This window comes from Equus caballus, chromosome X (assembly GCF_041296265.1).
Source record: "Equus caballus isolate H_3958 breed thoroughbred chromosome X, TB-T2T, whole genome shotgun sequence".
NCBI classification, from domain to species: domain Eukaryota; kingdom Metazoa; phylum Chordata; class Mammalia; order Perissodactyla; family Equidae; genus Equus; species Equus caballus.
This window is the reverse complement of record NC_091715.1, coordinates 127,351,888-127,928,603: the sequence shown is the minus strand read 5'-3', so window position 1 is coordinate 127,928,603 and position 576,716 is coordinate 127,351,888. Positions and strand designations below refer to the sequence as shown.

The window sequence follows — 576,716 nt, the reverse complement described above, 5'->3', positions numbered from 1 at the left end:
CCTATATCACTCCGAAAACTTTGGAGAAAATCTTTTCTCACCTTGGGTGAGACAAAGATTTCTTAGATATAACACTGAAAGCACATCCATGAAAGAATAAATTTATAAAGTTGACTTCATCAAAATCTAAAACTTCTGCCCATCAAAGGGCACTGTTTAAGAAATGTAAAGGCAAGACATTGACTGAGAGAAAATAATCACAAATCTTGTGTCTGATAAAGGACTTGTATACAGAATATATAGAACTCTTACAACTCAATAATAAAAACACAAGTAACCCAATTAAGTAAAATGGCAAAAGATTTCAGCACTTTACCAAAGAAGATATATGGATGGCAAATAAGTGCATGAAAAAGATGCTCAATGTCATTAGTTATTAAATTAAAACCATAATGAGATACCACTGCATACCTAGTAGAATGACTCAAATTAAAAAAGACTACACCAAATGTTGGCTAGGATGTGGCGGAACTGGAACACTGCTGGTGGGATTGTAAAATGGTACAAGCACTTTGGAAAACGATTTGGCAATTCACTTAAAAAAATTTTTTTTTTAAGATTTTATTTTTTTACTTTTTCTCCCCAAAGCCCCCCAGTACATAGTTGTATATTCTTCGTTGTGGGTCCTTCTAGTTGTGGCATGTGGGACGCCGCCTCAGCGTGGTTTGATGAGCAGTGCCATGTCCGAGCCCAGGATTCGAACCAATGAAACATTGGGCCGCCTGCAGTGGAGCGCGAGAACTTAACCACTCGGCCACGGGGCCAGCCCCTAAAAAATGTTTTAATCGAGGTATAATTGACATACCACATTATATTAGTTTCAGATGTACAACATAATGATTCTATATTTGTATATGTTGTGAAATGATCACCACAATAAGTCTAGTTAACATCTGTCACCATACATAGTTACAGGATTTTTTTCTTATGACGAGAAATTTTGGATTAATATACACCTATTATATGATCCAGCCATTCTACTCCTAGGTATTTATCCAAGAGATATGAAAGCATATGTCCACTCAAAGACTTGTACGTGGATATTTATAGTAACTTTATTTGTAACAGCCAAAATCTGAAAGCAACTCAAATGTCCATTCACAGGTGAATGGATAAACAAATTCTGGTACATTCATACAATGTAATAGTATTCAGCAATAAAAAAGAATGAACTTTTGTTACATACAATGGCAGGGAGGAATCTCAAAATAATTATCCGGAATGAAAAAAGCCAGATAAAAAGACTATATACTGTATGATTCCATTTATATAAAAATTCTAGAAAATGCGAACTCATCTATAGTGACATAAAGCATGTTAGAGGTTTCTGCGGGATGGGGTTGGGGACGGAGGGACTACAAAGGGGCACCAGGAAACTCTTTGGGGTGATGGATATGTCCACTATCTTGACTGTGGTGATGGTTTCATGAGTATATACATATGGCAATAATTATCAAATGATACACTTTTAATATACACAGTTTACTTTGTGTCAATTATACCTCAATAAAGCTGTTTTAAAAGTATTTTAAAAAGTTGCAAGTGAAGATGAATAAGTTCTAGAGATCTGATGCACAGCATAGTGATTATAGTCAATAACATTGTATTAGAGACTTCAAAGTTGCTAAGAGACTAAATCTTAAATGTTCTCACTGCAAAAAGAACTGGCAGTTATGTGACGCGATGCAGGTATTCGCTAAGACTCAGGTGGTAATCATATTGCAATATATAAATGTATTAAACCAACACATTGCACACCTTAAACTTACACAATGTTATATGTCAATTATATCTCAATAAAAAGTAAAATAAAATAAAGTCAAAAAATAAAAAAGAAGGACATTGAGCATTCTGGAGAGAATTAAGGGAGATTGTAGGATAAAATAGTATAATCTCTAGGGAGGGGCATGTGTGAGTTTTGAAAACAAAACATTTTGTTGCATTGCCATGATTTGTTTGCAGTTACAATGTCTAACTTATTTTAAAATTTCAAACAGCACTAAAGGAGGACATGATATTTTTATATGGGTCAAAAGAGAGGCATAGCTTTTAAAGGTTACAAAATTAATATATTTTATTTTCAAAAACTTTTTCAGGTTCTCTTTTTCTATTGTTTTAGATACATATGCATGGGTTTTTTTTTTTATTAATGTTATGATAGGTTACAACCTTGTGAGATTTCAGTTGTACATTTTTGTTAGTCATGTTGCGGGTACACCACTTCCCCCTTCGTGCCCTCCCCCCACCCCCCCTTTTCCCTGGTAACCACCGATCAGATCTCCTTGTCAATATACTAACTTCCACCTATGAGTGGAGTCATATAGAGTTCATCTTTCTCTGACTGGCTTATTTCGCTTAACATAATACTCTCAAGCTCCATCCACGTTGCTGCGAATGGGCCAATTTTGTCTTTTTTTATGGCTGAGTATATTCCATTGTGTATATATACCATATCTTCTTTATCCAATCATCAGTTTCTGGGCATGTAGGTTGGTTCCACGTCTTGGCTATTGTAAATAATGCTGCAATGAACATAGGGGTGCAAGGGACTCTTGGGATTTCTGATTTCAGGTTCTTAGGATAGATACCTAGTAATGGGATGGCTGGGTCATAGGGTATTTCAATTTTTAACTTTTTGAGAAATCTCCATACTGTTTTCCATAGTGGCTGTACCAGTTTGCATTCCCACCAACAGTGTATGAGGGTTCCTTTTTCTCCACAACCTCTCCAACATTTGTCGCTCTTGGTTTTGGATGTTTTTGCCAATCTAACGGGTGTAAGGTGGGCATGGGTTTTTTTTTTAAGCCAAACAATAGAGTAAGGTAAAAATGAAAAGGAAAGTGTCCCTCCTTCCTTGTCCCACCGTAATCTTGTCCCTAGGCTTTATCATCATTAATAGTTTCTTGTAAATTTGTCCCCAAATTTTCCACAATATATGAGTAGAGAAAGACTTTTTTTGTTTCATTAGAACACCAATGGGATCACTCTAAATGTAGAGTAGAGAAAGACTTTTTTTGTTTCATTAGAACACCAATGGGATCACTCTAAATGTAGAGTCCAACACAAATGGCTCTCCCTTATTCTTTTTAACAGCTGCATGTTGTTCCACTGCCTAATGGACCTTCATTTGTTTAACTAATCACTCATTCGTGAATATTTACGCTCTTTCTAGCTGTTTGCTATTTCAGTATTGCAATAAACATTCTTAATGTTTGCTGTACCTGTGGGCATCTATTTGTAGGAAAAAGTCGCAAAACTTGGATAGGAGGGTGGTATAGAGTGATTAAATGTGTGGACGTTGGCCCCAAAGAGGTTGCAAGGATTTGCATCCCACTGTTACTGCTTGGAGAGTGCCCATTGGTTTCCCTACGCCCTTGCCAATGTGGGGAAATAAAGAATGCTGTTTTAACACGTGACCTTTAACTGTGAGCGAGGTTGAGCATTTTCTTATGTTTTACTAGATGTTTGTACTTCTTTAAAGAAGCATTTTGCTAAAGTGAGTTGAAAATAAATGGATATGTATGCCACTTTAGGGGAACGTGGATATTATAGTAAATGAAATATACTTCCATGCTGTTGCATTAAAAAAATAAAACTTTTCAATTGCTAATATAAGTGTTAAATGTATAAAGACAAGAACAATAGGAATACAGTTTTCTGGCATTTAAGAAATAGACCAATGATCTGTAATGTGACATGAGCAGTAAAACATATGGTGGGAATTAAGATTTTCAGAGGGATAGAAAGGATGGCTTGTTTCTTTCACTGGCTAAAAGGTTATGACCCATCATGCACCACGTGACCCGTCAGGACCTACTGACCCACCAATTATCCTGTGGAAAATGGAACTCACTAACTCTTCCTAACTTTCGCCCAAATCTGCAGCTCCTGCTGTGTTCCCCATCTCTGTTAAAGGCATCACATCTACCCAGTCAGCCAAGCTAGAAATCCGGGGGGCGTCACCATTTCTTTCTCTGCCTCATGCAGCTGCTCCCCGCCCTCGCTTCTTTCACTGGATCTTTCTGAGGATGAAACAAGGTACCATGTCTAAAAGTGCCCAGCACAATGTCAGGCAGGCGGCGGTCAGGAAAAGGGATTTCAATCTTTCCCCATGTGCAATTTTTTCTTTATCCACAAACTCTGTCCCAAACAACAACCCAAAAAACAGCACCAAAAAGTTTTTAAAGCAATGCCTTCTTATCAGTGACCTCCATCCAGCTTTCCACATTGTCTACCTAAGGCTTCTGCCCTACTTGTTAAACCGTATACCTGGAGGAATTGGTGTATAGGACATTCATCTTTCACTAGGCAGGAATAATGGAGCTGTCCATGTGGAACATATTAATTGAAAAATATCCTAATCTTTTTACTTTATAAATAGAAAGGATGCTAGTGATTTCTTCTCTTCTTACAGACCGGTATTGTTGTTTTAAACTTTGGTTTGGAAGGAAAATTAGATGGAATGCTCTCAGAAAGATTTTGGAGGGCAGGTCGTATGAAGGCAAAGGCAGAATGTGTAAATGGCGGTGGGAAGTGAAATCAAAATCTACAGTCACCACCTCCTGACCTAGTCATAGGTTATCAGTATCTGCTCCACCACAAAGCATACTTCTGGCCCATGTCTTCCACCGACTTCTGTTGGTGGGTGCTCAGAGACTACAAATTCACTTTAACATGTCTATTATCCTCAGCAAAACATAATTAAGAACATAAATGGACTGCTTCTAAAAATAATATTGTGCGTTTCAAAACAAAATATTATGAGGTTTGGATTATCTGCTGTTTCGGATTATCTCTGCCACTGCTCTAGAGGGTCAAATTTCCTCTGCAGCTTCTAGCCCTTGAAAACATGTGTTTAGTTATAAACATAGGTCCCTCTGGGGAATCTCCAAATGGGAATGTTTCTCTCATTTGTGAGTGAGAAATGCATGTATTTCCTTTGACACAAAAAAGAGCATTAAGGCTTGCCAATTTTCAGATAATTTCAAAATGTGTCCTAACCCAAAACTTTCAGCAGTCATCAAAAATTTTCCTGGCATCTATTTGGCAATGAACATGAGTCAACTCAAGAAGTTCAGTTCTTAACTACTGATCCGAGCCATATTTTAAAGTGTTAAAAAATTAAAAGTATTTTTTAAATTAGAAAAGTAGCTAATGCTTTTCTCTACCCCATCCTCCTATAATACCCAGCCCCTTCTCCAGGGGCAACTACTGTTAGCAATTTCTTAAGACTACTTTTAGAAATAATCTATACAAATAAATGTACTTATGTATATATTTATCCTCTCTTTTTTATATAAATGGGAGCACATTATTCATATTGTCCTACATTATTTTTCATTTGCTATATCTTTGAGATTGTTCCATAGCAGGAGATGGCGCAATCTATCTGTCTATCTATCTACCTATCTAATCTTTATTTTTAACAGTATCATAGTATTCCATTGTGTGACTATATGTTAATTAATTTAACCAATCCTCATACTGGATATATAGGTTGTTTCTAGGTTTCTTTCTTATTACAAGAAATACTGCCATAAAACATTGCACCTCCCCCTTTTAAAAGGGAAAATGCAAAGGATATACAAAAATAGAGAAAACAGTACGATGATCTCCTGTATACTGAACACCCAGCTTTAACAATAACCAACTAACTCATGGGAAAAGTTGTTTCATCTATACTCCTCAACTCCTCCCTACCGGATTATTTTGAGGCAAATTTCTTCCATAAATATTTTATTCTATATCTATAAAGGTAAAGACTCCTTAAAAAATAACCGCGTGCCGTTACCATACCTAAAAAGTTAACAATAATTTCTTGATATCAACAACATGCTGCCAATGTTCCGATTTCCCCTGTGGACGATTGTTTCCAGCTAATTTGTTAAAATCAGAATCCAAACAAGATCCCCACGTTGCATTTGATTGACATGCCTTTTAGGTCTCTCTTAATTTATAAATTCCCCTTCCCTTTTTTTCCCTTGCAATTTATTTGTTGGCAAAACTGGGCTGTTTGTCCTACGGTTTCCCACATTCTGGGTTTTGCTGACTGCATTGCATGGTGTTGACATGTTCTCCCCTCTTTCTCGTATTTTTTGCGAACTGCTAGTTTGATCAGGAGACGTTGTCAGGTTCAGGTTTAATGCTTAGGCAAGAACACTTCCTAGGTGGTGTTGTGTACTTCCCTCAGGAGACCATAAGCATTCTGGTAAATATAACTTACATTCCCACCTGAAATAAACAAGAGTCTCTGTTTCCCCGTGTCATCACTGCCTGATCCAGCTCTTTTTAGTCTTTGTCAAACTGATATGTGAAAAATGTCACCTCGTCAAGTGTTAATACAATCTAGATTTAACTAGAACTGGAGTTCACGTTGCTGCAGCCCAATTTCTTTCTTCATTAGCTCACATGAGTACGATATTGTAGGTCAATGTATCTGTAACTGTGGTAACATTACAAATGATCTATATAAGCCAAAATGAATTGACATGGGCAAAATATTTGTTAAAACTTAACGTAAAGCCTTGTGTTCAATGTTACTGTCTTTGGTTTGTCAGTGCAGATGTGGCTCAAAGAAGTCTTGAATGTATATTTAGAAAATTTCCCAGATATAATTTCCCATGTCTATACCATCAGCTCTGTGCCAAGTATACGGAGGGATCCAGTGATGACTAAGACCAAGATCTTTGTGCCGCTAAGCTTATAGTCCAGTAAGGGAGGTGAGACACTTAATCATAATGCAGTTAAAATTCAGAGGAGAAGGAGAGGTCACTTCAGCTGGAGAGATCCAGAGGAGGTGGCATTTCAAATGGGCCATGAAGGATGGGTAAGTCTCAGAAAGGCAGAGATGGAGATAGTATTCCAGATGGCAAGAAGGGCATGAGCAAAGGCTAGCGATGAAGAAAGTACAGTTGGCCATAGAGTAAATAAAGGACTTGTGGGGGATTGGAGGGACCACGAACTTGGGAAGCATAGAAAGTCAAGGTAATTAATAATTATTCGTGAGACACATTTTAACCAATTAAAAGGAAATACTTGTTACTGTAAAAAGTAAAAGACCAAATAGATGATTTTTAAAAAGTGTTATCACTCGGATCTTTTGAATAGTAGTCACCTTACAACATGTTACCATTATATCTTCTTTTAACAAACTTCAATGATAATTTTATGTGCATTTAATGTATGCCAACCAAACACAGCTTCTATACTGTTCTGCATAGCCTGGTTAGGAAAAAAATAGAGGAAGCCACATTTCTTCGTTGTTTAATCAAAGCTAGGTGGCACAGAGGCACTGAGGGGTTTTGTTTGTTTGTTTGTTTTTAACTACAGTTTAGAGTAACAAGCAACTCTTGAGGGAAATTTTCAGAATTCTTAATAATCACACCAAATTACCATCCTCAGTGAATTTCTCTACACAGTAACTGAGGAGAAGAGGTACCATTCATCTTCTAGAAAGCTGAGATCTTTGGATGGCAAGCTACAATAATAATCAGTTTTCTCTGCCAGGTATTAAGATTTATGTCAAAGAATAAGTACCCTTTGAAGCAGTGCTCTCCAATAGAGCTTTCTGCAATGATGGAAATGTTCTGTATCTTCCTTGTCCAGCACAGAAGCCACTAGCTACATGTGGCTATTGGGTCCTTGAAATGTGGCTGTGAGAGGGAGGAACGGCATTTTTCATATTATTTAGTTTTCATTAATTAAACTTTAAATATAAAATGGCCACATGTGGCTATGGACTAGTTGTCAGTTTTTTAACTAAAAATGGTTATTCACTTTTCCCTGAAAGATTGAACTATTGATGAAACTAACGTATACCAATACAACATGCACATATAAAGCATTTTAATGTTTTTGCTATAATGAGGACAAGATGCAGTCTGGAACAACAACACTTTTCACGTCCTGAGAATTCCACTTATAGTCAGAGGTGATGGTAATTTACTTCTTTATGCAAAATTTACTGGGTCCTATTCCTTTAACAAAGGAAGGCGTGCTTGTGTTGTAGGACACATTTAGAGTACAGATAACAAAAGACTAAAACTCCCATGTGGCACTCATCGAAGTACGATTTAAATCGCACTGCTGCTAAATTCTTTGCCTTTAACTGAGCTGGATTTTCTTTTTCTCCAAATGTCTTGAAGGCTAACCCCTCTGGATACTTCATGCAGTGGAAACATGCCTGAAGTTATCAACCAAGAGCCCCTTTTGCAGACTTTTTTAAATAGAATTTCAGACTCATTAGAACAAAAGGATGCACTTTTCTCGACCTTGGGAGCTTGTGACCATCGGGAGATGAAAAGAGTAGTGACACTAAGGAAAACTATTGTCCAGAAAAATAAGCCTCTCCAAGGGACACCAGGAATCCACAATAAAATCCCTGTTTCCAAGAAAATCCAGTCATTTCCATCAAAAAACCCTGGAAAGATAAATAGAATGTCCTTAAAAGCCACAGGTTTTTAATAATACAAAATGTCTAAGTCCAGGGTAAACAAAGAGCTAAGAAAAACTAACATCTACTAACTCAAGTTTCTCAAGACCCAGGTCACGACCTAGAGCCTGATCACAAGGTATTTTCAAAAGAGCTGCTTTTCCTGCGCCTGCAATGAGTTTATTTTGTGGAACTTATTTGACTACAGAACTCTACAACTGCGGAGAAATTTTTAAAGCCAGGTGAATTACAATGACCCTTTCGGTTCACAACAATGAGAAATGGGATTTGGGGGCTCATTTAAAAAGCGGTGTCAGTGCCTTCCATGTAACAACCAAAATGAACGGGGCTGATTTGTCGAATTGGAAATGTACACTTATTTTCATCTTATCGTTATCCTGAGTCATTATTAGTTCTTTTCTCACCTGATTTCCCAAAAGTGATTAGTAAAGCTTTTCAAAATGTGATGAATTCTTATCTTCGAGGCTTTCTGAATGAGTTATTTAAGCATAGTTCTTTCTGATTTCAACCCTCTAGGAGGCAGAAGTCAACAGATCTCTCTTCCCTTTGTTGCACCAGCTATTTAAACTTGCTGCTACACCACATCCTTTCTCTGACCGGCTGACTTCCAGGAACTAACCTGTGGTTTTGAAAACAGAGTATTTTCCATAGCAGCCATATTACTTATTATTGACATTATTCATGTATTCTGAAGGTGTGCCCCAGGGCTTTTACAAGCGTTACTGAAAAAAAAAAATCAAAGAGCAATAAACAAAAAACAGGAGTCTTGCTCAATCGCCTAAATGTTAATTCATTGGTTTTTGTACTTAGCATTTTCCTCACTGAGGTAGGCTGTGAAAATGTTAAAAGCAAGAATGAAACTAATTTCCCATGGTCCCTAAAGTGTTTTTTTGCGTGGTTTTATAAATAATTCAAGAATATGTCATTTTTTTTTAAGGTTAGGTAGCAACTCCTGAGAATTAAGCTGTCACTACTGAGTCAGTGTCGTACACTGGGACTAGCTTTCCAGTCTTTATCCAACAATGAATAAGACCATCCTGTTTTGTACTGGAGGATTTATTTAAGGTAAACTATTCTGATTTTTTAATGATTTAGAATAAATTATGTAGGCAGGCAAAAAATCATTAAAGAGCGGGCTCTCATCATGCTTATTAGAACAGTTTTCTGAGCTCTTTTAAAAAGTCAGGTTGAGGTTGTATGTCAGGGCTCAAGTTTCACAGCCATCTCCACTTTGAAACATAATATATAAAAGCCATGGTTTTTTTTTTTTTTTTTAATAAGAAATCAAGTGTGTTTTGTGCTTAAGTGGGAAACATTTCAACATTTAAACTACGGTCAAGCTCTCCACTTTGAAATAGAAGGATCCGAGGAAAGAGCGATGGCTAGTTTGTTGCTGAAAGAAAGAATCTTTGTGAGATGTTACTGCTGTCTCTTTGGCTGAAATGGCCACCAGCGCTAATCCTGCAGGGCAAGCTCGTAACAATGCTTCTGAATAGTGCATTTTAACATCATTTAAAAAAATCTATAAAAGGAAAGGTTTAAACTGAACTCTTCATACTGATAATTGCATAATTTCAATTTTGTTAATTAATTACACATTTATTAAGGGCTTAGAATTAGGGTGATAGGGAATTTAAATAAGTGTATGATAGTGTCTTAATCTTTAAAGAATTTAATATGTTGTTGGCCTGGTGAAACATTTAGAAAACAATGTAAATGCTTAACTAAAGATGTGAACAAGGTAAGGCAAAAGGGATCCACTTTAACTCTGAGTTCTCAATTTTGAATTTCTAAAAAGCGTACATACTCTTTTTGCAAACGCTGACAAAAAATACTATTTTTGCAAGGAAGACAAACATTTGATAAAGCATGTATTAGTGAGAACAGACTTGCTACCCTGTAGCATCTCCTACACTTCAAGTAGGAGGCGCTGCGCATCAGAGGTATTTAGGAGCTATTAAATGACTTGAAGTCAGGTTATCTGGGTTCTAGTTCAGCTGTGTAATTTTGAGCAAGTCTCTTTCACTGCTGCACTGCACTTCCTTCATGGATGGTCTTTAAGAGCCCTTCTGGCTTTACAATTCTATGGTTTTTATGAATACTTGCTATAGTTTGTGTTTGATCTTGTATTCGTGCGAGTGTGTGTGTGTATGTACAGACCCGCACAGATGACACAAACCTTATATATGTACTATGTACTAGTTGCTATGGGCAACCACCACAGAAAAGGAAAACAGTTGTGTCCAAGTTCCTCACAGGTCCGGAGGGTCCAGAACGAGCTGTACCTCTGTCACTGACTCGAATGAAGCGCCATTTAGCCAGTTGTCTGTGGCCCTGGTTCCAGAGCATGGGAGGGGGGTGGAATGAGGTGGAGAGGTGGTTAAGCTCGTGAGGCTGGAATCATGGCCCCTCTACTTAATAGTCGTGTGGCTTTTGGCAGTTCAATAACTTTAGTTTCCTCAATTCTAAAGTGGGGAGGTGGTAAAAAGATTAGCTCACAGGGTTGCTGTGACGATTTTATGACAATATATGAACCACTGAGAAGCGTGCCAGGCACATAATACATATTCAATAAATGTTAGCTATTATTATGAGATGAATATGGAGTGAACCCTTTATTAACAGAGATGGCCTGATGACATGGAAACACTGGCAAGGCAATATTAACAGCGAACAGGCACACTGTGGGTGATGAATAAGAAAGAGGGAGACAGAGGAGCTGGCGCTGGTAATAGAGTGGTCGGTGCCAGAAGGCAGCAAAAATCCCCTAAGCCTGTGTTGTCCAATATGGTCGCCACTAGCCACATGTGCCACTGAGCACTTGAAATGTGTTGCGTCTGAAATGAGATATCCTCAAAGTACAAAATACACACCGGATTTGAAAGACTTAATACCCAAAAAAGGTAAAATGTTTCATTAATAATTTTCACATCGGTTATATGTTCAAATGAGTATATTTTGAATATATTGGGTTAAATAAAATATAGGATTGCACTTAATTTCACCTGATTCTTTTTACTTTTTTTTTGTTTGTTTGAGGAAGGTGAGCCCTGAGCTAACTGCTGCCAATCTTCCTCTTTTTGCTGAGGAAGCCTGGCCCTGAGCTAACACCCGTACCCATCTTCCTCTACCTTATCTGTGGGACGCCTATCACAGCATGGCGTGCCAAGCGGTGCCATGTCCGCACCCGGGATCCGAACCGGTGAACCCACGGCCGCCGAAGCGGAACGTGCACACTTAACCGCTGCGCCACCGGGCTGGCCCCTCTTTTTAGTTTTTTAATGGGGCTACAAGAAAATTTGAAAGTATATGTGCAGCTGGTATTATCTTTCTATTGGACAGTGCTGCTCAGAAGTGTTGAAGGAGCCAACTGTCTCTCCTCAAACTCTTTCCCCAATGGTCTCTCATTGGTGGCTCAACCACCATGTGACTCTGCCCCAGAAAATTCTATTTCTCTCCCTCTCAGAAGCTCTGAGGGAAGTCACATTCTATCACTGACACCAGCACTGGGCTTTTACTCTGATTTACGAAGCCGATGCTCCCGTCATGGCTTTGCTCTGTCTCCTTTGTGGTGAGAGTAAAGATTTCTGAAATGGTGCTGAGTGACAGGCTGGCCCGGCTTCCAGCCGCAGGCTCCATCATGTCAAATTACGTATCCTCGCGCAACCTCAGTTCACCATCTAGAACAGGAGGGTAACACGAACCTATCTGACAGGGTCATGGTGGGAGATATTTCTGTAAAGTGTTTAGAGCAGTGCCTGGCACATAGGAAGCCCTCAATCAATGTTATAGATTATGAATCCCATCTTTGCCTGGTGTATTTTTGGGGGCGATGGGTCTGAATTATTAAATCTGTTTTGAGTTTAAGTGAAAAATCTACCCAGGCTATTTTGCTGATGAATGATAAAGCGACAGAATCACCAAAGATTTAGCATTTCAGGTACTGGTATCCCTTGTTTAAGGGAACTGATGGAGTAGAGATAGCAGCTAAAATCATTTTGTAGGGGCCAGGTGGGAGCGAGGCGCAGGCTTCATGAATGGGAAGCAGATGAAAGGACAGAGACTGCGTGGATTGTGGCATTTGTAGGTCTTGTTTTCTGCCAGCAGGAATAGGGATAACCTCAACCATCTACCTCATAGCTTTCAGATGAATATCAAACAAAACAATATATGTATAGTGATGTGCTTTGAAAATTGTCGAGCTCTGAAACAGAGGTCACGGATGATTATTCTCTTTCTAAATGCCCAAGTACACAATTTAAACAAAGTGGAGCTCAAGTGCCGTGGTATTTCAGAGAAGGCAGCATTCACCGTGTGCTGGATTTAACAAGGAAGGCTTCCTGCAGGAGGTGTAACTCGAAATGGCCCTTAAAGAATGGGAGGAGAGAGAACTAGAGACCCGGTGAGCTGCTGGAATCTCTGCCATCACGCGTCCATGTCATGAGGTAAAGTGTGAATTCTCTTCGGACATAATCATAGTCAAAGGGGTTTCTAGAATCGTTCTGCTGATTTACATGAATGCAAACCCTTATTTAGAGCTTAAAAGATGACGTAAAATGCAACCTGGGCTACAGGTTCCAGTGCTCACTTTTGTGGAGTATTTTTCTGTATGGTAGGTCTATGTGGAATAATTCCACATTGATCCCTGATTTACTGCACTCTTTGTGACCGAATGTTTTGTGTTAACATTTATATCCACAAAAGAGGGACACTTTTGGCAGATTGTTGAATACTTAAATGTAATAAGCACCTTAAATTTATGAGAAATTGTAATTTAATCAATAAAGTAAGTGCATGGAAATAAAGAAAAAAGTTCATGACAGAGATGAAAAGCCAAAGTCTCCATTAATTCTCCACACACCATCTCAGCTCTCTCTCCAGAGGTAACTAATTCATGATTACTATTATTGCAGTTAAAAGGAAGACCAGGAAGAAAGGAGGGGGGAAGGGGGAGGAAGAACAAAAAGGAGGGGGGAATGAGATAAAGAGCAAAGATTTATGGAGTGGGAAGAGACCTCAGAGGTAATCTAGTAAGTGATTTGCTTAAATGTCATTCAGCTAGTTGGTGACAGAGCGCAGACTCAAGCTGAGATCTCCTGATTCTCACTCAATGTTCCTTTCCACGCTACACATGGTTTTGGGCAAAGAGAGGTTAGCGCAGTCAGTGGGAAGGGAAAAGTCCAAATTCCCAGCCTCAAGTCTTCTTAGGTCCCCAACCCCTCCCCCTCTTTGAGATGCAAAAACCCCTCTCGAACACTTTGAACTGGCTTCCCTTAATCTTCCCCTGCCCCTTTCTCTTCCAAACCACCGAAAGGAACTTCTCTGTGAGCTGTCTAAATCTTTAAAGAGAAACTCTCTAGAGTTATCTTTATTTACTAGGGGAACGTTGCTTGATCTCTCAGTTATATATTTTTAGACAGAGTTAAAGAGTTGCCCATGTTATCTAGTACTTTACACACGGGTTTTGGTCGCTAGCAAACACTCAGTGTTGAAATAGAATTCACAAAGTGGAAAAGAGCTGGCATTTCTGATATCCCCCAATACAAATATTCAACCTAGTCACTAGACCAACAATGGAAGTGTCAACACACTCTGAAAGGCGTCTCATAAAACTACAAAGTTGAAGTTGTCTCCACCATCACAGAGTTTACAATCTAGTTGGGTGGATGGACAAAGCTCAATTATCCATAATGGCCTCAGCAAAGATGTGATAATACCTCATCTCATTAGCATGTTAGCATATGCTATAAAATATGATAATTTTAAACTCAGATGAACGCTTTTTATTCTTTTTCTCTATAAAAGGCTGGGGTGGGGATCCAATTCATGACATTCCTATACAACAATGGGGACACTGTTTCCACATTGCTCATTCCAAAAGGCATTTCTGAAAGCTAGAGATAGATGCCTTTTAGAAAGTAGACCACATTTTCTGGCACAATACTTAATTTATTCTCCTTTGATGACATGCCTGGTGGAATGAAGGAAATGGAGGGGGGTCATTCCATAAAACCTGATGAAGCAGAATTATAACACAGATGGTATAACAGTTTATACAATATTAACAGCTCTTTTAATGTCAAGCTAGTACATATAAAGACATCAGAGAATGAGCTGTGTTTCTCCTTTTTAACTATATATTTGAAGAAAAATCTAAGAAGCAATAACGTGAGGAAAATTTCAGTTTACAGGTTATAAATTTGAAAATAAAGTTGAATTGTGATGGTCAAAATGTTCATTATTTGGTATCGTGATTTGGGATCCCAATCTGGGGTGGGGGTGTGACGGGTGAGAAATAAAGCAAGTAACCATTCCCTGTGGGACAGCCAGGGTTCTTGGAGGCCTTGAGCAGGAGGATGCGTAGTTTGTGTCTTTTCGGCTGGTAGAACCAGATTGCAGTTAACGTGGGAGGATGACTCGATTGTTACATTTTTGATAGCACGAATCTCCCCAAACCATCTTTTAGCGCCTTGCTTGCATCTCTGGTGCCCCAGATCTTGGCAGTAAGAAGTCAGGATCTTGGCAAGGAGTCTGAGAAATAGGCGTAGGGCATCAGCAGGAAAGAGAAAAGAAGGAGGAAGAATATTGAGTACCCTGAAGTGTCCTGCATTGTGATCACTCTGTTGCCTTTCACACAGTATCTCTTTTAATCTTCACCATGGCCTTATGGGAAAACAGAGCTTGAAAATAAGTCAAGGACGCTCTAAGATTTTTTTCCAACACTGACCAGAATAGTGTTTTACTCTATTCTAGCTCTGCAATGATTAGTGGAGGCATGTTAGGCACATTATTTTGGGGGCTCAGTTTCCTCACCTGTACAATGAAATGATTAGATTAGATGCCCATAAAGGACCTTGCCCACCTGAAATATTGGCTCAAACTCTCCTTTAAAAGATACCCGACTATGTCATTTCACGGTTTAATGCTGTTATGGACAGTATTTCATCATAAACTTAGTGCTGAAAGAACATAAGAGCTTGACCAGGAGTCAGGCAAAATGAAAGGCAAATTGGAATCTGGGATTTCTTTTCACATGTTGTGCTAATCTATCAAATACTGGGGTTGATTTCTGTAGCTGCAAATATGTGATAGTGTTAAAAGCCAGTGAAATTAATGTTAGATTTAATTTGCTACGAGCTTTAGATCTTAAATATCAAGAGTTTTGTGTAAACTCGGTAGCATTGTTGCTGGACTTTAAGAAAGATGCAGTATGCATGCAGGCATTAGGCAAGTATACAGATTAGTTTAAGAATGGGGGTTTGAATTGTAAATGAAATAGTTGAAATTGCAGAAAACCAAGGAACTCTAGACCAAAACAAGCCTAAATAGGACACTTTGTTTAGGAAACAAAATATAAAATGAATTCTCCTAACGTTCATATTTAAATTTCTGACACAGAAGTAGAAATGAAGTAAATCTATGACTCTTTCCCTCAGGCAGATTTTAAAGATGTTATAAACCGCTTTTTAAAGAAGAGCCTTTTGAAGCTTAATGAAGAGGGGTAATTAGTTGAGCGGGACTAATACAGCAAATAAAAATGGGTCTTAACTTTGTTAGGTGATTAACCAAACTGATGGGGTGTATTCAATTTCTACTTTGTCAATTATCCTTAGACACATTAAAGTTTTGAAAATAATTTTGGGGGAGGAGTAAATATACGGCTATAACTATATCTAGTAACTAGTAAAAGATCTAACATCTAGATATACTAATAAATGATATAATGTCGTTAGAATAAGTATATTTCTGACAACTGAAAAAACATGGTTAAAATACGCAAAGGAAGAAAACAAATTTTATTTCAGATCAAATTAAAGAAAGCCTCAAATAGTATAATTGGGTCTGAAGGATGTTAACATTTGCAAGGTGCGTATCTTAATCCAAAGAAGCTGCATACTGTTGTTCATCAAGAGCTTGTCGTTTCCATGCTTTTGTTTAAATGGTCTTTAAAGCAAAATTGCAAATGAAACAAATATGAAAGGATTTACAGATTAGCCAAGTATGACATTCTAAACATATAATTTAACCCTAGATATTCACTAGGATTGTTTGTCTTGCTGTTTCTCCAAAATCAACAAGCAGACTCTATATTTAAAATGGCTTTGTTTATTAGCCTTGATATCCACCAAGGAAATGCTGAACTTTGGTCCAGTTAATTAATTATAAAAAACATAAAAAGGTTTAACACGCTGTAGTACAGTGTTTTTTTGTGATACATACCAACATACCATATTTGCTTCTTTAACCTTGAGTTCTGGAATACTTAAAACACATCCTATGACAATGTTATTTAGTTCGGCAAACTTATCAATTTGATATCTAAACATTTTCCCAAATATGCAACCCATACTTGAATCATAACTTCCACATTGTCTTCTTGCTTTAGCCTTCTAGCACAGAAACTGTATTAATTCTTGAAGATGCTTTAATAAGTAACAAGTATAGAAATGGGATCGCTAACAGCTCTAAAGGAGCCATTCATCTTAGTGATGTGAATCATTCTTTAAATTTAGGGGGTAAGGTTTCAAATAGTTAAACTCATTAGGACTTGAACAAGTGTAGGATGATATGGACAGATCACTCTTTTCTGAAAGAATGAAAATACAAGCGGAGCTTCAAGTAGAGTTCAAATGATATGATCTAAAAAAATAAAACTCTGTCCTTCCATGTTTGATTTGTAAATCATTAGTCTTCCTGTTGACTTAGACATCCTTTCAAAAATTTCAAAAGTAAGCTAGATTACATTTGTTTTGAGAAAATAAAATCTCTCTTTCATTTTTAAAGTAGATGTCCTCTGTAGGCTGTATCTGTTGAAAGATTCCCTTTTACAGTGAGTGTTAGCCCTGTTATTTAGGTTGTTCCAAGCTTTCATTGCAGCCCTTTCAGGCATCTGGATAATTCAACACATTTCACTGTGCCTTCCTCCTCAGCATGAAAAAGGCCAGACAATAGTTCTACTTCCTTCAGCAATCACAAGTCAGGAGACAGTTAAAGAGAATCTCCAAGCTTAGCGGAGAACTACCAAGCTGAGGCTAAACGTTATCTTTGAGGAGGAAAAAAGAGAGAGAGAGAAGAAAAAATACCATTGTGTTCTCTTTCCACATAGGTAGTAGAGTATTCTCATGCTTTATTTCAGTTATAGCAGAGAGAATACCAAATGACTTAAATTTTTCTCACTTTAAATGAATATTTGTGATCTAGAGTTTTTACTTCTTAATCATGACATTTCCAAATAACATACTTACTGGGTAAAATTATTATATAATCGGGTCATCTTTAACACCATGATTTGCTGAAGAGAACGTTATGGTGATACGTTTTTGGAGATTGTGTTTCGAATATGAAACTTTATCTTTCATTGTGTTCCATACCATGACTATTTTCACTTAGAAAATTTATAATGGTGCAAAGATGGACAAATTTAATCAGAAAAGTGATTGCAAAAAAGCGATGTGTGTAAAACATTTCTGTTTTATAGCTTTTTCTTTGATTATAGTATTACAGTCTGCTAGCAATTTTATGGTTTGTAATACCAGAAGTTCCACTTCTAAGGTCACATAAACAGGAAAATCAAAGTGTTTCAAACAGAGTGTAAAAATACCTTTAACGCTATTTAATCTTAATAGTGAATCACTTTAATGTCTGCTGAGTCTATCCTCGAGGTCGGAGAATTAATTTGAAAAACAATTTTTCTACTGATGGAAGGCGGGTTATTTTTATATCTTTTCAATATTTGCGTAAGTTTTTGACTGAAAATATTTGACCTGTAAAAAATACAGTTGTTAGTGCGAGGAAACTGTCTTTTAACATACTACTGAGAGAAGCAAAGATCCAGAGAATAATGTAATTCTAAAGCATCGCATATTAACAAAATTAGTTCCATGTTGTAAATGCTAGTACCAACATACTTCAGCCGAATTACTCAAGATGTAATTTTATTCAATTGTAATTTAATTATTCTTGCCATTCAAAACAAGATTAACTCATTAATAAAGATAAGGAATGTTTGCAAATAATGAAACACTTATTATTTTTAAAAAAGCCAAAGTTAGCAGAGATGGGTTTATGAAAGTAAGGTTTTCTAACAAATGAAATTTAACAAAATGTGCATTTTAAACTTACTCATATTTTAGAAAGTTGGTCCACCTCTTGCTCGCCCTTTGAGATTAGGATAAATATATTTTTATCTTCTACATTTTTAAACCAAATTACATTAACTGTGCATGTTCAATCAGTGAAATTTTCTGTTTCTTACCAAGGAGTAAATCTTCTGAAATTGATATTTAATTCACATCGACACTATTTAGTTGAAGATGTATTGTTTATTTTATTTACATGATTTATGTTAGCATATACCATTGAAAAGAAAAACATTCAGAAGTTCATTATTAACTCTAATTCTTTCCTTCGTTTTACTGACGTAAGTTTTCACAAACAAATTAAGGCTTGGTAACCAAAAAATTCAAATTTCTTTTTTTCAGGTTCAATTATCTTAATATTCTTGCCATTCAAAACAAGATTAATTCACTTTAAAAATATGAAATGTTTGTAAATAAAGGAATATTCATTAAAAAAACACAAGGGTGGTGAAGACCAGTTTTATCTGAATCTAATGAAATCACAGTTCCCGCTCTAGGATCAAATAGCAAAATAGCATTTGAAATATTTTCTCCTTGGACCCCCTCTGCCCCGCCCATTTTGTTCAGTGAGTGTGTTGTGATCTGCTGGCTTTGTTTTAGGCCTCATGGGCACGCACACTCACACACGAACCACAGAACCACACAAATGTAGCAAGACACATATTGCAGAAGGACACCGAATTCCTGATCCCAGGCAAAACCAAGAGTGAAGGAGACCTTGAATGCACGTGTAGTCCAAAAAATTAAAGTAGTAAATACACACAGAACAAAAGCTCTATTCTAGTTGTGTGAGGAACATAATACTCTTAAATTACTTTCTGGTTTCCATGGGGACCTTTTTGTTCTAAGATACCAATCACTAGGTTTAACAGAGGCACTTAATATTATTTCTAAATCAAGTGAAATGATTTCTCAACTGGGTAAAATGTCAATTACCGGTATTTTTAAAGGTGGTAAAATCGGAACTCCTTGAGATTGCTGCTTTACTGACACAGTTAAATCCAGAGGTCGGTTAGAGGACCCCTCCTCCCCTTCGCAGGCGGATAAAAGCTCCAAGTACCTCTATTTTGGGGGGAATATTTTGCAGGACATCTGTTTCTTTCATTCATTAGAAATTCGAAATAGTGGCAAGAATTTTAAATTGTGGTGAGAATTCTTAGGCTCACAAAAGAGAAGTTCGCCCTCCCTTTGGCCAGTTTCAATACCTTTCTTACACATTCTTATGGAACATCTGGGCTTCCGTGTGAGTGTATGTTCTATATGATATACATATATATATGTACACACACTCACATATATATACACACACTTACACACACAGGCCAATCTGTTTGGCCGTAAATGATGTGACTGAGGCTAGGAGTTGTGGCTCCTTTATTTTGCAGAATGCCTAAGTATTGTTTGTTTCACAATACTGGGAGCAAGCAGGAGCCTGGTGGGAGCCTGGAGCCTTAAGCCCTGGGCTGTGGTCTGGGGGAGGGGACGGGGTTGCGGGGTCACAAGCTCTTAGCTTTTAGCCTCAGCATGACCACAAGTTTTAAAGCATGAAGGGATCACGTGCTTTTCTTTGAGCTGTTAGTTATTCTGACTTTTTGGGGGTGTGTGTGTGTGAAATGCTTTGTTCTTGAGTTTTTTTTGATTCTCTAGGTATTCTGGCTGATGATTACATTTTTTCCAAAAGAAAAAGACAAAAATACATTCGCGTATCCAAATGTCCTAGTTTTAAAATAACCTATATCTTGTACTTAATTTTACCTTGCGCTAGACAGGTACTGAGATGGAATAAATTATTTTCGCCACTTAGGAACTCGATCCAGACATTCTATATGTTACAAGCCTTTAAAAAATTAAGAACAAGAAAATATCCTGGTAAAGCAATCTCAAAATACCTTATTCCGGGTATTGTTCTGGCTTTAAAGGGAAGGAGGGGTGGGAGGAGGGGTGGGAGGAGGGGTGGGAGTTGGGGGGGGCAGTAGGAAGACTGAGAGGATGTCTTGTTTAATGAACTGTTTAAAACTTTTGGAAAATTTTAGACTGGCGGAGTCCCTCAACATGGTATTTCCATTTGAAAGACTCCACTTAAACATTTCACTTTTGGGGAGTTACTTCTGCTTGTTCCCTTTTACTAGGATGATTGCATCTTTTCCGACTCTTCCGTCTCTCAAACCGAGACACACAGACAGAGTCGGAATGCCAAATTAAGACTTTTGATGATAATGAGATTTATTTGGGAACATTTTCCAAAATCAGGGTAATGGGTCTTTTTGTTCTGGTGGTGAAGAGGATGAGGACATGTTTACTCATTGACCGGGAGCTCTGGCTGCAGCTGCAGGACACAATTAATTATGCTAATAGTTTGTGAGGAGCGGATGTAACTCCCCTACCCCCCTATTTTCGGGGGGAGGGGAGTTTGGCAAAAGGGGAAGGAGACGCCCTGGGGTCGGATCACATGATATTATCTTCGCGCCACTTTCGCAAAAACCCTTTTTTTACTCCAGGTTTTGCCCGAGCTCAAAGGTACTGTTCTTATCTTGCTTTAATACAATGTTTCTTAAAGTCGGGTTTAAGATCTCTTCCCTCCCCCTCCTCTTCTTTCCACTGCTAGTCGTTACCATTAAAGGTCGAAAGTTGCATTGCAGTCGGTGCAATCTCACAGGAGGGATCTGGTTGGGTAGTAAGCTTGGGGCTGCGTAGTTTCCAGAAAGTATCAGGCAGACGCGCCAGGGTGGGCTGCAAGGTCTGTTTGCGCATTTTATGAAAAGGAGAGAAAGCCCACCTGTAGGAGTGACTCCCGTTGGAGAAATGAGTGTGGCTTTCGCTGCATCCACCGCTGACTCCTGAGGGGTGCTGGCCGTTCAGGTTGGACTCCATCGCGGGCCGGGGACGGGAGAGGCCAGTCTTTTGTAATCGGCTTGCCTGAGCTACTACTGTGCACCAGGTTGAGAATCACATGTGGCGCCCTTGTCCTCTTCTGGGCTTTGGGCTGCCACAATCTCCCGCGATAACAATAGTGGGGAGGGAGGCGTCCGGCTTCATTTTGCACCCCCCTCCCCACCTCTCTCTCCTTACCCCCGCTTGCCTTCCAGTGCCTTCCTCCCTGGACCCTGCGTGCTCACCGCCTCTCTGGTTTGTAACTGTCTCCCGCACTAGCCCCCCGCCCCCCAAACTCCCTCCCGCGCCCGTGTCCGCCAGGGACGTGGAGTAGGTGTAGTCTGATGATCGCATTTTGCCCAGTGTTCAAAACTGGCATGCCTAATTCCATTTTTATTGTGCTTCTTAAACGAAGACATCGCCTTACTTTTCACAGAGTGTACTTGGGCTTTGGCCTTTAAGCAGTCTGCTCTCAATTGGTTCTCATTAACTGTGGAATGAGAACAGAAAGCAAGATAATTGCATCGTATCTTCTTTGCATTTGTGCGTGTACTCGGTGGCTGCTACCGTTAACGATGCCTGCCAAGAAACCCTGATTTAGTGGCTGAGGAGGGGGCGCCTGGCAAAGGCGAAACCCTCCAAACAGTAGCACAAGGTGCCAGAGGTTAAAACTTTCACATGTGCACAGAGTGAATATGCTGTGTATGTATTTCTTTCCTCCTAGGGCCTTAGGAACACTTTCAACCTAGCGGCGAGGTGGCGCGCATGCGCGCGCCGGGTGGGGGACACCCCGGTCCCACGGCTCCGTGGGCCTCGTCGTCTATCTCCGGTGGGGGGATGGGGCGAGCGCCGCAGGAGCGGGACCGGACGAGGTGGTAGCGAGTGCGCCATCCTGGGCTCGGCGCCCGTGGCACCGGCTCCAGCACCGGACGCCGCCCGGGCCGGCGTCCCAGGCGCGCCTTTAATTAAGGACTCCAGTTTGCGGGAGAGAGAGGGGAAAATGCCGACAGCGCTCGGCCCGTGGGTAACTGGGACTCGGTGGGGTTTTCGCTTTGGCGGGGTGGGGGTTCCGTTTCCTAATTCCTGTGCGGGCCGGGTGGGCGGGGGCGGGCTTTTTTCCCTGGGCTAATAAAGGCAGAGGGGCGGGCTTTTCCCAGGGATATAGCTTCGGACGCAGGGCCGAGGGCACGGAGCGCTCCTCAAGTGGTGGCAGGAAGGCTAGTGGCCCCGCGTCGTTTTGGACAGGGGCGCTTTTCGGGTGAGGCGTGCTCTTGCGGCCCCGATTAATTTCCTGAACGCTTTTTCTCGCTTCTCTTCCTCCCGGGGCTCCGCGGCAGGCTGCGCTCGCGCCTGCTCCCCGGAGCGCTCGGGCGGCGCGCGCGGCGCGGCTGCATGTGCGGAGGGAACTGGGAGAGGGGCGGCCGGTGCGGGGTCGCCGCGCGCCACCTGCGAGGGACGGGCGCGGGCCCGAGCCAGGTCCCGCGCGGGGTAGCCCAGGCAGGCAGTCCGGGCAGAAGGGGGCACCTTCGTCGGGGCAGCTGCGATCGAGGAGAGTTGACTGGCTGGGTGGGACGGGACGGGACGGAGCGGGTGGGACTAGAGAAAGCAAAGTACCAGAGTGCAGTTGAGGGGTAGTGGGGAGCGCGCGGGAAACGAGTCCCCTTTTCTCCTCCATCGCTGACTCTTAGGTTCCTGGAGAACCTTAGGGGGGGGATCCGAATGGGGGGGTGCACGTGGAGGGTGAAAAAGAACTCCCCTCCCCCTTGGCTCTTCTCCCACCAACCCCGGAATGGAGGGGGAGGGAGGCGTGGGCTTGGCGCGTTTTTGGTGCTTTGAATGGAGAACTCCGTTTCCCATGATGCTTTGTTTCTTTCTCTTTAACCTCCGCGGCGGCGGCTGCAGCACGAGGACGGGAGCGCGTGGTGTGAGCAGCTGGAGCACACCCTGGGCGCCGGCGGCTCCGGACTTCAACGGGAGCACTAGGTAAGGGTGTGAGAGAGGCGGGAAGAGGCCATAGGGATTCACAAAGGCGTGTGGGGAAGGTTGGAGGGGTTTTTTTTTGGTTTGTTTTCTTTTCCCAATTTAAAGAGTTTGGAGAGTGGCTGCCCAGCGCGCGCGATGTATACCAGATGCTCGGTTAATTCAAGAAAGGTACTCACTGTAAAAGGTGCGCGCTCTGACCCGCGTGGGGCTCAGTTTTGCCAAGTTGAGGCGGCAAATACTATGCATTTTGAGTCCAGTTTGAAGTATTTTTTTAATGGAGAAAAAAATACAGGCATAGAAACTAAATTTAAGAGGGAAAATGTTACTCTTTTCTATACTAACTTTAATTTTCTATAGAAAATTGATTTTAGATCTAAGTGTGATTTTGATGAATCAGTTTAAAGAGTTTTCTTTTAAAGACTAGATTAGTGGTATGGGTTACCATGATGGGAGCTCAACATTTAAAATTCCCACGCTAAACATATTACAAATTCTGTGTCTCTGCATTTTTTTTTTTTGACAAAACTTAAAGCCATCATGGAAGAAGTGGGGGAACCCTGTGAGGCCTTTTCACATAGGGGCTCACTTCCTTGCTGCATGTTCTCAGGTCAAGTAAGCACTTGGAAATGGGAGAAGGGTTTCTTATGGATGATAATGACATGAAGGAAAGGAGAGCTAATCTGCCTTCTTTGGGTTTAATGGAGAAAATGGGTCCATAAATGTTTAAACAGAACAAGAGCCCTTTGAAATAGATCAAAATGTGACATCTCTAGGCCATCTGTGCATTATGTGAAGAGGGCGGAAGGCTGTGTTTCTTAAACCGGCTCTAAAATTTCCCTCATTTTCTATTAATGGGGTGGGGGCAGGGCATATTCATTTAATCTAACAGAGTCACATTTTGTGTAGAGCCCTACCTCAAGAAGGGAATACTCACCCTGATTTTTACGTACATCTTTCTTTAGATAAGCCTCTCATAAAATCAGGATGGAGGCTTTGGGCCTGCAAACTTGCTGAGATGCAGATATCAAGTTTTCTTAGATGGAGAGGGGAAGTCCAAAATCCGCTTATACTTAAGAATTGGACTTTTGAAATTGCCAGTGTTATTTGTGTTCAACTCTCTGTAAATAATTCAGATTATTAATATTTCTCAGGATTTGGCTGAAACTCCAAAACCTAGCTTGGATTCTCTACGCCATAGGAAAGCGTGTTTCAGGAATATTAACTTGTTCAGTGTCTAATTTTGTTTTGTTTTGTTTAACCAGGTGAGTCTGAATAGATGTGCGAGGATGGAAGAGAAGAGCTGGTGGAAGATGATTTCGCTGCAGGAATAGGCCTTGGCCATGTCAAAGTGCTTACAGTGCAGGTAGCTTTCTGAGATCTACTGCAATGCAAGCACTTCTTACATTACCATGGTGATTTAATCCACGGCTCCTGAGGACTGTGGTTTGTGCATAATTAAGTTGGTGATGCTTTTGAGCTGTTCCTCATAATATGCCTCTTGTGTTAAGGTGCATCTAGTGCAGTTAGTGAAGCAGCTTAGAATCTACTGCCCTAAATGCCCCTTCTGGCACAGGCTGCCTACTCTCCAGCATTAAAAACTATGCCTTGAGTGAGCATTTGAATGGGACAAGTTTCGAAGGTTTGTTGTTGGTTTTTTCATTGTTCGTGGGGAACAGATCGTGGGGGCTGTGTGCAGTGTACGGTCGTGTACCAAGGATAAGATCGGGTCCTGGCAGTACCAAAGTGCTCATAGTGCAGGTAGTTTTGGCATTACTCTACTGTAGTGTGGGCACTTCCAGTACTCTTGGATAACGAATCTCCTATTGATGCAGAGAATATTCAAAGACACTGCTACTTACGATTAGTTTTGCAGGTTTGCATTTCAGCGTATATATGTATATATGGCTGTGCAAATCCATGCAAAACTGATTGTGATAATGTGTGCTGTCTACGGCTTTGTGACTCTCTTCACGCGTATCTCCGCCACGCATACCCATTCATCCGTGGGTGGGGATTTGTTGCATTACTTGTGTTATATATAAAGTATTGCACTTGTCCCGGCCTGTGGAAGAAAGGAGGATTTTATCGTCTTTTTATGTTAACGTTTAAAAGCTGCAAGTTCGGATATTTGGTAATTGTAAACTGACCTGTTTTGCTGTTGTCGGGTGGATCACGATGCAATTTTGATTAGTATAATAGGAGAAAAATTGCACGGTATCCATCTGTAAACCGCAGGACCTCTGTTGACGGCACTTTTTATCACTACTAAAGTACGACGGTAAAATCCTTTCTCTAGTTAGTGCTATGAAAAATCTTTGGAGGGGCTGGCCCCGTGGCCAAGTGGTTAAGTTTGTGTGCTCCGCTTCGGTGGCCCAGGGTTTCTCTGGTTCGAATCCTGGGCGCAGACATGGCACCGCTCATCAGGCCGTGTTGAGGTGGCGTCCCAAAGGCCACAACTAGAAAGACCCACAACTGAAATATACAACTATGTACCAGGGGGCTTTGGGGAGAAAAAGGGGAAAAAAAACTTTAAAAATGTTTGGAAATGTATTTGGATTTTTAAAACTGATAAAAATTTTTAAAATAAAGTATTTGAAATCCTGATGTGTGTGCTTTGGCAGTTTGGTGAGTGATCAGATTGTTACTGAATGTAAGTGGACCTCAAATTTGCAAAATAAATGAGATTTATAGATCTGAAAAAACTGGACTCCTTTTTTCCCTAAGGTTAACGACACTGGAGGATTTTTTAAAAAATCTCCTGGCGGGGAGGGGTTCCTAAAGGAAAACTTGGGTGTAGCCGCTTTTCACATTTGCGTCTACATAAGCACCAACACACCTGATTTGGGGAATTTTATTATGCTTACAAATATTTAGACAAAGTGTGCTCATTTTAAGTACATGCGCTCATCCCTATGAGAAGGATGCAAAGTTGTAAGCCAGTGGGACACCTGCCTGCCCGTGAGGAACTGGGCACACCTGACATCAAATAGAAGAGAAGAGAGCACTTGGCAAGCAAACTCAGTTTCAGGGTTCTATGATGAAACATTTGGTGGAAGGGCCACTGAGATGGAGACATGCCACCCTGCTTTGGAGGCTAGTAAATGTTGGAAACCTGGACGTGGGCTTATTGTTGGGATTTAGAGTTCAAGGCCCTGTAGGATGACTAACCTTGAGCAGAAATTACTCATGCCCTGCTCCTTAGCTGTTTGAGAGAGATCACAAGGTACAAAAAGTGAATATTGACTAATAACACAATCAGTGTTAAAGTTATTCAGCCAGTTGCCACCTAGTTAAGACAGTTTGGATCTTGTGGTTGTTAAACGTTAGCACTCATAAAACAGATAGCCACCCCTACCTCCAGAGATTGACTCCGTAGGTCTGGGGTGGGCCCTGAGGATTTGCATTTCTAAGCTAGGTGATGCTGATGCTGCTGGTCTGGAGACCGCACTTCAAGAACCACTGCTCAAAAAGAATGAAAGACCTCAGCTTCGAGGATAAATAAAGTTGGCAAAGGAAGTTGTCCACATTAAATTTCATCCATAATCTTTAGTTCTCATCAAAAAGAGATGCCGGCAAATTAAAGATGTTACACGTGTGTGTCATTTTCTTTCCTGCTGCCATGGAATTTTTGAGTTTTCAGACCCTTTTAGTTTTCCCTTGTAACATCGGTCCAATTTAATGAGGACAGGAGCTCTTGCTGAACTGCGCTTTATCCTTGAGCTAGTTGCCTAAGGCTTCCGTTTCCTCGTTGGGGGAAGCACAGTGATCGCGTTGGTCTACCTCAAGGATCTGCAGGTTAAGTACGTTCTCTTTGGTGGTAGTGGTTGGGGGGATGGATTTTAATTCTCAGTGATGAAGTGAAATCTTAATGAAAAGAGACTTTCGGTAGTAAATTCTGTCTTCCAGTATCAAGTATGTGTGTGTGACTTTTTTAAAGTGACTAATGCTTGAGGCAATTATACAAGCATAAAGAACTCTACAGATATTTCCTGTGCTGTCTGATGCTTACTACTTTGTTGGTGCCTAATCATAGTTAAGTTTGATGTGGCAGCAGAGCAAAGGTCTCCCTCCCCTCTAATAAAGTAGCTCAGTAAAAGGGGGGATTAAAGCTTATTTGTTATAATCCTTAACACCACCGAACCTCCGCTTTAATAATACAAGTTTATCGTCTCTAGTGGTTCACTGGTGCTTTCCCAAAGGTGGCTAGTATGCAGACAGTTATTGCAGTTTCCACTTTTAATGGGCATGTGTGGAGGGGCTGTGTTCCTTAGGGGTAGGCCACTCTGCCTGTTAGTTTCAATTCCTTCGTCTAAAATCAGGGCTCACCTGGATGATCCCAGGGCCTCTTCTAGCTTCCAAAGTTCGGACCTGTTCTTGTTAAAGTTAGATGTCTCAAATAATTCTAAAAGTGCTTTGCATTTAAGTCATTTGTTTAGAATTTAGGGGAGAGGTGTAATTTAAATCGCTAGTTACGGGCAAAATTAGTAATATATACGTACATCATATATAGCTTACTCATTTCTAAAGAATTACAGTAAGTTCAGTAGAAGCATTACCAGGTATATTTTCTGCCTTTGATTCAGAGGGTAGTTTACCATCCCATGGTTTTTCAAGGTCATCGGTATGGGCATTAATTTTCTCTAGACAGAAGAGTCGATGTGGCATAAATTTAATTAGCCCAAACATATGTTGACTTGCAAGTTGCTTTTCTGGTAATCCTCAGTTATATTAGCTTTGAAACAAGGGACAGATAGCGAAATGGGTGACGCTATCATATGAAATTTTAGCTGAAAAAAACCCCCTCACTTACAGGGCATAGTCCAGCTTTATTCTTTAATAACTAAGGAAACTGAAGCCCAGGAAGAAGTGACTTGCTCGAGGTTTTGATGAATAAACAGTTAGGGACCCATATGATGCCTGCCATGCTAGAAGTTTGGAGGCAGGGAGTAACCCAGGCAGGGAATGGAGTGTGAATGGGTCAGGAAGTAATTCCCAAGGGCAGCGTCAGGGAAGGGGACCTACGGGGAGTCTAGGTGGGCGAGAAGGCCAACCAAGGGTTTTTTTTAAGGCAGATTGGTGTTTGTGCAGAAAGCGATGGAAGGAAGAGATCAGAGCAAGGCTTTTCCACCGAACTGCACTTGGTTCACAATGTCTGGTGTGTGTGAGGGGATAGGTAGGTTAGGACCCGATCACGGAACCTTGTTCTGAAGGGAAAGGGAAGTCACTTAAGAGTTTTAAGCAGAGAAGTGACATGACCCAAATTTGCCCGTTTAATAAGATCGCTCTGACAGCAGTGTAGAGGCCGGCTTGGAGAGCACTGGGCCTGAAGCCAGCTAGGAGGCTATTTTATAGATGGGAGATGAGGATTCAAATCAGGACAGTGGCAGTGGGGTAGAGGTCAACACAGCCGTCTCCTACAAATTTAATATAATTCTGATCAATATCTCCAAGGGATGGTTTCCAAACCTCACGATGATTCTAAAGTTCGTCTGTAAGAAGAAACAGAGAACAGTCAAGAAAATAGAAAAAAAACGAATCACAAGGTGGAACTCGTATTAACAGACATTAAAACCTATTATAAAGCAGCATTTTAAAAGCGATGCCAGTACAAAAATAGATGGCTGTTGCTGAGATTTCTATTCTGTTCTACTGATGGAAATATACATAAGCATTTGGATGATCATTAAGGTGTCATTTCAAATTGGTAAGGAAAAGATAGTCAACAAAAGTTGCTGGGGTAATTGATTAATTATTTTGCAAACAAGCTAAAACAAAACAACAGCTACGAAGCTCTCTCCTGTCCCACACATCAAAATAAATTCCAGATGGATGAAGGGTTAAATATAAAAAATGAAACTGCACATTGTATTATTCTCTTTACTTTTCTCTATGTTGAAAGTTTTTTCATACCAAACAATTAAAACAAGAATTAAACGATAAAATACTCAGAAGAAAATAAGGTGCATATATGACCATGAGATTGAGAAAAACTGTTTTAGGTGTAACATCGATGACAGAAACCATTTAAAAAAGAAATACGAACACAAAAACTTCACCTCAAAAGCTATCTTGAAATAAAAAAGCAAAAGACAAGCTCAAAAATCTCGATGTTTAACGTAGTATGTAGGAATAATAAACTTCATTCCTTCCTTCCTTTTCACTTCCTTCTTCCCTTCCTCCCTTCCTCCCTCTCTTCCTTCCTCCCTTCCTTCCTCCTTCCTTCCAGGAATGTTCATTGAGCATCTGTTAGGTGCCAGGCACTCTCTTAGTGCTAGGGAATCAGTATAAACAAAACAAAGTCCTGCTCTCATGAATCTTATACTCTGCTGAGGGGAAACAGATCATACACAAAATAAATATTGAGTACGTCAGAGGGCAAGTGCTGTGCAGAAAAATAAGGCAAGTGCATTAGTTTGCTAGGGCTGCCATAACAGACTGGATGGCTTAAAACAACATGTATTTATTCTCTCATAGTTCTGGAGGCTGGAAGTCCAAAATCAAGGCGTTGGCAGGCCCTCTGAAGGCTCTAGGGGATGACCCTTCTGCTGCTTCTGGGTTTCTGGTGGTTGCCGGCAATCCTTGGCATTCTTTGGTTTGTAGGTGCATCATTCCAATCTTTGCCTCTGTCATTACGTGATACTCTCCCTGTGTATTTGTATGTATCTCTGTGTCTCTCCTCTTATAAGGACACTAGTCATCAGATTTAGGGCCTATCCTAACCTGGTGTGACCTCCTCTCCACTTGATCACATCTGCAAAGATCCTATTTCCAAATAAAAGTCACATTCACAGGTGTGGGGGCTAGGAACTGAATGTATCTTTTGAAGGGACACAATTCAACCCAGTATAGCAAGGTAAAAAAACAGTGCTGGGGTTGGATGCTATATTAAAATACGATGATCAGGGACGTTCTCACTGATAAGGTGACAATTGAGTAGAGAGGAGGAGGTGATGAGGGAATGAGATGTGTGGGTATCAAAGGAAGAGCACAGTAATCATTATTAATCTACAAAGAACCACATAATAATAGTAATAGCTAACATTTACTGAGCACTTTATATGGTTTAGATACTGCAATAATAAATGCCTTACCTGTGTTATCTCATAATTTTCACAATCCTATAAGATAGCACTCTTCTATAAGATAAATCTACTATGATTTCCATTTTGGAGATGAAGAAACTGAAACTCAGAAAGGTCGAGTAATTCGTCCAAGTTTGCACATCTAGTAAGCCGAGAACCAAGTCCATATTCTTCTGTCTCCAGAGTCTAAGCCAATAGAATAATGGACATAAAAGAAAAAAATTCCCTGAGTGACGTCTTCTTAAAAGTTCATCCTCAGTAGTAATCAAGGCAAATTTAAAAAACAATGAGGTTTTTTTCGTGTATCAACTTTACCATGGTTAAAAAGATTGAGGATGAATACATACTGCATAACTCCATTTATATGAAGTTCTAAAATAGGTTAATCTCTGGCAGAAAAAATATCACAACCGTGGTTGCCTCTTGGGAGGGTGGAGGTGTCCCAACAGAGAGGGGCCTGAGAGAACTTTCTAGGGTGATGAAAACGTTCCGTATCTTTACAGGGGTTTGGGTTCCACGGGGTGTATGCATTTCTCAAAACTCATCAGAGGGTACACTTGATTCATGCATTTCAGTATATGTTCGTTTTACCTAAAAAACCCCCCTAACTATTGAACTCTAGTTAATGAGAAACATGCTAAAGCATTTAGGGATAAAGTGAACTGATGCTTCAAATTACTTTGAAATGCATAAAAAATTAAGATGGACTGATGGATGGATAGATATATGGATGGATGGATGGACAGATACGTGCTAAAGTCAATAGAGCAAGCTGTTAACAATAGTCAAACCTGAGTGATAGGGAGGTGCATGTTCACTGTACAGTTCTTTTAGCTTTTCTTTATGTTTGGGAATTTTTATAATAAAACATTGGGAGAAAAACACGATTGGAAGAGAGAAGAATGTAGATAATTATAATAGTGACTAATATTTACCGAGTGCTTACTAAGTGCCAGGCACTGGGCTAGTACTTTACATGCAACGTATCTTTTAATACTCACAGCAACCTCTGAGGTAAGAACTTCTATTATCTCTATCTGACAGATGGAGAAACTGAGGCCTATAAAGGTTAAATAACTTGCCCAAGGTGATACAGCCCACAAGTAGCGGAGCCAGGCTATGAATCCAGTTTGATTCTAGTATCCAGGCTGTATATGGAATCAGATAGTAAGTGGGATAATCTTGCTAATAGTTCATCTAATTAGAATGCGGTAGCACCTGGAGTAACCTAACTCTGAAGCCCACACACTTCATCCCTACACCTTGCAGTCTTTCTGGAATGACTCCTAAATTTCTGGCAAGCACAGCTGAAATACAGAGGAACAGCAGGTGGTGGTGGTAGTTAGAGGGCTGTGGGAAGTGATGCGGGATGGTGGAGGGATGGAGAGAGATGATGAGTTTGCTTTTGTGCGTGCAGGTTCAAGAGATCTTTGGGACATCCAGGGAGAGACGGGGACAACGGGTACTAGAGCCTAGGACACAGATCTGATTCTGCGTGGCCGTTGAAGCCTTGGCAGTGAGCAGAGCAGACAGTGCCCAGGATAGAACCTCATTTAAAGAGTTGATGAATAAAGAGTATCAACCAAGCTGAGGAGAGAAGAAAAAACAGAAGAAAGTGATGTCATAGAGATCAACATTTGTTGAGTATCCCAATTTCTTGTCATTTTCACTTGAGAATATCTGGTCTCATGTTGGAAGATGCCTGAATATTTCTATACCTAAACAGCTTTATGTAGCCTATCTTCTATAGGAAAAAATGAGAAAATCTCCTCATGAGTTATATTCACCATATCTAATGGTGAATGTTTTTAACAGGACAGAGGAAAAACAAGTTCACTTTGGGAACCGTAAAATAGTTTCTGTTCATGGTGAAGTGGGAGCCCTTCCATACCATTCCAACAATTCCTCTTGCTCTCTAAGAATTTTTCCATCCCTAGATTACTTAGCCTATATGCCAGAGCATTTCTAATGTTTTAGGAGAACCAAGTTGCCAAACTGCATTTGTTTCACAGCGACTCCTGTTCTCTTGTTGCTTTGAGTGATTTATGTAGAACTGTGCTTAAAGGGACACTCCTATTTAAACACTGTATTATATATGTTGAAGGTCTGGGATGGTTTCTCAACTAACTTGTCAGAAGCAATTATAATTACTATCTATAATATTGGTTTTTAAAGTATATCAAATTTGATTTTAGTACAGTCATTCGACGAAGGTTTAAACATCTCTAATTTGCTTAAATTGCTTTGGCCACCAAACCAAGGATATTACTAGATCTATTTCTAGAAGCTGCTCAAAAAGCATCGACTTGGGAAATGGCTGTTACTGCTATTGCTTCTAATTTATTTCAAGCATACCCCATGGTTTTCTGTATTGAATAATTTGAAAACAACTGTAGTTGAGCTTAATGCCTAAGTATGTTATTTTAATATGTATTTTAATTCTGACAGAACTCTTAAATTTTAGGTTGAGGACTGATTGTATTGAATATAATTAGAAATGAGTATACCTGTTTGAGGGTAAGAACATCTCTTCAAGAGTTTTTCTAAAGACAAGCCTTTATAATGCCCCCAGTGTTTTAGGTGCTGATTTGTATTATACCATGGTTGATTCAGACAAAATTCAAGTTAGAGATTTATAATCTTTAATATTAGTAATTGGAAGCAGTATTTGAATAAATAATGATTCTTTCTGGAACATGACAAATATCTTAAATCAGAAACCAAAAATATTGCTTTTGCTTCATCAAGTTGAGCAACTTTCACTTCCTTCCTTCCTGGCCTAACAATGTGATCTTCTCCACGTTTCATATTATAGCTGAAACACGGCTTAAAGTTTTACTTGTAGGTACATTATTAACAATAAGCACTTAAGAAAGTTTGACTACTTTGGTGGTGGTGGTGTGTGTTTAGCATTGTGTTTTTAAAGCGTGGTCAGATGAGGTTCCACCAAGTGACCTTCGGGGACTGGCCTGTCGTATGATAATCTCTACTTTAGCTCAGTACAGATTCTTTAGGATAGTGATTGTCAACCACAAACCATCACGTTATTCTTGACAAAATCAGCATCATTCTTTCTATGAATTCGCATGTGTGTGTGTGTCTTGTGACGGAATAACCAGTCAGTAGGGGTTTTAGTTCTGCTGAATTGATTTTTAAATCATCACCCCAGGCAACCACTGGTCTAAGCAGGAAAACAGTGGCAAAGGAGTCCATAGCCTTGAATTCTGGTCTGAGCTTGCTAGCAACTTTGCTATGTGACCTTGGATGTGAAATTAAACTCTGCTAGTCCCTCACCTGTAAGTGGAGAGAACCACAGCATCCTTTCCCTATCAAAGGTTTGTTTCCCTGTTCCACCCTAAAGAGAAATCAAGGTGCCAGATCTTCAGGCAGTACAAGGATCCAGTAGTGGATATCTTCCATAACTTTTTGCTGAAAGTTAAATCAGTCGTAGGGAAATCTGGCTGGCACCAATTTAGAAAATTGCAGGACATTAATTTGCTGCTTTGCCAGCTGATTATCGTAGAGGAAGGCTTATTCAGATTTCATGATGGGGAGACTGTAAAGTGAAGGCATCTAGGTTCAATCCTAAAGGGTAAGTGCATATTATTTTTGCCAATTTTGGGGTGACTTGATTTGTCCACTAAATTCCTGACTTATTAAGCTGATTAAGCAGGTAAATAGCTGCCAAAGCAGATTATGTGGCCTCAATCAATTTTCAGGCTGGAGAACATCGACTGCTCAAGCTGGAAGGAGAAAGGAACGAATGTTTCTAGAGTACTTACTGTGTGCTGGATGTTTTACACATATCTCATTGGATCATCACAGGGATCCTGGGAGATAGGAGTTAATCCCATTGAGGCTCAGAGCATTTACCTATTGTAATTTTCTTGACTTACTGTAATTTGGCCAAGGTCACAAATCTAGCAAAATAATAAATTGGCTTAAATGCCACTTCTTGAGAGAAACCTTATTTGATCACTCAAATAAGTAGGTTTTCCCCTCTCCCCATCCCCATACACCATTTCTATCACTGTGTGACACGTAACCCAATTTATAGTTATTTATTCGTTTGCTTGTCTCTTGCCTGTTTTCCCAACCAGAATGTGTAAGCTTCATAAGGGCAGGGACTACCTCAATACCAGCCCTGTTCACCACTGTGTCTCCAGTGCCCAACTCAGTGACTGGTAAAGAATGGATACTCCATAAACATTCCTTTAGCAAATGAATGAACGAATGAATAAAAAAGCTTGTCTGACACAAAACTGTTTTTTCTTTGTACTACATAACATTGACCCACATGTTTATAGATGAAAAAACTGAGACTCAGAGATGTTAAATAACTTGCCCAGGAGGCCTGATATAGGTCAGACCACAGAGGCTGGTTGTGGTCCAAAGACCTGTGATTATGATGACTCACGCTGGCCCCAAGTTGCTTGTACTTTGGTTTCCTATAGAACCATCAAACAAGCAGCACAAAGGATCTGGGATCAAGGATATAAATGAGAGAGTGGATGCAGTTCCCAGGGGCTCACCAGTTCCTTGCAGAGATCTGGCGATCAAGGCAGTCCTCCAGTGGTGAGAAACCTGCCAGGTGGGAAGAGCCCTGGAGTCAGGCTTACAACCTTCTGTAATATTCTGATGGGAGTGGCCACATCCTTTCTCAAGGGGCTACCCACTACAGCAGGCAATTTTTTTTGCTGCACTATGGTGCCATACTCAGGCCTTCTATTTTTTACTGGGTCATCGGGCTCCCTAAATGTCACAACTGGTTAGTGGCTGAGCAAATTCAGCTCTCTTGGCTGAAAGTCAGGTTCATTTCACAGTGCATACTGAAACAGTTTGCTATTACTGCCCAACATAGTGGGATATGACAATGATAACTATCTGGGAAATATCCATATAGGAGAAGAAGGGGAGAGTCAAGTTGTGGGACTGCAAGAGCAGAGTGAGAATCAAGAGGTCATGACCCAGAAATGGCCTAGAGTGGAGGGAAGGGTGTGACCTCCGGTAATTTACTTAACCTTTCTGTGACTCAGTCTCCTTATCTATAAAATGAGAATAAGCAGTGTTTCATGAAGATCAAATGAGTTAACATCTGTAAAGCACTTAGAACAGTGTCTGACACATAGTAAGTGACATATTAAGCCTTGTTAAATGAGATAAATACAATAAAAATAAAATAAGGTAGAGAAAGAGAGTTTTAGGTAGGATTGCTTGACCAATCTTAATGCCTTCATCATTTTGGGTCCCTAAATGTCAATCGGGATTTTTCTCCCTCAATGGGAATGTATCTCTAATTTGATTGTTTTCCTTATAGGTTTCCAAAATCGACTTTACAGAAACACACTTTATATTCAGCTTTGTTAAAATAAAGAGATTTCTCCTGACTTTCACACTGGAAAGGTTCAAAGACACCCAGGGAGCTGAGGGGTTAAATATCAGAACATCGGGAGAGAGTACAGGGGAAAGCTAGAATTATATGTTTCAACAGGTGTTTTATGGTGGAAACTCATTAAACTCCACGAACATGTGAAAATAATACCCTGTATTTGTATGATACTTCTCACTTTTTCCTTCAAAGTACTTTCATGTCTAGTATTTCATTTGTTCTCATGAGGTCTGTGTGAGGTGGGGAGAGCAGGTATTCCCATTTGACATAAGAAGAAACTGAACCCAGAGAGGTTAAATTTATCCTATCAACATTTGTTGAGCCCTCACAATGTATGAGACACTTGTGATAAAAAGATGGATAAAAGATAGTTCCTGGGGCTGGCCCCGTGGCCGAGTGGTTAAGTTCGCGCGCTCCGCGGCAGGCGGCCCAGTGTTTCGTTGGTTCGAATCCTGGGCACGGACGTGGCACTGCTCATCGAACCACGCTGGGGCAGCGTCCCACATGCCACAACTGGAAGGACCCACAACGAAGAATATACAACTATGTACTGGGGGGCTTTGGGGAGAAAAAGGAAAAAAAATAAAATCTTTAAAAAAAAAAACAAAACATAGTTCCTGCCTTTAACTAAACCAACTCTTGAAATAGAGTGTGTTAAATGCTACAGAGTGGTATACAGAGCATAAGAAGGGCATAGTGATCAACTCTGTGTGTGTGTGTGTATAAGGGGAAGGCTGCACAGAGGTGCTCCTTGGGTTGGGTTTTAAACAGTGGTGTGCTGGTAAATAGTTAACAACGGGCTCTCTAGGGAAAACAAGGCCCTGTCTTGTGGCGTTTGCTAATTTCTGCAGTGTAAATACCCCTACCACAGCCAATTTCAAGCTGCCGGTGTGAAGTCATTGAATGCAGAGTTGGGATAATGGACGTACATGGCACCAAAAACGTAGATAATAGTGAAATGTGGTAAAATAATTAGGAAATGACGAGCTTTGAGTATTATTGCCTTTACCTTTAATGTAGTTTACTTAATTTGAAGTTTATTTGATTTAATTTTTTGAAAGAAAAGCAATATTTTATTTCATTCATAAATAGCCCCAATTACTTACTAATGGGATGAATGTACCTGTTGGGCACTGTACAACTTCTCAAACCTTTTCAAACTGCCATCCTCAGTTCCTGTTCCACATTGATTTTCATGGGATATTTGCTTTTTACCCAGAGACCACCGAAACTCAGCTTTGCAGAGACATGATGTCATTGAAGGAAACGTAGCACGATCTAATGTTGGTGAATTTTACTGCATGTAAATCATATTTCAATAAACTGACCAACAAAACAAAACAAAAAAACCAGATGGCACTTCCAAAGGTTGGAGGGATGTGGAACATTGGGAACTCTTGTTCATTTCTGGTGGGAGTATAATTTGGCTCAACAACTTTGGGAAATTATTTGGCAGTCTACTAAAGGTGACTATAGATATAAATATAGAGATATAGGCATATATATATATATATATGCTGTGACCCAACATTTCCAATTTTAGCTAAATACCCTAGAACCATGCTGTCTAACATGATAGCCACTAGCCACATATGGTGACTGAGCGCTTGAAATGTGGCTAGTGCCACGTGTTAAAATGATAATATTTTGGATATATAAAGCTAAATAAAATATATTACTAAAATTACTTTACTTGTTTCTTTCTACTTTTTTTTATTGAGGTCATAATAGTTTACAACATTGTGACATTTAAGTTGTACATTATTATTTGTCAGTCACCATGTAAGTGCTCCCCTTCACCCTTTGTGCCCGCCCCCCAGGCCCCTTCCCCGGTAACCACTGAACTGTTCTCTTTGTCCATGTGTTTGTTTATCTTCCACATATGAGTGAGATCATACAGTGTTTGTCTATCTCTGTCTGGCTTATTTCGCTTCACTTAATACCCTCAAGGTCCATCCACATTGTTGCAAATGGAACAATTTTGTCTTTTTGGTGGCTGAGTAGTATTCCATTGCATATATATACCACATCTTCTTTATCCAGTCATCTGTTGACGGGCACTTAGGTTGCTTCCAAGTCTTGGCTATTGTGAGTAATGCTGCAATGAACACAGGGGTGCATCAGTCTCTTGGAATTGTTGATTTCAAGTTCTTCGGATAGATACCCAGTAGTAGGATAGCTGGGTCATTATTTGATTTAATTTTTAATAATGGTTGTGTTTAACAACCAGTTCAGAAAATTTGTGTTTAACAATCAGCTCTTCCGAGCCTGTGATCTGATTCCAGCACTCCACTGGCAAGGAAAGAGTTGCCAGACAAGTAAGGGAGGAAGGACATTTCAGGTGGAGGGAATCACATGTGTCAAGGCAGCAAGCGTATGAAACAGCATGGTGCCTTTACGAAACTGCACGTGATTTGGTGAGTGTTCTTAGAAACAGATTTACTGTGGTGCTAATGAATTTCAAGCCTCAGGGCTCCTCACCTGCTAGGCCTCTTCCCCCAGCCTCTTACCTAATTTTGTGTTTGTGATTTTGTACTCTTTTTCTTAAAGAGGACTCACTGAATGGTATAAACTTCGGATGCCAAAAATCTTTAAATCAACTCCTGAGTGCCCTATGTAAGAAAGCGCAGAGCAGGAGTTGAGGTGTTTGAGGATAATGGAGACTCTTTTATGTCACACAAAGAAGTGGACTTCCTCCTATAGGCACTAAGGAAAGTGATCTGATCAGATCTGTGCTTTGCCAGCATCATCTCTGGCAGTATGTGGCGAATGGGTGAAGGGGCCAGAGTAAGTATGCGGAGGTCAGTTAGAAGGTTCTGGTAGCAGTCCAGGTGGTTTGGACTAGAGTGATGGTGGTGGAGACGGAGAGAGGTGGATGGGTTCAAAAGATATCCCTGAGGTAAAATCAGCAGGTCTTGGTAGTAGATTCGATTGTATTACACGGTGAGGAAGAAGAGATGAGGGTAACTGCGAGGTTTCTGGGTCAGGGAACAGGATGGATGGTGTACCACTGAGCAGGACAGAGCCCTGTAAGGTACACACAACTATAAAATCCAGATAAGGAACTCATGAATGTATGACGGACTTTTCAGTCAGCCAGACTTGGGTTCAAATTCCAGCCCTGACACTTTTAGCAAAACTAGAAACTGAACAAGTTGTTTAAACTGAGCCCCAGTTTCCTCACCTGTAAAAATTGAAAGCTGTTATGAAATCAAGTTTGTAAAATACGTTCTCAATAAATTCGAAGAAGACTAAATATGAGATGGGGAAGAAAATAAGTTCAATTGTGTTGGATTTGAAGTGCCTGTGGGATATCTAAGTGGATGTATCCAGCATGGAGACAAGCCCTGGAGATACTAGTATTTAAAGGGCAGTTGAAGAAAGAAGGTCCAACAAAGGAGACTGTAAATGAGTGACCACAGAGCTAGGAAGAGGACTCGGAGACAGTGAGGTCATGAAAATCACTGCTGAACCTCTTAGCACCACAGCCTCACAGTAAATTGGCTTCAACTCTGCCCACTTCAAACCCCGTCCCCCCATTCCCACTATCTTTTGTCTAAGTCCCTATCTTCGCCATTGAGCCATGTGTCCATGGTCCATCCATTCAACATCTATCATACCATACCTCTACCTTGCTTGTCTTTGTCCTGATACCACACAAATTTTGCAAAATCGCAACTCTGGATCAATATAACAGCCCCGTTTTCTCTGCTCCTGCACTTCAGTGGCTGGACACTGCCAGAGAAAATGACACAACCAAGTGGGGACTGATGTGACCATGATCTCAGAGGAGTTCATAATGCTGCTCTTTAGCTGTCTGCATCTTGATTCTCCCAATTTTCTTACAGCACTGGCTTGAGAGAGCAGCTGAATTTTCTTGCGATCTCTAGGAAGGGCACTGAAGTTGTCTGTGAAAGAGAAGAAAGTGGCGGGTGGAAAGAAGTCTGCCTGTCATGACTGTACGCATTTGGGACATGGCTGTAAGGCTGGAAATAAGATGAGAATGGTCTTATCTCAGGGGAGCAATGTCAAAGAGTGACAACGGCTAAGATCCAATAGGACAATACACTCAGCATCAGCAGCTGATTTACCTTGAAGCTAATGAAGCTTCAGCTTCAGGGCCCCTCATTTTCACAAATGAATTCCAAGGCCTTACACTTAATTTTGTATTCATAACTGTGTATTATTTTTCTTTAGAAGGCTCTCCAAATTTTGTAAATTGGGTCCCATCAAACCTGGATCTACGTCTGATTTGAGTGTTACCAGCTCAAATAGCTGCATCCCATGGCAGCCACAAGACTATGCAAGCCTGCTGGAACTGAGATGTCATCCCAGGAAGAAGGAGGATGATGGAAAAATCCTGAATTGACTAAGCTTGTTTATTTGTTTAGGTGACATGTTCTTTATTTTTTAATACGCAAAATATGAAGACTGTAGGTCATCTTCAATTCAACAGGCACCAAAGAGTAAACAGTGAAAAACAAGTTTCCTTCTCCCTACCCCATCCCTTCCCCATCCCTTCCCGGGAGATGCCACTTGTTACTAGTTTCTTGTGTACCCTTTCAAAGCTCTTAAATATGTATATATTCTCTTGTTTTTCTTCTCCTTTTTTACACAAATTTATAACAAGCTATATCCAATGTTCATCACCTTGCTTTTTCATTTCACAGTGTATTTTGGAGTTCATTCCATGTCAATCCAGAAAGAGCTGCCTCATTCTTTTCAACAGTTGTAAGCTATTCCATTGTGGAGGTGGACCATAATTTATTTAACCAATCCCCTATGATAGACATTTAAGTTGTTTTCAATCTTTTACTATTGTTATCACAAACAATATTGACTGAATTGAAATCTGATTATGGCTTGAGATAAAGACTGAATCTTTATTGAAATAATAAAGTCATCCGGTGCATGACTGAACACGAACAGCCTAAAAATTGTACTCTTTACAACACTTAGGTTGAAGTGTTGTGAAGATTAGGTTAGATAGTATTTATAAAGCAATTAGTACACAGAAAATGCTCAACAAATGTTAGTTCTTGTCCCTTTTCCTAGGGCTCACAGAATGAGATGTCTCTGTTCCTTTCCAAAGCAAATCCTTCCATCTGTGCCCCATGTCCTCATCCCTCCCGTGCCCTCATTAACCTTGATCTATCAACTGGGTCTTCTATCTCCTACCTACGGACTCCTTTTTCTAGCTGTAACATTATCTTCTCTCTTCCCTCATAAATAAAACCATCCTTTGTATTTCTTAGGGTTAGGTTCTGCTGTAACAGAAAAACCCAGTCTAATGATGGCTTAAACAGAAACAAAGTTTGTTCCTCATGTGAAGGTCATGAGGTGGGCAATCTAAGGTTGATGTGGCAGTTGTACAGTTATCACAGACTCGGGCTTCTTCCAGCTTTTTACTCTGCCATCCCCAGAGGGTGGCCCTCTTCCTCAGAGTCCAAGATGAAGTGCAAACCATTGTATCCATATTCCAAGCAGCAACATGGAGGAAGGGGTAGGAAGAGGCAAAGGGCACATATCAACTCTCTTTTAAGGAAATATGCCACATGCTATCACACAACATTTCTGCTTATGTTAGATTGGCCACATATAGCTGCAAGAGAGTGAGGAAATGCAGACTTTATTCTAATCTAGATGATCATGTGCCCAGCTAAGAAATCGGTCTTCTGTAAGGGGGAGAATGAATAGTGGGTTAGGCAACTAGCAATCTCTGTAACATCTTTCCTCAACCCTTCTTTCTCCCTTTTCTTTTTCTTCATAGCCCCACTTCTCAAAAGCATGGTCTACACTCATCATCTCCATTTACTCCCCTGTCAGTTATTTTTTTAGCTCATTGGAAACAGGCTTACTCCTGAACTTGCTTTTCCAAGGTCATCATTCATTCATAAGTTAATTAGTTAACGACTCATTCAACAGACATTTATTGAATGCCTAGTATTTGTCAGGCACTGAGCTAATATTGATGATACAGAGATAAATAAGTCACTGTTGTCCTTGCCCTGTAGGACTCTCATGGTTTCATGAGAGAAACAGAAAACAAAATGAATGACTAAAATACAGAGTAGTAAGTGACATGATAGGGAAGGCACAAGAACATCTGGAAGCACAGAGGCAGTGGGAAGGCATAAGTGAAGAAAATCTTAGAAAATGACATTTGAGCTTTCTCTCTAGAGGTAAGCAATAGTAAGCCAAGTGGATGAGGAAGTGAAGGGCTTCTTGCAAGAGAGAGTATCACGGGCAAGAACACCCAGCATTCTGGGAACTGCGAGTAGGCCAAAATCGCTAGAGTGAGGGTTTTGTAGGAGGCAGAGTGGCGAAGAGGTAGGCAGAGGAGAGATTAGAAAGGCCTTGACAGATATGTAATACCTCCAAGCTCAGTGGGCTCTGTGCACATCTTTAACTTTATCCTGGGTGTAAGGAGCAACATGGAAAGGTGGTGAGCAGAGGAAAGTCCTGGTAAGATTTGTGTTTGGATAGATCACTTTGGCTGCTGAGTAGAGGGTGGAGAGTGGGGCAAGAGTAGAAGCAGCAAGCCCAAGCGAGAGATGATAGTGACCTGGACTAAGAGAGAGAATTTGATGAGTTTAAAAGATATTTAGGGAGGAGAAAAGCAGGATTTGGTGACTAGGTAGCTACATGAGTAAAGGAAGAATCAAGAATGATTTTTGGCTTGGGCAAGCGGGTTGATGGTGGTGCCAATATGGAGTAGGGCAAGACTAAGAGAAAGAGTTTGGGTGGGGGTCAGTTAAAAATTCCAATTTGGTCATGTTAAATTTGAGACCCCTGTTAGATAAATAAGCAGAAGAGCTGAGTAGGTAGTTATTTATACAAGTCTAGAGCTAGCAATATCTAAATATACGGCTAGAGGTACAAATTTGGGCAACATTGGCATCTAGAAATTGAAGCCTTGGTCATTCATGAGATCTCCTTAGAAGAATACAGAGTAACAAAAGAAGAGGGCATAGGATCAAATCTTTATGATCTCCACCATTTAATGGTTTGATAGAAGAAGATGGGAGTGAGAGCGATCAGCCAGAGAAGTAGGAGAAAAACAATGACATTGTAGTTTCATGGAGATCGAGAGGAAAAGGTCAAGGGAAGAGACTGTTGAACAAGGATGAAATAGTTTTCAAGTGTTGAATGTGTGTAAGACGACTAAAAACATGTGCATTAGATTTGAGGACATGTAGATCATTTGTGATCCTAATGAGAGATGTTTTGGTAGAGTTATGGGAATAGAAGCTTGAGTGGAGTGAATGGAGAAGTGAGTGGAGGGTAACAAATGGAGGCTTCCAGTATAGATAACACTTTTAAGAAACGTGGCTTGTGATCAAGAGGACAAAGCAACAGTAGCAGTAGGAGGGGAATGGAAGGATTCTGTTGAAAGGCAGCCATTGACTATACTTAGAATGAAAACATAGTTGATAGTGTAAAGTTCCTGAGAAAGTGAGAGTAGTGAGGTCAGTGGTTCTCAAGTGTAGTTCCTGGACCAGTAGCATCACCATCACCTGGAACTAGTGAGAAATGCAGATTCTTGGGCTTCACTTTAGACTGACTGAATCAGAAACTTTGGGGGTGGGTCCTAGGGTGCGGTGTCTTAACAAGCCTCAGGGGATTCTGATGTGCACTCAAGTTTGAGAGCCACTGCACCGTAGACAAAAGGAAGGCTATCTCTTTTACTGTAACAAGAGAGAAAGAGGATCAGAAAAGTACAGATGTGGCTAGATGTATCAGTTTGGTATGGAGAAGTTCGTTCATTCATTCATTCAACAAATATTTATTAAATATCTAACATGTGCCAGGCACTAAGGATACAGACCAACAAATTCCTGACCTCATGCAGTTTACATTCTAGTTGGAGGAGATGCAGTAAACAAATAAGGAAAATCTGTCATAATAAGGACCTTGGATTTTACTGAGTGAGAGTAGGGAAGTCATTACTAGAATGTTAGTTCCATGAAAGCAGGACTTTTAATCTGTTTTATTCACTACTGTGTCCCTGTGGCCTAGAATGGTACCTTGATTAGGTTTGTCGAATGAAAAAATTGGAGGTTTTCAGCTGACACGATTTGGTTTACATTTTTAAAAGTCTCACCGTATTGAGAATAGACATTTGAGATCAACAGTGGGAACAACGAGACCAGTTAGAGGCTACTGCAATATTCCAAGCAAGGGTTGCTCATGGCCTAGTATAGGGGGGCAGCAGTAGAGATGATAAGCAGTGGTCAGATTCTGAATATATTTTGAAAGTAGAAGCACCAGGATTTTCTGGCATACTAGATTGTAAGGTGGGAGAAAAAGAGGAGAGTCAAGGAATACTCAAAGGGTTTGGGCTTGAGCCTCTTGGAGTCTGGAGTTGCCACTGCCCAGGAGAGGAAGGACTATGGGAGAGACAGGTGTGTGTGTGGGGAGGAGGGAATGAAGATAAGGAGGCGAAGCAGATTTACTGGAAAGCTAGCTAACAAAGCTTAGGTCTCTCATTTGCTCGGGCTCTAGCAATATGTTAGTAAGTTATTTCTGAATTTTTTTTTCTAAAGAAGGGTCCCCAAATTGTAGAAGTTTCAGGAGCAAACATTTGGATCTGCCCCTGGTAAGAAGTTTCATTTTGGACATGCTAAGGTTGAGATGTCTACTAGATATTTGTTATGGGCAGAATTGTGTTCCCCCCAGATCTTATGTTGAAACCCTAACCAATGTGATAGTATTTGGATACAGGGCCTTAAGGGAGGTAATTATGGTTAAATGAAGTCAAAAGGGTTGAGTCCTAATCCGATAGGATTGGTATCCTTATCAGAAGAGAAAGAGACACCAGAGAACTCTCTTTCTCTCTACACACACACAGAAGAAAGGCCATGTGAGGACACAGCAAGAAGGCAGCCATCTGTAAGCTAGAAAGAGAGGTCTCACTAGACACCAACCCTGACGACTCCTTGATCTTGGACTTCTAGCTTCCAGAACTGTGAGAAAATAAATGTCTATTGTTCAAGCCACCTAGTCTGTGGAGATATCTAGTAGGCAGCAGAATATGAACCTGGAGTTCAGGAGAGAGGTCTGGGCTGAAGATATAAATTTGGGAGTCATCAACATATAGACAGTAGTAAAAGCCATGACGTTGGATTCAATCATCAAGTGAGTGAGGGTGGATAAAGAAGAGAAGAGGTCCAAGGACAGAGCCATGGGGCTCCCTAACATTAAAAGTTGAGCTGATGATGAGGAACCAGCAACAGAGTGAAGAACAGCAACCACTAAGGGAAAAGGGAAACCAAGAGATGATAGTCTCCTAGAAACCAAGGGACAAAAGTACATCAAGGAAAAGGGAGTGACTGTGTCAAATGCTTCTGGTAGGTCCAGAAAGATGAGAACAGAACATACTGACTTTTAGCTTTATCAGCACCGAATGGTTGTTTTGGCCTCAATTGTCTCTGTGAAGTGGGAGGCACGGTCATCCATTGAGAGATGGGGGGTGGGGCAGGGCGAGTTGAGGAGATGGCAAGGTGGGAGATTCAAGGAGAGTGAGGAAAGTTTGAAAACGTCACTGGGGAAAGTGAAAGCGCCAGTTGACCGGAGAGAAGGAGTAGGATTGTCGGGAGTGTGGAGGGCCTATCTGAGATGTACAAAAGTCAGTTGGATTCACAGCTGCAGTAGGGGACAAGACTGTTAAGCGTTAATTAAGGTTTTTTTTCCAATTTATTTTAAAAAAGACCAGCAGATCCTTATTTAGGGCCTTAAAGACAGTTTCAAGATAAGAAGGAACAGGATGCTGACAGTCCAGGAGAGGCCACTCGGACCTCAGGAGAGTGTCACACAGCAACGTACAGCTGTAAGAAATCACACAGGCGGGGACTGCTGAACCAGCTTTAATCCCTGCACAAAGAGCTGCCCGCGAAGCAGTTTGACGCTGGGCTGCACCAGGTGACATTTGTTGTCCTGATACTGCTTCCCATTTCCCGGCTGGCCTCAAGGAGCATATATACATGTGTCTAGTATATTACAAGGGGAATCGGGAACGAGATCCGGATGGCTGTGCTCTGACACACTCGCAAATGCATCCCTTGCCTTTCTGAGGATAATAGTTACACGAATGTTTTAAACTTCTTGAGTACTGTTCTAAGTGCTGTACGTGTCCACTTATTGAATGTGCAGCATAACCCTATGTGGTAGACACTATTGTTATTCCTGGTTTACAGAATAGAGAACTGAGGATCAGAGAAGTTAAATAACTTGCTCATGGTCACACCAGTAGGAAGCAGGAGATCCAGAATTCAGACCCAGGCAGACTGACCAACAGAGTACAAAACGTGGTGAGTGTTTACCATATATGTGCCAGGCAATGCATAAGCACTTTACATGACATCTCGTGTCATCCTCACTACAACCCATTGAGGTTGACACCATTGTTAATTTCATTTTACTAATGACGTTAAATAACTTAATCTAGATCACACAACTAAGTGGTGGTTGCCACTTTTGAACTGAGCACAGGGGTTAGGAGCAGGAGAGCTAGTATTGGGCTGCCTGATAAATTCCTTGTCCTGTTGATTGATGTGAAAATAAATGGATGTTCCTTGTTGTAAGCATGTGGGCTTTCTCTTAAAAGGCCCCTAGCCGCAGCTGTGATAAGGGCTCTATAGCTCATAATAGAGGACTAGGCTGGAGATGGATATTTGGGAATAGTCAGCATATAGCTGGGATCGAATGGGATCTCACTGGGAGAGGGTGTAAATAGAGGAATGTAATGTAGAGAGCCCAGAACCGAGCTCTTAGTGACTTCAACATATGAGGAGTATGCAGAGGAAGAGCCAGCCAGGGATGCTGAGAAAAGGCCTATTTTCCTCCTACCTGAGAGTTGTGGTGTGAAGCCGAGAGAGGACAGATTGGCAAAACGGAGGGAGTGGTCAATAGTGTCAAACAGGGTCAAGTATGATGACAGTGAGGAGTATGCAATGGCGATCACCTCATGGAGAGCTGTTTTAGTGGGGCTATGAGGGCAGAGAGCAATCTGCATTGGGAAAAGTCCATGGGAGGGGAAGAAGTGGAGACAATGAGTGAAGACAACTCTTTGAAGAAGCTTGACTGTGAAAGGAATGAGAGATTCAATTTAGAGTCAAGAGAGAATTTTTTTTTGAGATGAGAGAGATTTGAGCATGCGTATGAGCTGAGGAAATCAGGAAGGGGAGGCTGACGATACAGGTGAGAGAAGGGGTGGATTGAGAGGGTCTCTGAGACGAGCACTGGAGGAGGGACTAGCCTGGGAAAACAGGAGTGGCCCTTCATTCTCTGAGACTAGAGGCGAGTAAGTACAGGTGGCTGGGGGTCCGTGAGGTATGCAGGTTGAGTAGGGTACAGCTCCTTTCCTCCCCTATACCTCATGCCTTTTCTTTTCTCTGTGAGATAAGGTCATTCGTTGAGTGAGAGCAATGCAGATTGTGTTGGGTGCTAGAGGCAAGTGGCAGTCAACGCGGTATGTCTATCGATGGTCCGCATCTTGCCAGGCCATTGATGTGCGCACCTCAGTTATTCCTCATAGCAACCCTCAGAATAGGTACTATCACCCCAGTTTGTAGGTGAAGAAGCTGAGATACTCAGAGGCGTAGAAGATTTGAAATAGCTGAAGAATGAAAAGGAGAGGTAGCTGATTAAGGACAAGCAGAAGAACTGAAGGAAGGCTCTGAGGGCTGAGCTGAGCAGGGCCCCCCTAATTGTGGGCTGGCACCAGTCTGCCCCACTGTGCCCCTTGCTTCGACTATGGTCACCCCCTGGATGAAGAGTAGATAGATGGTCAAACTGAGGCACAGTTGAGGGCCAGGCTTGGCTGAAAGACAGAAGCCGAGGAGTTCAGGGGCTGGTGAGAAAGCAGTTTAAGTGATCACATGTGGAGTCCAGGCTGAGGGAAAGATGAGAAGTCAGGAGGGAGTGGAGAGGCTGGGAAAATGGACTGCTCATAGTTCTGGAAGTCTACTGGAAGGTAAAAGAATAGGTTTAGTGGGAAAGTGTGAAAGTAGGAAGAACGGAAATTCGTGGTCCAGTCTGAGAGTGAGATTTTGGAGTTGGAGATTTCAAAAGAGGAGGTGTGCTCAGAGATGGCAAAGCCAAAGTTATGTCCATGGGTGTGTGGCGTGAGGTTGTGAGTGAGGCCCCAGAGGTGAGTAGATAAAGGAGCTGTGAAGCCTGTTTTTGGAGGGGTGTCCACACAGGCATTGGAGTCACCCAGGATGATGGCAGTACGCGAAGTTTGGAGCTGAGACGGATGGCAACCTCATCTCTTCTCATGGTTGGGGAGAATGAAGCAAACTCCCCTGGGAAGGAGGACCCCTGCCTGGGCTGTGGTGGATTCTGCATGGCCATCAGGCTACCTGCTAAGGTTAATGAGTAGACGAGGCGTGCAAACTGGGCTTTCTTCACATTCAAGGTCACCATGGTGGCTTTTTGATCGACAACATTTAAATAGTACTTTACCTTCTATAACTTGTGTCTTCATTTAAATATTCTACTGCGTGAATTTGGGGCACAGTCTTTTAACATATTTTCTCACCAAAACAGCTTGGAGCCAGATTATGCTGGCTCGCAGTTACATATGCATTTTGAGCAATTTTTCAAAGCTGTTTTCACAATACTCTCCTGGTATCTGAGACACAGAACCTGTTCATCTTTTGTACATTCCTCCCCCTTGCCCCACCCAGACAAACGCCCAGCATCATATCCTCCTCTCTGGATCGCTGGTCTCTGTAGAGCCTTTTGCCCCAATAAGCTGAAAGACCAGAATTAAGGCTTCTGGCCTAATACTTTTTTCCTACCACATGAGGGCAGACTTTTTAACAAAAAAGGGGGAAACAACTGTTTACCGTGTACAGAACTGAAAATAGACATGAGGGTGTAAAGTACAACAGGATGACTGTAGCTAACAATACTCTTTTGTATATTTGAAAGTTGCTAAGAGAGTAGATCTTAAAAAGTCTCCCCACAAGAAAATAAATTGTAACCATGTGAGGTGATAGTTGTTAACTAAAGCTATTGTGGTAATCATTTCACAATACATACAAATATCAAATCATTATGTTGTACGCCTTACACTTATGCAGTGTTATATGTCAATTATCTCAATAAAACTGGAAAAAAAAGAAAAAAGAAAGAAAATACTGAGAAGTTCTGTTAAGGCGAGATTTGATGTGGTTTCTAGGTCTCGACAGATTTACCGCTTTCCTCTGCCTACAGCTTTTCCTGTTCATGCTCCACTGATGGATGAACCATTCCATCCTTCCCCTCTTTTCTTCCTTCCTCCCTTCCTCTCTCATGCCCTCACTCCCACAAATGTTTATTGAACACTTATTCTAGATAGGGTTGCCAGATAAAATACAGGATGCCCAGTTAAAGTTGAACTGCGGATAAACAGCAAATATTTTGAAGTATAAATATGTCTCATACGTATTCTTGGGACATACTTATACCACAAAATATTTATTGTTCATCTGAAATTCAAATTTAATTGGGTGGCCTGTATTTTTATTTCCTAAATTTGGCCCCCTAACCCTGGGCCAAGAGCAGTGCTGGACCCTGGCGGGGTGGCGCTGGGTGTAGAGCTCCGGGTCTCCAGGCAGAGGCAGGCCCAAAATAGTGAGCAGCGCAATGCTGGAGCCATGGGGGCAGCCGACCCAGCGTGGGCCGTCAAGGAAGACACTACCTCAGCAACCTCACTTTCAATGCTGCCTTTTACCTCTGTCTTCCACCTTGGTGCATTCCATTCTTTCAGCCTGCAATACCCAGCTCAAGGGTCTCCACCTCTGGGAAGCCTTCCCTGATCTCCCCAGGGACAGCTGTCACGTCGACACTTGTATCCGTGTCTCTAATAACACCTACCACACCATATGATTTACATTTCTGTCTTATCCACCAGACCGTAAGGAACTAGAGGCCAGAGAGTTTTCCTTTGTCTGTTTCCCAATTGCTTAACACAGTGCCTGGCACAGAATAAGCGCTCAATACATGCATGATAAAAAAAAATGAGTGATTTTAACTCTAGACCTTAGAAAAGTCACCTAATTTTTCTTTGCCGAAGTTTGGCTGACTTACATAAGAAAGAGTTCTGATTAGATGGCCTCTAATGTCCTTTATAGTTCTAGAAGGAGTCGAAGGTTAGGGTGGAGACTGGGAGAGCACACACAGTCAGCCCAGTTCTATCGCTGGCCGCAGCAAACTGCCCTTTAGTCTTTTAGCTTCAAGAGTCCCGGTCGGGGACACCAGTTAAAAAGTGCTTGAAGTTTTGCAGTAACTTAAAATCAACGAGAAAAATGCTTCATAAAAACGGACTTCTTATAGTTTCAATGGCTTACAAATTACTGCAGGGTTAGATGATAAAAATAACCCTCAGACATGTGGCCGAGTCCTCCGCACTAGAGAAGACTTCAGTGCCTTTTCACACCCGGTTGAAGGAATAGCGGTTGCTGTGAATGGGAAAAGAAACAAAACAAAAAATCCTTCTTCACTTCTTGTTGATTCCCTTCTAACGTCCTAACTCCCTGGCCTGAAGTTTAATTTGTATAAACCTCTATGCTCTTTACTTCCATCCCATCCCGGAACTCACTAGTGGGATCACACCTCAGACTTATCATTCGATGTGAATCCAACAATAGCTGCCCCTTATTACTCTGTTCTGGGCACGAAATGCTTTACACATATGAACTCAGTTAAGCGTAGAAGGAGGTAACACGTACGCATCAGCTGTGGAGCCAGACTGCCCGAGTTCATGGTTCAGCTGTACTGCTTCCTACCTGTTGACCTTGGGCAAGTTGGTTGACTTCTCTGTGCCTCAAATTCTCCATCTGTAAGAGGGGGCTAATAACGATGATGACGCCAAATCTTACCTTATGGGGTAGTAAAAAGATTAAAATAAGTTAACGTATGTAATGTAAGTTGAACACTTAGAACAGTGCCTGGCATCCAGTAAATATTATGTATGTGTATGTGGACAGACATAGATTTGTAATATGTCCATATAGATAGATAGACAGACAATAAAGCCTATATGCATATATAAGCTTACAACCCTATCAAGAAGATACTCTTATTATCTTGAATTTACAAAAAAGGAAACGGAGGTTCAGAAAGGGCAAGTAGTTTCTTAAAGTCACACAGTCTGCCCTCCTAACCACTACACAATACTGCTTCTGTTTTTATTTGTTTGGTTTTAAATAAACTTGTAATTTTAAAATAATTTTAGACTTACGGAAGAGTTGTAAAGATAGTTCATAGATTTCTCATATACCTCATACCCAGCTTCCCCTATCTTACATACCATCTACATTTGTCACAAGTAAGAAATTAATGGTGGCACTATGTTACTATTATTAACTAAACTACAGACTGTTAACTATTAGTAACTCTTAACTAAACTACTGACTTTGTTTGGATTTCACCAGTTTCCCCACTAATATTCTTTTTCTGTTCCAAAATCCAATCCAAGACGCCACGTTGCACGTAGCCATTCCACTTCTTGATACCTATTGAGCAGCTACTCAGGGTCAGGCCCTATACTAGGCATTGAGAATAGGGAGAACAGCAAAAAACTGTTCCTGCCCTCAAGAACCTCACAGTCTATCAGAGAGAAGCAAGCTGTCAGTTGTAAGAAAGGGTAGTCAGCTCAATTACAATTGAGCATGGAGGGTTGTGGGGGCACAGACAAGAAGTAGCCGATTCAGATGGGGTCATCTAAGCTGAGACCTGATGGATGAGTAGGACTTAACCAGGCAAAATTGGGATATGTGTGTGACTGGGGTGGGCGTGGGGCTTGAAAACAGTATACAAGGTAGAAAAACATCATGTGCAAAGATCCAGAGAGGACAGAGGGAGTATGGCCAGCTTCAGGAACTGCTACATCTCCCAAGATTTCACCAGAAGCTCTGAAACTCCCATCTTTACCACAATCTTCTACACTGGATCTGACCTCTTCTAAGCCTTCAAGTTCCTACTACGTTTTCACGGTCCCCCCTCCCTCACACACACCCTCCCACTCTCTTAGCTACACTCACTTCCCAACTGAGCTTATGTTTATTCACACCAGGACTGAACTCTGAAGTCCCCTGGCCAATCCCAGACCCTGGGAAAACCCCACACCTCCTACTCTCAAGTCAAAGTCAGGCACTGGTTAATTTTGCTCTCATTTCCTGCTAATCTTGGCCAAGCCTTGACAGTATGATAAATGGCAAGGACCTGAGCTTTGGAGTCATGCACATCTGGGTTCAAATCCTGCCTCCTCCACTTACCATCTCTGTGGTCTTGGACAAGGTACTCACCCTTTTAAATTTGTTTCTTCTTCTGTAAAATAGGCCAGCCCCGGTGGTTAAGATTCAGTGCTCTCACCACTGTGTCCCTCAGTCAGGGAACCACACTACCTGTCTGTAGATTGTCATATTGTGGTGGCAGCATGTTGTTGTGATGCTGAAAGCTACACCACAGGGTCACCCATGGTGGACAGCTTGCAGCAGAGCTTTCAGACTGGGCAGACTAGGAAGAAGGACCTGACCACTCACTTCCAAAAAAATTGGCCGTGAAAACCCTATGAATAGCAGCTGGAGCATGTTTGATACAGCACCAGAAGATCACAGAGGATGGTGCAAAAAAGACTGGGCAGGGTTCCACTCTGCTGGACACAGGGTGGCTGGAGTCAGAATCCACTCGACAGCACTGCTAACGACAACAAAAAAGAACTGTCAATACTATCTACCTCCAGGAGTTCTTGTGAAGATTAAAAATAATATAGGCATACAAAATTAACTCAAAAAAATTAAATGTGAGACATAACTCTTAGAAGAAAACACAGGACGCAAGCTTCATGACGTTAGATTTGGCAATGATTTATTGGATATGACACTCAAGGCACAGGTAACAACAACAACAAAATAGACAAATTGGACTTCATGAAAATTAAAAAACTTAGTGCATCAAAAGACACTATCTACAGAGTAAAAAGGCAACCCACAGAATGGGAGAAAATATTTGAAAATCATATATCTGATATCTGATATAACTTAATAACAAAACTTCTATAATAAGCAACTTGATTAAAAAATGAGTAAAGGACTTGAATAGACATTTCTCTAAAGACAATATACAAATGACTAATGAACACACGAAAAGATGTTCAACATCACTAATTATTAGGGAAATGCAAATCAAAACTATAATGAGATATCACCTCACACCCATTAGGATGGCTACTATCAATAAAACAGAGAGTAACAAGTGTTGACAAAGATGTGGAGTGATTGGAACACTTGTGCACTGTTGGTGGGAATGTAAAATGGTATACCCACTGTGGAAAACAGTATGACGGTTCCTCAAAAATTTCAAAATGGAATTACCATATGATCCAGCAGTTCCACTTCTGGGTATATACCCGAAAGAATTGAAAGCAGGGTCTCAAAGACATATTTGTACACCCGTGCTCATGGCAGCATTATTCATAATAGCTAAATGTTGGAAGCAACCCAAGCATCCATCAATAGATGACTTGATAAGCAAAAATGTGGTTGTAAAAGGAAAAACCCAGTCCTTTCCTCCTGTGTCTCTCCTTTACTCTCACACTGCCACCATGCTCACAACACTTCTGACACCAGATGTGTGTGGGGTTTCCCCCACCAAGCAATTCTCCGACACCAGCTGGGTGACCTACAATTTGACTTAATTCTTGCACTATCTACCTGGAGATGGCATCAGATCCCACAGGTTAAGGGCTCAGTCACACGAGACTGCCCCCCACTTCAGATGACAATTGCAAGTAGTAGGTCCCCAGGTTACCCACAAATTCTTTCCAACATGGCCACAAATTGGAGGCTCCCATGACCCCCTCCTGGGGTACAATTAATTTGCTAGAGCAGCTCACAGAACTCAGGGAAACACTTACTTATATTTACCAATTTATTAAAGGATATCATAACGAACACATATGAACAGCCAGATGAAGAGAGACACAGGGTGAGACTGGGAGAGTCCCAAGTGCAGGAGCTTCTGTCCTCATGGAATTGGGATGCGTCACCCTCCCAGTATGTGGATGTGTTCACCAACCTGCAAGCTCCCCAAACTCCCTACTATAGGGATTTTTATGGCGGCTTCCTCACATAGGCGTGATCAGTTATTAACTCCATTTCCAGCCCCTCTCCCTTCTCTGAAAATTCCAAGCTTCTAATCATGGCTGCTCTTTCTGGTGACCAGCCCTCATCCAGGGGCCCACCCAGAGTCACCTCATTAGAAGAGAAGACACTTCTATCACCCAGGAAATTCCGGGGGATTTAGGAGCTCTGTGTCAGGAACTGGGGTAAAAGACCAAATATTAGAACAAAACATGCTCCTAGTGCTCTTATCACTTAGGAATTTACAAGGGTTTCAGGAACTCTGTGCCAGGAACCAGGGGCGGAGATCAAAATATATGTTTTTTTGTTTTTGCTTTGTATTATCTTACAGTCACATGTGAATACAATGGTGTATTATTCAGCCTTGAAAAGGAAGGAAATTCTGATGCTACAACATGGATGAATCTTAAGGACATTATGCTAAGTGAAATAAACCAGTCACAAAAAGACAAATACCGTATGATCCCAGGCCTGTGAGGGACTTAGAGCATTCAAAATCATAAAGACAGAAAGAGTAATGATGGTTGCCAAGAACTGGGGGGAGGGGAGAATGGAGAGTTATTGTTTAATAGGTATAGAGTTTCAGTTTTACAAGATGAAAAGGGTTACGGGGACGGATGGTGGTGATGGTTGCACAACTATGTGAATGTATTTAATACCACCGAACTGTACACTTAAAAATGGTTAAGATAGTAAATGTTATGTTATGTGTATTCTACCACAATAAAAAAAGGAAAGAATAATATGGGCAAAGTGCTTGGCACAGTGCCTGACACAGAATAGGCGCTGAATAATTGGTACTTCCCTTATTCTAGACCTCTTTTTTGTTTATCATTAGGTGAATCCCCAGGGTCCTGCTTAGAGGCCCTACTCTATACCCTTTCACTTTCCTCAGCCTCCGTTCTCACTTTCTTCCTTTGCCTTCTGTATTCTTGGTTCTCCTCCTACTTCTTTGACAGTCTCTTGCGTTGCCTTTACTGGCTCTTCTTCCTTCTCTTATTTCCTAAGTGTAGGTGTGCCCTCAAGATCCTGTGCTCAAAATTCTTTTCCTGCATTCTCTATCTTAGCTATTTCATTTCAGGCTTATGTGAATGATGTTTTTCTTTTTTTTTTTTTTTTTTAAAGATTTTATTTTTCTTTTCCCTTTTTCTCCTAAAGCCCACCAGTACGTAGTTGTGTATTTTTAGTTGCAGGTCCTTCTAGTTGTGGCATGTGGGACGCTGCCTCAGCATGGCTAGATGAGTGGTGCCATGTCCATGCCCAGGATCCGAACCAGTGAAACCCTGGGCCACAGAAGCAGAGCGCACGAACTTAACCACTTGGCCATGGGGCCGGCCCGTGAATGGCTTCTATATGTGTGTCTCTGGTCCCAACTTTTCACTTGAACTCGAAACTTGATTTCCAGACTCCCAGATTTCCAGACTGATTTCCAGGCTGATGTCCTGAGGGCCCTACACATCTAGTATATGCTAACGTCATCATTTCCAATTCTGCTCTCCACCTCCACCTCAAACCTGTCTTTCTATTTTATGTCTGTTAATGGCGTCACCATCTTCTCAGACTGTAGGCTTAAAGTCTCCACTTCTTAGGGTTCTAAGGACTTACCGTGCAATTTCCACATTTCCATTCCCACTGCTGTCAACCAGTTTCATACTTCAGCATCTTGTCCTCCAGTAGAGGAAATCTCCCTCCAGTGAATAGGCTGTTTGAGTACCGTCTTATCCAGAGTACTCTTTTTTCCTGATATCAAGATTGCTGGGAAATATAATTCAGAAATTTGCTTGACGAGCAAAGAGAAGGGAATAGTCTTGAAGGATATTTTATTCCAGCTTCAACGAATCCCAAGGAACTATCCCTGCTCTGCAGAATATGGTACCTAGAGTCAACCTTTCTCTCCCTTATATGGTGCAGGATACATGTTGCCAAACTATGCTCTTGGACACATTTTTTCAATGCTGAGTTCTACTAAGAAACGTTATTGAGTGTGTTAACACCATCGGCTAAGTGACAGTAGAGTTGACAGCCTCTTCCATTATGAGTTAATTTAATCAGTTGACATCTCAATAAAGCAATCTTAATCCTACCCATAAATTCCACTCTTAGGTCATTATATCCTAGGGAAACTGTTGCACCTGCATACTGTGCTCCAAAGACATGTAAATGATTATTTACAGTAGCAAGCTACCCCAAACTGAAAACAGCCCAAATGTCTATCAACAGTAGAATGGATGACTAAATTATGGCATATCCGTAAAGTGGAATTCCAATAACAAAAGGAATGATCCACAAGTTCATACAAAATCATGGATAAATCTCAAAAGCAATGTTGAACAAAGTAAGTCAGAGAACACATGCAGTATAATTCCATTTATACGGAATTCAAAACCAGGTAAAACTAAGTAATACCATATTGGTTGGAAATAAACACATACATGATAATGTTGACGAAAATAATCCGTAACCAATCTATAAATGAAAATTCGGGTGAGTTTACTCTGAGCTAAAATCTGAGGACCATGGCCCAGTGCCTTTCTTCCTGAAGGAAGAAAGGGCACCAAAGAAGTGGGGTGTACAGAGTGGTTATATACCCCCAAACAGGATGTTTCACATATGATTGAAATGTCCCTTTTATAACAGTCACGAGACTGCTCTGTCGGCACAGCGATTGATGGAAACAGCAGGTAGATCTGCTGTCTCGGTGAACACAGCAGGGTGGCAGGTCTGCTGTCTCGAGCTGGGTGGTCACAGGTGAGCTGGGTGGTCAAAGGTGAGCACAGCAATCAGTTCCTAGCCTAAGGAAAGATGCTTATCCTTAAGGAAATGCCAATGTGGGGGGAAGTTGCACCTTTATCGTAAGGCCATTTGTTCTTGCCATAGTAAATGTTTTAAAGCAGATATACAATGCGTGCTCAACCACCACAGTCAGGCCCTTTTGGGCAAACAAAGTCAGGCCGAATTAGGTTTACACCAAATGTCTTCCTCATATACTCCAATATATCCTATTGCTTGCCATTTTTATTTGTCAATAAAAACTATAAAGATAAGTGAGGAATAATTAGCACAAAGTTCAGGAGAGTGGCTAGCTCTTGGAGGTGGAGAGAGGAGCATGGTAGGCTATGGAGGGGGTGTGAAAGGCTTTCAAGGCATTCTTTCTTAATCTGGGTCACAGATTTTCATTTCATTATTATTCTTTAAACCGTGTATTTGCGTTAAGTACACTATTATATGTACAATAAACTTCACAAGTTATAAAAGTTATTTTTTAAAAGGTAATGTTATTTCCAAGTTCTCTGAGATGAGAGGATGGCCCTTCCTTTTAGCTAGATAGTGCTTGTCTACCTTCAAAACTCACTTCAAACCTCACTTGGGCAGCCTTCTCTGACTCCCCAGGTTGATTTACTTAATACAGAAAATTTCAAACATACACAGAAGTAGAGAGAATAATATAATGAACCACCACGTAACCATCCCCTAGCTTCAACAATTATTAACAGACAGCCAATCACGTTTCTTCTATATCCTGACACATTCTCCTCCCTCTACCGGATCATTGGAAAGCAAATCTCAGCCATTCTATCACTTCATCTATAAACAGTTTGGTAAGAGTCTTTAAAAGATAAGGACTCAAAAAAGGCACCACCCCAATACCCTCATCCACCTTAAAAATTTGACAATGGCTCCTTAATATCAAATATCCAAAAAGTGTTCGATTTCCCCTGTGTCCCATAGCTTTTGATTTGTTTGAATCAGGATCTAAACAAATTTCACACATTACATTTGGTTGTTGTGTTTTTTAAGCCTCTTTGAATCCAAGGTTTCCCCTTCATCTTTTTTTTTCTTCTTGCAATTTATTTGTTGAAGAAACTACATCTGGTCAATTTCCTACATTCTGGATTTCTGGCTGATTTAGCTGTCCTCTGCTCATTTCTCTACCTTTCCTTTATCTACTATTTTCTATTTCCATCTATGCATTTTTGAGGAGTAGATGAGAAAGGATGCCAGGAGGGTATAGATTGATGAGAGGGGTAACCCCTGTGCTGATCTCTATCATAGGACTCCCCACACTTGACTGGAGTCCTGGGTTTATTTGCCTGTCTCCCTCCAACACACCTCTTGGGGGCCAATGCCATGTCTGACTTGATTTAGTGTTCTCTCTGATTTACACAGAAATTTACACATAGTAGGTGCTCAATAAATGAATAAACGATGTTGCTGTCTTGTACTGCTCACATGCTGTACCCTCTTTTCCAACTTTGTAGGAAGATTAAGAATTTGTAAAACTTTGATTTCAACCCCCTGGGGTAAGGCATTATGCAAAATTCTTTTGATAGTTACTTTTCTTGAAAAGTTTGACAAATTTCATTGTGAAGAGCACTTTATTTATTGTACTTGCCTTTGTTACCCATTTCCGGAACCACCGTGGTCTTGATAAGCTTGTTTGAATTTCAACACAAACGTTCTCTGCTCTGTAACTTGATGGGGGGCTCCCAGAAGCCTTGCCCTCAGGGGGAATTGTGGGTTAACGGCTTCTGAGTAATGCATTACTCACCACAGCTTCTTAGAAACTTCTTCTGAAGCAAATTATTACTTTCTGAGATATCTTTGCTCTGTTCCTTGAATTCCACGGGTCATCCCCTCTTGCAGATTTTCCTCCCTCACAATATGAAAAACAACACCACTGAGAATGCTGGGAACAAGCTTCCTTCTATGCACTTACTTTAGTATTTCCTCCTGATTTACAGTTGAGCCATATGTACTCTCCAGTGCACGTGGCTATAACATCCCTTCTGTCACTTCTGTAACAGATACTTCAACTTGTATTTATTGTCCATTCTACTTTGTCACAAACACAACAGTACCAATGCCACCAAATAAGAGAACTTTACTATATGCTCTTGGATTTGATAATGTCGTTCGCCTTATCCATTTGATCCTGTGAATACCACTGAAGTTCTTAGAATTGTTTTAGACATACTTCCTGTTTTCCTAGTTCCAGGAAATGAATCTGGTTCACGTAAGTTGCAATATTTGTTTTGTAAAATTGTTATCAACTGGCCTCAGTCATTTAAAATTCAACCAAACTAATCTTGCTGTAGCCCAGAGTGTGTAGGGTTTAGGGAATTTATGTTCGACATGGTAAGTGACGAAGTCCCTCCCTTATTATTTTTTAATGCAGCAGTTAGATAATAGTGAATTAAGATTTCCTGGAGAGCCAATTTTAAGCCATCAACTGACAGTGGAAGATGAACAAAGACTGGATAACATAGTGAAATTATACCTACTACATAAACTTATATCAAACACTTCTAATCTGGAAAACAATGCAATGAGTGACAGCAAATGCAATAAAACAGAAACTTAGATCAATTATCTTAGAAAGATACAGTCAGCAGATAAAAATGGGACCGTGGAGTCTTCTGAATTAACTAGCAATGAGAACATGAGTCAGTCTTTCATCTTTTATTATTTCATCCTTTTCCTTTGAAGTAAACTTAAAAATAATCTTTTCGCCAACTCCTCAAAATGAAATATTCACTGTATCACTCTTATTCCTTATTAAAAACTGGTATTAGTGTGCCTTTAGACTGAAGACATCAAAGAAACTATGGCGTGTACTTGTATAAACACGAGGAAGCCTGAAGTATACTGCTTATTTTTCTATGGAATAAATGCAAAATCATTGTACTTTATTGTGCGTTTACTGAATTTTACTTGGATTTTTTGAGAGAAATTTCCCTTTCCTTTTAGATCCAATCCTTGTTGAATGAATGAAATACGTGGTAATCTGTTTCTCACATTTTTGAGATCGGCCCCACTTTTCATCCATGATAATGCCCATCAAATAGAGCACTGCACCATTTTAGTTTTTCCAACGGGTTTGGATTGTAATAGCTTCATTCCACTGTTAAATAGTGTCTAACTTTCCTGTATATAATTGTGCAAGTACAGCTGCATCTCATCTATTCACTCCGCATTTTAAAATGTCTGAACATATCCTGTTACATGTTGCAGACACCATTGACTGCCTACCACAACTCCCTTTTCCATGATAACAAAAGCCCAATTTGTGCTGGCATGAGGCATCATGGGTTTTAAGGGAGGCTGCGTCCCTTCCATGCCCCAGCCTTTAACCCGGCTAAGACGGCATTGGTAATTTTTTTAACTTAAAAATTTATTTTTTAGAGCAGTTTTAGATTCACAGCAAAATTGGGGAGAAAGTACAGAGATTTCCCATATACCTCCTGCCTCCCCACACATACATAGCCTCCCCCATTATCAACATCCCCCTCCAAAGCGGTACATTTGTTACAATTGATGTACCTATATTGTCAAATCATTATCACCCAAAGTCCATAGTTTACATTACTGTTCACTCTTGGTGTTGTCCATTCTGTGGGTTTGGACAAATGCATGATGACATGTATCCATCATTATGGTATCGTTCAGAGTATTTTCACCACCCTAAAAATCCTCCGTGCTCTATTTATCCCTCCCTGCCCTCAACCCCTGGCAACCACTGATCTTTGTACTGTCTCCATAGTTTTGCCTTTTCCCAAAGGTCGTATAGTTGGAATTATACGATTTGTAGGCTTTTCTGATTGGCTTCTTTCATTTAGCAGTATGCATTGAAGGTTCTTCTATGTCTTTTCATGGCATGATAACTCATTTCTTTTTAGTGCTGCATAATATTCCATTGTCTGGATGTGCCACAGTTTATTTATTCATTCACCTACTGAAAGACATCCTGGTTACTTCCAAGTTTTGGCAATTATGAGTAAAGCTGCTATAAACATCCATGTGCAGGTTTTTGTGTAGACTTAAGTTTTCAACTCCTTTGGGTAACTGCCAAGGAGTGGGATCGCTGGATCGTATGGCAAGGGTACGTTTACTTTTATAAGAAATCACCAAAATGTCTTCCAAAGTGGCAGAACGATTTCGCATTCCCACCAGCAATGAATGAGAGTTCCTGCTGCTCCTCCCTCGCCAGTGTTTGGTATTGTCAGTGGTCCGGATTTTGGCTGCTCTAATAGGTGTTTAGTGGTATTTCACTGTTGTTTTAATTTGCTTTTCCCTGATTATATGATGTGGAGCATCTTTTCATATGCTTTTCTGCCATCTATATGTCTTCTTTCATGAGGTGTCTTTTAAGGTCTTTGGCTCATTTTTTAATTGGGTTGCTTGTGATTTTGTTTTCGAGTTTTAAGTTTTCTTTGTATATTTTGGATAATAGTCCTTTATCAGTTGTGTCTTTTGCAAATATTTTTTCCCATTCTGAAGCCATGGTAATTTCATTACCCTTGTTAATGACCGGCTTAGGCACGGATGTGTGATATAATTCTTTACCACATGTGGTAAAGACACATATGGAAAAGTCTGTCGGAGACGTTTGGGGAAGGCTTTTCTCAGTCTTAGAAAGAGGTACTAGAAAAAGATATCCTCTCTTCTGGCCTTTGGAAGTTACTGTTTGAAGACATGATGCCTGGAGCTGTTGTAACCATTTTGCAACTGTGAGGAGAGTAGCAGACATATAGAACCTCAGAGTGGAAAAATGGAAAGAATGTGAATTCTTGATAATATTGTTGAGTCAGTGAATCACTGAAACTGCCTTATCTCAGATCTCTTTGTCATATGATGTAATAAACTGACAATTGTTGACGCCAGTTTGGGTTGAGTTTTCTAGTACTTGATCCAGGCATCCCGGTTGACATGCTACATAAAGCTGATGGTCACTGTATTGCATTAGGTGGTGTCATTCTCTCAGTTTCCTAACGTTACACTAAAATTTCATAGATTCAGCCTCATTAGGGCTGAACATTGACATGCAATAATTAAAACTGAATGATAGAGTCTGCTTTTTTATTGACATTACTCTTATGAATAAAAATGTGTAGTTATCAAAGCAATAGTTGACATCATAGAAAATTAGGACAAAGTCTTTATCTTCTATTTTTCTTTTTAAAACTGAAGAACCATTGGAGAGGGTGTGCTCCAATGATGGTGTGCTCCAGATGACACAAAGATAGAACACCAAATGACGGTCAAGATTCAGAAATATTTAATAGGCTGTAATGATGAGCCAAAACCAACAAGGCAAAATGTCATAGAGAGAAATGTACATTTTTGCGTTTAGATTAAAGAGATGAGGGCTAAGGCTGTTGGGATGAGAGTTGAAGGCTGTTTACATGAACAGTATCTGGGGATTTCAGTTAACTGCTAGTTCTGTAAGCGCCAGGATTAGGACAGGGCAAAAGAAATTACTAAAAGCATAAACATGTAAATCCTTCCTTCATTCAACAAGAATTTATTAAACACATATTGGACAAATGCATATCGACAGCTGGTAGGAGAAAGGACTTTGAACTTCGCTAATCCCAGCTTGGAGTGTATGATCTTAGACAGCGACTTTACTTCTCTGTGCCTCATTTTCTTATCTGTAAAATATGACTAATAGTAATGCATGGTGATTGAGAGAACCAAAATGAGATCATATATGCAAAGGGCCTGGGAAAGTATTTAATAGCAATAATAATTTTTAGCGCTTAGCCTTGTATTAAATTCTGGTAATTGTCCCACAATAATCTGTTTTCTTCAGTTTACACCTGGAGAACTTTATTTTTGTACCATATTTTGAAGCACACTGAAAGACTAGGGAACGGTCAGGCAGGCGTGAAAAGAGGATATCTGGAAGCGATATCATATAAGGAATAATTTCAGGAATCACACATTTGACCTGAAGAGAAAAGCCTTTGTATATTTAAAAGAGAGCCATAGGAATCAGCCAATAAATTTATTTTCTGTTCTCCAGAGGGAACCCTGGACACAATAGGAGAGGCAGAATTCCGCTCAATATAGTGAGGACTTTTAGCTGTGATTGCTATGCAACAGTGGCATGATCTAATTGGAAAAGCAGTGCCCTCCCTATCATGTAAGCACTTGGGCAGGGGCCGGACGAGCATCTGTCAGGGTTGATGCGGGGCATCTCGTGAGTCCTGCGATTACTGCCGTTGGGCATTTGACTTGAGCCCCTTTTAGCAACAAGATTCTGATTGCATTTTCATCCATGTATCCTCGGAAGGCTTTTTAACCTACAAGCAACATCAGCACACCAACAGGTTGTTTTGCGGAATCAAAAATTTCAGAACTGAAATGTCCTTTAGAGACTAAAGAGATGTATTTATCATTTACTGGCTCATGAACTGATAAAGGGATTAAAAGACAAATTATTGTTATTTTTACATTTTATTTTTTCATTATAAAAATGATATAAATACATTAAATAAAATGGTAAGAAAAAGAATAGTTCCATCACATTATTTTTATGCATAGTTTTTCATATATACTTGTATTTTATATACATACAAATATATATAAATATATAATGTATAAGTATATAATATATACATAGGATTTTTTGCTATTTTCAGTATACAAGGGTTGTATTAGTTTCCTAGGGCTGCCGTAACAAAATACCACAAACTGGCTGCCTTAAAAAAAGAAGTGTATTGTCTCACAGTTCTGGACGCTGGAAGTCCTAGATCAAGATTTCACAGGGCTGGTTCCTTCTGAGGGCTGTGAGAAAGAATCCGTTCCAGGTGTCTCCCCAGTTTCCAGTGGTTTGCTGGCCATCTTTGGTGTTCTGTGGCTTCTGCTGCATCCCCTGATCTCTGCCTTCATCATTATGTGGCCTTTTCCTTATGTACATGTCTGTTCCTAAATTTTCCCTTTTCATAAGGACACTAGTCACGTTGGATTAGGGGCTCACCCTCCTCCAGCATGGTCTCATCCTAACTTAAATAATTACATCCACAATGATCTTATTTCCATATAAGGTCACATTCTGAGGTACTGGGGATGAGTACCTCAATGTATGAATTTTGGGGGTACACAATTCAACCCATAAGAAGGGTCAAGCCAATTTACAGGGCTATCTACAATGTATAAGAGTACCTATTCTCCTGTATCCTCAATGACATTAGGTTTTATTTTAAAAAGTACTTTATTTTTGCTAATTATGTGAACAATTGCCCCAGAGCAGTGTTTGAATACATATTCCTCTCCCAGAGAGTGTGAATGGTTTTCTATGTTTGCTTACTAGCTGAATTTCTTCTTTTGTGAAATGTGTGTTGATGTCTATTGCCTCTATTTTTTCTAATTATGAAAGTAATATATTACGAAAGACTTGAAAAACAGGGAAAATGAAAATCACCCATAATGCCATTACTCCAACACAGCTATTATCATTTTTATGCCTTCTGGGCTATTTTCATATGCACATTTGACTCTTTCGTAATTGTGGTGCACATATAGTCTTATCTCCTGCATTTTCACCTTATAGGGCATTATAATATGGAAATAGGTTAATCCTAGTGTACCAGAACAGCTCGTTCTTGTTCAACAATTGTGAATTCAGAACTAGGCTTCTGGTAACAGACAAACAAAAGCTTTTTCAAGGATATTCTACCTGGCCGTTAATGGGGTGCGAAATAAGAGGATCCGGGTTGCAAGAAAGTTAAAGTTTCGTTTACATACCATGGCCTGTCTTTGGGTATCTGGCATACAGGTGTTGGATATGTGTTGAATGATTAACAGTCTAGTTATTAGACATAATTTTTATTCATTTTTTTTGTGAGACAGCTCAGTTTTCAGAATTTTCTTCATTCTGGGTTACATGCATGAAATACAACATTAAAATTATCTTAATGCCTACCAGTCATACATTTAAGAATCAGTATCATACTAGGCAAGACAGAAATTAAACTGTATAAGATCCACCATTTAAAATATATATATTTTAAAAGTCATAAGTGACAAAAGAATTTTACAAAGCGTCTTTCAAAGTAAACTTGTGTTTATCAAGAACAATGGTTTAACAAAAACAAATTTATTCTGTGGACGAAATCCAAACATGAAATATCTTTTTCTCCTTTGTAAAGAAAAAAAATTCACATTAGAACCAAGAGATGGCATAAGTTATCATTTGTCCATCATCTGAAACAAATTGAAGTATCTGATGGTTTCTGTAATGCTACTGGTGTATATTGGTAATATGTACCAATGATTTGTTTTTCCATTTCTTATCCTTCCTCTTATTTCATCGGTAATATTTTGCCCAAATTGTTATTTAATTTCAGTCTTTCTAATTAAACTGTAAAGAATGGCCTCAAACTGAAACTTAAAAGCTTCATATCTAAAAAAAAAGAAAGTGGTATAAAAAATAGTGCTTCTCAAAATGTGTGGTGAAGGACTTTTCTAAAAATTTCCAATCTGTAGTGGACCAACACTTTTATAACACACAATACAAATGAACTATTAGAAGTTTTTTTTTAAAAAAGCACTAAGGCATAGAAAACAAAAATTCAAAAAATTTTAAAGATTCTATAGACATGAAAATTACTTTGTCAAATTTCTATAAAAATTTTAAATGCTTAATCTTAATTCCTGTATTATCCAGGCATGGACTGGTAACAAACAGTCCACAGACTACACTTTGAGTAACACTGATGAAAGACATAGACCCTATCCTCAAGGAGCTAAGAATCTTATTAGGGTGAACACAATGAGAGTACATATAACTAAGTACAAAATTGTGTTATAATCCATGCTACCCCAGACCACATCAGCTTGGAGTAACATCAGAGACATACTCTCTGTGAGATAATAGAAACTATATGGGGCCGGCCTCCTGGCTGAGTGGTTAAGTTCATGTGCTCCACTTTGGTGGACCAGGGTTTCGCTGGTTGGGATCCTGGGCGAGGACATGGTACCACTCGTTAGGGCATGCTGAGGCGGCATCCCACATGCCACAACTGGAAGGACCCACAACTAAAAATATACAACTATGTACCAGGGAGCTTTGGGGAGAAAAAGGAAAAATAAAATCTTAAAAAAAAATAACCATCATTTTTTAAAAAAAAACAAGAAAATATATGTATTGTTTTCTGTCCCCAGTTCCTGGCACAGGGCTCCTAAAACCCTCATAATTTCCTAAGGGATAAGAGCACTAGGAGCATCTTTTGTTCTAATATTTGGGCTTTGACTCTGGTTCCTGACACAGAGCTCCTAAATCCCTTGGAATTTCCTGGGCAACAGGAGTGTCTTTTGTTCTAATGAGGTGATTCTTGGTGGGCTCCTGGATCGGGGCTGGTCACCAGAAAGATCAAGCCATGATTAGAAGATTGGAATTGTCAGCCCTGCCTTCCGTTCTCCAGAGAGGGGACAGGGGCTGGAAATGGAGGTAATGATCCATTGTGCCTACATGAGGAGGCTTCCATAAAAATCTAAAAATTATGGGGTTGAGAGAGTGTCCAGGTTGGTGAACACGTCCGCATGGCAGGGATAAGTCTTACATAGCATTTCTCTGGATTTGCTTCCATCCAGTCTTGTGGAATCTCCAGTTCCCCTCTACACCAATCTTTTTATTATTTCCCTCCTTCTACTGACTCTGGGCTTTGTTTGTTCTTCTTTTTCTAGTTCTGTTAGGTGTCGTTTGAGGTTGCTTATGTGAGCTTTTTCTTGTTTAGTGAGGTGAGCCTGTATTGCGATGAATTTCCCTCTTAGGACTGCTTTTGCTGCAACCCAAATGATTTGGTATGTCGTGTTTTCATTTTCATTTGTCTCCAGATAATATTTGATTTCTTCTTTAATTTCTTCAATGATCCATTGTTTGTTCAGAAGCGTGTTGTTTAGTCTCCACATTTTTGCACCTTTCTCTGCTTTTTTCTTGTAGTTGATTTCTAGTTTCATAGCATTATGATCAGAAAAGATGCTTGATATTATTTCAACTCTCTTGTATTTATTGATGTTTGCTTTATTTCCCAAAATATGGTCAATCCTTGAGAATGTTCCATGTGCACTTGAGAAGAATGTGTAACCTGCTGTTTTTGGAGGAAGTGTTCTATATATATCTATTAAGTCCATCTGGTCTAATTTTTCATTTAATTCTATTATTTCCTTGTTGATTTTCTGTCTGGATGTTCTGTCCATTGGTGTTAATGGTGTGTTGAGGTCACCTACTATTATTGTATTGTTGTTGATGTCTTCTTTTAGTTCTGTTAAGAGTTGCTTTACAAATTTTGGTGCTCCTGTGTTGGGTGCGTATATATTTATAAGTGTTATGTCTTCTTGGTGGAGAGTCCCTTTTATCATTATGTATTGTCCCTCTTTGTCTTTCTTTATCTGTTTTGCTTTGAAGTCTACCTTGTCTGATATTAGTATAGCGACACCTGCTTTCTTTTGTTCATTATTAGCTTGGAGTATTGTTCTCCATCCCTTCACTCTGAGTCTGTGTTTGTCTTTGGGGCTGAGGTGTGTTTTCTGGAGGCAGCATATTGTTGGGTCTTGTTCTTTGATCCATCCTGCCACTCTGTGTCTTTTGATTGGGGAGTTCAATCCATTTACATTTAGAGTGATTATTGAGATGTGGGGGCCTACCACTGCCATTTTGTGTCTTGTTTTCCGGTTTTCTTCAGTTTCCTTTGTTTCTCGTCCCATGGTTTAATCTGTTCTGATGAAGAGCTGCTACTCTCTGTTGTTGTCCTTCTACTTATCTCCTCTGCTCTTGGTTTTGTAGCCCCTTTCCTTTTTTTGATTTTTCAGGAATGAGGGTTTTCCTGAGGATTTCCTGAAGAGGAGGTTTTGTGGCAATGAACTCCCTTAATTTTTGTTTATCTGGGAAAGTTTGTATTTCTCCATCGTATTTGAAGGATATTTTCGCTGGGTAGAGAATTCTCGGCTGTAGGTTTTTGTCCTTCAGATTTTTGAATATATCATTCCACTCTCTTCTAGCCTGTAAAGTTTCTGCTGAGAAATCTGCTGATAGCCTGATGGGGGTTCCTTTGTAGGTTAGTTTCTTTTGCCTGGCTGTCCTTAGTATTTTCTGCTTGTCGTTGACTTTTGCTAGCTTCACTACTATATGCCTCGGGGTTGGTCTTCTTGCATTGATGAAGTTTGGAGATCTATTGGCTTCTGTCACCTGAAGATCCATCTCCCTCACCAAATTTGGGAAGTTCTCAGCCATTATTTCTTTGAATAGGCTTTCTGCCCCTTTCTCCTTCTCTTCTCCCTCTGGTATACCTATAATCCTTACGTTGCATCTCCTAATTGTGTCTGATAATTCTCGGAGAGTTTCTTCATTTCTTTTTAGTCTTACTTCTCTCTCCTCCTCTGCCTGCAGCATTTCTATATTCCCATCTTCCAAATTGCTAATTCTTTCCTCCATATTATCAGCCCTACTGTTCAGTGCATCTAGATTTTTCTTAATCTCCTCTATTGTGTTCTTCATTTCCAGTATTTCTGTTTGGTTCTTCTTTATCGTTTCAAACTCTTTTGTGACATAGCTCCTGAACTCGTTGAGTTGTCTATCTGAATTCTCTCTTAACTCATTGAGTATTTTAATGATGGTTGTTTTGTAGTCATTGTCATTTAGGTTATATATTTCATTTTCTTTGGGATTGTTGTCTGTGTATTTGTTGTTTTCCTTCTGTTCTGGAGATTTAATGTATTTTTTCATATTGCTTGATGTTGTAGATTTGTGCCTCCGCATAGAGATAGAAATTAGTTGCTCCTTCCACTTGTTTCTGCTGGTGTGGTGGGGGAGAAGCTGTTTATACTGCACCAACCAGGAACCCTATCCGCAGTTGCTAACTGGGCCTGGGCCCCTCCTTGTAGTCACAGTGGTCCTTTGGAGTCCCTCTTCTGCCGTGGGGGCCGTCACGGGGGGTGGGGGCTTCAGGCTGCTGGTGCCTACTGTTGCAGCCCACCTAGACGTGCTCCCTCCTTGGGGTCTGCAACGGTGTTATGGGCTTTTCCAGCGGCCAGGGGTAGGATCACTTATATTTGCCACTCCATCACTGTCAGCACCCACAAAATCTCACTTGTCCACTATGGGTCGCAGCAGAGCTATTGGCATCTTCTGCAGTCTGTGGTTAGCTCACCTAGCTATGCTACTTTTGTCCTGGGGTCTTCCAGCCTTGTGGCTGCTGGATGGGTGCTCTCTACTAGTGCTGTGCAGAGGCTTTCGCTGAGGCTGCTGTGAGTCTGTAGGGTTTCCCCCTAGGCTACGGAGCTGGGTCACTGGAACTCCACCCAGCCCCAGTCCTGTTCCCCAGAAACTCGGGGAGCCCTTTGCCCTGACTGGGGGATAGCCGGAGATCCTGATTTCAGTGGTAGCTGGTCAGCTGCTGCCCTGCCTGATATTCTCCTCTCCGGGACCCTCCCGGAGTTGTGGATGCTGGGCATGGCCCCTCCACTAATGGCAGACAGAGAGTTTTGTCTGCTGCCCGGGTGGAACTCTGGAGTTTCCCCCCCGGGCCGCGGAGCTGGCCTCTGGAGCTCCACCCAGCCCCAGTCCTCTCCGAGATCTCCGGCAATCCCTTGCCCCACTGGGCGGGCAACGACAGCTGGGGGTCACCTCACCCTCTGGGATTCTCTCCAGGACTTTCCCGGAGTTGTGAATGCTGGGCGTGGCCCCTCCACTAATGGCAGACAGAGAGTTTTGTCTGCTGCCCGGGTGGAATGCTGGAGCTTCACCCAGCCCCAGTCCTCTCTGAGATCTCCGGCAATCCCTTGCCCTGCCGTGCAGGCAGTGGCAGCCGGGGGGGCCGCCATGCCCTCTGTGATTCTCTCTGGGACCCTCCGGGTGCCGCGGACACCAGGCGGGATCTCCCCGCCAATGGCAGGGCGAGACTCTCCCCATGGGCTCAAGTGTGTAACTCTAGAGTTTCCCTCTGCGTTTAGGAGTAATTGCGGGGGGGTTAGGTAGGGTTCTGGTCACCTGTTTCCACCGTTGCTCCTCTGGTGTGTGCTCGCTCCTGCCCTAGGTGTGTGTTGGTCTTCTGGGGGCGTCCATTGGAAGAAAGCCGCTTGCAGGTACTAGGCTGTTCCGTCGGGTCGGAGAGTTTTCACCTATCTCCACCTCCTCCCGGAGGGAAGTCCGTCTGCCTTCCGATGTATAGTCGCGTGGGTCTCTCAGACGTCTTGAGATGCTATCTGGATATCCTTTGGTAAGCGATGAGTGTCCAAATAATTGTAGACTCGAAGGGGGAGAGACAAAGAGGACTACTCACGGCACCATCTTGGATCCGCCCCCTCTACACCAATCTTGCACCTTGTCATTTCTTGGAATCCCCAAGAATGTAATCTCATTCATACTAACAGCTTTCAAGTTGTCTTGTCCATACTCTTCTATTGTCTGGTCACCTGCCACCAGGGCTTCTGATGCTGATGAAGTTATTACTGCCAGGGTCTACCAAAAGTACTGCTGTCTTCAACTTCTAAGTTTCAAGCGTGAGAAACGAAAGTTTTGACAATGGATCATTAGGATTAATGATCCATGAGAGGTGCCAGTAATCTTTCCCCCACCTTGAGCCCCAGACCTGCATATTCTGGCAATGAGAAAACCAGCATCATATATGTACTGTCAGCTGGTTCAAAGTGAGTTTACATCCCATAGCACAGCATCCCAACCTTGAAAGATGTTAGTTTCCCAGGTGGTAACATAACTGAGTCTTCAGTAAGCCTTTCCAACCATCTGTGAGACCTACCGCTTCTGTGATGATATACATAAGATCAGTGAATCTCATGGACTTCAACCCAATTTGTCAGCAGCACCAGTAAACTCTGAGCCCCTCATAAAGTCCCATAATTCAAAGTGACTAGTCATAACTTAATGGCAGGTTGATTGCACTGGATCCGTTTCATTATGGATGGGGTAGCAATTTCCCTAGCTAGGATAGAAACTATTTCTGGATTTGCTCTCCCTAACCCTGCTGGTACCATCCCTCTGCAATGGAGACTAGGGAATTTGGGGACACATTCTACTTGAGACATGAAAATTCTCTCTCTCTGAACCTATTCTGAGTAGTTCTTAACATTTTCATCTTTCAAAGTCTTTGGTGGTCCGGCAAAGCATATGAACCCCTTCTCAGAGTAATATGTTTAAGTGCAACATATACAATACATAAGATTATTAAGGAAACTAGCATTATAAAACATTATATTGTTTTATCTTCAGGTCACTTAGGGTTCTGTGGACCCCAGTTTAAGAGGTTAACCTTGTTACAAATCCTCCACTTTCACTTTTTCAAATCCATAACCATCTGACCAAACAATTCGCTTCTGCCAATGAATTGGTATACATGAGAGGTTGGAAAACTCCACTTGTCACCTGTTTTTGTAAATATAGTTTTATTGGAACACAGCCACACCCCTATATTTACATGCTGGTTATGGTTGTTTTCGCAGCGCAAGAGTAGAGTTGAACAGTTGCGATAGAGATCATTTGTAAGCTGCAAAGCTGGAAATGTTTCCTATCTGGCACTTTAAAGAAAAACTTTCTGACTCCAGGTATAGATCCTGGCGTAAAGGCCAAGCAGGCAAAGTGGATCAAAAGCCGTACTCGTTGAAGTTCTGCCCACTGGAAAGATTTTACTTTTCAGCCATCTTTCAGGGCTGTTCCTCAGGGCTATAATGCCAGAACAGGTCACTTTGAGCCATTGCAAGCATATTATGCAGAGCCAGCGGTAAACAAGCCTTGAACTCCTCGCAAGGTTGTAGGTGTGAGTCATTAGAAGCATAGCTATGTGGCAGGAGTAGGTATGCTGGGACTTTTATCGTCAAGATCGCCTCAGGCCACATTCCAAATACACAACTTCCACTGAAGACGAAATGCTTCAGGGCACACCTAAGTTTATAGCTGGGCAGCTCTCAGCACCCAATTTATGATGGACAGTTTGAGTAACGTGGTCACTTGAAAATCTAGATTAGAAATTCAATCTCGACTAGAATCTAGAAGCAAGACAGGAATTGGTTTTAAAGGAGGAAAGTTACTTCCTTAAGGGAATGTAGGTTTGTTCGAGAGCTCCAGGGGCTTCTTGCTGTGATTCTGGTATGGACTTTCCACAAGCTATCATCACATCCCCCTACCATCTGCCACAAATGTTTTTGGTACCATTTATTGGGCTTGTTTGGTGACAAGGGCCAGGTGGCAGAGCGACTCCCACTACAGCCTAGACCAGATAGAGCATCATCTCTTGCTCTGGGCCCTCTCAAAGACAGAAGATTACAGCTTTTCAGGTCAGTAAACGGAAAGAAGCAATCATCAAAATGTGATATATGTCACCTCCAACATCCACTGATGCCCTTTAAATGCTGGGGGGGTCCAAGATGCAACAACTTTTCATTCACTTTGAAAGGAATATCCACTATGTCCCAGATCACTGGACATACCTGCCCGTTTTCCACCAAAATTTTACTGAGATGTCAGCAGACACCTGTATTTTCTGGAGAATTATCACCCATGTTCTAGCATCTGGGATACCTGTTAATTTTGCTCTTCAGATTTGGTCAATATGATGTCACCAATGGTAAACTAGCACAATGATGTCCTGTGTGAGGGTGAGATGATCAAGATTCCCTGTAAATTAGAGACACATGGCTAAAGAGTTGACACACACTGTGGCAGGACAGTGAAGGTGTTCTGCTTCTGGTGTTCTCTCTTTGTTGCTGGTCCTGTCTCTATTTAAAAATTTGCTATTTTTGTATATCATGGATTTTTTTGCATTAATTTTTATAGAATATTGCATTAAATATTATTTATCTTGGTTATGGAGCTTTTTGCATCCTGTTAAATTTTGTGCCTGAAGCTGGGGCCTCACTCACCTCCCCCTAGTCCCAGTCCTGATTGATACATAGAGAAAATGCTTTCAATAGATTAAGAGCTACTTGCCAAGTGTTTATAGGATCATATCTGTAACATTAGCCACAAATAGAGTTGACGTACAATGGTAATCTAAGGTCACTTTGAGACCCACCTGCCTTTTAAAGTAGCCAAATATTAATTAAATCATCACTTCTGCATCTTTCAAATCATTGATGGTAACATTTATCTCTGTGGTTCTAACCAGGGAGGCAGTATTGCTTTCCAGTTAGGGAGATGGAACTCCGGGAGTTTCTACTTGGCCCTTTCTTCCATAATAGTCTTAAAATCTCTGTCTCTTTTGCTCAAGGAGCCTAGCTGGGAATTCTGTCATTCGCTGAGGATGTCCATTTCATTTATACCATTGAGAACTGAAGAGATTTCCACTTTCATTTCATTGGGCTTATGGAGAGACCAACTAGGGTCAAAACTGCACTTATATTTTGTCAATTCCAACCTAAAAGTCTGTGACTGGTGGCCATAGTGTTCTGGTTGTGCAGAAATAAGTGTTAACTCAGAACTAAGATCTACTATTCTCCACAATTTGAGGTATTTCCTTTTCCCTAGGGAAAATGGCTGCAGGTTCACTGGGGGAAAGTGAGAAGGAAAACGCATACATACTTGTGGTGTTCTTCCTTAAGGATACCTGGCCTCCACTTCATTTATGGGACCCTAAATCTATAAATCAACTCAGAGCTAGTAATTGGGTGAAAGATCGTGACTCTTTGTAGTGGTAGATCAAATCAGGTTTGCATTCACTAGACCAGGAGTTCTGTCAGTTGTAGAAGAACCTCAGTGGGATGCCCATCTATTTCTGTCCTAGGGCCCCGCTCAATTATATGACGCCAAAGATCCCTGTGAATTACAGTTTCTGATTACCTTACAGACCTTGCTACCAATTCTAATAGTCATCCTTACTCCATGTCTACACTGGGTCAGTACCCCCATCTAGTCTTTGCTATCCCAGGCCCCTTATTTATCGCCACTGAGGCCAGCAAGCTCATTTTCACTGCAGTATGTCACACTAGCATCCCCATCTAGAAAGAACAGCCATTAAACTGTTATAAAAGATAAGGAGGCTTGAGTATTGAATGGTAAATGTAGAGGGAGCACTGGAGTTGGAAAATCATTTTTCAGCCATCATAGTAAAGACTGGTTTAGTCAGGAATCAGCAATTGATGCTAAAACAAACGGGAAATTTTGATGGGTATCAGAATATTTGCATAGTTCTTTTTAAAAAATTTCTTTTTAAATTTTATTGAGGTCATATTGGCTTATAACATTGTGTAAATTTCATCCCCCCACCGCCTTCCCCTCTGGTAATCACTAATCTGTTCTCCTTATTTATGTCTTTATCTTCCACATATGAGTGAAATCGTATGGTGTTCGTCTTTCTCTGTCTGGCTTATTTCGCTTACCATAATACCCTCAAGGTCCATTCATGTTGTTGCAAATGACATTATTTTGTCCTTTTTATGGCTGAGTAGTACTCCATTGTATATATATGTTACTTCTTTATCCATTCATCAGTCGATGGGCACTTGAGTTGCTTCCACATCTTGGCTATTGTGAATAATGCTGCAACGAACATAGGGATGTATAAATCTCTTTGAATTGTTGATTTCATTGTCTTTAGATAAATACCCAGTAGTGGGATAGCTGGATCATATCATATTTCTATTTTTAGTTTGTTGAGAAATCTGCCTACTGTTTTCCAGAGTGGCTGCACCAGTTTGCATTCCCACCAGCAGTGTATGAGGGTTCCTTTTTCTGCAACCCTCTCCAACACTTGTTATTTCTTGTCTTGTTAATTATAGCCATTCTGAAAGTTGTGAGGTGATGTCTCATTGTAGTTTTGATTTACATTTCCCTAATAATTAGTGATGTTGAACATCTTTTCATGTGCCTATTGGCCATCTGCATACTTAACAGTGAAAAACTGAAAGCTATTCCACTGAGAACAGAAACAAAACAAGGGTGCCCACTCTTGCCACTCTTATTCAGCATAGTACTGGAAGTTTTGGCCAGAGCAATTAGAAAGAAAAAGAAATAAAGAGGACCCAAATTGGAAAAGAAAATGCATTGTTCTTAAAGTGTCTCTCCACAGACTGCTTGTTAGTTGCTAGAGAAAAAATTAATAACTGTAAAGCGGAAAAATCAGAAAACAACTTGATCGGGTGATCAAAACTTGCATCACCCATGGGGGGGGGGGAAGTTAGACATCCTGTGCCTCCCGATATTATGCCTTAAGAAGGATATAGTATCAATTATGCCGTTTTCTAGCCAGAAATGCATAGTATGAATCTAAACATGAGGAAATATTAGACAAATTCCAAATGAGGATCATTCTATTAAAACAAAAGGAAGGAATACGTCACTCTTCAAAAATCCTTCTCAATGTCATGGAACAAAGACTGTGTAAATGTTCCAGTCTAAAGGAGAGTAAAGAGACGTAACAACTAAATGCAATATCTGATCCTAGACTGGATCCTCTGCTAAAGGGTAAAAAAATGCTATAAAGGATGTTATTGATCAATTGACAAAATTAGACTATAGAAGTTAGGTTGGACTGAAGCTTTGTATTACTGTTGAATTTAATGAAGTTAATAACTTTGCTATGGTTACGTAAGAGAATACTCTTATTCTTCGAAAATACACAATGAATGATTTAAGGATAAAGGGCCATGATGTATGCAACCTATTCTGAAAAAGTTCAGAAAAATTATATATATATAGGAGTGTGCCCACAAATAATAAGGCAAATGACGTAGCATGTTAACAATAGATGAATTTGGGTAAAGGGTATATGAGTATTCTTTGTGCTATTCTTATTCTGACAGCTCTTCTGAAAGTTTTACATTATTTTCAAAGAAAAAAAGATATTTGCACTTAACTCAACAATTTGCCTCAAGTTCTTAGTGAAGACCTAGTCATCTGGCCTTTCAGAGGATGTAATTAGGAAGTGAGCAGGTGAGTCACATGTGATAAATTTATACTAGCATACTTCTCTCGCTAAATCCTTAAATTCCTTCCTCTGCGTCATGCCAGGGGATTTCTAGGGTTCAGCACCTCGTCTAGATTTGTGTTAATCAGATCGGTAAACTAGAAGTGCATCCTGATACTCCAGCTAGTAAACACATGGGCAAACTCCATCCTTGGTAGGGCATCCTCAGTGCCCAGGTACACATAAAGTAACAAATTCCTGCAAGTCTTTCTGTATCTCTGACAATGACTTTGCATTTGGAGGGTAGGAGCGGGTGGAGGAGCTGCTGCTTCTGGCCAGAGATGTTCTTTCAGCAGGGTCAGATAAAGGCTTGAGTTTCAGTCTGTACTTTGAAGTGAGAAATTAAGAACTTTGGTTTGTTACATTTTTTGTTTTAATTTATCCAACGTTATAAAATGCAACGTCTCTACCCCCTAGGTTCTATCCTCCTTTAATGTTCTAGAGCAAAACCTACCCACTTCCCAAGAGCCTTGCTCTCAGTGAGTATTTTGTTCCAGGTGAGCACTGGCCATAACTTACATTGGTTATTTCATTATAGATTACTGGTGGCTGCTAGCTTCTGTCTTCAAATACAAATTGGAGCTTCCTGGCCTCTTGCCCTATCTCTGCCACATTACTAATATGTACTAATTATGATAAATAGGTTTGGAATAAACGTTGGATTTGTTCTTTTCAAAGAACTTTTACATAAATTGTCCTATACTCTCTTTCATCATCACACAACAACATGGAGTAGGTAGGGCAGTTATTATCTGTATTTTACAGTGAGGAAACTGAAGCACAAAGTGAAGCACAAAGACTCTGAAGATTGAGAGCACTTTGCCCTAGCATAGCCTGGGGTAAACACTCTGTACTTTTGCCCCATCATATTCTTGAAGTTCAGACTGCTCCCACTGCAACCCTCTCTCTTTGCCTTGCAGTCACAAGCAACCCCAACTAGTCTTTAAATTTATTATTTTAGGTAAACCTCAATCACCACTCCTTGGGCCCTCTGAACTTCAAAGGACACGTATCAAGTGTTGTCCAAACTCCAGAGGATACATATCAAACTCAGAGTAGTTAGTTCTCTTGAAGCCCCTTTAATTCGTCTTGAAGTTTGGGAGAGTGAGAAGAGAAATGCACAACATAATGGCAATCATCAAGGTAATCCTCGCTCATCAGTTGTCCTTTCTGATCACTCTCATCTTCTCTCGTATAGACTGGAGTCTTGTAGTGGGCTAGGGGTCGCAGAGTCTGTTTTACAATGCATTAAGCATGTCTTTCATTGGATAAGCTAATATTTCTCTTTAGAATTGTCTTGGTTTGCTATAATAAATTACCATAGACAAGGTAACTTAAACAACAAAGATTTATTTCCCACAGTTCTGGAGGCTGAAAGTTGGAGATGATGATGCCAGTATGTTTAGGTTCTGGTGAGAGCTTTCTTCTGGGTTGCAGATGGCCAGCTTCTTTCTGTGTCCTCACATGGTAGAAAGAGAACTAGCTAGCTCTCTGGCCTCTTCTCATAAGGGCACTAATCCCATTCATCAGGGCTCCACCCTCATGACTTAATTACTTCCCAAAGGCTTCATCTCCAAATACCATCACATTTGGATTAGAGTTTCAACATATAAATTTTGGGGAGACAGAAACATTTAGTCCATAACAAGAACGATGAGTTTTTGTCACATATATTTTTCAGCATCAATTTTGAGACAAAAAAATTCCCATTTTAACACTCTACTTCATGGGTAAGACATACGCACATTAATAAATAAAAGGATAAGGATCGTGGCTCACATAGCCTAATCTTCTGGAAATCCCAAAAGTTTTATGCTGGCTTATAATGCTTGTGATATTGTTATGTATTCAATTCCTAGAAAACAGCACAAGTTGGTCTAACAACATTTGGTGCAAGGGAGAGAAAGTAGTGGAGATTAAAAACTCAGATCTAGGGCTGGCCCCATGGTTGAGTGGTTAAGTTTGCACACTCCACTTTGGCGGCCCAGGGTTTCACCAGTTTGGATCCTGGGTGCAGACATGGCACCACTCATCAAGCCATGCTGAGGCAGTGTCCCACATAGCACAACCAGAAGTACCTACAACTGAAATATATGATTATGTATTGGGGGGCTTTGGAGAGAAGAAGAAGGGGGAAATGGCGGTGGGAAAAGAAGATTGTCAACCGATGTTAGCCCAGGTGCCAACTTCTAAAAAAAAAAAAAAAACTCAGATCTAAATGACTTCAAGAATAGTGGAGTAAGGAACTCTGAAAAACCCCTCCTCCATAAAAGCAATGAGAACACTAGCCAAAAATCTCAAAAGCAACTTTTTTAGAACTCTAGAAATTAACTACAAGCTTGCAAAAGTTCAGAGAGCATGTCTTCAAGAAAAACGGTTTAATCTTGGTAAGAACAGTAAGCTTTGTGTCATTAGAACTTCCCCTAGTCCCATACTTTCTTCTTAATCTATGGCAGCTTTGAAAACCAACAGCCCACATGGGGAAAACTAGCAACTTAGCAGCCACTGGAGGGATAAGAATGACAAAGAATATAAACTTTACACCTCCTGATTTCAAAACTTCCTACTAAACTATGTTAATCAAAACAGTGTGATACTGGCCTAAAGGCAGACATATAGATCAAAGGAGCAGGACAGAAAGTCCATAAATGAACCCTCACATCTATGGTCAATTGATTTTCAACAAAGGTGCCAGGACCATTCAGTTGGGAAAGAATAGTCTTTTCAACAAAAGGTGCTGGGACAACTGGATATCTGTAAGCAAAATAATGAAGTTGAACTCCTCCCTACCTCACACCATATACAAAAATTTAATTCAAAGTGGATCAAAGAGCTAAAACTATAAAACTCTCAGAAGGAAAATAGGTGTAAATCTTCATGACCTAAATTGGGCAATGTAGGCATTTAGATATGACGCCTAAATCACAAGCTACCAAATAGTAAATAGATAACTTAGATTTCATAAAAATTAAATACTTTTATATTTGGAAGGATACCATCAAGAAAGTGACAAGATAAACCACAGAATGGGAGACAATATTTGCAAATCACATATATGGTAAGTGTCTTGCATTCAGAATATATAAAGAACTCTTTCAATTCAATGATAAATAGACACCCCAATTAGAAAATGGGCAATGGATTTGAATATACATTTCCCCAAAGATCATACACAAAAGGCTAATAAGCACATGAAAGATGTTTTACATCATTAATCATTAGGGAAATGCAAATCAAAACACCACTTCATACCCACTACGATGTTCTTAGTGGCTAGGATATACAATATATATAAAAAGATGGACAATAATGAGTTGGTGAAATGAGAACCCTTAACCATGCTAGTGCTAATGTAAAATGTTGCAGCCACTCTGGAATACAGTCTGGTAATTCAAGAAATGGTTAAACATAGAGTTGTCACGTGATCCAGTAAAAGTCCTAAGTATATATCCAAGAGAAGTAAAAATTAATATCCACACAAAAACTTGGACACAAATAACCATAGCAGCATTATTCATAATAGCCAAAAAGTGGTAACAACCCAAAGGTCTATCCACTGATGAAGGGATAAATAAAATGTGGCCTATCCATACAATGGGATAGTACTTGGCAATAAAAAGTAATGAAGTACCGGGGCCTGCTTGGTGGCATAGTGGTTAAGTTCACATGCTCTGCTTTGGCAGTCCAGGGTTTTCAGGTTCAGATCTTGGGCATGGACCTAGCACTGCTTGTTAAGCCATGCCATGGTGGCATTCCACATAAAATAGAGGAAGATTGGCACAAATGTTAGCACAGTGACACTCTTCCTCATGCAAAAAGGGGAAGATTGACAACAGATGTTATCTCAGGGCTAATCTTCCTCACACACACACACACACAAAGTAATGAAGTACTCATACCTGCTACACCATTGATGTACCTTGACAATATTATGCTTCACGAAAAAAGCCAGTCAGAAAGACCACATATGGTATGATTCTTTTCATACAAAATATCCAGAATAGGCAAATCCATAGAGGCAAAAAGCACATTAGTGGTTGCCAGTAGCTGGTGGGAGGGAGGAATGAGGAGTGACTGCTAAAGAGTATGAGGTTTCTTTTTGGGGAGATGAAAATTTTCTGGAATTAGGGAGTGGTGATGGTTGCACAACCTTGTAAATACACTAAAAATCACTGAATTGTATACCTCAAAATGGTGAAGTTTTTGGTACATGAATTATATCTCAATAAAAAATCTCACAACTCTAAAATTACTTGCTATTTCTTTGTAAACAAATGTAAACTGATGTTATAATGATCTAGAGTTCCACTTATCAAGTTAGGGACTGAGATATGAATGCAACTCAATTCTTTGGATTCCCAGCAGGAGGCAGAAAGACTATGTCCTGTTGTCTCTTGAAAGTATACACTTTCCTACAAATGAAATTCAAATAAGCTAGTAGGTGGTGTTTTTTGAAGATAAGCTTAAATATTATTTACAAATTTGCCATTCCTCTTCTTATGTGAGAAAACTGTGTAACTCTCTTCAAACAATTTTGTGTTTAAAATATAGAATTTAAAAAATGGAAAAGCTCTTTACACAGAGATGTAATTGCTTAAAAATTGTCAGCCCCTGGATGCCCCCTGGAGGAAGTGGAAGGAGTGGTGGCAGGTGGAATCTGCGACCAGACACCACAACTATGCAAAGACACAAATCCACACCATCAAACAGTATGAATAAATATGTTAATACTCCCAAATAGAAGGAAAATCACAAGCAGCCAGAAATCAATCCTGAAGGCACAGAAATTTACAACCTAAATGACAGAAAATTCAAAATAGCCATCATAAAATAACTCAATGTTTTACAAGAAAATACAGATAGACAGTTTACTGAAATCAGGAACAAAATTAATGAACAGAGGGAACTCTTCACAAAAGAGATTGAAACTATAAAGAAAAACCAATCAGAAATGTTGGAGTTAAAAAACTCAATGGATGAGATAAAGAAAAATCTGGACTCCCTGAACAACAGAGCTGATATTATGGAGGGCAGAATTAGCAGTCTGGAGGACAGAAATATAGAAATGCTTCAGATGGAGGAGGGGAGAGAACTAAGACTAAAAAGAAATGAAGAAATTCTCCGAGAAATATCTGACTCAATTAGGAAATGCAACATAAGGATTATAGGTATTCAAGAGGGAGAAGGGAGGGAGAATGGAACAGAGAGCTTGTTCAAAGAAATAATAGCTGAGAACTTCCCAAATCTGGGGAAGAAGCTCAAAATACAAGTAAAATAAGCTAATACAACTCCTAATTATGTCAAGGCAAATTGTAGCAAAACTAGCAAAAGTCAATGACAAAGAAAAAATATTGAGGGCAGCAGGGCAGAAGAAAATATCCTACATAAGAACCCCTATCAGGCTTTTAGCAGAAATTTTACAAGCTAGGAGAGAGTGGAATAATGTATTCAAAATTCTGAAAAACAGAAACTTTCAGCCAAGAATACTCTATCCTGTGAAAATATCCTTCAGATATGAAGGAGAAATAAAAACTTTCCCAGATAAACAAAAGCTAAGGAAGTTCATTGCCACAAGACCCTCCACCACTACAAGAAATACTCAAGAGGGCCCTCATACCTGAAAAAAAGAAAGGGTTTACAAAGCCTTGAGCAAGGAGATAAATATGCAGATAAAAATCAGAAAATTGCAGCTCTCTATCAGAACAGTTTAGCAAACACTTAATTATACCGTTAAAGATAAATGGAAGGAAAACATCAAAAATAAATGTAATCTTGTTATTTTAATCACAAACTTGCAACACAAGATGGAATAAGCTGTGACAACAATAACTTAGAAGAGGAAGAGAAAAGGGATGGAATTGGCTTAGACTAAGGAGATAAAAAGCTATCAGAAAATGGACTATCTGATCCATGAGAATTTTTATGCAAACCTCATGGCAACCACTAAACAAATAATCAGAACAGAGACACAAATGACAAATAATGAGAAAACCATCATAGAGGACTACCAAACTGAATTGATTGTCCAAAATACATGGGACAAAAAACAAGGGAAATACAGAACAACCAGAAACTGAGTGATAAAATGGCAGCATTAAGCCCTCATATATCAATAATCACTCTAAATGTAAATGGATTGAATTCTCCAATCAAAAGACACAGAGTGGTGGGATGGGTTAAAAAACAAGACCAAACAATATGCTACCTCCAGGAAACACATCTCAGCTTTAAAGACAAACACAGGCCCAGAGTGAAGGGATGAAAGACGATACTCCAAGCTAATGGCAAAAAAAAAGAAAGCAGATGTTGCCATACTTATATCAGACAAAGCAGACTTCAAGATAAAACAGGCAATGAGAGACAAAGAGGGGCAGTACATAATGATAAAAGGGACATTCCACCAAGAAGATATAACACTTATAAATGTTGATGAACTCAAAAAATGAGCACCAAAGTACATAAGGCAACTACTAACAAACCTAAAAGGAGATATCAACAACAACACAATAAAAGTAGGGGACCTTACCACCCTACTTACATCAATGGATAAATCATCCAGGCAGAAAGTCAACAAGGAAACAGTGGATTTAAATGAAAAAACTAGACCAGATGGACTTAAGAGATATATGTATAGAATACTCCATCCAAAAACAGCAGAATGTACATTCTTCTCAAGTGCACATGGAACATTCTCAAGGATAGATCACATATTTGGAAACAAGGCAAATTTAAGAAGATTAAAATCATATCAAGCATCTTTTCCAACCATAATGCTGTGAAATTAGAAATCAACTCCAAGAAAAAGGCTGAAAAAATTGACAAATATGTGGAGACTAAACAACATGCTACTGAACAACCAACGGATCATTGAAGAAATTAAAGGAGAAATAAAAATATATCTGGAGACAAATGAAAATGAAAATACACCCTACCAACTCATATGGGAGGCAGCAAAAGTGGTCCAAGAGGGAAATTCAAAGCAATGTAGGCGCACCTCAACAGATAAGAAAAATTTCAAATAAGGAATCATAAACTACACTTAACAGAATTAGAAAAAGAAGAACAAACAAAGCCTAAAGTCAACAGAAAGAGGAAAATAATAAAAATTAGAGCAGAAATAAATGAAATTGAAATAAAAAAAACAGCAGAAAGGATCAATGAAACAAAGAGCTGGTTCTTTGAGAAGATAAAATTGACAAACCCTTAGACAGACTCACTAAAAAAAGAGAAGGCTCAAATAAACAAAATTAGAAATGAAAGAGGAGAAATTACAACAGATACCACAGAAATACAAAGGATTATAAGAGAATGCTATGAAAAATTATATGCCAACAAATTGGACAATCCAGAAGAAATGGATAAATTCTTAGTCTCATACAACCTCCCAAAACTGAATCAAGAAGAGAGAATCTGAATAGACCAATCACAAGGAAAGAGATTGAAACAGTAACCAAAAACCTCCCAAAAAATAAAAGTGCAGGGTTTCTCTGGAGAATTCTACCAAATATTCAAATAATGTTTAGTACCTATGCTTCTCAAACTTTTCCAAAAGTTGAACAAGACGGAATACTTCCTAACACATTTTACAAGGCCAGCATCACCCTGATCCCAAAGCCAGACAAGGAGAACACAAAGAAGGAAGATTACAGGTCAATACTGCTGATGAACATAGATGCAAAAATCCTCAACAAAATATTGCAAATCAAGTACAGCAATATATTAAAAAGCTCATACACGATGATCAAGTGGGATTCATACCAGGCATGCAGGAGAGTTCAACAACTGTAAATCAATCAATGTGATACACCACATTAACAAAATGAGGAATAAAAACCACATTATCATCTCAATAGATGCAGACAAAGCATTTGACGAGATCCAACATCATTTATGATAAAAACTCTCAATAAAACGGGTATAGAAGGAAATTACCTCAACATGATAAAGGCCATATATGACAAACCCACAGCCAACATCATTCTCAATGGGGAAAAACTGAAAGCCATCCCTCTGAGAACAGGAACAAGACAAGGGTGCCCACTCTCACCACTCTTATTCAACATGGTACTGGAGGTTTTGGCCAGAGAAATTAGGCAAGAAAAATAAGTAAAAGGAATACAAATAGGCAATGAAGAAGTGAAACTCTCGCTATTTGCAGATAACATGATATCATATATAGAAAACCCTAAAGAAACCACCAGAAAACTATTAGAAATAATCAACAACTACAGCAAACTTGCAGGGTACAAAATCAACTTACAAAAATCAGTGGCATTTCTATACTCTAATAATGAACTAACAGAAAGAGAACTCAAGAATGCAATCCCATTTACAACCACGACAAAAAGAATAAAATATCTAGGAATAAATTTAACCAAGGAGGTGAAAAACCCATACAATGAAAACTATAAGACATTATTGAAAGAAATTGATGATGACACAAAGAAATGGAAAGATATTCCGTGCACATGGATTGGAAGAATAAATAGACTTAAAATGTCCATACTACCTAAAGCAATCTCCAGAGTCAGTGCAATCCCAATCAGAATCCCAATGACGTTCTTTACAGAAATAGAATAAAGAATCCTAAAATTCACGTGGGGCAACAAAAGACTCCAAATAGTTAAAGCAATCCTGAGAAAAAAGAACAAAGCTGGAGGCATCGCAATCCCTGACTTCAAAATATACTATAAAGCTGTAGTAATCAAAACAGAATGGTACTGGTACAAAAACAGGTGCACAGATCAATGGAACAGAATTGAAAGCCCAGAAATAAAACCACACGTCTACGGACAGCTAATCTTCAACAAAGGAGCTAAGAACATACAATGGAGAAAGGAGAGTCTCTTCAATAAATGGTGTTGGGAAAACTGGACAGAAACATGCAAAAGAATGATGGTAGACCATTATCTTTCACCATCCACAAAAATTAACTCAAAATTCATCAAAGACTTGAAGGTAAGACGTGGAACCATAAAATTCCTAGAAGAAAATATAGGCAGCACATTCTTTGACATCAGTCTTAGAAGGATCTTTTCCAACACCATGTCTACTTGGGCAAGGGAAACAAAAGAAAAAAATAGGCAAATGGGACTTCCTCAGACTAAAGAACTTCTACGAGGCACAGGAAACCATGAACAAAACAAAAAGACAACCCACCAACTGGGAGAAAACATTTACAAATCCTATATCCAACAAGGGGTTAATCTCAAAAATATATAAAGAACTCACACAATTCAACAACAACAAAACAAACAACCTGATCAAAAAATGGGCAGAGGATATGAAGAACATTTTCCCAAAGAAGATATACAGGTGGCCAGTAGGCACATGAAAAGATTCTCAACATCACTAATCATCAGGGAAATGGAAATCAAAACTACAATGAGATATCACCTCACACCCATTAGAATGACTATAATCACCAAGATGAAAAATAGCAACTATTGGAGAGGATGTGGAGGAAAGGAAACCCTCATACACTGCTGGTGGGGATGCAAACTGGTGCAGCCGCTATGGAAAACAGTAGGCAGATTTCTCAAAAAATTATAAATAGAAATACCATATGACCCAGCTATCCCACTACTGGGTATTTATCCAAAGAACTCAACCATTCAAAGAGACTGATGCACCCCTATGCTCATTGCAGTATTATTCACTGTAGCCAAGAAGTGGAAGCAACCCCAGTGCCCATCGACTGATGATTGGATAAAGAAGATGTGGTATGTATAGAATGCAATACTACTCAGCCATAAAAAAGACAAAATTGTTCCATTTGTGACAACGTGGATGGACCTTGAGGGTATGCTGTTAAGTGAAATAAGCCAGACAGAGAAAGACAAACACCGTATGATTTCACTCATATGTGGAAGATAAACTAACACATGGACAAAGAGAACAGTTTAGTGGTTACCAGAGGGGAAGGGGGTTAGGGGAATGGGCATAAGGGGTAAAAGGACACATTTATATGGTGACTGACAAATAATAATGTACAACTGAAATTTCACAATGTTATAAACTATTATGACCTCAATAAAATGAAAAAACCCGCCAGCTCCTACATATTTGAGAATTTTCACTGCACGTTAGAGGTTGATTCATTTTCAAGAAAATGGAAACAGAAGAGTAAGTAGTATAGAAGGGAAAGAGAACAGGAGTTTCTTACGTAAAGTCATGGTTACGCAGGTAACTATATTCTGATTTTACAAAAGCCATTACAGGCTCTTAGGAAATTGGGGTGAAAGAAGGGCAGCATGATACATTATCCATCTTTTTTCCTTCAATTTTTGATTAGTGTGTACAAAGAAATAGGTAGAAGGCAGATCGAAGGTATGGAGAAATACAAACATCCCTCTGGTAAAAAGTGTGCCTTCACCTTTAAAGTATTATTGTGTAGTAAAGTGATAAAGAAAGGATTCTGGAAGACCTCTCCTTTGGGAGCATCTGAATGCTGAGTCATCATAGAGAAAGCAGGAAACATAAATCAAACACCTTAATCAGATCATGTGTTCTTACTCTAGCCTGTCATTTGAATCAACTTCACTACAGAAGTTCAGTCGGAAGACTGAGCAGATCCCCGTCTGAAACAAGCATAGTGAAGGAAGGCCGCCAAAGGGCCGAGGAACAGAGAAGTCTATTGGTAAGACAACCCAAACATTTTTCTCTTCTTACACAAAACTGTTACCAAACCTGAAGTGAGTTCGCTCACCCATTGCACAGCAAGCCAATCTCTGACACCAGGTGTGGGGGAAGAAAGTAGGAATTTTATCTTTGCACAGCGCTGAGCAAGGAGAGAGGGCAGCTAACGCTCAAATCCCAAACTCTCCGAAAAGCTAAAAGGAAGGGTTTTTATTGGGGGTTTTAGGTAGGGGAGGGGGAGCATATGACCTTGCTGGTTGGAGCTTTCCCACCAGCCTGTCTTTGGCCTTGAGACACTTGCAGAGAGGAGGGAGCTCATGACCTTGCTGGTCAGCAGCTTTCCCACCAGCCCATATCTCTTTGTGGGAGGAGATAGTCCAGGTGCTTGTCCTTGACGGTGTCTGTCAACATGGAGGATAGTGGATTCTGGAGCCAGGAAGCCAGAGAGTAAGCAGGGAATGAGTGTTTTGGTTTTAACCCCATATACACTGGGTTTATGGGTCAGTGTCAAAACCAAGATATTTCTGAACTTAGAAGACTATTGCAAGTTCTGATTTTTTCACCTTAAAAAGTACTGGATGGAGCGACAAAACGTCCAGAGAAGAGCATTTTTAAAATTCAAGTGAATAGAGGAGATTGCTATGTGCGGCCATCCTAAATAAATAAGATCATGTACTTTGCAGGCTAGAAAATGAGGCCAAGAAGTGATATTATACACTGTGAATCTGTACAGTGACCATAGGCCTGTTTGTCATCTTCCAGTATTAGAACTTTTCATTCCTCACCTCTCTAGCCGTGTTGTAACATGTATTGATGCTTCTGAACTTGAAAGCTCAGTCCTATCCAATGAGTGAGCCACTCTGAAAGCAGACAGGCGATTTAGGAGCTCCTAATAACCAGTGGAGTCTGGCTTTCCTAAACCTGGTGTATTAGTGAGGGTTCTCCAGAGAAACAGAACCAATAGTATATATACACACTATATATATGAATGTAATAAATATGGACTTACCAACCTCCATAATCATGTGAACCAATTCCTTATACAATAAAGAGATTTATTATAAGGGATTGGTTCACATGATTATAGAGGCTGACATCCCCAAGATCTGCAAGGTGATTTGGCTAGCTGGAGACACAGGAGAGCTGATGATGTAGTTCCAGTCTGAAGGCTGACAGGCTTGAGATCCAGGAAGAGCTAACGTTTCTGTTAGAGACCAAAGGCAGGAAAAAGTGATGTCTCAGCTCAACGGCAGCCAGACAGGAGGAATGCTCTCTTATGTAAGGAAGGGTCAGCCTTTTTGTTCTATTCAGACCTTCAACTGATTGCATGAGGCCCACTCATATTATGGAAGGCAATCTGCATTACTCAGTCTATTGATTTAAATATTAATCTCATCCAAAAGCACCTTCATAGAAACACCCAGAATAATGTTTGACTGAATATCTGGCCACCTCATGGCCCAGTCAAATTGATACATAAAATTAACCATCACCCTTAGTATATAGTAAATGAGCCCTAAACACTTCATTCCCTCAATTCCTCATGTTTTCCCTTTCCTGTGCCATTTTTGCTAGTCTGCACATCTGGAATTGTGCCTTGGCTTCTTGGACTTTCCCTCCTGATGCCCTTATAAGCTCCTTCCCCAATTTTTTATGTTTCGAGTTGCCGATTGGAGTTCTACTCTACATTGGATGGACTACTCCAAACACTGCTGACTCACTTCACTCACAGATTCATTTACTCCAGTCTGGAGACTCCTGCTGCCATCCTTCACTCTCCAGACTGACTCCCTTAGATGCTGATGCTGGTATAAATCAAGACCCAGACTACCTCGGCCTTTTGGCCAGTGATTTAAATTGTTAGCTATCACCATAAGAGAGAAGCCAGCAGCTGATTTCGTTTCCTAACCTGCTCACAGCTTCCTCTCTTCCTCTGTGGTCTTTCTGCTAACTTACTACTTTACATACACAGGTTCACTTAAAGTATAAACATAACAAGGTCGTGTCCCTCATCTCTCACTTTTCCTTTGGTCCAATTTCACAATTTTGAATGAACCAGACTTAAGAGAAAAAGGAGGTAAATTGGACTACATCAAAATTAAAAACTTTTGTGCTGCAAACAATGTCATCAAGAAAATGAAAAGACGACCTACAGTACAGGAAAATATTTACAAATCATATATCTGATAAGGGCATTGTACCAAGAATGTATAAAGAACAATTAAAACTCAACAATAAAAAGACAAGTGATCCAATTAAAAAATGGGCAAAGGATTTGAATAGAAATTTCCCCAAAGAAGACATACAAACGGCCATTAAGCACGTGAAAACATACTCAACATCATTAGTCAGTAGGGAAATGAGAAGCAGAACCACAACGAGGTGCCACTCCAACCCACTAGTGTGGTTATAATAAAAAAGGACAGACAATAAAAAATGTTGGCAAGGACATGAAGAAATTGGAACCCTCATACATTGCTGGTTGGATATAAAAGATTTGGCTTCATTGAAAAACAGTTTGGTAGTTCCTCAAGAAGTTAAATATAAAGTATCCGTACAGCCTAGCAGTACCACTCTTAGCGATATCGAAAATACCCAAGTGAATAATTGAAAACAAATGTCCACACAAAAACTTGTATGCATATATTCATAGCAGCATTATTCATAAAAGCTAAAATGTGGAGTCAACCCAAATGCCCATCAGATGAATGGATAAATAAAATGTTGTATATTCATACAATACAATATTATTCGGCCACAAAAAGGAATGAAGTTCTTATATATGCTACATTATAGAGGAACCTTGAAAACATGCGAAGTGAAAGAAGTCAGACACAAAAGGACAAAAATTGTATGATTCCACTTATATGAAATGTCCAGAATAGGCAAATCTACAGAAACAGGAAGTGGAATCTTGGTTGCCAGAGGCTGGGGGAGACTAGAGAATGAGAAGTGACTGCATGGGTATGGGGTCTACTTTTGGAGAAATAAAAGTGTTTTGGAATTAGAGAATGGTAATAGTTGCATAATCTTGTAAATATACTAAAAAACATTGAATTTAAAGCATACATCCAAATAAAAACTTGTACATGGATTTTCATAACAACATTATTCATAATAGCCAAAAGCAGAAACAATTTAAATGACTTATGAATGGATAAACAAAATGTGGTATATTCATACAATGGGATATTACTCATTAATAAAAGTAAAACACTAATAAAAAAATTAAAGCGCACACAAATAAAAAGAAAGATATCCCGTGTCCCTAGGCCAGAAGAATTAGTATTGTTAAAATGTCCACGCTCCCCAAAGTGATCCACAGATTCAGTGCAATCTCTATCAAAATCCCAATGGCATTTTTTACAAAAATAGAAAAGCAATCCTAAAATTCATATGGAACCACAAAAGACTCCAAATAACCACAGCAATTTTGAGCAAGAATCATAAACCTGGAGGTATTGCATTTCCTGATTTCAAAATATATTAGAAAGCTACAATAATCAAAACAGTATATGCACAAAAATAGACATATAGATCAACGGAACAGAATAGAGAGCTCCGAAATAAACCCGCACATGTACAGTCAACTCATCTTCAGCAAGCATGCCAAGACCATTCAATGGGGAAAGGACAGCCTCTTTGACAAATGGTGCTGGGAAATCTAGATACCTGCACGAAAAGAATGAAATTGGACCCTTATCTTACACAATACACAAAAATCAACTAAAAATGGATTGAAGACTTAAATAAGACCTGAAACCATAGAACTCCTAGAACACAAAGTAGGAGAAAAGCTTCTTGACATTAGTCTTGGCAATGATTTCTTGAATATGACATCAAAAGCACAGCCAACAAAAACGTAAATAGACAAGTGGGACTATGTAAAACTAAAAAGCTCTGTACAGCAAAGGAAACAATCAACAAAATAAAAGGCAACCTATGGATTGGGAGAAAAATATTTTCAGACTGTATATAATATAAAGGATTAATATCCAAAATATATAAGAAACCCCTACAACTCAATAGCAAAAACCCCCACAAATAACCTGATTAACAAATGGGCAAAGGACCTGAATAGACATTTTTCCAAAGAAGACATACAAATGGCCAACAGTTATGAAAAGGTGCTGAACATCAATAATCATCAGGGAAATGCAAATCAAAAATCACAGTAAGATGTCACCTCACACCTGTTAGGATGGCTATTATTAAAACACACACACACACACAAAGATAACAAGCTTTGGCAAGGATGCAGGTAAAAGGCAACCCTTGTGCAGTGTTGGTGGGAATGTAAATTGGTGCAGCCACTATGGAAAACAGTGTGGAGGTTCCTCAAAAAATTAAAAATAGAACTACCATGTGATCCAGCAATCTCACTTCTGCGTATATATCCAAAAGAATCGAAATCAGGATATCAAAGAGATATCTGCACTCTCATGTTTATTGCAGCATTGTTCACAATAGACAAGACATGGAAGCAACCTAAATGTTCATTAACAGAAGAATGGATAAAGAAAATGCAGGATGTATATACAATAAAATATTATTCAGCCTTAAAAAAAAGGAAGTCCTGCCATTTGCAATAACATGGGTGAATCAGGAGGATATTATAAGTGAAATAAGCCAGACCCAGAAGGGCAAAGATTACCTGATATCACTAATATGAGGAATCTGAAACAGTCAAACTCATAGAAGCAGAGAGTGGAATGGTGGTTGCCAGGGGCTGGGGGGAGGGGGAAATGGGGAGATGTTGGTCAAAGGGCACGAAGTCTCACTTATGCAGGCTGAATAAGTCCTGCAGATCTATTGTATAGCATAGCCTCTAGTTAACAATACTGTATACTTAAAAAGTGGCTAATAGGGTAGATGCTAAGTGTTCTTATGATAAATAATAATAATAATAGGGATAAAATAAAAGCGGGGAGGAATCTTTTGGGGGTGATGGATGTGTTTATGGCATAGATTGTGGTGATCTTTCCCAGGTGCATACTTATCTCCAAACTCATCAAGTTATCTACATTAAATATGTACAGCTTTTTGTATGTCAATCACATATCCATAAAGTCTTTTTCTTTTTTGTGGTGAGGAAGATTGACCCTGAGCTAACATCTGTTGCCAATCTTCCTCTTTTTGCTTTAGGAAGATTGTTGCTAACCTAACAGCTGAGGCAATCTTCCTCTATTTTGTATGCAGGATGCTGCCACAGCATAGCTTGATGAACAGTGTGTAGGTCTGCACCCAGGATCTGAACCCAAGAACCCCGGATTGCTGAAGCAGAATGTGTGAACTTAACCACTATGACACCAGGCCCCCCCATAAAGTCATTTTTCAAAAAAAGAAATGAAGTACTGATATATGGTACAACATGAATGAATCCTGAAAATATTATGTTTATTTGTTTATTTATTTTGAGGAAGATTAGCCCTGAGCTAACATCTGCCGCCATCCTCTTTTTGCTGAGGAAGACTGGCCCTGAGCTAACATCTGTGCCCATCTTCTTCTACTTTATACCTGGGACGCCTGCCACAGCATGGCTTGCCAAGCAGTGCCATGTCTGCACCCGGGATCTGAACCAGCGAACCCCAGGCTGCCAAAGCAGAACATGCGAACTTAACCATTGTGCCACTGGGCCAGCCCCTGAAAATATTATTCTAAGTGAAAGAAACCAGTCACAAAAGACCACATATTACATGATTTCATTTATATCAAATGTTCAGAATAGACAAATTTATAGGGACAGAAAGTAGATTACTGGTTTCTTATGGGTAGGAAGAGGGAGGGAGGAATGGGGAATGATTGCTAATAGGTATGGGATTCGTTTTAGGCAGGATTAAAGTGTTCTAAAATTAGATTGTGGTAATAGTTGCACAACCCTGTGAATAAATTAAAAATATTGAAATATGGCAACAATTCACTCTTTATATGCTGAATTTTATGGTATATTAATTATATATCAATAAAGCTGTTCAAAAAATAAAAGAACAGAGAAGACACAAATAAGTGGAAAACATCCTGTGTTCATGGATTTTAAAATTTAGTATTATTAAGATGTTACTAGTACTCAAAGCCATCTACATAGTTAATGCAATCCCTATCAAAATCCCAGTGGTATTTTTTTGCAGAAATAAAAAGAGCCATCCTAAAATGCATATGGTATCTCCAGGGACCCTAAAACAATCTTGAAAAAGGAGAACACAATTGGGGGGGGTCTCACACTTCCTGATTTCAAAACTTATTCACAAGCTACAGTAATCAAAACAGTGTGGTACTGGCATAAAGACAGATCGAAAATAGGATATTATTCAACCTTAAAAAGGAAGGAAATCTGGTCACATGCTACGGCATAGATGAACTTCGAAGTTATTACGCTAAGTGCAATAAGCCAGCCACAAAAAGACAGATACCTCATGTGTATGAGGTGTCTAAAGTAGTCAAACTCATAGAGGCAAAGAGTAGAATGGTGGCCGCCAGGCGCTGAGGGGAGAGGGGAATGGGGAGGTGTTGTTTAATGGGTACGGAGTTTCAGTTGTGCAAGATGAAAAAGTCCTGGCAATTGATTGCACAACGACGTGAATATACTTAACACTACTGAACAGTGCACTTAGAAATGGTTAAGATGGGAAAGTTTACGAAGCGTTTTTTTACCACAATTAAAATTTTAAAAAAGAAAGACAAGGTGGAGGCGCTACTTTACACCGCAGGCAGCGTAATCAAGGACTCAATTAGCCAGCCAAGAGCTGGTATTGGTTCACACTGTAACTCAGTTTAAGAAAGGTTTTAGTACAATTAATAAGTGATAACATTAAAATGGATTTTTAATAGAATTTGGGGTTTTGGTGACACCCAAGATCTTTAAAAGGGTCACTCAATAGGGCGTCACTAGGTTGTCAAACAACCTAGCTTTTGGTCCATGGAAGAGAGAGACTTCTGGCCTGGATGGACCACAGCTCTGAAAGGAGGAGACTTTATTATGTTTCAATAAAATTAAAAGTCTACAGTGTGCCTATTTAATTATTCAATTGTTTAAATGGTGTTATTTTAATGTAAGTTTGTTAAAGCAAAATGATACTGCCCAGAGCTTTGTAAAATAACCAAACCCAAACAGTGCTATATATTTAAAAAACTGAAAGGACCCTTAATCATTATTTTATAGTTCTATATTTTTGTGGCAGATGTTGACATTTTACCATTGTTCCAGAATCAAATGTCAAGTTATTCCTGTTCAGAATTTTCCATTTACATTTGCAAAGAATTCCATCCGCAGCTGTATTTATAAGTGAACCCTCTGCTTGCAAAGGCCCAGCATTTTTAAGCAGGTTTGTAAATAGGTTTGAAGGAGGACACGCAAGCACTGGAGACCTGCCTGGGGTAATGCATTCTCTTTGCAGGCACCAGAACCTACGCAAGTAGGCCAGCTGGAGGTGAGTGTTTCCTTTGAAAGTGATAATTATATGCCTTACCAATTGTTTGCTTTTCCACATCTCCCCCAGTCAGATTTCCCAGAATTCATAAACTAAGTATCAGGAAAGGTTTTTTCCCCCTCCTGGGAAACTGAACATGGAGATGAGCTGACATAATAATTGTGGATAATACAAGTAGTTTGAAGGTCGTTGTGAATATGTGAATGTGCGTCCATTCATATTTCTTTCTTTTGTTGCTGCTGAGGTGCTGTTTGCTCGGATTTCACGTCATCCACTTTCTTTGCAGCAGAGTGCTGTGGTAAATAGCCCTCTGCGTCACCTAGCGTGTGTAAAAACAAGGGGGCCAGTCCCTTTCAGTCCCCAGGTAGAGCACGTTGCCTCGGCGCGAGCAGAGGGCAGAGAGGAAGAGCTGGGACTCGGCTGGGAGTGCACCGCACAGCTGGCCTTTGCTCCTGCAAGGCCGACCTCACCCGGGAAATGGCTTCCCAGGGAAGGGTGTTAGACAAATGGAAGTTTTCAATCTTCCTTCCTGTCTAGGATTCAAGTGTGCCTGACAGCCCCTCAGAGGAATTGGCCAGGCCTGCTCCTTGAAGTGGTGTGAGGCTAGGAAGGCAGTTCTGTGTTCCAGGCTACTTATCAGGATGGTGGCATGGACTTAGATGCCAGTCTGAGTCTTACTTCCACTTACTTTTCTTTCCAGCTGTTTAGAAAATGACCTGTAAAGGCTACAGGTTTCACGTGTTTCTCTCCTGCCATGCCTAAAATCTTGTCTGTTCTACACCGTTGGGGTAGGGGAGCTTTATAAAGCTAAAGGACTACAATGCCTTGATATCGTCCCTCTTCCAGCTTTATCTACACCCATGGGAAAGAATATATAGGCAACAGGTCAAGATTGACCTTTACTTCCCATGGAGGAATAGAGTGGGGACAGAGAGTGGTTATCGGGTAGCACCAGAGACACAGGTTAACAGCTTTCTCCACAGTAAAACCAGCAGCGACGAAGGAACAGGTAACTTTGCTGACCTGTTAGCAGTAGCTTCTGCTTCACAGGTCACTGCTGTTCTGTGCCTCAGGCCCATGTAGATTGCCTTTCTCATTTTAGCAGTACCGCTGTGTTAGTGCCTCTATAGAGGCAAGGAACTCATGGTGCCTAATGTCTTCTCCCCACCTTGCTGTTAAGGGGGAAAGCATGTGGTGGTTCGTAAAAATAATAGCTCAATAAAGACTCTAGACTTGCTTGTTGGGATGGAAGTTAGTCCAAAGGGAGAAAGAGTGGGAGGCCCTTGTGGGGGCCTCTGGCGTTAGTCCGCCATGGCGCAGAGGAGGGGTGAAAGCCGAGCTGCCCTATTTACACCAGCTCATTTCACGGGCCTCTCACCCTGTGGATCCCGTCGTATTGCTTGATTACAGAACTAGAGGTCTGGAGTTCCTGACGGCTTCCCTTTTCCTTTTTTTCCCCTTGTTACATACAAGGAAAACCTATAGAAAGGGAAACTGAGGATGACCGAATCTTGCCTTAATTGGTAGAATGACAGGTTGACAGAAGGAAACTTTTTTGGACAGGTGCCCAAAGAGTGATGCTATCTACATTGATTTGTAGCAGGATAGAAGCTGGTCTGTAACGTTTTCTCTGTTAACACCAGCATCTCCTTCATAGGCCTCTATAGCCCTGGGTCTGTGTGTTCTGGAGACCTTGTTTTCTCTCTTTTTGAGAAACTGAAAAAGAGCGGCTGCATTAGTGCTTTTATAGAGATTGGAGACTGGAAATGCCATCAGATTTTCCATTTTCCTACAGCATGATCTATTTCCAATAGAAACAACAGTGCAGTGACTGTAAAGGAGCTGGACCAGGAGTGTTCCACACCTTGCTTCATACGCTGGAAGGCAGCCCAAAATGAGGATTAGAAGGAGCTCTGGTATGTGTCTACAGAGACGAAGTAGTGGGGGAGGAAATGTTGCTGCCCTGGGAAGTCTAGAACCTTGTTTACAGGCCTCTGCTGCCCTGCACCTGTGGGATCTGGATACTTCTCTTCTCTATATATTTATTAAAATGAACTTTTAATTTTAGAATAGTTTTAGATGCACAGAAAAGTTGCAAAGATAGTGCAGATGATTCCTGTGTTTCCCACACCCAGTTTCCACTATTGTTAGCATCTTACATTACTATGGTCCATTGGTCATAACTGATGAACCAAGACTGGCACATTACTATTAACTAAACTCTACACTTTATTTGGATTTCATTGATTTTTCTCTAATATCCTCTTTTTGTTCCAGGATCCCATCCAGGATACCACCTGCATTAGTTTCCTAGGGCTGCCATAACAAAACGTCAGAGTCTGGGTGCCTTAAACAACAGAAATCCATTTTGTCACAGTTCTAGAGCCTGGGAGTCCAAGATCAAGGTTTGGTTTCTGGTGAGGCCCCTTTTCCTGGCTTGCAAATGGCTGTCTTCTCTTGCATGGCCTTTTCTCCATGTGCATGTACTCTTGGTGTCTCTTCTTCTTATAAGGGTACGAGTCCTATTGGCTTGGGGCCCCACCCTTGTGACCTCATTAAACCTTAATGACCTCTTTAAAGGCCCTGTCTTCAAATAAAGTCACATTGGGAGTTAGGGCTTCAACGTGTGAATTTTGTAAGGACACTATTCAGTCCATAACACCACCTCTCTTCTCTTTTTGAAAGGTTGAGACTGGGCAACTGTGTTCTACCTTTTTTTTTTTTTTTGAGGAAGATTAGCCCTGAGCTAACATCTGCCACCAATCCTCCTCTTTTTGCTGAGGAAGACTGGCCCTGAGCTAACATCTGTGCCCACCTTCCTGTACTTTATATGTAGGATGCCTGCCACAGCATGGCTTCACAAGCAGTGTGTAGGTCTGCACCCAGGATCCAAACCGGCGAACCCTGGACTGCTGAAGCGGAATGTGTGAATTTAACCACTGCACCACCGGGCTGGCCCTGTTTCTGCCTCTACAAAGGTTGGCGACTTGAAACACTATCAGCTTTTCCATTTTCCCAGAACTTTTTCTATATCAAAAGGGAAAAAATGGGGTAGTCATTTTAAGGTGAATGAGTCATGACAGATCTCTCCCTTTTTTGGTACTGGAAGGGTGCTTAGAGATAAATTTAGAGGGTAGACCCAGACAGGCACCTCTGCTTATTAGTCCACAGTAGTTAAGAAACATTGGTTAAAAAAAAAAGGAGCTGCCTTGTTCACACTAGCTCTTTCTTCACTGGCCCCTGCTGTTCCCTGCCTCTGGTCCTCTGGACCCTACCCTTCAGGTCTATGCATGGCTTTGCAGTTTTGAGAACATTGCTGGTAGCTCCTTTATAGAACTAGAGGCCTCAAGCTTACAATGGTCACAATGGCTTCTGTTGTTCAGTTTATTCCCAAAGAAAAGAATCTGTGGAGAAAAGGTCAAAAAGTGATCCGTGAGAGAGGGATATCAGTTAAAACGGGAGAGGGGGGATCTCTGAAAGGTCTTTCCTGCATCAAGTGATGAGAAAACTGTCAAAAATGTCAGAATTAATTTTTTCAGAACTTTGGAAATTAACCAAGTGATTTTAGCAATCAAGGAGTATTTATTCCAGAAAAACGGCTGACTAGGTAAGAACAATGAGCTTTGTGGCCTTTTAACTTGCCTTAGTCCTATCCCCCTCTCTCTAGCTCCCTGACAGCCTTGAAAAACAACAGCTCACATTCTCATCTTCATAGCCAATAGAGGGTGCAGAAGAAGTATGGAGCTGTTTCAAAGACTCACTCCCAAAGAATTGTCATTATTTGACCTGTCTGGGGGTTCCTTGGAAAACCCCACTTGCAAGGGTATCTGTATTTGACCTAACTCAGAGCTTGCCCAGTGTGAAAGCTTTTCCCCGTGAGGCATTTATCAAACACAATTTGTGAGGCAATTGTTTACCTTCCTAGCTATCTGAGAAGGTGATAGCAGTTGTGAAAAACAATAAGCTAACCAAACAACCTTTAAAATAAAGCTGGGGAAATGTGCATAGAGGCTTTGAAAAGCTCTGATGTGTTCCTGGGAATCTAGAAGGCAACGCGCATGCCCAGAGTTGTCCACATGCTCAGGACAGACCTGAGAAGGTCCTAAAACCTCATCTCTTGACTGACCTTGAGACTCTGCAAAAGCAGGAAGTGAAGGCTAGGGCAGAGTTTTAAACTGCTTGCTGGAGCATTGAAGGTGGGCCCTAACGCACACACAGCATCCCTCAGCAAAGATTGGTAGACTTATTGGTTTCACTAGTTTAAGGAAACTCCTGTCCAATCATCAACTGACCACTAAGCTAACTGAGTAGAGATTTTAGTGGTCACACATAACATAGAACACAGACTTCACAGAATTGCTTCAGGAAAATCACTAAACAAGCAACAACAATTACAACAGACGGCAACAACAACATACTCTGTGGAGGGGAGAGAATTTGATTTCCAAAGTTTTCACATTATATTACTTAAAACGTGCAGTTTTCAGCAAAATATTACAGGAATTGCAAAGATACAAGAAACTATGGTCTACACAAAATAAAAAGCAATAAATAGAAACTGTCACTCAGGAAGCTCGGACATACACATACTAGACTAAGATTTTAAATCAGTCATTTTAAATTTGCTCAAAGAAGTAAAGTATGTCAGAATAACTGAAAGAAAGTGTAAGAATGATGTCTCATGAAATAGAGAACATTAATGAAGAGATAGAAATTATAAAAAAGAACCAAGTAGAAATTCTGGAGCTGAAAAAGACAATAATTGAAATGAAAAGTTCATTAGAGGGCCTCCATAGCATATTTGATCAGAGAACTTGGAGACAGGTCCATTGAGATATCCAGTCTGAGGAACAGAAAGAAAAAAGAATGAAAAACAAACAGAGCCTCAGAGACCTGTGGTACACCATCAGGTGTATTAACATATGCATGATGGGAGTCCCAGAAAAGAGAGGAGAGAGCAAAAGGCAGAAAGAATATTTAAAGAAATAATGGTCAAAAACTTGCAAAATTTTATTAAAAACGTTAATCCACACATCTAAGAAGCTCAACAAACTAATTTGATTAAACTCAAAGAGATCCACATCTAGAAGCATTAGAGTCAAACTGTTGAAAGATGACAAAGTAAGAATCTTGAAAACAGCAAGAGAAAAGCAACCCAAAACATACAAGGGATCCTCAATAAGATTGACAATGCACTTACCATCAGAGACTAGGGAGGCCATATTACCTGTCTGAGGGCAGTGATATGACATATTCAAAGTGCTGAAAGAAAAAGTCTGCCAACCAAGAATTCTAAACACATCAAAACTATACTTCATAAAAGAAGCAATTAAGGCATTCCAAATGCATAAAAACAAAGACTTCTTTACTAGCAGACCTGCCCTCTAAGAAATACTAAAGGAAGAAGGGGATTCTTTAGTCTGAAACGAAAGGACCCTAGACAGTAGCTTGAATCCAGCTGAAGCAATAAAGAACACCAGTAAAGTTAGCTACATAGAGAAATATCAAAGATGGTATATATGTATTTTTTGTTCATAGCTTGTTTTTTCTCCTATCTGATTTAAAAGACAAATGCGTAAAGCAATAATTACAAATCTGTGTTCATGGGCATACAATGTATAAAGATGTAAAGAAAACAGGAAGGGAGGGAGAATGGAGTTTTATGAGACCAAAGCTTTTGCAGACTATTAAAATTAAGTTGATCTTAATACAAACTTGATTGTTATACATTAAGATGTTAATTGTAATCACCAGAGCAACCACTAAGAAAATAACGCAATGTTATTATGCCAAGCAGACAGTGCTCCGTTACTCTCTTTACATCTGCTCCTGCCTGTAGCGTGGTTTGCTCTGTCCCTTACTTCGTTCCCTGTATTCTTCCTCCAGTGCTGCTGGGTTAGAACCTTTACAGAGCTGGGGGTGTGGAGCAACGGAGACATCGTTTATTCTGCTGTATGCATATCTAAGGTAAAGGAACTCATTACGCCCAATCCTGTATTAGTCACAGCCTATTTCCATCTGAAATGAATTGAAGTGAAAAGAATTCTTTTGTGGAATTATCTTTGATTCATGAGGCAGTTCTGGCTGGAGGTGTCACCTTCCTGGGGCCTCTCTCCACCTCAATCAGGCTGGCCACATGCAGGCTACATGCAAACAATGTGTCTACATTGTGTATATATAGTTTATAGCACTTCAATGAATGTAGCCATTCACTTGAAGAAGCCTGGGGACTAAAGAGGGATTTTCAGAGACAGTGTCTACATAAGGTACCTACTGTGTCACAGTACAGCTTAGAAGGATAAAATGAGTCGATGAAAAGATAGGAGTCTGGCCGTTTCACACTAGCCTCTTCACAGGCCTTAGCTGCTTTGTGCCGTCAACCTTTGTTGATCTTTCCCCATTTTAAGTCCCTTTTTCAAGTTTGCTTGCCTCTGCCTCTCCCCTAAATGCTGAATTAGTGATTTTGGTGCTTTGTTCCCTTTAAAGTAAATGCACTTTCTACCCCAAGCCTACAGGACTCATGTGCTGCCCTACTTTTTGAAGAGAAAGGAACAATTTTTGTTGTGTTCTCTCCCTTTCTTCCCTCTCTGCCTTTCTTCCCTTCTTTTCAGGCTTGGGAGTTTGTCTCAGTCGCTAGGACAATGGGCTGTGGCACAGATTTAGGCTGTGAGGATCTGGAGAGCACCATGAAGGAATTACATCAGGATCAGATAGGGCCAGAGACAACAAGGAAGCAGGTAACATTTGGAAGTGTTTGATGTAAAGGCTGCTGGTGTTCTTTACTTCAGATCTGGTGCAAAAGCCAGACCTTCAGGCAAAGTGTGACCACGACAGGCAATCAGTGTTACGGGAAAGGGTGGTCAATATCTGTGCAAAAAGCTGTGGGAGGCGCCTCCAGTCAGGTGTGTTACTGTTACAGTGAGGAATCTGGTTAGATAATGTGAGAAGTCAAGGTAGGCTGACGGTAGGAAACTGTTAACAGTATCAAAATCTGGAGGTGAATAAGATTTCAGTCTCTAAAAGGGGAACCAGCAAGGCTGGGGATCAGGGTACCAGGTAGGACACCAGAGTGAAGGCTTGGGCTCAGACAGGAGACACAGATCCAGTGACCAGAACTGGGCACAAGGAGGGCCTGGACCTCAGGACAAGCTGTGTGCAGAGAGGTAAAGAGATTTGAAGCCTCTCATTCATCTTGAGCTCCCATCATGTGCCAGGTGCAGGCGCTGGGCTAGGTGCTGGCTATTTCATGGTGACTAAGACAGGGTGATCCCAGCCTTGTAAAGCTGGGGAATAAAAATGGCCTCAGCTCTACCGCTAGCTGTGTGACCTTGGGCAAGTTATTGAACTACCTGGAGACTCAATTTTCTCAACGGTAAAATGTTTTGAGGCTACAGCAGCTGGTGAATTTCCAGTCTGGTTGGAAGGAGCAGAGGTGTGGTAGCCTAAGGAACTTGCTTTGAAGATGCTTTCACACATCAAGCAGAGTTTGTTTTCTCTCCAACATTTTATTACATAAGCTTTCAAACACATGAAAAAGCTGAAAGAAGTATAGAGCAAACCCCAAACACCGCCACCTAGATTCTACATTGTTAACACTTTGCTATGTTTGCTTTATCGCACGTCTAGCCAGCCCTCCATCCATCAGTCAAAGTAAGTGGCAGATATCCATACACTTCACCCCTAAACGCTTTAGCATGCATAGCATTAACTAGAACTCAATATTTATTTATGGTACCTTTTCTTTTTGAGGTACAACTCACATACAGTGACATGCACAAGTCTCAAGTGCACTATCAGATGAGTTGTGACAAATGCATACATTTATGTAACCCAAACTCCCATCAAAATATAGAACATTTCCTTCACCCCAGAAAGTGCCCTAATGCTTCTTTCCAGCCAATCCCTGTTCTATCCACCGTATACTAGTTTGCTAGGGCTACTGTAACAAATTATTACAAACTGGGTGGCTTCAAACAACAGAAACTTATTCTCACAGTTCTGGAGGCTAGAAATCCAAAATCAAGGCGTGAGGGCCATGCTCTCTCTGAAGGTTCTAGGAAACAATCTATTCCATTCCTTTCTTTTAGCTTCTGGTGTTGCTGGCAATCCTTGGCTTATAGACGCATTGCTCCAATCTCTGTCTCTGGCATCACGTGGCATTCTCCTTGTGTGTGTCTGTCTCTGTCTCCCTTCTTATTATAAGGACATCAGTCATATTGGGTTAGGGCCCACCCTAATGACATTATTTATATCTGCAAAGACCCTATTTCCAAACAAGTTCACATTCACTGTTACTGAGGATTAGGACTTCAACATATCTTTTGGGGGGACATAATTCAACTCATAACACACCCCTAGATGCAACCACTGTTCTAATTTTTTTCCACCATTGATTTTGCCTGTTCTAGAATTTCATCTAAATGGAATCATGAAGTATGTACTGTTTTGTGTCTAGCTTCTCTCACTCAGCATGTTTTTGCAACTCATTCATGTTTTACCTGTGTCAGTTCTTATTTTCTTTTTATTGCTAGTAGTATTCCATTGTATGGGTGTACCACAGTTTCTTTATCTATTCTTCTGTTGATGGACATTTCACCATTTCTAATTTTTTAGCTATCATAAATAGAGCTGCTATGAACATTAATATTCAAGTATTTTTGTAGACGTACGTCTTCATTTCTCTTGGGTAAAAACCTAGGAGTGGAATTGCTGGATGATGGGGTAGAAGGACAGAGGGGAGTGAGGGGTGGAGAAAAGAAAGAAGGGAAAGGGGGGGAAGGAATTCCATTTTAACAAGCTGGGCCACAAAGACAGGACTCGCAGTAAGTTGATGTTGAATCTTAGAGTGTTGGGGTAGGGCTTCTTAAAACTCTGCTGCCAAAATTGTGTCTGGGGCTAGCACAACGCCTGTAGCTAGGATCAAACTGATGTCCCAGCTGTGGGTAGCTGTGGGTAGAGGAGGCCTGTAGAGACTGGAATCAGACGCTTGTAAATGACTTTAGAGCCAGAGTCAGGAATTAAGATTCATTTGTCTTGAGCTGCGCCTATTCCATCAGCCCCTTCTTTTTTTTTTTTCCAAAGATTTTATTTTTTTCCTTTTTCTCCCCAAAGCCCCCCAGTACATAGTTGTAGGTCCTTCCAGCTGTGGCATGTGGGACGCCGCCTCAGCGTGGCTCGACAAGCAGTGCCATGTCCGCGCCCAGGATTCGAACCAACGAAACACTGGGCCACCTGAAGCGGAGCGCGCGACCTTAACCACTCGGCCACGGGGCCAGCCCCCCACCAGCCCCTTCTTAATTTTTATGGATACTGCCTGTAGTGACTGGGGTCCATGTGTTTCAGGTTTGTTTTTTTAAACAGTAGTTTCTGTTTCTGTGTCTAATATATGTTTTTTAACCAAAGGTCCTGGAGGCTTAAAATAAATCATATTCAAATGTCATATTAGTGGCCACGTTCTTACAGAAGAAAGAAGTAGATGAAATTGAGAAGAATTAGAGAGTCAGTTCTCTAGGAACCACTTCTTGGTACGATCTGGCCAGAGTGGAGTGAAGTCGTCACTGCAGTTTCTTGGGATGGCTAGCCCATGCAACTGGTTGGGATCCACTTGTTTGGCTGCAGCCAGCCCTTGCTGCAGACCATGTTTAGTTCATCTCTATGTCTCCAGGTGGCATTTCTCTGACTCTACTCCTGTATTTATTCCAAGTGGATGGGTCTCTCTCTTGCTCTTAATGAGTTCCAGGGAAGAAGATTCCACAGCTTCCTTTGACAGCTTTTATTATAGTGCTTTATACTATTAGCAAGAAATGCCTTTCTATTTCTACTACATCTCATTTCCTCTTTTTCTGAATTAGTGAAAACAGAGATGAGGACGCCACTGCCTTCTCCCATGGTAGCCCTTCTATCCTGTGAAGATAGTTTAGTGCATGAGCCCTCAAACTTCTTTCTAGGAAGAATAGAGAATGTATCTTAGTCTGTGCCCAATATGAGGCACTACTAAGGGCTGAAGCAACTCTTTTGGGCACTTATTTCAACTGGACTTTTACCACACAAAGACTTGTTTCTTTTCCTAGTTCGCATTCAATTAACCCTTTTGAACAAGCCTGAGGAGGGCCGACAATTTATTTTTCTGATGATTGGGCAAAGCTCATGGTTCTGACACTAATGTGTCTGGTCCTCCTTAGCATCCAGCTCTTTGGACCCATATCTGATTCTTGATTCTGGGACTCTGCCTGCTGTTTACAGTATGGTCACCTCAGTGTCTGTGGCTGTACTGACAATGGCTTCTACTTTACCTTTTGTGTGTGTTAAAGAATCTTTTAGATTATCAGGGGAGAAAGATCTTGATCAGCCTCCAGGGCTAGACTATGACAAGAATTAATGCATTCTTGGCCATGGAGGCAGCACATATTTGGTCTAGAGTATAGCTAGGTCTTTTCAGTTTGGAAAGATGATGTATCATAATGGTTAAGAGCATCGACTCTGGCATCGGACAGACCTGGGTTTGAATACCAGCTCTATTACTTACTTGCCTGTGATCTAGGACAATCACAGTTAACTTCTCTTCATGCTTCACTTTTCTTCCTTTGTAAAATGGGTGTGAATATAATGTTACCTGTCTGAATGGATAAATAAATTGTGGTAGATCCATACAATGAAATACTATTCAGCAATATAAAAAGGAATGGACTAAAATGGCAAATTTTATGTTACATATATTCTATCACAACTTAAAAATTAATAATGTAATATACTAAAAACCATTGAATAGTACACTTTAAGTGGGTGAATTATATTGTTTGTGAATTATATCTCAATGAAGCTGTTAAAAAAAAGAATGGACTGTTGATGCATGCAAGCAATTGGATGAATCCCAAAATAATTATGCTGAATGAAAGAAGCCAGACAAAACGGAGTATACACCATATGATTCTATTTACATAAAACTTTGGAAAATGCATACTAATCTATAATGACAGAAAGCAGATCAGTGGTTGCTTGGCAGGGAGGATGGGAAGGGTCAGGAAGGAGGGATTACAAAGGGGAGCAAGGAAACTTTTAGAGATGGCGGATATGTTAATTATCTTGATTGTGGTGATGGTTTCACAGGGTGTAAACATATGTCTAAGCTCAGCAAATTTACACTTTAAATATGTGCAGTTTATTGTACGTCAATTATACCTTTAAAGGGCTGTTTAAAAAAATAATACCTTTTCCGTATGGCTGGTAAGAGGTTGAAATGAGACAATGAATGAAAATGGCCTGCACATGGCAAGTGCTTAGTAAATTATAACTTAAAAAAATCGGATACAAGAGTGGCCAATAAGCGCATGAAAAGATGCTCAACATCATTAGTTATTGGGTAAGTGCAAATAAAAACCACAATGAGATACCACTTTACACCCACTAGGATGATTATAATAAAAGAAGACAGATAATATCAAGTGTTGGCCAGGACGTGGAGAAATTGGAACCCTTGTATATTGCTGGTGGGAAGGTAAAATGGTGCAGGCACTCTGGAAAACAGTTTAGTAGTTCTTCAAAAAGTTAAACATAGAGTTAGCATATGACCCACTCTTAGGTTTCTACCCAGGAGAATTGAAAACCCATGCCCACCCAAAAACTTATACACAAATGTTCACAGTAGAATTATTCGTAATAGCCAAAAAAATGGAAACAACTCAAACGTTCATCAACTGATGAATGGATAAACAAAATGTTGTATATCAATACAATGGAATATAACCAGCCATAAAACGGAATGAAGTACTAATGCCTGCTACAACATCGATGAACCTTGAAAGCATCATGCCAAGTGAAAGAAGCCGGTCACAAGAGATTACATATCCAGAAGAGGCAAATCCATAGAGACAGAAAGTAGATTGGTAGCTGCCCAGAGCTGGAGGGTTAGGGTGAAATGGAGAGTGATTGGTAATGGGTACCAGGTTTCTTTTTGGAGTGACGAATATGTTCTAAAATTAGAGAGTGGTGATGGTTGCACAACTCTGTGAATATACTAAAACCCTCTGGATTATACACTATAAAAGGGTGATTTTTATGGTATGTGAATTGTGTCTCAATAAAGCTGTGATTTAAAAAGGTCGATCAGCTAACAAGTATTTATTATTTTGTCTGCGTTTGATATGGACTAGTGTCCTCGATGCAATGTGAATAAAGAAGATTTCCATCCAGAGGAAATATTCAAATTTTTTGTTGAACATGTTGGAAGTATGAATGAAAGAAATGGGGACTAAAAAAAATTTGTTATAAAGTTTCTTGAAGAATAGAAAGTTTCTTGCAGCCTAAAGCCTTCCTACTCAAATTGTGGTCCAGCAGCATGAGTACCACCTGGGAACTTATTAGAAATACAGAATCACGGGTCCTGCAGAGACTTGGGTGAGTCAGAACCTGCATTTTAACAAGATCCGCAGGTATTTTGCGGGCGAGTTACAGTCTGAGACGCACCAGCCTGAAGGTTAGCAGCACGACTTCATGACACTTTAATTTGCCTTGTAATCAGTCTGTAAGTGAGGTGGTGGCAGCACATTTCATACTGTGTTATGTTGAATATTCTCTATATAGATTAATCATAGACATAATCATAATCTTAAAAATGGAAGGTGAGCCCATTTTAGTATAATTTCTGCCTTTACTTTTAATCTATTACTTTCCATAGCTCTTTGTGAAATCCTATAATACATTTCATTTCAATAATAATATTTCAGTGGTAATTTGTCATTATAATGATTAATATTTGCACATTTCATGAACACACACCTGCTTAGTGTACTTTAAAAAAATTCTTGGAGTTTTAAATTAAAAGCATGGGTACAGAAATAATTTGCAGTTTTTAAGTTAAACTCAGTAGTAAGGAAAACTATTTCGTATTTAGCATATTATTTGTTTAGTATGCCCAGTAGGTAAGTTACACTACTCAGTCAAAAGCTGCTCATTTCCAAAGGATTGTTGTGTCCTTGTTAAATTGCTAAATTACATTTTCAATGTTATGAGACTGCTCTTTCATTTATGTAGAAATTAAGATAAAACGACAGACCAGTTTCATAAAATCAAACTGTTAGGTACATTAATTTCAGCAATATTTGAGAACTGTATATTGAATATATTTTGGAGGAGGGACCATATAATAAACTTTGAAGGCATTTTTGAGGTATCAATCATATGTATGCATTTTTGAGGTATCAATCATATATATGCATTTTTAAAATCCAAATAATTCTCTTCTTGTCTTCCTATAGCAATATTATGCCTCTTGAATATCCACTTCGATGATAAAATGGTTTTCTTGGTCTTCCTAAATTGCTGGGGATTGTATTTTGTAATTCAACTGTAGGATCTCTCAAGTATGAGCGTCTGGCCATTAATAATCACCAAGGAGGCCAGAACTTGTGTTCATTTTCCTCCTTCATCGTGGCATAAATGGAATGTAGTTTATTTGTGGTTTATATTAGGTATCCCTCATTAATATGGTTTGATAGTATATATGGCCCCATTTCTTCTTCTGCCTTTGCTCTCTCTGGCCCATCACTTTTCAGAAGAAAAGGGACAACTTACTCATTAAGAATTACTCTGGGGGCTGGCCCGGTGGTATAGTGGTTAAGTTCGCACACTCTGCCTTGGTGGCTTGGAGTTCGCCAGCTGGGATCCCAGGCATGGACCTAGCACCACTTATCAAGCCATGCTGTGGCAGGCATCCCACCTATAAAGTAGAGGAGGATGGGCACAGATGTTAGCTCAGGACCAATCTTCCTCAGCAAAAAGAGGAGGATTGGCGGGGCAGATGTTAGCTCAGGGCTAACCTTCGTAAAAAAAAAAAAAAAACATATTGTTAAAAAAAATAGAATTACTCTGTTGGGGCTGGCCCAGTGACATAGTGGTTAAGTTTGCATGCTCTGCTTTGGTGGCCCAGGGTTCTCAGGCTCAGATCCCAGGCATGGACCCTGGGCGCCAACCTACACACCGCTCATCAAGCCACACTGTGGCAGCATCCCACGTACAAAATAGAGGAAGGTTGGCACAGATGTTAGCTCAGGGACAATCCTCCTCAAGCAAAAAGAAACAAACAAAAGAATTACTCTGTTGGGGTAATCCATGGAGATTGTGAGGGAAGAGTTCAGGTGTGAAAGAGAATGGTCATCCCAGCAGAAGCAAGATCAGAGTTGTTCACTAGTATTTTACTGTTGAAAACGTTTCTGAGTATTAACTGCATTGTAAAGGCCAACATTCTTAATACAGTCTACAAAGCCTGGCATCATCTGGCCCTTTCCTCGCTCACTGTGAAGAAGCTTTAGGACTACTGTTAACTCTTTTATCTTATTTTGCTTTGTGTATGACTAAAGTCTGAAAGAGCTCTGTTGATAAATATAGGGTCTGGCCCTGTGGCCGAGTGGTTAAGGTCGCGCGTTCCGCTTCAGCAGCCCAGGGTTTTGCCGGTTTGTATCCTGGGCGCGGACAGGGCACCACTCATCAGGCCATGCTGAGGGAGCGTCCCACATGCCACAACTAGAAGGACCCACAACTAAAATATAAAACTATATACTGGGGGGATTTGGGGAGAAAAAGCAGGAGAAAAAAAAGAAGAAGATTGGTAAGAGTTGTTAGCTCGGGTGCCAATCTTAAAAAAAAAATAAAAATAAATACAGAATAAAAACCCCAAAACAACAGGAAATAATAACTCCAAATGAGTTATTTTTTGATTGGCTGTGTTTATCTTTTCTTAGTGTTGCATAAAATGTGTGTCTGTTTTTAAGTGAGTATCTCGTTTTATTTATTTATTTATATTTTATTGAGGTTACATTAGTTTATGACATTACATAAATTTCAGGTGTACATCATTATATTTTGGCTTCTGTGTACCTTGCATCGTGTTCACCACCAAAAGTCTAGTTTCCATCTGTCACCATACATATGTGCCCCTTTACCCCTTTTGCCATACCCCCCACCCTCTTTTCCTCTAGTAAGCACTAATCTGCTTTTGTTATCCGTGTGTTAGTTTATCTTCCACATACAAGTGAAATCATACAGTGCTTGTTTTTCTGTCTGGGTTATTTTGTTTAACATAATAAGCAAGCTTCATCCATGTTGTTGCAAATGGGAAGATTTTGTCTTATTTATGGCTGAGTAGTATTCCATCATGTGTGTGTGTATATATATATATACATGTACCACATCTTCTTTATCCATTCATCAGTTGATGGGCACTTGGGTTGCTTCCAAATCTTGACTATTGTGAATAATGCTCTGATGAACATAGGGGTGCATAAAGCTCTTTGAATTGTTGCTTTCACGTTCTTTAGATAAATACTCACTAGTCTGACAGCTGGGTCATATGGTATTTCTATTTTTAATTTTCTGAGAAATCTGCATGCTTTTTCCATAGTGGGTGCTCCAGTTTGCACTCCCACCAGCAGTATATGAGGGTCCCCTTTTCTCCACATCCTCTCCAACATTTGTTATTTTTTTGTCCTGTTAATTATAGCCATTCTGATGGCCGTGAGGTGATATCTTAGTGTAGTTTAGATTTGCATTTCCCTAATAATTAGTGGTGTTGAACATCTTTTCATGTGCCTGTTGGCCATCTGTATACCTTCTTTGGAAAAATCTCTGTTTGTATCTTGTGCCCATTTTTTGATAAGGTTGTTCGTTTTTTTGTTGTTGAGTTGTATGAGTTCTTTATATATTTTGGAAATTAACTCCTCCTTGGATATATGATTTGCAAATATTTTCTCCCAGTTGGTGGGTTGTCTTGTCATTTTGTTCATGGTTTCCTTTGCCTTGCAGAAGCTTTTTAGTCTGATGCAGTCCCATTTGTTTATTTTTGTTTTGTTTTCCTTGTCTGAGTAGACTTTCCTTCCTCCATTGTATATTCTTGGCTTCCTTGTTGAAAATTAGCTGTCCAAATATGTGTGGTTTAATACAGGGCTCTTGATTCTGTTCCCTCGATCTGTGTGTCTGTTTTTGAACCAGGACCATGCCGTTTTGATTACTATAGCTTTGTAGTATATTTTGAAATCAGGGAGTGTGATACCTCCAGTTTTGTTGTTTTTTCTCAGGATTGCTTTGGCTATTCAGTCTTTCATTGTTCCATATACATTTTAGGATTCTTTGTTCTACTTCCGGATTCACTGAAATTTAGTACTTGCTATTAAGTACACCTCAGTGCATTTCCCCAAGCAGTTGCCCCTGCCTGGAATCTTCTTCCTCTTTATAACCATACTAAAACTTTTCCTATCTTTCAAGCCTCAGAAGCTCCAGCAACTCCTCTATGAAGCCTCTCCTAATATCACCAGCTAGAAATAATCTTCTGCCTCTGAATTCCCATATCATTTCATCTCATTTATGGTACTTATTATTTTCATCATTTTATTCTAGTTATTTGTGTACAGACCTTATCCCTTTTTCTAGCCTGTAATTTTTATTTATGTTTATATCTCTCTCAATGCCTTGAATTTAGTAATTAAAGAAATATGTGGATAATAATTATAGTAATATTGGGATAATAGACCCTAAAAAAAAGCATATTGTTGAAAAAAATAGAATTACTCTGTTGGGGCTGGCCCAGTGGCATAGTGGCCAGCTCTCTTCTCTTCCACCTCCAAAAGTGAACTGAACCGAAGCATGAGTTCTCATCTATTTCCTTCTTTGGGTTAAGCATTGCCAGCCCCACTCTGGAAGCCGTTCCTCCAGGGCACCTTAGTGTAAGCGAGTTTAGAAGATCTTTCTGACAACGACTAGAGATTCTAGGGAATGTAGAGATCAGTGCAAAAGTTGGAAAAGGGAACCAAAAAGGAAAGGGAGGCCTTGATGATGATGAGAGGCTGGCGTGTGGAAGACCAGCTTTGCCCAGGGTTTGATGGAGCCATTGGCTTAATCCGGAATCTGATCTTTTTCTTAGAGCCCACCTGCTTCTCCGGAATTTCTCAGTTGTCGTTGGATTGTCTCTATTTGATTTTAAAATTTATTGTAGAGACAAAATTAAAGGCAATTTTAGAAGGGAAAAAATCTCCCTTAATTCTCCTACCTAAACGTGGCTGTTTTCATCTTTTCATGCTCCATTCCAACATTAGGATACACAGAATTTTGTATTCAGTTTTTTCCTGTCGTATTATGTATATAATGTAAGAATGTTATATCTATCTACCTATCTATCTATCTATATATCTCCTTGTGTCGTTACAAAGTCTTTATAATTGTTACTCTCAATAGTTACATAATATTCCATTGACTATTGATTTATGTATCATACTTTCTTTAAATGTTTCTCAGTAGTTGTGCATTCAAGTTCTTATACTGTTTGCTACTATAGGTAATACAATTATTCATATAATGCTAAGATAAAGTAAATATTGATGCGTATAGCTTTTCTTCACTTGAATTTGTTCCTTAGGATAATTTCCCAGGAATATGATTACTAGGTTAAAGTTTTCGATAGGTATGTCCAAATTCCTTTCTGCAGTGGACATTGCAGTTCTCTTCCTAGCAACCATTTGTTATGTGTGGTGTTAATTCCACCACCACTTCCAAGTGTGAACCCTCATTAGTCTTAGCTAACATGGGTAATCCATCCCCTTTGCCATAGTATTTGGTTGAGGTAACCCAGGCCTAAACTATTTAGCACATGGTATTCCCCTGGCCACAGAAATTGGTTCACCCCCAGTCGGAATGAAGCTCAGGACTTCATTCCATGCTTACAAGAGGCAGCTCTCTTTCCCAAGATATTCAGGAGGACATTTAGCCTCATTGCTTTGGCAGCCATTTTGCAGCAATGAGGGGCAGCAGTCTGAGGATGAAGCCAACAAAAAGAAGCAGGCAGAGGTGAAGGAATTACAAAGAAACAGAGCCAGAACCATGATTAAACTGTGCCTTGAATCCTCCTTACCCCTGAACTCTTAGTTACATGATTCAATAAATACCCTTTGTGTAAGTCAATTTGAATTGGACATCTTGTTACTTATAATCAGAAGCATGCTGACATATATTTTTTAAAGGGAGGTCTATCAATTTATAATGTTACTAATTGAACTGAAACTTCTTCATTCAGCATTTTTTCAACTGCTAATTTAATAGGTTTCTTATTATTGTGTTAATTCCTTTTTATTTGAATATTTTTCCATGTTTCCTTCCTATTTTTATTTTCTCATATGAATTGGCTGTTCTTGTCCTTTATCCATTTATATACTCATTCATCCAACACAGTTTTCTTGAATGCCTACTATGAGCCTAGTCGTGATGCCATTTTTATAAATTCACATCAACTCTGCCTTTCATGTTTGATGCGGTTCTTCCCATGGTGGAGTATTCCTCTTATTTTAGTCCTTTTGTTCATTCATTCAGCAAATATTTATTGAGCTCTATTACACGCCAGGTTCGATTTCAGACCCCGGGGATACAGCAGTGAGGAAAATAAATTCCCTGCCATCACAGTCCTTAAATTCTGGTAGGGTCAACAATTAAGAAATAAATAAAGAAGACAATTTATGGTAGGTCAGAGGGTGATAAATGCTACAGTTCAAGAAAAATGATGATCAGTAACAACGACAGAGAGTGCTGTGTGGAGTTGCTATTGCATATATAATGGTAAGAGACACTTCAGCATGTGGATATCTGGGCGAAGAGCATTTCGGGCAGAGGAAAATAGGAGGCACAAAGGGCCAGAAGAAGGGGCGTGCATGGTAGGTTCAAGGAGGCCAGTATGGCTGGAGCAGAATGAGTAGAGGTGACGAGTTCAGAGAGGAACTAGCAACCCACGTCATATAGATTCTTGCAGGTTATCATAAGGGTTTTTTATTTTATTGTACAGAAGTTTACTTATTTAAATAGTGCAATCATAAAAGTTCATTTCCTTTTAAATTTCTTTTCCTGAAATATATCTTTCCAAAGATATAATACATGTTGTCTTCTAGCTCCTGTTTGTTTTTAACTAACTAACTCGATTTTTACTTAACATTTTAATCCATCCAGAATTCATGGTGCATAATGTACAGTATGTATTCAAACCAAATTTTTGCCCAAAGTGGCTATAGTTATGCTAACACCATTACATAAATATTTCTCCCCCTGTGTTTGATGGTGCTTCTCTCACATTGCATAGTAAATACTTACACATAGGTGATTTATTTCTGGATGGCTTTCCTTTCCTGCTGCTTCTTTTTACTTTTCAAGTTTACATCAGTACCATATTGCTTTGATAATCTTATAATGTGTTCTAATATTTCGTAAGGTTAGTACCTTCTCCTTTTTCTTCCTTTGCAAAATATTCTTTTGATGTTATTGACTTGTTTATTTTTTCTGAATAAATTTTAGAATCATTCTGTTGAAGGTCTCAGCAAGTATGTTGGGATTTAGATGAGGATTTTACCAAATGTGATACACTGTCATTGAAGAGTGGTCTACAACGAGGACTGCAATTTCAGCTGTGGTAGTATATGTCTAACTGAATTCTTCCTTGGTCTAGGGATTGGTTCAAATGGTGAATTTACTTTTTGTGGGAATAAATCAGTATCAATTAACTTGGTTAAACTTTGGGGATTTGAAATTTTTGAATAAGTAATAAGTATTTTATCTGAATTTCTGTGGGGGTTAATGACAGGGGTGGACGCGGCACCCCATAATGCAAAATTGAGGATGCCGTCATTCATTCATTCGACAAATATTTGTTGAATGCCTCCTGTGTGTGCTAGGTTCTGGGAGCACAACAGTGGATAAAACAGACCAAAATTCCTGCCCTCATGGAGCTCACAGTCTAATCCTGGAGCGTTTAATAATCAATGCTAACAATTGAAATACTTGCTCTCAGGCTGCAGTAGATTTTACCGAGAAATGCTAGCAGATTGCTTGTCCATAATTTAGTGTGCTTTCTGCTTGTTTTATTTGGAACTGATTCTGAGGTTTTGCCAAGGATGGCTGGGAATGACTTGTAATGATATTGGGTACTATCCAGAGTGTAATGTGAACATGGAACTGTCGTCAAAATATGCTGCCTCTGCACCTGGATTGCAGCTGTACCCATGAATCTTTATTCTGAGAGGAATGGGTTTCTCATTTGGCTTTAGATGAGTTTTGTGATCTCACGCTCAGTGACCGAGGCAATATTGTGAATGTTGCATTAGGCCTATGAAACTTGTTTAACTTGAACCGCTTGGCATATTTTCCCTAACTGTTTTTAATATTTGATTTGGTTCTTTAGTCTGATATTCTTGATTGACTATTTTTATCTTCTAGGGATTTGGGGGAAGTTGAAAACAAAGGACAGAATGCAAAGGCAAATATTAAAAGCCTTTATGGAAGGGACTTGAAGTACAGATGGCATCGGTATGTAGTGGTAGCTGGCATGAGGACGTGGGAAGGTTGCGAGAAGATGGCAAAGTACAAAGTAAGGTAGATGAAGATTTGCAGCAATCTCCAGGTCACCGCTGAAGTTAGACTCAGCCTAAAAATTAATTAGGGCATACTCAGTGGTCTGAAAGAATTCCTCTTGGCCTGGATCTAATCTGAGCAGTTTGGATTTCTCAAAAACAACAGTTGTGGTAGAGCAGCTGTTATTTTCCATCTGAGACTCTCCACAGGACAAACCCTGTGCCCTGGCCTTGGCCGGTTTTCGTTAGCGGGCTGGAGCCTCTGGAAGAGAACGCAATCTTGGGTCTTGGGATTGGGAAGAGTACTGAGCTTGACACTCTGGTGCTTTAACAGCGGCTTGCAAAAGGGCATTTTGCGGGGAGGGGATGTTGGAAGAGGCAATAAGAAAAGTCCAAGAAGAAGGAAGGGGGCGGGGAATCAGCAGTAAAATTGCCTGTGACAAAAGGATAAGCAATTGGATCAGTGCAGAAAAATATGAAAGAAGTAACCGTGGGGTTCTGGCAGAGGAGGCTGAGTTGAACCTATAATAATTGCTAACAGTGTGTTAGCCACCTTATATGTATCTCATTTAATCTTCACAACAGTTCTATGGGGAGAGTTACTATTATTACCCGATTTTACAAATAAGGAAACTAAGGTACAGAGAAGTGAAGTAATTTCTCCAAAGTTACCCAGGTAGTAAGTGGCAAAGCTGGGATTCTAGTCTATACTAGGTGTTGAGTCCCTGCTCTTAACCGTGACACTACACGGTCTTTTTCAGGTTGTGTGAAAAGAGCCAGAGCAGGATTTTGACATCATCCAAGGCCAAATTGTTTTCTTTTGTTGTAGTTATTATTACTGTGTTTGGTGTATGAGGATTTATTTTGTGGGATGCTTTAAGCCCCTTGGGGTTCCTCCTTGAGTGAAGGCTAAGTTTGCTCTTTTTTTCAGACTGCCCAGTAGAGAACAGTTGGATCTCTGAGCCAATTCCATGATTAAATCCATGATCGCTGGGCTAGCCCATGCCTTTAATGCTCTATGTGTTTTATTTGTGAACCCCTTCCATGCTCGCAGGAGCCCAGAGTGTGCAGGGGGAATGACTGTTTGGGAGTGACTTAATGAGCTTCCATGGCCTCCCTCAATATAAAAGCAATAGGTTTATAAAGCAAAAAGAAAGGTGGGAATGTTAGAGGTGATTAGAAAAAGGGAGATATGAGTTGTGAGAAGAGGAAGACTTGAGAAAAGATGAAGAAAGCAGGAGCAGCCTGGTGGCATAGTGGTTGAGTTCACATGCTCTCCTTCAGAGTTCATGGGTTCGGATCCTGGGTGCGGACCTACACACCGCTCATCAAGTCATGCTGTAACAGTGTCCCACATACAAAATAGAAGAAGGTGGCACAGAAGTTAGCTCAGGGCCAATCCTCTTCACACACACACACACACACACACACAAAGCCACAAGGGCCTTTGGGTTACATTCTTGTCTCTTAGAGGAGAGGGAGCTGAGTGTGGGCGAACGTCCTAACAGGGCCGAGTACAAAGTTCTTCCTGTGTTCTGATGAGCTCTGGCATGAATTTACCAGGAGAGAAACTAGAGCTATAGAACTCTTTATATTGTCGACAAGGTTTGGAGAAGACACCCCTAATGTTCTTTGAGGTATTTCTCTTAAGGCTGTCAAGTAAAATACATTAATTAAAAATACTCAAAGATTTTCCTTTCATAAGCAAGATAGATTCTCTGCATCTCTGGAGTTACTTTTACTCTGGAATGTGGTCCTAAAAACTAACAAATTGATTAAAGGAGAATTTATATCCTTACAACATTTAGGGTTTCCATCTATGAACATGCATGTATTCCATTTACTGAATTCATCTTTTATGTCTCCTAAAAGGAAAACCTCTATGTCTGTTAATTGAATTAAGCCTAGAACCCTCAACTCTTGTCCTCGACAATTGTCTTTTCCTAGGGGCAGCTGAGAGCATGGAGTCTGAAGTTGGACAAAGCTGTGTTTCTATTCGACCTCTGCCATTTCCCTTGCTGTGTAATTTTGGGTACATCACCACACTTCTCTGGGCTTCAGTTTTCTCACCTGTAAATTGGGGTTAATAAAAGTGCCTACTTCATCAGTTTGTTGAGAGGGTTGAACAAGATAGTGTATGTAAAGCAGTGCCTAGTGCAAGCACTCAATTATTAATAATTACCGGCAACCCCACTTATGCCTGCCTGTGAAAAAAGAGGTCCTGCTCTCCCATCAGTACTTCAGTCTAAATGTAGACACATTAACCTTTCCTGAGTATCCTCCAGCATAGTTGAGGTAAGGCTGGAACATTTAGCAAATTGTTCTAAAGACTAAGGAGTCACAACAACAGATAAATAAACACAGAGAATGATGTGAAACCAGGTCACTGTACTTTACAATATAAGGCTTGCTTTTCAGAGCCCCATCTTATCTTCGGTTCTCATCTACTTCCACAAAGTGGGTACCATTTTAGCAACCCACCACCCAGAAGCATAAGATGAGAACTTCTGAACCCTATGACATCTGAATCCAAGAGTGTTGGACTTAGAGAAAGACAAGCAGTTCATTTCCTTGCATATCCAAGACCTGCCTTAGTTTCATATTCTTGTCTTTTTGCCCAGAGGATTGATAATCTGAATAACCACTGTTTTCCAGGGAGACTCCATCCATGCTTTGCCTTTCCCTACAGCCATAACTTGACGGTAATATTAGAAAATAACACAAAAGTATCAGCATTCATACGAAAAACACATATATGGTTGAGGGTGGGGACTTTTTGTTATATCTTGCAATAGTTTTATAGTTTTCTTTATATGGATAATATAACATGTTTATTCTTAAGTTCCTTGTATTTTGTATTTTCTATTGTAATTTAATATTTATACCTTCTTTTTCGTATCTTATTGAATTGATCAGAAATTCTAAAACAATATTAAAAATGATAGAAGATATCTTTGTTTTTCTTTTTTTAAAAAAAGAAATATTGTTAATATTCTTCATTAAGTATTCTTTTGCTTCATGTTTAAAATCGATGTTCTTTATCACATTATCCTTATCATTTTTATTTATATCCTTATCGTATTTATCCTTCCATTCCTAATTTTACAGAATGTGTATTAAATGTTATGATTTGCTCTTCTGGATATCTCTTGGCAATGATTCTCGATCCATCTGGCACACATTTATTAAGCTTCTCCTATGTGTCAGATACCGTGCAAGGGTGCTAGAGAGGCAAAGATGAATAGCACTACAGACTAGTCAGAAGAAGGACAAGATGCCAACTATTAGAATACAGTGTGATAAATGCTAAAACAGACTTAGAGTTCAGTTGAACCCAGAGCTTCCCAACTGATGCACCTGGCAGATTGGGTCTGGGTCACAGGCAGAGCTGATATTCAGCTCATACAAAACCATACAACACCAACAGCCCATTCAAAATATTGAAATACTTCCACAGTAAATTACTATTGCCCTGAGCACCCTGAGTGCTCCCTCACTGACCCTGCTATTCCCTGGGACCTCCCCCTCCAGACCTCCTGAGAATCCACCTACTAAAGGGGTAACACCTGGTACAGCATGGGGCCACCAGGACCTTGATCTAACACTACTGCCCAACCTCGATTGTACATTCTGATTGGTCAATTCCTGTGCCTTACCGCTTGATAAATACTGTGAATAGCACCCTTGGTTATAGATGTGCCAATCAATATATCAATCATTTCAGCTCTCAGGGTGGCCAATGGGCTTGGGACAGCCAGAAATGTCTTCTCCCTTCCTCCAGCCAGGAGCAGCCTCATTTTCACATCCCAGTGGCTCATACAAATATCTTCATTTTCTATGTAGGCCATGAAAAAGTTAGGAAGCACAGATTTAACCTGTAGATAGTATTATACTAACAGACTGCCTGAGGCTCAACCATTGTTTCTTTCCTGGAATCAATTCTTTGTGATTGTGATGTTTTGCTCCTATCAAGCTTTGCTAAATTATGTTTGCTAGTGTCTTAGCTAAAGTTTTTATACATATTTCAGAGTTTATATTGGCCTCTGATTTTCATCTTTTATTTTATCTTTATCAGGTTTTGGATCAGGGCCACATTTGTTTCATGGAATGAATTAGGTACATCCTAACTTTTTCTATATTTTCTTCCTTGAAGATTTTTTTTAAAAGATTTTATTTTTCCTTTTCCTCCCCAAAGCCCCCTGGTACATAGTTGTATATTTTTAGTTGTGGGTCCCTCTGGTTGTGCTATGTGGGACGCTGCCTCAGCATGGCCCAATGAGCGGTGCCATGTCTGTGCCCAGGATCAGAACCGGTGAAACCCTGGGCTGCCGAAGCACAGCATGCGAACTTAACCACTTGGCCACGGGGCCGGCCCCTTCCTTGAAGATTTGAAACTATTTGTCATTAGGTTTAGGGAACTTGTGTAACAGTTTCTCAATTTATTCCTCAGTTATTAATTTATTCATATTTTCTACTTGTAATATGAATTTTAATATTTTATATTTTTCAGAAAAAAGCATCCATTGCATTATATTTTAAAAATTTATTAACATACAATTTGCATAGAATTTCCTTACAATTAAAAAAATATTGTTTATACTGGTTGTTATACACCCTTTCTCATTTCTAATTTTATGTGTTTTTCTTACACAGGTTTGCCAGAGGTTTATCTACTTTATTAGCCCTTTCAAGCAACCAGCTCTTGAATTTATTTATTAATTCCACTGTTTTTGCATCCTCTAATTTATTTATTTGGCTTTTATGTTTATTATTTCCTTCCTCCTATTTTCCTGTGCAATTTTTTTGCTCTTTTTCTAAAATGTTAAGCTCAGTGTTTATTTCATTGGCCTTAAATTTTAATAGCGAGAGGTAAAGACGATGCCATTGTACGTCTGTCAAAAGCCCCTTTCCCTGAGCTAGATAGATGTTGGAAGAAATGGAAAATGGGGACTGCTAGGCGCCCAAAGCCAGAAAGAAGAGTGTGGCAGTGAATGTCTTTTCCACAACAAGGCCAGCACTTCAACATTTTCCCAAAAGCGTTTCTCCACAGTGGGGCAGTAGGGAGCAGGAAGTGTTGGACCTAGCTTTCAAGAGAGGAAAAGCTACATATTCTGCTGTGCTCTGAAACCTGTGTGTATTTTCTGCTGGGGGCCCCCCACCCAGCCTGTCTGCTGTGGGTGCAGAGGGTGGGCTTGTAGTTCTTGTTCTCCGGTGTTTGCTGCTTCTGAGTTCTGCTTTCCTTCCTGCTTGCCACACTAGTTGGAAAGTTCAGCTCTCCAGACTGCTGTTTTAGCCAAGCTAAAATTGTCTGACTCCCTCCAGGGGTCAGGCAGATGAACCCTCTGAGCTTTGAGCTCAAGCTGGGACGTGGCTGCTGCCACTGTCACCACCACTCCCTCCTCTTATCTGACTCCAGGGTTTTAGCCTTAGAGGCTCAAGGCACAGAATGGCTGCCTCATGGTCCCAGGAGGAGTTGAAGGAGGCGGCTTGCGTGCTTAAATTGTTTTAGAGATGTGTGTGGAGGAGGAAGAAGAGTAAAAATGGGAGTAGGTTGCAAAGAAAGGGGTTCCCGGGGAGAAGAGGAGCAGGTGCAGGGGAGGCCCACATTTTCTTCCCACGGCCCAGGGATCCTGCCTCTAAGTATCTCCCTTCCAACATTTGTTTCTTCCACCCTCGTTCTTGTTATGAATCAGTAGGGGGCAGCAGTCCCAATCCTAAGTGTAGGTACAAGAGGAGGTGCCCCATGCTTACAAATCCCTGTGAGACCTGACATCTACCGCTCACCCCTTCTCTCCCTGTGTTCCACCCACACTAGCCCTCTTTTCGATCCTTAAATGTGCTACTTTCCCACCTCCTGGCCTTTGTACCTTCTGGTCCCTCTGCCTGGAACATGCTTCCTATGGCTCTTCTCACGGCTGGCTCTTTCTCATCATTTAGGTCTCAGCTCAAATGAATTGCCACCTACTTAGAGACGCCTTCCCTGACCACCCTAGCCTCACAAACCACTGCCTACTCCCACCCACAAGCTGGTTTTAGTCCCATTTTCTTGCTTTATTTTCTTCATAGAAAATCTCGCTTATGTGCTTAGCATATAGTATACACTCCATAGATCCGTTTTGAAGGAATGAATGAACCAATGTGCCAAGCATTATGCTAAGTGCTGGTGGGAGGGAGGGAGGAAGCTCATAGCACAGTGAGAGAGAAAGATATATAAAAGAACAATTATTAAATAATGGGAGGCATATGTTCTGTACCACCATAGGCCATGCCTCTGCGTTCAGAAAGGCCTGATTTGAAATCTTGGCTCCATCATTTAGTCGATGCATAACTTTGGGTGTTTGCTGAATCTCTCTGTGCCTCAATTTCCTCATTTGTAAAATGAGGATAGTAATATTAAAAAATCATAATAATGCTTATCCCATGGAATTATGAACATTATATGAGATCACATGTATAAAAGGTCAATACAGTGTTCAATAAATGGGAATTATTATTATTGAAGCCATAGAGTGATAGAGAGAGAGAGACAGAGAGACAGATGGAGAGCGAGAGTGTGCTGTGATTCCAAATTGCTTTGTTGCTTTCGCCCACCTTTGGCTCTGGTTGCTCTAATGGAGAGCAGTCCAGACCTAGAAGGAGCCACAGTGATGTTCATTAATATCAAGCCCACCCAGAATAGCCCGGACCTGGCCGATGGGGCTGGGAAGCGCTTTTCTGAGAGGGAGTGGTGCCTCCTACTTCCTGTCCCATCTTGCAAAGCCAGGCCAGCGTAGGGAAATTAATTCAGGTCTTTAAATGCTGATAAATGCACAGCACTTACTGCTAATATTTCAATCAAGTGTCAGGATAGGACTGATTAAAAGCAAATTCAAAAGCTTCAGTTGGTGGAGCCTGCAGTCCTTAACTATTCTAATGTAAAGCATCATTTTAATTTTTTGTTTATTTGACCCCAGTAAATGCCACATTGCTAATGCTTTAAGAGAAAAAAAGCACTATTTTGTACAGTGCCATTTTGCATTAATCTGAGAGAAATGTTTTTTTGTTTTTTTGGTTTTTTTTTTTTTGAGGAAGATTAGCCCTGAGCTAACATCTGCCGCCAATCCTCCTCTTTTTGCTGAGGAAGACTGGCCCTGAGCTAACATCCGTGCCCATCTTCCTCCACTTTATATGTGGGACGCCTGCCACAGCATGGCTTGACAAGTGGTGCCATGTCCACACCCAGGATCCGAACCGGCAAACCCCGGGCTGCCGAAGGGGAGCTCGTGCACTTAACTGCTGCGCCACCGGGCTGGCCCAAGAAATGTATTTTTAATGCATGTGCATCCTTTCGGCTCTCCTTCATAATTATAGGACTAATTAAACATATACTTGTAAGCAATCAGTGTCAGAGCTGAAAGGGATTGTAGGGATTATTCAGATGAACCCTTCATTTTGTAGAGGAAAAACTGAGGCCTAGCATCTTGCTTGCAGACATTAGGCTTGAAGAAAGCAGTGTTTTAGAAAATTTAGTCTGGTAGCACAGCAGAAAACCCCTCATTGTTCTGCTACCAATTGAGCCTCCACTTTTCTCTTTTGGGCCGGCCCCTCATGTTCCCATTCATTAATTCAACAAAGTAATAGTGGCTACTGTGGGCCACATACTCTGCTAGGTGCTGGGTATGAGCAGTATACACACGTGGCCCCAGTGGTTGGTCAGCTGGCTGTCTAGGAGAAAGACAGACAAAAAGACAAGCAGCAGGGGAAGTACAGGACATTGGGGGAGCCCCTAGGAAGCCTACCTAAGCCAGACTGGAGAGGGGGGGAGATGGGAAAGGGCTGTCATCAAAGGCTTCTGGGAGGAAATCTCATCTTTCCATCTAAACTAGAGAGCTAAAGTTTGGGTGGAAGTTAGCCAGGCAAGTCAGGGGTGGAGAGGAGCTACGTGTTCCTGACAGAGGGGATACCAGGTACAAAGGTGAAGCAATGAAAGAGAATATGATGTGGCCATAGCAAGCAATGAAGTACTGATACATGCTCCCACGTGGAGGAACCCTGAAGACACTATGCTAAGTGAAAGAAGTCAGACACAAAGGCCACATATTGTATGATTCCACTTACAGGGAAAGTCCAGAATAGGTAAATCCCTGGAGACAGAAAATAGATTGATTAGTGGTTTCCTAAAGCTGGGGCAGGTGGGGAGAGGGCTGGGGAGTGATGGCTAAGGGTGTGGGGCTTCTTTTCGGAGTGATAAAAATGTTCTAAAATTGGGTGTGGTGATGGATACACTATTCTGTGAATATGCTAGAAGCCATTGAATTGTACACACATGAAAAAGAGAATGTGTCTTGCCGTAGAAACTGAAAGACATATGATGTAGTTGAAGAGACAGTATTACTACTAAAAGCTAACATTTATAGAGCACTATTTGAATCCCATGCATACATTACAAAAATATTCACAGCAAACCTAGAAGGTAGGTACTGTAATTACTACGTTTTACAGATGAGAAAGCTAAGACACAGGGAGGTTAACTTGCTCAAAGTTACATGGTTACTAAAAGTGGTAAACTGAGATTTGAACCCAGCCAGTCTTGCTCCCCAGTCTAACAGTTACACTTTACTGAAAAGCAAGATGTGATCATGAAAGGCCTTAGAAACCATGTTAAAGAGTTTAATTTTTTATTGAGATCCTTTTGAAGTGTTTTAAGCAGAGGTGATAAGATCAGATCTGAGTTGGAAAAGGTCGATTGCATTCTTGTTGCTATGTGACCAAATAGATTAGTGGGGAGTGGAAGATCAGAGGCAGAGAGTTCTATAAAGAGTTGATCTGAACTTAGGGGCCTGAAGTAAGAATGGCAGTGGCAATGGGGATGAAGAGAAGGAGATCGATTTTAGAACTATTTAGGAGAATTAAGTGATAGGACTTGATGATTGACTGAATGTGGAAAGGGAGAGAGAAGGAGTGGGGGCTGACTCCCAGGATTTTCACTTGGGCAGCTGGGTTGATGGTGATGCTGTTTTCTGAGACCACGGAAAGAGGATGAATTCAGATTTGGGCGTGTTGAGCACAAGTTCAAGTTGAAATGTTGAGTAGGAAGTTGGATATTAAGGTCCTAAACCAAGAGGACAGACCGCACTAGAAATACAGATTTGGGAGTTAGCAGCCTACAGACGGTATTTGAAGCCACGGGAGTAGGTCAGGGTCCTCAGGATGATGTGTGAAGTGAGGAGAGAGGGCCTGGGGCACAGCCTCAATGTACAGCACTATTTAAGGATTGACAGATTTGAGGAGACTGAGCTGGAGGAGCCATAGAGGTAGAACCAAACCCAGGAGGATATGGTATTGCAGAAGCCAAACGGACAGAATGCTTCGAGGACAAGGGAGGGTCAACTGTGTCAGACACATCTGAGAGCTAATGACAGAAAAGTGCCCATCGGGTTTTGCAATGGGGAGGTGAGTGCAATTTCACCTTGCGTTGGTGAGTGCAATTTCAGTGGAGTGTGGGGAGAGAAAGACTGATTATAGTCATTGAGAGAGTGATTCATGAGAAGCTTGCATTTTCCTTTTTTCACCGATCCTACTAGCTGATTTTTCTACTTGAGTTCCTCTCTGCCTAGGCCAGTCTCTCCAGCCCTTTACCGTACCCTAATTTTGGTAGCTCCTATTGGATACTCAGGCTTGTTTCCCTTTAAAGCTCCATTTTGCTTTAAGGGTTTTACTGGTGATAACTAAATGGAAACAGGCAGAAGATAAGAAAAGAAAATCTGGGGAAGTGATTTAAGGCTTCTAGAAATCTGATCACTTTCTGATCATGGTTATTTCCTAGACCAGTATTTTCCAATTTCCTGCAGATATTATATGATAAAAGGGTTCTATAATGAAGCATGTTTCTTTACTATCTGACATTTGAGAGCTGTGCTAGCACACATTGTGAATCTGTGGGTGCACTGAGTGTAGAAGCAATCATGCAATGTTTCTCAAACTTATTTGATCATGGAACCCTTTTGTTGAGAAGCATTCAGAGGATTAGTTTTCCACAGAAGATACTTTGGGAAACTCTACCCCTGTTTATAATCCCGAATACACTTTTCAGATGGTTCTAGAAGTTTTAAAGCCCTCTCCCTATTACTCTGCCACTCCTGAGGGGGGAGCTCATGCTCCTTCACCATCTCTTCAAAGTCTACATCCTCTTACTCTTACCATCACCCAGGTAGAGCCTGACATGGAGGTACATGCAGGATTGAAGAGATTGGAGGACGGAAATCCAGCTAGGGAGCCAGTGCAGATGTCCAGCACTTCATTTATTTATTCATCCATCTATTCATTCAGTGATTTATTGAGTGCCTACTTTGCGCCAGACACTGTGCATTGTCCTGGGGATGTCAATGAATTTAAAAGCAAAAACCAAAAAAATCCAAAAAATAAAAACCTGCTCTCATGGAGCTTACACTCATAGTAGGGGTAAGAGACCGTCAACAAGTAGATAAAAATCTAGAGTGATTTTAGGCATGAAGGGATCAACTCCTAAGCCAAGTAAGGTAGAGGAAATAGGAATGGATTAGCTAAGTTTCAAGAGTGGGTTTAGGGAATAGGGAGAGAAAATTTCAGTTTTGTAAAAGCTCAATGAATGAGGAACCCAGTCCAGAACTAGGTATCCTCAGTCCTTTTTGGCTTACACTTTTCTTCCTCAGAGAAGCTTTGGGCAGCTGTTTCTCTGCCTATTTATAAGACCAATTGGATTTCTTCGCATCTATTGCCTGGGTAAGGATGTCAGGGAAAGCATAGAACATTCTGAAGGGCATCAAAGAGCTAGTTTTAGACTCCTAACGTGACACAAGTTGAATAATAGTAACTCGTCCTGTGCTTTGTATTTTTCAAAATGCTTTTTCATCAAGGCTATGATTTTTTGCCTCCATGGTATAGAAAAGGAAATTGAGGCTCAGCAACTGACTTGCCGTAGATAGTATAGCTGTTCAATATTAAGGCTGGGATTTGAATTCAAGTCTTTGGCTGGCAGAATATCCACATGTTGGTTAAATTATTGCTGGTTTTTCAGTTCTCATGCTCATGGACACGTCTGGATTACCCTGTGTATGTGTGAGTGGGGGAGGGAAGAGCAGAGAGGAAGAGGTTGGGATAATGATTAACTCTTCTTAGGGGAAAAATGGTCCCTGTTAATGTTTTTGGATTGAATGAAAGAGTTTTCAGGGCAAGGGCCAAGTAGCGATTAGATCTTTTTCCCTCCAAGTAATCCCCATTCAGGGCCGCATAAATTGAAATCTTAGGGGAGGAACTGTGAAGCAACAAGCCCTTTAGTCTCCCTCCCAACTAGTCAGACCCTTTGAATGAGAGAATTTGGATGGAGTTTGTGGGAAGGCTTGGGTTTTTAGCTTAAAGGCAGACATAATGAACTTGAAGAAGGCTCAGAGGAGATGATGAAAGGATTGGAGAATACAACTTGAATTTAAAAGGTCGAAGGGATTGGAATTGTTCTGTTTGAGACCTGCCTACCTCTCACATCACCTCTCATCACTTCCTGCTTTCCACTTTGTGATTCTGTGATGCTGAAATGCTTATAACATTTCACATCCCGCCCCATACTTCTATGGTATTTCCTGCTGTCGTGCAGGTATATCATGCTGTCCAACCTGCTCAAAACACTCCTTTCTCCACATATTCATCCTTTGCTAAGAGGCAGCACTTACTGAGCTCTTACTTGGTATCTAGCACAGTACTAAATAGTTTAGATGCAGTAGTTCATTTAATCCTCATGGAAACCTTCTGAGGTGGATACTGTTACCTCCATTTTACATACAACAAGGCTCGGAGAAGTACACTAACTTGCTCAAGACCACACAGCTAGTAAGAAGAACCAAGATTTGAATCCAGATATTTCTGATTCCAGAGTCTGACTTCTTATGTTAGTCTGGGTCCTCTGAGAAGCAGAAGCCAAGACCTGATTAAATGTGCAAGGATTTCATTAGGGGAGACATCAGTATGAGAGAAACTGGGGAGGTTGCTGGAGAAGGCTGAGAATGCCATCAGACTGAGATGTAAAGCTGACGCCTGGTGAAGAGAGAGGGAAGAAAGGTTGGGTAGGCACACCCTAGGTTGCTGTGAAGTGAAAGAAAGTTTCAGTAGGTCCTTCGCCAAGTCATTGAGCCAAAGTCTGCTCTCAGTGGAGTCCTCCATCTCCCCACAACAGGCGTGCCTTTGTACCCCTGCTGTGCTTAATCCTTTGGCTAGAAGCAGCCCAAGGGAAGTTCAGCCTTGTGCACACTCGGTGATGAATTTCAGAACACAGCACCTTGGCCCTGGATCAAAATATACTCCTCATAGATCAGTGGTTCTCAACTGGGTTGATTTTGTCCCTCCAGGGGACATTTGGCAAAATCTGGAGACATTTTGGATAGTCACAAATCGGGGGAGGGTGCTCCTGACATCTAGTGAGCAGAGGCCACGGATGTTGCTCAACATCCTACAGTGTACAGGACAGCCCCCACAAACAAATCTGGTCCAAAATATCAATAGCGCCAAGGTTGAGAAACACTGCCGTAGTTGGAGGCCTGAAAGGGGCATTCTCGTGGCCACTGCAGTTCTCCACCATATTGCCTTGACTGGGACGCTTTCTCTGCCTTGCCCAATTACACTCACTCCATTAGATGCCCCTCCTCTCTTGCTCTCACAGCACTCTGCATACATCCATCATAGTGCGTATCAAACTGCATTATTATTACATGTTTACGTAACTGTCTTCCTCTATGGACTGTGAGAATTTTGAAGGCAGGAGCTTTCTCTTACTTTTCTTTGTATCCCTTGCACCCAGCATAGGGCCTGACACCTAGTAAATGTTTACTAAATGAATGAAGGTGAGAGAAGGCTCTGAAGCACTTTAATAGCAAATATTCAGTATATGACAGGCTGTCACAGAGCTCCTTTTCAGGACCCATCTACCCTAGTGACTCTCATAACTCTCTGCTTAATGCCCACCAGTATAGCAAATTCCCTTCTGAACATTTTTACTTGAGTATCCCATAGTAGCTCAAGCTCAACATGTCAGTAAAAAGCATATGGTCCCCCCAACCTGATTGTCTTCTGATGTTCCCTTTATCTGTGAACGGCCCCATAATTTATCCTATCATTGAAACTAGAAACTCGGGAGTCACATCTTTTTCTTCATCCTCCTAACATCCCTAAATCACTAAATCCTAAGGATTTGACTTGTCTTAGTGTCTCTCAAATTGTCCTCCTTCACTCCATTCCCGCTGCCATTGCCTTAACAATGGCTCTTATCACTTCTCTCCTGGGTGATTGCAAGAGTTTCCTAACTCATCACCCTGCTTCCAGTCTTGCCACACATCCCCTCCAAATTTACACTCTACACTGCTGCCAGGGTGATACTCTTAACACACATCTGAGTATATTATCCTCTTGCTTGAAATCCTTCAAGGGCTTCTTGTGATTTTCAGGATAAAGTCCAAACTTCTTATCATAGCACACATGACTTCCATGACCTGGACCCCTGCCTGGCTTTCCAATCTCGTCTCCTATCACTTCCTCACACATACCTTTGGCTCTAACTGAATGTTTCTCAACCGGGGGTTGTTTTGCTCCCTAGAGAACATCTGGCAATGTCTGGAGACATTTTCGCTTGTCACAACTCAGGGAAGTGAGGTGCTACTGGCATCTAGTGGGTAGAATCCAGGGTACTGCTGTTAAACGCTCTGCAGTACACAGGACGGTATCCCAAAACAACGAATTATCCAGCCCAAAATGTCAGTAGTAACTTATAGTTACTACTGTAAGTTACAACTCTGTCAGCTACTTATAGTTCCTTGGAAGCATCTTGCTGGTTTCACGAGTCTGTGCCTAAAACATCCCTGGAATGTCTTTCTCTCCCTTTTTCATCTGGCTAACTCCCACTTGTCCTACAGAACTCGATTTAATTCTCACCTCTTCTGAGAAGCCTTTCCTGACCTCCCAGTCTAAATCAGACATCCCTCCTTTTTGCTCCCACGGCCCTCAGAGCCTCCCTTCTCATAGCACTTATTAGATAGATTGCAATTGTTTTATTGTCTATTCCCTGGAGGGACTAAACTCCTTGACAGCAGGGAACACAGTTAATTCACATTTGTATCCCCTGTACTTGGCACATGGTACCTGTGCCAGTACATGTTTGAATACATGAATGAATGGCTACAGGATGCAAACAAATGACTTCTCAGATCCACAAAAGAGTAGAAGTTGTTGCTTGTCTTCACTCTCACCATTGGTCTTTCTTTAGGGAGATGCCTAAAATATATACTGTGATGTTGGCCCAGTCAATTGATTAGAAGTCAATCTAGAAAGGATTCCTTTGTTTATCCATCAATATTTTATTGGTTACCTACTACGTACCAGACACTGAGCTAGACACTGAGGACCCAGCACTGAATAAGAGTTTATAAGTTGCCTCAAGAAACTTACAGATCTAGCAGGTTATAGAAGTTCGACTGAAATCTAGTTAGCCTAAGTAGACCACCTTGGGGAATCAGTTAAGGGCCTGGAAATAAAATCTATTAGAAAATTAGAGTGCTTCCCAGTCTAGTTTGATTTGCTTGCAGTAAATTGACCACCTTGCAAATCCTTGGTGTAACAGGCATGTCCTTCCCCTGAGCAATACACAGAGTATAAATGCAGCTAAACTTGCTCTGTTTCTGGCCGTGACTCTCCAGCCAGAGGAAAGACTCTATCTGCAAGGAAGAAAGAAGATTACTCATCTGAATAAGCTGCAAATAAGTGGAGACCACCCACTTCCTTAATTGACTTTGTATAAAGAAAATGAAAAGCTCATTACCCATCTTGTCAGTTGCCCCACATCTCTGGAGCTGGGGCAGCAATCGAATAATGAAAAGCTCACTAGTGCAGAAACAGTTAATATTAACTTTGGCACTGTGTGTCAAGCGAGGTTTGGATCTGTTATCTCTTTCCTAAGAGTCTCTAAAACTCAACAACAACATTAAGATATCCAAATGCAAAGGAGGAAATCTCTATGTTTTTTTAAGTGGGTCTATTGATACTCTTTCGAATTATTTGAGTAGCTTTGGGCTGAACTAATGCTGGGAAAAGATTTATTTTGACCACAATTGGAAAAATGCTGCGGGAAAGGTAAAGTGCTAAACTCCAGTATAGGAGAGATTGGGAAGGACAGTACCCTCCTCTAAACGCCACAGAAATTTCCATCTGAGATAGCCTTGAGAGTTAATATGGAGTCTTTGGGCAGCAGAGGAAACCCCCCCATCTCATCCATTTAACTAATATTTATTGAGCACCTACCATACATCAGGCCCCATGCTGGGTGCAGTGGGGGGAGGGTGGACAAAAATCCCTGACCTGATGGAGATTATATACTATTGGGTAAACATTTGGTGAATAAAGGTAAGCTGCTCTGCCTGTATGTGAGAATGCCTACTGGGCTTATGTTCAGCCTCTCCACCTCCCCCAGCATCCACTTCCCCAGGAAGGTCTGTCAAGTAGAGATGTTGAGTTCCTTTACAGATTCTGCAACTTTGGGGGAACTGGACTAGATGGATATATCAAATCATTGATGAAACTCTCTTGACCCTTAGGTGCAGTTTGAGTTTTTCCCTAAATACCTACCTTGCCTTCCAGGACTTTGAGGCTGTAAATGAGTCATTCTGGTGCTCAGGATCCATAATTAAGCGCCTCTGTTTGTATGTTCGAATCTTGAGGGTGCCCCTTGGGCATTTGGAGAACATTTAGCACACTCAGCAGCCTCTGCAACAGAAGCCAAAGTGGCAGCGGGAGTGCATTCCATAAAAACAGCTCTCTTCCTAGAGCCCATAATTAGAGTGTGTTAACTACATCCTCTTTGCATCTGGTACACAGCAATTCAAGGGTGACAGAGGCAAAATGGAAATAGGACCCATAAAAATGTTCTGCTATCTGTAAAGGTACGAAATTGGCCTTTATTCTTACTTGTCCACTGGAAGTCAGGTTTTTTTCCTGCCCCAGATTCGACACCTATGGAAGCCACACTATTTTCAGAGTGAGGCATTTTTTGTAAAACACCACAGTTCCTGGCACATCATGAGAGTTCAAAACATGACAGCTATCATCATCAGCAGCAGCAGCAGCAGCAGCATCACGGTCATATTAGCACTTCACTGTCTTACAAAGAATGAGGTACTGTAGAAGAAACACTGGACTGAGAGGAGTTCAGGTCTGTGATCTGGTTTCATCACTAAATAGTCAAGGGGTCTTTGGGAAGCTCACTTAGTGTGCAGACTGAGATGACTCGGATGGCATGATAAGAAGTAGTCTTTGGCAATATGGAATAAGGAGGCAGGAGGAAGTGGAGGGAATCATAAGTGGAGCAGACTGTGGCTAAGGAGGAAATAATCCAGTTGCATAGTGTTCCCAGATATCCAGATCTGCTCTTCACCCTGCTCTATGCCACGGGAGGCTGACCCATATTGGTTGCATTAATGGGCTCCCTTGCCTCCTGACTTCTGGTTGTGTTTGGCAGCAATTGGAGATTGGAGGGTGGGAGGAGAGCGAAGTTGGAGTATTTATTCCCCAGGCTCTCTCTTGATGGGCTGAGTACTGGCAACGGCTGCTTCCCTTTACTGAAGGCCACAACTCCTATAATGTGAAATTCTTCACACTATTCCCTCTCCTTGGACCTTCAGGCCTAGGTGGGTAATAGCTCCCTGTTGTTACTATCTCCCAGGTAGTACCCCATCTCTTGTGAGGTTCCTACCCTCTACCCAAACCTTTGTAAATAGCCCCTTTATGAAATCCTCCCCAGATTACTCAGTTTGAGTGTGCCACTTGTTTCATGCCCAGACCTTAACTGATAAACCTTGCTGATTCTCGTACTATATCCGAAGCCCAGAGTGACATCAGCATCATGGCAGTAGACAATGTCCCTTCTCTTTGTCCCTTAAGCCCCTAGCACAGTGCTTGGCACATAGTAGGCACTCAGTAAACATTAATTAAATGAATAAATTAATGAACTTTGGTGAGGATAGCTGTGTAGTCCAAAGGAAATAGGTAACTCAGGTATACTTCTGGTCATCAGGAGTTCTCGGAGAGCCAATCCAGTAAACGGAGCATCCTTAGGGCACTGGGGTAGGATTTAGGGAGAGCAGGATCCAGTTTTCAGAAGAAGGCTAGCGGAAATGGAGCAAGGATGGTATCTGACACCCTAGTCACTGACTGAGGTTCAAGGCAGGGCCCAAATATGGATACTTAAGGACAGAAAGAGCAGCAGTGCAGAGTTAGACTTAATCATTGGGGTTTTGCAGGGAGAGAGTGTCCTGACTGATTGTCCTAAGGTCTACGATCTGTTGAGCAGAGGTGTAGGAGTCTATTCACTAGGCTGGCGTAGTTCAAGGACTCTTACTATTCATTCCTATAAGATATTTATTGAGCTTCTTCTTTTGATTTTGACACTCACCAAACAATCTTCAGGACTTCACTCTGTTTCCATCATCTTCCTTCTTGGGGAAAGAATGTACAAAGTAGTCAACGGTTTTTTATTTATAAAATAGTATAAAATGACGAGTGACTGTGTGTGTAGGGGTTAAGAACATGGGCATTAGAATCAGACAGACTTTCATAAGAACCCTAACTTGACCAGCTTGGGCAAGTCATAACCTGTCTGAGTCTCTGTTTATTTACTTTACGAATGAAGGTGGTGATAGGACTTTTCCCATACTGTTGCTGTAAGTGTTAAATGAGATAATTCATGTAAAGCACCTAGAGAATTTCTTGGCATACAGTAAATACATAGTCAATCAATTTTAGTTTATCATTGATATTAGTATTTATCTTTCTAGTTTATCGTGGGTCAGTCCCTTGGACTCTGATTATCCCTAGAGCAACACATAGAATTAAGTTTCTGAACGTGCAAAACGCAGGAGACCCACAACCTGTGGCCACATCTTTCTCTATCATGTTTCTATGCCAATCACCAGCATTGGCCAGAGGAGAACAGCTGTCTCTTCTCCGGGCTTCCCCAGCTTTTGGTTCGTCCTTCTGCAATAGTGCTTACCACTTTTCACACGTATTTCCCCTACCTGACAGTGAGCTCGGGGAGGGCAGGGTTAGGCACAAGAATAGGGGCTCAGAAATACTTGTTGAAAATTTTTTAAAATGACATTTCATTTACAACATCCTCCTAGGACTCAGCCTCTTCTGAAGACTAAGGTGGACACGTCCTTCAGGATATTAGGGCACCTGCTTCTCTCCTCTTGTTCCAATCCCTATTCCTTTCATTCCCAGACACCTGCCTCCTACTCTGAACAAGTGCTGGGAAGCAAACATGGCAGAAATAAACACCATTCAGGCAGTGCCTACCCTGCAGGGAGCCCATAAAAGGAGAAGGCCCCTCTAAACTGGAGATCTGTTTATTTTGCAATTAACAAAAGGTCAGGAGGCCTGGCATAGAATCCAAGTGTTACTCTGCTGTGTTAGCAAGAATTGTGGGGTTTGAAAGTTATTGCTGGGGATTTGGAATTTTTATTATGAATTCCAGGAAGCCAAAGGTTTCTGGGTAATATGTGAATCACAGCAAAGTATTCTACCATCCTTTGACCCAAAGTTAGCTCTTTTTTGGTGATATAACAAGGTCAATAGGTCATGGGAGCTCCGCTGGGTTACCTTAAAATGACCCCTTTTGAGGATGTAACAGATTATTAATCAGGAGCCATATCAAGGAGCTATGGCTAGGGAGGAGCAAGCTTTCAACCTTTGATTTAGGAGCTGGGAATTTACAGTTCTCTTTCTTCTGCGGGGCCCTAAACTGGCTTGACATAACTTTAACAGGAACATTTGTTTAGCTGTTGCTCTTTTCACCACAGGGAATTATGGGATATCATCCATTCCAAAAATGTATTGAGCACCTACTATGTACCAGGTGCTGATCTAGAGTGATGGAGATGCACAAAAGGATAAGACCTTATCCTCAAAGTATTTAAAGTCCAGTGGAGACACAGACATGAAAACAGAAATGCAATAACTTGTTATGGGTGACATGATAGAGTATGTTCCAGGGCATCCTGAGATCTGGAGTGACCTCCGTAAAGAGTGACCCACTGAGGCCAGGGGAAGAGTGAGGGACAGGAAAGACTTCATAGAGGAGGTGGTGTATTTTGATTGTGTGAATAAAAAGCATCCTTTAAGTAAGAAAAGTGCTTCCCTAAGATTCACTCCCACCTGTTTCGGCCACAACATCATTGATCCTGCATTTACTTTAGCTCTCTTCTATTGGCCCGTGTCTACTTGTACTTTGAAAATTGAGTTTTGAAGTCTTAATTGTAAGATTGTACATCTCAAATTCATTGACTTTGCCTTTGAAGCTAAAATGCTTTTGCTCTTCTATTCCTCAGTTAATGCATATATTTGGTTGCTTAACAATGGAACATTTCTGTACTATATGTGTCATCTCAGACTGGAAACTTCTTGGATGGGGAGTCCCTTTGTTGTTATAAGCTGCCTGCCTCACGAGCTTTTAAAGCTTATTTCATGAGATGCATGCTGGGAGGTGAGGGATGATAAAGTATTTAGGCTATAAAGCCCAGTTCAGAATAGCTTCCTCTTAGCACCAAACTGTCTCAGATGCTCAGTCACATTTCTTACCTGCTGCTAGCCGAGTAAGATCATGTCACCACAGCCTTGACATTGATGAGAATCAGAACCAGAGCAGCATCCTTGTTCCTCTTTTATTCCTGTGGCTCTCAAAATGCTTTCTCAACAGCAAGTCACAGTTCCTGTGATATAGGAAGCAAACACAACTGTCAATTGACATATGTATATATATATATACATATATATGTATGTATAGGAAGCCAAATACCTATTTAAAGCTTCTGAACCTGGCTCAATGTCTTCCTGGGAAACTGTAGCTACTGCATACACACTGGAACCCTTGGTGTGATGGGCTCCGACAGGCTTTAGAGCTGAAGTGCTCTTTACCTGATTAGAAAAACTAAATTCTCATTTAAATATTCTCTTTTCACATTTGCCTTAAATAGCTTATGGCTGACTTTTTTTTTTTTTTTTTGAGCGTGTGGTTTCTAGCTTGATGATCTTGAAAAACATTATTTGAAAATAGCGCATCACAGGTATTATTGCAATCCAAAGGGATGTTTCAAAGAGAGTGACTGGCCAGAGCATCTTTGAGGATAGTTCTAAGTTACCCCATTGATGAGCATTTGTGCTTCATGTTTACAAATGAATGAAGCTAATTTAATTTGACATTAGCTTAATCATGACTTTCATGAAACCAAAAGAGAGTCAGCCTAAGAAAAACAAAGCTGTTTGGCACGAGGCAAGAAAGTCAGTGCCCGGCTCTTGTTGTCATGCAACTTTCTAATGAGAACCAAGGTAAATAACAAGTTGGGAGAAATTGTCACCTATTGATTCTAATAGTGAGACGTCAAACAATGTGTCTCAAATTAAGAGAGAGAGAGAGAGAGAGAGAATGAGAGAAATCCTCTCTTTTTCTTTACATTTGCAAGCTACTTAAAAATCTGCCTCAGCACAATCTCATCTATTTGGACTAATGGGGGTGGGGGCAGGCAGACCAATCTGAATTAGTGACAGGCTGGAATTCTGGAATGTTTTAAAACATGCCCTTTTATTAGTTGAAGTCTATGTGTACAATAACTCACACTAACTGCTCACAGTGGTTCCCAAGAGAGATCCTCAGAGACTTGCTTTTGTGAATAGATAAGACCCATTTGTTATTAGCAGTTTCCATTGACTCATAAACAATGTGCTGGAGTCCTTAAAAACAGTTTGTTCATTTAAGGAGATGAAAATGCACTTACGATGTAGTTTAAAGAATCCTGCCCAGCAGATCCTTTCTTCATGGAGAGGGCAAAGAGAGCTCTCTCTAGAATTTCACACACACAGTTGGTGGCACCTGAGGGATGGAGATGTGACTGTATCAGGGGAGTAAAGTAAAAAAGGTTCATCCAGCTGTCTCTGTTAAGAAATGCATAGAATGTAGAGTTGGAAGACATATTCCCATCCCCACTCACCGCCTCTGCTGGAGTACTTCTGGCAACAGGAATGGAGATCACTACCTCTGGAGGCCCATCAGTGCTAATGTTTGAAAATGGTTTTCTTTACCCTTCATTACTTGAGGGGAGGACAGCCCCTCTAAGCGTGTCTGAGTATGGACTTGCCACATCAATATCTTTTGCCTCTCCAGTCTCCTCCACTTGAGAGTGAAAGTGGGAAGCTGCTCTTGGTTGCCCACTCATCTCCTTCCCTCCCCCACTGCTTCCTCGCTCATCCTGGAGCCCCATAGTAAAAAACAGGAAGCCAACTATTAGCTCAAAACCAGTCTTGTCCCTTTTTGGGTTATTTGCCTACTCATGAAGAATTGTGGAAGATCCTAATCCTTCAGGATTCCAAAGAAAGAGCTATAATTTTGGAATGTGTGACAAGCAATGGCGTGATATATTTTTGAGAATGGTATCGAGGGCGGTATCCAGTTAAATTACACTGTGGACAGCTGCCCTCCTTGCATTCCAAAATGCACTCACCTTTGCTCTGTTGGGTAATGTAAATATCCAGCTGACTCTCCATATCTTGTCTGAATGTTTGTGTTCTCTTGTCTGTATGGCCTTGACACGCCTGACCACAGCATGAAGGGTCTATATTACAATGTAAACTCCAGCAAAGGGCTTGTGTTTGTTAATCTTTGCACAACTCTCACAAAAAGACTGCTTAATAAGCATTTTTAAAAGCTTACAATTGTGTAAAATATATATCATAAAATTTACCATAGCAATAATTTTTAATTTTTAAGTGTGTAAGCCAGTAGTGTTAAGTATATTCACATTGTTGTGCGACAGATCTCCAGAACTTTTCATCTTGCAAAACTGAAATTCTATATCCATTAAACAGTAACTCTCCATTCCTTCTTCCCCCGGCCCCTGGCAACCAACCATTCTACTTTCTGTCTCTATGAATTTCACTACTCCAGACACCTGAGTCAGGTGGAATCTTATAGTCTTTGTCTTTTTGTGACTGGCTTATTTCACTTAGCATGATGCCCTCAAGGTTCGTCCATGTTGTAACACGTGTCAGAATTTCCTTCCTCTTAAAGACTGAATAATTTGCCATTTATTTGTATATACCACATTTTGTTTATCCATTCATCTGCCAATGAACACTTGGGTTGTTTTCGATATTTGGCTATTGTGAAAAAGGCTGCTATGAACATTGGCATACAAATATCTGTTCAAGTTTCTGCTTTCAGTTCTCTTGGGCATTTACCTAGGAGTGGAATTGCTGCATGATATGGTACTTCTATTTTTAATTTTTTGAGGATAAGTATTTTTTCATGAGACTGAGGAAGAGGAGAAACATAAACTAGATGCATTGTTATATTAGAGTCTCTCATTTCACCATTAACCTGTTGAGTACTTACCATGTGCTCAGTGCTATGTCTGATATACCTTGGGACCTCATGGTTTCTTCTTTTCTCTCACTACAATGTAATCTCCATAAAAGTGGGGATTTTTGTCCATTTTCTTCTTTATGGCTGAATGCCCAGAACCTAGGATAGTCGCTGACCATTCATTCATTCATTTGTTCAGCAAATACTTCTTGAGTATCCGGTATGTACCAGATACAAAATGACCGTGAAAGTCAGTGAAGAAATCAATGTGTCCTTTCTGCTTGCCTAATAAACAGAGTGGATGAAAGGAGGCAACAGGGTCTTTCCCAATCGCTTTGTGCCCTCTCAGCTAAACATTGGTGACCCCTTTACTTGCAGTAGGGGACAGGGGTGAATTTCTGGCTGGGAAAGAGCAGCTCAGCTAGAAATGAAGGTCAGTGGAGGAAGAAGTCTTTTCTAAGTGGGCCTACACAGACAACTGCCTGTTTACCAATACTGAAGCCATATTGAATTAGGAGGAAAGCAGGCAGTAGTACCTCATTATCCAAATCAACTGCCTTTCTTAGGAGGGTGCAATCAACTCTTGCATGAAAAAAATTTTTTTTTCACTTTTGCCTCAAATCTGAGCAAGGCTATAGGGAGCCATTATTGCCCAAACAGCACCTTCAAAATAAGGGGCTCAAGAAACTAACCTGGAAGTTACCTGGTGCTCAGTTAATCCCACTTAGTTGAACAAGGTGGTATTTACAGAATATTCTCAGGGCTCTGTGGGGTTCACAAAATGGTGCATTTATTTAACAATGCCCACTTAAGTCCCCTCCTCTAAACTAGCATAGTAGGTGCTATTGGTAAAGTTCGGCTGGTCTGAGGCTGGCAGGGAAATATCTAGGATTCCTTACAGTTAAGTCCTCAAAGGCATTTTGTAGTCCCACGCTGGCTCCAAATATGCTGCATTTCCTCTCCCTTCTGTGAGCCCCAGAGATAGTCCTTGTCTATCTTTCTACCTTTAAAACCACCAATACTTATTCCATTTCTTAGGGTTCTTTTCACCTCCAGACTGGCCTTTGGGGTGGTATGTGATCTCTCCAGCTATCCTCTTCTTGCTGTCCTCCCAAACAGCATTGATACCACCAGGGAATAACAAAGCCACAAATATGGAGAACAGTTATACAAACTCAAGACATTTCACAAAGTTCTTGTAATCAACGTCCCAGCTTCCTTTCCTTGAAGCTACCCAGAAGCCCCAGTGGTCTCCTTTCTTTTGTCTGTGAGAGTGGCGCTCCTTATTGCTTATAGGATAAGGCTACACTAATTAGCCTAGCATTCAAGGCCCTCTATAAGCAGACTAAGGTCTACCGCTCCATTATTATCTCCCACTCGTCTTCCAGTCTACACAAACTGTCTGCTGCCATCAAATGGTCTCCTAATTGTTTCCCCCCAAACTATTTTCATTCCTGTTTCCTGGTCTTTGTTCACATTAATTCCCTCAGGCTCTCTTGTACCCTTTCTTCAGGGCTTGGAGTTTTACCTTTTGTGACCACCCGGGCCCTTCGGGCAGAATTGCTCCCTCCTTGGCATTCCAGTAATCCTTCTAGTCTGCGCCACTTCTCTGGATTTAACACACGGGAGTACACGTGTGTGCATGTGTGCCTAAAGGCAGGCACTTCTGTATATCTCCAGGGCTAACACAGTGCCATGCACTGAGTAGGTACTCAGTAAACATTTATTTTTAATGATGATGTCCTATTCTTGAAGCCTGTTCTTTTTTTTTCCTAGGTAATGTTTACTATCGTGAATGAAGTGCTGCTGAGACTTGCTTGTGTTTTTAAAAAGATGAGGATGGTGATGACTCAGTGGCAAGATCTTTTGGCAGAGAATTGCACTATCCTAGCAACACACATGTAACAAGGGGAAACAGCCGAAACAGTCTTAAGATAAAGCAGGAGAGATTTTAGGATTTTAGTAGGCAAGACTTTTCTTTCTTTCTTTCGCTCTTTCTTTCTTTCTTTTTATTGTCAAGGTGATTAAACATTGCAATGAACTACAGGAGTAGATTATTGAGAAAATTTGGAGGGGTGGACAATTTATTCATTCATTCAAAAGGAAAACGGGGAGGAAAGGGGGAAAAGTTTAAGTATGAGAGATTTGGCATTTATCCATGGAAAACAGAGGAAGGCGGATAAAATCTTTTTTGTTGTTGTTGCACTTTTTGGTCTCTCAACTATGTATGGCTTCCCCAGCAGGACGACGAGCCTCGTGGTGGGTGGGGCTCCCTCTTCACTGTGTTGTAGAGCCATCAAGAAGGCCAATAAAATAAAAAAGGCTGCAGATGTTTTTCTCTGTGAAGAAGGGGTTGGAACGGTTGCTCAGTAACTGTTTTTCTGTTAATGTCCATATTCCTTCAGTCTCAAAAAGATGCAAACTGGCTGACAACTTTAGCTCTGATATACCTCAGCCAAAGGAGTGTTGCAGGTAAGGGGTGAGGAAGAACCTGCTGTGACAAAGGAGCATCAGCAGTTGGAGAAACATAGGCTGACATAGTGGCAGGCCAGGAAATAAAGTCATTGAAGGAAAAACAAGAAAACAAAATTAAAATGTTAGAGCGACACACACTACATAGAAAGCAAGCTTGGAAGTTTGTAATTAGATTCTTGGAGAAAAGTCTAGGCAATGTGGCTTGTGTTGCACAAAAAGCTGATGCTCAGATCCAGTACAGAGTACTTCAGTGCCAGAAACATCTAACCTCGGACTGCTCATTTATAAAATAGTTTAGGTGTCCAAGACTAGGAATCTGTATTTTTAATAAGTGCTTCCGCGGATGCTTAAGATCAAGCATGTTCGAGAAGCACTATCCTGTAACGTAGTAGTAGACATTTCATCAAAGCGCGAAAACAGCAACAAAAGATTTCACTTGAAAGACAAATCATACAAAAGAAAGAAGGAGAAGGCGGAGAAAAGATTGAAAATTCGATTTGCGGAATAAATAATTATTTTTTGCCCTGCTTGCTCCCCAAATGATTTAAGGTAACAAGGTTATAATATTAGCAGCTAAAGTGCTTGGCACTATTCATGTATTTTCTCATTTAACACTCACAACAGCCCCATGAGGTAGGAACTACTATTTTTATCTCCATTTTACAGATGAAGAAACTGAGACTCAGAGAGGTTAAGCCAGGAAAGGGTGGAACTGGGATCCAAGCAGAAGTATATCGGTCTCCAGAGCCTCTGCTGCTCTTAATTGTTTCACTAAACTGCTTATAAACATCAAAACAAACCAAGCAAAAAGCCCAGAAACTACTACTACAACAAAGATACATCTAAGTTAAGACATTCGGATGAAGAGAAAATAAGGGAAGGAAAACAGATGAAGCTGGGATTGAGTCCTGTTCATTCATTACAAATTTGGCTCTGAGCTTCCCAATAGCCAAAGGAAAAAAGGAAACGTGTCTTGATTCAAAGCATCCATAAGATAAAAGCAAACCCGTTTTTAAGGAGAAACATAATGGTTTCTGGTAGAATTTCCTGAGAGAAAAATCCCGTGTGGGTCCTCAAAAGAGAAGAAATGCTCCTATTGAAGGGATTTTTTTTAAAGGAGAAAGGAAATATTACTGTTTATTAGTTTTTTAAGACTTGGGAAAGCAAATGTTTAAAAAAGGAAATAATTTAAATATGGATTATAATATTATTCCCTTGTAAATATGTTTTACCGTTCACACTTTTTATAATAAAAAAGCTACATGTGGAGTTTTGGTCCTTGGAGATCTTAAAGAAAAAGGTGGCTATTCCTCCGGCTTGGATGCCTGAAGGCAAGCACTGGCTTAATGGGGCCCCTTCAAACTCCGGGGCTGTGATTCTATACTTCTGTAGCTGTGCAAACACTTCTACCTGGGGCAGCTTAACCAGTCTTAAACCTAAAGACTCAGCCATAGCGATGGCAATGAATGCTTCCATTGTGAGAATCCTTTCTGATAAAATAAATGTTTAAACCCCCCCCCCCCCACACACACACAATAAAACAAAACCTCCACAACATTTGGGATTAAGACACACCCAAGTAAGACATTTGCAGTAACAAAAGTTGCACTTAGTAAATGCTTGTCACTGGGGCTGGAGAGTCAGCACTTAGGCACCACTCATTTTACTCTGAGCGTTTGCTGAAGTCCTTTGTGTCTTAGACGTCAAAGAAATCTTTTCTAAGGGAGCCATCAGCACCACCTCAGGGGTGATGTTTTAAGCCTAATGTGAAAAAGAGAGCTTCTCTAAAACTTCTTATATGATTAACACGGTTGAATGCCCTTTATGACAAAGCATGGGGAGTGCAAATAAAATTCTCTTCAGGAGGAGACCTTCCTCCCCCCTTTTTTTCTTAAATCATTTCTTAGCAATGTAACACAGGAAAAGAACTTTCGCGTTTCAGGGGGAGAACAGCTCAGGGAGATATAGCTGTGCAGTTTAAACTGACCGGACTCATTCTGAATTGGGTCAAATGGCTCAGAGGAGGCTTGCTTGCTGTATGGAGTGAGACCCATAAAAGGCGCGAGAGAAGCAAGTTAACATCAGTGTGTGTTAGGAAACGTGTTATGTGGCAATAGCTAACACGAGCGCATTTGCCTTTGAGAGTCTGTTTGACTCTTCGGCCTTCTGGCTAGCATGGCGCGTCTAGGAAGAAGGCACGCAGGAGGTTTCTCTAAAAAACGAATGCGGTGCCTGCCTCTACAAAGAGGGGTATGGTTCCGCCGCTGCCAAGGGAGACTTCATCCTCGCAACGGAAGGTGTCACCCTCTGGAGTGCTTGATGGACTGCTACTCTAACAGGTTTTCCCTTTATAAACAGAGTCCAGCCGCTTTGGCCTTATCTGCTTGATTCTAAAATAGCTCGTCAATTTAATAGCATTCAGGTTGTTTATGCACACACAAGGCCCTTTGAAAATAACCCTTTTCATGTCGCCAAACAGGCATTTTGAAATCAACTAATTGGATGGTTGTCTGAATTCAACTCGATGTTTTAAAAATAACCAGTTGTTCCACTGAATTACATTTTTTTACCCCCAAGCCAATTGGTGTGTGTAGACAGAGTTTGAGTCAATCCAGATGGCTGGCTGCATTTTTGACTTGAACTGACTGGATGTTTTGTGGTCAGATATATACAGCTCTTGATAGCCACTGGGGAAATGGAGTAGAAGGGAAGGAAGGTGTAGGAAAGTTAGGAGAAATTATATCAACAAAAGTTTCCATCTTGAGTGCTGTGGATCCAGACATTTTCTGCAATCAATCCTCCCTCCCCCTCAACACACACACACGCACATGCACACGCACACACACACATGCACGCACACACATAGTTAAGAAAACAGAAATAAAGTAATAACATCCCTCCCAGCTGGCTCTGCTCACGGCTGTGGGTCTTTTCTTTCTTTCTTTCTCTCCATGAATTTCTTCACTGCTTGGGTGGCCTGCGAAGGGAATCTGGCAACTCAGCTTCATCAGTTCAGCTCCCTCTTAGGCTAACTTTTCCTTCCTGTGGGGAGCTCTCTTTTGAGGGACTCAGTGCTCCTCTCAGTCTGTAAAGGCAGGGCAGAAAGAAGGGGGCTTCGGTCAGACCTGTTCCCCCTGATTCCCAGCATGAGGCCTGACTCTGACCCGTGGAACCGCTTTTCCTGCGGGAAGCTGAATTTTCTGTAATGAATGTAACCAGTTCTCCCTGCCCAGGCATCACCACTGCATTTTGAGAAATTCTGGGTTTTGTATCATCTATAGTCTCCATAATTAGCTGTCAAATTCCGCTGGCCTGAGGAAGTGCAATTCAGAGGCTTTCAAGGGCTACCTCGTTTGTTGGGACGTATCTTTGCAATTTCTTCATTTACCTTACTGATAAGGGCATGAAAATAGTACAGAGGCAGACTTTCCCTCAACCACCTTAGGGTTTTCACTACAAGGAACAAAAGTTCTCCAAACATTTAAAAACCAACTGCAGGAGTGATTTCCAACACGTCTTCCACTTTTTTCACGAATTCGGAGTGACTTATGATACAAACTCACTTTTCTACTGCCGACATTGTACCTTTTCTCTCTTGTGCAAAGGTCATCGTTTGCAATGAAGTGACAAGCACAAGAAATATTCTGAAACCTGGCCCTGTCTATATTGTCCCCAACTTTTCTCTCTCATCCTGTAAATCCTAAATTGGCATGTTTTTCATAACATGTCATTTTTCATGCCTGGCTCTTTAAGGTGAGTATTGATTTCCCTGAGCCTTCCAAAGACATCTGGATAACATTCAAAAGTTTTTGCCTATGACACTTAGGTTTAAACCACTCCCACATGGCTTGTTGGGATTTTTCAGTTTTTAGAATTGGAAGTACAGGACTTGGGTTAGGGTCTTATCTTCACTGCTGACCTGCTTTGTGATCTTGGGATCATCACTTTACATTTCTGAATCTCAGAGGTTTTCTTGTCAATATTATGAGGGTAATAATACTTGCAGACCTGGTCTATCTCATAGGTCGGTTGGGAAGAACAATCTGGATAAGGTATGGGGAAGCCCTTTGTGAGATGAATGAAATCTTAAGCAAATATAAGAGATCCTGAAAGGAGACAATTTAACTGGCATTATTAGGTAGTCCTGGAACTGTGGCCCTTCCTTCTCAGATCAAGAGGTTTGTTTTCAGGTCCCCAAATTGCACTAGGCGTTGCCGTTACTTTAATCCCTGTTTGTTGGATTTAAATACCCCAAAAGATCAAGTTCTAAGAAAGTAATGGTATGAATGGATACAGTGCCTCAGTTCTGAGAATCCACAATAATATTAGCTGTAAGAGCACTGTATATATAATATATAATATTATAATAATAATATTGGGATAAGGAAATTTGGCAAGCTTAAATTTTCTTTTTAATATCAGTGACACCGTGAATGTGTTAAAGTACATCAGTAACATTACAAGTTCTGTTTGCAGCAAAACTAAAGTGATAGAGATCTCCCTTGATTTCAAAATCATGGCTGCTTCAGGTGTGCACAACTGCTCATAGAGAAAGATACTCTGCCGATCTTCTCATCTTAGAGTCAAGAACTAAATCATACCTGTGAAAATGTACAAAAGGACAATAGGCAAATCCATCCTTCAGGCTTTGATTTTTCTCTTTAACTGCCTCGGGGTTTCCCATCCTTGAGTGGTGTAGGGGCATCTGATAAACCCCAGATGGTTTAGAAGCACACAGAATCCTGCTTTATATTATCATCTTGTCTAGCTGCTTGCATGTGATTAAATGACCTTTTTGCCATAAGAGCAGTTATGCTGAGGAAGATGAACTTTTCCTTCCACATATGGGATAAATGTTTTCCCTCCACATATAGACTATTAGCCAAGAGACTGGCATTGTTTCCAGTTGTCAAGAAATCATTTGCCTTTTTCCTCCGAAGAAGAGTCAGTTCATTGCCTTGTATCAAGCAGAAAAGAAGAAAAGTGAATACAGCGTGATATTTCTGTACAGCAGTAAATTAGAAATGGTATGAGTATATGTGAGTACGACTGTGAAGTTTAAAACTGGGGTAGATCTGGCTGCAAGCTTAAGTTTGAAAACTTTTTTTCAGAAGTGAATTTGAGCTCCTGTAGTTACATCCAGGAAATATGAGCCATTACTAAGGCTGGGAATTGAGGGTAAGGCCAAAAAAAAGGTCTGGAAATGTAATTGTAATTGGGGAGGCCAAACGACAGAGGTTAAGCCCTGGGAAATGGAAAGGCAAATCGGTGTCTGAGAATTCCTGGGCCTGTGGCAGGTCTCTTGCTGGACCCTGGCCATCAGTGAACGCTGCTTAGCTCTCACACCCTCCACATGGGCCTGTTTTAAGGGAGGCTGAAGGAGGACTGAGCTGGAGCCAAGACTGTCAAGTTAAAGGAGACCCTCTGAGAGCACATGCCCCCTTCAAACTTATGATCCTGTAAAACCTTGATAATCTGGTGCTCCCCAAATCCGGCGTTGTGGAAAACCTGGCAATGAACTCACAACTAAAAATGCAAGATGTCAGCTATGCCTGATCACTCTGGTGGTTAAAAACAAACTGGATAAAGATCACGAGGACAAGAATTTTGTCCCCATCACCGTATCACCAGTGCTTAGAACATGGTGGCTGTTCAAAAATGATGGTAATAAATAAATAAAGTAATGTTTATTAAAAACAAGCAAACAAAAAACATGGCTTCGATGGCCTTTAAAAGAAATAGCCCTAAATTTCATAGAATAATGTAAATACCTACAACGTGCCAGACACTTTACCTATTTTATCTCTAGTCCTCTCAAAAACCTTGCATGGTTATATTTTTCCTAGCATGCAGAGAAGCTGAAAGAATATTACAGTGGACATTAGTATTCTGGCTACCTGTGTTCTACAATTAGCATTGTACTATACTTGTATTTTCACATGGATCTATCTACCCAGTCATTCGTCAACCAAGGTTAAGTTTTTAATCCTCGTTTCGTAAGTGAAGGCTCAGCCAGGGAAGGTGGCTTGCCCAAGGTCACCCACCTGGTAAGTAATAAAGCTGGAATTTGGACTTAGGACTATCTGACTCCGTAACCTATGTCCATTCCACCACACTGTGTGGACTCTTGTGATCGTGGTGTTGCAACATAAGTTAAGCAAGTAAACTAGAGAGTGGGTTGAAATCGACTGGGAGGTTGAAGTTAAAAAATACTGAAATCAAAGGAATATTCTAGGAAGGGCTACTTTAGCCTTTGACTCTAGAATTACAATGTAAAAAGCAGAGCAATGCAGGAGGGCATGGATCTATACATTCTATATAATACGTTAAAGAGGAAGGGATCAATTATTACAGGGGATTTTTGTTTTTAAGAAAGTGAGTCTCATGATGTGTAAAGTAGGTTCAATACAGGTTCAGCTCAATGTATCATCTTTTCTGTATATTCACAACATAGCATAAAAATTGAATAGGATAAAACAGAGCACCAATAATAGATTAGAATTCATATCTTTGTTTATTAAGGCAAGGAAATGTGCAATATATTTCAGAAAGATTTCCACAGAAAGGATTGACGCAGATTTTTTAGCAGGGAAAAATTAATAATAAATCTTCCTAAAAGTTTACTATCATCATTTCCAAACAATAGAATAATCTGTTAGAACCTCATACAGTGAGATTTAGATAAACAGTCTCTTACCTTTAATGCTTTACAATCTTAAAGAGTCAACATCAAAGCCTCAGTTATTTAAAAATTTTAATCACTTAATTCTAAAAATCTCTAGTTTAGATTTCAGGAGATAAAGAAAGCACAATAGAAGTATGTCTGTTTATATCTCCACTCTTGTAATATTGCTTACAACAAGCATTACTGTGCTGCTCGCTAGGAGAAAAATTAGATTTTAAATGTGCACAGTACTTTGGTTAAGAAGAGCACTGATGAACCAACAAATATTTCTTGAGAACCTCCTCCGGAGCCATTGCTGCGGTCTTGTGTTGCCAGGTATGCATTCAGTCATTCACGCAACAAATATATATTGGAGGCCCACTGCATGCTAGGCACTGTTCTAGATGCTGGGTACAGAAGTATAACATTGCTTCCTTCAAGGAGTTCGCAGTCATAGAAACACGGACTGTCAGGGGTAGAAGGAACCTTAGAGCGCATGTAGTTCACCATCCTCAATTTACGGTTAAGGAGGCTATGGTTCAGAGATGTTAAGTTGCTGATCCAGGGTCACAATGCTCAAAGTGGCAGTACAAGAACTAAAAACCAGCTCTTTTGACTGCTAGTCCCCTGTTCTTTCAATTACTCCAATCTATTTGGGAAGACAGGATACTCCCATACGAAACAACTTCGGAACAATGCTAGACAAGAAGCTGCTTACAAACCATATGGTATTAGCCATAAGTTTAACGGGAATTAGAGGAGGACTGGAGACATCCAACAGAGCTTAAATCTTCTGCGTAGTGACATGCAATTTATTTATGGCAGGGGAGACTCACTATGCTTCTGACATGTTGTAAGGATGAATGAGATGAAGGCATTCCAAGGAAGCTGTACTTCCCTCGGGATCTTCTCATCTAAGAAGATATGTTTTGGTACACAGGCTAGCATCTCTTTCATTTACAACAGAAAACATGATATAAATTAGGGGGGAAATAATGGATAAAATAAAATACGAAAGTTGTGGAGTTCAACCTCTGTTCTGTAATTTATACCAAGATCTACCGAGATGCAAAATCTCATGCAAACCATATTTACTCTCTTCTGAGTATTGCTTGAATAAAAGTGAGCCAAAGAAGAAAAGTGTTCCTATAGGATAATTTTTATAGGAGAAATCTTTTAGTGATAAATTTGTCTTCAAACGGGCTACCTATTATCAGAAAGTTGTTATGTGTTGCGATTTTAATAGGAACTCTCTATAAGTAGGGAATGTGGGAATTTATTTTTTAAAGAAAAGTATTGCAAAGCTTCATGTGAAAATCATTTAGTAAGTGACTACTATGGCCAAGGTGCTACGTGCATTCTGGGGCAATGCTTCTCAAATTGTCTGTAGCAAAGGATCAGTTTATTTTATACTATTTTGTTTTCTAACTGATGTGTACAAATACTTTGGGAAACTACAATAAAAATGAATGACTAGAAACAGTGAAAAAAATACAAAATATAAGGCCATTTTTAAACAAGTGTTAGATTCAACAGTGGGGCCAGGTCGTCATGTGCTTACATGTGGAAGCGATATCAAAATGCTATTAAAGAAACTTATGTAAAAGTTTCTAAATGCTTACTCTCCATTTTTCTACTTAAATTTGTCACAGACCAGTAGCAAACAGTGTGTGGACCAGCATAGGTACCTGAACTGCACTTTGAGTAGCGCTGTAAAAATACAGAGAAGAATAATACGACCCCCTGCTCATCTAAAGTTCACAAGTCATCACAGAGACAAAAAGGTAAACACGCATTTGCTACACAATGTGGCAAGTGTAATGGTCACCCCAGGCGTTGGTACAGCCAGTAGAGCAGACTCTGGGCTTGGTTGGTAGGGTATGGAATGGTTTGGTACTGCTCTCCCCTTCCTTTGGCTGCAGGTCCCAACCATAGGCCTCTCAAGAACACAATTCCCAACGGATAGCCTTTATGATAACTATAGAGTTAGGGGTGGGGTGTGGATGGTCTTTTCTTGTGAGATGCTACTTTTGAAATTCCCCAAAACTTAGGACTGTGGATGAGGCTTGGGAAGTGGGATGGGAGAGGTCATTGAAAGTATGAGTTGCTGTCTGTGGTGGTGGCTGTTGATTTCCTCCCACCTGTTTCTGGGAATTCAGGAGCTCTGGGGATGTTTCAGAAACGGCCTTGGTGGAAGCAAACATGTGAGAGGTCAACTGTTAGAGATCAGCTGTTGACCTATTGGGGATCCAGACTTCAAAGCATAAGGACCCAGAAAGAAACTTAGTAAAATTACTTATAGGTTCTACACACGATGTATCAAAATAAATATATTACATTACCTGAACCACTGTGTTTTTTGGGCCACAATAATTCAAAGCAAAGCAAAGTATGTGTGAATTGCCATGTGGCAGATAAAGCCATGCCTCAGGCATCACCAGCCTTTAGATTTAAAGCTACCATACTCTCAGTCACCAAACTACAAACCTCTTAAATTTTTATGGAAAACCAAATATCCTATGCAAGAGACACAAAACGTTTGATATACGTACAGTATATCTGCCCAATCAAAAAAAATCAATGGACTAGGGGTGTGAAGAAATATGTTAGGAACCTAGATCAATATCCCTTATACAAATGAAGACAGAATAGAATAATTTGTTGTTTGTAGTAATCAACATGATGCCACAAATAAAAATTTCAATAGTTTTTTTTCCAAGTCTTGGACTCAACTTACAAGAACCTCCGTACATTTTGTGGATTTAGTGAAGGCAAAGCATAGTCCCCGGTCTGAGGAGAGGCGATCCATCCACAACTCATAATGCAAGCATCTTAGCTGGACCTATTAATTTTCCATACACACGGAGCCAAATTCTGCCTGGGATTATTATGCAATTTTCAAAATGGCTTTAAGTCTTTCAACTTACAAAGTTACCATTTACATTGCACTGGCCTGCTGGCTGGGATGAATGAATGAACACTCTTTCCCAAAGGACCATAATTCATTCTCTGATCATAGCTTATACATTTGGGAGAATTGGGATCAGTGTGCCTGGCGCCTCCCCTCCTCTCCGCCCCACAAAGGAGTCATACACTGCAAGAGAAGGGGAGACAAAGTGGCTGTGTGCCATAGAGTGCAGAGGTGTGGCTAGGGAGGTGTTGACTGTGAACAGCACCAGTGTAACATATAAGCAACTGTCTACATGATGTGATTTCAGGTGCACCAAAAAAGGCCTCATTGCCCCTCAGTTTAAACACTCCCTTCCCACTGGTGAATGCCTGGAATTCCAGAGTTTTTAGAGTCCTGTTCCTTTGGTTTCAAGCTTTGATCCCTGTTAAAATACTCGTACCCCTGGGTGGGCAGTCCCATCGTAGCCTATGAACCATATACGCTGTAAGCAGATGAGTTTTAAAGTTTCTTCTCTGAAAGGAGGTTTTGAGGGTGGGGTGAAGGGGAGAAGATATTGTGTACCTGGGGTGGATGGGGAGAGGACAGCATCACCTGGGGGGAAGGGGAACTGGGCCCAGGACCAACCATGTGTGTGTGTGTGTGGCCATGTGCACGGCTGTGTATGAGCCCCTCCCATGGCGGCAGCTGTTGAACACCCTTTCTTAACCCTCTCCCAGAAACCTTGATTTATGCTGCTTTTGGAGCCATGGAACCAGACTCTCCTCCCAGCTACAGCAAGATAATAGCTGCTGGCTACAGCTGGGAATTCTCGAATTCTTTCAAACTGGAGACTAGGAACGAAAGGTGAAGAAAAGTTCTTCTGGGCCTGCTGTGCTAGGTAGCCTTGCTCCGAGGTCCAAAGAGGAAAATGAGGCCCAACGGTGTTATCTGAGTGCTTCCAACTGGGCCTGAAAGCGCAGAACCGTGAATTGTAGAACGTGAACACTGGCTCAATCAGCACATCCTTTTGTGTTTCTAGACTGATTGTTTCCCTTAGCCTCCTCTAGCTGAAGAGGAAGGATGAGTCATTGGCCTGACTTCTAATCTGAGGAAGGGAGCCTTGAAAGGTAAGACGGTTGTTTATGTAAAAGAGAAAAAGAAAACCCAGTCTTAATTCATAGTCACCCATCTGGGCAGTATATAGTATACAATATAACGGATTTTGTATTCTGGTAAAGGAACTGGATTTTCATCCGTAAAATTCCACGTCACTGGATAGGCAGAGTGGACAGCTGCCTGTGGTGTTCCTGGAATCTTGCCTCTCCAAAAGCCTATTCCTCGGTGTCTGTTCCAGTGCCTGAAATTCCACTGTTAGAGTCATCACTTGTGGGCTACAAGGCTAGAAAGGCTTTGACAGCCACTTATAAAAGTGGAACCACTCCTTAAGCCAAGCAAGTTTTACTAAGTCCTACCTTAGGTTGGCTTAAAGCCTTCAAGTAGCTGATTGGAGGGGGAACAGAAGCTTTAAGGCCAAAGAAATATTTCCCAAAAGCTCAGGGCCACTTTGCCTATGACCTAGTCCAAATCCTAGCCATTCACATACTACCCCACAAGTTTTGCCAAATCCTCATGTTCCCAATACTATTTAATATTTTTCTTTGTCAGCTCACATTTTATTGAAATTAACTTATCACAGCACTATCTACTTAGCTTTTCCTAATGAAATGATGGATTGGATGCACTACTTACACATATATAGATATTTTTCTAATCTACATTAAAATAAATATTTATTAGAATGAAAACTAAAAACTTCACTGGCCCACATCACCAGGGGTTCACACACTTCACTTTGGGAAGCACTGCCCTAGTTCATACAGTGTATTAGATATAAAAGCATATATTAAAAATAAGTCGCAGTTCCCCTTTTCAAGGTGCTCAAGAGCCAGTAGTTGAAAACAACTGTTGCCTTTGTAGTTAGTTGCATGAGCTCTGGAAGATCATGAATTTATGGGAGGTCATGTCTTCCTCCGCGAGGTCATGAAATTCAATCAATGCTTGCCTTCCAATCTGCCCTTTGGTCACAGGGCTCCACAGGTGGAACATATCAAACTCACCAGCCAAATTATGACTCTTAATTGGTGTTTCTTTTAAAGTGGATATGTCATTTGTCAAATGTTCAATGCCTAGCCCCAGGCAAAATTATGAAGTAGGAGAAGAATGCCAGATACATAGGCGGCACTCAAATGTTTGTTGAAAAAAGAATGAATGAGCCCTCCGTCCTTGACGCCTTCTCTCCCATCCCCCACATCCACTAGGTCACTATGCCCTTTTAATTCTATCTCCTAAATATCTGGTAGTTTTTCCCTTTCCAAATCTCCTCTGCCACAGAACTTTATCATTTCTTGTCTGGAATATTTTCACAGCTTCTTAACTTGCTTCCAATCTTCTCCTTTCTCCAAGCCATTCTCCACAATGCTGCTGGAGAAATCTTTTCTTAAGGCAAATATGATCATGTCACCCTTCTACTTGACATTTCCTTAAGTGGTTCCCCAGGCTCCTTCGCATGGCTTCAAGACTGCATAATCTGGCCCTTGCTTACCTCTGCTGTGTTAGCTCTTCTAACTCCCCAGCCTGAAATCATTACTTGTACCTCCCACCCTCCAACTGGGCCATGCCAGGCTCTTTCCTCTCTGAGTCTTTGTTCACACTGCTTCTTTTCCCTTGGCACCCTTCCCCCATCTTCTTTTTTCACCTTAACTCCTACTGGTCTTTTAAGCCTGAGTTTAGGGCATCATCTCCTCTGGGACACTTTTTCTGACTCACCCTTTCACTCCTTAGAACTCCGAGTTTGCCTCTATCTTAGCACTTACCACATGCTGCATTAATATTTTCTGTTTTGTAGTCTTCCCCATTAGACCAGTAGCTTTTTGAGGTCAGGTACCCTGGATTAATCTTTGTATCCCCATAGTCTGTTTGTATCTCACAGTGTCTGGCACATAGTAGGAGTTCAAATATGTTATGGAATGAATGAATGAGCTCCTCAGCAACCTATCCTTCCTTTGCCTCTCTTCTCAGCCCACAAGTTCTGGCACATGACTTACTCTCCCCTGGCCTGGCACTCCCTGGAGAATTCCTGGTGCGGAAGCTCTCCTTCTTTCTTTATCAAAACCCACTTTCACCTAGATCAGAAACAACACGATCAGGTGATAAAGTAATTGACACTGAGGTGTTAAATCATTTAATTATACAAATACTGATTGAGTTCCTGCTATGTGCAAGGCACTGTGCTAAGGTGTATATGTGGAGGTTAAAGATCCCTACTTAGGAGCATATAGGTAATGACTCAACGCATTCCTCCCCTGAGAGGTACTTGATTTTCAAAGAACTGGTTTACTAATGGTGAAATTTAAGCAGGAGACCTGGGGATTTGGTCTGGGAGAGCTTTCAAACAGCCTTCTACTCCATCTAAGAAACAGGCTGGCTCTGGCTCAATGAATTCGCTGTGTAAAATGATTTTCTAATGAGTTAGGCTGGCTTTAAGCCCCAAGTTATTTTGTTGTCACCAGTTATGCTTTGCTTCATGAAGGGTCACCGGGGCTATCTTGCAGGAGACAGATTCTTTTAACATCCTGGGATCAGGTGCTTTCTCTGACTTTGTATGGTTCTATTAAACCAAACCTAACAAGCCTCAAGGGCTTTCAGACTTTTCAGGGACAGTATTCAAAGATGAGGCAGACTGTGAACCCTTCAGTGGTCCCCAGCTGCCCCTGAATGTGAGTATTTGTGGGTTGGGTTTGCAAAGCGGCGGAGCTGCGTTGGGAAAACGATTTGAGGGAAGCCCCTCGGAGAGCAGGAAGAGGAGGTGGATTTTGTGCGGAGGAGGAAGACCTTGTGCGGCTTTGGCGGCCAGAGACGAGCTGGACTGGGCTGAGGGCAGGCCTGTGGCGAAGCAGAGAGGGGCACCTAAGCCAGGGACCCCCACGCAGCTCGAGGAAGGATGGAGAGGTTGCAAAAATCCTAAAGGGAAAAGCTCTCCCGGCTGTAGGCCAATGAGCAGCGGGAAGGAGGAGTGAGGCTGGGGAACTTCTCCCAGAGCCAGTCAGAGGGGACGGCTGCTGGGAAGCCAATCAGCGCGCCCGAGCCTGCAGCCCCTCTGCAGTAGTTATGCCAGAGCGCCCTGTGTAGAGCGGCGGCGAGCGGGCAGCTGGGCTGGGCTGCCAGGAGCCAACGCGCGCGCTCCGTGTCCTCCTCTCGCGCCGCTCCCGACCAGTCCCCGCGCCGCGGTGCCCCAGGAGTCCCCTCAGCCCCGCACTTCGCACCCGCAGGCTCGCCGGTGCACGGCTACCGCCGTCCTCCGGCCGCGCGGTTGGCCTCGCCCCGCCCCGCCCGGTCTTTCCTCGCCCCGCCCCGCTCCGGTCAGCCCCGCCCCGCCCCGAGCCTCCTAGCCGTTCCCGCCCTCGCCCAGCGCCCAGGTAGCTGCGAGGAAACTTTTGCAGCGGCTGGGTAGCGGCAGGTCTCCCGCTCCTCAGGGCCACTGCCAGGCTTGCCGAGTCCTGGGACTGCTCTCGCTCCCGCTGCCACTCTCCTGCGCTCTCCTCGCTCCCTGCGAAGCAGGATGGCAGGGACCGTGCACACCGCGTGCTTGGTGGTGGCGATGCTGCTCAGCTTGGACTGCCCGGGACAGGCGCAGCCCCCGCCGCCGCCGCCGGACGCCACCTGTCACCAGGTCCGCTCTTTCTTCCAGAGACTGCAACCCGGACTCAAATGGGTGCCTGAAACCCCCGTGCCAGGTGAGGAGGAGTCCCTCGCGCGTTCCCCGCGCCCAGCGGAGAGCCCAGGGGCGCATGGTGGCCGTCCCCCGAGCGCGCTAGCCCCGCGGGGCCGCGGTCATGCGCCCTGCCGCTGGGCGCCTGGGAGTGGTCGCTGTGCCCGGATCCCGGCCAGATCTACTGAGGGAGGGAAGAAGGGTGTGTGGGGACTGTGGCCGCATCTCCCGGGCTCGCTCTGCTGTCAGGGAAGATGCGAGTGGGAGGAACGGCTGGGATGGCCTTCTCCCGAGCACCCATTTTTTTGGCAGGGCGGGAAGGTGGGAGCTGGTTCCCCTGGCCTCGGCGGACTGGCTCCCCACATCCAAGCTGGCGCCTCGGGAATTTGCCGCCCTCGCTTGCACGTACGTGCCCCTATTTCAGCCCTGGCTGGACCGCGGCTCCGGCCATTCTTTCCCCAACCTGCCCCCACGCCCTCCTTTCCGCAGCCTGGGTTCCCGAGGCTCACGGGCCCAAGTGCAGGCAAAGTTGAGGAAGATCTCCGAATTCGCAGCGGCAGGTAAAGACACGCTGAGGGAAAGTTTTCAGGAGGAGGGTCCCCAAAATGAGGAGGACTGAGCCTTTTCCTTCAAAACAGCGTCCCTTATCTAGGTTGGTAAAATCGTTTCAAAAACGGTGCTGCTGGCCCAGGGTGCAGGAGTCCAAAGATGATTTAACTCCTCCCCTTCTCAAATTCATCTGCCTTCTTGACAGGCTAGACCCTGAGGGTCGATGATTTTAGGTGGAGGAAAGTTTCTGAACGCCTGCCTTTTGTTCTGCACAATCAGATCGTGTTGTAAGGGCATATTTTAACCTTAGCTGAGGGCTGCCGCTGTCAACAGATGAATATTAATGGCCTTATGTGATTGACTGTCCCGCGGTTGGACTCCTAAAAGCCTGCCCTAGAATCCAATTAGGATAAGTTGCTACACTGACAACGCGGGCAAGAAGAGTTGGTTTCAAACAGGTTAATTTACCAGAGGGGCGCTCTGAGGAAACGGCCGGTTACGTTTGCAAACCGTCAGACGTTTGTGGCCTCCAGGGTCTCTTCCCGACCCTTGCATCCAGCGAGGCGCGCGTCCCGCGCTTCCGAGGGACGGGAGGGTAGCCCTCGCCAAAACTTGGCTCGTGCCTCTCAACAAGTCAGGGAGGCGGGCCTGATGCTTGGACCAAGTTGTGAATGCGATGCGCGCCCTGTGGGCGCTGCCAGGGAGCGTTCACTAGCGGGAGGTTACCTAGGCAGCCAGCGCGCCTTCAGCCTTTTCTTTAGGTGGATGAAAAGAGCCGAGCGAGCCTGCTGTTTAGTTGCAAAGGTAATTGGTCACCCTTTTTGGTGAGTGAAGTGCATTTGCGCATATGTTAAATATTGCCTTGCAGGATTTCGCTCTAAGGGAGGGTAGAACTACCTCTTCCCCTGGTAAGTGTTAATAACGTAGCACGTGGGCGTGTGCAGAAGCTGTAAGGGGCAACCTATGAATCCGTTCCACAGAGCAGAAACAACAGGCGAATCTCTCTCCCCTCCAAGTGCCATGGTAATTAGATTGCTAAGGCCAGAGAACATGCTTTGTTGATAATGTAAAAATTGGTCCTCACAGGATGAGCTCCCACAAGATGAATGGGTCGAGGGTTGGAGTTGGGGCCCCATTTGGCTGATTTGAAGCCAGGGAGTAAAGGTTCTGCTTAAAAGAAGAAAAAGACCAGAGGGAACAAACACATAGATACTCATTTAGCAACGCCCCCCCCCCCCCACATTCATGCAGGCACCTCCCCCCCCACCCTCCCCCAGCTCTGGGGCTGCCTAAGTCTTTGCAGCATCTGTATAAAAGTATTGGCAAGACCCACGCACTGTGTGTTGGAGATTTGGCCTGGGCTCCTTCCCTGTGAGATCCCTTACTCTTCACCTAAGGATGGCCATGCCATAGAGAACAGAGACTTGTAATGGAGATTTTTCATTTTCCTCGAGTATTTCCCAAATTCGATAGGAAAAATCACTTTCCAAGGGCCTTCACCATATAAACTCGACATTCCCTACTTCACTTCTATTTAACAAACATACAGTGTTGAGCACCTTCTACACGGCAGGCACTGTTCTGACTTGTACTGGAGCAAAGCCAAACTTCAAATATGGTGATACCCATACAGCTACCATATATCCTGGATTTTTTGGGACAGCGCAGATTTCCAATACTCTGTCCTGGCAGGAAACCATGTGTCCTTAATTTTAGTTGGGCAAATATGGTCACTGTAGATATGGAAAACACAGTGAAAATCCTAATGTCCATGTGTGGAAAGAGCTCATCAGTATTTCTGAGAAGAGATAATAATGGCAGACTAAATACAATGGCAAGTGCATAATTTCAAAGTGACTAAATGTGTAATTTGCTGCTGTCGTTGAGTGGTTAGAAATTGAAAGAGAGCTGCAAATTGTTTGATAGTTAGGAACCATCATGATGGCCGCTTGACTTTTTTTTTTCATCTATATTTTAAGCCATGTTCAGTTTGCCCGCTCCACTGTATTAACTGCATTAAAGCTTTCTTTGTCCCAGATAAAATGAGATTTGGTCACAGTAAGGAGAAATCCTCAAGAATGTCCTGTCTCACTTAGGGGGAGCATTTGAGATTGACTGCTAACTTCGGCCATTAGCAGAATTGGGTTAGAGCGGATAAGGTACATTTCTTATGCTAATATGGATGAGGCTAAATGGCATTTGAAATCAGCCAGCCTAAAAAATAAATCACTGGTGCTGAAGGACTATGCTAGACTTCCACAGAGCTGATCTAAAGCCTTACGAGCTCATGTTCCCATTTCTTTTAGAGTGTTCAAAGGCACAGGATAGCAATTCTAAATAGCATGTCCCCAAAATCCATAGATCTTTTCATACCCTACTCTTTTTCTTTTTTTTTTTTTTAAGGATTTGTAACTTGGAAAGTACCACAGATGGAAACCAGGCACACAGAGTTAGCATTTGGCAGAAAAATCCATATAACTGACTTTCAGTGCAGCTCTTTTGCCCTTATTTAATTTAGAAAAATTCAGAAAAAAGCCAATGAGCTCATAAGTCTAGATGTTTATTTTGTTTTGCTTAACCTACCCACAGGCGCAATCAAGAATGGATACAATTTTAGGCAAAGAAAGTGAGCTAGTAATCAGACAATGATGTTTCCAATTGTCTCAAGGGAATGTTACAGAAGTCTGAAAAAAATTCCTCTAAACAAAAATCAAGTGTAATTCACTTTATGAATGCCATACACCACTTTTGTGGGGGGTGGTGGTGAAGCGGACGGATGGGAATGAGAAAATCAAACAAACCGTGGTAGTGTTGCAACTCCCAAAAGACTGAGAAATCGTGCCTTAGAGGGCCCTGGAAAGTGCAAGAACCAATCCAGAAGGCCAAATACCCGTATGGGTAAAAGGCAGCCTTGAAGAGCCAAAATCGACTTGGAGTTTCTCAAAATAGATGAAACAACATAAAAATAAAAATCAACATTCTTGAAACAAAGAGAGTTTGGTATTTGTTGTTGTCGTTGTTTCTAAAGTGTGAGAACTAGCAACCGTATCGGGGTCGCCAGCTGTGGTTCCCCAATTAGTTTGAAGCAGTTAGCGGTACTGATGTCGGGAGAGAGAATAAGAAGGGAGGTGGGTGGGAAGGTTTTCTCTCCTCTGAGATTGCACTAGACATTTGGGTGAGCAGGTGATTTGTTAAAACTTTGAAAAAGTTGTATTAGCCTGTGCTAACTTGGAACAGTTTGGAGGATTCTTTCAAATGTGGTCTGAATATCTTTATTACGCTCATCCTGATGATTGGTACCGAGGTGTGCTTAGAGAGAAGCAGTAGTCTGATGGAGGAGACAGCTGATGATCAGTGGAGCACCTTGGCCTGAAAGGAGTCTGAGACTGCCCGCTCCTGGCAGGCTCTGTGTTAGGTGCTGGGGGTGCCGAGAGGAGTAAGACACAGTCCCTTTTGTCAAGGCGCTCACAGTCTAGTGGGGGAGCGTACAAGTAAACAGGCTTCTCAGGAAACTTGTAGGATTAAATAGGGTGAAAAGGGCTAGAAAATACCTCCAGGAAATTGGCTGAAATGATCACAATAGCCAGCCTGGGCAAGGAAAAAGAACTGAAGAGATGAAGTGGGAGATAGGGAGAAGTTTCTTAATAGGGCCGCCATCTTAAAAAGAGTTTTCTTAATTCTTGGAGCACATTCCGTTTGTAAGCGTTAGGAAATACAGGCATAAGAAGATTTTGATGGATGCTAGATGACACAGATGGTGTCAGTTTTGCAATGTGGTTTTTTACTTATGGGCTGGTAGGTTGTATCCAATATTTTGATGCAATATTTTTGAGCATTCTGCTACTTCCATCTTTAGAGTTGCAATGTTTGCTGTTCACTGTAGCCTAGAAAAAGGCTGCTTATTACCAACCTGGGAGAAAAGAGGCCTGGATTTGTCTGCTATGAGACAAGACAGAAAATATGTTTTCTCCTTAAATGGCAGCTATCAATGACCACGCCAACTTTAGTGTTTGATGCATATACAAAAGCATGGGTCTTAAGAGGTATCTTATTACTCATTTCTAAGAAAATTGAAGATAATCACTTATAACGTGCACACGATACATCATTTGGAAAGAATTTCACTGGGGATCATATTGCTCAACTGAAAAGTTCTGGCATGCTGAATTTGTACATTTTTGTGAATGCTTCCTTTTACTCTGATCTCTAGCTTTTTTCTGCATATGGTTATTTGTGTGTTTTAGATTATAAGCTTCTTAAAGGGAAAGCACTGCATTTGATGCAGTGTTGAGCACAATGCTAAGAGTACCATAGAGCATTTAGTAAATAATTGACGATAATAGAATTTCTAGGTTATTATGTCTTCTCTATGAACTCTCAAAATACTTTCTTAAGCTGTATGTCATCTTACATATTTTAAAAGCGTAAGTCCAAATTTTTATGTTGCTTTATGGGGGTATGTGGACAAACTTTTCAAACTACATCTATTTTGACTGGAGACGGATTCAGGCTTACCTCAGTTAGCTGGCAACTCTCACCATCAGGCAGGGCTTGTTAATGTTGAGTACCCAAAGAACAAATTGAAATTAGCAACATTGTTATGACTAGCTTAGTATCGTTAAACATCAACAATTATTATAGCACATAAATTGTAAGACATCTCTTAAATCAAACTCTCTTTGATTTAATGTCAGCTAGACCTTTCTTGCTCATGTTGACATTACCATATTTGGGAGTTGAGCTGTAACACATGCACAGACCTGTTGAAGTACCTCACCGGTTTCTGTAACCTGGGATCAGAATTTGTGCACAGGCTCAATTCTAGAGACCATACCGGGAGACAAGATCTATTCAGCCCTGGCCGAGCTTATAAACAGGTTTGATGTTTTTGGTAATCTAGGGTCTAATGGAAAGTGTGGGCAGAAAAATCCCCCACTCATCTGCCCATATTTAGCAAATTGTCTGGCTTGAAACAGGATCCCTAGCACTCCATTAAGAAATGAGCATCAGAAAATAGAATCCAAGTCATGGGCCCCAGACTGGCTTTAGAGACAGGATAAAGTAATGGGAATTTACCTTCTGAGGTATAACGACAGAGAGAACGCGATTCAGAAAGCAAGGTGAAGGAGGGCACATCAGCAGAAAAAAATGTGCGTTTTGAAATGCTGTATGTGAGAGAAAAATGCTCACTGGAACATTAGAGTCTTACTTGGTACCTTGTTGAATATACAAAGTAAGGAAGATTTAGTTCTGTACTTTCAATTAGCCCAACTAAGGATCAGTTATCCACGTGCTATTAGAAATATTTATTTGCCATTTTTAAACAAAAATGAATCCAGATTGATTACCAAGAAAGGCTTTTTTACTTTTGCCTTTTTTTGTGTGTAGCTGGATAAAGCCTTATGTGCGAGTTTGTATTTTTCGTCACGAGTAAAGAGAAGTCAGTGTTAGGGCCAAAATGCATTGCTAGTTTTCCGAACAGTTAATTACTTCTAGTAGCTGAAATTGTATTTATACGCTAGATTAGTAAATCTGCTGAGCTCTTTGAAGTATACTTAATAGGCTTATATTTATAAATTATTGATAGGAAGGGAGATAAAATACAAGTGAAAGTGGCAATAAGAAGGGACAGGGAAGTTAAAGCCATTATAAAAGAATCCCCCACTTATTGTGTTCTATCCCTTCCCCGAAAGTTGAAAGATGTACATTTATCAGAAGTGATGATTTTGAGAATATTCTGTGCTTTTCAAAATTTCCCCGATGAAGCATGCATTTATTTCTTATAACTCCAGAGTCAGGCAAGATTTTAGAGTAGAATTTTAATTGGCCTTTTGGAGTCTGCCTTTTGAAAATAAGTTTATTACTGGAAAATTAGAAATCCTGATTTTGGCATCTTTAAGGTACATGTTCATTATTATCTATATCTTCCCTACTACACTGTGTCTCCTCGAGGTTAGGGGCTGTATCTTATTCATCTTTGTATCCAGTTTCTAGCACAGTGCATAGTACAAATAAAAGGTGCTTCATAAATCTTTGTAGATTAAATGAATGTATGGAGTTAAAAATGTATTACAAACATAAAATTTCCATAAAGCCAATATTTAAGTAGTTGATTCATTTTTACTAGTATACTAAGGTTTCTCAAAAGGTAACTACTTTTTCAGGTCAAAAATCCACTTGTCTATAGGTAAGTGATAAAGGATATTGGTTTAATTCATTCAGCTGCGCTCTAACTCCCCGGAAGAAGTACACTAGCCAAATCTTACAGGAGGTAAGTATTTTGTGCTTGTTTACAAGGCTATTCTACGTAGTTTAAAGAGAAATCAAATATCCACATGTACATAAATGCATATATTTATCTTCACTTTACAGGTCTGTGGTATTTGGGTTTGTGAAGATAATGCAACTTGGTGTCAGTTACAGATCATACACTGAATGCATGCGTTTTTCCTTGGTATTTGGTGTCTCTTACCTATAACTTCAAGCTTCATAAATGTACATTTAAAAGGACATAATCCAAAGTGGATTTTCAGCCATGGAAATTTTATTGGAGTAGGATAAAGGGCCTCATGAGACTTCTCTTAATTTCTGTATGCATTAGGGCAAACTTTTAAAGTCAGCTGAGAAAACTTAATTAGGTGGCTAGGGATGACCCATTGGGGAGTTCTTTCAGATAGAGGCCCAAGTAGGAAAGAGGGTAAAAAAGAAAGGGATGATGTTCATTTGAAAATAATAGAATTCTATTTGCATACTTTCTTCCTTAATTACGGTACTGCGCCCTCTCTCCCAGACTCTGCATACTGGTACTTAGAGTATGCATCAGCACCCTGGGATTCTCCACTGTTCTTTGTCAAATTTTGATTTGGATGAGTGAAACTGAGGGAAATATGACGAAGAGAGAAAGAGTTAGAGTGACAGATACTGGGAGGGGATTAAAAGCCCTCACTCTGGTATATATCAGAAAGTTAACTGGCACATAACAGACTGAAAGGATTAGAAAACATTTGGATTTGGAAATTTGCATGTGTGCAGAGATAATACAGAGATATGCTCCAGTTGCGTTTGGTTCCCAGAAATGTTTTATCTGTACTTCTTTTTATTTGGGTGTCTGTTTTTTGAAGTACATAGCTTTTTCATAGCCTCTGCCAGACCCTACGCTCGTTAAATGCAGGAGCCATGTTTGATTCATCATGATGTCCTCTAGAGTGGTGAGTAGAGTGCCTGGTACAGAGTTATTAATAAAGGTTGAAATGAATGTAGAATGGACACCTAAAGACATAGTCTGGAGGACTTGATCACTGTCGAATGAGATCCTGGGATGGCATACACCTAGAGAATGATTGGTTCTCTGAATACATCATTGGCTAAGTTCATCTGCAGTAGAGACTGAGGAAGAGTGATGGAGTTCAAGCATATTTATCTATTCTCTGCTGTGGTTCTGGAAGCCTTGTTGTCCCTCTTTCAGAATTGAAGTTTGAGGAGAAAGTGACAAGTAGAGAGAGATTTTTAGCTACAGCTTTATCTAAATATGCTGTTTGGATATGTTTTATATATATATATATATATATATATATATATATATATATATTCATAGCTTATATATGTATAAATATATGTTTCTATTATTTTGATATCAACAATTACTAATTATGTGTTATTTAAGCTGTTTGAAAGTTGTTAATTGTTACTCTTAGCAGCAGGTGGACTCTCACAACCATGCCTTACATTTGTGTCATGAAAGCCTAGCTTTCATGTATCTGAGTACAAACAATGTAACCACTCAGAAAGTGTCTGCAGGTTGTGAGTTCCATCAATCTGCTTGGTTCCAACACACACACACACACACACACATATCTGTACACTCGTACATACACACATATAACATCCCTACATTTGTCTGCCCTTAATAATCTAGAGAATAAGCCTAACTTACACTGGGAACAGCAAGGGGGTACAGCTTTTCAGAGCTTGAATAAACCATTTTCAGTTGGATTGGCCCCAAATTGTTGCAGAGCTCATTGTCACTGATATCATGGAGCTCATTTATCAAGTTCCATAATTTCCCTAAGTACAGAGATGTGATCCTCATTAACGTAGTGGCAGTCAATCCATATTGTGAATTTGGCTGATTTTGGAGAACTACTTCTAGCACTGGCTGCATTACATGTTGAGCTCCATAGAAATGAGAATGTGACCCAAGAGGTGGTGTCCAAGTTAGGTTTCATGGAGTGATTGTGTTGGGGACCGCATGTAACTGTTTTGGAAAACAGATGGAAATTCTCAGAAAAGGAACCTACTAATAATGAACTTTATATGCTATCTCTGCATGAATATTTAAAAGTTTTTCATTCATTCTTTACTTCAACCAACATTTATTGAGCACTGATTCTATACCAGGTGCTGAGCTAGGAGCTGGTGAAGGAGATAAAACCATTGCCTAGAGAGGGAGCCAAAGAAGGAAAACCATGGGTGTCAAGGCAGCACAATGAGAGCTGCCATAGAGCTGGGCACCAGGTGGGGGTCTGGGGACTGTTGAGCTACAGTGAAAGGGTGCCTAGTTGCCTTAAGTGGGCAGTCATGTGAGGTATGTGCAAAGTTATAGAGGTAAGAGACAAAATGACACATTCGTTGGACTGGAATAGTTTGCATTGATTAGAGCACAGGGAAAATGGAGGAAAGATGAATTAGAAAAGTAGGCAGCAAGTGCTAAGGAGTTTCCTTGAGCTGTATCCAAGGATGAGGAGGAGCCATGAAAACATTTTAAAAGAAAACATTATTCAGTATGGAGGATGACTGGAGGGTGAGTGGTGGCAGAGAGTTTTAGTAATGCAGGTGAAAAAGTGGTAAAGTAAATAGAATAAAAGATAAAGCTGAGAGAATAGAAAAAGTAGAGTAGACATAACTTAGTGACTGGATGTGAGGACGGAAGGGAGAGTCTGGAACTTCTGGTTTTCCTGGGTGGTGGGGCCATGGCCCATAATAGGTGCTCAGTAAATATTTGTTGAATGAGTGAGTAAAATATAGGAGGAACGTATTTTTAAGGGGTGAAATAACGAGTTCAATTTTGAACAGGTTGAGTTTGAGGCGGTCCTTTGATCACTGAGGCAGAAATGTCTGCTAGGTCGTTGAGGTTGTGTTTTGGATCAGAGAAGAGAGAGAAATCAGGGCTGGAGATACATACTTGGACATTATCAGCATGGAGATAGTAACTGAAACTCTGGAAATAGATAAGATTGCTGGGAAATCGTGTATATACTCTTCTGAAGTTCACGAGAAGCATCGTTGAGACTCATCAGCATATAGGCTTAAGTTGGAAGTCATGGGTGTGGGTGACATTTTCCAGGCTTTTGCATGTGACATGTCTTAAAATGTATTTTGCCAACATCTGGTGATTTTTTTTAAAAAACTGCCAAAGACGTCAAGAACTCTCTTGATTAAGAGAAAGTATGAGTATATGTTGTCATGGTCCCAGACTTTGCAAATAAGATAATGTACTATCAAACAAACACACACACACACACACACACACACACACACAGAGGGAAAGAGAGAGACTTCTAGGTAGAGAAATACATTAGAATCAAGGGATCAGATTTCTAATATTTTTGATAGCAATAATTAATAATTGTGTGTTATTTAAACTGTTGGAAAGTTGTTGATTGTTACTCTTAGCAGTGGGTGGTCCTTCACAATCATACCTTACATTTGTGTTGTGAAAGCCTTACTTTCATATATCTGATATACAAACAATGCAACCACTCCTAAAATGTCTGCAGGTTCTGAATTCTGCTGACCTACCTGGTGCCAACATGGAGGCCCCTCTGGCCCTCCCCCTGGGGAGCACTCTCCTACTCTGGAGAGTGAAAGCTATAACAGTGTGTAGCTTTTGGAGCTCTGGTCTCTGTTCCACCTCAGACTGGGCCCTGCTTGCTAGTCTCTGAAACATGGTTCTAAGCAAACACTAGGAATACTTGTGTAATTGGGCTGGTCTTGTCTTAAATGTCTATGGAGATGTAATGTTTTTTGGTTGGGGGTGGGGAGAGAGGGTTGGATAATTTTCTGTTTCTCTGGCATGAACAGTTTCCTTAATTTCCCTGTTGTTCAAGAGGTTGCCTTCATCAGGGTTTCTACTTTCATTCAACATAAGCTTGAAATTCCTTCTTCTCCAGTAGATTTTTTTTTTTTTGGTAAGGAAGATTAGCCCTGAGGTAACATCCACCACCAATCCTGTTTTTGGTGAGGAAGATTGTCCATGAGCTAATATCTGTGCCCATCTTCCTCTGTTTTATATGTGGGACGCCTGCCTCAGCATGGCTTGATAAGCAGTGTGTAGGTCCACGTCAGGGATACAAACCTGCAAACCCTGGGCCTCTGAATTGGAGTGCGCAAACTTAACTGCTATGCCACTGGGCTGGCCCCCTCCAGTAGATTTTTTGAGGCCAGTTTCAGGTTGATGGGTTGATGGAATAGTTTTAAGGGCCACAAGGGAAGATTATGGAAACTACAATTTACTGAGTGCCTGCTATGTGCCAGTTGCTTTACACTTAATCTCTCTAATCTCCACAGCAAACAGGAAAGGTAGGTGGTGTCATCTCCATTTTACAGATGAAGAAACTAAGGCCCAGAAGGATTTGCTTTCCCAAAGGTTGTGTAAGTTATGGAGCCAGGATTTGCACCCAGATTTGTCTCACTCCATAGCTCATGATCTTTCCAGTATACACACTGGATTATGAAGGGAAGGAATATGGTCTGGATATGAAGTATTTGACTTAAATTCCCACACTCTTTTGACTTCTGTGACATTTTTTACTCTGGGTTCCCCTCCTACTGTAAAGCTGATTCTATCTTTGCTTGCTTGCCCTCTTCCTCCCACCCTTTATTAGATGAAAGTGTTCCAGTAGTGTTTGTCCTTTGCCCTTTCCGTTCTCTCTTCGTTCATTCCCACATCCATTCCCATGACTTCATGATCTTCGCTGTTTGAATGACTCCCATGTATCTTTCCAACCGACCTCTTCCTTGCTGTCCAGTTGAGGATTTCCCACTTGCCTGCTGGATATTTCCATCCAGAAGTCCTGCCAGTGCCTCACTTTTAACAGATCCAAAGATTAGTCCATCATTTTCTTTTCCTATCTGCACAAACCTGCCTCTCTCCAACATTCTACATTTCTGGTGATAGCATCTCTGGTACCCAGACTTGAAACCTTGAAATCTCTGACTTCTCTTATATATCTCACACCCAGATTAAATGGCTAAGTCCTGCAAGTCTGCCTCCATCATGTCTGTCACTCTTACCTCCTGTGCTCTCTATTTAAACATTTAAAATACTCTGCTAACTCGTTTCTGAAAGGACCCTGTAGTTGTCTGCCTCCAAGCCTTTGCTTCTAGACCACCTAACTGTCTTCTATCATCAGTGCCTGCTACAGTCTTACCCATTTTTCAAGGTGTCAGTGCAATGGCATCTTCTCTATGAGACACTTCATGAGTCCCCACAACTAAATGTGATCGTTGCCCCCTTTGAACCCTGCTATCACTGCACTTCTCCTGTGGCCTTGTTTCTCACTAGCTCTTATAATTATTTATGCACTTGACATTTTTCTTCTTACTACAGCCTTGCTCCTTAAAGTGTGGACCATGGACCAGCAGCAATCAGCATCACCTGGGAGCTTGTGAGAACTGTAGAATCTCAGGCTCCATCCTAGACCTACTGAATCAGAATTTGTCTTTTTTTAACAAGATCCCTAGGTGATTTGTAAGCACGTTATGGTTTGAGAAGGGCTGCTTCCAAGTGTAAGCTCCTTGAGGGTAAGAACCTTGCAGCACTTAAGAGAGGGTCTTGCACATAATGCATCAATGTTCTTTTGATTTCTCACATTTGTGCTGTGCTTCGGCTGTTCCTTCATGGATGTGGCCTCAGAGACCTAGACAGAAGAAATGTATCGGGGGAGGGGGAGGAAGGAAGGGGAAGGAGAGAGAGAGAGATTCAGAGAGTGGTGGGGGAGGAGGAGAGAGGGAGAAAATGAATGAGAATAAGAATGTGAGAATGAAGGGACTAGAGAGAGCCTACAGAATCTCTGCTTGGTGCCTAATGACTTTGTGACTAGTTTGGAAAACAGTCTTTGCTTTCCCAGGTGGGTAGAACCTCATGTCTAGGCCTTGGCTCAATTTAATGGGGCCAGAGGCACATATCTTCTGAGACCGTTTTGCCCTCACCCTAGGGACCTAATGGTTTCCTACTTTCTCTTTTGCTGGCATTCTGGGGTGTATCTTCTCTGGCCATCCCCAGAAGTCACAGTGGAACTTCTGAAGAGTTTCAAAGAGCCGTGGAAGAACTGTGCTCAGTGTTTCAAATACTCTCTTTTGTTTTCAGAAACAGATTTTCTGCTTTGTTTTCAAACTTCAAAGTTTATTTCTGAAATAAAGGTTTATTTCCCCCCATGGAATTCTGAAGGTTTTATACAAGTGTTAATTTCTAAAAACTAAGTCATTTCTTGCCTTTGAAATTTCAGTGCTGTGGGTCAATTTAATAACGTTGCCTGAAGGTTCTTTTGGCCTTCAAAAGCTGTCAGATTGCCTTTTCTTTGTTCTTTGAGAGAGTAAGTTTGCCTCATTCACAAAGCCTGAAGGTGATGCTGGAACCAGCATTTATTCGCTCATTCAGTCTTCCCCCACGCCTCAACAATATCCAGTTTTATTTTCAAGTTAGGTCCTGGTGGCAGTGAGATGTATTACCGACTAATAATTCGGGGCAAAATTCCCAAAAAGCTCATCAACATTTCATAGAGTGGTGATAAGAAGTAGCCCCAGTTACTCTGACACCCACAGCTAAGGGGAAGAGCAGATGTTCTGTGCAAACTCATCACAGCCCTCCTGGGGCCCAGGGTACCTCCAAAGCTACTGGGGGCCCTCCCTGTGTCATCTGTCGGGCTGCTCCCTACATTTCCCCTTTGGTCTTCCTCCTTTCCACCCTCACGCTCTCTCTCAACTGGTTATAATTTAGAACAGAAGGTGTTTTATGGTTTGTTATATTTATTGAATGGTTTTGTGTCTCTTGTTCTCTAAGAAAACTAGATGAGTGAAATGTTTTATATTTTCCTCTGTGTTTTAGTTTTAAGTTGTGTTTCCTTTTCCTCTAGCTGCTGATTTCCCTCTCTCCTCTCTCTTCCCCCATCCTCCCCTGCCTCCTCCACATCTGCCGGCTCAGTGATTCTGGAGAGAAAACAGGCTTTTCCTTTCTGCCCACATATTTGGTTTTGGTACCTGGTTACTTCTCTTGGGATATTGCGAAATTCGATTCCTTAGTTAGTTTGGAAATGAAGAGCTCTAAAATTCGCACTGATGAATTTACATTCCACTTTCTAAGAACTCTGAGTATTTAAAAGGCTTTTTGTACAGATAGGACAAGGCTAAATATATCTGACTCGAGTACCTCAGATCATTGCTATGTAGTTTACATTCTCTCTCACTTTGTCATATTTCTCAATGAATGCAAATTGCATCTTTGTTCTTAGAAATCACTTTTGATATACTGAACGCCTTTCCTTTTTCTAAAGATAAGGGAGTCCCTTTGAAACACTGCTAGTGTGGGGTAGAACTGACACCTATCTTGTAGGCTAACCAAATTGTAACCTGCTTTTCCCTGATGAAGTGATCACGTTTCAGGGACATTGTTTCACTTGTAGGATTTTATTATCCTAGTTTCAAATTTGACTTCAGGATAGAGAGCGTATTCCAATTGGACCATACCTTGGTATTTTATCTTTGTCTTTACACTTATGGGGATCTTTTGTTTGTCCTATATCTATTATCTCTTCCAAGCTTGGCTAAGGTTGTTAGGTTATGCACTTACGTATAAATATTTAACAAGATAAGTTAGACAAAATGTGCTTGAAGATACTTTAGCCCTCTCCCTCAATGCCCCCCGCCCCTGTCCCAGCTCCATTTTTGTATAGAATCTCAGATGGTTGCTTTATCTCAGATGTTTAGATTCAGCAGACATTCCTTTGCACTTTGCTTGATGGACACAATGAAATGGAAGCTTTTGCATCAATCTTGACTACCAAAATGGTAGCACGAAGTCACAGATAACACTAGGCTCCTCTTCCTATTTTTTTTCCTACCTAGTTATCCAAACTCCCCTAAGCCAGAGAGCTTTAGGTATGAGATTGTGTGTTTTTTAAGAAAATATTTTGGATAAAGACTAATGTTCTCAAGTCAGGAATAACAATTAGTACCATTCATTAATCAGGGGCATGTTTTGACTTTGAGTCCTGGCTAGGAAATATAAACTGTGAAAGTCACACATATATATGAACCTCAGGCAAATTTATGACTTGTCAGCCTTTTAAGGTTAAATTCTTAACCCCAGATCGGGGCTGGCTTTATATGTGGAGTCCAGCACATTCCTCTGGGCCACTGAACACCCCCTCCCCAGCCCTTTGCTTAACAGCAGCTAATGGCCTAATGAGCAAGAAGGATTTCTGCCTCTTATCAGCTGCCTAAACAGCAACAGGAAGGCTGATATACAGAGTATAGGTCAAAACCTGAGTTCTTGAACCAAAAAACTACAGGGTCAGTTTAAAATTCTGGATATGTGATATCTCTATAGTCATCAATACCTGTCAGTAAAGGAGGTGGACACTTGAGTTCAAACAAATAGTAATAGTTGTCAAAAGTATGAACGGTCTAATTAATTTTGCTAATAGTCCTTTCCTTCTCTGTTTAGTTCTTCTATAAATAGCCTTCATATAGTCTTTAATGAGCTTTCAGTTCGCGCCTGGAGGTTGTTATGGTCACGCGAGAGTGTTTGATTGTCAGATGGTGATGATGATGGAGGCAAGGATGTTTATATTTTGGCCCAGGTTTTGGAAGGGGACGCCAAATAAAGGTAGATAGATATCTACTACTACTTTTATTTCTTTTTAAACTTAGTTTTTGAAAAAATATGCACTCAACTTGCTAGAGAATCAGAGAAGCCTTTGTGCCTCCTCTTATTGTCTTCAGAACTTTTTAAGGAGAAAGAGTCATTGCCTGTTTCTTAGATCCACTTGGAATCCAGGCTCAGACTCACATAGAATAAATATTTTAGGGTTTTCAGTGCCCGTCATAGTGAAAGCCCCTTGACTTTCATCTTCTGCATTTGCATTTTTTCAGAGACAATAATGAAAACATTTTTTTTCAGATTCTGTTCTGTTATTGAAAATCCTATTTACATAAACAGGCATTGTTGTGGCTTAGGGAAGAATGTGGGGTCCCATTCTTTAGCTCCTTGTATATCTTTGCTAAGGCTTGTCTAAATAGAAGTAATGACGCTTTAGTCTAAGCAGCTTTTCTCATTTAGGTAAGCAGGGTGGTTTGAAATTTCAGTTTACTAGATAATTGAGTCTCTTCTTCTTAATTATTTCAGGCATGCAGGTTGCTCTCTTGATAGTAAAGACCCTAAAAATCTAGTAATCTCCTCAGGCATCCGCTTGGTAATAAAATCCTGTGCATTTTCAGGGGTTAATTTTCATGACAATTGTGCATCCTCTCCCCACCCCCACCCTTGAAGAAATTCTATCTTTTAGGGCCTTGGTCTCCTCACATTTGCAAAAGCACACTTTAAAAATATATAAGGATGTTGCTGGAATTACTGGATCTAGAGGAAATTTAAATGTATTCAGATTCATGCTCATTACACAACTTTCATTTAGAGTTTTTAATAGCCTTGTCATATTTCTCAGAAAATCATCTGCCTGACTTTGCCAGACTTGGTTTTCTGCCCTGAATGAAAAACTGAAGATCAGCAAAAGTGGAGCCTAACTATCCCCTAATCTATCCTTTTTTCTCAAAAAAAAAAAAGAAAGAAAGGAAAAGAAAGAAATTCTCAGAGGTCATCTGGTGCAGAGAGAGGTGGGAAAAACCTGAAAAAAAAAAGAAAAAAAAAAAAGCCCAGGCCGCCTTCACATCTGCTAGTCATTCCCACTGGTGTGACTTCAATTCAGCAAGTTTTTATTGAGCACCTGTGGTGGGGGTGGTGCTAATAATCGTTAACATTTATTGAGCTAGGCGCTGTGCTAAGCCCTTTATGGGCAACATCCTATTTAATCCTCACAATAGCACTACCAGGTGGGTATTATTATTTCCCCCATTTTACAGATGAGAAAACTGAGGCTTGGAGAGGTTTAGTGACTTGTCCAAGGTCAAGTAACGGTGAAGTGAGTTAAACCCACTTAGTCTGGTTCCAGAGCCATGTTCCTAATCAGTACTCTTGCAGTGGGCTGCTCAGCATTTCTGGGAATTACTCTTGAAACCAGTTTTGAGAACCCAGGATGTGTGAGATGCTGGGCATTCAAAGTCAAATACTCCACTCTCTCTGCTCTTGGTGGGGGAGGCAGACATGTAGACAGGTGAGGACCATGCATGGAGGGGGTCTTCATATCTGTTGAGGGGAAGGAGGAGGGCTTGGGAAGAGCAGTGGCTTGAAACTGGGGGACTGCTGCATCCCGAATACAGTTCTGCAGTCTGGGGTCCCGGACCTTTGATTTTCCTGTTCAGTGAAGGTCATCTTCTCTGCGCGAATTGAACTGCCTCAGTGATTGCAGCAACCTGTTTCCATCACTGCCCTGGCTGACTGTAGCGTCAGCTACCTCGAACCCAGCACTCCTTAGACATGCATGGTCAGCACAGTTTGGGAGAATTGGCTGCCTAGTTCCTGGGTCACCATTTCTCCTTTATTTCAGTTCTCCCTTAAAAAAAAAAACGTAAAAATTAAATGAGAGATATTCCTGAACCACCTCACTGTGGTCTTGAGAGCTGGTGGCTTTTTGAAGGCAGGTCATATAAGACTAGCAGCCCACCGGGAGACCCTGGATCCAGGCTTGGCTCGTTCAGCTTGATCTGGAGCCCCCCTGGCACTGCCTCTTGGAGCCCACACTGGGCTCTGGAGAGCTCTGTATCTGAGTCACCCCACAGCTTGACAGGAGAATGAAGTTACTATTGGCAATTTTTGAGTTTTTCAGTGAAATCATGGGAATGGAAGGAAAATCCCCAAATCACCTGTTTGGGTAATTTATTTTTGTTTTTCATAGCTTCTGAAGAAAGCAAGGAGGAAAAAAGTCACTACTGAGCATCGTTGAAAAGTCTTTTATGTGTTCATTAATAACTTAGATTTTCCTCAATTTTAGGAAACATTTCGTTCGGGGGTAAAGTGAACTCACCACCACGTGTGTGTCTGAAACAATATCCTTTAGCCTCCAACCTCAGCTTACCAAAAACTCCTTGTGTCTCCAAGTTGCTTCGCAATGATTTGCTTGCCAAATCCCCTCCCATGCACTTTCTCCTTCATTAAATCTCTTCCACAGAAAGGGGTTGCCACCAAGTCTAGACTTCAGTAACATGCGGGAGGAGGGCCAATTAGTGAGGATTTTGATTCATATTACATGAGAGCAGGGGGAGGAGGAGGAAAATCTGCCCTTCCCAGTCCTTCAGATCTTCAAGTTCTAACACAACAGTATGTTGAAGATGTATAAAATTACTGGAGCATTTACACAGCTATTCCCCAAGATGGCATAAATGCCACAGCACTAGAGCATGTCAGTGTAGACGCTCAGATCAGCTGAAGGAGAGGAAAATGGCAAAGATCAATAACGTTGCTTCTCACTCAGGGATCAAGAGGGAATGTTTGATTTTCTTTTGGTTGCATTTTGCTCAGGTGCAGTGTGTATGTTGTACTAACAAGGCAACGGACTCTCTTCTCCACAGGTTCGTATCATAGGCAAAGGGGAAAGATAAAATAGAGGGCACAGATTATTTACAGTGGCTGAGAATGCAATTACAAGGTGCAATGGCTTGAAACTGAAATTTAGGTTAGCCATTAGGGCTGGGAGAAGCATCTTCACAGTAAGGGCAATTGGGCATCGGAAAGATTTGCCTGGGAGCTGGTTAAACAGCATCTCCAGAAGTGCTGAAGACTAGGGCAGGTGTGATGTGATGAGAGACTCCTACCCAACTGAGGGTTGGGCTGGAGGCCCAGACTGACAGGCATCTTCCATTGTTGCTTGGCTTCCTTTGTGATTATTTACTTGCTAATAGCTTGAAACAGGGTTTTATGTATCCAAAATATGCTTAATGTGTTAAGCATAGGAAAACAAATACACTTGAGCAATGAGAATGAGGCATTTGGATTGGTCTGAGCACCTTCCTAACAGACTTTCTGGACTGTGGACCAAGGACCGAGGCAATATTACTATTTTTTGCTTCTGCAAGGCCTCTTCCTTTGTAGAGTATGGGACTATTGCTGTTAAAGTAACATGTGGGCTCTGTCAACATGACTTTCTCAGGGCTCACCCTAGGTAAAATTTGGTTTTGGTCCCTTTTAGCTTTTTTTAGTTTTTCCTTCCTTTTTGACATCGCCCTTAGTCCCTGTCCAGGTGTTCTGGGTTGTCTGCCCCCACCCTTCTTCCCTGTGCTGGAGGAAGATCCCAGGTAAACTCTTTAGCCTTGAGGTAAATTAGTCAAGGAATGTTGCACTTGAAGACAATACCTGATGAAGTTGCTTAACCAAAGTAGTAACTCACTCATGATGGAACATTTAGATATTACCAGGCAGATACTTTTAGGTAGGGAAGAGGGCAAGAGAGGGTGTATTAGTTGTCTAGGGCTGCCATAATAAATTACCTCAAATTTGGTGGGTTAAAACAACTGAAATTTATCCTCTCACAGTTCTGGAGGCCTGAAGTCCCAGATCAAGATGTTAGCAGGGCTGTGCTCCCTCCGGGGCCCTAGGAGAGAGTCCTTCGTTGCCTCTTCCAGCTTCTGGTGGCTCCAGGCATTCCTTGGTTTGTGGCTGCATCACTTCAGTCTCTGCCTCAGTCGTCACATGGCGTCCCACTCCTCCTGTGTCTTCCTTTTGTGTGTCTTTTATAAGAACACTTGTCATTGGATTTAGAGCCCACCTGGGAATCCAGGATGACCTCCTCTTGAGAGCCCTAATTTAATTACATCTGCAAGACCCTTTTTCCAAATAGATTCAAATAAGGTCACATTCACAGGTTTCGGGGGTTAGGACATAGACACATCTTTTTAGGCGGCACCACTCAACCCACTACAGAAGAGAGCTTTCTGGGCCTCTTGAATCCCGCCAATTTACCAGGGCTCTCTGCTGTAAGGGGAACTTGCTCTAGGGAAGCTGAAAGTTGGTTGTAAAATTTCCATGAGTTTCCTCAGAGGGATGTGGGTGGCAACTGCTGTTAATTCATTTTCCAAGTGGTTAAATTGAGAACCTGGGGAGCGAAATGACTTACCCAAGTCACTCTGGATCAGAAGAGCTCTGAGACAGAATAGGCCACCATATTATTTAGCGGGGACTTTATGTCTTAACTCATGACTCTTGTTGGATGTTTTTTCCTTAAATTTTCTAAACACTTTAGCCATGGGAAGGTAATTGTCGCTTATTACCCACCTGAAAAACCTTTTTACGGGATCTGTAGGCTTAAGGTGATGATGTGCTTTCAATCTACCGGAGCTTTCCACCTACCTGTTGTGGTTTGCCGGAACATCAGCTACAGGGAGTTTTGGAAGCTAGAAACATCTGTGAAGCAAAAGACTGCCTTTTTAGGTTCAGGTATACGGAGTTTTAGGTACAACTTACATGCAGAGTGGTAAATATATAGTTGTCACAGATGAGACAACTCTGAAGAAATGATGTCACACTTGTCACGCTTATGACAAAAGGACCAGTTCTAACATTTATGGCAGTGACAACCTTGGTGTGTGAAGAGATTAGTGAGTTAGAGTATGGCCTTCAGGGAAATGCAGAGAGAAGAGAATTTTAGAGGTCACCAGGTCTAGCCTCCTACCTAGTGCAGGAGTCCCTTCTGTGGTATCTCTAATATGACTACCCAAATTATGCTTGAATGCTTCAAGACACAGGGAGTTTACTATGTGTAGGAAGCAGGGTCTCATTGTTGAGTATTTGCTCATTCATTTAACAAGCATTTATTGAGTGGGTACTATATACTGGGCACTATGCCATGTCAGGGAATACAAAGATAGGCAAGACATAGTTCCTGCCTACAGAAACTTACAGTAGTAGGGATAAGAAAAGTATACCAATAGCTATAAAATCTAGATTGCAAAATGCAGTATTAGAGGCGCAAAGTGTGAGGAAAATTCGGAGCGTTGATAGCTCATGGGGTTTATTTGGTGGGGAGGGTAGCTGGGGGAGGGAAGACAAACATTACAAGAGAGACACTTGAGAGAGACCTTATGGATGACAAGGTTTTATTTAATAGCTGAAGCTGGGGAAGAGCGCTCCAGGGACAGGAATAGCATGAGCAAGATGGGGAAGCAGGAAGTGGAGGCATGTGTTTGGGAAACATTAAATAAGAATTTAATCCTTACAACCACTTTGAGAGATAGATGTTATTGTCCCCATTTTATAGATAGGGAAGCTGAGGCTGAGAGATTTAAGTAACTTGCCTAAGATCACATGGCTGTTAAGCGGCCAAGTTGGGGTTCACACCCCGGTCTGTCTGATTTCAGAGTCCTTCCCTTTGCCACTCATGCCATCCCAACAGGAAATTATCTGCCATTAGTTGGCCTCTGGAGCCAAAGGGGTATATAAAAGGGACAGTGGTTATTACATGGAGTGAAGCGCTGTCAAGGCTGAGTTGTTGGTCTGTGCCTTGACCCCATATCCGTGTCCACGTATAGCCAAGTGTTATTGGCAAAGCCTTCCTAGAGGGGCAGAAGCAAGTCCTTTGCTTCTTTTGTGTCCTTCCAATGCCCAGTCTAGAATGGGCTCAGTGACTATCGATTGACTTACAGCTGGAAAACTTAGACTCTCAGACCTGAAATTACCTTAGGGGTCATCTAGGCAGGCCCAGACTGAGAAGGTGTTTGGTTAAGTCACATAGCTGATTTGGTAGCAGAGAAGATAATAGCACTTTAATCTTGGTAGGAGAGGGCTCTTTCCCCGCTGATGTGATTTCATACACAGAGGGAGGGGCCTAGCACTTAGATCAGGCCTAGGGTGTTGAAATTCTCAGCTATGCTTCAGGTCTGCATATTTGAAGATTGTATCTGAAAAATAAAAATTATACATCTCCTGAAAGACGGGATCTGAGCTACTTATCTGAGTAGAATAACAATTAGTGAAAGACTCACTAGGGGAGACAGGAAAATCGCCTTAGTGTAGGCCCTCTGGCAGAATTCTAAACTAAAAGATTCTTTATCCCAACTGGCATTGTTCTCCAGCCCAATTTTGTTTTTATTAGGATTTTTCCTCCATCTAAATAATGTATGTGTGTGTGTGTGTGTGAGTGAGAGAGAGACAGATGGAGACAGAGACAGAGATATCAGGATCTTCATTTTGAGCTCTCAGGACTTTTTCTTCATTTTCCCTGGAATACTGCTCTTCTAAAAGTTGCTCCAGTAGCATCAATTAATCTGACCTAGTTCCTTTAAAACTGAACTCGCTTGAAGTTTTGGCATTGGTTCCAAGTCAAAGGGGAGGGCATCAAGCCCAAACCTCAGCGGGCCCCTTGAGATACAAAGCTGAGTGAGTCAAGGGTCTTTCCCTCAAGGAACTTAAATCTAGTGGAGATAAGGCATGCAAATATAGTTATGCTGTGAGTTAGAGAGTGTGAGAAGTGTCTTTATAAAAGATGCCGAGCGCTATGGGAATTCAAAGGACAGAAAGCTTGTGGAGTACATCTCGGCTCCCACGAACACTCTCTCCTGTGAGAATCCAATGCAAAGATAACGAGGAGTCAATTATACCTCAATAAAGCTGGAAAAAAACTTAAAAAGACAGCAGACAAAAAAATAACTGCAGATAACTAGGAATCATCTTGTAGAAGAGCTCCAGTGGCTGCTCCTCTTCTGGCTCCTGGCGCTGTCTACCAGCTCACTTTTCCCTTGAGCCTTACCAGGCTCCTTGGCAGTCCCTGAACATGCTGCCCACTTTTGCACCCCTGTGCCCTTGCTCCATTTTCTTGGAGGTTTTTAAAGGAGATTGATGTGATCGGATATGTACTTGAGCAATATCTCTCTGGGGCTTGGGTGGAGGAGATTGTAGAGGCAGGAAGGCCAGCTTCTGAGGCTATTATAGTTGTCCCAGTGAAAAGAGGTGAGGTGATGAGGCAAAGATGGAAAGGAGGGGAATGATGAGGGACATCTACAAAGCAGAACCGGTGGGATTTAGTGACATTTGGCTATAGGGGATTGAAGGCAAGTGAGGTGTCCAGAATGATGTAGAGGTTTCTAGTTAGTTTGGGAGTCCATTTCCTGGACCAATCTGTGAACTCCAGGGCAGGGGCTGTGTCCTGTTCATTATTGTATTCCTTGGGTTGGGCATAGTCCCTGGCACAAAGTAGGCATTCAGTAAGTGTTGGATGAATTAATCGCTCACCACTTTGGCAGGCTGAATGTAATCAGTGAATTTGTATTCCCAGAGCACATGTTGACTGCTGGTTGGAAATGTGGTCCAGAAAGAACCTCTTTGTGGGAGAGTGTAGCGATCTAGGGATTCAACCTTTACCGGGCATGAAATGATATACCATTAATTGACAGTTGGCAATAGAGATAAAGGTAATTCATTCTTTAATTCTCAGGCTTAGAGAATGGCTTATCTCCAGGGTTGCTTTAAACTCCCACTACTCCAGTGTGGTAGAGATATTTTGGCCTGCCTTTTACAGAGGCAGAGTCTATGGTGGCCCCAGGCATGATCTTTGATTTAAAGTCTGAACTGGTGGTACCCAGGTGCACCCTCTGCAAGGTCACGTTCTTTCAGGCTAAATAACAGAAGGGTAACCTTCAGCTGGGTTCCCTAAGATGCTTTCTACCGCTAGCAATCATCACTTTCCCCACCGGTTTCAAATGAAGCCATTTCTTTCATCTATATTCCTATCTTGATTAGTGAGAAATTAATGAGCGTGTAAGATTTGATTTAGATAATGATTAATTAGGGGAAAAGGCAGCGTTCTAATAGCAAGTCACTGTTATATGCTAAGGAAATTAGTTAATATTTTTGCATGGCAAATTGACTTGTCCTCTGTTAAAAAAATACCTTTAAAAATGTCTGATTTGGGGGGGTTTTGGTATATTAGTTAAGCAACCTGCACTTAATCCTTTGGGTAATTTTAATAGGCATCTATTATTTTCCCTACAAGTCATGAAGCAACCAGATTTGCATATCATTCCTTCCTTTGCTTAATATTACTTTAATGATAATAATACATTATTACTTTTAGCACAACATACCTTTGTTAGCAAAAAAATAATCTGCCGTTCATAAAGCAGACCTTGGCAATGAAATGTGTCAAATTATCATATATATATATGTATATGGAAAAGATTTCAATTTTCATTGTTACTGAGCCCTGACGATTCATTCTCTTCTGTTACTGTTTGAATATGTTTTATCTGCTCTTAGAAAAGTATAAGGATCAAGGTCTACGTTAATATATCTTCTTTTCTTTAATGTTTTTTAATGTGATTTTGACAATTTATAGTCATTAGCTAAAATTGCAGTCTAGTAAAATAATGAACATATAGAACGTAGGTAATTAGAGAATCAGAGGGCTAGAAGTGACCTTGAGGGGTTATTTAGTCCATTTCCCAGTTTCAGGCTGTAAGACTAATCTTCCTAAACAGCACTCTTCGTCATATAATGCCTCTGCTTGAGAACCAACAGTGGTTCTTTATTGCCTAGGAGGTCAAGCCCACAGGCTTCTGTCTGCACTCATGTCCCTTCAAATTCTGCCTCATCTTACCTGATAAGCTAGCTGTGCTCTAGATTCCAGCTTCTCTCCAGGCAGCTTAGTCTTGCCCCACTGCTCCACTGGTGCCAAACACATTTCACCCGTTGGCCTCTGCAAATCCTTCTCATCCTTTACTGTCTAGCTCAAGCCTCACCTCCTGCTGGAAGTTTTCTTTGACTGCTAGAGCCTCTGGTGAACATTCATTATCTAGCAAATGTTGTCTGTATTACATATTTTGAAAATGAACTTCATTGAGATATAATTTACAAACAACAAAGTGTACTCATTTGAGTGAAGAATTTAATGAGTTTTGACAATTGCATATACCCATGTAACCACTACCCCAATTAAAATATAGGCTATTTCCATCACCTTAAAAAATATCCTGCGTGTTTTGTCACCTAACCACATACCAACTTTTACTGTTCTCTAGCTATTTCTGTGTGTGAAAGTCTGGTCTCTTAACGTGAATGTATTTTTTATTTGTTTATTTTAATTTTACGTAACATATATTGAATATTTACCTTGTACCAAGAAGGCTAAGAGCTTTACATGCATAATCTCATTCAGTCCTTGCAAGAACTGGACAGTTAAGTGCTATTGATAATCCCATTTTATAGATAGGGGCAAAAAGGCATGTAGAGGTTAAATCACCTACCCTTGCTTGCACAGTTAGCAAGTGGTACGGCTAGGACTAGATTATAAGCAATTTGACGAGAGGGGCCATGAGTGCTTTTGCTCTTTCCTGCCAACTAGTGCCTACCATTATGCTGATCTCCAGGCCATTAATACCTGCTGATTTTATTCCTTTGGAATAAAATCCGATAGAACAGACACATTTAAACAGACCCATACACATTGTTCACTGTCCTCTTCCTATTAGGGACAAGGCTCAGGCCTGGAATGGGGTCTCCAAGTGAGCATGGTGAGCCTATGACTGCACAGCAAAGAGAAACTAAGGTCTCAGTCCTGGGGGAGGTGGCTAAAGGAAACCAGTAGCAGTCTAAAATGTCAAGTCCTTGAATGGAGCCAAAAAATAGCCATAACTGGGCCCAAAGGAAAGAGTTTGTGATGGAAGTCAAGAAGGCAAGGCCACAGGTAGCCAAGCCTAAGTCATCCCCTGACACAAGAGTACACATCATTGGGAGGGAGCCTTCTGTGGACCACCTGTGGTTTAGCCTCTAGAGGGGGAGATAAGTAGTAAGGGTGCCCAGCTTGGATACACGTGGGAATAATCCCCAAGATAAAAGCTTCCATAACTCAAATATCCCTTTTCAGTTGTAGGACTCAGAAGTAGACACAATGTGTAAGCAAGACATTGTGTCAAATTAATTAGGGATAAATTACTTCATAGTTCCTTCAAGTGAAACATCTATTTGTGTATCTTCAAGATGATTAGAAATTGATTCTTGTGGTATTTTAAAATATTTTTTCCAAGATCAAAGTTAAGCATACAGATATAAAATTTTCAGGTCATCTGTCTCCACTCCCTCTTTTAGATCAGATAGACACAAAGTTCTTTACTAGAGTTCTCAGTCTGCAGCCCTCATTAATTCAACACTATATGCACAAAGTTGAATGGGATCGATGTGGCATCCCTAAGGAGATGGGAGTCATTCTCTGCTCTTCAGGAACTAAAAATCTAGGAGAGAAGATTATAGTATGAAGGTACTTTTTAATCCTCCAAAATAAATGGGAACTAGCAGCCTTGTAATGACTTCAGTTAATTTTTTTTTTTTTTTTAGCGTCTGGAAATGCAAGTTCTTAAGCCCTAAAGAGTTGAACCTTTCTGGCTCATTTGAATAGTCAATTGCTAAGTCTTCTCCTTATCTCCATCCCAGGCTATATTGCTTGTTGCTATTCCTGTTTCCCAGCTGAATTCCATTTTTAGAAAAAAAAAAATGTGAGCACCTCTTTGATGAGTGTGGTCCACGATTACTTTTCTTCTCCATCTAATAAAGGAGCTATTTTCCCTTAACCTTCTTTTGTTCCTGACATACTTAAAGAATTCTTGGCTATTTACTATGTCTTTTGTATCTTATTTCTTGAATTGGCCTTTCTGCTTTTATTCACACAAGTATGTACCAGTTCTCTGTGTACCTCCTTAGTCATTGGCCCTTGGCTTTACTTCTCATTCATCCCACTTGGGACTGGGTTCCCAGAGTAATTCTTTGTTTTGTTGATGAGGATTCCCCTCTAAATTCTTTCTCTATTTCTTCCTGTTTTGTGTGTTCTTTTCTGTTTTGTTTCTTTCATGCGCATGTTCATACATTGAAATGGTTATATTTCATTATTGTCATTTCATTTAGGCATGTCTAGCTCTCCTGGCCCACTTTGTTCCTTATGCTGTCTCGTGCTGGGGCCTATTTTAAGCTGGTCTGTGAGTTATGTGAAATTTACTTAAAGTGTTTTTCCCTTTGGCTTATATTTCTCTCCTTACTGGTTTGGAAATCCTGAATTCTTATCAGTTTATAGATGTTTTATTTCTTCAAATCTCTAGCTAACTCTTAGCCCCAGATCAATCATACTGATTTATTGATTAACCAGGGTGTGATAATTGGGAGAGAGGATAAATATTGCTATATAAGGATATCACATATATCTTTCTTCATGACATCTGGCATGTTTTCTCAAAAGTTCTCATTTGAGGTTTTATTCCTTTAAAGATTTTTGGCCAAACTAATTCTTGAGAGTGGGAGTTTATACGATGATGAGACTTGACCAACTCAAGGAAGGGGCACACTATGCAAGCTCTAGATTACTTTATGAATTATCATATCAAAGGCAAACCGGTATCATGATAATTCAAAGTCATTCCTGGGCTTCTGTAGGTACATTGAGTGGCAATTTGTTACCTTCTAAGATCTAAGCAACTCAAAGCAATTCACAGAAAAAAGATCCGAGCCGATTATTTCATAACTCTCACTAGCTAGAGCTGGTGGGAGTAGGAACAGTACTAACAGACACCGTGTCAAGTAGACGATATCATTCCTGAAAACTGGAAATCGTCACCAATGGAAATTTGGAAACGCAAAGGATTTTATCTATAGCATTTAATTTTATGAACATATTCAAAGATATTTTAAACACACACTATTTAGGCTTCAGTCTACCAAGAAAGTAAATAAAATAAATAGAACCTTGCTAAATGGACAGGAACTTGGTTTATGGAAAGTGTCTGCTATATAGGATTTTTCATATCTACATGTGTCTCCCAACCAACCTCATTTAAACCTAGATTAGCCACTCTTCCCCAAGGGGACTCTTTTCCTTCTTGGTCCAGTAAACTGCATCAGTTTCTACTCCTAGAATAGCATTACATTTTGTAACTTCCTGTAGAAAGAACACAGTGAGCTAGAACTAGCTCTGTTTTTCCTTTTTCTGAAGATAATCATAAAGCCTTTAAGCTTAGACCATATTTAAAATCGGTTTAAGGCTTGTATATGAGATTGACATTTATAGGACATAAATCTGAACTCTGTGTCTCTAGACCCCAAATTGTATTTTGACACATTAAATATCGCCTTTCCATCCAGTACTATAAATTTCAGCGCTGGATTAGGTTTGGGGATATGTATTATCTGTGCTCTCCTTTACTCCTTTTGTCAGCAGCTCCCTTGAGGAGGGAGAAGTGGAGAGCTTGGAGTCAATACCCTGGACTCCAACAGTGATGTCATGTGAGGGAAAACTTGATGAATTTCACTCCTAAATTGAGAAAAGAAGACTTGGGCACATACATTAAGGCCATGATGAGCTGGAATTCCTAGGGAAATAAGATGTAATAAAAATCAATTTTTTGGTAACTTAGGACTACCTAGTTCCCCTTCCCGTTTTTTAAAACCTCAGTTGTTGAAAATCTGTCTAAAATGTCTGAATATGATTTCTAGCCTTACTTCAGTAAGATTTGATGTTTATTATGGAAACTTACTTTGCCAAGGACCTTATGGGACTTTGGGGGAATCCTCCCTATATCCCATATACATGTTTTGTCATCCTAGCTAACTATGCTGCTTTATTGCACTCATTTACTATGAGTAATAGGAATTTATCTCTGTTAACCCCTTTGGACGGTGAGCTCTTTGTGTTAAGGACCACGTCTCTAATGGTCAAACTTTTATCTCCACCATGTAGCACAGTGCTTGGCACATAGAAGATATGTTAGATTGGGTCCTCTGAGAAGCAGATGCCAATATGGCACTAGATGTGCAAGAGATTTATTGGGGAAAACACTTGTGAAAGAAAATGGTAGATCTATTCTTAATTTTTTGAGGAATCTCCATATTGTTTTCCATAGTGGCTGCACCAGTTTGCACTCCCACCAGCAGTGTATGAGGGTTTCCTTCTCTCCATATCCTCTCCAAATCTTATTTCTTGTTTTGTTAATTATAGCCATTCTGACCGGTGTGAGTGGATATCTCCTAGTTTTGATTTGCATTTCTCTAATAGTTAGTGATGTTGAACGTCTTTTCATGTGCCTGTTGGCCATCTGTATATCTTCTTTGGAGAAATGTGTGTTCAGATCTTTTGCCCATTTTTTAAATTGGGTTGTTTGTTTTGTTGTTGCTGAGATGTATGAGTTCTTTATATATTTTGAGCAATAACCACTTATCAGATATATGATTTGCAAATATCTTCTCCCAATTGTTAGGTTGTCTTTTCGTTTTGTTGATGGTTTCCTTTGCTGTGCAGAAGCTTTTCAGTTTGATGTAGTCCAGTTTGTTTATTTTTTCTATTGTTCCCCTTGCCCGGTCAGACATGGTACTTGAAAATATGCTGCGAAGACTGATGTCGAAGAGCATACTGCCTATGTTTTCTTCCAGAAGTTTCATGGTTTCAGGTCTTACATTCAAGTCTTTAATCCATTTTGAGTTAATTTTTGTGTATGGCATAAGATAACGGTCTACTTTCATTCTTTTGCCTGTGGCTGTCCAGTTTTCCCAACACCATTTGTTGAACAGACTTTTCTTTCTCCGTTGTATGTTCTTGGCTCCCTTGTCGAATATTAGCTGTTCATAGATGTGTGGGTTTATTTCTGGGCTCTCAATTCTGTTCATTGATCTGTGTGTCTGTTTTTCTGCCAGTACCATGCTGTTTTGGTTACTATAGCTTTGTAGTATATTTTGAAGTCAGGGAGTGTGATATCTCCAGCTTTGTTCTTTTTTCTCACGATTCCTTTGGCTATTAGGGGTCTTTTGTTGTTCCATATAAATTTTAGGATTCTTTGTTTTATTTCTGTGAAAAATGTTGTTGGAACTTTGATAGGGATTGCATTGAATCTGTAGATTGCTCTAGGAAGTATGGACATTTTAACTATGTTAATTCTTCCAATCCAAGAGCACGGAATATCTTTCCATTTCTTTGTGTCTTCTTCAATTTCTTTCAACAATGTTTTATAGTTTTCAGCATACAGATCTTTCACCTCTTTGGTTAAGTTTATTCCGAGGTATTTTATTGTTTTTGTTGCAATTTTAAGTGGGATTGTATTCTTAATTTCTCCTGCTACTTCGTTGTTAGTGTATAGAAACACAACTGATTTTTGTATGTTGATTTTGTATCCTGCAACTTTACCATAGTCATTTATTAGAGTAAAAACAATCTTAGACTGCAGTGCAGTTTTAAGAAAGTTTTGCAAGGTCAACGGGAAGTCCTCAAGCCAAATCCCTGTCAGCAAAGTTTTGTGTCTCACAGGACTTAGCATCTTTGCTGTGCTCAGTCATTGGCTGGCAGCAGCCCCTAGGGATTGTGGCCTGGGCAGAACATGGTGGTGAATTCAGAGCACAGCAGCTGAGACCATTAGTCAATTACACTCCCCACAGTAGGAGATCTGAGATGTACATTTTCATGGCCGTCACAGGAGCTCAATAAATCCTTATTGAAGGGAGAGTTTGAGGAAAACAGGGGTTGCAGAAGAGGAAGGAGATTGGACTTAATATTCATTGAACCCTAATATTTGCTAGTATTGGTGGAGAATATAAAATCATAGGAATCTCCCTCACTTCCCTCATCTCTCCTCAAATATCCCCTTCCGAAAGAAGCCTTCGTTGACGACCCTATATAAGTAGAATTGTCCTCAAGCCACCATATTCCCTATCTCCCTTACTTTTTTTTTTTTTTTGCAGGGGAAGATTCACTCTAAGCTAACATCTGTTGCCAGTCTTCCTCCTTTTTCTTCCTTTGTCCCCTCCTCAAAGCCCCAGTACATAGTTGTGTGTAGTGATAAATTCTGCTAGTTCTTCTGTGTGAGCTGCTGCCACAGCATGGTTACTGACAGACGAGTGGTGTGGTTCCACACCTGGAAACTAAACCCAGGCTGCTGAAGTGGAGTGCACCGAACTTTAACCACTAGGCAATCAGGGCTGGCTCTACTTTGTTTTTTAAACGTTAAAAAAAATTAGCAGCTTTGGGGCTGGCCTGGTATTGCAGTGGTTAAGTTTGCACATTCTACCTTGGCGGCCCGGGATTTGCTGGTTCGGATCCTGGGTGCAGACCTATGCACCTAGTGTCAAGCCATGCTGTGGCAGGCGTCCCACATATAAAATAGAGGAAGGTTGGCATGGATGTTAGCTCAGGGCCAGTCTTCCTCAGTAAAAAGAGGAGGATTGACAGTGGATCTCAGCTCAGAGCTAATCTTCCTCAAAAAAAGAGTAAAAAAAATTAGCAGTTTTATTGAGGTATAATTGACATATAGTAAACTTCACATTATTTTTTTTTAAAGATTGGCACCTGAGCTAACATCTGTTGCCAATCTTTTTTTCTTCTTCTTCTCCCCAAAGCCCCCCAGTATATAGTTGTATATTCTAGTTGTGCCCTTCTAATTGTGCTATGTGTGACACCACCTCAGCATGGCTTGATGAGTGGTGCCATGTGCGTGCCTGGGATCCAAACTGGTGAAACCCTGGGCCGCCAAAGCAGAGCACTTGAACTTAACCACTTGGCCATGGGGCCGGCCCCAACTTCACATGTTTTAAGGGTACAATTTTATAATTTTGACATAGGTATATGACCATGAAACAATCACCACAGTCAAAATAATGAACATATCCATACACTCCCCAAAATTTCCTCATTCCCCCCCCCGCCTTCCATCCCCGCCAACAACCACTAAACTGCTTTCTGTCGCTTTAGATTAATTTTCATTTTCTAGAATTTTATATGAATGGAACCATAAAGTATGTAATTTTTTTTGATCTGGCTTCTTTCACTTAGCATAACGTTTTTAGGATTCATCCATGTGGTAGCATGTATCAATAGTTTATTACTTTTTATAGCTGAGTAGTATTCTATTGTATGTATGTACGACTGTTTGTTTTCCCTTCCTTCCTTAGTTTTATTTTCTCTGTAGTACTTATCACTATGTGACCATATATATATATTTATATAGTCACATATATATATATACACATACATATTTGTTGTCTCCCAAAATATAAGCTCCATGAGGGCAGTGACTTTTTATACAGCTATAACCACAGTGCTTGGCACATAGTAGGTGCCCAATAAAATATTTGTTGAATGACGCTCGTCTACTCCCGCTTCAATTTTCATTCATATGCTGTTGACTTCCATGGATGCAGAAGTGTGTTGAGTCACGAGTGAAGAGCTGAGAATAACAAAGGTTTCTGTCCTTGGGAAACTTGGTGGGTGATGATCGTTGACTGAGATACAGAACACAGGTGATAGAACTTTGTGTGTGTGTATGTGGGATATATTGAGTTCAGTTTTGGGTATGCTGAATTTCAGGTTCCCATAGAGTAGTTGAACATGTGGGATTTTGGAGCTCAGGAGGGAGGTGAGGGCTGGATTGGGGGTTCAGCATCGCGTGGGTTTAGAGAAGATCATGGGGGGTGAGATGTAGAATGAGAGAGAGAGAGTCAATGACATTTAAGTGATAGATGGAAGAAGAGGAAGCAGGAAAAGACAGATAAGAGGGACCATAGCGGTAGGTGTGTGAGAGATAGGTAGGTTCACTAAAACAGGGGACGAGGGAGAGATTGGTCAACTGTGAGGGATGCTCCAAAGGCTCACGTTGGATGGGACTGAGAAGAGGTTCTGATTCCCTAATTTTGCAAGAAGTGAGGAGATTATTCGTTTGGAAAATCTTTATGGAGGTACAAAAATAAAGAAAGCATACTGCTTTATAAGGGAGACAGCAATGAAGTAGCTCAAGAGTTCAGAGAAATAAGAGGTCAGCATTTGTGATAGAACTAGAATGTTGGCGTTGTAAGGGATTTTGGAGATTGTTAAATGTTGATATAGTCCTCTGGATGTTTCCTCTGTGAATCTTGCCCCAGACCTTTAGTTAAAACACCACCACCACCACCACCACCACCAACAACAAAGCTTTGATGTGATATTGATATTTTAATCATTTATCCCAAAAAGCAACTCTGACTTGGCCAGATATACATTTCATTAGGAAATCATAACCGGAATTTTGAAACTTGCTTCTTGGTTGTGTTCTGATTCATAAATTATCATCAAGAAAAAGAAATTGTAGGAGTGAAGATTGATCTTTTAACAGACAAATTAAATATTGGTGTTCAATGACATATACTTGGTGCTCTAAATTAGTTGATGCAGAATTTATGAGTCAAACCTAGGCAATTAATTCTAATGGCTATTCAAAAAGAATCAGTCAGAAGGGTAATTGGGAGAAAGCAAGGATTAGTTAAGATAAATACTAATTTTGAATAATTAAGATTTTACTGTATTTTAAAAGAAATGCATTGTTTTGCCCTATTCGCCCCTTTTGTGTGTATGTGTGACATTCTGCATATTGAAACATGAAAAACTTGTTTGTTTCAGGATCAGATTTGCAAGTATGTCTCCCCAAGGGCCCAACATGCTGCTCAAGAAAGATGGAAGAAAAATACCAACTAACAGCACGATTGAACATGGAACAATTGCTTCAGTCTGCGAGTATGGAGCTCAAGTTCTTAATTATTCAGAATGCCGCAGTTTTCCAAGGTGGGTTCTGGGGATCATTTTAGATGTGCTGCCCAATGGCATCATTATTTGGGCACTGGGCTCTCAAATGCTATGTATAACTTTTAAATTACCATTCTAGCATTAATGCTTGATGTAAATACCTCTCAGTAAGAGATTCTGGTTAAGGAAAAACGGGGTTTTTAGAGAAGCTTCATTTCAACCTTTGGAAAGGTGAGTATTGTCAAAAAATCATTGTCCAAGGACATTCTGTTTACCTGTACGTGAAGGTTGTAAATCTCCTCAGGAAGAGTAAATGATAGTTTATCTCACCTCTCCCGTAAGACTTGTTTAAAGACAAAAATGTTTACTTAAATACTAGTTTTCTCCAGAGGTGAGTTAGATATTTGTGGAACATGCATGAACTCCTTCTGACCACTGGGACCATTTCTTCCACTTAAGAGGGAGAAACTGGCGATGGCCCTAAATTTTTTCATTTGTGTGAGTGGTTACTTCTTCTCTGTTTGTGAGTCTCAGTTCTTACCACATCTGTGTATGACTGTAAAGGAAGCTGCTGTGGCGTTGCCAGAAGGGGTAAGAAATTACGTTTCTCCTTGCTAACTTGTGGGACTATCATAGCAGGATGGGGAGTACCTCCCTTGATTCAAAGACTCAGCTAGGGATGATGATGATAGTGGTGGCAGAAGTGGTGAGAGCAAGCACTGATACAGCACTCTGTGCTAGGTACTCTTTTTAGTGCTTTACATATATTAATTCATTTAATCTTTACAATAAACCCTATGAAGTAGATATTATTATTAGTATCTCCATTTTATGGAGGAAAACTCAAGGCACAGAATGGTTAAGTAATTTGCCCAAGGTCACACAACTAATAAATGGTGAAAACAGGATTTGAACCCAGGCAGCCTGGCTCTTAGAGTGTATGCTTTTAACTACCTCAGTATGCCACCTCCTGTGAAGGCAAATTAATTATAGATATTAGGGCTTCCTTCTATCCCTCCTTAAGCAGATGGAATCAGTTGCCTTTTTCTTACCCCACAAATAGAGAACTGGGGTCAGATAGAAAAATGACACTTCTGACTACTTGACATTCCAAATCTTTAGATTTATGGTACCTTTATAAGAATTAACCTCTTTGAATTGTAAGGTGTGTGGATTATAGCTTATTTTGTGTATTATAATGAAATTCTTAGAATTAGTGGAGGAAATGATTCAAATTAGCTAATAAAGCATACATTCACAACAGTTTCTTGGGTCAAAGCCTCAGGGGGTCTTGGGTTGATTACATGAAGTACAGTGTATAAGCTTGAAGTATTTGTTAACCTATTTATGCAGTCAGGCTCTTGTGAAGAGTTTGTTGAGACTAACAATTTGGCAATAGAATGAATAATTTAAGCTGATTTTAAAAATACATGTACCATTCATGTACTTCTTAGATTGGTTTTGGAGCTGATCTGCTGGCTGAAAGTGGGATGATAAGAAGTGAGGGGACATGAGAATTGGGTTGAAGCGGAGAGCCGACCCTTACTCTTTGGGGTGTGATGGGGCCCTTTTAGAATGGTGTATTTGCGATTTGTTTCATTTCCAGAATATCTAGGCCCACAGATGTTATCTTACTACCATTGCCTGACTGGAGGGGGGTGATGGAGTGATCACACTAGTATTCTAGCATGCAGAGCAGCTGCCATGGGTGTCTATCTGAGGGCTTTGGGTGTCAGCATTTATATCTCTGTCCACTCCTTCATTTTACATATTATATTTTCTAGGCCTGGAAGAGTCCAAGACTAGGAGAGAAAGGAAGTTCTGACAAGATTTTGATTGGATTAGCTTCCAGATATGGCTGCTGTAGCATGGAGGTTGAACACTAGCCATGTGAACAGAAAGTGGAGAGTGGGGGGCAGCACCTACTAGTTGTACCTTCTCTCTCTCTCATATACACACACACAAATATATATCATTTCTCAAATGGTAGGGACAGGCAGAAGGACAACTCTAGGAAAGGAATGTGGAGACAACTAAATGATGTCTTAGCTCATTGCTGGTGCCTATCTTGTCACCATATGTATTCATTTTTTATCTTGTTCCATTCTCTTTTCTTATTCTTTTCCTGCTTCACTTTTAGAAAACATAAACCCCATAAGAAAAAATAAACCATGGTCCCAGACCTCAAGGCAATTATACCATGTTTGTAGAGACATTGCCTCCCTGTCCTTTCTGTAACAAACAGTTTGGGAGACGAATAAAATCAGGGACCGCTGCAAGATGATGTATTATTAATTGCTAAGAAAAAGAGAACATCCGCTTTTTCCTTACAACTACTTTTTATTGTAATGAATTTAAGTTGGGAGGGCACAGTCGTTTTTTCCATAAAGTATATCCCCTCCCCACGATTCTGATAGACCAAATTATTGAGAAAATTGCTTCAATAGTTCACTCATAGGAAATTTGATGTGAGCTATTTTCTCCACCACATGAAGTTGAAGAAAGCTCATCTTGATCTTGGCCTAGATCCACAATCTCTTTAGGATCCCTTCACTAGCCCACATTGGGGGTATTTAAGCAGTGAGTGCTTTCTGCAAATATGTGCACAGTTCCACGAGCAATCCTTACTGCCTCGATTTGGATTTTATGTCTGTTCGCAGGAAGCCTTTGGCCTCATAAATGAGCCTGGGGCCCTTTGCTACAGTGGTTGGAGTGCTCTGTTGCTAATGTTGTTTTGATAATGATTGAAGCATTAAAAAAAGTTGCTCTTTATTTTCAATCTTTGCATTGCCTCGTTTCCTAAATTTAATTTACTTAGATGTGCTTAGTAAAATGGGGCAGCACAATCGTTTTTCGTTTCTGCTTAATTAATTCTTTTTGAAAAGCTCCATGAAAAGTAGATTTTCTTTTCTCTTTCTCTTCTTCCCTACCTAATAATAATTATGATGATGGTAATAATAATAGTGACAATTTATTAAGTGCCTACTATATGATGCTTACTGTTACATAATTATCTCATATAATTTTCCCAGCAGCCCTATGAAGTTCATACTGTAATTATCTCCATTTTACAGATGAGGAAACTCATTGATGCCACAGCTTCTTCCAAGCCATCATGTGACGTGGTTTTCCTTGTTCTTAGTGTGCTTGAGGTAAAATAAAATTAAAAAGTTGTAGAATTTGTGGTCCTTGAGAAGAAAAATAGGCTAGAATTCTGAATTTTTCATCATATCTCCACCACCTCTACACCTTCAAGCCTTGAGTTCTGTTTCCTTTGTAGAATTTCATTGTAACTTTCAACCTTGTACTATCAGGAAATATTTGGGGTATGTCCAGGTTTTTTCTATGTGTTGGATGATTCCGGTCTTCCCAAGGTGCCAGTGACTTTGAGTGAGAACAGACTCTTCAGAATGCAGCAACACTTTGCTTTTCTGGAAGTTGCCTATCCCACAACTTGAATTCTCTTTATCAGAGAGGAGAAATAGTGGTTAAGCAGAAAACATCTCTGTGCACCTAAAACGCCATAGAGCTCCTGCTTATGTAGTTGACTCATCTAAGGGCAACTTGGGTTCTTGTTCAGAACCTCCTACTGTTCTAAGTTTATGCCCAGTCTTTATAAGCTTGATTTTCTAGTTTTCTAGCCAGTAGTAGATAAGCAGTTAAGTAGAAGGGTTATGGAAGGCTGCCAGAGGGAGGTACATAGAAGTGGCAAGAAGTTACGAGTGACAGTAAGGGTGGAAGGTCTAAAAGTGGACTCAAGAATTCACTGAATGTGACAGTTGGTGGCATTTGGTAGAGGGGTATATCCCTACATGGCTCAGTAGCCCCTGTATTATAGTAGGTCCAACAACTGATGTTCATAATGATGGTTGTGAATCAATAAGAAAAGATCAAAATATGTTCACTGTTTTTTTCATAATATTTCCATTTTAAATGGCCAAAAATATTTTTTGGTGCTTAAAGGCAATGGAAGAAACACTGGACTTGGAGTCAGAACATCTAAGTTCTAATTCTAGTTCTGTATTTGTGAGCTTTGTGACTTTGGGTGGTTATTTAGATTCTAATAGCCTCAGTTTTCTTATCTGCAAAGTGGGGATAGTAATTACAGTCCTGCTTACCTCATAGAGTAGAGATAATGTATGTGAAAGTATCTTAAAAGCTGTAAAGCACTATATTCATGCAATATTATCTAGACAGCTCATTTATGTGGACTGCTTCACCCCGAGTGGTTCCAGATAAATGATGCGTTAGCCTTACAGACATTAACCTAGACAAAGCTGGAGTTCACGATGTCATTCAACAACTTTTGCCGCACACAGATGATATTCAGACAGCTCCAGTGCACAGATGAGAGAACACTTCGGCAAAGGACCTTGGAAAAAAAGGGTCTATTTTGTGCATTCTTAGAAATGAAGTTGCACTGTTTGAAATGTCAATACTTCCAGGAGAAATCCCTTTTTCAGCTTCCCGAAGCTTCCGTTCTGGCCCCTACGTGGTATATTTTACACATAAACAAGTGGCTAGATCAGGAAGGGTTTGTTGTGTTCAGGCCATATTATAATAGCATTTTCTGGTCCATGTTATCATGGCAGAAAGAAGGAAAAGAGGAATCAAAGTGTAGAGATCTTCAGTTGACCCTCACCCAGTGTTTCTGTACTTCTTCTGTTTCTCCGCTCACTCGTTTTCCGTTTCCATCTGCTCTTGGCAGTTCTTACACTTTTTTCTGTCAGATTCCTCTCTCTCCCACTCCCCCTAAATAAAATTGACCTTGGTTAGAATACCCTTTTCCATCAGCTCAGAGTAATTTCTCCAGTCATTTCTGCTTGAAATGACTGTTTAGGGACATTATTCAAGCAAAGCTTTTTTCCTTCACAGTTAATATGTGACTAAATAATTGCTTGAATGTTGATAAACATGTTTTTGAAATTCAATCATTTGTTAATTTCGTTTTTTATAATGTATTGAGGATTTTAAGTGAGGACTGAGCAATTTTTCTCCATTTCACAATTTTTTCCCCTTGACTAGTCTGACAGTTCTGCTGCCCATGCTCCAGCTCTGTACAAGCTGAGCCCCACTGAGTCCCTGACTCAAACTGCTGGCCATTCTGTCACAAACCCTCTTTGAAAATAATGTACAGGAGAGAATAATTACATTGATGCCTAATCAGAACCTACTTCATTTGCCAGGGCTAAATATAATACTGAATAGAAGAATTTTAGGAACGTAAACCATGACCATGAGTGAGGTTATATATCCTCAAAAATGTAAATTATTAATCAAACCACTCATCTGTACAGCAAAGCTCTAGTAATCCCATTATAAATGGTGAATTTCTCATCAGAGCCCAGAAGATGCTGGCTTTAATTAGTGGACTTTTATGGCACTGACTCAAAGAGACATTTTGGTTTCAAAGTTTTAAAAAATGTGATTCTTTAATTATTAGTGCTATTGGAAAAACAATTGGAAACTGGGTGTTTAAAGTCATTTCAGTTTTAAACTAAGAACTTTTGGATTCAATTCACTTTCACAATTCTGTGACTTTAGCAGAGCCAGAGGCTGGGGTCGTTGTAAACCTTTCCTGTGCCCTCTATTGATTTAGGAAAGTCAGTCATTAGGCTGAAAACTGTTTAATAGAAAGAGCTTAGAAAAATGACTCAGTGTGCGGCGCGAGACTGTTGTGGGGCCAACCTGAGGTGAGTAGATTATGCAGACTAACTCTTTACCTCAGCCCATGCCCCTTGATTCAATAGGGCTCTGAACTCACCCCCTCTAGCTGCCATTGTCGTGCCCACCTTCTCACTAGTGGGCCCAACAAAGCAAATTAAAGGACATTGTCCCTGCCTTCTAGAAGCTTCCAGGAAAAATACCACTTTTGCCTAGAGTGATTACTCCCCATCCCTCCCCTGGTGGGATTTGTTTACTTTCTGAAAACATATGTTCCTCCTCCTCTTTCTGTCTCACTGAGTTGCAGTACCTGATATCGGAGTAATGAAGCATATGTTTGAGAGATTTGAATTCTCCTGTCAGTGGAGTGGAGGTAGAAACAATTTTCATCTAAGCTGGAAGTGGTAACGTAGAAATTAAAAACAGCTTTCCTTCTCTTGACTATGAGATGCTTCCAGGGGCTGAGGTACACCCTTGTACTCCTCCTTTTCCCTCATCCCGTCTTTCAGTCAGTCACCAGGTCTTGTTTCTTCCTTCGTACTTCCTCACATCTTGTTCCTCCATCCATTCCCCTTTGCCCTCTCGGGATCGCAGCTGTCTCGTTTATCGTACGCTGACGCCTTCTAGCTCTGTCTCTCTGATTTTAGTTCCAGGCTCCATCAGCTCCCATCTAGACTACCAGCAAAGGCAGAACTGGGTTTCATGCCTTTAGTCTCCTCGTCTGCCTCCCAGCTCAGCAATGGAGAATAATGATTAAGAGGGCAGGATCTCGAGTCATGTTGGCTGGGTCTGAATGAGTCTGGGTGGGGATAGGTAGGAGATGTGGGGCTAGTGTGGAGACGAGAAAGTTGAAGGCTTGGGGTGAGAATCAGAGACCTCCTCTATGAACATGTACTAAGTCAGTGAGAGATGAATGAAAAATTTCCTGTGCTAAAGTGGTTTACTTGTATAATCTCATTTAAACCTCACAACAACCACATGAGGTTGGTACTATTATTAGCCTCATTTTACTGCTGAGGAAGTGGAGGCTTAGAAAGAGAAGTAACTTGTCTAAAGTTGCACAGTCAATAAATGGCAGAGACAGGAATTGAACCCAGGAAGTGCAGCTCCGGAGCCTGTGTCCTTAATCACCGTGTGTCATACAGCCTGTGTGTATTTTGTTTCATGGTCACGGGCAATCTCCCCAATTCTAACTTTCTTTTTTTGCAACGGAATACTATTGTATTTAACTGAAAAACATTTGCTGAACAAGTGCTTAGCATGTCTGTAGGCAGATACTGCGGGGATTCAGAGATAAAAACGACCTCATGCTTACCTTCAAGTAGCTCAAATTTCAGAAACCGAGACTTTTATGCGTGAATAACTTGGGTACAAGGCATCCTAAGAGAAATGCTGTAAGAAAAATTTTAGCAGTTTTCTTTGGGGAGTAGAGGTGGATCTAGGTTTTGTGGGGCTCAAGGATTATACAATTTGGGGGCCCTCTTTAAAGCAAGGGAGACAAAATTAAAAATATTAAATGCCTGTGGCTCTTCCAGGAGGATGCTTGCAAATGCGGGTCCTTAAGTTTCATTAGCGCCACAGGAAATCCACCTCTATATGGGAGTGTGGGGTTGGAAAAGATTAATTCCAACTAGAGGGTAGAGGTTCTTGGAGGAGATTGCCTGCATGAATTCTCCAGACAGACGTGGCTCTTGATCAAAGAGAAAGGCAGGTGACAGAGTTAGGTAAATCAGTGCACATCTTGTTCTAAATTAAATTAAAATTTAAACATTATTAATTGCCTACTAGGTACCAGTCTTTCTGGACTATCTGGCTTGCCTTATAGCCTCTCACTCAGTCTTCCCCCTTGAAAGGGCAAAACAGCTCGGGGAGAAGCAGAGAGCCGGTGTGAAGGGCATGTGCTCTGGCTTCAGGCAGACTGAAGTCTAAGTCCCAGCAAGTCACTTCTCTCTGAGCCATTAATTAAAGGGGATCAAATCAGATGAGGACTGTAAAGAGCTCAGCCGTGTGCTGGTCAGCAGGAATCAAATGCATGGTAGCCATTGTCTTTGTTATTTTCTCTTGTACATTTATAAGCATATTGTGTTGGAAACATAATATCTTTGCTTTAGAGTATTGAATGTCACATATCTGGCACATATACATTTTTTAAAAATGCTTTTTTGTGTCTTGATATAATTATAATTAATATTAAAATGCTCTAATATACCCAATCATAATCCTATCACTCAGAGAAAACTGCCTGTAACATTTTTGTGTGTTTTCTTCCTTTCTCTGTATGTGTGTGTGTGTGTGTAGAATTAAGACTAAACAGTATACAGTTTCTAAATGGTCCCCTAGTGGTCTGAATGAGTTAACATAGCCTCTAGATCTAACTAGCAATGACAGACTCTGATTTCATTGGGTTGCATTAGGAGAGGAAGAAGAACAAAAATGATGAAAGGAAATCAGGATGTTTATGAGGCTTCCCTCCTTTGGTTGAAGTCCTTGAGCATTAGTACTGTACCTGATTAACTGAAATGTAATCATTGGATTGGACCAGATTCCACTGTATTCCCTCTCCTGGGATCCTGTGTTTTTCCTTTCTACCATTTATCAAGTTCGTAGAGATATATGTATAGATATTTGATTCACATGAGTCTCCTTTACTAGAGAATGATCTCTCTGAGTGTAGGGCTTATGTGTGTTCTACCTCACCTCTGGATCCCCAGGTAAGATAGTAGACACGTGGTATATGTTTGAATGAACGCACATACACACCAAAAAAATTAAAATAAGTAGTGTTAATAGAAACAGATTTCCAACTCTTCCACTTTCTCTGCAACAAGTATCAACTATGAGCAGATAGAAAAGACATAACCTGTTGCCTGCAGCATTTATTTCTAGGTTTTAAAATCTACTCAGATGGAAGATCTGAAAAGTCTAGAGAATGGGTTGATGCTGGCCCATTGAGATGGAACATCCTATGTTTACCCGAGCCTCTGCCTCTGCTTCTGGCCTCACCACTCCCTGGCTGGCTGGCTGTCTTTTCTGCCAGCCTGGCCTAGGCTCTTCGTAGAGCACTGTGAACAGGGCTCAGTGCCATGGATTTACACCTTGTGACCACGAATCGTGAGAATTGTGACACCTATCAGCTTCTCCAAATATGCATGATGTGTCATTCCTGATTACTGTGAGCACTTCAAAGTAATAGAGCAAACTTTATTTCAGGATATTCTTTTTCAAAAATAAGTTTTTACTACACAAATACTATGTATTTATCAGAGAAAATGAAAAAACAAAGAAATAAAAAAGTAGAAAATAAAACGACCCACATTCTAGCCCTCAGAAGATAACTATTAACATTTTGCTATATAATCTTATGTACTTTTGTTCAGTATTATACATATATAGGTGTGTATATAGTTTTTTTCAAAAATGAATAATATTGCTTTTTAATGTAATATATTGTAGGTATTTTTCCATGTCAATAATATATTTCTATAATCCAATAGAAATATAGTACTTAGAGGCCACCTAGTACTTAGTCATATGGCTGTCTCGTATATAATTAATCCAACCCTCTCCATTGTTAGAAACTTAGGTTACTTTCAGCAAACCATAGTGAGATAAATAATGTTCATGTAACTAAATATTTATGCACATCTTTAATTATTTCCTTAGGATAAATTCTTGGAACTGGAACTGCTGGGTCAGAGTTTTTAAGGATTCTCACATTTATTGCCTATTTAACTTCCATAAAATTGTACCTATTTTCACTCTCACTAGCAATGTATGAATGTCCATTTTCCTGATCATTTGCCATTTGCCATTTTACAATAACTGCAGTTTGGGTGAAAAATAGTAATCTGGTTACTGGGGAGATTTCATAGTTGCTTGTACTTTTTATTTTGTGATTTTTATCATTAATATTCTTTTATTATTTAAAAAATTCAGCTATTTATTATTTCTTATTGAGATGCCCTTTTCTTACTGATTTGCAAGAACTCTTTGTATATTCAGGATGCTCACCTCTTTTATATGTTATAAATTGCTTTTACTAATTTGTTAATTTGATTGTTCATTTTTTATGGGGCTTTAAAAATACCTTTAGTCAAATGTTTCAATATCTTCCTTTGGTTTCCAATATATTCTTTGATTTTTTACTAATTGACATTAGCCTTAGCATGAATCAAAGATGTGTTCTATTTCCTATTCTGCCATTAGCTTTTCGAAAAAAGGTAAGTAATTAAAATGTCTGAGTTTGTTTTCTTATGTGGAAGATAACACCTGATCTGCCAACCTGCCAGAGCTTTTGAGGATCAAAAGAGGTAACGTTTGAAAATGCTTTGATGATTTTAAAGGATTATTGTCATTGTTATTCACTTGTCCCGTAACACTGACCGTTAGTCTGAATGAGTTCATGTTTACTGTACTGAAAACAACATTGCTTTTCCTTCCCCTGGATCTGAAACCTTTCTGGCCATTTCGTAGGAAGTAATCTTGGTCTAGAAGTGCACTGGAGTCTGTGCTCTGGTAGTCAGAAAGGTGCTCGGAGGGTGGTGAAATGTTATCTACCACCAGTCTCTTTGCCTGAAGCATGGATTCTGGGCATCCATCCCACCTTCCCAGCTGGGAAAATGGGCTCTGGAACTAATCTTTGATGTAGTATGTGTGTTTACTCCCACATGCCCCAGCCCTTGAAGGGTAGCTAAAGCAACCCATTCACTGAGACCAAAGTGCCTGTTCCTGTCCAGCAGAGTAGTAGGTGGGGGAAAACCCAAAAGCCTTCTGTACACACTCCTATTCCTTGGGGACTGGAAAAACAGGACTCTTTCTAGCAATTAACATTTGAAACAGATGCACTGGCCTGTTAGATAAATCCGTGGTTTAGCATTGTTTTGTGGTACACATTCTGAAAAGAGTTGTTTATGGAGAAAACTTTTTTTTTTTTATTGTGAGATGACCATAATTCTCCCTCTCTAAATGCCAGATTAAAAAAAAAAATCAGAGGCAGGAAAAACAATTAAAGTATCTCATGCATCAAAGTAATCATTAGTGGAAAAACAAAGTATGTTCTTTCTGGCAATCTCTGCCAGATGGTTGAGATGGCAGAAGAAGAGGCTTAAATGATGCACATATTATTTCCAATATAACCTTGAAGGGTTTTGTTTTTATTTTGATGGGAGGGAAAGATAGTGTATGCTCGAATAACTTAAGCCTTCTTGAAGGTCAGAGACCTCTGGAAAGTTGATGAGATTAGACATTTGAACTCATCTGGGTCACTTACATGAAGGAGAAGCAAGGTTAACTAAGTTTACTGAAAGTGTACTATGTGCTAGGTTTGATTAATTTTCATAACAGTAATGATACTGCTAGATATTATTATCCCCATTTCACAGATCTGGAAATTGGAGTTAAGAGCCATTACGGAATTTTCCTAAGGCCACATAACCCGTAAGTGGCAGCATTAAGTTTCTAATTTCAAAGTCATTGCTCTTTTCATTGAGCAACACTGTCTCCCTTAGAGTTAGAAGTAAAAATAAGCTTTAACAACTCATGAAAATGATCATAGAGGGTTTTGAAAAATAGAAAGTGCAGTTAGGAATCTGTACAGTAATGGAGAAATAAACAAAATACCCCAAGAATGGCCCCCAAATTTTATTTGGCAGAAGGCTTCAAATTCCATTGATGTGAAAGAATTCTCTGTAGGGACATAGCAGGGTGAGTTAATTGTACCCTGAGTATTCTATGGCAGCGTGGCAGCCTTTCCTATTGCCTCATAAAGAACTGCACACACACCCTTCAGAGTTCATTTTAGTACTTTTCAGCCTGACATCTAAAGGGGCTGCTACTCTGACAAACACAATCTGGCCAGATGTTATTATTTTGCACTACATTTAATTTCTTCCTGCCAAAGATTTAGACTTCTTTTTCCTGATAAAGATCAGGGGAAATTGTCTGGTATTTACAAAATCCCATCCAGGCGTATCTGTTACAATGTTCACTTAGCAAAGTTTATTAGATTATTAGGGCTTTAAACCCTTGGGCTCTTTCGTTATTGAAATTAAAAAAAGAAAAACCCAAACATCTTCAACAAATTTAAGTGGCATAATTAGACCCCGGACTTGTCTTACAGGCATTTTAGAATTATGAAAATGATTTAAATAGTATTTGCTTCCTGAGAAACTTGCTGAGTTTGACAGGGATGAAAGGAAAGCAGTTATGCTCCTTTAGTCTCCTGAGTTAATGGGGAAAGTGATATCTGGAACTGAAATAAATTTGCTGTAGTTGTATGGCGAAATTACTCCCATAAGTAGTTAGCCATACCACACCGAGCCTCTCTTTCTTGGCCTAGTTAAAATGTGGGCACTACATGGTTAGAGGAACATATGGGTCTGTCATTTCCTCACTTATGAAATCTACTTAGTAAACACTGAACTAGACTACTTAACCTCTAATTCTTTGCTTGTACCTTCTGTACTAGACAAATGAAGACAATAACAGAAATATCCAATATTTTCAAGGTATAATAAGTTATGGTTTGTGTATATTGTAGTTTTTCTCAAGGGATTTCAATGTGCTTTGCATGCAATGATTATATTTTCAAGCATTTCCGAGTTGAAAGTTGGTGGCACTGTTGTTATTTTCTCTATTGTGTGAATGAATGGAGACATGGGAGGGTTGAGACGGTGACCTGAATTAGTCAAAATAAGGAGCCAGTAACTGATCTGGAACTTTAGCTATATGATGTACATGGGAGCGAGAAGCTAGACAAAAGCAGTCTAATTATGCTTATTTGTTTTGGGGAACGGAGTGGAGCGGTACTAATTTAGGCACCAATATTTTGGAACATCAAGCTTTGCATAAGAAAGACAGAGGGCTGTTTAAGAACGTTAAATGCAAGCGTTCATTACATATGCCAACTTGAACATTCTCTTCTATTGTATATATACTTGGCATCAGACTAGGTTTTTAACAAATTATTAAAGCCCAGTTCTTTAGAGACTATGTTAGAAATGTCTCACAATTAAGCAGGACCATAGTTGGGCTTTTTCTACTTATTTTGAAAGCAGTCAGAAGCCCTTTATGTGAAAACCGTAATAGTACAAACATATGTTTGTACATTAAATATACAGGCAATAAATGCTGAAATGGCAGAAGTGAACTCAAGGCAGGAGGTAAATATTTTGTAAAAATTAATGATCTAGAGTGAACTCTCATTAACTCTGGCTCTGTTAATTTGAATATTGTGATAATTTGACTTGGACTGAAGTTTGCTTTCATCCCATTTATGAAGAAAGAATCTGCTAAACAAATTACTGGTGTATGTAAGATTTGCAGAAGGCATGTTTAACTTGCTTCAAGGACTTGAGCAAGCTCATTAATTGGGGCTGCTAATTACAATGAGCTTTGCTTATTAAAGCAAGCCTGGTAGAACCTCTAGTTAGAAACACTTTATTAGCAGTGAGTTTGAGTTACTCTAGGTATGGAAAAATAATAAAAGGTAGTGGAGTGTTTTTCAGAGAATAGATTCTGGAATGAATTGACTTGAGCTTGAATCTTGTTACCTAGGGGAGTCCACTTAACCTCTCTAAGCCTCAATTTCCTTATCTCTAAAACAGGGACAATAAATAATAGGACCTAACCGAACCTGGTTGTTGTGAGAAGTAAATGATGTAATGTATGTAAAGCTTAACTTAGGATGGTGCCTGGGATACAACTGCTCAATAGATGTTAGTTGGTGTTTGTTATTCTTGGAAAGTAGTTGTAAATCACACTTCACTAACTTACGCAATGCTTTCCTTCATCAGTTCGCATTAGTGAAGATGTTCCAGGAAAACATCCTATTTGTTGAGCCAGTCATTCCTGAATTTGAATGAGAGGCCATTTGGGGACAATAACTTCATAAATTGGCCTACCTATTCTATAGAACAAATACACACATGGAAAGGGGTATTATCAGGTTCAAAGTCTTTTCAATTTCCCAGGAGGGAAATTCTAATTCAACAGATTTTATGTTACAAGCTTAGTTGACCATGAGTTGATGTTGTGAAGTTATTTCGGAGCCTGAAAAATACCAATAGTTTATATGTCTGAGTATTTTATTATAACATTTCTAATATTATTCCTTTTCTGCTATTCTGCTGCTACTGTACTACATAAATAATAAGTGTTAGTTTTGGAAGAAAAACTAGTAAATACCGGTGAAGATACAACAGACTATAAACATCACACAGAATCCTAACACCCAGAGATGACCATGGTCAACATAGGCTTTCTGACTTTTTTTCTGTGTATATCCAAACACACATATGTAGATTTTCTTACAAAAATGGAATCATACTGCACACATTAGAAGCAGTGCTAGTGATAAACCAGAGAGCGTGTGTGTTTGCTTCAGTTGTTTTTAGGTGTGCCTTAAAATAGGAAATTAATTTGTAATCACAAGATGGACTTAAACTTGAAAAATTGTGTATAATTTTACATCTGAGAGTTCTCCACAGATCTGTTTCTGTTGAGACCAATAGAAATTCAGCATAAAGAATATGGCTTCAATTATCTGTGTAGGTCCAATATAATTCAGAATTGGTGTGTGTGTGTGTGTGAGAGAGAGAGAGAAAGAGTCAGCGAGAGAAAATGTCTGTGTCTGCCGGGTGGAGATTTTTCCCTGTTGTGTGGTCTGGTGACAAGAGCATTGGACTGGGAGTAAGAAGATATGGCTTGTAGCTCTGACTCCATCATGACTCACTGGATGACCTTAGGCAATTAATTTTATTTCTCTGGGCTTTAGTTTTCTCGTACATAAAATGTGGGGTTAGATCAGATAATTTCTACAGCTGCTTGCAGCTCGAAGAGTCTGAGTGTTTTTTTTTTAAATGAAACTTGCTTCTCTGCCTGGAAGAAGCCGAGTCTCTAGGATAGCTTCCTAAAGAGAGGAGGAGTGATGAATCTCAACAGTTTCTTTGGCGCCAGATAGACCAAAGGCTGTAATTTCTAGCCTATCGGCCATTTGACTTTTGAGAGTGCTAAATCCTCTATTAGGGATAAATGTGGAAGCGCCGGGTTATTTATCGTTCTTTACACTTTCCATTCCTAACTGTCAGTGTCAGGCTCTGTCGACATAACTGCATCAATGAGGTTACCTTTAATCAGTTTAGTGGCGGCGAAGTCACAAATATATCAAATAGCCAATCATAATGTAGGAGTCCCCTAAAGCCTGACTGAATTATTTATTTTGTTATGATGAAAATGTCTGGCCTTTATTGGGTTTTCTTTGAAGAACTTGATTCGGCTTGAAGTCTAGAAGATAAAAGATCAGTGGTTGTCTCTCAGATTTTTATTCTGCCTTCCTTCAAGGCTTTTCATTTTTCACAAGCCGTTGTTAGCACTTTTAAGTCAAGGTGAGAGAGCTGTGATATTTTTTATCCTAGGGGTTTAAGCATGTGTGAAAAGCTTTTACCTTTGATTTCTTGTCCCGTTCTTGTCATGTGGAAGCTGTGTGACCTTGAACTAACCACTTAACCTGTCTGAGACTCATTTTCTTCATCTGTAAAATGGGGATAATCCTTGTCTTGCCTAAATCTCAAGTTGTTAAGAGAGTCAAATAAGATAGTTCTTGAGTTGTCATACAAATGTAAGGTATTATTATTCTCATTTAGTGCTATTATCTAGGCCCTCAGTGGGTAGCTCTGACTTGACATAACAGGTATGATTCTGAAAAATTATGTGGAAGTCAGTTTTATAAATCAGAACTCTTCTGTGCCTCACATTATACCCTGACGTGTTACCAGAGAAAATTTTGTCCTCCAGAGGTCATTAAAAAATTGAAGAATTCAACAAACTTAAAATCATATTCAACTGAGAAATGAATAATATTCAAGTAAAACATGAGCACTGCAAATCATATTAAATACAATGCTGAAATGATAGCTCCAGAGACTCTGCAAAGGGAAATAATTCATCTTGCTTCACAAATGCCCGGGCCTTTTTGGGGATGGGATGCAGCTGGCAGTGGGAGGTCAGGGAGAGGAGAACACAAGAAGAAAAACATTTAAAATATAGCTGTCCTGAACAATCCTCTCTGTGTCAGTGCATGTAGCTCTTACCAACCCCCACCGTACACTTATTATTCTTTTTCCAGGCATCTTTAGTACAGACGGTGCAACTGGAGTCGAAATGAGCCTTTGTACTGACAATAAAGTTGTATGGTCTCTCTAAGAATTACTTTTGTTTCCTTTTTTTCTACCCAGCCATTCAGAAGCCCAGCTCACCAGCATAGCAGGAAAGAAAACAGATAAATACCTAGGGCCAAAGCAAAACACAAAGGAAGCAAGATTAGAAAATTGAGAAATGGAGAGGGAGAGCATCTGAGGATAGTAAGATGGTCACTAGTAAGAAGGAAGTGTTTCAGGTTTACATATTGAATTACCTCATGTTTAAGTTGAGTCATGGCTAATTAATTTTCATGTGCTAAAGCAAATTTGCATACGTGTATTGAGCATATAGTAAGAGTGACATTTATTGAAAATTGAAGAGCTAGGCGGTTTCATTCCTGATGTGACTGAAGCTGTGCTCCCGGGAATGATTTTTCAGCCCCTACTAGTTGCAAGGCCCTTGGGAAGCTCAGCCCATGGAGAAGCACTGGTCTTGGAATCAGTAGGTTTCAGTTCCAGAGTCGTCATTTTCTAGCTTCAGGACCTACGACAAACCATCTGAACCCTTTGCGGATCTTTTCCCAAACTTGGAGGTTAGGCTGGGTCTCCCTGCCATCCTGCCCCGTCCCCAGCTCCATGCTCCTCTCCTCTATCTTAGCACTTACCAGACTAGAAATGACATGCTTTGGATGGGGAAAGCGGGGCGAGGGAGAGGTCTGTCTACTTCACTGGTGAAAGCTCCTTGAGGGTCTGTTTTGAGTTCATCTCTATCTCTACCTCCCTAGCTCAACGTTGGTAGGTAGATACAGACAGCAGATTTTCAGCAGAAATTTGTGAAACTTGATGTAATTTCTCTAAACCTTAGGTTTCTCATCTATAAAATATAGCTATACGTGTCCAGTCTATATTAGTTATGGGAATATGAAGATGTGTATATAAAATTGCATATTAAATCAAACAGTAGTATACATGCACTTATGTAAGGGGCTATTACCAATTAGGGTTGTTATGTGTAATTCACACTTTAAAATATAGGGCTATCTTCTTAATGGAGTTTGGGCAAATTAACCTTTCTAAAGTACAGTTTTTGTTGTCTGTCCAAAGTGATGAGTAGACTAGCACATTGGTCCTTAACTGGGGTCCGTGGATGGGTTCCAGTGGGTCCTCGAAGCCCTTGAAATTGCATGTAAAATGTTTTGTGTATGTGACTTTTTTCTGGAGAGAGAGCACATAGCTTAACTCAGATTCATAAAGGGGTCTGTGCCCCACAAACAGTTAAGAACCACAAGGTTAGCTAATCTCTAAAATTCCATTCAGCTGTAATCTGATTCTGTGAAGAGTCCTAGTCTGAAAAAATAGATTCAAATGTATGATTATTTAATGGACTCAAATAAGTAGTCTCAGTTATTTTAACAGCACAAAAGTCAGGATTCCCAGATTTAATACTATCTATTTGGGTACTGATTGCTGCCATATTTTGCTACTACTCAGATGCCTAGTTGGCTTGAGGGAAGAACTATTATTTTGGATGTTGCCTCCCATCTCCTTTCTCAAATGTAGTTATTTTGTCCTCACCTGCATTGCTTTTAAGAGGGCCTGGGTTTTAGTTAGCACAATTAGAAGCTTTACTTGTATGTTTGTCAACTGAGTGCAATAAATATCCTTTAAAGAAACCAAATAGCAATAGCAAAGCTCTAGCCTAGGAGAGGCATCAGAGGAGTTGTACCATTTAGGATCCCAGCTGTGTTTGTCCTGATCGTAATGAAGCTAGTGTATACCATTTAGTTCTCTTGGGAAGTACTACAGTTAAAGCCCCAACATCTGTAGAAACAGCGTTCACTTACTTGTGTACACTGAGCTTTCTGTTTTAATACAGAGAAGTGGAATTGAATCTACCAGATTAAGAAGTATGGGCAATTTTTACAGTGAGTAGAAGGAAGTGATCTTCCAGTCTGTTTTAGAATCCTATTTAGTGCTGACACTGGGAGGAGAAGACTGCTCACAACATGGGCGACCTTACCTCAATCTTTGGGAGAGGAATGTCCTCCAGCCAATCACTTAGAACAATATAGTGAAAAAAAAAAAAACAACCAAAAAGTAGGAGGCAGAAGGTAGATTTTTTAATTCATGGCTCTGCCACTAAGCAGATAGTGTAACGTTGGGCAAGTCTTTTCCTGATACTGAGCCTCTTGGGCTAGCTGTCATCTAAGGGCCCCTTTCAGGGCTGTTGTAATCATTGTTAATAATAATTATAATAATAGTGAGAGTTTCCATTTATTATCTACTATGTGCCACTATGCTATGGGTTTTAAAATAAAATTGATTTAATCCTTATGGTAATCCTGTTGGGTAGGTGGTGTTATCTCCATTTTATGGATCAGGAAAACTGAAGCTCAGAGAGGGTAAGCAACTTGTTCAAGTAGGTACTACCATCTGCCCACTCCTTTCTGATTTCTCTTCTCCCACAGCCAGTCATCACCGAGTCCTGCTGGTTATACCTCATCTCCATCCCTACGACCACTGCCCTGGTTTCAACCGTCAGCTCTAGCCTGGACTTTTTTTCCTTTTTTAATTATTTTATTGAGGTCATGTTGGCTTATCACATTGTGTAAATTTCAGGTGCACGTTATTTCAGTTTCTGTATGGACTGCATCGTGTTCATCACCAAGTCTAGTTTTTAGCCTGGACTTTTTAACCACTTCCTAACTGGCTTCCCTGCCTCTAGTGTTATACCCTTCCTGTAGTGTCCATCAGTTTTTAAGATGTAACTCAGATAGCACTTCTTCCAGGAAACCTTCCCTGACCACACCCTCCGCAGGATTATGTTACCCTGCTCTGTCCCATAATACCTCATGTTATCTCCAGTCTGCTTCATTAAAAATACAGTAATAGCCAATATTTAATAAGTGTCTACAATCTACCAAGAACTGTTCTAAGCTCGTGATATGCATCAACTCATTGAATCCTCACAACAACCATATGAAGTAGGTACTCTTAATATCATGTTTTATAGATATTCAGTAACTTGCCTATGATCACAAAGCTAATACGTATCAGAGCTGGAATTTGAGCCCCAGACACACTTAGCTGAGAGCCTGGTCTCTCAGCCTCTGCTCTACACTGTCCCTTGCCTCAAGTACTACCCTCACCAGGAAGCCTTCTATAGCTCTTTCCTAAATTACTTTTTAAAGGAATTTGGATTACTGAAAGTCCAAATTAAAGTTTGAAACTGAAAATGAACAGTTCTTAGGCATTTTTGATAGACTTGAAGTACTAAAATGACCTCAGGATCACACAATCCTACATTTATACAAAGATAAACACTTCAAGACATTTCTACTTCCATGAGATGCATGGTTCCTATTTTCCAGGTGAGAAAATTAGGGTAGAGTGGTGTGAAGTGACGTGCCTAAAGCAGTTTCTCAACCTCGGCCTGATTGGCATTTGGGGCTGGATAATTCTTTGTCGTGAGGGGCTGTCTTGTATATTGTGGGATGTTTAGCAGCATCTCTGGCCTCCACCTTTCCCCAGTTGAGACAACCAAAAATGTTGCCAGGCATTTTCAGATGTTCCCTAGAGGGCAAATTCGCCTCCCGTTGAAAACCACTAGCTCGAAGTCTCATGCTGGCAAGTGGCTGTTGGAAAACTGGCCCCCTAACTCTCAATTCAGTTCTCTTCTCGTTTTTGAGTTGGCTGCCATTTTCATTCTGATGAGGAAGACTGTGGTCCGTGAGCTGCTTTTGCACATTAACCTTTCTTTCATGAAGTGTTCTTTTTATAGCAGAGAAATGGGTGACTAACCAAAGAGGCGCTCACAAGTAATTTACTAGAGTGCTTTGTTGATTGAATCTGGTTATTCGATGCTACCTGATTTTCTTTCTGAACAACCTGTGTGTGTGTCTTGTCCAGGAGGATTTGATAAAAATCTTCCTGTTATTGAGTTTCTGTTGGCCTCAAGTGCCAGATTTTCTCCATCGGAAGTGTTTCCTCGACAACGTCAGGTATTTTGGTAGGTGCATAATGTAATTTTACTAGTGGGCACTGCTGCTGTTTCTTATGAGAAGGCTTTGAGAGGGTTGTTCCTTCTCCCAGGGTTTTGACCCTCTTAGAAAATCGCTTATTCATAAATTGTTTCTCCATTTACAGCTATGTACTGCCTTGAAGAGGGGTCTCTCCTCGAGCCCCCGCCTCAGCAGCGAAAGTGGGAATGCCTTGGGTGGAGCAGGGAAGCTAAGCAGGCCTGGCTGGGTGCCTTCACCAAGGCCCTCTGCGAATTCCAAGGAGGCTGAGTGAGAGCGGGCACTTCTTCCCTTCCCACTTTTTATATTTCTTCAACTTATAAAGGTAATTTTCTGAGATAGGAAACTGCGTACAGTATTTAGACATGCTTCATGTAAAAAAAGAAGCAATACAGAGAGAGTAAAAAGTGAGTCTGCATTTTATCCCTCACACTCTGTCTTACTGACTTTGTCAGCTGCAAACACTGTCAAGAGTTTGATGTGTGTCTCCTTCTCAGCCTTTCCCCGTGTATTTGTGTACATACACACATGTTCACTACTGCCTCATACACAGTTTTTTTCCCACATAGATGGGACCGTACCACACATGCTGTTTTGCAACATACCTTTCCACTTCATATATCTTTGGCATCTTTCAAAACAAGTCCTTAAAGACTTTGTCTTTTTAAAAAACAGCTGTGTAATATTCCCATCCATCTACTCCCCTATCAGCAACGATTTAAATGTGTTCTCTATTTTTTCTTTTCTCTTACACAGTGCTGAAGGGAATATCTTTATTCATACCTTTTCATGCACTTGAAAGTCTATCTGTGGAGCAGGACCCCCTAGAAGGTGGAATGTTGGTTCCAGGGCAAGGTTTCCAGGGGCAGCAGGCCAGTACTGCACTCTTTGCTGCCTCCCAATGTGCGGAGAGAGCCAGGATTTTCCATAGCTCACTGGGGAACCGCCTAACTGGTTGCTCCAGAGGACTGATCCTGAGCACTCTGCCTAGAAAGCTGTGTTCTCCTTTTCCATGTGCAGAAGCCAAGGAACATCAAGCTCCTGGCTCAGCCCTGTTAAGCTGCCTTGAGCAGAAGACCTAAATCCAGCTGTCATGCTGCAGGCTGGGATCTGGAGGGCATTTTTGGTTAGATGCCTCAAAAACTTTATTTCTCTGTTTCTGTCAGCTAGTCAACAACTATTTAGTGAGCACTTACTGTGTGGCAGGCACTGCTGGGCACTTTTAGATGCATACATGGTAGCATTCAGCTGTATTCCTCAAAAATGAAGGTTGGTCTGTCTATGGATGTGCTCTCTGCATGTTATTTTTATGTCTTAATTAAGGGCTCATAGAAGAAGTGCTTTGCTTTAGATTGAGTTTCAATTATATTTCACAAATAATCCCCTTAAAGTGGGTTAGTTCGTTGTTTGTTTTTTTTGTGCCTATCCATATAAATCACTTTCTCTATAGAAAAACATCGAATTCTGTTTTCACAGGAGGCAGGGAAATAAGTTGTTTACACACCACCATTTGACTCCCTTCACCCCATGCTCATTACAAACATCTCAGCCACCCAAGTGAAGTTTATTTAAACTCCCAAGCGATCCATGCAAACAAGACCCCTGCAGCTAAGGAGTTTGGAGGAAGAAAGGACTGGGATGGAGTGCTACTTCTTTAGTCTCTCTATTGGGTTCAGAATATTTCTTTTCATGTGTTAATTCACTACCCAGAGACTTGGCTTTAGTTCTGTGTCCTTTGTCAGTTCTGTAAATTAGGAAGGTGGTTCCATAATGTCACAGTATCTCAGAGTTGGCAGGGAGCTTTAGAGGTCATCGAATGCAACCCTCCTACCTCTGTGTGACTCCTCTGTACAACATATTCCGAGCGAGTGATCATTGGTCTTGCAGTGAAAACCTCTTCTAATGAAGAATCCACCCCCTTAAGAGGCAGCCCATTCAATTTTTGGTCAGCTTTAATTGCTAGTTCTTGTGTTTGTTGGGCCAAAATCAATCTCCTTGTAACTCTTTCACCATACTGGTTGCTGTCAGGTGGATACACTTCTACTTCGTGCGTATCCCCCTAAATTGCGGTGCCCAGAATTGCCCAGTACAGATCACAGGGTAGCGATCACCTCCTATAGTCTACATGCTATACTTTTATTGAGGCAGCCAACCTAAGACACTCACTATTGAGTCAATGAGTGTTGAACTTAAAGTCAAGCAAAATTCTCCAAACCACTGTCACCAGCCTTCATCCCATGTTGGGAGTGTTAGTCTTATATTAATATGACATCTTATTAAGTTTGAGTCAAAATTCTAGCCTGTTAAGATCACTAGGGTTTCAAACTGGGTTAATTATACCTTCCAAGCTTCATGTAACTTGTAAATTTGGTCAGTGTACCATTTATGCTATCGTACTAGTCGTCGATAAAAATGAAGCGCAGGGCAGATCACATGGATTCCCCGTCAGAGACTTCCTTCTAAATTGACATTAACCTATTAACTAGCACCTTTGGGGACAGCCATTAAAGCAGTGAAGGAACCAGCCAGTGGTATTCTTTTCGATCCATAGCAGTCTATCTTGGACACGACTGTTCACTTTGTCCTAGGCCCTCTTGAAATCCAGAAGCAGTATGTCCACTGCTTTCTTTTGGTTTTCAGCCCAATACTCCCATCATAAAAGGAAATGAGCTTAGTCTGGCATGACTTGTTCTTATAAAACTATGGCAGCTTCTTGTGATTGCTTCCTCCTTTTCAAAATGCTCACAAATCTTCTGCTTGATGATGTGTTCTGAAATCTTGCTTGGGATTGATGTTAGACTGGTGAAATTATTTGTGACAGCCACCTCCTTTTCCCCTAAGGAATATGGGAACCAGAGGGGCTTTGTTTTCCCTCTCCCTCACCACCTCCCCCCACACCTCTCTTTCTACAAATACGCCTTTGTCACCTTTTCTCATGCTGGGCTGACTCTCTCCTCCTTCCCATTCTCTCAGAACAGTGCCCTCGGTTTTCCTAGGTGAGACCTACTTACTATGGTAATGGGTGCTAATGGGCTAACATGTTTTAAACAATGAGTAACCTATTTGCTATTTGAGCAGGGCCTAAATCCCAACATGCGATTAGAATGGTGGTAATTTGGGGCACCATAGCAGGTTATTAATGTAGTGTAGGAGGCTAAAACCTTTTGTCTCCTCTCATATAGGTGACTGCCATTTAGACTCCATGCATGTTTTCTGCCAGTTGTGTTGGGGGCGATTTCAAGCCAAATCGATTGGCTAATTGCTTGTGGTCATCCTGCTTTTCAGCTGCCTGTGTAGCATATCTGGAGGTAATTAGCACTTCCAGAACTGGGGGTGAATTGGAGTTATTCATGGTCACGTCTTCTGGAGTGGGAGCAGGGGCTGCAGTAGCTTATAGTTACGAGGGAGTCATTTTTACTTTAAAATGATTACTGAGGATTGATGAGTTTCTTTAACAATTTTTAAAAATTCGTTATGAATGAGTTTGATATACAATTGCCTTCTAGAGTCATTTAAAGTGGCCAGTTGGGTTCTATATATTGTGCGATAAACTCATTGGTAGGAAATAGCTTCAAAAATGTTGAGCATTTTCTAAAAGTGACTGGAATTTCAATTGCAGCCCTGTACCAGCACACAGAGTGGAATATTTTTCAGCCAGTGTTATGCTAAAAGGTATAGAATACATTTTTCATTAAAAATGTCTTCATATGTAAATGTCATGTAAAAACTACTGGAATCTGACAGTGATCCCCAAATTTAGACTTATCAGAACTTCAAGGTGATTTCTCCCTTTTAAAAACAATGTGCCTGGGTGATTTATAGAACAGAGAGTGACCAAGCAAAGCATCTCAGGATTCTGCAATTTCTCCCCAAAACCTGGCATTTGTCACTGTCAATCAGCACTGAAATTCTACCTGTGGCAATAAAGGAAGGCCTAGAGTCATCTGCTTATTTTGATTGTTCCTTTTTCATAATTAAATGGAAACTGATGTTATCATCTTTGGAAGATCCAGCTTGAGGGTGATATGCTTTTGCAATGCAAATAAATAGTGGACTTGGGCCACTGCTGAGCCTAGGGCCAGGAAGCCTAGGCCCAACCAGCTGTTGTGTCCCAGTTGTTCCCATGCTGTTCAGGGTGGTCTCCCAGTCCTTTGACCTGTTGGCCGGGATGTACAGCCCTCCTCTTAGGGATTCTTCCAGTTTTCCCTCTTTCTGTCTTAGATTCCCAGCCTTGGCTAATGCTGGAATTCAGGGAAGGCTAGAGGGGAAAGGTAATAATTGCTTTCCTCTGCCCTCCCAGTCATCAGACAAGCCCTGCCCTCTCTTTCAGGGTGGGGTTTTAGAGAGGACATGATCTGGATGATTCTCTTTTAAATTCTTGCTTTAGAGCATCTCAGAAATGGGAAAACAGTGCCTGAGGTCCCATTTCTCTGATCAGAGCTTCCAGCTTGCTTTCTCTACTTCCCGTTTTCAGCAAGTTTGATTTTTACTTTCACTTGCTTGTCTATTCTCAGCCTGTCTCCTCTCTCTGACTAAATGGGTCAGATTTTGTTTCCTAAAAGGAGATTAAATTGCTCTTTGCTGGAAAAGATAAACAATCACTGGCATGGGGGTGTGTGTGTGTGTGTGTGTTGGCAAGTGGTGCTTGGGCGGGGAGTGTAAGGCTTCTTTTCTGAAGTCTGTTTTTAATCTAATGGCTCTCTTAGTTCTAAGACCGAGTCCAAATCCTGGCTCTGCCTCTTTGTGACCTTGGGCAAGAGACTTATGTTCTTAGAGTTCCGGTTTCCTCACCTTTAAAATGAATGAGAGAAGAATCTATCTCATAGGGTTGTAGTGAGGACCAAGTAAATGAACCCATGTGAGCTTATATTGATAGTGTTTAAAAGGGTCAAAGGAAAACGTGGCAAGGGACTGGTGGTGGTACCTTTGTAGCCAGCCCCTTTCACCCCTGCAATAGACAGCATCAAGGAAAGTTGTTTTCTCCTGAGGATTCAGTGTTTGACCCAGAGGAAACTGCACAACCCATCTATCCCCAAACTTTCTGTCCCCAGAGAACAAACTGGATCTTCTGAGGGGGGATCAATCAAAGAGCTGTCTTCAGGAGTGGGAAGTGTCATGAGAACCAACAGCTGCTCCTTCCACCCCATACCCCCTCCTGCTGCTAAATGACTCTAGGGAGGAGGAAACCAGTCATCAAAGGATTCTGCCACCTGTGCACAGCTGGTAGTTCCTGAGGTCACTCCTGTAGTGACTAGAGGAGTTTAGAAAGTATCCATTGGGCCAAGTCACTGATATATCCATTTCCCTAAGGCCCAAGGACTTGCTGCTTCCTCCATCCTCCATTCTCAGAGCTGAGAAGCTCCTTTGTAAGCTGGGACACGCTGGTCTGAGATTCCCCTAAGTCTTCGACAGTGCCATATTGGGAAGAGCATCCCTTGAGTGATTCTTAGGGGGAAGAAAAGGAGCAGGACTAGGCTTTCTTCCTCCTTTCCCTCTAGCCTTCTTTTTAAAAGGAAGACGAGAAAGTTATTTCTCTTGAGCTACTTGCTGCCAAGTTTCACTCTCCCAGGGGATCCAGGTTGTTTCAGCCAGATCTCCCTTTTTCTGGCTCTAAGGTTACCAAGCCAACTGATAGTGTACAGGGCCCAAAGGTAAGTAAGGATAGTCCTGTGTTCCAGATGGGGTAGGGTGGCCAGTGACTGCTAGAGGGCAGCAGAGGGCCAGGAGCAGGTCTACAACTGCTTAATGGTCAGATGGCAACCAGACTGGCTGACAGAGCAAAGGACACTGGAGGACCCTCATTGTCCAGGATGGAGGCAGGAATAGTCCCCAGCCAGGGAAAGCAGGCACATCCAGGAAGTTTTAACAGAACAAGACTGAGACACATTACGGAGGGGTCACCTGGGTTGGTATATACATAACACATCAGGGTAGGTAAGGCTAAGGTTTAGTAAAAGGGGAAGGAAGGCATGGGGCCAGCCCAGTGGCACAGTGGTTAAATGCACACGTTCCGCTTCGGCGGCCTGGGGTTCGCCAGTTTGGATGCCCAGTGTGGACATGGCACTGCTCATCAAGCCATGCTGTGGTAGGCATTCCACATATAAAGTAGAGGAAGATGGGCATGGATGTTAGCTCAGGGCCAGTCTCCCCCAGCGAAAAGAAGAGGATTGGAAGCAGATGTTAGCTCAGGGCTAATCTTCCTCAAAAAAAGAAAAAAAAGAGGAAGGAAAGCAAATAGCCATATAGATCAAGTCAGAACGAGTGCTGGGTCCGAGTCCAGCTCAAGGTTGGAATAGCCAGGGTTCAAGAGCTAGAATTGGAATGATTCAGCTAAATCATTTATTAAGTGTCTTTCAAGAAGGCACGATAATAGAATTTTTAAGATCATGGACTTTAGAGTCACACAGGAACTGAGATTTGAATCACTGCTCTGCCACCTATTAGCTAAATGACTTTTTGTAAATTTACTCAGCCTCTCTGCACCACTCTGAAACCACACACATGATGCTAAAGCTGTTTTCATGCCTAGATGCTAAAGAACTATTTGTTGAGTAAATTGTTTTTCTTTTTTCCTCTTATTCACAGTGGGGTTTGTCTGATCTCAGCTGGGCTCAGTGAGGATTAGCACCAGGTTACAGGGAGATTCAGTTCTGCTCCCCATGTTTTCATTCTGGGATGGGAAGCTAATGGGGAATGGGATTTTGTTTTGTTTTGGTGAGGAAGATTGGCCCTGAGCTGACATCTGTTACCAATCTTCAACTTTTTGCTTGAGGAAGATTGGTCCTGAGCTAACATCTATGGCTGTCTTCCTCTATTTTCTATGTGGGATGCCACCACAGCATGGCTTGATGAGTGGTGTGTAGGTCCACATCTGGGATCTGAACCCATGGACCCTGGGCTGCCGAAGCAGAGTGCACAAACTTAACCACTACGCCACCAGGTCAGCCAGAGTAAATTGTTTTTTAGAGGTTGTTTCTAGCAAGATTGGGATGCTGATAGTAGTTCCCCACCTCGAAGTTCTATTCCCTTCAGTTTAGTACTTATTCTCATTCCTTGTCTGAGATGGTGCTGCCATGGTGCCCAGCCTCCAGGGGCCTGATTGTTAGGGCGATGTGAATCCAGCTAACAGGGACCCAGGGACCACACGAGAGTGAAAATATAAAGGTCTCTGGGAAGAATTCTGAGATAAAATCATGTGAAAATTAGGAAAACAGAGTATTTTGGCTTATTCTAAAATAGTTTCTCCTTTATACTTTTATGGCTCTTCAAATAGAAAAGCTTAAGCTAAAAGAAAACCTGATTAAATGAATAGGCATTTTATGAGTCTTGGGCAAGGCAAAAGTTTGAATTATCATGTTAAAATTAAGTGACCAAGTAAATGCAATGTGGTATCCTGAATTAGAGCCTGGAACAGATAAAAGACGCTAGTGGAAACCCTGGGGAAATCCAAATAAAGGCTGTAGTTTGGTTAATAGTATTGTGCTAATGTTAATGTTTTAATTTTGATAAATGGTCCATGGTTATGTAAGATGTTAATATTAGGGGAAGCTGGTGAAACTAGCTTTGGAGCTCTTTTGTAAATCTAAAATTATTTCAAAATACATGTTTTTAAAATTAAATGGCCAAACTCTCTTATTTTCAACCATGATGAGCTCTGTTTTGTTTTTTTATTTCATTGCCCTGTATTCAAAGACGTTTTTGAAAATACATAGGATTGGGGTGAGGGGGCTAGGATACTTTCTGTTACATACTTAGTTTTGAACTCTGCTCTTTTTCTTGACTATGTATATATATGTGCATTTTCACATGTCATTAAAAGTTCTTGTAAGTGTGATTGTTAATATGCATAATGTATTTAACCAACCCCTTATTGATGTACATTGTTTCCAATTTTATGCTGGTATAAATAATGTTGCAATGATCATTTGTGTACATATATCTTTGTGCTCATTTCTGATGTTCTCTTCGCCATAGAGACCTAAAAGTAAAACTACTGCATCAAAAAATATAAACTAAAAAAGATCTTGATATTTAACACTATGTAGCCCACCCTCCAGAAGGGTTTTACCAATTTACACACCCGGGAGCAGTGTGCAAGTGCCTGTCTCACTGCGTCCGGATCAACATTGAGTCATACTATTAAGAACAAGCATCTTTGTTCTGCATGCACTTGATTTTTTTTCTTTTTGGCTTTAAGCAACAGAAATTTATTCTCTCATAGTTCTGGAGGCCAAAAGTTTGAAATCAAGGCCGGCAGCCTTGTTCCCTCTGAAGCCTCCAGGGAGAATCTTTCCTTGCCTCTCTCCTTGCTTCCGGTGGTTGCTGGCGATCCTTGGTATTCCTTGGCTTGGGGCTGCATCACTCTTATCTCTGCTTCTGTCTTCCCGTGGCCTTCTTCCCCATGTATCTCTCTGTGTGTCATCTCCTCTTCTTTATTTTTTTAATTGAGGTAAAATTAGTGTATAACGTTATATAAGTTTTAGGTGTACAATGTTATAATTAGATATTTGTATACACTTCAAAGTGATCACCATCATTAGTTATAATCCATCACCATACAATTGACCCCCATCACCCCTATACCCACCTCCTAACCCCCTTCCCTTCTGGTAACCGCCAATCTGTTCTCTGTATCTGTAAGTTTGTTTTTGTTTTGTTTTGTTTGTTTCATTTTTTAGATTCCACATATAAGTGAAGTCATACGGTATTTGCCTTTGTCTGACTTATTTCATTTAGCATAATACCTTCAAGGTCCATCCATGTTGTCCCAAATGGCAAGATTTCCTTCTTTTTTATGGCTGAGTAGTATTCTATTATGTATAAACCACATCTTCTTTATCCATTCATCCATCAATGGACACTTCGGTTGTTTCTATATCTTGGCTTTCATAAATAATGTTGCAATGAACATAGGGGCGCATATATCTTTTTGACTTAGTGCTTCCATATTCTTCAGATAAATACCCAGAAGTGGAATAGCTAGATCATATGGTAGTTCTACTTTTCATTTTTTGAGGAATCTTCTACTGCTTTCCATAGTGGCCACACCAGTTTACATTCCCACCAACAGTACACAAGGGTTCCCTTTTCTCCACATCCTCTCCAGCACTTGTTATTTCTTGTCTTGTCTTTTGGTTTTTCTTGGTAAGGAAGACTTGCCCTGAGCTAGCATCTGTTGCCAATCTTCCTCTTAGTTATTGCAAGGAAGATTTGCCCTGAGTTCACATCTGTGCCAGTCTTCCTCTGTTTTGTATAGGAGTCACTGTGTCAGCATGGCTGACGAGTGATGGAGGTCCATGCCTTGGGTCTGAACCCATGAACCTGGGCTGCCAAAGTAGAACATGCTGAACTTAACCATTATGCCACGGGACTGGCCTGATTTCTTGTCTTTTTGGTAATAGCCATTCTAACAGGTGTGAGGTGATATCTCTTTGTAGTTTTGATTTGCATTTCCCTAATAATTAGTGGTGTTGAACATCTTTCATGTGCTTGTTAGCCATCTGTATGTCTTCTTTGGAGAAATGTCTGTTTAGATCCTCTAGCCCATTTTTTAATCAGGTTGTTTGTATTTTTGTTGTTGAGTTGTATGAGTTCTTCATATATTTTGGATATTAACCTCTTATCAGATGTAGGATTTGCAAAAATCTTCTCCCATTTACTAGGTTGTCTTTTCGTTTTGTTGATGATTTCCTTTACTGTGAAAAAGCTTTTTAGTTTGAACAAGTCTGTAATCAATTTTGAGTAAATTTTTGTGTATAGCGTAAGATAGTGGTTTAGTTTCATTCTTTGGCATGTGGCTGTCCAGTTTTCCCAACACCATTTATTGAAGACTTTCCTTTCCCCATTGTATATTCTTGGCTCCTTTGTCATAAATTAATTATCCATGTATGTGTAGATTTATTTCTGGGCTGTCTATTCTGTTTCATTGATCTGTTTTTATGCCAATATCATACTGCTTTGATTTCTTTAGCTTTGTGGTATAGTTTGAAATTAGGGAGTGTGATACCTCCAGCTTTGTTCTTTCTCAAGATTGCTTTGGCTCCTTGGGATCTTTTGCAGTTCCATACAAATTTTAGAATTATTCTTTCTAGTTCTGTAAAACATGCCATTGGAATTTTGATAGCGATTGGATTGAATCTGTAGATTGCTTTGGGTAGTAAGGACATTAACAATAGTAATTCTTCCAACCCATAGGTATGGAATATCTTTCCATTTATTTGTGTCTTCTTCAATTTCTTTCATGAATGCCTTGCAGTTTTCAGTGCACAGGTCTTTCACGTCCTTGGTTAAAATTATTCCTAGGTATTTTATTCTTTTCTTTTTTTTTTTGGAGGAAGATTAGCCCTGAGCTAACATCCACTGCCAATCCTCCTCGTTTTGCTGAGGAAGATTGGCCCTGAGCTAACATCTGTGCCCATCTTCTTCTATTTTGCGTGTGGGACACCTGCCACAGCATGGCTTGATAAGTGGTGCAAAGTCTGTGACCAGGATCTAAACCGGCAAACCTTGGGCCACCTAAGCAGAGTGTGTGAACTTAACTTCTGTGCCACTGGGCTGGCCCCAGTATTTTATTCTTTTTGATGTAATTGTAAATGAGATTGTTTTCTTAATTCTTCTTTCTGATAGTTAGTTATTAGCATATAGAAATGCCATAGATTTCTGAATATTGATTTTGTATCTTGCAACTTTACTGAATTCATTTATTAATTCTAACAGTTTTTTGGTGGAGCCTTTAGAATTTTCTATATATAATATCATGTCATCTGTAAATAGTGGCAGTTTTACTCCTGCCTTTCCAATTTGGATGCCTTTTATTTCTTTTTCTTGCCTAATTGCTGTGGCTGGGACTTGCAATACTATCTTGAATAAAAGTGGTGGCATCCTTGTCTTGTTCCTGATCTTAGAGGGAATGTTTTTAGCGTTTTACCACTGAGTATGCTGTTAGCTGTGGGTTTGTCATGTATGGCCTTTATTAGGTTGAGGTGTGTTCCTTCTATACCCAGTTTGTCGAGGGTTTTTATAATGAAGGGATGTTGAATTTTGCCAAATGCTTTTTCTGTATCTGTTGAGATGATCATATGGTTTTTATCCTTCATTTTGTTAATGTGGTGTATCACATTGATTTATTTGCAGATACTGAATCATCCTTGCATCCCTGGAATAAATCCCACTTGGTCATGTTGTATGAGCCTTTCAATATATTGTTGAATTTGGTTTGCTAATATTTTGTTGGAGATTTTTGCATCTATGTTCATCAGAGACACTGGCTCATAATTTTCTTTCTTTTTTTCTGTGGTATCCTTGTTTGGTTTTGGTATTGGAGTAATGCTGGCCTCATAAAATGAGTTTGGAAGCATTCTCTCCTCTTCAATTTTTTGGAAGAGTTTGAGAAGGACGGGTGTTAAGTATTCTTTGAATGTTTGGTAGAATTTACCATGAAGCTGTCTAATCCTGGACTTTTGTTTGTTAAGAGGGTTTTTATTACTGATTCTATCTCCTTACTAGTAATCGGTTTATTCAGATTTTCTATTTCTTCATGGTTCAATTTTGGAAGATTGTATTTTTCTGGGAACTTATCCATTTCTTCTAGGTTGTCCAATTTGTTGGTGTATAATTGTTTATAGTAGTCTCTTATGATCCTTTGTATGTCTGTGGTATCAGTTGCAACTTCTCTTTCATTTCTGATTTTATGTATTTGAGCACTTTCTCTTTTTTCCTTTGTGAGTCTAGGTAAAGATTTGTCAATTTTGTTTATCTTTTCAAGGAACCAGCTCTTAATTTTTATTGATGTTTTCTGTTGTTTTTCAGTCTCTATTTCATTTATTTCTGCTCTGCTCTTTTTTATTTCCTTTCTGTTACTAACTTTGGGCTTTGTTTGTTCTTCTTTTTCTAGTCCCTTTAGGTGTACAGTTAGATAGTTTATTTGAGTTTTTTTCTTGTTTCTTGAGGTAAGCCTGTATTGATATGAATTTTCCTCTTATAACTGCTTTTGCTGCATCCCATAGATTTTGAAATGTTGTATTTCCATTTTCATTTGTCTCAAGGTATTTTTTGATTTTCCCTTTGATTTCTTCATTGACCCATTTGTTGTTCAGTAGTATGTTGTTTAATCCCTACATGTTTGTAATTTTTCAGTTTTCTTTTTGGGATTGATTTCCAGTTCTATACCATTGTACTCTGAAAAGATGCTTGATATGATTTCAGTCTTCCAAAATTTATTGAGACTTGTTTTGTGGCCTAACATATTATCTATCCTGGAGAATGTTCCATGTGCGCTTGGGAAGAACGTGTATTCTGCTACTTTTGGATGGGATATTCTGTATATATCTATTAAGTCCATCTGATCTAATGTGCCATTTAGAACTGATGTTTCCTTATTGATTTTCTCTCTGGATGATCCATCCATTGATGTAAGTGGGGTATTAAAGTCCCCTACTGTTATTGTATTGCTGTCAGTTTTTCCCTTTAGGTCTGTTAATATTTGCTTTATATATTTAGGTGTTCCTACATTGGGTGCATACATATTTATAAATGCTATATCTTCTTCTTGGACTGATCCCTTTATCATTATGTAATGCTCACCTTTGTCTTTTATGACAGTCTTTAAAAGTCTATTTATCACAGTGTTTTAAAGTCTGTTTTGTCTGATACAAGTATAGCCACCCTAGCTTTCTTTTGGTTTCCATTTGCATGAAGCATCTTTTTCCATCTCTCACTTTCAGTCTATGTGTGTCCTTACATCTGAAGTGAGTCTCTTGTGGGCAGCATATAGATGGGTCTTGTCTTTTTATCCATTCAGCCATTCTTTGTCTTTTGATTAGGGAATTTAGTCTATTTACATTAAAGTGATTATAGATACATATGTACTTATTGCCATTCTGTTAATTGTTTTCTGGCTCTTTTGTAGTTCTTCTCTGTTCCTTTCTTCTTCCCTTGCTCTCTTTCCTTGTAGTTTGATGACTTTCTTTAGTATTATATTTAGATTCCATTCTCTTTATCTTTTATGTGTCTACTATAGGTTTTTCCTTTATGCTTACCATGGGGCTCACATATATCAGCCTATTTATATACCAGTCTAGTTTAAGTTGATAGCAAGTTAAGTATTTTTGTTTTTGTTTTTTTTTTTTTGAGGAAGATTAGCCCTGAGCTAACATCTGCTGCCAGTCCTCCTCTTTTTGCTGAGGAAGCCTGGCCCTAAGCTAACATCCATGCCCATCTTCCTCCACTTTATATGTGGGATGCCTACCACAGCATGGCTTGCCAAGTGGTGCCATGTCCGCACCAGGGATCTGAACTGGTGAACCCCAGGCCACCGTAGCGGAATGTGAGAACTTAACCGCTGCACAACCAGGCCGGCCCCACAAGTTAAGTTTTAACGCATTCTAGAACTCTATATTTTTACTCCCCCATTCCCACATTTTATGTGTTTGATGTCACATTTTATATTTTTTATTTTGTGTATCTCTTAACTCATTATTGTAGTTCTAGTTATTTTACTAGTTTTGTCTTTTAGCCTTCATATTAGCTTTATAATTGATTAATCCACTACCTTTGAAATATATTTACCTTTACCAGTGAGAATTTTACTTTCTTATGTTTTCTTGTTACTAATTAGTACCTTTTCTTTTCAGCTTAAAGGATTCTCTTTAACATTTCTTGTAAGGCCAGTTTAGTGGTGGAGAGCTCTTTTAGTTTTTGCTTATCTGGAAAGCTTTTCATCTCTCCTTTGATTTTCAGTGATAACCTTGCCAGGTTGAGTATTCTTGGCTGGAAGGTTTTTATTTCAGCATTTGACTATATCATGCTACTTCCCTTCTAGCCTGCAAAGGTTCTGCTGAAAAATCTGCTGATAGTCTTATGGGGGTTCCTTGTATGTAACAAGTTGTTTTTCTGTTGCTGCTTTTAAGATTGTCATTTAAACTTTTGGCATTTTAATTATAATGTGTCTTGGTGTGGATCTCTTTGGGTTCATCTTATATGGAACTCTCACGGCTTCCTGGACCTGGATGTCTGTTTCTTTCCCCGAGTTAGGGAAGTTTTCAGCCGTTATTTCCTCAAATAAGTTTTCTGTCCCTTTCTTTCTCTTTTCTCCTTCTGGGACCGGTATAATATGAATGTTGTTCCACTTGATATTGTCCCATAGATCCTTTAAACTATCTTCACTTTTTTAAAATTCTTTTTTCTTTTTGCTGCTGTGTTTGTGTGAGTTCCACTGCCCTGTCTTGCAGGTCACTGATCCTTTCTTCTGCTTCATGTATTCTGCTGTTCAACCTTGCTAGTGTGTTTTTCAGTTCAGTTATTGTATTCTTCAGCTCTGTGACTGCTGTTTGGTACCTTCTTGTATTTTCGATCTTTTTGTTGAAGTTTTGTCTGTGTTCCTGCATTCTTCTCCCAATATCAGTGAGCATCTTTATAACCATTACTTTGAACTCTTTATCAAATAAACTACTTTCTTTGTTTCATTAAGGTTTTTTTTCTGGGGTTTTACATTGTTCTTTCATTGGCGACATATTCCTTTGTTTCCTTCTTTTTCTTGACTCGCTCTGTTTGTTTCTATGTATTAGGGAAACAGCTGTCTCTTCCAGTCTTGAAGAAGTGGTCACAGGAAAAGTAGGAGTGTTTTTCAGTCTGTTGTTTGTGCAGTGCCCTGGGGGGTGGTAGCCTATCAAGAACTGTCTCTCCAATTGTTTCAGTCCCCTGGGGCCTAGAAACATAAGCTCCCCTGGCCACCAGTGCAGGCATTCAAGGGACACCTCCTATGTGGACTGTGTATACCCTCTGGGTTTGGCAGAGCAGGCTGCAGTGGAGCACCAGGCTGGGTGATCCCACTCTCCATGTTTGGTGGGGCAAGGCTGCAGTGGAGCACTGGGGCCAGGCAAGTGGTGCTAGCAAGGTAGAGGAGAGTGCCAAAAATGGTGCTTGCCAGTGTGGGCTAGCAGGGTAGAAGGAGAGTGCGAAAATGGCGCCCACCAATACCTCTGTCCCTGGGGAGAGTTCCAACAGACCCCTTGCCCCTCTGGCAGATGCTTTAAGATTAGTTAATGCATATTTTTCACTTACGTTCTAGGTGCTTTTCAAAGTGCTACTTTTGCGCTGGGTCCTAAGGCAAGTGAGTTTGTATGCAAGCTCTTTAAGAGCAAAGTCTCAGTTTCCTACAGCTCTTTGGGTTTCCTGGATATAAGCCCCATTGGTTTTCAAAGCCAGATGCCTTGGGGGCTCATCTTTCTGTTGCGTTCCCAAATGTTGGGGTGCCTGATGTGGGGCTCGAATCCCTTGCTCCTCAGGGTGAATCCCCATGTTTGTTATATCCCTCCCTCTTGTGGGTTGCTGTGCCAGGAGTAGGGGATTTGGCAAGACCACGTCTCTGCCTCTCCCAGCAGTCTCATTGTGGCCTTTTTATCGTTTGTTGTGGGAGAGCTGTTCTGCTAGTTTTCAGGTCTTTTTCAGAGAGAATTGTTTTATATGTAGCTATAGCTTTGGTGTGATTGTGGGAGGAGGTGAGTTCAGGAGCTTTCTATGCAGCTATCTTGAAAGGCCTCTCCTGCATGCACTTGCTTTGACTTGGCCCCCTGTTGAGAATTTCAGTTTCAACCTGCAGTTTTATAATGGCCAGACTTAAACCCCTCTTCCCTCATCTTTTTACCATTTTTGTATGTAATTCCTTAACATGGTAGCTACCTGGAACATGATCTTTTTAAAGAAAATATTGTATTGGTAAGTTTCTAGATATTCTCTTTATTTTTATTTATTTGTTTTGAGGAAGATTAACCCTGAGCTAACATCTGCTGCCAATCCTCCTATTTTTGCTGAGGAAGACTGGCCCTGAGCTAACATCCGTGCCCATCTTCCTCTACTCTGTATGTGGGATGCCTGCCACAGCATGGCTTGCCAAGCAGTGTGTAAGTCCGCACCTGGGATCCGAACTGGTGAACCCTGGGCTCCTGAAGTGGAATGTGTGAACTTAACTGCTGTGCCATGGGGCTGACCCCTGGAGATTCTCTTTATTTCCAGGAATATTGTGAAATTCACAGTCAAACATTTTGATTCCTTTTGATACTTATGTGCATCTCACACACACATACACACACACACACACACACACACACACACTCATGCACACGCACTTTAATTCCACTGATGGGAGGGGATTGGGAAAATAAGTGAAAGTTGCCATTTAGGGAGTCACCTGCTAGCAGGGTTTGGAGATCACCAACCTAGCATGGCCTGGGTTTACTAAAATGCACCATTGCTTAGCATTGTGCACTCCTTGTATAGTAAGTGGCTTCTCAATAAACAAGACTAATGAATGAAATCTGTCCATTTAACCTGCAGTAGTGCAGTGGAGGCAAAAAAGCCTAGAATGTTCTTAGCAGTGGCAATGTCATTTCTGCTCCTATCTCACTGTGTTGGGTCACAGTTGAACTCAGGGACTTCACTTAAACCAGTGGTTCTGGAGGAGAGCACTCTAGCTGGCAAGCTGGCTTCCTGTTCTGCTGTAGGGACTGCTCTGTCAGAAAACGAGCTGTCACTGCTGGGGAGGTAGTTCTTTCCGCTTCTGTCGCCCTTCACAGTCTCAGCTCCTCTTGTATTTATAAGACTGCTTTAATAGTCTTGTCTTGTAATTACATCTGGAGACAGGAGACAGCATCTTTTGATAGTTCAAGTCCTAACGCATTTAAATTGCCCTCCTAATGCTGTAAAAGAGTCAAATTATATATTCTGGTTTTCACTAGACAGCAATAAATGTCAAGGTGCCATCCACTCTGGTATTTAACTCCTTGATGCCATCTGTTTGGGTGTTCCTCACATGGCCTGTACACTAGTGTTCTCCCATCTCCTGGCTCGAAAGGATCAAGTTGGGAGATAAATTTCACTATTCAAAGTATATTAAAAAGCAGAGGCAGTTTGTAAACATTGCTTTGGAGAGCTAGGCATAGCAATAAAGTCAAGGACAGGAACCTGATTCAGTAAAGGAAACATTTCACAAGATTGTCATCTACTTTATTTTTAAAGCCGCAATAAGATGTAACGATAAAAAGGCCAATGATGCATTTCAGCCAAGTGATATGAACTCTTGCTAAACCAATTAAACTGTCAGTATACTATGGTTTCACATTTTCTATAACATACTAGGTCACCTTAGGACACTTAGTCACTTATGACTTTTTACCACTGATGCAAAATCAATTTGGCAATTTATAATCTTACATTTCATTATGAAAGTATATTATTCTGCAAGAAAGCTGCGGGAAAAATGAGAGATTTCTGAAGCCCATTCATTCCTCTCCTGTTCAGATAGTCATAAAAGAATAAAACCACTCATGTTATCTGATGTTTTGAGACGTCTAGTAGTTTTTGATTTATATGATTTTTTAAAAAAAGACATACCATGCATACAATTTCAAACCCCGGATGCAATTCTGAATGTTAGATAAAATTTTGGACGTTAAGAAGTGAGAATTTTGACTGAAAAGTTCACTTTTTCACCTACTTTTTTAAATTTTTGAGTGTGTGGGCTGAAAGAAACCCTTGCTTATGTATGCCAGAGAGTAGGCTTTTTTGGTGTCCTGTATTTGGAATTTGGAGCTCCACCTCTTCTCAAAGAGAAGGAGCAGATGGTTATTCATATTTAATACCATCACAGTTTTCAGTTTACTTTTTGGAAATTGTGAGTTATAGAATGATAAACCGGCTGTATTTGAGAGAGGGGTGCGGACGAAGGAAGAGGAAGGGTTAGAGGCTTATTATTATTATTATTATTATTATTATTAAAACTTTCGTTAGGAAATGCCTTCCCTTCTTCTCTCTACAACAAATATGACACTGTTTTTGGAAAAATCAATGGCAGTAATAAAATGCACATGACAGATCCTTAGTTTTAGGTGCTCATTAGCACAATAGAGGACAGATCTGTTCTCCTAAGATCATGTGGCAAACAAGAGCATAATTGCCATTGACTGTATAGCCTGTTTCTTCTGTTATGAACTCAACACGAGTTCCCTTTAACCCTCCCTTATGACTATTAAGCACTCTTATAAATACGTATCCCCCACCCGCCACAAAACCCCCAGCTTAAATCAGATTCGTGCTTTGTGCCTCTGGCAACTATGGCCGCGTTAACATTGAACTATTTAAATTTGAGATTTAAACTTGAGGTTCTCTTCTTTTTTGATTTAAGTCATAGTTACAGGATAGGTAGGGACTATCAACTGTATGAATTTCAATTGAGCTTGTGATCAAGCGTCTTTAGTTTGCACATAATACAAGGACTGTGTGCACGACTTAGGTATTTGCCTACCCCCATTGTCTCAGGTATTTCCACTCTCATTGGCATCTCTCGTGTTTGTGTATTCTTTCTCAGACTGAACACATAGGAACACAGTGAATGAAAGAGAAACAGAGTACAAATTGAATAATTAAAATAAGAGTCACTTCGCAGTTTCTATCTTGCTGAGAAAGGTGTTAGAACTAGGTTTAACTGACTTTCTGTGACAAGGTATGGGAAGAGACGCTTGCACCTGCGCTGTCTCAAACTCACAACAACCTTGTGAGGTAGGTAATATTGTTCTCTACTTTAGAGATGAGAACTGCGGCTCAGAGAGATTAAGTAATTTGCCAAGGGCATAATGCTAGGAAGTGGTAGAATTTAGTTTCCAATTCAGAACTTTGACTCTAATTCCTGTACTCTGTTCACTCCATCAGAGTTATTTATTATTGTCGATACACTGAAGTCTTAATAAGCCAGACTTCATAGGGAATGGTAGAAGGTGAGCAAATAAACACTTTGGGCTGTGTTTTAAAATTAAGAATAATTTATTGATATAATAAATATTAACTTTAGAAAATTCAAAAATACAGATAAGATAGAGAAGAAAATAATTCACTCATGATACAAAGACCCAGAGATAACCACTCTTAACAGCTTGGTTAATAGACTTTTTAATAGATAATATTTGTGTATATATATATATTTTTTAAACAAGGCTTGTAATGTACATGCCATTTTATACCTAGCTTTTAAAACAACCTAACAATATTTTGTGAACATTTCCCCATGTTATCACATTGATGTCATCATTATTTTAGCAGCTGTGCAATATTCTGTTGTCTGTGTACATATTTAACCAATCCATCTTGGAGGTCTTAATGAGAACCAGTCCTCTGGTTTGAGAATGCTCCCTTGGTGTCACAAAATGCGTGGCAATGTGGCTTGTTAAAATATTCAGAATATGCGTTTCATTATATTTCATTATATTGTGTACATATATGTACACAATAATGTACATAATGTTACATACTTTTTTTCAAGCTGGTGGTTTCCTAAGACATGGCCCAAAAGTCTGACTTTCAAAGCTTCTGCTTAGACATCCACAGGTAATGCTAAAGCCAGTAATCCCTGACAGTGGCAGCTAGAAGCATGGGGGCCCAACACCAGGTATAATTTAAGGGAAACAGAAACTCTCTTTTCCCTGGAATTCCCATTGGAAGAGTCCTCTGGGTTGAGCTACTGAAGACTTTGGTTAAAAGGCAATCGTTTCTGTTTGATCAGTGTTGTGTCTGTTAAATCAATTTGGTTCATCCATATGATGGAATATTATGAAGCCATTAACAATGATGTTTTCAAAGAATATTTCATGACATGAAAAAATGATCATGATATAGTGTTGAAATTTTATAAGGAATGAGATATAAATCTATCTATATATAGTTTTTTTAGTTTGGTAAAAACATGTACATCTATGTTGAAATATCTAAAAATATATCATTTTTATTTCTCTTTATATTTTTTGAAAATTGTATAGCAATATATATTTTTACTATGAAAAAGAAATAATCTTTCTTGAGTAAGGAAAACATCAAATCATTACTTAATGCTCAAATTTTTAAAAAGTAACATTTTTGATTATTTACTATGTGCTAGGCACTGCATTCATATCTTAATCTTCACCACAACACTGCAAGTTACCATTATTGACAACTTGTGGAAGTGATTCGCCCAAGACCACACAGATTGGATGGGACAGAGCCAGGATTTGAACTAAAGTCTATTTATTTCCAGAGCCTCTGTGACATAAGACAGAGTGGGGACAAGATATAGGGAAGTTTATTTTTTCTTAACTGGTTGAAAACCAAGCAGTCAAAGCAGTACTGGGACAAGAAAATACAAGTTAATGACCAGGGTATAGGTTTAGGGCATTTAGGCTAGTGAAACTTGGGAGGTCCTTTGGCGCCAGGGTTAGCCCAGGGGCTTTGCATCCCTGGGGTTAATAATATCTAGCCTCATAGCGCTATTGTGAGGATTAAATGAGACAATGTGTATAAAGGGCACATGGTACATGCTTGCTCAATAATGGTAGCTAGTATTATTATTTCTCTTATTTAGGACCTTGCTTGTTATAGGGATTAGAGGCTCCCAGAAGCCTGAGGCAGGACATGTTTACCCTAGTGAATCCTGTCACATCTTAATAGTCCTCAAACATTCCTGACCAGTTGAAATGCCTTTTATTTGAACCATTCAAATAAACAAGCCCTAATCAGCTTTGTGGACCCTACCAGCTTTTCCAGAAAACTACTCTGCTTTTTGGGCTGTTATTTATTTACTCATTGAAAATAGGGACTTTGTGTAATACAAGGGAAGCAGGAGGCCATTGGTTTGGAGTTAATAGGCTAGCTTTTTTTTTTCCCCTTTAGACCTGAGGAGGCTTGATTGGGTTACGCTCCTTTAAGATTCTTGGAGAGTCTGGGAATTTTGAGAACAAAAGCTCTGCGGGGAGGCCACCAAAGAGAGCAGGCTCTTCACCAATCTTTGTACATGCTTAAATTTTTCATTCTGTTTTTTTCTTCTCTTCAGTCCCTAGAATTGAGTGGCATTATCTTGAAGCCTTGGAGATTTAAGAAATAACCAAGGTTGGCCTCTCTTTGTTGAACTTATGAAAGCCATATTTAGTTTTAGGAGGAATGTGTTTTTCCCTTGGGAGGCCTCTCTATACCTGCAGCCATCAGAAATTCCATATTAAAATCCCACATTTAAGACTTTACGGCTAAAGTCTGTTTTTGCGTGTCTGGACCAAGTCCAGCTGTCAGACTGAGATGTTATTGACTTTCTCTTCTCAAGTGAGTGGTTTGCATCTACTGGCTCCATTTCTTCACTGCTCACTCCAAAACACCTTGTAATCTGGCTTCTGCCACTGCCTGTTTACTAAAATTTCTCCCCTGCAAGCTTACTAACAATTGATTTTTTTGCTGAATTCATTGGGGCTTACCTTTGTTTCTCCCCCTTGAACGTTTCTCTTGCCTTGGCTTCTGACACTACATGTCTGTTTCCCTCCTACCTCTCTGAGCATTCCTTTTCTCCTTTTTGATGGCAAATCCTCTTCCATCCAAATGGATGTGACTGTTCTCCAAAGGGATGTCTTTAGTGCTCTCATCTCCCTCTACTCTCCATTCATTTTCACGGCTTCCACTGCCACCTCGATATATTTAACTCTCCAGTTCTGACTTCTTACCCATGCCCCAGTCCTATATTTCTTATGGCCTAATAATAATTAAAATGGTCTTCTCTGAGTCAGGCATTGTGCTGTGTACTATCTATCTATCTATCTATCTTCTCTCTAATTCTCACAACACTCTGAGGCAAATAGTCTTAAGCCCATTTTACATAAGAGGAAACCAGCTCAAATAAGTTACATACATTTGTATTTTCCCATTTAGCTCTCCTACCATCAACCGAAACTCAACAGGTCCTAAAGAGAATTCCTTCTTCTCTGACTCCAAACTCCGAACTCCTTCTCACTTTAAGGCGGTGTCACTCTCCCACTTTGTGTTATATCACTTGCAGGCTGAGTGTTGAAAATCAGACAGATAATTGTTTTGGAATAATGCCCTCCTTCCCCAATATAAGCAACCTTCCCAAATCCCCCAAGCCCAACTCATTACAACCTCATAGCTTGAAAATTAAAGTTCAAGCTATCCTACAGACGAGCCGTTCCCAACCATTATGAGCTAAGTCTGATAACTTTCACACACTGCGTGCTCTGAGCTGCCCAGAGTTAAGCATAGTTCTCAGCCCTAGCTGTGCTTTCTGCAGTCCTCAAGATGCACACTTCCTAGGAAGGTCCCTCCCATAGGCGGGGCTATCCTAGCTTCTGCACAGTTCCTAGTGCACCAACGGTAATCCCACCCCTTTCTTCTCTCTTCCACTAGAAAGTCTATTGGAATGTGAATAATTTAGCGATGGTATTTCTATAGTGTAGGAACAACTTTCAATTTGCTATTTTGTTTAAAGAAAATTACTTATAAATGTTGGTAGTTCAGTATTAGTAACAGCTGACGCAAAACACGTATTCACAGCTGATGTGGACATACCAATGTGTTGAGAAAATGATTTTGAAAACCACTTCCACAGATTATTAGCGAAGGCCCAAATGCCCTTTGGTAAGAGTTAGCTTTCTTCTCTGTGTGGTGTATTTGCCTAATGCTACAAAATTTTAAACTTGACGCTACTTAAGAATCAGAGAAGTGGGGCTGGCCCCGTGGCCGAGTGGTTACGTTCGCGCGCTCCGCTGCAGGCGGCCCAGTGTTTCGTTAGTTCGAATCCTGGGCGCGGACATGGCACTGCTCATCAGACCACGCTGAGGCAGCGTCCCACATGCCACAACTAGAAGAACCCACAACGAAGAATATACAACTATGTACCGGGGGGCTTTGGGGAGAAAAAGGAAAAAATAAAAAAAAAAATCTTAAAAAAAAAAAAAATAAAAAAAAATAAAAAAATAAAAAAAAAAAAAAGAATCAGAGAAGTGATAAACTCCACATCTTTTTGAAGTCCATAACGGGATCACCAGGCGACAACATCTCACTGAGGATTCTCCGCGTGCCAAACCAAATGCTTTACCTGGGCTGTTTTTCCTCTGGTAGCATCTCTGAGGCCACTTCATTTTTTAAAAGCAGAAATCTGCCATAGCTGCCATCATTTTCAATGGGAGCAGTCCAGAAGGTCAAAAGTTCAGTTATATACCATTCTTGTGATGTCAGGCGAAAAGAAAGTTTGGACCCATTGAGAAATTTAGGTTATCTGTTCAGTACTTCACTTTCTTCTATTAGTAAGCTATGGGAGCCCAGAATTGCAGTGACACTGCTCTTTAATCAGACTTGACTAGGATGGCAGCACCGTGTCAAAAGAGAAACATATTCAGATTAGCCTTTGGTGAATTGTCTTCTTAATAAGGAAATTAGAACATACCTTCTTTTTTCTTTTAAATCTGAGGATCTGGGTATTTAATCACTGTCATGAAAGGAAGATAAAAGGCTGATGTGTTTTCCAGGATATTAACCTTTATCTAGTTGAACAAATGTGTAAATTTGTCCTGTATGTACTGCATACATATATACTTTGTCTGCAGCTGGCACAGTGCCTAGCGTATACTTGGGGCTCAATTAAAATTTGTAGAATGAATTTTTTATTTTAGCCAAATGAAGATTAAAAAGTTCTGGGTTGCTAAGACATGTTTCCTATGGTGGTTAGCATAGATAAAAGTTTGATGGAGGTAAAATCTAATTTGAAGAAAAAAATCGCTAAAATGCTTATGTTTTAAGAAAAGCTTTATTGTAAAATGTCAAACATTAACAATAACTCACCAGGCCACTTTTTTCCTTCTTGAATTATAACATAGAGAATGTTTTTCACATTTGACTTGACGCACACCAATTAGGTCAAGGGCAGTGGGGAGGAGGTGAAGTTGAAAAGAGAATCACTTGGAAGCATCACTCTATCTGGCATAATGAGTTATGGAGGACCTTGCATCCGATTCTCTTGGGCCGTCCCTGCAATTTCTGTGTCCTGCAAGCACAGAGTTTGGCCTGATGCTGGTTAGAGTCTGACCAGCAGCCAAGGTTACCCGTGATGTCCTATGCTCCTCAGAGTAAAGTTACAGAATAGAAGCCTAATTACAGCCAGTTTAGTTCACAAAAGGGAAGCCAATTCAATTGAAAATTGGTTGTAAGTGCCTACTATGTGCTTGGATTGTGTGATGTCTTCTGTGGAAGGATGAGATATGGTCCTTGACCCAGAGATGCTTAAAGGCAAGGCAGTTACAAACAAAATAGTTAAATAACCGTACCAGGTAGCTTGAGAAGGAACTATGAAGATCATTTGGTGAAAAACTTCCCAGTTACGAGGAAGATGGACTCAGTTTAGGAATAGGATTTCCCAAGGTTTGCCAGGCAATTGATAGAAATTGCAACTAGTACACAAGTCTTCCAACTTCTAGATACTTTTTTCATTCTATCATATAGGTGGTTATATGATATTTTGACAAGCTTGCTTTCATGAGCTATTTCGATGCTGGGAACTTTTTGATGAGACCATTTTAATATGGGAGGACTTCTGCAACAGCCTGCAAAACAAATAAAATATTCAGCTACTTTTTTTTAATTACCACCTAATGTGCAAAACAGACAGTCTAGCACCATCCCTCAGCTTCGCCTCATCCCTCAGCCTTGAGGGTGGAGATCAGGGATGAGGTGGGAGTGGGGTCAAGGATGGAATGGGCGTCATGGATGGGGTAAAGCTTAGAGAAGGGATGAGGGATGGGGTGGGGGGTCAGGCACCATCTGGCAGGCAAAGCACACATTGCCAGGAGTCATATGTTTCCCACACTTGCTCATCTTTGAAAGGCCATTAATCATTCTGGGCACATTATCTGCTCATTCACCGAGAATTCTTTTATTTCTTGAGTAGTCTATTTCTTAAAATCTCTGATTCCAAACTTTCAAGGGACAGGAATGGAGTGGGGAAGGATATTTGGGTCACAATATGGTCCCATAGTCTCAGATCCCAGCTTCATCTGGAATCTTTGAGTCAATGTCTATCAGTTCTCTCATTAATATTCCGTATAAAACACTATGGGAAAGTAGTATACTTCTGCTTTTTTAAAAATTGTAAAGCTTCGATATCATGATGTTTTGAGGGATTAGGACTGGTAGGCTCTTTTGAGATTTATCCTCTTTCAAAATCTAACAAACGTAAAACTATTTTTTTCTGATTATAAGTGTATGAATTTTTAACTTTCTCAATACAGTTTTTAATGTAAAATTACTTTTTAAATTTACCTCAAATATAAAGAATCTAAAGGCAAAAAATGACTGCATATTCAAGTATGTTCATATTGAAGAAAGTACAAAGTCCCCCATAATGTGGGGGAGGATTGAGGAAAGAGCGTCAGGGAAGTAAGTGATAAACAGCCTCTAGTAGTCTGTTTTTGTCACGGCTGCATCATGATGTCCGCATCAGAACACTGTGCCAGAACGTCAAATATAAATATAGGATGTCTGGTTTTGAGCAAAACATTTGAGAATCCTCTCTAAATCTTTGTGCATAAGATTGTGAAATTTGACTGCATAACTAGTAATTAGTCAGATTCACAGCTGGGTGAACAACTGATTCAGTGTCAACCGGGAGGAAGATGTTTTTAGTGAAGGGCCATAGGACTGTTTTTGGCTCTACCTGGGCATTCATTCATTGAACAAATACTGAGCACCCACTATGTAAACGGCACCCTACTTAGCACTGTGGGGAATACGAAGATGTCCTGAAGGAGCAGATTCTTGATAACAATTGATCACAAAGACAGGCTTTTCCCTTTACAGATAACACAAAGCTGGGTGGCGTAGTTTAATATATAGGATGACAGCATCCAGATTTAAAATGACCTCAACTTGTAGGAACTCTAGGTCAAAACCTACAAGATGAAATTTAACAGTGATAGATGTAAAGTCTTGAATTTAGGTTTAAAAAATTGCATATGTACAGGATATGAGAGATGTGACTTGGCAGCAGTTTATGTAAAAAGTTCTTGGGGATTTAGTTGATCACAAGTTTAATATGAGCCAACAATGTGGTGTAGCTTATTTTTTTTTTAAAGCAAAACAATTTTAGGCTGTATTAGAAGCATGTGTGCTGATCAGACCACATCTGGAGTATTATGTTCAAGTATAGTCACCACATTTTATGAACATTGACTAAGTTGAGGATATCCAGAAGATAGTGACCAGGATGGGTCTGAAAAGCATGTCTCATGAGAAAGGGTTGAAGGAAAGAATGGGGAAGATTTAGCTTTTGCTTTAGGGCTCAGACTTAGACTCTTCAAGTTTTGGTTACGTTCTGTTGCCATGTACTCCCATACTCCTCTGGACAGCCCTCATGCCTGCCTCACTAGACGAGGGCTTTTTTCAGCAGGGTGGGTGCTCTGTGTTCACTGGGACATCCGTGGGGCCTAGCACCATGCACGATAGAGAATGAGTGAGTGAAATTTCCAAGTGTGAGGGCCTTACATCCAGCTGGGGAAAACTGATAAAGAACTATAATGGATGGCATCTATGGTCATTAAAATAACGAACGGAAAAGGAACTTAAAACTTCCTAAAAGTTTTTGAATGTTCTTTTTTTTCTCATTTTCTTTTGGCCTCTGCTGGAACCTGATACTAGATTTGCACGTCTGCTTTAACAGAAACCTTAAAAAGCATTCTCTCCAAAACTAGTATTTAAAAAAAATGAGTCAAAGTTCAGGCACTAGTATCAAGGAGATGCAAATGAAAACAATGAGATAACATTTTTTTACTTGCAGATTAGGAAAAGAGTATATTAAAAAATAATATCCACTTCCAGTGACGATTTAGTAAAATGGATGCACTCGTACGTTTCTGGTACAACCCTTTTGGAACAGCAGTTTGGCAATATGTATTATCAAGGGCCTGAAAATATTCATGGATTGATCCAATCATTCTATTTCTGGGACTTACTCCTATGAAAGTCATCCTGAATACAGAAGAAAAAAAAAGCCTTATGGACAGAGGTGTTTTCTGATAACAAAAAATTGGAAACAGCAAAATATTTAATAATAGAGTGAATGGTTATATAAACTGTGATATGTCCATTTGATAGAATGTTATAAAACTATTATAGTTTGTCGTTTCTACAGGATATGAAACTGTGTGTGTAGTCTGATACCACTGTGTGAAAATAAATAAACCTAAACCTGTATATAGAAAAATCCTGGAAAGTCTTATACCAAAATGTCAACAGCGGCTGTTTTTCAGTGTGAGATGATCAATTATTTTTGCATTTGGTCTCCTTTTTTGCATTTTCTATATGTTTTGTTAAAAAGCATTTTTGTATTGAAGACAATTTATAATGTGCCCTAGCACATCTAGGAATAAACCCACAGAGTGCAGGTCTTCAATACCCCTGTGTATCGCCAGCCATGTCAAGAGCATTCTGAAATTGTGAGGAAAAAGCAAACCCAAACATCTTCAGAGCAAAACTAACTTTAATTCTAAATTTAATTAAAATTAATTTTAATTCAGGACATATGTATGTAAATATACATCATGAATACTTTTAGATCAAGGGTATCCTACCAAATTTCACAAATAAAAGATGATACAACTCTTAGAAGGAAAAAAAGGTCAGCATCGCAGATTCTAGAAAGCATCCCAGATTCTAGAAAGCCAGGTTCCTTTTGGAAATAGTGATGAAAAAGTGCCTTGTAGGTAGCAGGCACTTAATAAACTCTTGAATGACTGGCTCCTGGAGATGACGAGGGAAGGATGAAAGATGGATTGCAAATGGATAAGATCGAATGGCTTGATGTATACTGGAAGAACCTAGATATCAGGTATTATCTTGTTAAATCAAAATCTGTTCTACTGGATATTTAGATATTGCTCAGATGTATCAAATTTCAAGCTGTCAGACCTCTGTATACTGTAAAAATGCATCCATTACAAGTAATTTGCACTAACCCATGACTCTAGACGTTCAATCCAGTCCAATTTTCTTCTTCTATCAAAATTACTAGTAGCTTTCCCAATATCCATTGTTTAATTTAACATGCAGTTTGCCTTCTACAAAGAAGACATGCTCAGAGGCACATTGATGCAAACTTCATCGTGGCCTACATATTAATGCAGCCTGTCCCCTCCTTTTTCTCTAATGACAGCAGAGATATCTTGGTCCTTGAGTCACTTGCATTATCATCGTTTTTCTTCCTTCCAACTTAAAAAAAAGGACACTGCAGACCTCAGAAAACTGAATGGTTGTAAATTTTTTTTTAACTTTTTTTTTTGAGGAAGATTAGCCCTGAGCTAACTGCTGCCAATCCTCCTCTTTTTGCTGAGGAAGACTGGTGTTGAACTAACATCTGTGCCCTTCTTCCTCTACTTTATATGTGGGACGCCTGTCACAGCATGGCTTGACAAGCGGTGCCATGTCTGCACCCAGGATCCGAACCAGCGAACCCCAGGCTACTGAAGTGGAACGTGCGCAGTTAACGGCTGTGCCACCAGGCCGGCCCAGTTCTAAATTTTGTCTGTCATGTTTTGGGAGGAGGATGAGCATTCTACTGGGGTAAATGACAGATCTGGTTTCATTGAGAATGTTCAGAATGTTTGAAGATAATCTAGATTTGAAGAAAGTGGAGTTTTTATACATGCTCACATTTGATGACCCCACTCTTTGTTACTTACGGTTCTGCTTAGCATGAATTTCTATCTCTGTAGAATTAATTTTCTCCTCTGTTTTTGTGTATATCGCATGTTAAGGATAACAAGGACAATACTATTAAGAGGATAAATTTAATAACAACTATTTCTGTTCCTTGCCTATTATTTGTCCTTTTTTCTCCCCTCTCCCATGTTTTTTTCCCCTCTTATTTTAAATATTTTCATCTTTTCTTGTATCACCTTGTTTCTGTCTCAACGGGAAGCAAACTGTTCTTCAGAACGGGTCAATTCCCTTGTTTTTTACCCCAAATCTCTGCTAAAAGAAAAAAAATTCACATAGCATTGGATTGGCTTTTCTACAGAGCCAAAGAAATGGGGAGTCTTTGAGAATGGATTTGATATGTATTTTGTTTTAAGATGTTCTAGTCTGGTTGATGCCGACAAGAGATTTTCCATCTGATAACCTGAAGGTGTGATCTCCCTGGGATGAGTATTCTTAAATGGGGATCTGGATAACTTGAAAGAAAGCCCTGTACTTCAAAGCTCCTTTCACCTCAACTGCAGTTAACTTTACAGTCTCACTGGTCTGGCAAGTGTTAACAGCTTGATCATTTGCCTGCAGATAACTCCATTGGAACCTGTAGATTATTTCAGTGGGGAATAGCCAGTGGGGCTTTGATCTCCATATAGATAGAGATAGAATAATTCAGAAAGAATTCTCTTGGAGTGATTTATGGCAGAGACAGCACAATTTTATGAATGTTTTCCCCCAGTATGTCCAAAATATGCTGGCAGATCTCAGTAGAAGATGCACTTTTTCCATTGTTCCAACTCCCCTATGAAATGAGATTCTTGATTACATGATTTTTTGACCTCTTTTTTAAAAAAAAAATAAAATGGTTTTAAGAATAATTGTCTGCTGATAGTTAAACATGTAAAATATTGGTACCTGGTGAAGACGGGGAAAAATTTATTTTGAAAGGAGCAGATGGTACCCCATGGGGTGAAGATGATGTGGTAAATTTGCTTTCTTTACTGTGTGCATAAGGTCATGTGCAAATGGCCAGAAAGCAAATGAAAGGTACCCTCGAGGCCTTTGCACTTAGATGTCAACTTTCTTTCAGGAAAGGCTATTTCTCTTTTTTTTTGTTTTTATACAGATCTAGGCCCCAATGTTGTTTGTTAGTTTCTCTTTTTTATTGCTGCTTATTTAGTGCTGCTTCATCAAGGGCTTAGGGTTCTCTTTGAAGTATCTGAGTCCCACCTCTATAATGCAGTTTTTTTAACGCCCCTAGTGATAAACTAGACTTGAGCCAGTAACCCAGCTAGCATATTTTGTCTAACTGCCTTCTGCCTTCTCTGCAACATTTGAGTCCGTGGGGGTAGATATGCTAGAATGACTATTGGTGGGAGGCACATTTCCTCCTCAGTGGCTTTGTTATTCTTGGGAACATCTTCCTGTCTCTCTGGGTAGCTAAAGACTATCCATTTTCACCCCTAAGACCTACCTCCTCCTCTCCATCTCAAACTGGCGTCTTTCCCATGTCTGACCTCTGAGAGCATTTACTGCCTGTCTGATGGTAGTCTCAGCACTTAATTTTATACCCTAGTCCTTCCTTGTATTTTCCTTTTTGCTTCCAAATTAGTTTGCAATGCTCTGAAGGGGAAGACCATGTTTTACAGAATAATTCCTTTATTAACAAGGTGTACATGGTCCAGTGACATGCTTTGTTGTCATAGAGTTTGTGACCAGAGAAAGAAATGTTATAAGAAACACAGGGCTCCAGGATGTCCTGGTGGGGGATTGGTTGGTACAAAGATTTCATTAAATACTAATTAAAATAATGTCAGATATAACAGAAAACATAAAGTGAATATCCATGAGAGTGTTAATGTTTATTTTAAGGTTATAGCAGATTTTGTTATTTGAAACACTTCCGCTGTACTTCTATTCTGTCCTTTAGATTGCTTTGGGGATTTGTACCTCAATACTGGCGTGTCTGTTGCCAGAGGCTCAGGGGTTACGTGGATGGAGATTTGTGGTCCCTTTGCCATCCTGAGCCAGGCTAGGAAAATCAGTCACTGCTTGTCTGCTGCCTGGGGCCACTCAGACCACCAGCCAGAGAGCAGGTAGTCCTGTGAGCCAGGTCATTGGTGCCTTCCCTGCCCTTCCAGCTACAACTCTGTGTGTGTCTGCCTCTCTTCTCAGCCTCTTCTGCTCGGCATCAGGGTCGAGGTCAGTCAGAATCCATAGCTAGATTTTAGAACAGTGAGGGAGTGGAAAACTGAGCACCAGAAAGGCAAGTAAGAAAGGGGAGGGGTGGAATGGTGTGAGTCAGCCCCCTATTGGCTCCCCACAGTGTTGCCCTTTCCTTCTCTGCCAATGACTTGCTGCAAAGGAGATACGAGTCTCTGTTCAGTAATAGAGATGTGCGCAAAAACATATTTATAAGGGGGTTCAGTTCATTGCAGCATTGTTTATGATAGAGAACAATTGGGAATGGTTGTGTAGAGCACACTTTGATAAAGTCATTAAAAATGGTGTTTTCAAAGATTTTTAATGACAGTGAGAAATGGTCACAAAATAATACATGTAAAAAAGCAAGACATCAAGCAATACTCTGATCTCAGTTGACCATCTATAATACACACAGAGAAAGTACTATAAGGAAATGTACTGAAATATTAATGGAGATTATTTTTGAGGGTGGAATCATGGATAGTTTCTTCTCCATATCATATGTTCTAAAATTTCTATAATGCAGATTTATAATTTTTATAATCAGAAAAATAAAAAGAAAATATTCCTTACCACCATCTTCAATGTGCAAACCCACATGCCAAGATGGAGACAATTATCTTTTTCTGAGAATAAAAGTAATATATTTGCATTAAGGAAAGTTTTTTAAATAGAGAAAAAAGAAGGAAAAATAACAGCAATGAGGTGTCTTAAAATGTCCTTCTTTCAAACTCCTTTCCTTTTCAGAAAGGCTTACTTGAAGTGTCACTGTAGTTTCTGTTACCTGATAAGATAGTGAGGGCTCAAATATGGGGTTAATACAAGATATTTTAAAACAGGTCCTTATATTTAGATGGCATCTTCATATATGATTTTTAGAAATGGAAAGGGCTTTATGTATCTTCTGGCCCAACCCTGGGTAAAGTCCTACAGTAGTCTTTAACAGTATTCGTTGCTAGACACAGTTCTAACACACCTGAGGCTCAGACAGTCTAAGTGACTTGCTTCAGGTAAAAAAGCCAGCTCAAGAAACCTGGAGATACCCAGTCTTTTGCTCTATCAGTTATATTTCCAATGAGGAAAGATATTTTTGACATTCTAGGCGTAGTGGCTTTCTTAAAAACATATACCACACATTTCTTTTCTGAAAAAAGGAATTACCTTTTGTTTTCCTCTTCAGATATATACCTTAACACAGAAATATCTAGAGACAAATTAAAGATGTATGTGTGTATACATATGTATGTGAAATGAGCAAATTATTTGCTTTGATGAAATAAAAAAACTTGGTGCTTGTGTTTGAGAGTGTTTCCAAATTAAACAAAATTCTCTAATATTAAGTAAATATTTGGTGTGAAAATTCACTTAGGTTAATGTGTTCTAAGCCTTTGTGCTATACTCTCTTTCAAACAAATTAGAATTATTTGACTTATAGTTAATTTCTGAATCAAAACAGCATTTTAGATGCCTTTGAATACATCTATCATAGACATGGTTCTTTTGGTGGGTTTTTATAGTGGTATGTTATTGGATTAATGAGAAATACTATCATTCTTTTATTCAGTCTGCCTCAGAGACAGAAGGAGGTGGTTTGATGCAAACTGAAATTCCTGGAAAACCCATGTGATTGTCTTTATGAGCAATTTAACAACATACTCTTCCAAGGAAAGAGAGATGGACAATACAAAGCATAATTTACTTTAAAAAATGAATCCTACTTTGTAAAGTTCCCAGATTCCTTCTGGGTGGTGCCTGGTGGGCCTCTTGGTATTAGTAGTTTGGTGTTTGTCAACTCCAGCCCAGTTGGAGCTTGTTTGGAAGCCCGCTTTGCTCAGTGGTGGTGACTCTGCCACCACCAAGTAGCCAAGAGAACTGAGCAGAGGGATCTCCATGAGAGAAGGTTTCAGCAAACGAGGAGCCCTTAGAGAACCTTTAAAATGGCCCTAGGTAAGATCTCATATCCTGACATCAGTTTCCTCCCTCCTTTTGTTGAAGGAGCATTTTGTTGGAGGAGCATTTGAGAAGGATATTGATTTTCACCTGACTAGGAAGATGTGGGTTGGTAAAAGGTTGAAGGAAGATGAAGCCTTGTACTTTTGTTTAGTCCTTCTACATAGAGTGAGGTATATACATCTGGCATTTTCTCAGGCGCCACAGTTAATCTGTCTGGATGGCCTCTGACTCTTAAGAAAAAGTGTGTGGAGTTACTGCTTTCTTCTTGCTACCACCACTTGATTATACTTCGTTATTGAAAACACATCCGTTTTTCCCCAACAGACTTTTTGCACAGGGCCCTGTACGTGCCAGGTAATCAATAAATATTTGATTGATTATCTTCTAAGTGAAAATTCAACATTTAACATTCAAATAGTGAAGTTCCCTTGTGCCAAAAAACAAAGAAGTCTCTGCTAGGAGAATGCCTGCTTGAATACTTGGAACCAGCTCCTATAGGTCAATTGGCATGTGTGTGTTCTGCTTCTAGGCTTTAGTTTAAGTGGAATTTAATAACGAGCAGGCTATTAGTCAAACCACTAGTTTAACAGCTACCTAGAGAATCGGGATATTCCAATAGCTGGTGGTCGACCTGGAATCCTGGAATTCAGTTAAACTCTTTATTGAACATTCCTTGAACTAGGCTTCTGGGTTGGCTAGTGGTGGAGGGTGGGAGGTAGCGTTTACATACAATAATGGTTCAGACTTAGTCCCTGTTCTCTTACAATCTACTAGACTGGGATTCATGGAAGAAGATTGATAACGTGCAGTTTGAGGAAGACACACTTTGACGACCAGAAGAAATGTGTACTGGAGTTGGTTGGTAGTGGCTATGAATGTCAGGTTCCTGAGGTGCTGTAACAAGGAGAAAAAGGAGATGTGTGAGTGGAGGGAGCAGCAAGAAACAATGGAAGAAGGAACATGGGATGGCTGTAAGAAGGTAGATGTGGCGTCGGAGAAGTAGGGCTCTGTTCAGTAACATGTGCTGAGGTTGGCTGGGGATGTCACAGAGCACATCCAGCTCCGTGTCCCACACTGTATGAGACTGATGTTCCTTATAATGAACCAGAGCCATTAAATAGTTTCTTCCATATACAGAGCTCCATTTACAGAGACAAATGTAAGAAATATCCATACAGCAATGTGTAAGTATTTAAAAAGTTACTTTTTATCCAGAAGACCTCAATCTGCAAATACTTAACAAGGTCAGACATCGTGGGGGATACAAAAAAAACATGTGTGTGCCTTTGAGCAGTTTACTTAGCTGGGAAGACCAGACGTATACAAATGAAAAGTTGACTCTCCTTACAAGGCCATACAGGCCATTGCTTATAGAGAGTAACTGCCAGTGCACTCCAGGGGATGGCCAGCTCCCGGGGGGCCTTCGGCAGTCAGGAAACATTTCTAGATTCTTGAGCTGGCCTCGGTGGTCGGACAGGACTTAGGTTGGCCCAACATAATGCCAGATCTGCAGAAACATCATCTTTTGCCCTCTGAGAAGTTGCAGTGTCTGACCTGCTCTTGTAAGCTCCTCCCCAAAACAGGCTTGTGCACTTAGCAGCAATAGATTGAACCATCAACTCCTTAAAGCACACCTGGTTGATAATTAGCTCAATCACATTGTGTTTCGGTCATTACCCTTGGATTTCCCAAGGATGAGCTTAATTCATCTCCCACATTAAAGTGAGTGCCTGCATGATCCAAACTTGACTGAATAGAATTTCTGTCTCTATTATGTCAATTTAATGCTGTGGTAGTTTTATTGCAAAATAGGTATTGGGTTACAATTTGCCACCCAAATATCTGCACAGAAATTGTTATTGTATGCTGTAAAAAGATCTCCGGTGGCAAAAGGCTCTCTTTTTTCCTAAACAGGGCTTCATCTGAAGCAAGACAAAGAGGAAATGAGCTGAAACTTGCATTCGAGGAATTTAGAGTTGATAAGATCAACTGTTGTTTATTCAGAGACTACTCGTTCTAGTTTTATAGCTTATAAACCTATTGATGATGGATACAGCCCTTTGCTTCCAAGGTTTTACAGAGCTTATTTTGTGTTTTAACCACACTCCTTTCACCTCTGACCTGCTGCTGGATGTGAAGGGATAAACTGGTGGTGCATATGCTCTATTACCAAAGTGGGAAGGGAAAGGGGCACCTTTATTATATCGAATTACTAGCCAGATGCCTGGAATGCTCAAATCTACTCACTGGTTGCTGTTTTAAAGGGAAAAACACAGATCTAACCACTTCTAGGAATGGTGCCAGGTGTCTGTACTAAGGCAACCTAACTCCAGAAGGCTATAAAAATAGCCCCCAAGTAGTAGATTCTGATTTCCCACTGAGCTGCCCAATAAATCCAGCAACCAGTTAATTAAAAATGCTGGGAGGGAATGTTCATCCTCCATTACCCACCTGTCCTTGTGAGTACTCATTGGTTACAAACGGGAGGCTACAACTTAGCTTTCAATGTCCGGATTAGGAAACTCTCTTCTTTTTCACAGCAACCCGGAGTTATAAATAGCCTATGTGGTTGCCTGATACTCCTACTTGGGTGTAAAGGTTTATTTGAAGCTAAAGTGATGTGAGGCTTCCAAAGACGAGCCCGTTATTTGGCTTGCCTCGGGGCTTCCTGGCACCATCCGGAAGAGCATGTTTAGATAGACTACCTCATCTCTCCCTTGTGCAGGCTCTGAGTTTTCTTAGGGTCTGCCAAAATCTGATGGAAAACCTTCCTGCCCTGACTGCCTATAGGGAGGCTCCCACAGTAGCCTGCTAGGCAAAGAGAGCTCCAGAAGTGGGATCTTTTAGAATTTCAACTTGATACAACTTTAAAAAGTCAGTTTGTAAAGCAAGCGAAAACGTGGACGGAGTAGCCCATCAGTATCATCCTACTCATTAAACGCATTAAAAGGTGCACAGAGAAAGAGAGTAGAGAGAGCATTGGACTTGGAGTTAAACGTTCTGGGTTTGAATCCTGACTTACCGTGTGGTCTCTGTGAGCTGAGCTCCAGCGGCTCATCTGGAAAACAAGCGTCACAGCACCTACCTCATGGAGTTGTTATGAAGAACAAATGAGATGCTGTGTGTGAAAATTCCTGGCACTTCGTAGATGTCCAGTAAATGTTATTTGAATCTGATTTTCTTCATGAACTTACTATCCTCCATTGCCTAAGGTAGATACACAAAGTACACTTTTATAGGGAGCTGAAAAGAGGAAAGAAGTGGTGGCGGTGATGGGTGGGGGAGACCCAAACTCACTGAATACAACTTTGATCACCAGAAACCTTTTTTCCAGGATACCACTATTAGCAAATTACGTTTCTCTTGATGTTTTTTGCAGAATTTTTTTTTAACTTAGAGCCATTTTGGTGGAAAAGAAAGAAAAGTAATAAAGCGAGTTCTAGTCAGGGCTCTGTCGCTTATAAATCATTTTCCCTTTCTAGGACTCAGTTTCCTCTATCTAAAGACATGTTGGACTAGGAAAGCACTGTGATTCTTTGTTCGCACCCAAAATTCATGGGACAGTTGGCTTTTGAGTCTTTATTAATTGGAACTGAAAGTTTTTTATGTAGAGTGAAAAGTTATGAGAGAGACTGCTGAGTCCAAGGGTTCAGAAGCTTAGCAGGGGCATAAACTTTCTCTTGCAATGAGCAGTAATCAGGAGGCCTGGTTGATGCATATACAGATTGCTTTTATTCATGCTTTTGAGCTGCATGTGAGCGTGTTCGATTTCAAGGCTTTCCTAAAGCTGAAGCTCTTATGTGATTTGCTGTACATTAGCAGAATATGAATTATTAATTCTACTTATACTTGATCATGAAGACCACAAACTGGGGCCCTCTTATTTGAGGGTCTAATGCATCCCTTTTTCTCCATCAAAATAGGTTTGTAAATTGTCATCAGGGCCCAGCTACCAACCCTCTAAATAACACCTCTATCTGCTGCTGTTGGAGATTTTTTTAATAAGAAATAGCAGGGAGATTCAAAATCACATTATATGAGAAAAAGTTAAAAGAACTTAACTTTTCAGCTCCGGGAATTGGAGTTTCCAGGGGCCGTGCTGCCTGTTATCAAAAAGCATGAAGGCTACTCAAGTCAGAGTAGAATTAAACTAGTTTTTTGTGGCTTTAGTGTGGGAGGAGGCAAACTCAAGGAGGTAGCAAAATTCCCATCACCAGTCCGCACTCACAATCCTAGCTGGAGTAAAGATTAGTCTCTTTGAATGGAAGTTGGGCTGTCTTCTGGAGTAGACCTATAGGGATCCAGCAGTCTGGTGATGCCCCCACTACACTGTGAACACTGTCAGGGACCAGACCGTGTCTCGTTTGTATCCTCAGCACTGAGCATAGGGCCTAATCATAGAAGGAGCTCAGAAAATGTTTGTTGATTGGCTGATTGATTGAAAATGCACTTGCAAGTACCAGTAGATGCTTTTGGTCCCTAGATCAAGTGTATTAAATTGGTTTCCATGTAACTGCAGTGTCTCCCTTTGTCTTCAGATGTTTCTATGCATTTTACTCACAGCAACTCACCCATTAACAGCTTGTCATTGTTAGAAAACTAAAACAGTTTCATCAACAAAAGGCCCTTCCATACAAACATAGAAGAGAGAAAAACATGGTTTTAATATTGGGTAAGCATTATCAGAGTTACGTGCCTGTAAGGTAGCACAAAAATGACTAGAAAGTCTGGAAAGAATTTCACGCATTTTGATGGAGAAAATGTTTATACGGAAATGTAGAAAAGAGAACAATTTAAAACTTCTCTTATTTCCTTGCGAGACAAGAAGATGCATCTTGTGATTGTCTCATGTATACCTTGTGAGAGACCTCTGAGCTAATTCTGGAGGTAAGTATTTGCAGCTCCAAGGGTCAGAGGCCCATGAACATGCATTGTGAAAACAAAAGGTTGAGCCTTTCGATCAGATCTATTATGTTCTCAAGGAGATACCCTAAAGAAGGGAGAATGGGTAGGCAGGGATTTCCCCCCTCAACAAGAATTTCATCATTTAACCCTTACATCACCAGGCATGATTGGATAGTTGGTGTTCTTCATAGTATTCTCAAGCTTCCCAAGGGTTAACTCATTCTGGGGGTAAAATGTCTTCCCTCTGAGATGCCACTGTATAGTAGCTGAAACCTGCCTCTCATCACTTTATTGGTCGATTCTATTATTATTAGTTTTTTAAATAAAGCACTTTGAATGAGGCCTTATAAAAATAGAGTGAAGATGATATTGAAGGACTAAATAGGCTAAACCTAATGCGAAAATGCAATCTCTTTGCCCAGATACCTCACTGGTATCACAATGGTTTTAGAAACCGTTGCAAAATGATAGACACTTCAAAATATAATTTGATCAGAAGCTAAAGAAGATACTGATGGCTCTCTGAAAGCCTGGGCCCTGAGAAATATTTGGGCTAGTACCTAATAAAGTTATTAAAGATGCATATAAATCCTTGGTTGCTTTTGGCTGATGTCTTACAACTGTGACTTTTACTTAACCTAACCTGCACCCTGCTGGCAAAGATTTTCCTGACTAGCTGCTTGTCTGGACACTGCCTGTCCGCCTTCTTTTATTCCTCACTGAGTATGTAAAGTTCTTCACAGGGACTTCCTAGGCATTTCTCCCCAAGGATTCATAGAGGCAGCTTTTGAGGGTAGTTTGTCAGACCAAGTATCTCCCTTTTCCCAGCTTAACCTTCCTTTTCTTTTGGTATGGGGTGGCTTGAGGGTGTCACCATAGGAATACTGCTTTTGAGCCACCCTGATCACCATTTATTGAAAAAAAATCCAAGCATCCTGTTTGGACAGATTGTAAGCTGTGACATTAGACCTTCCTGGTATGCAGAATGGCTTTCATCACTCTCCCACCCCATTCAGCAAGGTTAAAGGTCTCAGGAAGGTATTTCACTTGTGGCTCAAACTTGCCCTCACTGCTGAGCAATGATGGGTTTTTTTGCTTGAACCACTTAGGAGGCACCCATGGGAGTAGCATACCAGAGAGGAGAAGTGAGGGAGCAAAAATGAGTTCGTTACAGCATGTGAAATGAAGAGGGCACCAACAGAAAAAGAGAATGTACACTGAAGGCTTTGCCTATAGTTGTTTTTTTTTTAAAGTTCTGCTCAGGAAGTGAAATGGTGTTTTGTGGTGTTTTGTTCAGAGACAGTAGAGGGAAGCTGAAAAAGAATGTAATTTGTCTTAGATGAGAAGACCTTAAGAAGCAGCGACTAGTGTCCCTTCTGCCAATTCTGTTTTGACCCTGAATCTGGCATTTTGAGTGATGACACTACAGGTAAACTTATTGACTGTTGAAAAGTGTTGTATACTTTCATGTTTAAAAACAATGTGTGTTTGTGTATGTATTCTCCAAAAAGCATTCTGTCCTTTCTGGATTTTATAATATGTGAATAATAAAGCCATAGGTGTTCATGATATTGACATTTTTATGCCAAGGTTAAGAAATTTCAGTCTAGGTGATTCCCAACTAAATGATCTGGGTGCTCTCACTGGGTGTTGCATAACATTCAGAACATTCTCAAGGCAGAATTAATTTTGTTCATTTTAGGAAATAATTCTTTGACATCAAAAGCTTAAAATTTTTGCATAACTTTTAGCCAAACAATAACATGCCTCAGAATGTTTTTAATAACAGTTTTATTGAGATATAATTCATATACCATAAAATTCACCCTTTTAAAATGTATAATTCGGTGGTTTTTAGTATATTCACAGTTATAGTCACTCCCCTTCCCTATCTTTCTCAGCCCCTGGCAACCACTATTCTATTTTCTGTCTTTATGAATCTGCCTATTCTGGATATTTCACGTAAGTGGAATCATACAATATGCAATCTTTTGTGTCTGGCTTCTTTCACTTAACATAATGTTTTCAGTGTTCATCCATATTTGAGCATGTATCAGAACTTTATTCCTTTTTATGGCTGAATAATATTCCACTGTATGGATATACACATTTTATTTTTTCATTTATCAATTGATGGACATTTGGGTTATTTCCATTTTTTGAATGCCCAGGAATTTATCCTGAGGAAATAACCAAGTGGGTACATAAAGAATTAGTTATAAGGATATTCATTGTGACATTATAAAAACAAAAAACTGGAGATAATTTGAGTCTCCAACATTAAGGGATTGGTTCAATTATGGGACATCTATATGATGGAATACTGTACAGCTCTTAAAATGGTGTTGTAAATGAATTTGTGATGACGTGGGAAAATACTGACAGCTTATTGCTAAGTGACAAAATAGTGCCTAAAGTGTGATCCCATTTTTATAAAAAATGTGTTTAATATGCATAGAAATAGGCTGGAATGACAGGTAAAAGAAAACAGTGATTCTCTCTAGATGGTAAGATTATGGGGGTTTTTATTTTCTTTTTTATCTATATTTTCTAATTTTCCTAAAGTTATCTCATGATTATTTATTGAGTACATAGTATGTGACAGACATTGTGTGTTGCACATGTATTTTGTAATAATGAAATAGAAAATTAATGTTATTATTAAAAACAATCTAAAATGGAGTGTAGGGTGTTATGTATTGTGTCCACACACATACACGTGCCCCAGCTTCTGGAGATGTGATAGGATCTTACAAGCAGCACTGGGGTGTTATGTTTTAACTCCATATAGATTAAGATGTACTGATAGTGACATATTTATCAGATAAGGAAGACATTGAGTCACATTTTTGGCCTTGTTCTTTGCATCTCTGCTCTCTCAACAGAATGTCTAGCTATTCTTTCCCTACAGGAAGTGATTGGAAGTGGAATGCAGAGTTTATTTCCGCCTACATGGTCTGACATTTTGACATTTCCTGAACTGCAGGATGTTTGAGAGCAAACAACTTGGCTTTTACTGAAAAAATTAATTATACTGCCACTTTCACATAGTGATGGGCCTTTGTAAGAGGACAAAGCTATTCAAGTGGGGAAAAATGAGATGGTTAACAGGATGACAGTAACATAAAGGTCTTGAGTCTGGAGAAAAGGACCTCATTAAGCATTGATTATCAGCATGGTGTAAACTCTTTCAGAAAGTGTTACTACATTCCATGCTATTGTCGTGTAGAGGAAATTTAAATCTGTGTTCCATTTACATCATAAATGAGATTTGTGTATTCTAATAATAAGCTAGTCTTGCCTTAGGCTGCATCAGTATACGCAAATGCCTTCTGTTGCTCTGACTGTCTTCACCTCAAGCCAGTCGCTAAAATTCAGTCACAAAGAGTCAAACTCATTTGTATGTTGACATGCAACCGTTCTGACTGCCTGTTTGGAGATGAAGTCAATTTGGTCCTACAGGAATATATTTAGTTCCTCTGGGACATACTTGAGTTACGTTTGTGGGCAGGATATAGTGTAGGGTGGAAGTTAAGATTTCTGAGTCTGCAGTCAGACCAATCTACATTGTAATCTCTGATTAGATTGAGGCTCTGTGAGCCTCAATTTTTTGTCCATAGAACGGGGATGATGGTGTCTGTCTCAAAGGGTTGATGCACAGATTAAATGAAGTAGTCCCTGCAATGTGCTCAGCATGTTGCCTGGTACATTATAAGAGCTCAATAAACTTTTATACTTTTAATGAGTATGCAAAGGAATTTAAAAAGGAAAATGGAGAGAATTCTTGTTTTTTTTTTTTCTTCAGTACATTTTCGAATTTCCTGTTCCTTATTTTTTGCCTAAAATGGATTGTTAACATTGCTAAAACCCCAAATTTTAAATGTAGGCTTTAAGGACAATGAGGAAATACTGACGTTGGCAGGTAATATAACAAAATGCACAAAGACATATAGCACTCGTACCCAACAAAGCCTGTGCTCAGCCATCATGAAATCATATCTACTTAAGGTCATCTCACTTTTACTTTTTTCTACTCAGCCTTTGGCCTTTCATAATGATAAACATATATCTAGATCTTAGTGGACTTGGCCTCTTAAAATATAAGGCTTTTGTGGGGTTCTCTGTAATTCTCACCAGAATACCAGTCTATTAGTACACTCCACTCTCCCTCTAACTTGCTGCTTTTAATCTGTTGGGGGCTCAAAAACTAGGTTACGGAACTTCTCAGGACTTTGGGATAGAGGGAGAAGGAGCTACATTTCTGCTGCCAAGACACCTTTTCTTTGACTGTATTCTGATTGTGCTCTGCCTTCTGGACACTTGGGGATAGTCTATAAGGGAAATCCAAATATTATTTCTCAGTAAAATTTGTGACCCTGTTAACATATGAGAGGAATGTTCTTTTAGTCACTAAAAGGAATCATTCAGGAAACTTCATGTAATGACTCTATGACAAATAACCCAGTACTGCAGTGAATTGTTACGTTGGGTCACGTATTGCCAGAATCACCAGAAACTAGCTTTCCAAAAGTGATAGATAGGTGATGTGGAGTCAAATGTCTTGGGGAGGGGGAATCTTTGAAATTAAGTCAAATGATGTGTTTACAAGAGTGAAATATTTAGTGCTGTGATAATGTCATCTTGATAGACAAAGGGGAAATATTTCTATCCAAAATGTCTGGTTAATATTTGGCAATATACTCAAATACGATATAGTCAGAGTGGCAGGCTAAGGTTTTGAGAGTAAACTAAAAATAATAGAAAGCATTCAATTTAGGTGTGAACAAGATTTCAACTTTGTGAGTTGTGCCTTTCCTAATTTGACATGATCAATGAACAGTTCATCTCTGATACACTTTCAGGTGGATTTTCTTGGATTGTGGTTTATGTTGAACATTGATTGAGCTTTCCAGTGAATACCAGATACTAGCTTTGACATTTATACAAATGATTTATAATTTTCATTCAGGACGATTCCTGTCTATTAATGTGCCTGAGTTTCTTTCTCTAGTTACACAATTATGACATTGTAACTGAGGCCTTGCAGTCAGACCAACTCTTGGCTGTGTGATTTGGCACAAATTGCTTAATGTCCCAGTTTCCTAATATGTATAAAGGAACAGGTAACAACCATTTCAAAGGATTGCTATAAGGATTAAATAATAGTGCTGAACACCTAGTACACTGCTTGTACATTATAGAAATCCATAAGTTAATATTACCACCTAGAGCTAAGCTTGGCTTTGATGATTGGCTAAGGAGACATCCAACAAGTGAGCTATCTGTGTCTTTTTCTTGCAATTTGTTAAATCTCTTGAATGCCCAGGGGCTTGTTGCAGTCTGGAGGAATGAGACTCTGGGAAGTGAAGAAAACTGATAGGCGATCATAACAGTATTCTTGACTCACCAAAATGAAAACTTCTTAAGGCTACTGGTAAATGCAGTTGGAGGCTGTATATTTCTTTTGCTAGTGAAACTTTCATATTTGTGCCTTGTCTCTCTCTCAGGATATAGTCCTTTAAATGAGCACCCGTGGAAACTTTTCTTGGCTCTGTGATCTCGGTGAGCTCTGGACCGTAGGCTTAACAAACTTCATCTGTGAATGAGCTACATTACCATAATAAAGGCTCACTAATCACTGTTGAAAGCCACAGGTTAGTTATTGCATAAGAGTTGTATAATATAATTTCAGGAACTAAATAATTAAAAAATTTAAAAGACCATTTAACATATCTTTGACACAGAGCCAGAAAGTAGAAGACAACCTTACTTTAATCATTTAACGGGGATTTAACAACTCATGTAACACATATCTGAAGCAGTTAGTATATTAGGGTTGCAGTGTTGAAGAACAACATTTCCTCGGGACAAATGGAATTCAGTAATGGGAGCTAAAATTGAATACAGATAAGAGGAAGGTCGGGTACTGGGGGAAAATATCAGTAATGAGTAGCTTACAAGTAGACTTGATAGTGTTTAGAATTTGATGTCTAGATTCTACAACATATCCGAATCTGCTTTTCATTTTTACCCCGATATAGTTGTTTAAAAGATTTCTTTGGCTTAATCGCCTTCTCTTTCATGCTCTTCTCCTTCAACTTGTTCCTTATATTCTGTGAAACCTGACTTTAAATTCCCCTACCTCATTCTGTGTCCTTTCAGTACGTATGCATTCAGTATATATTGCATGTAAAATTCTACTTTGTGGTAGGATGGCCATAATGACCACATTGTATTAGAACCTCATTTAAATAAGTGCCTACCACAAAACCTACAGAGTTTTGATTTGTCCTTGCTAAGCTGGGTACTGTAAATGCTCATAGAAATGAAGGGATAAGGAAGATTGTACAAAAGGGGCTATTTTTCTGATTCCAGAGCAGTCGTGATTCTAAGTAAATACCTCTGTAACCTTCTGCTGTAATTGTATTGGAAAGCCATACAAGTGTGATCTATAAGTATTGAAAGGCCCAGAATAAAGGCACAGACAGAATAAAGGTAGTCTTAACCTTTTGCAGGTTTTAGAACTTGTTTAAAAGGTGATTAGGGAAGGGCTTTACTTACACATATTCATATATATATGTATGTGTGTGTGTATACACATACAATTTATATACACACATATACATATGTACACATACATACATATTTGGGGCGAAGTTCAGAACCTATTTTTAAGTAAATCATGGCTGAGTTTGAGACATTTTGCTGGACCTGAGGACCTGTTTTAGCAGAAGATGGATTTGATCTTAGGCCATCTGGAGAAGGGAAAGTGGGAACAGCTGTGGTCAAATCTATTTGGAATTCTCTGACATACTGGGAGTCAGATTGGAAATGAGGCTCTCAAGGGATTAGAGAGGCCTTCCTCCACCATGCCTCCTGCCTCTGAGTAGGACATCTTCCTAGTTTGACCCTGTCTTCTTCATTGTTTTCTTCCTGTTTGCACAACTTACCCAGGGTCACACGATGAGTTAACAGCAGAGCCGGATAGTAAATTCTCTGTAGGTAAAGACTTGGTTTGTAACTGTGCTCATGCTTAGGGACAAGGTTGGAGGGCACAATTCAGGTTCTGAGTAAATGCTTGCTGACTAGTACCCCAAGGACAACTCCTTGTTAATTCAATTGGCAGCTAAACCACAAAGAGCTGTTTAAAACATCTTGTGGCCATTTAAATGGAAATCAAGCAATATTATTTGTCTTTCATTCTAGGAGGAAAAAAGATGATGCATCTAAAACGGTTGTTTCTAAAGAGCACGTCCAAGATCCATTGTCTTTCAGGAGCAAAAATAGGCAAATCCAAGCAGGATTTAAGGGCTGTTTTGCTCAGTAGCACCTAGAAACAATTTTAGTAAGTTCCACATTTAAATGGTTGTTACCCAGGTCAAGCTAGAGATTAGGAAAGGTGGCAGATGAAATCAACTCAGGGTCTGGCACCAGTTACAAAAGGAAGCAGGTCATTGGGTTGTGTTTATAGAGGAAAGAGAATGGATTGTAAGATTGTTATCACTGGAATCATGGTAGGGGAGGGGGAGACCCTTATTTGAAGCCTTGGCCCCCAGACTAAAGGAGCCCAGAGTGCTTTAAGAACGCACGCATAATTGGCTGTACATTCCACAGGAAGAAGTCCTGCCGCTGGCTACATCCCTCTGCCTTTAAGAAACGGAAAAGGAGGAGGGATCTGGATGGGAGGGGGGAGTGGGGAGAGGGTCCTCTGGCATCCTGTGAAGACATTTCTAAAGCATCTCCAGATTTCCCAGCCTAGTTTTAGGCTTTATATTGAAAACTGGCATATCTTTAGAAGCATTGGCTAACAACTTGGGGAAGAGTTTCTTTTACTATCACATCAGTAAGCAGTGGCATGTGGAGTTTACACAGTCCAGGTTTTTTGGTGCTGGGTGATCTCCTTGCCCTTTGACTTAAATGGTTTGTGCTGCTGTATGGTTTGCAGCAAACACTGTCCCTGACCCTAGAAGGAGGACAAAAAGAACTTAGTTTTTCACTTTACCCTTTGAGGATCCAGATAACAGTGACAAATAGGAAGTACAGTTTCACTAGCCAGAGGTCCTGGGTGTAGCTTACCCTGGTAAATCATACATGAGGATCAACATGAAAACAAGCAGCTAAGTAGTTTTCATTAGTATCCGATTAGTAGGTGATTTGGTTGCTAAATGCGTTTGCTAATTCGTTAACAATTAAGTAAATTAAATTAATGGAAATGGTTTAAATTTGAAAATAAAATGCTGCACATATTAATTTTAACTTTGTAGATTAAAATCCATTTGCTGCCTACCCCCACCCCCTTCCTCCCTCTCTCTTTCAAATCATACACAGTACACAGACAATTAGAGCTTGCAGGGTAGGTTGTTTTCCTCATTTGAAGTATCTCTTCTCTCTGGAAATCGGTCCTCCAGTGGAGCATGTCTGTCTGTGTCTCTAGATGAGTGTCAGCAACAAATGGTGCATGTGCACATAATACTGATGGGGACTGTTGGTGCACAGTGAGAGCGGGCAAAGCCCTTTGCAATACTGTGAGGGATTCAGGAAGGTATTTTAGAATTTGAGGGGGCTTAAGGCTTGATTCCGCTGCTGATATTGAATTGCAGCATGACCAAATGATTAACAAATTTGTCTTTCTTGAAATATCTCAGGGCAGAGAGGTTCTCAAATGATTGCAAATTGGTTAATGACTTTAAAAATCATGTTCCTTGCTGTAAACAAGTAACTGCTGGGTTTTCCTAAACAATTGGGTATGTTTAGTAGATATAATATAAATCAAGTCAGAATGGACTGAACTGGAAAGCTGAGGTTATACTTTTTTGGTAAATCTCAGAATAAGCTCGCAGTTCGGGGTGATACTTTGAAAACTAGTACCTCAGTTTATTTTAAATAACTTCATTTCAACATTACTGTTAGTGATTATAAAAGTTGCAACTCATTCCTGTTGTAACACTTTGGGTTGTTTTTATTGTCTTTCTGACTGTTTTTCTGATCTTTGGATAGATCTCATTCACAATTTCCTGAAAAAACAACCAGTCTTTTCTCACAGGGGATCACATTATGTAATTTTTCCTTGTTATCATATAGAAGATTGAATTAGCAATGCTAAACAGGTAGGCCAGGCAAATGTCAATGTCAATTGCTCTTTTCATTTTTAAAAATAAGTATTCAAATGGGGAATGTTGTTATTGTTGTAATCTACTCAGTGTGTGTAGCTGAAAGCAATAAGATGCTGCCTGTAAGTCTTTGATCTTTACTATGGAACAGTGGGAGAGAATCTGTGGCCCAATGTGGTTGGTGACTTGCCAGGATAGGTTCACATTTCTGAGAAACTGGCTGTGGTCATACAGTTAACATCAGTATTTTGCTTTCAACTCACATTAATAGGTTGTTGAAAGTTCAAGTGAATGTTGTTGAGGTTGAGTGAGTGAAAAATTATTTAATAGCGTCTGTTAAGTATAAGAGGAGATCATTCACTGCTAGTTTCCATCAGGATATCTAATTTCTCCTTAAGGACCTGACCTGATTTTCTATCATGTGAGGGTCAGATTACCATTTACGTCAAAGTCAGCTACTGTGCTCATAAAAGTTGTGTTTATTTTCTCTCTCTTGGATATGTCTCCAGAAACATTGAGATAGAAGCATCATTGGATTATTGTCCACCTTTCTCTTGGTGGACTTGTCCTACTTTCTCCTTTACCTTTATATTCACTTTTAGGGGATTGTATAGAAAAACCCTCTTAAAAGGAAATGGTTGATGACTTTTATCTTTTTAAACAGTTTAAACTGTGAAAAAAGGAAATGTCTTTAAGTGAAACAAGGTAGTGATAGTTGGTTCACAAAATAATAAGGATTCTAGTAAGGATTGCATTCTTGTTTTTTTAGCATGGATCTATTCATGGGATTGTCCTTATTGTTTCCATTCATCAGTTTTCTCGGTTGATCATTTGACTGATTGATCTCTCAATATCACTAATTTTTGGATTTTCGTTTAGATTTTACAGGGATGATCACGAAGTTGTTTGATTTTGGCGTTTGGAGTGTGTTAGGCATCATCAAGCACCACAATTGTGTTCTGTAGAAGCTTGGATTCTATATAGAGAGTAAACTCTAAAAAGGCATAGATGGAAATTTTAGTGAATTTTCTTATCACCCAGGATGGGGGAGGGGATGGGGAGGCAAAGCACTTAACCCTATGCAAATAATTTCCTGATATCTCAGTTTCCAAATGACTCCCTGGATGTGCTCTGGCTCTTTCTCAGCTCTGAGGCTGATTTAATTCAACAGAGCCACAGAAACGCAGTGAACATTTAAAAATTCTATCTTTATACCTCTATTTTCTATATTTGTCTCGTACAGTCCCATTTTCCTGTATTTTCCCAAGCAGATGTTTGACTTGTATAGTTTTCCGGCATTACTCTCTTCTCTAGTAGTTTATAAATTCTAAGTTTGTTTTATGGGCTGGGAGCCTTGTCAGTGATGAGAAGTAGATAAATGCACTGAGTCCTCATTTGTCATACTTACTAAACATGACTTGCTTCCTACAGCCATGTGGACATTTTAGCTGTGTATCTAACTGGGCAGTGTAGTGGCACATCCTTTCTCACCTTATAAAACCAAGATGCTGTGTAGCTAAAAAAACTCTAAGGAGTTTTCAACAGATTCTGACCCATATTACCAGGTACTGTGTGTAAAAAGAGAAGAAAACATCAGAAGCACAATTTTGGGTGTGGAAAATTTAATCGAGGCCAATGGAATCGAACTTTCTCAGCCCAGTTGTCTTCAGAAACACCTTCTCTTTGCTCCAAAGTTGAATTATTTAATTTTTGCCTATTGACAGTGGGGACTTGGACTTCTCTAACAATGATAATATGATCTTATTCTTAGAATATTATCTTACAGTTTACAAACATACCTTCACAAAAATCTTGTATAATTTCCAAAACAGATGTAGAGGGGAAATATTACCTAAGATTCTTTTCCTGATTATAAATGCAATGCATATTTTTTAAGGAAAATTTGAAAATTCAGAGTATAAAAAGACAATAAAAATTATCCATAATACCCCCCAAAGATAATAATGGTTCAGTGATTAATATGTTGGTATATTTCCCTCCAGTCTTTTTTCTTTGCATGTGTGTGTGTGTCTGTATTACCTTTTATGGTGTATTATACGTACTGCTTTGAAACCTACTTTTCCCATTATGTATTTATTGTGACCATTCTAGTTCATTAAATATTTTTCTAAAACCTCACTTTCTAAGCCTGTGTTCTTTCCATTGTATGGATATAGAGTAACTTATTTGGGTTTGATCCTCTATTTAGATTGTTTCTGACTTTTCCAATTAGAGCGCGTACTATGATTACCATTCTGGTACATAAATATTTGGGTGCATTTCTGGTTCTTTTATCAGAATAAATTCTGAAAATTGTAAGATTACTGGGTCAAAAAGCATATATGAAGCTGTAAAAGTTCTTTGATGTGTTTTCCAAATTGCACTTTGAAAAGTTGTTTTTGTTTAATCCCACCTGCAGCGGGTGAGTAGAGAACAGTTGGTATTATCCCTGTTTTATAGATGCAAAAGCTCAGCTCTAGAGAGATTCAAGACTTGCCCAGGGTCACATGACTAAAACCACTTGTCCTTTGGTTTTCTAACAGCCAGTTCTCTATTCTTTCTACTGGACCACCGTTGTAGTAAACTTAGCCATAGACCTATAGTGAGTTAGCTGTGCAATTCATGAAGGAAAACAATGCAGCTGTGGCCTTAAAATAAATTTATTTCTATTATTATTTACAAACTCTAATGTGTTTGGAATTTGATAGATAGTGAGGACTAAACATGAATGCAGAGCTCACTCCCAAAGGCATTCTTTTATGTTTTCAATATGTTTTCTGACTTGCACCTAAAATATCCACTACAGAAGTTATGTTTAACTGAAAAACAATAGCCTAAAGTGATTTTGTTGTAATTTTTTGGTCACCAAAAGCTGGTTGATAGTATTATTCTTTATTAAGTAATAGTCTTTCCAGTTCAGCACCAAGACATTGAAAAGATTGCTTCTGCCAGGATTAAAGCTGCTCTCAAACCATAATAAGTAACCCTTAACATCTACAAAATGAACTGAAAGTTTTATTGACTCTCATTTTTGGAAGAAGGAGAAAAAACACATAATTTTTATGTCATGACTCCAGAATGAGATGGGATATAGTAATTAAAGATGGTTTCCTTAATTGGAACATAACGAACCAAATGTGGGAAGTAAAACAATCATCTACCCCTCCCCCCAGACAAAAACAAAACAATACTGCCAAAAGGACAGACTGCATCAGTAGTCTCCACTTCTTTCCCATAGCACACAACTCTTAGAACAGCTAGGCACCACAGCCTTTGTCTGAGGATGGCGCAGTCACAAATTCCAGGTCACCAGGGAGCCATATCTGGACTGTGTAGACGACCTCTTACTTTTTGCTTTAGAGAATCAATGTGATAACATTGTTTTGTTTCTGGATTCCCAGGTAGATAGGACATAAATTGGAAGGGAAACATTCAGACTCTGAAAGCTGGGATAAGCCTTTATCTTATTTTAGGCTGCGTTTTCCTTAGTATCACCTCGCCATTGCTTCTCGAGTTAGGAGTGCATTGCTGGAAGTCTTTTTGTATTCTTATATGCCTTTAGGGGAAAAAAAGCTTTTCAAGTGTTAACAGGGTCTGTATTCTATTTTAGGCCTTTGTCATTTTTATTTCAAATCATATTGTCTTTGTTTTTTCTCCCCAAAGCCCCAGCACATAGCTGTATATCCTAGTTGTAAGTCCTTCCAGTTCTGCTTCTATGTAGGATGCCGCCACAGCTTGATGAGTGGTGTGTAGGTCTGTACCCAGGATCCAAACTGGCGAACTCCAGGCCACTGAAGCAGAGTGCACAAGCTTAACCACTAAGCCACTGGGCTGGCCCCCTCAAATCATATTACCTGAATGAAATAGGAATCTATGTAATATGAATTTTGTTATGTTTGACAAAACACTGAAGATGCCTAGGAATTGTGATCGTGTTACACTCAGTGCCTAAATTGTAGTGTGAATGTTCAGCACTTCAATTGTTTTGTGTTGATTGGACAACCTTTAGGGTAGATGGCAAATCTTGATGGCTTTAGTAATAAAGATCCAAATAGCCTAATAACGTTTCTGAATGTAGCTGTTCTTCCGTGTTTTGGGAAATTACTATTTTTTCCAGCTTTATTGTGATATAATTGACATATACCTGTGTGTGAATTTAAGATGTGCAACGTAATGATTTGACATTGATACACATCGTGAAATGATTACCACAGTAAAGTTGGTCAACACATCCGTCACCTCACAAGTTATATTGTGTATGCATGCGTGTGTATGTGTGGTGAGAACTTTTAAGATTTACTCTCTTAACAACTTTCAAATATATAACACAGTATTGTTAACTATGGTTAACTAACCATAGTTAACATCCCCATTATGTACATCACATCCCCAGAAGTTATTCATCTTATAACTGGAAGTTGGTACCCTTTAACCACCTTCACGCAAGGAAAGGACAATTTTTTATCAAAGTGTTTATACTGAATTCAGATAGTGATAACAGTGTGACTTCTTGTTGCTTAACTGTTTTCAGACAGCAAGAACTATATTTTGAAAATGTGCATCTGCTAAAGTTAGATTCTCAAGCATGTCCATGTTACAGTAAGCATCTCGACACAGTTATTAATTGACGGATTCATTCAATCCACAAGTATTTCTTGAGCATCTACAAAGTGCCAAGCACTCTGCTGGGTATCATGGAGGTGATATGTAAGATGCAATTTCTACTCTCAAGGGCGTTTATAGTTGACAGGGAGGCCATGAACATATTATGCCTTTTTGAGCTAAGCCTGGGTGATGGGGAGGCTATTGATGAAAGGATATGAGAGACTGTGACATTTATTGTAAGTAGATATAATGGCCTGAGCAAAATCTTTGAGGCAGGAAAAATGAGCTTGGTGGGTGCCAAAGAAACTATTTGGGCTGGAATAAAAGGTTCCTTAAAGGGAATAGAGTAGTGGAAGAGAAAGTTGAACAGGCTGGCAGGGGACAGAATACCCTCATTTCCATTTCCCAGCTGTTTTCTAGGGCTATATGCCTAGAACTCAATAAATATGAATAAATTTTAAAAAACTTGTCTAATTCAAAGCGACACCCAAAGAACAATATCTTGAGTTAATCTATACAACATGTGGCATTGTAAAATAACCCTTCAGGGTGTCCTACTTTAAACAGCGCCCTTTTTAGTCTCTGCATATATCATGTGGGCCACCCAGTGAGACCAGTTGGAAATGAGAGACTTAGATTAGAAAATTTTGCCAGAGTGGTTAACATCTCATTGGATCAAGCTGAGCAGCTGTGTGATTTCAAACTCACTACTTTCTAGTTAAATGATGTAGTATGTATTTCTGGATGTTTGGAAGTGAAAGTGTTGATCGCATGATCTCATATTTGAGCCCTTTATGTGAGATACTGCACTAGCCAGGGGATGGCCCAGAATCTGTCCTTGACACGTTATCTGTTTTTCTCTTGTTCTGTCTTGGCCACTGCCTTCATCCGTCATGTTATTTTAAAAGCAAGACCCTAGAACTTTACCTTTCAGATCAATATTCTAAGGCGAATTTTGTGATGCTTTGAATTAATGGCAGGGAACCAGAGGTATGGGTGATTGCAAATGGCAGATGATGAATAACTCGTTTATATGTGACTTGGAAAGTCTGTTTATACTTATATTTGACTATGGGTGAGTCTGTTTTTGAAATTAACTTTCAAACTAAATAATGAAGTCCTACTGTAAAAGTCTGACTTGAGCTGCTGAGAGGCTGGCCTAATTTCCTGCAACCTGCTCCATGCTGGGTAGAGAATAAAAACATCGCCTGTCGTCCAACGTATTACTTACATAGCATCATTCTAAGTCTAACCGACATGTCTAACTGAAATATCTTATTCTGTGGCTTACAGCTATTTCCTTTTAGTTTGTCCTCAATAAATATGGAAGGGACCACAATCAGAAGACTTAAAAAGTAAAAGTAGGATAGTTGTGCATAGGGAACTATAGGGAAGGAAATATAAGTATAAAGTGGAAGGGTTAGGGTTAAGTGACAAACAAATCTTTAAAAGATTGCATGAAATAAAGGGGTTGAAGCAAAACCAAGATAATGTGACATTTAATGCTCAAGAAGTTCTTGATCAAACCAAACAGAAGAGTTCACATAGGTAGAAAAAAAAGTTTCTCTGAGATAAAGAAATTGGATGCTTTATGCATTCCCAAAATGCAATTGGAAAAGATTGCAGGGGTCGGGGGAGATGGCTAAAGAACGCAAAATGGGAAGATTGTAAAATTATCATGGAAAAAGCAAATGAGAATAATCTTGTGTCTTAACAAGAGGGAATATGTCATTGTGATTTAGTGACTTTTTTGGTATTAATCAGATCCCAGGTAAAGTTTGGGAGCTCTTCTTAGTTATCATAATAAGAACTGGATCATATCTATGCTTTCCAAGAGTCTGCTCCTAAAGATCAGGGTCTATTTTGAAATTATCCTCATTCAGTAAGTCATTGTGGATTTAAATGTTATGAATGTGTCTAACTCTGTTTTGGGGAAACTGTATTTTCAGACATTAGCACCTCTTGGTTTGAATAATATAATGCGTTCCATGTATTTAAACCAGCTGTTTCTCACTCCACCACCCATTTAAATCTGTTTTAACCTTATCTTTGTTTAGTTTCAAAAGTCTTTCTTATCTCTACTGTATTAGGATTTGGCGAATGAGTTCATGTAACCTCGTCAATATCCATTATTGTTTGACAGACAGATTATATCCCTTCTCAACCTTCATCTCTTCAGACCAGAGTGCTTGAGGTCTGTAATCTGCCTTGGTACAGCAGCTCCTCCACCCGCCTAAAGATATCAACTAACTTTCTAAAGCTTTATTCTGTCTTGTCAGCCATGGAGCCCAGAATCTTGCTTATACCCCTGGGTGCCATTTTGTTCATTTTAAAAGTTTGTGAATGATTTACATCTCAGTCACATTCTTTCGATTTGGGGGGGAAATATACACATTAGGACTGGCATAGTACTGCCTGCGCTTTTTGTTGGCTGGCCTGCCTGGCAGCCTGCTGAGTTGTCTGTGATATTTATTCATTGCTAAAAGAATGCCAAAGGGTAGTGTTTATTCCTGGCATCATTTTTTAATTCATTAGCCTTGCATTTTACTTTTGTAGTGAACTTCGGGCATGGCAGCATGCCAGGACCCATTAACCAAAGTTTAAAAGACTATGTGGTTGACGTTCCAGCCGTCTGTTACCTGTGCAATTCCTGCTGGTTAGATGACTTTCACTAAGGCTACTTTATGAGGGTATAAAAACTTCTTAGCAAATTCAGCTTTTTATTAGGCGCTGTACAATCCCTATTTCAGGAAGACAGTCTATACCAGGAAATATAAGGGAAAGGAAAGACTTTTAAGTTCTCTCTGTGGGTACCTTTTAAACATGTTAGCCATCTTGGCAGTTGGCACTAAGTGAGGGAGGCAGTTGTCATTCAGAAGGGATGATGTTAACATTTGTGATTTGGGGACACAAAGTGAGGCAGAGTACTAATAAATGCCCTAGCCCCAGGGCATTAAGGTCAGGCATGTTTCTTCCAGAATTGATGCTGTTCCTACCTGAGACTGCAGGAATAATGGCACCAGGAGCCTCTTATAGCAACAGTAGACAGCAAAAATAAAATTGAAGGAAAAAAAGAGACAGACTTTGAGGCCAGTAGGCAAATGATCGGCTGAAATAGCCAGGCTCAATTAACTTGTAGAAACTTAGAAACAGCATCTGTATCTTCTTTTCTTTCTCCTTTCTTTTCATCTCTGTTTCTCTCCATCCCCATTCCTCTCAAGGTCCCATTAAAAGCCCAAAGCAATACAAGAATGAGGAAAAGACAGTTGGGTGGAAGTAGAAATCATTCTAGTGTTTTAGTTGCTTTCTCTCCCACCTCTGCTCCAGCACTATTTGTTGCATGAATAGTTTGAGCTCCAAAGGACCATGAACTATACTAACAAAAACAGGAATGTGTCTTTAACTAATATTAAGTGTTTAGTGACATCAAGATGTTCCCAGAGGCAGTTAGGTAGCCACATACAACTTGCTTTGTTCTGCAAGAAGCTACATTTGCATCCTTTAACATCTGCCTGACATTTATATACCAAAGAAGAATGTCTGAAACCCAGAGAAAAAAATACATGGGATTTACAGGTACTTGAAACAGAAAATTGCACTTTCTTCCTGTCATGTTCCTTAAGTCTTTGAGGAAAATGTTGTATAATGTGCCTGGAGACATTTAATGTAAAAGGTAACCTGCTATCCTCTTCAAGTTCCTTGGGCGTTTAACAGGATTGAAACCAGTTTAAGGGCCATACTTCTGTCCTGTTTGTCATTCTTGTCCATCCCTTTGGAAGGGACTAAATGTATTGGCACTGTTTTCACTATTGTGTGATTTTCTTTTTTAATGTGAGGTAACGCTATTCTACTTATTGTGTACTGTACAGTTGTACTACTTGAGGATGGTGAACTGCCACTTTATGTCACCTAATCACTTCTTTCATCCTACCTTATATGTGCTTAAAAGTATATGATCTCTCACCTAGTATTTTTTTATTCAAGGCTTTTATGTTTTTAAAGGAAAACTTTGGAGAGTGCCAGTTTGTGGTGATGATTGTTAATATTTGTTTGGCATCACCTGTAGGAAAAGGATAGTATATCGAACAAAGATTTCTTGTGCACCTGCTATGTGAGATATGTTGTGTAAAGCACAGAGCACAACACCTCTCACATAGGAAGTGAGAGATGATGAAGATCTTGTGCAATAGCAGTGGAGATAGAGAAATGCTGGAGATGGATGTGAGAAACATTGAGGAAAAGAGAGCTGATAGGACTTGGTGACTGGATGGATGAAGATGAGTGAGAGGAAGGAATGAAAGATTTTTTTCACTTTCAGAGCTATTGGTAACTGGAAACGAGCAGAAATTGGAAGTCAGTTGAAGCAATAAAGTTTGTGAGGCAGTCACTACAGGAGAGAAGACGATGAATTTGGTCATGCTGAGTTTGCGAAATGGGTGACACACCTATGAGGAGGTGTCCTGGAGAGAGTCAGAAATATAAACTTAGAGCTCTCGAGAGAGGTTGAGACTTAGGGAGAAATCCAGGAGTTGTCTACATAAGGCATCATAATTGAAACCATGAAAGTTGGAAATTTTCCAAAGAAGAGTTTTTAGAAAAAGAATCAAGCAAAGGAATGGTCAGAGAATCAGAATGAGAACCTTGAGAGTATGTTGCATGGAAGATAGAGAGGTCGAAGAAGTGTCAAATACAACAGAGAGGTAGAAAAAGATGTAGGTTAGAAGTGGCCATCACGTTTAGCAACTCTGAAGTCACTGGTGACATTTGAGAACCAAATTTCATTAGAATAATGGTCATGAAAGCCACATTGATTAGAGTTGAGGAAGTCAGTGTTGATCCCTCTTTTCATATACTTGGGGGTGGAGGGAGGAAAGTCTGGTAACTTGAGACGGGAGGGAAGGAGAAGAGATTAGATGAGGAGCCAGAAATGTTAAGACAGCGAGGCAAGACATCATAGAAAATCAGGTCTAATATCTTCAATTTTATCAGGTAGAGAGAAATGTAATTTCCTAAGAGTGAAGAGGAAAGGATTGGGTTTGGGACTTGGGAAACTTGGGAAGGATGGAAAATGGGAAAGGTTTAGTTTGGCCGCCTTCGGAAATGACAGCTAATCAGCAAGATATAAATAAAGGCTTGTTAAACATCGACCCAGGCTCACTCAGCTAAGGGTAAGCTATATTGTGAGTTCATACCATCAAAATGGCAAAATTTCTAGTGTTACTGGAGAAAGTCATGAAATTAGGAATGGGAGCAGAGAAAGTAAATGATTTGGGAACTGGCAAATTGAGGACAGAGAAGAGTCACACAGTGCAGACTTTTAGGGGACTTCCAAGAGCATTGGATATTTGGAAAAAGAAAACTGATTACTTATCATACATTTTTCTGACCATTCATTCTCTTTGAAACAAATGAAATTTATTGTCCTTCCAAATATGGCTTAAAAAAAAGAGGCTCCCCTCCACCCCCTAACTTAACTGCTGTTAGAGTGATGATTGGTACGTGATCACTAAAATATCAGAGTTGAATTTCCATGTGTAAGAATTCATTGAAGCCATATGAAACAAAGCGGTGATTTCTGTAGTTGCCCAGGACTCTTAAAACCAAAAATAAATAAATAAATAAAAGTCCCTCTCCTTCCTCACCCCTTGGAAAGTTCATGTTATTATTCTGTGCTCGTTATTAAAGCAGGCTGTACCATTCAAGCTTGAAATGTGTTTGTGTTGCCGTGGTTTGTGTCAATATTCTTTCCTATCATGCTTACAGTTGCTCATGTTCGCTGAACCCCAACAGGTGTGACTTAAAGTAGAACCTAAAGAAAGATGCATGAAAACATCTGTTCACACTAGATTCTGTGTGCACTTTGCATGAAACTATAATTGTGACCTTTACCATTACTTGCTAGGGTTGATTTTGCAAGGCATTCCTTCCAAAACTCAGTAGTTCTTCCTAGGCACCACACATCTAATCTGACTATTCTTGTGAGTGGCACAAGAAGCTATTAAATCTAGCTTATGTTTTCTGAGACGTAGAGGACTGTCGTGTTTACCTCTAGAGACACCCAGTTTCCTACCATTACATTTCCTCTTCGGGTTTTAAGTGTGTGAAAGAGAAGGAAGGGAAAAGGGACGAAGGAAGGTGGATAGTGCTGAATATTGGAAGAAGCTTTGAGTTCACTGAAAGGAACTAGGAAATCAGGCCTAATCTCATCTCCATTCCACTTAGGATCTGTGATAGCTGTTTCTGAAGGCTTTTTTAGGTTGCTTAGAACTTCTCTGTGTGTGTTATTAAACCTTGTCTGTTCCCCTATAGTTATTAGCTGTAAAACCCTTTACAAAACCTCAAAAGGGTTTCTGGGCTTAAGTAGATACAGATGGGGCTGGGGGTGGGGGACTATATAGCTGTGTTCTGGTTGGCAGTGGGCCCAAGAGAAAACCTGAGTCAAAGAATAAGTGTTGGCTGCAGAGGAGGGGAGGAAGGGGCCCAGCACCTAGGGCCTGTTGAAAAGAAAGTGAAGATCAATTAGAGGCACTCCAGAAAGGGCCCAGGAGAGGGTGCTCTTTTCAAATGGCACCTTCTTATGCGGGCGTCTCCTTTTCCTCCAGCTGTATCTCATCTCCCGTTGCTCTAGACTTTACCTGTATCCTTTTATAGGGGCCTATTATTTAGTATCCCGTATTTAGTGTTATTTTGTATTTTAGGAGCTAATTGTAAGTTTGCCTCATCTCCCCAATTAGACTCTGAGCTCCTTGAGGGGAGATACGGTGACTTGCTCTTTGTCTCTCCCACAGCATCTGTTCCAGTGCCTTCCCCATAGTGACTACTTATTAAATTTTGCCTGAATGAACAAGTGAATGTAGGTTGCAGTGTGCCATTTCTTCCACTGATTCTGCAAGTAGTTTTTGAGCACTACCATTATGGGAATAGAGGGAACTTTTGAGATGGAGGTCTGCTCTCCAGGAGCCGCCCATCTGGGTGGGAAGACTGACACCAAAGACTGTCCCACCTGTGATTCCATAGGCTTCATTCAGTTCTGTGCTCATGGTGACTTGTTCATGTGTCTTTCTCATTCGCCCAGTTGCAATTTGAGCTAATATTCTCTTTGCTCTGAAAACTATTATCAATTCTCCTTCAGCCATTTACTCTCTGGGCCCTGTAACCCAATGATTCAATACCTGATTCAGTGAAGACTCATTGCCAGGCCTGACAGTGATGGTAACAAACTCCTTGGGAGTTACTCAGCTATTTCAAGCCACAAGAGTACCTTAGAGTAAATGATCTTATTCAGGTGCTAAATGCCTAGCCTAGGAGCCTGGAAGAGAATGACGGGTTCTTTTCTCAGTAGGTTCAACCCCAGAGGGCCACTTCCATCTCTTATTTACCTATTCCCTTCTCCAGTTCCGGGGACTGATTACAGAGGTTTTGGGGTCATAGCTTGATCTTCAATAAAAGACAGAAGTTCTCTGAAAATGACTTCAGTCTTTTTTGAGAATATTGAAGTAGCAGGTTAGTCAGTCGGGGAAATTCTATTTCCAGTATTTGCTAAGAATATTATGATTGAGTTAACATGTTACTGTAGGTTAAAATAATCTAGAAATGTATCTGGAAAATCTATTTCAATTACCTTCTGGGTGCTTTTAGTGAAAATAATAAATTTCAAAGAATTAGGAGAGTCATAAAAATAAGTGTTATGAGGGGAGTACGTCTCGTTTTTCACCTTCAAAATTAAATATGCACTGTGGAATTATGCACGGCCGGGGTCACTGCATTGCTCGTGGGCATTAATAGCTGCCATAGGTAACTTCTGAAGGAGGTGAAGGGGACCATTTCCCATAACACAGAGATTAAAGCATGCAATTTACTGAAAATCTCCTAAATAAATAGAGACCTAATGCTCAGTTGTGCACTAAAAGGAATGCTGCTTCATATATACAATTTGCATATGGATACCCTGTTGAAACTTGCATTTGCATATATAAGGTATTGATTTTGGTTAATGGAACATGAGGTCATTTCTCTTTAGTTTCTCTCAATTTAAGTATCATTATCTTTCTCTCCTTATTGCTCACATAGAGGAAGGCAGAAAAATAACTTCAGATGATTGTGTCTGGAAATACTACATATATTGGTCTATTTTATTTCAATTTTTCATATTTAAATTGTCTATATACCTTAGTAATCTCAGTAGCTGGCAACTGCTTAAAATTAGAAACAACTAATTGTTATTTTGGAGAGCTACATAAGCGGATCTAAAATGTCCTCAGACATCCCCTTAGCATTGTCTACTAAAACCAGTGAGGCCCAGTGTCCCCGGCCCATGTGAAGTGGCTTGGTTGAGCTTGTTGGGAAACAATACAGTGAATTGCCTGGCCCTCCTAATTGTGCTGAAGATTTAATGCCAAAATGGTGCCAGGGCTTAATTAGATGTGGGCTTCAGGTTTTTGTAACTATCGTCTTGGTTGCTTACCAATTACCAAATGTTAGAAAAGATGAAAAAGGCACTCCATTTTACTGAGACAACAGAAGCAACTCATTTACGTCTGCCTATACATTTTAAAGTAAGCAAAGTTTGTATAGATTTTTGTTGCAGCAACCAAAATCCAAAATGATTTCCCCTTCTATGAGTGCATTTTCCTGTGTGGAATGTTTCTTGTCCTTTTTTTCTTCCTGTTTAGTTCAATAGAAACATATACAGCTCATTAGAGAGTAGGTACCCCATGGAGAGGATTGCTTGTGACTTTCCAGTATGAAATGGCAATATTTATATGCATCTATTTTGTGAAAAATTGCAAAAGTAATTTATTTTGCAAAATACCATCTGCAATAGTGTAGCCTTAATTACATTGTTTTGTTTGTTTATATGTAAAAATATAAGAATGACTTTTATTGCTTCTCAATACCAAAATCATGCGGTGTAATGTTATCCCTTTTAGAAGTTATCGTTTCCATGATAGGTTTGAATTTTTGACTTATAGAGGGAGAAAACATTAATATTAAAATACCTTTTTATTTTGTGTGGGGTATAAATAAAAAGACATCCCACAGATAACTGTAATTGAATTTTATTGAAGGAAGAGAACTTGTAAATAGGGCAACAGCTGGACATGTTAAATGAAAAAGTAGAAAACAATACCACATTTAAAGTACTAGAATCTAAGAGGAAGTTTATTGTGTACGTATCACATTTTCAATTCAAGGAGATCAGGGACATCCTTTCTCCCACTGGCAAGTTGTAATCTGTGTAAAGCACCAGGTATGTTTCCATAAGCTATTTAAATGCAAGGGACATTCAGAATGAAAGAAGATCCAAAATTAACACTAGGTACTTTAGTTTCGTTTCATTCACAGTTTGAGTTGTGTTTCACACTCATATTTGAATAAGAAACTCTCCTGCTTCATGAATAAAAATTTTCAACAACAAAAAAAGTCAGATCAAATGTTGGTAAACTGTAACACATTTTGCCATAAATTTCCCCCAAAACTTCAGAATTGTATTCCCAAGAACAAATAGTTTTAAATTGGGCGACGTAGCCAATCTGTCAGTTACATTTGGGTTCAGGAGAGACAAGGCTGCCAGAGATGTGAGCATGGCCAGTTCACAGAGATTAGGGATGGGGCTGAACAGTGATCAGGGCCAGGTGGAAAGGAGAGGCAATGGGAGTTGCAGCTGTTTGTATCTACCCACTGTCATGATATGCCAACAGCTGGAGAACAAATTTGGTGTAAATTCCCAAGAGCTACTGTCGGTTAATGTAAGCCTTCCAGGAACACATACCAAATAATAGCCTACTTTCCTAATTCTATTATGGGAAATTTTTTCAGAGTCAATCCCTGTGAAATGGGATCAGGAACGGTTTTAGTCAAAACCGTGAAGTGAGCGCAATTTGGGTTTCGTGCCCTTTAACCTTTCCTTCATCTTTCATCCTTTCTCCTTTCCCCTCCTAAGGTGCCCAGTATCCGATGCCTTTAAAATATTGCCCCAACTGTCCTTATTGCTCCCACCCTAACACCACAACCCTGCTGCACACTTTCTATAAAATACTCTGTGATCAAGGTTTTGAATCTATTGCGCTACCCTCCTCTCCCTCTGCTTAAAGTTAGCTGGATATTCCTACTCTTCCAGACACGGTCTGTGGGAAGGGAAATAGGCCAGTAATCAAAGAAGCTTAATGTGTTATCTCTCTTAGGAATTTTTTCATGTTAACTAGGGGTGTGTTGTGTGTGTGCTGATGCTGGTGGTGGTTTCACAGTGCTCTTAATACAAAGGGATGAAACATAAATGATAGCGTTTATTAGTTCTGTGGCCTTCTCAGCACTCTTCAAATCCTGTCACTTGGGTGACCCCCTTCTCTGCCTGCTAAGGCTATCCCTGAGTAGGAGATGTTTGCATCTGTTTATTTACTGCCTGCCAGAAATACAATTTAAAATTGTCCCTGTTGCCCAGTGGAGTCAAGAAGAAACTTTCAAGATTATCAAAATGGTCATTCTTATCTAGAGAGAGGGAGATGACATCGTTCTTCAAAATTCTCCTCTTACTATACTTAAAGAAAATATTTTTTCCTCAGAGCATTGGTCAGAATATTGACACTCAGATTTATGGCTATTCTATTAAGGGGTTATTGCACAGATGTTTTACTTGCTGTTTCTAGGGGCTTATCAAAAATAATTGACTACCTATCATTTTCTACATAAGACCAATTAATATTGACCTAGCCTTGCTTATTGTTTTCATTAATGTCTCATAAAGAATGAAAATGTTGCTGAATGTTCTTAGAACTGACATGAGAAAAGCAGTGCTAAGAAGTGAGTGGGTATCTCTTGTGCTTTCCTGGTGCTGCTAAGCAGAGCCAGTGTTCAGTGACAAGAGGTTGTGTGAACAAAAGTATCTCCAGTATCACAAGTCAAAACTAGTGCAGTGATGTTTTGGGGCAGTGAGGGTAGGGTGGGGAGAGGTAGTAGCCTGCTATGTGCAATTGTGCAGAGTGTACTCTGCACATTTGCATCATAATCCCCGTGAAAGGCACCCTCTAGAGCTGTGCAAGGCACAACCATATGTGGAAGCCTGGGAGACAGTAGGATAGCTTCTGTCTCTTTTGTGATTAACATAGTCAGGATTTTTTTTTTTTAAGATTGGCACCTGAGTTATCATCTGTTGCCAATCTTCTTCTTTCTTTTTTTTTCTTCTTCTTCTCCCCAAAGCCCCCCACTACATAGTTGTATATTCTAGTTGTAACTCCTTATGGCTCTGCTGTGTGGGACGCCACCTAAGCATGGCCCAACAAGCGGTGCCGGGTCTGCGCCCGGGATCTGATATCGGCGAAGCCCTAGGCCGCCAAAGTGGAGAGCGTGAACTCAACCACTTGGCCACGGGGCCGGCCCAACACAGTCAGGATTGTTTTAAAGAAAAGATGGAAGTGAGACATCTGTAATTGATAACTTGGTTCCTTATAAATAAGGTGAGAGTTGCCTGTTTTACCCTTGCTATGTAGTCTATTGGTTGGACATTAACTACGTGGTGCATCTTTGTGCTGTCATCTAGGAAAGATTATATTTCTGTGGTAGGAGGAGGATTTCTATGGTAAGTGATTTTTGTGGCATATGCTGATTAGATAGGAAGATAGATATGATTTATTAAATAAGTGTTCCAGTCTTCCAAGGGTAGAGTGGAAAGTAAAAGCCCTCAATTACTAAGTGGCCCCCAAAAAAACCCTTTTCCTAAAATACAAAGACTGTAGCCAACAAGGAGGAAATGCAAGCTTATATTCATATGCAAGACTAATTTATGAGTTTGCTTTAAGGATCTGAAAGCTATTCTTTTATGAATTTGGACTTTCCCCTTCAGTTTCTTTAAGCATCTCCAAATATTTTTAGTATCATCCATGATCCGGTCCCCACTTAAACTGGTACAGAAGACATAACGAAACTTTAGCTGATCAAACTTTGGGGTCGTTAATCTTGTAGAAAAAGAACTCAAAGTTGAACCTTTGCGTGGTACCTGGCCAGATTCTAGCTCTTAGGATCCAAATTTCAGATATGCTTAAGTAGTTTTCATCCTTGTGATTTAAATGAAATGATCCCAGTCATAGCATTTCTGTCTGTTTTTGAGAGCCCAGCAGCCCCAAGTTAAAGGTAACCAGACTAGAAGCAGATTAATCATTTGCTATGATAAGATTATCTATACCTAAAAATTTTAAGCCTCTGCAGTTTTGTGCCCATACAAATAAAGCCTCCTCCAAACTGGATTAAAATGAATATTCCAATCAACTTTTTAAGAAGATTTACCATGTGTGCTGGAATGTGAAGCTTAAGATGCTCTCAATGTTGATTCCATAGGACCTTCTATAATTACCTTTATGGAACAGCAAATCTATTGTCAAACTGATTTGAGTTAGAATCTTGGCTCTACCCTTTCCTCTAGAATAGTTAGTTCATCTTTCTCAGGCTTAGATTCTTCATCTTTAGAATGGGAATAATGATAGAACCTTCTTCAGAGGATTGTTGTCAGGATTAAATAAGAGAATGCATGCAAAGCACTTAGCACGGACCCCAACACATAGTAAGCACTCATTAAGTGCTAGCTGTTATCACGATGTTTAACTATCATGGTAGTTTTTCAGTGTTCTGAGTGCCGCTTATTTGCTGGCCTCCCTCATTAGGCTGTGAATACTTTCAGGAAAGGACTATGTCTGCCTGGTTTTCCTTTGTATTCCCAGCACCGAGCCCAGTGACTGTCACAGGGTTGTAATGAGGATTCAAACTATTTACTAGGATGTATGTATATGGATGAAAGCCTCAGTGACTCACATATATGCAACATATTTACTGCCCTTTCTTAATTCACAGGATTGCCAAGGGTCCAATGACATAATGCCAGTAGTGCTTTGCAAACTCAAAATCTTGACACAGATGTACATGATGGGTGGGGATGGTGTCCATAAATCTCTCTTGAAATTTTCTCTTTGTCAGGAACCTGCAACCTGCATGGACATGCGCTGTCTCTTTTCCAAGCCCCAGACCTTGTTTGCTAAAGTCATTCATCGCCATCTGAAGCAGCCAGAACTTTCCCCTTCATCTCCACCCACACATTCGCAAACCAGGCCCTGGGGTCCCTGGCAGAGCAAAATTCCTGGACAATAGCTTTCTTTCACCTGGGTGCACACCTGGGCCTCCTGAGGGGATTCCCAGGGAGACACTGAGCCAGGGAATTTCAGTCTGGAATTGTTGCTCTCCAGGAACCCCTCCCTCAGGCCCCAATATCTCTGCCTTCAGAAATCTTCTCCAGGAAGGCTGGCCAGGGAGAGCAGAAGGCCCGTATTGTTGGGAAGTGTCCTGGGAATGAAGCCTTGAATGGAAGGAAGATGAGGGCTTCTGAGTAAGTTTCCATGGTTAATAAGTTCAGGAAATGGTGGGTAAAACAGAACCTTAATTCACTAATGTGCAATTTTTATCTCCAAGAGATATAGTATATAGAGTTTCCTAAAGTTACTAAACCAGAAGATTTTCCAAGAAAATGTTCCATTCCTACAAAATGTTACATGGAACCCACTTTTGGAAATATTATCCGCCTCCACCAGTGAGACTCATTCTGGTTTCCATCTTCTAAAATGATGTCCTTTTCATTAAGAAACTGACTGAAACCTTTAGTTTTCAGTCACTCAGGGATGAATCTGGTCCCAATCCAAAGCACAATGAGAAATGACAGTAATGCCCAGTATAATTGGGGTAGTGATGGAGGTGGGGCAGGCAAATGCAGGAGTGGGCAGCAATTAGACAGAAATTAACCTGGCTCTGGACTAATGCTGGAACGGGGAGTAGGGGGTGGGGAGTGAGCAAGAGAGCATGTACCATCACGGTCCCAAAGTATGGTAGATGCCAGGCTGAGGGGGTACAAGTGGGACCTGAAATCGAGCCAGGATACTGCTTCCCAACCAATGCTTTTCTAAATAATTGTTTCACCCAGAAAGGGCACCTTTTGCAATCCCTTCATCCTTTTTCTAGCTTGATGACCCAGAGGGGATGCTCTTTAGTGCCAGAGGGGAGCTTATTCCTACTTTATACAAAGGCACACTGTGTGCTAGCAGTGGCCCTAAGGGTAATTATAAGAGATGGGGTGAAAGTGAGAGTGTCTATTTGGTATTAGATGGGATGGGTGGAGGGAAGATTACTGATTGTTGGGAATTTTCTCTGGATAATGGCAAAGCACTCCCTCAGCAGCCTGCTTTCCTAAATTGCCCATTGTTCCACTTATTAGCCTGTATACATATGGCCTGCTCTTTGTACCCAGATATCCATTTATCTTAATAACAATCTGATCTCCCATCTACCATACCATGTCAGAACATTGTCTGGCAGACTAAAATATCTCCCTAGCTCTGTTAACCCACTCTTATAACAAGACTAGCTCCCCTTCCCCTCTTTTATCCCTTTATCTATAAGTACTTTTTAAAACAAGGGCTGACAGCTTTATTGTTGAAGAATAATTGCCAAAAGGCTTAGTGGACTGTACTTGCCAGTAAAAGGTTATTTGCTGGCTTGGGATACGGGCTTCTATGCTGTAGTGTGTCATTCCAATTATGTTGTCATATATTGAGCTTCTGGTTTATGCCTGGTGCTGTTCTGGGTGGGGACATAGTCAACAGTGGAGGTGGCTCGTCTGTACAGTGGTGCTTCCCCATTTGTCAGGATGCTTTCCTATCTATCATCTGGGCCTTCTAGATGATCCAGGCTGCTCCCTTCATTTTAAAGGTGAGGAAAGAGGCCCAGAAAGGGGATGCGACTTACCCAAGATCACACTATGGGTTGGTAGTGAGGCCAAAATAGAACCCAGCTCCTCTGACTCTGAGGCCAGGACTCTTGAACTCATAGCATTTGAGGCTAAACTCATAGGGTGAAAGGGGAGATTACATTAATTTTGAATGTTTTCTAACATGTGAAATTTATATAGATAGCTAAACCTAGCAGGAGCCAGAGAACGATAATTTTTAAATAGTTCTATAAACTTCATATCCAAGTTAATTAAACAAGCTTTTATTGATTTAAAAGCAACTGGTTAATCAAGTTCATGATTCATTCATAGTCAATTTAACTTGATATGAAAATATTTGTGGTACAAGCAAGAGATGGAGGAAAAAGGAGCCAGAGAACAGGAAGAACAGCACAGGAGAAGTTGGGATTTAGGGAAAAGAAGTGTGTTCTGTGTGTGGTGGAGAGGGGTAGATAGAGATTTGGGAGTCAGCTGCGCAGAGATGATAGTTGGAGAAATGAGAGGGGGTGAAATTGCTGAGGACGATCTGAACACAAACATTACACTGTAGATAATTAAAATATCCATTACTACTCGCTGTGTATCTCTCTTTCCTGAGTTCAAAGCGTTTCACCAATGCTATCGCACTCAGCATCACAGTATCCCTTCGAAACACGCAGTAATTATTGATTCCCTGAAACACGCCTGAGTTAAGTGACCTACCTCAAACCATAATCAGTGGAGAGATAGAACCTAAGAGTCTTACAAAGCTATGTGGCAGTAAAACTGACTCATTTAAATAATATACACTTACTCATGTTAGTCTTTGCTAATTCATGTGACAGTCCAGTTTTTCTTGAGTTTTAGTTTTCAGCCCTATGAAGTTAGTACATGTTGACTCTAGAAAACGTTTAACAATATGGAAAACAAGAACGAAAAACTCTCACCATCATCCCAATATCGGAAGAAAATTACTATTAACATTTTAGTGTATATTCTTCCTTTTTCTATGCATTGTAATACCTTTTTATTACTAGAAAGCAACAGTATTGTTGCAGAAAATTTGGAAAATTCAGAGAAACTTTAAAAAGAATAGTAAAATCACCTGTAATCACACGACCCAGTAATAATTACCGTTAACATTCTGGTATATTTCTTTTTAGTCTTTTTTTCTGTGCATTCACAAAAGAAAATACATTGTTTTACCAGAATGTGATTATAGTTATATACAATTTGATATTTGCTATTTTCACTTAATATTACATCATGAGTATTTTACCATATCATTAAATAATTTTGAAAACATTATTTTTAATGGTTGCATAGAATTCACTTGTGTGGATGTACCATGATTTATTACGGATGCACTATAGGTTATTTATCATTTCCACTAACAGTGTGAAAGTACCCATCTCACTATACTCTCATTGTCATTGCATTTTATCTTTTTACATCTTTGCCAATTTGCTGGGAGATTGGTGAAATCTCATTATTTTAACTTTCATTTTTTTGATTACTGATGGGGTTTAACTTTTTTTTTTTTGAAGCAGCTCAGTTTTTGACATGTGGCTTTCAACGCCTGCTGAATGCACAACTTCTAGTCAAAACCGTATATATATGTTGAGGACTCATGGCTCCAGTTGTGACAGAACAAAGATTGCCTTGCTAATATGTTTTATATAGCACTGGGCTCAGTGCCACAGCCACTAAATAAATCATAAGCTCCCTGACAACTGGACCCATATCTTAATCATTTCTGCATCTCCCATAGTCCCCAGCCTAATGCCTAACATAGAAAAAGCCTTAATAAATGTTTGTTAAATGGATATGGAGGTGGAGCTTTTGTGAGGGTCAATGTTAAGTTACTAAAATAGTTTTTGAAGTCTTGACATGTGAAAAAAGAATCCCTGGATTTAAAATGTAAAACCATTGCTCAGGACTCAACTTATCATCTTATTTTACAAGGAACAATGAAGAAACTGATCCTTTCATATGAGGGAACTTCTTTTTGCCTAAAGGAACCCTTTCATAGCCATGATATCAAATCCATAAACACAGCACCACCATGATAGAGAGTCAAAAGCAAAGCTACTAGAAATGACCAACTGGCTGCAAGGGAAAATGAATGGGTAAGAAGAAATAGGGGGGAAAAAAAGAAATATGGAATCTGGAGCTATTTTTGTTTCACTTTCCTATTTGGTAAAAAGTTATAGAGCATTAAAGCCACAAGGACTAGTGGACATTGTCAAATCCTGTCTCTTCATTTTTCTGATAAGGAAAATGGGGCTCAAAGAGATGAACTGACTTGGCCAAGGTGATGCAGCTTGTATAAGAGCACAGCTAGGACTGGAATAAGTGTCTTTTTCTATGAGATCTTCCTTGACTAGCATCCTGCTCCCATCCCCAGCTCCCACATCAGTACAACCCAGCAGTTTGGGTTTCCCCATGCCCCTTCCCAGCTCTGTACTTTATACATATCGCTCTCTTTTTTTATTGAGATGTAATTGACACACATTATATTTCAGGTATACAACATAATGATTTGATATATGTACATATTGTAAAATGATCACCATCAGTCTAGTTAACATCTGTCACCTACATAGTTACAGAATTGTTTTCACTGTGATGAGAACTTTTAAGATCGGCTCTCTTAGCAACTTTCAAATATGCAATACTGTATTATTAACTATAGTTGCCGTGCTGTACATTATATCCCCATGACATTTATTTTATAACTGGAATTTTGTACCTTTTGACTCCCTTCACTCATTTCTTCCACCCCCCTCACACTCCAGCAACCACCAGTCTGTTCTCTGTATCCGTAGTCTTAGTTCTTTCTTTCTTTCTTTTTTATATTCCATATATAAGTGAGATCATATGGAATTTGTCTTTCTCTGTCTGACTTATTTCACTTAGTATAATGTTCTCATGGTCCATCCATGTTGTCATAAATGGCAAGATTTCATTCTTTTTTATGGCTGAATAATATTCCATTGTATATATATACCACATTTTCTTTATCCATTCATCCATCGATGGACACTGAGGATGTTTTCGTATCTTGGCTATTGTAAGTAATGCTGCAATGAACGTGGGGGTGCATATATCCTTTTGAGTTGGCATTTTCATTTTCTTCAGATAAATACCCAGACACGGAATTGCTGGATTATATGGTAGTTCTATTTTTAATTTTTTGAGGAACCTCCATACCGTTTTCCGTAGTGCCTGTACCAATTTACATTGCCACCATTGGTACACAAGAGTTCCCATTTATTTCTCTTCTTGTACTTCTGATATTCTACTACAATTATTTGTTTCTGTGTCTGGCTCCCCCAATAGACTGAGCTCTTTGAGGACACGGACTGAGTCGTCATCTCGGTAACCCCAACATCTAGCGTAATGCTTAATGCATCTAGATGCTCCATGTCTTTTCATGAAGGATATCACATTGATTAGCAAAGCTGCACTGTTATGTTTTGGCATTCAAACCCTAAGTGTCTGGAAATCTTTCTAGTCCTATAAATTTGCCAGGCATCTAATCACTCTGAATAAATTCTGCTAATTGCTAGGGTTTTGCCATAAGTAAGGCTGCACTTGGAAAGGAAAAGAATAACTATTGCAGAGAAATGACAACTATCTGGGGAAGGAGAATATGAAGGAAACAGAGGCAATTAGGGAAAACTGAGGAGGCTAGAGGAGGGTGATAGTGTGTAGACGGAGATCCTAAGGGAATGAACCATTATTGCTAAAGATATGCTGCTGTGCTATGTATTCTTACGGGCACGCGTTCCTCGCAGTAATTCTTAGTGTGGTATCACACCCGTTTTACAGATGAGAGAAGTGAGAATTGTTAACTAACTCGCCCAGGGTCACACACTTATGAAGTGGCAGAGCTGGAATCCAAATTCTTTTTTTGTCTGATTTCAAAACCTCTATTTTTGCCTTAGGTTTTTCTTTTCTTTTCTTTTTTTTTTTTTTTTTAAGATTTTATTGTTTTCCTTTTTCTCCCAAAGCTCCCCCCTCCCCCGGTACATAGTTGTATATTCTTCATTGTGGGTCCTTCTAGTTGTGGCATGTGGGACGCTGCCTCAGCATGGTTTGATGAGCAGTGCCATGTCCCCGCCCAGGATTCGAACCAACGAAACACTGGGCCGCCTGCAGTGGAGCACACGAACTTAACCACTCGGCCACAGGGCCAGCCCCTTGCCTTAGGTTTTTCTAATACTCCATGCTGCCTCTCACTATACAAGAGGAGGTCACTAGCATTAAAAGGAATAAAACAGAAGAATGCCTTTTTTAGAATTTAAAAAATTACATGTCACATTCACCAAATATTAATGGTATGTCATACCTTCTTTGAGACTTTCCTCTAAATTTCCCTGATAATTTTTAGCCCTTTGGATTTGCTTATTTATGTAATGTTACCTGTGAAGTACTCTACAAGGTAGGGTAAAGGAAAAGTTACAGGCAAAAATGGCATTAATGAAAGGCAATAGCCGTAGTTAAAAGCACCAAAGTTATACATACATTATCTTGCCTCATCATTGAAGGGACAAAATAGCAGCCTGTGTGCTGTTGTTGGAAAGCTGGCCACCGTGCGCTCACCTCATATACTTTTGCTTCTCTCTTGTCTCTACCAAACTTCCCACCCACTCCATGATCTCCATCTCAGCATGCTGTTTATCTCTTAACTGGCAAAGTTCCCATTTTTCAGTCTTTCACAACCAATTGGCAGTTAATTAAAAGTGATTAGTTGCTTGCCAGAATTTTAAAAGTTTAAGATGTATTTAGTTCCCCAACAGTGAGGAAATCTTGCCTGGATCTTCAAAGAATTCCTTTTTTAGCTATGTGTTCTCAAAAGTAAAGTTAATATCCATAGCAGTTGATTGCACCTAGTTGGCTAAACCATGCTTCAGACTCAATAAATTGTCTAATTATTCCCATCCTCCTTTCTGGAGGCAGCCTGGCACCAGCTTTAAGGGAAGGCGGGAAGACGAGTCTGTCTTACCCCTCCACTCCTCAAAGGCCTTATTAAATTACAAATTCCATCTGCTCCCAAGGGGAACTCAAACCGAATAAAATACTGGGTCATTTGGTATGATATCTTGACTTGGTTTTGCCTTAATTAATTTTATCATCATTCTATAAGAATCTAAAGCTTTCTTAGCAAAATTTGAAGATGACTACATTGTGGGATCTTAGACCTGGAAGGGATGTAAATAACCCATTTAGTTTATCCCTCTGCTTAGGTATCTCAACACCTAAATCATATATGAGTGAGAGTTTTTAATCCTATTTGAAGAGATTTCTAAAGAAAGATATTTTGTAATTTTTTTTCAGTAGTCTGTTCCAGTGTTTAAGTCTCTCTCATGGTCGAGAAGTTATGCCTAATGTTTGAAATCCCTTCTAGCTATGTTTTTAAGCCCAATACATACGAGCAATTTAGAAATCTCAGGGAGATGCATGACATTGAAATTTGCTGAAAAGTACTCAGAGTTGGATTACAGTAGAAACAATGAAGAATTGTGCCAGTCTGCAGGGATGTAAGCAGAAAAGGAAAATGTATAGCTGATTTCAGCATGGATTTGCATGCAAGTAAGGATGAAGAAATGTATGGTGGGAGGAAAACAACCGGAAGGGAAAGTAGAACTTATATTAATGTCACTGGAAATGAATCAGTAGAGGAGGAAGACTTTAGGGTGACAGTGTCCAATAATTGGAAGAGATAAGGCCAACTTCAGAGAGAGTAGCAAGATTTGAGGGGGTAGATTTTCAACTGAGAGAACAAGATTGATTGTACAAAACCCATGATACCTCTTCTATAACTAGTGTACTAGGAAGTAGGGAAGGGGAGTAGACAGATGAAAATAACTGGTTTACCAGGAGGGCAGGCTAGTGGTACAGTATCTAAAGAGCTAAGTAATTCACTGATTTTGAAGTACAAGGGAAGAAAGACATTTAATACTGTAATTGGAGTGATGCGCATTATGGGATTTTATTTAGGAAGGACCTTTGGAAGGCCCTGGCAAAATTAGAAATCACATTTGAGAAGTATCCATTTTGAACAGGTATTCATGTGGGCCAGGGTAAGGTCTTTCTGGAGGACAGCTGAATACAAATGAGGAGTAAAATCTTCGAGGGGTAAATTTTGGAAGAATAGCTCATTTAGACAAATGAAAGTTCATGTTCAATCCTGAATATTATCACTGTTTCACTTCTAATTGGAGATTCTGCCTGAGGAAAAAAGAAGGTGGACTGGGTAAAGACTATTCTCACCCAAAGTACTGTCTTGGGCCCCTAAACTGAGGAGTTGCCATTGGGGAAGAAGGGTGAACCCACCAAATACATATGTCTTCTACATACTTGAAACTGCATGATCATTGTGCTAGTTATTAAACAGAGCTTTCATGATTCTGAGCCCACAGGCTCAGCTAGCATTTCTTTGTATTAATGTTGGAAGTTTTTGACTGAGACTGGCAGCTATTACAGTAAGGATTACTGAGTAAATACCACGTCTCTGTTTGGTGGGTTGATATTAGCTATTGATCTCTACCCCCCACAGAAATTGGACAATAGTAATCTCTTCTCATTCTTCAGGGTACTTCTCAAGCTTTGGAGGTTCTCGTAATTGTGTGAAGTTCTGAACCTTCACTCTTCAAACCATTTTACAAGTGACTGTAGAGAAGCTAATGAGAATCCTGTGAATTTTCTGGGTTAGAACAGTAAAGTTTAAACTTTTTTTTTTTCATCTTAAGATGTAAGGAAGAGCTCAGCTAGCTTTATTTTTAAAAAAATCGTCTTTATCAGACCATAAAGATGAGTATATCCAGTGAACAGAATTTTAGTATCTTAGAGTTTAAAGTTGTAATTTCAGGGCTTAAAGTGAAGGTTATTGATTTCATCCATTATCATATTTTGCACAATCATCCAGACCTGAAATGAAGAAATAGAGAATTAGGTAAATTCCAGTCAGTGAATTATTGATTAGGTAATGGTATCTTTAAACCCAGGAGATGGCTGTAGTTCAACTCATTAAGTATCAGTACCTAGGCAGTTTCCTTGGAGCCACAGGGATCCTGAGATGGGTCAGCCATAATTTCTGCCCTCAAGGGACTTCTAGTCTGGTAGGAAAGAGAATACACATTGCAGGTGGGCATTCATCCAAGGTGGAATGTGTCCAATGAGGTAAGAGAGGTAAACACAGAGTCTACAAGTTTAGGAGTGGATGAGATTACAGTTGAGTGGGGGTAGGGAGATCAGGTGAGTACTGGACCAAAGGATCAGGTGACAGTTAAGTGGGCCCTGTCTCCAGCAAGGATCAGGCAGGCTGGGCACAGGAAATGAGACTTTTCTGTTACTTTTTTGCCAGATGGAAAAGATTTGAGGGGAGCTTACAAAAAAAAAAAAAAAAGGAGGCTGATGAAATAGAAATAGTTACCTCTTGAGCTGAATGCTGGTATTAAACTTTATTAGAAAGTTATGGTGAATTATGGGCATATTATTGTTATATGTTGACAGATCCGGATGGATGTTAAGTACAGTGATTGGAAAAAACATGTACCTCCATGGTCTCCATAAAATTTGTATCTGAATTTTAGAATTCTTACTAGAATTGATCAGAAAGTTATCATAGCCATGTGGAACTTCAGTGAACTCATTTAGTCTGTTGTCCAGCCTAGTTTGTCTTGGGTAGGTGAGAATACGTTTTATTTTAACATATCTTTGGTTTCCCTTAGTAATCTGTTCAAGTATTTGACAAGAAGTTTTCTTTATATTTAACCAACTCCTCTAAACAGTATTTTATCCTGTTCTGTCTTTAGTAGAGGTGGAGATCAGCCATGTATATAACATGCTGGAAGACATTAAATGTTTTCCTTGTTTTATCTAAGCTTAAATAATTCCACTGCCCTTACTTTTACTCACAAACCTTACTCCCCAATCTTTTGTTTATCTTCTTTTTCTCTAAACCTCTATATTCTATACATCTTTCCTCCCTCCCTCCCACAGATATTTAGAGAGCATGTCAGTCATTATGCTAAGTGCTGCAACATATCAGCCCTGCTTCCCCCACAACACTTATGTGTACCTTGCTGGTTATGGAACCACACAGTTCTTTTAGGGACTATATACCATAAAGGAAGGGTGTACCTTTGAACCTTACTATTTTAATGACTTTCATGAAAAAAATCATCAGCGTCACTGGAAATGCTAGATTTCTTGTCTATTTCCAATTGATTTCAGTTTCCTCTGGGAATGTGATCAGCATTGATGTTCTTGCAGTCTATCAGCATGCATGCTTCAATGCTGCTTTTTGTTTGGTATGGCCACTTCAGTTGGTTTATGTGAAGATTGTGTGTCTTCTAGTTCATCTTCCAGTCCATTACCCTTCTCCATCTGTGAGCTCTATGGGAGGAATACCATAGAATTTTTTAGGAAGCAGGGCTGATGGATTTTTTTGAAGGTAACAAATTCTTTCTTCTGTTTGTTGCTTGACCCTCTTGGCCCCAACATCTCCTTTCACCCCCACCCCATATTTCTTCACCCCCCTGAAATAAGCATAGAATCTGTGGCCAAGAAGTATCAGTAACTCTGATTTAGGTTTGAGTCTGAACTAATTTTGAGTTCTTGGCTATCATGAATGTTTCCGTAATAATTATTGGCAGCATTTCTTTCCACCTTTGTTTTTATTAATACTGACTGACCTTGTATAAGAAATACAGAAACTATTTCCCTTTCCTTTTTCTATGATTTCATGTATTTGAAATGACACCCCTCTCTCTTTATTCACTGAAGTGGCAGCATTGATTTTCTTTTGTTAATTTGTGCTTCCATTTTCAGAAAAAACAATCAGACACACGTTGTCTCTGCAAGTAGCTGTTTCTCTTGTCTCCTCTGACTGGTATTTTTAATACAAATTTCTTTTCTTATGGTAAACTTCTTTTGTACATTAATAGAAGCAGGCACTAGAGAAATAAGCGCAAAATATTAATCATGATTCTGACCCTCATCCAACAAGTTGGGTACTCTGCATTGTGCTTTTCTCTGCAAGTGGGCAAAACCCTGAGGATTAACTCATTCTAGTTTGGAAAACAGTTCATTCTTATTTTTGAGGGGGACTTATGAAAAATTTCCTGTGCTTAGGTATGTGCCTATGCTAAGTGCTGTTATAAAAGATCTTTCTTTCAGATTTGAAATCCCTGAGCTGGAGAACTGTCATGGAAAATAGGCAATGGAAAAGTCTCCTAAAATTCTTTCAAATTAAGCCAACTTGTTCCATTTATAAAACCATTATATAGGCAGTTGGATTTCTGCTTTCAGTGAGTGCATGCGCAGTGGTACCTGAAATTGAGAGCATATGAAATCCACAATTCATAGAAGATATCCTTCCTGAATAATGAAAATTGTGGTAGAGAAATAAATCTTCTAGAAGCAATCAGCTTTTAAAGAATTTTTTAAAAAGGTATCTATGGCCACTCTGAAGTAAGAGAGAATAAAATATCCGTTTTGGTGAGAGAAATAAAAATACTCCTTACTACAGATGGCAAATTGTAGAGAAATGCCCTGTGTGTGGTATCATGTGTAATTATATCATTTCATCTTGAAACATTTTATGGGCTTTGCCTTGCTGGATGTCTGTTGTCTTTATCTTGTCTCATATGCAGATACTCCGTGTATATGTATGTATACATATAATTTGATTCTATAAATCCACTTAAATTAGGTACTCTTGGCTTTTTCTTTGCTATGTGACTGAAGAGGTCACATACCAGAGATTTCAAAATAAAGAACATTTAAGGTATCAGCCTCAAAAAAAAAAAAAAGTCTGTTCTCTATTAATTCTCATAAGGAGCAGTTTGGGTAGTGGAAGCTTCAGAATGAGTTCTATGAACAAAACTAGTTTAGGTGATCAAGTTTTGTTTGGTAAAATGATACTGAATCTGATGATATCAAAACCTAGAATTATTCATCTGTTAACTCATAGGCGCAAAACCCAATATAGTATGTATTATCAGGGCTGGTTAAACTATAAATATAAAGCATTTTGGTGGCACTTAGGGGAATAATGTAAAGAAAATAAAAGGGGCCATTTTTCAGGGTTTCGGAAAGAAGGCAGTTTTGCAGAAGTGACTGAGTTCTGCCTTTTCATGTTGGATATCGTTCTGGTTCTCATCCAGACTGGGTCACAAGTTCAGTATAATAAATTTGTGATGACTGCAAAACCAAATCATCCCTTCAGGTCTTTGGAGAGAAATATGGAAAGAGTAGTGGAGAGAACAAATATGTATTTTCGTTAGCCATGTCGTGTATAAAGGAAGTAACCATGAAAATATTCGTCATTCACTTCAGAACGGTGCCATTGGAAGGTGAATCTCTGGCAAGAATTCTTCAGTAGTTCCCAAAATAAAAGTGATGGCTTTGAGGTTGAGTGTATCATTGGGGTGGGAGGAGAATTATTTCCATATGTGTTAGAGTTAGCCTGTATTTGAAGTTATTTAAAAAGAAAGCAGTTGCACCTCATTAATTCAGAATTTTGTTAATTTGTAAACAAGATTGCCTGAGGGAGCTTTTAAACTACTTAAGAGAGTAAACTTTTCAGATACTTTAGAAGTAACGCCTGGTATAGTAATTTTAAGTAGTTATTTGCCTATAACTACTTGCTAAATAATTCTTGCTAGACAACAAAAATCCTTGCTAGACAACATTTCGTTCACTTCATTCTAGCTGTAGTATATACAGTATTCCCTCCCCAAATCTGAATTCCCTTAATCCAAATTATAGCCTATGCAGATTTACACCTATGTGTTTTTCCCACCATCTCAAGAATTTCGGATCAAGATTATAGAAATCCCCACTTACTCCCAGTTGTGAATTAGCGAGTGTTATCTAGGGACTCGAAATTGAAACACTTGGATAGAGGAACGGATAAAGGAAAAAATGTCTCTTAATAGTTTATTTATAGCATAGAAAAGTGAATTTATAAGAATCTCACTAAAACTATGAGGGCGGAAGATCCTGGAAAGTTTGCAGTCAGCAGATAATGGTAAATGAAAGTTAATAGTACAGCATCCTTGGGTGTTCATTTACCAAATAACGTTGATATTCTTTTTGCTTAATGTGCTGTTTTTATTGTTTTATTTTGATGAACATTAACAAATATTTATTGGAGTTCTCCTAGGGTAACTTCTAACCACAGTCTCCTGAACTCCAGGGAGTGTGACATTCAACTAAAGTAAGAATTCTAAGGGAACTCAAGGTCCTAGGTGTTTATGTTTAGCTACTGAGACCCACTCTTATCTCAGAGTTGGACCTTCTTTTCCTGAGTATCTGTGAAATGGGCTTTCTCTTTCCAGTTCTATTCTATTATTCTTGTCAGAGGATGAACTTTTCCTAAGCTCCCCTCAGCTTTGGAGAAAGAAAAGCTTTCGTGCAAACCCCCACCTTCTCTCTCAGCCAGGCATATTAGTACCCCGGGCCTAATTCTCTATTTTAAGTCAGCAGGACTCCACGAGTTTGTTAGCTATGCATTCTCCGTATTTTATTTTGGACTTTTGTCCTTTTTCTCACAGTTTTCAGCTCCTTCCAGGCCTGGCTTCCCCTTTCACTTCATCTGATCTATTATTAAGTTTCAGCTTGTGTTTCTCCTGACCAGCACCTTATCTATTCCAAATTAGCATATACAAGCAGAGTCATTTGTCTAAACTTAGAAGGTTACATCCTAGCACCATCAAGGGGGAATGTGAGAGGAGTACAAAAAAGGGACATTGTATTTCTGCTCCTTCCACTGTTGCCTACAACCTCTCTGCCTTCTGAGCCAAGACCCTCTGGCTTTGGCCCTGGATAAGCCATTTTTTCTATAGCTCCTTCCAGCTGCAAACCCACTGGCTCACTTACCCTTTTTCTACGGTGACTATACTTTCTGAACTAAGCATGGTGGGGGCATGTGGTCTAAAATGGAACCGAATATTTAAAAATCATAACTGTTCCTTATATACTGCTACTCTTGTAAGTCAGCCATATCTTTCCCCCACCTTTCATAAGCATGAGGGTGAGGAGAGGTGAGAGGAATGATAGGGTTTTGTGAAACAAGTCTTAGCTCCTTTTGAATGTGAAAAATAAGTTCCGATTTTTTCTTTTCTATTTTTGCAGCAAAATGGATTTATCAAATAAGGTTTCACAAATAGCTGTGCTCAGCCTTCCATTGATCTAGGGCTCCTGTACAAACATCCCTGAGTTTGTATGGTCAGTGTGGCCTCCTCATACTCTTCCTTATGGAGGATAAGTACAGTAGTCCTCACCAGGGAGTGTCTAGTCATGTTCTTAAGATTCTACTGGCCTTAGATGTCATGGTTAGCTTGTTGTTCTTGACAGATATATTTGGCCAATCATAGTCCCTCTTTTGGAAAACATTTGGGTTGCTCTTTTAGCTTTCTTATGATTATTGTCTTCTGTGAGATCTATTATGTAGGGCTTCATCTTTTGATAAAAGGATGTATAAACCAAGGAATGATTCCTGGCAAGGGCCAGGTAGTTCATGTAGTGTTATTAACTGATATAAAGGACAGGAGAAAAAAGAGTAATAAAATATACCAAAAATGACTGTGTGGAAGAAACTTTTCATACCAGGAAATGCATACTTCCCACAAAAGCTTTCAAGATTTTTTTATTATTATTATTGTCTAGATTCAGGAGAGGGAACCATTTGTATAGTTATCTATTTCTGCATAACAAATCACCCCCAAACTTACTTGCTTAAAACAGCAATGATAATTTATTATCTCTCATGGTTTCTATGAATCAGGAATTGGGGAATGGCTAGGTTGGAGGGTTCTGGCTGGGGGTCCCTAATGAGACCGCAGTCAGATGTTGGTTGGGGCTACATTCATCTGAAGGTTTGACTGGGGCTGGAGAATATATTTCCATGTGGCTCACTCACATGGCTGGCAAATTGGTGCTGATTGTTGGTGGGGAGTCTCAGTTCCTCTCTACATGGGCTTTTCCATAGGTTGATTTGAATGTCCTCATAACATGGCAGCTGGCTTTCATAGAGCAAGTGATCCAAGAGACCAAAGTAGAAACTGCAGTGCATTTTTGGCCTACACTTGGAAATTGTACATCATCACTTCTGCTGTATTCTATTGGTTGTGCAGGGCCAGGCCTGATTCATTATGGAAGAGGATTATGCAAGGGCATGGATAACAAGAGGTGCCCATCGTTGGGGACCGCCTTGGAGGCTGGCTACCACATCATCCATGTGAATGAGGAAAAACTTCCTAAGTACTAAAGATAGAAATAATAATAATCGTGATACCTTACTATTTTTCTATCTTATTGATTTCTGTATAGAAACTCCTTACATAATTTCTGGACTGGCATTCTATCCTGATTGTCTTCTTTCCTCTTTGTCTCTATTTTGTCTATTTGTCTCTTTCATGAATCCCTTCCTTTAGTCTACCCTTTCAACATGGTTCCTCAGAGGTTTATCTTTTCTTCTCCATTCTCACTGTATACACTTTACCTGGGTGGCCTCACAGGTTCCTACTGCTGAGGATTCAAGTACATATGTTCAGCTTAAACTTCTGTCTTTACAGGCACCTATCTCCAAAGGCATTGCAAACTGAACATGTTCAAAATGTAACTGATCACCTTCCTCTCTAAGCTTGCCCTTCCTATACTGCCTTTCTGGATGAATGACCTGCCTCATCACTGGTTTCTGAACTCCTTGAAAGTAGGCCCAGCTTCTTATTATCTTTTTAACCCCTATGCCTAACCTGATGTCTGGCATGAAGTAGACATTGGAGTGTTTGCTGAATGAATGCGTGCATTATGACATCTCTATTTGTAGACATCTTTGTCCTTTTTTTTTGAGGAAGATTAGCCCTGAGCTAACATCTGCTGCCAATCCTCCTCTTTTTGCTGAGGAAGACTGGCCCTGAGCTAACATCCGTGCCCATATTCCTCTACTTTATATGTGGGACGTCTGCCACAGCATGACTTGACAAGCGGTGTGTAGGTCCGCACCTGGGATCCGAACCAGTGAACCCCAGGCCGCCAAAGTGTAACCTGCAAACTTAACTGCTGCACCACCGGACCAGCCCCAATATATTTGTGATTTAAAGAGTAGTTGAATGCCAAGCTGGCAGAAATAAATTATAAGAAAACTTGGATAAAAGGATTTTTAAAAGTATAGGTAATGCATTTGGGTAAAATGGGCAAAACCAAATATGTAGGTATAATATGTATGGGTTGTTTCAAGGACTTATTTATGAACCAGAACAGTCTGAGAGTCATTGTCAACTATTTCCTAAGGTCTGAATGTCCAATTCTGCCAAAAGGGGCCCACAGTCACAGGCGTCATCAGGATAGGAACAAAGCTCTGCCTTTAAAAAATTGCTTTATTGGGTATTTCACAGTGTGGCCCTTTGCAACCACTCCTTGTTCCAACTCCAGCTAAAACTCCAGCTTTCACCTTTGACCTACCTGCTGTCCATATAACACACTGGTTCTAAGAAGCTCAGACTCAGACCTCTGTCAAAGGAGAAGAAAAGAGAGAATGGTGACAATGATGGTGATGATGATGATAATGATGATAATTAACATATTCTGATTGTTTTCTAATATTCCAAGTACTGTGCTAAGTGATCTATCTGCTTGATCTCATTTAACCCTCACAGCAATTCAGTGGAATAGGTGCTGCTATCTTTAGCCCCGTTTTAGGGATGAGGAAACTGAGGCTCCTAAGATCACATAGTGAATGAGAGGTGGATTCAGATTGAGATTGAAGTCTGACTCAAGACCTCTCTGTGGCCCCTTCTGCACCCCTCAGCCTCACCTTAGTGGTTGCTAACTGCAAGATTTCCTAGAGGAGGTAATTTTGCCTAGAATCATAGAGTTAGAGGGATCTCTATAGGTGATATATGTTGCCTATAAATCTACATATGCTAAATACAGGACACTATAACTGCTGATAATACTTTGGTGGCCTCTATGTTTGAAACTTTCAACAGCTCAGTGAAGTTCTATGAAAGCTATTATCACCATTTATGGAAAAATAGGGATTGAAGCAGCTAAGTGACTTGCCAAAAGTCATCCATCCAGTAAGCTTGTGACAGAGCTGGAACTAGAATCTAGGTCTCCTAAAACCTAGTTCATTATTTTTTCTTCTATTTTCCTGTTTGGAGGTATGAGTTTGGAGCCACACTTCTAATCCTCATTAGCCAGTAGATACACATGACTGCTTTGTGTTCTGAGGTATCTCAAAAGATGTATATTTTTAAAATTGGGAAACAAAGGACCAATATCAGTTATGAGCTTGAGAATCACCCAGAAAGTATTGATGACTCCTTTGCCTTCACCAAGCTCCCTCTTTATTCTTTTAATGTGATTAAAATAAGTCCAAGGTCCCAGGATTCCCAGACCCTCCTGATAAAAATTGGCTCCTGGGTCCTCCCTTAAGGTGTGTTTTAATATAGCTTCTCCCCACAAGGGGGAGCCAAAAATGCTTTGGGGACTAGGAGATGAAAATACTCAAATATCAGGTTCTGAAAATCCTGTTTTCTCTCTTGTTTGTTTTCCCAATAAGGACCTCCCAGCATAATCTCCAGAAATGAAAAGCAGAGGTGCTGATGCTGATAGTGGTGTGTTTGTATATGGACATGGGATGGGAGTAGGGAACTTTGATCTGCAGAAACTCAACTTAGAGATAAAGCCATTCTGAGCAACCAGTCAGCATTGTGCTCTCCTTACCTCTTTTTCCTGCTGGAACTTTGTCTTTCAAAGCTGCTGGTTCACCACTGTATGTGGGCATCAGATCAGCTGCCTGCTAAAGTCAACTCCCTTGGCACTGGATCAATAATCTTGCCCCATGAGCCCACTGGAGCTGCTTCTGGCACTTCCCACTAAGGGAGTTAGAGAGGACCTGGTAAAAAGACTTCTGCTTTCTTTGCCAAAGGTGGGTGGATGTGGAGGAGAGGACTCCACAGGGTTATACCCTTTAGCACTGCTTTAACTTTAGTAAAACCTATATTTCAGCTAAGCCAGGAGCAAGAATAGTTGCTGTGGTTTTGACAGATACAGCAAACTTCTGAATCCACATTTGAAGAATAAATTTGGCCAACAACCAGGAGTATGTATAGGGGGTGTGGAAATGAAAGCTTTTTCTGTATGTAAAATTTAATTAAACTATTGTTTTCATTGACACCCTGCAGATCTCTTTTCTATCAGAAATATTTAAGAAGTTTATGTGTGATAAGAACTTTCAAATACAATATTTCCAAATGTCAAGTTAATGTGTTTGGGGAGCAAAAAGACTCAAGTACTCAGTATGAGTTTCACATAACATCTGCTTCCACAAGTACTTGTGGGACCCTTTGAGGCAAAGGCAGTGGGGAATCTTGACTTATTTGCTAGCCATTGAGTTGAAGATGGGAACATCCCTCCCATCTCCCTTCATTTTTCAAAATGGAGATGAGGATTTCGGCGTATAACCTACTATTTCAGGAAAAGATTAATTATGGGTCATTTTAGTTACATAGATAACAATATTCATAAATGAAAATGGGGCTATTTTTTAGGATGGAGAGAAGCAGGCTAATTTCAATGACATATTTTGAATAATATAACCCCCCAGCTAAGATGTAATTACTGATTTTTTTAATAGTAAAGTAATAATCTGGTAATTCTAAAAACCATTCAGCTTTCTGTAAGCATTTAAGAATTACTGTTTGTTTTTCGGAGTGGAAATAACATCTTTCTCAGTTTTTGGAACATGGCCACTGCTGAATAAAAGGTTCCAGTCATGCATTATATTTCTTCTGTATAATTGCACTAAAAGAATACATTGGCATATTGTATGGTTTGTAATGAGCTGGAAATAAAAATTTTTAAAAAACCCCAGAAACCCTCAACAATGAATTAGTTATTCTGAATACTTAATTTTTCAAACAGCAGTACTATGTAAATTGAACAAAATCTCAAAAAAGTCTTGTTGGTATTTAGTCTGAGAGTTAAACCAGAGCTCTCCCTGGTATAGAACTGATCAGTGACGAGACTTTTTGATTCTTCCAAGGAGGTCCTTCATAAGGCAGTTTACCTTCTGTCTAAACCTGCCCTTGAAGACATATTGGGTTAGGTCTAAACCTGTTCTTTGTGTCACCTGGTCCCAGATCAGGCACTGATGAGGTTTTATGACCCTAGTTGCAACTAAAGTAGTTAATGATAATTGTAAAAAACACCTGGAGTTGTTATGTGACAGTGATTATCTTGAACCATGAGCAATCCTTTAACCTTTAGGCTGTAGATTCCTTCCTTTCTTCTTAATTCCTTCCTTGGATTTTGTAGGAGTCTAGTCAGGGAATACAGATGTTAAGAACTGTGAAGGATTATGAGGCCAACGTTACCTTGATGCCTAAACCAGACAAAGACAACACAAAAAAAGAAAATTAATGCCAATGTCTCTGATGAACATAGATGTAAAACTCCTCAACAAAATATTAGCAAACCAAATGCAACAATACATTGAAAAGATCGTACACCATGATCAAGTGGGATTTATTCCAGGGATGCAAGGATGGTTCAATATCTGCAAATCAGTCAACATGATACACCACATTAACAAAATGAAGGATAAAAACCATATGATCATCTCAATAGATGTATAAAAAGCATTTGACAAGATTCAACAGCCAATTATGATAAAAGCTCTCAATAACGGGGGTATAGAAGGAGAGTGCCTCAACATAATAAAGGCCATATATGACAAACCCAAAGCTAGCATCATACTCAATGGTAAAAATCTGAAAGCTTTTCCTCTAAGATCAGAAATAAGACAAGGATGCCCAGTCTCACCACTCTTACTCAATATAATATTGGAACTCCTAGTCACAGCAATTAGGCAAGAAAAAGAAATAAAAGACATCCAAATTGGGAAGGAAGAAGTAAAATTGTCACTACTTGTGGATGACATGATTTTATATATAGAAAACCCTAAAGACTCCACCAAAAATCTATTAGAAATAATAAATTAATAGAGAAAATTGCAGGGTACAAATCAAGGTACAAAAATCTGTTGCATGTCTATACACTAACAATGAACTCTCAGAAAGAGAAATTAAGAAAACAATCCCATTTACAATTGCAACTAAAAGAATAAAATACCCAGGAATAAATTTAACTAAGGAGGTGAAAGGCTTGTATACCAAAAACTAGAAGACATTGTTGAAAGAAATTGAAGATGCAAAGAAATGTAAAGAGATTCCATGCTCTTGGATTGTAAGAATTAGCATTGTTAAAACGTCCATATTACCTAAAGCAATCTACAGAGTCAACGCAATCTTAGCAAAATACCAGTGGCATTTTTCACAGCAATAGAACAAAAAATCCTAAAATTTGTATGAGATCACAAAAGACCCCGAATAGCCAGAGCAATCCTGAGAAAAAAGAACAAAGCTGAAGGTATCACACTCCCTGATTTCAAACTATACTACAAAGCTATAGTAATAAAAACAGTATGGTACTGGCAGAAAAACAGACATACAGATGAATGGAACAGAATGGAGAGCCCAGAAATAAACCTCCATATGTATAGACAACTTGTTTACAACAAAGGAGCCAAGAACATTCAGTGAAGGAAAGTCCCATCAATAAATGGTGTTGGGAAAACTAAACAACCATATGCAAAAGAATGAAACTAGAATACGATCTTACACTATAGGCAAAAATTAACTCAAAATGGGTTAAAGACTTGAATGTAGACCTGAAACCATAAAATGCATAGAAGGAAACATAGGTGATAAGCTCCTTGATATTGGTCTTAGTGATGTCTTTGTGGATTTCACCCTAAGGGCAAGGGAAACAAAAGCGAAAATAAATAAACAGGACTATATCAAACTAAAAAGTTTCTGTGAAGCAAAGGAAACCATCAACAAAACAAAAAGGCAACATACTGAATGGGAGAAGATATTTGCAAACCATATATTCAATAAGGGGTTCATATTCAAAATATATAAAGAACTCATAGAGCTCAACAACAGCAACAAAAAATCAAACAACTCAGTTAAAAAATGGGCAGAGGATCTGAATAGATTTTTTTTCAAAGAAGACATACAGATGACCAACAGGCACATGAAAGGATGTTCAATGTCACTAATTATTAGGGAAGTGCAAATCAAAACCACAATGAGATATCACCTCAATCTGTTAGAATGGCTATTATCAAAAGAAAAAGAAAAATAACGAGTGTGGGAGAGGATGTGGAGAAAGGGAACCCTCATACACTGTTGGTGGGAATGTAAATTGGTGGAGCCATTACAGAAAACAGTATGGAGATTCCTGAAAAAATTAAGAATAGAGCTACCTTATGATCCAGATATTCTACTTCTGGGTATTTATTCAAAGAGTAAAAAACGCTAATTCAAATATATATATACACCTCTGTGTTTGTTGCAACATTATTTACAATAGCCAGGATATGGAAACAACCTAAGTGTCCATTGATGGATGAATGGATGAAGAAGATGTGGTTTTATATATACAATAGAATACTACTCAGCCACGAAAAAGGAAATCTTGCCATTTGCAACAACATGGATGGACCTTGAGGGTATTATGCTAAGTGAAATAAGTTAGTTGGAGAAAACTAAATACCATGTGATTTCACTCATACGTGGAATATAAAAACAATACAAAACAAATGAACAAACAAAACAAAATAAGAACAAACTCATAGATACAGACAACAGATTGGTGGTTACCAGAGGGGAAGGAGATTGGGGGTAGGCGAAATGAGTAAAAGGGGTCAATTGTATGGTGACAGATGGAAATTAGACTTTTAGTGGTGAGTATGCTGTAGTGTGTACAGATGTCAAATTATAATGTTGTACACCTGAAACTTATGTAATGTTATAAACCAATGTTACCTCAAAAAATAAAAATAAAAAAGAACTGTGGAGTTTCTGGGATTTTCACCTGATTTTCAAGCCAGCAAGTTAGTCTGAGACAGTTTCGTGGATGCTGGCAGGAGGCGCAAGACTCCTGGATCAAAGATGAAGAACAGTTTGTTATTCACAGCGGTAGCAATAGCTAGAGTATCAGCATTTCTGCGCTGGCCCTCTGAGTTCCAGTACCCACAAAATGATACGAAGATGGCCAGGTGATATCTGTACACTCAGTGGGTTGCATTACCCAAGAGGAACCCTGAGCTTGGGAAGCTCAAATCTTCTATAATGGGCAGTAAGCACACCAGCCCTTTGCTCCTGAGAGAGACATTATCCTTATTATACTGGAGCATAGTCACCTCTATCTTCCAAAGCTGTAAGTAGACCTGCTCTTTCCTTCAGAGCAAGACACTATCTCTGTCTTCTAAGGCTGCTTGCTATATAAACATGCTTAAAAAGGTATTTCAGAACAAAGGCACTCACTGCTTCTGTTCATGGCATGTAGAAACACAAGAGATCCATGGAGAATTGTCTCCCAACATAGACTAAGGCCAAGATGGCCTCTGAATAACTGTTGGCCTGGTCCATCCTTGGGAATTGCTGCTGACAGGACAAAGCACTACAGTCATCACCATCATCATTATTTCTGTTGTCTGGAAGAGTATGGTCCTGAAGCTGCTTCATCTCCCCAAAACGAAAAGTCTGTACTCCATACCTGACTCCACCTTTAGCCAGGAGATTAGGGGTGATGTCTCTTGGTCACGATAATTTGGCTTATGAATGAAGATTAGGAGCCAATGGCCCAGAAGTTACTGTGCTGCTTTGACTTAAACCTTCCCCTCACTTTAAAAAAACAAAAAACATCAAAAACTGACCTGACTGAGGCATTCTGTAGCCCTAGCTCAGAGACTCAAAGCTTTTAAAGGGAAAGACCATTCTACTGGAAGGAAAGAGGGAGAATTTGGAAGCTCAGGCTGACTCCCAGTGCCTGAAGAAAATCAGTTTCTCAACACAGCCTTTAATAAGCCTCTGGACCAAGGGGTCAGGAGCCCGGCCAAAAGATCTCTGTTTATCTGCCATGTTGTTTTCATTTAGGTATAAATGTTATTTTTAAAAAAGCAAGCTGTACAATCTGAAATGAACAAAAAGTGTATTTCATTATAGAGCTGTGTCAGTCATGGAGGTCTAAAATTGATTCTGTGTCTTTAAAAATTATTTTGCCTTAAAAATATTTCTTTATTTTTTTTCTCTTGTCTGATTCTAGGACTTCTAACCTGAGAGAAGGCTTGTGTTACCAGATTATATTTCATAGACTCTTAAAGTTGGAAGGAATCTTTGAGTTCTGTGGCCCAGCCTGGCCCCTAAGGCTAAGTTCTTGCTGTAGCACTTTGCCAGAGGGTCATTCGTCTTCCACTCAGAGAGGTAGCAGGGGCATCAGAGCCCTGGACTGGCTGAAGCCGTGGATCTATTCTAGGCTCTGCAGTTGATTGGCTCTGACACTTTGTGGATATCACATGTCTTCTCACAGCCCAGGTGTAGTCAATCTAAAGAGAGAGAGGCCAGATGATCTTAGAGTGTTCCCTCAGTTCCAACATGCGTCCAGTGGATCTTTAATTGGGGGACTATATGAACTTTTTAAGAGGATGATTGTTCTTTTCTGATGACAGAAGTAACACATGCCTATTTTAGAAAAATAAGAATATATAGATTAAACAAAGAATCATTTTTAACCCTATTACCAATTTCAGTGTACATTTTTAGTCTATTTTATTTGTGTGTGGGGGATAAAATTTAGATCATATTGTTCTGTACTTTGCCTTTTTACTTAAGATAGTACGAGCATCCTACCATACAGTTGGACTTGATCCTGAAGGCAGTGGAGAGCCATTGAGGAGTTTTAAGTAGGTTTCACTATAAGTCCTCTCTCTCCAGATCAGAGATAGAGAAGAGAGAAGAGCACTTTCATACAATTTTGAGTTTTATTCATTTCATTCTTTATCGCTTTCTGCACAGAAAAAGAACAGCTTATGGTTATCTTCGTTAAAGATGGGAGTTATAGATTATTCTAGAAGTTTAGTCATCTTGAGATGCTATATTATTAGCACTTATATGTGTACATTTATATGCTGTGAAAACAAACTAGAATGGCACATTTCCAGATATTAATCACATGGAGATTATGTAATTACATCACAATCAAAACTATCAACTACCAATATGAAGTATCACCACCCCCAAATCAGATATTGATAACCATTGAGTGAAGTTTTAGGAGTGTGTGGGCCAATTGTTACCAAAAAGCTTTTAGTGACCAAATTTATTTATTTTTCATTTCATATACCATCAAAAGGATCTGAGGTAATGTACAAAATTAAACATTATAAATATAGGACCTTTAAAATTTAAAAACCAAGGAGACCAACTAAAGGAAGCAGGAAGGGTAGATGCCATGAGGTATCTAGACAGGCCAATCCAATAGGCTGTTTCATAGCAGCAAAAAATAAACAGGAAAATACAATGGTGTGTATAATTTATATTGTTGCTGCAGAAAAATATGTATACTTGTTTTCTCCAAATTTTATCCTGAAATTTATTATATGGGCCCTTGTGTGAGAGATAATAGGTTAGAGTAGACATCTTCAAGGGAACAACAACTCTGTTGAAATGGATAATTCCAGTATCGACCTTCTACATAAGGGGCAAGAGTATAATATTAAATCGTAATTCAGTTTAGACATTTCTTTGGAGGCTGAGGTAATATGGTCCAGGTACTTGGCTTTCTGAGGATTTAATTTAATATGGGAATAGGACTTGGGAAACATAGGTGGCCATCTAGCTGCCATACCCAGTAGATTCTTTCTCAAGGGTCAGATGCCTCAAGTGAACCATTGATGATGATAGCTTGCATGGGAGATCACACTGGAAACCTCAGTCAGGTAACTCTAGAACCCAGGGTCTAGGTTGATTGATATGTTTTGAGTAGGTGTTCAATAAAGCTTCAATGAATGAATAACTTACCAGGATCCACAGCATGGACAGATTCTTTCCTCCCTCTTGGTAATCTCTTTCTACTAGGAACCATCTTATGTGAATTCGTTTTTTTCATGTACTCCCTCACTTCTCTCCTTATTTATCACTTAATGATCTTCTCCTCTTCCTTTTTTCTTTACCAGTTATACCCTTGTGCAGACTGAAACTGCCATGTTTCTGGACAACAGCTGTCGTGGAATGCAAACACAATTATATTTCAAAAATAACTCCGGCTATAATTGCAGAAATAGGAAAACAACCAGCAATAAAGGACTGGTTAAATTATGAAATAGGAATATGGTGGAATCTTATGTAGTATTAGAAATGTATCATTGAAGATTTAATGATATGAATAAATATTCATTACATATGTTTAAGTGGGAAAAAAAGTGTGTGTGTACGGGTGAGCATACATGTATTTCTCTCGATAGATGAAAAGATAACAGACGTATCTATCTACCTAGAAAGAGGGAGAGACAGACACAGACACAGAGAGAGTGTGCAGCTTTGGGTGGTGGAATTACAAGTGATTTGTTTTTACATTTTGCTTTCCTGTATTTTTAAAATATTCTAAAGTAAGCATGGATTATTTGTGTTTAAACAAAAGATATAAAATGTAAAAATCCTTGGCATAGAATACAAAACCCGTCAGTGTGGGTTCACCACCTATTTCTTCAGCTTCTGTCTCGATGATCTCCCATCCTTTGTGGTATGCCCTATAAACTCCAGTCCCACAGCCCCACTTGAATTTTCCCAAATGCTCTAGGATCTCCCAAACCAAATTGTAAGTTCCTGGTGTTGGGTGGTGGCTGGGTCTTAGCCAAATCTGTATCTCCTGCCCTTAGTGCAGTGCCCAGCACTTAGCAGGTACTCAGAGCCTCTTTGTTAAATGAATAGCCACTGTGTCATGGTCTTCTCCCAGTTTTAATCAGAACCTTCCTCCTCCTTCCTGGGCACAAGTGCGCTTCTGCCCTCACACTTTCTAATCACTGACAGTCGTGTATTTGAAATATAGACAGGCAGTTTGATTCTCAAACGGAGGACCTTAGAATATACAGCTGGCAGTAGTATGTTAATGTGGATATGGGAATAGTTAACTGAATGTGTCCAGGGTTGTTTAACGACGAACCTTATACGTATGTGTTCTTGTCCCATACGTTGCTTAACATATAATCAAGATCATTCCCTGTCTACTTTGTGAAATCATTCCTTCATCTTAGGACTTCTTTTGAACACATAAAAGATGGAAATGATCCAAAGGCATCCTAACTATAAACACCAGCAGGATCTATTTCCCTCCTGAAACAACATATGTGGCTCTGTTTTCCCCTAAAAGTAAAATCAGACCTTACAGAAACACTGCAATTTAAAGAGCACCACCCAATTAATTTTTCTGGTCAATTTAATTTCAAACACAATGATTAGGCATAGTCCTCTGTAACATCTATTCTTTTGTTTTCCCGAGGAGAGATTTGGTATTATTTCCTTTTTGTCTTTGCTCAGCACTTTGGCGTATGTGAGTTTTCATTAACTATTCTGAGTAGGCAAAGGCAATGTGGTAGGAACAAACACAAATCAAGACCACATAAATTAATAATCTTTTTAGTACCATTGTCCTGTGTGCCTTTAGAAATTAATTGTATTACCAGCAAACAAGTTTGAAAGCCCCTCCTTCTCCAGCTACTGTAAGAAACCCAAACTTCCTTTGGCAATTTTGTGTATGGTAAAGGTTCATTTTTGTCTATATCTAAGTAACAAGTATCATGTGGATTTATGCAAGGAGAACAAAAAATTCATGGCAAGAAACCAGCCGCCTGTGTTAATCAGTACAGTATGTGGGAAACTAAGGTGTAAATTATGACAGGGAGATCTTTCGCTTTCTCTTTGTCTTTTTCTGACTAATTGGGTGTATGAATTTATCCTTCTCAATATTAAGGACTTTCTTCAGAAAATATCAGTTAATAAGTACCTCGGATAGGTTTATTAATGAGGAGAATGTTTTCTAAAGAGCTCGGAGCAGATAGCATAGAGCAGGGTACAGCCTCGTGGGTAACAGCCGAGACTCTGGACTCAGCCTGAAGCTTGGTTTTAATCTCAGCCTCACCACTTCCTACCTGTCATATTAGACAAATTGTTTAACCTCAATGTGTATCGCTTTCCTTGTGTGTAAAATGGGGAAATTTTTTTAGTACTCAACTCATGGGATTATTGTGGAAATTAAGTGAGTTAATATTTGTAAAACACATAGAAAATGTCTGCACTTTGTAAGTGCTGTGTTTGTACGTGCTCTTACTTTTAAATCTCATGATTGTGAAATGATGGTATTACTGGCGTAATTACGTGAATTTTATAAAATATTTTGTAAGTTAACATACAGTAAAATTGACTCTTTTGGTGTACAGTTTTTTGGTTATTAACAAAGGCATAAATTCATGTGACCACCACCAAAATGAGGATACAGAGCAGATCCATCACTGCCAAGAACTCCCCCGTGCTACCCTACCCTTTTGTAGCATGCCAGCTTTAACTCCTGGCAGTGCTCATCTGTTTTCTAGCACTATAGTTTTGCCTTTTCCACAATGTCACATAAATGAGATCTTACAGTATTTCAAACTTTTGAGACTAACTTCTTTCACTTGGCAAAATGCCTTTGAGATTCACCCAAGTTGGCATGTATATGAATAGTGTGTTCCCGCTGTGGTTTGGAGGTACTGCAATTTGGTCTTCCATTCTCAAGTTGAAGGATATTTGGGTTGTTTCCAGTTTGGGGAAATTACAAATAAGAATGCTGTACACAGTTGCATACAGGTTCTTGTGTTAACTTAAATTCCATAAGCTTTCATTTCTCTAGGATAAATGCTTAGAAATAGGATTTCTGGGTCATATGATAGTGTATTTAACTATCAGAAACTGCCAGACGGTTTTACAGAGTCACTGTACCATTTTACATTTCCACCAGCAATGGATGCAAATTGCTATCACTTCAGATCCTTGTCAGCAACATTTATTTTAGCCATTGTAATAGGTGTGTAATGGTGTCTCAATAGTGGTTTTCATTTGCGTTGCTCCAATGGCTAATGATGTTGAGCATCTTTTCATGTGTTTATTGGCCATCTATGTATCTTCTTTAGTTAAGTATCTGTTCAGGTCTTTTGCCCATTTTCAAATTGGATTGCTTCTTTTCATATTGTTGAGGTTTTTTTATATAACTTTTAATTCAGAAATAGTTTAAGAATCACAAGAAATTGTGAAAATAGTACTGAGAATTGCCAAGGACACTTTACCTAGATTCCCCCAATGATAATATCTTACATAATTATAGTACATTGTCCAAAACAGGAAATTGACACTGGCACAATACTATTAACTCAGGTATAGACTTAAATTAGGATTTCACTAATTTTTACATCTACTTTTTTCAGGTATTGTTCTATGAAATTTTATTACTTGTGTAGATTTGAATACACATCCTGACAATCAGGATACGGAACTGTTCTATCACCACAAATAAATTTCCTTGTGTTACCCTTTAATAGTCACACTCTTCCCTCAACTCTAACCCATCATAACCACTGATCTGTTTTCTATCACTATAAATTTGTCACCTAGAGAACATCATATAAATAGAATTGTACAGTAACCTTTTGATTTTGGCTTTTTTTCTCTCAGCAAAATGCCCTTGGAGATCTTTTACATGGAGCTCTTTATATATTGTGGATACAAGTCCTTTGTGGAATGTGTGATTTGCAAATATTTTCTTCCAGTCTATAGCTTGTCTTCTTGTTCTTTTTATTTTTATTTATTTATTATTTATTTATTTTTCTTCTTCTCCCCAAAGCCCCCCAGTACATAGTTGTATATTCTAGTTGTAGGTTCTTCTGGTTGTGCTATGTAGGACGCCTCAGCATGGCTTGAGAAGGGTGCTAGGTCCACACTCAGGATCTGAACGGGCGAAACCCTGGCCACTGAAAGAGAGAGCACGAACCTAACCACTCATCCACGGAGCTGGTCCTTTTTTGTTCTTTCTAAAAGTGTCTTTCTCAGAGCAAAAGTTCTAATTGTGATGAATTACTCCAAATTATCATATTTTTTGGTAATGTATTATGCTTTTGGTGTCGTGTGAAAGAACTCTTTGCATAACCCCAGGTCAAAAGAAATTCTCCCATATTTTCTTCCAAAAATTGTATAGTTTTACAATTTATATTTAGATCTAGAATCAATTTTGACTTAATTTCTATATAAGGTGTGGTTTTAGGGAGAAGTTTATTATTTTTCCATAAGTCTGTCTAATTATTCCAATACCATTGTTGAAAAGACTATCTTTGCTCCATTGAATCACCTTTGAACCTTTGTCAAAGCTTGATTCGTCATATTTGTGTGCATCTATTTTGGGACAATCAGTTCTATTCCATAGATCTATACTGATACTACACCGTCTGCTCTCTAGAGTACTGTAGCTTTATAGTGAGACTTAAAATTGGGTGCTGTAACTTCTCCAATTTTATTCTTCTTTTTCAAAATTATTTTGGTTATTCTGGGTCTTTTGGATCTCCATAGGGATTTTAGGATCAACTTGTCTGTATGTACAAAGAAAATCTTGCAGGGGTTTTGGTTGGAATCATGTTAAATCTATACATCAATTTGGGAGAAATTGACATCTTTACTATGTTGAGTCTCCATTTATTTTGAAGCTCTGTTAAGTGCGTGCATATTAGGACTGGTATTCTTTCCTGGTGGATTGACCCTTTTATCATTATGTAATGTCCCTCTTTATCCCTGATAATACTTTTTGCTCCATGATCTGCTTTTTTTCTAATTATAATATAGCCACTCCAGTTTTCTTTTGATTAGTGTTTGCATGGTGTATTGTTTTCTATCTTTTTACCTTTAATTTCCACATATTTGTGAATTTTCCAAATTTCCTTCTGTTATTAATTTCTAATTTCATTCCATTATGGTCACAATATCCTTTGTATCATTTCAGTTCTTTTAAATTTATTTTAAAATGTTTTATGACCAAATTTTTAGTCTATCCTGGAAAATGTTCCACGCGCACTGGAGAAGAATGTATATTCTTCTATTTTTGGAAGGAACATTCTATAAAGGTTTGTTAGGTCTAGTTGGTTTATAGTATTGTTCATGTCTTCTGTTTCCTTGCTGATCTTCTGTCTAGCTGTGCTATACATTGTTGAAAGTGGGGTATTGAAGTCTCCAACTATTATTGTTGAATTGTCTCTTTCTTTCTTTAATTCTGTCCATTATTGCTTTCTGTATTTTGGGGCTTTATTGTTAGATCTAGATGTGTTTATGATTGTCACGTATTCTTGATGGATTAACCCTTTACCCTTATGAAATGTCCGTTGTCTCTAATGACAGTTTTTATTTCATATTAGTGGAGCCATTCAAGCTCTCTTTTGGTTATTGTTTTCATGGTGTATCTGTGTCTTTTTCCATTCTTTTACTTTCAATGTATTTGTATCTTTGAATCTAAAGTATGTCTCTTGTAGACAACCTATAGTTGAATCATGTTTTTATATCTATCCTGCCAATCTCTGTCTTTTCATTGGAGAGTTTAATAAATTCCTATTTAACGTAATCACTGATAAGGTGGGATTTACATTTGCCATTTTACTATTTGTTTTCTATGTCTTATGTCTTTTCCAGTTCCACTATTTCTCCATTTTTGCCTTCTTTTGTTTTAAATAGATATTTTCTACTGTGCCAGTTTGATTCCCTTGTCATTTCATTTGCTATATATTTTTTAGTTATTTTCTTAATGTTTGTCCTTGGGATTACTATTAACATCTTAATTTATGACAGTCTAGTTCAGATTAATATCAACTTAATATACACAAACTTTGGTGTGTTCCTCCCTCTCCTTTATGCTGTTATTGTCACAAATTATATATTTATACATTGTGTTTCCATAAACGCAGATTTAAAATTTGTGCTTTATTTAATTGTCTGTTAATTTGGATAGAAGAAAAGAATTATAAATAAAAATATAATTATACTCTGTTTTATATTTACCTATGCAGTTACCTTTAGTGATTTTCTTTATTTTTTCAGTGGATTGAAGTCACTGTCTAGTTTCTTTTCATTTTAGCCTGAAGAATTTCCTTTAGTATTTCTTGTAGTGCAGGTCTGCTAGTGATGAATTCTCTGAGGCTTTGATTTTCTGGGAATGTTTTTAATTTCTTCTTCATTTTTTAAATTGAGGTGAAATTTGCATCCATAAAATTAACTATTTTAAAGTAAACAATTCAATGACAATTAGTACATTTACAATGTTGTACAACCACGACCTCTATCTACTTCCAAAATATCTTAATCACCCCAAAAGGAAGTCCTGTAGACATTAAGCAGTTACTCCCCATTTCTCCTTCATTTGAAGGATAGTTTTGCTGGATATAGAATTCTTGGTTGACAGGTTTTTTTCTTTCAGTACTTTGAATATGTTAATCCACTGACTTCTAGCCTTCATGGTTTCTGATGAGAAGTCAGCTGCTAATATTGTTGATGATTCCTTGTACATGAGTCAATACCTTCCTACTGCTTTCAAGGTTCTCTTTTTGTCTTTGTCTTTTGAAAGTTTGATTATGATGTGTCTAGGTGTGGATCTCTTTGAGTTTATCCTACTTAGAATTTGTTGAGCTTCTTGGTTGTGTAGATTGATATTTTTCATCAATTTTTGGAAATTGTTGGCCATTATTACTTCAAATAGTCTTTCTGCCTCTTTCTCTCTCTCCTTTCCTTCTGGGACACCCATTCTCTGTATGTTGTTATACTTGATCCTGTCCCACAGATCTCTGAGGCTCTATTCATTTTTCTTCATTATTTTTTCTTTCTGCTCCCTAACTGAGGTACCTTTAAGTTAACTGATTCTTTTTTCTGCCTGCTCAGATCTACTCTTGAGCTCCTCTAGTGAATTTTTCATTTTGGTTATTTTACCTTTTAACTCCAGAGTTTCTATTTAGTTTTTTTCTTTTTTTATAATTTCTATGCCTTTATTAATATTCTCTTCATGGTGAGACAGCATTCTCATGTTTTCGTTTAGTTCTGTAGACATGATTTCCTTTAGCTCTTTAAACATATTTAAAATAACTGATTTACTGTCTTTGTCCAGTAAGTTCAATGTCTGTGCTTCCTCAGGAAGCTTCCATTGATTGCTTTTTATCTGTATCGGCCATACTTTCTTGTTTCTTTGCATGTTTTGTGATTTTTTGTTAAAAACTGGACACTTTATATAATGTGGCAACTCTGGAAATCAGATTCTCCCACCTTCCCAGTGTTTCTTGTTGTTCTTACTTGCTTTAACTGTATTTGTTTGTTTGTTTAGTGAGTTTTTAAAATTAATTCTGTAAAGTCTTTATTTGCTGTGTGTGGTCACTGAAGTCTCTATTTGGTTACCTTAGTGATCAGCTAATGATTGGACAGAGATTTCTATAAATGCCTGAAGCCAACAAATTTTTTATTCTTTGCTGTGGCTCTCTGTGTTTGTGGGCATGCGTTAAACACTTAGTCAGGCAGTTGACAACTCTGCCTTAGCCATCACTTTTTGCTTGCACTGAGCCTCAAGGTCAACTGAAAGTGAGATCTTAGTGCCTTCTCAAGTCTTTTTTGAGCATGAGCTAAACTTTTCATTTAGTCTAATCTTTGCTTCAGCTGTCTACCACCTCAGGCAGTCACCAAGTTAAGACACTTGTCAGTAATTTTCTTTGACAATCCCCCGACCCCAACGCAGGGAAAATGCTTTTCACACCGGCCATACTCCAAATCAGGTCAAATACAGAGACCCTTGTACTTTGGATCTTCCAGGGAACCTCCTGACAGGTCAAATCAGGACAATTCTTTGGGAATGAGGCTTTGAGAGATCTCAAGTTCCATTCTGCTCCTTCAGGAATGCAGACTATTATTTTTCAAGGCTGCTTCAGAGCTGGAGAGCAAGAACTACATCTAGAGCAATTAAAATGCCACAAAGGTCATGATTCTCACCAAGATTCAGCCATTTAAAAAAAAATACTCTCTGGGTTGCTCCAAGCCTTTGATCAATTTCCAGAATTCTGATTCTCACATTTTTTGCCAATTTTGTTCATTGCTTTTGTAGAGGAGCAAATTTTCAGAAGTCCTTACTTTGCCATTTTTGCTATCATCACTCTCCACATTTTTAGTTTTTAATGTACCTATATCATTCTATCTGAAATAGAACTCTTGTGGACAGCTTATAGTTTATAATATCAACCTTTTGGTTGAGTTGTTAGATGACTTACAGGTAATGTCATTATTGATGTGTTTGCGTCTAAATCTAGCATTTTATTGTTTTCTATATTTTACTTTCTGTTTCTCATTCTTTTTCTTTCTTGTTTTCCTTTGGGTCATTTGAACAATTTTTATTATTCCATTTTATTATTATTATTTTTTACTATATCTCTGAATATAGCTTTTTTGTTTTAGTGATTGTCTAGGAATTAAAATACACCTACTTTAATTTTCACAGTCTTTTCTTTTCTTTTTTTTTTTTTTGCTGAGGAAGATTTGCCCTGAGCTATATCTGTTGCCAATTTTCCTCTTTTTTTGCTTGAAGAAGATTAGCTCTGAGCTAACTTCTGTGCCGGTCTTCCTCCATTCTGTATGTGGGTAGCCACCACAGCATGGATGATGAGTGGTGTAGGTCTGTGCCTGGGATCCGAGCCCACAAACCTGGGCCACCCAAGCAGAGCGTGCCAAACTTAATCACTAAACCACAGGGCCAGCCCTTCACAGTCTTCTAGCTGAATGCAGAAATTTTCCACCCTTCTCCCTTTTCCCTTCCCTTTTATATTGTAATTGTCTTATCCAAATACATTGAAAAATCCCATCAGACATTGTTAGAATGTTTATTTTTAACTGTGAAGCATATTTTAAAGAACTCAAGAGGAGAAGAGTAGTCTATTTTATTTATCTGGATATTTACTTTTTCTGTTTCCCATTTTTCAGTCCTGATTTCCCAATTTTCCCTTTGGTATCATTTCCCTTCTGTACAAAGAAATTCCTCTAGAGCAGTTCAATGGCTATTAATTCTCTTAGTTTTCCATCATCAGAAAATGTTTTAATTTCATCTTCATTACTGAAAGATATTTTTGCTGGATACAGAATTCTGGGTTGATAATTCTCTTCTTTCATCACTTTAAAAATGTACTCCTTCTTTCTTGAATCCATAGTTTCTCATGAGAAATCCATAGTCATTCAAATTGTTTTTCCACTGTAAATAATATATTCTTTTTCTCTAGCCACGTTCAAGATTTTTTCTTTTTCTTTAGTCTTCAGCAGTTTGATTATTATGTGTCCAGATGTGTGTTTCTTTGGGTTTATCCAGTTTGAAGTTTGCTGAGTATTTAGAATCTGTAGGTATATGTATTTTGCCAAATTTGGGGAATTTTCAGCCTCTATTTCTTTGAATATGTTTTTCTGCACCATACTCTTCCTCCTCTTTTTGGGACTCTGATGACACAAATGTTAGACTTTTTGTTGTTATTCCTCAGATGCCTAAGGCTCTGCTCATTTTCTTTTTTCAATCTTTTTCCTGTCTGCTATTCAGATTGGACAATTTCTACTACTTTATCTTTAAGTTTACTGACTCCTCCTCTGTCATCTCCATTCTGCCAGTGAATCCATCTAGTGAGTTTTTTTTATTTGGTTTCTTGTGTTGTTGAGACTTAAATTTTCCATTTAGTCTATATTTATATCTTCTATTTCTTTGGAGAAACATTGTATCTTTCCACTCATTTCAAGAGTGTTTGCCTTTATTTGTTGGAGCATTTTATAATAGCTGCTTTAACATTTTTTGTATGATAACTCTATCATCTGTGTCATCTCAGTGTTGGCAACTATTAATTATCTTTGCCCATGTGAGTTGAGTTGTTTTTTGTTTTACTTTTTTCTATGCCAAGTAATTTTGGATTGTATCCTGGACATTTTGTATATTATACATGAGACTCTGGATTTTGTTTATATCCTATGGTAATTAGATTAATTTTATCTTCTAAATGTGTTTGAATATTTGGCACGTGATACTTATGCATGTCTTTTAGGAAAGTAAAAATGCATAGTCTCTGCCGTATATAGTTACCTATTTACTAGGTCAAGTGATGTCAATTCAAAGATGATGATTAGAGCAGTCTATTTCAATGAAATGATTTTGAGTGTGAGTGACAATTGTAGAATTATTATATTTTTATAATGTTTTTTATTATGAATGTCTTTCTGGCAAACACAAAATTCCAAGGTCAAAAAATACTCTTTTCTTGAAATTTTCATCACCAAGCAACAAATGTTTCTTGGGCATCTGCTCAATATTTGTCTGGCACAATTTTCAGGTCCATGACGCATATAAAGATGAATAATATGTACACTGGGAGGGATAGTTATTATTATCTTTGTTATGTAGGTTGGGGATCAGAGGCATTGAGAATTTGCTGAGCCAGTAAGTGGTAGAATTAGGCCTTCATCTCAGGTCTTCTAACTTTAAAGTATGTGTGTCTCTATAGCCCCCAGTTGTCTCTATCCAGTACATAATCTGAGACAGAAGGAAAGAAATGGTTCAACAGAGAGAGAATGTAACTATTCATCCCAATACAATTTGAAAAGAACTATCCATGTGCTAATATTCCCAAATGACAGATACAGTTGACTACATAGAGATTGTGACATTGTTGCTCTTCACTTATTTGGACCACTTAAGAATGTAGTAGGATTATACAGAAATTCAAAATATGAATAATTGGCTATAGTCTTTACCAAAATTCTTTTTTCCTTCTTATGAAGTCAGAAAGCTTATTAGTCAATGGAGTACACATGTTTCTAGCTGGTGATAATTAGTATACATTTATATTTCCAAAATAAGCTATTTTGAAGTTACCCTTGGTCATTAACTCAGCTTCATTTTTCAATTATTACGTGTTAAAAAAATGATTCTGTCGAAAACATTGCTATACACGTGTGTTGGTAGAAAGATCATTTTTACACTTGAAAACTTTCATCCTTTCATTTTTAGGCACAGTCCCTTTTGCAGGACTTAAAAAAAAATGTGTTAAGATCTTACTATGTTCTGGCTATTACACTAACTTACTGGCATGCATTTTCACAATCATAACTTCTAGTGCCAGAGTGCCTAACCACATTCCTGTACAGTTTGCCACCTACCAGCTAGTTGTTCCTCTGTCTTTTTAGCTTAGCTCTTTGCATGTTCCCCAGTACCTTCAAAAGCCCTTGCCAGCCAGATATCATTACCCTCTTTGCTACTAGCTGAGGACAGCTGGTATATTATTTCTGTGAGAGAAAGTGTGTGAAAGTATCAGGTTCAAGCTAGGTGCCCTAATTAATGATTTCTTGTGTGGCCTTACCCCATTCGCTACCCCAAAAACATGACCCAACTGCCAGCTCTGACTTCTGATGTCTGTATATGTCTTTCTCTCTGTTTTACCTCTTTTGGATTTCTGACATCCTAGTAGTGCTAACTACCTGTATGGTCTTACCAAACCTCCCAATCCCACAACCCATCTGGTGACCCCAGTTTTATTGTCACTCAAAGTCCCAGCATGACATTTTGTGGAAAACAAGGCATCCTGTTTCTGATTACTTCACACCAGCTTGAACTGCCTGCTTCTGTTACTCACAGCTAAACTGCATCGTCTGATGTCATGATCAGTAAATATTGCACTAATTTGCAAGGAAAAAATGCATCAGTTGCACTACTGGAAAATCAAGTCACAATTGACTACATAAGACATATGTCTCATGGTGCTCTTTACATTCTTGTTACAACTTCTATTTTTGTCCTTAGAGTTGGGATGCTTATTTCTCTTCAATTAGATACATTATCATGGTGGCATTGGTAACAAACATGGCTTGAAGAAGTAAAGTTTCCATGTTTTATTTCTAAGCATTTTCTTGAGCAGGCATCTAAGTTACCATTGGCTGCTCACACTATAACTGGGATTATACTGTTCTGTTGTGGTTAGATATCTGGCCCAAACTTGATTTCTCAGTGACCGGAGAGACAGTGAAGAAAATAGGTCAGGCTTAGATTGGACTGGAAGGACTGCAGTGTGATGGGAGAAGTGTCAAGAGTAGATTTTGGAGCCATACAGATCATGGTTTCAATCCAGACTCTACAACTAACTGTGTATGACCTTGAGCAAGTTTACTTAAGCTCACTGAACCAGATTTTTCATTTTTAAAATGGAGATAACAACCCAATATGATTGTTGTGAGGATCAAATGAGATATTACGTATAGCACACTTGTCACTGTGCCTGCCACTATGTACACAGAGGCTAAGTAATTTACCCAAGATCACACTGCTAGTAAGTTGCCGGGTCTAGTCTGGAACCCAAATCAATTTGATTCCAAAGACCCATGCTCTTTCTACTTTTTTTTAAATTATTAGTAATAGGGCATTTGAGGTGATATTACTTAGAAACATAGAAACTCAGAACTGAAAGGAATTCCAACATCATCTATTATGCCACTGATCAGATATTTGAATTCCCTTCACAACATATTTCACAAAAGCCCTCCCACAATTTCATCATGCTTCTCTTGAACACCCCTAGTTTAACTATAATTTACCTAATCTTTGTTGAGTTTATACTCTATGGCAAAAAACTGTTGTTGTTTAAAGTGTCTAACCATGTTTGTGTTATGTTGGAGAGGACACGGTGGAAGGGAAGGGGCTATCAGAAAGATATGCAAGCAGAACAGGGACATAGTTTAATGAGGAGGAGCTTCTGCCTCCTTCAGTATTGGTAGCAGGCTTAAAAAAATCCATCAAGAGTGAGCCCTGATGGCCTAGTGGTTAAAGTTCAGTGTGCTCTACTTCAGTGGCCTGGGGTTGGTTCCTGGTTGTAGAACCATACCACTATCTGTCAGTAGCCATGCTGTGGGAGTGGCTCACATAGAAGAAGTAGAAGGATTTACAACTAGAATATGCAACTATGTACTGAGGCTTTGGGGAGGAAAAACAAAGAGGAAGATTGGCAACAGATGTTAGTTCAGGGCAAATCTTTCCAAGAAAAAAAAAACTGTTTCCTTTATAAAAAAATCCATCAATAGAGAAAATCACCAAGGCCATCTCCAGTCCAGCATTCCTGTGAACTGATTTTATCATAATGTGCCATGATGTGGGGTTGGGATTGAGGCACACTAGTTTTAGAAAGAACTACTTTGCTCTGGACCAAGCTCCATTTTAGCTGAAATAAGGAATTTTCCCAGATTCCTGAGGAGATTGGGCAGCCCTTTATTGCCATAGTGGAGATAGCTATAACTTTGCAACTTGCCCAGAGTTTATGTGGCCTAACTGCTCTATTGAGCTTGTTAAGTTGTTTGAGTAATTTGCTTTTTAGCTTCCTGTAACACATTATATTCTGGGGGGCAACCAGTCTATTTCACTCTTCATTACCTGTTGTTCAATACCAACGTCTGAGGAATTGAGGGTGTTTGATGCTAGAGTCCTGGTTTAAATCCTCATCATTTGGATTACACAGGTGAATCAGTTCTCTGAGTTCTAGTATTTAGACTAACTCTGGAGGTGCCAAGCTGCTGTTAGACCAAGGTTGGGGGCAGGGGTAGTCCTCCATTCTCAGCTCATTTCAATTCCATATCTTGAGGAGGATGCTATTCAGTCTTGTTTGATGTCATAATTTTAAACCACTTGGAATAATATTCTCCTTTGCTTTAATGTTATACATCCCTGTGCATGTTCTTCAGTAATTGAAAGGGATATCAGACAAATTTGATCTGTCTAGCTTTGACTTATGCTGTCCTTATCTTGGCCTTTGTGTCATTAAGAAAAAAATTGGTATTGATCTTGGACCATACCAGTACATTGTGCTGCAATTTTTCTTCCTTGCTAGTGGAATATAAATCGATAAAAGGCAGCTGCTTTAGACAAGGGCCAGATATGGTGCTGTCATTTATATATTGTAAATCCAATGATAGCTGATCAAATCAGTGCCTCTCCTGTTCCAAACTTGACATGATTGAATTGTCAATAAAAAAGATTTTACAGTAAGAGAAGGAGAGCTGACAGTGTAAATGTCTGAAAACCCAATGAAGCTCAATATAAAATGAAACAATGAGCTAGGATATCATTTTATGATTTCCAATGAGAAAAAATATTTAGTGAATCATGGCTGAAATTGAGGATGATCACAGGAGGGGGGAAGCAGGAATGAAAAGCCAGCTAACTTGCATTGTAATTTTTGAGAAATCTGAAAGGCAAATTTGCAGATGCAAATTTTAGGAATTATGCATCCTACTCACTGAGTTGTTTATTTACAGAAATGGTTCAGATACTCTCCACCTCCTTCCCTCCTCCATGCACATATTTTCTAGTGATAATACCCAGTTGCTGGAGGAAAAAATAAGCATTTCCTTCCCCAGGAGTCCTGCTGAGTTCTAATAAGTGATTCAGGAGCAGATCTGGTAGAACTTAACCCTGCATTCTTAAAGTCAACTAGTAGAGGTCTAGTTTCACTTAATAGATCCATAGAAGTAGTGAGATTTGCTTTTTAAAAGGAAAAACTATAAATAAGAAGCTGTAAAACTTTCTCAAAGTGCTGCACCTCTCTTGGTATATGGCCCATCAAACTTAGTTTAGGAAACTAAGATCTTACCCCTTGAAACTTGAAGAAATTCTGCCAATTTTTCAAAAAGACCTGATTAATCTATTTGCAAATATAACACCATGGTGCTTATTTGTGTGTTGAGAAGCATATGCCGTCCCATTGGGAGAGACCAGGCTGGGAACTAAGACGATGCTGTTTCATTTAAAAGCTGCCAGAGGTATGTTTGCATGATATTCTTGCCTCAGTAGTTCTAAATGCAATGGACCTGTTTGGGGGAGAATTGACTTCTGAGAGATGCTTGGCTTCTGAATTTTCAGCTTGAAAACTATATGCTGAGCTTGTTGGAATATTTTTTGGAGGGCTTATTTTCCAAATTTTCTAATGATGACAGGCTTAAAATTATCTTATAAACCATAGCACCTGCCACGACCTCCACAACAAACTGATATTCTTGTGTCAGCACGAGGCAGCTTATTGGAGAGAAGATTAATCACACTGTGCATCTTGGGAATAATTGTTTTGACCTAGGGTAAGAAGAGTCTTCTTTCCTGATTTTAGCTTGAGACAATTCAAATAAAATTTAGCCGTATTCTCTTCCTCCTTGCTGAGGCACGTTACACCACTAGCCATCCTCTCCCTCCTTCTGTGATAGACTCTTCTCCTTGAGCTTCTCTACTGCTCTTTTTTGGAGCTTCTCAAAACCACTTTGGCAGCTTGTTCTTTGTCTCATTCAACCAACTTCTTCCTTCTTTTGTCCTGACAGTGGAGTTCTTATAAAATTCAATCTGTTGCTCTCAGGTTATTCTCATGGCTACCATTTTCTAAGAGCTTTTTACAGACCAGGGACTGTGCTATTCAAATTACACGTATTATTTCATTTAATAATAAAATCTCTTATAAAAATCTCTATAAAAATTAACCAACTGAGTCTGTAGAGAGAAAAAAAGAGGACCCAAAATATTCTGGATTCTTGGTTAACACTCAATTTTACTGGACAGGGAAAAGAGTAGGGGTCAAACAAAGAAACAGAAAAGTAGTGATGAGAAAGGAAGGTGGCAACCAGGAAGGGCAGGATCCTGGAAGCCAAGAGAAGTTCAAGTGATGCTGTCTATGAATAAGACTCCCCAATCTGTACATCTCCATCCTCAATTTATTGCTCGTGCCTTATACCAAAGGTTCTGTGGGTGGGTTTTGGGGAGTCACTCGTCCTCTGAAATGTGACGCAAAATTTCATGTATGCATATGTGTACATTTTCTGGGGAATGGGTTCGCAGATTTCATTAGGGACCCATAAACAAAACAAAGGTATGTCTTCAGGCTCATACTATCAGCTTTCCATTGGACATTTCCCATTGCCATTAGAAAGCCAACATGTTTAAACTTAATTTAACCTTTGTACCACCTCCCTGCAAACTAGTTACTCTTCTCACCCCCTCCCCCACCTTTTGCTAGTGCTATGACTCCTCTCCAAGCCATCTTTTGCTTTCTCCCATACATCCACTACATCACATTGCCTATAGGATTTATCCTTTCTCTGTTCTTACTTTCACCACCTTCTCTTGGGACCTTTCCTTCTAGTGTCTGGATTATTGAGGTTACTCTTAACCAGTATCCTTGCTTCCTAACCCTCCCTATTTACAATGATGCCAGGTTTATTTTTTGAAAATTATCCTCATCACATAGAGCATGATATTAAGAACACAGTGTTTCTGGGCAGTGGAATGAGACATATCTGGGTTACAATCCTGATTTCTCTTTTTATTTGCTGTGTATCCCAATCAAGTTGCTTAATATTTCTAATCTTCATTTTCCCCATTTGAAAATAGGGGTAATGCTAGTACCACCTCCTAGGCTTTTTGTGAAGACTCAAAGAGATCATCCATGTAAGGAGCTTAGCAGAGTACTAGCACATGGTAAGCTTTCAGGAGAGAGCTATTATTTCCTGCTGAAGAACGTAAAATGTCTCCCTAATGCTTACCTCACAGCACATAAAATCTTCTGTCTGATTTTTCAAGCCTACCAGAAACTGGTCCCCACCGTCACCTCTCCAACTTTACCTTACTCCCAGAGGGTGTGTACAAAGCTTCACTCCTAAATGTGCTCTCACAATGCATGCTTCGCTCTCACCTCCGAATTTTTGCTCATACTTTTTTCTCATGCTAGACTGTCTGACCCCGTTGATTCAGCCTTCCTTCATGCCCCACCTGCTGTACTTTTCCTGACGGTCACAGTCCCCACAGTTCTTGCCATTTTCTAGATTCTCTTGTGCTTTCGAATTGTCTGTATAATTGTACAGTATAAATTGTCTGTATAAATGTACCCAGTGAGTACCTTCTAATACGCTGTTCTGTAAAGTTTATAGTGTTGCAAAATAGGAAGCTGTTCACTTGTTTAATGCTTGTTCACTGCTCATTTCGTGGTTTTATGTCTTTTCTGTTCAATCAAAGCATCTTGCGGATAGGCATCAGGTCTGGCTGTTATTCTCTGTTCCATGACTTGGAACAGTTTCTAGTTACTGTGTAATTACTTGGTATATTTGTTGGTTTATTTGATTGTTACATCAAACTATCAAAGTATGGAGGCAGAAGATGTGTTATTATAAACTTGCTGCCATAACTTATTTTCTGTGAGCTCAGGTATTTGGAGACTTGAAATCTAGCGCCAAGCTGGCTGGCTTGAGGAAAGCCACTTCCCTTCTCTGGGCGCCTCATTTTCCTCATTCCTAGAAATATTTGGATAAACAATGGCATTAGGCTAGGTAAACTCTCTAAGTCCCCTGATCTCCTAGGACTCTGGGACTCTGATAAAACTAAGAATCTGCTCCAAAGACGTTACTCAGCTTTACTCTCTGCCATTGCCCTGGCTTGCTTGGGTCTTGACAGAATGTAGCCATCTCAAACAAGGCTTACGTGCTGTCCTTAATTGAAACTGTTTGTCTCTCCTAGTGAGCAGACAAGCCTCAGTTTAGGAAACCACATCAGCAGATTTCATTCCAGGGTGGGGAACTGTTTCTGACAAGGAGCCCCACAAAATATGTGTGCTTCAGAGAAAAGGGAAAACTGAGTAAACAAATACTCCCTTTGCTAAAGGAGGATGTGGGTTGAAAATCATATTATAGAGGAGGTATCCCGGAGTGTCCTGGGTAACCAGCCAAAAATTTGATCTGGTTTCTCTTAGCATGGGGTAACTCACCACGCCAACTGACATATTTCTCCAGTGACCTCTACATCTGAAAATGTCCCCTAAAAGCACAGCTGTCTGTTCTCTATGCTCCAAGCCTCACTATTTGCCCTAACAGCCTGCAAGATGCCATTCTGCAGATGTTTCTTCAGCATTCCTTGACACAACGGCATATTTAGGCTCCTTTACATTTCTGACATTGTACAATTGACTCCCTCCTGGAGCTCGGCTGTTGCTTTTATACAGTGCAGGCAATCCATGCTTGAGACGCCTGGGCGGTGTAAAGCAGCATCTTACTGCTCGTCTACCCTTTCTACCGAGTGCCTAAATCTGGGTTGACATTAAGTTGCAAGTTGCTTTCTCAGGATATTCTAGTGAACAGAGTTGAAGGAAGAAACATTAAAATGTCCTCCAGAATTTTAACTAACCAGAGGGCTGTCTGCTGATGGGTGCTCCGTGTACCACTAGCTCCAAACCCTTGCTAATTATGCAAACTCATCAGGAATGTCACTTGGTGTTCTTCCATTTAATGGGTGGTTGTGCACCACACTTCTTTCATTCCATGTCAGAATTATTGACATGATATTAACATTCACGGGCAAGCTGGTTTTCTAATGCTGGCCAGAGAATCAAAGTTTTTTTTTTTGTTTCCTGAATTTACCTATCTTTTCAGAAAACTCGAGAGTGTCATTAATACTTAATGCTGCATATAGTGTTTCCACCAATAATACTTTCCCCAGAGGTTAGTCCTCAGAGTGCATAGGACAGGGTAATTACGTCTATTGATCTTTGCTACAGCCAGTGTTATCGGAATGGCGATCAACTTTATAAATAAGATGTGGATATTCATTTTGGCTAAGGAGCTATGATAGCTCTTGTTTCTTGAACATTCTTTGCCCTAACAGAAGCATTGCTAAGCCGCTACCAGGAGATCCTACAGAGCTGAAATCTCTCTTTTACAGGGCTGATATTAGGGGCCAGAATGAGTAGGGACTGTGCCAAGAATGGGAAAACCTTAAACTTAAGTAGATTTGGCCCATGGGGCAAGTTTGGCAAAGTCAAAAACTGTGTCAAGGAGCTCTTAGCCCTGCCATTTAAGTTGACGAGTGAATTCTGTGAAAGAGAATTTCTCTGGTAAAATGTTTATCATAGAACCCTTCTCAGGAGACTCTTCCTTCACTTCACTGAGCCTCAGAGTGGGGCAGGTAAGAGCTTAGCTTGTAGCTGGAGAAAATCTTAAGCAGGTGGTTTTGACAATGTTAGAACTTAGGTACATAAACACCTACTCAGAGACCCAGAGAGTCTGGGCACTGAGCAGGATTGTTTCCTGGATCGTCTGGTGTGTAATTCCTAGAGTTAAAGAATATGAGCTCTCCGAGCTAGACAGAAGCTCACAGGGAGCCAGGATACCTTGTTTATTGTGTATAGTAGCCACTTTGAGCTATTTTTTCTCTTTGGTTTCCCAGAGAGTGATTGTGTTAAGAAAATGGAGTCTCAAATATTCAGAGGCAGTAGGTTCAGTTATTTGACTGTGGGAGTGGGAGGGGAGTGTGGGGATGGAGACTAAACTACCAGGCAGGCATATAGCAAGTGGGCAGGAGTTCAGTTACAAGAGAAATGGTCTCCCAAAACCCCAGTTGTGTCCCAGGCAGCAAGATCAATTTAAAGTCAAGCTAGGAAGACCTGGACTGAAGTCTCTTTTTATCTCCTTGACCCCTATACCCTATGCTCACCCCCGATCCCCAACTTCCCATAGGGCTGATGGAAATCAAGGCCACTGCTTTCCAGACACATCTGTATATCTGTATACATAGCCTGAGTCCACTATATTGAGATCCAAATTCCTTTGAGTTTAAATATTAACAACATTTTGTTTTCAGATGGCTTTGGAATAAAAAAAGTAGATCCTTCTGGCTAAAATGGTAAATAGTTTTGAGAGTAGACTTGTCTGCCAGGCACCTCTTCCAGAAGTATATAAATATTTTTATATGATGAAGTCCACTAGACACACTCATATCTGTTTCTAGCTTGAAAAAAAAGCAATTGAAATATTTAGATTCCAATGAAAGTTCAGTAAGATTTTATCCAAATAACATGAATGTTTGTTGAAGCTTTGGACTTTTTCATTAGTTATATATGGCCTTGGGTTTCTACAATAGCTTGCTGTCGCCTCTTTTAATCCCAGAAAAGTAGGATTGGGATCTTTTATCACTATTTCCAAGAAAATCTCTTTTGCTTATTTGGTTTTTAACTAAAATTTTTATGTAAGATATATGTTTTAACTAGGTCCAGATATTTCTTGAAGGATTTAAGTAACCCCAGTATTAAAGAAATGATTTAAGCCTGAAATTCTCAAGACAAGTTTAAACCAGCACCATAAACTCTGTGATTAGCCGGGTGGGAATTGCTTGTGGACACCTGAGGGTAGATTTCGGCCTACATGAGAAGTTATGTTGATTTTTGTGATTTTAAAATGGCTAGTTTTCAGAATTAGACCTTTTCTCTCTATTTAACTTATGTGCCTTGACCTATACTATATGTAAATGGTGTTTGATGAAAAAAGGGAGTGAGTCACACTTAAGCAGCAACATCAGTGCCCATTAAGCAGAATATAAATAACTGTCTCTAGATGTGCAACAGTGATTTAAAATGGTCCCAGGGGAGCTGAATTATATAGGAAAATTTTCTGTGTAATAATTATGAAACAAAAAAAACCAATAACCCTCACTAGTTTCAGTGAAGAGAGTCGTTATATCTCTTTAGCCAAATAGATGAAACTCAATTTTACGCTCCCCTTACTCAAACTTGTTTCTTTTTCTCTCACTAGTTTTATCCTTCCTCTCTCCCTTCCCTCCTTTCATTATCCCTCTTTCTCTTTCTTCCTTCCTTTAGGAATGAAGCTCTATAATTTTAAGTATGTTAGCTAGAGATATATAATTAGCTACAGCTGTATACCAAAGTACAAAGCTTACATTTTAAAATGACTCACAGATAGAGTGACGATGTCAATTATTGTCCAGAAAGGGATACGTTTGAGAGTGAAAGGAAGTGATAAAAATAGTCAGCAGGTTAGTTGATCTACAAGGTGTAAATTGAGACTGTAGCAAATTAATAAGATGTATAGTCACTCTACTCACAGAGATAACCAGAATATTAAGGCGTAAGAGGCTTCAGAAAGCATCTAGTCTACTCCCTTTAGAAAAGGAAACTGAGTCTCTGAACCCACAATGACTGGTTCTAATCCAGGTCTTCTAACTTCCAGCCCAGACTTCTTTCAGTTGCTCCCCCTGCCTCACCACTCTAGCAAGATGGAAGAACGTATAGCGTAAAGCCACCTCATTCACATAGGGTTTTTTTTTTTTTTCTGTTGAACAGATAGCTTTTAGATGTGAAACTTTTTGGATATGAGAATCTCCAGCTCCTCTTCCCTCCAAATCAGTGCTTCACAACTAAATGAGTACACTAATTGTGGTTGAACCTCCACTGCAAAGTCATTGTGGTCTTTCCCTCACTTTCTTGTCTCTTAGTTAGGATGATAAGTTCACAAAACCTAAGCCAATTAGATATTATAGAAACATTCAGATAGTTTAAAATCAAAAATATTTTTCTTTTAAAAATGGAATCAAGAACATCCTTAACTGATTTTGAGGCACACTTTTCAGACTAACTATTATTTGAGTGGTCGTCTGCTAACCAACAAGGTAAGGCAATGGAGTACAGTTTTTCCTCACACAAGGAACTTGAGCTTGTGCATCTGGGTAAGAGGTGAGAATGAGTAAGACTCTCAGCCGTGAAAAAAATGGGCCAGAAGCTGAAAGAAATGGGCCAGAAACTGGGATTAATGTAATGCTCACTGTCTTCTCTTGCTGTTATCCTGTGTATATTCCTTCATCCCTGTTCACACACTAGATTCATTTGCCCTGGTGATAGGCAGTGTAGTGATGACCTCATTAATGAAGAGGATGTGCTCCAACAATACTTTGTTGTCAGAAACTTCATTACCAGTGATAGAGTTGACAGAGAAAACGTAAAGATGAGTTTAAGGATACATGATAACAAAGACTTATAGAATAAAAATATTGTCAGATCCTAATGGATATATGGATGTGACTGATACAAGGCCCTCAACATTAACATCAATATCTCCCTCTCCTTTTATGTATAGCTCAATAATAATTTGTTGATCAAATAGCATTGCTGGATGCCACTATTGATTCTCCAAGCCAATATGAGTTTCTTCCTTTCGTTTGTCTATTGACTCCGAGTAGGAAGATGTTCTGTGGCCAGCAGTAACAACATTGGCATTTATTTTACCAGGGACTGTATATTTGGATCACAAGGATCACCTAAGCCTGGGAAGCTGGGAAGCTGCAACCCACCACACCCGGACTGGACAGGGATGAAGTATGAGGGTGTCTCTAACTCCTTCTCACTACCTTCCCTCCTTTTTTGCTTCCTTGTTGGTACTTTCTACCTAGTGAACTGAGCACCCTGGGACTTTCTCCTCTCCCATCCAGATAAACCTCTGGATATCCATGTAAGCTAGCTATTTGGCTTCACGAGTTACAAAGTTTAATGGCTAAGAAGGAGCTCCAACATAACTAACTTCATTGTAAGTGCACTTCCTAGAAAGGTTGTTGATGGAGATATATAAAATTGTGTAAGTATAGCTGTGGGCTGGTTAATTATTTTCTTGAGTCATTTGTGCACTTGTTGGTCCTTCCCACCACCTTATCTTTCCTTGTATCCCTCGTGCATAGTCTATAGAGCTAGTGTTTCTCTACTTGGCCCACATCTTGGTTCACTTTCTAGCCTTACACTTATAGGCTTGCAGTTTTTCTCCATCTTCTGTGTCTTCTCCATATCATTGATCTTGTTTAAATGAAAGGAACAAGGATTTGAATAGGAACAAGCGAATAACTTGGAAGATAGAATTAAAAACCAACTTTTCGAACGCATTCAGAACGTATCTCCATCTAAATCCGTGTCGTGTGTTTGTATTTGGGCATACCTGAAGCGAAGAACTATCTTTTTTCAATTGTGTATGAAATTTCGTTTTGTGTGTTATGCATGTTTGTGTGTGGGAAGATGTGTAGGAATACAGTTAAAACTGTAGGTGGTGGTATGATAAATTTGCAAAGTTAGAAGAGGTATTTGGTTGTTTTCTGGTTTTATAATACTTGTTACATGCTGGGCACTTTAAACACATTATCTTATTTAATTCTCACAACAATCCTGTGAAGATGTGGAGTCTTGCCCATAGCCTCACAGCTAGTAAGTGGTGGAACTGGAATTGGAATGCAGATCTGTCTGGCTCCAAAGCCCGAGTCTCTTTCCATATACTATACTGCTTCCAAACATAAATGATTCTGGGTTTTTCTACTTCCTGATATTATAGCATATAAGGACCAGGCATATTTCCCCACTGGCCTCAGTGTTTTTGTATTCAATTTCTTTATATCCCAAAGTCTGTGGAGTAATTTTTCTATTTACAAAGTATTGTAAGCTTTGATTTGTATTTTGGGATTGGACAACCCTTCCCCCATTTTCTTTCCCCAACACATATGGATTACTTTGAAAAATCAAACTGTCATTTGAGACCAAGGAGGAAAGGCAGAGTGTGTTAAATTTCTCCTTGTCTTGAGGGCATGGTTTTCATTAAGTTCTCTGGCTTTCTTGTAGGGAACAACCCTGTGGGCCGGGGCTTATGTTTAATTTTGTTTTATGCGGGCATGGTCTCCTCCTTATTCTCAGGGTCCTTTTGTGATTGCTTCATAGTAATGTAGCCAAGTCATGCCAGTGGCGTTGTAGTGCCTTGGCCTTCAGCACTTGGCCAGTATTGTTAACAGAGTTGCTTTCTGTCTGTTCTTCACTAAGCACCAGATATTCATCCTTCAACTGCATAGTCATTCACTTTCCTCAATTCCAAAGGATCAAGTTCTACATTTGCCACATATAACTGGGTATTAAGCAGAGTGTACCTTTTCCCCAGGATATACTTCTTAAAATTTTAGGTTACACCACACAAAATTACTAGTATTTGACTTTTTTTAATCTGAAAAAAAATGGCGATTTGATATGGTTCAACCTAATAGTTTAAAATAATGCAATTTTAAAATAGAAATATAAAGGGATTCCTCAAGGCACTTTAATAATGATGGCGATGATAATAAGGATAAAAACTAGCATTTGTACAGGGCCTGCTATGTGCCATGTACTTTATATGTGATTTCTCATTAACTCCTATCAATGACCTTAGAAGGTATTATTAATACTATTAGTATCTTTTCTTTATAAAGGAAGAAACTGAGTCTCAGAGAGGTTAATCAAAGTCATACACAGTAATTAGCAAAGCTGGGATTCCAACCTAGGTCTGGCTGATTCTAAAGCTTGGGCTTTTCCCGACTGTACTGTCATTCTTATGTTGTAATTGAGTATAGGGAATTGTGTATGTTGAAGCAGAGGAGGCAGAGTTCACTGGAGACCACATTCAAAGATAAAGCTGTCTTGCATCCAGCTCTAACTTTGGCCTAGAACTTGACATTATATTTCACTATTCCCAAGTCCTAGACTGCCTCAGCTCCCTTTCACTGGTTCAACTCCTTTCCTGAGGCGTTCTGGGAGAGGGAGTTCCAGGACAGGCCACCCACCTTGATTTTCTTCCTAGTGTAAGTTGAGGGGGGTGGATAGCTGGAAGAGTTGGGAGTAGACCAAGATGAAGCCCTGGTGATGGCCCAGTTTGTGACACTATCACAACTTTCTGTGTCTGTTTGATTTTTGTCCTTTTTATGTTTTCGTTTGATTTACAAGACTAAGTAATAGATCAGATAATTCAAACAAAGGCTACAGCTTAAATTCTATTCTCAAATACTCATCACAACTCCAGGGCCAATTTTGACCCAGATATGACTGCCTCTGTGTAATCTGGTGAATAAAAAGCCTCTCTGAAAAACCGATGATGATGATGGAACTTGCCTCTCATGATACTTTACTGATACTTTAATCATGACCTATTTTAAATGGACACCATTTGGTATCTAATGGTAATATTCCATCTCTGAATGCAGATAATATAATAAGCCTATTAGGTTTTTGTGAATAAAGCAGGATGTTTCCTAGGCTCCACGAATTTAAAAAATGTACATAGTGTGAAGAAATATGGCAAATGCAGGATGATAAATGTTTATAACAGAGTTTTTTTAATTGTCAGTTGTTTTAAATTATTATGATTTTTTTGAGGAAGATTAGCCCTGAGTTAACTACTGCCAATCCTCCTCTTTGTGCTGAGGAAGACTGGCCCTGAGCTAACATCTGTGCCCATGTTCCTCTACTTTATACGTGGGACGCCCACCACAGCATGGCTTGCCAAGCGGTGCCATGTCCACACCTGCGATCCAAACCAGTGAACCCCGGGCCGCCTAGAAGCGGAATGTGAGAACTTAACCGCTGCGCCACTGGGCCAGCACCTAAAAATTATTTTTAAAGGAAGATTAAAGTATAAGGTTGTGAGCAAGTTAGAATTCTAGTTCTTAAAAATGCAAGGGATCTTGGCACAGGTCTGTTTTTCATGTTAAGAAAAACAACCTGAAATCAAACTTAAAGAAGGAACAAGTTGGAGAGGAAGAGAAATGGATTCAGTGTTTTGGCCTTAGAGCATTTGGGATGCTCCTGAGACACCCAGATGGCTTGTCTGGAGCTCAAGAGAAGGGTCAGGGTTGGAGAGAGAAGAGAATCCTCAGAAGAGAGCAGAGTTGATACCTGGGGATGGGATGAGCTGGGATAGGTGTTTTGGCACTTGTAAAAATTACGGATCCCTTGGTCCTGCCCTTTGAGGTTCTTGGATGGGGCTTGTTTTTTGGGAGGTTTTTTTTTTTTTTACCTTTTATTTAACAAGCTCGCCAGGCCTTGCTGATTTGCAGCCAGGTTAGTTCATTGGCTCGTCCATCCACTCAGGACTTGGCTATTGCTCTGTTGCCTCCAAAGGGGATCATAAAATGTGAAAGATTCTTCTTCTGTCCTTTCAAAAGAGGGTAGTTTCCAAAGCAAAGCAAGTTTTAGAGATATATTTTAAGGAAATATTTATGAAAACTCCAGAGAGTGGAGCCATTTCCATTGCAGTCCTGGGTTTGATTTGTTTGTCTGTTTAAAGGAAAGGAAATCATTTTTGTGGACTTAACCCAGATATTGAATAGATAATTTTGGCATATTTTTCAAAGTCACATAAAGAGTAATAATTTAGGGGGAAAAACACAAGATACTGGGCTAATTTTATTATGTTAAATAAATAGAATATGCTTAGCAACTACTAGTGGCTTTCACACTAAAAATACTTTCCTATTTCAAAAAATAGAGCCCTATAGATATGAAAATCATATCTGGACTTTCTGAAAGATTTGTCTTTGGACAGTAATATAGGGTAAATGAGAGTTCTGATACTAGTTAACCTGAATCAGCTATGGATTGACTTGGAAATTTTTCTCTAAGGGGTAGCTCCAGATCTGAGTGTAAGCCCAGGGCACGCTGGGGCACTCTGATTCCTGAATCAAATCTATTTCTCAGTTGAGGTAGTTGGAACCGTTAAGGATTTTTCCCATTTGGCTATGTCTTTCGAAAAGAGGGTGCCATTCCTTTAGGGTACATTTAAGGCGAGTCCAGTCAAATTGAAAGATGGAGGGAGCAGTGGCTATTATAGGCCCCAAAGGGTTAGAAGAGGTTCATGAAGTAGGAAACTTCGAAGTTTCAATTGGTCTAAATTCTTGGTTATGGAATTAAAACAAATTACTTTGGTTATCAACTTAGTCCAGTATTTTGTTTTGGCTAAGCTGTACTGGAGTCATGTTACTCTGTGAATTTCTTTTGTTGTGACCTTGCATCTTTTACGCATCTCCAAGTCTTCTGCTCATTTTCTCCCTCTGCTGATGTAGACAGATGTTTCCCAGTAGAGCTGGACATGTTCCCTATTCTCTGTCAGGAATTCTCATTAGATGGGAAAATTGGGAATATTTCTGAGTGAGTGATCAATTACTAGTGTGTAATGTATAGATTGTTTATATTGGTAAAGTGTTATTGTTGCATATTTGGGGGGAAGTTTTCAGAACAGTTTTATATATGTTCTCTGCTTCTCCCAATAGTTCTGTGATAGAGAGGGTAGGGTAGGTGTAATATCACCATTTTATAGACTAGAAGCCAAGACTTTGGAATGATCTTGGTGCAGGGTCCTCGCTATTCAGCCTTCCAGTAGAATCAGGAAGAGGAGGAACGATAGAGGAGAGAATATATGTTCATGGGCTTTGAAACAGTTTTGCAAATCTGCAGGTGGGGGATCATCATCATTATCAGTTTGCCCATGGGGGAAAATTATTAAGCACAATCTTAAAAACCACACAGTTCACACGAGACTGTTTGCACACTGGACTGAGTTACAGAGTTGGCTCTTAATATATTATGTTGTTTTGAACGTAATGCCTCCTTCTAAAATGCTATTAACTTTTCATGAACTGATGAGGAGGTGTGTGTGAGTGTGTATACAAACTAGAGGTCCTTGACTTCTCCCTCAATGATAGAGGGTTTTTGCACTTAGCAATGCGCTCATTTTATGTACTATATTTAAGATATAGAATACACGATCCCGTGAAATGCTGCTCATGTCCAGACCTTCAGCAAGTTAATTATTCATCTGCATGTTCTATTTGTATTGACTCTCGTATTGGGGAAGAGGTTATAAGGCTTGGGATTTATGATTAAGAGTGTTAAGTTTTTAATTAAGTGTGTTGGGAATGGCCAACAGAAATGTAGATGTCAGCAAGGGCTTTTTTTTTTCCTCTAAGCCCATTTTCTGTTTCTTAGTTGCAGTCTCTTACTATCTTTAAACACACACACACACACACACACACACACCCTTAGATGGTTAATTCATTCATGTGCAATTAAACTCAGAATGCAGACTTCATGGAGACAACACATAAAAAACAAAAGCTTAAGAGACCTATTAGTGAAGTTCATCTTAGTGCCTGAGGTATAAAGAATCTTTACAGCCTTGACAAAATGTATCTCTAAGTGTTCTTTGTTTAACCGAAATGTTCTAATACATGTTGTATTGTATTTTAGTGTTCTTGACCTTTTAATTAAAATCCCTTGAAATGAAAGCTTCAAGAAATGGTTTATATTTAGTTGAAGTTACCAAAGATTAGTATTTATTAAGGTAATGCCAGCTTTACTGTCAGTTTTTTAAAAACACACTTGCTATTTCTTTCCCTAGAGAGGAGTAAAGAAGTGTTTTTTTCTTCATGATTTTATAAATGGCACTAGACTTTATATGGACTTATGGGATTCCTAAGCAGAAAGATGCATGTATAAACACATGTTAGCAAGGATGTCTTGATGAAAAATTAGACCTATGCACCTCCAATTTCCGAATAGGAAAGGAAGCAAGTAGCAGCTCCATTGCTTAGAATGTTCTCAGTTGAAGCTGACAAAAAGTCAAAAATGCATTTCAAAGAGCATCTCCACATGGGCTAAAGAGTGGGACCACCTATCTATCTAATTTCTGTGGCTGCTTCAGATGAAAAGCTCTTGGTGGTGGATATTTCTCTTCGAGTAAAAAGAAACCCCCTTGGTGAGCCCTTCCCACAATTTTTTTCTTGTGAGATACTTCTTACAAGAAAGTTTCAGAATTCATTGATCAATTCTGCCTTTCCTACTAACCTTGATTACCAGTGCTCAGATCTCCTTGTTCATTTACCGGGAGATTCTTGTTTATTCAGTTAGTTGCTTATAAGGGAAGATGTCATACATGAGTAGACTTCAAATGAAAGCAGTGATGGCATCACTGCAGCTTAGACTGTTTGAAATGGACACATATGTGCTTAAACAAAAGGCTTACCTCTTCCATTAAATGGCCATTTAATACTTCCCCTAGGGAAAGAGGTGGACTTCAATTTGATTTGGGAATTCTCATCTCAGACACTGGTGGTCTTCTTTGATGATGCTTTTTAATTTACTTAAAGTCCAAGCAGACTGCTGGCCCTGTTTTGTTATCAGACTGGACCTTCCTACTGTACACAGCTCTAATGACTCTCTCTAGGCAGTCTTTCCCGAATGCACTTAGGAAATTTTCTGCTTTTTCTTTTTGAATCTGCAGCCCACTCTACTATTTGCAAAGCCATTAGCATGTGCTTTTTTCTTTTCTTTCTTTCTTTTTTTAAAAGTAAATGACCATCAAAAGAGATTTCAGAACAAAATGGACCCAAAAAGGCTAGATTGACAGTATTCATCAACTTGCTGCCTATCTCCAGATACCATAATAACCATATTTCAGAGTTGTGCATGCTTGATTGTTACCATGCAGTGGATGAACTCAGATTGAGAGTGGGTCTTGGAATTCTTTGCACAAGTCCACGGAAATCTGAATGCCCTGGTTTGTAATCTCCAATATCTGGGCTGATCTGGTATTTACAAAATATTGCCTGTTCTCTGTGTTGGGAAAATGAACATTTCTGCAGTATGCTCAGTAAAGTTCTTTGGCTCTGAGGAATGCTCAGATGGTGGAGGAGATCAGGTGAACCTAAACAGTCACAATCACATGACAACATCATTATTTTTATCTGTTACAAATACTAAATTAGACTCTTTGGTGGTGGTGGTTTTTTGCACTACCTCAGTTTCCCTGAGGCAATCAATCTTGGGAGGCCAAAGAAAGAAGAGTTTGGAGATACCACAGGTCAAAGAAAGTGCAAGGTCAGTTGGCCATCTCTGTTCGGAAGGGTGCTGACATTCTGGGTGGCTCACACCACACCAGTCAGAAAGCAGAGGCAGAGGCTTCTCTCCAAAATCATTCCTGTTCCTTTGCGTTGACACACTGACTCATCAGGGCACCTTGAAAGCAGTAGAGCCTATCCTTCTAGACAGGGGGCTAAACAAAAGGCTAGTGGAAGACTCTGCCTTTCCTTTTCAGTCTCGCTCCAGAGACATTACAGCTATCTGAAGCCCCTCCTGGGTGTAACATACAATCCCAAACAAAAGGGATAGGAGTCACAGTATTATTAGAGGACCATGCTGGCCTTGCATGGGGTGAGGGAAAAGCTATCAAAGAGAGCTTCGGAGAGAGGAAGTGTCTAAACTGAAGCTTTAAAGGTCAATAAGGATATGGCATGTAAGAACAGATGGGGAATTCAAAAAAAGAAATTTCAGGCATAGGGAATAAATAGCGTGTACACAAGCCATGTGGCACCATATACCAGACTTACAAAGAAGAATGAGATAAAGCCCTGCCATTGTGGATCTCACAGTCCGTAAAATACCTATTCTGACTTGCTTTCCCAGTAATGAAGATGATGTCGTCCTGATGTACTCAACTTCAAGCCTTGCGCCCAGGGCTGGCTTCAGGAAGGTGCAACTTGTGTAGTCACAGAGGGCCCTGCACTGAGAAGGGCCCAGGCCTTGGTTTAATGCTCTACTGTTGCTTGCTTGAAATTCTTAGTAATTTTTTAACAAGGGACCCCGCATTTTCATTTTGCACTAGAGTCCACAAATTATGAGAACAGTCTTGCTAGTATCCCATAGTACTTTAACAAGTGTCAGCCTGAGGTGAAGCAAAAATATTTACTGCCCTTTTTGTACCTTTTGTCTTCTACATGCCACCCCAGCATTGTCCCAGTGTGGGAAGTTTCAGATAAACTCATTCCTACCCAAGTTTAGAGGACTCAATGGCTTTCCCTTCCAAGGACTATTTGCCTTCTAAAAGAAGATAGCAGGCAAAGTTTGAACTACTGTTCAAAGTAGTTTGATACATTCAAAGGAATGTATTTTTCGTTTGTGTGTGTGAGGAAGATTGGCCATGAGCTAACATTTGTTGCCAATCTTCCTCTTTTTGCTTGAGGAAGATTGTCCCTGAGCTAACATCCATGCCAATCTTCCTCTACTTTGTATATGGGACGCCACCACAGCATGGCTTGATGAGCAGTGTGTAAGTCCGCACCCGGGATCCGAACCTGCGAACCCTGAACCGCCAAAGCAGAGCATGAACTTAACCACTATACCACTGGGCTGGCCCCAGGGATGCATTTTTAAGGTGGATTTTTTGTTTCGTTTTTTCTAAAAAAGGTGTTTACCATAGTTATAGCAACAGCAGCAACAAAAGCAACATTTGAACATGCTGTTTACGAAACTCATTCTTGCATCTTATTCCATGCACAAGGCACAGGCAATCTGATGGTTTCTGTGTTTTATTCCTAAAAAGTAAATAAACAAGCAAGATAGATTGGCTAAGCTCCCAAAAACAAGCATGTTCATCCTGTGTCCCATGGGGGTCAAATGCCTGTACTCAATAGCTAGCATTCTTGTTGGTGGTTGTAGGAGGACTGAGCCCTGCTCTTTCCTCCCTTGCTAGCATCAGTTAAGGTGGAAATTTTGAGTAGCAAAGCCTATAAAAAGGAGAAGTAGTGTCAGGCTGAGGGGCCCTGTTCATCATGTGGCTACCTACCACATGGGCCCATCTGGCCCTAAGATGTGTAGAGCAGGCTTTCCTCTCTCATGAACACCATCGTCATACCATCTGCTTGACCAGCACCTCTTTTAATTATTTACAATCTGATCTTTCAGAAAGGGAAAGCCAGTTTGCTCTGTTGTTTCAGCTAGATAAACCTAAAATGAAGTATAAAATCTTAATGCGTTACTGAGCTCCAGTTGAATTTAAAATTGACCTTTCTTCACTTGTGCTAAAGAAGCATTGTAAAAAGGGATTTCTTGACATTTTGACAAACTTGCTCTATTGAGAGAAGATTTGTCAACTTGAGACGTCGGGAAACTTATAATTTTTTTTCAGAAAAAAGGGCATTTTTTTCTTAATAGCTTTGGGAGGATTGAGGGAAAGCTCAAGAAGAATAGGAGAAATTAGATTTAACAATCATTTATGCACTTTAGATACAAAAACTGAGACACTTGTCCCCTAGCCTTTAAGGAGACTCAGGGAAGTGGGGCGAGTGATCAGAGAAAATTCCACAGGCAGGTAATAGAAAGAAATTTAGCTTTGCAGGCACGACACCATGTTCAAGTAAGTGTGTCAGCAGGTGATAAATATGGTAGAGGTCTACTCATTCATTCCCCTCTAGGCTTTTTATATGCTGGGCATTGTGCTCCGTTCTATGGAATAAGAATGAATATAATAAGGTCTTTGCTCTTGAGCTGAAACTCTGGGTGGGGAGATAGATATGTACCCAGTTGGGACATCTGATTGCAGCTGAGTCCATCTGACTATAGTTAAGAACTTGGATTTTGAATCCAAGGCTCAGGGGCAGGACCCCAAGGAGCAGCAGGAAGGCAATCCAGAAGAACCAGAGTTCTAGCCAGGAAACCAAGACAGGAACTCAGTCAGGCAAGATGGAGTGTCAAGACAGGCGCAGGATTGTGGAACTGATGGAGTATGTAAGTCACAAGGAGTTACCAAAGCCTGGCTGCTACAGCTGGGGTAAAAGGTCAGAGCAGGACTGGAGGCCCAGGGAGACTTGACGCTGAGCGTTGTGCTTCCTAGAAGCTTCCCTAGCTTTGGACATTATCCTGAGCCGAAGTAGGGCTGGGCTACTAGGGGGAGTTCTAAGAAAGACTCGTCTGTGATCACTCAGAAAATGGTGGTGACGAAGTTGAGTTAAACTATGAAGGCAAAGCTAAAAAGTGTTATGATTTCTAGAAGACTGAAAAAAGGAAAAAGTTATCTCTGACAGTTTTATAAATTGTACCACTTACATTTAGAAAAATGTGTCCTCAAAAATCCTTATTTGAGTGGTGACTCCCCAAGTAATTGAGGCAGTAAATGGTAGAGAAACCTCATCTAAAATAAGCACTGAACTGATCTATAGGAATAGAGAATGTTCCAGACTTTGCAGGCTGCCTTTTAAGTAGTTTCTGTTTTGAGTCTCAGGGAAGGTATACCCAATTCTTAATTTCCATGCTTTAACTTAAAGCCGTTTGTCTTCTCCCAATTCATCCCTTTCTTGGTATTACTATAGCTAAAGTCTGACTTGTCAGTACATTTCTCTTCAGGCACATTTACAGATTTGTCGTGCAGGGTGGAAAGTCATATTTTTAAACTGTGGCACTTTAAATACTGTATCAGCTTAGGCTTGATTTTATACTTATACTTCAGCATATAGAAATAAAATTTTGTTGATGTGTGTTGAAAATGGCTCTTATTATCTTCTAAGTTTAAAGGAGAAGATCTAAATTCCTGAGATATTAAAGTATGAAAAATGGCCCTAGTCACTGCCCATGAGGACTTTTGCTCCATGGAATGTGCTTGAGTCCATATTCTACATAGACAATGATCGTTCATTCTAGATGCCTATGAGAGGGCTGCCCCGCCCTTTTTATATGGTAGCAGTTCAAGGAAGTATAGTAATATTCTAGCACATAATATGCTTTTCAAAACCTTCAAGATAATTTATATTACTTGTCATATAACCTTTTAAAAACAGATTTTAAGTTCATAAGTATTTAGATACATATACAAGATAGTAAAGTTGTTTTACTGGTTTTTTCTTTTTGAAGATTTGAATGAAAAATTGCACTTCACTGGGTAGTTTTCCTGACAATCTATCTTATCGGACCTAAGCCAGGTTGTTCAGAATAGAAACTGGAAATTTTCTCTTGTCTCACCCCACCTTGACCAGGCATTGCAACATGAATTTGGAATTGAGACCATGTGTGACCCTTATCCATTTATTTAATATCTAATCCTAGCAAAGCATAAGCAGACTCTCTGCCTTTGTAGTTTTTCATGGCTATGATCACTTTATGTGAATTACCACAAGGGGAGGACATGGTCCCTGACAGGCAGGTAAAGTATAGTCTTTCCAAAGGACATTGTTCCTGAGGAATATAACAGCTTTTTAAACGTTCCTTGCTTCTTTTGATTATATAAGGTGTTTTCTGCTTGGAATAGCTGTATGTGTCTTAGCTACTAAGTTTTTGAAAACCTTCTATGATCCATCTGCACATCAGATTCTTTTCACTTGGCATATTTTAGGCTGAAGCCACTACTATGTTGACTGTTGATACAGAACTTGGTTCAGTTAAACAATTACTTATTAAATGCCTCCCTCTGCGTCAGACTCTGAGGTAAATACTAAGACACGAAGATGAGAAAGACATAGTCCCTATCCTCTAAGGGTTCAGAGTCCAGCGGAGAAGACAAATAGATAAATAGTTATTCTCAATATATCGTGATAGACTCAGATGGAGTCATACAAAATATACTATTGGAGCCAATACAAAGACATCATTTCTGCCTCTTAGAATCTGTTCTACTTGCTACTCACTAAATAGATTTTTAAATCTTCCTTAAACTAGACTGCCCGCACTGGTGGTCTAGTGGTTAAGATTCAGCACTCTCACTGCCGCAGCCTGGGTTCATTTCCTGGGCAGGGAACCACACCACCCGTCTGTCAGTTGGTTGTCATACTGTGACCAGCTGCATGTTGCTGTGATGCTGAAGGCTATGCCACTGGTATTTCAAAACCAGCAGGGTCAGCCATGGTGGGCAAGTTTCAGTGGAGCTTCCAGACTAAGACAGACTAGGAGGAAGGACCTGGCCACCCACCCTGGAAAAGATTGGCCATGAAAACTCTGTGAATAGCATTGTCTGATATAGCACCAGAAGGTGAGAAGATGGCGCCAAAAGACCAGACAGGGTTCCATTCTGCTGTACACAGGGTCACTAGGAGTCAGAACCAACTTGATGGCACAAATAACAACAACAAAAACTAGACACACACACACACACACACACACACACACACACACACACACAACTAGACTGGGAAGCCATTAGCATCTTCAGCCACTTAGTAGCCAACCTTTTATTATAGGGAAGAGTATTTACAATGGGGATGCTGTTGAGATTGGATCCATTTAGGCTTTGGGATGCCTGAGGCCATTGTGGAGGCAGGTTTACAACCCCAATTCAAGGTAATACTTTTGGTCTTTCTTTCCCACAGGGTGGAGAAAGAACAGCCAATAAGTGAAAGCAGGAGGAGGAAAAAGAATGGGAGAAAGCTAGAGAAGTACTGGGAGGAAGAAGTAGAGAGAATAAAGAGGCACATATGGTGCGGTCTTTCCCCTCAATCCCCATCTACATGCCTTCAAGGCTAAAAAGGTGACTGACCCTGGTGTAGACTTCGTACATTTTCAATAAGTTATATTTAGCCATCTACTCCTTCAATTCCTTCTTAGCAACTTTCACACAAACGAGGCCTCCTTTGTGCTTAGGGACAGTCTCAAGCACTTACGTTTTTTCCCTGGAATTCACAGGCCCAGCTCTGTTCTCTGTTTTATTGCTTTAAGCTTACTTCCTGCTCTCTTGATTAAAAACTAAAGCCTCTGTAGAAATGATAAGAAGTTAAAAATGAAGCAGACGCCCAGCATTGCTTACTGATGTCCACACCCTGTCCAGGTGAAGTGAATCTAGGGCAGCTGGCATAAAAACATTCACTGGAACCGGCTTTCTGCACGTCTTGTTCTAAAGAAAAAGAAGTGCTTTAGAGGCTTTGCTTTTTTGAATTTTCTGTGGAATTATTTAGACAAGTTTAGAGCTGTTATTTTTTTCTTTCATTCTGCTGTCTCGTGTGCAGATGGAGGAGAAGCCTCCTATGTTAGCTTGGTTTAAATGATGCTAAAAGGGATACATTTGCTGGCATTATCAGGGGGCCGGCTGAAAATGATCACCTCTGACAACACAAGATGGACCAGCTCTTTCTTTTCATCTCCTGAGGGTTGAAACACTCTCAACTTTATTAACAGGAACTTGCAGGGACAAGCCTGCTAAGCTTATCTACTTCCAAATGAACACTTGAATTCATCAAAAGCTTACAGGGAGGCTATGCAGGTTTATAGAAGAAATACTATAGAAAAGCCTATCAGAGGTCCAAGGCAAGTGATCTAGTTCTGAAGCTAGATTGTTGGTTTTCCACACGAATATATAGGCTGTTCAGATTGTGAGCAGACTGCGGTTGCAGCCTGAGGGATTGTGTGTAAGACTGGAGTCCATAAAAGGATGTATGCAGGGTACAGAGCTAGGATATTCTGGATTTGGAGGCTTAGGGAAAATATGAGGAAAATCTGTTCAGATATAAGACTTGGAATGTATTTACTAAGAGCATCAAACTTTTATTTCACAAGAAGATATGGTTAAAGTGAAATATATCCATCCTAGTAGTTAAGAATTCCAAAGCAATAGAATATGCTGTCACAACAGAAGTTCACATATTGAATGGTTTTAGATTCTCATTAAGCCCTTACATTTCTTAATAGAAATTATGTGCATATGCCCATACATGTTAACTATAATAAGTCTTTCTTTATATATATTTTTATGCACACCTTTAATATCGTAGCAGGATATTCAATTTTTGGATTTAATTATACTCTTTAAAAAACTCCCCAATTTATAATGGGTACAGTGTTTTAATTAAAATGCATTTTCACCAAGTCACAATGATAAATTTCTTGGAGAGGCAAATAATCAGCTTGTAATGTCAGCTTACTTTGATGCCAGGAGTCCGCTATTTTTTCTTTTTGGTGCTAATTCAGGATAATCATAAACCAAAAGATTATCACTATCATTTTATTACATTACTCTAGTTAAAGAGAATACATCCAAAGGAAGATTGCATTCGGCAGCCCTTTGCATAATGGCCTTTTGTTACAAGGAAACGTGGCTCCCTCCCCTGTGTGTATAGAACAACCCAGGACACTTCTGGCAGCTGGCCATGGAGTCTGTCCTGGCTTTGGCAAGAACAGATGGTTTTGGGGTCTGTTGTTCACATTTGATTTCCATGTTACAAATTTTGAATGAAGTCTTTACTGAACCCTTTGTCCGGCAGTCTGCAGCTCCTCACATCAGGGGGCAGTTAGGCGCCGTTCCTGACATGCCAATTTGACACCGGAGTACTGCCATTTATCCAGACCTTGGAGTCTCCCTACCTCTGGCCCTCTACTGGATGGAAGCAGTAAGTGTGGATATACTGCCCTCCGGTGTCCAGCCCGAAGAAGTGCGGAAAAGCCAGAGCTCTGAACTGGAGGAACCCGGGGAGACAAATACTTGAGCTCGCTTACTGGCGCTTGGGAGCAGCTATGGAGGTGTCTGTTTGAATGCCAGATCCTTATCGGAATATGCAAGTGCTGTGGTCCATAGACTTTCAACTCTGGGGAAGGATCTCAAGCTCACCCATGTCACTACCTTCATCGTCTCATTCTACACATTTATTGAGCATCTACTATGCTTTTAAGTTTTAATTCAACAGATAGTTATTAGCGCCTACTGTGTGTTAGGCAGTGTGCTCTGAAGGTAGGGATACAACAGTGAAAAAGATACAGTGACAAAGAAAAATCTCTGCCTTAATAGAACTTCAATTCTATTGGCAGGGCAGGGGGTGGAGGGCAAGGAGACAACGAACAAGGAAATAAAGAAATAAGGCAATTGAAAATTTGTAGTAAATTCTATGAAGAAAAAGTAAAGCAGAGTAGAGTTAAAGAGGGATGTGAGTGGTGGTGCTATTCTAGATAGGGTGGTGAGGAAAGCCTCTCCCAGGAGGGGGTAGTTGAAAGGAGAGCTGAATGAAGTAGGGAACAAGCCTTGGGAACGTGCTTAGGGAACTGAGGCCAGAGACGGGGAGAGACTGGCCTAAAGACTCACAGCTTTTTTGTGGTAGAAGTATGAATAGAATAAAGGTTCCCTGATTCCAAAGCCAATGTTCCTATCTCTGAGCTGCAGCCAGGTAAAATAACAGAAAAAATAATTGTTTTGCTTCTTCCACGTATCAGGTAGACAGCTAGACCCTGGGTTAGGAGGAGACACACAAACATGAAGTGAATTTCCTGCTAAGACACTTAATGTCTGAACGCTTGTGTCTGATAGGTATCTTTTGCATAGAAAAGTCAACAGTCACCTGCATGAATGGCACTCTTATTGCTCAAATATGACATTGTCATCCTGTGGTGTCTGGGACTAGCCAGTTCAGTGCTAGGTGGCTTGTGTGCCTTAGAGGATGGATTTCCTGGGTAGCTGCAACATCAGGTCACTTGCTGTTGCTCCCCCCACCCCCAGCCCAGCAGAATGGCTGCTCCTTGTATTCTCCTGGACTATGTGTTGGGAGGGAGGGGCTGTCATGGCTTGCTTTGAAAGGAGCCAAGTCAGGAGGACTCTGTGGAGGGAAGGTCTCTATTATTCACATAGTGGTGGGGGTGATGCCCAAAGGTCATCAGATTCAGAGATAGGGTCAAAGCACTAATGAACTGGAACCCTCATCCACATGGCAGTCCAGTCACTTAGGATAGACGGAGGAGATGCTGCCTTTGTTGAGAGCCTGCCCCACGTGCGCTTTCTGTTATGCCCTTGGCACTCCCTGCTTTTACCTCCTAACTCCCATTCTTTTCATGGGGTGTTTTGGTCTAGGATCTTTCTTCAGAAGAGATAGCTTCCTGTTCTCATTTCTCTTTACTTAATGGTTCAAAGATTGGGTGGGAGGATTTCTTTAACTGACCTTTAAGCCCTGATTTTCTTCTCTATAAAATTTATTATCATATGTAGATATAGCATCATATCTGACAGCCTAATCACGGACATGCCTTTGAATACACCAGTAGGCGTGTGGTAGGGTGCAGTAGGTGCCTGGTTTAGCCTTTATTACCTCTGGTTTTTCTACTACCAAAGGGAAATTTGTTTTCTTAATGAGCATCTTTGGAGGAAAGAAATTTCCAGCAGAAAACATGTTCTTTTGAAAGATAAGTTCATTTCATCTCCTACAATAACATATGCTTTTCTGTCTCCCCCCAACTCAGAGAATGACACATGTGACAATCAGAAAATGAGAGTTTGAAATGAAATATGATGAAGATAATCTGAGGGCAACTTTTAGGATGGCCTGTGTGAGTGTAATCAATCTCCTGAGGAAACGATCGCCTCCTCTTCCCGGGGAGAGAAGTGTTCCACGTGGTTGGTGGCAGGGGAAGAAATTCTTTCTTCGCCTCTGGTGCTTGCTGATATCCAGGACCTCTGTGCTACATGTGCTTCTTTCCTGGGGCTTTCAGGTTCATTCTGATTCTCTCTCCCTCTCTTCTTTCTCTCCTTCTTTCTCTTTCTCTCTCATAAATCAGCTGGTATATCTTTTTTGGCTGATCTCCACTTCTTCTATGTCATCCAGCCAATTGGCTCCTCATTTATCAGTTAACAACTAATTGTGTACTCATTACCCTAGCCTTCTCCCAGCCCTGGCTGGGGAGGAAACTGCACTCATTGACCTCATTTCATTGTATATCTTGCATCAGCACTGTTTTGGAAATAAGTGATAGCCTTGGGGAGCTTAAATAAAAATAGTAGTTAAACAGGAGTTCCCCAAGTTTTTAGCTGACTGAGAATTTTTTCCTTTTGGAAATTCTTCCACTAAGTGCTCTCTGCTCTCATTTACTACTTTATTTGGTAAAGTTGAAGGATAGCAAATTGATCCATTTGTGCTGATTTTAAAATAATAGCTTATATTTACACAGTACTTTAAAAGCATTTTTGTATTTGTCTCATTTTTCTCCTGTAACAACTCTGTGAAGGATATGGGATCATCCTTGTTTGATGGTGAGGCAACAAGATGTGGGTGAAACCATTGCAGACTCAGAAAACCTGGTCTTGGTTGGCAATCCTTGGAGGTGACAGGTGTCCCCTGAAGACTCTGGAAGTAGGTTGTTCTCTGATAATGAAACTTTAAACAAGATGCAATACATCAAAGCAGAGAGGTATCACTGGAAGGTATTAACATTGTTAAAGAAGTGATATGTCAATGAGAACAGAGGCTGGAGAGAGTAACTGAGGCTAGTCTGCAGAGCTTGTTCAATTCTGTCTAAGGGCACGGGTGTCTAAGGGCCAGTTCCTATGGCAGGTTTATCTTCATTGTGGAGATGGTTCATTAGATTACAAAGACCTGATGCCATTGAACATTTACATGATTTAACTAACTCATCTGGTAATGATTCCAGGCTCACCAATCAACCTTCTGATTATAATTCATCTTTTCGTGTAGCTTATTTATGGAGAATATAGCCAGAGAATGTGAGAATCTAGTCCCCCTAGTAGTAATAATTTATATTGCAAATGAATAATTAGGCCTTCATATGCCAGTTGCATATGCCAGTTTCTTGGGGGCTTTCTTAGCATGAGTCAGATGAAATACTGGGACACTGACAAAATCAAATTTCTGGATAGGGAAACTTGAGGACAAAATTTTGGACCACGGTAAATTTGTCAAAGTTAAGCCTCCACTGTGAAGCCTTGCCTGGTCAATTGACCTTCCCTGGTGGCATCTTTCGTTATTGTCATGCATATGTTCTTTTGAACATCTGTGGATTTTTGTATTTATAGGCTCTGTAACCTTGGGCAAGGCATTTCTCCTCTCTGAGCCTCAGTGTCTGCATCTTTAGAGTGCTTTGGAAACTGTACAAATGTGAAGTACTAGTATTATGATATGGAAGAAAAAAAACAGGCTTGAGGTTTGGCATCAAAAGTAATCTGCCTAACATCATATATCCAGCTGATGACGGCCAAATATAGCATAGGACCCTCACTGTATTCTTCTCTACCAATGGAGGTGCACAGGAGTGAGGAGTGGCCATGGTGTGAGGAAAGGATAGGAAGGCAAAAACAGAGAAAATTCCTGAGTAAGTGAAGGGGATGTGGCTCTTGTATCAGAGGCGAAACAGTGAGGCTGAGTTCCACCTGAGAAGAAGGGATTGGTCACAGAGCATTGGAGAATTTGTAACAGTGAGAGAGAGCCTAATTCCGCAGCTGAATCCCTTGGTGCCCTCTCCAAGGATCCGAACAGCTCCCTAAACTCAGGCTTTGCATCTGCCTACCATCTGGGTCTCAGCTCAGAGCCCAGGAGCAGAGCTTTCCCCCTACATTTCTGTCACGCCCTCCCTCAGTTTGCTAGATCTCTTTACCTGGGAAGCTAATGGCATTTGCCTTGGACCACTGCAAATACTTCTGTATCTTATGTATATATCTCATAAAAAATCTTTGAGAGCAGAGACATATTCATCTTTGATCTCCAGGGCCTGAGACAGTGCTTGGCAAAATATTAATGAAAGCCTGAATCACTGACTTAGTGAGTGAAGGTCTCTTTGCGAGTGGGTCTGTCCTATCATCTTTATTCCAAGTCCTGATGATTATAAGAGTAAAACAGAGGGCCAAGGGTACTGGAATTGAATCATAGATGTACAGAAAGATAGATCATCTAGTTCCACTTCCACATTTTACAAATGTGGGCACAGAGGCCCAGAAGATTGAAGTCACTTCCTAAGGTCGTACAGTTAGTGACAGAGGTGGGACCAGAAGCCAGATGAGCTGATTTAGGATAGGATAGGATAGGATAGACTAGAATAGGATGGGAATTATTGAGCAGAGGACTGACCTCACCTCTACTTGGCAACAGCCTGGGGCCCTTTAGGCACCTTCCATTCTCTGTTTAGTCCACCCTGTTCAAAACTTCTTTGTGCTGGAGTGAAATGGTTAATTGCATTCCTAGGGGTTCTTTATTACTTGTCCAGTGTTCCTACTATCTAGAACCAAAGCCTGATTGCTGGAAGAAGTAAAGACCATGGTGGGAAAAAAATCCTAAAAGTTAATCATTGTTTCATACAGTCATGGACTTCGGCATGGGACCCTCAGAACTTAACTAGTATCCAGGAGTGTTCCTTTAGATGGCTGTTGCTCATGAGTGAGAAAAAATGGATGTATTCCACTATCAGGTCAATGATACACAATTGTGTCAGATGCCTCATTCCTTTGACTTTGATAAATATTAGAGGCTCCAATCTGTTCTTCCTGGATGTAATTTTATGAGGCTTGCATAGTGTCATGGACCAAGGTTATAGGAAATACTATAGAAATGGAATTCTGCTGGGAACCCACTGCTTTGCGATTATTTTATTTTGCTCTAAACAGTGTTAAGCATCAAGTTATTGTCCGTCAAGCCTGAGAAAGGAGTTAAATAACCACTACAGGTAGAGGCCTATGGGAATTCCCTTGTTTTTGTTCACCTACTAGATGGACTGTGTGTGCAGTTATAAAATATTTGACTTTGAACTTTTTATTAGTGAAGATAGATGCTTGATTATGTTTAAAAATCCTATCAGAGTTTCACATATGCTTTATAAAATATGTATTCTTTGTTTTGACAGGATTATGTTTAAAGTAGCCTTTTGATGAGAGACGTTTATCTTTTCTAGATCTTTTGTCCCTGGTGATTTGCTGTAACTTTTTATAAATCAAAGGGCTTATTGATCTATAGATTTCATATTATACCATGCATGAATAGCTATTGCCATATTACTGGAGAAACTGATTGCCATATAGTCAGGGTGAAAATATATTGATTTTCATGGACTATAGTATTCTTTGCAGAAAGAACGTGTTGAATTTTAATTTCCTGAGAATGTCAGCTCGCCTTGCCTGTCAAGAAATTAATCTGGGCTAGTGTTTACTGGTGTAATATCAGTCTCACATACTTGATCAGACGTCATGTCATCATGCTACGTTGATATCTTTCAGAGGCATTGCCAATCCTTGTATTCAGAATCCCATCTTTTCTTTTGATGGTGTGCACTTAGCAGCAATAAGTAAGCACCAGTAAATGCAAAAAGCAGTACCTGGCACATAATAAGCATTTAATTTTAGATATCTTGAGATCTCACTAATGCCTGGTAATAGTGCCAAGCTATCTATCTATATCTGTATTTATATCTATCTTTATCTCATTTAGTCCTCAAAATAAGTCCTGTGAGGTAGGTACTATCATTTCCCTTTTATAGGTGAGAAATTGAGGCTCAGAGAGGTCATGTGACTTGCCCAAGGTCACAGTAATAAGTGATAGAGCTATGGTTTGGACCTGGTTTACCTGACTTTGGCGTCTACTTAGCTATACTGCTTCTCACAAACAGGCTGGAACTGGCTTTGAGATACTCAGATCTACCCTGTCTCTGACAAATAGCAAAGTTAAGACCCCCTCCCTACCCCCCGCTTCCCCAACCAAAGGAGGGAGAGAGAATCATACCTGGTGAGAAAGTCTTGCTCAAGCAGTGCTATTTTGTCAGCAGCTGTCTACATCCACAAGTAAAGCCCCCTAAGGGAAGTTTCTTCCAGGGAAGTTCTCATGCTGGTTTATTCAAAGACCTTAATTTTAAATGGGACCACCTCAACATTTCCTACCGATTTACTGTTTCTTAAAGGGAAAAACCCAGTAGTTACTTAGAAAACAAAACCCTTATGCAAAAGGGAATGATCGCCTAGAATAGGCGAATCCATAGAGACAGAAAATAGAGTAGTGGTTGCCAGGGGGTGGGATAGGGGAGGGGAGAATGGGGAGTGATTGCTAATGTGTATAGGGTTTCTTTTTGGGGTGATGAAAATGTTCTGGAATCAGACAGTGGTGATGGTTGCACATCTTTGTGAATATACCAAAACCCACTGAATTGCACACTTTAAAGGGGTGAATTTCAGGGAATGTGAACCATATCTCAGTTTTTTTAGAAAAGGAAATGGAACATCTGCTTAGGGCATCCATGTCCCCGGGGGTTCACGGTGCTCTGGGATGCTGTCTGTAGTAGCCTTTGACTTTTGACCAAAGAACAGCGGATGACTTTGAAATCTGCTCTGCTCAGGAGCTGGTCAGCATGGGCTCCTAGTTACCAGTGGAGATTTTTAACTCCCTGATTACGAATTTCCTATGAAAGAGAGCCAGTTTGGGCCCCTGCCTCTCTGCAGGATACTTAGGTAAAGACTGCTTTTTTTTTTTAACTTAGAAGAAATGTGAATAGTTAAAGTGTAACTTCCCCAAATAACTTGATTTATCTTGAAGTGCAGCAATTTGCTACACGTGCGTTTTTCAGAAAGCACTAATCAATTCCAGGTCAGAATCAGTTAAAGCGCCCCACAAATTGATAGTGAGGTCTTAAAAAGGCTCAGCAGCTTTGGAATGTTAAATTTACTTGCTGTAAATTTGGAATAAGAACATAAAGAATCACTTTCCAGCAAGATGATGAAAATTCATCATGTTCATTATGTGTTTCTTCAGAAGCACACTACATTAATTTTCCAGCTCAACTAAGTGGAGGAAGTAAGGTTTCTTGTTACTAAAAAGTTGCTCTGATGTTTAGAGAGGCGGTCCAATTCCATTAATGAATCCAATCTGCTCTGACTTGCGATACTGTTTAATGTGTCCTAAACACCCTAATGTTGATAAGTGTCGTACAAACCAATATCAGGGTTTTTTTCCCCCTTAAAACAGGTCCATAAGGTGTTTATAAAACTTAGTTTTGTTTTTCAAGCGTCCAAATGCTTACAGTCAGCTCTTGATTATCAATGCTAATGGGGGAGAGCAGTGGTTTGGCTCCTTGGAAAATAGTATCTCTTTGCCTTTGGAGTATGTATTGGTACTCGCTTCTGGGGGATGCATCGGAATGAAAGCTTTACAAATCTACACTGTGGTCTAGAATTGCTGCATAGCTCCTGAAAAGCAGCCTCTGTTGCTGTGAATGGTAGTAGCTATTTAATAGCTCTTAGAATGCTGCCCAGAAGTTCCAATCAGGAAGGGGTGGTTGTGCCTTGGCTTCCTATGGTCCCAGCATCTCCAGGCCTATGAACCCTGGCTCTGTTTGGCCTCTATCTGCGTGGAGTTTCCTGACCAAGCTGAGTTTTAGGACACCTGTACCTTGGACACCTTTTTTTGGCCTGATGTCTGCAGTGGTTGCACAGGCCTCTCTGTCCACACCCCGCCTACTGACCCCATGACATTTGCCAGACTCTGCTGGCCCAAGAAACTCTAACCTAGCAGGCCTTTGCTAAACCTGACTCCTTGCTGTCTGAGTTGAAAGCTTTGGCAGGCTGTTTGCATAGATGTAACAACTATTCTTGTGGCCGATCTCTATCTGTTACCATAGGAACTAGGCAGGGAAAGTCTATATGATAGGCATCCAGTCTAAATCTCTATGGTTATTTCTTGGTTGTCAGTGCTAATGGAGGGAAGCAGAGGCATAGGTAATCTGATAGAGTGGATGATCCAAAATTCATTTGTATTTGATGTTGGGATGGACATGCACAGTCCAGGCAGCCATATATAAACAGAGACTGCTCTGAGTCTGGTTGGGACTTCTGTTTTATAGTAAGGTACTAGGAGAGGATCGAGACGAGGAAATGGGGAAAAGGAAAAGAATAAGAGGGAGAGAGAGAGGATAGAGAGGGGGCATGTGGAATAGGAAACGCGAAGAGACATGCTGAGAGGCGGTGTGTTTCTGTGAGTTAAAGCAGCTGGAGCACTGAGTGCTTCCAGAGGTAATTGGCTTGCTCTGCTCGGCTCACCTTTTCCTTCTGTTCACTAAATGGTAACCTCAGATTTGCATTTCTATCACAGTTTCAAGCTTGATTACTCTAACAAGTGCTCCTCCGATAGATAATAGATATAGCCACCTTTTTATTATACTTTCTGTCGAGATGAAATTTAGCAAGTGGTAGTAATTACGGTGAAGGTCCCAGCCCCTAGCAGAATGTGATTAGCCACGAGGTTGCTTTGGTGCTGGGCCAGGGGCTCAGGACTAATACTCTGTCTCCTACAGAGAAGATGGAAGGGAATGTCTGAGGTCTTCAATAAGTAGGATCCCTCTGGTAGCATTTAGGGCTGTCTCTTCTTGGAGCAATTGCTATTTTGGGAATGGGCTCTCTGGTGAATCCCTGGTTTGCATGATTCGTGGAGGTCTTTGCAAATGACTGTGCTTCTGACCCAAAAGGGGTTATGAATTTGTATCCTTGGAAGTGCCAGAAAGACTAAAGCCCACAGGAACCCTAAATAAGCCGTTGAGGGCCTAGTAGAGGTTGGATTTCACACCAGGCAGGAAATTCCTTCAGAACAAGAATCGTGCCTTATTCTCTTTCAGGCTCTTAGCACCCTTAGTACAGGCCTGGCACAGAGCAGGCACCCACTGTACACAGAAGTGGAGGCTAAACGGGTAAGGGCAGCTTTTAGCTATTGCGTTTCCCTGACCTTGTCCACTTCCCTCATTTCCAACTTGCCTCTTCCCCACCTTCCCAGGACATGCTTACACCTAGTCTCTACTTCATCAGCCTTGTCCAGGGGTTTCAGAAGAGAAGTCTACTCCAATGTATCACTTCTGTTAAACAATCTGGAGTTCACCTTAGTAAATAGAAAAAGCCAGCTAGTAAAGATAGTGATGCAAGTTATTTTCTCAGTTTGTTGGAAAAGTACTTTATTGGTCTCCTGTCCTCCTGGCCTTAAAGTCATTTCATGGAGTCCCCAGTTGCCTCATTTTGAGCCATGACACCTGGCTCAGCTCTAGCCTCTGCGATCCAGGCAGTGTAGCCAGCCAGCTGTGACAGTCGCCATCTGGACTGGCCTTTCACTCTTCCTGCATCAAAATTGACTAATGTGGCAGGAAAACATTCTCATTACATTTTTGTGGATGAGACAGACCAGCGGATTTACTTTTGAAGTGAAGGAAATGAGACTGAGAGAGATTTCCTTCCAGTCTATATTGCCAGAGAACTCTTCATCAGTGAGGCAGTTGGGAAAGAAAATGTGGAGCTACCTTTGTAGATGCAGAGGATCGATTCAGAGAGAAAAATAATAAAAAATACAGAATTAAAAAGAAACAAAATGTAAGGCTGTAATTGGGGGAGGAAATACAATATCTTTCATACCGAGAACACCGTTTCTGAAATAAGTTTCAATAAGTCAGTGAGAGCATTGTAATTCCACAGGGCTTGAGATATGAGAAAAATAAAGTAAATATTTGGAGTAAGCCGTTATGGAGAAAGGTCCCTGATGAGTTGATATTCACTATGACTATACTATAATGATACTAAAACAGAAATCCTTTGGAGCCTCCTTTTTGGAAGTTCTTATCGAGGTATTCAAGTTCATTGTTCTTCTTCCCTTTGGAATAACAACAGCCCAAGTGGACTGTGGGGGGTTTGATTGAGGTGGTGATGTTGCCCGTTGATCTCCTTCTAGACGACTAGCAATAGAGCTTGCTTCATTGCTAGGCTAAGGACCACATTTCTGAAGGGTGGCTGTCACTGAGACTGCAGTTCCAGTGTTGCAAAAGCAAGTTGGTAGATAAGTATATGCTCCCATCTAGATTGCTTTCAGAGTTGGGTAATTATTGTGAAACCAACCAGCTAGAGCTCACAGTTAGCTCAGGTCCAGGCTTTCCAGGCCACCAGCAACTACCTGTCTTTCAGGCAGGGTGATGTTGGATACAAATTGTTTCTCTTAAATGTTATAAGGCAGAAAGGCATTTAAAATGAGATACCCTGGACCCTCTAGAATGACAGAATCTGTTGTTAAAACAAAGTACAATAGCAAATATTATACCTTTGAAAAAGCCTCCTTGTGGGAGCGACAAGTAAGAAGAGATGCTCTGAGATAGTTGTGGCAGGGGCAGTTTCAAAGTTTAATATAATTACAATGATTTCTTAAGGTTAAAAAGAAATGAACTTTACTATGGAATAGTTAGGAAGCTATAAATTGCTTTTTTAGCCTCCAAATAGCTTTGCTTTTTCTTTTCTTTTCCACTTTTATAACTCAGAAAAATCTAGTGGCTCTCCATACCTTACAAGGTCAAACCTAAACTCTCTAGCATGGCATCTAGGTCCCTTCCCAGCCTGGCCCCAACCTGCTTCCAGCCTCCTCTTCCATATGGTCCCCATAACCGTCTCATTTCATCTATCCACATGGCATTTATAGAAGGGTGCCATGTGCAAGACATTGCTAGGTGTGTCGTGATCTAACGTCACGTTACTTCACTTTGGTGGGGGCTTTATTAGTTCACCATGCATCCTACATGGACCCCATTAAAAAAATAATGAGGTGCTGAGTGCCTGGGCTGGGGTTATAGCAATGGCCTGGGGGAGAGGGAGGAGTTGAACCAGTGAAGGCATTTGGAGAAACACCATTGAATAACAAAAATGATGGATATGATCCACCCCCTGTTTTTGAGTTTCAGTGATTTTCCAAACTTCTATGAATTCACCTAAAATCATGCAAGATGAACTTGGCTAAGCAAGCTGTGATATATTAAAATGGTAGAACACTGCATAGCTACATGGAAATGTGTATATGAAATAGTTATTAGTAATAGTTAACATTGATTGAGTGCTTATTATCTGCCAGGCACTGTTCTAAGCATTTCATATACATTTTGTTGTGTAACCCTCACAACAACCTTCTGAGGATGAGTACTGTTATTTTCCCAATTTTACAGGTAGATAATACAAGGTGCAGAAAGTCTAAGTGACTGGCTCAAGGTCACATATTTAGCATACAGCACAGCCAGGCTTTGAAAGGATGTAGTATTCTGGCTCCAGAGTGCACGCTCTTAACTACCGTACTACAGCTGTCTCTGTACATGAAAAGGAACAGCAAAAAGTATGTAAACATAGCTATGCACATTTAGATACATTGATAAAGACAATTTGCAGTGATGCAAATGAATGGATTTAACGTCAAATTCGTTCTTCAGCAAAGAAGCTTAAATTCATAAGAAAAGGAAAAGAGTGAGAATAGTTTAGTGTCATGGAGGTCAAGGGAAAGCAATTTAGGAAGGAGGATATCAACAGTGTCAAATGTCAACTGAGTCAGTAATTAACTTAATAGCTTTAAGCAAGTCATTTAGCCTCCTTTGTAATCGTTTCCTCATCAGTAGAATTTGCTGTTGCCTTACAGCTATCTTTTGAAGATTAATGAGATAATGTTAATGAAGTCCTTGTAGTTTCCTTTGATAAAGTCTTTTCCAAAATACCAAGCACAACTGCAAACCAGTTCCTCAGGGGTGAAGCTGAAGGCGGAATATGTGTGAATTTTCCAAGTCTTGTGCAGTAGTCTAAGATGTTTTTATGTCCTTCAATTCTGGTTGAGTGGCAGCATAACCTGAAATGTCTTGGTATTTGGAGGGAGAAAAAAATAAGATTACTCGTTTGGTGTCATGTAGACAAACCAGTTGATGGATTGACGAAGTTTTTTATTTTTCAACAATTCATAGTGACACACTGTGAACTATCCATAATGTCTAGTCAGTATCCTTTGATTTCTTGTTCATTTGTTCACTCATTCATCCATTCATTTAACAAACATACATTGAGAGCCTCCTAGGTACTCAGGACCTATCTGGGTGATGGAGTTAGGGTGAATGAGACACATAATCCTTGCCCGCAGAACACTCTGCTGGGGAGATGGATTTCTAAGTGTAGACTGTCATTACACTTCAGTGTGTACAATTTAGTATGGTAGGTATACACAATGTACTACGGGAATGCAGAAGAGAGAGAGATCAAGATAGGTAGGCAGTTGATTCTTTTTCATTAAATTGGAAGTTTTTGTAATTGTTTTCTCTCTTTCCCAGTGAACAAAATACTAATGGGTTCAGAAATAGAGAACACAACTAAAATTTCTTAATCCTAGCAACTACACGCACAGCAAAGACTTCTGGGCTTTGAGGCCCTGTGGTTTTGTAGGTAACTGCCATACAAGTGTTTTCCAACCAGCGTTACATTTGGGTTTAGCTAAACTCGTATCCAAATAGGTTTGATGTTCTCTCTGATCACTTGTATAAGCCTGGTACCTTTGTCACATCTTTGTATAACTCTTCAGAGTCCCACCTGCTATTTCTTGAATCATCCATGGGCCTTATTCTGTTATTATATTCAAACCGAACTCTCAGAAGCATCCAGGCAGTCTCAGGTCAAGAAGACAACCTGGTATTTTCAGTTGAGTGTGCCTTGCATGTCTTTGGCTCTTATATTTAACTAAGTTTGAAGTGACCTTGTACATTTTTACCAAGTGGAGATCACAATAGTGCTAAAATAGACTTTATGTTCATCTCACCCAGGCCAGAAAGTACTTGAATACTATCTTAAATTTTCAGTTTGTATTATCTACTAATCACACTGCTGTTTTAATTAATGTCAATTGCTAAGGGTCCATTACTAATTTTGTTTCCAAAATATTTATCTGTAATGGAAAAAGTTCTTTGTCTGAATCTATCTGATGGTTACGTGTAAGCTATAGCACAACTATAAGCAAGTAAAGAGGGAGGCTAGGACCTGTTCTCTCTTTGTTAGTGCTTCTTTTCCATTTTGCTTTTGGCTCTTTAGTTCACACCCCTTCATAAAGAAGGGATAACAAGTAGTTTAGATAGCTTACTCATCCCAATGTAATTCTCTCACACTCCAGTGCATTGCTGAAACTCAACAGCCTCTCCTGCTTTTGACCCGTGTAAGTTTGGGAGGGTAGGAGTCATGACTCTACAGCAGTTAATATGTGTCACCGTGAGATGGCTGTCTTTGGTAGTGTACAGACTTTTTAAAAGTAGGGTTTTGAGAGAGATTTACAGATAGGCCACTGTGTTCTTTACAAAACAAGTTTTATATTGCTAATGGACTTTATAACTAGCTCTTATGCAAGATAGTTCTAAAATGCTTCTCTCAGCAGGAGAGAAGGTGGTATGATAGAACAAACGACTGGGACTCATGAGACTTGGGTTTTAGTTCCTGTTCTATCAGTTTCCTCATCTATGAAATGACAGACTTTGATAATCAGCATGCCCAGCCCTGGCTCTGCATCAGACTTGCCTGGGGAGCTTGTTAAAATGTAGATTCTTGGGACCAATGCCTAGAAACTCTGAATTTATAGGTCTATAGGGCCTAAGAATCTGTATGTTTAACAGTACCCTAGTAGATTCTGATACCATAAGTTTGCAGACCAAGAAGGACTAGGAGTCACTGAGTTAGATGATTTCTAAGGTCCATTTCAGATTTAAACATATGTAATTTTAATATCAAAGATTTCTAATCTAAACAATAGATGAAAATAAGCAGAATTGATAAGAAGAAACTTAATATTTTCATTCCAGGCTTTTGTGTTCTGAAATCAGAGTTCTCAGTATCAGGGCCAACTAGAAGATGTTGGTGATGTTGTGGGTACAACAAATGGGCTGGAGTCAGGGTTCAGAGTTACAACCCAGGAAGGAGAGGTGAGCACTGTGAGGTAACAATTTTGGGTCAAGAATTTGGAGTCCAAATGTCTGGGGCAGGCAGGAAGGTATAGAGAGTAGCAGAAGCCTACCTTACAGGGGTGGTTGAGATTTGGAATGCAAGTAAGAAGTGGATAAAGAGGGGTGGAGACCAGGAGAATAAGATCTCATTTCTTGGAATGACTGATGGTCCATGCATTAGTAAAGAAAGGATGTGACTGTCTACTTTCTGCACTGATTTTTGAGTAAACTCACTGCTATAAGAGGATGAGAGCAAGTGTATGGACTGTAATTGGAACAGAAATGTCTCTTAGGTCATAAAGTATTAGAGAGGCACCTGGCCTAGTATTCTTCTGACCTTTTATCACTGCCAAGTGTTGAGGAAAATGATTCTGACTGGAAAGGGATAATAGCCAGTGTGGGCAGAGAGATAGGAAGATGGAGGCAGATCTGAAGGAGTCTGTGACATCCAGCTCAAATGACCCCGAGAGATTTGATAACATGGAATAGTGAACAATAGCGAAGGGTTCTTGGCATCAGTAGCTAAATTTAAAGGAGAGGCTCTTCACTTGATGGTTTTCCACATATAGTAATGACCTGTATAGGTACATTTTGCTACTCCAGTTGAAAGCCCAGAAGAATAAGGGAATCATACAGTTTTTTGTCTCACATGCTAGCAGCAGGACATAGATCTGTGCATCTATGTGTATCAGAGGTGGGGCAAATGGTGCCTGAGAAAGGTTCTGTGAAGGTGTGAGGACTGTTTTATGTCATTCCTGGGAAGGCCAGGAGGGGGAGCCAGTCATTTGGTTGATACCCTAGAGTCTGTGTGATGAGATTCTTTGAGACAGTTTGATCAGAAATAGCAATGAATTTAGTTTATAATGTCTCCTCACTTTTCTTCTATATATTATTAAAAGATATATTTAGAGTAGAGGAACTATAAAAATAACTCGATAATTACAACCCTAAAAGTTTAATGTATCACAGACTGAAAAAGGTTTCTTTGATTTGATAGAAAAGATATCTTTGACCATTGTTCACTGCGCTCACTTGTTGATATTTGCCAGGCACACCGCATCTTTTCCTTTCTGGAAGCCTTTTTATTTTCCATTAATTTTGCAGACTATCCTTTCCGCAGATAACCTTTAAAAATAGTTCTGGGCATGGATCTTTCTTTAACCTCATAAACAGCACCTCTTTTAATTTTCTGTTTTGAAATAAATATCTGCTAAATGTCAAAGTTATCAGATATCATGAATTGTATCTATGATTTTCAGAACTATTCAGAGGTGCCTTCTTAATAGCTCACTTTTCTGTTTCCAGGTTATCTCTTTTTAATAGTGGTGCTCTCAATTTTGCCAAAGTCACTCACGTAGTTAATTGTTTATGTCCAATTCTGTAATCTCCTTGTCAATATACAAATCCTCTTGCTTTGTTGGGGAAGGATTGTGTAGTCATTGACTTCTGCACAATACCAATTTTTACAATCTTTTGTGCTGAAGTAGATTTTTTGGACAATTAAGAGAGGCAGGCTAGACAAAGTGCACGATCTTGAGCTTTAATGTTAATAAAATGGTTAGTCTTATCGGCCTGTTTACGCCAATCTCACCATATCTGGTAATGGGTAGTTGGGGCATAGAAGCAACTTGGAGGGACCTCCCTAAGAACCTGAAAATACTGAAAATGAAATTGCCCCCTAATAGTTAAGCTAGGAAAATCAACAAGTTATGAATGAGAACAGAGCTATGCAAATTCCCTTTGAAGAGACTGAATTACAAAAGAACAATGTAGTTACGTATTATTTGTACAAGTTTGTAAAGCATAAATGTAGAAGAAAACTAGAAGCAAATTGCCAAAAGTTAACTATTGTTGACAATAGTTGGTGGGAATATGGGTGATTATTGTTTTACTTCTTTGAACTTTATTTTTTTAATTTCAAAAAAAGAGAGAGCAAGACTGAGACAGAGACAGACAGATTTAACGGCTCTTAGGGAAAAAAGACCAGACAGTACCCTGATTGACAGTGTTAACACAGTTGAAGAAAGAATGTGTCAATCAGGGAGTGGGGGTCGGGGGCTGCGGGTCATGAAAGCAGATAAAAAGGGGAAAGCCATAGAGAAAGATAGTAGCACTGGGCAGCCCACACTGCCCAGGAGAGAGATTGCCTTGTACGGCTCTGAACTAGGCATAGAGGCAATGTAGCAACGTGGTTATGAGTGAGGTCTCATAGCAGACTGATTAGGGTTCATATCTCATGCCTACCACTGGCCAGCTTTATGACCTTGGGCAAGCGGCTATACCTTTCAAAGCCTCAGTTTCTGTCTGTAACATGGGAATTTTAATAATGGTACTTACCACATAGGGCCTTTGTGAGAATAAAAGAAGATAATTCATATATTTAGCACAGTGCCTGAGACATAGTAATGCCTCAGTGTGTGTTAGCTATTGTGGTAGTATGTTATTGTAATATCCTGTTTATAGAGATGTATTTTAAGATGATGCCATTATTGAACATTCAAATCTTGTAACTTGAGTTGATATTGATTGCATGTTTATTAAGCAGGTTTTGGATTATAATTTGGCTCCCCATGTTATGTACCAGCAGGGAGATGATGTGAGAATGCGTCACTTTGTGAATTATATTTATCATCGTAAATTGGTACACTGGCATTCAGCTTTCATTCAGCAGTCTTTGGAGGGTTTGGTAGTATGGGTTCGGTCAATGTGGGACATTGTCAAAACTGAGTTTTGAGTCTCCAAACCCGGGGCATTTTTTAATTTTAAACATTGCCCTTTGTAGGCTTGGTTGACGTGAATCCACCCCTGAGAGAAGTATGTGCTTGATTCTGGACCTAATGAGGTTTCCTAGAAGCCAGTCTTCCAGCGTCCTCCAGCCAATTAACTCCCCTTATTTCTAGCAAAAATTCTACAAAGTAAAAGTAAAAATCTCATGCTCTCTTTTTATGTTGTTTGAAATTTCAGTAAAAGTGAATATGCCGTTTCGAACTACCTTCCTCTCTCCTTCTCTAAGGAGAATCCCTGGCCTCCCATATTGGGCATTAGAAAGGGATGCTTAAGAGCTCAGGCTGTGGAACCAGACAGACCTCTCTTTGAAGTCCAGCTCTGCACCACTTACTAGCTCTGTGGCCTTGGGCAAGTTACTTCTGCTCTCTGAGCCTCAGTTTTCTCATCAATAAAATGGGAATAATAATAACACCTATCTCATAAGGTGGCTGTGAGGATTAAATGAATTAGTAAATTTAACGGGCTTAGAAGTAGTGCCTAGTTCAAATGAATGTGCTATGCAGATATTAGTTGTTGCTTTGTTGTTAGTGCTGTCGAGTCAATTCTGACTCCTAGCGACCCTGTGTACGGAAGAGCAGAAACCTGCCTGGTCTTTTGGCGCCATCCTCTCACCTTCTGGCGTTATATCAGACAATGCTCCACTGCTGTTCATAGAGTTTTCATTGCCAATTTTTTTCGGAAGTTGGTGGCCAAAACCTTCTTGCTAGTCTGTCTTAGTTTGGAATCTCTACTGAAGCCTGTCCACCGTGGGTGACCCTGCTGGTATTTGAAATACTGGTGGTATAGCTTTCAGCATCACAGCAACACACAGCTGCCATAGTATGACAACTAGCAGATGGGTTGTGTGGTTCCCTGACTGGGAAACGAACCCGCACCCAGGCCACAGTGGTGAGAGCACCCAATCTTAACCGCTGCACTACCAGGGCTGGCCTAGTTGTTTTACTGTTATTATTGTTGTTGTTGTTATTGTTATTATAGAACAAATCTGCTAACATCGTGTTAACCAGTGATACTCAACCTGGATTGTCAATATCAACACTGGCTCCAGGGATGCCATGTATTATTAAAACAAAATGAACTTTCATTTTAATTTAAAGGAAAAAGAGCACATGGCGTTTATGGGGGATAACATCAGCCAAAATGAGCTGATGAAAGAGACACAGGTCCAGCTAGATTGGGACCACTCATGGTGAATCTTTTCACCAGGCTTCTTGTTAGCAGCAGACCTTTCTTGGTGTTGGTATGTGCTGGCAGGATGCACCGGCACCTTTCTTTATGATCAATACTGACATACGTCTGCTCAGATAGCTTAACATTCTCATCTGGCCCGATTCATTTTGTGAAAAGAAGTTGGCAAGCCAGTGTGTGAGCTGACCCACATAACCCATTGGCTAAAAAACTGTACTGTATACCATTGCTTTTTTACTCTGGCAAGCATTGAGAAATGGCAGATAAAACTTTTCTTTTGTGGCAACATTCGCTGACCTCCGCTTGGCATTCTTTGAGAGGCACATGGAAAGAAGACTGAAAATTCAATAGAGGAGGAGGAAAAGAACAGAGGGAAAAGAGGCATGTTGCAATCTGTCAGCGTATGAGTATTGGTAACTTGTTTTATAGCAAAAACTGAGATCCAAACAGTTCTGAAAAGCTTAAAGACAGCATAGGAATGGGGCAGGCTAATTGTGAGTCTATTACGGGGGCGATTTGAACATCATTTACATTAATATTCCAATGAACCATTAATGGCATGATGTGCCAGGACCATATGGCACCAATATGTCCTTTCCCCCCTCTCTGCTCGAAGAGTTTAGAGCCTGAGGAAGAATAGAAAGCAATTCACGGGGCCGGCTCCGTGGCCGAGTGGTTAAGTTCACGTGCTCCGCTGCGGCAGCCCAGGGTTCGGATCCTGGGCGTGGACATGGCACCGCTCGTCAGGCCATGTTGAGGTGGCGTCCCACATCCCACAACTAGAAGGACCTGCAACTAAGATACACGACTACGTACGGGGGGGTTTGGGGAGATAAAGCAGAATAAATAAAAAGATTGGCAACAGTTGTTAGCCCAGGTGCCAGTCTTTGATTTTAAAAAAAACAAAAGAAAGCAATTCACTTCTCTACTTTGGCTTCAGTCATTCTGGGGCAGAGGCGTTGACCTTAGTGACTTCCACAGGCAGATTTTGGAAAAGGACATACTTGAATTTTAATTCATCTTTTTGTGGCAAGTGTCTCAAACTGGAATAACATTTTGAGGGGTTTCTCCTCGGCTTCTTTTCTTCAAATAGAATTTTCAATGTGGTCAACTCTACTGTTCTAGACCCCACTAGCTGGAATTTATAGGTCGGTTGAGGCCAGTTAGGTCAGCAGAGGAGGACACAGTGCGATTGTGCTGCATCTTCCTTTGCACTGGAACTGGGGCTGGCCCCAGGCGTGCACGGAGGGCCCCCAAGCATGTTTAAGGAAAGTGCTAAGCAACAGGATCAGAAGGCCTTATTAGGGGAAATGACTGTAACTTATATTTTAGAGATTTTCTTTAAAATGCCCAACCCCAAAATCAGCTTTTTCCAGGCACATTGCCAAATTACGGCAATGGGCCATTTAAAAAAAATGCCCATTTAAAATAAGCTCTCTTGAATGTAGCACTGTGGCAAAGGTCCTTCTGGCAGAAAGCCACTTTAGACATCAGATCACTCCAAGCGTTATTTTAAAACAGTGTCCAGGCCTTTTAGTAATTTAGGTGCTGCTTTCTTTGAACCCGGAAAATGTCAGTGTACCAGAAACAGACATAAATGGGGCTGGCCTGGCCAACAGCTGGATTTCTTTTCCCACAGATGTTCCCTTCACAAGGATTGAGCCTTGAGAGTTTATATTGTCCCTTATCCATCTGTCCAGGTGGAATCGTCTTCCATGGATTCATCCCTTACCCCATTCCTTCCCAAATTTAAATATTAAGTTGAGTTTGTGTGAGTGAGGGATGGAGGCTTTAAAGGAAGGAAATTCATTGTGACCTATTGGAGGTGAAACTCCTGGAAGATTAAAAAAAGAAAAAGCATCTTGCTATGAGGAAGATCCTGTGGTCAGTTCTTCCCCCTTACCTGGAGTAGCAGTGGGGAGGTAGTGGCAAGGGCTGCCAGGGGTTTGCCAAAGAGAGTTCTAAAATCATGGGTTTGAGTCTTCTGCAAGTAAAGACTTGCAGTTTCTTAGAAGCTTGGGGACAAATGGCAGCAAAGTGCTCATGACTCTGATGCTGCAGGTAACCGAGGTAGCACTGAGTGGCTTGCTTCCTATTTCTAGCTCAGGACCAGGGGCTCTCCCAAAGGTTGTAATATTGCATATGGTGGTTGCCAGAGGTACTCAGACAATACGAAATGGGAAACTGAATCAAGCATTTATATTTGTGGGAGTGGTTGCTTGTCTTTCTGACCACGCCCTCTCTTCTTCCAGGTTATAATTCTAGGATTATTTTGATCGTTGGCTCTCTGTTTTCATAACTTCCTCTTAAACCCATTTTCAGATTTTGTTAAAATAATCAGCTATTCAAGATTGTCCAGAAAGTCAAATTCCATTAGGTCACTTAGTCCTTAGTCATTGACATCACACGTGATTGTTTTACAGTACAATACTCACAGCCCTTGTGGCAGGCACTGTCACTCCTTTGTGGAAGGAGGATGGAATGTTCTTTCATGCATGGCGTTCAGCATTTGCTACAAGGAACTGCTGCATGTCCTTTATATAGTTATGTCTTAAGAAATGTCCCTTTTAAAAACAAATACAATTGAGTTTTTAATGAAAGAGATGGTTTTCTAACTCATTTCTTTGAATTTGCACTAGGGTTTTAGGCTCTTCAGATAGTTGCTGAAGCCCCCAATAATTACTACAGACCAGAATCCAGGTAGCAGCCAATACTCAGAATTTAGCTGGTTTAGTGCAATAGGTACCAACTAATAATTTATTCAGGCCTAGAGAGATTAGATGACCTGCCTCATAGATCATATTGGTACCATAGTATTTTTTCTACAGTGTCTCACCATTCTAGATGTCAGTAGAATTGGTTCTCATCCAAAAATTAAGGTGGAGAGAATGAGGTGACATGGGGTATGAAGGAGAAGAGAAATCATAAGCAGTACTCAGGTATGTACATACTGTATTTTTGGATACATAACAATGATTTTCTTCTTAAGCCAAAGAAAGCCAAGGTCAAAAAGAGATTTTCAAACACCTGCTGGAAGAAGGAAGAAAAGTTTGATTCAGAGAAGGTCCTTGGAGTCCCCTTTACTTACTCTCAAGAGTAAGAATTCTTTACTTTAGGTGCTTGATGCTCAGTAAATTGTGAAACACTTCCCCTTCTGCATGTAATCTTTTTTTGACTTTTTGAGACGCATCCAGCATTTATCAAACCCTCCAGCAGTGAAGTCATAATTGCAAATCATAGTGGTTGCTTCAGTGCCTTGATGGCCATGTAAGAAAACTGAGGGAAACGGAGACTACCATGCCCAGCTTCACCAGGGACGTCTTCAGAGTAACACTGCAATTTTTCCTACCAGCTCACTTGTTTTGTCAGATTCCAACCTTAATCCTGAAGATTCGCTCCTCCTCCCACCCTATTCTCTCACATAGATTCATACCAGCCACATACACATGACTCAGATCTAATGTGAAGGCAAAAATCATTTTATAAAGTTTATAGAATATAAGGGCAATTGCTGAAAGTTAAAACATTCCCTCTTCTTGAGAAGCTCAGGGGAAAGCCACATGGTTGACCTTTGCTGGTGTTCCACCCCTTCCCACTGGCCATTGAATTCGGCTGGAGTCACTGGGGGTACTTACCTTCCTGCCAAGTCTTTGCCTGCTGCCAGAGCCCATTGAATGCACCTGAGCAGCTCTCGCCCACTGAGTTAATCAAGCCAGCCTTCATGAGTCCCCCAGCCTCTGCCTTTCCTGTGTTTAAGGTACTGGAGTACCCTGCAGGACACTGAGTCCCAAGAAACTGTCAAGATCACGGCCCTTGAGTCCTGTCTCTGCCAGTAGCACTTGAAGGAACTGTGGCTCACGGGGGGCCTGGCCTTTTTGCAAAGGCTAGCTTTTCAGTTAAATACCATAGTTTTATGATTAGAGCTGAGAGCTCTGAGATTTCATACCCATATCAATAATCCCTAGGAAATGCACAGTATTGACCTTTTTCACTTATTTTCTTATAATTTCCATTTCATCATGGCCATAAGTCACCGCAGGCAATGTCTTTCTGGGGAATTATTGTTCTTGGTAACTAGTTGGAATCATTCAGACTTTTACCTCTTACCCAAGTTATGGAGTTCTTTTCCTGAAATGTCCAGTCAACCTCGTGTAGTGAAACAACTGAAATATTAAGGGTTTTTTTGATTTGAATCAAAAGGAAAAGAAAAAAGGGGAAAAAAGACAAACTGCCTATACCTCGAGGCATTATTGCATAGTGTTTTATTGGGTAAGCTCTAGAGTCAGACTGCTTGAATTCAAATCGTGGCTCTTCTCTTCCTGACTGTACAGTCTTAAGTAAATTACTTAACCTCTCTGTGCCTCAGTTTTCTTATCTATAAAATAGAGACAATAGTATACCCACCTCAGAGGGTAGTTCTGATAATATGTGAGTTAATTCACATAAAGCACATGGAATACTTCCTGCAGAGGTAAATGCTCCATGGATGCTAGTTCTTACTATAGTGAAAGCCAATCTTTAAGTGCTGTGCAGTAGTTTCCCTAGAAGGAGATGAACATAATGGAAAAACATCGCAGATAGTCAGGAGTCTTGTGTTTTGTTGCTGCCACCAACTACGACATAGCTATATGACTTAGAGCCGATTTAGTTTCAGTTACCTCATCTCTGAAATTGGGATAATAGTAATGCTATTTCCCTTACCAGTATGTCAAATACCAGCAGGGTCACCCATGGTGGGCAGGCTTCAAAGAAGCTTCCAGACTAAGACAGACTAGGAAGAAGGACCTGTCTACCCACTTCCAAAAAAATTGGCTGTAAAACCCCATGAATAGCAGGACAGCATTGTCTGATAGAGCAATGAAAGGTGAGAGGATGGTGCAGAAAGACCGAGCAGGGTTCCTCTCTGCTGTCCACAGGATCGCTAGAAGTCGGAATCCACTCAATGGCAGTAACAACAACTGTTCGTGCACATGCATGCGCGCACCACCACCCCCACCTCCAGCCACACACACATGCAAATTCACTTTCAATGACAGAGAAGGAAATTAAATGAGAACACACATTTTAAACTGAAATGACATGAAACACTTCAGTTGTGGCGATCGTGTTGCTACGTATACTATGTATACTTAGGCTATAGCAGATTCTCAGACTTAAGTGTACTTTCACATCTATAAGGTATTTTATGCTTTTGAAAGGAAACAGGTCATCCAGGATTTTATCACAGCTGGCGATTGCAAGCCTCTAGGACATAAGAACCATGTTGTTTGCATGTTTTATTCACAGTCTATCAGATAGTGTGTATTCAGTAATATTAAATGGAAAAGAGGTAGTTTTTACAAGTACAATCAATCTAATGAGACAGCCAAGATGCCTCAAAAATGGTCTTTAAATAGTTTTCTAGCAAGTGGTTAATGTTGACTTCACATAATGTCGGGGGCCTGTGATAATTTAGGTCCCGAACAAGTTGAAATTTGGTTTGGGCACATGTCTTGAGAGATTGTGTTATGGCTCAGCAGGAGAAGCAGTAGCACAAGCCTTTGGGACTTGGTATCTCTTATCCCAGATCTACCTTATCTTTCACAAGAAAGTAGACAGTAGTCTCATGGCTCTCTGTGTAAAAAGTGAAAAGAAAATTGTTGTAAAGGGTGCTCAGTGAGTACTTGTTGAGTGTAGGAATGAATAAGGCCTTGGAAGGAGGTGTGTATAAATTTTGAGCCCACTCAGATCTGGTACTTCTCATTAGTGAGAGAAAGGAGGATGGGAATGCATCTTCCAGTAACCATGGGAAGAAGAGTCTGTTGCTTTTATCATCACTAAAGTTTTGACTGTGAAGCACTTACAGAAATACAAAGTGTTATGGAAATCCTTAATAACATGTTACACACACAATTCTCTCCAATAACAATGGTTGCATAAACTACTGGAAATTGACCTTTCGTAGGATACTCATTTAGTGTCTAAGTGGTTAAAGGAGGAAAGAAGAGCAGACAAGAGCAAGACTGCTTCAAATAAACACATTAATTGTCCTAACAGCACAAAAGATCCCCTAGTTGTTGTTGTCTTTCTCTTCAATATCTAAAGGCATATTGAAAAGAAATAGAGGTTTTTATTAGATAAAGGCACTACCAGAATGGTTGCATTTGAACCTTTAACTGAAGCCATTCCCCTCTTAATGGAGCAGAATCTTTCATTCAATATGTCTTCAAAAGCCTATTTTTATTTTCCTAAGCTTTGGTTAGTGTAGTAGGTGGTTAAGATAAGAAATTCTTTAGCTTTAATTTGTGGAATTATGAGCATACACTATAAAAAGAAAATTTCACAAGTTGAGAAGACAATAACTAGACCTAGAAGGGCTTACTGATTTTTTGGTCTACTTAAGACATAAGCCCTTCTTGCGACTGTTTGGAGTAATCCATGTCCCATCCCCATGGAGAAGGACCTTTTTTTTTTTTTCAGAAAAGATTTTAATTAAGTGGAATGATTTGGTGATCTCTGGGGGCTTTTTGACTATTCGATTGTGGATTCTGGAAGGAACTATAGAACTTGACTTCCTTGGATGCTATCAGGCTTTCTTTTATAAAGAGTGAATTGCAAGATCTAAGAATGTGACCCTGATGCCTCTTTTGGTAGATGTCATTTCTTAGCCATGGGAACCTTGAATAAGTAAGAATATTTCTTAATCAACCAAGAATTAGCTCATTCAATTGAAAATCTGGGAGACAGAGAAGAATGAAAAAAAAGACTAAGGATCAGGTTTTATAACAGAACTAACACATAGAGATGATAGGGCAAGGTGTGGTCCAGCATGAAAAATGCTGGCCTACAAGGTTCTCTCATAAGAATCAGAGTTATTCGTGGTATGTCTACAGTAAAATGGGTTCCTAAACCCCAATGGCTTCTGCAAGACAAATTGCTGTTAAAAGGAAGTCGTATCCATTTTAGAAACAAGTCACCGTCTGAGGTTCCCCTGCGTTCTTCTGTTTAGCCACTTTCCTGATTTCTCAAGAGTGGCTGGTTCTTCAGTGCAATGTGAAAGCAGACATAGTCTGAGCCATGATGAAGCCAGCCTTGTTAGTGCCTACCTAATTTTAAAGTTGTTATATACATTTAACTAAAAATTTTAAGATATGGTAAAAGAGGAAAAAGATAAAAGATTTTGGAAGGATAATGTACCCAGATTCAACCTCAGGCCCTGACAACACTGGGGAAGCCAGTGTTGGGCTGCTAATGAGTTGCTGACGAGGGTCTGACCATTTATGAATACAAACATTTCTACAGTTGCTACTCAAACTTGTGAGATATTTTTCTTGAAGTGCTAAATCTACCTCCTCTTTATCTCCTTCTCCTTATTTATCTACCTCCCAATTTATTTACATTCTACCTTGTCCCAGTTTAAAGTGCTCTACAAAAGTGCACATAGTAGAAGCAAGATGCAATGCAACTAAAATATATAAGAAGGATCAGGCAAAGGGGAAAATACAGGTAGGAAAGTAAGATGGAGCCAGGACTAAGGTTATGACATGAAGTGCATGACATGAAGGTTATGATTCTTGATAGAGATAGGCCATAAATTTGGTCTATGCTTTCTAGCAACAAATGTAAAGAAGGAAAAATGATCGGATACATGAATCACAGTGTTTAGCAGGTTAAAACAAACTAGTTTTTCAGAAAAGCTAATGGAGGGTAAATGATAGGTACTAATTGGGCTAATGGGGCAAAGGGGTGGTCAGCTGTTGCAGAGTCATAAATTTTCTAGTAATTATGGATATTCATTTCTTATTTTGGAAGATCCTTTGAATGAATTGTTTCAATTGTGTTCTCTGGTCTGTAATAGCATTTGGAGGAAATCTATATCTATCACTAAAATGATATATGTAATAGCCTTTGAAAAATATATTTATTTAATTTTTTTCTTTTACTTATTTCTTTATTTCTAATTGCTGTACTTTGGTATCTAGAAGCCTAGTATGTGAACTTAAAAAGCAAAACTAGATACATTTACGATTTTGGTCATGGGCCTGTGCAAATAAATGGCCTATATTTAACAGCAACTTATTTCTAAGCTTAATCAATTCTAGCTAAATTAATGTGGAACATAAAATGCCAGAAAAATCCAACAGAAGTTGGAGCAACACTTTTAGTGTCTTCTCTATGAACTATTCTAGAAAATGTGGGGGCTTTTCTCACAACCCACACTTGCCGTTTTTATGTGGCTGATTTTAAAAAAATCATTCAGTATTCAAAAATAACATTGAAATGTGTTACCTATTTGGGTGTTTTGGTCCATTAACTTTTTCCAGTGGTTTTTTCCAATTAAAATTACATTGAGGCCATATGGCATCTATTGTGTGCTAAAACGCCCTAACTCAAGAAAGAAATGTCAAAGAAGATTGAGGAAAACAAGAGGGAGTGAGTTAACACTTTTCAGTGTTTCTAGTCACTAGTTCCATCAAAGACTAATATCCAAGGTCCAGTTTTTCTCATTTTTAAAAAAATTAATTAAACTTTATTTGTTTTAGAACAGTTTTAGATTTAAACAAAAATCAGGCAGATAGTACAGAGTTCCTACTTGCTCCCTCTCACCTGCACACAGTTTCCTCTATTATTAACATTATTAGCATTAGTATGGTACATTTGTTAATTAATGAACCAATATTGATACATTATTGTTAACTAAAGTGCATAGTCTACATTAAGTTTCACTCTTGGTATTGCACAGTTCTATGGCTCTTAACAAATGCATAATGTCTTGTATCCTCCGTTAGAGTAACACACCGAACTGTTTCACTGCCCTAAAAGTCCCATTCTTCACCTGTTCGCCTCCCCCTCCAACCAAATCCCTGGCAACTGCTCATCTTTTTAGGGTCTTCATAGTTCTGCCTTTTCCAGAAGGTCAAATAGTTAGAATCATACAGTATATAGGTTTTTTTTTTTAAAGATTTTATTTTTTCCTTTTTCTCCCCAAAGCTCCCCAGTACATAGTTGTATATTTTTAGTTGTGGATCCTTCTAGTTGTGGCATGTGGGGTGCCGCCTCAGCATGGCCTGATGAGTGGTGCCATGTCTGCGCCCAGGATCCGAACCAGTGAAACCCTGGGCCACCGAAGCGGAGCACGTGAACTTAACCACTCAGTTATGGGGCCGGCCCCAGTATATAGCCTTTTAACAGTGACTCCTTTCACTTAGCAATAGACATTTAAGATTCCTCCATGTCTCTTCGTGGCTTGATAGCTCATTTGTTTTTATTGCTAAATAGCATTCCATGGTATGGATATACCACTGTTTGTTTATCCTATTGAAGGACATCTTGTTTGCTTCCAGTTTTTGGCAACTATAAATAAAGCTGCTATAAACATTCATGTGTAGGTTTTTGTGTGAACGTAAGTTTTCAACTCAATTGGGTAAATATTTGGGAGCACAATCGCTGCATCACATGGTAAGAGTATGTTTAATTTTGTAAAAAAACTGTCAAATTGTCTTTAAAAGTGGCTGTACCATTTTTCATTCTCACCAGCAATGTTGCTCTGCATCCTTGCTAGCATTTGGTATTGTCAGTGTTATGAAATTTAGCCATTCTAATAGCTGTGTGATAGTATCTCATTGTTTTAATTTGCAATTCCCTAGTGACATATATTGAGCATATTTTCTTATGCTTATTTGCCATCTGCATATCTTCTTTGGTGAGATGTCTGTTCAGATCTTTTGTCCATTTTTAATTGGGTTGTTTGTTTTCTTATTGTTGAATTTTGAGTTCTTTGTATATTTTGAAAACAAGTCCTTTATCAGATATGTTTTGCAAATATTTTCTCACAGTCTGTGGCTTGTTTTTTCATTCTCCTTGCAGATGTTTTTCTCTTAATTTTCTTAACATCACAGAACAGGTGTTTTTAATTTTAATAAAGTTGAACTTATCAGTTTTTTAATTTCAGGGATTGTACTTTTGTATCTAAAACCTTATTGCTTGATTTGCCTGTAAAACACAGATTTTCACGTTGCACTTGCTCAGCCATCAAGGTCTTCACAAATAAACGCTATCTTATGAAAGAACATTTTGTAGTCTGCTGTGAATAGGTCCTTAATTATGTGTATCAAAGTAATCAAGATCTTCTTCCACATTATCTTCTAGAGTTTCATAATTTTGCATTTTACATTTAGGTCTACAGTCCATTTTGAGTTAATTTTTATTAAAGGTGTAAGGTTTGTATCTAGATTTATTTCTTTGCATATGGGTGTCCGATTGCTTCAGAACCATTTATTCAAAAGACTATGCTTTCTCCATTGAATTGCCTTAGTCTTTTCTGTGAGTCTATTTCTGAGCTCTTTATTCTTTCTATCAGTTATATTTCTTTATTCTTTTGCCAATACCATGCTGTCTTCATTACTGTAACTTTATAGAAATTCTTAAAGCCAAGCAGTGCCATTCCTCTGGTTCTGTCATTCTTAGTGTTGTGATGGCTATTCTTGGTCTTTTGCCTTTCCATATAAACTTTAGTATTGATAACCACAAAATTACTTGCAGGGATTTTGACTGGGATTCCATTGAATCTATAGATCATGTTGGGAAGAATTAACTTTTTAATAATATTGAGTCTTTCTATCCATGAGCATGGAGTATCTCTCCATTTATTCTTGTACATATTTTGTTAGAATTATACCTTAGCATTTCATTTTTTTGATGCTAGTGTAAATGGTATTCTGTTTTCAATTTGAAATACCAGTTAATGATTGTTGGTATGTAGAAAAGCAATTGACTTTTGTATATTAGCTTTGTATCCTGCAACCTTGTTATAATCGCTTATTAGTTTGAGATTTTTTTTTGTCAGTTCTTTGAGATTTTCTACATAGACAGTCATGTCATTTGTGAATAAAGACAGTGTATTTCTTCCTTCCTAGTCTGTATACCTTTTATTTCCTTATCTTCTCATTACCTTAGCTCGGAGTTGAAGTATAATGTTGAATAGAAGTGCTAAGAGGGACATACTTGTCTTGTTCTTGATCTTAGGGACAAAGCCTCTAGTTTCTCACCATTAAGTATGATGTTAGCTTTTAAATTTTTTGTGGGTATACTTTATCAAGTGGAGAAAGTTCCCCTGTGTTCCTAGTTTGCTGAGTGTTTTTATCATGAATGGTGTTGGATTTTGGCAAAGGCTTTTTCTGTACCTATTAATGATCATGTGATTTTTCTTCTTTAGTCTGTTGATATGATAGATTACATTAACTGATTTTTGAATATTGAACCAGACTTGCATATCTGGAATAAATCCCACTTGATCATGGTGTATGACCTTTTTTTTTTTTTTTACATTGTTGGATTTGATTTGCTAATATTTTGTTACAGATTTTTGCATTTATGTTCATGAAAGATATTTCTCTGTAGCTTTCCTTTCTTGTAATGTCTTTATCTGGCTTTGGTATTAAGGTAATGATGGCCTCATAGAATGAGTTATGAAATGTTCTCTCTGCTTTTATTTTCTGGAAGAGATTGCAGAAAATTGCTATCCTTTATTCCTTAAATGTTTAGTAGAATTCACCTGTGAAACCATCTGGACTTGTTGCTTTCCCTTTAGAAGGTTATTAATTATTCATTCAATTTCTTTAATAAATATAGGTTAATTCAGATTATCTATTTCTCTTTGTGTAAGTTTTGGTAGTTTTTGTCTTTCAAGGAATTGGTACATTTCATCAATTTTATCAACTTTGTAGGCATAGAGTTGTTCATAATATTATGTATTATCCTTTTAATATCCATGACTAGTAGTAATGACCCCTCTTTCATTTCTCATATTAATAAATTGCATCTTCTTTTTCTTACTTGATTAGCCTGGCTCGATATTTTTTAATTTCCTTGATCTTTTCAAAGAACTAGCTTTTGGTTTCATTGAATTTCTCTATTGATTTTCTGTTTTCAATTTCATCAATTTCTGCTCAGTTTTTTGTTATTTATTTTATTCTGCTTGTTTAAGGTTTATATTGCATTTCTTTCTCTAGTTTCCTTTAGTGGCCTCTTAGATTATTGATTTGGGATCTTTTTTCTTTTCTAATATCTGCATTCAATGCTATAAATTTCCCTCTATGGACTGCTTTTGCTTCATCCCACCAGTTTCAATAAGTTGTATCATCATTTTCATTTAGTTAAATATTTTAAAATTTCTCTGAAGACTTCTTCTTTGCCCCATGTGTTATGTTATGTAGAAGTGTGTTTAATTTGCAAATGATTGGATATGGTCTTGTTTTCTTTCTATTATTGATTTGTAATTTAAATCCATTGTGGTCTGAGAACATTCTTTGTATGACTTCTATGCTTTTAAATTTGTTAAAGTGTATTTTATGGCCCAGAATGTGGTCTATCTTGGTGAATGCTCCATGTGAGCTTGAGGAGAATGTATATTTTGCTGTTGATGGATGAAGTATTCTATAGATGTCAATTAGATCTAGTTGATTGATGGTGCTATTTGGTTCAACTATATCCTTACTAATTTTCTGCCTTATGGATTTATTAGTTACTGGTAGAGGGGTGTTAATGCCTCCAACTATAATTGTGGATTTGTATATTTCTTCTTATAATTTTATCAGTTTTTGCCTCACATATTTTGATGCTCTGTTGTTAGGTACATACACATTAAGGATTATGTCTTCTTGCAGAATTGAGGTGTTTATCATTTTGTAATGCCCCTTTTTATCCCTGATAATTTTCCTTCTTCCAAAGTGTCCATAGTATGAAGTTCATTTGGCTGCTCTAGTTTTTTCTTAGTGTTACCATGATGTCTTTCTCCATCCTTTTATCTGTATCTTTATATTTAATATGTGTTTCCTGTAGACAATCTATAGTTGGCACTTGTTTTTATATTTACTCTGATAGTCTCTATCTTTTACTTTGTGTATTTAAACCATTCACATTTAAAGTAATTAGTGAAATAATTGCATTAAAATCCACCATGTTTGTAACTGCTTTCTATTCATTGCACTCATTCTTTGTTATGGTTGTTTTTAATCTCCCTCTCTTTTTCTGATTTCTTTGGTTTTAACTGAACATTTTATATGATTCCATTTTTTTTCTTTCTTAGCATATCAATTATACTTCTTTTTGAAATTTTTCAGTGGTTCCCCTAAAGTTTGCAAAATGTATTTTTAACTATTCTAAGTCCACTTTTAAATAACACTATATTGCTTCACTAGTAGTGCAGGTACCTTATAACAGAGTATTCCCAATTCCTCCCTCCCATCCCTTATAACATTGCTGTCATTCATTTCACTTATGCATATGCTATAATAACCAAATACATTGTTGCTATTATTACTTTCAACAAAGTTACCTATTAGATCATCTTTTTAAAAAAAAGAATATATTTTATTCCTTCTCTAATGCTCTTCCTTTCTTTATGTAGACCCAATTTTCTGACCTATATAATTTTCCTAAAAATGTACTTTTAGCATTTTTTTGCAAAGCAGGTCTACTGGTAACAAATTTCTTCCATTTTCATTTGTCTGAGAAAGTCTTTATTTCTCCTTCCCTCCTTCAATGATAATTTTGCTGGAAACAGAATTCTAGGTTGGTGGGGTTTTTTCTTTGAATACTAAATATTTTGTTTCACTCTCTTCTTGCTTGCATGGTTTCTGATGTGATGTTCAATGTAATTCTTATCCTTATTCCTCTGTAGGTAAGATTTGTTTTATCTGTTTTTTCTTCCTCTGGCTTCTTGGAAGATTTTATCTTTGTCATTGGTTTTCTGCAGTTTGCATATGATATGCCTGGGAGTCATTATTTTGGTATTCAACCTACTTGTTATTCTCTGAGCTTCCTGGACTTGTGGATGGTGTCTATCATGAATTTTGTGAAATTTTGACCATTGTTACCTCAAATATTTCTTCTACTCTGTTCTCTCTTCTTTTTCTGAAATTGCAATAACACATATTTTCCACCTTTTCAATTTGGCTCACAATTCTTGGATATTCTTTTCTGTTTTCTTTTCATTCTTTCTTTCTGTCTGCGTTTTGATTTGGGAAGTTTCCAGTGCCATTTCTTTAAGCTCATTGATTCTTTCCTTGGTTGTTTCCAGTATACTCATGAGCCCATGAAAGGCATACTTCATTTGTGTTTGTGCTTTTGTTTCCTATCATTTCCTTTTGATATTTCTTAGGGTTTCTGTCTCCATATTTACATTACCCATCTCTTCTTGTATGTTATCCACTTATTCCATTAGAGCCCTTAACATAATTGTTGTTTTAAATTCCCTGTCTGATATTTCCAAAATCTGTGCCATATCTGAGCATGGTTCTGATAACTGCTTTGTCTCTTCAGACTGTTTTTCTTGCCTTTTAGTGTGGCTTGTAATTGTTTGTTGAAAGTAGGCCATGATATATTGGATAATAGTAACTGAGGTAATTAGGCTTTTAGTTTGAAGTTTTATGTTAATCTGACTAGAAGCTGGGCTGTTTAATTTTTGCTGTAGCTGTAGGTGCTAGAGGCTTTAGTTTCCTCTAGTGTCCTTGTTTTATTTTTTTCTCACCTATTGATTTTGGGTTTCCCTAAGAGCACCTTCTTAAATGGGGTCTGTGTCTTTCTGGTGGTAAGGTATGGGGGAAGTAGAAGTGGTTTATAATCTTATGATTAATCTTAGTCTTTTAGTGGGCCTAAATCCTTGGGGTGTGACCTTCATAAATTTTTCTAAGACTTTTTTTCTCTCTTTAGGTATGACAGGAAGGCTAAAGGGGGCTGGGGTTGTCTAACTGCCCTTCTCTCAGGTATATTAGGCTTTGGCATAGTTGTGTCCCTTGGAGAGCAGCCATTTGTTATGGAGAACACTCATGGTGTATTTCTAAATTATTACTTTTCCCCTCCCCCTGCCTGAAAAACAAGACTTTTCTTAGATCTTCACCATGAGTACTTTGTGTGTTTTCTGAGGTAAATCCCATGGTAGTGTCTGGGACCTATAAGACTGGGGACCCAGGAGTTTTTAACTCTGAAGCTAGTCCACATTCAACCTCTAGCAATTTGTCAAAATTACCATTTAAGTTCCTACTAGTTTATGGCTCCAGTGGCTTCTGCTCCAGGTAAGCTGATCTCAACTGTGGTTCTATGTATTTGCCTATCTTCCCAGATTTTGGGGTGGCACTTTGCCCTGTGACCTCAATTCCCTAATAAGTCTAAGAAGAATCACTGATTTTCAGTTTGTCCAGCTATTGTCTTATTGTTGAGGATGAGAATAATGATTTCCAATCTCTTGACGTGTTGAACCTGAGACTAGAAGTCTCCCAATATCCAGTTTTCAAGGCTGACACGTGTTGTGGAATTAGCAAGGGCTTTGTTGTTAGACTGATCTATATTCAAATTCAGGCTCTGGCATTTAACTATAGGTGTTACCTTTTGTGCGTCATTTAACCTGTTTGAGCCTCAGTTTCCTCACCAGTCAAATAAAAATAATTCCAAATACATATGGTTGTATTAAAGTTAGGTGAGAGGACAGATGTGAGCAAGTTTATCACAGATCCTGGTATGTACACTGCAGATACCTTATAAATGTCAGTTTTCTTTTTCCGTTACCGTACCTATGCTTGAAAACAAAGACTGTTTCCAGTTCCACCCGTTGTCTGGCATTTATCCTAGGGATTAAAAAAAATCCTATAAAGTATTTATCGTTCTCAGACTGCTGGGTAGACTGCCTTATTCTTAAAAGCTTGAAGGGAACTCAATGGTTTATTTATTCTTCTCTTCCAACTACAATTATACTCTCCTTTTTTTTTTTTTTTTTTTTTTTTTTTTTTATTTTTATTTTTTTATTAATGTTATGATAGATTACAACCTTGTGAGATTTCAGTTGTACATTTTTGTTAGTCATGTTGTGGGTACACCACTTCCCCCTCCGTACCCTCCCCCCACCCCCCCTTTTCCCTGGTAACCACCAATCAGATCTCCTTCTCAATATACTAATTTCCACCTATGAGTGGAGTCATATAGAGTTCGTCTTTCTCTGACTGACTTATTTCGCTTAACATAATACCCTCGAGGTCCATCCACATTGTTGTGAATGGGCCAATTTCGTCTTTTTTTATGGCTGAGTAGTATTCCATTGTGTATATATACCACATCTTCTTTATCCAATCATTAGTTTCTGGGCATGTAGGCTGGTTCCACGTCTTGGCTATTGTAAATAATGCTGCAATGAACATAGGGGTGCAACGGACTCTTGAGATATCTGATATCAGGTTCTTAGGATAGATACCCAGTAATGGGATGGCTGGGTCATAGGGTATTTCTATTTTTAACTTTTTGAGAAATCTCCATACTGTTTTCCATAGTGGCTGTACCAGTTTGCATTCCCACCAACAGTGTATGAGGGTTCCTCTTTCTCCACAACCCCTCCAACATTTGTCGTTCTTGGTTTTGGATGTTTTTGCCAATCTAACGGGGGTAAGGTGATATCTTAGTGTAGTTTTGATTTGCATTTCCCTGATGATTAGCGATGATGAACATCTTTTCATGTGTCTATTGGCCATATTCATATCTTCTTTTGAGAAATGTCTGTTCATGTCCTCTGCCCATTTTTTGATCGGGTTGTTTGTTTTTTTGTTGTTAAGCAGTGTGAGTTCTTTGTATATTATGGAGATTAACCCTTTGTCGGATAAGTGGCTTGTAAATATTTTTTCCCAATTAGTGAGCTGTTTTTTTGTTTCAATCCTGTTTTCCCTTGCCTTGAAGAAGCTCTTTAGTCTGATGAAGTCCCATTTGTTTATTCTTTCTATTGTTTCCCTCAACTGAGGAGTTACAGTGTCCGAAAAGATTCTTTTGAAACTGATGTCAAAGAGTGTACTGCCTATATTTTCTTCCAAAAGACTTATTGTCTCAGGCCTAATCTTTAGGTCTTTGATCCATTTTGAGTTTATTTTGGTGTGTGGAGAAAAAGAATGGTCAATTTTCAATCTTTTGCATGTGGCTGTCCAGTTTTCCCAGCACCATTTGTTGAAGAGACTTTCTTTTCTCCATTGTAGGCCCTCTGCTCCTTTGTCGAAGATTAGCTGTCCTATACTCTCCTTTTTAAAAAAATATCCAGCCTTCTACTGAAAAGGTCCATGAAAACATATTTCTTTCTGTCTAGGTGTGAATACAGAAACATCAGCACCAAATACTAAGGATGGTCATTTTGTTACAGTGATAGGCTATATGTCCTGCTGGGGGAGGTGGAATAGTAGAAGAAGTTATTGAACCATTTAAAGAGAGGTAATAGCCTGATTGCAAACTTCGTGTATCAAACCACATCTGGAGAACTGTGTCCCTTTTTGAGCACCAAAATTTAAGGACGACATTGACAACACTAGAGTGTGTACAAATAATGGTGATCAGGATGGTAATGGGGGCACCTACAAACCCAGAAACCTTGCTATATTGGGATGTGTATTAACTCAATTTATTAGATCTATTTATCTGTATCATTTATCTTTCTGTATATTGTAAAAAAATAGAATATTTTCTGTTTAGTACAAAATTTTTTATTATAGCTCTGATTTTACATTGTTCCAGTTTTTCCTGGACATAACTCTTGACTTCTTCCCTGGAAAGAGACAGAGGGAAACCTCCCATAGCTTAAGTGTACGTTATTATCTGACCAAAAAAATCAATGGGCTGAACTTCCTTGCAGTGATTCTTGCCCTTGGCTTCGTTTCATGAAACCTCAAGTTGCCAACCTCAAGCCGAGCATGCCTTTTCACCTAGTCTTGGTTCCCATAAGTCCCCAAGGAGCCTTTGCTTGAGTGGTTATGGTTTGGTCTGTTGTCCTGTGATGCAGAAGTAAGGGGGTTGGGCAAAGCCCAGAGATGTGCTAAGTGGATTCTGAGCTGTGAAAGTTGGAGCAGGGAGCACATGTGAGCTTGAGGTTAGATATGAACCCCTAGCCCTTTCCCTCTGCAATATGTGTTGTTGTTATTCTTTCTGCTGAAGAGTTCATGATCTTTTGTAATTTTCTTTTTCTATTGATCTAGCAGTGTTAGTAACAGAAACTGAGAAAAAAGGGTGATGGCAGTACAGTCTATGAAATTCACTGTCATATGTCTTGCACATTAGAGAATACATGCACTATACTAGAGATGAAATTTGCCTTGTAGAGAATTCATTTTAGGGTAGCTGAGATGATTGAGACCTACAGGGTAGCATCGCAGCAGCAGTCATCCTTTCCTTACCTCATGCTGCCCCAAGGCAAAGGTGAAAGTACGACTCTGCTTTCTTGGTCTTGGGCTTCTAACACATTTCCATTGTAGAGGAGAAGCCAATGAGAAAATAATGAGCTTAAAAAAACTCAACTTTCTCCAAACATTTTTGAGAATGTGTGTGCTGGCTATAGGGCTTAGGGCAGCTAGAGTGTACCCATCGCTGTGAGATTCTAGTTTGCAGTTGTGTGATGCTGGGGAAGTGCTTAAACTCTAATGAACCTCAATTTCATCATCTATAATAAGGGGAATTTTTTCATGGACATGGAATCACTAATTCAAAAAGATACATGCACCCCTATGTTCACTGCAGCATTATTCACGATAGCCAAGACTTGGAAGCAAACTAGGTGCCCATCAAGGGATGAATGGATAAAGAAGATGTGGTATATATACAATGAAATACTACTCAGCCATAAGAAATGATGAAATCTGGCCGTTTGTGACAACATGGATGGACTTTGAGGCTATTATGCTGAGTGAAATAAGTCAGACAGAGAAAGACAAATACCATATTATTTCACTAATATGTGGAAGATAAACAAACACATAGATACAGAAAACAGACTGGTGGTTACCAAAGGGGAAAGAGTAGGGGAGGGCAAAAGGGGTAAAGGGACACATATGTATGGTGACATATAAAAACTAAATTATTGCTGGTGAACACGATGCAGTCTCTACAGAAGCTGAAACATAATAATGTACACCTGAAATTTACACAATGTTATAAGCCAATATGACCTCAATAAAGTGACTTTCAAAAAAAGACATCAGTTATGTCAAACCACCAGAAAAACTTAATAATATGAGGAAAAGTTCTAAAATATTTAGAATAAATTTTAGTAACAAAAATAAATATTTTTATAATCTTGAAAAAAATAAGTGGAGATTTTTGGTTGTTGTTAGTGCCTGTAGAATTGATTCTGACTCCCACAAACCCTGTGTACAGTGGAGCAGAGCCCTGCCTGGTCTTTTTACGCCATCTTCTCACCATCCGGCACTATATTAGACAAAGCTTCACTGCTATTCATAGGGTTTTCATGACCAGTTTCTTCAAAAGTGAGTGACCAGGTCCTTCTTCCTAGTCTGTCTTAGTCTGGAAGCTCTGCTGAAGCCTGTCCACCATGGGTGACCCTGCTGGTATTTGAAATACCATGGCATAGCTTTCAGCATCACAGCAATGTGCAGCCATCACAGTATGACAACCAACAGACGGTGGTGTGGTTCCCTGACCAGGAAACAAACTCAGGCTGCGGCAGAGAGAGCACTGAATCTTAACCACTAGAATACTAGGACTGATTAAAATGGGGATTGCAATATCAAACTCAGAAGGTTGTTGTAAAAAGTGTGTGTCATAATATGCTTGGAAGTGTTTTGTAGACTCTAAACCATATAGCTTGTGAGTATTTTTAAGACAACAATGGTGTATCATTTCTCCCCATCTACCCAGCACTTATGTACCCCTAGTACCTAGCACAGAACCTAGTATATAATAAATGATTGCTAACTAAAATTAAAATGAAGGAATATTTTTAAATTTCCAAATTTCTGATGATTTTAAGAATTCATCGACTGGCCCTTTGCATTGGGCTAGATGATCTCCTGGCCTCATTCAACCTTTAGATTCAAGGATTGAGAATAAAGTAGCATGTGGGGTTAGGAAGAGATTGTTATAAAACAGGTAAACTTTCCAGGAATTGCTTAATGTTCTAATCAAAACAAAACAAACAAAACAAAGGAGCATTTAGCAATTGATCGAAATGAAGATTAACTTTCTCAAGTGGGCTTGGAAGCCCAACTGAATTGCACCGGCATCTGCTCAACATTGCTAGGCATGTCATAAGCCCAAGGGAAGAATCTAGCAAGCGTGTTCTACCTTGTGAGGGATCTAGGGCAGATGGCGGTGGCACAACCTAGAGCTCACTTCTGCCACAGATGACTGAGATGTTGGACTAAGTGATCCCAAGGAGCTGTTGGAGTACAGTCTCTCTAGGAGTCTGAAAGTGGTAATAATTTGATTTTTCAAGGCTCATGAATTGGCATCATTTGGAGGACATCTGTCATGGACCTTTGCACTTTGGAAGGAAATGAAAGAAAATACTAAGTTAATTTTAAATGTCTCAAGAAACTTGGTTATTTTTGTTTGTTTTTAAACTCTGTCTTATTTCTTGAAAAACCTGCTATTGTGATTGTTTTCCCTTTCCTCACATAAATGTGAACCCTGACTATTTGGGATAATTTCTGTCTGGATTGTTTCAGTTTGGAGAAAATGAAATGGTGACATTACTGCTTTCTCTCTCAAACCAATGACACTAATTGGGCCTTATGCCAAGGAGTAGGAGCAGCAGATGTAATCCTGAATTCATAGTCTCTGTAGAGTAGATAAGACTTCCAAGCCATGTGGAAGCTGAACTTACCAAGGAAGCTTAGCAGTTACCCTTCCAGATGTTCAGCCTGCAAATACCAGAGGTGTTATTTTCAATATCAAATGTATCAATAAGTACATGGATTGTTTTTTCCCATCCAGATACCCATTTAGGGGACAAATTCCATTTCCAGGTCTGGCAATCTGTCAGATGGCTCCCTTTAAAGTTATCTAGAGAAAAATCTACCCAAAATGATTAAATTCGTGATAGCTTTTATTCTTGGCTAAGAACTTGCATCTCCTCCAGGGCTGAACAGGCTTAAATTGTTGCGAGTTTATATAGACTATGATTTGTTGTCAAATATTTATCTCTGTCTAAAAATAAAATGTCTTGAAATACAATTTTAACTGAATAAATCAATGAGGGAAAGAGAAATAACTTCTCATTTAGCCAATTTTTAATCAATATTTTCATGAGAGGCTGAAATGTTAACTGAATCCTGGCTCTTGTCGTTTGAAATATAATTTGTGTGTTTGAGAATTTATGCGCACATCAGGGTTTGGACTTCATGTTCAGAAAGGAAAACTGATTTATAGGAACAAACAACTGCAGGCGTAGAGGCAATGCCGGAAATGAATATGACTCAATTATTTAAGGCAAATGGGACCTTAATCATGACAGCAATAGAGAAATATAAAATTCAATTACACCCTGGATTTTCCTGCTTTAATTTGTGGGCATTTCTATATCTCTTATTTTACAGAGGCCTTTGAAATTGTTGTTCGCCATGCCAAGAACTACACCAATGCCATGTTCAAAAACAACTATCCGAGCCTGACCCCACAAGCTTTTGAGTTTGTGGGTGAATTTTTCACCGATGTGTCTCTCTACATTCTGGGTTCTGACATCAACGTGGATGACATGGTCAATGAATTGTTTGACAGCCTGTTTCCAGTCATCTATACCCAGCTAATGAACCCAGGCCTGCCTGAGTCAACCTTAGACATCAATGAGTGCCTCCGAGGGGCAAGACGTGACCTGAAAGTATTTGGGAATTTCCCCAAGCTTATTATGACACAGGTTTCCAAGTCACTGCAAGTCACTAGAATCTTCCTCCAGGCCCTGAATCTTGGAATCGAAGTGATCAACACAACTGATCACCTGAAGTTCAGTAAGGACTGTAGCCGAATGCTCACCAGAATGTGGTACTGCTCTTACTGCCAGGGACTGATGATGGTTAAGCCTTGTGGTGGCTACTGCAATGTGGTCATGCAAGGCTGTATGGCAGGTGTGGTGGAGATTGACAAGTACTGGAGAGAATACATTCTGTCTCTGGAAGAACTGGTGAATGGCATGTACAGAATCTACGACATGGAGAATGTACTGCTTGGTCTCTTTTCGACGATCCACGATTCCATCCAGTATGTCCAGAAGAATGGAGGAAAGCTGACCACCACCGTGAGTACCAGTCTACAGTTTTCAGGGGAATTGGGTCCTACTAGGGTGGGGCAGCCTGGCCAGCAGCAGGCACTGATGGAGAGAAGTGAGCAAAAGATTGGAGGGTGGGCGGGGATGATAAAGGGAATGAATGACCCCATAGAGCTAGGCAGCACATTAAGACGACAGGCCGTGGAGTCATAACTCCTGGTTTTGAAGTGTAGCTCCAACCGTGCTTGCCATGGCACCTTGGGTGAATCCTTTTCTCTTTATGATCCTCGTATTTCTGAGTCATAAAATTGGGATAAAAAGAATGTCTTCTTCGTAGGGAACAACATGTGTCAAAGCACTTAGAATGTGCCTACAACATGGTAAGTCTTCAGTAGATGTTAGCTATTGTTACCATTGTTGTTAGTTATCATAATCCTCTTGACAACCTTTTGAGGCAGGAGCCAATATCTCCATTTTACAAGTGAGGAAACTGAAGTTCAGTGAAACTGTAACTTGCCCAAGGGCGCCCAGCTATAGTTAGTGGAAGAGCCCCGATTCAGATTCAGATTCATGATTGAGAAATTGATCAGGTCTCCCTTTAACTAAGTTATCACCGTTTTTTCTGATTCTGATTTCACTCTCATGCTCTGAATCATGTATATCACATTACCATTTTGAGCAATGACTTTAAACACAGGAGACCCAGCTAGAACCCACTAAATAAACCTACACAAGAACATAAGCGAGGTAAAACATCCATGCTTTCCAACAGTTGTTTTTGCAGCCTTGGTTATACCAGCGTAAGGCTGGTGGGATGTGTGATGGGCGTAGGACAGTTCTGTAAGTGAGGCAGCAGTTTGCTTGGTTTCAGTCAGATATTGTTAGTTACATTGTACCTGTGAAGCTAGAGTGCGCTCTTTCAGAACCACAGGCAGCACCCGCTTTTCAATGTAGAGCAGAACATACAGCCAAGTGCTACAAGCCAGGTCCCAGCAAGGTGGTGGTGACTGATTCCTGAATGCTGCCAGCTGTGTAGAAGGAAGTGGCAGAATCGTATAAAACGCTACTATTATTCAGTGCCTACTACATTTCAGGTGCTCTGCTGACCAGTTTACATAATATTATTTCACAGTAATCCATGAGATAGGTCCTAATATTGTCCCCATTTTACACAGGAGGAAATGAAGCTTAGACAAGTTAAATACCTTGCCCAAGATCTCAAAGCTAGTTAAGTGGAGTTGGGGGGTGGGGACTGGGATTCAAACCCAGGCTTGGTTGGCTTGGTTTGCTTACTTGGCTTGGTTGACTCATGCTCTTATCTTCTATACAGTGCAACTGCTGTGTACTCCGAGCCATTGCTTGCCCAGAATGTGGAGGGCAGATTGGGCCATTTAGCCTTGTCTTTAAACTCTGAAAGTGCGAAACAATAGGGGTAATTGGTTTCTTTGGTGAATTAAACTAAGAAGGAGGACAGAAATGATGCAACTCACTGCATGGTTACTTACAGAGGCGCTCTAATTGCCCCATTCACCATGTTAGCCATTTAAAACACATTTGCTGAAAAAATACTTTATAGTAAAATGAACAGAAATGTCCTATCTAACCATAGTGTTCTTCAGTGGCTAATTATTCCCTTGACTGCTTTATAATTCGAGGCTAGATTCTGGGGCCTTGTGCAAAAGTAAATCTCATAGAACTAAAAAAAATGAAAAGTGAGTGCATTCATATGTTCATTTACCTGATATTGGTTGAGGGCCCACTATATGTCAGAAACAAAGCAAGGGTGCCAGGGGTGTAGAAATGTCTTCAGTAAGAGGAAAAATAAGGAGACAACATTAAAGATAGGGTATAGGAGTGTTTAAAGGTTGCCTCTGATATTGTCACTTGACGGCTACATAGTTGATCTTGAAAGCATATATTCTACTCTAGTGCTTTTAAACACAAAAAATAGGGTGGGGAGCTGGTAAGGGATCAAGTCATTGCTTTGATCAGGCTCTAGGCATGAAGGTTTATTTAGTAAACATTTATTAAGCATCTGTTTTGTTCATGGTACTTTGCTAGGTGCTGGGTATTCAAAGTTACCCAAGACATAGTTTTTAAGTCTTGAAAAGATCACAATCTAGTTGACAGACATGTAACTGAATAAATTTCACCTTAGTGAACATGTCACTAAAATGTGAATGTTAGAAGGGCCGTGAGAGATCAGCTAGTCCAATCCCGTTGATTTACAAATGAAGAAATAAAGTTCAGGGAGCTTGTCCAAAGTTATATTTAATTAATGGAAGAGCCGGAAATAGAATCCAAGTCTTCTGCTGCTGCAATCTAGTGCTCTTTCCACCATACCAGTCTGTCTCCCGTTAGACCTTCTCAGACTTTCACTCTAAAAGCTTCATTAGGATTTTGCAAAGACATTGTGAATGTAAGTTGGATGGCTATTTTGCAGCGCCAAACCTGCTATATTTTAGGTGCACATGTGCACACATGTGTGTGTGTGTGTATGCAGAGGGAGTACATTTCATGTCATTATCATTCAGGAGGGAAAGCCTTGGCTGTCAAGAGGTGCTCAGTGATGCAGTCCCTTTCTGTTTTTGCCGTTAAGGGCCTGACTGCTCCCAGTTCCCAGCTGGTTATGAGAGCATGCAGTCTGCCTTCCCCAAGGAATGCCTGAACTAGAACAGAAAGCATATGTAAACTCTGCCTTGTTACTGTTTTATGAGCACCAGCTCTAAGTAATATATACCAAATGGTGGGGGTGGAGGAATCATTGGCCAGGTGTGATTCAGCCCACGCTCTGTACAGGCCAGAAAGAGACTGGGCTATTTATGGAGGGTGAGGGGAAGTGAGGGCTGGGTAGACTGCAAAACTCTATTCATGTTAACAAACCCACAGAATGCCCCAAAGCAAAAGCTGATTTAAAATGAAAGCATTAATGAGATTCTGTTGTAGCACCCTCACCTTCCTGTTGTGATAAAATGTAAAACCCTGCCAGTCAGTTCTGCTGGAGATTATGATCTGGTGAGAGACCCCTTTGAAAATATGTTCTTCCTGAGCTTTGTTGGGACAGCCATTTTAGCTAGCTATAAGCCATGCCATGACATCTGCCATACAGGGGCTTTGCCCAGTGTTTTGGTGGCTACCGTCTACCCCAGATTATGATGGACATTTTGGTCTTCCAAGTGAATGGGGCACTGTTAAATTTTAATAAGTGTGGCCTGCTGGTGCTTTAGGTTTCAATTCTTCAGACCACCAAGTGAACACATGAGGGCGAATGTTGGGGTGCTGTCGCTGGCAGCATCCCTGGAGGTGGTAAGCCTCTAATCCCCAAACTTGGTTCATCATCACAGCCACCTGTGGAACTTGTTAAAGAGATTCCTGGAGTCTGCCCCTGGGGATTCAGATACCATAGGTCTATGGAGAAGCCAGAGAATTTGTCATTTAAGAAGTGCCTAACTGAGTCTGACACTCCTTGGGAGCAAATCCAGCCACCTCGTTTGGAAGATAGAGTACGGCCCAGAGGTTGGAAGTGAAGGACAGTTAATGGCAATGCTAGGACCTGGGATTCCTCATCTATAAAATGGTGTTGATATATGGGGATTAATTGAAATGATACGTTCAAAGTACCTAGCAGAGTTCAAGGCACATGGCAGGTGCTCACTGAGCCACAGTCCTGTACTCTTTCTACCACATTTTTCTTAGTGCCAAATGGACAATGGGTTTTTCAACTTATTTTTAAGTGCCAAGATGTTTGTTATTTTAGTCCAAGGAAGTGAATAAAAATAGTAAATGTGTGAAAATGTATGTGTGTGAGTGTGTGTGTGTGTGTGTGCGTGTGTGTGTGTTTGGGAGAGGAAGGGAAGGAGAGAAAATCTGTATGGAAGTATTAACGATGGGACTATAAACAGATCCATCTTGACTCTTCATCTACATTTATGAACTAGGTTAAATATCTTGGCCCCGACTGAGTAGTGAGTAGGTCTTTAATTGGGTGAGAGTATCACTGTTAAATTTATCAGCACGTTATTAAATTCCACATCTTATACCTTGAAGCAAATACAAATATGTACACTTTTCAATACGCATATTTTCAACATTGTTGTTACACTACACCCAAATTGTTGAATACCACAACTGTCCTTTTAAAATGCAATTGTTTTTATTCTGAAACCATTTTGATTATCATTACTGTATACCTATGTACGGATTATATGCATAGCCATTGTGCATTTTACATATAATTCATCCATTGATTAAATGGGTATTAATTAACATGTTGGATGTTTATTGCTCTCCCAGAAAGTTTCCCAGAAGTTTCTATGATTTCATTTACTTTTTTTACCCCTCAAAGTAATTGCTCACATATTCTCGCACGGCTGTTCGCGCTTTTATTTTTCCGTTTGTACTCATGTACTTTCTTTATTGATTCATCTCAGAATTTCTCAGTGTTAGTGCTTCCTCTCCCACACTTTCATTACCTTGGCTTGTTATATGCTTCATTGAATGTTGTGCAAAATTGCAACCTTTTCTACCACCACGATTTCTCTGTTTCTTCCCTCATTGTGATATTCATTTTAGCACTATTCGAAATAGGATTCACTTCAGGAAGCATTTATTGAAAATCTGATTGTGGAAGCACTATGATCAACACTGGGGGTCACAGGGAGTGAGTGGAAAGATGGCTGTGACTCTGTTGCTGCCCTCAGGGGTCACTTGGCTAGCAGGTAGCAGAGCTAAGATTCCAAGCTACATCTGTCTGACTCCAAATCTCATACTTTTAACCATTACTCTGTGTTGTTCTCTCTCAAATAGTTCCACTCTCTCTTTACTGGAATCTTCATTCCCGGAACATGGGCTAAGTAGCTTTTTATTATCTTATTTAATATCCTGTATTACTCTCTACTGTTTTTCCAGCTGCACAATTGGTTTTTGAATTCATTCTTGCTCCTTGGAGACTTTTGCTATAGTATTTCCCAAGGAAGTACTGAAAGGAATAAGATTTTTAGTCTTCCTAACACTTAAAGGCACAGAGTGGTTTCTGGGGGAAGAAGGGATGCTGTATAGGTGGTGAAAGACCCAGTCACACAGTAAAATACTTTGCCTGGAATCTATATGAGCAGTGCCAGTGGTAAGGAATAGCTGATCTTCCAGTTGCAATGTTTCAAATCTACCTGTTGGACCAACAGATGGTTTTTAGTGCATTTGCCTTTGATTCAGGACCTTAACAATACATCCAAGTCTCTATTAGAGAGTTTCCTTAATAGTGATGCTGCCTTCTGAGAACCTAATATAACCTTGTATCCAAGTACATCCATTTCCTTTGCTAGAATTTCTGAAGACATCTTCAGTGAAGTCAGTATTTATGTGTGCTGGGAAGCTCTGGGGGAGATTCTCTGTTGATCCTCAATAATAATTCACTCTATCAAATTCTGATATTTTGCTGTCTGTGTGAGTGACTGTAACTCATCAGAATTTCCAAGATTAGCCCTACCTTCCTCTCCGCTTTTGAAGGCTGAGGTTATTTCTCAGGTGTCAGAATGTCAGTGTTTTTCTCCTCATGCTATCACTTTGGATTTTCATTTTTTAGTCTCAAATAGAGATACCTTGTCTGAATTCATGCAAGCTACTTTCAGTACCAAGTGATTTCAAAGTGATAAAAACAAGTAAATGGCTCAATACCTAATTAGTGTCTGCAGGTCAGCATCTAGAACTGCGGTAAGCAATGTCATTTGTGTGAGGTCCATTTCTGGAAAGACAAAAATGTTTACAGGCTGCCATCCTTTTTTTCTTCACAATTAACATAGCTTTAGTGATTCCATTGGGGCAAATATATAGTTTTTAAACATAAATTACCTATTTATTGAAGAGAAGAATACAAATGAAAAAATGGCACCATTTTTAGGCACTAAATGTTAATTTCTGTGTAAGTTTCCAACAGTGGCCACACAAAGGAAGCTTTTTGTAATGCTTCGTCCTGAAATTATATATGTTATGGGTCATATTAGGAAATTAGGTGGGCTCTTCACAAATCTAGAATTATTTGCCTTTGCCTCAGCAAGAAGTGGCAGACTGATTACCAGTTGTTTTATGTGTTCCAAATCTTTAGAAAGAAGTTTTTCGTCCTTCTGTCATCTGTGGACTGATGTGGCAGGGACATATCCTCAAGAACTGTGAAAGATCTAGGATTTTTACCTTAATTGCAAGCTAACAAGTTATCTGGCCACAGTTTCTTTAATGCTGGTTAAAGACACGAGATTCTTAGCTCAGAGATGAAGGACAGTTGATTTCTCACAGTAGCCAGAGTATCAGCATTTGTGGCAGATCCCCAATCCCTAATTCCCACAGGGTAAGGTAAAGAAGGCCAGATGACCCCTGCACACACAGTGACTTACATTACAGGACAGGAACATTGAGCTTAGGGGACTCAAATCTTCTATGATAGGTGGTAAGCCTGCCTGCTCTTTTCTCTGAAAGGAAACACTCTCTCTGTCTTCCAAGGCTGTTCACTATACAAAGATACGTGAAAAAGTCTGGAAGAAAGGGTGTTGAGTGCCTGTTTATAAAACATGAAGAAACACACGAGACCCATGTGGAGAAATGTCCTGCAACCTTGGATAGCTGTAAGAACCTCTCAAATTCACAATGCTTTTAGAGGATCAGGCAAGGAAATTAGAAGTTAGAAGACACTTAGCTCAGCCCTGACTGGTTGGCCAAAAGGCAGGGCTGTGTGCCACCTGCTGGAGGGTAGCAGAGGACACATCCAAAGACAGATCAGTGGCAATTTTCTTAGCTCTTCAGAAAATACTTTAAAAAGAAAGTATGAAAGAGGCACCTGACTGTTGCCTCTGGTTCGGAGTAAACTCTGCTACTTTGGGCCTCCAGCTACTGTTTTCTTGCTCTTTCTTTCGATCTCCAAGCTATCTTTTCCTTTCTTTCTTGTTCAGGCTCTGGGGTTGGGAGTTTTGTATTGCTAAGTGGCTTGGCTAAATGAAGTTTTGTCTTTTACTGCACTTCTAAGGTGAAGCATGTGATCAGCACAGAGTAGTAAGCAGATGGTTATCCATGTCTACCGGGAGTGACGTGGAGGACTGATTTGTCCGCGGAGTATATTCAGAAATGTTAGAAAGTCAGGAACGTTCACCCAAGTGGGCAGAAGTCCAGGAACGCCTCCAGCCATGACCTGATATTCTGAGAATCCATGTGCTCCCAGAATGACAATGAGGGAGTCCAAAACGCCTTTTTTATGTTGGGTGGCCAGGGCATCAGAGCACAGCAAAAGCAGCCTGTAACATGGTGAGGGCAGAAAAGCACCTGGATACTTGCTCTCTTCACTGTAAAACCTGAGCCACCTCAGAAGACATGGAGTCATGTACACAGTGCGATTCCTCTGTGATTCCTTTTTCCCCACTTGGAATAAGGTTACTCTTGGTGACGATAGCGCTACATCATTCACTCACAATAGTGCCACAGGGAAGCTTGGCTCACTAACCGCTTCAGCCTGTGCATTTTGTTATCTTGCTCACATCTCTGGCAGAAAATGCTTTCTACTTGGGCTGTTTCTTAAAAGGCAATCCACGCAGCCCTACCTGAAAAATTGGGAACCTATTTTGAACATCACAGAAGCATTTCTAAATGAAGTTACACTGCAGCACAGTGATTTCCTCAAGGGAGGGGATGATTATAATATTTGCTGTAATAAAGAGTTTCACAAAAAGGCCAAGATGATGGAATTTGGGGCAGATTTCTCTGAGTGCTGGCACTGGGCACTGTACGAGGTCTCACACATTACCCTTCTTTTCCTTGTTGTGGACAATGTTAATGGGGTAAGAGAAATAACCTCTGTTTTGGTGAAAGTACGGATTTCTTAGTGTTCTTTTAAACTGTCTCTTTGGACATTGGGGTCCAGAATGCATCAGACTTCTCAAAAGCGATGCTGGAATGGGCATGAGGGATCTTATTGGGGTCATGAAAATGTTCTAGAACTGGTTTGTTGTGATGGCTGCACAACTTGGTAAATTTAGTAGAAATCATTAAGTTGTATACTTGAAGTGGTGAATTGTATAAATCCAAAAATATACCTCAATAACATTGTGGAAAAAAGATTTCATAAGATAAAAAGTTGTGGAATTAATATATAAAGCATTTTAAATACCACAATGTATAAGCATATTAGAAAACTGCTAGTAAAACAATACATATATAAATATTAACCATATCATTCAAATAAATTACTATATAAAGTAAAACAAGAACAAATAAAAGAAATGCTGGAAGCCAGAAGACCAAAAAACAGTCTCTTTGGGAAGTGCATCGTCCAGCAAGGCTGCTTTCATATTTCCTGTGGGAGGTGGGGGTGGGGGAGGGCTCGTGCTGCCTTCTTATTACCCAATTCAAATTCTTTCTGAATTAATTTTTCCTTTTTTCATTCCACTCAGAATGCCTAAAACAGATAAAGTAGGAAACGGAGTCATTATATTTGGGCGCTGTCTATTATCATTTACTGACTGAGTGTCTATCTGAGCCTTTCTGCTTTTTGCAGATAATTAATTTTGTTCCTAAATGTAGGAAAGAGTGATTGTAATCAGTATGTTTGTACTTTCAGCCGCAAATAGAGCCCATCAAAGATATGCAGTACAAATAAACCTCATAACATATGCAGCCCAAGCACTGCCTGAAGTTAATGTGCTATCTTTTTTTTTTAAGGAAAAAAATTATACGTATGATTTTTAAAAGTCATTCTTGGTATTCCTCTATAGTTCATAGATGAACCCCTCTTTTTATAACTCAAGCCTACACTGTGTATTATTTGTATTGTTAAATCTCATGAAGTAAAACTGAAGGAGACTTTGATTTGGCATGGAAATCAACTTATCAACATATCCATATTTCTGAGCTCTGGGTGTGGGTTTCTCTTATGCTGCTAGAAAATTATGAATAACCAGAACTAAGTTCGAGGATCAGGTTCATGGGATAAAACCTAAATGCCCAATGTTTGTGAAGGAATTCCTCTAAAGTCTTTTGAAAGACTTTTGCCCTTTTTTCCAGCTGCCTAGCTCCCAACTCTGACCAACTTCTACTCTAAGCCTGTCCCTTGTCCCTCTCCTTCAAAATTGTACCTTGCTCAGAGTCTTGTTCATTCAGGCCCTGTACTTGGTTTAAAATACTGATGTTTGATCGTGGTTCAATCATTACAGGAAGCCCATTTCTGCTTCTGCTAGTTCTCTAATATATTCCCTCTCCTGAGATAAAAACTCACTTCACTTAACAAAATTATATATCACCAGACAACTCGTCAAAAATGTTATCTAGGATGGAGAGCTCAGTCACTGTGGCTCAGTTGTAGGGGGAAATGTTTAAATGTCTGTGGGACCTTTGGGTGCTTCTGCAATCACCTGCTGCGTTGTACGGTGGAAATAACATCAGTCCAGGAACCCGAAGATTGATCTAAGGTCTTTGCCTTGGGCTGCCACAGGATAGTGGCCTTGGAAAAGCACTTAATCCGTACAGTGAAGAAGATAATGACGATGAGAGTGATCATTTATTAAACACTGGCTATGTGCCACACACAGTTCTAAGCTCTTTACATGGATTAACTCACTGAATGTTTACGACGATCCTGATAAGGAGGGGATCATCATTAGTACCATTTTCCAGGTTAAATAAGTGAGGCAGAAAGACTTGGAAGTAAGCGCCAGCTACAAGGCCGCTTCAGCTGCTGTCTCCTGCAAGAGCTCCTCAGAGTCATTTTTTTGCCCAGGGCCAGCCCCAGTCTTAGAATGTGTGGGCAGAACCTGGCTCCCTCGACAGGTGGACGCAAGCTGACTTAGTTGGTGGGAAGGAGGCAGATGGGAGCCAGGAAGTTCCTATGGGTATTTCATTCCTGCCTGCTTGCTCAGTTATTATTCATCCTGTTTCCTACATGCGGTTTTGAGAATTGCATGAGAACTTCCAATGGGCTTAGCTTCTTTTCTCTGCTTTTCCTCTTATTTGTATTAATCCTAATTAGATTTTTCTAAATCCCCTTGGAGCTCAGACTTCCCTCAGGATCAGGGCCTATTTCATTTACCTTTTTTCAAAAAAATCCATTCTTGATAAGCTTAGGTTTAAAAGATACTTTAAAAGATATATGGCACCTCCATTTTCCCCCTTACTGATCAGAAATCCAAAGAATGGTGAAATACCAAGCTCTAGCTTTCTTATTATACATTGAACCCGGTAATGATCTCTTTCCAAACATGGAAGGAATTTTGTGGTAAGAGAGTTTCTGATTTACTCAACTGCCCCATTCCCCTTAACAAATTCTTAATGTAAAATTAATGGGTTTCTTGACTAGCAACCTTCTAGCAGATTTTTAAAAAAATTATGAACACTTTAAATCACCTTTGAACAATCTCTTCTCAATTTTCTAGACATAAGGTACTCCAGACAAAATAGCAAGAAACTAAATTAATGTTCTTATTCTGATTGAAAATAAAGCAATAATTATAATAAATTGACGTAATCAAACTTGACAGATAGAAGCTATAGAATACATGTTATATTTTCTTTCAGTATGAAAAGGATGTTAACAAGCCCCAGATCCCAGAGGGTGAAAGAATACACACTGGTGGAAACATTTCCCTCACACATCTGTTTTTTTCAAGTTTTAAAGTCTGTTTCTTCTCCCACCATTTCTTCTGACTCTGTAATCCATTGCTTTAAAAAAATTAATGCATGACTAAACTGCTGTGCTGTGAAAAGCCCCATTCAGAATTGTCTCAGCTCTGGTTATCATTGACCGAAGACTCTTTGAGATACCAGGAATAATAAATTACCACAAACATTCATTTGTAAAAGCCCCATAGAGATTTTTAAGAGCAAAGCTTTGGAGATAGAAAGCTGAGTCGATACCCTGCACAGGAATGGGTCAGCTTGGTGTTGCAGGGAGCAGAGTCAGAAAAGGTTGCGTGGTATAGTAGAAAAAACACAGGCTTCAGGAGTCAGGATGTGAATCTCTGCTCAGCCATTCCTTGTCTTAGTGACCCTGGGCGTAGTGTATAATCTCCCTGAACCTTCGTTGCTTCATCTATAGAATGGGAATAAAAATGCCAACCTCTTAGAACTACTATGAAAATTAGCAAAATGTAACATGATGCGTTTCATACGCCATGAGACAAGCTGGCTTCTTCTTTCCAGGTCTTCCCCCACATGGGAGTGTTCACCTTTGGGGTCTTCTCATAACAGCACCATCACTGATAAATATTTACTGAGCTCCTGTGACAAAGACCCTATGCCGGGAGCTAGCAACACAAATATTAGGAAGCTGTTTCAAGAAACTAAACTAGTTGGGTTGCAGCAGAATTTCTGGATTCTTCTCCTAATGTTAGGATGGCTCTTTCATGCTTGTCTAGGTACTCCTCATTTCTCCTAAGGACTTGAAGGTCCTGCTAGTCTTTGCATTCAGAGTTTCGTGTGTCTTTGAGCAAGTTTATTCAGCCTGTGTATCTGTAGGTCTCTGCTTGCATTTGCCCAACTCTTGCCACCAATAACCAGGAGGATCAATCGTGTTCCTCCAGGTGTTCAGGTGAATTGATTCCCAGCCAGGCAGACCAAGTTGAACATACAAGTTTTCTAGCTGCTCACAGTGGTCTTCACAGAAGACTCTTGAATAAAGGGCAATGTGATATATCTAGATTCCTGATGGGGATTTCTGGCATTCGTCTTCTTTTGCTCTGGTTTAGTGCTGAAATCCCTGGGAGTAGAAGAGGACTCAAGCTGTGTTTACGGGTTCTTTGTTTTTGAGTGTGTATTGTGCAGTATAATGCTAAACTGCTTTTGTTGGGTACCACTGTTAAATGATGATTAAATTTAGGTTGGTATGAAAATGAGTAGATATCTATTACATATCTTTGGGATAAATTAATGATATCCTCTTGTTTTACATATTATCCTTTTATCAAATCCCGAAAACTTTTTGTCTATTCTTATCCATCCTGCCTACTCAGGGTCTCTTCCCCTTTCATAACAAATGGCAACTACTTTTCTGATTCTTGGGATTTACATATTACTCTATTTCTTTTGATGGAGGGAACAGGAGAAAGCAATGGAGGAGGAAGTGAAGGGAGTTTTAGGGGAGTAAAAGGAACCTGGAAAGTTAATCAGACCATTTGAAAATGGTTTTTTCTAGGTACGTGTCCTCTACAGTATTTACTTAATATAATCATTGCCCCACTCATGCTAGCACAATACAAATGTCACAAATTCTAGATTTTAAAAAATACAGAAAAATACAGTATGTCTCAATTATGACTTACCTGCCATCAGTTTTAGTGTGTGAAGCTGCTATTCTCTTTTCCTCTCCTCATCCTGTAGAATACAATATTTTGCATAGAATAGGTGTTTAATTTTTCTCTTAAATCAAGCTAAAGAGGAATGGAGTTCATCCTTGGGATAGCGAGGAGCCATCAAGAGTATAGAAAGCATGAATATCCACCCACAAAAATCAGAAGAATAAGAAAGAGTGCATCTTTTATTATTTTTTTTGCTTTCTTTTTTAAATGATAGACTATTTTTAGAGCACTTTTAGGGTCACAGCAAAATTAAGCAGAAAGTACAGAGAGTTTCCATATACTTCCTGCCCCTACACACCCGCAGCTTCCCACCCTGTCACCATCCAGCACCAGAGTGGTACATTTGTTACAATCCATGAACCTGCATTGACACATTATTATTACCCGTAGTCTATAGTTTACACTAGGGTTCACTCTTGGTGTTGTAAATTCTGTTGGTCTTGACAAATAAATAATGACATGTATCCATCATTATGGTATCATACAGAGTATTTTCACTGTCCTAAAAATCCTCTGTGCACTGCCTATTCATCCCTCCCTCCCGCTCAACCTCTAGCAACCATTGATCTTTTTACTATCTCCATGATTTTGCCTTTTACAGCATATTATATACAGTCATGCATCACTGAACGACATTCTGAGAAATGCATCATTAGGTGATTTCATTGTTGTGCAAACATCATATTAGCATACTTATACAAACCTAGATGGTATAGCCTACTACACATCTAGGTTATCTGGTACTAATCTTACGAGATCACCGTCATATATGTGATCTGTCGTTGACCGAAATGTCGTTATGTGGCACATGCCTGTGGTTGGAATCATACAGTATGTAGCCTTTTCAGATTAGCTTCTTTCACTTAGTAATATGCATTTAAGGTTCCTCCATGCCTTTTCATGGTTTCATAGCTCATTTCTTTTTAGTGCTGAATAATATCTCATTGTCTGGAGCATTTTTAATTTTTAAATCAATTTAATTTCAAGTCCAAATCCTTGTTCCCATTGGGTTAGTGGTAAATTCCACCTCATTACTTCTTTTTTTTAAATAGCTTTATTAAGCTATAATTCACATAGAATACATTTACCAATTTACCCATTTCAAGAGTACAGTTCACTTGTTTTTAGTATATTCATGGAGTTGTGCAACAATCACTAGAATCAATATTAGAACAATTTTATCATTCCAAAAGAAGCTCTGTGCCAATTAGCTGTCACTCCCCATCCTCCCTCTCCCACCCTGGCAACCACTAATCTACTTTCTGTCTCTCTGGATTTGACTATTCTGGACATTTCATATAAATGGAATCATACAACATGTGGCCTTTTACATCTCACTTCTTTCACTTAACATAATGTTTTCAAGGTTTATCCATGTTGTAGCATGTATCACTCTTTCATTTCTTTTTATGGCTGAATAATATTCCATTGTATGAATATACTATATTTTGTTTATCCAATATCAGTTGATGGATATTTGTTTCCACTTCTTGGTTAGTATGTGTAGTGCTGCTATGAAAATTTGTACACAAGTCTTTGTGTGGACATACGTTTTCATTTCTCTTGGGAATATACCTAGAGTGAAATTGTTGGTCATATGGTAACTCTATGTTTAACCTTTTGAGGAACTCTTAAACAATTTGCCAAAACAACTGAGCCATTTTACTTTCCCACCAGCAATGTATGAGAGTTCTAATTTCTCCACATTCTCACCAACAATTGTTATTAGCTGTGCTGTCTAATGGGTGTGAAGTAGTATCTCATTGCAGTTTCAATTTTTGTTTCTTTAATGACTAATGATGTTGAATAATTTTCATGTGCTTATTGGCCAGCTGTATATCTTCTTTGCTGAAAGGTCTATTGAGATCCTTTTCCAATTTTTTAATTGGATTATTTGTCATTTCATTGTTGAATTGTAAGAATTATTTGTATATTCTGTATACTAGATGCTTATCAAATATATGATTTGCAAATATTTTCTCCCATACTTTGGGATATCTTTTCACTTTCCTGATAATATCCTTTAAAACATAAAAGTTTATGATTTTGATGATGCCCAATATATTTATTTTTGTATGTATATCATATCTCAGAAACCATTGCCTAATCCTAAATCACGAGATTTACACCTATGGTTTCTTCTAAGAATTTTATAGATTTATCTCTTACATATAGGTGTATGATCCATTTTGAGTTAATTTTCTATATTTGGTGTGAGGTAGGGATAAGCTTCATTCTTTTGCATGTAGACATCCAGTTGTTTCAGATCCATTTGTTGAAAACACTATTCTTTCCCCATTGAACAGTCTTGGCACCTTTGTCAAGAGTTGATTGACCATAAATATATGGGTTGAACCTCCAGTACAATGTTGAACAAAAGTGGCACGAATGGACATCTCTGTCTTTTTCCTAATCTTAGAGGAAAAGCCTTCAGTATTTCCCCATTAAGTATGGTGTTAGTTGTGGGTTTTTCATAAATGCCCTTTATTAGGTTGAGGAATTTTCCTTGTATAACTAGTTTGTTGATTGTTTCCATTATCAAACTATGTTGGATTTTTATCAAATTGTTCTTCTGCTTCTAATGTGTATGTGTCCTTTATTTTATTAATGTAATAATACTAACAACAACAATAATAATTACATTGATTACCAGATGTTAAACCACTCTTGCATTCTTGGAGTAAATCTCACTTGGTCATTGTGTATGATCCTTTTTATATGTTGCTGGATTCAGTTTGCTAGTATTTTGTTGAGGATTTTTGTATTTATCTGCATAACAGAGATTGGTCTGTAGTTTTCTTTTTCTTTCTTTCTTTTTTTTTTTTTTTTGGTGAGGAAGATTCACCCCAAGCTAACATCTGTTGCCAATATTCCTCTTTTTTGCTTGAGGAAGATTATCCCTGAGCTAACATCTGTGCCAGTCTTCCTCTATTTTGTATGTGGGATGCCACCACAGCATGGCTGATGAGTGGAGTAGGTCCATGCCTGGGATCTGAATCCGTGAACCCAGGCCACCGAAGCAGAGCATGTGGGACTTTAACTACTCAGCCATGGGGTCAGCCCCTGTATTTTTCTTATAGTCTTTGTCTGGTTTGGGTATCAGGGTAACACTAGCCTTATAGAAGGAGTTGAGATGTGTTCCCTTCTCTTCTGTGTTTTTGGAAGTGTTTGATAAGGATTACCATTAATTCTTTAAATGTTTGGTAAAATTTGCCTGTAAGGCCATCTGGTCCTGGCTTTTTCTTTGTGGGAAGGTTTAAATTGCTAATTCAATCTCTTTATTTGCTATAAGTTTATTTATATTTTCTATTTCTTCTTGAGTCAGTTTTGGTAGTTTTGTCATTTTAGGAATTTGTCCATTTCATCTATGTTATATATCTTGTTGGTAATTAATTTTTCTTAGTATTCCCTTAAAACCCTTTTTATTTATGTAAGACCGGTAGTAATATCCCCTCTTTCAATTCTGATTATAGTAATTTGAGTCTTCTCTCTTCTTTTCTTGGTCAGTCTAATTAATTAGGTTTATCAATCTTGATATTTTCACAGAACTAACTTTTGATTTTGTTGATTTTCTCTATTGTTTTTCTATTCTTGATTTCATTAATTTCTGCTCTAAGTTACTATTTTCTTGATAGTACCTTCTTCTTGGTTTAGTTTTAATGTGCTCTTCTTTTTCCGGTTTTATAAAGTGACAGTTTAGGTTATTGATTTGAGATCTTTCTTTTTTTCCAAATAGTTGTTGACAGCCATAGATTTCCCTCTACATACCCCTTTAGCTGCATCCCTTATATGTTGGTATAATATGTTTTCATTTTCATTAGCTTCAAAGTAGTTTATCATATTCTTTGTGATTTCTTATTTGACCCTTTCATCCTTAGGGTTTTAGAGACAACATACTTACCAGTGTATTATTTTATTTCTACATATATGGTTACGTAGGAGTGTGTGGTTTAATTCTCATATATATATTAATTTCCTAAGTTTCTTTCTGTTGTTTGTTTCTTATTTAATTCCTTAGTGGTTGGAAAACATACTTGGTATGACTTCAATCCTTATTCACTTATTGAGGCTTGTTTTATGGCATAATATATGGTCTATTCTGAGGAATATTCCATGTGCAGTTGAAAAGAATGTGTATTCTGCTGTCACTGTGTGCAGTGTTCTAGAGATGTCTGTTAGGTCTATTTGGTTTATAGTGTTGTTCAAGTCTTCTATTTCCTTGTTGATGTTCTGCCTAGTTTTTCTATCCATTATCGAAAGTGGGGTATTGAAATCTCCAACTATTATTGCTGAATTATTTATTTCTCCTTCCACTTTTGTCAGTTTTTGTTTCATGTATTTTGGGACTCTCTTGTTAGATAATATATTTATAAATGTTATATATTTTTGATAGATTGACACTTTTAGTAGTATAAAACATTTCTCTTTATCTCTAATAATATCTTTATCTAATGTTTGTTTTTTCTGATATTAGTATAGCCACTCCAACTTTCTTACAGTTACTGTTTGCTTGAGATATCATTTTCCATTCTTTTACTTTTGATCAATTTGTATCTTTGAATCTAAAATTGAGTCTCGTGTAGATAGCACAAAGTTGTATATATTTTGTATTGAATCTGACAACCTCTCTTTTGACTGGAGTATCTAATCTATCTATATTTAATGTAATTACTGATATGGTAGGATTTAAGTCTGCCATTTTACTCTGTTTTCTATATGTCTCATGTCTTTTTCTGTCTTTCTATTCCTCCTTTGCTGCTTTATTTTCCATTAAGTGAATATTTTCTAGTAAAACATTTTGATTCCTTTAAAGCCTTTTTTCAGTATTTTTTAATTATTTTCTTAATAGTTGTTCTAGGGCTTACAGGACACAGCTTGACTTATCAGAATCTACTTCAGCTTTATACTAACTTAATTCCAGTACGATACAGATATACTACTTTTTTGGCTTTCCTCAAATGCCCCATCTACTCTGGTGGCCAACTAGCTATCTACTTCTTTTCCTAGAGTTTGCAAATGATTTATTATGCTGGAAAATGCCCTGGGGTAGTTGTTTGCTGCTATCAGTTCTGCCAACTGATTCTAAGTCTTGTTTTCCAGAAGTCTACTTATTTTGTGCTCAGTCTTCATAGAATTCTAGTTTTCCTTTCTCCCTACAATTCAATACTCTTTTGCCCACATCGTATCTCAGTGTGACATCCAGGTTAGTACTGATCAGTAGAAATATAGTGCAAGCCATATATGTAATTTAAAATTTTCTAATATCACATTAAGAAAGTAAGAAATAGGTGAACCTAATATTTTTATTTACCCCAATGTGTCCGAAAATTAGCATTTTGGCATGTAATCAATATTTTAAAAATTGTTAATGAAGTATTTTACATTCTTTTTTTCATCTCAACTTGGACTAGTCACATTTCATGTGCTCAATGGCCACATGATACAGATTGGAGGATGGAGTTCCAACCCCAGCTCTGGGAAGGAATTCATAGGTCACTGCTGTTATCAGTGTATCTGAATTTTCTTGCAGTAGTGATAACGCCAATCCCTCCCCAGGAAGGCCACTTTCTACAAATATAACTAACTGCCCTTCTAGCTGTCCTGCTGAGAAGTGCCCACAAGAAAAAGGAAGTAACTCAGAACAAAGTATGTGGTCTCTCTGATATACAACTGTCCATCCATTTTTCAGGCAATCAAAAATTAATTTGTGGGAACTAGTTAATATTTCAGTTAAGGATTTATATGTGTCTGTAGAAAATACAGGGTAGAAATTAAAAAGCACTTTCAGATTTGTGATGTGAATTTATGATACCAGAGCTCTGGGGTGGATCACCTCCAAAGGATTGAACCAGAGGCACAAGCAAGGGGAAAGCTGCACAGGCACTGGATGAATTTGAGCCATTGCAGATGAGAGTTTGGGTGATCCAGGCCCTCCAAAGACCTCTCCCACCTGAACAGTGTATTTTTTCACTTTTTGGCTGGAGATTAGGAGGTGGTGAGATGAGTGGAGCCATCTCTACAGCTGCCTTGACCTCACCCTCTATCATTTTGTCTGGTTAGACTCATCATAAGGATGATTAAAGGTTTCTTGTCACTTGAAAATTATTTATTCTCACCTTACCTTTACGATTTAAGGAGAGTTACCACTTGCTTTCCCATCCAATTCTTAAATTTTCTTAGTCACTCAATTCTATGCCTATCCTTTGTGCTTAAGGTTTAGGGACAGTCCAGATGAACTATTCTAGGCCTCTGACTTTTTGTAAGGTTATGTATGCTCTCTGCTCTCTCATCAATTCCTTCATCTTTGGTTTCTACCTGTTACTCTCTGGCTCTGACAGTAAGTGGCTTAGGATTCAAGTTCCCTTTTTGCTAATTCTGTCAGCCTACCACTCAGACTCTTTTTCCAGATGCTGCTTTTTTTTTTTGCCCAGTTTCTGTGATCAGGTTGCTGGGCTCCTGTTTTCTAGATCCTTATCTGGGTCCCTGAAACTGGTGGCGTGATTCTACAGGCCATCAGGTTTACATGGATCTAAATTACCTGCCTGTGTCTCCTTCACTTCCTTCACTCACTTCTCTTAGTATAGCATCTAGATTTCCCTTAGACTATTAGCCAGAAACTCCACCCTATGCCCACCCCAGACAACTCTCCTGGGCCATGGGCTTGGATTTCGAAGTGACAGCAAAAGAGGAAGAAAGAAACACTCATTGAATGCAACTTTCAAGACAATGTGCAGCTTTCAAGAAGCAGCAAGTGAAGATATCTGTTTGGGGAGCTTTATTTTGTAGAATGAAAGAGGCTGCTGCATAAAAAAGGAAACAAATCTATCAGCCCAGCAGCTGGAAAGATTTCACATAGACAGGGCAGACATTTTCCTATTTTATCTTTTCGAGCCAGAATGGGGAGATTTTCTTGGTAGAATGTGGCAGACAAGCCAGCAAGGCAGAAAAGTCAGGGTTAGAAGCATAGCAAAGTAAGCAAATGAGATATTGCTGCCTGTTGTAAAACAGGAAAAACAAATATGAACTGGGTAGTTTAGTAGCATCTGTAAGTTCTGGGATCAAAGGACAAATTGGTAAGTACTTCAAGATGTTTGCTTTGTACTGTTTGGCTAATTGGCCAAATGAAAAATCAACTTATAGGGGAAAGTGAAACACTTAAGTGTAGAAATATATATAGACAAATAGTCCAGCTTAGCACATGCACACATGTCCATCAAAGAAGACCATGTGAACCTGGAACTTCGTTCTTGGGATGGGCCTCATGGCATTTTTGTAAGCTGCGTGCTGCTCTGCCAGGGGTGCCACGGGAAGCATCCTCCAAAATCGCAAGCTTCCCTTAATGGTCTGTTCTTAAAAACATCCTAGGGAAACAATGATCTTGGGTTAGGACTTTTGTTTCTATTATCAAAACCTTCTCTCCATCTCTGATCCTGGAAAGTGTTCTCACTTTTCTTGGTGTCTCCTTAGTCTTACGTTTGTCCTGTATACGGCATAAAGTTTTTTTTAAATCATTTTTCACTTTACATTTAGAGTCAGAGAATGCTCCATTTGGAATGACCCTCAAAGATTTAGTCTCCTCACTTTGAAGATTAGAACACTGAGGCATATGATTTGAGGCAAAGGATTTGCCAAAGATGAACCAGTTAACGTCAAACGAGGGTAAAATCTATGGCTTCTGACAAACGGGCCAGTATTCTTTCTGCTGTACCATCTGTTTCTTTGATATGACATAGTGAACATGCTTCTAAGGTTTGCTTTTAGAATTATTCTATCTTCTTCTACCTCAAAATATTCCAACTAGCATCTAAGATGCTCCTTGATCTTCTTTGCTTTCTGATTGTAGGATTCCTAGAAATCACAATAGGTGCATTATTACTATGGATTTCAATGCACAGACTATTTTGAGCACTTTTATTGAAGAAGAGACATGAAATAGAGAATGAAATTTCTTGTCAAGATATTTTTGGATCTGTGTTTTTACAAGTTACCTGAGAAATTCTTTATGTGGAAGGAATCAAATGTAAATATGGAATTGAGGCTAGGAGAACCTCTGAAATATGGCTCTCTATAGAAATACAGTCATGTGTTGCTTAATGACAAGGATATGTTCTGAGAAATGCATCATTAGGTGATTTCATCATTGTGCAAACATCATAGAGTGTACTGACACAAACCTAGATGGTATAGCCTACTACACCTAGGCTATATGGTACTCATCTTATGGGACCACCATTGTATATGTGGTCCATCGTTGACCCAAATGTCGTCATACAGTGCATGACTGTAGTGAATAAAAACTCAGTGTTCTTTCTCCCTGCTTAAACTCTTGTACAAGTCTAAGCAAATCAATATGAAAGTGTTGCTCAAAATGTGCTCCAGTTACAGCCAATTAAAGGTCAGCATATATAATTTACACGAAATGGATGGGCAGGAACAAAAGGTATCTGTTTGGGCCATGAGGAATGATTTTATTTCATTTGCAGATGAGACTACAAAGGTCATTGAGAATGCAAGAGCAAATCATTGTTGTTTTTTTTTATAAAGCATTTTTTCTAGGTTTGGTTTCTCAGCCTGTTTTATTCTCTTGTTTGCATGCACGCCATAGTCATTAGTACAATTGAATTATACAATGACCTACACTGTTAGACTGTTAGGCTGCTTGATTAAAATTATCTTTATAATGGAAATCAAGAACACTTTTAACCTTGTTAGAGCACCACTGTACCGTTGATTAATATATAAAGCAAGTCATAAATTTCACAGTGAGCTATTTATTTCCAGAGAATCTTGTGAAAGCAGTTTGGGCTATATTATAGAAACTTTCTTCATACCTTTGTCAGCCTGACACTAATGATCCTGATTATTTCTAGGACTTTCAAAGTGTCAGTGTTAATTAAACTAATGCTTAAAAATATGGGTAGAAAACAACATTTGAATATTATATCTTAAATGTTTGACAATGTGTATGAAGCTTCTTTTGTTACCTGGTTAATTTCACAGAACTGATTTCATTTGAGAAGCTTTCTCTCCAGTAACAAATGCTTGCCTGACTCAGTGACAGTAGCCAATATTACCAAGGTCACAGCTTCATCCATATATTCAATGAGTACTTGTTGAGTACTTTAGGTATGTTCTGCACTGGATCATGTGACATGAATAGAAAGATGAAAAGAAAACAGTGCCTACCTTCAACAAAAGAGTTCATGGTCTAGTGAGGGATATAGTCACAGAAACCATGATCAACCTAGGCACAGACAATTTAAGGACACAGATTAAGGGGATATGTAACCTAGCCTGTGGAGATCAGGGAAGGTGTCCTAGAGGACTTCCACCTGAATGAAGGCTCTTCCAAACACCGAACAGGTGAGGGCAGGGTTTGTGGGAAATAGATGACTGGTGGCAAGGAACCACAGAAGCTTGGGGCTTAGGTGGAGACTAAGGAATAAGGGAGAGAAGAGGCTCTTTCTTACTCACTTCCAGAACTCATCCTATAGCCCAGACCCCTGTCCTGGGCAGTACCTGTCCACCCAGATCCTGAGACCCTACATCAACCCTGGAAGAAAAGACTCTGTTATGCTGCCTTTCCCTAGGCCCCAGTATAGCTGGCAGCCAAAAGGACAACAGCAAGAGGGCAATATGGTGGCTGGAGAGGTCAGGCTTCCCACACTGGACCAGCTGCCTACATATGGAAGGTTTGGAAACAGGAGTTGGTAAGTCTTGAAGGAAGGGGCGGAATTATTTCCGGAAAAGAAAACAAAGGTTTAGTGGGAAGAGGAATGGTCCTGTTTCTAAAGAAACCGCTTTCTATAAAATTGTTTCCTTGCTTTTAGACTCCTTTTAGGGGAATGCAGAACTAATTAAGAGACCTGAACATCATTAATAATTTTTCTACTTGAGTTTTATGAGTAGTAATTTAAGAAAAAAAAAAAGCCTTAGTGAAGTCACTGGGAGAAAAGCTAATACACAGCTTTTTAGCATATTGCCCTTCAAGACTCAGGTTAAATTCAATCGTAAATTGCATACAAATAGCTAATTGCTAGCTTCCAGAGTAAAATGAACTTATTGTCTCAAATGGGATACATAGCTTTAAAAGTCAAGCTATAGCCAATCTTTGTTTTTAGAGAAGATTGCTAAAGGAAATACTAAGCCAAACGGCCTGGGTGGGTATGATGCTGAGGCCACTAGGATGGATTGGTGGACTTTAAGTTAGTGGGAAAAGAATTGGGTGAACTTATTGAGTCAAGGATGGTTTGAAATAAACTCCTTGTAACAGCAGAGATTCATATAATGACTTCTGGCTCTCACTTGAGGATAATATATCCTAGCAGGTAACTATGTTTCCTGTCTAGATTCTCCTCTTTCGTCTTCTCTTCCTCCCCTTCACTCCTTTCCTTCCTTCCTCCTCCCTTCTCTTCCTTCTCATTCTTCTTCTTCAAGAAAAGAGTACTGGGAAGAGCAGATTACAATTTCCTTGTGTGGGAAAACCTGCTACAGGGTGTTTCATCTCCACAGGCGGATCTTTTTTCTTTTTTAAGATTGGCACCTAGGCTAACAACTGTTGCCAATCTTCCTTTTTTTTCTGCTTTATTTCCCTACACCACCACCCCCCCGTACATAGTTGTGTATCCTAGTTGCAGGTCCTTCTAGTTGTGGATGTGGGACGCTGCCTCAACATGGCCTGACGAGCGGCGCCATGTCCGCGCCCAGGATCCGAACCGTGGGCCACTGCAGCGGAGCGTGCAAACTTAACCACTCGGCCACGGAGCCGGCCCCTGCCGGCGGATCTTTAACTAAAGAAGTGAAGCAAAACGGATCTGCATTGCCACACAGGCCACTGGCATGGGAGTGTAGCTGTTTGCATGTGGGGAGCACCGGAGCTAGCCTTGTGCCTTTCCCTTGCTTTTGGGACAGGTTGCAGGACTCAAAGTGGAAACTCAATAAAATTTTCAGAAGCAAATAAATAGAACCTAGAAGACTTGCTTCACTGGGGATGGGGAGGCACCGTATGTCAGTTTCGTGTTTTTAATCAAAAGGCCAAGGCTTCATCTAGATTGCAGTAATAAGTATTTGCTTTCCAGAGATTTTCATTGAAATGACAAATGCCTTTCCTTTAACTATTTGTCATGCACTTTCCCCTGATCAGAGAAAAATGCAGTACAAAATAAAATGCCCTTAAGAATTTCCTAAAAGACAATTTCCCATATGATGTGCTATCATTATCTAACCTGTTTAGGAGAAAGTAGTTATAACATTTGGTTGCCCAAGAAGCACTGGAACCCAGACTGTGGCCATAGTGGGTCTGCTTGCAAGATTCTTAGAGCCTGTTTAGTCCTATCATATTCTTGTACCAATGAGGAAATGGAGAATGAGATCGGGGAGGAGAGATACATATAGATGAGAACAGGAAGCTGGAGATCACTGTGGTAAGAGAGTCAAGAGGATAACATAAAGTATGTTAAGAAGTACCCTGTGTCACTTTTTAAAATTTTAGGTAAGATTAGGGGATGGGGTGAAAGGGTGGGCATGTAGTAAGATTGAGGAAAGGGAACTGCTGTTCATTGAGTCCCTTTTATGTACCAAGCTTCATGCTAGACATTTTATATAGATTCTTTCATTTAACCCTCACCACAGCCACATAAACTGGAACTTATTAGTGTCCCCATTCTATAAATGAGGAAAGCTTCTTTCCCTTTAAGAAGAAGCAGGAGACCTGGGACCAGATGTCTATGTTTGGAGGCTCAAGTCAAGCACCTTGGCTCCTGGCCCGTGTCGCCAAGTCAGTAACCTGGGAGCAAATACAAAGACTGACATGTCAGTCAATACCCAGAGAGGGGCAAATGAGTGGTAGGAAAGCAAGGTCTGGAGGGAGTTCTTGCTAGGAAGAGCACATAGGTGCCCCAGCTATTTCAGTGGACAATGTACAAGGCCACCTAGATAGGGATTGACTTCTTTGGAGGATACATTTCAAGTAAAGTCCTCATTACAGAGTAAACTGAAAGATTTGTGAGCATGGAGGTAGGTGGGAAGAAGGGCAGAAGGAAAATTTGAGCACATAGGATCAAGAGTAGGAAGGTAGAGAGATAGGGGAGTGACTGCCTGCTGAGAGGAGACCCCGGGAGAAGAGGGTGGGAGAGTTGATTCATCAGGTAGATGAGTGACTACGAAAGTGAATGAGTAGGTGACAGCTAAAAGACTCCAGGGAATTCCTCATAGCCTGGTTTTCTCTTTGGATATTTGTACAAGGAATATTTTTATGGAGTGATCCAGGCAACTGAATGCTAGCTCTGTGTAGTCATTCTAATTCCTGTGTTTTTATTATGATTATTTATTAGCTCTTTAAATGTTTATGTTGACTCATTAACCCAGATTCCCTGCCTTCGAGTTGATATTTGAGGCAGTGTCCTAAGGGAGACCTACCCAGTGGCCTTTTGCAGAGGAGTTGAAACCTGAGTTCTAGTGTGTTCTTTTGTTGCTGAGCTGCCAACGTTCAGATCAAAACAATCCATTTCTGAATCATGTATGTTATTAGCTCTGGCAGGATGGCAGGACATGGAGGCAGATACTGTTTTGTATATTAGAGAAACCTAGATAAGCAAACAGAATGAAGAGATTGCCTTTATTAGAAAAGCAATCTTTTGTGATATATCTTAGCACCAAGCAATGGGTTTTTAATAAAACTGAGCAGATAGGGCACTCATATGTCCAGTCTTGCTCAGCCCCTCCTTGGCTCCAGATATATATGATTTTATGACACTAGCAAGAGGCCTGCTGATTTTTCAGTTAATCAAAAGTTGCTAAAAGAAAGTCAATACAAAAGAAGGTAATCATCGTCTTGTCTTTTCCCAGTGACTCTATTGGACTTCCAGTGTCTGCGCTGCCCATTCTCCACGGCAGTGTTACTAACAGTAGTACCTGTGCCCTTGTTGTAAAGGGTGAGAATCTCATTTTGTTTCTCTTCCTCTTGACAAAAGGTGGGGGCTGACTCCTTGGAAGAGCTGGAAGAATTATTATCACTAGCTATGTGTAGCCAAGTGTTGCTTTTCCTGCCTTTCTTCTTCAGTCATATTCGCACTAACTCATTTTTTTAATCACACTTGCCCCCTTCAGACTTATGTCTTTGAGGCCTTGCTCTCACTCCCTGTAAATCGACTCCAAAATGAAGTAATTTGATTTTTCTTCAAGTGGAACAATATGTTTCAGGTGTCCTCAGTCCAAATGGGTTTGTGCAGCTGCCATGCAAGCTGTGGAACCAGCATAATTGCATCTACCAATATTTTGTAATAGAAGTCACTAATTTTGTGCAAGCAATCCTCACATGGGAGGGATCCGATGTTGCAACAGGGATTTTTGCTGAAAGCGCCTTTCTGCCTCAGAACAAAGTTGCTTTGCAAATTCTCCTGTGTTATGCAGAGACTAAATGATTTGTCCAAGGTGAGTCAGTAGCAGAGCTGAGATTAGTTCTGTTTACAGTATTCTGGGCACCATAAAAGGGCATTTGAAATCAGTGGGAGACTCTTTGTGGCCTGATCCTCGAATCTGCTCTGAGCCCTGGCTGCTCGAGGTAATGTGCTCTCCTGACAGGTTGCAGCCTGTCTGATCTGATGGTTTCTGTCAGAAGCCCCATGTATGGCCCCCAAACGACTATTTTTAAATTTCTCATTATTATTTGTCACACCATTATACTAAATTATGAAACCTGTTAAAAAATCAGGGTACAAAGAGCAAAGTTCTTGTCTGAGTCTTACTTAACTTTATTATGGCCACTACAAAACCTCCAGGGGAAAAATGGCAGAATGATGGTAAAAGAAAGAGGCATCCTATACTTTCAAAGGGAAATTACTTTTCATTCTTTGCACCAGTCCTGCTCTTAGAGCCATAGAATTTTAAGATGCCATAATTGGGAGTGATTATTTAATGCAATCCCTTTCATTTTGTAGGTAAGGAAACTAAAGCCCAGAGAAGAGAAGAGACCTTACCAAGGGCACAAAATCTCAGTAGCAGGGCTAGGACCATAGACTTGGATGTTCACACCCCTTGGAAAGGATTAAGAGATGGCTTTTAAAGTTCGAATCTGCGGCTTCTAAGATATATTTCAATGAAAGTCCCCATTACTCTTCAGCATAAATAAAAATAGGTCCCACTTTTTAACCCCCATGTCCAACTGGAGATTCATGCAATGTGGCTATTACCTGAGACCATTCATTATTAGGGGAGAAATAGAGAAAATACTTGACCAGGGTTATTTCTCTTGCTATGTTTTGCTTTTTCCATCTTCTTGAAGACCAGTTTCTTAAGTAATTAACCTTCAACTAGCTGAATCTTTGATCTTCAGTTACTCCCAAAGAGTTTCCTCAAGTAGGGACTGTAAACAAACACATTAGGGTTTGGAGTTCTAGGTCCTGGTTTCCAGGCCCTAATTTGTTCTTTACTATCTATGTGGCCTTGCTTAACCTCTTGGAACCTCATTTGATAAAAATAGACATGATCTCTTACTTCACAGGGCTGATTACAAAGCTCCTATTGATAACATGATATGGACAAGTGCTTTATTGCTTTGTCGCGAGTAAAGGGCTATACCCAACCAAAGTGTTAGTTATGAAAATGCCTACCATACATATTTCATGAAACTAATCTAGAATATTCTCAGTTCTTGGATGATCTGTTAAGCAATAGAACAGCTATCTCTCAATTATTCACACTAATGGTGGGGCAGAGGAGCACAGGTAATACAAAACAGCAACTCATCTAGATACCATTTCTGTCTGAGTTTGAGTTTAGAATGTATAGACATGTGTTGCTTAATGATGGGGATCTGTTCTGAGAAATGCATCATTAGGCGATTTCGTCGTTGTGCAAACATCACAGAGTGTACTTACAAAAACCTAAATGGTATAGCCTACTACATACCTAGACTATATGGTTCTAATCTTATGGACCACCATCATATATGGGTCCATCGTTGACTGAAACGTCGCTACGCGGCACATGGGTGTATTGTGTTTGGGGAAGCTTCTGAAATCTGTTTGCTGAGAGTGAAATTCAGCTGAGGTGGACTTCCCTGAGCACACCCAACACTTCCAGAAGCAGGTCGTGTGCAAGTCCCTGCCTTTCTCTGGGCCTCAGCTCCCTATCTGTAAAAGGGAGAATTGCCCTAACTGATCACGTGCTCCCTACCAGCTCTGATATCCATGTGTCTGTGAGTCTGGATACATGGAAGTCAGCAGGGGAAAGCCAGTTTTAGATGATGCCCAAAGTTAGGTGAGGTAGCTGGAGTTGTGCAAATACTAGGAAAAAAGTCACAAGCTGCCAAAATGGTATTATTAATCTCATTAATAGAATAGGCAAAAAGAAAAGCCAATCGAGGGTCTAAGAAACCATGGCTGACATTTAAGGAACTGATCAAAAGAAGAAATTGGAGGAGAGAGTAAAAATAACATCTGTGGATAGAAAAGGCTGGAATGATAGCAATGTCAAATGCTGCTGTCACAGAGGGATATGCACAAGATGAGTCCGTTTGTGCTATTTCTGTTCAGGCGTCACAACTCGTCTCAATTCACCTGATTTTTTTCTTTCCTTTCAATCATGTCCTTTTCAAAATTCATCTTGGAAGTGTTCCTGAGCCATTCTGATAGCTTTTGCTAAAACCAATCAGCAGAGGTCTGTCTACAGTTCAGGGCAATCAGCAGAGACCATGGTGTTGGTCAGAGACTATGTCTTTATTTAGATGGACTGTGGCTAACGGATTTGACTTCAGTTAAAGTCAGAAAATCTTGGAACAGTGCTGCTGCCTAGGAGCAGCTTCCCATACAATTTTAGGAATGGTGCCTGACTAAATACAGCGTTTTTAAATATTTGCATCAGAAATAGAGTATGAAAATGACATATGTTACACTCTAATATTTTTTCTTTTTAACCCATCTAGCGCTCTTTCAGCCTGTCAGAATTTAACAACAGTGATAAATGACAGTCAAATAAGTATGAGTAAAATAAGATCCCAAATTGGGCTCTCCTGACACTGTGCTTTGTGATAGTAGTCTGCAGTTGAGTCTTCCTGGAAATTGGGAAGGCAGGGACATTGTTGTATGTGATTTGGGATTCTGTGATAGGGTGCTATGTAATGTTGCATGGTAGTCATCCCTGGTTTTATATACCCCATACATTCCCAGAAACTACATCTTAATTCAGACTCAAGTCTTCATTGTGCATAATGAATAGGAACCAAAATATGAATAGCCACAAGCTATGAGAAATGAAGTACAGGTGTATATTAGTCAGTATCAGATAAGTGACAAACTAGAAAGGGGGCTCATCAGACTGTATCCAGGTATATAATATTATTATTACTGTAGAACTGTAAGAGTTCTTTAGATATTCAGAATACTAGACCCTTATCAGATATGTGATTTGAAAATATTATCTCCCATTCTGTAGGTTTTCTTTTCACTTTCTTTTTTTTTTTTGAACTTTTTTTATTAAGGTTATGAAAGTTAACAACCTTGTGAAATTACAGTTGTACATCATTATTAGTCATGTTGTAGGTACACCACTTCACCCCTAGTGCCCTCCCCCTACCCCCCTTTCTCCTGGCAACCACTGGTCAGTTCTCTTTGTCCATATGTTAACTTCTACCTATGAGTGGAGTCATACAGAGTTCGTCTTTCTCTGTCTGGCTTATTTCATTCAACATAACACCCTCAAGGTCTATCCATGTTGTTGTGAATGGGACGACTTTGTCCTTTTTTATGGCTGAGTAGTATTCCATGGTATATATATACCACATCTTCTTTATCCAATCATCAGTTGCTGGGCACTTAGGTTGGTTCCATGACTTGGTTATTGTGAATAATGCTGCAATGAACATAGGGGTGCATGGAACTTTTGGAATTGCTGAATTCAGGTTCTTAGGATAGATACCCAGTAGTGGGATGGCTGGGTCATAAGGTATTTCTATTCTTAACATTTTGAGGAATCTCCATACTGTTTTCCATAGTGGCTGCACCAGTTTGCATTCCCACCAACAATGTATGAGGGTTCCCTTTTCACCACAGCCTCTCCAACATTTGTCACTCTTGGTTTTGGATATTTTTGCCATTCTAACAGGTGTAAGGTGATATCTTAGTGTAGTTTTGATTTGCATTTTCCTAATGAGTAGTGATGATGAGCATCTTTTCATGTGTCTATTGGCCATCCATATATCGTCTTTGGAGAAATGTCTGTTCATGTCCCCTGCCCATTTTGTAATTGGATTGTTTGATTTTTTATTGTTGAGTTGTGTGAGTTCTTTGTATATTAGGGAGATTAACCCTTTGTCGGATAAATAACGTGAATTTTTTTTTTTAATTTTTTTTAATTTTTTCCTTTTTCTCCCCAAAGCCCCCCCGGTACATAGTTGTATATTCTTCGTTGTGGGTCCTTCTAGTTGTGGCATGTGGGACGCTGCCTCAGCGTGGCTTGATGAGCAGTGCCATGTCCGCGCCCAGGATTCGAACCAACGAAACACTGGGCCACCCGCAGCGGAGCGTGCGAACTTAACCACTCGGCCACGGGGCCAGCCCCATAACGTGAATATTTTTTCCCAGTTAGTGGGCTGTTTTTTTGTTTCAATCCTGTTTTCCCTTGCCTTGAAGAAGCTCTTTAGTCTGATGAAGTCCCATTTGTTTATTCTTTCTATTGTTTCCCTCATGTGAGGGGTTATGGTGTCCAAAAAGATTCTTTTGAAGCTGATGTCAAAGAGTGTACTGCCAATATTCTCTTCTGGAAGACTTATTGTTTCAGGCCTAATCTTTAGGTCTTTGACCCATTTTGAGTTTATTTTAGTGAATGGTGAAAAAGAATGGTCAATTTTCATTCTTTTACACGTGGCTGTCCAGTTTTCCCAGCACCATTTGTTGAAGAGACTTTCTTTCCTCCATTGTAGGCCCTCAGCTCCTTTGTCAAAGATTAGCTGTCCATAGATGTGTGGTTTTATTTCTGGGCTTTCAATTCTGTTCCATTGATCTGTGCATCTGTTTTTGTACCAGTACCATGCTGTTTTGATTACTGTAGCTTTGTAGTATGTTTTGAAGTCAGGGATTGTGATGCCTCCAGCTTTGTTCTTCTTTCTCAGGATTGCTTCAGCAATTCGGGGTCTTTTGTTGCCCCATATGAATTTTAGGATTCTTTGTTCAATTTCTGTAAAGAATGACATTGGAATTCTGATTGGGATAGCGTTGAATCTGTAGATTGCTTTAGGTAGTATGGACATTGTAACTATGTTTATTCTTCCAATCCATGTGCATGGAATGTCTTTCCATCTCTTTATGTCGTTGTCGATTTCTTTCAAGAAGGTCTTGTAGTTTTCGTTGTATAGATCTTTCACTTCCTTGGTTAAATTTATCCCAAGGTATTTTATTCTTTTGTTGCGATCGTGAATGAGATCCTTTTCACTTTCTTAATAGTGTCCTTTGAAGCATGAAAGTGCTTTAATTTTTACGAAGTCCAATTCCTCTATTTTTTCTTTGGTCACTTGTGCTTTTGGTGTCATATCTAAGAAAACTTTGCCAGATAAATCCAAGGTCATAAAACTTTACACTTATGTTTTCTTCTAAGAGTTTTATAGTTTTAGCACTTAAATTTAAGTCTTTATCCATTTTGAGTTAATTTTTGTATGTGGTCTGAGGTAGGGGTCCAAATTCAGGATATACTACTAGATCTGGCTTGTTAGTATTTAGTTGAAGATTTTGAGTCTATCTTCATAACTGATATTTGTCTGTAGTTTTCTTGTGATGGCTTTGTCTAATTTTGATATCAGACTAATACTGGTCTCATAGAATGCTCGTTGTTCCTACTGAAATTCAGCCTTTTTCTTGAATAAATACTCCTTGGATTGATGCTATATTTTTGTTGATTTCCGGAGCTATGAAAAAGTTGATTCTGACATGTTTTGTCACTTTTCTCACTGTTTTTGTGGAAGATAGAATTTTTCAGGTTCTTACTCTGAAATTTTTGCTGAAGTCCTATTACTAATATTTTAATATGTATGTTGTATAGCATTTTATTGCTTAATTTATCATTCATTCAACAAATGTTAGTCACCTAATAAGTGGAGTGCTTTGCTAAGCAATGGAAATACAATGACGAAAAAACTGCTTTTGTCTGTGCCCTCATGAAGCTTACACCCTTGTGGAGGAAGACAGGCTAAAAGAAGCAATTACAATGCAGTGTGGTGAGTGCCCAGATGAGGGAACTATAGAGGGCTGTAGGAAATTATAGAATGGGATCAAATTGAGACCTAGGGGAGGATAAAAGTCTTTTGAAAGGAAATTAGATGTAAATTGGAACCCAAAGAACAAAGGAGGGGATGGTTTCCAGGCAGAAGGTAGAGCGTGTGTAAAGGTTCATGATACTATGAAGGAACTGAACAGAGAATGTGATGGGAGGAGGGTGACATCAAGTTAGGAGATTTGCAAGAACAAGATCATCAAGGATCTTATAAGTGAAGTTAAGATACATACTTCATCCTAAGGGGTATGGAAAGCCACTGAGGAGTTTTAAGCTGAGCAATGAAGTTATCTTTGTATTTACTCCAGCACTTAGAACACAGAGAAGGTGATGAATTAATAAATTATTATTAATAAATAATATTTACTTACAATTAATTAATTTATAATTTACTTATAAATTATTATTTTCAGATTATTCAGATTATTCTGAGTGTTAGTGTAAAGCACACATTTTGGTGTCAGGACTCTTTTACACTCTTAAAAATGATAGAGACCAGGGCCGGCCTGGTGGTGCAGCAGTTAAGTTTGTGCATTCTGCTTCTCGGTGGCCCGGGGTTCACCGGTTTGGATCCCACGTGCGGACGTGGCACCGCTTGGCACGCCATGCTGTGGTAGGCGTCCCACATAGAAAGTAGAGGAAGATGGGCATGGATGTTAGCTCAGGGCCAGTCTTCCTCAGCAAAAAAGAGGCGGACTGGCAGTAGTTAGCTCAGGGCTAATCTTCCCCCCCCAAAAAAAATGATAGAGACCCCCCAAAAGACTTGTTTAAGTGAATTATATCTATTGTTACTTATTATATTAGAAATTAAAACTGAGGATTTTTAAAAATGTTTATTTACTATTTAATTTTAAATTAATAATAAGTCTTCACACGTTCACATGTATTTTTTTCTAAGAAAATAGATAAGTTTTCCAAAACAAAATACTTTATTGGGATTGTTTTACATTTTTGCAAATCTTTTTAATTTCTAATTAATAGTAGACAGCTGGATTCTCATATCTGCTTCTGCACTCAATCTAGTTAGATTGATGAACATTTGGCCTCACACAGATATACAGTTGGAAAAGAACAGTGTTTTAGTACTCTTTTCAGATAATTAAGGCTATTTTTCTCTGATATACTACACAAAAATTTGACAAGTGATGGTTTCTTAAAGGTTAGTGGCAATATACAATCTGAAACCATATCAATTAACTTTTCATTTCCTGTTAAATAAACTCTTTTTTTTAATTTGAGTGGATCTTTAGCCATTGTGTGATTTTGTATCACACTGCATTGGTCATTTGAAAAGTATTGGTTCATTGAGTTATGCATATCTGCCAAAGATTAACACACTTCGTTATACAACATCAAAATATCATATATATTAATATCACCACGTGCTCATCAGAAAAGCCTTTAAGTATTGGGAAGCTTTCAAGCTTGTAGTGGAAAATATAAGTTTTCCCAAATTCCAATTTTTGCTCAACAGTGAAAAATTTTTTAATTTATATTTGAAGACTTCATTTTTTAAGAGCAGTTTTAGGTTTACAAGAAAATTAAGAGCAAGGTAAGGAGATTTCCCATATACCCCCAGTCCCCACACAGGCATAGCCACCCCAGTTATCAACATCACTCACCATAATGGTACCTTTTTTATTTTTTTTTACCAAGGATACACCTACATTGACACATATAATCACTCAAAGTTCATAGTTTATCTTAGGGTTCACTCTTGGTGTTGTACATTCTATGGGTTTGGACAAAAGTATAATGACACATATCCATCATTGTAATATCATACAGAGTGTTTTCACTGCCCTAAAAATCCTCTGTATTCTGCCTATTCATCTATCTCACCGTCCCCCAACCCCACCCACTGATTTTATTGTCTCCATCGTTTTGCCTTTTCCAGAATGTCATATAGTTGGAATCATATGGTATGTAGCCTTTTCAGATTGCCTTGTTTCACTTAGTAATACGCGTTGAAGGTTCCTCCATGTCTTTCATGACTTGATAGCTCATTACTTTTAGGTGCTAAATAATATTCCATTGTCTGATGTACCACAGTTTATTTATCCATTCACCTACTAAGGGCCATCTTTGTTGCTTCCAAGTTTTGGCAGTTATGAATAAAACTGCTATAAACATCTGTGTACAGGTTTTGTGTGGACATAAGTTTTCAACTCCCTTGGGAAAATGCCAAGGGGCACAACTGCTGAATGGTATGGTAAGAGTACGTTTAGTTTTGTAGTAAACCACCAAACTGTCTTCCCAAGTGGCTGTACCATTTTGCATTCCCACCAGGAATGAAGAAGAGTTCCTGTTGCTCCACATCCTCCTCAGCATTTGGTGTTGTCAGTGTTCCAGATTTTGGGCATTCTAATACCCAAAATAATTCTAAGGCCATTCTAATAGCTGTGTAGTGGTGTCTCATTGTTGTTTTAATTTGCATTTCCCTGATGACATATGATATGGAGGATCTTTTGACATGCTTATTTGTCATCTGTATATCCTCTTTAGAGAGGTGTCTGTTAAGATCTTTGGCCCATTTTTTAATTGGGTTTTTTTCTTATTGTTAAGTTTTAAGAATTCTTTGTATATTTTAGATAACAATCCTTTATCGGATTTTTTTTGCAACTATTTTCTCCCAGTCTCATTCTCTTGACAGTGTCTCATGTAGAGCAAAAGATTTTAATTTTAATGAAGTCCAGCTTATCAATTATTTCTTTCATAGACTGTGTCTTTGGTAGTGTATCTAAAAAAGCATCATCATGCCCAGTGTCATCTAGGTTTTCTCCTATTTTGTCTTCTAGGAGTGTTATAGTTTTGTGTTTTATGTTTACGTTTATGATCCATTTTGAGTTAGTTTTTGTAAAGGGTGTAAGGTCTGTGTCTGGATTCTTTTTCTGCATGTAGATATCTGGTTGTTCCAGCACCGTTTATTGAAAAGATTATCTTTGCTTCATTGTATTGCCTTTGCTTCTTTGTCAAAGATCAGTTGACTATATTCATGTGGGTCTATTGTGGGCCCTCTATTCTGTTCCACTGATCTATTTGTCTATTCTTTCACCAATACTATATTCTCTTGGATATTGTAGCTCTGTAGTAAGTCTTGAAGTCAGGTGGTGTCAGTCCTCCAACTTTGTTCTTCTCCAATATTGTGTTGGCTATTACGGGTCTTTTGCCTCTCTATATAAACTTTAGAATCAATTTGTCGATATCCATAAAATAATTTGCTAGGATTTTTATTGGGATTGCATTGGCTCTATGGCAAGTTGAGAAAAACTGACATTTGACAATATTGAGTCTTCCTATCCATGAATGTGAAATAGCTCTCCATTTATTTAGTTTTTGATTTTCTTCATCAGAGTTTTGTAGCTTTTCTCATACATATTTTGTTAGATTTATACTTAAGTATTTCATTTTGGGGGTGATACTATAAATGGTATCATGTTTTTAATATTAAATTCCACTTGTTCATTGTTGGTATATAGGAAATCAATTGACTTTTATATATTACCCTTGCCCACGCAACCTTGCTATAATTGCTTATTAGTTCCAGGAGTCTTTTTGTTGATTCTTTTGTATTTTTTATATGTAGACAATCAGATCATCTGCAAAAAAAGATTGTTCACATCTTCCTTCCCAATCTGTATACCTTTTCTTTTCTTTTCTCGCCTTAATGCATTAGCAAGGACTTCTACTATGATGCTGAAAAGGAATGATGACAGGGAACATCCTTGCCTTGTACCTGATCTTAGTGGGAAAGCTTTGAGTTTCTTACCACTAAGTATGATGCTAGCTGTAGGTTATTTGCAGATAGTCTCTATCAAGTTGGGAAAATCTGCCTCTATTCCTAGTTTACTGGGAGTTTTTATCATGAATGAGTGTTGGATTTTGTCATATGCGTTTTCTTTATCTGTTGATATGATCATGTGATTTTTCTTTTTTGGTCTGTTGATGTGATAGGTTACATTAATTAATTTTTGTATATTGAAACAGCCTTGCACACCTGGAATAAATCCCACTTGGTCATGGTGTATAATAATTCTTATTATAATTTTTTTAATTTGATTTGCTAACATTTTGTTGAGGATTTTTGCATGTATGTTCATGAAAGATATTTGTCTGTAGTTTTCTTTTCTTAGAATGTCTTTGGTTTTGGTATTAGGGTAATGCTGGCTTCACAGAATGAATTAGGAAGTATTCTCTTTCCTTCTATCCTTTGAAAGAGATTGTAGAGAATTGATGTAATTTCTTCCTTAAATATTTGATAGAATTCACCAGTGAACCCATCTGGGTCTGGTGCTTTCTGTTTTGGAAGGATATTAATTATTGATTCAATTTCTTCAGTAGATAATAGGCCTATTCAGATAGTCTATTTCTTCTTGTGTGAGTTTTGGCAGATTGTGTCTTTCAAGGAATTGGTCTGTTTCATTTAGGTTATCAAATTTGTGGGCATAGAGTTGTTCATAGTATTACTTTAGTAACCTTTTAGTTTCCATGGAATCTGTAGTGATCTTCCCTTCCATTTCTGATGTTACTAATTTGTGTCCTCTCTTTTTTTTTCTTAGTGTGGCTAGAGGCTTATTGATTTTCTTGATCTTTTCAACAAACCAGCTTTTGGTTTCATTGATTTTTCTCTATTGATTTTCTGTTTTCAATTTCATTGATTTCTGCTCTAATTCTTATTATTTCTGTTCTTCTGCTTACTTGGGATTTAATTTGCTCTCTTTTTTCTAGTTTCCTAAGGTGGAAACTTAGATTATTGGTTTTAGAACGTTCTTCTTTTCTAATATATGCACTAAATGCTATAAATTTCCCTCTAAGTACTACTTTCACTACATCCCACAAATTTTGTAAGGGATTTTGCTGTATTTTCATTTTCGTTAGTTGTCTTGGCCCCATGTGTTATTTAGAAGTGTATTGTCTAATGTCCAGGTATTTTGGAATTTTCAGTTATCTTTCTGTTATTGATTTTTAATTTCATTCCATTGTGGTCTGAGAGTGGACAGTGTATGATTTATTTTCTTTTAAATTTGTTAAGGTGTGTTTATGGCCCAGAATGTGATCTATCTTGCTGAATATTCTATGAGAGCTTGAGAAGAATGTGTTATCTGCTCTTGTTGGATGAAGTAGTCTATAGATGACAATTACATCCAGTTGACTGATGGTGTTGTTAAGTTCCACTATGTCCTTACTGATTTTCTGCCTGCTGGATATGTCCATTTCCAAGAGCAGATGTCAAAGTCTCCAACTGTGATAGTGGATTCATCCATTTCTCTTTGCAGTTCTATCAGTTTTTGCCTCATATAGTTTGATGCTCTTTTAGGCACATACATATTAAGAATTATTATGTGTTCTTGGAGAATTGACCCCTTTATCATTATGTAAGGTCCCTCTTTATCCCTGATAACTTTCCTTACTTTAAAGTCTGCTGTGTCTGAAATTAATATAGCTACCCCTGCTATGTTTTGATTAGTGTTAGCATGGTATCTTTTTCTCTATCCATTTACTTTTAATCTCTATGTGTCTTTATATTTAAATTGGGTTTCTTGGCGACAGCATATAGTTGGGTCGTGTTTTTGATCCACTCTGACAATCTCTGTCTTTTAATTGAGGCATTTAGACCCTTGACATTCAAAGTGATTATTTATATAGTTGGATTAACATCTACCATGTTAGTTACTGTGGTTTTTGTTGCCCTTGTTCTTTGTTTCTATTTTTGTCTCCCACTCTTTTTCTCTCTTTTGTGGTTTAAGTTGAGCTTTTATATGATTCTGTTTTCTCTCTTTTCTTAGCATGTCAGTTGTAGCTCTTTAAACTTCTTTTAGTGGTTGCCCTAGAGTTTGCAATATATATTTACAACTAATCCAAGTCCAGTTTCAAATAACACAATACCACTTCACGGGTAGTGTGAGTACCTTATACTAACAAAATGATCTCAATTCCTTCCTCCCATCCCTTGTATCATTGCTGTCATTCATTTCACATTTTTATGAGCATGTACATGATATATCCATGAAATATACACATAAGCGTACATCATCAAACACATTGTTGCTATTATTATTTTGAACAGATTATCTGTTAGGTAAGTTAAGAATAAGAAAAAAAGGTTTTATTTTTATTTTACCTTCACTTATTCCTTCTCTGACGCTCTGCCTTTCTTTAGGTATCTCTGAGATTCTGACCTATATTATTTGCATCTCTCTAAAGAACTTTTTTTTTTTTAACATTTCTTGCAAGGCATGTCTACTGACAACAAATTCCCTTAACCTTTGTTTGTTTGAGAAAGTCTATTTCTCTTTCATTTTTGAAGGATAATTTTTCAGAGTATAGAATTCTATGTTGGTGATTTTTTTCTCTTAACACTTTAAATATTTCTCTCCACTCTCTTCTTGCTTGCATGGTTTGTGAAGAGAGGTCAGATGTAATTGTTAATCTTTGTTCCTCTATAGGTAAGATATTTTTTTCCTCTGACTGCTTTTAGGAATTATTCTTTATCTTTGATTTTCTATGATTTGAAGATGATATGCCTAGCTGTAGTCTTTTTGGCATTTATCCTTCTTGGTGTTCTCTAAGCTTCTTGGATCTGTGTTTTGGTGTCTGACATTAATTTGGGGAAATTCTCGGTCATTATCATTTCAAATAGTTCTTCTTTTTTTCTCTCTTTCATCTTCTTCTGGTATTCCCATTACACACATGTTATACCTTTTATAATTGTCCCACAGTCCTTCAATATTCTAGTTGGTTTTTTTCAGTCTTTGTTCTTGTTGCTTTTTGGTTTTTGAGGATTCTATTGATATATCCTCTAGCTTAGAGTTTCTTTGCTCAGCTGTGTCCAGCCTACTAATAAGCCTTTCAAAGGCATTCTTTATTTATGTTAGTGTTTTTTCACCCAAGCTTTTTTTTTTGTTTTTTTTTTTTTTTTTGGTTCTTTCTTAGGATTTCCGTCTCTCTGCTTACACTGCCAATCAGTTCTTGCATTCTGTCTACTTTATTCATTATTAATAGATCATAGTTGTTTTAAAATCCCAGTCTGATAATTCCACCATCCCTGCCATGTCAGGTTTTGGTGCTTTCTCTGTCTCTTCAGATTGTTTTTTGCCTTTTGGTGTGCCTTTTAATTTTTTCTTGATAGTTGGACTGATTAAAAGGAACTTCTGTAAATAGGTCCTTAGTAATGTGGTGGTAAGGTGTTGGGGGAGGGGAAGGACACTATAGTCCTATGATTAGAGCTCATTCTTTTAATAAGCCTATGCTCTGGACTGTGAACTTCATAAGTGTTTCTCGGGGTTTTTTTTTTTTTTTATCTCCTCTTAGGTGGGACAGGATGGCTAGAGTGGATTGGATTTGAGTATTTCCTGAAGTGAGTTGGGCTCTGATAATGCTCCAGCTGATTAGGCACTAGTTAACTAGTTTTCCCCTGAGGGCAGGCCTTGTTGAGAAGAATAGAGTGCTCTGGTTTGTTTCAAAATAGTTCCTTTTCCCCTCCCAATGCTGGAAGACTAAAGGAATTTTTCTCTGATGTTTACTTTAGGAATCTGGTCAAGCTCCTGAAGGTAAATTTCACAATATTGTGGGGGTCCCCTTTTGACTGGGTTCCCCTGGAGATTTTAACTTTCAGAGTTGTCTGCACTGAGTCTCCAGCAATTCGTCAGTTACAGTTCGTATTTTCCTGCTTCAGCACTGGGTCCCAAGTCAGTTTCTGCTCCTGAGCCTCTGTTCTCATAAACCGTGACTCCCTGTATTTGCCTGTCTTTCCAGTCTTGGTGACAGTGGTCTATCCTCTCCTCCCTTCTCTTATGGATCCAAGAAGAGTTGGTCTTTCAGTCTGTGTAGCTTCTTACTTGTTGTTAGGATGGAGTGACAACTTCCAAGTTTCTTCCATGTGGAATGGGAAATCCTGATAGTGCAAATTTTGTCATTAGCTACCAGCGCTGTTGTTTTCCTTGAAGTAACAAGCTCGCTTTATTCCTTTCCAAGAAAATGCCTGCCAAATACTAAAGTTTGAATAGCATTAGTTTGTCAGTCTTTCTTTAAAGTAAAAATAATGTTTCATGAGAAAAGTGTCTAGTTCACCTGATAACTCAATCACACATGGGCTTTTCCTCTATATGACCGTCATGCTTCAGTATGTAGCAGAAGTACTTTATGCACACTTTCCATTTCATCACACATAATATTGAAAAGATGTAGTCAAGAGTCAAGATTTACTAAAATTAATTTTTACTGCTTCTTCAAGTACATTCTTAAGTGTTACTGGCTTTTTCTTTTTAAACTGGGAGTGCTTAGCAGTGAAAAATACAATGTCTACTATTACATTTTGGTGCCACTACCCTGATTCATACTAAGGTCCCAGCAGTTTTACCTGCCATAGCTTTTGCACCATCGGTGTAAATGGCCTCACATTTGTTTGCAGATAAACCATGGATTTCAACAACATTATTCAACACTGAATATTTCAGCACTATTCGTTGTTTTCTCCCCCAAGCTCTCACATTATAGATCTTCTTTGATGATTAGTTCGTTCTGATACTAGAGGAATACAAGCAAAATGACAAGTCCAGCTCATGTCTCTAGATGTCTCCATTTGAAAGGCAAGAACACAATTCTGCTGAGGAGATATTAACTCCATCTTTATGTTTGCAGCTAAATCTTTTAATTTGATGAGGTAGTTTCTTTCACTGGAAGGTAGTGTGATTTCCTCCATAGACTCTTAATCCAGTCAGCATTCAGCAATGTTAACTCTACAGTGTTTATTAGTTTCCCCACTGCTGTGTGTACTTCTCCAGCTACTATAATACAATAGCTTACCCTATACTATGTTTCAGTGGTTTTTCCACTTCTATTCTAAAAAACTGTAACAAAACAATTTTGACTTTTAAAGAGCTCATCACATCTACTTTTAAATATTTCATTCCTTTTTCTTTGAACTCTGAATGATTGATTTCAAGATGATTCCGCAACTTAGCTCACACTATAACACTATTCTAAAATGTTCTGTTGCATCAGACACAGTAAAATAAATTGTTAGTGTCTATAAGGCCAAAGGAATGATAACTTTTGTCTTATCTTTGTATCTTAATTATAGTTGTAATCTGTATGAGTCAGAGGACTGTGATAAATCCGTTTCATACCTTTTTAGCATCTTTAGACCTAGACATTGCAGCTTTGGGTTGAACAAGTGTCTTCTAATCTCCCCTTGGAAGCCAACCATCCATCCTTAAATATCAGAAAAATATGTTGTAGACAAATTTTGTTGTATGATAAAATATAAAATCTACAATAATAACAGTTATAGTGGGTTTCTTTTTTGCTTTTTCTCCCCAAATGCCCCCATTACATAGTTGTATATTTTAGTTGTGGGTCTCTCTAGTTGTGGCATGTGGGATGCTGCCTCAACATGGCCCAATGAGTGGTGCCGTGTCGGCGCCCAGGATCCGAACCGGCAAAATCCCGGGCCACTGAAGCAGAGCGCGGGAACTTAACCACTTGGCCACGTAGCCGGCCCCTATAGTTATTTTTAAAACTTAGATTTAAAAAATATTTTTAAATATTAAGCAAATAACACTACAAAATGAATTTACTTCTTATGTTTTCACACAGACACAAAACTTCCAGTTTTCAAAATAACAATTTATTCAATGATAATGAGGTTATAAAGATCATAGTAGGCATAACCTAAGTAGCAAGTAAGAGCACTATGTACTGAGAATAAATTTACCTCTGAAAAATGCATGTATTTGTACCCTAACCCTACCATCTTAGAAAATTCTAGAATACACAAACACATATTCGAGAGCAATGATGTCACTACACATCATGTAGCTTCTGGAAATTTTCTCTATATATTTGTGAGGGAATAAAAGTGAAAAGGGCAAATAAAGTCTTAGTGTTTTTATGAAAATAGGTTTGACCTCTAGGACCTCCTGAGAGGGCCTCAGACAACAGCTGTTACAGGGAATAAATCGGAGAAGGTCAAAACTGGAGCTTGGGAGACCAATTAACAGGATGTTGGAATGGCCTATGGAGCAGTGGTTCTCCAACTTTAGTGTGCATCAGACTCCCCTAGAGGGCTTATTAAAGCAAGGGACCAGATCCCACTCCCAGCGTGTCTGATTCTTATGTCTAAGGTCGGGCCTTAAAATTTGCATTTGTAACAAGTTCACGGGTGACACTAATGCTGGTTGTTTTGGGGCCACACTTTGAAAACCACTGCACTAGGGCCTTGCTACTCATCTCAGACCCCACCACAGACCTACTGTATATGAATCAACATGAAGAAGATTCCTAGGTGATTTGTATACACATTAAAGTTTGAGAAGTACTGCTCTAAGAACCAGTTAATGGTATCTTAGACCTGAGGATGGAGCAAAGTGCACAAGTTTGTTATTTATAAGACAATAAAACAAGACTCAGTGGCTGGACATAGGAAAGTGAGGGAGAGGGAGAAATCACCAGAAATGCCTTGGTTTCTTCTGGCTTGAGCAACTGAGTAGGTAGTGACTCCTTTTCACTGGGACAGGGGACACAAGAAAATGAGTACATTTGGAGGAGTGGTATTTGACTTGAAGTTTTCTTTTAACCCCTCCAATATTGGTCATATGTGATTAAGCAATAACGTCCTGGGCTCCTGGTGATGGGAAGGGATTGGTATTGCATAAAACGTGCTAGACACACATGCAGGATTCTATTTTCAGCTCAGAATCTGTTTGTGGCAGACATAAATTAGTAAAATGCAAGTCTCTTCTACAAAAGGATATTTAAAACCTATCTCCACCACCACTGCATTCATCCCCATAGACACCGCATGCAAGTTAGAGATACAGGATAACCAGCAAAGATCATGTACCCCCTCTCGGTAACTGGGGCTCTGAAGAACAGAAAAGAGTATTCCAGGTATCCCAGGGCGAAGCAGATAAGACTGTGTGATGCACAATGTGGGCAAACTCAGTATGGTTCCCTTTCAGAGGAGGGAGCCTTTTGCTGTCTTCCAAAAGTCCCCAGTTAAAGAACTCCTCCAAATATTACTTATGGCTAGCTATGTACCTGACCAGCTGAGCCAGGATTCTAACACACGAAGTGGGCTGCAGAAGGTAAGCAGTCCCCACTTACAGAATGAATAAGTCAGATTTCTCTCTGGATGTGGGAGACATTACACTTTCATCCATTATTTGATCCTCACACTACTGCCAGGCATGGCAGGCATTGTTATTATCTAGGTTTTGCAGATGAGGAAGCTGAGTTTGAAGGAAATTAAATGACTTGTCTGGAGTTATTGAAATGGTAAGACCATGAACTGGGACTGGAACCCAGGTCACCTGACGCCAAAATGTGGGCTCTGTCCACTATAATATAGTGCTATGGTTCAACTTAACAGCAGACTGATGTATAGGACATTAGTTCCTTTTTTTTGGATTCTAATTTATTTAAAGAGCTGACTTGAATGGAATGTTCCAACAATGGCACCTGATTTCTTAAAATAGCTTGATTCATAATACAGTACAGATTATTAGTGAGCTGTTATTTTAATGGTCAAGCAATTAATAATGAGTCACAGCAAAACGTCTGTGGGGGGAAAAATGCTTACATTGTCACCGGGTCTGTTCATTATCCTCTGTACTCTATATCCAGATCAATCAATAGTTAATTAATAATGATGTGCTTCCTGAAGTACAGGGTTATAAATTAATTTAATGCTCCTATGCATATTTTCTGTAGGAAAAATGAGTGGAAAATGCCTGCCATGCCCATCTCATTGTAAGAAAATGTATGTAATGATTACAAGCATATAATAAGAATGGTTTGCCCAGCCAAATGTTTGTTCATTTCTGTTAATCAGTATTCATTTGAGCTACTTCCATGCAGTTTGTGGAAGCAGTGCAATCAGTTGAGTACTGTGGCAGATTTAAATCAGTAATAAAAGCCCTGGGGAAATTAACAAGACAAAACATTAACCACAGACTAAACATTAACATATATTAGCATTTTTATTATACCTGTAGAATTGTTAAATGGGCATGGTTGCTACTATTAAAAAGTTTATGTTGTATATCACATAATTTCAATGTATATTTTGTTTTAAAACTTTTAAGATTTAATTAAATGAAATTGAACAACAATATAATAGACAATTCAACAGAACGCACTGAGGTTCATTATGGAATTTAACTGGAAACCTATGGAATTCCCACCTCACCCTACCCCCAGCCCCAAGGTACCCTAAAACAAATGCCACAGGTAATATTTCTCCCGAGTGGACCACGGGATCAGAATTGATATTTAAATTACATAACCATCAGGGTTCTGATGAATCCATTGATGACCAGAGACTAAATTTGTACCAATTATTTAGCAACAGTTCTCAGAAAAGACTTCTTGGGAGCACAGCCATCAGCTGGATTCTAGCGGAAAAGTTATTTTATAATTAACTGAAACTGAAAAGACCCTCTAGAGGTCCTCAGGCTTGGCCTCAGGTGCAGCTCTTAAGAGGGAAGGAGTTATGCTGCTCGCTGAGTACAATTCACCTTCCCTCTCAAAGCTGTCAGATTTCTGAGGGCAGTATGTTGTGGCCGGCCGTGGCTCTTGTACCACAGACTCGCTAATGGGAGCTTTTCCCTTCCTGTTTCTGCTTCTCCCTCTCCTTCCCTGTTCCTTCTACCTCCTCCTTGTTCTATTATGGGCCATACGGGTTAAAACACGCAGCATCACACATAACACACACACACACCCCTTCTTATATTTCTTGAGAAAGAAAATGTAAAACCTTTCATTTATCTGATTTTTAAATCAAGAGCAAAATAGATCTCTTAGGGCTAGTTAAGAGTGGGAGAGGTTCAGAGATACGCTTTACTGTAGTAGCACACCCCACACATACAGTTTTCAAATCTTTTAGGCTATAACAGGTAAAGGCTTAAACCTGATCCATTTTTGTAGCCACAGGATCAGCCTGGAATCTCCATTTGGGGGCAAACTGTAAAGAATATACTTGGACCAGACATGAGACTAGACCTGGGTTAAATTGTAGGAATTACAGAAGATTTTGTAGCTGCTCCAAAAATCTGACTTCAGAAGCCGGGGTCCAGGGACCGCCTGCAGGCAGCAAGCAGCAGACTGGACCTACTTGGTGGCCAGCTCCCCCACAGAGCTTGACATCCAGTGCTTTAGTATGGTTACTAATTGACTCTTACCTGACGGGCCAAAAAGTTTACATCATTCTACTAGAAATACTGTCTGAAACAGGTTAAAATTGGATGTCAGCTTTCTGTTGATCTTGAATAACTAGCCCTTCCCTGAAGTACGTTTTTGAATTCTTCATAATCACTAATGTTCTCCAGTTATGGATGGGGTGTCCACAGGACTACAGAGCTGGGCCACACTCAATACTGGGAAGCCCCAGAGTCTCTCCTCTTGACAGAAATCCATAGCATAGGGAGAAAAATAAAAAACAAAAACGTAAGTTTTGGAGTCAGACAGATCTGGGTTCAAGTCCCAGCTCTGCCGTTTACTACCATTGTGACTTTGCTTAAGTTCCTTACACGAACCTCAGTTTCATTATCTCTAAAATGGGGTTAATAACACCTGCTCTGTATGCCTCAGAGGGTTATTGTAGGACTCATTGGAGAGAATGGAGAATGGATGTAGAATTTATTTGTGAAGTACTAGGCGGGTGTAAGGTATTATGTTACAAATGTGAGATATTGGTATTGTTGAGGAGCTTACAATATAGGCTCTCTTTCTCTGCTCAGCCATTCAGAGGGAAAGATGAACTGAGTTTTTGGTCACCTAAGAGTCCCCAGAACCAATAACAAATGGGGACCTGAGAATGAATACAGTTAGATTTTACCAGTGGAGTGTGTGCATTTCTTGACATGTAAATTACGGGGTGCATGTGTGAATTGCATCAAGCCAAATGCTTTGCGTGGTTTTAAAATCTTTGGTAACGTACTCTACTTGGGAAGTAATTTTCCCTTTTTTTCAAAGGAACCCAGGATAACATATGGCACTTCAAATGTCATATCTTCCTCTTTTGTATGAGACTAGAATTACAAGTGGAGTAAGTCTGTGGGACCAGGTCAAAATGAAGTCCTGTTTTGGGTGAGAGAGAGAAGTGGAGTTGTAGGCCTGGTCTCCTAATTCCCAGTCTGCTGGGCTCTTTACTCTACCTTGCTGGTTCCTAGCAGTGTGTTTTCCTTATGTATGTACAAAGCCAGTGCTCTGGACCCTGGTTAGAAAAGAATGGTGCCAAGGTTACTAGAATGACCTTCTGGCCTGGATATGGTTTGAGGCGCTGCCTTCTTATGTTTCAAGTCTTATAACACTTCAGAGCACTATTACTTTCCCTGCCACAGGTTCTGGCACGTGAATAAAGGCACCATTAGGAATCATAGGTCATAGAAAACTAAAAGATTTTATATTCCAGGTCTATTAATAGAGACACTCCCCTATCCAATAAATTCACTCCAACTAACTAAATTTAAAGGTAACGGCATCCTTGACTAGGTACATTAGTTAGTGAAAGGAAATTGGATTGCACTTCTTATTTAAGAGCCTAAACTCCTGGGCAGGATACTGATTTCTAAAATGCCACTCGGGAGGCTGGCTTCTATAGCAGGTGCAGCTGTAGAATAAGACCCGAGTCTCCCAGCATAGCCTGATGTTTCCCAAGTGGGAAGCTGAAAGGACCTCTTTCATGTGAATGCTGCATCTCTTTGTAAATTATGTTTTCTTTTCATGTCCACTTCTCAGAATAAGCTCATAATATTCACCTACAGCTCACACAGTGTGGAGGTGAAAGATGTGGGGAGAAGGGCCCAAAGGGGGGTCCACATTTGACAAATGCTTTGTATATGAGAAGAATTTGCTTCATGGTAGATTTGTGGAAGAAAATACAGCCTGTCTGATAAGATGTGGCAGATTTCAGATGGGAGAGTGGGGGTGTTGGCAGGACACCATTGTTTGCCCCTTACCCCACACAGAGCCTTGGGAAGTCTGCTTGATAATGCCACATTGGGTGGCTTGGGAAGAAAGGTCAGACTCCAGACTGGCTACATTCTCATTTGTTCTTAACCTTCCTACTTTTGCCTCAGCTGCACCCCCTTCCAGTAGGTTGGGAGGGGTTAAAAACTTTAAAGTCTTGCTGTGGCCCAATTAGTATTCACTGCTACAAAGAGCAGACTTTCAATGGGGCGGGAGATTTCACAGCTGTGCGTTGCAAGTAGACAAGTTACTGTGAAAGATGTGTGAAAGATTTTGATTTCAGTGCTGGATTTGGAACAGGTGTCGGTCAAGAGAATGTGTCCTGTGCTCCTGAATGTGCTAGGAATACTTTGATCCTGGTGAAATAGACTCTCACATTGATGTATGTTCACAGAATAATAAACAGATATTTATGGAGCAAAAATCAAGATTTTACTCTATGAATGTTCACCTGTGGTTTAACAAAATAAACATGACTATGTCTATGGACATAAATTTGTGATGCGCAGTCTGCCCTCAGTTATTTGTATCTGTACCATATACTTTGGAAGTGGCTGGAACTTAACTCCCCAGTCCAGCTGGACGGCCCCCTACCCTAAAGCACCCTACCAGACAGCTGCCAGTTAGGGCACATTCAGAGAATGCAGACTCTCCATTTGAAATTAATATTAGCCCAAGTCAAATAGCATTACACAAACACATCTGAAAAATTCAGTACCGTATACTCCAAGCCAAACAAAATATTTTAAAGTGTCTGCAACTTCTGTTTCATTCCTATTAAGATAAACTATTGAAATAACCAGTCTGAATATCAGACTATAGGTGCTGTATTTCATAATTGGAGGCGATGCTACTGCTGCATCTAGATTTCTTCTAATTCAAAAATGTATTCATATGGAAAACCTTCCAAAGCTGTTCAAACTAAATGCCATTTATGCCTTTATAAAAAGATATATAACTTGGTAAATGTTATTTATTGGGGCCAGCTTAGGAAATCCAGAAGCTGGGATTACCACACAGAGCCCGTGGCCTATCAGTAGAATGGCGAGCCAGACCTGATACTAGGCAGTTCCTTCAATCCACTTCAAATAATTCACCTTTACTGAGTGCCAAGCAGTGTACAAAATCCAGTCTGAACTCTGTGGAGGTGCAGAGAGACAGAGATACAGCCCCTGTCCTCACAAGTGTACAGTCTGTATGGTCACCTTGACTATGTTGACCATGTTTTTGAAGACTAGGAATCCTTTTTTTTTTTTTCAAAACATGGAATATAAGCAAGTGGAAATCAAGCATCGTCTTCTAGGGAGGCGATACTGCACAAGCTTTGACATCAGACAAATAGGTTCAAAGTCAGAAAGTGAATCCATTGCCTATTTGCTTTAGGGAAGTCACTTAACCTCTCTAAGCCTTGATTTCCTGACCTATAAAATGGGGGTGATAATATTAACATAGCGTCTGGCACAAAGGAAACATATGAATATGTTCATATTCATACTTCTTTATATGGAAGTTCATTTCGGCTTTTGTCTGAAAGTGAAAAAATAACAAATCTACAAATAATTTACCCAAACAAATCATTTAGAATTGTAACAAAGCTGAAGCCATTTTTCATCACTGCTATTTGAGTGTAAAAGAGCTTATCTTTAGAGGGAGGCATCCAATGAATATTTTTGAATGAATGGATAGAGAAGGAAGGGAGGGAGGGAAGGAGGGATGAAGGTAAAACTCTCTTGAGCACCTGTATTCTTTAATACTCTCTGTCTTGTGCTTATTCAATGATATGTGATTCATAGCTGACGACACTGGCTATTGATTGGTTAACTTGCCTTCTTCCCTTGGGCGTTTTTAGGAAAGCCAGATGAGCATCTACATTGACATTTTTCAGAATACCCTAGCTTGGGTCTTATAACAAAATTCTCATAAGAATCAGGAGTGCTCTGTGCATGGGAGGCTGCTCTTCTGTTAGCAGACTACTCTGCACATCTCTCACACACACCCTCATCTCCTGCACCAGTTCTTCCTGAACTTTGCAATTCCCATTTGTGAACTTCTCATACGTATAAATACCAAGTGCTCTTGAAAGGCACCAGTAGCATAAGTCCTATGTAGAGGGTCCTTGCAAATGTGCACTTCACTATAGAAAAAAAGCCTTTTTCATCTTAGGAAATCTCTGAACACGCTGTGCTCAGAAGGCCCCGCCCCCCATATTCTTCAGTCTTCCTTTCCGCAGATGGTTCTTTGCCTTAAAAGCATATTACCTTTTTTGACACCAGTAATAGCTTCGTTCTGCTCTTTAAAAAGAAATTGGGGAAGAAATTGAAGTGCGTTTCAGAATTTGTTTCTACTATCATATCTGTGAAAGTATCATATAATTATATTGCATTTCTTTTTTCAGATTGGCAAGTTATGTGCCCATTCTCAACAACGCCAATATAGATCTGCTTATTATCCTGAAGATCTGTTTATTGACAAGAAAGTATTAAAAGTTGCTCATGTAGAACATGAAGAAACCTTGTCCAGCCGAAGAAGGTGAGAGGTTTTTTTTCTCTATTTCAGCATACAATTAGTAATCATGTTTTAAGGTCAAAAACCATTGGAGTGAAGCTTCTTAAATACATGTTATATTCTGAGATATATATATATACATATACATATATTCTGAATACAGTGTTTGGATTAATTAAATTCTATCATCTGTCAGTGTTAAAGAAAAAAGATATGATATTATATTCAAGCCATATTTAAATGTAAGTTAGCATATGTAAAAATCTAGTACAGCATCATGGGATGGAATAGACTTCTCTATTCAAGATCTTTATTGATTAAACACAACATTTTATGGTTATGATCTGGTCTCATAATTCCATGGCTTGGTTTGTGACTTTTCCCATTATTAACAGTGGTCAGGGTTGAGTTCACTAGAGAGAAACTGGCAAGACACAGTCGTGTATACACACACTGTACACTCTACACACTCTTTTTAAAATGATAAAATGAAGGATTCAGTTCTTATTTCTTAAGATAGCAGTTAAGAGACTAAATTAAACTTTGTTTCTTTTTCTCTTCATTCCTTCTCCCCCCATTCAGATTCCCTCCTTCTCTATTCCAGTTTCATAGTTACAAATAAGGGGTAGAAACTGGTTGGGAAGCCCAACACAAATCTAGGAGAATTGCCTTCTCTAAAAGGACCACATATGTAGCCAACCCTGCCACTGGCTCAAAAATAGCTAAACGTGAGTTCTGCTTCCTGATGACTTTGAGGGGATTGGAAGAGATTGGCCTGTAGATGGAAAATTAAGAGATGAGATAAGTAACATCTCACATTTGGGCTAAATTACTCCATTCATATCCATTTACTCCAGAAGGTTTTGAAATGGTAATTCCTAGTAATATATGATAAAGTTAAAGTGAAAGAAGGCACTAAGGCTGCTTGAGAGAGAGTCCTCCAAAGAAGCATTTCAGGAAGCCCATTTTCTTCTCTTTTGATGACTTGCAGCCTAATGGATTTCTAGTTTCCCTATAGCAGCAGTTTTAAAGTGTGATTTGAGGACTCAGGGAGTCCCACAGACCTTTTCAGGGGGTCTGTAAGATCCTCCTTTTGCTAACTACACGTGTATGTGAAGCTGGGTTTTGTTCATATACTTCAACCAAAACAACATGTTGCAACATATTAAATGCAGACCCCAATAGGAGAATTTAGTTGTCTCCTATTAAGCCAGGCAGAAAAGATATTTTGCAAAAATAGTATCACTCTTCTCACTATTTTTTTAATAAAAATGTTATTTATGGGGCCAGCCTCTGTGGCCTAGTGGTTAAGTTTGGTGTGCTCTGCTTCAGTGGCCCAGGTTCAGTTCCTGGACTCAGACCTACACCTCTCCTCTGTCAGTGGCTATGCTACCATGGTGGTGGCTCACCTACCAAAAAAACCAAAATACAAAAAAGAGGAAAATTGTCAGCGGACGTTAGCTCAGGGCGAATCTTCCTCAGGAAAAAAAAAAGGTTATGTTAACATATAATGGCTCATTATTGTTAGTTTAAAATTAATAACAGGGGCCAGCTCCGTGGCCGAGTGGTTAAGTTTGCACGCTCCACTGCGGTGGCCCAGGGTTCGGATCCTGGGCACGGACATGGCACTGCTCGTCAGGCCACGTTGAGGCGGTGTCCCACATCCCACAACTAGAAGGACATGCAACTAGGATATAAAACTGTGTACGGGGGGGGGGGGGGGGGGTTGGGGGAGATAAAGCAGGGAAAAAAAAAAAAAAGATTGGTAACAGTTGTTAGCCCAGGTGCCAATCTTTGGGAGAAAAAAAGGGAAGATTGGCAACAGTTGTTAGCCCAGGTGCCAATCTAAAAAAATAAATAAATAAAAATAAAATAAAATTAAATTAAATTAATAAATTTTTGAAATTTCTTCTAAGTTTTAATTTTTAAGGCAGTAATGTCAATAGATATATATCATATAAATAAAAGCTCTTTGGGGTCTTCAATAATTTTTAAGAGTATAAAGTGGTTTTATTCGTTATCTAGTGCTGTATAACAAATTATCCCAAAGCGTAGTAATTTAAAACAACAAACATTTATTACGTCACAGTTTCTGTCAGGAATTTGGGAGCAGCTTAGCTGGGTAGTTCTCAGTCTGTAGAGAAATTTTGGTCAAGATGTTACCTCGGGCTGCAGTCATCTGACGTGTTGACTGAGGCTGGAGGAGGCACTTCTAAGGTGGGTCACTTCCTCATTTAGTGAGTTAGCGCTGGTGGTTGGAAGGAGGCCTCTCAGCTCCTCACCACTTGGGCCTCATGAGTGTCCTCACAACATTGCTGCTGGCTTCCCTAGAATAAGTGATCCATAGAAGACAGCAAGGAGACAGCTGTGCTGTCTTTTATGATCTAGTCTCGAAAGTGACATACCGTAAATTCTGACGTATTCGATTTGCTAGAAGCAAGACACCAATCCTAGTCCACACTCAAGGGGAGGGAAATTAAGCACCAGCTCTTGAAAGGAGGAGTATCAAAGAATTTGTAGACATGTTGAAGAACCACCACAGGGGTCCTGGCACCAAAATATTTGAGAACAATTTCCCTATAGCATGGGAGTTCTTTGGGAAGTTTTTGTCTTTCTGGGAAGACTGAATTAGGCCATTTCTCCAGTCCCTTTTAGCCCCCACTTGTCCTTCGTCCATTGTTCTCCATTGCTTTCACTCTGCCTAAACCACCTGAGAAATTAACTTCAGTCATTAATCTTTAAGTAGTGGAATCCCCTTGCATATTGGACTGAAGTGAATAATTTATATAATATTAAATATTTCTAAATAACTCATATATTAAAATAAAATTTAAATTATAATATATTGTGCATATACTATATTTGTATTATATATTATTACACTTATATTACATTTGAATATATAAGTATAATATATATTAATATTTATAAAATATATATATTTTTATATATTGCTTTAATCAACTCAGCAGAAATGTAGGAAGCACCTATTATGTGCCAGGATGTACACTGGGCACTGAAGATCAAGACACAATCTCTGCTGTCCAAATCAGTCTAATGCGGAAATAGACTTAAATACAAATAATTCCCAAACAGTTTTAGAAGGGCAAAAGAACATGCAGTCTATAGAGGCAGCCTATGGGGAAAGAGAGAACCCCTGCCCAGGGTGGTATTGTGGAAGCTTCATGGAAAAGGTGCTGTATGAATTTGTAACAGAATCACATGCAGAGCTTTTTCAAAGAAAACACACCAACCCAGTCCCATTTTGAGATTACCCTGTTAACCTAGACACATTTATGAGTAAGTAGGAGGTTTATCAAGGCCCTGCTGCCATGGCTTCTGTCTTGGGCTCCCTGGGACCTATTCCCTTTCTCCTTACCAGGGAGGGCTCTCTGAGTGTTAATTCCTCCAGGGAAGGAAGAAATTAGTAAATGAGTTCTTGGCTGGGCACCTGAATTTGGCAGGTTGCTTAGATTCTTTTTTTTTTTTTTTTTGGTGAGGAAGAGTCACTCTGAGCCAACAGCTGTTGCCAATCTTCCTCCTTTTTTTGCTTGAGGAAGATTAACCCTGAGCTAACATCTGTACAATCTTCCTCTATTTTGTATGTGGGTCACCACCACAGCTTGGCTTGATAAGCAGTGTAGGTCCGCACCCAGGATCTGAACCCATGGACCCAAGCCACTGAGGCGGAACATGCCAGAACCAACCACTATGCCATGAGGCTAGCCCCAATTCATTTTTGAACTTATTGCTAACCCCTACAGAAAAGAAAAGATAGCAAGTAAAATTGCAAAGCCATAGACTTCAGTAAGTGGTGGTCAGGCAGGACTCCTTTGGGTGTTAGGAACATGACCATGTCCCATAATATTTCTCATTTTTTTTTTTGCAAACTGAAACATTAGAGTCTGAGATGGACCTAGTCTTTCTGAATGCTCTGGCAGAATACGAGAACAAAACAACAGGAGAGGGGCCGGCCCCATGGCTGAGTGGTTAAGTTCGTGTGCTCTGCTGTAGCGGCCCAGTGTTTTGTTGGTTCAAATCCTGGGTGCAGACATGGCACCGCTCATCAAGCCATGCTGAGGCGGCATCCCGTATGCCACAACTAGAAGGACCCACAGCTAAGAATATACAACTATGTACCGGGGGGCTTTGGGAGAAAAAGGAAAAATAAAATCTTTAAACAACAACAGCAATAACAATAACAGGAGAGTGTCTGATTCCATTTAACTCTCTCAAATAGGCATTGTAAACCCTCTTAGGGAGAGGGGAGAATTGGAGACTAAGATGATCTCTTGCTAAATGCACTGCCGCCTGCAACCTGGTGTTGTTAGAAGGGTTTGTTTTGGCAGAGTGTTAGTACCTCTATAAATTTCTCAGTATGTTCTGGACAACATTTCACACTGTCCAGAAAAATATATGTGCCTCCAGCATCCCTCACACCCATGCCCAAGCTCCATCCTTTGTGGTTAAAAATATAATAATTGGAAAGGAACCCTATTGTAGCATTCAGCCTTTGGAGGTTGTGAGCAAGCTGTCTGAATCTGATTATGAGTTGAAAAGCCCTCTGCCTTATTAAAATAACAACACACAAAGAATTGCAGGATTCCTTTGGTAGCATTCAGGAGTCATCTGTTTGTTTTGTCTGCCCCCAACTGGGTGGTTTGCAACACACAACTAATCTCAGAAATAGCTTAGTTCAGTTTAAAGGCGATTTGATACTCAACTCGTGGCCTATGTATGGGATTCAGTGTTCCTTTAAGATATAAATATTGAAAATATCTGTCATTGGATTTAAAACAGTGAGGGTAGGACAAGATGCACAAGAAGTATGATCAGAATAGAAGAAATGAGATTTTCACAGTCCTTTCCAGCTCTAGTATTTTCAGCACGTCTCATATGTCAGCCTCTCCCTCCTTTGCCTTCTTGAATGTCTCTTTCACCACTTCCCTGATGATACTGTTTACCGTGTCGTCTGTGTATGCCCCATAAAATTTGGTAAAATACATAAGCAACATCTTTCCTTTTTCCAGACCTCAACTCTATAGTTGAATAGTTCATCCTGCATCTGTATACCAAGCTCTGGCCCAATTGCTAACCTGTGAGAAAGTCACACAGCCCCTCCACCCTTGTGAAGTTACATCTATGTATTCCGGTGTTCCCCTTCCTCTGCTCGCCCTCCTCCTCTTCCCCTCTGACTTGGTCTAAAAGGGCAATGGATTAGGTGACACTAGTAAATGACCTCAAGAGAAAAGAACAAAAGCTGATCTCAGCTCCCTGGTTCAAAATCAATGCTTACTCCCACTCCCTCTCAGACTGCTGTTCTGGTCGGGCTAGGCAGCTTTGTAAGCTCAATGGTGCCTTCCACCCTCTGAACAAAACAACAAAGTATGTCCTGAGCGAATCAACCAGTTTCGGGTCTGGTACAAGTCATTCTGCCCTAAATAGGATTCTACTTCTTTCAACATTTGTCAGTGCCATCTATATGCTAAGCATTGTGTAAGGATTAGGCTCTGATGAATAGGAGGAGCTCCTAGCCTGGTTAGGGAGACAGGCACACAAATAAATAATTTTCATACATTGGGGGTGAGTGCACAAACAGAGCTATGTGCAAAAGGGCGCCAGCATCACAGCTGGGGGAGTTAGCAGCTGTCCTGTGAGAGTCAAGAACTGCTTCTTGAAAAACATAACTTTTGAGCTGCGCCTTGAAGGAATAGTAGAAATTCAACAGATAGAGGAGAGAAAAGAGGGCATTCCAGGCAAAAGGAAGAGGATGAGAAAAAGTATGGGCTAGTCTCTGAATGGTAGAAAATTATAATTTGGGGTCAGACTGTGAAAGGTTCTCTGCAGCAGAATTAAGCAGGATCCTGCATCATTACGATTGTAATTATTATAGTTTATGTGCTTTTCTGTGTTTTCAAGTTTTTTTTTAAAAAGAGCTCATATTACTTTATATTAAGAAAAAAAGAACCTTAATGATAAAGGAGAAAAGTTGAGGATCAAGAAAGCAAAGGGTACCCCCTCCCCCACAAGCCAAGAAGGGGACGCTCCTCTGGAGGATGGTGGAGCCCTCCAGGGAAGATCACACGCACCCAGCCACAATATTTCAAAATGGCTCATGCGTGCAAAGGGGCCCTATCCTTTTTTTTAAGGAAGATTAGGCCTGAGCTAACATCTGCCACCAAACCACCTCTTTTTTTCTTTTTCTTTTTTTTTTTGCTGAGGAAGACTGGCCCTGGGCTAACATCCATGCCCGTCTTCCTCTACTTTTTTTTTATATGCGGGACACCTGCCACAGCATGGGTTGACAAGCGGTGCATAGGTCTGCACCCGGGATCCGAACCGGCAAAGGAGAACCCCGGGCTACCAAAGCAGAACGTGGGAACTTAACCGCTGCACCACCTGGCCAAAGGGGCCCTATTCTTTAGTTCAACATTTAACACATGGAATGGAAACCTCTAGGAAGAGACTCTTACTAAGCAGACCACTATAAACAAGTGTTGGGTTTGTCCTAAGTGTGAGCTGTAGGCTCCACTCTTTATATGTCAAATGGTATGTTTGGCATGTATGTATTAGAATAAAGTAGAATTGGAATCAAAGAACATTCCCCTCAATCAAATTGTTTTTCATTCTGGGCAACTAATCGTCCAAACTTTATCTCTCTTTTTTTTTTTCTAGACACAATTCGGTTAAGCAGACTGCCTTAGTTCATGGGTGGAGATTCTTTTGTTGTCTGCCATGGGCTACTAACACAAAGATAAGAAATCTGGAGTGAGTCGTACATGGGCAATTAATATGTCACAATTTAGTTTCAGGTGTCTTTCTTTAAAGAGAAAAATAGAAAGATTTGACTCACCTCCTTTTAAAATTATAAGTAGAGAGCTAAAAAGCTTTATTTAAGAAAAGATAAAAATAAAATACACTTAATTCCCATGCCAGAACAAATTTAGAAAGGAGTGATGAGAAGAGACAAGGACAAGGAAGAGGAGAAATGAGAGAGGCCCACTGAACTCCGTAGGAGGCAAACTACTCCGGTCACACTCTGCTGCCTGCGGGACTGTGGTGTCAGAGGACATTCTCACCTGTTGTTGTGGTCTTTTGAAAAGCTCATTAACTCTCCAACAGTTTAGAAAGTCTTTCTTCTACCCTGCAAAATAGTATATCTGGATTTATTTTCAAAACTCCGAAAGTTTCTTTTGGGAACTCAGGTTTATTTTCCCATAGCATTTAGAAAGTTTTGCATAAAGGAATGGCCTGCACTATAATACTGTACTTGGGAACTCAGAGGTATTGGCCAGTTTGCTAGATGTGCTAGAGCCCTGCTCTTTGTTCTCCCAAAGGTGAGTACTGCCTTATCCCATGGGTTCTGGAAATTATTTGCAAACCAGCATTTATTTCATTATTCCAAGGTTCTTTTCTAATCAAATCCACCTTGGATTCTAGGTGGGTTCCAATGGGAATAATATATACTGAGATCCAAAAAGAACTCAGTGACAAGCCTATCAGGAAGAATAGGTTTTAGAGAAATAAACATAAAACTTTACTGGGAAGAAAAGCCTAGAAGGAAATATATCCAAATATTAACAGTGATTAACTCTGACTGGTAGGACTATGAATAAGGTTTTTTTCCCCTCTACTTTTCTATATTTTCTAAATTCTCCATAGGGAGCATATATTTATTTCTTTTACCATGAGAAAGAAAACCAATAGACTTCATTTTAAAAGCTAAAGGAAGAAATAAATTTTAACCACTGTTTATGGTTCTTGCAGTGCTGAAATTGCTGCTCTTACCAATTTTTCTTTTCACCCCTCACCCATGCCTTTCTTTCACGTCCTTCCAAAGCTGGCTCTTTCCCAGCTCTCCTGTCTCCTCCCATTGTTCCAAGGGGAGGGGGCATCCCTCCCCATAGTAGGTAAGCCTCTCTTTTTCTGAGATATATTTCACCTCTTCTCTACCCTTTTTTCAGGTTATATGTCAATAACAGCTTTATTGACATATAATCCATGTACCATACAATTCATCCATTTAAATTATATAATTAAACTGTTTTTAGTATTTTCACAGAGTTGTGCAACCATTACCACAATCAATTATAGAACATTTTCATCACCTCGAGAAGAAATCCCATACCCTTCAGCTATCCTTCCCCAACTCTCATCCACCCAGCCCTAGGCAATCACTAATCTACTTTCTGTCTCTATAGATTTGCCTATTCTGGACATTTCACATAAATGGAATCATATAATATGTGGTCTTCCGTGATTGGCTTCTTTCACTTAGCATAATGTTTTCAAGGTTCACCCATATTGTAGCATGCATGAATGCTTAATTCTTCTTAAGGCTGAATAATATTCCATTGTATAGAATATGTATTTGTTTATCCATTCATCAGTTGATGAACATCTGTCTTGTTTCACCTTTTGGCTATTGTTAATAGTACTGCTATGAGCATGCATGTACATGTGCTTATTTGAGTACTTGTTTTTATTTATTTATTTATTGTTTTTATTTATTATATACCACTGGTATATATGTAGTGGTAGAATTGTTGGGTCATATGGTAACTCTATGCTTAACTTTGTGAAGAACCACCAAACTGTTTTCCAGAGCCGCTGCATCATGTTGCATTCCCATCAGCAATGTATGAGGGTCCCATTTTCTCCACATCCTTCCCAGTACTTGTCGTCTTTTTTAGTATAGTCATCCTAGTGAAGTGCCATCTCACTGTGATTTTGATTTGCATTTCCTTGATGACTAATCTACCTTTTTATTTATTTATTTGTGTGTGTGTGAGGAAGATTGGCCCTGAGCTAACATCTATGCCAATCTTCTTCTATTTTATGGGGATGCCGCCAAAGCGTGGCTTGACAAGCAGTGCTAGGTCCGTGCCCGGAATCCAAACTTGTGAACCCTGGGCTGCCAAAGCGGAGCACGCAAACTTAAGCACTACGCCGCCAGGCCGGACCCCTAATCTACCTTTTTAAACTCAACTTCATCTTGGCCTTCCATATCTGATGCTCCCCATTTGATTCTTAGACACAAATCTCTGTGAAGGCCACCACTACCTTCCTACCAAAGAATGTTCAAACTGCTTTACCAGATTAGTTCAGTGGTTTACCCAGCCCAATAGCTAGCTAGTCTTTGAAAAAGAATATTAGTAAAAATATTTTGGCAGAGAACATGGTTGTACTCATTAATACCCACCTCAAAAGATGAAGGATTTATTTATCTTGTGCATGTAAAGTTATCTGGAACTTGAAGAAATCTTAATTATCTTGCACACATAAATTTATCTGGAATATAATACGTATTTCATACATATATTTATATTCTATAGGCTCATAATAATGGTAATGTTGGCAATGGCTAAAATTGTGGGGGAATTACTCTGTGTCAGGTAGTATGCTAAACACTTTACATGTATTGTCTCATTTAGTCATCGCAGAAACCTATCATTAGCTTCATTTTACAGATAAGGAAACTCAAGCTCAGAGAAGTTTAGAATTTGCCTAAAGTTTCGCTACTAAGTAAGTGAGGGAGTAGCTGGCATTTGAAACTCACATGGGTCAGACTCCAAAATCAGTGCTCTTAGCTACTACTTTGAACAGGTTTTAAGGGGCTGTTCTGAGAATCCACCCATCATTATAGCATGGTTGCTCAATGAAACTGTATTCTAAATTCAAAATAACTAATTAAGAAGCAAAGTTTGAAAACACAATCTCTTCCTAGAGCCATCCTGTGTGTCCTGTGGAGGTAATGAGTACTCTATGGAGTAGGATGGCCTTTTATTTCCCCAAGTTACCTTGTTCAAGTTTCAAAGAGATTCCCCCAAGTTCTAGAGTTTGATGACCCAGACTGTGTTCACATTATTCACATTCTTGGTGGTTTTCTTGGACTTTTATCTTGACCTCGCCGAGTCATATCCTTCCATACTAAAGTGGGAGGGCTTGTATTTGTCGCAGCCTCTCATCCCTTCCACGTTTAGACAGACCCTCTCTGAATCTTCTCCAACTTGTTGATATCTTTATGATCAACCAAGAAAACTGCAGGGGTTGGGAGGTTTGGAGAAGTTTGGAGTGTTTTTTTTTCAACTTCTAGGGAAGTCAAATTGAAAGGCTTGGCTATGAGTTCAATTTTTCTTGCCATGTGCCATGTTAGTGAGAGAGAGTTTAGAGGTAGGAGGAAGCCTAAGGGAAACTCTTTCATTAAAGAGAGGGCCATCGCTTCCCCTAGACTAATGGCCATATTCCATTTCCTCCCGGAGCAGGGGGAATTACTCAGCCTCAGCCTTCAGTTGTTCAGTTTCCACTCTTGGGAACTGTATTATTACCTTGTAAAATAGAGCATCTCTCCTATTAGTGTTAATTGAACCCATTTTTTTCCTCTGTGAGAAGCTATTATGTTGACTTTTATTTTCAGAGCCCCGTATTGAGCCTCTTCACTTCGGGGACTGAAGGAGCTCAGCCACCAGGAGTAGGCTACGAGGGGGTTTGAGCAGAGCAGGGAGCAACTCTTGGGGTATCAGGAGTTATCTATGTCCCAAGAACAGTTCTTGAGTTGTTCTGTTCATCACCCCGGCTTTACTGTGACCTAAGCCTTTGTGAAGATGTGCTGAGTATTGTAGACACTCTCTCTCTTTTAAATCATTATTTGAAATGAATCGTTTTTTATGGTAATAAAATGGAAAATGGCATTAAATGCAAGAAAATAATTTCTACCAGTCTTCCTCTTTTGGCCAGATTTGAGAACAACCCCCAAAAGGCATTTCTGGGCTCAGGACTCCCACCAGTGTCCAAATGAGATTCAGGCCTCTGGCTCCTCCAGAGGCCTATGCATCAGGCCAGTCCATTCTTAGCCTGGAGACAGCATTGAATAATTACTCCACTGCCAGCAAATTCCCTGGCTAGAGTCTCCAAAAACTTAGCGGAGACTTAAGATAGACTTGGATGTGAAGAACGCTTTAACTTCCTTTCTACTAGGAACATTTGCTTTAGAAAATAAAGAGTATTTTATTTTGGTTTGTTTATCACTGGACACCGATTGCAGAGATATTTTAACATTTCTCTATAAGCATATCCACTTCTTTTGAGTCTATAGTGTCTTATTTTGTGTGTCTATGTCTACCTGAAACAAGATAATAGGCCAAAAATTTTGCTGGGTATTTATGTGTGTGTGTTTGTAAATATTTGCATATAGCACGCACTCGCTTGCTCCCTCTCTCTCTCCGTCTCTCTCTCCCTCTCTCTCTCTCTCTCACACACACACACACACACACAAACACACACACTCGTCTTATTATATATAGCATAAAACCAAAGCAAATAAATAATAAAATATACTAGGATTCCCTCCCTCCTCTCTGCCCCTCAGAGGAACAATATACAGACAAAGAACAAAGAAACCTTCCTCCTCTAGCACATGTGAGTTTCTCTGACGATATTGTCAGGAGAATTTCATAGAGCTTGTACTGCTCTGAGCACCCTGCGATTCTGATCTGCAACTATTAGCCAGAGCCTGTATGGAAAGGGGCCATCTCTAGGGTAATAGCATTGTAAATTACAATCAATGCACTCAATTACACTCAGAAACCAAAAGATATGTAGTGCTCCAGTGTGCCTTGTAATCAGCACCTTTGAGAATGGAGGTAACAGCATTCTGAACAAAAAATGGAAGCTGACCGTGTTAGAAAATGGATGTTGGAATTAAATCATCCTTCTGATAGGAACAGCACCTTATATGGTAGGCAACTTTTTTTCTAATATCATTTTATTGATTTTTTAAAAAAACTAAATTGTGGCCTTGTAGCCAAGAATGTCTTTAAAAATCATTTATTGCTCTAATCAGCCTGGCAGAGCCTTTTGTCATGCTGATAAGGAAATTAAACTTTTCTCATACTGGGTTTACTTGCCTCTAATGCACAGATGTTTTGTTTTTCTTTCAGGGAACTAATTCAAAAGTTGAAATCTTTCATCAGCTTCTATAGTGCTTTGCCTGGCTACATCTGCAGCCATAGCCCTGTGGCCGAAAACGACACTCTTTGCTGGAATGGACAAGAGCTCGTGGAGAGGTAATCTTTTTTGTCTGTTAAATATAGCAATATTTGAGGAATAACCATCATATGTTCATCTCAAGGTTAGGTCTGTCTTCTCTCTGCCTCCATGAATTTCACAAGACAAATTCTAGAAAAAACATACATCTATGATCAAACATGAGCATCTGTGACATGCCAGATGCCATCTATAACTTATAGCCCTCATAGAATTTACAAACTTTGAAGCACAGAGAACTATATATTCAGGAACATTTTACAAAGTGCAAACCTTAAAACAACTGTTTTTTTTCTTTTCTTTGCCATCTTCCATCTCCTCATTATGTGGGCCCTTATTGATTGATTGATTTGAAGAAATCATATTCATACTAATAGCTATCATTTATTGAGAGTTAGCTACATATTAAGCACCATGCTAAGTGCTTGTCTGTATTACTTCTTTTATCTTTCCACCAATCCTATTAAATAAATACTGTTATTTTTCCCCATTTTATAGATGAAGATGGAGAAAAGAAGAAAGGGGAGGGAAAGAGGAGTACCCTTTCACTGAGCAAGTTTACTGAAATGTTTGATCATTTGAGTGTTAGTATAATCTATGCTAATATTCGTTGTCTATGAAGAATTTCCTCATTGCTGGAAAGCAAGTAATATATGTTCATTTATTCAGCAAATATTTACTGAGCACCTTTTTGGTGCTAGTCACATTGAAGTGAACAAAACAGGCAAAATTTCCTCTCCTCATGGAGCTTTTATTCTAGTGGGCTAATGGCATTGATAACCTCCATTGCCTTGCATGTGTGAGGAATAGCTTGCAATTAAGGAATTAAGGCAGGAGGGTAGAATGCTTAGGAAACCACATGGAGTTGACGAACACGCTTTCACAGATGTTTGTACAAGTGGTAGTGCGTTATAGAGAGAATACAGAAAAGACCTGAACCTCGGGTTCTGAATCTTTCACTAATGAGTAGCGTAACCTATGGCAAGTGACTTAATCTCTCTGGGCCTTGGTTTCCCCATCTAAAAAATGAGTTGGTTGGATTAGAGCTCCTTTAGCTCTGACAATCTGTGTGTTTTTTTCCTTGTTGATTTATTCATTCATTCATACCTTCAAATTTATGTTTCAAGATACTGTGTGTTAGCCACCAAGCTAGGTGCTAGGGACGTGAGGGTGAACAAGACAGGCAAGTTACCTGCTTTGAGGAGCTTACATTCTAGTGGGACCCAATATCAGGACATGGGATAATTAATCATGATGCTAAATGGAATTAATTAGCAATGTAATGTAATGGGCACAAGAAGGCTTTGGAGCCAGATAAACTTGGGTTCGCATCTCAGTCCTGCTACTTATTGTGTGTGGCTTTGTGTGAGTCACTTAACTTAGAAAGTCTCAGGGTCCTCCTCTGCAAGGGAAGGCCATCTCACAGGGTTGTTGGAACTATTAGGTGAGGCTGGAAGTGTAAAGCTACTGGCAGACTGGCACATACTGGAAGCTCGATTCATGTTACTTCTCTTTCTCCCTTCCCTCTCCACCCCTCCTCTTCCCAATGCGAGGCAAAAAGCATGCCTGAAAACAGCTTGTTTCTCCACTAAGCTATTTTACTGACCTCGGACAATGAGAATGAGGTGCTAATGAGACTGAGGTGGCAGGCCACCCTGGACGAGGCACCGAACTTGCATGGAGATCGACTTCCCTCTAGCAAATATGAGTCAGGCTGGAGGGATTAATGGCCCCATGCAGCACTCTGCAGAAATAATGTGTATTTATCATCCTCAAAGCTCATCAGCTACTAAGTAGAATCATGAAAATGTACCTAATTGTTATGACATATTGTTTTAAACTGTCAGAGAAAAGCAGTTGGTATTTGGCTTTATAAAAAGCAGATGCTTTAAAACAGGTGAAAACAATATAACATTTGAAAAAGAAAATGCCCACAGGTCAAATATGTGGTTCTTGCATAAACTCGATGAGAAACCATCCCAGTGGTTTCTCACTCACTGGTATGTTGACATGGTAAAAGATGACTAACTCCTGAATACGAATTTGTTTTAAGCAGCGTATCTTCTAACCATGGTCTCTTATGAAAAAGAGAATTTTAGTTTATGATATATTTATTTACTAATGTAATCGTTTATTTATTTACTCATTTAATCAATATTTGAGCACCTACTATGTGTCAAGCGCTAACATTGGTTTCTTCATTGTGATTGTTTGGGGCAAATGTGGTAACCCTGTGGATATATCTTCTATTGCTCTTCAAGAAAAAAAAAATCAGATGGTCCAGTTTTAGCTAATTCAAAAGAATTTCTTTTCAGGCCTACGTTTCTTGAATGAGTGGTATTTTTAAAATTGAATTTTCCTCACATAAACTCCTTCCTGTCCGGTGTACTTTCGTGAAGGATGTTGCCCTGAGGCCAAGAAAGTCCTATTCTACCCAATGGTGGAATCCAAAGCCTGCTAAACTTGAATGAGTCCAAAAGTTAGCCAAGTGCACCTTTGCACCATTAAAAGAACTCTGTTAACTGACAAAATTTTTAATTTGGTAGCTTTAAATATCTTAGTGTATTGAACAAAATAATGGCATAAAATAAATATTACAGTTTGGAGAAAAGCTGTTATTCCTAACTCACATTTATACTTCTGAAAAGTCTGTTTTTTTCAAAACAACTTTTATCGTTGATATATACTATCCAGAAAAGAAAGAAAGGAAGGAAGGAAGAAAGAGAAAGAAGGACGGAGGAAGGAAGGAAGTCAAACATATTTTAGACAGCATAAGGGGAAAGTAATCCAGGAAGTGACTCTTCCGTGGTTAGTAACCTTGGGTTATAATTAACCTATACTTAAGTTACCAACTTAGTGCAGTGATGGGACTAGGGAATAGTATCAAACTACATTTTTAAAAAATTACTCAGGAATATACATTTAATAATGTGAAGTTCTGTAGCCTGAGGACATGTGTGCCCTCTGTTTGTACCATTTATAAAGATTAGCTTTTCGCTGCGTGTCTCATCTATAGTTAAAACCTCTTCCCAGAGCTTTTCATTGAATTTCTCATTTAATTTAGTCTTAAGTAACAGTTGCCACTTTGTACTGACAAATGGGTGTAACTTTGTTATCTTTATATGTTAGGTTTGTGTTCCTTTGAGAATGTTTTACTTTTAGTCAAGAAAATTTATAAAAATCAAGGATCCTGAAAAGGGATGAGACTTGTCGGTGAAGATACCTGGTTATAAGGAAAATATCGTTGCTGAAGAAAATACTGATCGATAGCCATGTCAGCTGCGTTATCAGAGCTATTGATACCCTCGAACTGTGGACGTACAGATCTCTCAACTTTTAAAGAGTTAAACAAGTCATTGTCTCTCTAAGTAAGGTCATATTTCACATCCTTTCAGTTTTTCTCTCTTATAAAGCCAATCAATTGAAGTATGAATGAAGAGAATATTTTCACAGATCTAGTCTCAGGGAATATCACGTAAGTCTGTCATTTGTCCTTCTCACCCCCCCACCACAACCACCCCATCTTGGCTTGACATAAACATTAGCTTTCAGGATTTAGCCGAGAAATCTTCAAATTAGCAAGCTTGGTTCCTGTGAGGCATACTCTTTCATGTGAGCCACCATGTATCCTACAGGCAAAGATTTCCTACAACTGCCAAAGGCAGAAAATCCTCCATCTTTTGCTTTTGTGTAACTACCGAGAATTTCAATTAGAGAATCCCTGAGACCAAGAGAAAAGTAAAGAACCCATGGAAGTAAGCCAACACTGAGCTTAACAACAGCTAAATGTAGGCTTTGCCTGCACTGGCACTGAAAAATACCTGTATGAAGAGTGAACAGCTTAGTAAATGCATTCTCAAACACCTCTTTAGAACTGTTAGGCCAAATATCTGGATAACCGACTAAAATTTGTATGCTTCTTCTGGATAGTTTGATACTATGTAAGCCCCATTTTATTGTTTAATCAAGTTTATCTTTAAATTAGTGTAACGAAGAAATTATTTAAACATATACATGTTCAAAAATCCCTAGTTGGAGAGAAAAAAAGGCTGTTTTGTCTTTATATTTAACAGCCAATAATTCAGGTTCATTCAACAAAGATTGAGCACTTACTATACACTAGTCCCTGTGGAGCATACAGCGATAAGTAGAGTCCAGTGCCTGCCCCTGCTGAAGAGTTTACAATTCATGAGAAGGATGAGGAAAAAACATCACCCAGCCTCCTTCGTGAGCAGTCCAGGGAGAGTTCCCCTCAGAGGTGTCGCAACAAGGGCTCTACCCATTTGTATTGAGCGCATGTGCAAGTGTTTATGTGTATGTGTATTTTATTGAGGTGAAACTCACATAACATTAAATTAACTATTTTAAGGTGTACAATTCAGTGGAATTTAGTACATTCACAATGTTGTACAATCATCACCTCTATCTAGATTCAAAACATTGTCATTACTCCGAAGTAAAACCTTGTACCCATTAGCAGTCACTCTGTATTTCCCCCTTCCTCTAGTGCCTGGCAACCAACAATCTGCTCTCTGTCTCTATGGATTTACCTATTCTGGATGTTTCATATGAATGGAATCATTCCCTTAGCATAATGTTTTCAAGGTTCATCCAAGTTGTAGCATGTGTCAGTACTTCATTACTTTTTATGGCCGAATAATATTTCATTGTATGCATATAGCACATTTTGTTTATCCAGTCATCAGTTTTCCACCCATATTTATGTGAACCCTGAGCAACTACTGCTCAATCAGGCTTCTCCCACCACCTCTGGGTCCAGTTTGGCTCACCCTTAACCTTGAGGACAGAATAGCCAAACCTTGAGGCCTCTCATCCCCATCATACTTGACCACCACATAAATGCTAGCCTCTCCTTCACCTGGCCCTGTCTCAATATGCCTTTGCGATACTTCTCCCCCAAGCCTTTTCTCTCAACCCTATGTATGTAGTCAACTAGCCTTTCCTACAATCAGCGCATCTCCTACAGGGGTTTATTCTTGCCTATTGACTTTGAGGCTTATCAATTGTGCATATACAGCTACTTGTACTTTACTTTGTGGCATGATGCCTTAGTTCCCTGTGTGATTCACTCCTAGCTGGTCTTGCTGCTCCTCTGGCATGTTGCTGGACCAAATGGGCCTGGATCCAGGTGTCAGCTCCAGAATATTGCTGTTGTCTTCTGACTGACAGTTCTACATAGCTACTTCTGTCAATTATAAATCAGTATCCATTTTGTATTTTCTCGGGATGACTCTAGGTCTGTCAGTGGAATACCTGGGTACCTGGCGTTAGAGAATAAACTCCCTGAGATCCACAGGGGCAAATTGCAGTGAAGGTGCCTCCTCTCCCTCCGAGGCAATCTTATCTGCCATTTCACCTGAGAAATTATAGACACATACAATCACTGTGAATTCTCCCTCATTTCCATGATCAGATAAGTCTTCCAATGTTTATGATGCCTCTCCAGGATTTCTCTGCTTAATTGGAAAGGCAGAAGCAGGAATATACAAAGCAATTATTTTAGTTCTCAAGGAGTTTTGTTCTTGTCTCAAAACCTTCTGGATGTTGCAGAAGAGTAGGGTAAGGAGACAATTTTTCTCTCTCTTCTGCTGGATTGGAGGGCTAGACTGTGGCATATCAGTAAGTGAGAATGAACAAGAGAGCACTTAACACCCAATTGCTGATGTGCAAAATAACTTAAAAAAATGAGGTGAACAAAAGTGTTTGTTTTTCCCCTATAAGCTAGGAAAGGTGAGGGAGAATAGTTGAGTCTGTTTTTAAAATGAAAATATTTTAAGAGCACTATGTTTTGAGGACTTGGGGGGTTAGGGACCAATTTCTAACAGCAACAAGTCTTTCACTAGCTTACATAGCAAAATGGAAAGACCTTCAGAATCTTCAATCTGGTGGTAAAGGAATCAAGTGAAGAAAAGACCTATATGCTGAGTGTATACATATTCAGACACATATATGCACATGCACAGCTCACTCCAGTCTCATCAGAACAGACATGTGCTATGCAGCAGTTGCTATATATAGCTCCCATGCTCTTATGCTAAAATAAGTTGTTCACTATTTGGTATTTGGGTTTTGTTTGTTTGCCTGTTTATTCAGATTTATGTGGTGGCTTTTCTCCAAAGGGCTCACGACAGTGTACATACAACTTTAAATATGGGATAGCCAATGAAATCACAAATGGGGATGCAAATATATAAGATAAAATAGAGAGCCAAGAGGAAGAGGACATAGGACAGAAAGTAAACAATGGATAATGGAAATAATATTCAATGGTGTTGAGTCAGGTCCTAAAGTCATTTGATTCCGAGTTTGTTTGGGCACAATCCAGACTGAAATCATGCTGAAGCCAAGGCTCAGTAGCTCTTCTTAGTAGCCCCTCTCATGATGGTTTGAGGGTTACAAACTAAGGTACAGTCTCCAACATCCCAGGTCTTTCTTCTTGTGACGAGTTCTTCCTTTGCCCCCTATCCTGCGGGAAGCTCTGTTTATGAACAGCCAGTAGGAGGGAGAGAGTATTTGTTTTATCACTATCTCCACAGTTCATGGTCCCCCTCAGACAGTTTTGAATTTCATTTCTGCTTTAGTTTTCCTGGAAGCAGAAACATGATACTTGATTTTTCTTGACTTGGGGAACTGCTCTGTTAGCCTGAGTGTGTGCCCTAGAATGAAGGTACTGAAGTATAATGCTGCTTGCTAGTAATGGCAGTTTACATATTCTACTTTACTTTAAGTAGGTCAAGATTGTTTGTGGAAAAGCTTTGAAGGAAAAATGAATAATGTAGAAAATGACCTTATTTGGTGTAGCATGAAATATTTATTGCAGCTAAAGATTGTTTACCATCCTGGTAAGGTAAGATAGGTAAGTTTGGGGTGTACTCCCATATAATAATCCCTCCAAGGACTTAAATTGGCATATTTTTTATCATACGTATATCTCAGAAGTAGTCTTTAGTGACAGCTATTTTTCAGGACCTACTCTATGGCAATACTGTGACATTTATCCCTTAAAGTTATGGTGTCGCATACAATAGCTCTACCTTCAGAATCGAGTGAGAAAAACCCAGCTTCTCCTGCTGGCTGACAGCTTAATACGGTGTGCCACATTCAGGATGGGCTGTACTTGTCTGCTGTCATGTCTTAAGTAGCAAGAGAAGACACTTTCATGGCTCAACGTTGATATCTATAACCACCTGTTGAAGGTTGGATGGGTTATTCCTGTAAGCACATTGTGTCCTATTAGCACTATACCAGCTCCTCCTGAGCTCAGCTGGATCATTTCACTATGTGGAGAGCATTTGGGGGCCTCCAAGGCAGGTCCCAGCATATCCATACCCTCAACAAATAAATATCACCTCCTAATTTCCTCTTTGAAATGTGATTCTGATGGTGAGGTAAGGCCCAAGTCCTCTTACTGTCACTGCGCTATAGAGCTCTCCTGTTAGCCCAGAAGGCTTAGGAGATGGGCCCGTGAAAGACTATATAACTGCTTTTAAGGAATTATTAATTTAACGTACTATAGCTGCTATGCCCTTTAAATATTTCCCTCCTTCAAAGCAGGCACTTTGGGAGATCATAGACTGATTTCACTGACGCTGCCAGTCCCCAAGACATTTTGCTACATGTTCTTTGGGAAAAGCCTTGAGGGCCTATGGCCAGTCCCTGCAGTCTGCAAGTTGTTGGTTCTCAGCCAGTTGGTCATCTGCAGTGCAGGCTGAGGGTTATAGTGAGAAGACCCTGAGTTAGGAAACATGAGCCAGGCAATTGGTGCATATTGGGAAGAGTGCAGTCTTTGGAATGATACAGAGGGGGATTTTAATCCTGGTTCAGACGTTAACTGTGTGCTTTGGGCAGGTCATGTAACATCAAATTCTGTTACCCTATTTGTAAGGTGGGGCTAATGATACCTATTCTACAGTGTTGTTGTGAAGATGTGTTCTGGCACATAGGCACTGAGTCACTGATAGCTGTTGTTGATGTTATCACATCATTAGAGTGTGATGGAGCAGGCCATGCAGAGGTTCAGAGCAAGGGGGAAGAGGTGTAGGCTATTCTCCTATAAAGGTGAACTGGATTGTTTTGAAATATCTATGTCTTTTGGAACCAAACTATTGCATGGGGTAGCTATTCAAGCAGGGTCATACCATTTAGGGTCCATTTGGGCTGAGAGGATGAAATAACTGGGCTGTTTATTTCTTGTAACACTTAAATGGACTTTAAATGGGGTTTCCAAAGAGGAGTTCCAGAAATGTTTTCAATAATGTCAGAATCATTGATGGACACAACACGGTTTGGGCTGTATACATTTTAGTAGATATTTATGAATTTGAAATCTGTCAATCTTTCTATTCACCCCTGAGAGACCATGTAAGGTAGGTGGAGAATTCATTGCAACCAAGGCTGCTAGCTCCTGATAAGATGGATGGTCAGTCAACAGAATGCCTCTGGCCTCCATAAACAGTAACCCACCCGAAACATTTTCATCCAATTACTCCGACCCAGAAGGGTTATTTCTGGTAGCTGGTCAGTGAGCATTAAAGAAAACGGACTCTTGAGACTTAGAGTTTGAAGGACACGGAGAGGTCTGTTAGGGGAGCCTCTTTCTTGGGAGCCTCCTGCCGGTAGCCCTACTCTTAGACCCTGCTGGCTCCCTTGTTGTTGTCACTGTTGTGGTTGTGGTGGTTTTTCTCCCTTGCAGGCCACAGGAAATGGTTAGCAGGTGCCACTTCTTTACTACCGGCTGGCCCTAGTTCTTCCCCCAGGGTATGAGCTTTTGGTGACTCCTTTAAAAGAAACTCAGCTCTCCAGTTCTTTGCCCTTGCCTCCTATACTGAAGCAAGTGCAAAATATTGTTTGATTTTCTCCGATGATTCTTTACTGATAGACGTAAAGCCAAACAGTTGGGGGTTAACAAAAGGCACGCAGAGGCAGCTTCCAACATTACACAGCAATCATAAAAAGCAGCAGACCAGAGTGTTCCAGCACATAACTTGGGGTCAGCAAGCCTGGGTTTGGATTTCTGCTCCAGTACATATTAGTCTTTCTCTTTTCTGAGCCCTGGTTTCCCCATTTGTGCAATGGAGTTAATAATTTCTACCTTAACAGATTTTTGAGAGAATTCAGAGAGATTGTGAAATGCAGAATGTAGTGCCTGGAGCACAGTAGGCCCTCCAGAAATGGTAGCTATTATTGCTGTTATTCAATAAAATGAGCCTGTAAAAACAGCCTTGCAGTTCTTTACTGGAAGACAGACGGCGGTAGGCCTGATTTTAGCTGCCTTCGATGATCCATTTCTTAATTCTTCAGGGAGACAGCTTTACCCATTCGTTCTCATTTTTATCTTATTTCCTCTCCCTTCTGCAAAAACATCAAAATCCCCAACCTTTGTCCTGGTTGGTGCAAATGGTGAACATTTATGCCCACTGTGGATCAAATGAGTTATTTGCATCTAAAGGTATGTACTGGACTGGCCTTGCTACCTTCAATATCTTGTTTTATAGCAAAGACACTTTCAAAAATTCCTCCTAGGACTTGTTAATAGTGATTGACCCAGGTGATCTTCCTAAATTACTTACATTAGAAACTGGGATGGGTCTAGTTGCGGGTCAAATCTAGTTGCTCAACGCTCTAAAGTCCTTTCTGTCACCCTTGGGTTAGCCTTTGTGGAAAAAGAGAGGGATCATTAAAAGCAGTCATGATTTCCCAATTTCTCAAGCCATGAATTTTATTCTTTTACGTGAGTATGGCTTTGATCCTTGGGTTTGTCACCCTTGTAATGAAGTTTCATTTCCCCATGAAGGAAAATTTCTTTTAAATTGTAGCTCCAGTGTCACAAGAGCTTCCTCCTTTTTGTCCCCTCATATTTTGGTGATCTATATGTCAGATGGATCTTAAACTACCCTGTTAGAGCCACTTGTTTGCCCACTTTGTCCCCCTTCTTGCTCCTGGGCACAGCGTCAGGCCCAGAGCTGGGATAAGTCTCTGTTTAACAGGAGCCAGAGTAAGCTGTCCTCACCCAAGGTCGGGGTACACCAGCTTTGGGTTGGAGGGACGTGTGGAGGGCTGTGCTACACAAGAACTCAGGCTGAAAAGCTAATCTCCAAATACTATTAGAGAGGACTAAGGACTATCCTAGAAGGGGCCAGAAAAAGAACCGTAGGGCTGGCTTACCCCAACTTATCCTTAACTCAATGGCATCTCCTCTGAGGAGCCTGAATCCTCCTGTGCCATGCCCCGGTCTGGGTTAAGGACCCCTCAGCATGAAGTGTCCCTCTAGCATAGCTCCGGTTGCCCTATATTGGGAGTTTTTACACGTCAGTCTCTCATCTTCCACTAGCTCCCTCAAGACAAATGCCATATCTTCTATCTATATATCTTCATTGCTTAGTTGCACCTGCCATAGAGTAGACTCTCCATGTGTGTTTATTGAATTCAGTGGATGAACTGATGAACCTGCTTGTTGATAACAAACCTGAGTACCAGATCTAGCTTCCCCATGGCATATCTGTGTGCCTTTGGGCAGATTACTTAAACTCGCTGTGTTTTGTTTTCTCCTTTTGTGAAATGGTAAAATTAATGTCTCCCCAGCCTACCTTACAGGGTTGTTGTGAGCCTCCAAAAAGAAAATACATATTAAATATCTTTGAAAATTATAAAGCACTCTCCATTTATTAGGTGTTAATGTAGAAAAGTAGATCAGATGTGGAGGGAAGTTCTAGCCTAAATAAATGGAACTATATAGTGGCTAATTAACACAGCATTACTGGGCTCTCTTTACACACACCCTTTAACAGCTTCCTGAGTATCTCTCTCTATGAATCTTTCAAGAAATATTACTTTTTAATTTTTTTTCCTTAAGCAAATCCACCTAGGGCCTCCTGCCCTGCTGGTCTAGTGGTTAAGGTTTGGCGCTCTCACTGCCATGGCCCAGGTTGTTTTCCAGTCAAGGAACCACACCACTGTCTGTCGGTTGTCATACTATGCGGCTGTATGTTGCTGTGATGCTGAAAGCTCTGCCACTGGTATTTCAAATACCAGCAGGGTCACCCATGGTGGACAGGTTTCAGCGGAGCTTCCAGACTAAGACAGACTAGGAAGAAGGACCTGGCCACCCACTTCTGAAAAAATTGGCCATAAAACCCTGTGAGGAGCAGCAGAGCATTGTCTGATATAGCGCCAAAGGTGAGAGGATGGTGCAGAAAGACCGGGCAGGGTTCCACTCTGCTGTCCACAGGGTCGCTAGGAGTCAGAATCCACTCGACAGCACTAACAACAACAAATCCACTTATCCCCACGAATTCTATTTTTAAACAAGTCAGTCCATGATGCTGAATAAACCATTTGGCCCTGGATAAGGAAATACTTTGAGGGGTTGGTAGCAACAGTTTAAATTAATGAAAAGTCTGAATGACAGAGCATTTTAAATAAATGCAATTTTATTACTATCAAACACATATCACAGCTATACTGGGAATAGAACTTGGAGAAAGACAGCTTGCGTCAGAGAATCGAAGCAGACAAATAAGAATCATTGATAATGAGGCTATTGCTGTGTGAATGTCCTGCTAAAGACCATCATCCTCAAATTGGCTAGCATTTCCCTGGTGAAGCCCATTTATTTAAGAAATTCTTTTTTCCCGTCATAGACATGAAGAAAGTTCCATTAAAAATCCCTCTACATGGCTTCTGGATAATGCAGCTTTTCAGCCCCAGTGTATGGCATCTAGAAGCAGTGCTCTGTGCTATGGTTATAGCAAATAATAAGCCCAAACAACAAACACCCTCTGGCCCCTACTTGTTCCAGTTTGCCCAAGTTTGGGCAGAGAGAGTCCCAAGTCCTGGGAAACCCCTCAGTTCCAGGCAAACTGGAAGGGTAGGTCACCTACTGGCGCCTGTGTCACTAGCAGCTACTAAATATGGGGAAAAGGTGCAGTTGTATGGTGTTCACATTGGAGGCGGGAAGGAGAGCTGTTAGTTTTTCTGCCTTCACTTTTTAACTTCTTTTACTATCTGTCCCCCAAACATTCTGATCACTTCTTTCTTTCCTTTGCTTCCCAAATCTTGTCTCAGGATGCAGTGAAACCTCAGAAAGTAGGACTGGAACGGTAGAGGTGGTTAATGATAATAACAGCTAACGTTTCTCTGGTGCTTACCATGGGCCAGGCTGTGTGCTAGGCACTTTGTATGCATTACGTAAGTTAATCCTCACAAAAGCCTTTGAGCTGGACGTTATTATTACCCCTATTTTACTGAGGAGGTTCAGTAACTTACCAAAAGTTACAGCACTGGTAAGGGAGATGGGATCCACACTCAGGCAGTCTATGCCCTCTTACCCACTACTCTGCCCGGCCTGCCAAATACCTGGCTTCATGGGTTCAAAGCTGTCCTACCTTCTTCTTGTTCTTGATGGAAATCCTGACCTAAGCTTGCTTTCCTCTCTAGTCCCGCAGACCTGGAATGGGTGTTCTTTCTGCCTTTTCCCTGGCATGTGCTGCTAAATCCTGTCCTTTCCTTGGTCTCTCCCTGGTCCAGGTCCACTGAAATAGCTGTATCTTTCCTGCCTCTTACCAGGCTTCTCTGTTCTGAGATCCTCTGAGGGCTGTACCGTGGCATCCCCTGGGAGAAAGCTGATGACCTTCACCTGCCTCTGAAGCTAGCCCTCCATTAAGTGTCCTTTGCACACACGGCTCCTATAATAAAGCCATTGCCTGTGTATCTGCTGTGGAGCTTTGGAGCCTGTGCAAAAAAGAAATCCCTTTAGCCCTAGGCTGGGAGTCCAGCCTGGGCCCTAGCTCTACCATGAACTGGTTGTGTGACCTTGGGCAAGTCACTGCCCTTCAGCTTTTTCTTTCTTTTCTTTATAGAATGAAGGAATTGGGCAAAATGACCTCTAAAACTCTTTCCAGCTCAACAGGCTATGAGAACGTATGACAAAGATTTTTGAGAGGGGGGAGTCTGAAAGGAGGAGGAATGCCATAAAGCCACCTTGATGACTTTGAATGTCCAGTTCTTTCCCTGGTGGCTTCCCAAAGAGATCAAAGTGAAAGTGATTCGAAAGGAGCCCCAGGTATACTCATTCTCTTTAGGACAGCAGTGAGCTCGTCATTTGAGTCCCCCGGGTATCTTTGGGGCTACAGGCGAGCAGGTAGGTTGGCTGTTGGAGATGTTGTCAGAGTTGTTCTCAGTTTCTAATATTGGAGAGTTTGGGGTGAAATTCACATAATTAAACCTTAAAGAAAATGTCTCCCCCATAGCACCGCATAACCCCAATGGGGCTTCTGAGCAAAAGAAACGGAATTCAATGTCTGTTGCTCCAAATAATATTTGACACAACCACCCAGAATGAAAATTAGAAGCCCTCTAACCACAGAGATATATCAGTGACGGGAGGGATACATCTAGAGAAGTGCCAAAGGCTGAAGGGCACGTAAGAGCTGAGGAATACAAAGTGGCTGAGAAACCCAGAATTAGGGAGGCAATTTTCACTCTTTCTGAGACCCTCTGGGCTAGACAGCTAGGGTGAGTTTTGACCTAGTTGTCCTTGTGTGCATTGCTGTGAGCTTTTATTAAGTATTTATGTAGCCGTTTATATTTTACCAAGTGCTTTACAATCACTTTTATTTGGCTTAGTAAAGTTTTCCTGGAATCCCATCTACTTTATGATCAAGAGAGTCATTTCTTGTTTGCTTAGCACCTCCATGCGCACAGCCTCACACAATAGGCTGCTTGTTCCGGCAGGAGAGCAGGTGCAAAGAGGCAGGAGCTGAAGGCACCTGCAGCTACTGGGGCAGTTGGAGGCGGGGTGGTTTACACTTCAGTTCACCTTTCCTTCCCTCCGTTGTTCTTTAGTTTTATTTTATTGCTGGCAACTAGAGAGTGGCGGTGCCAGGTTTGGGTCTGCTGAGGTCGGAGCTATTCTGATAGTCTGACACTGGCAGTAGTAGGCTCTTTCCCCTATGCTAGTGGCTCTGTTCCAGCTCCTCTGCCCATGCCCACCTTTACCGCTGTCTTCCATCAGGCAGATTTGCTGAGTGCGTTTCCTTCTGCTACCTCAGGGCTCTGCCTGCAGCCTGGATTCTGGGGCTCTGGGAGTGATTTTAAGAGAAGACAGCAGAAGTAGCAGTTCTGCTTGCTGCAGACAAGACCTTTCAGTGTTCTTGGGCAAGTCTGACACTGAGTCATCTCATTCTTGCTAGTGCCCTCTCCCTCGCATCAGCCACAACAGCACTCCATGCCAGTGCTCTGACTGTCGTGACGTAGGATGATGTGTCTGTGGGTGGGCCATGACGAAGCAGAGCTGTACCCTCTCAATCACGGGTTTGCAGGAGAATCCAACACAGTCACTACTTGAAGATTTCACTTTCTGAGGACCAGATTTGCCAAAGCCAAAACCAGGATCTTGTCCATGAAGTCCAAACTGGAAACAGTGGGCCAGAACATTGGAAAATTCAGGACCTCCAACTCCCAGGGTTCTGTGGCTAAGAACAGGGTTATGTAGATGCATAATAGGTAAGTGTTGAGTAGACAGCATTTGCATTCTGTTACTGACAGAAGACAGCAAATCCTTTCTCTGAGCCAAAGGAACTGAGAACCTAGAAACTTCACCATCAGATTTGAAACTCTCTCAAAGTTATTGCCTTGACCATAGTAAATATAATAAGGATGTCAGAAGATTTGTTTTCACAATAGTAAAATCTCATTAAATCAGACCCAGAAGTGGGCAAGGTTTTCACTATTAGAAAAGGGTTAGTGGGGCTGGCCCCGTGGCCGAGTGGGTAGGTTCACATGCTCCACTGCAGGCGGCCCAGTGTTTCTTTGGTTCGAATCCTGGGCGTGGACATGGCACTGCTCATCAAGCCATGCTGAGGCGGCATCCCACATGCCACAACTAGGAGGACCCAGAACGAAGAATATACAACTATGTACCGAGGGGCTTTGGGGAGAAAAAGGAAAAAATAAAATCTTTAAAAAAAAAAGAAAAGAAAAGGGTTAGTCATGCCAACTGATTTTACTAGCAGGTGTGTATCTTGGATGGGCTCAATGTGGGAGCCCAGTGATTGGTCCAAGGGGATGGGACAGAGGCTGGAAGGAGTGGTGCTTGGGCTGTGGGAACTCACCTGCCTGGCTGGCCGAAGTGGAAGTGACCCACCACCTGAATAATGACATTCATTGGGGCATAGAGAAGGAACTGTCGTTCTCTAGGTAGGCATTGGTTTTCAAAGTGGTCCAATCTAGTGGGTGGGACGCAGTGGCAGGTTTTCCTGGCAGGGCCCAGACAAAAGTCCAGTATAAAGCAGGTACTCAGTCAATGACTGCACATTCAAGGGAAGGCCCCAAGGGGAAGAGGCTGACAAGAGTAGCGCAGAGGAGATCAGAGTCTCCACCATATAAGCTGAGCTTTGGGTTTGGTCTTCAGTCTCAGTTCAGTTCAACAGGCATGTTTGACTACCTACCATGTGCCAGGCGCTGAGTAAAGCAGAGGACCAAGAAACAAATACAAACACGGAAACCAGGACCAAGTTCAGGTTGTACAGCCCAGGGAAATACAGCTGGCAAGAGGAAGTCGTGCCTGAACATCTGGAGTTCACTCCAAAAACATGAAATACTGGCTTCGAGCAGCAAGACCTGGGGCCTAACAGCCAGTCAGCTAAGTTATCACCTTCCTGCCTTTGTCACCATTGGTTCAGGATCTGGTTAGGCCTAATCCTGCACATTGAATGTTTGAGACCCACAAGTGACTGTGGCTAAGACAAGAGGAGCTGACAGCAAAACAGTGGCAGGCATGTTGAACTTTCTTTTAAAGTATTTCAGAAGTACCCATTCGTGTGAAAAGTTTGTCCTTCACTCATGATCTTTCGCGGCTCATTAAATAAGGTCCAGTGGGACAACCGAAGCAATATTTAGGAGGCTTTCCTTTGTGTGGCTACATACACTTGAAATGCAACAGCAGAAAAAAATCCACAAGTCAAACTTTCCCTGACTCAGACTTGCCTCTCTCAGTGAAGTGTGATTGTAGTGGACTTTGAGGGTCCTATTCTTCGTGTTGAAGATCCTGCTTTGAAGAATGGCAGTTTGTCGTGGACCCCGTGGGGACCCAAGACAAACAAAGCAGTGTTCTGAAGAGAGAGATTTGGAAAAGCGTGTGGGTGTTTTCAAGAGCCTTCTAATTCATTACTTGTGACAGTTAAGCAAAGTGGAAGCAGAATATTTTCCGTCGCAGAGAGGAGGAATATGAAATGTGGGGGTAGGAGAGAGTGGAACAGGCTTCTGACACCGAAAGTTGGTCACTTGGGGAGCTTGGCTGTCTGCCCTGGGCCACAGGTGAATGATTTGTTCTTCAATGGACTCTAATTAATTTTGAACCATTTGAAGTCTTGTCTGCTAAGTTTCCCCTCAGATGCCCTGTCTCCTGGAAGCTCTGAGAAAACTTCTCTACTGAAGAGTTCCTTTCAGCCAGGCCTACATGCTCAGTGCTAGCTACTCACACGTCATTGCTCAATCATAATACCAAAGAAAGCTCCGGTGCTTTTGGCCTTGTTCATTTTCCCGAATCCTAAACCATTCCCACCCATTTCAACCCGTCCTTTAGTTAGAACATACTTAGACAACTGAGACTCCTCTGTTTCTTAAATTCTCTCAGTGTGGGGGTGAGGGGATTTGAAGCTTGCCCTAACTATTCATTGTAAGGTTTATTCATCCTCTCTCAAGAAATCCATTTCAAATAACATGTACTGAACACCTCCTGCATGTCAGGCGCTGTGTTTGGTGCTTTCACATAGATGTACTGGGCATTGTTCTAAGCGCATTGCCTATGTTATGTCAATTTACTAGCATTCATTATATCAACTAACCTCAAAACAATGCAGGTGGCATTATCCCCATTTTACAGACCAGGAAACTCAAGCTCAGCAGGGTTTAATAACCTGTCAAAAGGCAAATGGTAAGTGGTGGAACCAGGGTTTTTTTTTTCCAGTTTTATTGAGAAATAATTGACATACATCACTATGTATAATAAGTTTAAAGTGTACAGCATGATGGTTTCCTTTACATATATTGTGAAGTGATTACCACAATAGGGTTAGTTAACATCCATCATCTCGTATAGACACAATAAAAAGAAAAGAACATTTCTCCTTGTGATGAGAACTCTTTGGATCTAGTCTCTTAACAGCTTTCCTATAGATCATACAGCAGTCATAACTATAGTCGTCATGTGGGACGTTACATCCCCAGTGCTTATTTATCTTATCACTGGAAGTTTGTACCTTTTGACCACCTTCCTCCAATTCCCCCTCGCCCACCCCAAACCAGCTTTTGAACTTATGTCTTGACTCTAAGGCCAGTGCTCTTTCTACCATGCGGCTCAGCCTTTCTAAACGTTTTTGTACTCGCAGTCTGAGTAAGCTGCGTATGCCAAACTGAATTTCACCTCTTAAAAATAATTATTGATCGTTATTTTGAATATCAGCTACTTTCACGCAATGCTTTCATGTGTTGTTGAGGAATGTGATCAGTTCTTTGGCCCCTTCTTCTTGGCTCTTCTCTTTGGGGTGAATTACAGCTCCACTCACGTCCCACCAGCAGCGAGGCCAATACTCATTTGAACGCCTGCTGCTTGGTGTCTCTGGGCCCCAGCTTACCCATCTGTAAGAGGAGGGCATTGGATTAAATGTTTTGAGAATCCTTTCCAACTCTGATATTTTTGTGAGTTAAAATCTAACTTAAAAAAGACTAACTTAAAAACAGGTAAAGATCATTTCCTTTTGGTTTAATTCCAGTGGGACAAAAAAAAAAATCTGGTTTTCTGGACCAGTTCTCTGGGCTAGAAGGACTTGGTAAATGAGTTCAGAGTGACTGGAAAATAAATGCCCATCTCACACCATGCTCTTGTTACATCTCTACCCCCAATTATTGAGCTTTTGAATTGCATCTTTTTTTCTGTTTTTGTAAGAGTTAAAGTGGGTCAGAGTCCTCTCCTCATTGGTATGTTCCCCTCAAGGACACTCCTCAGAGAACCCTTCACGAGGCCCGCGGCCCTGGCTTAGTGTCCCGGCTGCCCATGGTAGGGGCTCAAAGCCCAGAAGGCAGTTCTGGCCAGCATTCCCACACATCAGGCTCTGCCTATTCTGCAGTTCCCACAAAAATCACTGTTGCTTCCTTGTTTACTTTTCCCTCTCCTTACCTCCAGGCTCCTCGGCAGTTTGCTTCTTTGAACAAACATTCAGGTGATCCCATTTCCCGTGTTGTCTCTCCCCCTTCCCTCCCTTTCTGGGCGGGGGGCTGCTCCCCACAGCCACAGCCTCTTCTCCCTATGGCGGGTGGTATCAACTTCTCATGCTATCCTCGCCATCTGGAAAATATTCTTCGCTTCTCTAGGTTTAAATGACTTCTTGATTATATTCCAAGACCAATCTTTTAGTCCCTCCTCACAGTGAGGTTTGAAACTAGGCTAAAAGCAGAATCTAATACAGTTATTCCATTATATAGCTATTGTCCACTAAGAAGACATAAATGGGTTTACACCTCCCTGGTTTCTTCTCTAGCTTTTGCTTCCTTTCTGTTGAAATCTATATGCAATTTCTAAAAGGCTATTGTTTGAGAACAGAGGTGCTTGGAGTGTGGTGGACATATCCGTTTTTAACACCCTCTTGGCTGAAATTTGCTCTGAAGTGGTACTGCTATGCCGACAACTATGAAAAACACTTTTCTTTGAATATGGGCATAAATAAATAAGAAACAACTTGTTGCTATCTTTATTAAGCATGTTTACAGAACTCAGCTATTTTCACCTTTGCTTTATTTTTCTGTTCATTTATATAAGTTAAGACTGCATTGTGGACAGAAAAAAGAACATTTTCTTGGGCCTCTTTATAAGCTGGTTTTTCTACTCTGTGTTCTCGTTTGTTCTTAAAGCTATTTATACTCTTTAAATTATCCCAGTTTTCCACAGTGATTATTGTGGCCGGAGTCCTTTCCAAGGAAACGGTCTGATACATCACTCATTTGGGGTTGGGGGCTATCTGCAATACTGCAGTCTTTCCATAAGATGGCGCTCTGAGAATGTGAGATCTATAACTCATTTGCAGCCATCTATAACCGGGCAGCAAATTAAACTTTTGTGAAATCAAATATTTGGGGGGAGGGGGAAGTTAGTCCTTCTAAGACTTGCTCTCAAACTCTTGCCACCATTCTAATGCCAGGGGAAAGAAGGAAAGTGAGTTTTCTAACAGCTTCCCTCTCTTAAATCAGTAGTAATAGTGTTCAAAATCAGCAATGTGGTTTTAAGGAACTTTTTAAAAAAAGAAATTTCTTCGAAATGTGGGAGTTGTGATACTAACAACTTGTGCTGTTAGAAAAGTCCCTCTCTGGGTGTCAGTTTCTTCCTCTACACAATGAGTGGATTGGATGAGATGATCGCTTAAGAGTGCTTCCATTTTGAATGTTCGATATTTGGATTCGTTGATTTCCTTCCCCTGCACCCTGGCTGCCCTAGCCAGCCCAGAGATGGGAAGAAAAGATCGCCCATTTTACGCTTGTTTGACTCTATTGCTCTTCTACAAGTGCTCTCTGTGCTTCAACTGTCCCAAGACAAACATGCCCAGATGTCCTGTTTAATTAGGTTCCTTTTCTCTTTATGGCTTTTGCACAGGTTTTTTCTCCCCTCCTTCTCCTCCCTGATCCCTGACCAATTACCTGAACAGAAGTATGTCCCCCTTTTCACTTCATAAATAGGGTTTTCTCAGTGTTATTTCTTCATATTATGGCACTCGTTTTTGTGCTAAACAGATACCAAGCTGGACACCATGTGTAATGCATAAATGTGACGCTTCTAACATCACATGTAACATGTCCAGTTAAGAAAACTTTAGATTTGGGAGGTGGGAACTTATCTCTTTTTCCTCCTGCTCTCGCCAGTATTCATTACCAGAACCATGGCAAAGTTTCAGGAAAGAAGCAGTTTTCCTGAGAAAGGACAATTAATCTAATTAGAGATGAGTGTTACTAAGTAGGTAACTCATCATTAAATCCCCTGTGGCCAGCAGTGTCCCCATTCCTGACACTCTGGGCAGTGTGTAGATGAGCAGAACTGTGGCTGTGATGGCTCCTCCTCATTCAAAGCTTGTCATGAACCATGTACACCAGTGGCACAGAGGGAGAGAGTGGAAATGAAATGCTGAATTAATCAATTAATGCAAAGCTATGGAGACACCCCTAACCGAGTCCCTCTGAGCTTGAAGCTCGGAGAATGCATATTGCATAAGATTCCCCGGGCATCGAGCACAACATTCTCCTGCACTCATTTTCCTATTGTCCTTAGAGATTTCAGATTGCCTTTGGTGTTTGTCTAGTGGCCTGGTGGTGGTTGTGGTGGTGGATTATTTATTTCTCTAACTTCTACACCTTATCTCCCAAGAATGCAACTATTTCACTGAATAGCGATACTGTCAGATCTCTGTTTGGGAGAAAAAACTCCATACACAGGGCTCTCCCAAAGGACTTTTAAAGGGCAAACCTAGGAATCTGCTGAGTAGGCAAAGAGCTGTCGCTGCAGGCACGGTTGTGAGCCTCGTAGACTATTACAAGCAGCTTGTGAATTGTCTCCTGCAATGCAGCGGTGTGGTGAGGAAATGTCCGCTATTTAGTCAGCATGGATTATTTCTAAGGAAGCGTTAGTAGCACAGTGGTTAAGAACAGAAGCAGCTGGCGATGGACTCACAAGGTTCAGTCTTCAGCTGTGTGACTGGGCCGTGTGATTATTGATTAGCTGTGTGACTGTGGGCAAGTGACTTCACTTCTCTGTGCCTCAGTTTCCTCATCTGCAAAAAAGGGCTGATAATAATAGTATCTATCTCATAAGGTTGTTAGGAGGATTAAGTGAGATAGTGCATGTTTGCCTTTTCCTCAGTGCTTGGAATAGTATCTGGCACAGAGAAAGCACTCAATACTGGCAGCTATTATTATTCTAAGTACCACGAGGCACTTGGGGTGACAGAAAAGAGAACTAACCAAGCTTCTGCCTTCCAAGACCTCACAGACTATCTGGGCTGGCAAATGGAATGTACATGAAAGGAGCACGAGCAACTCAGGGCGGTCCCCGCAATACCTTTAGATGCCAGGGCAGCAGGTCAGGATGAATCAGAGTGCTTCACAGAGGCCCTCCATTCCCATCAGGAGAGGACTTCAGGCATCTACAGGGAAGGAGAGTGAGAACTTGAGTAATTTTTTGCCTCCATTTTGGGAGAAGGTACACAAAATAATGTACGTTCATAGTCACATCCTCACTGATATACTGTCCTTTTGAAACAGGCGGGTTGGAGTTACCTCACTGGAGAGTAGAAAACATACAGGCTGTGTTTAACCTAACAAAGTAGAGTTTGTGACCTGATGATAACCATCTGAGGTTTGAAGGAATTCCAGGGTGACATTGTATATATTGGCCCAAATATGCATTCCGCCTTTAAGCCAGACCACTAGTGATGGCCAACATAACTCTTACTAACAACGGGATTTCACAAAGGCCCTGAGATATCTATGTGAGTTAGCCCTGTTTTTAATTTTTCTTTTCTTTTCATTTTTGTTTTCTCTTCTGCCTTAAGAAAACCTACTATTTAAATTTCACTCATTAAAAATTAAATTATTATAAAGATTACAAATCTGAAAGATATGGAAGGACATAAAAGAAAAAAGTAACACTTCCCTGGCATCTTCCCTTACTCACAGGAAGTAACTGCTATTATCATTTTCTAAAAATTTTCGGCATATATTGGAACATGTATAAAGTGTATGAGACTAAGACACATGCAGACCCATTTTTACCCCAAATGGAATCATACTGTACATTCTTAACCATTACCTGTATCTGTTACAGTGTATCTTGGATTTGGTTCCATATCAGCACATAGAGATCTACTTTGTTCTTTTAACATCTGCATAGTATTCTATTATAGCACTCGTCGCTTTTAAGATTCGATTCTATATTTTGTCTGGCTAAGGAGAAAAGGATGGAGAGGTGAGAAACAGAAAAGAGATTGGAGATCGAGGGAGAGATATTGAGACGCCTGAAAGGATAGTGCAAGAACACAGATTTTTTAAATAATGCCACTAAATTTTAGCAGCTATGGGCATCAATTAGATCAGTACTTTTGGTTATTGCTTTGCAGAATAAATGAAATAAAGGCAAGTTTTTGGTCTAAGCCACAGGCCAGCTCTTCCCAACACTTCTGTAACCAGAAACCATGCTTAATTTACTAGAGTCCTTTGAGGATTTAAATAGCACATGGATAGAGCGGAACAGTGGATGCTATTTCGACGTTCAAAAAGTCTGGCAAGCTTTTAAACCCAAAGCTGTTTTTAAAAAATTGAGTCACCATGGGATTGGGGAGCAGTGTTTAGTCCTGGCTCTTTATCCATGGCTTGGAGGTAAGAAACAAAAAAACACAGCTACAGGGGCACTTTTGGGAATGGCAAAAAAGTAGAGCCACAAGGAATCAGCTGTGGGACTAATTTGACTTAATATTTATAAATGATTTGGAAGAGGGCGTATAGGGCAAAATCACTAAGTTGGCAGATGTCTTTACACTGTTCCAATGAGGATAATAAACTTCAGGAAGACGTTTGTTTTGTAGGAGTGGGCATAAAAATGGCCGGCAAGCTTTGATATCAACAAGTCCAAGGAAATGTCTCTAGGGACACATTCCTGAAGTTCATTTCAGAAGATTTATAATGAACTTTAGTCTTTGTCTGTGAATAGGGTCTCTGCTTCAGGCGTCACTAGGTGTAAAGAAGGAGAAGATGGAGTTGATGGAATCATCAGAAGGGAGGTGGTATTTAAACAGACGGCATTATGCGAACGTGAAAGAGGAGGCTAGGAGTGAGCTGAGTCTCAGCAGATGTACCAATAAAGAATGTTGCTTTACATTTCTTTAATACAGCCCCAAAGGCAATTGGTATTTGATGGTTGGTGATCTGTGTATTCACTAACTTTTAGAGTTAAATAAGCTGAATATGTTAGGCTGCTGTTTTGGAAGAAATGCAATCAAATGTTCTCTTCAACTTTCCTGCAAAATATTTGCCTGTTCAAAGGATGACTTTTAATTTTGAAAGTCAGAACTAGATTTCCTGATTTCCTCTGCTAACATTCATGTTTTTCAAAGCTTGTCCTTAACATTGGCAGATACATTATATCATGGAAGGAAACGCCTAACAGTTGGATCAGTATCTTCTGAAGTTATAAAATTTCCAGTAACAACGAGATAATGGGGCCAGCCCCATGGCTGAGTGGTTGTTTGCACACTCCGCTTGGGTGGCCCAGGTTTTCGCTGGTTCGGATCCCGCGTGCGGACATGGCACTGCTCATCAGGCCCTGATGAGGTGGTGTCCCACATAGCACAACCAGAAGGACCTATAACTAGAATATGCAACTATGTACTGAGGGGCTTTGGGGAGAAGAAGAAGGGGAAAAAAAGAAGATTGGCAATAGATGTTAGCTCAGGTGCCAATCTAAAAAAAAAAGAGAGAGAATGAAGTCTGCCCTATCCACCTCACAGTGTGGTTGAGAAGCTCCAATAAGCTGAGTGATATGCAACAGCTTTGTAAAGCACTGTGAAAAATACAGTAGTGTTAATTATTCAATGCATGTCATAATTTAGGACTAGACATATAAATTGATTAAATTCTAGGAAGTTATCCTTTATTGCTATTCATGCAAATACGCAAAGATTGGCATACAAGGGTGTTCTTTGCAGCATTGTTTATATTAACAAAATATTAGAAATAACTCAATTGTTCATCAGTAAGGAATTGGATAAGTGAATTATGATATAGCTATAAAGAGGAATAAGAACAAGGCAGATATTTATGTTCTGACATGTAAATATGTCCAAGATATATATTAAGTGATAAAAAGTTGCAAAGCAGTATGACTAGTATGATTCCAATTTTCGTTAAAAGTCCGTGTTAGTATATGCAAGTGAAAACCCCTAGAAGAATATATCTCAAACTTAACCATGGTCTCTCTCAGAAGGATAGGACAATGGGAGAACTTTTACTTCATGTTTTGTTTATTTCTGTACCATTTGAATTATTTACAATGAGCATTATTATTTTTGTAATCAAAAATATGAATAAAAGAAATACCAATTTTCCCGTAACCCGACTACCCTATTGTAATTGAGGGAAAAACGTGTAGAAAGTGGGGACAAATTTAGTCTGCACATGGCTTAGGAAAGCCCCCTGAAAAAAAACCCCGCTCCAAGGCCTGCAGGAAATGGTGGGAGAAGGAAGTGGAGGAATAGGAAGAGGTAAAGAACATGCAAGAGTCTTTCTCCCTCAGATGAGTGGAAAGCACACTCAAGAGTTAAGGTCCTTTCTATGTGCTTCCCTGGCCAAGAACCGGGACCTCCCTCAGCATAGCTCTTACTGCTCTGTGTTGCCGTTGGCCTTTACTCTTCTGGACTCCACACTACACTGAGAGCACAATAAGGGCAGAGACTGTGTCTGTCCTGTTCATTGTTGTATCCTCAACACCTAGAAAAAAAGGATGTTGAATTAAGTTTGTTGACTATTGAATGAATGTTCTATACAGCAAATAGACTCTATCTGGAGTGGTTTACTTTCACACCCTGGGGTCATCCCGTGGTTTAAAAGACTGAAGATAGCTTTTGGTCAGCTTGACCGTTGGTGCCAAACACAGCCAGCTTTCACTTTGCTTGAGACTCTCTTGTGACAAACCTTTTCTTTACCTTCACCTTTCCAGGTACAGCCAAAAGGCAGCAAGGAATGGAATGAAAAATCAGTTCAACCTCCATGAGCTGAAAATGAAGGGCCCTGAGCCAGTGGTCAGTCAAATTATTGACAAACTGAAGCACATTAACCAGGTATGTGGTACATCCAACAAAAATGCAAATGGCGAGGAAATGAGGGATGGACAGTGTCCACTGTTCCAACTGTATTCTTGGCCTTTTGGAGAGGCAGTCATTGTTCATTTTCTTCGAAGATTCTCTCTGCTACAAAGGACTTCTGCCCCTTGTTTTTGACCCCACTTCTAAATTATAAAAATAGTATTGTAATATAAGAGAATGCTTGGAAAATAGAGGGGAAAATACTCACAATCCCCCTACTCTATCCCGACTGTTTTCATTTTTACATGTTCTTTTCTAATATTTGTTCAGAAAATCACACTCACACAGACTTTTTACATAATTGGAAGTAAACAAGTGATTTATAGTTCTTAAAATTGACACTATATTGGAAACACTTTTCCATGTTACCACAAGTCATTTTTTGTGCCACATAGATTCCTTTAAGTATTCATTATAATTAATCCGCCTGCTTTTGCTGGACGTTCAGATTGCTTCAAATTTTTTACCATCAGAAATAAAGCTACCTCTTCATGCATGGTTCTTTCTCCTTATCTTAGATCATTTTCTTAAAATACTGGAGTTATTAGTTAAAGGATATGAGCACTTTAATGCATGTTTCCAAATTGCTTTCCAATGGGGATGTATCATCTTTCACTGCCACCAGCAAGATACGAGAGGACCAGCTTCACTGAGCCCTTGCCAGCTTCTGACTCACTGCCATGCTGAGAGACACCCACAGATTCCCTTGACCTGTACATAGAGTTTTTCCTCTCATAAGAAGTTTAGTAACTAAGACACAAATAGAAGTTAGTTGTACCATCTGCTTGTGATTGCTTTGTGGCCACAATTTAAAAAATGTCGCCAAAAATTCCACCATATACCAGAGTGACAGTGTTCCTGCCCCATGATCCATGGATGGGAGGGTCCTGGCACCACTGACTTCTATTTGTAGCCTAGGAAGAACTTAATGAAACTAAAATCCTTCTGCAAGGACAGAGGTTTCTGTATGAAGACAATGGCATGATTTTGTTTTTTAATATGAAGTTTAGTAGTGAAATTTTTGTGGTTCTTAGGAAATGTCTGGAAGGGCTTTCTCATAGCGGTATACTGCACTGCCAATGGCATTGTGAAAGTATTTCCAACATGCTTGAGTGTGACTCCTCCAGTGCCTGATAAACTGCTCTGTACTCAGTGAGCACTTAGTGAATAGTTGTTACTGCTGCTGAGCACATGATAATGGCAGTATTTGCATAACAGATCCTTCTTTCTTTGAGCTCACAACTTTGCTAAATTCTAGAAAGCCTGGTTAGATGTAGTATGATAATTTCAAAACACATGTCTGACAGGTTCAGAGCACAATGTAAACCACTTACAACTGAACTGAGGACATGGTATGCTTCACCTGGGGACAATGGCAGGATTTGTCCTCTGAATTATTTCCGAATTATCTCAGACCAATTGTGTTTGGGTGGCTCCACTCAACTGGTTAGAGCCCCGCACTGGTGAGGCTAAAATCTCAGGGTCCATCACTGTACCCCTAATCCCAAATGAGGAATAGTGTCGACCGTTCTCTTTGATCAACAGACCTTAAGGAATACCTACTATGTGCTCAGCCAGATGCCAGGGAGTTTGAGGATTCAAAAGAAGCCTAATCCTCTATTTTCACAGCTTCTTTCAGGGGGGAAGCACAAGCATAGAAAGTGCTTAAATAAAAATAAAAGGCAGCCTATGGTGAAGAACCAGAAGAATTATGTTGCTTATCAGTTCTGGGTAGTTTGCTTAGGCCTAAGATGGACTAGACTAGCGCGAGAAGGATTCCAGAGAGGGGCCAGTGTTGAGATCTGTGGTAAACAATGAGTAGGTGAAGACAAACAAGGCAGTGGCAGTCATCAGAAAGATCATACAAAGACCTGTGGATGGAGCCCCACCCTGGAAAAAGGGATGCATCAGACGTGGGCTTCAACATGACCCAACAGACACTAAAAATATTTATAGCAAACCCTTTCAGCAAAGACTTTGGGTGTTTGATATTAATACTATGAGAGACCCAGTGGTATAGTGGAAAGAATATGACCTTTGGATCCAGATGAATCTGAACTCAGCTGTGGATCTTCATAGATATGTAATCTCGGGCAAATCATTCAACCTTTCTGAGCTTTGGTTCTCTCATCTGTAGTATATGGAGACACCAAAACCTCCTTCACAAAGTTATTGTGAGGGCTAGAAATTTTATATATATATCCCCATTATATAAAATTTATATATAATTAGATAGATATTTTGTATATTATATATATTTTATATATATACACATATATAATTGCATACATGACAGATAATAAGTAGCAGTTAAGATGATTATATCTATCTCATAGGATTTTCTCTGTAGGCAGGACTTGAATTTGAAAGGGAGCCGGTCTAATTCTGCTCCCCCAATTCTGTGTGGTTGCAGATCCCTTGATTCATCTTTTCTGTTCTTTCCCACATCGTTTCCTTCTTTTCCTTTCCTCAAACGTCCAGCCACAAAAGCTGAAACCACTTCATAGGTAGGAAAGTGTATATTACCAGAGTCGAAAAGGTCACCATTAAAATTCCTTTGTCTTACCTCTACCGTGGATGTATGTGTGAACATTTTTGGTTCCCTTGCAAATACCATTGAGCAACCAATTAATTCTCATTGATAGACCAGTTTTACCTGTTTAAGTTGAGCTGTTAAAATTGGTTGGGCTCCAAACACCCACATTGATGTTTTTTCTCATCTGTGCTGCTTTAAATGGCCAAAGCACATTTTTTTCAGCCCTTCAATAAAATTCATTTTTTGGCTGTGATTCAATCTGAAAGTGAGACACTTTAGAGAAGTCATGAAGAAGAATGTTATGATGGTGCTGATCTTGATGATGATAATGATAATGTGTCGTATTTATATAGCATTTAACCAGATTTCAAAGTGATTTGGTGTCCTAAAAGTCTAACTGCTTACATTGGAAAAAATATCCAACCTGGAATTGTATAAGATACAACACTATCACAAAATCATTCAAGAACTCATTGTTACTCTTGCACATTATTTCATCCTCACTGCCCACTGGGAGATAAATGATAAATATCGTTTGTCCCTTTTTGTGTGTGTGTGAGGAAGATTGGCCCTGAGCTAACATCTGTGCCAACTTCCTCTGTTTTATGTGGGATGCCACCACAGCGTCACTTGACGAGCGCTGCTAGGTCCAAACCTGGGAACCCCAGACCACTGAAGCAGAGTGCACGAACTTAATCACTATGCCACCGGGCCAGCCCCTGTTTGTCCCTTTTGTATAGCTAGGGAAACTGAGGCAGAAAGCCATTTAAAGGCTGTGTGGGCATACTGCCAAAACATCCAGTGATTTCAGTTGAAAATTTGATCAATCATCCAGATGTTGTTTCCTATACACTGCCAAACATCTGGATTCACTGAATGCCTGACTAAATTAACCTAAAGTTTTAGTGATGGGGAGATAGAATCAAGTTAACTTGCCCAAGTTCACATGTGAGTAAGTAGTGAAGCCAGGAGTGTAATGTTATTTTCCTAAGTCCCTTGCTTTGTGCTGCATCTATTAAACTACAGTAGGATGCTCCCAACATACACGTCTATAGATGCAGAGATGCTTTTCTCTGTCTGTGCATGAATGTCCATGTGTCTCCATCTAGATGGACTGTAGCTAGGCCATGTATGAGCATATCCCAAAATAACTCTTCGCTTTCTTCCATGGAAATTCTCAGCTGCCTCCTTTCAGGTTATGGTTGCTGTTGATAGCACTGGAAATAATATACTCACTAAGGGAATAAAGTAACGTTATTTCCATATTGACAGTCCCATGGTGTAACCTTGAGGGGATAAGTTCAGGGTCAGGCCCAGGTCCCTTTCCTGGGAAGGCCTGCAGGTGTGGAATGTCCTCCCCTCCTCCCTCCCAACCAGAGTTCATGTGTAACATTCCCACGATTGGAAATGAGGACCTTTTTATTTCCTTCTCAGTTTCTAATTTGTGTGAGGATTTATTGTCTTGTGTTAGGAGAGGAATTGAACTCAAGTCCTCAATGTCAGTCCTGGAATTTGCTAGGCCATATTGCTTTTTTAAAAAAAGTTTTGTTTTTGCTAGTGTTCTGCTCCAAGGCTCCTGCATGGAGAGAAGACCCCACAAATACCAAGAATGATCATAATGCATTCTTCCCCATATGATACTGTGGGCCATCTGTCTCTAACCCAGTTTTGTTGGTAACATTTTCTCTCTCTTTAAGAGTAGCTATGTAGTTAATGCTAATTTAGCAGTCCCTAAACAGCTATAGAAGTTATTGTTCGTAAGGAAAATCTAGCCGTTTATTGTGTTTTTCCAGTTTCAGTTCAGGTTCAAATGAAATTCCAGAAATTGTTTTCCTGCCTGTTGTAAACAGTTGAAGCCAGAGCAGTCAATACCTGCCCATTTGGTGTCAGAGCTTTTCATTCAAAGTTGGATAAAGTCTCATCTGTTTGGGATGGTTGAAATGTCCTGCTGAATGGTGGGGGAGTGAACAAGATGGCCTCTTAAGATTCCTTCCAGCCGTGTGATTCTGTGATTTGTGGCTCAAGGTCAGGCTTTAACCCAACACCCTCTTGTGAACAAGTCTTGTGACTTTATTCTCTGCTCTGCCACTCTTTTTAAAACACCCTGTTCCCAGGTCACCCCTTTCTACTTTGTAACCTCTCATCTTTTCAGAGCTTGGTCCCTTCCCACCAGTCTTCCAGCCTGGGCAGATGGAACTTAAACTTGCCCTTCCCCCCACCCAAGTCTTCTGTTCTACTGCCTTGTTCTCATTAGGCTATGAAAACATTAAACTATAAAAACACTTTTGCATTCATCACCCCTAAATTTCCCTCCCAGGGCCAGAGAGGTGACCTATCTTTGGATCATGTTAGTCACGTGATTCCATGTGGATAAGAATTTTGCCGTGTTTTGGAGAGTACAATTCAGTTTGTAAAGCTCTTTCATGTACATTAGATAAGTTGATCTTCACAATGGCTCTGAGAAGCAGGCATTGTTACCTACAATTATCAGATGGAGAAACTGTGGGCACTAGAAAGCTAAATGACCTGCATATAGCAAGTGATAGAACTAGAGGGAGAATCCAGGGCTACTGATTTCAGTCTCTGTGCTCTTTCCTTTTGTTTCTTTAAAGACGTGGCACACCTGGCTATGGTTGGCAAGATCCACGTATAAAAGATGTGCAGAAGGACAAGTAGCAGAAACTCCTTAATTCGTCTAACAATTTCCAAATCCCTAGTATAGTCATTTCTATGATCTGAAGCTCTAAAATCAGCAGCAAAGAAAGAATAAGCATGTTGCTTACCAAATCTCAACTGAGACGATTCTTAGAAAACTAACCACCACACTGCATGGTGTGGAAACTGAGGCACTTTGTGACATGGGTTTGAGTTATAGATAGCAGACAAACTTTCCATTAGCTATCTCTAATTCATAACATGGTGTTAAACGGTCAAAGAAAATTTTAAAATGTAGAGTAGACAGTGGGATGTCTCCATTTCTATCCCCCTCCATGAACACCTGAGAAGTACTTTTAAGATGCCTGGTAGACTACTCTGGTATCATGAAAAGACACTAACTTTTGAAATAGAAAGTTAAAATTTTTAATAAGTTAATTAGTAAAGTTGTTAAGTGTCAGAGAAGTACCCAGGACGTTCCTTAGCATGTGATTTCTTTTTAAATCTTTAACTGAATCTCAGGCATGATAGAAAACACTCCAAGTAACTTTTTTCATAGTCTTCTCACAATGAAAACAGTGAGAATCATAAAACACTGGCCTAGTCCAATGGTTACTAGAAAATCCAACATTGATCTAAAAATTCTAGATAAAAGGAGAAACGTTTTGAGAGTCAAATTTTTAAAAAAGGCCTTTCCAAATGGAATTAGGTTCCAGTGTCTGTCACACTTCTTCACATACAAGGAGCATGGCAGAGCTCTAGCAATTGCCATTTCCGTATAGAGCCAGAATGTGCAGTGTGTGAAAGACAGTGTATCTACAATGGCATGTTAACAAGAGCCAATGAATGACTTCTGAGTTACAAAAGGGCAATGTGAGTTGCTCTTTAAATACCAGACCTAGACTCTGTGGAGCTAAACATTATTTCATGAAGTAAAAGGGATTTAGCTGATGCATTCCAAAACACATTTATCATTAAAAAATCTTCTGTCATTTTGCTTAATAGCCTGAAAAATAATTACAATGTCTGGTGGCTTTGGGGAGCATGTGTTTTTAATATCTTAATGACTATGTACAGTTTAATAACACTGCACCAAGAAGAATTCCGAAGTATTTCATATTAATTTCTTGAAAATGAACTATTTGCTATATTTAGAACATACGGGATTAAAGGTACTTAAACTGGGTCGTGTATTTTAGTCCTTGCATATTAAATTAGCCAAAAATGGAAGATGAGTCAGGAGTGGTGAGCCAAAATGTTGTTGGTAGCAGTTTTGTGGTAATCTTGATTTAGCCATGAAGGGAAATACATTACCTTTTTCATTGCAGTATTGTACTCTTTTGTAAGTTTTTTTTTCAGTTAGAGGTCATGGAAGTGTTAGCTATAGAAAGACAAATTCTACATATGAAAAGGGAATTCTATCAAACTATGAAGGCTACCAGGTTTACAAAGTTAGAAATACATTTCCAAAATATCTGTGAAATCCATGAGGTCTCATATTCTGTTTACATTTATCTACTGGCCAAATACAACTTTTTTTTTTGTGGAAGATTAGCCCTGAGCTAACATCTGCTGCCAATCCTCCTCTTTCTTTCTTTCTTTTTTTTTTTTTTTTTTTGCTGAGGAAGATTGGCCCTGAGTTAACATCCGTACCCATCTTCCTCTATTTTATATGTGGGAGGCCTACCACAGCATGGCTTGACAAGTGGTGTGTAGGTCTGCACCCAGGATCCGAACCAGCAAACCCTGGACCACCAAAGTGGAACATGTGAACTTAACTGCTGTGCCGCTGGGCCGGCCCCCAAGTACAACATTTTTTAAATAAACCATTACAGATGGTTGTTCAATACTCCCATAAACCTTGATTATGGGCAGTATATTGGAATATGTATGTTCAAATACTATTCAAGAAATTCAGAGATAACTTTTCACTAGATATATTTGTGAACATGTACCTTGCCTCTGGACTGTCAGCTCCTTAAGTCTGGGATCCTGTGTATAATTCTCTGTTTCCTATAGCACGTAACGTAGTATCATATACAAAGTAGATGCTCAGTATATACAATATTTTATTGATTAGTTCATTCAAAGAACTCAACCTTTGCTCCCCTCAATTTATTTCTGAATTTAGATTCAATTTAAGGCACTTTTCACCTTCAATATTGCCCAGTTTCTGTGCTAAAGGACAGAGTTACAGAAGTGCAGAGTTATGGTTAGCAGGGGCTTTTAGGTCATAGGGTCCAACCCTCTGATGTTACAGATGAAGAAATGAAAGCCAAGAGAGGGAAATGACTTGCCCAAAGTCATATTGCCAGTAAACGACAAAGCTGGGACTGAGAAATGAACAGATCGATATTCTGTAGTGCCATTGCTCTGCTTCCAAGGGCTCTTGTGTAATATGAAACATGCTTGCAAACGTGCCGGCACATTTTCTTATGCAGTGCTCCCAATCAGAGCAGAAGCCCATCCTTCAGCAGTTCATCTTTGGAACAAAAAGTGGTACAACATTAGGCAGGAACTTGCTAATTATTTATCTCTTCCTATGGATGTTAACTAGTGTTTGGTCATAACAAGTACACCTCACTGCCCACTGCCTCATTAAACCCACTGAGCAATTGCACGTGGGTCGGGGGTGGTCCCTGATGAGATCACTGAACCAAAAGCAAGCAGAATCAGCAGGACCGGTTGTTCATGGCCTTATACCTCCTCAGAGAGTCTGACTTGGGCTCCTGTCCACATTCAGGATCAGTCATCTTTTCACTCATGCTCTGGATCTCAACTTCTCCACCTTCCTGGGCACCCTATAATAATTTGTTCAGTGCCTTCTCCCTCCTTCCAGAATGGCAAAATTAGCACCATATTAGTTAACGGAGTTATATGCCAGTTAGCTCAGCTGTTTAAGCAGTGTATTCAGATTGTGTTCCCCAGGGAGTAGAGATGTGGGAGAGGTGCTATGGGGGTTGTTCTGAGTCCCCCATTCCTGTTTTAACCAGAGCAGCCACATTTTAAATATATGCTTTACAGATCAATCTTCTAAGTAAGATTTCACTTAAACAAAGGGTTCCAACTGCTAAAACAATAAAATAAAATACAAATCTCAGGGTGCCCTTGAAGCTAACATTAAAAGTTTAATCCCATATGAGCCATTTATTCATCTGAGTGTTCATTCAATGAATGTACTAGTATCTACAATACACAAGGCAGTCACAGAATGCCTTCCAGTCCCCAACAGCCACCTCCTAAAATAAACTGTTGGTTAAAATGGGGACTAAATGAGAGAGTGTGAATGGCTCGGTGGAGACATTATTCCTATTGGAAGTGATGTTACTACTGGAAAGCCCATGTTCTCATACTAAGGAGCCAAAACTGTCTTCTTCGAAGCTGAAGACCAACACATGTGAAGTTTTCCTTGCCCATGTCATTAGGATTCTGACAAAATTCAATGGAAATAAAGTACTGAGCTCTTTTGTCTTAAACTAGTTTTTCCATACAGAGCAGACACTTTTGCCCCTGGATGGTAGTCCCGTGTTAGTTGGCTCAATCAAATGTTTGGCCTCAGTCCTGTATGCCCATGGTTATTTGAGACCTAACCTTCAACTGTAAACTTAATTGACACATAACCAGGGATGTTTCCGTATTCTGTGTGGGCTTAGTGTTAGTCCTTAGTGAAGGTAAAATAATAATAATGGTGTCAATTCTGTATCCCTATCTATATACTTTTCTTAGATAGTAACCACAGTGATTTTCCATAGCAACTAAGTGGAATATTTCCAGCAGAGCTCTAATGAATGTCCAAAGTAGAAATTACATTATTATTCATATCCACTGGATTTTATTGGATAATTTCCTAATAGGGTTAAAGTATGATCATATTTCTTTATTTAGTTGATCTAGATGTCATTTTCTTCATATTTTTCTAGGTTGTCACTTTTCAGGGTAATATCTATTCTGTATTATGGGCAAGCAATTGACGAGACAAAAAACCTAAGAGAATTACCGTTGTGGTATGTCATAAATAATGAGGCCCTAGTTCAGATCAGTTATATCCCAGGGCACTGAAGAGTCTTTTGGTCATTATCATTGTATCACTGTTAGCAAATTTTGAGTCATCGCAACAAATAGAAGAAGAGCCGAAAGACTGGAGACAGGCACAAGTTTTTACGCTAACCTTTAATAAGGGGTGGAAACCACAAATTGGGGCACCTGATATCACATCTTAACAAATAGATTTTTGGAGAGCATGAGCTTTCTGAAGCCTCCGTGATGACTACTAGGAGCCACTGTGGGCTCACTCAGAACAAATCAGGCCATTTCCCCTTAGGTGTGTATGCGCCTGTCGGATTTTACTAGCTCAACAAAATGGCACAGACCTGGTATGTCTAGATTTCAGCAAAATGTTTGACAGAGATTCCTATGATCGTTTTTAAACAAATGACAAGAAATGTTAGCTAAGTAATATAGTGTAGTACATGTGTAGCTAATTACCCATCATACCTGAAGAGTATTTTCTTAACATATCAATATCAGCCTGGAGAGGGGCTTTTAGTTGTTTGCTTTGTACTTGACCCTGACTGCCTCAAGTTTTTACCAGTGACTTAACTGAAGACAGAGAAAGCATACTTCTAGTATTTAGCGATGGCATGAAGCGAGCTCGGGTTAGCTAATACAGAGATAACACAATCAGACTCTACACATCTCAATGGGCTGGAATGGCAGGGAAAATTAGCAAAGTCAAATGTTACAGGGATAAATGTAAAGTATTACATGTAGATTCATAAACACGACTGCATAAGCACAATGAATGAAACCCAACTTAGTTGACATGTTTGTTCTTAGGATGGAAACAACACAGGAACAATGAAACCTTCACTGACCCACAAGAATATAGCTCTCAAATGCAGTGATCACTTAGCAGCTCTTTTGATGTTGTGGCCATTATTGGGGTGGGGTGTTGTTATATGTACGTGTATGTTAGGGTAGGGGAGGGAGGGTCATGGAACTGAGTCTAGAGAAATATTATCTATCCTGTTTAAAGGTTCAGAAGGACTATTTGCGGATTGTAATGTTCACTTCTCCACATGAGTTTTTGTTAAATCAGTACTACCTGCTTTCATTGTAAAGTCTTATTGGTATGCAATTTAGAGTCATAGTGAGAGATTTGAGAGCCACAGCACTATGTAATCTAGTTTGGGGGAAGTACAAAGACTTTAGGACCGAACACAGATCTCTGTTAAAGTCCCAGATATGTCATTTTGTAGCAGCCTGGCTTTAGGCCAAATTATTCAACCTCCCTGTACTGAAGTTTTCTAATCTGTGAAATGGGTATACTACAATCTATCTTGTAAGGTTAGTCCAAGGGTTAGAGATACTGCATGTAGCAGACACTTAATAAATCATAGCTATTTTTTTATTCACATTTGTTTGTGATAGTATGAAAAGTTAGCATAAGGGAAAGTCAGATGTGACCTTTTAAGTGGCTTGCTTCTCTGTGCCTCAGTTTGTCAGTTTCTGGAATGGAGCAACTACAACTTTTCTAGTTTGGATTGTTGTTTAAATGATTTAAAAATTCTAAATATAATAATCTTAACCCTAAGGATTCTTGGAAAAATATATCTAGCCAACCTTCGACAGATTTTTGAACTATTTAAAGTTTAGTTTGGCTCAAAGTAACTGAATGGAAAATGACGAAGATAAATTTAAAAAATTATATATATGTGAAGGAATGTGTGTTTAAACCAAGTTCTTCAGATTTTCCCAAGTTCGACCTCTGCCCTAAAGTGGAGGATCTATAAATAGGCAGGCTGCCCATAGAGTACAGCTGAGAGATCTTACCACATGATCCAGAAGTCCCATCGTAATCTTCAGCCCCTCCAGGACCTTTCATGGAAGGATGGTATCAAGTGAAGAGACTTCAGAGCTATAAAGTTCAGGGCAAGTTAATCTGCATTCCTTTTGCATTTTGCTCTCTGGTTGAAGATGGTGAGAGGTTCCTATATTTAAAACCCGACTGACATGATATCCTTATTGGCAGATGTCTCACAGGAGGATTTAGAATGATTTTGAGTGGCATATAATATGTTTGTGAGTGTGTGTGTATTTCACATGCCGACAGAGCAGAAAGAATTCACAGGGCTTGGGGCTACTGAGCTTTCTTGAGACACCATCACTCTCAGCTGTTGGAGTGATGTCTCAGATGCCAGGAACACTGCCTAGGCCCAAATTCCCAAAGCTCTATTTTGCACTACAGAGCCTAAGGTGGACAAGATCCATTCCCTGTGCTCTACCATCAAAGAACTATGAAATGTGTTAGCCACAGGCTGCGACCAGCGACTACTTGTTGTCTGGCAAAAGGAAAGCTGCCCCCTGCTGCCTGAGCCTTTGTCCCTGCCTGGGATACCATGGAAAATGGGGAAGGAATCCAGACTCATTAATGAGCTAATACAAAAGATTAAGCCAAGCTGGAGGCAGTTCGTTATAGCTGCATATGGATTCTTGAAGGCAGTTGAGAGCTGAAAGATCCTCCAGACCAGAACCCAGTGGCGCTGCTGCCTTTGTTCGCCAGACCCAAGTATAAGATAAGAGTATTCCTCTGGGGAGCGATTTTCTTATTGCCGATTTCTTTCTTAGGGAATGCCATTCTCTGAGCTATTGTAGGGCAAATTGGTTGATCAGTAATTGCAATCTGATAACGCACAGTACAAATTATTGTAAAGCTGCAGGTTTCATTATATGATGCTGAGAGGGAACTCAGCTCTGAGCTTCCACTTGGTTGAATGGCCTTTGTTATTGTCTGTTGTTCTTGGAAGTCACTTAAAGCATGACTCCTTATATGACTGCTTTTCCAAAATGAAACTCATCAGGCAAAAAATTTAAAGTAAAATAAAAGAAAAAATATATATATTTATATACTTTGCCATTTATTTAGCAGTTACTTATTGAATACCCATGTTGTGTGTAGTGTTGAGTTTGATGGGCTCTGTTGATAAAGACATATGGAATCCCACCCATAAACACTTATCATCACATATACACATATCATTACAATTTGAATTCGTTTGTTCAATTTGGGCAGCTGTATGTGCCAAGCTGTACTGGGAGTAGGGGCTGTGGACAAGGATACAGAGATAACTTAAGCACAATCCGTGCTCTCAATGAGGGTGATGAAAACATACCTACATAACTATAATCCAAGGCATAGTGTAAGTGTCATAAGAGAAATATAAACCAAGTACTTTGCTAGCCCAGAGAAGGGAAGGATTAATTCCTACCAAGGGAATTAGACTAGGCTTCAAAAATAGGTAGCCTTTAAGCCAGGCTTTGAAAGATGAGGAGAATTTTGACAGATAGAGGTTGGAAGGGAGGATCTTCCTGGCTGAGGAATGTGGTATGAGCAGTGGCACAAAGACATAAAAGTACATCAACAGCCTTATGTGGCTGCAGTGGAAGAGGATGTGGGCAATGAAAGATGAGACTGAAAAGGGGGTACAGAATTTGCAAGGGCCATGAGTAGTGTAATAAGGAATCGGAACTTTTCTCTGTTAGCAGTGGAGAGCCAGTGAAAGGACTGGAGCAAGAGAGTGACATGGTCAGATCAGTGTTTTAAGATGTTAACTCTGCCAGCAGTGTGAAGGGTGGTTTGGAGATCAGAAATTGGAGGCAAGGAGTAAAGCTTCTTAGTCTAATTCCTTACCTTCCTTTCCACTGTCTGATTGAACCGTTTAGGGATGAGAATGGCTTTGTCCCTGAAGTTGGACCTATCTTGACTGTTAGCCAGGTTATGGGAGGGGCTGTAGCATGCAGTAGTTTGTGTCTCAGGAGAGAAGGTAGCATGGCATGAACTTCTCACAGCAGACCAGTACCTTATCCAGGTCCCACAGTAGAAAATTAAAAGAAAATTCTAGTCCCTGCAGAGATGTGTCCCATGTTGAACCATAAGTAGAAATTCTCACAGGGAAGTATTTAGATTCCCTGATGAATGTGATGACTATTACTTTTTAATCAATTTGTTACACTTTTTTTTAGTGAGGATTCCAATTAAAAGTGGCTCCTTGGCTGTTGAATGTTGAGTGCCATCCGTTCACCGAAGTCTCAAAAATTACCAAAACTGTGAGAAAGATTGAGAGAGATTATAGTGTTTTTCTTCAGCTGCCACTATGGGTGCTTAGATGTGTTGGAGAGACTACTGTGTTTCGTGACAGGCTCACAAAGAGGAGTGGGGGAACCCGAGGGAAGCAATGACTGTTCGCCTTCTCTAACCTTCTTAAAACACATTTTCCCACTTGTTATCAACTCCTGTGTTTTTCTAATTATGGAAGCTACTTACGGTTTGTGCCGTTTCCCTACAACGGTCTCCAAGAACTTTATATATAGGACCCTGCTTGTTAATTTTACTGAAGCGTGTGATGACAATGAGCTAACCTGACCTTTCACCAAGACTGGCTGGCTGGCACTCAACCCTGCTTTTTCTCTCCACCTTAGCACTCCTCTGCCCTACTAGTCAGAGCAGATGCTAAGAAGGCAGATAAGGTGCCTTGTTTAGGTAGTGTAGAAGCTTGTTTACAGCACTTCCGCAAAGGTAGTTTTGTCCACCCCACTCACCACTATATCTTCTGCTTCTAAAACAGTTCTTGGCACATAGTAGGCGACCAATAACTATTTATTGCATGAATAAGTGAAGGATTCTGTTCTAACTTTTGACTTGGCTGTTTTCTTCCAGTATACGGTAAATGTCTACAACTTTTATCCTGTGCCTGTCCCACACTGTGGACGGAAGCAGGTAACTTGTTTTCTAGTTTCACAGGTACACAGATGGAGTGGAATTTTGACCTAGGATGGACCATACCCGGCATCTCCTCGGTACTTGATTTAGATGATGAGATTTGGGACTTTTGAGCTAATGAGACTTAGGACTTAGAATTGATGCTATAATGGGTTGAGACTTTTAGGGATGTTAGTATAGGGTGAATGTATTTTGCACATGGGACAGACCCGGATTTGGGGAGAAAATGTATGTGTGTATATGGAGAGAAAGCAAGAGAGTAGGATTTTTTTCACCATTAAAAATAATTATAATGTTACACTGGGGTTTTGCCTTTAAAGTATATACAGAATATTCTGTCTTCCAAAAGTCATCTACAATAGTCCTTCCTCTACTTTAAAAAAATTATTTTATTTTTCCAGCTTTATTGAGATATAATTGACATATAACTTGTGAAAGTTTAAGGTGTACAGTGTGTTCATTTTGTAAAATGATTCCCACCATAGCATTAGTTCACACCTCCATCACGTCACATAATTACCATTGCTTTTTTGTGGTGAGAATATTTACGATCTACTCTCCTCCTTCACCTTCTTGAGAAGCATTGTGGAAAAGTACCGTGTGTTCCCTGTGAGTCTTCATTTCATTCATTCAGAAGGTCCTCAACTTGAGAGAACCTGGAAGATCCATGAACTCTCTTCCCGTTCTCTCTCCCTTTTCTGACCTTCACCTGGCGGCTGTCATCCAGTGGAATTATTTTTGACAGAGACCCCAGGCTATGGCCTACTCCCTCCTACTATGCCTATTCTGTCACTGTAAAATACGGTATTGAGCAAAGATAGAAAATCTACTTTATCTGTCAAAGCCTGAGTAATAGGAACTTTCATTTTCTTGGCTGTCTCCTTTCAACTCCAAGCTCAGCTTGTTGAGGCTTGAAGAGCTAAGATGAAGCCATAATTCATGTGCCTCTTTTATTTCTAGACTGCAGTCTTCCCGGGTCTTGAAGTCCTGTGGTGATTCTTGCCTCTGGTATAGGTAGCTAGATAGTGGGAAACTTTCTTATTTGCGGATTATGAATGTGAAAAATTGATCAAAATCTTTAGCATACCTACACTATTAACACAGATTTCTCATGCTTTCCCTCTGGAAATAGTTTGTGTAAGGAAGGAAAGATGAATCTGTGATCTTGTCTACTTTCAGCATATTCATTGGATCTACTATGTATCACTCACTTTAGTTATCACTTCTCTGCTGACCTTGCTAGCCCTGAACTCCCTTCCTGGTAGCCAGTCAATCACCAAGTTCTTTCAGGTGGTTCTCTGTAACATTCTTTGTCTGAGATCCTTTTCCATCCCTGTGCCATCACTCTAGTCCAGGCCTACCTTACTTCACCATCAATCCCCTGTTGGGCACCGGGGACTAGACAAATCAATGAGATACTCACTGCCCTTGGCTTCTAGGGCTCCACAATCTTTTTTTATGTCTTTGTTTTCCTATAGCACTATAGTCTCCAGCATGACTTATATTTTGCTCTTCTTGATCCATATGGGTAATTTTTGTCTCTGCCACAAAAATACTTGTCACCTTCCTTTTATAAGTCCCATATTTCCTTGATTCCCATTTATGCCATGCCACCTTCTCTGAGGGAGAGGTACTTCTTTCCCCACAACTCCTCACTCCCTTTCTTCCTAACCACCCACTCTCATCTTCCACATACTTTAAGAATTTCTCTTATAGGTTGATTTTTTTCTTATGCCTTTAGTGATTTTTCTCTTTAATGGAAAGTAGTAAAAAAAAAAATGACCTGAAGAAAGACAGTGATCAAGACCAAGTAGCATTTATCGAGCACTTGCTGAGTGCTGCTACTCTACTGGGTGTTTCAAAACATCTAATAAAGAGAACCATGCTTGCTATGTGCTCCCTTCTAGATTAAAAAAAATCCATAATCTATAAATGCTTTTGGCTAGTGATGATGAACAGCAGCACTTTTTATTTTTTTCCAAAGCAAAAGCACCAGAAGTTTGGAAAGGAATTTGCAAGTTGTGTTGTAATGCAACTGATCTCTGTCTTCCTGAGAAAGTTGGTTTCTTGCCAGAGTGTTCAATTCAGGCCCACGCAAAATGGGTGTATTTATAGAGGGCCAAACAAGGAAGAGGACATGATAAGCTTTCCTCCCCAGTGCAGCAGACAATGGCAAACAATCACCAGGTGAATGCCATGGAGCACAAAACTTGGGGAGCCACATGCCACCTAGGGATGTTGGCAGCCAGACATCTGCTAGGTTGAAGGGTCCCTCTGCCCCCAGAGGCAGCTGATTCAGGTCTGGGAACTCAGAAGTGTTATTCTGGATGGTGGCAAGCCCTCAGATTTCTTGGGGCCCTCTCAATGTGGGGGACATCCAGGAAACTGGACCCACTAAAACTGCCTCTGAATTCTTAACATAAAGATGTTAATAAGAAAATAAGAATCTCTGCATTTAAGTGTTTTAAAGCTTATGAGGCCCTTTTATTTAAATTACCACATTTATTTCTCACTACTATCCTGTGAGCTAGCTATCATTAATATTCTCTTTTCTAGGTGAAGAAACTGACACTCAGATTGTAAGAAGCAAAGTTCTAAATACTCTAACTTCCATGATCTTTTTGTTCTGTTGAGGGAAGAGCAACCATTAAGACAATCTCATTATCTAGGAGATCACTTGAAGTAGCCTAGAACTAGCAGCTCCACCTCTAGTAATTTCTCCCAAGGAAAACGTTTGACAATCCACAAAGATGTGTGTATGAGGATCTTTCAGTGGCATTGTTTGTAATAAAAAATTGAAAGCATAACCTTAAAAAAAAAATTGAAAGCAACCCAAATATCTATCAATAGGAGATTTACTGTGTGAACTATGCCATTTCCATACAATGGAATAATCTACAGCCATTAAAAATTTTTAAAAATACTATTTGCATAGAAAGATATCCATGATAGATTATTAAGTTAAAAAGCAGGTTATGAGATATTATTAAAGTACAATCCAACTTTTACAAAAGTTAGCACGTATATGTATGTATGTATTGGGAAAAATCTATAAGAGTATATATTAAAATATTAGCAATATTATAGTAACTTTCATTTTCTTTCTTTACCTCTCCGTACTCTGCCCAAATACTTTTTAAAATTATTTTTTAAATTGGAAAAAGCAATAAATCAATTTCCATTACAAACAAAATTTTGAAATAGATGAGCACAGATGTGAGATTGAAACCACCCTGGACCAAACCAGAGTTCTCCCACCACCCCCATCGCCATCTGGGCTGTCTCCATCTCTATTGGCTGTCTCAGAAGTGACCTAGGCCCTGAGAGGAGGCAGCAGGAGTGTATCTGGCCTGGTGGCCTCCTAACCAATGCATACCAACCTAATGTTTCAGCATCCTAGCCCAGCAGTCATCACCTTAATTCTGAAGGCAGACCAAGGACTTTTAGAGAAATTGTCCCAGAGGCAGCCCCAGGATCCACATCGCCCAGGACTCCTTGCTGACAGGCATACTGAGAAATGTGTGCACAGTTAGAGGTGGCCCCCCAAGCTTCTGTGCTTCCCAAAATAACTGAATATTGTTAGCCCATCATTCACAAATTGGTCCGAACATTTTGGAATATATTTCTAGTTTTTTGCCTGCCGTACCCCTTAGGGAAATAAATTCCATAAGTTTAGTATTTGATATTCAAAGTAGGGCCTCCCTTCATCCAAACTAAAAGCATCTCTTTCAAGTTCAAGGGGGCACTCCCCTAATTCCAGTGTTCTGGGACATAAAATCATGATTACCCTACCCATCACGATTGTATGCACTTCTCTTGTTTCCCCGTTAGCCTTCATCTTTTCAGACTTAAGAGGCCAGTGTTTCTGGACTGTCATCATATGGCTTTGCCTTGTTCTCTTCCCTTCATTCTTTTATTTCCCCTTCTCTGGACACTTTCCTGTTCCATTTTGTCTTCTTTAATACACCATCAACAGATTGTAATCCCAAATATTTTGGGAATAAGTTATAGTAGCATCTTACAGTAGCTCTCAAATCAGTACTGCAGCTTAAAAGCAACTTCTCTCTTAGTGGGTTGCTGGGTATAGACATTCAGAAGTTCAGCTTTCAGTGAGAGAAGATTAGTAATTAAAGAGCTGTGTGTGAGTGCTCGTCTGTCTCGTCTTAACTTAGGGGTGTGTATGTGGTCTCGCTTTGTATTGTCTACTACACCAGGATCCAACTAAACCCCAAACGAAGTTTGATTTGGGGGGGGAATCCTCAAATCAATGAAATAAATGCTGATCCCAAATATAACATTCAGGCTCTATGAAATAAGACTCCCTAATCTCTCAAAGACCCGAGATAAGGCCATCTGACAGCTTTGCAACGTCAGAGACGTTCAGCCATTCCTGACACATGTGTAAAACCTTCAGACTTTCTTAAGAAAATAACCTTTATTTCAAAAAGTAGCTTTGAAGTTTGAAAATCAAAGCAGACCAGCTGTTTCTCAGCACAGAAAGGACTTTTCCCAAACTGCTAGAAAGCTAATAAGGATTTTAAAGGGCAGTGATAACTTACTCTAATGCCCACAGTACAGGGAGCACCAGGGGTGGGCCAAGCTGTTTACTGCAACTAACACATTAACTAGGGAGCTTGCCAAGCCTTCCTCTGTGTTTCCTACTCTTCTTTCTCTTGGTGTCTGTTTTGCTTCTACCCTCTTTCTCCATCCCCTGGCCTCATTCTTTCTATCCTGTACCTTTCTTTCTTTTTTCTTTCCTCAATCTCTCTGTCTCTTCCTCCCCCACATCATTTTTTTTAACCACCTCATTCCCCAAACTTGCTGTAGCATAGACCTGAAGAATTTTGATTTATTGTATCTAGGGTGTGGAATTTTCCTTTCCTTGTTCTTCTTTTTTTTTTTTTAAAGGAGGTGAGGTGAATATTTTATATTTCTTCCACAAAAACAAGTAAGCAAAAACCAAACTACATCAAGTGGTTTCTTACTTGTGTGTTGCCCCAATTGATTTTTATCCCCCATGGGTCAGTGGCCCTTGAGAGAAAAAACGTCCCCACCCTTGCACTAGGGGTCTTGCCGATTTAATTCTTCTTCAAAAAACGAGATGAATGACAGTATGGACAATTAGTTACTGTGGGTGGGAGAAGGAATTTGACTGGAGGCAATTTTCTTTGGAAAGAGATAGGAAAGCACAAGAGGTTGCGATAGTTTTACTCGTGAAAAATAGAGGGTACGAAATAACTTGGTGGAAAGTTCAGCTGAGAACAGGAACATCTGGGGCTTATTCATGGTTTTTCAGAAGTTTTTGAAGCTTTTTTATTAGCTGCGTTGACCTCAGATTGAAGAGGAGATTTTTCAACTGTTAAACAGTTTTTTCTTTGCATTCCTAAAGTCATATTGTGTTCAGCTTGTTAATATCTGCACAGGGGGCCTTGGGCAGAGTCGGCCAGAGCGGCATGCTTTCGGGACAAATTTCCCCATAGCTGGTATTTCCCTTTCTTGTTGAGGATTTGCATGTGTCCCTTTCATCCATGCATACAGCAGATTCCTCCACAAATAATTGCATTTGACATCACAGTTGTTAGAGAAAAGGCAGGGGAGGGGGGAAAATCCCCATTTCCCCCACACCGAGACAGCTGGAGGGAGGAAGCAGGTTAGACAGGGAAATACATAAACATAACTGGAATGTAGGAACAGGTAATTCTGTCTGTGTTAGTCACGATAATAACTTGCATGTTGGAATAGCAATGGCATAGGTTGCAAGATGTCTAGAATTCAGGAAGGAAAAAAAACCCACCACAGATCGACACCTAGCATCCCATTGACTTATTGGGCCTGACACTGGAAACATTGGCAAACATGTTTGGTTAGCATCAATGGAGCGTGTTCCAAGGTACTTTCCCTGAATTTTTTCTAGAGAAGGATTTTAGGTTATTTGTTTGGAGCTTCTGGTGGCGAAGGCAATGGAGTCCTGCAGGGAGACCCCAAACCCAGCTTCTGATAGGCTGGGGTGAGCGGGGAGGAAGCTTCATCAAATTGCATTACAGTGGAAGCTCCTATTACTGGGACCCTCAGAAAGGCATACTCTCCGAAAAGGAATGTTTGTTCAGGGCATGATGGTGTTGAGAAATGCAAAAAATAATCCATTCACTAACACTATGACCAGAAATAACTTTCTATGTTAGAAATTACCAGTACTGCCTAAACAGAAGCCCTCATTCTTAATGGTCTGCAAAATGTTCTGTGGCTAAAACTCTTGGGGGTAAGTCAGTGATTTGAGTTCTTTTTTTCTATTCACTGCCAGGCCTACAAAGGTTTTGTGCAAGCAAAAGAATTTAAATAAATTTCCAAAAATTTGACATTTAGAAATTTGGGGAGTTATTCTGACACAGCTGTTCTGTGTTCTGTATTAGGTTTATGGTCTAAGCCAGGCTCCTTGATAAACAGCTAGAAGACATGCAGACAGTTCAATAAATCAACACATAGTACTTGAGGTCCTATTCTAAATGTTTATTGTTTATTCAGACACTGAGTGCCAGGCACTTGGCTAGGCCCTGGGAATCTGGAGAGGCACAAAGATGAATCAGACACAATTCCACCCTGAAAAAGCCTTTGGCCTCCTACAGGAGACAGACATAGACTCAAATAATTAAGATGCAAGGCAGAATGTGATCAGGATTTTAAGACAGGCCCAAACAAAGTGTTGTGGGAGCACAGATGAAACCATTACATTCAGCTGCAGAATTGGAGAAGAATTTGTGGAGGAAATGACATATGAGAGGATTCCTGGAGGATAAATAGAATTTCAACAGAGATCACTCCAGGCTAAGAGAACAGCATGGGCAAAGCATGGAGGTATGAAACCGTATGGTCCATTTGGAGCATGGCAAGTAGTGAAGGTGTATGGAGAGAATTGTGAGAGTGAGGTAGTCATGTGGAAGTGTACCATGGGCACTTATAAATTTGAGTTAAGAGACTGAGAGAAAAGTCTAGACAACAGATTTTTAAAAAAAAATCTGGACGGTTTCATTCCCTTGAAGCCAGGTCCCTTGGGGACAATATTAGAAACCAGCCTCTCCTCTTTGGGAATCCACAATTAAATTAAGAAGCAAAGCATTCATATATATCTACACTGGAAAACAGAATGACTTTGTATTGTGTGATACAACGTGCATGGGAGTGAATGTGGGAAAGCGCAAGATATATTATGGGTGATTTATTGTTTTTGAGGCCAACTTGGAGGCTTGGTATGTCCCCGCCATTCAAATGTCACACCCTTCCTAGACAAACACTGCCACAAACCACGAACAGACATTCATCAACATTGGTGGTTGGGAAGGAATGGGACAAAGAAGAAAATGTTGACAGGCGCAGGAACAAGCAATTCATTTTTAGTTTGGAGAATGAGAAAATTAACTGATCATAAATCCCAGGTGATTGGTTTTTCTCCTGTTTTATCATGAATAAAGGATCTGTTCACATTTTGAAAGTAACACCTCATAGGACGGAATGGAATACGCAGGCAGGCCAAATTCCTTCTGTGTTTTTCTAAAAGTATGCAGATAGGAAGTTTGTCTGACCCACATATACACTCCCTAGGGGACAAAAACCTTTCTCATCATGTATAAACACATAGGTATTTGATACTTCCTGCAGCATTGAAAATAGATTCAATTAAAATATTTAGTAATGACTCATTTTCAGTGCCAGGTGCTTACACATCTTTATTATTTTGCCTCTAAGAATTTCATAGATTTGAAAGGTAATCCATGGGTGAATTAATATTGCCCCCAGTAGAGTTCCTTTCTGAGCACCATTATGCAAGTCCCCACGGATGGCCTTAGAGGCGAAGCCCTGGGCAGAGTGTAGTTCCTTGCTCTCCCTTTGGATCTGGTTGGCTAAGGCATCTGCTGCCTTTTAAAGCCTCATTCTTCCCAATTCATTTCCATTGCCCTACACTACAAGGACTAGTACACCTGTCTTGTACTGGAAAGGAAATAAGTGTCAAAGTGAGAACAAAATAAGGACAATTGGTTCATTCCAAGTTTGTGTGGGATTGGAGTACAAGCACTTTTCCCACTATGTTAAGAGGGGGAAAAGGCAGCCACATGGGAAAGGAGTGTTAAATTGTGGCTTGTTTCCAGATCACTCCACCTATCATCCCTTTCAATCACCCCAAAGAATGCCAAGTTCTTATTTAGATGTGAATTTTCCAGAGAGCCTACCTTCTGAATGGTGAAGGGAGATCTGCTAGTGAGAGCATGCAAGTCACCCCCCTCCACCTGAAAACTAGATCCATGCAACAGCAAAGGGTCAGGGCTCTAGAGGATTCCATTTTGAATGAGATGTGATGCCAAGGTTGCAATGACTTTTGGGCATTAAAGATCCCATGGCACTTCTTAAAGGAGCATTAGCCCTGACCTCTTTGGCCAAAGTTCACATCTGGTAATTGCATCTGTGGACATTGGCTTCCCTTGTCCTTTCAGCTGCATACAATATTGCCTCTCTCGCATCCTGTCTTAGACTGTTGTATAGTGTTGCTATGTGCTATTAAACAGCAATTGCTTTTCACCCAGCGGGGAATGCATGTGGAAACCCTTTGGGAGAAGTAGTGCTATAGAAATGTTGGATCGACAGTGTTTTTTCTTTTGCGAGTCAGGAAGTATAGGTGTAAGAAACAGATCCAAACACCGTTCAGAATAATCGTTAACGTATACAGCAGAGTAAGCAATAACCATATGCAAGGCCAGGTATGCCAAGGGTCAGTAAGACCCCTTAGAGATAGGGAAATGAAAAGAGAATGTTTCTTTAAAGTAATTTTGGGGAGTGCCCTATAAGTTCAGAATAACATATAAGGAATTTTGGAGTTTTCTGGAAAGTAGATAGCTTCTCTTTGTATGGGTTTCTGCAGTTTACAAAGTACTTTTCATATATAAAACGCATTTAATTCCCATAACCCAGTGAGCTAGGTATGACTGTTATCCTAAGGTTATAGCACAGGAACTAGGGATTAATGAGGTTCAGGGATGTGCCTAAGGTCTCACTTCTGGCAAGCGGAGGAAACAAAGGAGATAGGAATCCAGGTCTTCTGACTCAAAATTCTTTACTCTTGCAGCAAACCATAGCTCAACAAGTGTATTGGTTTGATGAGTGGAGCATGGGTCGGGCATGCTTTCTTAGGTACATTTAAACATTGAGTTACTAGAATTCTTGGGGATTCTGGAAAGCCTGTTTTGGTTTTTCTTTTTTTTTTTTTTTTGACACCTGAAGGTTAGGACCAAAGTTGCAAAATGTTAACTGTTTTAAAAAATAGAAACTTTTCTAAAATAGACTTCCCTACTGTACCATGTGATTGTATTGTACTGCAGATGGAGATGAAGAGCTCACACATACTATAGGAGAAAGGAAGTATGAACTAAGCAAAGAAGCATATTTCCTGCAGGACAAGGCAAAATAAAGCAAACATTGAGAAAAGTGAGAGACATGGGGGTGGAAAAGAGAGATTTCAGAGGGGTAGTAATTGAGTTTTAAAAAGTGTCAACTTGAAATATGTGTAGTAGTTGTGTCTCCTAGCGGATGGCATGATCGTGATGGCTGAATGCTGGGATAAGGGAGTCTGGTAAGACATAGCTGGCTTAAAGATAGCTAGGTTCCTATTGGATTTCAACTCCAAGGGCAGGCGTTTTCATCCAAGCTTGAGTTCTTCCCTTGTCACAGAGACTAGCATAATTTCTCCCTTTTTGCAAAGATACTTTAACTACTTTATTGAGATGTAATTTACATTTCATAAAATTCACCCGTTATAAATGTACATGAAGTTTGAAGGGTTTTGTTTTGTGAGGAAGATTGGCCCTGAGCTAACATCTGTTGCCAATCTTCATCTACTTTGTATGTGGGATGCTGCCACACCATGGTTTGTTGAGCAATCTGTGGGTCTGCATCTGGGATGCAAACCCGGAAACCCCAGGCCACCGAAGTGGAGTGTTGGGACTTAACCACTACGACCCCGGGCCAGCCCCAACAATTCAAAGAGTTTTAGTAAATTTATACAGCTGTGCAACCATCACCCAAATCCAATTTAGAACATTTCCATCACCCCAACAAGTTCTCCTGTTTGCAGTCACTTCCCATTCCTATCCTCAGGCAACCACTAAACTACCTCTGTCTCTATAGATTTGCCTTTTCTGAGTATTTCATATAAGTAGAATTATACAAAATGTGGTCTTTTGTGTCTGCCGTCTTTCACTTAGTGTAATGTTTCTGAGTTTCATTTATGTTATAGTATGTATCAATACTTTCTTCCTTTTTATTGCTCAGTAGTATTTCAATGTCTGGTTAGACCACATTTTGTTTATCCATTCACCAGTAGATGGACATTGGGGTTGTTTCCAGATTTGGACTACTATGAATAAGGCTGCCATGAGCATCCACATTGTAAGTCTTTGTGTGGACATATGTTTTAATTTCTTTTGGGTAAAGACCTAGGAGTGTAATGGCTAGGTCATATGATAAATATCTGTCTTTTTGAGAAACTGCTAAACTGTTTTCCAAAGTGGTTGTACCCTTTTACTTTCCTCCAGCAATGTGTGAGGGTTCTAATTTATTCGCATCCTACTCAACACTTGGTATTGTCATTCTTTGAGCATGGACTTTCTAGTGGGTAGTGGTATCTCTTTGTGGTTTTAATTTGCATTTCCCTAGTGAGTCATAATGTTAAGCAGCTTTTCATGTGTTTATTGGCCACTTGTATATCTTCTTTGATGAAGTGTCTACTCAAATCATTTTACATGGATATTTTACAGTTTAAATAAGGGGAGAGAAGTGGAAAGAATTTGTGCTAGGAGATTTTTGCACTCCCCCTTTCTATGTATTAATTAGCCTTTGTTTCTTTTTGTAGTTGTTTTAGGGGTTTTGTTTATTTGTTTTATTTTGGACAATTAAGAACCGAAATGGTCCATAGTAATTCACCGGGTGAAACAGACTATCTGAGGACACTGATAATCTTCTAAGTGTGGTAGGACTAGTTTCTCTGCTCTCGAGCAGAGGTCAAGTTACCTTAAACTGCTTTGGCTGAGATGTTACACAGTGCTTTCACATACATCACCTCATTGATTCCTCACAGTTGCTCTATGAGGTACTACTTTTCTTAGCTGCTTTTTACAGGTGAGTCTCTGATTAGGGAAGTGACTTGTACACGTGTAATCAGTTGGTAAATTGGTAGAGCTGAGTTTTGACCCAACGTCTGGCTCCCAATCCTCTACTCTTTCCACCATAGCCGGCAGTCACACTTTAAGGTCCACTTTGGTTTTGTGTCTCAGAACTCCAGCAAAGCCCAGACCAGCACCTTCAGGATATCACATGTGGGAATGGCTGCTGGACAAACTTTCAGGAAGCGTTTCCTCCATTACCTGATTGAATGGCTTTGCCCATTTTCCCTCGGCCCAGATGTCTGGGTCTCTGTATTATGGACAACCTGATTGTAATCTGAGAACAATGAGGACTCAGAACATCTGTTAAGAAAAGGAAATCTAATGGATGAGACAGCATATTCTGATTGGAGATTATTTTAGGAACAAATCAGTTTACATAAAACCAACCAAACAATGTTTAATTGACAAAATAAGTCATAGGGTCAAAATATTGTAAAAAAAATGTTAAATGCAGAAATGAGAATACTAATTTATTATTGGAGAATTTTTAAATTTATTTTATTCAGTGGCCCCTAAGGTTTTAAGAAAGTTTTATTATAGGAGTGGTGGGTAACAGTTCTGTGTCATTCAAGGGCACATTTTTAAACATTTTATCTGTTTGGACTCATAAATCACTGAAAATGCACCAGAATTTCAGTATTTTATTATACATATGAAGACTCCCAAACTGCCTCAAATACTCAGATACAGCATGCACACACATGTGCATGCACGCACGCACACACACGCACACACAAACACATCCTTTGTTAGTTGATAGGCCTTCGTTGCGGTTGGAAAATATGGTTATTATTACTCAGGCATGCAAGAGAAATATAACACACAGTGCCTTCCCCGGAAGAGCTTACAAGTTACGAAGCAGTCAATATTCACACATAGAGAACAATTAGAAAATAATATAGGCAGAACCTAAGAAACTGCTAAATTGAGCACAAGAAAATAAGAGTTGTGAGAAGGAAATGATCATTGGAAGCTGAGTGCTGTGGCCAATACTATAGCACAGTGCTGGGCACTCTATCTACCTATTTATCAATTATGTTAAACTTTTAAAATTACATAATACAGATTCATTGTAGAGATTTAGAGATTACAGACAAGCAAGAAAAAATTAATCCACCCCTAATCCTGCTATCCAGAGATAACCACTATTTGGGTACACACATACTGTATATTGTGTTGCTTTTAAAATAGTAAATGTTAACTGTTCTTAAATAGATGAAAATTCCTCTATTGTGAAAAGTAATCATTACCACTCATATACTTCCCTGGCAGTAGATCCCAAAGTGTGTCCCACAGAATTTTTATTGCTGTGATTTTTTTTTAAAAAAAGAATTCTTCCAACAAGCATATGAAAAGATGTTCCACATTGCCAATCATTAGGGAAATGCAAAACAAAACCACAATGAGATATCACTTCACACCTATTTGGATGGCTACTATAAAAAAAACAGAAAATAGCAAGTGTTGGCAAGAATGTCGAGAAATTGGAACACTTGTGCACTGTTGGTGGGAATGTAAAATGGTGCAAACAGTGTGAAAAACAGTGTGATGGTTCCTCAAACAATTAAAAATAAAATTACTGTATGACACAGCAATTCCATTTTTGGATATATATCCAAAAGAATTGAAAGCAGAGTCTCAAAGAGATATTTGTACACCCATGTTCATAGCAGCATTATTTACAATAGCCAAAAGATGGCAGCAACCCAAGTGTCCCTCAGTGGATGAATAGATAAACAAAATGTGCTATATACATGCAATGGAATATTATTCAGCCTAGAAGGAAATTCTGACACAGGCTGCAACATGGATGAACCTTGAAGACACTGTGCTAAGTGAGATAAGCCAGTCATAAAAGGACAATACTTTATGATCCCACTTAAATGAGGTAGCTAGAGTAGTCAAAATCATACAGACAGAAAATAGAATGGCGTTTGCCAGGGGCTGGGGGAGGCGGAAATGGAAAGCTATTGTTTACTGGTTAGAGAGGTTCAATTTTGTGAGATGAAAATGTTCTGGAAATTGCACAACAGTGCAATAATATATAACATTACTAAACTATACATTTGAAAATGGCTAAAATGGTAAATTTTATGTGTATTTTACACAGTTTTTTCGAAAGAATTCCATATGCTCAAATAAGGAAACATATAAACAAAATTAATTTAGTTTGTTTGCAGCAGAACTTCTCAGAGCCTTTAATATGCTGATGTGCATTATGACTCTCCAAGAGGAGATGTAGTATGATGTGTTTTCCCTTCTTCTCTGAACATGGATGTCTTTTTCCAATGTATTATGGATCTAGGGAAGTACATTAAGGAATACACCTTAGGAAATGTTACTGTAAAGTGTTTGTGATTTAACATCTTACATCTCATTCTCCCACACACGTTTTATTTTGAGAAGACACCTGGGGTGATCAATGTTTATCCCAGAGGAATGTGTCTCTAGAGATAGAATGCCAAGCCCTGCAAGTGCCTAAGAAGAAAAAGATTTGGGGGCACAGAGCCACCCAGCACCTCTGAGATCTTTGCTTGTCAACAGCCAACTCTTCTGCCTGCTTGCAAGTTCAGCCTTATGTTTTGGTAATTGAGAGAGGAGGCCATCAAACTTAGAAACTATTCTTAGGGGAGAACAATCTTCAGTATCTGATTATAAAGTTTCGTGATTTCTTTAAGCCATCCAGTTATTCCAGGGCAGATAGCATGCATTTCCGAGCAGGAACTTTAATGCAGTACAGAAAACTGGATGGGCAGAATTCAGGTCAAGGGAAAGATAATTCTCTGGGTTGAATATCTTTGTGTGTAATTCAAAACGAGAGGTTGCTAGTAGGTTTAAATGTACTGTAGTTGAGTTAAAGAAGGATGTCATGGTTAAAAGCCAAGAATTTCCTCTAGGAGCAGGTGAAAAAACAGCTGACATTCCCGATTGTTTTCCTCAGTGTTTAAAATGACTTTTCCAGACCTAAAGGCTGTAAGCATTTTATTAACATTTGATTAGCAATTATTCCTTACTGTGTTGAAGCTGAAATTAGGATCGGGTTTCCTTACATTGCCACCAAAAAAAACCTAAGCCCCAAATAACTCAACTCTCTTTCACAAAGAATCATTCCAAAATAATTTTCCCATTTCCTCTCCTTAGCAATCTCAAAAAGTCATGGACAATCAGAGCTGGGAAAGACTTAGAGCTCATGCAGTCCAACTGCCTCCTGTATATATGGGGAAACCAAGGCCCAGAGAGGGAGAGAGATTTTCCCCAAGACCCAAAGAGTGTCAGAGCTGACAACACCTGCCTGCTTCTCTAGTGCTCTTTCCAATACACTGTGCTGGCCCATTAGAAGATGATCTGTGGGGGCCCAATATAGCTGTGACTCTGGGTCAAATTTATTTATAATTTATTAGACAAGCAAATAACAGGGGTTTTATTTGAACACCAGAATGTAATTTCTCTTAGGTAATACAATTTGTAGGCTGAGCATGAAACTTAAAACCTGAAATAAATCAGTGTTCACAGCATGTAACAATGTACAGTCAACTGTAATGTGACATTTTGTTTTATGGGTAAACATATAGCAATTAAGTCAAATATATCCAACTGGAATTACTTGGTGGCTTTGATTTGTGTGAATGCCCATAGCAGATTTATTCAGATTCTGAAGGGAATTGTTAGTATGAATTATCTGGCTTTATAGGAGCTTTGTATGATAGTCCCTATTTGTAAGTGATACACAGACTATGTAGCTAAATTAAAAACCAGGAAATAGTCGATGTGATAGGAAAGATTGGCTAGAATATAGCAAAGATGAAATGTTTGTAGCCTAAAAAATAAAAAAAGGACTTTTTGGTAATATTCATATTCACTTGCTAATTAACATATTCGTGTGTATATATTTAAGGCCATATGCTATTAACCCATTTTAAAGCCATCAACATCAACCAATTAGGATGACAATTCTGGTGTCAATCTAGTGGTCTATTTCATGGTTCTCTTCAAGGATTCTTAGTACATTAGAATAGTTAGAATTGGGACATGCTGTTTCTGATAGTTATTTGGGAGAAGCCATCAACTAAATAAACAACCCCATTGGTTTATGAATGCAAATATTGAGAGAGGTACAGTCTACATATTTTAGGATAGCTAAACTTTATTTACATAACTGCCTCCAAATGGAAAGGTTACAAACAACAATAACAACAGCAAAAATAAGAGTCGATTTAAGGATAGTTAAAACACCTAAACGATCAACACTAAAAGTCAAACTGGTTAAGCCATATATTCCCTCTGCCCTGGACTCCAGGCTCCTGATGTGATCGACTGATGTCAAAAAGGTGCAATAGTGCCAACAGGATGCCTAGTAGGCAGCTCTTTCTTAAGGGGAATTAATGGCTTGATAACTTGCAGTAAACATCATACTCCTATAGCCATTGCCCATATGACACTGCATTTACTCAGAGCCCAGGGAGGCAGTCTCCATTTTGCCATAGAGAGATTGCCCACAGAATCATTTGTTTTCCCTATATATTTGGAGTGTGTTTGGAATTTGCCTTTTTCTGTTTTTGTAAAAATAAGCTCCAAAATATTACAAGTAGTGTCCTAAAATACCTTGGATTGGAACAGATTAACCTTTGAATCACCTAACCAGGTTTAGAAGTAGGCCCATGTTGAATTTGTGTTTATTGGACAGAAAGCCAGCACCATTAGTTTAAAGGAAAGAGTGTAGCTAAGTTCCAAAAGCATTGAATGGTGATATTTCTTTTGTAAGATGTAGCTGGAAATATGATGGAAATTTCAGAAATCTAACCACCTCATATGCCAAGTTTCCCATTTGTTATCCAGAGAGTCATTCACACAGCCCCTATTACTATTAACAGTAGGAGTGTTAACTCCCCCAGGAAACTGTAACCTTTCAATATATTATCCATGGCTTAGGAATCATTTTGATTTTCTACCTCAAGAATTTAGCCAAATGAGAACTATTTACTGAACTCTTTTTTTTTCCAGTGCTTCTTCATGTGCTAAAACTCTGCCAGCACTTGTCATATCAGAACTAGCTACAGAACATACAGTAGTATATAAAACATTACTACTATATAGCTTTGTTTCCTCTCCCTTCCTTTGTGCTGTTATTGTCATACAATTTACATCTTTATACATTATAAGCCCATCCACACATATTTATAGTTATTGTTTTATGCAATTGTCCTTTAAAACCAATGGGAGAAAATATTTACTAAGGAAAAATACAATAATAAAAATTTACCTATGTAGTTACCTTTACTGATGTTCTTTGTTTCTTCCTATGGCTTTAGGTTACTGTCTAGTGTCCTTTCATTTCAACCTAAAGGTCTCCCTTTGGTATTTTTCATACGTCTAATAGTGACAGACTCCTTCAGTTTTTGTTTATCTGGGAATGTCTTAATTTCTCCTTCATTTTTGAAGAACAGTTTTGCCAGATATAGAATTCTTGGTTGACAGTTTTTTCCTTTCAGTGTCTTGAATGTGTTATCCCACACCTTCTGGGCTTCTTGGTTTCCGATGAGAAGTTCGTTGTTAATCTTACTGAGTATTAGTTGTACATGATGAGTTGATTCTCTCGCTGCTTTCGTGATTCTCTAATTGTCTTTAACTTTCAACATAGAGCTATGAGAAATAATAGGCTTGGATAATTATTTAACATAGAGCTAGAAAGTGAAATTTCACAAAACAATACAGTGAATGAGTGTCTATTTCTAAAAGCAAGGTAATGTCTCTAAGTGTACACATTTGGCCTGTATAAAGGAGATATTGTCTCATTGACAAAAACGAAGGAACTATTTTCCAAGTTAAGTTAATGGAAAATAAATCTTATTTCCGGCTGGTATACCTAGAATAAGAAACAGAAGTCAAGCTGGTGTCGGGTAGAGTAGGGATATGTTTTGGGAAGGAGAAGAACTTGGTTAGCAGTAATAGCAACCTCCTGCAAACCCCTGTAGCTCTTCAGGTTTTATATTACTTATTAAGGCAGTTATATATTTGCTTCTCGTTAATTAAGGTATCTGCATAAGTGTGATACCTAAGTGTGTGAATTTGTTGGGCACTCAGTCCCTGATGTTGTGGGTGGTACATTTATATCAGAAGGTCTCTGTGCTGTCAGCTCACAGATGGTGCTGCTGGAATTTAGTTCAAACTTGTGGAATCACTACATACAACTTCACTGGTGATTACACTGTATATGTTCCTGCCTCTTTCTGGAAACATGAAAACACAAGATGTCGACCATCTGAGATGTCAGGGTAGTCCTTAAACGTAGTTGCTATTTAAAGATGTATAAATTACAACCAGCCCAACAAATTTAATCTTTGGGACAGGAACATATTTGAAGTTTTGATTTAGGTGAAAGCTACCATAACTTAGGAATTCACCATTTGTTTTAACAAAATTGATCAGATGCTAAATGTGTATAAGTAGAAAGAGTAGGAAACAAAATGGAATTATGTTAAATTGAATGCAAATGCAAGGAGTTCAGTATGATTAAGCCTCTCTAGATGTTTTCAACTAGAATTACTTGGAATAAACAGGAAGGGATGAATGGGAGAAAATAAGGAAGAACCTATACTTTGGCAGGTTGATTTATCCACCTAATCAGGAGTACATGAGATGAGGACCTTGGAAGATTTTATTCCACTACTTTTCCACACCTTCTAGAGAGGAACTCCTTGTGGACTATATATTTCTTGAGGGCAGGCTCCATGTTCTATTGTTACCACTTACCCACGCCAACTTGAAAGTTGGCTGCCACATGCTCCCAGGGGCCATGTTGTCTTCTTCTGAGCCTGTGATTTGACCAGGTTTAGCTGAGGATCTAGGAAGAAGAACTTCATTGCCCCCCTCCTGAACCTAAAGGCATTTTGCAACTCTCAAGTCCCTTTAACCTTTCTCTTATCTTACTTGCCCTCAACTGATTCTCCTGTGATATCCCCAAGGATTAGGCAGAAAGGTAGCATTATCTGCAGTACTGGTGTGGTTGAAAAGCTCTACTAACTATTGTTTGTGTGGGCTTGCTGTACTCATCTGTAAAATGGGGAATTATATGATCTCTCAGGTCCTTTCTAACTCACTTACCATTCCAAGTCTATGACTTAATTCCTTTAGTAACATGTTGAATATAATGCTGAGCATTTATGGGGTGCCTAGTACATCTAATATCTCCATTTCTCATACTGGATGCCATCTCCTGGGAGATAAGTTCTCTGCTTCTCAACCATCTCCTTCCCTGTTGCATCTAGCTAGGACATGCAAGTTGATTTCTTCAAAGATGAAAATTACCATGGCTGAATCCAGAAGTACGTTGAACAAACAGGATAGTCAGAATGTATGTATATTACCTGGTATATCAAAAGAGGTAAAATGTGGAGGAGGGAAACAGGTGTTTATTTAACAAAATTTTAATTGAGTATGACTAAACAGAATCTCAGATGATGATGGAGAAGCCCATGTTAGAACTGGTCAAGACATTCTTACCTACTGAGCTCAGTGAAAAGAAACAAAGAAAGGTAGAACTATAAATATGCGTTGGCTGAAGCCTGGTATAAGCTGTCCTTTTTCCCTCCCACACTTATACTCTCCTATTCCTGCCACTCTGTCACTGCCATCATCACCAAATAGTTTTGAGGGATAGGGAAGGAGTCCAGGTAAGACGGCGAGCCAAGCACTTCAGTCCCAGGAGCAAGCAAACTGTGCACATCCCATCCACCAAAGAAAGCCAACAGAGAAAAATAATTCACCACGATCTCTACCAATATATACCTTGCCAAAAGACCACAGGATCAAGCTCTGCCCAAGACAAAGTACAAATTAGCTGGACTTGGTTACATGAGGCTCTTCCCAGACCTTGTGGTTAAATTCTAATAAGCTTCCTAGGAAAAACAAGGTACCTGTCTTGAGGAATGGATTTCTAGGCAGAGCCAATAGGAGAAATGCTTGATGAGGTTTGAAATTCAAAATAAGAAGCAATGATGAGAGAGACCTAGATGGGAATGGAAATTTTTGTATCTATACTAGGCTCCAACTTTATGCTTATTTCAGAAAAGTAAAATTAATCTAAGATATGCTACCAAGTGGCAAGTATATAGGTAGACTAGATTAGCGAGCATTTTTATTTAGGAGATGAAAGGTGAGTGTGAAGGATAGTTTAGTCAAATGCTACATAGAAATTATTTCATAAGCATATACAATCAACCCAGCAGAAAGCTCTGCAACTAGAATTTCTGAAACTAAAATTGACTAAGCTAAAGTTGGAAGAATGATCAACAGTATCAATAGTAAGTAGATGTAAAATGACTGTGAACTTTGTTAAAAGACCATCAGACTAAATATGGGATTCTAATAAAGTAGTGAATATTTTCAAAATGTTAATGGCTAAGCTTGAGTTGCACTACAGTGTTAGTGATTTCCTTTAAAACAGTGTTGTAAAGGCTTACCAAAAGTCAGGGCTTAAATTCCTTTACTGTTGGAGAATACCAGCAGTTCCATTTCACATCTCTTTATCCACTGTTTGACCACTCCATTCAAACCACTTGAGGTATAGGAAGGAAAACTACACCACAATAAGGAAGCTTGGCAGCTTCAGAACGTAACTAGGGTTGTCAATGGCCCTCATAAAATTCCAGTGCTCTAGTAGTCTTCTGTGACCAAAGTATTACAAAACCTATACATGGTGGAGATGACTCAGAAAGAGCCAATTGTTCTAGCATCTTTAATGCTGTATTTACCAAACAAAACACTGTGTTAGGACACTCCCCATTTTTCATATTTAAAAGAATCACCTGAGCATTTCTTAAGTTAATTTTCACTCAAGGAATGAGGCTAAAAAGTATTCAAGTTCACCATTCTTTTGCTTCTTCTGTTTCAACCTTTAAAAGTATGTTATTAGATATGAATATTATAATAATTTTACTCATGTTTCCTGTTTCCTGGGGGAGCCCATTTTCCCCTTAGGATTCTATGGCCTAAAACTTAGAAAGGGAAAGGTTTGAAGCTCTCTGACCTCCAAGGAAGTAATAACTAGAAACTCACAATCTAGTTTTTCATCAAGTCCCAGCGAGTTTATTTATACCAGGTGCACCAGGTCATTTATTATCCTTCCAAATGACACAATGCAGCCTTAATTATTTGAAACATATTTAAATATTCATATTTTTCAAGTAGTACCCCAGAGAAGGAAAACCGTTTCCACTGAAAACCTATTTATAAATCCTAGTCTAGACCTAGTCTTTAAAGGAAGGAAGCTCTGACAGGGAAACTAGAGGCATCTCCCTAATCCTTGGTGGGCCACAGGCCTTCTGGGAGAATAGTGAAGCGTCATCCTCCAGTCGTTGAGGTTGGCTCCTCAAGCTCTGTGCTTAATGACATGGCTGATGTGGTTCATACACAGAGGTTATTTTTAGAGGCAAGAATTCTCATTTCCCAAAAGTATAACCACAAGATGTCTATTTGGAATGAATCAGATTTATACACTAGAATAATAGTAAATGCTCAGATCGTATCTGTGTAACCTCAGTTCCCTGAGGAAATATGTAATATCTTGGTACACTCTCACCCTGGAACCCTTACCCTCTGTCAGTGGCCCTCATCTAACTGAGGCAATTCCTTTGGAAACCGAGTGATGCCGTGGGGTTACACAGATGTCTTCAAAGTAAGTTTCCTTCCAGAAAAGTTATATTTTGTCCTTGTGGCTTTTCACAATAATTTAAAACTGGCATAGGGACAAAAAGTCACTAATCTTCAACAATGGTGGTAGCCAGGGTCAGACGCCTTCCGAGGGAAATTAGACTTGGGATCCTGCAAGGGTATTTCACTGTGTTTGCATTTTGCTGCTACACCTGGCAAATCAGCCTGAGCTGGCCAGCTTCTCGAAGTTAGGCCAAGCTTGGCTCCAGCCTTACAAGTGGAACTTTATTTTGTGGGGCTTTGGCCCCTTAAACTGAGATTTAGTCTAGTAAGTCTAGAGACTGTAGAGGAGGGCATTACAGAGCTGAGAATTAACACACACGGGCTGACTAATCTAGCAAACAGAGTACCCAACAGGGATTGGAAGAGGCTCACTGGGTGGCCTCCGGAACCTCATTCAGCCACTTAGTGCATTGGTTGGCCACATCCCTTTGGATTAGTTGGTTCATTTGCTTAGGAAGATCAATTTTCTGCATTCCTCTTTGACTTTCCCCCACTATATCAGAGGAGGAGGCTCCCTCACCTAGAGGGAAATAGAAGACCTGCCTCTCAGGGTAGCGCCCTAATAAAGTGAGTGATGGCAGTCAGTCAATCAGTCTATCTGTACCTCTGTGTAGGTGTCTAGCCTCAGTGTATCCAGGGCTCCCTGACAGGAATCGGCTATTACCATACCAGAGCAATAGCAATGGAAGATCAGACCAGGGTTAAAGAGAGAGATTGGGAGAAATCAAAAGTTGGTGAATAAGTTGCTTATTTATTTATTTTTTCAAGTAATGTTATTGAGATCATAATGGTTTATAACATTGTGTAATTTCGAGTGTACATCGTTATTTATCAGTTTCTGAACACACTTCATTGTGCTCACCCCCAGTAGTCTAAGTTTTGTCCATCACCATACATATGTGCCCCTTTATCCCTTTAGCCTACCTCCTACCCACTTCCCCTCTGGTAACCACTAATCTGTTCTCTTTATCCATGTGTTTGTTTATCTTCCACATATGACTGAAAGCATGCTGTATTTGTCTTTCTCTGTCTGGCTTATTTCACTTAACAGCATACCCTCAAGGTTCATCCATGTTGTTGCAAATGGGACAATTTTGTCTTTTTTATGGCTGAGTAGTATTCCATTGTATATATATACCACATCTTCTTTATCCATTCATCCACAGAAGGGCACTTGGGTTGCTTCCACATCTTGGCTATTATGAATAATGCTGCAATGAACATATGAGTGCCTAAACTTCTTTGGATCATTGATTTCAAGTTCTTTGGATAAATACCCAGTAGTAGGATAGCTCAATCATATGGTACTTCTATTTTTAACTTTTTGAAAAATCTCCATACTGTTTTCCGTAGTGGCTGCACCAGTTTGCATTCCCACCAGCAGTGTATGAGGATTCTATTTTCTCCACAACCTCTCCAACATTTGTTGTTTTTTACCTTGGTAATTATAGCCATTCTGACCGTTATAAGGGAAATTGCTTATTTATTTTGCTAACCCATTGATTCATTCAGTCTTTCAGTTACCAAGCATTTCCTGAGCACCTACTATGTGTCAGGCACTGTGCTAGCCCCAGGGCCATGCCCTTTCCAAGTCAATACTGGAGTACAGAAGCCCTCCTCCTTGGTTCCATTCCAAATCCTAACAACCTTGCAGTAGCTACCTTTAAACAGTTTTCAAGCTAAAAATGAGCACATTCCCTCACATCTCTCTCCGCCCCAATTTCCTTATTTGTAAAATGAGGCTAATAATACTCTCCCTGCTACCTCACAGGGGTCCTGAATGGATCAACTGAGAAAAGAGATATGGAAGTACTTTTAATTATAAAAATAATGAGGGGCTGGCCTGGTGGTGCAGCGGTTAAGTTCGCATGTTCCGCTTCTCGGCAGCCCGAGGTTCACCAGTTCGGATCCTGGGTGTGGACATGGCACTGCTTGGCAAGCCATGCTGTGGTAGGTGTCCCACGTATAAAGTGGAGGAAGATGGGCACGGATGTTAGCTCAGGGCCAGTCTTCCTCAGCAAAAAGAGGAGGATTGGCAGTAGTTAGCTCAGGGCTAATCTTCCTCAAAAAAATAAAAATAAAAAATAATGAAATGCTGATAGTAATGAAACAATATCTAAGATTTATGGAGGGCCTACGGTGTTCTACAGAATGAGCCCTACCGGGGCCATAACTAAGTTTTAACTGGTACCAAAAATTCACAGTTCATTCCCTTCAGAGATTCAGATTTTATTAATATATAGTTTTTAATAGATAATATTAATATATTATTGTGTGAGCACTTACTGTTTGTGAGATACTAAGCTCAGTGCTTTACATGGATTTCGGCATTTAATCCCCACAGTAATGCACTGTGGGAGATAGGTACTGGTATTATGTCCATTTTATAGATAAGAAGCATAAACCACAGAGACGTTAAAGAATAACTTGTTTATAGTAACAAAGCTAGAAAATGATAGAATCTAGATTTGAATGCAAGTTTTCTGACTCTAGAATATGAGCTTTTAACTGCCATGCTATGCTTCCTCTTGGAAAAGGATAAAACTCTATATAGTTCTATGCCGTTGGTAATATTATTATAAATGTTATATTTTAAGGCAGTGGACAGCTTCCTAAAACAGCAGAGAACCATTTCTGGGAGGGAGCCCCACTGAAATAGTTTTCATTTCATCCTGAGTTTGCTTCTTTCACATCCTGGTTTGTTTTACTATCCAGACATTTATTTAATGGGGAGGACTTATTTTCAGAAGTTTCAGCACCACGTTAACAAACATAAAGTAAGAATCGGGGAAGCTGGAAGTGGTAGAGAAAGTGTGTGCTGAGGATAAGAGGCGGCCATGGAAGCAATGCCCAGACCACAGCGTAACTGGGTGTGGGTGGTCTTCTTACTGAGACCATATGGAAGCACAGCCTCTAGCAGGTCCCTTTGCTCTCCATTACTAAGCATCTCTCCATGCAGCCTTAGTGCGCAGACTTATCTTATTGGGAACATCCAGAAGGGTTTCCTCAGACTCTTACGAAAATTCCACCCAGCCTTCTTTCTGGTGCCTCAGTATTTGTCCATGGAGTATTATTTGTTTTGCTTTACAAGACATTTGTAATAAGCTCTGCATGTCTGCTACTGTGGCTGCTACTGCTTCTCCTTCTCTTCCTCCTCTTCCCCTTCTTCCTCTTCAAGATCATCATCATATTATCCTCAGCAGCAGAGTCAACAAGTTCGAGAACTTATTACCTTGCCAAGGAATGTGCTAAGCACTTTACGTGCATTGTTCTATTTATTTGTTCATTCATCCATTTAATGAATATTTATTGAACATTTGCTTTGTACTAAACACTGCTACGCGCTGGTAATGGAAACGGACTATTATCTCTTCTGTTGGTCTAGTGGGGGTGCAACACAGGAATATATAGTAATTACAAACTGTGGAAAGTTCTATGAAAGAATGACACATAGGGCTGTGAAAGGTGAATGGTGCTATTTAATTTAATTCTGCAACAACCCTGTGAAGTTAATGAATAGTATAATCCTCCATTTCACAAGTGAGGAAACTAAAGTTCAGAGAAGTTAAGTGGCTTGCCCAAAGTGACACAGCTAGTAACTAGGCTGAGCAGAGATTCAAATCCATGCTGGTCAGATTCCAAAGCTTACACTCTTAACTGCTATACTTTATTGCCTCTTCAGTGTGTGAAGTGCATATATAGCCATTAATTCTAGCCCTATACATTTGGATTCTGGCTTCATCTCAAATGTGTGGCATTGCAATTGTTTCCAATTAGTTGTGGCTGTGGTTTGGTGGATTCGTTCAAAGAAAGTGTGCGCGCAAAACAGAGGTCACGTGCCCTAGGCCTTGTGGATGTGCACAATGTATAAATAATAATGGCATTCCAGAAAAACTGGGAGTCATTGGAGTCACCACATTTGTTTCCCATTAGCTTATGCTACTCAAATACAAACAGTCAAGCAGATGTTTACATTGCTGTGGACATGGAAAGCCGGGCCCCCAAAGCATTCCTTGCAGGTTGTATAAAGCTGAGCATCCAAATAGTTCAAAATCAGTTTTGTAAGCCCAGCTTAATAGCTTTAAAATGTAACCTGGATTCCAGATATTTAAAAAAAATGCCTAGAGAGAGGTATGCAAGTAGCCAAAAGAGACAAAACCAGCTAAATCCTCAAAATATGCAGCAAACCTCATATTTGCAGTATCTATTTTGTTACTTCTCTTTGATTTTTAAAATGCTAAAGAGCCTAAAGTCAAGAAAACTCTTAGCCATGTAGCAGCAGTAATGGAATTTTTCATTCTCTTCTAACCAGCTGTCTGAAGCTTTTCAAAACAAAGCTGTTTATGATGAGATAGTTTGGTTATTTAAGACACAGTAGATGGCAAGGCTGGGGAAAACAAGCAGGAGACATCCAATGTCACAATGTCCCCCTCTCGGCTCTCACACTCAATAACAAAAGGCTTTCCCATCCAGGTAAAGTTCGTGGCTAGCATCTGAGAAAATGAGATTGGACTAGAAATTCTCTCAGGTAAAGGCAGTCAAGATGGCAAAAATGTGAGAGGAAGACCCCATTAGTTGATGTCTTTACCCAAGACAGCACATTTTTCTTGAAGAGCACTAGACTTGGGAGCAGAGGACTTTATTTTTAGTGAGGTTTCTGTCACTTACTCGGTGACTTGGTCAAGTCAGGTCCCCTCTCTGAGCCTCAGTGTCTTCCCTTGATGTGGGAAATGGGGATGGCAGTTTTCCCTGTTACACAAATTGGTAGTGAGGATTCAAGGATTATGTGAGAGAACATATGTTAACCCCTAGCACAGTGTGTGGCTGATAAGGTTCCTATCTTTGCAATCAAGATAATTCCCAGAGGCACATTATTTATACCATATAGACAGATCAAGAGTTGCTGCTCTCACTGGTCTAATTTCAGCATATTTGGTCCTCCTAAGAACAACAAGTATGTCCTTTGATCTTTGTTCTCCTGTCAACCAAGCACGAAAAGAGCTTTGGCGAAATCACATTGTCCCATGCTGCAGTGCCTTTTGTTATCTTCGCTATGGTTTTAAGAACATGAAATTGCTCTATTCTAGAAAGTCTTTTTTTCTCTTACACTGTGGTTCTAATTTTCTCAAGTAATTATTCCGGGCTTTTTGTTTCCTTTTATCACACAATCCTGAGTACCTGTTCCAGGGCTAACTTTAAATATTTCCCTTTCGAATCAAATGAAGTCAATCACCTTTACATAAGGGTATTTTCATTAACTACAAAGACAAAAAGGTCATGATGTCCATACCTAAGCGAAAATGAAATCATCACATTGCATTTGCTTTTTTAAAAAAATGGTTTGGAGAGCATGTACTAAGGATTTATGTGTGTTACATGGGGCTAAGGTGACTCTTGTCCAAAGATGGTTTCAGAAGGCTTCTGGAAATTGGAGCAACACTGGAGCAGCCTTTCTTAAAGTGTGGTCTCTGGTTCACTCACGGTAAGATATGGGGGAGATCTAGTTAAAAATGCAGATCTGGGGGCTGGCCCCGTGGCCGAGTGGTTGAGTTCGCGCGCTCCGCTGCAGGCGGCCCAGTGTTTCGTTGGTTGGAATCCTGGGCGCGGACATGGCACTGCTCATCAAACCACGCTGAGGCAGCGTCCCACATGCCACAACTAGAAGGACCCACAACGAAGAATATACAACTATGTACCGGGGCGGGGGGGGGGGGGGGGGGGGGGCGGGGGCTTTGGGAGAAAAAGGGAAAAATAAAAAAATCTTAAAAAAAAAAAAATGCAGATCTGTGCTCCACAACAGACCTGCTAAGTCGGAACCTCTGTGGGTGGGGCCTGGGAGCCTGAGTTTTTAACAAACATCCTAGGTGATTCTTATGGAAATTAGAGACTCCCATGGTGTATAAATATGTACATACACTTTGACTCAGTAGTCCCACCAACAGAAGATAATTCAAAATATGGAAAGAGTTATGTGAATGATCCTGATACTCCATCTTTATTTATAGAAGCAAAAGAACTAGAAGCAATGTAAATACTCAATATTAGGAGAATGGTTAAGTAAATTTCAGTAGATCCTTTAAGGTTTCTGTGCTAGGTATTTTATCACATGCAAAGCATTACATTTATCCCATTAATTCATTATAACAATTCTATGAGGCAGCCGTTATTTTCCTCATTTTACAGATGAGGACATTGAGGTTTATGGAGATTAAGCAGCAGAGTTAATAAGTGGGAAAAAAATTAATAAAGGGAAAAGCCAGGATTTGAACCCAAGTCAGTCTGATTCTAAAATCCAAGCTCAACTATGTAAAAATACAGGCATTAAAAAAAAGCATACCTTTGAAAACACAAATATTGTTTATTAGAGTTTGGAAATTGGTTATTTTTTCCTTACTTTTCTTTCCTTTCACCTTTCTATATTATATTGATACTTATGTAATTTAAATATTAGATTATAAAATAAAAATTGATTGGATATTTAAGCAACTGTGACAGTCTCCTGTGGCTCAAACAGAGTCGCAAGGCGGGTGGTAGCTGTAGAAAGAGCCAGGCTGTGAAAGGCACTGTGCGCTTGCCCCTAAGGCATGCCAAGCAATGCATGGCAGAAATGTCAGGTTTATAGAATGGTTATGGGAGTAATGGAGTAAAATAATCAACTTGTGTTTTAATAAGATAGTTTACATTGATAATCATTATTCTAAACCTTGGCTTTTAAAAACCTAACAGGATAGGGGCTGGCCCCGTGGCCGAGTGGTTAAGTTCGCGTGCTCCACTGCAGGCAGCCCAGTGTTTCGTTGGTTCCAGTCCTGGGCGCAGACATGGCACTGCTCGTCAAGCCACGCTGGGGTGGCGTCCCACATGCCACAACTAGAGGGACCCACGATGAAGAATATACAACTATGTACTGGGGGTTTTGGGGAGAAAAAGGAGAAAAATAAAATCTTTAAAAAAAAAAAAACTAACAGGATAGAGTCCTTTGAAAACGGTAAACAGTTAATCAACGGCATTAGACACCTTAAGTTACCTGATTTTGTGTGCAAGGCCCTCATAACTTTCTTTTTAAAAAGTGAGTGTTCCGTCTGGAAGACACTGTAAAGAGAGAGAGGGAACAAAAAGGTCAATATCGTGCATTGCAGTTAGCTGATTTCATTTCTGTGCCAAATTCCGAGCTGTGCTAAATCCACAGTCCTCGCTGGCAGTTAGTTCCTTGTCTCTGACACATTACCCTTCTTTCAGCACTCTGGAGCTTCAGACTCTTCTTTAAAACTTTTGCATTAACAATAGCTTTCTAGGTTTGGATTTGCTTTGTTAATGTGTAAGGGTTAGGCTCATCGGCAGATGTCGGTGTAAAATGGTTTGAAAGTATACTATAATCCTTCTTCAATGCTAAAGTTGTCTCCAAAATGGGAGTAATTTAAGAACTAAAGAAAGTAATCTCACTGCCAAAGTTTTAAAGCTTTTTTTTTTAATTGCACTTAAAAAAAAAAACTGAACTACCAGAGAATACTGGGGGCATTGTACACAAGATTGGAAAATGGCCTCTCAGAGATTAACTACAAGTCTCAGCCAGGGTCGCCCAAAAGGGTTTAGCTATTCATTCACAAGTTCTTCTGTAATTAATCTGTGGTTTGGCTTTCCCTTTTTCCTTAGGTTGTGGAAGCAGCTTTTAAAGAATTAAAGATACCACATACTTCATTTTGCTTCAGTTCAATAACACATTTATTGAGTGCCTACTATGTCCAGACACTGCCTTAAATGCTATGGGGTTCAAAGATAGATAAGACACAGCCTTTGGGCAGCTCACAGCCTGATGGTGGAGCAAAGTCACGTGTACAAATAAGTAATACCAGGTTGCATACATAAAGTGCTCTATAGGAGATACAGATAAAGGGAACAGTGGTGGAAGAGGGTAAAGGGAGAACTATAATGACCATCCGTGGTAGCCAGGAAGATTTATCAAAGAAGTGACATTTGAGCTTGTCTTGAAAGGATGCAGTGCTTTCAATAGACAGAAATGAAAACAGCTCCTATTTGGTGCTCAATTAATGTTTACTGAAGGGATTAATGAAAAGCACAGATGTGAGATGTGCTTGAGAAATAACAAGTTCACTAATCTATGCCTAACCACAGATCGCCTTTATGTGAATAATTCTAATTCAGGTAGTCTGTGACATATGTGAAGGATGTATTTTGAAAATTAACCTAAAAATGCTATGTCAAAAGCAATTTTCCCATAAGAAATAATGGTAAAGGAGATTAGGGTATTTGGGTCAAACTGAAGTGACATAATAGTCTAAATTAGCAGTACTCAAAGAATGGTTTATGGACCCTGGTAATCCATGAAACCCAGGAAGCCATAAGGCCAAAATTACTTACACGACAATACTAAGATGTTGTTTGCCTTTTTCACTGTGTTGATATTTGCACTGATGGTGCAAAAGCAATGGTGAGTAAACTGTTGGCTCCATGGTATGAATCAAGGCAGTGGCGCTAATCTGTACTAGTAGACGTTGTATGCTTCAGTGGCATACACTTGCAGGAAAATGAAAGGCAGTTTCACTTAAGAATGTCATTTCCAAAGCAATAAAAATGAATAATTTATTAAGCCTTAACCCTTGAGTATACTTTTTAAAAATATTCTGTATTATGAAATGTGAAGTACATTTAAGGTATTTCTGCTGGCAACTGGGTTGACGTGTGTCTCAAGGAAAAGTACTTTTGAGATTATTTAAGCTATGAGCTAAACTAGCCTCTTTTTTCGTGCAACACCAATTTTATTTGAAATAATGACTGACAAACTATGGTTATACAGACTTGAGTATTTGCTAGACATTTGTTTGAAAAAACAAACAGAGTCTTTGAGTTAAAGGAACCACTGACAGTATTTGTTGTCAATGATAAAATATGAACTTTCAAGAGAAAATTAAAATTTTGGAAAACTTGTGTCTACCACCATGAGCTTGAGAACTTCCCAATACTTAAGGACTTTTCTAATGAGATTAGAGGTGATGTTAATGAATGTGATTTTTTTAATATTATATAATGAAAGTTGTCAACATTTGGAAAACCTGCACAGCTCAGTGAACCAATATTTTCTGGATGTTCCATACGTGATGATACAAAATGAGCAAAAGGCCCATTCAAAGTTCAAAATATACCAATGGACTTTAATGTAGCAGAACATGAAAACTTCATTTGTACAGTTTCATATTCCATATGGCAAATAATCTTTCCCACTTGAGTTTTTATGTAGCATGAATGAAAAATATCCACAATTATCTGAAAGACTACTAAAATACTTGTCTTTTCCCACTACATATCTGTGAGAGACTGGATTTTCTACAAATGTTTCAATCAAAGCATCGTATCACAACAGATTGAATGGAGAAGCAAATATATTAATCTAGCTATTACATTAAGCTGGACATTAAAGAGATTTGCAAAAATGTAAAACAATGCCACCCTTCTTTCTACCTGTTTTATGTCAGGGAAGATATATTTATTTTTCATTAAAAAATGTTATTTATGTTAACATATAATAGGTTTATTCTTTGTTTAAATTAGTTATTAAATAAATATTTTTAAAACTTCTCAGTTATAATTTCTAAGATGGTAAATGTCGATAGATATAACTTATATAAACAAAAGTTGTCTGGGATTCCCAGTAAGAATATAAAGTGGTTCTGAGACCAAAAAGTTTGAGAACCACTGCCCTAGCTTATCCCAGCCTATGTGTCTATATTATACATTTAGATGTATAGCCATTAGGTGTGTAGGAGGAGTGGTAGAGGAGAGAGGATGGTTAGAGAGTGGATGCGTTAGAGTGGCAGAGTAGAGATGATGTTGGAGTGTGAGATGGTGGGTGGTTTAAAGGTTGTTGGTCAGGAAAGAACTCTTTGGGACTTTTCTTTCTTTGCTTGAAACAAAACCCTGCAGAGTCACATTTCTCTATGGTATGTAACTTGTTCCAAGTAGATGTTGGGTTAGCAACTAAATCACAGGTAGAGAACATAAAAGGATAGTTTGCAGTGACAATGAACACAGACTATGGAAACCACAGAAACCAGGGTGTGCCTGTGTATGCAGCATTTTTTATTCTCCATACCTATTCTGCAATTGCAAAAGATCTCATTTTCTGTATATCCAACACCTTTTGTTGCGATTATTAAAAATAGGAGGCGGGACTGAGATATAGGACTAAAAATGGGTGGTGAGGCAGAAGCTAGAGCAGGAATAGAGGATACTGGAATACAGCCTTGGAGAGAGATGATAAGGAAAAGTCAAATGGAGTCTGAGAACTGCCCTCAAAGACCACTCATGCTGTAAACTGGGCCTCTGGGTCAGTAGAGAGACTTGTGGGAGGTGGGAGTCACCATAAAATTAGAAAGATGTTGACTATGTGACCCAAAACCCAGACACTGAGGAGCAAAACAAACATGCCCCTTGGTTGGCATGTTATCTACAATAAAGCAAAATGAATTTCAAAGCATCTTATTGAAATTGTGGAAGAGGGAGATATTTTAAGTTTTTCTAGGGATCAAGGCATGGTACATGGCAATTAACTGTAAGTATTCATTTAAAATGTTTATAAAATGCCACTACTATTCCCTTCATTTGGTGGGAAGCATTTGTAGTTTTAATTTAGTGAATGTAAATGTAGTTATGGTGTCCCCTCAGCCTATAAATATGCTTTGCCTCTTATGTCTTAAGTTCCTCATCAGTGAGTTCTCCTACCATGGAGGCTTCCAGAAACTTAAATACCATGGTATGAAAAGATCTGATGCAATACAGATCTTCCTCAACTCACGATGGGGTTACATCCTGATAAAATATCCTAAGTCGAAAATGCATGTAATACATCTAACCTTTGGAACATCCTAGCTTAGCCCAGCCTACCTTAAACCTGCTCAAAACAATGACATTAGCCTACAGTTGGGCAAAATCGTCTAACACAAAGCCTATTTTATAATAAAGGGTTGAATATCTCATATAATTGATTGAATACTGTACTGAAAGTGACAAGCAGAATGGTTGTCTGGGTCCAGAACGGTGGTCAGTGAATCGGTCGTTTACCCTTAATGATTGCCTGGCTGACTGGGAACTGCGACTCACTGCTGGTGCCCAGCATCGCAAGAGAGGATCACACCACATATCACTAGCCCAGGAAAAGACCAGAATTCAAAGCACAGTTTCCACTGAATGTGTATCACTTTTATACCATTGTAACATCGAAAAATCCTAAGTCCAACCATTGTAAGTCGGGGACTATCTGTCTACACTCTGGCTACTGTGTGGTGTAAGTAGAGTGAAGGAGTGGAGAATCATATCAAATGCTATGGGAAGGTCCAGAAGTATGAAAATCTAAAGACTATAAGCAGTTTACACCTATTTAAATTTGAAAATGATTTCTAAAAGCTTCTGTGTAATTCATTCAACATTTTTTAATGCCTCCTGTTAATACCACACTGTTTTAGACCTATCTGAGAAATATGAAGAGCTGCTGCATTCCTGGTTGTTTTCTTTCAGCTGCTGAGAACCATGTCTGTGCCCAAAGGCAGAGTTCTGGATAAAAACCTTGATGAGGAAGGGCTTGAAAGTGGAGACTGTGGCGATGATGAAGACGAGTGTATCGGAGGCTCTGGAGATGGAATGATGAAAGTGAAGAATCAGCTCCGCTTCCTTGCAGGTAACTGATTCGTGCTGGCTCAAATCTGAGCTAAGGTGGTGATGCTTGGGAATGAAAAACCAATTGAATCTGCTCTCCATAACCCACCTAAAATCCCTGCAACACACCATACCATCAGTTCTTCAAGGGAAGACTATACTCCAGAAAAATGAAGTTTTCAGGTAGCCTTTTTTTAAATCTCTAGACCTAGGTATATTAAAAGGGTTACTTCTATTTTTCATTGTCTAAAATGAACTGACCTAATGAGTTGACTCTTTTTCCCATTGGAGATTTCCTTGGCTCTTCTCAGTTATAAAAAGAAATGTAATCTTGGGAGTCTAGTGAAAACCAATGTTGGGATAACTTTCAAAGGAAGAGACGTAGCTGACTCTCTCTTCTTAGAGCGTCATGTTTCTTCTGTCTTCTCATAAGTAGTCTAAGATAGATAGGTTATGACACATAACTGCAGAGCTACATAGAAACAACAGCAATAGAGGGCCAGCCCCAGTGGCCTAGTGGTTAAGTTTGGTGCATTCTGCTTCAGCGGTCCATGTTTGGTTCCTGGGTGTGGACCTACACCACTCGTCAGTGGCCATGCTGTGGTGGCAGCTTACATACAAAGTAGAGGAAGATTGGTAACAGATGTTAGCTCAGGGCAAACCTTCCTCAGCAGAAACAAAAAACAATAGCAATAGAAAAAGTAATAATACACAGCTGCTGGGACCAAGAAGGCAAAACATCAACAAAATACCCCCTCATATTTGTATTGATTATCACAGTTTACAAAGTACTTTCAAATGGATAAGTGTTCTTGTTTCCATTTTACATATTTTTTTTTAATTTTTCTTTTTTCGGATGTACATCATATTTCAAATTCTGTATACATTACATCATGTTCACCACCCGAACACTAATTATAGTGCATCCCCTCACATGTGACCCTAATCACCCCTTTTGCCCTCCCCCCCTCCCCCCTTCCCCAATGGTAACCACCAGTCCAATCTCTAATGCTATGTGTGGTTTTTTTTGTCGTTTTTATCTTCTACTTATGAGTGAGATCATATGGTATTTGACTTTCTCCCTCTGACTTATTTCACTCAGCATAATATCCTCAAGGTCCATCCATGTTGTCACAAATGGCCGGATTTCGTCATTTCTTATGGCTGAGTAGTAGTCCATCATGTATAAATACCACATCTTCTTTATCCATTCGTCCCTTGATGGGCACCTAGGTTGCCTCCAAGTCTTGGCTATTGTGTATAATGCCGCAATGAACATATTAGAAAACTGGGGCTCAGAGAAGAAATGAGATTTACCTAAATGGAAGAACTAGAAATCTAACCTGGATCTTGAGACTTCCAGTGTCATCCTCTTCCCTCTGCAGTGCAGCCTTCTCCTTGAATCCCTATCACCCGTGGCCTCTGAGACCCTACATGCTCCTAATTCTCTTTCAGACTCTTTCCTTCACTGGTTCTTCCTAATCCTACCCCAAAACTGGGTATTATCCAGAGATCTCTTCTTAATCCTCTATCTTTTCTCTCTTTTCCAGAGAACACACAGATCTTATCCACTCTCACTCTTTCAATTATTGTTTTTATGATTTCTTTAACTTCTTTTTTATTGTGGTGAAAAACATCAAATGTGAAATCTGCCCTTATACCAAACTTTTAAGTGTACAGTACAATATAGTTAATTACATGCACATCACTATACAGCAGATCTCCAGAAATTTTTCATTCCATATGACTGAAACTCTATGCCTATTAAACAGCAACTCTCCTTTTCCCCCTCTCTCAATCCCTGGCACCACCATTTTGCTTTCTGCTTCTATGAGTTTGGCTACTTTAGCTACGTCATATAAGTGGGATCATGTAGTATTTGTCCTGTGTCTGGCTTATTTCACTTAACATAATATTCTCCAGTTTCAGCCATGACATAGTATATGGCAGGATTTCCTTCTTTTTAAAGGCTGAATAGTATTCCATTGTATGTATAGACCATGATATCTTTATCCATTCATTCTTCGATGGACATTTAGGTTGTTTCCACCTCTTGGCTATTGTGGATAATACTGTAATGAACATTCTTTAGCTATTATATCACTATGGGTATAACATAAAGTTCCCTCTAGTCTTGACTGCTTTCCTGAGCTACCATCCCACATCTATAGCTGCTTATGAGTCATTTCTACCTGGCTTTCCACAGTTACCCATGACTCAACGTGTCATAAATCAAAATTATCAATGGACCATCCCACACTGGCTCCTCCCTTAATACTTTATTTTTCTAATTCCACTCCCATTGTTCCAGTCACTGAGGCTTAAAACTAAAGTCATATTTGACTCTTTCTTCTCCCTTGCCCTTCATATGCATTTGGGCTCCAAATCCCTGTAAATTTTTTCTTTGTAATTTTTTCTGCTTCTGTCACTACTTTCTTTCTCTTCCCTTCCACTTTCCTGCATATAGTATTGCAATCGTATCTTAAGTGTTCTCCAGGCTTCTAGGATAAGGCAGGAGTATTGAGAGCCTTAGGCTAGCAGGTTAGAGAACAAAGAATCAGGGACCCAGGCAGAAGATTCCGCTAAATTCATCTTGCACAGCTGCCAGGTTAATCTTTCTAAAACATCTCATACCTCTCCCTAGCTCAGCTGCCTTCATTCTGTCCCCATTGCCTGGAGGATAAAGCTCAGACTTCTTAAGAGTTCTGAGGGCCTTCTGGTCTAGCCTAAACTACCCTTCCAGCTTCGTTTCCCACCACTAGCCACACAGAAACTCTCTACCTTGGCAAGAACAGCCATACTCATGACCCATGAGCCCCAAAAATGTACTATTCTTCGTCCTAGTTTATTTCTATATAGATACTCTTCTTTTCTTCCTTCCTAATTTATACCAATCCCTCAGTGTGCATTTTAAGTATGATGCAGTCAAAAAAATAGGTTTAGACATAGAGCAAACTTGTTTTTGAAATTTGGCTCTATTACTTATGAGCCTAGGACAAGTCTCTTAGCCTCCTGTCTAAGTCTCCATTCCTTCATACATCAAATGAAGATAATTACCCCCAACTCCATAGGACTATCGCAGGATTAAATAAAGGGGAAAAGTTTGTAAAGCATCTAATCTGGTATCTAGCACATGCTAGGTGCTCCGTAATTGTTAGTTTCCCTCCAGGAAATCTTTCACAACCATCTCAGTCCACAGTTATCTCTGTCCTCTGAATTACTAAAATTAATTCTGCCAGTGCTTTCAAAAAATAATCTGCAGTGGCTCCCAAGTTCCATTCCTAGGGTGTAACATGATCACTCAGAGCCTGGCATCCTATAAGAATAATGTTGAATAAACATAATAAGTAAAAATAATAGAGCCAGCCCCGATGACCTAGTAGTTAAAGTTCAGTGCGCTCTACTTCAGCAGCCCAGGTTTGGTTCCCAGGCTTATCTGTCAGTAGCCATGCTGTGGGGGTGGCTCACGTAGAAGAACTAGAAGGACCTACAAGTAGAATATACAACTATGTACTGCTGCTTTGGGGAGGGAAAAATAAAGAAAGGAATATTGGCAACAGATGTTAGCTCAGGGCAAATCTTTCCCAGAAAAAACAATAATAATAGAAGCTAATGTTTATTTGACACTTACCGTGCTCTAAGCACCATGCCAGAACTTTACATGCACTGTCTTATATCAACACCACTGTGAACTAAGGGTTATTATTATTCCCACTTTACAGATAAGAAAACTGATGCTGGAAGAGATAATCTGCTTAAGGTCATGCAGTCACAAGGGCAAAGTCAGGATTCAGAGCCAGGCAGGAAGATTTCTAAGGCCACTTTTTGAATGACTCTACTCGGATTCTTCTTTTTCTGCTCATCAATACAATCATAAAAAGACTGAGATCTGCTTTGCATTTTGCTACCAGGAAAAGGTTTTAGTCATCTAAAAGTTACACAGATGATTCGCCAAAATCTTAACTGATCCCAGTGACATACCACTGTTCGTATTTCTCCAGAAAATTCCCTGCTTATCCCTCTTCTTGCTTTCCTGCCTATAAGCCACTTCCCTATCCATTTCAAAACACTACTCCGCAATTCCATGGTGACTTAACTTTTTTAAACAGTGTTTGGTGTGGGACCTTGTCAAGGGCCTTTTCAAAATCTAAATAGATTACATCCACTGGTTTCCCTTTGTCCACATGCACATTTATCCTCTCAAAGAATTCTAGTCAATTAGTTAGGCATGATTAACTCTAAGTGCTTTGTAAACTGTAAAACACTACACAAATGGTGGTTAATTTAATTTACAGGAAAAATGATGCCTTCTCCCAATAGGTTACACTTGCCTAACATGTTCAGTGATCCTACCAGCCTGGAGTTCCTTGGGTTCCCTTTGAAATGCTGCTCATGGAGAGGAGACTCATTGGCAATCTGCCAGGCTCATGGCACAATAGCTATTTGGAACAACAGGCTATACACTTTGGTCAGCTGTTACACAATTTTACCCAAAATCTGGGTAGATGCCATCTGGTCCTGGTGATTCATCAACATCCATTTAGTCAACTAGACTTGGAACACCGTGTACATTTACCGCCATCTCATTTAGAACTCCCAAATTCCTTCCTCTAAAAGACAACTTGGGAATGAAAAACAAGGCTCAGAATATTTTCAGACTCTCTTCTATCTCTCTTTTGTCCCTGGACAGACCTTTTGCACCATAACCAGCAAGTGGTCCTATTGGCTGGCTTCCCTGGCTTGCTTCTTCCCTTCTTTTGATGCACTGGATGAAGTGGAGGACACTCAGTTTCTTTTCCTGGCTTTGCTTCTAACTCCCATGGGTCCTACGGCAAGCCCCTTCCTCTTTTTAGAAATCAGTTTCTTCATTTGTAAAATAAAGAGAATGCCCAACTCTTGCAGGCCATTCTAGTGCCAGCAATCTGGGATTATATTTATTTTTTGACTTTAGTCCCTGGCAAGATACTTATTGGAGTCTTTTGGGGACATCTTTTGAGTTTTCTTCTGGCCTTTCAGGTTCCCTGTTTTCTTCTCCTGAGCTATTTCCACTTTAAAAAGATCTCATTTTCCCTACTCTAGCTCCTTTGACTTTTCCAATCTGGCAAGCCAGGCTTCTTCCCAAGGACTCCCCGCACTCGGCCCTCAGCACACTTGTACGCCAGGATGCTAATAAGAAGTCTTGAGTAGTTTCCAGGCTTTCTGGGCTATATTCACTTTTAAAACTCTTCATCCCAAAGTTCCCCAGGTGCTGTCTTTTTCTAGAATTCTTATTTCTAAATTTAACACAGGATTCTTAGGATCTGTCCCTTCTTTCTGATTGCTGAATTTAATTGTTACTGAGATGACTATTACATGATGTCTTCTTACCCACACTTACAGCTTAACCTGTTCCTTTCACTTCTCAGAACCAAGGCTAATGCGTTTCCCTTTGGGTGGGTTACTTCATCTCTCTCAGGCTGTTTCATAGGGTTATGGAGATTAAATAAAATGATCCATGCAAAGCATTTGGCTAGTGCCTGTCACCTAGTAAGCACTCAAAAACTGGTATCTACTATTGAAGCTACTGATCTGTTGCTACTGATGCTGCTGCCACCGCTGACCTATGGAAGCTCAAAGACCCTGCAGGTTTTGATTAGAACTGGCTTGTTATTTTGTTTGTTTAAGGCCCATGAAAGGAAATTAAAACCAGGTAACCAAGCTTCAGCCATATCCCTTTACCCCTTGCCACTCCAAGTGGGGTCCATGGACCAGTAGCATCTGTATCATCTGGGAGCTTGTTAGAAATGCAGAATCTCAGGCCCCACCTCAAGACCTACTGAACCAGAAGGTCAAGTGAACAAGATTCCTAGGTGATTTGTTTGCAGCCCTTACTACCTTCTAATTGAGCACTTCTGGCATTTAGCCTTAATACTTCAACCATCTAAGAAGCCACTCAACCACCCCACAGTGAGCTAAGTGTTCTAGGGAGTATAAGAGGTCCAAGGCCCAGTGATCCATGTGATAGATTAGTTTCTCTGAGCCTCAGTTTCTCCAGCTCTAAAGTGGGGTTAATCATCCTTGCCTACCTCAATGAGTTATTGTGAAAATCAAATGTGATAATGAGTGTGAAAGTGCTTTGTAAACTGTTAAGCTCTACAAATATTTATGATAACCAGAAGACTATTATTATTATTCCAAAGTCTCTGGAAGCTCTTTGGCTTTCTCAGCATCCCTGGTTTGGCACATCTTTTCTGGAAAGATTGAGTTTAGCCCATGAGTTATAAGACGCTTTTGCACTGAACACCCATGATCAGACTCCTTTCCAAAGATAGATCATCTGTGATGGACCTGGTGCAATAAGCTGGCTGTCTTGTTGCCAGGCTGCCATCGGCATTGTTCCTAGTTATGGGCCTTGTTAAAGCTCTTATTGTAAGCTGTTTGGGAAGCTGGCTACTCCTAGTGCTTTGGCTGGGGCTGATCCCTGAGAAGCTTTGCAAGCCCTGGCCAGGTGTCCCTGGCCAAGACATGATGACTAAGCATCTTAAGCAACTGCCCCCTCTCTGCCAAGTCCCAACTCTCACCCACACAGAGACACACACACACACGCTTGTCCGCACACCTTGCATGCACACGCACATTTGCTCTTGGAAACACAATTGAAATGTACCCCCACGAAACAACTCCAAGCAAGAAACATCTATTTCAGAGACATCTGTGTTATTCCTCCCTCACCCTTTGTCCTCCCTGGACCTGTTCTTCCTCCAGCTTGCAGTATTCTGTGGGTACAGCCAGAACATTCTGGTGGGCCTGATGTCTTTATAACTGTGAGTCAGGCAAAAAGATAATCTTGTCTCCAGCTCTGCCAAACACAAACACAGGGCAAACTGATCATACATACTGTGAAAGCCTATTTCTTTGGATGAGCAAAGTGGAGATAGACTGTAGAAGATAGAAACATTCCTTCTTGCTACATGGGAATAAGAGGGGCTTCAGCTGATCGGTGGTGGGCTGAGGAGGAGATTTCGTGAAACACGTTTTAGGCTTAGGACTTGAACCAATATTAAAACCAAATGGCTATTTCTTACCCAACAAATGTTTCTTGTGGAAATATTTGCCCTCAAGAAACTTTCAGTCTTTCCATGTCAATGTGGAGACTGAAAAGAGAAAACTTGCCACTTGTTCCTTGGCTGAGGGTGAAGGTGAAATCCAGGCCTAGGCAGGTCCCTTTTGCCATTCTTCTCTGTCATCTCCAGATGTTGTGAGGGAAAACAGCTGTCTGCTCCTCCCTGCCAGTCGACTCTTCCAGCAGTACTGGAGTGAAGCCATTAAGACTTCACAGCTGTGGGCCCCATGAGTCTCTGCACCCAATTTTCCCTCCCTACGCTTACTTTACAATCTTGAGGCAAAGAACAACAACTCCAAAAAAATAGCAGTTAGGAAATAGTTTTTTAAGCCAATGATTTTTATTCATTTTTTTTTAGTGGATCAAGTATAACCTTATATTCCTACTCTTAACAAGCTAGTGCACATAGGAGAGGTGAAGGGGATTTCAGTGGCTTGACTGTTCTTCTAAACTGTCAAGTCGAACCTTCATTAATGTGGGTGGTTAGTCACATGTGTTAATAAATTCATTAATGGGTTGGTTTGGTGCAAAGGGTAAAACCAATAGAGGTATTTTATTATGGGCCTTTTATCATGGGTGGCATTTGCAAAATTTTCATGCTTTAGAACAAATTACATTGCCTGCTGAAGAGTGAGTAGAAAGTTTGTAGGAGAATGAAATGTCCTGGGGTTTTTTAATGGGAAAGTTGTTGAGTCCTATTCAGAGCTCAAAATACATGTGGCTATAGTAATATATCTATTTATACTGCCCTGCTGGTAACAAGTCCAGGAATAGACTATGGCAATTTTTCCAAAACGTATTCTATAGTTTGAACAACCCAACCTACTTCCTCTGCACTCGTTGGAAACTCACCAGTCAGACCTTTGGCACTTATGTTGCAGATTGGTTCCCACTAAGTAACCCACTCCTGGAATTCTCAGGCAATATCTTGTAGTGACTCCCTCTAACCTTCTCTCTTGGGATATCAGTCGCTCAAACGTGTGACCTCAGTATAAGGGGGCTCTATGTCATCCACAACAGGAGGTATATCCCATCTGATGAGTGAACAGGATACCCTCCTACCCTTAGGCTACTGAAGCTTGAGACATAAAGGGAAGGAAGGGCATTTCATCTACAGAGTCAAATTGAGTCTCAGTTCTGTCTCTGCCACTTTCTAGTATTGTGGCCTTGAACAAAGTCACTCAGCTCCTCTTAGCCTCATATTCCTCATCTAAAAAAATAATGATAAAATATTTCCTGACCTGCCCACTTCATAACTTGTTGAATGAAACACATGTGATAATAGATATAAAGCTACATATAGGGCTGGCCCATGGCATAGTTGCTAAGTTCTGCACACTCTGCTTTGATGGCTGAGGTTCACTGGTTCTGATCCGCAGCACAGAACTACACCACTTGTCAGCCATGCTGTGGTGGCAACCCACATATAAAGTGGAGGAACATTGGGACAGATGTTAGCTCAGGGCTAATCTTCCTCAGCAAAAAAAAAAAAGATGCGTGATAAACTGTAAAGCAGTTACCCACTTAGGGTAATATTATTAATAGTGTTTAGTATCATTAGGTTACAAGTCAATTTTGGTCGCCAAAAGCATGTAGCTAAAATTATAAATTAAATCTCCAATGTTCTGGCCAACAATTTTCATTATAATGTGCTCCCTCTTCTCCATGCCCAAGGTGGCATTTTCAGCTACTCATTAACTTGCTTTTAGACCAGTGAGAAGGTATTTAAACAATGACAAGTATGTCTGCCAAGTTGTGCAAATAACCAGTCACCACAGTAGTAGTCACCGACATCTTGAAAGAATCACAGCTAGTTATGTTTTGTTTTCTTTGGTGTTAGTGGGGCAGTGAGGGCAGGGGTGGACAACGAGTTGGGGAGGGTCAAGAAAGGGCCCTTGATTCTTTCCATCCTATCTTGCTCTTAGCTACAAGCAATCTGCTTTCATGCCTTGCTCTTTTCGTTTAGAGATCAAATGCCATAGGGAAGCTGAAGAAAGCAAAGCTTACTATAATAACACTTTTCACCCAGCTACAGACCAGGTGGTTCTTGCTAAAAGATTAACAGGACAGCCAGTCCCACCTCACCCCAGAGCTTTGTACAGTTCCCATTGCTCACAGAGACGGATTGAGATGCCACCTTTAACAGTGACATTATCTGCCGATTGAGTAAGTGTACTCAGAAGGGGCCTTCCCCACGCCTTAGTTTTGACTAGGGAATTAGTACAGGTAAGCTGGTGATAGATGGAGTAAGACAAGATAAAAACTCTCTATAAAGTTACCATAACTTGAGATGCTTTAGAGAGTTTGTTTCTTATTATTTGGGAGGAGATATTCTGGGGCTCACTTTTCTAAGTCTACTGTGCCGTGATACTTCCTGTCTGAGCCATTAGGTTATGAGGCTTTTATCAGGGATAATGCTATAATAGGTACACTTGCTGGTGGGCCTTACACATAACTCTAAGAATTGGGGCAGTGTTAGGGATAGTGTGAGCGATTTGTGGCTATTGTATTATATTTTATAATCAGTTTTCAAATTAAGAGGAGACTGTTGAATGTATGAACGTGGCTAAATGGTGCAATTGATTTTCATGAATGAAGCCGTGTTGGCCAGCTTAGTGACAGCCTCAAGTAAATTGTGGTAAGCTGGTATGGAGAGACAAGAATGGGAGGGAGAGAATCAATACTCAGCTAGTGGAAAAGTAGAGGAGGAACTAGCAGGAAGGTGGCAAGCCCTAAGCCTCTAGCTGAGCTGCCAAATAGAAGTGAAGCAGTCCCTGTAGGGTAACATCCCCAAGGGATCTGGGATGCAGGCTTGTGTGCCATCAAATGGGAAGTGCTCCTCTGCAAGAAGAAATATCATATCAGAAAGAGAGAAAGATGTGATGTCTAATTAAACCTGTGCAGTGGCCCCAAGTTCCCCTGATGAACAACGGTCTCTTGAGGGAGCCAAATCAGAGGAGCCCAGTGGATCAAGGAATCACGAGCGTGTAGAGCGACACAGAAGCTGAACATGTCTGGTATGGTCAGTCCTAGTGGCTGCTGTGGAGATCAGATATGAAGCCGGGCTGAGGTCCTGCTCTGAGAGGCAGAGGGACTCAGAACCACTGGATGCCTTGCAATCACTGACCTTCCACAAGCTCCCTGATACTACGCACACACATACACATGCACACATACATTATCAAGTCTCTCTTTCCAATTCAGACAATGCTGTCCTTTAACATTTGTTAATATGGCAAAAAGAACAGAGATGCAGCATCATCTCTTTCTCCCCCTTATTTGCCTGTGTCAGGTCCAAGGAGTTTTCCAATTCACTTTGGTAGGAATGAAGTTACTGGCAAGGTTTTGTTTAGTTATTCTTCTTGAAAGGAAACCTTGTTATAGAGCCTGCCCACATATACACCTGGCTAAGAGATGTTTAATGATCCGGCAAAATGATCCATGGCACTTGTGGTTCTTAATGTTTCCAAATATTTTTACTGATTTTTAAAAACTACCTTTTGATTTTTTTTTTTTTTTACAATCCTAATGGGTATGGGTGATGGTAAATAAACCTTTAAGGTGAGAATGGGAGAACCAGTGCAGACAGAATCTCTTAATTTGTAGCTCATTGATGGACTTAAGCAGTAATATAATTACCAAATGAGTAAAAATGGAGCAGAGGTTACTCTACAAATTCTGATGTCTGAGAACAGTCTGTGTCAGAACAGGGGTTAGTCTCATTAGCACCTTCAGGATGGGTTTCAGAGTAAAATGGTTTCCTTGACTAACAATGAGCTCCTTGGAGGGTAGAAAGCAAGTCTTTGTCATCTTATAAATACACTTATCAGCTCTCAATCACCACCCTCTGCCTCAGATGCCTACCTTGCCCCTTAATTGTTACGTAGTAGATGTTCAATAAATGTTTCAGTTACCCATGCACAACGTGTACTTTTCAGCATTTGCTTCCTTTTGCCTCCTATTTGGTAGGTTTCACCCTCACTGCTTCTTTAATTAACTTCCTCACAGTATCCTTCAACTTCTAGCTGCTGAAACTGTGAGCAAAGAGATATGAGATCCCTGTTCCAGTCAACTCAGGAGTAGGGGCTCTTGTGAGAAGAGGAGGGCATGCTCTCTGAGACATTGTGTGTCTGTAGCATAGAGTGCATCTTGAGGAGAGTGAGCAGGATGGTGAAGAATCTTCAAACAGGGTCAGTGGAAGGACAGTGAAAAGAAGTAGCAATATTCAGTCTATACAAGAGAAGAATTAGGGAGATGTGAATGTTGTCTTCTAATATTTAGAGATCTTGCATATGGAAGATGAGGGTAGATCTGGAACCAATGCATGGAGTTTATGAGGAGATATCTTTTGAGTGACAAAAGGATGAACTTTCTAACTCTTCCAAGCTATTCCTCAGTGGAATAGATTGCTCCAGGAAACAATCAGCTTCCTGACTCTGGAGATATTTGACTAGGGATTAAGTAACCCTGTATCAGAAAGATTGGCTGGATTGCAGAGGAGTGGAGTGTCAGAGAATGGATAGATACCTACATCTTGGACTCTTGACTTCCAAGGTCCTGAGTAGCTCTGAGATGCTATGGTTTTATGATGCAAACAAGTACTTAGAGCAAAAAAGAACCAAGATGATGGAGCAAACCGATGAGGCAATTTTCAGGCTGGGGGAAGGAAAGACGAATGGAGAAGAGACTCTCTCTGGTTGTATTTGAGCAACATGTCACCAATTATGATTTTCTGCAACTATTTTCCTAAGCAAACGAATACTTAGCAATGGCAGAGACTTTTCCAGGGAGCAGTTCTTTTCAACATCCTGTCTGTCACTCACATCCTCTAGATTTGTTTTACTACTACGAGAATCCAGTTCTCATTTCTCCCCAATTATTTCCAGGCTTGTGGCCTTCCTGCTCCCATGTCAGAAAAGCAAACTAGGATACAGCTACAAGTGGTTAGCCCTAATGGCTGAATGATCAATATCACGGTTGTCCAGTTCACACTCTTCTGCACCGCTCTCTCCCTTCTGACCCTGGCCTCACAGAAAAGACCAGTGCATCTCAAGTTATCTGTGGGGTTTGCTGTTTTTGTTGTTCCTCCCAAATCTGTCATGGACCAATACTTTTGTAATGTATAATAAAAATGAATTACTACAAAAGGGAAATGACAAAAAGGCCTTCAAAATACAAGCCACAGTTTTTAATTACGAGACTCAATAGACCTAAAAATCTCTCTGTCAAATTGCTAGAAAAATTTGTAAGTGCTTACTTTCAGTTTCTGTACTGATCCCCTTGCAGACTGGCAATAAATAGCAGAGCAACAGACCCTACTTTAAGTAGGGAGGAGTAGCCTGTTCTCTCTATCTCTATCTTGTATCCCTCCTTACTCTTGGATCCAATGGTGGAATAGACTCAAAAGCAGCAGTCTAAATGGGGGTCAGGGCAGTGGTGTACCGGCACTGGCTCACAAAGGCTCACAATGGCTCACAAACGACAATTGTTAAATTTGAGAATTTTCATGAGCTAGTTGTTAAACACAGCCATTATTAAAAATCAAGTTCTATAGATTTACAATTAAATACATTCGATTAGAAACAAAGATAATGTAATAAAAACTCATCACATCCTACTTATTTTATTACATTTACTATTATCTGTGCTCTTGAGGTTATTTGTGTCTATTGTGTCTGTGGTAGAAATACTATGTACTCTTCCCAACTCTATGGGTAGTGTCGTCACATTGGTAGCTTGACATTGACCATGATGGAAATATTTACATCGCAGAAATCATCAAAAACTACAAATTAGGGCTTGATTTATTGTTTCGTTGACTGTCTAGACTTAAGAAAGTGATAGAAGAAATGTTAATAGTGCAGATTAAACTTTAAATCATGTTGTCTCCATAGCCATTACATTGTGAATAGCACAAAGCACTGAGGAACTATTCTTCCAGTATTCAAAAACTGTCAGTCAGTTTAGCAGAGAAGTCACTCCCGTCATTGATGGAGTGAAGTTCCAACATACGTCTTCGTTATTTCATTTTTGTCTTGCTCCTTAATGTAAACCAATATATCAACCAGTGTTCTTGCAGGAACTACACTTGCTCATCAATCACCATCCTACTTTGGTTACAGATGCAAGAGTCTGGCAAAAATCAATGAAAGTGTTTTGTGAGAATCAATCAGCTATATGGAATTTACAATAAAGAGTATTATGTATTTTTTATTATTTTATATTGTGTGCTCCACATCCTTTATTCCAGCAAAATTTAAAATAAACTTACATGCATGCTTTATTTTTTTTTTTTGAGAGCCAGTTGTTAAACATTTACCAGCACACCATGGGGTGAGGGGGTACTTTGGAAGATTTATTTTCTTTTCTTCATCCTTAAAATTTCTAGGCTTAAATCAATACCTCTTTCCTCTCTTCCAAAGTTATGCTGGCAAATGGAACAGCCCCTCCTTTTCAGTTTCTTGGAAACTCCCTTAGCATGGAAACTGTTAACCAGATCCATAAACTTTTTTTCTCAAAACCCCTTATTCCTGTTGAGGTTGATGGGTTCCCACTGAAATCTCTCTGCTAACCAATGGAAATCTCATCGACCCCATCCCAAACCTGGATGGGAGTCTTGTAGGCCAGTTCATGGGGCACTGAAGTGAGGACCACTTTTAGAGTTCACTCTCCCTATATCAGATGGCATTAAGACAAATGAATACCGTGTGCTGGTATTAGCCCTGGTTTCACAAAGTTAGAGTGGAACTCCTAATATCAGGTTACATTTTGTTGGCTTGGTAATCATTTTTTTAACCACCAACCATATGGGCAGAGGTTGGAAGGAAAGCTAAATTTGGAACACACCCCCACTCTCCTTTTCAACATTTCTTTCTTGTTCGTGCAGGGAGGCAACATATTACTCATACTCACATACAGCACCAATTGCTGGAGGACTAAGGAATGAGATTCTCCCAAAATGTGGTCGGATCAGGGAATTGGAGATTTTCTACGCAAGCATGCAGCAGCGTAGTAAGAATTTCTGCGCTCTGCTTCTGTAGGTTTCTGAACCTGTCTGTGGCACACAGCACTGGCAGACTAAATCAATAATGAAAAGGAACCCAGGGATTTTGTGTCTATGGATTCAGAAGTTCTTTGTCATTTTTAGTTGACATCCAGAGATAGCACCTTTGGACACTAATATCTTTCTGACTCAGGCTTTTTGGAGCATAGAGCCATGAATTTCTCTCTCCATTTAGTTTTTTTTTTTTTTTCCTGATCTAGCTTTCTTCTCCCCACATACCACTTCATATGGAATGATAGTGGGAGCAGGGAAGATGGACTTGTTTTTTGCTGTGGTAATGGTTTGGGCAGTATCTGTAGAAATCACGCACATTTCAGTTCTAGGGCTTTCTAAACTTGAATACGCAAGCCATACTTTGGCCTAAAACAGAGTATTTTTAGCACCTCAAAGGAATTTAGAATGAGCTTCAACTTAAAGAATGAAAATTAGTCTGCCTTCCTTCAAGGAAAGGTTGTAGTCTTCCTACTACTAGCCAGCTTAGAGTCAGAAGGACATTCTCCTTGCTGTCCCTGGATTCCAGGCGTGTACGAGGAGTAACGAAGCCAACTCCCTCAACCCAGCCTTTCTTAATCTGGCCCTAGCATACTCCTCTAATCTTGTCTCCCACTAACCCCTACCCTATCCTATGCTCCAACTACCTTGAATTTCTCAGTTCCCAAACTTGCTATTCTGCTATTTAAGGCCTGCCTGGGCCTTTATAAATTCCTGTATTTGTAATATACTTCAAGTACCTAGCCCTGTACCTGCACCTTGGTGGCTTCTGATAAATGGTGACTGTTAGTACCTTTAGCCCATGATGATTTTCCCTTCTCCACATTTAAAACTCGCTCAGATGCACTTTCCTCCTCAGTGAAGCCTTGCCCTAGCAGAGTGCTTTGTTAATATCCATTCTAACATTTATCAATTTGAGGTCGAGTAATTCCCAGTGCCTGATACATAATTAGTGCTCAATAAGTGTTTGCTGCATGGCCCTAGTCATACAAAAACAAATAAGCACATACCTGCCCATATAAGCTCCTAGTCTAGTTGGGAACAGTTTGTGGAGGGTATGGGGGAGAGACACCTAACTAGATAATTACAACCTAATGTGGTTAAAGTACTGATTGCATTGTGCACAGGGAATTGTGGAAACACAAAGGAAAAGCTTCAAACCTAGACTGGAAGGGTCGGAAACAGCTGAGTCTTAAACAATGTGTAGGAGTCAGGTGATAAGGAGAGAGCCTGGAAAGCAGGAGGATAGTATGAGAAGACATGGAGATGAGAGATAACATGGTGGTTCTGGGAATAATATGCAGTTTGGTGTGTCTGGAGCAGAGAAAGGCAAGAGGTGAGGCTGGAAGATTAGTTAGGGGTCGGATCAGGGAGCCTTCTATGCCTTGTTAATGAGCTTGGCCTTGTTCCTATAGCAAAGTCTATAAATTCACAACATATGGGTCATCAGCCTCCCCAACTCCCACCCCTCTCCATGGCAGACATTGATAATGAATCACAGCACCCCATTCCACTGGGCCCAGATGTGACCTCATAATCCTTCTCAATATAGCACTGCAGGGAGCACCACCAAGAGATTGGAGGCAGCACTCTGGTTTGCTGGTGTAAGGTTTTCCATGTGTGTGTATATGGCAGTTGGGAGTGTGAGAGTGCAAGTTATGGGAGAATTATGACATGGTTAGAATTGCATTTTGGAAATCTTCATGCAGATTTAAGAAGAATCATCAACAGAACCTGACTGTTTAGATGTGGTGGGATGAGGAAGAAAGAGTAGCCAAGGACAAGGTCAGTGTTTCCACCTTGGGCAAATGGGCAGATGCCAGTGCCATTCAGAGACAGTGCATGAAAGAGGTAATAACAGGTTTGGCATGATAATAATAGCTCACTTTTTTGAGGGTTCACTATGTGCCACACACTGTTTTGAGCATTTTACATGAGACGATTCATTTTATCCCCCCAACAGCCCTGAGATAAGGGTACCATTATTATTTCTGTTTTGCAGATGAAGAAACTGCTCAGAGAGTGTAAAATATTGAAGCACTAACAAAATCAAGGGCACTGAGGGAGAACATTAGGGCAAGAAAACCTGAAAACACATCACTGAGTCATTTGGATGAATACGGATCAAGCCAACCAGGTCACCAAGCACCTGTGCTAGGGTTTATCAGTTTATCTTGAATGTTTTGGAAACCAAAGGATTTATCCTTCTTGGAAGAGGCCCACTGCAGTGTCTCTAAATCCATCCTGCCTTTATCACATCTGTTCTACTCACAGGGGCAAACATTAGTAGAAATATGAGTTAAAATCTATGATCCAAATGGTGACCTAAATGATTTCCAAATGAATCTTCAGACATAAAGCACATCTAGCATTTGTAAAATTAAAAGGGCAAGGTTAGAAGGGTATTGAATTTTAAGAGAACACATCGCATTAAATTGTGCTGTTTTGTCCAATGATTAACCTTTTTTCAGTAATTATGCTATGTACGTGTATGTACACGTGTGCGTAAATGCGTGTATTGCCTCCTTTTGTACTTTCCAAAGCACTTCCTCATCCTCTGTTTTTAGGGTTCCAATCAGGAATCCAATTGCTTTAAGGAACAGGCTATTTCAATGGCTAATAGACGTGTTGTTATTTTCATCTTAGCTTCACATCCAGCTCTCTTGCTATCTCAGCCATGTCAGTGTCACAGTGGCAAACACTACCAGGAGTCAGGCACCTTAGCCAGGAAGGTACGAATGTCCACATCCTTTGGCCTGAGCATGCAACTCAGCATTAAAGTCAAGGTGAAGTGAGGACTATGCTGCCTGGGTTTTCAGATCCCCAGGCCAGGTTTCCAATCAGCTTTGAACTCAGACCATGAGACCATGGGTTTCCCAATGATCCCACAGTATCCTCTGGAACATTTTATAGCTACAAATGAGCTATACATGTGCATCTTTTACCTAAACATGCCAATCTCATTACCACCTCTTTACCTTTGTTCAGACCATTCCATCTGCTTATGATGCCCTCTGTTCTCCCATGCTAATACCTCCCAATACTTCAAGACCCCCCTTCTCCACAAAACTCATTCTTGATGGCCTCAGCCTTCCATGACATCTCTTTCTTTTCTAAAACCCCATGTCCACCATTCTGTACATACTAACAACCACCAACTAGTACATTGTGATTTACAAGTAACTTTCTAATTCGTCATCTGATTAAATCCTCCTTATAACTCTGTAAGGTAGGCTTTAATATTAGCTCTTGTAGAGGAGAAAACTGAGGCTCAGAGAGTTAGATAACTTGCCCAAGGTCAATGGATAGTAAGAGCCAGAATTGGAGTCCAAATCTTTCTGATAACAAAACGCATTTCCAGAATCACCTTGCCACATGGCCCAGAACATGTAGCTGATAAATATTTGTTGATGATGGTGATGACAACAATCCTCTTGTGCCAGTAAACACCCATTGACTTCTTCCATGGAGTCGATGCTCAGAATCAGAATAGCCTCAGCAAAAGTAGTTCAGAGCCGGAAAATACCCTCAGCAAGAGTAGTTCAGAGCCTCCCCAGTCCTTTGGGGTTAGGTGGTGTAGGGAGGAGCTGAAAGCACAGTGCTCAGCCCAGTTGATTTGGACTAATCTGATTCCCAGAAGAATTTTCTCCTTTCTCTCTCTCTTTATATACTCCCCATCTTTCCCATGAGTCATAGCTCCTCTGGATGCCGGAGCCCAGGCCCCAAAAGGAGGGACTGAAGAGCACACGGTGTTCAAGTAACTCACTATGCATGCTTGGGAGATCTGGGTTCACTCCTTTGTGCTCCGCTTGAGAGCTATAATTATTGATCCACAGTGCATTCTTGTGCTCCGCGACCATCTGGCCTAAGAACATACTAGGCTATCATTTGCTGGGGCAGCAGTTGGTTTCGACAGTTTATCCTTAAAGTAGCTTTGGAAACCTGCATAATCTTGGTTCTGGGAGACTGAGCAGGCAGCCAGGCTAAAGGCCCCATGTGCTGTTCTTGGGCCCAGTGCCCCAGCTAAAATAATACATTTAGAATTATTCATTATCCCTTCAGTGCAACTCCAAATTTTAAATTGCATACTTGTGAGCAAGCCTGGCTTTTTGTAGGTCTTTAGTATGTTAAAGAATTGCATGTTATAGAGATTCAAAATGAATGTGGGAGTGAATCTCATTCCAGCAGTAATAATAATAGTCAGAAACATAGTAACACTTACCACTGATTGTTCTCTCCCTGCTGACATTGGTCTAAGTGAGTATTACCACATTTAATCTCTACAACACCCTATGAAAGGTTGATAATATCATAACCCCCATTTTACAGATGAGGAAAATGGAGCTCAGAGAGATTACATAAATGTCTCAAGGTCACACAAGTGATAAACGATTGAGCCAAGATTTAAACCCATGCCTTTTTGGCACCAAATTTGAAATTAATACTAACCTCTGCTCTGCCACCTCTCTTTCTGCTTCATTGTACTTTTCTCTATGTCATGTAGGCCTTCAGTCGGTAGCACATGAAAACCCACAGCACTGCTTCAGCCAGTGTTGAGGTCAACAAAAAGGTAATGACCAGCATTCAGCACTGAGGGCCTAAAGCTGGTCACTCTAACTTTGCTGTGCTCTAGTAGCCAACTCTTGAGCTTCTTGACTCTTGGTTCTCCCAACAAAGAAGGTAGAGATAAGAATGCTGATGGAGTGCATGAGATGATATGACTAAATTATTTAGTCGTCTTGGACTTTAGTAAAAATCTAAACAAATCTGGTCAAGTATTTACTCCTCTTTCCCTTGGGCCTAGACATGCTCACAAAATTCACAGTCAGCTTTGCTGGCAAGCCAAAGATTGGAGATTTTCCATGAAAAAGAGATTGGTTTTAAAAATCTACAACCTTAGCTGAAAAGTATAAATTTGTTCATAGAGAAGTCTAGTAAGAAATGACCAGGGGCTGGCCCGGTGGTGAAATGGTTAAGTTTACACACTCCTCTTCAGCAGCCCAGGGTCCACAGGTTCAGATCCCAGGCGCGGACCTACACACCACTCATCAAGCCATGCTGTGGTGGTGTCCCACATACAAAATAGAGGAAGATGGCACAGATGTTAGCTCAGTGACAATCTTCCTCACCAAAATAAATAAATTAGAAATAAATAAATAAGTAAAAGAAATGACGTGCAGGTTAAAATAACTTGAACCAGTGGTTATCTTTGGTTCATATGATGTGGCCAATGAGAATTGGTACTCTCCCCTTTATAAAGAACATTGCTCTTATTAATATGAGTCTCTGTGGAATCTCCTTTTTAATATGAGTTGATGAGCTTGTCATTTTTTTAGTAACAGCTTTAGTAAGGTAACATTCATATAGCTATACAATTCAACCATTTTAAGTGTAGAATTCAGTGGTTTTTAGTATCTTCACAGAGATGTGCAACTATCACCACAATCAGTCTTAGAATATGTTCATCACCCCAAAAAGAAACCTCATACTTCGTAGCCGTTGTTCCCCATCCTTCCCAATGCCCCCAACTCTAGGTAAGCACTAATTTACTTTCTATATCTATGCATTTACTTGTTCTTGAAATTTCATATAAATGGAATCATACTATTTGTGGTCCTTCGTGACTAGCTTCTTTCACTCAGCATAACATTTTTAAGATTCATTCATGTTGAAGTATTATATCAGTACTTCATTTCTTTTCATTACCAAACAATATTCCATTGTATGAATAGATCACATTTTGCTTAACCATTCATCACTTGATGGAAATTTGCATTGTTCTCACTTTTGGCTGTTATAAATAATGCTACTATGAACAAGATTTTGTGTAGATTTGTTTTTGTTGCTCTTGGATATAGAACTAGGAATGCAATTGCTGGGTCATATGGTAACTCTATATTTAATATTTTGAGAACTGCCAGACTGTTTTTCAAAGTGGCTACACTATTTTACATTATCACCAGCAGTGTGTAAGGGGTCCAGTTTCTCCACGTCCTCTCCAACATTTATTACCTGTCTTTTTGATTATAGTCATCCTAGTGGATGTGATGTGGTATTTTCTTGTGGTTTGGATTTGCATTTCCCTGATAACTAAATGTTGACCATCTTTTCATCTGCTTATTGGCCATTTGTATGTCTTCTTTGGAGGAATGTCTATTCAGATCCTTTCCCCATTTTTAATTGAGTTATTTTTCTTTTCACTGTTGAGTTGTAAGTGTTCTTTCTATATTCTGGGTACAAGACCCCCTATCAGATATATGGCTTGAAAATGTATTCTCTCATTCTTGAGTTGTCTTCTCACTGTCTAATGGTATCCTTTGAAGCACAAAAGTTTTTAATTTTCTTCACGTCCAATTTATTTTTTCTTTTGTCACTTGTGCTTTTTGCGTCATATCTAAGAAACCATTGCCTAATCCAGAGTCAGGAAGATTTACACTTATGTCTTCTTCTAGGAGTTTTATAGTTTTAGTTCTTGTATTTAGGTCTTTGATTCATTTCAGTTAATTTTTGCATATGTTGTGAGGTAGGGGTCCAAATTCATTCTTCTGCATGTGGATATCCAATTATCCCACCACCATTTGTTGAGAAGACTATTCTTTCTCCATTGAATGGTCTTGGCACCCTTGTAAAAAATCAATTGACTGCAAATGTGAGAGTTTATTTCTAGACTCTCAATTCTATCCTATTAATGTATACTTATCCCAATTTCACACTGTCTTGATTACTATGGATTTTGTAGTAAGTTTTTAAAAGGGGATGTGTGAGCCCTCCAACTTTATTCTCCTTTTTCAAGATTGTTTTGGCTATTGTGTGTCTTTTGAATTTCCATATGAATTTTAGGATCAGCTTTTCAATTTCTGCAAATTGTAGATCAATTTGAGGGTGTTGACATCTTAACAATATTGAGTCTTCCAGTCCATGAGCATGGGATGGCTTTACATTTATTTAAGTCTCTTTAATTTCTTTCAATAATGTTTTGTAATATTCAGAGCATGGGTTTTGCACTTCTCTTATTAAATTTATTCCTATGTTTTATTCTTTTTGATATTATTGTATGTGGCATCATTTTCCTAATTTAATTTTCAGATTGTTCATTGCAAGTGTATAGAAATACAATTGATTTTTGTAAATTGATCTTGTGTTCTGCTACCTTGCTGAACTCATTTATTAGTTATAATAGTTTTTTAGTGCATGCTGGATCATGTTGTGAGCAAATAAATATAATTTTACTTCTTCCTTTTGTATCTGTGTGGCTTTTATTTCTTTTTCTGACTGACTGCACTGGGTATAACCTCTAGTAGAAGAGGCAAGAGCTGACGTCCTTCTTAAAAGTTCCTGATCTTATTGGGAGAGCTTTCATACATTCACCTTCAAGTATGAATGTTAGCTCTCGGTTTTTTGTGGATGCCTGTTATTAGTTTGAGGAAGTTCCCTTCTGTTCCTAGATTAGTAAGTGTTTTTATAATGAAAACATGTTGAATTTTGTCAAATGCTTTTTCTTCATCTATTGAAATAATCATGAGGGTTTCTTTATTCTATTAATATGGTGTATTATATTGTTCACATTTTGTATGTTAAACCAACCTTGCATTCCTGGAATAAATCCCACTTCGTCATGGTATGTAGTCCTTTTCACATGTTGCTGGATTTGCTCTGCTTATATTTTGTTGATAACTTTTGCACTTATATTTATAAGGGATGTTGGTGTATAGTTTTTGAGGTTTTTTCTTATGATATCTTTGCCTAGCTGTGGTATCATGGCAATGCTGGCCTCATAGAATAAGTTGGAAGTGTTTCTTCCTCTTCTAGTTTTTGAAAGAGTTGTGAAGGATTGTTGTTAATTCTTCTTTTAACATTTGGTAGAATGAAGCCATCTGGGCCTGATCTTTGTCTATTCACATTTTCTATTTCTTCTTAAGTCAGTTTGGTAGTTTGTATATTTCTATGAATTTGTCTATTTCATCTAAATTATATAATTTGTTGGTTTATGGTTGTTCATAATATTCCTTTATAATCTTCTTTTTACTTCTGTAAGGTCAGTTATAATGTCCTTCTTTCACTACTGATTTTATTAATTTGAGTCTTCTTTATGTTTTCCTTATTCAGTCTAGCTAAATGTTGGTCAAGTTTGTTGACCTTTTCAGAGAACCAACTTTTGGTTATGTTGTTTTTCTGTTCTCTATTTCATTAATTTTACCTCTAATCTTTATTATTTCCTTCCTTCTGGTTGCTTGGGTTTAATTTGCTCTTCTTTTTCCCAGTCTTATAGTGGAAGATTGGGTTATTGGTTTGAAATCTTTCTTCTTCTTTAATGTAAGTGATTATAGCTATAAATTTTCTCTAAACACTACCTTCCCTGTATCCCATAAGCTTTGGTATGTTATATCTTTGTTTTCATTTATCTCGAAATATTTTCTAATTTCCCTTGTGATTTCTTCTTTGATCCAAGTTTGTTTAGGATTGTGTTGTGTAATTTCCAAATATTGGTGAATTCCCCAAATAACTTTCTGCCATTGATTTCTAATTTCACTGAATTGTGATTAGGTAAAATACTTTGCATGAATTCTATCCTTTTAAATTTACTGAGGCTTATTTTATAGCCTAGTATATAGTCTATACTGGAGAATGTTCCATGTACACTGGAAAAGAATGTATATCCTGCTGTGAACTGGTCCATTATTCTTCAGGGTTGATATGAAGATGTAAAGTACTTTCTCAGCTTCAGCTTTGTGTTTTAAAATAAGATTCAATCAATAATCCTTCCTCTATGTCTTTAAGAAGAGGGCGTGTGATTCACAATTACCATTTGATTTTAGGATTGAAAACAGACCTGCAGGAAGTCTTCTCCTTTCCACTTAAATTCTTCTGCTCCTTAGAACCATAGAGTCAGCACTTAATTATCCACAAGGAGAATTTTCCACTTCGTGGCTTATCTAAAGTTACCTACAGATTTTAATCCCTCTGCCACCTATCCCAGGGTGAGGCTGCTGATATAAGCCAGCACAGAAGAGAGAAGATTTTGAATATCTGAACATGGTGGTTTGTTAGCTTGTTACTGAAGCCATAGGGACCCAGTAAGTAAGAAACCTCCATTTGACTAGTGTTCTCAGCCTCCTTGGTTACCAAATCAGATTAGCTATAGAAAATGGCTATCAGGACCCCTGAAAAAAGTAGACAACCTAAATGCATAGAACACAATGGCTGAGTATGAGTGGCTGGAGGAAGTCAAAAGTGATGCTTAAATTGTCTATTGGTATTTTTGCCATTTTTAAAAGATGGCTATACCTCAAAAAGTAAGTTCTGCAACTAATTTCCTATTTTAAGTGGTGTTCAATATTGCGTTTTGTCAGTGAAACCATTCTCACTTGTAGACTTATAAGGTAATGCAAATAAACATCAAAGAAATAAAAATATTATGATCAACCAAGCTGTGGGTTTCAAGACAAAAAGAAAGAAAAACATTTGATCTCTTTTCGTGATTCTAAATTCTCATGATACTTATACCATACACATATGTATAAGTTTATAAAGCTATGCAATAATAAAATCACAGACTTTCACAGTAGGTAAGGTTAAGATTGAAACATAGGAGAACCATTCCTTATGAGAGTTTTTGAGTTCTTATATGAATGCTCTTAAAATCCAACCATAGAATATCCTGTCTCTAAGTAATAAAATTGGGTACACTGGCAACAGCAATATAAAGATGGCCAAGGACCAACATGGAATGGTGAATCACTTTAGGCATTTGGTCATGGGGCCAAAGTCTAGGCTCTTGGACCTAGACTGTGTATCTAATTCTCTTTCAGTAAATCAAGCTAGTGAAGGCAGTGAATCTCATGCTGAGAAAAGACTGAAGCCCAAACTCAACAGGGCCTAATTCTACTGGGAGCTTGGAGAATGGATGCCTTTAAGAGAATTCTTTTGTTCAGCTTAAAATGAATCATCCACAGATGTGTCCATTTCATATTATATTAGTTAATACCTCTGTTTTAAAGTGTTCTTTTTTGATACAAATGTGTTAAAGCTAATGTTTCTAGTGTAACCAAAATTTGTCATCTAGAAATAACTTCCATCTGCTAATACTCATTATACAATATGGAGATGGCTCTTAAGAACTTACTGTCTGTATCTATAGGGACACTACATGGATAGGTGTTTAAGGCCACATGTGTCTCGCATTTAACCGTAAAATGGATACCAACATCCATTCAGCACAGAGTGATTTGAAACACAGCATTTAATTCCCAAATGTTAGTTTTGCTCAGAAAAATATAAAACCTTTCTGATTGGAAAAGAATTTGTGGAATGATGCTTCAAGGCTATTGTAATTGAAGTTGTATCGTTACTTCAGTTAAAGCTCCCATCGACAGTGATGATGATGAACGAGGTTCATGGCAGTGGACTCTCCTATGAGGAATGGGAGCTCTTGTCTCCAGCTTCCAGAAACTGAGACCATGGTTTTTGAATCACACACACACACTTACACACACACACACACTTACACATACACAGCAGCAGCACATAGTTGGTCCTGAAATTTTCCTAGTGTTTGGCTGGAGAGAGAAAAAGAGCAAGGACGTAGCAACTTTTGAAGGATTGTAGCTCCAAGGTTCAAAGCTCGTCTGCATTGGACAACTGCTTTAGGCTTGTTCATTCATTTCTTCATTTGTTACTAATTTTTTTATGGCCCTCTACAATTTCATCCTACTCAGCCTTTTCAGTCTAATCCCTTGCTTCTTCTCACTCAGTCCAGCCAAACTGTTTCCTGAGCATTTTCCATTTTTCCATGCCTCCGTGCGTCTGCATATGCCATTCTTTCCTATCTGGAATACTTATGTACCTCCTTCTGCTTACTCCTTCCCCTTAGGCTCCATATATCCAAACCTACCCATGCTTTCCAGCCTCAGTTGAAATGCATGCTTCTTCCTCCATGAAGTTTTCTCTGATCTTAAAACCCTCCTACCCAGTCTAGAAGTGATCATTCCCTCCTCTAATCTTCCTATTTCTCTGTACCTGGTTGAAACAGTGTAACACAGTAGGTAAGAACAAAGCCACTTACAAATTTTATAGCTTTGGAAAAGATTCTTGTCTGAATCTCAGCCCTAAATTTGTAAAAAGGAGATAATACCTGCCTCTTAGGATTCTTATAAGGATTAAATGAGATTATGCATGCTAAGAACCCACACAGTAGATGCTCTATCAACTGCAGTTGTCCTTGAGGGCAGGGACTGCCTTGTTCCATTTTGTACTCTTAGCACTTAGCATTGTGCCTGACCCAGAGTGGTTACTATGTGAATGTTTGTAGAGTGAATAGGCAGCCCTTTAATCATGAGAACATTGTGGGGGGGGGGGGGGCGGGACATGCCTTCCTGACACCTGAGAGGTGATCCATTGTATCTGTCACTTGCCTTCCAGTGGCTTCCTTGTTAGCCTACAAAGGGAAATGCTCCTTGTGGATTTAAGCAGCTTTCTCTCTTCCAAAGTTGGGGATCAGGTTGAGCAATGCAAATTGGGTGCTTGGCACTTCATTCTAGCCTTCTGATTATTCTCTGAGGATTTGTTCTCCCTATGTGGGGCCTGGAGCTCATCATTTGCTAAGGATTGAATCCAATCAGAATTTTGCATTGTTAGGTTTTAAGCCAGTTTCAACTGGTTTGGTAGTTTGTTTATCCTTGGCCAATTTGACTTCCTTTTCCTTCAAAATCTCTTTGAAAGTTTCCATAAGGTTTTTGGTACACTTGAAAGATCATGAAATTTTTTATGTGTAAATGAGAAATATTTGGTTTCTTCAGAAGTGCCCCTCTGGTAAAGTCAAGAGGAAAACATGTGTTGTAAATGGACCCTCATTTTTATTTGTTGGATTTGGGCCTCTCTGCAATCCTTTTTTGGCAGATGCATGGAGTATGTTGAATTCCAAGTTGACGTTCAATTAAGCTGCATTTCTATATTTCCTTAAGAAAAGTATTCCTAGGATAAAAGGAAAAAAATCTTCAGTGTCAGAGACACTGGTCAATAGCTTTTGGTCACATTTTCAAGAGATAAAAGCAAGGATAGATCCAACATGAATCAGGGAACTCAAATGGAAGAAAAGCTACCCACTGAAAAGGCTCTGCTATGGACCATTGGTTTGACTGCCAAGGAGAATGTGAGTTTGGTCTTTCACAGGCAAAATGTGCCACTCTTGACTGTGCTCTCAGAATTGGAGGATGCTGGTCAGTGAAGTGTGATTTGGCCACCACTATAAATTTGGCCATAATTTTTAAGTGTTCAGGGCATTTAGTCTGTCTTGTTGTTTCTCTTTCCTTAGAGCTACAGTAAGGGTCTAGTGGGTGAGGCAAACTGGATATGCAACACTGTGACATAGTTATATACCCATCCTTCTCACTCATGAGCACCCTAGGAAGGGGGAGAGACAGGGTTCACCTGGGAACGTCATCATTCAGTCCGTGGCCTGGTACACAGTAGGCACTAAAAAAGTATTTGGACAAATGAAAAGTACTTGCCTGCCACGACTGCCTTCCTTACCACTTTCTGCTGGCATCAGTGCAGGACAAAGGCGGGGGAACTGCTCACTGGCCTTTCCTCCTCCCTTCTTACTCTTGAGACAATTCCTGCTGGTGAGTCACTGAAGTTTCAGGAGGAGGTACAACAAAAGGAGAAGATTCTCTTTTTATTCTATCGTCCCTGTCTCCTCTTGGGAGCTATTGACATCTGGACAGAGTTTAAGGCTTTTGTTTTTGTTAATTCTTCTTTAGTTTGATCAAATCTCTTTCCCTAACCTAGAAGCTAGGCTTGAGCTAGATCACAGGGGACGGCAGTATCAGCCTCCTTGGGCTCTGTCCATCTGGTGTTGAGAGGTGAGGTGAAGCTGAGGGAATGCGGCCCTCTCTCTAGGAGAAGAGACCTGAGACCATGTTTTGGCCTAAAGTCTGCTCACCTTCCCCAGCACAAACCAATTAGTGAGTATTTTATTGCATAGGGCACCTGCAGCATGTATGTATGTTATATTCAATTTGATACTCTATTTGGTCGTAGTAGATTTCCCAGGCTTAGCTGTGGTACAGCTAAAGATTTTGGAAGGGTGAAAAGGCAAGTAGTGGTGCCAGCATACATTTGATTTCCATATCACCACCATGTGGGTAGCGTCTTTTTAATTAAAAACTGAAAAGTGAAAACAAGCCCTAGTGCCCTGTGCTATGAACGGAAGTGCCTGCATAGAGGTCGGGCCTCATGTGTCCTCTCCAGAGGAGGACCACCCTGCTGGAGTCTGGCGGTAGAGGATAGTTCTTGAGCCACACATCTGAATCCATCTCTCCCTCTGCCAGCACCCGCACTCTAGACAAATGGTCCAGCCGTCTTGCTAGAAGATATGGTGTCATCCAAATCCACAGCAATCTGCAGAGGGATCTGCTGGGCCAGCAGTGTACATTGGGGGAGTATCATGATGGAGCCTGGCAGGCTCTATATGTAAAGCTGAATTGTGCTTAAAAGGAAGCTCTATGGTCAGTCTAGTTCTGAGCGTGACTGCTTTGTTGGAAAAAATTACTCTTTCTTTCACTTTTGATTGACAAATATTTATTGAGATCCTACTAAATACCAAGCCTTATGTGAGGAACTTTACATAAATGCTCTCATTTAATGCTCTCGTCAGCCTTGTAGTGGAGGTAATTATCTCACTTCAGTGATGACAAAACTGGGGCTAAAAGAAGTGAAGTGACTTGCTCAAAGTCTTACTGCTGGCAAGAGGTAGAGCTCGGATTTGCATTCAGGTTTGTCTCTCCCTCAAATTCTCCCTATTCTGCTCTAAGGCATCTCAGGAATTCTTTTTCCTTTTCGTTTCAAATTTTTTCATGGCTCAATTCTACCAAAAAGCATAAATCTTTTAAGGGCTCCATAGTTACAAAAGTCTCTTACGGGTGGCCCATTTAAACATTGTTAGTGGCAACCTTCGAAGTTTCCCAAGTTTCTCCCTTGTTAATTGTATGCAGATAGTGTCAGTGTGGAGGCCTTTCTTGATGGCACAGGAAACTTCCCTGTCTCCATTAACTTGAGAAGACAGGAGGAATGAAGAGAAGGAGCTCAAAGAGAGAGAATTCAATTCAGCCAGTTATTTCAGCTGAGCTCACAAATTTTGTCTGAGTACCTTCTTCACGCCTAACACAGTGTTAGGCACAATGAGGATAAAGAGGCTGTTTATGACAGTACCTGCTCGCTAGGGAGAAGGAAGATACAAAAGAACTAAAGAGTTTGGACATAATCCTGTGAACAGTGGGGAAGCACTGGTGACTTTTGAGCAGAGATGTGACAATTCTCCCAAGGTATGCTTTTATCCATTCCTGCAAGGCTACTGTGGAGGTCAGGAGTGGAGCATGGGGTGGAGCTGGGAAGAGCACAGGGCACTGGATGTTGGAAAAGCCTGACTGTACTATCCTGGGGTATTAAAGAAGTGACAGTTTCTGCATCTTTGCCTAGCACCTACCATACATGTGAAATCCCACAGTTTAGTGGAAGGATATAAACCATCTGCAGCAACATATTTGTTTAAAAAGGAGACACCAGCGTGAAGACTTAGCAACTTTGAACCAGTTGAAAGAAGAGCATCTGCCTGATATTTTCATCGTGGTTATATTGATTGTTCATCTTCCATTCTTCTTGTGGTTTGTGTTACTAGCATATTTGTATTGGTTCTGCCAAAAGAATCCTTGAGAGGAAAAAGAATTTGTAAATTGTTACTTTAGAGAGATTAAAATCTATACAAGAATTAAAGTTCCCTGTAGCTTTGGCCCATGGGCATGCACAATTGAAGTCCATCTGACTTTGAAAGGCCTTTTACATCTTGAGGGCCTGGGGGTGGTCGGGAATCCCTCTTCCCTGTTCGCCTTTTCATGGAATGCTTGCGTTTATTGAGCACCTACTATGTGCCAGACACCATGCTAAATGCTTTCACATATCCTCACGGCAACCCTGTTTTAGGTGAGGAAACTATGGCTCAGATAAGTTATGTAACTTGCCCAAAATCAGAGTTGGTGTGTAGTAGAGCCAATATCGACAGCTATGTTTTCTGGCTCCCAGTCCAGGACTTTTATCACTACACCACACTACCTCCCTCTCTGATCTATTTTGTACTCCTTGAGCGTACACAGTATGAATCCGGTACGGGATAAGATTTTCTGATTTGCTCATGACCATCCACTTCATTAAAACACAGGGCCCTGCAGAAATGGGTTTGAGACTGTTACATTTTGATGAGGGAGAGGGACATGTTGAGAGAATTGGATACTGATTGAGCAGTGCCAGCCCAAGAAGGTTGCCCCAATCAGCTACAAGACTGCATGAAGTCAACAAATCTCTTGAGAGAATAAGGAAGGACTACAATGCAAATGAGATTAAGAGGAAAGCAAAGATACATTTGTCTTCTTCTCAGTTTTGTTCCGGATAGAAGCCTAACAATGATGGGCTTATCAGATTTCTTAGTGGGTGCAGATCCCTATCACTTTTGTGGATCCATCTTTCCTAAGAAGCTGATGGACTGGTAGCAGGGTAGAGAGTAGATCCTCTCTTTGGTCCGTGATCTGGGACATATGTATTATCTCAATTCCCTCTACAATCCTGTGAAGGCAGTGGTATTGTCCCTCTTTTGCAGATTAGCAAACAAAAGCTCAGATTTAAAGGACTGTGGTCACATAGCTAGTTGGTATGGACCTGGGAGAATGAGGGTTAGGAACCTGGGATACGCAGTCTCTCACACTGCTCTTCTAGAGCCTAACATTTCCATGATGGTTCTATGGAAGTGAGCCCCACTTCTAAGTAATCCTGTGGAAACAGACTAGTGTCTAATCAGAATGGACCTGCCCATGCAAATTCCATCTAAGTCCTACTTTACTCCATTAACTATATCACAGTTAGAGACTGAGGCATAGACATTAAGTAATTTATTCTTAATATTGGGGAAAATCAAGAGTAGAACCTACTACCTCTGAGGGGTACTAAACCAAGCTGTCTCCTTACTTTAATGCTCCTTGGAAAGGTTCTCATGACTCCTTTGCCTTTTTGATTTCACAGAAATATTCCAAGATACCCAAAAGCTTTTCAGGCACTATTTTTATTCTTTTGAGTTCTCTTAAAGTTGAAACAGAAAACATCTATGTGTGCGTGTTCATGTGTATATTTAAGAGCTATGTGCTTTATGTACTGTGGCTTGAAAGCCTTCCATGTTATTTGATTTTATAAACATTTTCATAATTACCCAAATGCTGCAGTTCATGCTTTTGTCATGAAATATAAACAAAATCTCCTAATGGAAAATGCACTTGTTCTGGAACAATGCCAAAAAATAGTCCAAAGAAGATACTTGAAGTTTGCTTCCCAGAATATCTGTGTTGATAAATTATCAAGTGTTCAATTAAAACTACAGAACTGATTTTTAATTCCTATTCAAATGGTTGCAAGTGCTCCGAGTTCTATCACTTGTGCACTTTACATGCCTTCCCTGTAATTAACATAAAGAAATTAATGTCTTACAAGCTTCAATATTTGATGCCATATGAGTCCTGAGGATATTTAAAGGGAGAAGAAATGTAAATAGAATGAAATTCTTAAGCAAGATTACTGATATGACAGGACTAAAGGGCTTGGGAGTGTGTGAAAAGTGCCTCTTTTCTTCCCTTTAATAAGTCCATTACTTGCACTTGGGCATATTTTAAGGTCCTTTTCATGCTGAATCTAGAGTTGAGCATGCTTTGCATTTCAAGCTTTGTCTATGAATCAGTAGAAGCCAAAGTTATTTCTGCTTTAAAATAACAGGAGCCAGGAACAGCTAATCTCTTTTCATTCTGAGTTCCTTACATTATTTTACTGGACAGAGTTTGTGTTGGCTACAAAACAGGCCATTCATAACATCTATGAGAAGGAATTTAGGTAAGAATGAAGACAGATTGTAGGATGTATAAAGACTCCCTCTCCTGAGGCCATTAAGAAATTCCAAATTGGCACTGTTTTGAATAGTGACATGGCATTAGCCTTGCTAATTTCAGTAATTCAAGCTGATAGCCTCTGATTACCAATCTACTAGATAAAACCTTCCCATAACTACAGTACAGATGTGCTTCTTACCCTAGGTGAGTTGATATTTTTAAATAGGCAAATGGGGGCAAGTTTGTGAAGGAAGTTGGAGGGTGATCATGGCTAGCACAGCGCCTCTCAGTCAGAAACTCTTTGGAAGGTAGTAGATGTCTTTACTTCCTCAGGAAGATGTGTCCTACACTGTTGAGGAAAATTTACTTTTCTTTCGGTAAGCAGGAATGAGAATATGAGACGCAGACTCTGTCACTCCCGTATCTCATTGCATCTGACCTCTTTGCCTGAATTGTCTTCATTTCGATAATCGGGACGGGAAAAGTAACCCATCCAAGTTCATCTGCTTTTAAGTGGGAATGCATTTGCTCTTCAGTTCATAAAATGTGCAAATAAACTGACAGGTAGTTAATGGCCAAAACTCCAGGGGAAAGGGAACTCCTTTTTAAAGGATTCTATATTTAAAAGACATTCCCCTAAATCTCTCTTGACTAACTGGCATCTCACATCATGCTGGAAAAATGTACAGAGGGAAGTCTTCAGAGCCTCGCAGGCTGAGAAAGGAGAAAGATTGCCGAGTGTTTGAAAGGGTTTAGGGTTTCATTTGAAGAGCAGCTGCACCCCACCGTGCCTGTGCTCAGATACACCGAACACCAGCGAGGCGGCGGCACACTGCAGAGGCCCTGAGTGCAGCCAGAGCGGACCTGCGGGTGAGAGGGCATGGCCAGCCGGCCACGCCTTCTGCACATCTGGCCCTGGGTTATTGACTTGGGTTTCCCATCAGTCAGTGACTAAGACCAAAGCCCAAGACCCTTCCCTGAACAGTTTGGATCATCAAGCAACAAAGATGAGAGAGAGAGAGAGAATGGACACAAAAACCTAAAAAGGGAAATGGAAGTCGTGTGGAAGCATGAGAGATTTACTTAGGTTCAAGAGCAATGTTTCTCCAGAGAAAGGTCTAACATTCATGGTTTTCTCAAAGAACAAAAAGTAACCCGCTTGTGGAGCACAAGAAGGTTTACAAATCGTATTTAGATATCTGATCTCACTTGAGAAGGAACACAACTTTGGTGCTAAATAATAAAACTTCTCTGCTTCCAGGCAGAGCAGCAAACGTCTGTGGATCAGGCTTCCCCAGGTTTCCCTTCTCAGAATCTTCACCAGGCTCTGTCCCTGCTCAGAATCTCCATAGCACTTGGTTCGTGCCTCTCTTGTGGCACTTATCACTTTCTAACTTGGATACAGTTATTTTTGTACTCATCTCATCTTCCTGACAGGATACAGAGCTCCTTGAGGCCAACAACTGAGGTTTCCGCATGTCTGTATCCACCACGGCACCTGGCAAGTGGCTGGTAAACAACAGGTGCCCAATTCATGTTCATTGCTGCCGCGCCTGACACCTATACCAACTGTCCATCTCCTGCTAGATGGAGAGCTCCTTGAGGGCAGGCTCAGTGTCTTATCCTGTATCTGCAGCGTCTGGCCTGCCTGGTTCCCAGTACAGCAATAAATGTTCCTAGCACCCAACAAGTGTTTAATTAATTAATTAAAGTGTACTAACCATGCATAACATAAATCCTTCCATTCCCCTGTGGCTGCCACATCCACAATTCATCCACTCAAGAGGTTATTCATGATAACAGATTTACATCAAAATGTTTCAGGGACCGGCCCAGTGTTGCAGCAGTTAAGTGCGCACATTCCGCTTCTCAGCGACCTGGGGTTCGCCGGTTCGGATCCCTGGTGCACACATGGCACCGCTTGGCACACCATGCTGTGGTAGGCGTCCCACATATAAAGTAGAGGAAGATGGGCACAGATGTTAGCTCTGGGCCAGTCTTCCTTAGCAAAAAGAGGAGGATTGGCAGCAGTTAGCTCAGGGCTAATCTTCCTCAAAAAAACAAAAAAAAAGTTTCAGAAGGACTCAGGCTCATGGTAGTAAAGATAAGGATGTTGAATTTGATACAGTTGACAATTGTATCAAATTGAAACCCAGTTTCCCCCCTAAAAAGGTACTCTGGAGATGGCAAGGGGTAAAAGAAGTTTTAGGGAAAGAAGCTATAGAGGAAAGCCAAAAACAAGTCATGAGGTAAAGACGGCTGAAAGAGAGCGGTAGGTGAAGAACGTTGCCTGTCTGCGTTCAGGGCCCCACAGCCTCTCAATGCTGCCGGCCTGGCTGGAGCATGAGAAACGGGAAACCAAAAAAAAATCAAGTTGAAAAGGAGGCCTCCTAAACTTGGTCTTAGGCTTAGTACTAAGGGAGAAAGATTTGAGGATTACTTACCTTGTTGTTAGTCCAAAGGGGGCTTCAGATTTCTCCCCTGGGTGACCTAAGCTGTAATCTGTCTCTGTCGCCCGCTGTTAATACTTCTTCCATTTGTGAGGAAATTATAGTGACTGGAGAAGCTCGACTTACTTCCTCAAATCTCTTGGCAGAGAAATTAAAAAGACAACAGAAATTGCTGTCCAACTGGAATTCTGCATGACATAGGGAGAACTGATTGGGACCCATCGATTGAAGAAAACTCTTTCTATTTAAAGAGAATGCATCTTTAATCGTGGTAATACCTTTAGTAAATTGCTTTCTCTGGTGACATTGCATACCTAATTGCAGTTTGCTCATTTTTATTTTCCCTTTACGTTGTTGCTTGCTGCTTAGGCAATTGTAGATTTGCAGGCTGAGCAATGAACTTATTAGTGACATTCAAAACTCTCAGCCAAATGTGTCTCAGGACCAAAATGTCACCACTTTGGGACATGACTCAAAGGTCACCAGACAATTATATTTCCTTTAGCACTTCCTCAAGAGACCTATTTTCCACCCCCTTAACAATTTGGATTCTCTTCTCTGAGAAGCGTTCTCAAATCCTCCCAAAATTGTGAAAATAAAAATGAAATACAATAGTAAAATGGGTACAACCAAGGACAGTAGTGATAGCTTATGTACGAGGATTTGCTCTCCATTCCAATTTATGTAGTTTAGTGTAATACTGGTTTTCTTGATGAAACACTCTATTGCCAAATCATATTCAGCAGGGTGTGAGTGGGAGTCCCAGGTCGTCTTCTATGACAGTTATGCCTAGCCAGATTTGTCATAGCTTGCAAATGCATAGTTTGTTTTAAATGAATGTTTGGTTTGTTTTTTTTTTAAATAGCTGTTGCATTAGGGTGATAACATTATAAAGTGATTTTTTTCCCAAAGATTCTTAATATCATCCTATTTCCTTGTTGTCCTCTATATTATCTTTTGAAGAAAAAGCACATTAATCTTTCTCTCAAAATCTTCTCCAACTCATCTTTCCCACCTGTTCTACTGTCCTGCAACTTATCTCCCATGCAGCCTCCGTTCCCACCTGCCAGGGTTATTCTAGGAATATACCTTAGAGAAATACACTATGTATTCTAAGGAGTTTGTGAGAGGGTGTTTGCGCAGCATTGTTTGCACTGGGGAGAAATTAGAAACAAACTAAATGCCTATCAGTGAGGAAATGGCTAATTGTGTTATATTCATACTATGGAATTTCTTGCAATTATAAAAAGGAAAGAGACAGTTCTATGTGTATTAACATGTAAAGATTTCCAACACATTGTAGCATATGCATATGCATAGAAAATGCATTTACCAGTAATCACTCCTGGGGAGTTGTAGGAGGGGGAAAGTTGGAGAGGGTGCTTTCTCTTTTTACCCTGTATACTCAGGTATTGTTTGCATCTTTAGCTTCAAGAATGTATTCATGTGTTGAGTAGTTAAAAAATTAACAAAATAAAAGGACTCTATCAACTGTGTGGAGGATGGTTTGCATGAGGACAAGAGATGATGAGAACGTGATCTTAGCAGTAGCAGTAGCAAGCAATGACAATGGAAAGGAGAAGGGAATTCACAAAATCTTAAGGAAACACTTTACAAGATGTAATAATTAGACCTAGAGCATGAAAAACGAGGAGAATCTAGGGCAACTTGCAGGTTTCTGGCTTGGGCAACTGGATGGCTCCTAGAGACGTTCACTGAAATGGGGTGGGAGGTCGGGGGTGGAGGTGGGAAGGGGAGGGATGGGAGGGGTGGGCAGGGAGGTACAGGAGGGGGAGCAGTCAAGGCAGAAGAAATGCTGCGTTGTTTGTGGTCTGTTGTGTCTGTGTTGCTTGAGGGACATCCAGGTATAAAATGGCCAGGGAGCAGTTAAATCTTCAGAGATGTGTCTAAGCCAGAGATAGATCTGGGAATCCTCAATGATAGATAAAACCTGGGGCACAGATGAGAGCGTTCGGGAAGACTCATAAAGTGAGTAGAGTGGAGGGCCAAGGAAGAAATGAGAGAACACTCATCTAAAGAAAGACAGCCTGCAAAGGAATCTGAGAACCATCCGAGAGGTAGAGGGATCCAGGAGGAAGCTGTGCCAGAAGATAAGGGTGACACCACGTTTCAAGACAGAGAGTGGCCAACAGTATTGGATTCTGCAGGGAGCTTAAGATGAAAAACTAAAAAGGGTCCATTGAGGGGTTAACTGTAAACTGGCGTGAGGGATCTTATTGAGTATTGGGCTGATGAAAATGTTCTAAAATTGAATTACGATGATGGTTGCACACCTCGCTAAATTTACTAAAAATCATTGAATTACACGTGAAATTTATTTAAAATAGGTGAATTTATGATATATAAATTGTACCTTAGTAAAGTTGTTTTAAATGAAAAACAAAACAAGAATCCATTGGAATTTAGTTTGGGGCAAGCTATGATTCCAAGAGAAACTTTCCAGTCTCATCTCTTCTTCCTAATTGGTTGGGAAAAGTCCCATGAAATAAAATGAAAGGAAGCACACATTACTGATGTCACATCCTGATCCTTTCCACTCTCTTGCAATATCAAAAACTACTTTATGTGTTTGATTTGCTTTTTACCAAGCAATGAATATTGCCACCCTATTCTCTGTCTTCCTTTGCATAATTGCAAAAGAGTTGTTTATTATTATTTTTTTAGCATATATTTCCAGAGTTTAGGTTTAGGGTGCCAGGCTATAAGGCCCCAGTTTTTATCTGTTTTTCTTATGGTTGATTGCATTTTAATGTGTTTAAACATAGCCTCTTTATTGGCTGTGCAAGGCATTTTCACTCTGAAATCTCATCATTCATTTCCTGATACCTCTGTTAGGTGCATAACATGATGCCTTGTTCTTCTCAGCCATTTCCTTTCTTAATTTGACTTGGCCAATAACAAGATGTATTTGTCTTGGTTAACAGGCGCATTTGATGTATTCTGTAGACAGGTCAAAACAATATGGAAAACTCCTGCCTCTTCTTACTATAAGGAGCTGGGCCTGTCCTTGACTCTACTTAATTAAAGTGTTCATTTCTTGCCAATTGCATCTTCTTTTTATTGTGGTTCAATTTCTTCCTGCTGCTTTTTAATACTCCTCCTCAGTGACCTGGCTGCCACTCTTCATAGTGGAATTTTTCTTTTCCCCTTTTACATCTTCGTAGCTGTGAGTTTGGGCCACTTGGCATCTTTTTACCTTTCCTGGCCTCCTTTGGGCTTGCCTACTTTGTTCTCATGCCCGCAGAGCTATTTGTATGAGGATCATCCAGCTTTTTCTCCTCAGTTGCCTTCCCCTTCGGTCCTTCCAGCTTATGTCCTGATCATGTCCCCAAAATGAATTTTCTCCATCTGATGCCTCTTCCTTTCTTCCTCTGGATCCTGAGTGATACCATTATGTGGCTGCATTGAGCAAGATGTCCATCATCTGCTGATCACTGCTAATTGTTTCCTATTGGTAGGAAAAAAACTCAATGTAAACAATTTCTGAGTAGGTTGCTCCACCTTCCGTATAGGCAGTGTCCTCATGACCATTTCATACCATATACACACATTTCATATTGCCTGATAATTATTCACATTGTTTCTGAGACTTAGCCCCTGCCTTAGTAAGCTGGACAGATTATGCGGTTCTTTCTCCCTACCATAGGTGGATTAAGTAGTTACTTCTTTAAAATTAGGTCTTGGTTGATAACTCCTTGGCAAACATAAAGCCCTCCATTCTAAGCTAGTCATGGTCTCCAAAACACACTGATCCCTTTCTTTGAGAGAGAATCCAAAGCAGTCTCTTTAGATTCCTCTCCAGACAGTGTCTGTGTCAAAAGCAGGAATGCAAAGGTCACTTGAACCCTGTGCCTTCACCCTTCATCCCTGCCACGAGACCTCTAAAGACCTGAATGAAATCCTAGAATCTCAGGGTTGGAAGGGTCATCAGAAGCTATTTACCTTCACCCCCTCGTTCTATGCTTAAATCCTTTCACCAATATCTCTACCAAATGGCTGTCCAAACTCTCATCAACCACCTCTAGAGATAGATCTTACTGCCTAGGGGCAGCAGATGCAATTTTCAGATTGCACTAATTATTACAAAGTTCTTTATTTCTTTTAGGTCCAAATCATTTTCCCCTTAGGAGAAAGACAAGGCCATGAAACAGCAATAACTAAAATGGCATGGCTATGGACCAAGAAGAATCTGAGATGGAGAAAGAGTGAAAGGAAATAAGAAAGGGGGTGTGGGCTGGTGCAGGGGATCAGGCAGTGCCAGAGAAAGGGGTCTGCGGAGCTAGAGGGGCAAATGCGGGAATCCGAGCTGAGAAGCAGAAATGATGCTGAGAAGTAAACAGTAAGGGAATGAAAACACTGGTGGAAGATTAAGGAAGGAGATACTAGAACCTCTTCTAAAACAAATGGAACCAGGTGGGAGGTTTAAATCAAAGTAGGGAGGAACTGAAAAGCATCTTTAAGATTCAAAATCCATCAGAGGATTCCAACCTTGCCCTTTGCCTAAGGATATGGAAAAGAGAACTGTGGAGACAGGAGAGGATGTTTAGTAGAGCAACGACTAGACAGAAGAGAAAAGAATAATTGGACACAGGAAATGAGTTTAAAGAGCAATGGAAAGAAAACAAGAAGTGAATAGAGAAATGGAAAAAGGGGGAAATGAAAACACAGAACTTTTAGGTTAAGGAATTGTATTTATTCCTGTGCCAACACATAATTGTATTTTCCTGGCAGTCATCCCACAGACCTCTGCAAGGGGAAAGGGGTGCCGGCATGTGTTACCACAGGATTGAAGTCTTATTGCTTTGTACTATTACAGCCAAGCAAAGAACTTCATTAACGAAGCTATATTTTGATATCACAGAGACAGGCACTGAAATTTCAATCACTAGCAGCCCCTGCATTTGGGAATCAGTGGCGATGGAAAGGGCAGGATGTAGCCCAGGGGTGGGTAGACTGTGAGGCAAAGGCAGGGGTCAAAGGTACGGGAACCCAATCACGGAGGTTCGAAGTGAGAAATAAATGGAAACCACTCACCAACAAACCTGTTTCCGTCCCAGCGTGGCACACAGAATGCCGGCATGTGTCAGCTGTGTACATCGCAAGGCATCAGGTTCCAGGCAGCAAAAGGGAGTAAGAAAATAATCTTTGTAGACTCCATCCACACTGAGTTCTGTGAACTGATACTGTGAGTAACGAGAACTGGCTATTGTCAGAAGGGCTTTGGAATCTAGAGGTCAGGGTTTGAGCCCTGCCATTTGCTTTCTGAGCTACCCGACCATTGGCCCTGCCTTTGGCTTATCTTCATCAGAGCTCAGCGGGACTCCTTCCCCTGGGGAATCATCAGTTAAGGAGGATGGACTCCCTGGGAAGGGCGTCTACTAAGGAGGTAACTCACCTGCACACTCTCAGTGGACTGGAGGTGTGTGTTCATTTGTGCAGCCATTGATTCATGCATGCATTCATTCAGTCAACAGGCATGCTTCTAAGCGTCTGTACTAGCCAAGTACCGTGTGGGAGCTACAGAGAGGAATAAGACTCATTTCTTACTTTGATGAGGCTTGTAGTCTAGCTGAGGAGAGGAACACTGAAATGACTAACTCTATTATAAGGCAGATTGAAATTAGTGCTATAATAGAAGTACAATTCAATTATTGGTCAGAGAGGGAAGTGATTAATTTTGGCTGGGGTGAGAAAGGAAGGCTTCCTGGAAGAGTTATTCTGTAAGTTTAGGCCTAAGGGAAAGAGAGAGAGAGGGAGAGAGAGACCATCCCAGGTTGAGGGAGCAGCGTGAAAAAAGACATGGGAACTTCAAAGTACTTGCCATTTTCAGCAAATGATAAATGGAATGGTATGACTACAGTATATGGTACTTGGAGAAATACATGGACAATTGAAACTGGAAGGCAAGACAAGACGAGATGGAGAAGCTTGTGAATGCCAGGTTAAGGAATTAGGGCTTTATCCCACATACATCAGGGAGCCATCAAAGGATTTTAAAGAGAGAAATGTGATTTGACACGCGATTTAGGAAAAGAGTGTTGTCTCATTCCTGCTGTCACAGGATAGAACATTCCTTCTTCCTGGACAGCAATGAGCCACTGGAGAGGAATGGGTATCTTATCTAGCTGGGGCATTGAGGATTGTGGGGGGAGTGGGAAGGGAGAGAGAGGCTGAAGGAAAGAGGAGAAATGGTCAGCATCCAAAGACAGAGAAATGGTGCCTGTGAGAATGTGAGAATGAGGACTTACTGACAGTCCAGATCCGAAGACGGGAAGGTGGGAGGATGGAGCCAGGATGACAATATGTTCTTCCAAGTAAATTGAGGGGAAATAGTCTCAATTCCCCAAATCCCATTAATGATGAGGGAGACATTTCACAGTTGGCGAGTTTTTAGGAAACAAATATAGATGGAACAACGTAGGGAGGCTTTTCATCTTGCATTTATGAGGACACCTGCCTGCTGTTGATTTCTGGTCTGCAGTGTTCCAACAGCCAGGCTGACTGTGTTCAGAGACTTGAACCATTTCGACTCATTGGCTATTGTACTCGTAATTTTCCTTGCTGTTGGGCATTGCCACGACAGTGCAAGCATTTTATTTCTCAGGTACATTTTTTCTAAGGACCATCATGGCTGATTAAAAATGGAAGATTACCAGACTTTGGGTTTTCCCATCCAAGTATATCTAAAACCCTGTCCCAAATGTTATCAAAGAGCTTTTCATTCAGTGTCTTGGAGCCTGGGCTGCGAGGGACCATAAGACCACTCCCTCACTCTTCTGATCCCTCACCAGCAATTAAATTTGGCTACAATAAGTGACATTCTGTGTTTTCTTTTTACATCCCCAAAGCCCAATGATGCATACCTCTATAGCTGCATCATGCCTGAAATTTATATTATAAACAGAGCTCTGTGAATCTAAACCATTAAATTTTTTTAACTAATGAGGACAGAGTGTATTCTTTGATTTTTTTTAAACGTGGTTTCAGCTTAGCATCATTTGTGTGAGTCACAAAAGTAAATGTAAGTTTCCTGAGTTGTAGAAAAATTTCTCTTAAAATAGTCAGATTAAAATCCTTGACAAAAATTGCCCTCTTCCTCCATTCCCAATAGAAGAGCCATATCTGCAATTCTAGGGTAGTGCTTAAATATCCATTCATTTTCATTCTTTTGGACAACTTGACTTGACTTTCAAAGCACTGAAGGAGTACCATTTGGGTGTGGATGTTTTGGCATCACGTACGTTCACACACACTCACCCCAGTACAAAGGAAAGCAGCAAAGTAGCAGTATACTCCCCTTAGGAACTAGGATGTGCCCCAGATGCCATTATCTTTTGGTTTCTATAGTTTTTTGCAATCGTGGTAAAATACATATAACATAAAATTTGCCATTTTAACCATTTTTAAGTGTACAGTTCAGTGGCATTAACTACATTCACAATGTTATGTAACCATTATCACTATTTCTAAAACTTTCTCAGCACCCTAAATAGAAACTCTGTAGCCATTAAACAATAATTCTCCATCCCCCCTGCCTCCAGCCCCTGCTAATAATTACTCTACTTTCTATCTCCATAGATTTGCCTATTCTGCTTACTTATATTTCATATAAATGGAATCATATACTATGGGGTCTTTTGTGGCTGGCTTCTTTCACTTAGCATCGTGTTTTCAAGGTTCATCCGTGTTGTAGCATGCATCAGAACTTCATTCCTTTTTATGGCTGAGTAATATTCCATGGTACGTCTATACCACATTTTGTTTATCCGTTCATCTATTGATGGACACTTAGGTTGCTTCCACCTTTTGGCTATTGTGAATAATCTGCTATAAACATTGGTATACGAGTATCTGAGTGTCTATTACAGGTTGTTAGCGCAGCAAAGATAACAAGAATATAGCATTTTCAAAAGCTGTCTTGACTTGGAACTCTGGAGGCACCTTCTAACAAAGCTTGGTTGTACAGACTAGTTAGGTGTTGTGACACTGACAGCACTGCCACAATAACTCAGGCACAGTCAGCGTGACAGTGCTTCATCTCACTTCCTCCCAAACTTCTCTAAAGACTAATCACATTCAGTGAATCCACATCAGCTCCGACTCTCTCTTCAACTGAGTACTATCTGGTTTTTGACCCAACCACCCTACTGAAACTTCTCTCAAAAATCTCCCGTAACCTTCTAGTTCACACGTGCAGTAGCTTCTCCTCAGCCCTTGCTTTTCTTGACCTCTCTATAACATTCCACACCAAGCTAACCCTCCCCTCTTTAACATGTGCTCTTCCCTTGCCTTCTCTAAGGTTATTCTCTTCATCTTCTCCCTGACCCTAGCTGAACAGTGTCTCTGTCACCAGCTCCTCCTATTCCACTGCCTCTCAGGTCCGTTACTTCCCATAGGAAGTAATTGCTCCGGTGGGAAGTAAAGGCTTTGATGAGCTATGATTCCTGTGCAGCTGTTAGGCAGCCTCGGGTAAGAAGGATCTGCAGCAAGAGAGTAATAGTTGTGACCCTTCTGTGGCAGGTGGTGATAAATCTGGGCCTGGCAGAGGAGGGCCAGTACCCACACCACCCCCTTATACTGTCAAGGTTTCCAGGATGGAGTTGTTCTGCTTCTGGGAATGTGACTTGACTCATGCTATACCTAAATCAGTATAGTAGTAGCCCATATTATAATAAGATTCTACAGTGAAATGATTTATTTTCTAAAGGGATTAAGTGATATTTTTGTTTGTTCCTTTTTTAATAGCTGAATGCAATAGTAACATAGTTATTAGTTGAAACCACCAGAAACCATTTTGTATTAGAAAACTAAACAGTCTGAACCTAGTCAAGGGCATTTACTGTGGTGTTCCCCTCTTGACAAGGAAATTGTCATAGAAAAGGCTACCTTAACTCATTAATCAGGAATTTGTGAGTTAGTGTTCAACTTGGTAGTTTACAAAGCCCAGGTGGTACAAATGTCCTAACAGTGCTTTCCAGATCTTTCCACTTAAGTACCCCATACATCAGTGAAGAGTGAGAGTGAACACATGCTCCTGAGGAGCTAGGACATAACCTGAAGGTCCTAGTAAACATGAAATATTTTATAAAGTCTTAAATGAGTTTGCAGATGGTACGTTTCTACACCATCATACAGCCTTGCATGATTTAGTATAAAATAGTGTGCTTTTCCCCCTAAATCCCTAGGAAGAAGCTTGCTATGGCTTCGTGTACGCACAGCCCAGTGCAGTGTGACCTGAAGATACCCATACCCCAGATTGAGAGACAGAGGCCTATAATAAGAGACTCCATGCCTATACTAATAGGAAAACCCATTGTATTCTTTCAACATCGCATCATAGGGATTTCAACATCAATTATGAGGATGTTTGCAAGCTGGAATTAGCTGTAGGAAATGAAGTGGGCTTCTCATTGCTCCAGCCCTCTTCCAGGAGAGGCCATTGGATTATTCCCAGATTTTACAGTAATTTAGTAGGCAAAATTGGCAGCTCACTTGTTTGTCCAGAAGGCACGTTGTGAAATGGGCCCATTCTAAAAGGAGTCCCATTAGACCAATTAAAAACTAGAGGCCTCAAGTGTGCCAGTTCCCCCTCTTCTGATCTATGAAGAAGAAAATGTAGACTTCCAGAGACCCAAAGGTCATTAGCAAAGTCATTTTCTTCTGCTTTCAAGTCCAAGTAGTCATTTCACACCTGAAAGTTCACAAAGGAAGGAGGGATTGATGTGGCAGGAAGGAGGGTTGTATTCAGGGGAGAACAAGGAAACCAAGATCTGTTTGGGATTCAGAAGCAAATGGCAGAGCCCAAGGGCTTCTGTGGGAATGGGCAGGAGAGTGAGCAGTAGTGCAGTGAATGTGATTTCTCCAGAGATTTCCCCAATTTCAGCCTCTGGGGTCTGCCAAGCAATGTACTGAAGGTTTCACATATTCATGTCTTGGGGGCCAACTGTACACAGCAAATGCAAAACACAGGGATAGCAGTACTGCTCTGTTGCTATATTAAGGCCGGATTGAAGCCATCTGCTGGTGCAAGCCTGGCAAGGAAGAAACCCCCATGCTTGGCTCGACAACAGCATTCTCTCCCCTGGTATTTTGATGGCAGCACTTCTTTCAGGCTGTCCTGTGAAGTCTGTCTGCTGCTGTGGGTAAGACCCCTATAGTAATGTGTTGCCCTCCTTGATGCCCATGCCATCAGAGGGCAAACGTTTGCTGCTGCTTATATGCTCAAGACCCCAGTGGGTTTGTAAGGGCCCAAAGGCTTGTCTCAATGACTGACAGATCTTCCTTGGCCGCTTGTGCATGCCTGCTTGATGCACCCCAAATCTAGCAACGTCTCCCCCAAAACTTTGTAAGTACTGGCTTCAGTGGAAGTTATTGTTGCCAGGGTTTAAAGAAAACAAAAACAATCGAGCATGGATTTATTTTTTGCCAGGGTCTCTTATCCAGGATTAGAACAGCTCAAGAAGAAAAAGGAATTCCTCAAAAAATTAAAAATAGAACTACCATACGATCCAGCCATCCCACTACTGGGTATTTATCCAAAGAGCTTGAAGTCAGCAATCCCAAAAGTCCTATGCACCCCAGTGTTTATTGCAGCATTGTTTACAATAGCCAAGACATGGAAGCAACCTAAGTGCCCAGCAACAGACGAATGGATAAAGAAGATGTGGTAGATATATACAATGGAATACTACTCAGCTGTAAAACAGAACAAAATCATTCCATTTGCAATAACATGGATGGACCTTGAGGGAATTATGTTAAGTGAAATAAGCCAGCGAGAGAAAGATAATCTGTGTATGACTCCACTCATATGAGGAATTTAAAATTATGGACTAAGAACAGTTTAGTGGATGCCAGGGGAAAGGTGGGGTGGGGGGTGGGCACAAAGGGTGAAGTGGTGCACCTACAACATGACTGACAAACATTAATGTATAACTGAAATTTCACAAGATTGTAACCTATCATTAACTCAATAAAAAAAAAAAAGAAGAAAAAGGAGTCAGAATTTGGTAGCTGATGAAGATCACCAGAAAAACACATCCCAAGAGAAGCAACTGATTGACCCCACCTTGGCTGCTGTGGGTAGAGGAATGGTTGCAGCCTGCAGTAGACTATGTCCCTCCCTGGGCCCCAGGAGGCTTGGAATCAGTGAGAAACAAAACTAGAAGGAAGCTTAGGGTACATCTAGTCCCCCGCCCTGATTTAGCAAATGGGGTGACTGAGGCCCCAAAGAGAGGGAAATGACTTGCCAAAGGTGAAATAGTAAGTCAGTGGCTGAGCCAGGCCTGGAACCCAGGGCTCCAGACTACCAGGATGGTACAGCCTCCTTAGGTACTTGACTAGGAGACTCTGAATAAGGAAGGGTGCAGGGCACCCCCCTGAGTGCTTGCCGAACGAAGAAAAACTTTTTTAAAAAATTTTTATTGAGTTAATGATAGGTTACAATCTTGTGAAATTTCAGTTGTACCTTATTGTTTGTCAGTCGTGTTGTAGGTGCACCCCTTCACCCTTTGTGCCCACCCCCCACCCCACGTTTCCTCTGGTAGCCACTAATCTGCTCTCTTTGTCTACATTTTAAAATTCCTCATATGAGTGGAGTCATACAAAGATTGTCCTTCTCTATCTGGCTTATTTCACTTAACATAATTCCCTCAAGGTCGATCCATGTTGTTGCAAACGGGACAATTTTGTTCTTTTTTATGGCTGAGTAGTATTCCATTGTATATATATACCACATCTTCCTTATCCAATCATTTATTGATGGGTAGTTAGGTTGCTTCCACATCTTGGCTATTGTAGATAATGCTGCAATGAACATAGGGGTGCATGGGACTTTTGGAATTGCTGACTTCAAGCTCTTTGGATAGAAACCCAGTAGTGGGATAGCTGAGTCGTATGGTATTTCTATTTTTAATTTTTTGAGGGATCTCCATACTGTTTTCCATAGTGGCTGCACCAGTTTGCATTCCCACCAGCAGTGTATGAGGTTTCCTTTTTCTCCACAACCTCTCCAACATTTGTTACTATTAGTTTTAGTTATTTTTGTCATTCTAATGGGTATAAGGTGATATCTTAGTGTAGTTTTGAATTGCATTTCCCTGAAGATCAGCGATGATGAACATCTTTTCGTGTGCCTATTGGCCGTCCGTATATCTTCTTTGGAGAAAATGGTCTGTTCCCATTTTTTGTTGTTGAGTTGTGTGAGTTCTTTATATATTATGGATATTAAGCCTTTGTCGGATGTATGACTTGCAAATATTTTTTCCCAGTAGTGGGTTATTGTTTTGTTTCAATCCTGTAAGAAAAACTTTTCAACACAACATGCAGACCTTAATGACTGACAGTTATTTTAAAGGGATCATCTAATCTGCATCACAAAAGACCTAAGGGCAAAATGAGAGTCAGAGCTGAGTGTGTAATTAGTACAGATTGTTGGGTCTACCCTCCAGGCATAGGTAAACTGATTATAAATAGAAACAGATTTTTGGTTTAGCATGAAAATGTCCTTCCTGGCCCAAAATGTTCTCATTGACAATCAACTGCAAGATAGAGACAATTTATGTGCATTTTACAATATATACCTAATACAAAGATATGTTCTGGAAAATCATTGATAAATATAAAAATATGAATGATTTAAAAGAGAATGGTTTGTGGTAATTCCCATAATACATCTCATTTGTAGCAAAATGAGAAAGTTTCAGTTTTGTGTAGATTTAGCTTCTTTGTAGGTTTTTTAAAAAATTTATATTTGCTATGGCTGATCCCCAGATACTGTTCCCACAGGCTTCTTGTTTTTTCCAAGACAAGATTTCTGACAAGTCTCTCCCACTTAGGGCTGTCCTCCAAACTGTTAGCAGTGATCTTTCTAAAAAACACAAATCAGATTGTGTGGTTTGCTTAAAAACCTTCAGTGGCTCTCTACTGCCCACTGAATCAAGTCTTCGCATTCTCAATCTGCCATGAGTTAGCCCTTACTTGTCCTTCTTGCCTTGCCTTCTGTCACCCACCACGCAAACACACACACACACACAGACACACACCCCACAACAATATACACTCTGTGTTCCCTCCCACCATAGAAACTGCTTGCTCCTGCTGCATATATCCTACCTACATCCTCTAATATTGATGGTTTTGCTCAAGCCAAACCCTCTACCTAAAATGAATAACCATTTCATTCAGCCCTGCCATAGTTCTACCCATCCTTCATGGTGTAGATTATCTCCCAATTGTTCCAAGATGTCTTCCCAGATCCTTCTATTTGGAATTTTTCTCTTTCCCTTCTATCTTCATGGTATTTTGCTGAGCCCTTTCTACTTTCTGCCAAATATCTAGTTGGTTGTCTATTGGTCTGTTTTCCTTGCTAGAGTGTGGGAGTCCTGAAGGCAGGCACTAAGTCTTGTAGCTCAATGCTTGGGACATAATAGGCTACTGTTAAGTTTGTTGAATTAAATTGGATTATATTTCCCCTGTCCTGGAGTGTCCCTATTTATCTTTCACCCAAACCCTATTGTTACTGAATCCGGGTTCGCCCATCACCCGGAAAGCCAAACACCAAGATGACGAGATTGCAGCAGAGCAGCACAGAGAGCGTTTAATTATAAGGCAGCCAAGTGAGGAAGCGAGAGAATGAGTCTCAAATCTCCTTCCCCAAAAATAGGGACTCAGGGATATTTATGGGGTAGAGGGCAAGGTGGTTTGAAATGTGGAGATAGGTGATTGGAGGTGAGGAGAAGTGAGGTAATCGATGATCTGTGCAAGCGTAGTCAGAGTTCATGTCTCTTCATAGGACGCTTGTTCACAAAATGGCAGCGTTAGCATGATCTGAGGGTCTAATTTTTAGTGTCTTGATGTCAAAAGGTCACTTATTGGACATCTGCATGGGCCCAGTTGATGGGTTGGTGGTCTCAACCAGCCTAACATGGACAAGGGCTTCTAATTCCTGAAAAACAGCTCAAATACCCATTACCATGGTGATCCAGGCTCTAGGGAGACATTATCTATAGGAGGAACCTAGTGGGAGTCAGATAGCATATTGCCTAAACAGCACAGAAAACAATGGGTGGGGGAACAACTAAAAGCTATAATCAGTAATTACAAAGAGGAAAAAAACCTTTTAGTTCCTAGCTACTTAATCGTCAATGGCTAACTATTTGCTGGTTTCAATACTCCCTATTCTTTGGTCATTCCCCATTCTTGAGGGATTCAGGTTGACGACCAGTCTAGCTACTTCCACTGAATTGGGGTATAGATCTGGGTTAGAGGAATGAAACTGTTTAGCACTCATTTGGAAATATTCTCTTGTTCCAGTTTCAGGTTGAGATTTTGCATTATTAGAATTTTTGTACCTTGCTCAACAGTTTTGGAACAACATCTAAAGGCACATTTTATAATCCAGTATCCGACCAGAAGGATAAAGAAGTATAGACAACCCAAATTTTGACAGTCTCTGACAAATAGAACTAATCCCAGTGGGGCCTCCATCTGATCTCCAGCTGGGGGCATACATCTGGTCTTAGTTCCTGATAATCTTTTGTTACTGGATATACATCAGAGACCAGAGCCATGCCCTATACACTGATCTTTCAGTTTTTATTGATGATGGCTATCAGCATAAACTCTCTGCCCAGGGGTCATCACATTCCTAAGGCACTCAAAAGAACAAAGTTATCAATTTATGGCTGGGAGGGGCCATAAAATCTACAAAGCATGTCTGGGTTAGTTAATCAGAAGTCATTCGAAGTTACAATATGGTTTCTTCTCTACAATATGGCTTCCCTTATGTCAACCTTGTGTTGAGCCAGCTTCCCTTATGTCAACCTTTTGTTGAGCCAGTTTCACTATTTCCTCTATCTCCCATAATCCTTCCTTGTCCTGCAAAAGTGTCCCTTTCATTTCTAATCTCCACCATGGTGGCCCAGGCCCAGACTGTGTCTTTGCTGTGATTCCCATCAATGTAAGCCCCAGGAGCCTGGCCCTGGGATTGGGTGATAAACATTTGCTGTTGCTGGATGGGGAGACTCAGGAAACCTGTAGCCACAGCTTAGGAAGCACAGAAAGGTCTTGTTCTGAATGTTGCTGGGGGCTCTTTGGAGGTAGAAGACTTGGCCCAGCTTTGTGCCAGGGGTGTGTAATGGCCCTGGCCATCATTGCTGATTTTTTCAAGGAAGTAGAACTGATATAATTCCCATTCTGAGTCCCCGAACCCAGAGCTCTTTTTAACATTTAACAAAGCTTAACAAGCGTTCTTAATCAAGTCTGTGATCAGTTTTATATGGAAACACTGACTTTTCTCATGCTTTTTGGAAGTTCTCTTTGGCAATATATATTTCACTAATTGAGGGTTTTTTCAAGAAGGAATCCATTACTCCTTAATCACCGCAGTCTATTTTGTATACAAAACTTTTCAATAGATGGTATAGCTTCATTTAAGGTTCAGAGTCAGACCCCTGTTCAAATAGCACCTCTGCCACTTAGCAGCTGTGTCAATATGGGCGAAAAAAGTAACCTGAGCTTGAGCTTCTTCATCAGTAGAATGGGAATGATAATACTTTCCTCATAACATTGTTGAGAAGGTTAAATTAAATGAGATAGTGTATACAAATAGCTTAGCACAGTGCCTGGCGCACAATGAGGACTCCATAATTGGTGGTCGTTTTTATAATTTCAAAACAGAGGGTCCAAGAGATAGAAATAACAAAAGAGGTCTTTGGTGGCAAAAAAAGATTAGAAACTACTAGATTTAACCTAACTGCTGAGTTGACTATAACAGCTATAGTGGACGAAACTGTTTCGTGTTCATGGATTATTTGAGGAGCAAGATAGTGTAGGAGCTGAGTGGTAACATTCATAGATGTTGTTTCATATTGATGTGGGGCAAGAGGACTATCCAGAAAAGGAATCTGAAAGCGATGCTGAGAGTGCGCTCATTCAGGTCAACCCTAAAAATACCCCTGTTCATTTAAGTTGAGACGTTGCCGTGAGACTCAAGGCTGGGCTTTCAACAGATAGAGCCATATGTGTTCTCAACTTGGGTGAAATCCGATCGTGCCTCAAGCCTGTGCTCTCCTTACTGACTGACAGCTGACCTCGGCCTTCTCTGTGCGCGCTGCATAGTTCCCCTTTCAGAAAAAGAGGTCTGCATGGCTCTTTGTTCTTTTTCTCTTTTTATTTTCTTTATATGTATTTATTTTGCAGGGAGAGGGAATCTAGATTCTAGGCTGCTGAGTCACTTTTCCCTGGGTAACAGGGTTCCCTGGAAAATTTGATTTGAATTAGTATCGGCACTCGAGAAGAAAAATATTCTCAGCTGTAGAGGAGCAAAATGTAGTCAGATTCATACATATTAAAAGTTAAGGCATCATTTCTTGGTACAGCAATGAAAAATAATTATAGTTAATAACAAAACAGAAAAATTATTTGTATCAAATAGGATACGCCAAGGATTCAATAAAACATATATTCAAATTAAAAAGGAAAAATATCAATACCCATTAGGTAAAAAGGCAAGGGACATGAACTGTTATGCATTGAGAAATATAATTAGTAAACTATAACATAGAAAAAGTTGATCTGTGGTAGTAATTAAATATATGCAAATTAAAGAAACTTTGAGATATCATCTTATACTGACTACAATATCTTTTTTTGATTGAGGCACAGTAAATTTGGTCCTCACATCATTGCCGATGGCGTTATAAACTGCAGTAGCCCTTTTGGAAAGTAGTATTGCAGTCTGTGTAATCAGATCCCCTGGCTTTGATCGCCTTGACCTTGCTGCCTGCTCTGACCAGTGCCAGCCTCAGAGAAGCTCTGGGCCTGGGCCCTGCTCTGCATGCATCCTGGACCAGCTGAGTCCTCACACTTTCTTCCTGTGACTCACTGAGTGTTTCATCCCCTGTAAGAGGAGCTCTTCCTTCCTCTTCCTTCCTTCCCCCTGTAGAATCCCAATCATTTCCTCTGTGCCTGTTGCTATGCATCTCAGTGTCCTCAAGGGATCTTTCCTGCTCCATTGGCCACAGGACAGTTGGCTGGTGAGGTCGCTCACATCACATCACCCTCACAGCTATTGAAATAGAAACATTTGTGACTGAGTCTAAAAAAGCCAAGGGAGTAGATTTGAGCTCTAAATCAGGAGAAGCAAATCAGAAAGAAACTGAGTCGTAGGCCAGGGCCAGCCATCTTGAATTTCCTGACAAACCACTATTTACTTAGATTTGCCTTCTGGGAAACTTTTGCATTAGGCCAACCCCAACATCCCAATTTCTTTTCAGAATCATAAACGTCTCATAAACGGTAGGCAGTCAAAGAAGGAAGACCCTTACCCATTAGCCTCTCCTTAGTCTTAATTTGTTTGGTATCAGTTTAAATCCTATGTGTTAGATCGATTTTACTTTATTGTATATTGTATATTGTTTTTAGGGACGGTGAAAAGACCATATAGAAAAAAAGAAAAGCTTTTTGGAAAAATAAAACAACTTTCAATGGCAAACTGCCCTGTCCTCAACTCTAATTAAAACAAGGTTCCCAGGAGAAAATCTCTATGGGGTGCAGGGCCCAGGAAAGGTACAGTGGGAGTACAACATCCCCCCCCCACTAACACACATACACACAAGGACATATGTATAGTCACCCACACAGCGCCTTACATTTTGATACCAGTGAGATCTGGTGAAAATGACCTTCAAGCACAGTCTTGCCAGGGAAGAGGTATTGCAAAGGGCCAATGTGTACCCTGGGGTCAGAGTGGGAACAAAGGGGGAAGGGGAGCAGCCAGCTTGCTCCCCACTGGTGTGATCTCTGGAAGGAGGACCTCTAGCCATCTCCTTCCTCTGGTGGGCCCCGCGCGCATGTACGCCTATCTCCTTCCCACTTCTGACAGCCTTCCTTTCGACGAAAGGAAGAGATCAAAGCTGGGGCATCCCAGCAGTCCAGACAAGTTCTTGAGCCATGAATAGTATACACCTGATGCTGTTGGTAATCCTGTATTTAAAATTCTTCTTTTCTTTTGGCAGAACTGGCTTATGATCTGGACGTGGATGATGCTCCTGGAAGCAACCAACATGTGAATCAGAAGGACAATGAGATAGTCGCCTCTCACAACCTCGGGAATGGCCATTCCCCACTGAAGGTTCTAACCAGCTTGGCAATCTATGTGGTGTGCTTTTTCTTCCTGGTGCACTGACTTCCTAGTGCCCAGCTCACGTGCTGCCCTTCAGCACCCTGTGGTCTTCCTCTATAAAGGGAACCACCTTCTTATTTTTTTCTATTTTTTTATCTTATATACTTCCTCCAGCCATTAAGTAGAAGACTAACCATGTGTTATGTTTTCGAAAATCAAGTGGTATCTTCACGAGGAAGGTAAATTTTAGTGGTAGTATAGATTGTCCTTTTGCAAAGAAAAAAATCAAGCTGTGTCAAATTATTTTCCTATGTTTGGCTTCTAGAACATGGTTACCATGTCTTTCTCTCTCTTTCTCTTTGCATGGATTTCTTTGGAAAAAAAAAATAAATGCTCAAATAAAAACGCATTGGGTCTTTTTTGTAAGCCCTCGCATATGGTGACCATGCGATGCTTTTCCTCTTTCTGTTCAGTATAAAAACATCCCATCAGGTGCCAATGGGGTTCATGAAACTTTGGATGGGTATCAATCCTGACTCTAAGCCCTAGTCAAAGCCACTTCCCCCCACCTCACACCCAATCCATAACCTCCACTTAGAAACCTTGGGTTAGAGTGTCTTGCCTGTGAAACTAAAAGTATCCCCAAAAGTTCCCCCATCTCTCTTTACAAACTTCCACTTTGCTGAAAATGCTTTGCCCAAATAGAAATCCTTTGTATGGGTCATGTACAGTGGCATGATTGATATTCTTACTTTTCCCAACTCAGAGAAGTGGGCCCAAACAGTACAAAGAAATAATTCCGCAAGCTTCTTTGCTGTTGTCTCAGGCTTGCTCTCTGTCTCCCTTCTCTGGGGACTGCCACATGGCTGGGTCAGGTTGCAAAGGTTGTCATCAGGAAATCCTTGATTTACAGCAAGCAGTGGTCACTCTTGGCCTTAGGTGGGCTTCTTCAACATTCGTTTATTTAACAACCCAATAGGTTTTGTGTACCTATTGGATGTCAGCTACTGTCCCAGATGCTGGAGACAGTAGAAAACAAAACAGATTTGATCCCTGCTCTCATGGCTGAAGGTCTGGCACAAATACTAATTCTAACACCAGCTCTTTGTCAATTGTAGGCCCAGTGTTATTGTCTGCTTTTTACACATACAACATCGCAAACAATAATGGTGCTGATGCTGATCTTTGGACATTCTGCTGCCAAAGAATTTCAGGAATAACCATCTTGCCGTTGTTTATGATGCCTGGCACAGTGCCCAATGGCAGGTCAGGACAACAGAAACTGTTGATTCTTTCTAATGAGTGGGAACTTAACTCCCACCTGAGGGCAAGGGTAGGAGAAGCCGAATAAGTATGAGAAAGAGAAGGTGAGACACAGCGAAGAAGTGTGAGAAAAGGTCAAGGAAGGGACCAGGAAGTCCCCTTTGATTCTAGGTGGTGGTCCTAGCCAGGAGCTCCGATTTCTGTCCGACGGCAGCAGGTCACCATGCAGGAAGCAGGCAGTGTAATTTCTCACAGCTTATCGTTCCTGCCTCCTGCTGGCACCAACACGCTTCTGTCAGGGTCTCCTGCAGAGCACAGGTTTCCAATATCCATTTCATCCTTTGCAGAAATTTTCATAAACACAAATTGGAAATGTTTGGGTTAGCATTTCTTCGGTTGATTTTGTTGAAGTTAAGACTCCAACCAGTTGTATTTGTTAAAATGATTTCAGTGATTTGTAGTAGTTGGTAAGACTTGAAAGGGAATTATCTTTGTTTTTTAAACCATCATCGTTTCCTTAGTTGAATGGGATTTGTAAGAATCTTTGGCTTTGATTCCTGAAACCTAACTACTGGAAAGGTTTGCTCCTTGCACTCACTGTGCTATTCCAACAACAGTGGACCAGAAGAAGGATCTAAAGCCCAGATAGTGCCTAATACCTGTCCCCGCCATTCTACGGGAAGGTTTTTATTTAATGTGGCGAAAATAATTTGTGGCTCTGAGACCAGGTTTTAGGCCTGCAAGCAGGAGCGGGCTGTTAAAATCCACTTCTCCTCTCTGGGAGGTGAAGGGGATTCTCAGTTTTTACACAGTCATCTCATTACCTTCCCCTCTCCAGACGCCAGTTTCTCTCCTGTAAAGTAGAGAATCAGGAGAAGATGGCTAGCCTCTTTGTTGCTCTGATTTTGTGGGACCAATGCTTCTGAAAGGAAGTAAGTGCTGGTCCCTCTGCCCGGTGCTGGTGTCATGAATGTGCTGTTCCCATATGCCTCTCAGGACTTTTCCAGCTTAAGGTCATATTTGACATTCTTCAGTTCCCAGAACACGACTCAAGCCAGCCAGTGTTTCTGCTTTCTTGGCACACTGTCTGCCAACTCTGGTCCATCCAGGCTGAGTGATGAGGGACAGAAGACAATTCCTCTGTAATATCCATGGCCTGCTGGCTTCAGCAAAATGGTTGGGATTAAAATGGATAACCGCGCACATTTACAAAACATGGAAAATGCACCACCTCCTATTGACATTTAGTCAATAAGCTGTCTGTTTTAGCTTTTTATCCATGCCTATTCCTATCTCTCTATATTTTTTATTCTCTAGTGTAGAATTCAGTTTGACAGCTAGTTGGTAGCTTTTTATCTTTCAAGTGTTTATTCTACCCTTTGATTTAAATTCCCTGTGTGAATTGTGTTAAGATGACTATTTTGTCCTTAGACTAGGCCTGGCAGCTGGGCAGTTGCCCCATTTCATTGGAAGTTTCCAGGCCTCTTTCTCTTTGGATGCACATGTGAACTTCCACCAGCTCAACTCTGGTACTTGAACAAGGTTAAATCATAGAAGAACATACCAAATGACTGGGCTGAAAAGGACCTGCTAGCTCATCCCATCATCTTTGTTTGATTACTGACTAAGGCAGGGCTCTCACTAGGTCACAAATCAGCCTATTTGGTTGCTGGACACCTCCAATATTTAGCAAATTTATGTTTTTCAAAAGAAATATATACAAGTAATGAAAATTATAACAATATATCATTATATAAAGTTTAGAAAGTGGCATTTACCCCCTAATTCCATACCCTATAGATATTTACTATTATATATTTATGTTCTTCTAGTCTTTTCTTCTCTCTCTGCATATGTATATTCACACACATGAGATTATACTGAACATACAAGTCTATAATATGAATCAATCTGTATTAGGTTGAGCCTAAATCTACCTTCCTATTAATTTTTACCCATTGGTCCTAGCTCTTCCATAAAAACCAACATGAGATTAAGATGACACCACTTTTCGCACAGCTGTCCTTCAATAATAATTTTCAACCACTGACTCTTGCCTCTTCTGAGTTTTGGGGTTTTTTTTCTGAACAGCTCCTTCATCCCAGCTCTATGCTCCAGTGGATCAGTGGTCCTCTTAGGCTGTCACGCCTGTAGCTGAACCTATGGTGTAGCTGGAGCCTGAGCAGAATGGAGCATGGGTTGTTCTGTTCCCATAGAGGCTGAAGACTTCCACCAGAGCAGTCCTAGAATGCAGACACTTGCTTAGAAGCCAGTCACACTCTTCATGAATGATGAGCTTGTGGCCAACTGAAACCCCCAGATGTTTTTGCAAGAAGGGCTGCCAAGCCAGGTCTCTTCCATCCCATACTTGTGTAATTGATTTTTTAAAACTAAATTCCAAGGGCTTTTGATTTTATTTGTCTGTATATTGGGCCAGACACTACACCGTGTGTGCGTGTGTGTGTGTGACACAGAGAGAGAGTGTGTGTACTGGGGTGGAGAAATTTTTTTTCCTGCCAAGGCCACAACATTTTTGGAACTCTTCTTTTAGAATTGCTGTTAAGCTAGTTTATGTACCATACAAGAAAATCAGCCTCATTTATTTATAGTCACACCTTGTTTGGAACCAAAAATAATGTTCTTCAGCTTGATCACCCACCTCATTCACTAGATTTGCTTCCAAGTTGCTTTTAGCTGTTTCCAAAAATCAAATCTGCCTTCAGGAAACAAAGGCCTCCCTGAGAAGATTCCAAAGAATGTGCTATGGGCTATGGAGGATTTTTTCCCCAAAGAAAAGTTCTAGAAAATGCAATATAAACACTACAAAAGGAGTGTACATGGGATGCATGGGAGAGCAGAATGGGGTACATATTATGGTCCATGGGTCTAGATATAACCCTTGAAGGAGGGTAGAAGAAAGGATAGAAATTGTTCAATTTTTGCAGAAGATGTAGAAGAAGACTTGAAATAATAGACATTGTCCAGGTTACAAAGGAGGAGGATGGTCTTAGGCAGAACAATACAACACGGTTTCATAGTGGACCATGCACAAGGCTGTGTATTGTTGCATTGTTTGCCATCACGGGGCATTGTAGGACACCAGGGTGCCTATCCATGCGAGAGGGGAGACGTATAAGATGGAGGGTGCACAGAGCATTACATGATGGTTAGAAGCAATGAACAATACATACACCCAGCAGCATGGCTGTATCTTAAAACCATAGCGTGGGTAAAAAAAGACAAGAAACCGAATGGGCTATATAGCATCTCACCATTGAAATGAATTAAGATATAGTCACAGAAGACAATATAGATTTTACAAAAATGCATACACACTAAAAGACATACATTGACCACGTTAGAATGGTTGCTTTTGCATGGAAGGGAATGGGAGTGGGCTTTGGGGATAAAAAGAAACAAATGAATGAGCCAAACAAAGCAAGAGAGGGGCCTTGTCTGGACCAACTCTGATGCTATACCATGAACCAAGCAGTATCTTTAACTCAACCTTTGTACCTGAAATCACAAACTCAGACTCAAAAAAGGAAGTGAGGGGGGCCAGCCCAATGGCTGAGTGGTTAAGTTCACGCACTGGCCCAACGTTTTGCCAGTTCAGATCCTGGGAACAGATCTAGCACCGCTCATCAGGCCATGCTGAAGTGGCGTCCCACATAGCACAACCAGAGGCACTCACAGCTAGAGTATACAACTATGTACTGGGGGTCTTCAGGGAGAAGAAGAAGAATAAAGAAGATTAGCAAGAGATGTTAGCTCAGGTGTCAATCTTTAAAAAAAAAAAAATGAAGGGAAAGAGTGAGAAAGGGGAGGAAAGAGGAAGGCATAGGATTCCAGGAGAAATATCTTATCTCCAAGGCCTGGCATATAGTAGGTGCTAGATAAAAACCTGTTGAGGGGCCGGCCCCATGGCCGAGTGGTTAAGTTCGCGTGCTCCGCTGCATTGGCCCAGGGTTTCACCGGTTCGGATCCTGGGCGCAGACATGGCACCGCTCCTCCGGCCACGTTGACGCAGCGTCCCACATGCCACAACTAGAAGGACCTGCAACTAAAAATATACAACTATGTGCCAGTGGGATTTGGGGAGAAAAAAACAAAAGCAGAAAAGAAAAACCTGTTAAGCGAATGAACAAATGAGCCATCAAAGTTCTACCTCAGGCCGCTTGAAACTATTGGCTAAATAAATGTGCTTTCAATTATGGGACATATTTGCCACCCAATTATACATCGACTTAGAGTTTTGGAGGTGATTCTGAAGTGACCCATCACTTAACTGCGCCTTCAGTTTGAGACAACATATTCAAGAGCTCTTTTGGACAGATGATAATTACAGCTTTCGTTTGGGATGAGAATCCACAGTTTCCAGTACCATTGGTCAACGGAGTTGTTATATTTGTTTTGCTTTGTTAGAGTCTTGAACTCATAGAGATAGATTATCCACTCAAACCCTCTCATTTCACAGATATGGAAACTGAGGCCCAGAGAAGCTAAGAGACTTGCCTAAGGTCACAGAGCAAGGTAAGTGCAAAGTCAGGACTGACTCAGTCAGAGCCTTTTCCATCACATTATATATACTTTGTCACCTTGAAAGGGAAGAATTAACAAATGGTTACACTGGTGAGCTAGAATCAAGGCTGTTTTCTGAAATCTGTGTGCATGCAGATGGAGTTAGTATACTGATCTTCATTTTGATCCTAGTGGCAGTTTAAAAAAAAAAATCCCTTATCTAACAAAACACATTGCCTTCCAAATTAATGCGTTCAAGCCAGGGCCTGCTTTGAGACGTTTAATGTTGCCCTTACAAATTGGAACCCGGGGTGCGGGAATTCCATCACCCTCATGAAGACTCCCTGTCACAACAGAGGCATTGTTCTCCTCGCTCATACTGTTTGGTTTCGTGCCTTTTCTGTAAGATGTTAGGTATTTATTTTGTTTTGTTGGTGCTTTGGTAATCAGTCTAGACATGGGCCTACACTGAACCATCCAGGAGGCAGATAAAACTCGCACAGTGGAATTAGGTAACCCCCTCTGTGCTGTTCTCTCAGGGAAGGCGGGAAGGCCGTTGCCCGCCCCCAGCCCCCACGCCACAGCGTTCATGAAAATGACCACAGAATGGACTGATCCCCTAACGGAGGAGGTAGGAAGTGTTCTGTCTCTGAAAAGACTCCCAGTCCCACAGTAATCTTCATTTTGTACTTGGGATGAATTTGCTGCCCACAGTTTTGTCTTAGCCAAGGCACTAAATGCTGTCTCGTTGGAAATAAAAAGTCTCTTTTTGCATGGATCATAGAGACGGCTAACTTCTGTGTTTCCGCAGTCGAGGATGCATAGATTTTACTTTGCCCTGAACAAGCAGGGGCATATATAACAAGACAAACATGTGCGGGGAGGCCAGGGCACAGATTATTCGGACTTAACAGAGGTGGATTTTATTTGCTCTCTCCATCCACATTGTTTTGAACTTTTATAGTATCACAGAACAAATAGAAGCATGGCCTTTTTTTTTTTTTTTTGAGGAAGATTAGCCCTGAACTAACTGCTGCCAATCCTCCTCTTTCTGCTGAGGAAGACTGGCCCTGAGCTAACATCTGTGCCCATCTTCCTCTACTTTATATGTGGGACGCCTACCACAGCATAGCTTTTTGCCAGGTGGTGCCATGTCTGCACCCAGGATCCGAACCGGTGAACCCTGGGCCACCAAGAAGTGGAACATGCGAACTTAACCGCTGTGCCACTGGGCCGGCCCCTAGAAGCATGAACTTAACGGTTCCCAATTTACATGGCCGATTACATTTGCTTTCGCTATTATGCTACGTTCCCAATAGACAGTAACAAAGTTTTACCCTTCTGGAGAATCTAAAAAGGTGCATCCTCCCGCCATGCCCTCCCAAACACCGTATCTGTGATAGGAGAAGCTTCTGGAAGATAGGGAATTCCAAATAAGAATGTGCGTCTTAGGCTTGCAGTCAATGAGACTATTCAGCTTGGATCTCCCACAGCACTAAGCTCCACCTCTTACCCATGGCAGCACAACAGAAGATGTTTGTGGAGTGAACGTCGAGAGGCCACAGCTCTAGCAGATGGGGAGGAAACTACTCACTTTCCCTCAGACAAGCAGTACCATAGATTCCCCACATCTATACAGCAAGGCCGCCAAGCACCAGCCAGGTGTGAAATTGGACCATAATCCTCAAGTCTGACCTACTGCCAACGGGGCATTCATTAGTAACCTAGGGCTCACTTAACTTAGAATAATATCATATTTTTTCTGCCATTTTACCAATAAGAAAGTTGTATTCTCTCACAATTTTCTAGAATTTGTTTATGGCTACAGTTGCAAAAACACAGCAGGGCAAAAATATCGTCTAGGAATAACAGCAAAAATAAGACTGTTTCCAAAAGGCCACAAAACAGTCTAAACTTCAGAATGAATGTCCTCCTTAACTCCTTATTTGGAACAATCAGAGTCCTAAACCATCAAAGAAAGGTTCGATGCTTTCCCAACACGTTTCTGTTCTGTGTATTTCACTGTATTTTAATTCTGGGAATATCAGTAAGCTGTGTATGTACATATACAAAAAAAACTTGACATATTTATTTTTGCCAAATCTGTTGGGTTATAAAGAGTTTACCACATTACAACTTTTTCAGTTCAGAAGCTCCTAGTTAAAGGCTGTCTTTCTATTTTCAGGAATATTTAAAACACAGTTTTGGGCTCCCAGCGAATTAGAATCTGCCCCAAATTGATTGCCACAAACTCTCCTTTCCAGAGATAGGTTTCCATTTCCTGAGTTCTTTAAGTTGTTGATAAACTTCGGTATTTTCTCTGCCATCAAAATGGTTATTTCCAGTGTTGATGGTCTTTTTTCCCGTGATTTCAAACACGTATTTAGTCCTATGGAACCTGATCATATGAAATCTGTGGTTACCCAGTATGGATCCTTCACATGAGTTTTCAGAAGGCTGGAGAAATTTCCATCAGCATCCTCCCACTGCCTACCATCAGGTCAGCCAAAGTATCAATAAGAACATTATAACAGATTTTAAAAGTTCTCATCACAAGGAGAAAGAAAAGTGTAACTATGTGGGTGATAGATGTTAACTAAACTTATTGTGGTAATCATTTGACAATATACACATATAACAAATCATAATGTTGTACACCTTAAACTTATACAATATTATATGTCAGTTAGAGCTCAATAAAACTGGGGGGAAAAAGAACATTATATATTAGGTTAAACCCTTTACTGCCTTCTCTCAGGCCTGTCCTGAGGCTCACATGAGGAAATGGACGGGAAAGTGTTTTGAATGGCTTGATACATCCACTAGAGGTTTTTGAAAAACAGTACCAGATTTTCGATGTGAGGAAATCAAGGTGTGGAGAGCACTACAGCTCACCCCACAAGAGTAGGAAGCCCTCGGCTCCCTGGGGCCTTTGTAATCGCCTAGCACCACCTGACTTCAGCAGAACCCTATCTGTCAGGAGGAGGATTCTCCTCAGCCTCAAATGGGCAGTGGTCCTCATAGCAAAAGAATCTCTCAGAGGCATCCCAAGAAAAGGTTTACAGCTTCCAAACCTCCCCCCTCCTCACCCTCTTCCAGGCATTTCTCACTTGAAGCTGGGAGATCAACTTCAGAAGGAAGAGACAAAGATGGATACTAAGAATTGAACGCTCTGGTCTCATTTGATGCCAAGAATCAATGTTCCTTTTGAAGGGAACATTACTGAAAACTCATAAAATGGTCAAAGCCAAGAGCCCACACGACTGCTGTGAAAATTGTTAATCTGTCTCGCCTCATCTCTTGTTTTATTTCTCCTGAAATAGCCTTTTTAAGGCCTTGCCAGTGGTCTGATTCTACCTGACAGAGCAGTAGGAGTCCCAGTCCCGCCATCTTTTGCATTTAGGGACTCAAGATTCCTTTGTAGGTACCTTCCAACGCCTCTCTTATTGGTCACTTTGGCTTCATCCCTTAGCTAGGGCAAGAGGTAAAGCCCAATGGGATCCCCATCCATTACAGTCACCCCCAGGAGATATTCTAATCCAACTGATGTCCCCCATCAACTCCTAGTCATAATCTAGGTTTGCGAGTGTGCTTGCGCTCATTATAAAGCCATCAATGATTTGGGAATGCACATCTTACCCAGCCCATCAGGATTTTGGGAGCAGAATGAGTAGTGTCTAAAGATCAGGTTATATATAGCCAAACTGTCAGGAAAGCTTAGGCTTCCCAAGAGTTGACCAGAACAGTTAAAGCCTGTGCTCTGAGCTGGCCACAGAGCTAAGGAAAAAGGTAATGATGTTCCCCAAGGGCCTGCCAGGCCTGTCCACCCAATTAACCCTAACTAGAGCTTCAGTTACAGAGTGACTTTTCACAGCAGTGAGGGAGGAAATCCACTCGCTCACATCCCCACATCCGACACCGCTCTCCCAGTAGGGGCTGGCTGCTTCCATAGAGAAGCTTTGCAGTGGTTCCTTTCTCCTTGAGTTCGGCCTTGCCTGTGTTGATCCACGGCTCCCCTTCTCAGTCTATAAGCCACAGGCCTTGCTCCTGTTGCTTCAGTAAACAGCTTTCAGCCTGGTCTGTGCTCTGAAACACAGTGAGTCATGGGTTTTCTCACATGATCTGGCCCAGGCCCTTGCAGAAGTCTGTATTCCCAGGTGGGATGGAGCCTGTAAGCAGATGTGGCTCAGTCCAAAGGTCTTCTGAGGGTCCCATTTTACTTTGGGCCTTAAGCTCTAAGAGGCATGTTGGAGCAGCTGAACCCAACTTCCTCAGATTCTGAGCTCCTCAGAGGTGCCATCCATAACATTCCTGTGAGTCCAGATGAAACCGTAGGCTTCAGAGCAGGCAGCCAGCCAGGACTGGTTTCAAGTGCCTTCTACATTCTTCCTCTCTCAGAGTTCTCCGGAAGCTGCAGAGCTTAGTGTTTCTTATCCAAAAATCTTCTGGCATTTTTTATTTGTAATAATTCCAAACCCACTGAACATTCTTATAACAACTGAGATTTGGGAGAGAGAGTGGAAAAAAAGGATCACTCCGAGGCGCTGATTTTCAGGGGAAATTAATTTGATGGCCCCGTTTGAGCTCTCAGGGAGTGTTGATTTCCTGCCTGAGCCCCCACACGGTTTTTCTGTTGTGAATCAGGGTGGCTGCTTTGGATGGCGGAGGTATAGGATCTGGGGTTGCCAGGGGCTGTGATCCAGTGAGAGACTGGCCAGGGTCTGGGAATAGCTACGCTCATGCCTCTCAGACAAGGGCACTGGCAGAGTTCCCTGCTGCAACCAGCCCAAGGCCCAGAGGGTGGGTTTCCTCATTCTCAGCATGTCCTCCTCTGCATGCTACATCCAGGAAGAGATGGAAATCATCCGGGGCCAGAGCAGGCAGGCCCTTGAGGTCAGCTAGTCTTCAGCCCTCAGCCAATAGATAGGGAAAGTAAGGCTCCAGGGTGAATGAGGGACATTGCGATGGTTCTGGAGTCTAGGGCCTCCTGACTTCCAGTCCAGGGCTCTCTTGGTCCTAGCCCATGAGCAGGATCAGAAACAAGACAGCATCTGCAAACCAGAATCTAGAGCTTTTGCCATCTCAGATTCCTTGATTTTTTTATCTCTAACTTCTGTCAGCAATGCTTGTGACAAGAATCAGACCGATAAATATCTTGCAGAATCTTCAAATTGTGTAAAGACTGAAAGACAGGTGCTAGAGCAGTCGATAGAGAGCCTAGTAGAATAGGCATTCCCTATAAGTCTTAAAAGACATGAATTTTCCTTAAAGAAACAGATGGAGATTCATTTCAAGGGCCATGGAGAAGAAAAAACACATTTACTCAAATGGCATGGTCTTTTTCTTCTGCAATGACTCAAGTACAGCCTCCCGCCTTCCTCCCTGGGAGCTTAGTAAATGCACATATCTGGAGACCCACCTCTCATGCATCTGCTCAGCCCTTCATTATAGGGAGGGAGAGCTCAACCACTGATTCCAGAAACCATTTTCCAAGAATAACAGCATATCTGGCCCAATATAATGCTTTCACTTCCACTTGCTGGCAGAATAAGGAGGCTGGGCATTCCCTTTTATCCACCCCCATCACAGAGTTTTGGCCAAGCCCCTTCTCTGGAAATCTCAGCTCTAGGAGAGGTTCACACACTTGGTTCTTAGAACCAAGAGAGGTTGACAAAGGCAGGGAAGTGTAAGTAAGGAGGAACTAATAGCCTCCCTACCATAGGAGCTAATTAGATTGGCACCATCCCTCCAGCAATGTTGAGTGATGGGGCAATAAGAACTTGGCTCAACCGGAGTCTCGGTGCACCTTCTCCAGAGGCCCTGGTGTCTCCCGGAGTATAGGGCACCCTGCTTGAGAGATTACGGGGAGAAACTGAGCTCCTCCAGAGGAGGCTCCAGACACTGTAAAACTACCTGGACTAGAGCGATCTATATTTGCATCTCAAATCCATTGTCACAGAAAACCATGAGGCTACTTAGCAGGCCTTTCTGAGAGGTGAATATCCATGGTGGGAACACAGAACGTCAGTAACTCGGAAAATCAAACGGACCAGGGGGAAAGCTATATAAATTGTGAGAAAACAGGCCTTATAATCATTCCACTTAAGTATACACTGAGTTTTTATGTTACACAGGTCCCTTTCCTTACATTTTTTAAAACACGGCAAAGTGGTTAGATCCTGTATTTAGCATTGAAATTTTGGAAGAAAATCTCTTTAGTAAAAATCTCCATTTTAGTTCCTTCCAAAAAAGTTCTTAAACTCTTTTTTGTGAGGAGGAGAGCGTTGAGGAGTGGTCTGAGACTTCTCTGAGAATCATATAAAAGCTTAGTTCTCTCAAGAAAAAAAAAGCACAGATACACTCTGATAGGCAACCTCTGTGATGATTCCCAATGTTGCTTGCTATGCACACTCTTGAGTAATCCTTTCCCCTTAAGTGTAGGCTGGATTTAATGACTTGTTTCTAATGAATAGGATGTGGCAAAAGTGATGGGATTAGGTTGCAAATCCCATCTGTGGCTTCCATCTTGCTCTCTCTTGCTCTCTCGCTCACTCTCTATGAGGAAGCCAGCTGCCATGTTGTAAGCTGCAATGTGGAGAGATTCACATGACAAAAAAACTAATGTCTCTGGCCAATAGCTAGCAAGGAACTGAGATTTGCCAACAGCAACTTGAGTAAGTGTGGAAGCAGATCCACCTTCAGACAAGCCCTGAGATGAATGCAGCACTGGCTTGATACTTGATTGCAGTCTATGAAAGACTTTAAGCCTGAGGCACTAGCTAAAGTCACACCTGGATTCCTGACACACAGAGCCATGTGATAATATATGTTTTTTAAAGATGCTATGTTTAGGAGTAATTTGTTATACAGCAATAAGTAATTAACATGCACCCATGCACATAAGATCTTGCACAAATGTTCAAGGAATTCAAGGGCAACCTAAGTCTCACACCACGGTCCTTCTAAATTAATTCCATGTTAAGAATCCCTAGAGCAGTGGTGACCAATAGAAATAGAATACACGCCACACAGAAATTTTTAATTTTCTAGTAGCTACATTAAAAAATAAACAGGTGAAAATAATGTCAATAGCATATTTTATTTAAACTAACATGTCTAAAATATTAGCATTTCAACATTAATCGATATTAATATTATTTATGAAATATTTTCCATTTTTGTTATAAATCTTTGAAATCAGAAGTGTCTTTCAATGTCCAGCACATCTCAGTTTGAACTAGCAACATTTCTAGTGCTCAATAGCCACAGGTGGCCAGTGGCCTCTGTAGTGAACAGTACAGCCCAGGACTAATATGAAATTCAAGTAATGAACAAACATTGGCTTCTGTAGCTATTATAGCACCTGCCACCCTAAATGCCTGGCACTCATAGGGAAGCTAGCAGGGCCTGTTGCTATTGAAAAAGCCCAGAGGGGTAAAGATTGCAATACTCTCCAAATTGATCTACAGATCCAACACAACGTACCGAAATTCTAGTTAGTTTTTTTTTTTTTTTGGCAAAAACTGACAAGCTGATCTAAAGTTCAAATGAAAATGCAAAGGACACACCATAGATAAAACAATATTGAAAAACAAGAACAAAGTTGAATGAATCACACTTCCCTATTTCAAAACATACTGCAAAACAACAGTAATCAAGACAGTGTGGTACCAGAATTGGATTGACATGTAGATTAATGGAACAGACTTGAGAGTCCAGAAATGAACCTATACATTGATTTTTGACAAGAGTGCCAAGATCATTCAATGGGGAAAAGATAGTCTCTCTAACAAATGGTGCTGGGACAACTGGATATTCATATGCAAAAAATGAATACCCTACCTCACACCATATACAAAAATTAGCTCACTCAAAATGGATCAAAGACTTAAACATAAGAGCTAAAACTATAAAATTCTTAGAAGAAAACATAAGGGTAAATCTTTATGACATTGACTTTGGCAATGTTTACTTAGATGTAACACCAAAAGCAGAAGTAACAAAAGAAAAAAATAGGTAAATGGGACATTATCAAATTTTAAAAGTTTGTGTTTCAAAGGATACTATCAAGAAAATGAAAAGACGACACACAGAATGGGAAAATATATTTTCAAGTCATATATCTGGTAAGGGACATGAGTCTGAAATACATAAAGAATTCTTACAATTCAATTAAAAAAAAACCAATTTAAAAAATGGTCAAAGGACCTGAATAGACATTTCTCAAAATAAATACAAATGGCCAATAAATGCTTGAAAAGATGCTCAACACCACCCTTAGCCATTAGGGAAATGCAAATCAAAACCACAATGAGATACTACTTCACAACAACTAGGAGGACTATAATTTTTTTAAAAAGGGAAATAACAAGTGATGATGAGGGTGTGGAGAAATTGGAACTCCCCTATATTGCTGATGGGAATATAAGGTTGTGCAACTGTTTTGGAAAACATTCTGGCAGTTCCTCAAAATGTTAAAAATAGAGGTATCACATGACCCAACAATTTGACTCCTAGGTATATAACTAAGAGAATTGAAAACATATGTCCATATAAAAACTTGTACATGGTTTGGCAGTTTGTCAAAAAACTAAACATAGATTTACCAAATAACTGAACAATTCCACTCTTGGGTATATATTCAAAAGAATAAAAGTAGGGGCTCAAACAGATATTTGTACACCAATGTTCATTGCAGCATTCACAATAGCCAAAAGGTGTAAAAAACCCAAATGCCCATCAACACATGAATGGATAAATAAATGTGGAATAATCATATAATGGAATACTATTTAGCCACAAAAAGGAATGAAGTACTGATACAAGCTGTAACTTTGATGAACTGTGAAAACATTATGTTAAGTCAAAGAAGCCAGTCACAAAAGGCCATGTAGTATATGATTCCATTTTAATGAAATGCACAGAACAAGGGAAAGCAATAGAGACTGAAAGTAAATCAGTGTTTACCTAGGACTCAGAGGGGTTGGGGGAGAATGGAGAGTGATATCTAGTGGGTATAATTTTATTTTGGGGCATGTTGAAAATTTTATAAAATTAGATAGTGATGATGCTTATATAACTCTGAACACAGTAAAAGTTACTGAACTATGCACCTTAAATGAGTAAAATTTATGGCACGAGAAATATATGTCAATAAAGCTGTAAAAAAATAAGCTCTAGCAAATGGCAAGCAAAAGAAAGCAGATGTTGCCATACTTATATCAGACAAAGCAGAATTCAAGATAAAAAAGATAATGAGAGACAAAGAGAGGCAGTATATAATGATAAAAGGGACATTCCACCAAGAGAAAACAACACTCATGAATATATATACACCTAATACAGGAGCACCAAAGTATATAAAATAACTACTAACAGACCTAAAGGGAGAAATTGATAGCAACACAGTAATAGTGGGCGGCCTCAACACCCCAGTTACATCAATGGACAAATTATCCAGACAGAAAGTCAACAAGGAAGCAGTGACCCTAAATGAAACAGTAGACTAGATGGACTTAATAGATATATATATAGAACATTCCATCCAAAAACAGCAGAATACACATTATTCTCAAGTGCACGTGGAACAGTCTCAAAGATAGACCATATGCTGGGAAACAAGGCAAACCTCTATAAATTTAAGATTGAAATCAGATCAAGCATCCTTTCTGATCACAATGCTATGAAACTAGAAATCAACTATAAGGATAAAGCTGGGAAAGTCATAAGCATGTGGAGACTAAACAACATGCTACTGAACAACCATTGGATCAATGAAGAAATGAAAGAAAAATTCAAAAAATATCTGGAGACAAATGAAAATAAAAATACAACACATCAACTTTTATAGGATACAGCAGAAGTGATTCTAAGAGGGAAATTTATAGCAATACAGTCTCACCTCAACAAACAAGACAAATCTCAAATAAGTAATCTTAAACTACACCTAACCGAACCAGAAAAAGAAGAACACATCAAGCCCAAAGTTAGCAGATGGAGGGAAACAATAAAAACTAGACCAGAAATAAATGAAACAGAGATTAAAAAAAACTCTAGAAAGGATCAATGAAACTAAGAGCTGTTTCTTTGAGAAGATAAAATTGACAAACCCTTAGCCAGACTCACTAAGAAAAAAAGAGAGAAGACTCAACTAAATAAAATTAGAAATGAAAGAGGAGAAATTACAATGGATACCACAGAAATAGAAAGGATTACAAGAGAATACAATGAAAAACTATAAGCCAACAAATTGGATAATCTAGAAGAAATAGATAAGTTCTTAGACTTACACAACCTTCCAAAACTGAATCAAGAAGAAAGAGAATCTGAATAGACCAATCACAAGTAAAAAAATTGAAACAGTAATCAAAAGCCTCCCAAAAAACAAAAGTCCAGGACCAGATGACTTCTCTGGAAAATTCTACCAAACATTCAAAGAAAATTTAACACCTATCCTTCTCAAACTATTCCAAAAAATTGAAGAAGATGGAACACTTCCTAATTAATTCTGAGGCCAACATCACTCTGATACCAAAACCAGACAAAGACAACACAAAGAAGGAAAATTACAGGCCAATATCACTGATGAACATAGATGCAAGAATCCTCAGCAAAATACTAGCAAAGTGAATACAGCAACACATTACAAGGATCATACACTATGTTCAAGTGGGATTTATACCAAGGACACAGGGATGGTTCAACATCCGCAAATCAATCAATGTGATACACCACATCAACAAAACGAGGAATAAAAATCACATGAGCCTCTCAATAGATGCAGAAAAAGCATTTGACAAGATCCAGCATCCATTTATGATAAAAACTCAATAAAATGGGCATAGAAGGAAAGTACTTCAACATAGTAAAGGCCATATATGACAAACCCACAGCCAACATCATATGCTTAACAGTGGAAAACTGAAAGCCATCACTCTAAGAACAGGAACAAGACAAGTGTGCCCACTCTCACCCCTCCTGTTCAACATAGTGCTGGAGGTTTTGGCCAGGGCAATGAGGCAAGATAAATAAAAGGTATCCAAATTGGACAGGAAGAAGTGAAACTCTTGCTGTTTGTGGACGACATGATTCTATATATAGAAAACTCTAAAGAGTCCACCAGAAAACTATTAGAAATAATCAACAACTGCAGCAAAGTTGCAGGGTACAAAATCAACTTACAAAAATCAGTTGTATTTCTATACTCTAACAATGAACTAGCAGAAAGAGAAGTCAAGTATATAATCTCATTTACAACTACAACAAAAAGAATAAAATGTCTAGGAATAAATTTAACCAAGGAGGTGAAAGACCTATACACTGAAAACTATAAAACAGCATTGAAAGAAATTGAAGAAGACATAAAGAAATGGAAAGACATTCCATGCTCGTGGGTTGGAAGAATAAACATAGTTAAAACGTTCATACTACCCAAAGCAATCTACAGATTCAATGCAATCCCAATCAGAATCCCTATAACAGTCTTCATGGAAATAGAACAAAGAATCCTAAAATTTAGGGGCCGGCCCCGTGGCCGAGTGGTTAAGTTCGCACGCTCCGCTGCAGGCAGCCCAGTGTTTCTTTGGTTCGAATCCTGGGCGCAGACATGATACCGCTCATCAAGCCACGCTGAGGCGGCATCCCACATGCCTCAACTAGAAGGACCCACAACTAAGAATATACAACTGTGTACCGGGGGGCTTTGGGGAGAAAAAGGAAAAAAAATAAAATCTTTAGAATCCTAAAATTTATATGGAACAACAAAAGACTCCGAATAACCAAAGCAAAGAAAAAAGAAAAAGGCTGGAGGCATCACAATCCCTGACTTCAAAATATACTACAAAGCTATAGTAGTCAAAATAGCATGTTGCTGGCACAAAAACAGGCACAAGATCAATGGAACCAACTGAAAGCCCGGAAGTAAAACCGCACATCTACAGACAGCTAATCATCGACAAAGGTGCCAAGAACATACAATGGAAAAAAGATAGCTTCTTCAATAAATGGTGTTGGGAAATCTGGACAACCACTTGCAGAAGAATGAAAGTAGACCATTATCTCATGCTGTACACAAAAATAAACTCAAAATGGATCAAAAACTTGAAGATACGTCCTGAAACTATAAAACTCCTGGGAGATAATATAGGTAGCATACTCTTTGACATCAAACTTAAAAGGATCTTTTTGAATACCATGTCTTCTCAGACAAGGGAAACAAAGGAAAAAAATAAACAAGTGGGACTTCATCAAACTAAAGAGTTTCTGCAAGGCAAAGGAAACTATGATCAAAACAAAAAGACAACCCACCAACTGGGAGAAAATATTTGCAAATCATATACCCGACAAAGGGTTAATCTCCTTAATATATAAAGAACTCACACAACTGAACAACAAAAAAACAAATAGCCCGATCAAAAAATGGACAGAGGATATGAACAGACATTTTTCTAAAGAAGAAATACAGATGGCCAATAAACACATGAAAAGATGTTCAACATCACCAATCATCAGGGAAATGCAAATCGAAACTCTGCTAAGATACCACCTTACACCTGTTAAAATGGTTATAATCACTAAGACTAAAATAACAAATGTTGGAGAGGGTGTGGAGAAAAGGGAACCCTCATACACTGCTGGTGGGAATGCAAACTGGTGCAGCCACTATGGAAAACAGTATGCAGATTTCTCAAAAAACTAAAAATACAAATACCATATGACCCAGCTAAATCACTACAGGGTATTTATCCAAAGAAAATGAAATCAACAATTCAAAGAGATTTATGCACTCCTATGTTCATTGCAGTATTATTCACAATAGCCAAGATGTGGAGGCAACCCAAGTGCCCATCGACTGACAAATGGATAAAGAAGATGTGGTATATATATACAATGGAATTCTACTCAGCTATGAAAAAAGACAATATCATCCCATTTGCAACAACATGGATGGACCTTGAAGGTGTGATGGTAAGCGAAATAAGCCAGGCAGAAAAAGACAAACACAGTATGATTTCACTCATATGTGGAAGATAAACACATGGATAAAGAGAACAGATTAGTGGTTACCAGAGGGGAAGGGGGTGAGAGGATGGGTGAAAGGAGTAAAGGGGCACAGATGTATGCTGACAGATAAAAATTAGACTATTGGTGGTGAGCACGATGCAGCCTACACAGAAACTGATATATAACAATATACACCTGAAATTACACAATGTTATAAACCAATATGACCTCAATAAAATAACTGAAAAAATAAATAAGCTCTAGTGGCTGTTTAGGGCAACCTCAGTGATGACTACATGCCATCCCTGAGAAAGGGACATCTGGCAAGGCCGAATGGTGCAGTAGAGAGAGGGAGGGATGAAGGCAATTAGGGTTATTGAGCAGCCGCTACGTGCCTGTGCCAAGTGCTGTCACATACCTCATGTCATTTAATCTGTGGGTTATGCCCATTTTACACATGAGGGAATTCGTTTGGTCAAAGCCACACAACTAGGCAAGTGGTGGAGCCAAGGTTTAAACAGAAAGCTTCCATCTCCAAGTTTACACTTTCTCCACTCGACTGTGCTACTCTAGGAAATCAGCATGGCCACTAATGCCTTGTGTCAGGTGGGTGGTTTGAACTATGGCAGTGGTTGCAAACTCAAATGCCTGCTGGGGCCCAGCAGGCAACTTAAATGTGTGAAGGAGGCCAGGCCAGGGTATGGCTGTGGTGAATTGGAGAATACATGGCCCATCTAACGGGACAGGTGGGTACTGGCTCCAGCTCACTGTTGTCACGGGGTAACAAGGGCCTGTGGTGATCAGATTGTGATTTTTCACAAGAAGCCAAAAATATAGATTTTAAATATTGGCAATCAGTTCAAAGTTTAAAAGAAAACCTGTTTGGGGAAACAAAACATTTGCATGTTGATTCCACCTGGGGGGCCACCAGTTTGCAAATCTGAACTAGATAATCTCTGATGATCCTTCTGGCTTTCACATTCTCTGAATCTCTCTGCTGCAGACCTGGCCCGGCTTGCCTCAGTGAGTACAGTGTTCAAACACTGGCTTTCCAGATGCCCTCAGCCTTATCCCTGTGGAGAAATCAGACTGCAGAAAGCAGCCGCTGGAGGCCCTGGCTCCTAGGCTGCAAAGGCAACTTCCAAATGCGGAATGCACTTCTCCTTCCCAAAGTGGGTGTTACTTTCCCTCCTGCTCTGCCCGGGCAAATTGGGCGGTTGGGTAAATATGTGAGTGAGCTGCCAGCTGTATGTACGGCAAGTGGTGTCTGTGACTCCAAGTTTTCAAAATAAGAGGCCTTGGTTGAATGTCTCTTACAAAGCCCCACCCAGCGCTGTAAGATGGTGGCATTCACCCGCTCTTCGTTTTCTCCAGAGAGTAGGCCAGAGCCGGGAATGTGTAAAAGTAGCTCTCTGAGTT

The 576,716-nt window shown here is 40.0% G+C and overlaps 1 protein-coding gene and 6 non-coding genes across 8 annotated transcripts; all 7 read left to right on the top strand.

Annotated features, from left to right (window-relative positions):
- Positions 1-24,777: 24,777 nt before the first annotated feature.
- Positions 24,778-24,858, top strand: MIR106A (microRNA mir-106a). Its single transcript, NR_033070.1, has one exon. It is a non-coding gene; the product is annotated as a microRNA mir-106a (primary transcript).
- Positions 24,859-24,949: 91 nt separating this feature from the next.
- MIR18B (microRNA mir-18b) lies at positions 24,950-25,008 on the top strand. The gene has a single exon (NR_033075.1). It is a non-coding gene; the product is annotated as a microRNA mir-18b (primary transcript).
- A 171-nt stretch (positions 25,009-25,179) lies between these two features.
- On the top strand, positions 25,180-25,248 carry MIR20B (microRNA mir-20b). The gene has a single exon (NR_033078.1). It is a non-coding gene; the product is annotated as a microRNA mir-20b (primary transcript).
- Positions 25,249-25,290: 42 nt separating this feature from the next.
- MIR19B-2 (microRNA mir-19b-2) lies at positions 25,291-25,386 on the top strand. Its single transcript, NR_033077.1, has one exon. It is a non-coding gene; the product is annotated as a microRNA mir-19b-2 (primary transcript).
- A 56-nt stretch (positions 25,387-25,442) lies between these two features.
- Positions 25,443-25,517, top strand: MIR92A-2 (microRNA mir-92a-2). Its single transcript, NR_033115.1, has one exon. It is a non-coding gene; the product is annotated as a microRNA mir-92a-2 (primary transcript).
- Positions 25,518-25,601: 84 nt separating this feature from the next.
- On the top strand, positions 25,602-25,676 carry MIR363 (microRNA mir-363). The gene has a single exon (NR_033086.1). It is a non-coding gene; the product is annotated as a microRNA mir-363 (primary transcript).
- A 127,089-nt stretch (positions 25,677-152,765) lies between these two features.
- GPC3 (glypican 3) lies at positions 152,766-556,916 on the top strand. 2 transcript variants are annotated; one of them, XM_005614508.4, is made up of 9 exons: positions 152,766-153,400; positions 153,688-153,780; positions 186,471-186,632; positions 371,611-372,305; positions 421,224-421,357; positions 433,273-433,398; positions 458,148-458,268; positions 504,707-504,866; positions 556,405-556,916. In XM_005614508.4, the coding sequence occupies exons 1-9, from the start codon at positions 153,226-153,228 to the stop codon at positions 556,572-556,574; spliced, it is 1,836 nt and encodes a 611-aa protein (XP_005614565.1). In that variant the 5' UTR covers positions 152,766-153,225; the 3' UTR covers positions 556,575-556,916. The 2 variants fall into 2 exon arrangements, with proteins under 2 accessions (XP_005614565.1, XP_001488381.1); XM_001488331.7 differs by lacking the exon at positions 153,688-153,780 and having other exon boundaries at positions 152,771-153,400.
- The last annotated feature ends 19,800 nt before the right edge of the window (positions 556,917-576,716 follow it).

Excerpts from the sequence above, each read along its gene's own strand:
- GPC3 (XM_005614508.4), top strand. The coding sequence starts at position 153,226 with ATGGCAGGGACCGTGCACACCGCGTGCTTGGTGGTGGCGATGCTGCTC. Across the intron at positions 153,401-153,687 it reads GCCTGAAACCCCCGTGCCAG|GGCGGGAAGGTGGGAGCTGG; the intron begins GTGAGGAGGAGT and ends TTTTTTTGGCAG. Across the intron at positions 153,781-186,470 it reads TTTGCCGCCCTCGCTTGCAC|GATCAGATTTGCAAGTATGT; the intron begins GTACGTGCCCCT and ends TGTTTGTTTCAG.